At 40.8% G+C, this 573,424-nt stretch overlaps 2 protein-coding genes, 1 long non-coding RNA gene and 5 pseudogenes across 14 annotated transcripts; 3 read left to right on the top strand and 5 right to left on the bottom strand.

Annotated features, from left to right (window-relative positions):
* The first annotated feature begins 7,909 nt into the window (after positions 1–7,909).
* Positions 7,910–316,738, top strand: SRPK2 (SRSF protein kinase 2). Of its 8 annotated transcripts, none has more exons than XM_066240510.1 (18): positions 7,910–8,037; positions 8,581–8,635; positions 205,726–205,877; positions 251,628–251,736; positions 252,416–252,503; positions 253,692–253,779; positions 273,884–273,990; positions 286,447–286,612; positions 288,133–288,158; positions 289,571–289,817; positions 290,372–290,650; positions 290,732–290,854; positions 296,701–296,801; positions 296,904–297,011; positions 303,671–303,740; positions 304,327–304,419; positions 304,788–304,880; positions 316,024–316,738. In XM_066240510.1, the coding sequence occupies exons 1-18, from the start codon at positions 7,917–7,919 to the stop codon at positions 316,206–316,208; spliced, it is 2,211 nt and encodes a 736-aa protein (XP_066096607.1). In that variant the 5' UTR covers positions 7,910–7,916; the 3' UTR covers positions 316,209–316,738. The 8 variants fall into 8 exon arrangements, with proteins under 8 accessions (XP_066096607.1, XP_066096606.1, XP_066096608.1 ...); XM_066240514.1 differs by lacking the exon at positions 7,910–8,037 and adding exons at positions 8,469–8,499; positions 123,064–123,127 and having other exon boundaries at positions 290,372–290,854; XM_066240509.1 differs by having other exon boundaries at positions 290,372–290,854.
* Positions 16,044–52,298, bottom strand: LOC136310637 (caspase-13 pseudogene; annotated as a pseudogene).
* Positions 316,739–319,913: 3,175 nt separating the features above from the next.
* Positions 319,914–426,520, bottom strand: KMT2E (lysine methyltransferase 2E (inactive)). Of its 5 annotated transcripts, XM_066240504.1 has the most exons (28): positions 426,165–426,519; positions 402,524–402,690; positions 401,448–401,520; positions 398,133–398,317; positions 368,074–368,188; positions 366,791–367,020; positions 362,859–362,939; positions 356,625–356,683; positions 355,115–355,287; positions 354,727–354,765; positions 350,832–351,062; positions 350,612–350,742; positions 349,204–349,321; positions 347,295–347,404; positions 341,947–342,211; positions 339,739–339,837; positions 331,860–332,024; positions 331,222–331,530; positions 328,501–328,755; positions 328,206–328,350; positions 327,102–327,352; positions 326,602–326,658; positions 325,904–326,467; positions 324,307–324,593; positions 323,424–323,512; positions 323,191–323,316; positions 322,921–323,018; positions 319,914–322,177 (listed from the first exon to the last, which is right to left on the bottom strand). In XM_066240504.1, the coding sequence occupies exons 4-28, from the start codon at positions 398,201–398,203 to the stop codon at positions 320,678–320,680; spliced, it is 5,568 nt and encodes a 1,855-aa protein (XP_066096601.1). In that variant the 5' UTR covers positions 398,204–398,317; positions 401,448–401,520; positions 402,524–402,690; positions 426,165–426,519; the 3' UTR covers positions 319,914–320,677. The 5 variants fall into 5 exon arrangements, with proteins under 5 accessions (XP_066096601.1, XP_066096600.1, XP_066096603.1 ...); XM_066240503.1 differs by lacking the exon at positions 402,524–402,690; XM_066240506.1 differs by lacking the exons at positions 323,191–323,316; positions 402,524–402,690 and having other exon boundaries at positions 426,165–426,520.
* LOC136311300 (U4 spliceosomal RNA) lies at positions 407,195–407,375 on the bottom strand (annotated as a pseudogene).
* A 257-nt stretch (positions 426,521–426,777) lies between the features above and the next one.
* On the top strand, positions 426,778–434,279 carry LOC136311231 (uncharacterized). The gene is made up of 3 exons (XR_010726691.1): positions 426,778–427,213; positions 427,616–427,772; positions 434,096–434,279. It is a non-coding gene; the product is annotated as an uncharacterized lncRNA (long non-coding RNA).
* A 19,348-nt stretch (positions 434,280–453,627) lies between these two features.
* On the bottom strand, positions 453,628–453,707 carry LOC136311292 (U2 spliceosomal RNA; annotated as a pseudogene).
* Positions 453,708–458,333: 4,626 nt separating this feature from the next.
* LOC136310767 (large ribosomal subunit protein eL24-like) lies at positions 458,334–458,801 on the bottom strand (annotated as a pseudogene).
* A 33,923-nt stretch (positions 458,802–492,724) lies between these two features.
* Positions 492,725–507,655, top strand: LOC136310768 (ubiquitin-ribosomal protein eS31 fusion protein-like; annotated as a pseudogene).
* Positions 507,656–573,424: the final 65,769 nt, after the last annotated feature.

Here is a 573,424-nt window from a genome sequence, read left to right on the forward strand (position 1 = left end):
CATGAAATAGCCAGAGACAGGCTTGAGCTTCAAAATACAAAATGCATATGAATATATACATAACACAGAGATACAGATAACAGGACAGCAAATCCCAGAGGGGAAGGGGAAGGAAATCAATGGCGGGGGGGCAAAAGGGGTGTAAATAGGGACATGGGGGTGGGGGTGAGGGTTTTATATTCAGTGGGACACTTGAATCCATGTTAATCAATTAAAATTAATAAAAAAATTTTAAGAAGAAAAAAATGCATATGAAATATAAAGAAACTTTCCAAAAGATTAAAAAACATTGGAGAGCCGGCCCTGGCCGGTTGGCTCAGCAGTACAGCGTCGGCCCAGCGTGTGGAAGTACCAGGTTCAATTGCCTGTCAGGACACACAGGAGAAATGCCCATCTGCTTCTCCACCTTTCTCCCTCTCCTTTCTTTTTTTTTTTTTTTTTCATTTTTCTGAAACTGGAAACAGGGAGAGACAGTCAGACTCCCGCATGCGCCCGACCGGGATCCACCCGGCCCGCCCACCAGGGGCAACGCTCTGCCCACCAGGGGGCGATGCTCTGCCCATCCTGGGCGTCGCCATATTGCGACCAGAGCCACTCCAGCGCCTGAGGCAGAGGCCACAGAGCCATGCCCAGCGCCCGGGCCATCTCTGCTCCAATGGAGCCCTGGCTGCGGGAGGGGGAGAGAGAGACAGAGAGGAAGGAGAGGGGGAGGGGTGGAGAAGCAAATGGGCGCTTCTCCTGTGTGCCCTGGCCGGGAATCGAACCCGGGTCCTCCGCACGCTAGGCCGACGCTCTACCGCTGAGCCAACTGGCCAGGGCCCTCCCTCTCCTTTCTCTCTATCTTTCTCTTCCCCTCCTGTAGCCAAGGCTCCAAGAGAACAAAGTTGGCCTGGGTGCTGAGGATGGCTCCATGGCCTCTGCCTCAGGGCTGGAATGGCTCCCACCACAACGGAGCAATGCCCCAGATGGGCATAGCATCGCCCCCTGGTGGGCATGTCGGGTAGATCCTAGTCGTGTGCATGTGGTAGTTTGTCTCTCTGCCTCCTTGCTTCTCACTTCAGAAAAATATATTTTAAAAAAGCATTGGAGAGCCTTTAAAGAAGGGGCTATGGCCCTGACTGGGTAGCTTAGTGGGTTAGAGCATTTTTTTTTCATTTTTCTGAAGCTGGAAACAGGGAGAGACAGTCAGACAGACTCCCGCATGTGCCCGACCGGGATCCACCCAGCATGCCCACCATGGGGCGACGCTCTGCCCACCAGGAGGTGATGCTCTGCCCATCCTGGCGTCGCCATGTTGCGATCAGAGCCACTCTAGCGCCTGAGGCAGAGGCCACAGAGCCATCCCCAGCGCCCGGGCCATCTTTGCTCCAATGGAGCCTTGGCTGCGGGAGGGGAAGAGAGAGACAGAGAGGAAAGCGCGGCGGAGGGGTGGAGAAGCAAATGGGCGCTTCTCCTGTGTGCCCTGGCCGGGAATCGAACCCGGGTCCTCCGCATGCTAGGCCGACGCTCTACCGCTGAGCCAACCGACCAGGGCGGTTAGAGCATATTTTAATACACCAGCCTTGAGAGTTCTTTCTCCCTGTCAGAGCACATACTAGAATCAACCAACTAATGTATAAATAAGTGAACAGCAAAGTAATGTTTCTCTCTGTCTAGGTTCTCATCCACTAAAGGCTCCCAGATGGAACTCCTAAGTCTGTTTCCAATTCCATGACAGTTCTTTCTAAGATACAACCTGATTTAGTAGCTCCACTTGGAAATATTGGAGTGCAATTGGATTTAGAATGTTCTTTACTTTTCTTTATATTTGGTTAAAATTAATGACACATTTGTTTTGAATTTTGTTGTGCTAAGTTGGAGAAAATGCATACATACCACCCTTTTTACTTCTTTTGGACTGTGACAGTGACCAAAATATACTCAGTTCTAATACTTCCCATTCTTAATTTGTAGTATTCACATTAATTGATGTGTGTAGAAATAAAATATGGTAAAATTTTTAAAAATCATCATTTACTTTTTCCTCTCTTTTTTTGTATTTCTTCAAAATGTCATTCTAAATTATGAGGCATCTTAAAGAAAATTTTAATTTTCACATTGGCAGAGGTTAGCTCTATAACTTATTATTCTTTCTTTAAGCAACTAATATAATATACATAAAAGTGTTTATTAATAATTAGGTTAGTGTATTTTCTGGACAGTTTGCTTTTTTTTTTTTAATTTATTCATTTTAGAGAGGAGAGGGAGAGAGAGAGAGGAGAGACAGAGAGAGAGAAGGGGGGAGGAGCTGGAAGCATCAACTCCCATATGTGCCTTGACCAGGCAAGCCCAGGGTTTCGAACTGTCGACCTCAGCATTTCCAGGTTCGACGCTTTATCCACTGCGCCACCACAGGTCAGACCTAGGTTAGTGTATTTTAATTCAATAAATTTAAAGCAATTCATAAATATTTTAGGTGGCAAATATAATTCTTTCCTAGTTCATAGAAGCAAAAAGACTGTCAAAATCATTTTAAGGCCTTTAATTGTTTTCTTTCAGAGAGGCCTTTCCTAACCACTTTCCCAACAGGTTGCTGTTCTGTGGGGTTTTGTGTGTGTGTTCTTTTAACTTTTCATAGAGGTTATTGCCATCTAGTGAGCATAGTATATATTTCACGTATTTATTTTATTTTCTGTCTCTGGCAGTAGAATGCAAGCTCCATGAGGGCAGGGAGATTGTGCTGTGCTTTGTGCACTGCTGTAAACTCAAGACCTGGGGTAATGCCTGCTACATAACAGGTGTCTAATAAGTATTTGTGAAACAAATGAATGCAAAAGATCTGCAAACAGATAGGGTAGTGTTTCCCAAACAATACTAATGATAATTCTTATTTATTGAATGTTTTCTTTTTTTTGAAAGATTTTTATTTATTATCTGACCAGGTGGTGGCACAGTAGATACAGTATCAGACTGGGATGCAGAAGACCCAGGTTTGAAACCTGAGGTCGCAGGCTTATCCAGCTTGTGTGCGGGCTCACCAGTTTGACTGTGGGATCATAGACGTGACCCCATGGTCACTGGTTTGAGCCCAAAGGTCGCTGGCTTGAAGCCCAAGGCCACTGGCTTGAGCCCAAACATCACTGGCTTGAGCAAGGGGTCACTCGCTCTGCTGTAGCGCCCCCCCCCATCAAGGCACATATGAGAAAGCAATCAATCAACAACTAAGTTGCAGGTGCCACAATGAAGAATTGATGCTTCTTATCTCTCGCCCTTCCTATCTGTCCCTCTCTCTGTCTCTGTCACACAAAAAATAGACATATTGATTATAGCAAGAGAGGAAGGGGGAGAAAGACAGAGAAACATCAATCTGTTTCTGTATGTACCCTGATTGAAGATCAAACCCACAACTTTTGTGTATAGGGATGACACTCTCTAACCAACTGAGCTATCTAGCCAGGACTGTTGAATATTTTATTTCATTACCATATTGATGATCTAGGAGGGTTGGTATTAATATTATTACCAGTTTACTGAAGTTGTAATTATCCAGAAATTAACCTGCCCAACGTTATATAGAAATTAAGTAGCAGAAATTGGTTTCAACATTATGTTAACTAAAAGAAGGCAGTCACAAAAAGACACAATATTGTATAATTGTGTTTATATGATCTGTAAAGAATAGATAAGTCTATAGAGACAGAGGATCCTAGTGGTTGCCTAGCTCTTGGGCAAAGGGAGTTTGGGGAAAATAAGAGGGAGGTGGCTGCTAGTGGGTATGGGATTTCTTTTAGGGGTGACAAAAGTGTTTTAAAATTAGAATGTTGTAGTGGTTGTACAACCATTTGAATATATGAAAAACCATTGAATTTTGTATTTTAAATGGGTGAATTCTATGGTATGTGAATTATATCTCAATGAAGCTATTAAAAATACATAATAAAAAACTGTTTCAAACTCAGATTATTTTTGGCTTCAACCTTTAATCACCTTTCAGAAGGAGCCAAGACTGGAGAAGGAGCTGGTTCTGAGACCTGCTTAAGGAAAGCACAAAGTTTCTTGGGTGATCATGTGCCCGAAGGTAAAGAGGTGCCTCAAACAGATTGGGAGGCGTCCAAAGTACATTGTAAGATGAGAGCGCCTTCCTTGGTCAAATAGGAGATAATTCAAGAATCAAAAATCAAAGCGATAGTAATTACTGTCAATATTCATACCAAAAACAAAAAACAAGCTCCAAACAAACAAAAACAAAAGTATTGCAGAAGAAATGAAAGCTCTTCCTTATGTAAAAGTGTCAACTAACATAGATGGAATAAATGAAATTATAGGATTATAATCTATTCTAAAACCACTATAATAATACTTGATTCAGTGGAGGCCAACACACAGAGTTAAAGATTCTTGGGGAAGATACTCACACAGTTTCAAAGAATTACTCTACAGATTACTTTAAAAAAAATAAAAAAATAAAAATAAATTGAGAGGCCCTGGCCGGTTGGCTCAGCGGTAGAGCGTCGGCCTAGCGTGCGGAGGACCCGGGTTCGATTCCCGGCCAGGGCACATAGGAGAAGCGCCCATTTGCTTCTCCACCCCTCCGCCGCGCTTTCCTCTCTGTCTCTCTCTTCCCCTCCAGCAGCCAAGGCTCCATTGGAGCAAAGATGGCCCGGGCGCTGGGGATGGCTCTGTGGCCTCTGCCCCAGGCGCTAGAGTGGCTCTGGTCGCAACATGGCGACGCCCAGGAGGGTCGCAACATGGCGACGCCCAGGATGGGCAGAGCATCGCCCCCTGGTGGGCAGAGCGTCGCCCCCTGGTGGGCGTGCCGGGTGGATCCCGGTCGGGCGCATGCGGGAGTCTGTCTGACTGTCTCTCCCTGTTTCCAGCTTCAGAAAAATGCAAAAAAAAAAAAAAAAAAAAAAATTGAGGCAAAATTTATATAATGTAAAGTTAATCATTTTAGAGTGAATAATTCAGTGGCATTTCCTACATTTACAGTGTCACCAGGTCTTCCTTCTCTATCTAGCTCCAAAACATTTTTCTTGCTACAAGATAAAACTCTGGCCCATTAGGCAGTTGCTCCTCTTTCCCTCTTTCCCCGGACATTGGCCACCACCAGTCTGCTTTCTGTGGGTTTGTTTATTCTGGGTGTTTCATATAAATAGATTCTTACAATATGTGACCTTCAGTGCCTAGCTTCTTTTACCTGGCATAACGTTTCTGAGGTTCATCCACACTGAAGTGTGTATCAGCACTTCATTCCTTTTTATGGCTGACAAATATTTCATTGTATGTCTCTATCACAGTTTGTTTATCCATTCATGCACTCATAGATATTTGGGCTGTATCTAACCTTTTGGCTATTGTGATTCATGCTGCTCTGAACATTTGTATAAAAGGATTTGTCCAAATACCTACTTGTTTTTTCTCTCTCTTTTTAAAAGATTTTACTTATTGATTTTAGAAAGAGGAGGGCAGGGGAGGATCACAAAGCATCAACTAGTAGCTGCTTCTCATATGTGCCTTGACTAGGCAAGCGCAGGGTTTCAAACCAGCAACCTCAGCATTCCAGGTCCACGTTTTATCCACGGCACCACCACAAGTCAGATGTTTTCAATTCTTTTAGATATATACCTAGGAATGGAATTGCTGACAATTCTATGGTTAGCTTCTTGAGGAACTGTAAAACTATTTTCCAAGTGACTTTTCCAAAGTGGCTGTACCATTTTACATCCCCGTCAGCAATGTGTGAGGATTCCAATGTCTATACATCCTTGCCAATGCTTATTTTCATTTAAAAAAATCACAATAGCCCTGGCTGGTTGGCTCAGTAGTAGAGCGTCGGCCTGGCGTGCAGGGGTCCCAGGTTCGATTCTTCGATTCCTGGCCAGGGCACACAGGAGAAGTGCCCATCTGCTTCTTCACCCCTCCCCCTCTCCTTCCTCTCTGTCTCTCTCTTCCCCTCCCGCAGCGAGGCTCCATTGGAGCAAGGATGGCCCCGGCGCTGGGGATGGCTCCTTGGCCTCTGCCCCAAGTGCTAGAGTGGCTCTGGTCGCAACAGAGCGATGCCCGGGAGGGGCAGAGCATCGCCCCCTGGTGGGCAGAGCATCGCCCCCTGGTGGGTGTGCCGGGTGGATCCTGGTCGGGCGCATGCGGGAGTCTGTCTGACTGTCTCTCCCCGTTTCCAGCTTCAGAAAAATACAAAATAATAATAATAATAATAATAATAATAATAAAATAAAAAATTACAATAATTCTATTGTTGTAGGACTTGACATGGTATTCCATGTGGTTTTAATTTGCATTTCTCTAATGATGTTGAGCATGTTGTCACACACTTGTTGGCCATTTGTATATCTTCTTTGGAAGAATGGTTATTTCTTGAGTTTTTTGTCCACTTTTCACAGACTACTTTTTAAATACCAAGGAAAAATTTCACCTTCAGCATGAAACGATTAAATGTAACATCACTAATGATGAACGAACCGACATGATATCCGTCTTGACATTCTGATGTACTAAGAAGGACACAGTATTATCTACATATGTAGTGTACCTGATATAATTATTTTTTTAAAAAACGTTTTTTTTAAAAACTTATTGATTTTAGAGGAGGGGGGAGGGCAAGAGAGAGAGAAAGATCAACCCATTTTTCACTTATCCATGTATCATTGGTTGATTCTTCTATGTGCCCTAACCAGGGATTGAACCTGCAACCTTGGTGTATCCATCCTATACTCCAACCAACTGAGCTACGCCACCAGGGCCTGATACTGTTATTTAATATGAACCTAACAGGGAACAAACTGAGGAATATTCTGCAAAACAGTAGAATTGGATTCTTCAAAAACAGTCAATGTGTAATAGAGAAATACAAAACCAGGAATTATCCTAGATTAAAGAAGTTTTAAAATACATGACAACTAAAGGCAATGCATAATCTTTTATTGTATCCTGGATTGAAAAAAAAAGGTCAGCTAAAAGGCACATTTTGAAAATTTAATTATGGCTTTGCTGTATTATAGATAATAGTATATTAAAATCTCTTGGAGTGATAATGGAATCCTGATTATGTAGGAGAATCTTTGTTCTTAGTAGGTATTTATTGAAATATTCAGGGGTAAAGGGTAACAATGTCAGCAAAAAATTGGAATGATCCAGAAGAAACAACCCTCACCCCCACATTCACACAGGGAAAGCAAATGCAGTGAAATGCTGAAAGTTGGTAATAGGGGGTTGTTATATTCATTGTTTTTCTCGTAATTTTCCTATAAGTTTGATGTTGTTGAAAATAGAAAGTTGAGAAAATAAAAAGCTCTTCAAGTCTGAGTAGTGCTCTCTGATATGTTGGGTTTAGCGTCTTTAGAATAAGGAAAGACTAGCTACTTTATTCTAGCTACTCGATCAATTAAGAATACAGTTGTTACCGAAGTGAGAGTATATGATCAGGATGGCTATCTTTCAAAAATACAATTATTGAAAGAAACAAGGGAATATTGAAGTGATCACATTTTTATTAGGAAGCATGATATTGAAGTGATCATTTTGTGCCATTATCAGCTTGATTCACATTTTTATTAGGAAGCATGATATGTGATATGTTTGGAATCGGCTACGTCTAAATGTGAATCATAACTAGGTAAACTGTTTAACCTCTTTAGGACTCAGTTTCTTCATTGTAAGATGGAGAAAATAACTACTTGTTGGTATTGTGTTAAATAGTTGTACACGTTATTTATTGAATTCATTTAACTCAGTTGCAAAAGCTTCATTCTACTTTCCATGCTCTGCAACTTTTGCCTTATTAAACTTAAGCAATCTTGTGCGATAGGTAACGCCCAGATGACTTCTCCAAGGTCACACACACAGCTAGTGAAGGACCCAGGCCTCTCAGTTCTTGATCGGGTGACCTTTCCACACCCGCCAGAGAGGAGGAAGCGGCGCTCATGGGGATGCAAGGATGTACAGGAGTCAAGGGGGGGAAGAGGCCGCGCCAAGAACAGTGGTGTGACACTCGTGGAGGCCAAGAAAAGGCGCACGGAGAGGCGGGAGGCACCACCGGCCAGAGTGCGTAGGGGTGAGGCTGGCTGGAGAGGGAGGTCGCGGGCCGGGTTGCCCGGGAAAGGCTGGAGGGAGGCTGGGCCGGCCGCTGGGGCGCAGGAGGCGAGGACCGGGCCGCGGGCTGGGGCGAAGAGGCCTAGGGCCCGAGCGGCGGTGGTCGTGTGTGAGGGGTCGGGGTGGGCTTTCGCACAGGTAGGGCGGGCGGGCGACCGTGGGGAGCAGAGGAGCCGCTGAGTCCCGGGACGCAGACCTCGCCGGGCGTGGGGGGCGGGGCTGGCGGGGCGGGTCTTGCCGGGTCCCCCGCGGGAGCGGCGGCCGGGGCGGCGCAGGCGCGGTGCCCGCCTCCTCCCCGCTGGCGGAGCGAGCGGACGCTGCAGCCGGCTGGGCTCCCAGGTCGCCGCCGCCGCCGCCGGAGTCGCTAAGACCCCGCACCCCGGTTCCGCTGCGTCGGGATGAGCTCCCGGAAAGGTGAGTGGCCGCGGGGACACCTCTTCCGGGCCCCGCGGGCCGGCCCGCCCGACCGTTAATGTGTGTCTCCTCTCTCTCCAGTGCTGGCCATTCAGGCCCGAAAGCGGAGGCCGAAAAGAGAGAAACACCCGAAAAAGTGAGTCCACGCCACGCTCGACCCTGGTTCCCCACCCTTGCCCGGTCGGGGGCAGCCCGCAACCACGTCGGGGAAGTTGCCTGAATCCCAAGGGCCGGAGGGCGGGCTGATCCCCAGGGAAGCGGCGCTCGCCGTCTGCGCCCCGGCGGGCGGCCCGGGGGGAGGGGCGCGCGAGGCCACGACCGGCCAGGGGAGCATCCCCGGCCCCCGCAGCCCTGGGCCCAGTGTCGGTGGCCGGCGGGGCGGGAGTGCGGGTGGCGCGGGGTGTGCGCACGGCCCCCTGCACGCAGAGCTGCCCTGGGGGCGCGGACCCACCCGGGAGGGACGGTGGCGCCGGGCCGGCAAGCCTTGCGCAGCGTGAGGCTGCCTCGCCGCTCCCACCTGGGCACGGGGGCCGAGAGTGTCTGCGCGTGTCCGTGTCGCCCCGCCGTCCTCCCTGGCTCCTGCCTCTCGGCCTTTCTGCTGAAGACAGAGCCCGTGTCTAGAGGGTCGCCTGGGGCGTGTGCCTGGCGCGAGTTCGGTGCCGAGACCCTGCGTTAGGCGCCCGGGTTTGTATTCGAAACTTTCTGCTCCGGCCGCGCGTGGCTGCTGCGCGGAGCGGGTGGGCGTGTGCACTGACGGTCCCGTCGCGGCTTCCAGGCCCCTCATTGTGCCCAGAGTTGGTGAATACGGGGTGATACTTAAAACGTGCCATCTGCCGGCCACCTCCAGGCTGGTCACGGACCGGAGTGGGAGTGGCGGGCGCCCACGGAGCCTTGCCTGGAGAGCTGCTCGGAGACCGCTGAGCTCCGCCACCTCTCGCTTTTCCCTTTTTTTCTTAATTTAAAAAATCTGCCAGCGTTCATCACCTTTACTCCTCCTCAAAGATAAGCGGCTCTGCTCTTCTTTTTGAGTAAGAAATACTATGTGTTATTTTTGGTGCTATGAGGAATGGCAGTCCATGATCATCTTTAAATAAAACCACGAAGCATTTCTGGGTTGTTTCCTTTGGGGGCTACCCGGCAGCGTTTCCAGGCTGTCTTCCCTCTCTTCACCGTGGTCTCTGTTTAGGGAACTTCGTACCCACTGGTGGCATCTATGAAAACTGCCGAAGTTATTACTAATGTGGTGTAGCATGACAGCATTTTGTTCATTCAGAATGGAGTATAATTTGTAAGTACGTCCAGGATATCACAGAATGTAGATATTGACATAATGCCTTCCTTAAAAAAAACAATATGGGAAAAGAACTGAATGGAATATTTGGTAGTTTTAGATGCTTTAAAATAATTGATGGTATCTTTCAAGTCAATCAGAACTTCAAATTTGGTATTTTCTTTGATGAATGATGAAAGTTTAGCCAATAAATGAGAACTGTAATGTTTAGGAACCTCATTGTTGGCTTTTAATCTCACCTTTTATTTCTCCATACTCATTAAGTTCAGAAACGTGAAAAAGTTGAAAAAAGCATACCCTGGGTTTGGGGGAATGGGGTGTGTGTGTGTATGTACTGATATATATTTATATGTGTACATATTAGTAAATGTATGTGTGTTTTATATATATGTATACATGTAAATAGAACTGTTAAGAAGTCATTGTGTTTTCTGTTTTCATACTTAAGGATATAACTCAGGGGTCCCCAAACTTTTTACACAGGGGGCCAGTTCACTATCTCTCAGACTGTTGGAGGGCCAGACTATAAAAAAAACTATGAACAAATCCCTATGCACACTGCACATATCTTATTTTAAAGTAAAAAAACAAAACAGGAACAAATACAATATTTAAAATAAAGAACAAGTAAATTTAAATCAACAAACTGACCAGTATTTCAATGGGACCTATGCTCCTCTCACTGACCACCAATGAAAGAAGTGCTCCTTCTGGAAGTGCGGAGGGGGCCGGATAAATGGCCTCAGGGGGCCGCAGTTTGGGGACCCCGATATAACTTTTCTAATGTCCAGTGCTGCAGTTGGGATTTATGTGATATGATGATAAGAAATTAGCATATATTTATACTATTCCACTACACACACACACACACACACACACACACTACTCCCATAGATTAGTTTCTTCCATTGTCTTGTATTTATGTGATAAGATTTGAGAGGCGGAAAATCCAGCCAGCACCTAAGTACATAACTGATTAAAGTGATGTCATTTTTTTTTTACAGAGAATCAGAGAGAGGGGGATAGAGACAGGCAGACAGGAAGAGAAAGAGATGGGAAGCATCAGTTCTTCAATGTGGCATTTTAGTTGTTCATTGATTGCTTTCTTATGTGGCTGGATGGGTGGGGGAGAGGTTGCAACGGAGCTTGTGACCCCTTGCTCAAGCCAGCAACCTGAGTGGTTTCGAACCTGGGTTCCCCCGGGTCCCAGTCTGTCCCTCTATCTACTGCGCCACCACCTGGTCAGGCAAAGCAATGTCATTTTTAACTTAATTCTTTGAATCAAGACGTTATTTTAAGGGAATGCTTGATATGATTTATTTCTGCATGTATTCAGCAGTAGTTGCATGCCTTTCATAGGAGGTGGTGATAGAAGTGAACTTTGAATAAGACCAACAAACCTCCTCATGAAACGTATATTCTGTGGGGGTTTGAGGAGAACCCCAAAGATGACAAATTAAGATGCTGATTGGAGATAGTGCTAAATAAAGCATATGGAGAAAATTAAGATGGGGCACCTTAAGTAATAGTGGTGACATTTGACCACTGCCAGTCACTGTGCTGATGACTTTACATGTGTTTATCCCTTGTGATAACCCAATGGGGTACACGTTGTTGTTACCACCCTTTCACAGACCAGGAAATGGGACACAGTGCTGGTACATAACTATTGAATCAAGGCAGCCTGGGACAGAGTCCACACACAGCTGTCTGACGAGGTGACATTTGAGCTGCAGCTGGAATGAGGAGTAGGTGGTGGGAATGTGGCAAAGTTCCTAGGGAGGACTGGGTAGGAATGTTAGAGGAACCCAAGGGCCAGGTGGCTGGGGTGCTACAGAAGAGGATGGTGGGGGAGGAGTCAGTGGGGAGGCCTGGCCTTGTAGTCCTTGGGGAGAAGGGATTGGGGCTGGCAGGGAAGGAGTTGAAAATGGGAACTGGCCAGTTAGTACGAGGGAAACCATGGTGACTTGGTTCAGGGCACTGGAGAGAAGTGGTGATGGAAGGGACTTCAGGAGACCTGGAGTCTCAGTATACTTATTTTAGAAGCAGCTCTGACAAAGGTTAAGGCAGGGGTCTCAAACTCAGCTCAGCATGTGGGCCGCAGAGCAAGATCACAGCCGTTTGGCGGGCCGCACTAGGTCTACAAAAGGCAACTGTTACGCAACACTTTTCTCACTGCAGTTGAAAACAACAAAAAAAATCAGTACAACAAGCACAATCGTACATGCAGTTTACTCAGTGTCACAAAACGACCAGAAACTGTAGTTTGCATCACAACTGCTGTTAACTAAGCTAATATCTAGCTAGGATGCTAGAGAAATGAAAAATACAAGTAGGCCCCCTAGGCTTACTTAATTTTATCCAAAATATTTTGAACTTCGTGGATTAGTATGCGGGCCGCACAAAATTGTTCGGCGGGCCTCATGCGGCCCGTTTGAGACCCCTGGGTTAAGGTCACACAATTAGTTTAGTTTGGACCAGAATTCAGGTTTCTGATGCCATGTTTTTGCTTTTGATTAATTCTGTAGAGGAGGAAAGGTGTATTAGGGGGTCATTTTAAACTGTATTAATATAATAACTGACAAATTTGAATTTTTCTGTATGACTGCATGGGCTTGGTTTGATGTAATGCTTTTGTCATTATCTGCTTGTATGTGCAAGCCAGTTCTTCATTCATTTTAGTTTATTTTACTTCTGGGGAGTTTAATGAATTAAGTCAGTTCCGTTTTTTAGTATTCTGGAATTTGTAGTCGTCAGAATAAGATTGAGATATCTCTGCTTAGCCACCTCAAAATTTTAATCTGAACAGATTGTTCTGGTGATTTTGCTTTGCCAATTATTAGTTGTGCTAATTGTAACCAGCAGCAAGAAGGACTGCAGTGTCATTCAGTCCTGAATTTTAACAATTAGCTAAATCACATGGCTTGGGGCAGATTTTTGCCTTGGGGCATGTGTATGTGTGTTTATGTGTGTGTGTGTGTGTGTGTGTGTATATATATATATATAGTATATATATGAAAGTTTTTAAAAGATATTTTTTATTTGTTGATTTTTCCCCCTACATGTAACTTCTTTATTGAGACATAATGCATGTACCATAAAGTTTGTTTTTTGAAGTTTATAATCCACTGGTTTTTGGTATAGTCACCAAGTTTTGCAACTATCACCATTATTTAATTCCAGAACATTTTCATCATCCCCCCCTTATTTAGCAGTCACTTCCCCTTCTCCCCTGCCCCCAGCGACGACTAATTTATTTTCTGCCTCTGTGAACTTACCTATTTTGGATACTTTATATGAATGGAATCATACAGTCCATGGTCTTGTGTCTGATTTTTTTCACTTAGCATAATGTTTTCAAGGTTCATCCATGTTGTGACATGTGTTGGTGCATCATTCCTTTATATTACCAAATAATGTTTCATTGTCTTGCTACAGCACATTTTATCCATTCATCCTTTGATGGACATTTGGGTTCTTTCAACCTTTTGGCTATAAATTATTTTTTAATAAAATTTTTAAATTTTGTCGCGAAGTTGCAAAAACAATAGGTTCCCTGTGCACCCTTCATCCATTTCCCCTAGTGGTGGTATCTTGCATAACCACAGAACATTGTCACAACTAGGAAATTGACATTGGCACAATAATGTGAACTCACGTAAAATTTCACCAGGTTTTACATGCACTGTGTGTGTGTGTGTGTGTGTGTGTGTGGTTCTGTCAAATGTTACCATTTGTATATTCATGTATATTTGTGTAATCATTACCATGATTAGGGTGCAGAACTGTTTCATCACCACAAAGAAACTCCATCTTGTTACCCTTTAATAGTCATTCCCTCCCCTCTCCCTAACCCCTGGCAGGCACTGAGCAGGCACTACTAACTTTTTACCACGTTGAGAGTGAGATAAATAGAATTATATAGCATGTAACCTTTTCAGATTCACTTTTTTCACTCAGCGTAGTGTCTTTGAGACCCATTCCTGTTGTTGGATGTATCAGTAGCTCATTCCTTATTGCCGAGTAGAATGTCATAGTGTGAATGTACCTTAGTTTATCCATTCACTAGTTTCTTGTATTTTTTTTTTTTTTGTATTTTTCTGAAGCTGGAAACGGGGAGGCAGTCAGACAGACTCCCGCATGCGCCGGACTGGGATCCACCCAGCACGCCCACCAGGGGGGCGATGCTCTGCCCACCAGGGGGCGATGCTCTGCCCAACCGGGGCGTCGCTTCTGTTGCGACCAGAGCCACTCTAGCACCTGAGGCAGAGGCCATGGAGCCATCCCCAGCACCTGGGCCATCCTTGCTCCAATGGAGCCTTGGCTGCAGGAGGGGAAGAGAGAGACAGAGAGGAAGGAGAGGGGGAGGGATGGAGAAGCAGATGGGCGCTTCTCCTGTGTGCCCTGGCCGGGAATCGAACCCGGGACTTCTGCACGCCAGGCCGACACTGTACCACTGAGCCAACCGGCCAGGGAGTTTCTTGTTTTTGATTCTTACAAATAAGCTGCTGGATGTTCGTGTACAGGTTTTTATGTGAACTTATTTCTATTTCTGTAGGACAGATAGCCAAGAGTATGATTGCTGGAGGACTTATATTTGTATTTTAACTTAGTAGCAAGCTAGCAGCTTTGTATCTTGGTGTCTGTTTCTGTCTGTTTTTTCTCTGCATGATATCTGTGATTTGTGTGTGTCCTGTTGGTGATGGCGTTCTGCACTGTATCCTTATGTTGGTAGGTGGGACCTGTAGGTCATTGCTTACCTGTTTTCTGCAGTATGGGTTCTGACTGCTGCAGAAAATCATAGGCATGCAGTTGGTGGTACTGTGTCAGTGAATCACAGGTGCAGCAATTTAGGAATGCTGTGGTACAAGTCTTTATCTTTATTAAGTAATCCTCAACTCTTCCCTATACTATAAACTCATGCTCACAAGGCAATGACTTTGGAGTACCTCTCTTGGAAGGTAATCACTTACTTTTGACTTCTTGTTTTGTTACTCACTTGTTTATTCAACAAACGTTTGTACTTATCAGCAGTGAAATTTAGCACAACACAAATGAAGCAGATACCTAATATTGCAGATATTTAGTGCTAGGCAGTGTGTTGGATGCTGGGAAGATTAAGATAAGTAATACTCTGCCTGGTCTACAGACCATTGAAGGAGAGTGTGATGAGTACTGTAAGGTTTAGATCAGTGGTAGTCAACCTGGTCCCTACCGCCCACTAGTGGGTGTTCCAGCTTTCATGGTGGGCCTTAGCGGAGCAACCAAAGTATAAATAAAAAGATAGATTTAACTATAGTAAGTTGTTTTATAAAGATTTATTCTGCCAAACAGCAAAAATCCAACATAAAGTACTTGCTAGGTAATTATTATTATATGCTTTAACTTGCTATAACTCTGCTTTATAAATTTTATAAAGTAAAGTTACTTCCCTACTTTATAAATCACCATTACTGTGGAACCGGTGGGCGGTTAGAAAATTTTACTACTAACAGAGATACAGAAGTGGGCGGTAGGTATAAAAAGGTTGACTACCCCTGGTTTAGATACAGTGATACATTGATTGGTAAGGGAAGGCTTCTACCCTTTGAGTAGTATGAACGTTAATGTATGTCCTCACTCAAAGAGTTAACAAAAAACTCACTACTCAAAGGGTTAAGAAGATACCTTGTTTGAGTTTAGTATTATTGTTATTTTAATGAAATAGTTTTATTATTTTATTTTTTTCTCTCTTTTTTTTTCTTAAGTGAAAAGCAGGGAGGCAGAGAGACAGACTTCTGCATGCACCCTAACTGGAATTCACCTGGCCAGCCCCCTGTGAGGTGATGCTCTGCCCATGTGGGGCTGTTGCTTCATTGCTCAGCAGCTGAGCAATTTTAGCACCTGAGGCGAGGCCATGGAGCCATCCTCAGCGCCCTGGGCCAACTTGCTCCAAATGAGCCATGGCTGTGGGAGGAGAAGAGAGAGAGAGAGAGAGAGAGAGAGAGAGAGAGAGAGAGAAGGAAGGAGGAGGGGGAGGGGGAGGGAAAGGGGGAAGGGTAGAGAAGCAGGTGGTTGCTTCTCCTGTGTGCTCTGACTGGGAGTCAAACCCAGGACACCCACACGCTGGGCTGACGCTCTACTGCTAAGCCAACTGACCAGGGCCTTACTATATTGTTTTACTGAAATAGAAAGTCATATAAAAATCATGTTGGACTGGCACATTTTTTCAGGAAGTATATATATAAGGACTGGACTCCTTAGACTTCTCATTTTAATTGCCTGGAAAGAGGCAAAAACATCTGTACATAGTTTATCTTTGAATTGTTTGGTCTTTACTACCTCATTCTTCAAATGATCTTTGAACCATCATGAATGTGTCTGTCAGTTGACAACTCCAAGAATCTATCTAAAAATCCCCCCGTTTTTTTTTTAATCCTTTTTTTAACTATACGGTCTACCGGAAAGTTCTGTCCATTTTTGAAATAAAACAAAATATAAATTTTTCTTACCATCAATAAACTTTATTAAATAATATAATTGCCATTATTATTAATGATTTCTTGCCAGCATGAGGGCAATTTGTATATCCCATTTTTGAAAAATGTTTTATCTTTTGATGCGAAAAATTGAACCAGTGCTTGTTTGATATCTTCTTTATTTTTGAATTTTTTGCCCTTCAAAAAATTTTGTAAGGACAAAAACAAGTGATAGAGAGTGCTAAGTCTGGGGAATATGGTGGATGCCACAGAATTTCCCAGCCTAGTTCTGCAATTTTTTGATGAGTCCCCAAAGCAGCATATGGCCTGGCATTATCATGATGCAGTATGATGTTCTTCTTATTGAATATCGCCGGCCTCTTTTCTTGGACTGCTGTCTTTAAATTATCCAGTTACTGACAATACTCCGAATTGAGCTTTTTGTTCAGTTTTAAAAGCTCATAATATATTGGTCCTCGAATGTCCCACCATATACACAACATTCTCTTATTCAGAGTCTAATTTGGTTTAGAGGTGGAAGGGCTAGGTTTTCCGGGTTCACAATATGCCCTTTTCCTTACGATGTTTTCGTAGGTAATCCACTTTTCATCCCCAGTTCTCATCCGGTTCAAGAAGGGCTCGATTTTGTTCCGAGGAAGCAGAGATGTGCATATGATGACTTGATCATCCAAATTCTTCTGACTTAATTCATGTGGCACCCATCTTGAATATTTCCACACCAATCCTATCTTCTGAATATGGTCCGAAATGGTTTGCTGAGCTGAATTAAGCCTTTCTGCAATCTCCGATGTTGTCAGAAAAGGATCTTGCTCCAACATGGTCTTAACAACATCGTCATCGATCAAAGATGGTCGCCCAGAATGTGGCTTATCAGAAAGGTCAAAATCACCTGTTTTGAATTTTTCGAACCATCTTCTGCATGTGCTATCAGAAACTGTACCTTCACCAAACACTTTCAATAAATTTCTACATGCTTCTGTAGCATTTCTTCCTTGTTGAAATTCGTAAAAATACAGTGGTGTAAATCTTTATCAGTAGCCATGGGTACACTATCACTTCACACATAAGACTAACGTGAATCAACTTTGTTTTAGTTAATTTGCTATGTCAGTTTGTAAACATTAAGTGATAAAAAAGAGAGGCACACATGCGCCAAATAAACATGTGCTTACGTGTTGAAACTTGTTGTGATAGAAACGGACAGAACTTTCCAGTAGACCTGATATTTGTTTTAGAGAGGAAGAGAGAGAGAGAGAGAGAGAGAGAGAGAAACATTGATTTATTGTTCCTCTTATTTATGCGTTCATTGGTTGATTCTTGTATGTGCCCTGACCAGGGATCAAACCTGTAAGAATATGTTTGAACATAATTTATAAATTGTGTGATGAAGAGAGAACCACTGGCACTTCTCCAGGGAACATTATGTGGAGTTGAGAAGTGAGCAGTAAGCAACTAAATCCTTCTCTGTGTGAGTCTTGTGTATACCACTCCTCATTCAGGTGCCTGAGACTGTGCAGAGCTATCTTCTGAGGCCATTGAGAGTCACTGGCCTGTAACTCTCCACCGTTTGCACCTCTGTGGGCCTGGATGATGACCTTGGGTTTGTCCTTAAGGTACAGCAGTTTCAACTGTTGAAAGTCTGGAGTATGGTTTCATAAGATTACACATCTGATTTTTTTCATCGTTCTGCAGAGTCCCACAGATTTTATCCAGGATGCCATGAGACATGAACACCAAGCATGTGCTATATGAGCACCTGTGCTCTGAGTAGGCAGCAAATGTCTTTAGCACTCACTCCATGGCCAGTCTTGATGTGGCTTCTTTTGTATATCCTTGGTTGTAAGACTTTTGTTCAGCTAGTCTTCAGTTGGTTATTCAGATTGATTGACCTGTAATTTAGTTGTCATTCCAGTTTGGTTTTGGGAGGAAGTGAGTGGAGCCTATATTTACTCTGCCACCATTGTGGGACTCTCTTTCTTTTTTGTAAATGATAAGATATTGTAATATGGTCATGGTAAAAAACTCAGGCAGCACAAAACAATTTAAAGAAATAAATGTCAGTGATAGCTCCACCAATCTTTCTGGTGTATTATGTGCTTTTTTTGTGACAGAGACAGAAAGAAAGAGTTAGGGACAGATAGAGACAGACAGACAGACAGGAAGGGAGAGAGATAAGAACCATCAAGTCCTCCTTGCGGCACCATCATAGTTGTTCATTGATTACTTTCTCATATGTGCCTTGACTGGGGGGCTATAGCAGTGCAAATGACCCCTTGCTCAAGCCAGCAACCTTGGACTCAAGCCACTGACCTTGGGCTTCAGGCCAGCGACCTTTGGGTTCAAGTGAGTGACCATGGTATCATGTCTGTGGTCCCATGCTCAAGCCAGCGACCCTGCACTTAAGCTGATGAGCTTGTGCTCAAGCCAGATGAGCCCATGCTCAAGCCAGTGACCTTGGGGTTTTGAAACTGGGTCTTCTGTATCCCAGTCTGATGTTCTATCCACTGCCACTGCCTGGTCAGGTATATTTTTGTTTTTAAAATTTTTTTAACAGTAATGTTATTTGGTATATTATTCTTTTTTAATTATGTGAGAGGAGGGGAGGCAGAGAGACAGACTCCCATATGTGCCCCGACTAGGATCCACCTGGCAAGCCTTCTACTGGGCCATGCTGCCCATCTGGGTATTACTCTGTTGCTCAGCAACTGAGCCAATTTTAACTCCTGAGGCGCCCGGGACCAATTTTTCAAACCAGTTGAGCCATAGCTCCGGGCAGGTATGGGGGAAAGTGAGAGAGAGAGAAGGGGGAGTGGTGGAGAAGCCGATGGTCGCGTCTTCTATGTGCCCTGACCTGGGGAGTCAAACTGGGACATCCACATGCTGGGCTGATGCTCTACTGCTGAGCCAAACAGCCAGGGCCTAGTATATTATCCTTTGTGCCTATTTTTTTCCAGTTTTATTGAGAGATTATTGCCATATAACATGTAAGTATAAGATGTACAGGTTAATGATTTGGTACACATATATATTGTGAAATGATTACCACAATAAGGTTAGTTACCACCTCCATCCTCTCACATAATTACCTTTTTTTGTGTGTGCGCTGATAGCATTTAAATTCTACTCTCAACAACTTCCAAGTATATTGCTCACAAAAATTAGGCTATTTCAAAATGAATATGAAGTGGTAAAATATCCCCTAATTTTGGTGAGCAGCGTTGTATCTGTGAGATGTGTTCATGTTGTTGTACGTTCCTTTATTGTTGTTGCTCTCTAGTATTTCGTTGACTGACTGTACCACAATTTACTTATTTGTTCTTCTGTTGAGTTTTTTTTCTTTAGTTTTTCGTCATTATGATAAAGCCACTATAAACATTCTTGTACATACCCTTTTGTGGACATTTTCACTCACTTCTCTTGGGGCATGTGCCCTAGTTAAATTGTTAGGTTACAGAATACAGGATGTTTAGTGTTAGTACTAATTGCAAAGGTAATTTTTTCCCTAGCTTTATTGTAAGATAGTTTTGATTGAATTTTTTTATACTCCCACCAGCAATGTATGACAGTTTCAGTGGATCCATATCTTTGCCACACTTGATAGTGTCATTCTTTTTAATTTTTGCTATTCTGGGTATGTAAGGCTATCTCATTGTGGATTTAATTTGCATTTTTCTGAGTGGTGTTGTCTGTTTTCATATGTTTAGTGGTCATTTGAATTTCTATTTTGTGAAGTGCCTGCTTTGTCTTTTGTACATTTAAAAAAAATGGGTTGTCTTTTTTTAAATATTTTTTATTCTTAATTATTTTTTTTATTGATTTGAGAGAGAGAAACATCAATTTGTTGTTCCACTTATTCATGCATTCATTGGTTGACTCCTGTATATTCCCTGACCAGGGATCAGACTGGCAGTCTAGGTATATTGGGTCCATGCTCTAACCAACTGAGCTACCAGCTAGGACCTGCAAGTCTTTTCTTATAGCTGTGATAGTTTTATTGATACATAATTTACACAACATATACAATTCATTACTTAAAGTGCACAGTTCAATAGTGTATGGCCAGGGGCCACCACCACCATCGTGGCCATTCACATGCAGGTTCCCATTAGATTCGGGGAGACTGTAGAGAAACAGTGTAGCCAAAAACTGGTGGGCTATACCTTTTATTCTAGCCTCCCACCCGACCAGTGAGTAAATACAAACACACAGAGGGCTCCAGAACCCACTCTTTCAGCGCTCACAAAGCTACTGACACATCTGGGTTTTCCTAGAATCAAAGGCCTCCACTAACTCAGTCCCTCCCCTCTGTTCCCCATCTCCTCTCTCTGCGCAAACTGGCTTCTCCTTCAGTACCCCGCCATCTTGGCTGCTTCTCTGCAAAAACATGGCCTCCTTCCTCCTCCTCCTCCTTAAAACTTTTTGGCATGAAAACCCCTCCTCCAGCACACAGCATAACAAAGCCCCTTCCCAAGCAGCAAGGTAAATTAGCAGTTTCACCTGGAAGCATCGTCCACGTGGGCAGTGCCATTTTTAACGAATTGAGCATAAAAATCACATTTTACAAACTTATTTGCCCGACAAATAGCTTTTAGTAGATTCAGATTTTTGTTAAACTTCTTAGAGCCAATAATAGTTTGGCAAGTAAATAAGAGGGGGCAGGGGGAGGTCCTCTGGGCAGAAGTGGCCACATATGGAGGGTTGGTGTAAACATATGGAGGGTAAAAGGGCATGCTTGTATTCCTGGAATGTCAAGTAGGTAAGTAAGGCTAGGGTGGGTGATGGGTGTGGTCACTGAGGAAGGTTACAGGGCCTGGGGAGCTGTTAAGAGGCAGATCAAGAAAAAGCTCAAATAAATAACTTGACCCTGCATCTAAAAGAACTAGAAAAAGAACAGCAAGTAAAGCCCAGAGGTAGTAGAAGGAAGGAAATAATAAAGATCAGAGCAGAAGTAAATGACAGAGGCTAAAGAAACAATACAGAGGATCAATGAAACCAGGAGCTGGTTCTTTGAAAAGGTAAACAAAATTGATGAACCTTTAACCTGACTCACCAAGAAAAAAAGAGAGAGGACCCAAATAAATAAAATTAGAAATGTGAGTGGAGAAATAACAACTGACATAACAGAAATACAAAATATTGTAAGAAAATACTATGAAGAACTATATGCCAAAAAAGTAGACAACCTAGGTGAAAAGGACAAATTTCTTGAAACATCTAATCTTCCAAAAATTAATCTGGAAGAATCAGAAAACCTAAACAGACTGATTACAACAAATGAGATTGAAACAGTTATCAAAAAACTCCCAAAAAAGAAAATTCCTAGGCCTGATGGCTTCACAAGTGAATTCTACCAAATATTCAAAGAAGAACTAACTCCTATCCTTCTCAAGCTATTTCAAAAAATTCAAGAGGAAGGAAGACTTCCAAGCTCCTTTTATGAGGCGAGCATAATTCTGATTCCAAACCAGGCAAAGACAACACAAAGAAAAAATTATAGGCCAATATCCCTGATGAATTTAGATGTTAAAATGCTCAACAAAAAATTAGCAAACCGGATCCAGCAATATATGAAAAAAATCATACACCATGATCAAGTGGGATTTATTCTTGGGAGGCAAGGATGGTACAATATTCGCAAATCAATCAATGTGATTCATCACATAAACAAAAGGAAGGAGAAAAACCACATGATAATTTCAATAGATGCAGAAAAAGCATTTGATAAAATCCAGCATTCATTCATGATCAAAACTCAGCAAAGTGGGAATACAGGGAACATACTTCAACATGATAAAGGCCATCTATGAGAAACCCTCAGCCAACATCATACTCAATGAGCAAAAATTAAAAGCAATCCTCTTAAGATCAGGAACAAGGCAGGGGTGCCCCTTTCACCACTTTTATTCAACATTGTTCTGGAAGTCCTAGCCACAGTAATCAGACAAGAAAAAGAAATAAAAGGCATCCAAATTGAAAAAGAAGAAGTAAAACTATCATTATTTGCAGATGACATGATATTGTATATGGAAAACCCTAAAGTCTCAGTCAGAAAACTACTGGACCTGATAAATGAATTCAGCAAGGTGGCAGAATATAAAATCAATACTGAGAAATCAGAGGCATTTTTATACAATAACAATGAACTGTCAGAAAGAGAAATTAAGGAAGCAATCCCCTTCACCATTGCAACCAAAAAAATAAACTACCTAGGAATAAATTTAACCAGGAAGATTAAAGACTTGTACTCAGAAAATTATAAAACATTGATAAAAAGAAATTAGGGAAGATACAAACAAGTGGGAGCATATACCGTGCTCATGGTTAGGAAGAATAAATATCATTAAAATGTCTATATTAGGCCCTGGCCGGTTGGCTCAGCGGTAGAGCGTCGGCCTAGCGTGCGGAGGACCCGGGTTCGATTCCCGGCCAGGGCACACAGGAGAAGCGCCCATTTGCTTCTCCACCCCTCCGCCGCGCTTTCCTCTCTCTCTCTTCCCCTCCCGCAGCCAAGGCTCCATTGGAGCAAAGATGGCCCGGGCGCTGGGGATGGCTCTGTGGCCTCTGCCTCAGGCGCTAGAGTGGCTCTGGTCGCAACATGGCGACGCCCAGGATGGGCAGAGCATCGCCCCCTGGTGGGCAGAGCGTCGCCCCTGGTGGGCGTGCCGGGTGGATCCCGGTCGGGCGCATGCGGGAGTCTGTCTGACTGTCTCTCCCTGTTTCCAGCTTCAGAAAAATGAAAAAAAAAAAAAAATGTCTATATTACCCAAAGCAACTTATAAATTCAATGCAATATCAATTAAAATACCAATGACATACTTCAAAGATATAGATCACATATTCCAAAAATTTATATGGAACCAAAAGAGAACATGAATAGCCTCAGGAATCTTTAAAGGAAGAATAAAGTGGGAGATATCACACTTCCGGATATCAAGTTATACTACGAGGCAATTATACTCAAAACAGCCTGGTACTGGCATAAAAACAGGCATATAGATCAATGGAACAGAACAGAGAACCTAGAAATAAACCCACACCTTTATGGACAACTGATATTTGACAAAGGAGGTAAGAGTATACAATGGAGTAAAAGCCTCTTCAACAAATGGTGTTGGGAAAACTGGACAGCTGCCTGCACAAAAATGAAACTAGACCACCAACTTACACCATTCACAAAAATAAACTCAAAATGGATAAAAGACTTAAATGTAAGCCGTGAAACCATAAGCCTCTTAGAAGAAAACATAGGCAGTAAGCTGACATCTCTCGCAGCAATATATTTGCTGATTTATCTCCACGGGCAAGTGAAATAAAAGATAGGATAAACAAATGGGACTCTATCAAACTAAAAAGATTTTGCGCAGCTAAAGACAATAAGAACAGAATAAAAAGACAAACTACCCGATGGGAGAATATATTCGACAATACGTCTGATAAAGGGGTTAATAACCAAAATTTATAAAGAACTTGTAAAACTCAACACCAGGAAGACAAACAATCCAGTCAAAAATGAGTGAAAGAAATGAATAGACACTTCTCCAAAGAGGACATACAGATGGCCAATAGCCATATGAAAAAATGCTTAACATCACTCATCATTAGAGAAATGCAAATTAAAACCACAATGAGATATCATCTCACACCAGTCAGAATGGCACTCATCAACAAAACAACACAGAATAAGTGCTGGCGAGGATGTGGAGAAAAGGGAACCCTCCTGCACTGCTGGTGGGAATGCAGACTGGTGCAGCCACTGTGGAAAACAGTATGGAGATTCCTCAAAAAATTAAAAATCGAGTTGCCTTTTGACCCAGCTATCCCACTTTTAGTAATATACCCCAAGAACACCATAGCACTGTTTCAAAAGGAGAAATGCACCCCCATGTTTATGGCAGCATTGTTCACAATAGCGAAGATCTGGAAACAGCCCAGGTGTCCGTCAGTGGACGAGTGGATTAAAAAGCTTTGGTACATATATACTATGGAATACTACTCAGCCATAAGAAATGATGACATCAGATCATTTACAACAATATGGATGGAGCTTGATAACATACTGGGCGAAATAAGTAAATCAGAAAAAACTAAGAACTATATGATTCCATACATAGATGGGACATAAAAATGAGACTCAGAGACATGGACAAGAACGTGGTGGTTATGGGGGGGAGGGGGGAGGAAGGGATGGGGCCCAAAGAATATCAGTTAGAAGATGATGGAAGATAATTGGACTTTGGGTGATGGGTATGCAACATAATCAAATGTCAAAATAACCTAGAGATGTTTTCTTTGAACATATGTACCCTGATTTATCAATGTCACCCCATTAAAATTAATTAAAAAAAAAAGCAGATCAAGATTTTTGAAAAGATTACTCTAGCAGCTTGCTGTGTGGAGAGCTTAGAAGCCAGATTATAGGAACTATTGCAGGAGATTTCACGATACTGATGGGTATTAAGGGAGTAGAGATCACAGGATTATGGGTGGTGGGAGGGGAATAAAGAGGGATGGATGTATGGTGTGGACAATGATTTGACTTTGGGTGATAGACACGCAACACAATCAACAGTTCAAATGTTATAGAGATGTTCACGTGAAACCTGTGTACTCTTATTGATCAATGTCAGCCCATTAAAATTTAATTTGTAAATAATAAGAAATCACAGGATGTAGTTTCCAATTCAGTGTTGGTGGAGAGTAGGATGGATGTAGGATGGATCCCAGGTTTCTGAATTAGCTAAATTTGTGGAGTGTGTTGCCTGCCATTCCTCAAGACAGGGAATGGAGAGCAAGTTTGGGAAAAGCTAATGATCTTTTAGTCAGGCTGTCGGATGTGTTCAGTGACGTCTAGTGGGTCAGTGCTTGCAGCTGGAGCACCTAGATGAGTCCTGGTGAGCAGATGTAGAGTGGGAGTTGTTTTATAGCTACTGGCCTCTCAGGGTGTGAAAGGTGAAGAGAAGAAAGCCATGGGTAGAGTTGGCCAGGAAGGGGATAGGATAACCAGGAGTGAGCTGATTCACAGAAACCAAGGGAAGAAAGTCTTTATTTTAAGAAGAGAATAGACAGCAGAGTCACAACCTGCAAAAAAATTCAAGTGAGGTGATCCCTGATCTTGGGCATTGATTCTTTTATTTTTTTTTTCCAGTGCGACAGAGACAGAGACAACAGGAAGGGAGAGAGATGAGAAGCATCAACTCGTACTTGTAGCACCTTAGTTGTTCATTGATTGCTTTCTTATATGTGCCTTGACGAGGGAGGGGGGCTGCAGCAGAGCAAGTGACCCCTTGCTCAAGCCAGAGACCTTGGGCTCAAGCCAGAGACCATGGGGTCATATCTGTGATCCCATGCTCAAGGCACTGACCCTGCGCTCAAACTGGTGATCTTGTGCTCAGGCCGGATGAGCCCACGCTCAAGCCGGTTACCTCAGGGTTTTGAACCTGAGTCTTCAGCATTCCAGACTGACCCTCTGTCCACTGCACCACCACCTGGTCAGGCATGAAAAGATTTCTTAATAGATTGAGTTGAGGCCCTGGCCAGTTGGCTCAGTGATAGCGTGTCGGCCCAGTGCGGATGTCCCAGGTTTGATTTCTGGTCAGTGCACACAGGAGATGCAACCATCTGCGTCTCTCTCTCTCCCTCCCTTCTTTTTCTCTCCCTCTCCCTTTCTTGCAGCCACTGCTTGATTGATTAGTTCGAGAGCATCAGCCTCAGGCACTGAGGGTGGCTTTGTGGAGCCTTACATTAGATGCTAAAAATAGCTTGGTTGTGAGCATGGCCACAGATGGGCAGAGCATCAGCCCAAGATGGGGGTTGCCTGGTAGATCCTGGTTGAGGCGCATGTGGGAATATGTCTTTCTATCTCCCCTCTTTTCACTTGGAAAAGAAGAAGAAAAAAAGATTGAGTTGAGAACTTGACTAATAAAAGACTAGTGTGGCTGTGAGGCCTGCACCAGAGTGTTGTTAGGGTAGGAAATGACTGATTTCAGAGGCCTCTGTTTCCCATACTTTTTCTCTCTTGTTTTCTACAAGACCAGAGAAATTCCTCTTAAGGTTGAGAATCTTGATTCTTTTGAAAATGTCCCATTTATTTTTTTATACAGATGCAGTTTTTTATTTTACTACGAAAAAAGCAAGTATGGGGTTGAACATGCCTTAATTTTAAACTGAGTATATAGTATGACATTGAGCTATATAAAATTGGTTTTTTTCCCCCTTTAAAGTTAAATTTTATCAAATTTCATGTGTTTCATCTAGTATAGATAATAGCTAACATAGCAGCTAACATTTATTAAGCATTTACTGTTTGTTGGTCATTCTGCTAAATGCTTAATATGCATTTATCACCTTTAATTCTCACAACTCTTGAAGTGGGCTTTTTATATACTGATATTTTCAGCTGTCTGAAATCTATCCTACTGGAAAGAAGCCTCAACTTTTATGTGAGGATGATCTCTTACCCTGTTTTGATTCACATCATTTGGGATCCTTCCCTGTTTCCCTCACCCTCCAGGAATAGAGCCTGGCCTATTTCAGATAGTGGTTTTACTTGTGGGCCAGTTAAGAGACCCCACCCACCCTAGCTAATTGCAGGACTTTTGTTTGAGGATCTGGAAGAGGTTTTTGCTTTTCCTGTTGGCTTGATTGTGAGGATGTGAAATGGAGTTACCAAAGCCATTTTGTCACTGGGTTGGTCCTGAAAATGAACAGAGACTAGCCAAGAGGTGGAAAAAACCAGTCCTGATGATATGATCTTCCAACCCTGACTGTGTCTAAAGTAAGGGCTACATGCTGGACTTTCGGTCATTTGTGTAAGCCAATCTGAGTTGGATTTTTCTATTACTTAAAACTGAAAGAACAGGCCCTGGCAGTTTGCTCAGTGGTAGAGCATTGTCAGCCTGGTGTGTGGATGTCCTGGGTTCGACTCCTGATCAGGGAACCCAGGAGAAGCAGCCATCTGCTTCTTTACCCCCCATCTCTCTCTCTCTCTCTCTTCCCCTCCTGCAGCCATAGTTCAAATGATTTGAGCAAAGTTAGCCCTGAGCTCTGAGGATGGCTCCGTGGCCTCACCTTAGGCACTGAAAAGTAGCTCAGTTTCTGAGCCACAGAGCAGTTGCCCAGCCAGGCAGAGTTATGCCTGGGTTTGGGCTGGCTAGGTGGATCCTGGCTGGGGCACATGCAGGAGTCTGTCTCTGCCTCGCCATCTCTCACTTAAAAAAAAAAATACTGAAAGAGCAGCATTAATTATCATGGCCACATGGAAACACTCAAGTGTCCATCAACTGATGACTGGATAAACTGAATGTAGTGTGTCTACAAAATTGAATATTATTCAATGACAGAAAGAAGGAAGTCTGGTTATATACTGCAACATAGAAGTACCTTGAGAACATTAATGCCAAGTGAAAGAAGCCAGTCATAAACAACCACCTGTTATATTACTCCACTGATATGAAATGTCTAGACTAGGCGAATCCATGGGGGTGGGAAGTAGAGTAGTGGTTGCTTAGTGCTGGAGGGAGGGGGAAATGAGGGGTTCATCGCTTACTGACTTTTTGGGGGTGATGCAAATATTCTAAAATTGTTTGGTGATGATTGTACAACTCTGTGAATATACTAAAAGTCAATGAGTTGTATACTTTAAATGAGTGAATTGTATCTAACACATTAAAAAATAAAAAAACTGACAATTCTAACAGATAACACTATTATTCTCATTTAACAGATGAGAAACCGAGGCACAGAAATTTTAAACAGTCGCCCATTATGGAGAGCTGGGCAGAACCAGTGGTCTGACTACCAAGTCCAAGCTTACAACTGTGCTTACTGCCTTTTCAAAGATAAATAAGACTCATCAGTACGAACTCTGGAGTTGGGAGTTCCTTAGCAATTGCTTAATCTAACCCCTTCATTTTAGTGATGTGAATATTGAGCTACAGATAATGCAATGACTTACTCAAGATTGTGAAGTTAATTAGTGGCAACCAGGGATTTATGACTTACTCAAAGAGACAGACAAGTAAACAACTAACAGTGATAGAGTTCGGAAGGGATCAAAAGCAGTAGAACCACAGGCATTGTGCTGTGTAAAATACGGGAAGGATCATTATTCTGAGGACTAACCAGAGGAATTTTTGTCGACTGACATTCTGAGGGAATAACTGGTGAACAGGTGGGAGTGTTGGGGGCAGAGTGAGATGTCCTGAATGTCTCAGTATACACGTGGAGAGTACAGCAGGACACAGAAGGTGACGCAAGTGGGAAAATCATGGCACACCATCACAGTAATGTCAGGTAATTCTGACTTTGTGAGCATTTGGGGACCATTGAAGACTTTTGAGGAGCTGAGTAGCATGATCACCTTCTTGAGAAAGTGCACAGCTGTGTGAGAGAAGGATAGTGTGCAGCTGTGTGAGAGAAAGATAGTGTGCAGCTGTGTAAAGGGTAGATTGAGTTGGGTGCAGAGACTGAAGATTTGGAGGTAAACTTTAATATGTTATCTCAGTGATCCAGGATTGAGAGGATGGGTGCTTGTGTTAAGAATGGAAAGGAGGGGCCCTGGCCAGTGGTGTCATCCCTGGATTGCCAAGGTTGCGAGTTCGAGCCCCAGTCAGGGCACATATGAGAAGCAATCAAAGGGTGTACAACTAAGTGGAACAGCAAGTTGATGCTTCTCTCTCTCTCTCTCTCTCTCTCTCTCTCTCTCTCTCTTTCTCTGCCCCTTCACCCCCCTTCACCCCCTTTCCTCTCCCTCAAAAATAAAAAGGTGGATATGGGAGTCTGCACAGGTGTAATCATTAGGACTTGGCAGGTGATTAGATGCATGCTAGACTGTGAGGTCCTGGGTCTTTGGACATCTTATTCTCTGACTTTGAAGATTTTGGTCTATTATTGACCACAGGAGAAGCAGGGTTGTGTGTGGAAAGAAAGGGGAAAAATGAGTAAAGGGGAGAGGCAAAACATTCAGATTTTGTTGAGCTTAGAAAGAGTCTGTGATACATTTAGGAGTCAGTTATCTGCAAAAGGTCACCATTGAAGCTGTGAGAATTGAGAGAAAACTGCAAGGATAACTGACATCTTAAAGGGGCAGGAGGAGGAATAGCAGCAGTAGTAGAGATCAGAAGAGAGCCCGGTTACTCATCCATTCTCTGGAAGCACGGAAGGGGGCTGGTTTTAGATGAGTGCTGTATGCAGCAGGGGAGTAAATGAAGTAAGTAAAGACCAGTTAAAAAGGCTGTTGGACAACTTAGGTAATTCCATATTGAGAATTGGCGATTTTTAAAGCATGCTTGTAAGTCTGGAGTAGGCCGCTAGCAAAGGGCAGATTAAAGATGCAAGATAAGTAAGTGAACATTTATTGATCCTGCATGGCACCATGCCAAGTTCTGGACATGTTCTTCCATTTAATGCTGATAGTGACTATAAGAGGCAAAGTAAATAGAGTATTGTAAAATGGGGAGGGGATTTAAAATGAAGTTATTATCTGTTGTATTACAGATGACAAAACTGGAGTGCAGAAATCTTTCCTTAGCCTAGGTCACACAGTTTATTTTAAGAGGTGACCTGCAGACCATATACTCTTTATTGTTATCTGTGATGGCACAGTGGCTTAATCACTAGGATGTACACTTTAAATATTTTTCAGTTTTATTTGTTGATTATATATACATCATAAAGCTGAAAAAACTCCATAATGGTAAGACTGAACATTTACGTTGCATAGTTTCTGAGGGTTAGGAATTGGGAAGCAGCGTAGCTGGGTGGTTCTGGCTCAGGGCTCAGTCATTTGAGGCTGAACTTACATGGCTGTTGGCAGGAGGCCCTGCTTCCTCGTCATGTGGACCACTCTTGAGTGTTCTCACAGCATGCAGCTGGCTTCATCCAGAGGGAGCCAGAGGGAGCCCTGGACTTCCACATGGATGTTTATGAAGGATTCCTGATTATATAGGGCATTACGGTGTGGTTATATTTTCATGCTACTATTACCTTATGCTTCCTCCCTTCCCCCCTCCAATACTTCATATGTTATTGGAAAGCTTAAATATGTTTCTTTAAACAGAGAGCTGGGAGGAAGCTGCAGTACTTTTTAGAACCTCTTCTGGGAAGTCTCACACCTGCCCTTGAAAGTCTCACCTGGTCACTTCTGTTGTGCTTTGTTAGAATTGAGTTTACTGAGGAGAGAGTTTAGGTTCTACAGTCAGGAGGAAAGGCATTGGGTGAGGAGATGGGTTCCAGACCCAGCTCTGTCACTTGCTCCCTAAGAGACTCTGAGGGTGAAGTTTATTCTCCCAAACTTCTGTTTTCTCTAGGAACACGGGGGTCATAAAACTTCAGCTTACTTTATAGGGAGTTACCAAGGTGACAGCAAATGATAATACCATTGGTGGGTTCTGTAAACGTAAAAATGTCATGAGCTTTGGTGACAGCTATGGCCTCTTATCCCAGTCTTGCTGCTTATTTAGCTGTGTAATCTTGAGCATGTTTTATACCTCATCTGTGCCTCAGTTTCCTTATTTTTAATACAGAATTAATTAAAAAATCTATCTCATGAGGTTACTGTGAGGATTAAATAAGAACTCATACGATATATTTAGGATAACACCTGCACGTATTAGGCCAGGCATTACTCAATAAATAGTAACTTTAATACTCTTTTCTTTCTGGTTGTGTTCATTCTGCTGTTTCTTTCTTGGGCTTTAGCCAGTACTTAGCCCTAGACTTCCACATGGATATTTATGAAGGATTCTGATTATAAGGCATTAAGGTGTGGTTATATTTTCATGCTACTATTATCTTCATGCTCCCCCCCATTACTTTATATGTTATTGGCAAGCTCAAATATGTTTCGTTAAACAAAACCTTTTGGTTTTAAAAATATATCACCTGATTGTACAGAACTAGTTTGTTTAGAAAATATTTCAAACTGTTCTGTGCCAAATAGTGACTTATTAAGTTTGTCAAGCAGTTATAGTCTCATTAATATATGTCATTTGAATGGAACAATTTGAAAATGTTTTGATTTTTCTAAATTTATGTTTTTGCTCTGGCTGGGTTGCTCAGTAAATAGAGCGTCATCCTGGTGCCCCGAGGTTGTGGGTCCGTCCCTGTTCAGAAAACATACAGAAGCAGCCAGTGAGTGCACAACCAAATGGAACAACTAAATGGAACAACTCTCTCTCTCTTCCCACCTCCCATGTTCACTCCCTACTCCTCCCCTCTTTCCTTTCTCTCTCTCTTAAATCAGTGAAATTATTTGAAAAATTTTATATTTTCAAGGAAGTTTACAATTGTGATATAATTGTATCTTTTATGAATAATTGAGACCTTTGAAATGTCCTTGTTAGACATTTATTTGGCACAGAATAGTTTGAAATTCTGTATAATCAGGTGATATATTTTTAAAACAGAAGGTTTTGTATAAAGAAACATACTTAAGCTTGCCAATAACATGAAGTAATGGGGGGAGCATGAGGGTAATAGTAGCATGAAAATATAATGTAGAGTTAATTGCAAGTTGCTGCACATGATTTTTCTTAATAGTGCAAATGACATACGTAAAACCTCTTAATTCTTACTAAAACCAGAGTTTGTTTTGACTATAGTGAAGTATACATAAATAAGATTTATTATTTTAACCATTTTTTTCTTTTTTCTTTTAACCATTTTTAATGTACATACTGTTCAGTGGCGTTAAGTACATTCACACTCTTGTGCAGTCACTACCACCATCCATCTCTGGAATTTATCAATCCCAGATTGAAACTTTGTACTCTCAGACACAGAAAGGTTTTACCAAACATTTTTTACGAGGCATTATTCTGAAAACTATTTGAGTTTTAGTTTTTAAGTTGACTGAGATAAGATTGATTGCACCACTATGTTATAGTAGAAAAGTACAAATTGGCTCTACCTACATATTGTTAAAATATATTTGTAGTAATGTACAGACAGATCTTTGTGAACGTTCCCATGTATCTTATTTCATATATTATTTAAAAGGAAGTTTTAATAGCCTGATTAGGCAGTGGTTCAGTGGATAGAGCATCAACCTGGAACACTGAGAACCCAGGTTCAAAACCCTGATGTCCCCAGTTTGAGCATGGGCTCACCAGCTTGAGTGCGGGCTCACCAGCTTGAGCGTTGGATCTTAGACATGACCCCATGGTCGCTGGCTTGAGCCCAAAGTTTGCTGGCTTGAGCAAGTGGTCACTGGCTCAGCTGGAGCTCCCCAGTCAAGGCACATATGAGAAAGCAATCACTGAGCAACTAAAGTGCTGCAATGATGAGCTGATGCTTCTAATCTCTCTCCCTTCCTGTTTGTCTAGCCCTGTCTGTCCTCTCTCTTTCAACAGCAGCAAAATATTATGGATATACCTATTTGGAGATCATTGTAAATAATTTTTGCATAAGAATTTTGAGTTCTTGCCTGACCAGGCAGTGGCATAGTGGATAGAGCGTCGGACTGGGATGCTGAGGACCCAGGTTCAAAACCCTGAGGTCTCTGGCTTGAGCACAGGCTCATCCGGCTTGAGCGCAGGGTCACTGGCTTGAGCGCGGGGTCACTGGCTTGAGCATAGGGTCATAGACACGACCCCATGGTTGCTGCCTTGAGCCCAGAGGTCACTGGTTTGAAGCCCAAGATCGCTGGCTTGAGCAGCGGGTCAGTCGCTCTGCTGTAGCCCCTGGTTATGGTACATATGAGAAAGTAATCAATGAACAACTAACATGCCGCAGCGAAGAATTGATGCTTCTCATCTCTCTCCCTTCCTGTCTGTCCCTGTCTGTCCTTTCTCTGTCTCTGTCTCTGTCTCTGTCTCTCTCTCTCTCTCTCTCACACACACACACACAAAGGAATTTTAAGTTCTCTTTAAAAAAACATATCAGGTTTGCTTTTAGAGCCAGTTTTCTGTCACCTATGAGAAGTAACATACATACTTTTTTTTTTTAGTATGGAAAATAACCTAAAATTTACCATCTTAACCATTTTAATTTTATAGTACAGTAGTGTTAACTATATTAACATTTAAAAAAATATTTTATTTATTGGTTTTGCAGAGCGAGGAGAAAGAGGAGTGGGGAAGCAAGAAATAACTTATAGCTGCTTCACTTTAGTTGTTCATTGATTGTCATATGTACCTTGACTGGGCAAGCCCAGGGCTTCAAACCGGTGACCTCAGTGTTCCAGATCAATGCTTTAACCACTGCGGCACCATGGGCCAGACTGTATGCACATTTTTGTGTAACGTAGAGCTTTTTCTTCTTACAAAACCCAAACTCTATACCTCTTTATCCACAGCTTCCCCGCCCCCTCATGCTACCCCTGGCAGTCACCTTTCCTTTCTAAGAGTTTGACAGCTTTAGATACCTTGCGTAAATGGAATCATGCAGCATTTGTTTTTGTTTGTGACTGACTTATTTCACTTAGTATAATGTCCTCAAGGTTAATCCATTTTGTAGCATGTGACAGGATTTTTTAAATTTAAAGTCTGAATAATATTTCACTGTATTTATACATATAAAAGCCAGTAGATTTCATAGATAAATAATGAAAAATTTACATTAATTTTATAGTTTAGGGCAGCGTACAATACTTTTCTTTTCCTTGTAGACTTTTTACTGTTTAGTAAGTCTTTGATTTGTAGAGAACCAGAAAGCTGTACCCACCATCATGTGGAGCCATGTAAATCCTGAGTTAACCAGTGCCATAAAAAGGAGCGGCGGAGACTTGCAGCTCCAGTAACACCTGCAGTTGTGAGCTGGAACCTGCATTTGTGTTGTTTTGGGCAGTACTGGAAAGACTCAGAGTGCCCTGGCTTTCAGGCAATAATTGTGTGAGTGCTTTCTATATGCCAGGCTCTGGGCAGGGGTGACTCTTTGTCAGACAAAGAGGAGCTGTTTCTATTTGAAGAAGAGTTGTGTGATAATCAGAGTAAAGTTCAGAATTCTTTACTTTTAGGACAATGAAATATTGCAGTTGGGATTATTAAAGTTAAGAGTGGTTTAAAGCTAATAAGGAGGTTGAAAATTAAAAAGCTAATAAGTAAGTGATGAAATGTACTCCTTTTTTGAATATTGTAAAGATTTTTAATCCATGTGTAAATCAGTGCAGGAGGAAGGTTTTTCTCAGCTTTTTATAGAAAGTCTGTTACATGTTATTTCCCAGGAGGCAGGTGATGAACATACTACATTCTTTTGAAGAAGGGGAGATGTTAAATTTCATTTTTGTGTTTAGTAGCAGAGACAGGAAAATATATAACATTTTAAACCAGCGCTGTCCAACAGAACACTGTGTGTTGATGGGGTGGTCTGTGTCTTTGCTCTCCCATGTAACCCTGATCTGGCTCTGAGCTAGAGTGACTGTAGAATTGAAGTTTTAATTATATTAGTTAATTTAAATTTAAATAATCACCTATGGCTAGTGGCTATGATACCGGGCAGAGCAGGTATAGAATGTAGGTCATGTGGTCACCAACCGTGTCTGTTTCAGGCACTTATTTCTCCCCCAACTGTGTATTCCAGACACAGTGGTTTCTTTATGCATAAAATGTTTATTAATGAGTAAATCGAGAAAAGTTTTCATCCTTCAAAAGCAATGGTGTTTCAACTGTCTTTTACCTTAATCTCTGCTATAACTTCTAATTGTTACATAATATAACATGTTTTCCTTATAATACAGTTTCTCTTTCTTGCAATATACTTGGTCAGGTCTTCAGTCTGGTTTTGTCTGGTCTTGTGCATTTCTTTAAAATCCGAGAAGGAATTTAGAATATTTCATTATCAAACTCTGTGGTTTAAATTATTGTTTTTGAACCTGGAAGAGAAATTAGGACTGAGAATTGATGTTTATAATGAACTTTTTTTTTAAACATTTTTTTAAAAGATTTTATTTATTTATTTAGAGACAGAGAGAGGGATAGATAGGGACAAACAGACAGGAACGCAGAGAGATGAGAAGCATCAGTCATCAGTTTTTCATTGTGGCACCTTAGTAGTTCATTGATTACTTTCTCATATGTGCCTTGACCGCGGGCCTTAAGCAGACCAAGTAACCCGTTGCTCGAGCCAGCGACCTTGGGCTCAAGCTGGTGAGCTTTTGCTCAAACCAGATGAGCTGGACTCAAGCTGGCGACTTCGGGGTCTCGAACCTGGGTCTTCCGCATCCCAGTTTGACACTCTATCCACTGCACCATTGCCTGGTCAGGCCATAATGAACTCTTAATGCTAGACATCAGTGTAAGAGTTATCATTGTTTCTGTTTTATTTACACAAAATTCTCAAAATGCCTCTTTTAAAAAATTTTTTTATTTTATTTTTGGGACAGAGACAGAGAGAGGAACTGATAGGGACAGACAGGAAGAGAGATGAGAAGCATCAATTCTTCGTTGCAGCCCCTTAGTTGTTCATTGTTTGCTTTCGTCATGTGCCTTGACAGGGGTGGGGGCTACAGCAGACAGCATGACCCCTTGTTCAAACCATTGACCTTGGGCTCACGCTGGCGAGCCTTGCTCAAACCAGATGAGCCTGTGCTCAAGCTGGCGACCTCAGGGTTTCAAACCTGGGTCCTCTGCGTCCCAGTCTGACACTCTCTCCATTGTGCCACTGCCTGATCAGGCTTAAAATTCCCCTTTCCTTTAGCAGTTTAAATCAGGATCTTGATAAGAAAATTTTTACTTTAAGTGTGAATGTGTGTAACAGTGAATAGGTTTAAACCAAAAGAATGTTAATTGTTCATTATCCCCAGGCCATTACACAATGGGAATTAGCAGAAAGGCTTTAAAATTAAGTTAATTGTGTGCTGTGGTAATATGGAATAATGGAAAGGTTGTACAGTTTACTTTTAAGTTAGGGCATAGAGCAGGGCTCCACAGACTATGGCTGGTTAGCCAAATACAGCAAACTGACACCTGTGCTTGTCCAGTATAAGAGGTAAGATGACTTATATTTTAAATAAATGAGAAAATTCAAAAGAAGAATATTTTGTGACATCTGAAAATTATATGAAATTTAAATTTTAATGTCCATAAATAAAGTTTTATTGAAACACAGTCACACCCATTTGTTCAAATATTGTTTAGAGGCATTTGTGCTATAACAGAGACCATATTGCTTAAGCCAATTTGCTATCTGGCTTTTGTGGAGAAAGTTTGCAAACCTCTGGTGGGAGAGTTGATGAAAATAGGACATAACATTGTAAACTAAGAAGTACCATATAGGCCCTTGGCTCAGTGGTAGAGTGTTGGCTCAGCGTGTGGATGTCCCGGGTTTGATTCCCTGCCAGGGCACACAGGAGAAGCACTCATCTGTTTCTCCATCCCTCCCCCTCTCCTTTCTCTTTCTCTCTCTCTCTCTCTCTCTCTCTCTCTCTCTCTCTCTCTCTCTCTTCCCCTCCTGCTGCCAAGGCTCCATTGGAGCAAAGTTGGCCCGGGCACTGAGGATGGCTCCATGGCCTACATCTCAGGTGCTAGAATGGCTCCGGTTGCAATGGAGCAACGCCCCAGATGGGCAGAGCATCACCCCCTGGTGGGCATGCCGGGTGGATCCCGGTCGGGTGCATGCCAGAGTCTGTCTCTCTGCCTCCCCACTTCTCACTTCAGAAAAATACAAAAAAAAACCCCAAAACAAACAAACAAAAAAACCTACCGTATAGTGTTTGAAAAAATGGGAGACTCAACCAACACTTGGTAGTCTAATTAAATAGTATTGAAACCCAAAGCACTAAAATGGAAATGCTCTTCTTATAGTGAGTCAACAAATATGTATATGAAATGAAAGGTGATTAAGAGTTCTTTTCTTAAATAAGGAGCCTAAGTTTTGGCAGAGAACTTAACTCAGTGGTTCTCAATGTGTGTGCCAGGGCACACCTGGTGCACCCTAGAAGATTTCCAGGTGCGCCCTATGGTATTCCAGAAAAATATGTGCCTATTGGGGACCATAAAAACAACAGGGTTTTTGGAGGTTAGATTTTTGGGGGACAGAGGTGTGGGGAATTGGCTGTAAGCTGACAGTCTGCCCAAACCCCCCCCCCCCACCTCACTTGCCTGATTAGGTTGCAAAAGGCTGTTAAGCTGTGGTGCTGGATTGTTTAGACTACCCCCCATGTTCCCCGGAAAGACTGGAGGCAAGTTTCTTCTATCCTTTGTTTGGTGTAAAGTTAAGATGATATGTATGTTGGGGGTTTTCTGCACTCAATACAATTAAGAATAAAAAGAGAGGAATTCTTCAATGTATTGACAAGGAAATGAGAGTTTGCCTTTCAAATACATGTCCAAACATTGAAGAAATTGCTAGGACACATCAGGCTCATGTTTCTCATAAACACAAGAATGAAAAAACTTAACACATTCACGCTGGGACCTGTGAATTTACTAAGTCTTACTAAGAATGTATCTATATATATGTAAAAAGATTAAATTTTTGTTGTTTTTTTATTTTTTAACCTCTCTTTTTTACGAATTCTAAAAAGCATAACTCAAAAACGTAACAAAAATTTTTTTAATGTCAGAATGAATTTAATTTGGTATTTATTTCGTTTAATTACCATAAAAGCACCCTTGGACTTTATATTTTTTCTTTAATATTTGACTTAATTATTATAACATATTTCTCAGAAATTTGTATGTAGTGCGCCTACAGTTATTTGTAGGATTTTAAATGCGCCCTGACTTCAAAAAGTTTGAGAACCACTGACTTAGCTAAACACACCGATTTCTCCAGGATTTGTGGCCTTTACTTTCTTCCATTCTTAAGACTTAGGTATTGCTAAAATATTGTTTTCATCCCTATTATCATGAATTGTACACACATTTACCATTTTGCAGTAGCTTTGAGACATGTGTCTTTGAAGGCCTTGTCATGGGCCTTAACTGTCTGTCTCCGTGTTGCCTCCCCACAGTCTTTAGTCTGTTCACTGTGAAACATCCTGCCCTCACGGCCTCCTGAGAGCACGTCTGAACTTGCAGAATGGGGTTTCCAGGGCCCTTAGCATAGGCTGACTGGTACGTGTTCGTTTGTTTTTAAATGTCATTTGTATTTGAGTTTCAGCCCAAGAGTTTATTCCCTAGCTTTTTCTTGGTTCTACTTTTTTTCTGTTCTATGTTTTATACCTTTTCATTATCCCTCTTCCTCCCTTCCTCGTTGACTGGATCTTACCTGGTTTTCCACATCTAGGTCCTATCTATAGTGGTGGGGGGGGGGGCTGTGGGAGGATTGGGGAGAGTGAAGGTCTGGTGAGAAGGGTGGCATGTGCAAGAGAAAAAGATTAATTCTGCCAATAATTTGGTATGTCTAGAATTTAATGTCTTTGTGGGCAAGTGTTGGGAGGTGAGAGTGGGGAGCTAGGCAAAGTTTATATTATGAAAAACCCTTTTTCATATCAATAGATTTTCAAATTTTATTGTTCGTAAGATTGATGCGGCTAAAACTCCCCCTCCTTCCCAGAGATTCTGAGTCTAAATTGCACTGAATCTGGGGTAGGTGGTGATAGGTGGGTTTACAGGTGTGGCTGAGGTGGATGCAGGTTTTGAAGATACTGATATGGGGCTTGAGCATCAATAAGGTAGCTATTTTAAAATTCTTCATCAGGAGGCCCTGGCCAGTTGGCTCAGTGGTAGAGCGTCGGCCTGGCGTGCAGAAGTCCTGGGTTCAATTCCTGGCCAGGGCACACAGGAGAAGCGCTCATCTGCTTCTCCACCCCTCCCCCTCTCCTTCCTCTCTGTCTCTCTCTTCCCCTCCCGCAGCTGAGGCTCCATTGGAGCAAAGATGGCCTGGGTGCTGGGGATGGCTCCTTGGCCTCTGCCCCAGGCGCTAGAGTGGCTCTCGTAGCAACAGAGCGACGCCCCGGAGGGGCAGAGCATCGCCCCCTGGTGGGCGTGCCGGGTGGATCCCGGTCGGGTGCATGCGGGAGTCTGTCTGACTGTCTCTCTCCGTTTCCAGCTTCAGAAAAAGGGGAAAAAAAAAAGATTCTTCATCAGGAAAGTAACCCTGGGAAAGCCAGTTCCAAGTGAATTTTTCAGAATGCATTGAAATGAAGAGAAATTTGAGGTAGTGAGGTAAGCTAAGAGGCTATTGTAGTGATTAATATGATTCAGCCTTATTCCAGAAATTATCTGAATTGGTGAGACTTCAGACTTAGATTAGCAGTAAGAAAATAAAGAATTTGGAAGAGAACTTGAAAATGGAAACAAAACTCCTGACAGATGGCGTAAAGAGGATGAAAAATGAGAGACATTATATAGAATATGCAAAGTAATAGTTGCTATTTTGATGAACAAAATGAAAAGTTAACTTTAAGAAAGAAGTAAATTTAACACATGATTTTCTTTTTTGCAGTTACCTCTTGAATTTTGTATTCGAATTCTGATTGGTTATAGTTTTACTGTCTTGTTGAATGGTTTTATTATCCTACTTTTATTTTATACTATTAAACTATCAAACCCTTTTGGGATTACATGAGATATGAAGTAAGTGACACGTTTCCTTTTTCTTTTTTGTATTTTTCCGAAATGAGAAGTGTGTGGGGGGGTGCAGAGAGGCAAGCAGACAGACTCTCTCATGCGCCTGACCGGGATCCACCCAGCATGCCCACTGGCAGGTGATGCTCTGCCCATCTGGGCTGTTGCTCTGTTGCAATCAGAGCCTTTCTAGTGCCTGAGGCAGAAGCCATGGAGCCATCCCCAGCGCCCGGGCCAGCTTTGCTCCCATGGAGCCTTGGCTGCGGGAGGGGAAGAGAGAGAGAGGGAAAGGAGAGGGGGAAGGATGGAGAAGCAGATGGGTGCTTCTCCTGTGTGCCCTGGCTAGGAATAGAGCCTGGGACTTCCACACGCTGGGCCAACACGCTCTACTGCTGAGCCAACCGGCCAGGGCTAATGAGACATTTTCTTTATTTGGAATATTTCAATAATGAAAATGTTGTAAATGAACCCAAATTCCTAGTACTGTTTTCATTTGTATGTTTTCTTCATACTTTCTGTTTTGAATTTTTACCATTTATTGAGGTATAATGGGCATACAATAAACTGCACACATTTTTAAGTTTTCTTAATATATGAATACACCTGTGAAACCATTACTGAAATCTTGATTATAAACATTCCCATTACCCCCAAAAGTTTTCTCCTGCCACTTCGTAATCCTTTCCTCCTGTCCCTTTGGTTCCCCACCCCAGGTTATTATTACACAGCCACCAACTGATGATCCGTCATGTAGTTTAGCTTGTAGTTCCTAAATTGATATGGTGGAGCCATACAGCATGTGTCCTATTGAGTCTTGCTTTCCCGCAGCCTATCAATTTTGAGATTTATTCATTGTGTCAGTATTTTAATCCTTTTTATTGCTGAGTAGGATCACATTCTGTGGATATACCACAATTTGTTTATATTTGTTGGTGGACCTTTATTTCCAGTGTTTGCCTTTTATAAAGAAGCTGTGGTGAACATTTTTGTATATGGGTCTTTAAGATTATTTTTTATTGATTTTACAGAGGGAAGGAGTGGGAGCAAAAAGTATCAACTCATAGTTGCCTCACTTTAGTTTTTCATTGCTTGTTGTATGTGTCTTAACTGAGCAAGCGCAGGGTTTTGAACCGGTGACCTCAATATTCCAGGACAGTGCTCTAGCCACTGTGCAACCACAGGCTAGGCACATTTGTATATAGGTCTTTATATGGACATATTGCTTTTATTGCTCTTGGGTAATTAGATGTGACATGACTGAATCATATAATAGGTGTATCTTGAACTCTTTCCGAAAGTGCCAAATGTTTCCCAGAGTACCATATTTTCTTCTTATAAGATATACTTAAGGAGGTTAGTTCCTTCCTATCCCTGCCAACACTTGGCATGGATAGTATTAAAAAATATATATTTTGGTGTTTTAATTGGTGTATGGTCATATCTCCTGACTTTAATTTGCATTTTCTAATAACTAATGCTGCTGTGCTTCTTTTAGTGTGCTTATTTGCTATTCATAGATTGTTTTTGGTGATGAATTCTGTTTAAATTTTTTAACAATTAAAAAAATACTAGTTTGCTTATTATTGAGCTATGAAGGTTCTTTTACATATTCCGCATACAAGTCCTTTATCAGTTACGTGATTTTTACAAGCTGTTTTATGGCTTGTCTTTTCATTTTCTTGACATTCTTTTGAAAAACAAGTTCTTATTTTAGTGAAATCCAGTTTATCAAAACTTTTATGTATATACTTTTGTTACTGATTCTAAGTTATCTTTGATCAATCCAATCTCACAAAGATAGTCTTGTTTTCTTTTGGATGTTTTATAGTTTTAGCTTTTTACTTTTTCCATTTTGAGCTCAGTTTTGTGCATGAAACACATAATTAAATTTGTGGACCAAAGTTTTTTTTAAATGGGTATTCAATTTTTTAGAACTTTTTATATAGAGTATTTTTTTTGCTGAGTTGGTTTTGCGCCTTGGTTGAAAATTGTGTTTTGTTTATAGATTTGACTCTCTTCTATTGATCTCTTTGTCTATATTGATGCCACACTGTCTTGATTATTGTAGCTTTAATAATTACTCTTGAATTTGGGTAGTATAAGTCCTCCAAATTTGTCCTTTTTCAAAGTTTTTTTGTTGTTATTCTAGGTCCTTTGTATTTCTCAATGAATTTTAGGATGAACTTGTCAGTGCTTATTTTGATGGGATTGCATTGAATCTTAGATAACTTTGGAGAGAATAATCATCTTAACAATATTGAGTCTTTGGTTCATACACACAGTATATCCCTACATTTATTTAGGTCATCTTTAATTTCTCTCAGCAACATTTTATAATTTTCAGTGTATTGGTTTGCACATAATTTTGTTAGGTTTAATATCTTTGATGCTATTTTTACTGGTGTTTTTTAATTTCAGTTTTATACTTTATTATAATTACAGCTTAAATAAATCATGGTTATAATTGTGGATTCTGAAATTAGACTTGAGTTTAAATTACATGTTATGTCATTTCTTGTGTGATATAGATTAAGTAAAAATCACTAATCTCTGCATTCGTTTTCATCAGTAAAACAAAGAATGATTATAGGCAGTATTCTTGACCTTGGCACTATTGGTGCCAGTCTTAGCTGCTCAGCCTGACAATGAAAATGTCTCTAAACTCCATGGGCATTGGGTGTGGGGGGGATATAAAAATCACCTGTAATTGAGTACTGTTGTTGTTTGTTATGCATGAGATTGCTGTGAGGGTTGATTTAATACATATGGAAAAGTTTAGAGTAGTTGTCCATGGCAGGCAGTAGTTGAATGATACTGCATCGTATGTTCTTCAAGTTGTTTAAGCATAAGCTCTGCAAGGGTGGCCTTTGGAAAGAGACCATTTAATTATGTCTTAGTGTCCAGGGAAAGTTGGATTAAAAATAATTCAGTGTGGGTGCTTTATACGGTTTGGCAAGGTAGATCTAATTATATCTCCGCTTGGCAGTCAGAAAAAAAATGAGGAAATGGATGATTATTAAGAAATCAAACTGGACTTCCAGTTGGGATGGTGTTGTAGGTGAACACGGTACTCAGATTTTCCCACAACAACATCAGAATTATAACTGACCTACAAAACAACCATCATTCAGAACCAACTTGAAATCTGGTGGGATGGAAGTCCTATAACTGGGGATTTAAAGAACTCACACTGAGACTGGTAGGAGGGGCGGAGATACAAAACAATCTGGTCCCGCGCCCACGTGTAGCAGTTTAAAATCTGAAGGGTTAGGTCAGCTGCAGACATTTGCCCTGAGGAACCAGCAGTCCCAGCCCCACGCCAGGCCCCCTAACCCAGGGTTCCAGTGCGTGAAAGAAGTCTCTGTAACTTCTGGCTGTAAAAGTCAGTGGAGATTGTGACTGACTGAGATGGAGAGCTGCTGGAGTCCCAGGCAATTCCTCTTAAAGACCCATGCATGGACTTAGTCAGACTCACACCCTCTGAGTTCCAGGGCTGGGGCAGCGCCTTGCAAGGAACCTGGGACATATAGGAAAGAAACGGGCTGTCTGGCATTATGGCAAGAGCTTGGAGGGGTTGCAACATTCTGCCAGATAAAATTGCTGGCAGATTCCATTGTTCCTTTTCTGAACCCTCCCCCACTGAGCAGGCAGGTGGGAGGCCATATCTGATCTCATCAACCTGGCTTACACTGTTTGCTCTGCCCAGATGATTCCATGAGACCCTGCCATACCCGACTTCCTGGCCCACACAAGCTTGTTTACAGTGGCTTTTCCATACAAATAGCCTCTTGCCTCATCTTGCGGATTTTCCTAAAATCTCTCAAATCAGCAGCATCTGGACTCTTCATATCCTGTCCCTCTTGCTCAGTGGCCTAGGCCTGGTACTAGTGACAGCCAGCCTTGTTTCCCAGTTTGGCCTCTCCTGGGCACCTTCAAGGCCAGCACAAATAGCAGCCTCTGCACATTGCTCTGTAGCTTATGCCAGGTGTCTCCAGGAAGAGCACGGGCAGTGGCTGACCTTGCACCTCCTAGGAGGCCCCAGAGCCAGTGCACCCAGTGGACAGCTTCAGACCACTATTTACAACCTTACCACCTTCACAAGTGATACACTTAAGGGGCAGACTCGGTGAGCACCAAAGCCCCACTGAAGCAAATCTTGCTCTATAGAGTTGACTCCTGCATAGCAGCTTCTCTGCTGTAGTTGCAGCCAGTTTTCACAGTCATTTGGCCTAGAAGTCCATGCCTCCCATTGATGCCAACAGCAATCAAGACTCATCTACAACAGGACAGTGCACACAGCCTACACAAGGAGGGGTGCACCTGGAGTGCCCAACTTAGGTGACTAGGAGGCTATGCCACTGGGCTACAAGGACACCTACTACACAAGGCCACGCTACCAAGTCTGGAAGATGTAGCATCTCTACCTAACACATAGAAACAAACATAGGGAAGCAGCCAGAATGCAGAGACAAAGAAAACAGGTCCCAAATGAAAGAATAGGAGAAGGCCCTGACCAGTAGAGTGTCGGCCTGGTATGTGGATATCCTGTGTCAAATTCTCGTTCAGGGCACACAGAAATGATCATCTGCTTCTTCAACCCTCCCCACCCCCCTTCTCTTTCTCTCTCTCTTCTCCTCCTGCAGCTATGGCTTGATTGATAAGAGCACATCAGCCCCGGGCGCTATGGATGGCTCCATGAAGCCTCTGTTTCAGGTGCTAAAAATAGCCCAGTTGCGAGCATGGCTCCATATGGACGGAGCATTGTCTCTATATGGCAGTTGCCAGGTGGATTCTAGTCGGAGCGCACGTGGGAGTCTAGTTGTCTCCCCTCCTCTTACTTGAAAAAAAGGCAGGGGGAAAAAAAGAAAGAACAGAAGAAATCTCCAGAAAAAGAACTAAATAAAATGGAGGGAAGCAAACTATCAGATACAGAGTTTAAGACAATGGTTATAAGGATGTTCAAGGAACTTAGTGAGGACATAGAGACCATAAAAAAAGAACCAGTCAGAAATGAAGGATATACCAATTGAAACGAAGGCTAATTTATAGGGAATCAGCAGTAGAGTAGATGAAACTGAGAGTTAAATCAGCAATTTGTAATATAAGGAAGCAAAAAACACCCAATCAGAATGGCCAAAAGAAAAAGGAATCCAAAGAAATGAGGATAGTGTAATGAACCTCTGGGACAACTTCCAGCACACCAACATTCACATCACGGGCTGCTGGAAGTAGAAGAGAGAGAGCAAGAAATTGAAAACCTATTTGAAAAAATAACAACAGGCCTGACCAGGCAGTGCCACAGTGGATAGAGCGTCAGACTGGGATGCAGAGGACCCAGGTTTGAAACCCCAAGGCTGCTGGCTCGAGCACGAGCTCATCCGTCTTGAGCATGGGCTCATCCGGCTTAAGCATGGGCTCACCAGCTTGAGCGCAGGGTCGTTAGTTGAGCGTGGGATCATAGACACGACCCCATGGTCACTGGCTTGAAGCCCAAGGTCGCTAGCCTGAGCCCAAGGTCCCTGGATTGAGCAAGGGTCACTCGCTCTGCTGTAAACTCCCCCTCCCCCCGTCAAGGCACATATGAAAAAGCAATCAGTGAACAACTAAGGAGCTGCAATGAAGAGTTGATGCTTCTCATCTCTCTCCCTTCCTGTCTGTCTGTCCCTCTCTCTGACACTCTCTCTGTCTCTGTAAAAAAACCCAACAATAATAATAACAGAAAACTTCCCTAACCTGGTGAAGGAAATAGACATACAAGTCTAAAAAGCACGGAGTCCTAAATAGGATGAATCCAAAGAGGCCCATGCCAAGACACATCATCATTAATCATCATTAATCATCAATGTCAGAGAGAATTCTTTAAAATTTTTATTTTATTTTTTAAGACTTTATTCATTTTAGTGAGGGAGAGAGGAAGAGAGAGAGGTAAGTGGTAAGGAGGAGGAGCAGGAAGCATCAACTCTCATATGTGCCTTGACCAGGCAAGCCCAGGATTTCGAACTGGCGACCTCCATGTCTCCAGGTTGATGCTTTATCCACTGCACCACCACAGGTCAGGCTGGAGAGAATTTTAAAAGCAGCAAGAGTAAAGCAGTTTCCTACAATGGAGCTCCCATAAGACTTTCCGCTGATTCTCTGAAGAAATGTTGCAGGCCTAAGGGAGTGGCAAGAAATACTCAAAGTAATAAAAAGCAAGGACCTACAACCAAGATTTCTCTATTCAGCAAAGCTTTTATTTAGAATCGAGGACATATAAAGAACTTCTCAGACAAAAAAAAGCCTAAGGAATTCATTACCACCAAATTAGTATTACATGAAATGTTAAAGGGTCTTCTTTAAGAAGAAGAAAAAAATTGAGATAAAAATATGAACAATAAAATGGCAACCAATATCTATCACCAGTTGAATCTAAAAAACAAGTGAATAGGCAGAACAGAAATAGACTCATAGGTATGGAGAATGTTTTGATGGTTTCCAGATGAGAAGGGGGTTGGAGGTTAGATGAAAAAGGTGATGGGATTAAGAACTATAAATTGATTGTTCCTGAATAGTCATAGGATGTAATGTATAGCATAGGGAATGTAGTCAATAATATTCTAACAACTATGTATTGTGTTAGATGGTTGCAGGACTTACTGGGAAGATCACTTAGTAAATTGTGTAATGTCTAATGACTGGTTGTACACCTGAAACTAGTATATTGTTTGTCAATTATATTAATAGTTGAAAAATAAATGATAAAATAAAAAGCAAGTATTTGGACTTCTGTCACATCTTCTTGCTGTCGATTTATTATCTTATGTCTATGGTTGTGGATTTTTAGAATACCAGTTACAAAAGCCATGTGTTTCAGAACACAATAACTTCATCTTATCTGGTGGACATGTAGTGTTTCTTTGCTGTTCACCATTCATTTTATTATCTTTTAAAAAGAGCCTTTCATAGGAAGTTACAGCAGAAGCCATTGTCAGGCACCATTTACTGCTTTATTTAAATTAGAAGTAAATTACTGTGCTAAAAGGGTCATGTTGACAAAGATAGACTCAGAGTTTCCTTTTCATAGGAAGATACTACATTGTTGTTAGGAAACTAGAACTTAAAGTGTTAGTATTTAGTCTGTTAAAATTATATAGTGCATTTTAACTGTTCTTTAGATATAGTTGTCTTTATACTTCTTTCTGTTCACAGTGTAAATGTTAATTAATATTTTATAACATCCCCAGAAAATTTTCACTACATCAAGGCTTAGTTTTTTTTTTTTGAATTTGCTTTGTTTCATTTGTTTTATGAGTGAGAAATTAGCATTGAGGGTGTGACATGCTTCCTGAAAATATCATCTGTTATAACAATCTTTTTATTTTTTTAATTTTTATATATTTATTTTAAGGATTTTATTTATTTTAGAGAGAGAGACAGAGAGAGAGGCAGGGCACATGGGGGAGGAACAGGAGGCATCAATTCCCATGTGTATGTTGACCAGGCAAAGCCCAGGGTTTCAAACTAGTGACCTCAGCATTCTAGGCCGATTCTTTATCTACTGCACCACCACAGGTAGGACAATTTTTATTTATTTTTTAAAAAATTTACTGATAGATTTTAGAGAGAGAAGAAGAGAGAGAGAGAGAGAACAAAATATTGATTTGTTGTTCCACTTACTTATGTATTCATTGGGTGCTTCTTTTATGTGCCCTGACCAGGGATCAAACCCAACAACTTTGGCCTGTGGAGTCCATGCTCTAACCCAATGGTCCTCAACCCCCGGGCTGTGGACCAGTACCAATCCGTGGGCCATTTGGTACCGGTCCGCAGAGAAAGAATAAATAACTTATATTATTTCCGTTTTACTTATATTTAAGTCTGAATGATGTTTTATTTTTTTAAAAATGACCAGATTCCCTCTGTTACATCCGTCTAAGACTCACTCTTGATGCTTGTCTCGGCCATGTGATACATTTATCTGTCCCACCCTAAAGGCCGGTCCGTGAAAATATTTTCTGACATTAAATCGGTCTGTGGCCCAAAAAAGATTGGGAACCACTGCTCTAACCAACTGAGCTATCCAGCCAGGGTGTTGTACCTTTTTAAATGAGGGTTGTTGTACTTTGTTGACTGGAACTATCTGGAAATCCAAAGATCATCAACAAGTGAAGACCATGAACTGTTAAAATTTATAATTAAAAAATGTATGTTCTTTAATCATAGGAAAGCCCCCAGGTTTTAAATCAGCATCTTCATGGTGGTTTCTTTTATACTTTATAGTAGATTAGTAGTCACGTATTAATTAGATTGTGTGGAATGTTGTAGAATAGGCTGGATGGCTGGGGGTGTATATACCAATTACAGTGAAAGATAATAAAAGTGATCTCTTTATGTTGTATTTGAAATGATTTTACTCCTTTTTCTTTAACTTGTATAACAACATTTACCAAACATTTTGGTCTCAGGACCCCATTATACATTTAAAATTTATGGAGGACTCTTGAAGAGCTTTGGTTTATGTAGCTTATATCTATTAATATTTACTGTATTAGAAAATTTAATTCGTTAAATATTTTTAAAGTTTATTGTTATTTAAATGTGATCTCATAAATAACTTTTTTTTGTGACAAAGAGAGTCAGAGAGAGGGACAGACAGGAAGGGAGAGAGATGAGAAGCACCAGTTCTTTGTTGCAGCATGTGAACCTTAGTTGTTCATTGATTGCTTTCTCATATGTGCCTTGACAAGGGGGTAGGGGACCTACAGCAGAGCGAGTGACCCCTTGCTCAAGCCAGCAACCTTGAGCTTCAAGCCAGCAACTTTTGGGCTCAAGTCATCCACCATGGGGTCATGTTGTGATCCCACACTCAAGCTGGTGACCTTGGGGTTTCTAACCTGTATCCTCCGTTTCCTAGTCTGACTCTATCCACTGTGCCACTGCCTGGTCAGGCCAGAAATAACATTTTTTTAAAATGACAAGTAGTCTTTTCAAAACATTTACTGAGAAAAGTGACATCATTTTACTCTTTTTTTTTAATTGACTTTATACTGACCATTGGTGGCACAGTGGATAAACATCGACCTGGGATGCTGAGGTTCCAGGTTCAAAACCTTGAGGTCATTGGCTTGAGTGCTGACTCCACCAGCTTGAGTGCAGCATCACTGGCTTGATCATTGACATGATCCTGTGGTCGCTAGCTTGAGCCCAAAGGTCGCTGGCTTGAGCAAGGGGTCACTGGCTCCGCTTGAGTCCCCCAGTCAAGGCACACATGAGAAGCAATCAGTGTACAGCTAAGTGATGCAACTACGAGTTGATGCTTCTCATTGTTGTCATTTAAAACCCGAGTTATATTCACATTTCCACAGTTACTTTTACTTCTGATTTGTTAGATTTGGGATCCCAAAATAAGTTCATTTATTTGTTATACTTTTTATTTTATTTTTGTTTGAAAAGGAGAAGCATCAACTCATTGCTCTACTTAGTTAAGCCATTGGTTGTTTCTCATATGTGCCCTGACTGGGGCTCAAACTGGTGACCTTGGGGGTCAAGCTGGTGCCCTTAGCATCATGCCAGTGGATCTGAGGATCAAACTGGTTACCTCGGTGCTCAGGGGCGAGGCTCTATCCATTGTGCCACTGACCAGGCCTTGTTATGCTTTTTAAATTTGGTAACTAATAGAGTGGTTTTAAAAATCAGTGCATTGGGACAACTAACTCTAATGAACTGTTGTGTTAATAAAAAAAATAAAGGAGGAAGGAGAAGGGGGGAACTGCTATAGAGTAAAATGTCTAAAATGCAGAAATAACTGTGATATATGGACTTTTTACAACTAAAATAATTACTGATTTTTAGAGTGAGGAAGAAAAAGAGACAGACAGACAGAAATATCCATCTGTTGTTCTAGTTATTTATGCATTCATTAGTTGATTCTTATAGTGTGCCCTGACCAGGGATCAAACCTGCGACTCTCCAAACCAACTGAGTTACCCAGCCAGGTGTTTTTGTTTATTTGTTTTATTCTGTAAAAAAAAAACCCAATATCATAAATTCTATAATCCTAATATTCTGGAAAATTGGCACTTACACATATTTGAATTGTAAAGAAAAACAGAATAACATCCTGAAATTATTTAATTAAAGATTTTATATTTTTCACAAATTATAATGGTATTTTAGTTTTGAAACATTCCCAATACCACTAATGAAAATTTTATGTGAGGATATTGTTAAAAGTCAAGATATCATTAACTCATGATGTTGCTTTAAAAGCTTCTCTAAAGCTGAATTTATTGAAGTAATTGAGTAAAAATTTTTTTAATTAAAAAACATTTTTTTCTATTGATTTGAGAGAGAGAGAGGGGAAGGGAAAGAGAGAAAGAACCATTAACTCATTGTTTCACTTAGTTCCATTTGTGTATGCACTGATTGCTTCTTACCGCTGTGCTTACCGGGGATTGAACCCATGATGTCTGGTGTTTGGGGTTGAAGCTTTATCCACTGAACCACTCAGCCAGGAGAGTAAAAATTTTTATGAAGAGCATTATTAAGATATTTTTTACTCTGTTTTATGTTAACTCTAGTAAATAATAGATATGAAATGATAAAATTCAAATATGAATTTAACCAGTAGGTGGCAACAAATCAATATCTGAATTATTTTTAAGACTATTTCAAGAAAAATGATGTCATAAACAAGGTACATTTGATTTCTTCCAAAAATAAACATTTTGTTTGTCTTTTATATATGCTTTTTAACCTGAAAAGTTAATACAAATTTTATTTTTATGTGATGATCATGGTCAAGTTACAATTAAGCAAGAATTGTGGACACAAAATACCTCAGCAAGGCAACTTTAATAACTTTTGCAGAAGGGTGTGCTGCTACTAGTGAAAGCTGGCCAGCAAGTGGGTGGCCAGGGGTTTGGGTTCTATTTTACATCCTAACGGGGGGGGGGGGGGGGGGGGGGGGGGGAGGCTAAGCTGGGTCTTGCCCCATTGGCTGGGGTGGTGACCGAATAATCTTACTCTTTCCCAATTGGCTGGTTTAAATGGCCGCACAAAGGGGGAAGGTATAGCACTAACTTTGGGGAATTGTTGCCTGAAACCAGATGAGGGGGGTTGAAGAATTCACTGTTGAAGGAAAGAACTGAGGTAAATAAGTTGTTTTCCTTCAATCATAGTTTTTTGTTTTTGTTTTTTAAAAGAAAGACCGACAAGAAGGGAGAAGGATGAGAAGCATCAGCTCATAGTTGTGGCACTTTAGTTGGTCATTGATTGCTTCTCATACATGCCTTGACCCAGGGACTCCAGCTGACCCAGTGACACCTTGCTCAAGCCAGTGACCTTAGTATCATGTTGTTGATGCGGTGTTCAAGCTGGTTGACCCAGTGCTCAAGCCGTTGTCCTCAGGGTTTTTAATGTGGGACCTCAGGGTTCCAGGTTGACACTCTTATCTACTGTGCTGCCACCAGTCAGTCTGGCTGTTCATGGTTCTTTTTAAAGCTGTGATTGAGTTTTGATAGTTGTATGATTAATTTGTAGTTGTAGTTAAAAACCTAGTGACTTGGTTTATTACCTGGTAGATACAAATAATCATTATTTGGGGAATTATTTTTTGCTGCACTTTTTATTATAAGTTTAATAATCATCTGGTTAATAAGTATTGTTTAACTTAATAAATTTATACTTAAAAATACAGAAACTCTGTAGCACTGTGTGATAGAAAAAATTGGGAGAAGTCACTGTTTATCGATGGGTGTTGTAGTCATATGTTGTAATGTTATAAATGCAGTAGAGCCATTGGTATTTATATCAGCTAGACAGCACTGCACCGTAAAGTTTGATAAATGAAAAAGTATCATACTGTTTGTAAAAGTTTTCCTGTACCATATCTTGCTGATGGACATGTAAACCTTCTTTTCCCTGGTTCTTTCCCTCCCTCCCTCTCCTCTCCCAGTGGTTAGTTGTCCCTGAGCTCTTGGCCTTAGAATCTTGTTGAAGTCTGCTTCAGTCATCTTAAAATGCCCACTCTTATTTTCCCTCTCTGTCTCACTATTAGAACTCCTTTATCTAGTTTACATTAATGCATGAGATTTTATTTTCTTTAGCTTTTTAGATCTATTTATATTTTTAAAGAGATTTCTTATAAAGTGAGGGAATAAATTAGGTGACTAAGAGGCAGTGTGACATGGTGAAATATGCAAAGATTCAGCCCATCCTGTAAACTTAGTTTATGTGTATCTGAGCCTTAAGTTCCTGCTTTTGTTGTTAATACCTTTTACTCCTGGGTTGCAGATTAATTTAAAGCTCCCTCTCCCCCAGTTCTCCTTTTCTGTCCTTATCCATTTTGTGTTCTCTTGGGATTTATGACTGGAATGAGCCAAGAGAGTCATTTGTATGACTCCTTTGGAAGTCTGATAATCTGTATTTCTGATGTTTTCTGGAAGAAACTCTTGTAAGTTTGAGATTTGTTAGATCAGCTCATCCATATTTTGTACCTCCGTCCTTGCATTCATTCAGTATCGGGCACCCAGTGTAAGTGTGCATTGATAGGCACTGGGGATATGATGATGAACGAGTCAGTGTGGGCCTCGCCTCCATCATCGCGTAATCTGGTTGAGGAGTCAGATGTGTAACAGACAGTTGTGCATCTCAATGGGTGCACAGTGTTGGGAGAGGACTCAAGTGCTACAGGAAAACCTAACCCAGACTTGGCAGGGGGACGGTCAGGGAACGATTCTTGAAGGTCAGGATATTGTGAAGAGGTGCAAAATCAGGAAACTATGTCAATGATTGACAAACTATTTGTATAAAGGACCAGATAGTAAATAGTTTTGGCTTTTCAGGCCACGTGATCTCTTTCACAGCTACTTATAACCCTGACACTGGTACGAGAGCAGCCATGGACAGTAAGTAAATGAATGAGTGTGATGGTGTTTCAATTAGACTTTATTTATGGACACTGAACTTTGAATTATAATTTTCAGGTGTCATGAAATATTCTTATGATTTTTTTCTCCCAACTATTTTAAAAAGTAAACATTTTTAGTCCACATGTTAGAACAGAAACAGATGGTTGTAGTTTGCTGAATCCTGGAATATGGTGTTAAAATGCCCATTATTGAGGGTCTTTTGCTTGAGCTCTTTATGTAAACAGAGCTGTCATGTAGCAGACCTGTGATAGGGGCCTTCATTATGCTTCCAGTAAGCCACATTTGTAGGTAGGGTTGAAAATAATAGTATTTTTGTACCTCTAGTTGTTCTTTTGAAACATTCCAGTAATTCTGGAAATTGAAAGGAAAGGTTGTTGGGGATCATTAGGAGGTTGACTTGGGGTGCACATGCAAGAGGGCCATGAGTGGTGTGATTAATAGTACTTACAAGGCCCGAGTTCCAGTCATAAGCTTTGTCAATTACTGGCTGTGTGTGAAAAAGAGAAGATAACCCTAACATAGATACTGCTCAGAATTACTGCATGTACTAATATACTTTAAAGCACCATGTGTAGTGTCAACATTAATATCTTAAAACCACACAGCCATTTGTTTCATCTCTACATGTATCATGTTGATGTCAGATGTCATTATGATTAATTGGTTTTGTGTTACCAAGATGAGTTTTTAAAGAATTCAGCCGTCATGGAAACATTCAGTAGCTACTCTGTGCTATGTACTGTTCTTCCCCAAATCCGCAAGGTCTCTCTCTGTTCAAACATGATTTCCTTAGATGCTTCCCTCCAGTCCCTTCTCCCCTCACCATCCCCTCGCCCTGATCTTCTTTATAGGACTCTCCGACATTTAATATGTACTATTTATAACCTACAAGGACAGAACAACCTGGGTTTTATTCTGAGAAAGGTTAAAAAGCTTTTGGAGGATTTTGAGCGAATTAGTGAAATAATATATGCTCATTTTAAAATGACCAGTCTCCCTTTCCCCTTCTTCCTGAAAATTATGTCCTAAAGCTATTAGGTAGGACAGAGCAGGGTAGCCATTCACACTGTGGGGAGCGGGCGGGGGGAGCTATTATGTCCCCGAGTAGAATGTGTGAGCTGGATTAGGATGAGGAGGGTGGCCTGGGATTGATTATCTGTGTTGGGAACGCACGACAGGTTTCATAGGAATAGAGCACAAGAAAGGTGAAGACAGGATCTTTCTGATCAGGTGACCTGGTGTGGGATGCTAAGAGTTTGCTCGGGGTGAAGAGAGAGTGTCTAGGGGGGAGAGCAGATGCATGGGGAGTCAGAGCCCAGGCTGTCCCCACCATATATAAGAGGTGTCCTGGGGTTGGGTGTGGGGATTCAATCACAGTAGTAATCTATTGATCTTAATTTTCTTGTCTTGATTTTATTGTAGTTATGTAGATCATCCTTGTTTTTAGCATTTGAGGATGATGATGCAACATATTAGCAACTAACAGGTGGGTTTGGGAAAAAGTTCTTTGTATTATATTTTTCTGCAATTTTGTTGTTTCAAAACTGAAAAAACAAAAATGAAAACACAATGTCACTCTGGCTACAGTATGGGGAATGGATTGTAGAGTGGCGAGAGTAGAAGGGTGGAGACCAAAGTTGTTGCTGCAGTCTAGTCTCCGTTGATTATGACAGTGGTTTGAGTAGGGGGTCATAGTGGAAGAGGTGAGGATGGTCAGACCTGGGCCTTATTTTTAAGGTAGCTGACTGAATTTACTGATGGCATGAGAAGAGTCATGGATAGCTTCTTAATTTTTAAGGTTTGAGGAACTAGGAAAAGGTGGTGTCATTAGTCATGAATGCAATTAAAAAAATAGGGTTGGTTCATAAACCTGGTTTCTAGTCTTAGCTCACTCCTTGTAAACTTAACTTCTGTCTTGACATTTCTGGCTCTTGGTGGCTTCATGTGGACCACATGGTATTTATAGACTTTACAGTGGACCAGTATGCCACTTTACACATACCAGGACTGCTTTCAGCAAGGCATGTGATAAACTCTGGTGACACTGTTGAAGAGCTGGAGAAATGTTCATGTAATTACATACCTATGTACTTTAAACACCTGTTCTCCAAAACTATTGATGAACTAACCACTAACTTCCAAAGAGCTCATTAGTGGTGAGGTGAGATGAAATACTTTGTCTTGTTACTAGTTTATTAAATGCTTTTGTCACTGACTTGGATGAAAACATAGAACACTTGATTATAATATTAGTATAGCTGTTGACAGCTGCCCTTTTAGGAATGATACAGTTGGGATTTGTAAGTCTTGCTTGAATGGAACCACCTCTAAGTGATTGTTACTGATGAATATCTTCAGTTAGCTTCTTAATATACCTACTTCAGTGTTCATGGCGGACTTTACAATAGTAGTAATGGGATTATTGGGTATTAATTGGTAATAGATGTGAAAACTACAGGCATGTTGTCTCATAGATGTACCCTATAAACATCAATAGCATTCCTCCCCAGTCAAAGGGTGTGTACCAGCCTTGCTTATTCATGCTACACAGTGATTAGTTATTCAGTAGGAATCATTTGGTCAAAGTACTTTTAAGGAAAAGACAGTTTAAATTCTTCCAAAAATTTGTATCTATCGTGTATACTTGAGTTGGTATTTATTTTTTCTTCTTTTCCAAATGAGAGGAGGGGAGATAGCCTCCTGCATGCTCCTGGACCAGGACCCACTTGGCAATCCCTGTCTGGGGCTGATGCTCTGCCCATCTGGTGCCATGCTCACAACTGAGCTATTTTTAGTGCCTGAGGTGGAGGCTTCATAGAGCCATCCTCAGTGCCTGGGACCAATGTACTCGAACCAATTAAGCCATGGCTGCTTGGGGGGAACAGAAAGAGAGGAGAGAAGGGGTGGAGAAGCAGATGATCGCTTCTCCTGTGTACCCGGACCAGGAATCGAACTGGGATATCCACATGCGGTCCTGCCCTATCACTGAGCTAACCGACCAGGGCTGAGTTGGTATTTCTTATCTTGATTCTTTAGGTGAAGTTTTAAGCTGGTTAGCTTGGCACCACCAAGGGAAGGATGTGAGTGATATGTCCTCAGATTATTACTGTAGTGTTTAAAGATATAGTAGTTTGATATACTATATAGATATATTTCTACCGTTTGGAAATTAATGTACAGTTTTCTGCTTTGATCTTTTTTTTTTAGAGGCAGAGATAGACAGGGACAGACAGACAGGAACAGAGAGAGATGAGAAGCATCAATCATCAGTTTCTCGTTGCGCCTTGCGACTTCTTAGTTGTTCATTGATTGCTTTCCCACACGTTCCCTGACCACGGGCCTTCAGCAGACCGAGTAACCCCCTGCTGGAGCCAGCGACCTTGGGTCCAAGCCGGCGAGCTCTTTGCTCAAGCCAGATGAGCCCGCACACGACCTCTGGGGTCTCGAACCTGGGTACTTCCGCATCCCAGTCCGACGCTCTATCCACTGCGCCACCGCCTGGTCAGGCTGCTTTGATCTTAAAGTATTCTCTCTAAAGTCAAGAAACACTGTTCCGCTGTGTTCTGTGTTACTATGTAGCATCTTGTACACTTTGTTTCTGAGTAAGTTACATTGTAACTAAGAAAGACTTCATTGTTCTTAACATTCTGCACAGTGCCATTATTATAATTTTATTTGCATTAAGACTCAATCCTTCAGAAGTCATAGACTGTCTGCATTGTTTCAAATATGAAATATGGGTAGGTATTTCAGAGAAATTTCTGTATAGTTGTGCCTTGTGGTTTGAAATTTGAAACTTTCAGGAGGAAGTTGTTTCTGCCTGACATTTTCTAACATTGTTGGTGGTAATGCAGACTTCAATATTTGTCATTGCCTGCATTGACGGAAGGCTTCGCCTTCATTTGTTTTTTAATTGTGCTAAGGGGATTTAGTGTATACTTTAGTGGGTTTTTGCCCCCTCATAACCTCATAAAATTTCAGTCTTTATGTAAATGTACAGTCTTACTGTTTCTTTTTGTCAGTCATTTTGACCCAGTGTTTTATCTCTGGCTATATCCAGGCTGTGAGCCAAAGAGAACTAAGTTGTTGATAGGGAACCACTGAGCTGGGGAAAGCATTCCTGGCTGAATTAAAGACATAGAGCCTAGCAAACGAGACCTTTGTGCAAAATTTTTTTAAAGATAAAACTCATACAACAAAGTTGATCACTTTAGTACATTCACAGTGTTGTGCAACCATCAGTTATATTTCCAAAATGTTTCATCACCCCTGAAAGAAACCCTTTATCAATTAAGCAGTGACATCCAGCACCCCTCTAAGCCCTGATGGTATACCACCAATATGCATTTTGTCTCTGGATTTACCTATTCTGAAATTTTTATCTAGTGGAATTGCACAATATGTAAACTTTTCTGTCTGGCTGCTTTTCACTTTGCATGTTTCTGAGGATTATCCAGTTGTAGCATGAATCACTACTTCATTCCTTTTTATGGCTGAATAATAAGCACTTTTTATGTGTATGCCACCATTTGTTTATTCATCCATTGATGGATATTTGGGTTGATTCTACCTTTCAGCTACTGTAACTAGTACTTCTAACATGTGTATATGTATTTGTTCCACTTCTTTTAGTAATATACCTAAGAGTTCAAGGCCTGAGTCATATTATAACGCTACGTTTAACTTTTTGAGGAACCACCAAACTTGTTTTCTCCCAGGCAAAACCATTTCATATTCCCTCCAGCAATGCATGAGGGTTTCTCCATAGTTTTGCAAATACTTGCTGGTTTCATTTTCTTTTCTTTTTTTTTTTCTGTTTTAAATTATAGCTATCCTTGTGGATGTAAAGCGATACTGTTGCAGGTGGAAATGGGGTCCTTTCAGGGAGTTGCAAGGAACACATTTTGGGGACCCATGTATGGGAAGATAAGATGTAGTGGTAAGATATTTTGTAGAAGCAAAATCAGAGGAATGCCCTGGGTTCTCAGTGTCGCATCAAATCCGCCCTGCTGTGGAGAAAATCTAGCCTTGTCTTTATCAGGCTCAGAATAAAGGCCAGGGTCAAGAGCTTGCCGCCATGCCAGGGCTTAGTCCAGTTTAGTTTCTGTCCCCATCCAGCTAGCTTAGTCTCTCCGGGCTGCGCTTCTGCTGGCACTGGGCCCAGGCCATGCTTGCAGCCCACTCTGCTCAGCCGCTGTGGAGAAAGAACCGTCAAAGGAACGGGCAAGTGACAGAGCGAACTTGTGAAGCTCGGGTTATATTATTTTGGGTTTATAATTCAGTATAATTCAGTAGCTGAAAGGTAGAATCAACCCAAATATCCATCAATGGATGAATAAACAAATGGTGGCATACACATAAAAAGTGCTTATTATTCAGCCATAAAAAGGAATGAAGTAGTGATTCATGCTACAACTGGATAATCCTCAGAAACATGCAAAGTGAAAAGCAGCCAGACAGAAAAGTTTACATATTGTGCAATTCCACTAGAATTTGGGTTTGGGAAGGACTAGGCAATTTTTCAAAATAACCGATTTCCCAATTTTTCATGGTCTTCTAATAGGTCCTTTCCCTAACCAGTCTATTTCCCAGATCTTCTGGGGTTCTATGTCCCTGATCCAGTCTGATTCCTTTCCCAGGCTAGACTCGATCCCTGATCGTTGCCATGGGAATTTCTGCTGTGCATGTGTTTAACTCCCCTTGTGCTATATTACCTTCTACTGGACATGTACAGGTAGAGGAATTTCTCCTGCTGTGGATTTTATTTTTTTATTATAATGAGAGAAAGACAGGAAGAGAGAGATATGAGAAATATCTACTCGTAGTTGTGTCACTTGAATTGTTCATTGATTGCTTCTTATATGTGCCTTCACCAGGCAGCTCCAGCCATTGACCTTACGCTTCAAGCCAGCGACTGTGGGGTCACCCACGCTCAACTTAGTGACCCCGCACTCAAGCTGACAAGCCTGTTCTCAAGCTGGTGACCGTGGGGATGCAGCGACCTTAGCGTCCCGGGTTGATGCTCTATCCATTGCACCACCAACTGGGTTAGGCCATTGGTTGATTCGTGTATATGCCCTGACTGGATCAAACTGGCAACCTTGGCCTGTGGGGATCACACTCTGAACAAATGAGGTACCTGGCCAGGGGTTCTGCTGGGTTTGTTTTTTTTTTGTTGTTGTTGTTTGCATTTTTCTGAAGCTGGAAACGGGGAGAGACAGTCAGACAGACTCCCGCATGCGCCCGACCGGGATCCACCCGGCACGCCCACCAGGGGCAATGCTCTTCCCACCAGGGGGTGATGCTCTGCCTCTCCGGGGCGTCGCTCTGCCGTGACCAGAGCCACTCTAGCGCCTGGGGCAGAGGCCAAGGAGCCATCCCCAGTGCCCGGGCCATCTTTGCTCCAATGGAGCCTTGGCTGCGGGAGGGGAAGAGAGAGACAGAGAGGAAGGGGGGGGTGGAGAAGCAAATGGGCGCTTCTCCTATGTGCCCTGGCCTGGAATCGAACCCGGATCCCCTGCACGCCAGGCCGATGCTCTACTGCTGAGCCAACCGGCCAGGGCCTCTGCTGTTTTTATTTCTCCCTTGGTAATGACTGACTGGCAGCATCCTTCCTGCCTGCTTCAGGGGTTAGGTCCTGAGAGCAGAGGATACAGAGGTCCCTAGGGAGGCTGTGAATGCTGCAGCGTCCTAGTGAAGCTAACACTACCTCATTGTGGCTTTATTTTTATTCTTTTAATGATTAATGATGCACATCTTTTTGTGTGCTTATTGATTATTTGCATACCTTTGGTGAAATGTCTATTTAAATCCATTGCCCAGTTTTTAATTGGATTGTTTTTTTGTTGTTGAGTTGGTTATATAACACTAGGGAACAAATTTTTTTCATTTTCTGTTGCATGAGGTTTTAGAACTGTTTCTGTATACTTCTACATCGCTGATTTCAAATCTGAAGTACGTTTTTTGGTGTATGCTCTAGTTTTTATGCAATTTTAATTTCTTTTTGTTACAGTTAATGGCATGTATTGGTTTTTAAATTGGAGTTAAAGGGCAGCGACTCTTGGATTGAACATAACCACAAGGCAATTAATGTTTTATAAACATCACTTTTACATAATTATAGTTTTTAAATGTAAAAAATTATTATCTGATAAAAACACCCTCTTATTTTAAGATTGAATCATGGCTTCTTCAAGTAGGTGTTAATGTAAGAATAGTCCTGACACCTTCTGTTATATATGTGGCTGTTATACACTTTAACATCAAAGGCACAATATTTCATCATTTGTGACACATGCATATATTGCCTATTTTCAAGTTCCCCTTGGCAATCAAGACAAGAATTGGGCTCCTCATATTGTGTGTCATGATTGTGAGGAAACGCTTCGTGACTGGACAAAAGGAAAACGCAAAGGAATGCCTTTTGGTATTCCCATGGTTTGGCGTGAACCTAAGGACCACAGCAGTGACTGTTATTTCTGTCTGATCCATACAAAGGGCATCGGCTAGAAAAAACAGCATATGATCACATATCCTAATATTCCTTCAGCAATACGACCTATCCCGCACTCTGAGACACTCCCAGTTCCAGTTTTCAAAGGTTTTATTTCTTCTAAGGATGAAGAAAGTGAACATGGTGATCAAGTGTATTTTGATAAGATGCATGAGGAAATGGTTGTAGAATCTGAAGGGTCTTCTTCTGATGCCAAGCAGTCATTAACCCCTCAGCAATTTAGCCAAACCAAATTGAATGACTTAGTAAAAGATTTGGGCCTATCAAAGAAAGCAGCTGAGTTATTAGCCTCCAGGCTTCAAGAAAAGAATGTACTTCACCGGTTAGCTACAGTATCCCATTTCAGGAAGCATGAACAAATTATTGTGGACTTTTTTCCCCCAAAGACAAACACTTTTTTTTCTTTTTGGTATTTTTCTGAAGTTGGAAATGGGGAGGCAGTCAGACAGACTCCCGCATGCGCCTGACCAGGATCCACCCAGCACGCCCACCAGGGGGTGATGCTCTGTTGCAACCAGAGCCATTCTAGCGTCTGAGACAGAGGTCACAGAGCCATCCTCAGCACCCGGGCCAACTTTGCTCCAATGGAGCCTTGGCTGCAGAAGGGGAAGAGAGAGACAGAGAGGAAGGAGAGGGGGAGGGGTGGAGAAGCAGATGGGCGCTTCGCCTGTGTGCCCTGGCTGGGAATCGAACCTGGGACTCCTGCACGCGCCAGGCTGACACTCTACCACTGAGCCAACCGGCCAGTGCCAACAAACACTTTGTTTACTGTCATGGTATCAGTAGTCTCAGCCAGCTAGGTGTTACCACTTACAGTCCAACAGAATGGCGGCTATTTCTTGAGAGCTCTAAACGGAGTCTGAAATGTGTTCTCCTACACAACGGTAATGTTTATGCAGCGATTCCAATTGGTTATTCAACTCATCTGCGAAAAGATTATAATGACATAAAAATTGTCCTCGACTTTCTGAAGTATTAGGAGCATAACTGGATCATTTGTGTGGATCTTAAAATGGTAAATTTCCTGCTAGGACAACAGAGAGGTTTCACAGAGTATCCTTGCTTTCTGTGTTTGTGGGACAGCCGAGCTCGGGAGAAACACTGGACACAGAAGGAGTGGCCGAAACGTGAAGCTCTGGAAGTAGGGATGCAAAATATTGTGAATGAACCTGTAGTTAATCAAATCAGGATCATTTCCCCCCCACTTCACATCAAACTTGGCTTAATGAAGCAGTTTGTTCAGGCTTTGAATAGAGAAAGTGAATGCTATTATTTCTGCTTTTTCTGCCTTGTCTTTCGAGAAGATAAAAGCAGGTGTATTTGATGGACCTCAAATTCGAACCCTCATATGTGAAAAAGATTTTGCCAGGAAGATGAATAAGGAGAAGAAAGCAGCATGGCAGTCTTTTGTGGCAGTTACAAAGAACTTCCTTGGAAACAAAAAAGCAGAAAACTATGAACTTCTGGTTCAAAGGATGCTGTTGGCTTTCCGCAACATTGGATGTAACATGAGCATTAAGATTCACTTCCTGAATAGTCACCTTGATAAGTTTCCCGAAAATTTTGGAGCTGTTAGTGATGAGCAGACTACTGCTGGAGCATCAAATGAGATTGTCCTCAATAAGTACCCAATCGCAAGAGCTACAAATGCAAATTTTTGCCTGAATAGAATTTAAATAAGTTTTGCATAAATTTTAGGATTAAAATAAGTGTTTTAATATGTTCTATTTCAAAATTGTAGACAAATTCTGATATAGTCATATCTTTTAGTGTATTAGTGTATTTACTGCATTATATAAATTATTATATTTTCACAAAGATGATTCCCAAGAAGACATTCTACTTCATATGTTAAACTAAATGTTGAAAATTTTACAATAAGATGAATACCTAAAATCTTGAATTGCAAAGAAACTAGCTTACAGAGAAAAACTAATGTCAGATTTGAGATCAGCACACTCGAATTAGGTAAGGACGTGTTTTTGTGGATGCAACAAAAATTTTTTTCCCCAGTGAAATCTAAGTACTAGACATATATACACACACACACACACACACACACACACACACATATATATATATACACATACACATACACATACACATACACATATACATATACATATACATATACATATACATATATATATGCTTTATTAACATCTTCTCCTGTGAAGGTCGTTTTTCACTTTCTTAATAATGCCCTTTGGTGCCGTAAAGTTTTTAATTTTGATGAAGTTCAACTGCGGTGCTTGCCTCAGGGTGGCAGATTGTAGATTGCAGCTTGCCTGCCCCCGTTGGGAGGGGCCACTGTTTGCTGGAGGAGGATTTTTACCCCCAGCATGTTTGCTTCTCAGCGCAGAGAGAGAAGGAAGCGGTTTTTGCTGCCTGCTTGCTCATCTGTTGTTGCAAGACTCCAATAAACGGCACGGCCCAACATCCTCTGGTGGCTCCACAGTTTCTTTACAGACTGCCCAAATCCAGTGTGAACCTGCATTACAGTCCTTTTATAAAGATGTATTTTGTTTGCCTGTTGTTATTTTGTATTTTGTTTGCCTGTTCAGTACTGTGGAAGTGGGCTTATGCGGATCTTTTCTGAAAACTCAGCCTTTATTTTGAAATTTATTCACAAGATAATTTTTAAGTATTTTCAAAACTGAGAAATAGTAAAGAAATTATATTGATAAGTTTGATTTGTATTGTTTAACATTTTGCATGTATAACTCTTTTTTTCTTTTACAAATGATTAAATTAGGGGCCTGGCTCTTCTTTTTGAAATACCAGAATCAACAGTTTGCAGTTTCTTGACAAAAACAGGCTGGGGATGGGAGGCCTTCCTCCACAAACAATAGCTCCTCCCAGTGGTGGCAGGCAATCCGCAGTGTACAATCTGCCACCCTCAGAGGCAAGCACCTAGAGCCTTGCATAGACTATACACACGGAGCTGCCCGTGCTCATGCACCAGTCAGGCAAAGTGTAAGTGAGCAAGCCTAACACACTTGTTTGCCCAACACTGTACTTACAGATGTGAGGTGGTATCTTGTTGCATATTTGATTTGCATTTCCCTCATAGTGAACTTGAACATTTTTTCATGTATCTGTTGGCCATTTTTATGTCTTCTTGGGAGAGGTGTGTCTGTTCAGGTCCTCTCTCCATTTTGTAATTGGATTGTTTTATTTTGTTTGTTTGGCTGTTTGTTGTTCTCAGGACTCTTTAGATTCTTTAAAGTTATTGAGAAAACTAAAGAGCCTTTTTTTATTATTTTTTTTATTTTTATTATTTTTTTACAGGGACAGAGAGAGAGTCAGAGAGAGGGATAGATAAGGACAGACAGACAGGAACGGAGAGAGATGAGGAGCATCAATTATCAGTTTCTCCTTGCGACACCTTAGTTGTTCATTGATTGCTTTCTCATATGTGCCTTGACCGTGGGCCTTCAGCAGACCGAGTGACCCCTTGCTCAGGGACCTTAGGTCTGAGCTGGTGAGCTTTTTTTTTTGCTCAACCCAGATGAGCTCGTGCTCAAGCTGGTGACCTCAGGGTCTCGAACCTGGGTCTTCCGCATCCCAGTCCGACGCTCTATCCACTGCGCCACCACATGCTCAGGCCCAAAGAGCCTTTTTTATGTAGCTTATATCTATTTATACTTATTGTATAAGAAATTAAAATACAGTAACTTAAAAAATGTTAATTAATTTAAGATACCAATGGTAAATTCATTACATGTTAACAATTAGCACTTTTTAAATGAAAAAAATAGGTATATTTTTCCAAACAAAAAATTAGAAGAATGACATTTAGTGTATATATTTTTAAATCTCATTAAAGTCTGGCTTAAGAGAAGCTAAATTCTTAACATCTACTTCTACTTTCAGTCAGTTACAATATGGTATTTTGGCTGAAATATGTAAAAAAACAATCCCTAAACTCATCCTGTGTTCTTGAAAGCAACAGCTTCCTCTCATTCATGTTGAGAATATGTCTGCCATATACCAACTTGGAATAACCATGGCTTGTCAGTCAGGAGAGAAAGCTGTTCCTCTGGGAAACCTAGTTCTGCTCACAGCTATGACAGCTGCTCAAGGGTTTTTCCTCGAGACATGTATACATTGTATGATGCAGAAATGCTTCTTTTATCAGACAGAATGTTTACTCAGGGCTGATATAATATTTAATAAATATATGTTACTGCTTTGTCAAGGACATTGAAGTGAAACTGGCATTATCTGAATTGTAAGTCCTTTGTCAATATTGCTAGTTCAGTTTGGGGACAAAGAAAGAGAACTGGCAAATAGTGGCTCTTGGGCTGGAACTAAACTTTGGGTGAAATCCAGGTCCGTATGTTTTTCCTTTAGTCACAGTTGCTTCCAGGTGGATGTTACATCCTGGAATGCGAAGAGTCTAATTCAAAGGTCAAGTTAACTCTTGCCCTGTCCCTGTATGGCCTTTATTCTTACAGCAGTTTCTTTCTTATCTTATTATTAACTTTTTGATATTAAGAATAATAGGATCTTGATGAGAAAGATGGTCATGGAAACAACTGATATTTTCTTTTTTCCAACTGATATACCTATTTTTCACTCCATAAGATGCACCTTTCCTCCCCAAAAGTGGAGGGGAAAATGCCCGTGTGTCTTATGGAGCGCATGTTCATTTTTGTAGCTGCTGCAGGTTCCCGGACAACTAGAAGAGCATTTGAACATTAAAGTGTCTTCTCATTGTTAATAGTGCTAATGGTTGTTAATACTGCTGTTGAATTTACATTGTTGAAATATTGTGGTGTATTTTATTAAATATTTTAACACACCATTTGGTTCAGAATATTTTTTTTCTTTTTTTCCTCCTTAAAACCCCAAGTGCGTCTTATGGTCAGGTGTGTCTTATGGTGCGAAAAATACCATATATTTTTTTTACTTTTCTTTTTTTACACCTTGTACTTTCTTGATCTTGGATCTCATTTGTAAAATTGGAATAAAGTCCAGGAGTGAAATATTGCCAAAGCTAGACGTCAGGAAACAGGTTTATTTGGTGGGCTCTCTGGTTTTTAGAATTACTTGTAATAGTTTGTTGTTGAAGTGCTTAGCTAATTTAGCATAGAGGACAAGTAGTACAAGCGCATAAATAAGTGCTTCACCAGAGATGAGAGTGTCTTGATTAGTAGTAGACTAGAGAAGTTCATACTAACTCTCAGACTTTTTATTTTTTGAGAGAGAGAGAGAGAGATCAATCTGTTCCTTATGTGCTCTGACTGGGGATCAAACCGGCAACCTCTGAGCTTCAGGAGGATGCTCCAACCAACTGAGCTATCTGGCCAGGGCGTCCAGGCTTTTTTGAATACAATTTGAGAGGCAGTTTCCAATGTTTAAAGAACTCTTTTTTTCCCCCAAGTTAAAAGGCACATTTTTAAGATTACCTAAAAGATGTCTTTTCATTTAGTACATTGTTTTGCTTTGTGTACAGAGACTCAGAGTTTCAGAATACCAGCTAAGAGGTAATTTTGGAAAATTTTTAGTGACTCGTATTTATACTTTGAACATGGATTAGGAGGAAAGCAATCTATTATGCAGTATATTAGAATCATGCTGAATACAGTTTACCTGGATTTTGTTGTTACTATTTCTGTGTTCACAGAGAATACTTCTGAACTTGCCAAAGTTTATTAATATTTAGAATGACAGGTATATTATCTAGAATGACATATAAGGGACTTTTGGGACCATCAGATCAAGTGGTTTTAGAACTTGAAAAAACAGAACCTTTTCTTTCATTGAAACTGTATCCAGGAGTCCAGTATTTAAAACATAATAGGCAAATGGTTGAAATAAGAGTGTGGATTTGGAATTCCCTGCTTCCTGGGTAGGTTCTCTTTGCCATTGCTATAAGCCCTGGGTTAATAGTAATAAATGGCATTAACATGTACCAAGTGTTCATTTGGGGCCAGGGCCTAAAGCACTTTATGTACATGTAAAGCCAGTAGCTGCGGCCACCATCATAGCTGCCTGGCCTATGCAGGTTTGCATTTGATTCGGAACAGATGGTAATGAAACAACAGAGCCAAGAACTGGTGGGCCATTAGCTTTAATCCTAGCTTGCACCTGGCGGGCAAGAAATACACACAGTGGGAAAACATTTCCCTTTCCATTCAGGGCTCCCAAAGCCACTGACTTATCTGAGTTTCCTAGAATCAAAGGTTTCTACCTCACCAGCCTTATTCACCTCTGTTTTCCATCTCCTTCTCTCTGCACAAACTGGCTTCTCCTTCAGCACTCCGCCATCTTGGCTGCTTCTTCTCTCCTCCACGTGGTCTTTCTCTGCTCTCTTCTAGCATGGGCTCCTCTGCCCCATTTATAGTGTAGAAATCAAAACCTTTCATCCAGTATACAAATAAGGAAGTCTCTGATACAAAGTCACTTATCTGAGGCATAAATAGGATTCCTCATAAAAGTGCACCCCCTCCCCCACCATGCAACAGTCAAGGGGTGTGGGAAAAAGCTTAGAGCTTTGCCAGCTTACAGCCTGTCTCCCACACCCAAAGTGAGCAAACATATATATCATATTTACAAACTTATTTGACCAACAGTAGATAATTTCACAATTTTAAAACCACTCAACTAGTTCAGCTTCTCAGTTTTATCTCTGAAGAAACAGGCCCAAAGAGCTTAAATGAGTTGCCCAGGGTTTTGGTAGAGTTAGTATTATTAAAATCCTTTTAGTGAGTCTAGCTAATGGCATGTGTGGTATGTTATTTTTTGCAGGTGCAAAAGTAAAATGTGTTCATTCCAAGAAAACTTTAATTTACAAAGGATTATAAAGGGGAAAAATACTTCACTAATTAGGGATTGATATTTTGGTGTTGATCTTTCTAGTTTCCTTTATACATGTTTCTTTATTAGAAAGTTGATATACCCCATTTTGTTAGGAGTTTTTTTTAAGGTTAACAATATATTCCAAAGTGTATTCCCTTTTTCCTAAATATTCTTTATGAGTGTTTGGAAAACAGCTGTGTTAGGCTTGCTTGCTTGTACTTTGCCTCATTAGTGTGTGAGCACATGGCAGTGCCACGTGTGCATAGTCTATGTAAGGCTAAGGGTGCTTGTCCTCAGGGCAGATGGCAGATGGCAGATTACCTGCCCGCCACTGCGAGGGGCCATTTTTGCTGTTCATTTGCCTGCTGCTGTGAGAAGTAGTTTTCCCTGCCTGTTTGCTCGTCCGCCATTGCGAGACTTTATTAAATGGGAATGGCTCAACACTTTCTGGCTCCACAATTTCTCTGCTGTCTGTCTGAATCCAGTGTGAACCTGCCTGGCCTCAGCCACCAGTGTTACAATGACAATGATTATTTAATTACATTTTACTAAATTTGAATAGTTTAATGTTTCACATAATTTGACATTTATGGTTGCAGGTTTTTTTTCCTGGTATACTTGATGCTGTTATGAACACTTAATAAGCATAGAATTTTGGAACATGAACTTCTAGATTTCAGATTACTGGATCAGCAGGTATTTTTAAGGTGTATTTTGCAACTTATTTCAAATTGATCTCTGGAAAGTTTTGCCTGTTTATACTTTTTCAAGTCATGTTTAAACTCCTGTGAGTTCTGAATAATGCAGTTATGTAAGTCATTATTTTAATTTACACTTGTTTGATTATAAGTGAGGTCAAAATTTCCCCCTTTATATTTATTAGCTGTTTTTTTCATTCATAAATTTCAAGTTTCTTTGCTTTGCCTGTTTTGCTACTTGGGTTTTTTTTGCCAGTCGGTGGCAGGAGAAGGGACAAAATGAAAATAAGCCTCTGTGTGGTCAGTGCACTTCCAGGAAGTGCCAGGCGCACACGCTGCAGAATGGCTCATATGCCATCTGCCTCGTGTGCCCGCCTGCCTCGTGCTGCTTCCTCCAATAAAGGCAGAGAGAGGTAAAGGAAACTGTTAATTCACAAAGAAGACTGGTGTCTGCATTTAACTTCTGAAGGTGGAAATGTGGAAGAATATCATTTGACCAGCAGTGTTGGTTTTGTTATTTTATATGGCACTGTAGCTCCAAAAGAGCAGCTTCTTTAACATTTTAAAAAATTAAGGAATAGTTTGCATATCATGAAATGCACCCATTAAAAGTATATAATTTAGTTGGTTTTAGTATAACACATAGTTGTGCCACCATCACCATTCCCTAATTCAAGAATATTTCATCACTCCGTTGTGCTTGCTCCCCATTACTCCCCCTCCCCCCAGCTCTGGCCACCAGCAGTTTGCCTACTCTGTCTGTAGATGGACTTAACTTTGGAAATTTCATACAACATGTGACCTTTTGTGCCTGGCTTCTTTCACTTAGGATAATGTTTTTAAGGTTCATCCACTTTGTAGCGTGTATCAGCACTTTTTTTTTCTTGGAGAGAGAGAAGGAGAGAGAGAGAGAAGCAGAGAGAGAGAGAAGCAGAGAGAGAGAGAGAGAGAAGCAGGGAGAGAGAGAGAGAAGCAAGGAGAGAGGAGGGGGGGAGGAACATGGAATTGCTCCTGTACGAGCCCTGACCAGGGAATCCAGCCAGCAGCCTCCAGCTCTTGGACGGTGCTCCAACCAACCAAGCTATCCATCCAGGGTTTAATTTATTTTTTATTTTCAGACAGACAGAGGAAGAGAGAGAGACGGGGGGGGGGGGGGGGGGGGAGGAAGAGGAACATTCATTTGTTGTCCCACTCAGTCGTGCATCCTAGCTTTCTTCCCTTGTGTGCCCTGACTGGGGGTCAAACCCGCAACCTTGTTGGTTCAGGATGACACTCTTAACTGACTGAGCTATCTGGCCAGGGCCAGCACTTCATTCTTTAAAATTTTTTTTTAAAATTGGCAAAATACACATAAAATGTATCATCTTAATCATTTTTAAGAATACAATGAGTACATTCACATTGTTGAGCAGCTGATCTTCAGAACTCCTTTTATTTTGCAAGTCTGAAACTCTGTATATTAAACATAACTCCCCATTTCCCTCTCTCCCCAGCCCCCGGCAACCACCGCTCTCCTTTCTGTCTCCATGAGTCTGACCCAGGTACCTGATGTAGGTGGAATCATACTCTAGTTGTCTTCTTTGTGACTGGCTTAAGTTACTTAAACCATGTCCTCCAGGTTCCATGTTGCAGCATGTATCAGACTTCATTCCTTTTTATGGCCGAGTAATATTTCACTGCACATATAAATACATATATCACACTTTGTTTATCCATCCATTGATACACATTAGGGTTGTTTCCACTTTTTGGCTATTGAGAATAGTGCTGATAGGAATAATTGTGTACAAGAATTTGGGTATGTATTTTTATGTATTTTAGTTCTTTTGGGTATATACCTATGAGTGAAATTTCTGAGTCATTGGGCAAGTCTATGCTTAAGATTTTGAGGAACTGCCAAACCATTTATCACAGTTACTAAACTGTTTTACATTTCTACCAGCTATATGCAAGGGTTCCAGTTTCTCCACTTCTTTTACAACACTTGTTTTTTTTATATTTTTGATGATAGTTAGCCTAATGAAAGGACTATCTTGTTTTTATTTGCATTCCTCTAATTACTAATGATGTTAAACATCTTTTTATGTGCTTAATGACTATTTTTATATCTCTGGAGGATTGTCTTTTCATAAGTACCTTGTCTTTTATTTGGGTTACTTCTGTTTTTGTTCAGTTTTAAGAGTTATTTCCATATTCTGGAGAGTACACCCCTATCAGATACGATTTACAAATACATACTTTTCCCCATTCTGCAGGTGTATTTTCACTTTCTTGATGTCTTTTGATGCACAAAATAGCCATTTTATTGAAGCTTTTAGTCAGCTATAGCAGTGAAGCAGGGTCATAGCTTGCAGAGCCAAGCTCCTCCTCCAGTGTGGATTCTCTAGTGAGAATAGAGGGGTCTGTCTTTCTGTTATGTGCCACGTGAAAAGGATGAAGCAGTTGACATAAATATGTGTATTTGTTGAAAGGTATGTTTGGCTCTTTAAATTGAGACAAAACGTAGTTTTTTATGCTCTATTTCATTTCACAGAAGGTTTGCAGGGGCTTATGATCGATATGCCAAAATGGAGAAGTCTAAGCAGATAAAAATTATGATCAAGGGAAAATAAGGAGAATGAAAACTGAAGAAGAGTATCATTGTGTATTTTTAGATGGAAAGGAAGTACACAGCAGTTAGTGCAGGATTGTGGGTGATAGAAAAATCTCTTTTTGAAAAAATATTAAAAGATTTTATTTGTTGTTACAGAGAGAGGAGGAGGGGGGAGCAAGAGGTATCAACTCATAGTTGCTTCACTTTAGTTGTTTGTTGTATGTGCCTTGACCGGGCAAGCTCAGGTTGAACCAGCGACCCCAGCATTCCAGGTCGATGCTTTATCCACTGTGCCACCACAGGTCAAGCAAATTTTCTTTTTTGTTTATAACTATTTTCAGGTTTTACATTAAACAGATTACTTTGGTAAAGAAGATATTTTACTACAATATTATTAAAATTTTGAATGCATTGGTTAGACTTGATACTTTCTTCACACTGATGTAAATCCATTCTCTTGGTTTTAATTGCTGCCTGTATTTATGTTCAATTTATTTCTCTTTGCTGAGTTTCAGTTGGCTCAGCCGCTCAGCCCCACCCCCCCCATCTAGACTGTCCAGGTCTTGTGCTCACCAGGGTACTTTCCAGCCTCCTCCTTAGCCTTACACTTTGCATTACTGTTCTCTCAGCTGCAGCCCGGCCTCCTTGAAGTTTCCTTTCTGTTTGGCTCAGTCCTACTGGGACTTAACCCAGATGTTCACTTCTGCACTCTTTCTGTGCTGACTCAGCATCCTTTGTGGCCTCTCCCTGGCTCTGTCATTGCATTGGCCACAGTGTTTATAGTATTATGTTTGTGTGCTTTTTTTCTTCGCTGGATGACGCCACAGACTGGAACTTGTTCATTATTTGTCCCCATGCCTAGCAGAGTGTTTGCCCAGGGATGGCACCAGTACCTATCTGTTAAATGAATAATTTAGATCTGTATTGTTATGAGGTGCAGACTGGTGGATATGGGCAGAGTCCCACCTGTGGATGTGTTCATGCGCCTCACGGTTGCTGGGCAGCTAGGACATTTCTTGTAATAATCTCTGTCTGGCTACCCTGCCTCCACATTCTTTCACTGCGGCTGCTCCCTGGCCCTGGGCTATGGTTGTTGCCCCTTTTAGATGCTTAGCCATAGTTCTGCCCTTCTCTTCTTACAGGAAACCTGTTTTACTTATGTTACCTCCTGACTCCTTGAGACATGTGGGATAAGACCCCCATTTAGAGGAAGGTGGATTGGCTGCCCACCCCCCCATCTGTCTGTCTCGGGTTGGTCTTTTGCTGGAACTGGTAGAAGGCAGGCAGCAGCCAGTTTGTGTTTTGGTTGCTGTGTGTTTCTCCAGTTCTGTCTTTCTGTGAGGCTGACTGAGGCTAGAGCCTTATTCATAATATACGTACACAGAGTGCTAATGAGTTGAATTTCTAAGGACGTTTGAAGAATGACTTGACGGTCCTAATGACACAGGCTCAAATAATAAAATGTTTAGTTATGGGAAAGTTTATTGTTCTGAAGTTCCTGAATTCCTCTTTAAAATTTTTGATATTTAGTCTGAATGTTGATGTATTTTTTTCTTTTTGGTGAAAATAAACGTTTTTGTACATCTAGCAAATATTTATTGCCTATAGAAATTTTTAATTCCTTTATGAAATTAAGATGGAATTTTGTTACATATGTTTGGAATTTTAAGCATTGAATAAATTGTGTTCTTGGTGTGACTGTATGCAAAATATGTGGTTATATTTTTTGGGCCATAGTCTGTAATTCCTATTATATTTTCATAGGGACTGATCACAAGACACAAGCAAAGTACTGAGGCCACAGGAAAGGAAGGGTTTCAGCAGGGCAATAATGGGGTCAGTTTTTTGTTTTCAAAACGACTTTCCAGCAGTGTGTGGAGGGTTAGGGAGTGCACACAATAGGGACCGAGCGGTGAGGGCTTCCATCAGAATGATGGGGAAGGGAGACTTTTTACGGGTTTGTTTTGATGATGTTATATGTCATCTAAGTACTTGGGTTAATTACAAAATTACTTTTCAGATAAAAAATGATGAGTGACTACTACCTGACTGATGGTGGTGCAGTAGAGCGACAACCTGGGATGCTGAGGTCCCAGGTTTGAAACCTCGATGTTGCCAATTTGAGCATGGTATAATTGACATGACCCATGGTTGCTGGCTTGAGCCCAAGGTCAGTGACTTGAGCAAGGAGTCACTGGCTCAGCTGGAGCCCTGCTCCCCCCGCCGACCCTTGGCTAGGTACATATGGGAAGCAATCAGTGAACAACTGAAGTGCCACAACTATGAGTTGATGCTTCTCATCTCTCTTTTTTCCTCTTGCTCTCTGTAAAAAATAAACAAAGAAATAAAATGAGTGACTCCTGGGAATACTATGGCTGACAGTATCTTTCTAATAAGCTACTTTGCAGATTGATTTAAGAAAATGGTAAGATACTCTCCTGTTTCACTGTAGAAAAAGCATCTTGATTGAAAAGCAGAAACTCATGATTACCCTTTTCTGCCCTCTGATACATTCAAGATACAGGTGTAGGTGCTTTAGGCACCACAGAGTGGTACTGGCAACAGGAAGTAGTTATACAAGCCAGCAAACTGAGACCAGCCTAGTGCTTTAAAGCAGGAGATATCGTCAGTTTCAGTCATGAGATTCATCACTGCCCCTTTCTGTGCTTCAGTTTTGTCACTTGTACCTGAGAATCCTGAAAGTATTTACCTCAAAGGGTTGCATAAATAAATTATTATATGTAATGTTTATTTTTTTGTTTATTTATTTATTTATTTTTTCATTTTTTTTTTTTTTCTGAAGCTGGAAACAGGGAGAGACAGTCAGACAGACTCCCGCATGCGCCCGACCGGGATCCACCCGGCACGCCCACCAGGGGCGACGCTCTGCCCACCAGGGGGCAATGCTCTGCCCCTCCGGGGCGTCGCCATGTTGCGACCAGAGCCACTCTAGCGCCTGGGGCAGAGGCCACAGAGCCATCCCCAGCGCCCGGGCCATCTTTGCTCCAATGGAGCCTTGGCTGCGGGAGGGGAAGAGAGAGACAGAGAGGAAGGCGCGGCGGAGGGGTGGAGAAACAAATGTGCGCTTCTCCTGTGTGCCCTGGCCGGGAATCGAACCCGGGTCCTCCGCATGCTAGGCCGACGCTCAACCGCTGAGCCAACCGGCCAGGGCCTTTTGTTTGTTTTTTGACAGAGACAGAGAGAGAGTCAGAGAGAGTGGGACAGATAGGGACAGACAGGAACGGAGAGAGATGAGAAGCATCAAGTCTTCATTGTGGCTCCTTAGTTCTTCATTGTTTGCTTTCTCATGTGTGCCTTGACGAGGGCTACAGCAGAGCGAGTGACCCCTTGCTTAAGCCAGCAACCTTTTGGCTCAAGCCAGCGACCCCATGCTTAAGCTGGTGAGCCAGTGACCTTGGGGTTTTGAACCTGGGTCCTCCTTATCCCAGTCCGATGCTCTATCTACTGTGCCACTGCCTGGTCAGGCTGTAATGTTTACAGTATTGTCTGGTTTTTAATAAGTGCTTAGTTCACATTGCTTCTGATATTACTATTTTAATTAATGAAGAGATTCACAAATAAGAATTCTTGGTAAATATGTTTACCTTATGTGTGATTATTATAAGTAGGAAGCTTCAAAAACAAAAATACATTTAGCTACAAATCACAGTAAGTATTTTACTTTATAGCTTTTTTGGTGGCCATCAGAATGAAAATTAAAGTCTGTACAATTAAATAAAAGTCAGTACCTATCTATCATTCCTTAAGCTAACCCCCTACCCCTGTTAGTTGCTCTAAATAGAAGTTCTGGTATACTTACTATATAAGCTGTATGAACATGTTAACACATAAAAACAGTCAGCATGGGCTTTCTAGAGCTCTCCGAGAACATGAATGCTTGAGCAGTGAACTAGGTGAAGGTAGAGAAAAAGAAATGTTCAGGGGTCACCTTAGTCTGTTTCACGTTTGGCTGTCGGTGGAAGGAGGGCAGGGTTTGCTTCTAGTGTTTTATTAATTCCCCTTGGTGCAGAATTTTCCATGAAAACAGTATCATAAACTGTTATGATCCCCAGGTAGAGCAGTAAAAGCCCTAACCCCAGACTTATAATTTTGGGACGTATTTGGACATTCGGATGATAAGGCTTCAACGATAGCAGTATAGCTATTAGCTAATATTTATTAGGTCTTCCATTTTGCAAAGCACTTTTGCTCTGTTATCAAGTATCATTCTCACTACAGTTTTACCAGGTAGGAATTCTTATTATCTTCTGTTTTTGTAGATCATGGTTAAGTATCCTTGTCTACGGCCATACCATCGTGAACGCGCCCGATCTCGTCTGATCTCGGAAGTGTCCTTGGTAGTAATTTTAATTTCGGGGCTGTCATTCAAGCCTAGGCAGTTAGCCAGCACCCATTCTTTAATTACCATGGCGTGTCCCACTTCACTGCTGGATTATCATTTTGATTATAAATAATGGAGTATATATTCTGATTATAAAATGTATATTTATAGTCAAATGTAGGGAAATTCAGAAATGTAAAAAGAAGAAAAAATCTACCCATAATCTTATGATTATACCACCGGTTTGAATATAAATTCATCTGGATTCTGCCTTACATCATATTTATATTTATAATTATATTTATATTTACATTTATATTTATTAAAGACTCTGGAAGGCACTGTGTGGGGCATTCATAGAAATATACCTTTGTTACTTTTCTCAAGAGTTCTTTCTTCCTATGTAAATGTAAAATATAAAGGTCAGCTGTAAATAATACTTGTAAACAACAGAAAAGAGTAAAACACATCCATGGCCAGGACAGTTCTGTGGCAAGTGCTGGGCAGGGTGGCCCTGGCTTTCCCGCCTGCTTGCTCAAGGTGTGCTTTGAAGTGTTAGGGCACTGACTTCACAGATTAAATAAGTTCTGGAGTAAACCACTTACTTATTACACATTGGAAGTTGTTTCACTCTATAGTATATGCCCTTTTTTGGTTTATTATTTATTTGTCCTTTTTGAAAAAATAATCACAGAATTCTTTTTTAACAATAAGCCTTTATTATTACATGAAGAAAAGCCTCTTTGTATCCAACATGGCTGATGGAATGGCATTTGCACTTCTAAATTATTCAGTAGTAAAAATAGCTCTACTACAATAGCACTAAAATTAATGATTTTCATCGATTACGCATGCCACATGCACACACGCCCACCCTTACTGGGGAGTCACGGTTAAGTCTCCCTCCGAGGTAGTTATTGTCTGTTTTCCTTTATAAAATCTGACCCTTCAACTACAACCTCCTTCTGAGCTGAGGCCTTTGTGTTCCCAGGCTATGTTCAGTTGTACCTGTCTGACACCAGCCTCTTTCTCCACTAAGCGAAGTTGTGAAATAAGAGGGGCAGGATTATATTTCCTTTTCAGAACTAGGGTGGCATGATGATTTGAGACCTGACTATAAATGTGAGCCTGCACTTTCATAATCAAGTTGTGAGTTTGTGTTCAAACATTTCTTTTTTCAGTGTTGTTGTCATATCTCCCCTCTTGGCATTACTTACTTTTATATAAATACTCCTGTGATAGTGTTTTAGTTCTGAAATATTTATGATATTTGTTCCTTGTTTTCTTCCTAAAAGTTACTCTTTAGTTAAGTTGGAGATGTATACAACATTAAAGTGGATTGCAGATTAAGGCATTTGTAAATGAGTGTCATGGTTAAATGTTTTTCCAGCTGAAGTTGGCAGCCTGCCAATGAGAGAGCTACAGTTAGCCAACTTGTATTTCTACGAGACCAGTTTTTTCTTTGATCAGGCAGAGTAATACCCTGCTACTTTTAAAGTAGAGAAGGCTTCTCTACTTTCCTTCATGAAATTTTAAACGAATGTTTGCTTGGTTTTAAAAGAATTGACCAGAAGATGTGATGTGGTCTCTTAAGTTTAAAATTTTTTGCTTAAACAGTTTGGTTCTAGCGATATGTCCTTTGCAATAATAATTTCAAAGTTACAATGACTTTCATTAATGTTTTGAAACTAGTATTTTGTGGTGAATTTATTTAAAGGCAGAAAGTGAGTAGAGCTAGATGACCCTTCAGGGCCTGGTGAAGTTCTTGGTAAGCCCGAAACCCTGTACCTCATTCTGCAGACTGACAAGTGACAGTACTGACATGGGGACTGGCGACAAGTCCAGCAGAACTACCCTTGTTACCCGGGACTTAAAGAGTGCATAAAACTTCAGTGTTCAAGAAAAAAAGCATTCTTCTTATTTTTGGTACCCCTCTTTTGTTGGCTCCTTAAACATGTTGGAGGGGAACAGGAGTATGTCACCCCAAAATATGCTACTTTGGCAAAAAGAATTGTTTTGAGATGAAGGTAATTAGCTCTCTGCTTTCTTACTTTCTGTCTAAAAGCAGGGCATAGGTTTTTCCTTTTCCCGTACTAGGAAGAAGAAAACGACTTTTTAAAGAAGAGTTTATTTATTGATTTTACAGGGGGAAGAGAGAGTGGGTGGAGCAGATGTGTCAACTCATAGTTGCTTTACTTCAGTTGTTCATTGGTTTCTTGTCATATGTGCCTTGACTGGGCAAGCTCAGGGTTTCAAACCAGCAACCTCAGCATTCCAGGTCGATGCTCTATCCACAGGGCCACCACAGGCCAGGCAGTAGAATGACTTTTTTTTTTAAAGGTGAGTGGAGGGGAGATTGAGGCAGACTTCTGCATGCACCCCAACTGGTATCCACCCAGCAATCCCATTTTGGGCCATGCTCAAGTACTGAGTTATTTTTAGCACCTAAGGCTGCTGTACTCCAACGGAGCCATCCTCAGCGCCTGGGGCCATGCTTGAACCAATTGAGCCACTTGCTGTATGTGGGAGGGGAAAAGGGCAAGAAGGGGGAGAGAGAGGGGAGGAGAAGCAGATGATTGTTTCTCTTGTTTATATGTCCTGAACAGGGATCAAACCTGGGACGTCCACATGCCAGACTGATACTCTAGCCATTGAGCTACCAGCCAGGGCTGAGAATGACTCTTAACTATATAAAAAACCTACTAAGCAGTAGCTTCACTATACATATCCTAGTCACCTTCTCACAAATCCTCCCAGCTGCCCACCCACAGAATCCCCAAACTCCTTTTTCTTTGTTTAGCCTTCTCTCCAAACTTTATCATCTTTTGTTAAGATGACATAGAAACCCCTCTTAACTGAGTTTTCCTGTGTGTTGTATGTGTAAATGAACTTTAATTTCCTTTGGTTAATCTGTCCTTTATTAGTTTGATTTGCAGGTCTAAGAGAGTCACTGAACCTAAGAGAGTGAGTGAGTTTTTTCTCTAGAGTGTATATTATCTTCTTTTGGTAATCAGCAATGTGTTTTCCCCAAATTATACAAAAAAGACAGTTAAGATAACACAAGAATAAGGAAGAAAGCGTGGTTTATCTAGAAGAAACGTTTTGTTAAAGTTCTCCAAATAAACTAAGTATTAATTTTCATGGTCTTTTGTGTATACTGTTACACTGTGATAAAGTAACAAGCAGCAGGATTTTTTGTAATTATTTTATATTCTTTCCATCTACAACTTTAGAATCCTATAGAATATAGAAATCCATTAAAACTGGTGTTTGACCTAAAGCATTCTGAGCAGTAGTTTTGATTACCACAGTCGAGACACTGGTCAAGTCTAGACTGCAGTGATACTGTGTTTTTTTCAATTGGGTGAGGGGTTTTCTTCAATTGTATAGTGGTAGTTTGGTTTTAAAAATCATATACTTTCTGATTTGGCTTTAGGAAGACGTTTCGTTTTCCTTTTGGCAAAGAGGTATCCCTAGTCTTTAGGGATCTGTGGGCAGCATGTAGCAATTGCTAGTAGTAAACTGGGGCCGGAGAGCCCTGAGGTACCCAGAGTGAATCGCTCTACGTTTTTCATTAGTCTCTGGATTCCTGTAGTCACAATACTAAAATGCAAAGATAAACCAAATATTTCGGTTTTAATTTTGTCAGTTTTTCTTAATATTAGTCATCTAAGGATTAGGATATTACTTAATGAGAAATGAAGGGTTATGATTAAACTCAGTCTCAAGTTTTCGGGCAAGACATTTATGTTTACTTTAGTATGTATGTGCATATCCTGCCTTGCTCCAGAAAGAACTCAAGGCGGCACTTCTTTGCAGTTTTTATGGTCTGAGTAAGACTTCTTTGTAAACACAGTTGCCAGTCTCTAGTTGAAATGAATCTGGCTTTTAAATGGTGTGCATTTACCCCAACAATGCTGCCATTGTACCTCAAGGTCTTTACACCTTTAGAGTTTGAATATGTTCACTGGCCATAAATTTTTATCCTTTGATGTTAGAATTAATTTTTGGCATTGGCTAATAGTCGCTGAGTGCCAAGCCTGGTGAATAACCTGGATGGGCAGTCTGGGTCTTAGAGCTTTTGGTTTATTGTTTTGACTCATGGACTATGAGCCAGAACGTTGTCAGGATGATGAAACCAGTTTCTGGGCCACAGTTAACTCCTTGTTACATCTAGCTGACTTGAACAATGGGTCCAATTGACTCCTGGTCATTGTGGGATGCTCCTACGTTAGCAGTGCCATCGAGATCAAATAAACAAGTTAACATTGTCCCTACTTGTGATTTTGATGTGGCTGTTGTCTTGGGTTTATACTGCAGCAAAGTTTTCTGTCGCAAATTTCATGTTTTCAGGTCATAATGAAAACTTCTATCATTAGCTCTAGTGATTTTCTTGAAATGTTTCTTTTTTAGCTATTCATGAAACACCCCAAACAGAAAGCAGGTTCTAACTGCTCTTTATCAGTTAAGTGAAAATGTTTTTAACAATTTTCACCAACTTTCCAACCTCTTTGCCAGCTTTTCTTGTGGTCTGATTTTCCTCATAATCATTAAGTTGTGGATGAATCAAATATTACTTTGATAGCACCTGATAGATGAGGAGAAAGACAAGTTAGGGAGTCAAAGTATAACTTTCAATTTTCTGACTTGATAAGTTTGAGGGTTTTTTTCAGTACATACATGATGCTGCCATGAAGGAATCAGTCATACTTTAATTTTCTTATAGTAATGTGCAAAATAAGACCTGCCCTCTATTTCACTTGTGGATTTAATGTCATAAAATTAAATGTTAAATTTTTCTCTATCAGGTCATTTAAAATTTTATATTGACATGGAGCTTATACGTGCATTCTCAACAGATTGTTTATTGGCCTTGAAAAGGGTTGTTGCACATGAAGAAGTTACAACATTCCTCCTTTGCTTGTTCCTCTCTTTTCATAAATAATGCCTGAAAATTAGTTATATTTTAGTCACATTTGTGTTTGTGTTGAAACATTAATATATCCTAGTCATGATGGAAGATACGTAGCTATAAAAATCACACTTAAAAGTTTACTATTAAGGCCCTGGCTGGTGGGTTCAGCGGTAGAGCGTCGGCCCTTCTTGTGGATATTCAGGTTTGATGCCTGGTTAGAAGCGACCATCTGTTTCTCCACCCCTCACCCTTTCTCTTCTCTTCTGCAGCCATGGCTCGATTGGAGCAAGTTGGCCCCAGGTGCTGAGGATGGCTCCCAGGCTTCCTCCTCAGATGCTAAGAAGAGCTCAGTTATGGAGCAATGGAGCAGTGCCCCAGATGGGCATAGCATCGTTCCCTAGTGGGCTTGCCCGGTGGGTCCTGGTTAGGGCTCTAGCGAGAGTCTGTCTTTGCCTCCCTTCCTCTCACTTAATAAACAAATAAAAAAAAAGTTAACTATTAGTGCCCTGGCCAGATGGCTCAATCGGTAGAGCATCGTCTTGAAGTGTAGCGGTTGTTGGTTCGATCTCTGATCAGGGCACATACAGGAACAGCTTGATGTTATTTCTTTCTCTCCCTCTCTCTCTCTCTCTCTCTCTCTCTCTCTCTCTCTCTCTCTCTCTCTCTCCCCCCCCCACCTCTTCTCTTGCTGAAACCAATCAAAAAAAATTTTTTTAAGTTTACTATTAGTTTGTATTTCAATATTTTGTCTTTTACATTAATTTGTACATATAAGTTAGGTTGAAACACAGAGTTTATTTCTTAATTATCACATTTCCTTTATGATGGCATCCTCATGTGCCTGTGGCTTGAAGAAGTGATCATTTTTACTTCAGGAATAGTTTAGACCTGTGTAAGTGTTTGCGCTGTATTCTAAGATTTTTTCAGATGGGATTAGCTTAGGTTATTTGCTACTGAATTCATTCCCTGCAGAATGTGATATGGGCACTCACTGAGATACCTGTGTTGGTAGCAGCTTCATTTGGAAGTGTAAGTGTTGGAGAGGAGTGGGTCCCTAGTAAGAATCAGAATACTGTAACTGCACGTGAGAAGTTTGGATGAGACTGTGTGCCCGAACTAGCACATGTTCATTGCAAGTCTAGTAGCTGACCATCTTGGCTTAGGATATAGTGTAGTTTGGCTCCTTATTCTTCCTGTACTGACCATACTGGCCACGTAGATACTCAGCTCAAATCTCATCACCGTTTTTCACCCATAGAGAGGATTGTCTCAGCACACTATTATTCTTCACTGGTGGATATTTTTAAAATGTCCCCTTTTTGTGGGTTAGGTATTCCATTTACAGCTCTACAGCAAACAAATTGTATTCTAGGATAGTTACAGTAATTGTTAGGTCTTGTGGGAAAAGAGGATGGCCTGAACCAAGCGTTTTCTTGTAGCCTATCACTGCCTGCTGATAGGCAAGTGTTTAATAACTGCTCCGAGTTCTTATCAGCAAGTCTCACAATGAACTCTGTGCCCCCCACACACTCCTGAAAGCTCAGTGGAAATAAATATTTATAAGAAGGATTGCATGATGGACATGCAGTCCATCCTGTCACATTCTAAAATTTATGAATATATTAAGCTAAGCCATTTTGGTGAATCACATTCCTGAAAAGCATTCTATCAAAGTGGGTTATACTTCTTGTGAATGAAGGGTCCGTTGTACCTCTCCCGTGCCTATGGCATAGTATAACAAAAGGTTATTAGTATTTCTAATTTCTTAAAGTTCTTCTTTAAACGTTTGAAAAGCCCCTTTTTAAGGGAGTCAAAATGTACTAGCTGTTCTTACCTAGAAATAGGTGTGTTAGCTGTAGTGTTCTTTTAGGTTTTGATTCTTTGGGTAGGCCTAAAAATGAGAAAGTGTAATATAAGAAAGAAACATTAAGATTTAAATAGAAAAATTATAGAACATAATGGTACCAAACATCAAATTTTAAAGATCAAAAAACAAGTTTAGCAAGTGTCAACATCTTTCCCAAAGTTTGCAGAGTTAACGGGGTTGGGATTGAACCCAGGCCTTATGACTCTCAGTCCAGAGGTGGGATTCAGCCGGTTCTCACCGGTTTGGCAGAACCGACACCTCCTTTTTTGTTGAGTCCAGTGAACCGGTTGTTAAAATGGCACTTGTGATCAGGGTTCTCTCTAAGGTGGGCGTCTGGGTAGCCGCCTAATGTGGAAATCACAAATTTACATTCCTTACTCTTTTTTAATGTTCATTTGCACAACAGCGTTTTCTAAGTGCACACAGTAATGTTTATTTGGTCCATAAGTAAAAAAAATGGCAAGTGACACTAATCAAGAATCAAAATGGAAATACCTTAAATAACAGTTTTATTGTTTATTGTCAGGTATTAATATTTTTTATTAATATTTTAAAACTTTCTCATAACAATCTAGTTTTGTGTACCTCTTTTATTGTTCATATTTAAGCATGAAATGCATGAAATAATAAACTATCCTTTGGTTTATATCTTATTTTATACTTAAAACAGTCATTAGGGCAGAGAATTGGTTGTTATATTATTTGAATCCCACCACTGTCTCAGTCCATTGCTGGATGCAGTATTTTGCACTCCCTTTAAAGACTTTAGGATTTTGGAGATTATCGAATGAAGATGTGGAAGGAGGGACAAGAGCCAGAGTAGAGGGGTGTGTGTCTTGTGCTACAGAATTTGGGAAGAATGGTGAGAATTACCCATATATTTGGTAATCTCCATAGCAAATTATTATTGAGTGCCTACTGTGTCAAGGGCATTATGTTTAAGTTTTTAGGAGTATAGAGAGGAGGACCTTGCCATCAAGAGCTGTGACCAAGGCAGAAAATAAGGCAAGATGAATCTTTGCAAACATAGATGTGATGGACAGGATCAAATGACCTCAGAGGTCTCCTCAACTCTAAAACTCTGTGAATCTTTAGCAAGCTGCCCGTCTCTGAACTACTCCCCTCGGGTAGAAACTGTGGGAGTGTGTTTCCGGGCGTGAGGCAGGAGGGACAGGTGAGGTTTTGTTTAAAGTTAGGGATGTGAAAGAAGAACCTGGTAGTGTTTGAGCTAAAGAAAGTGTTATTCTACAAATAACAAATGTAAAGCTTCGTTGATATAAATATAGACAGTTTTATCCAGACAATAATGAACTTAACAAGGTTCATTATTCTTCATTTCTGAAAAGTTAGCTCACCAATACTTTTTTTCAAAAAGGTTAATAAAATGTGAAATTCTTAAAACCTAAGTTTTGTCCTGCGTCCTCTCTATGGACTATACTGGAAATACTCAATTTAAAAATTATGTTGCCCTAGGCAGATAGCTCGGTTGGTTAGAGTGTCTTCCAGAAGTGTGGAGGTTGCTGGTTTGATCCCTGGTTGGAGCAAATATGGGAACAGATCAATGTTCCTGTCTCTCTGTCTTTCTTCCTCTCTTGCTGAAATCAATGAATTAAAATAAATAAATAAATAAATAAATATGACATCCTCAGAGAGGCCTTGTCTTTATCACAGACACAATCAGCAGTCTATTTATTTATTTATTTATTTATTTATTTATTTATTGTGACAGAGACAGAGAGAGGAACAAATAAGGACACACAGGAAGGGAGAAAGATGAGAAGCATCAGTTCTTTGCGGCACCTTAGTTGTTCATTGATTGCTTTCTCATATGTGCCTTGACAGGGGGCTACAGCAGTCAAGTGACCCCTTGTTCAGGCCAGCGACCTTGAGCTTAAGCCAGCAAGCCTTGCTCAAACCAGATGAGCATGCACTCAAGCCGGTGACTTCGGGGTTTTGAACTTGGGTCCTCCGTGTCCTACTCTGATGCTCTATCCATTGCACCACCCCCTGGTCAGGCTCAGTCAGTTACCTTTAAAAAAATTATTACACAGATGGTCTTTTTGCCTCATTGCATCAGAGAGAGTAAGATGGACCACCAGCATCTCTGTCGGAGCCATCTGAGAATTCGGCAGGGCTCTCCTCCCTGGTCTGCTCACACTGCCAGTCCGGTCGGGAAGACAGCCTCTGTGTGTGCTGCTGAGTTCCCACCAGGATGCAGAGGATTATAGGTGTCCTTAAGTCGGACTAAGTGAACTTCTGTAAATGAGTCATTTAAGACAGCTACCTTACTGCAGAATGCTAGCTCTCTGTACATAAAATAATTTTTAACAACCTTCAACTATGTGTTTTAATGTGAATGGAATAGTCTCATGATTATAGAAATCTCCTTCTTAAAAATTACTATTATTTTTTCAGTGGATTCATCTTTAAAATTTGTGACCTATTTCCCCCCAGTTATATAGAAGTATTCATGCTGCAAGTTCATTAATAAATACATAAACTGCTCTTTAAAACGTTGAGATGGGATGAAGTCTTGAGTGGAAAGAGTTGTAGGGAACTTGACCCCACCTTTTCCCAGGCCCTACGAGATGAGGGACATTAGAGGAACAAGGGCTTCTGTTCCCATCCTGTGGGAGACGTTGTGTCCCCAGGGGCAGCCAGCCCAGTTGGGGCAAGGAGCAGCTCTTTAGAGATTGACACAGGATGTGAGGACTTGCTGGTGATTCTTAAGTTTCAGTGGGCACTGTGGCAGGGTCTCTGAGAGTCCTGGGAGGGACTGGGAAATGTGGGCAGTTTAGTGCTGGTGACGGGTAACCCTGGCTAACCAAGCTGAGCCAGTTCTGGAAGGCGGTTAAGCTAGCTGTTCAGCTAAGCAGCGCTGTGGCTGGTTCTCTTGGCGAGAGAGCTCTGTGATGGAGGCCAAAGAAAGGCCTTCTGGAGGCAGCAGGCTATGTTGGGGGTGGGCCCCATGCCTCTTCTGCTGCTCAGCTGACATGGAGTCAGTTGAGGGGAGAGTAAGGGGCCATCTCTTCTAGGCTGGGAGTTGGCAGCTTATCCTGAGCACAGTATTCTTGGGGCCCACTATATTGTAGTAGTGACTCAATTGAATTCTGCTCTTACTTGTTTAGTGGGCTTTTTAGATCCCTGAAACATTCTGCCAAAAATGCTAGCATGCACAAGTGTCTGCTATGAATATAAAGTGGTCAAGAAGAGTTTCCCCTGCCCCTACCACCTCTCTTTGCCTGAACAAACCTTATTTTTTCACATTTGTATATTGCTGTGGTATTTTCTCTTTTAGAATTTTATTCTCCAACTGCTTACCTGTTGCTCAGAGTGAATGCCACCCCTCCTAGCTGTTAGTTGCTGAGTCCCTTCTCCTCCTATTATACTAGACTTACTCTGTTTTTACACTGCTCATCTTGTATTAGTGAGTTGAGTATTTGGCTGTTTCCTGTATTAGTCTATGTCCTCTTATTTACTCTTGCATACCTAGGCCAAATATAGGTGTTTAACAAACATTTATCAAATGAATATTATGATAAAGGCCAGAATTTTGAATCAAGCAATAAAAATTAAAAAAATAATTGATACCTTGTACAATATACAAAAATTAACTCAAAATGGATTCTAGATATAAATGTAAAACTAAAAATTACTAGAAGAAAACATTAGGAGTAAATTCTTGTGATTTGAGTTAGGCAGAGATTCCTTAGCTATGATACCAAAGGCATGATCTACATATTTTTTAAAAAAAGATTGAAAGTTAACTCCTTTTTTTTTTAAATTTATTTTACAGAGAGAGGATAGAAAGGGGATGGGGAGTTAGAAGTATCAACTCTTAGTTGCCTCACTTTTAGTTGTTCATTGATTGCTTGTTGTTTGTGCCATGACTGAGCAAGCCCGACTGGAAGGGATTGATCCTCAGGCCAATCAACTACAAGTGCAGAAGAGGAGGCTGTGCAGGAGTCAACCCTGTGGATCTGGACTTGCTTCACTGGGGCTTTGGTGCTCTCCGAGTCCGTCACTCAGTGGAGGTGTATGGCTTGTAATCCAGTGTGGTCTGAAGCTGTCCGTTGGGTGGGCTGGCTCTGGGGCCTCCTGGGAGTTGCAAGGTTAGCTGTGGCCTGTTCCCTGCTTGGGACCACCTTGCACAAGCTACAGAGCAATGTGCAGATGGCTGATAACTTACACTGGGCTTGGAGGTGCCCGGGAGAGGCCAAACTGTGAACTAAGGTTGGCTCCTGCTAGGGATAGACCTGGAGACCACTTAACAAGAAGTACAGGGTATGCAGAGGCTAGATGCTGCTTGAGAGATTTTCAGAAAGTGAAGCATGAGGCAAGAGAGGCCAATTGTATGGAAACAGCTTGGGTGAGCCAGCAAGTTGGATGAGGCAGGGTCTCAAGGAGTCACCAGGGATGGGTAAACAGTGTGAGCCAGGCTAATGGATACTCAGCTATGTCACTTGTCTACCTGCTCTGAGGGGGTCAGGGTCTCAGAAAAGGAACAATGTTCTCTATCAGCACTTCTGTACGGGAGAAAGTGCCCCCCACCTTTGCCTTGATGCTTGACAATTAAGTTCCTCCCGATATGTCCCTGGTTCATTTTGAGCTGCTGCCCCAGTGTTGGATATCAGAGGGAGTGAATCTGACTAAGTCCTTGCACAGTCCCTTTGAGAGGAACTGCCTGGGACTCTAGCAGTCTCCTTCAGCCTCAATTCCTGCTGGTTTTTACTGCCAGAAGTTATGGGGACTTCTCTTTCTGGCACTGGAACCCTGGACTGGGGAGCCTGGTGTGGGGCTGGGACCACTTGTTTCTCAGTGAGGACCTCCACAGCTGACGTAACCCTTACGATTTTTTTTTTATAAATTTTTATTAATGTTAATGGGGTGACATCAATAAATCAGGATACATATATTCAAAGAAAACATGTCCAGGTTATCTTGTCATTCAATTATGTTGCATACCCATCACCCAAAGTCAGATTGTCCTCCATCACCTTCTATCTAGTTTTCTTTGTGCCCCTCCCCCTCCCCCTCTCCTCCTTCCCTCCCGCACCCCTCCTCCCCCCACCCCCTGGTAACCACCACACTCTTGTCCATGTCTCTTAGTCTCATTTTTATGTCCCACCAATGTATGGAATCATGTAGTTCTTGTTTTTTTCAGATTTACTAATTTCACTCCGTATAATGTTATCAAGATCCCACCATTTTGTTGTAAATGATCCAATGTCATCATTTCTTATGGCTGAGTAGTATTCCATAGTGTATATGTGCCACATCTTCTTTGTCCAGTCTTCTATTGAAGGGCTTTTTGGTTGTTTCCATGTCTTGGCCACTGTGAACAATGCTGCAATGAACATGGGGCTGCATGTGTCTTTCGTATCAATGTTTCTGAGTTTTGGGGGTATATACCCAGTAGAGGGATTGCTGGGTCATAAGGTAGTTCTATTTTCAATTTTTTGAGGAACCACCATACTTTCTTCCGTAATGTAACCCTTATGATTTTAAACTGCCACACACGGGTGTGGGGCCAGTTTGTTGTGTCTCTGCCCCCTGCCCACCAGTCTCAATGTGAGTTCTTTAAATCTATAGGACTTCCATTCCACTAGATTTCAGATGCTTTTAAATGATGGTTGTAGTTTAGTCGTGATTTGGATGTGGCTGTGGGAGAATTTAAGTATCATGTTTACCTGTGCTGCCATCTTGACCAGAAGGCCCAAAACCTTTATTATTATTTTTGATTTTTACTCTTTATTTTATTGATTTAGAGTGAGAGGAAAGGGAAGAGAGAGAGAGAGATAAAAGAGGAACATCAATCTGTTCCTGTATGTGCATGTGTGCTGACCAGTATTGAACCAGCAACCTCTGTGCTTCGGGTCGATGCTCTAGTCAACAGAGCTATCTTATTTTTATAGCAGCTTTTAAAAAACAATTGCCAAAATTGGGAACCATTTAAATTTCTCTGGTGAATGGATACGCTGTCATATATATTTATACAGTGAAAGCTGCTCATCAATAAAAAGAAATGAACTACTAATACCATTATATCAGATGGTTGAATTTAAAATGTATTATGTTAAGTCAAAGAAGTTAGACTCGAAAGCATACAGACTGATTGCTTCTGTAAAGGAAAAGGCAAGATTGTTACAGGGACAAAAATATAGACTAGAGGTTGCTAATTACTGGAGTGGAGAGGAGTCTGCTGTCGAATGGCTTGGGGGAATTGTTTTGGGCAGTGAAACTCTTTTTCTTATTTGTGGGGGGATGGTTACATAGTGGTCCATGTTTATTTCCCACAGAACTGAACACTAAAGGGTGAGTTTTACAGCTTGTAAATTATACCCTAAATAAAAATGAAAATGAAAGTAATTGATATATATGAGTTAGCAAATGTTTTGTTAACTTTGTTAAAACTTGATAAAACTGCAGGTTTGCAGAAACTGTTTTCTAGAAGTAGTAATCTCTCAAGACCCTTCTGGAACTTGTAGTGTGGCTCTCTGAGTACCAAGTCTTTTCTGGAAGTGCACAGCCAAGGACTATGAGATCTCAGGCAAAATTACATATCTAATTTCTCTATGCCTCTTTGTCCTTATCAAAGAACAAGGGGTGATAATTACAATACTAACTTAATGGATGGTTTTGAATTAAATGAGCTAATAAATGGAAAGCTTCCACAACAGGTAGCATACAGTGAGCGCAATATCAGTGTTAGCTGATATTATTATTCTGTGTCAGTGAATAGCTTAGTAAGCCTTCCTTAAATATTAAGTATGAGAATGACTACAGTGTATTTCTCTTTTGGTTTCTTGAGTCTGGATTTTTTTAGTTTTTGTAAAACCATTGTCATTAATACATGTTTTTTTTACCCTCTCTTGTTTCCCTGTAATTTTTCTATGTTTATTGCATATTTGATTTTTAGTAAATATGCTTGATACATCTGAAATCAGCCTTCTAAACACTCACAAGCTACTTGTAAATAATTTATTAGAACATACCCTCTTTTATGTTCAGAGGTGCAAAACTGTTTCATTGCCTTTAGAAATAGGAGACAAAGCTAAATGTATCTATCTCTTAAATTAGAAGGCAGGGAATGTGATTATAAATTGAGATTTGGGAACCTTGGTAAATTTAGAGGACTGAATACTATAAATTAAAAGGACATCAACTTGTTTCTTGTGTACTTTGTTTCTTTTATATAGGAAAGTGCTCTCAGCACAAAGCTCATTGTACTTGTCAGAGTATTTTGAAGATGCTTGTTAAACACTTGTGGAATGGTTTGCAGAAACGACTGTGGGGTTTGTCAGAGTCTTCTTGTCATCCTCAGATCCATTCTTTAGTAAGAAAAAAATGACTTGTTTAGCTTGATGGTAGTAAACCAATGAATGTACTTGACTTTTCTCCTTGTGGAGTTAAATTGGTAGTGTTCATTAGAGGTACATACTGAAACCATGAGCTGGTTTTCTAGCAGTGTTCATTTTTCTATTCTGAGAGGTTGAGGTAATTTTTGCAGTCTCTCGCTACCTGAGGGGGTCTGCTTCACTGTAGAACCTGAACCATAATTCCCCATTTCCCCTCTCACAACCCTGGGAACTTCTGTTTTCTATTTTTATTAACTTGCTTGTTCTAGGTACTTTATATAAGTGGAATTATATAATATGTATACTTTTGTGTCTGGCTTATTTCACTTAGTATGTTTCCAAGGTTCATCCATATTGTTTGTAACATGTATCAGAATTTCATTCTTTTTTACAACTGAATAATATCCCATAAAAGTTGGTAATATCATTTAGTAATATATTTAACCCATTATATAAAAATAACATCCTATAAAGGTATAATCTGTATAAAAATATTAATGAAATATTTTCTATTCTATTATTGTACTAACCAAGTCTCTGGAGTGCCGCATTTCTAGTGCTCAGTTACTGAATATGCCTAGTGTCTAGAATTAGGGAAGGATTATTTAAGATTCAGAGTTTATTTAAAAAGTGTTATTTGCTGAAAGACTAAACTGTAGGCATCAGCCCTAGAAAAAGGGGATTTAAAAATGGACAAAGATCCAGGCATAGCTTTTCTCTTATTTCAAACATCACAAGGGATCGGACTCTTTAGGGGAAGAAATACTTCACTGTGAATTTCTTTTTACCACAATCTCTGATGAGAAGACCACAGGAACTTTGTGACAGGATTTTTTATTTGGTTCATACTGCTCCAAATACAGTGCTGCCAAACAGTAGATCTGCTAAAAAAAATTTGGGGATCAGGGAATGTGCAGATATTCTAGTACTTTCAGCCTTTTGTATAGTGCATTTTCTCCAATGAAATAAAACTTAGTTTTGCATCTCAGTTGCATAATCAAACAACTTTTCATTGACTTGTTGTTTGCTTTTCTGATGTTCTTGTTTAATAAAAAAAAATCAAATGCTTTTTTAAAATTGCTTCATACTAATTTTGAAATACCCCTTAATATTTGTGAGCAGTATAAATAACACTTTGAGTAAAAAAATTCAAATAATGAGTAGAACCAAAGAGAAATTTGCAGTGGATGTTGTAGGGTTTGATGAGAAACTCTTGCCCGAATTGTAATTTTTCCTTTTCATGCCCATTCCCTGAATTTTGGGGATTGTGCCTGATTTATGTTGAGCACTCTTCTAGTGTGAGCAGCTAAGAGCACAGACGGAGTGTAGTCTGCAGGTGCCCATGGTCAGCCCTTTCAGATGTGACTCTCTTGTGGGGTCTGTCGCTTGAAGGGGCTGATTTTGTTGTGCAGTGTGGCCCCAGTACAGGCAGGCACAGGGTCTTGCATCTTGTGAATGTGGTAGCCTGGCTAGAGAAGATGAATTGGGATAATGCAGCCCCCTCCTTAGAAATTTGAATTTCTGAAACTGAGAAAGGATGTCAGTTTTATAGGGTCAGTGTATCAGTATAGATAATAATAGCATTGCCTTTAGAGTTTAGACCTAGGGCCAAGTTCTGTGTCTGCCACTAGTAGCTGGATGACTTTGGACATGTTGTCTTTTATTTTAGGTTTTCTCCCTCCTTTACTCACCTATGAAATAGGGCTGATATGTGTATCTACTTCAGAGTATTTTTATGAAGATAAAGATATGTATTCCGAGAGTGACATCAGAGAAATGGTGCTGTAAGGGTGCTCCCAATATCTCTCTTTGAAATTTCAACAAATTCAACAACTAGAGACAGAGAAAAAATCTCAGGAGCACCCAAAATATACACACACCAGACAAAGGTATGATTGGGTGAAAAGGTGGCTGAATATATAACCTACTCTGAAGGAAGTAAGACGGAGAACAGGGTATTTCACTTTCCTCACTGATCTGAGGAAGGGGAGCTTTCGTCTGAAGCCGAGTGAAGTAGAAGGTCTGAGGCAGAGGGAAGAAGCTGGGCTAGGGTGGATATCAAACCGCAGACAGAACAGGCCAGCTCTGCCTGAGATCGCGGACGAGGAAGCGCTCTGGCAGCAGGCACTGACAGAGGTTACCAGTGCGGGGTGCCCACGGGAGCCAGTGCCGATGCCAGCAGCTTTGTGTGCTCCCGGCTCAATGATCACAGGCAGTATGAAAGTGGCTCTACCTGGCACCACTGGTGTGGGCGTGTGTGCGTGCACGTGGACTGGAGAGCTTAGTCCGAGATTATCAGCGATAGACATCTGTGTGGGCTGTTGCCAGCATCTTTGTGAATTCCCACGTCCACGAGCACCAGCACACCAGCACGGGACGTGCACAAGGGCTGGAATCCCTGGGTCTGGGACTGCCCGGGCGGGGTGCCTCTGTGGGGCGATACAAGCTGCTGAACACATACCTGCATTCCCAGCTCTAAGATCACAGGCGCTGTGTGCCTAAGTGGGTGGGTGCAGGCCTCTGTGTGCACTACTGAAGTCATGGGGGCTGGGCATGCCCGTGGCTTACTGCAGGCTACCAAACAGTGCACAAGAGAGAAACCTGTGGAGATTAGACCTGCGGAGAGCTGAGGCATACTAGACATGCCGGGGGAGAGGCCCTGAGAAAGGCACTTGATCTGCAATCAGCTCCCAGCCTGTGGCACGCTAAAACATGCTAGACCTGTCCACCAGTCCTTTGAAAGGTGCTAAGTCTGCAATCAGCTCCCAGCCCTGGTTGCTCTCACTGGCAGTTCTGGTTGGTACAGCCTTACCCAGAACTGTGCTTTGAGTGGTATTGGAAGAAGGACCTGGCTGCTCTTAGAGCCTCTTGCTCTGCAAGCAGTGGCTGGGGCAAACCTCATAGCTTAGTCCCCAGGCTGCTAGCTCAGGTGGGAGAGATGTGGGGAGAGGCACCTGAAAAACTGAGACTCCCATTGTCAGAGCCTCCAAGCCCTAATAAGCCCCACCTACCAACCAGACTGAGGCCGAGTCTACGCTGTGCCATTGCCACAGCGACGCAGCACCAAACCTCTGCCCAAGAGCCCCTCAGGGGCAAAACATGTCATACAACACCACCAGCCATAAAAAGGGAAGAAGCTACCTCTCAAAACCAGGAAAAAATTAGTTTTGATAATTTTCTTCTTTTTTACCATTTTGATCATTTTATCTTCATTCCTTTTAATTTTTTCCTTTTCCTTTTGAACTTCATTATCTATAGTTACATTTTTCATTCTTGTGTTTTATGAGAGTTTCATTTCAAAAACCTTAACTATTTTTTTTCTGTTTTCTTTCTCATTTTTCTCATTCGATTGTCATTTATCAACAAATTATTATATTTTGGATTTATATTTTTCTTTGTGGTATTTTATGTGTTTTTGACTTTATTTTTTTATCTCTTTTATCATTTTTCCTCAGTTCCTACTCCCTGTTGTCTGTAGTTTTTGTTACACTTATCGTAGAATTTTCATTTTTTCACTGTATCTTTTCAATTTTTATCTTATTTTTTTATCTTGTTAGTGTTATTAACAATATCACTCTCGAATGCCATTAAGGAAAAAAATAAAATATCATGGATACATAAGAAGGAGATGTAGCTCAGATAGATGATAAAAAAATCTCTTGAAAAAATTTCAATTCCTTGGAAACTTTGGAGTTAAATGATAGAGAATTAAAAATTGAAGTCCTAAAAATACTCAGGGAAATACAAGAAAGCAAGGAAAGGCTATTTAGTGAGCTCAAAACACAATTCATTGAACAAAAAGAATACTTTACCAAGGAAATTAAAACAATAAAAAGGAACCAAACAGAGATGAAAAACTCAATACATGACCTGAAAAACGAGATAGCAAGCTTAGCTAATAGAACAGGCCAGATAGAGGAGAGAATTAGTGACATAGAAGACAGGCAACTAGAAATGCTACTGACAGCAGAGGAAAGAGACTAACAAATTTTAAAAAATGAGAAAGCTCTATAGGAATTGTCTGACTACATCAGAAAGAGCAACATAAGAATAATGGATATATCAGAAGGAGAAGAGAGAGAAAATGGAATGGAGAACATATTCAAACAAATAATTGATGAGAAACTCCCAAGCCTATGGAAAGAATTAGAGCCTTGAATCCAAGAAGCAGACAGAACATCGAGTTACCTTAACCCAAACAGACCTACTCCAAGGCACATTGTAATGAAAGTATCACAAACTTATGACAAAGAAAAAATCCTCAAGGCAGCCAGGGAAAATAAGAATACAACATATAAAGGAAGGCCCATTAGGTTATCATCAGATTTCTCAGCAGAAACTCTACAAGCCAGAAGAGAGTGGACCCCAATATTTAAAATACTGAAAGAGAAGAACTTCCAGCCAAAAATACTATATCCATCAAAATTATCCTTCAAATATGAAGGGGAAATAAAAACATTCACAGATACAGAAAAGATGAGGGAATTTATCACCAGAAAACCTCCACTTCAGGAAATACTAAAAGGGGTTATCCAACCAGATACAAAGAACAAAACAAAACAAAATCACAAGAAAAAGCTCCAAGATCACAATAAAAACAAGGTTAATCTGTGACAACAAAAACATCAAAGGTGAGAGGACAAAGATTAACAGTAGCAAAGGAGGATGGAGTGCAGAAGCACTCATGAGGTAAGGTACTACAATGAATATGATATATATACTTTTTATTATCTAATGGTAACCACCCCTGAAAAAACCACTACAGAAACACATGACTTAAAAAAAGAAGAAACAGAGGAAAGAAGTATGGAATACAACAAAACAAAAACAAAGGTCAGAAAAATAAAAGAGAAGAACCAAACAAGATACAGAGCTATCCGAAAGCAATATACAAAATGGCAATAGGAAACCCTCAAGTGTCAATAATTACACTAAATGTAAATGGATTGAACTCACTAATAAAAAAACACAGAGTAGTAGAATGGATTAAAAAAGAAAATCCAAATGTATGCTGCCTTCAAGAAACACATCTAAGGTACAAAGATAAAAACAAATTCAAAGTGAGAAGTTGGAAAACAATTCTCCACGCAAATAATATCCAAAGAAAAGCAGGTGTAGCCATACTCATATCTAACAATGCTGACTACAAGATAGCAAAGGTAATCAGAGAAAAAAATGGTCATTTCATAATGATATAGGGGACATTGAATCAAGAAGACATAACACTTCTTAATATATAGACACCAAATCAAGGAGCACCAAAATATATAAGACATCTACTAATTGATCTAAAAAGAAAAACCAACAAAAATACAACCATACTTGGAGACCTCAGTACAACGCTGACGGCTCTAGATTGTTCATTCAAACAGAAAATCATTAAATATTGGCCTTAAACAAAACACTAGAACAATTGGATGATAGACATCTGCAGGGTATTTCACCCAAAAATGCCAGAATATACATTTTTCTCCAGTGTACACGGAACATTTTCAAGAATTGACCATATGTTGGGCCATAAAACTAACATCAACAAATTCAGAAATATTGAAATTATACCAAGTATATTCTCTGACCATAAAGCTTTGAAACTAGAATTCAACTGCAAAAAAGAAGTAAACAAACCCACAAAAATGTGGAAATTAAACAAAATACTTTTAAAAAAATGAATGGTTCAAAGAAGAAATAAAAGCAGAGATCAAAAGATACATACAGACAAAGGAAAATGACAATACGACATATCAGAATCTCTGAGATGCAGCAAAAGCAGTATAAGAGGGATGTTCATATCACTACAGGCTTATATGAACAAACAAGAGAGGACTCAAGTAAACAACTTACTTCACATCTTAAGGAACTAGAAAAAGAACAAAGGCAACCCAAAACCAGCAGAAGAAAGGAAATAATAAAAATCAGAACAGAAATAAATGAAATAGAGAACAGAAAAACTATAGAAAGAATCAATAAAACAAGGAGTTGGTTTTTTGAAAAGATCAACAAAATTGACAAACCCTTGGCAAAACTCACTAAGGACAAAAGAGAAAGGAATCATATAAACAAAATGCAAAATGAAAAAGGAGAAATCATAGAATACTATGAAAAATTATATGCCACCAAATTTAACAATCTAGAAGAAATGGATAAATTCCTAGAACAATACTATTTTCTTAGACTGAGTCATGAGAAGTAGATAGCCTAAATAGACCCATAAGCAGGAAGGAAATAGAAACAACTATCAAAAACCTCCCAGAAAACAAAAGTCCAGGGCCAAACGGCAATACTAGTGAGTTCTATCAAACATTCAAAGAAGACTTGGTTTCTATTCTACTCAAAGTCTTCCATAAAATTGAAGAAGAAGCAATACTTCCAAACACATTTTATGGGGCCAACATAACCCTCATACCAAAACCTGGCAAAGACAAAACAAAAAAAGAAAACTACAGACCAATATCTCTAATGAATACAGATGTAAAAATCCTAAACAAAATACTAGCAAATCGAATACAACACCACATTAAAAAAATTATTCATCATGATCAAGTGGGATTCATCCCGGAATCACAAGGATGATTCAACATATGTAAAGCAGTTAACGTAATACGCTATATCAACAAAACAAAGAACAAAAACCATATGGTCCTATCAATAGATGCAGAAAAGGCATTTGATAAAATACAACATCATTTTGGCCCTGGCCGGTTGGCTCAGCGGTAGAGCATCGGCCTGGCGTGCGGGGGACCCGGGTTCGATTCCCGGCCGGGGCACACAGGAGAAGCGCCCATTTGCTTCTCCACACCACCCCCCTTCCTCTCTGTCTCTTTCCCTCCCGCAGCCAAGGCTCCATTGGAGCAAGGATGGCCCGGGCGCTGGGGATGGCTCCTTGGCCTCTGCCCCAGGCGCTAGAGTGGCTCTGGTCGCGGCAGAGCGACGCCCCAGAGGGGCAGAGCATCGCTCCCTGGTGGGCAGAGCGTCGCCCCTGGTGGGCATGCTGGGTGGATCCCGGTCGGGCGCATGCGGGAGTCTGTCTGACTGTCTCTCCCCGTTTCCAGCTTCGGAAAAATACAAAAAAACAACAACAAAAAACCCCATCATTTTATGTTTAAAACACTCAACAAAATGGGTATAGAAGGAAAATATCTCAACATAATAAAGGTCATTGATGACAAACCATCAGCTAACATCATATTAAATGGCCAAAAACTGAAAACTTTTCCTCTAAAATCAGGAACAAGACAAGGCTGCTCACTCTCTTCACTCCTATTCAATGTAGTGCTGGAAGTTCTAGCCAGAGCTAGACAAGAGAAAGAAATAAAAGGCATTCATATTAGGAAAGAAGTAAAGGTTTCAATTTTTTGCAGATTATATGATCCTGTACATCAAAAGCCCCAAAGACTCCACAAAAAAAGTATTAGAAACAATAAACCAATTTAGTAAGGTCGCAGGATACAAAATTAATTTTCAGAAGTCTATAGCCTTCTTATCTGCCAACAATGAAACAAGAAAATGAACTCAAAGAAATAATCTCTTTTATGGTTGCAACAACAACAACAATAAATATAACAGGAATAAATATAACAAAGAATGTAATGAAACTTACAATACATTGTTAAGGGAAATCGAAAAAGATACAATGAAATGGAAAAATAAATATTTCTTGTTCTTGGATAGGAAGAATAAATATAGTTAAAATGACCATATTACCCAAAGCAATATACAAATTTAATGCAATTCCCATCTAAATTCCAATGTCATTTTTTAAAGAAATGGAACAAAAAACCATCAGGTTTATATGGAACTATAAAAAACTCTGAATAGCCAAAGCAATCCTAGGGAAAAAGAATGAAGCTGGGGGCATTACAATACCTGACTTCAAATTATATTATAGAGCCATGATAATCAAAATAGCATAGTATTGGCAGAGAAATAGACACTCAGACCAATGGAACAGAATAGAGAGCTCAGAAATAAAACCACATATATTTGGTCAAATCATCTTTGACAAAGGAGCCAAAAACACACAATAGTGAAAAGAAAGCCTTTTCAATAAATGGTGCTGGGAAAACTGGAGAGCCACATGCAAAAGAATGAAACTCGACTCCTGTTTGTCTCCTTGTACCAAAATTAATTCAAAATGGATCGAAGACCTAAATATAAGATTTGAAACAATAAATGACATCGACGAAAACATAGGTACTAAACTCATGGACCTTGTCCATAAAGAGCATTTTATGAATTTAACTCCAAAGGCAAAGGAAGTGAAGGCAAAGTAAATGAATGGGACTACATCAGACTAAAAAGCTTTTGCATAGCAAAAGAAACTGAGAACAAAACAAACAGTCAACTAAATAGGAGATGATATTTTCAAAGAACAGCTCATATAAGGGCCTGATACCCAAGATATACATAGAATCACAAAACTCAACAACAAAGAAGCAAGCAACCCAATTTAAAAATGGGAAGAGGATATGAACAGACACTTCCTCCAGGAAGAAATACAAATGGCCAACAGATAAATGGAAAGATGATCATCTTTTTTTTATTTTATTTATTCATTTTTAGAGAGGAGAGAGAGAGAGAGAGAGGGAGAGAGAGAGAGAAGGGAGGAGGAGCTGGAAGCATCAACTTCCATATGTGCCTTGACCAGGCAAGCCCAGGGTTTCAAACCGGCAACCTCAGCATTTCCAGTTCGACGCTTTATCCACTGCGCCACCACAGGTCAGGCGAAGGATGATCATCTTTACTAGCTATTAGAGAAATGCAAATCAAAACTACAATGAGATAACACCTCACACCTGTTAGATTAGCTATTATCAACAAGACAGGTAATAACAAGTGTTGGAGAGGCTGTGGAGATAAAGGAACCCTCATTCACTGTTGGTGGGAATGTAGAGTAGTACCACTATGGAAGAAATATGGTGGTTCCTCAAAAAATTAAAAATAGAACTACCGTATGACCCAGCAATCCCTCTACTGGGTATATACCCCCAAAACTCAAAAACATTGGTACATAAAGACATATGCAGCCCCATGTTCATTGCAGCATTGTTCACAGTGGTCAAGACATGGAAATAACCAAAATGCCCTTCAATAGATGATTAAATAAAGAAGAAATGGTCCATATATACTATGGAATACTACTCAGCCATAAGAAATGATGACATAGGATCATTTAGGATGACATGGATGGACCTTGATAACATTATACTGAGTGAAATAAGTAAATCAGAAAAAACTAAGAACTATATGAATTCACACATAGGTGGGACTCAAAATTGAGACTCATGGACATTGATAAGAGTGCAGTGGTTACCAGGGGGAGGGGAAGGGAGAAGAGGGAGGTGGTGTAGGGACATAAAGAAAACCAAATAAAAGGTGACGGAGTACAATTTGACTTTGAGTGATGGGTATACAACATAATAAAATTTCAAAGTGATCTGGAGATGTTTTCTCTGAATCCGTGTACTCGAATTGATCAATGTCACCCTGTTAAAATTAATTGTCTAAATAAAAGTTAAAAAATATATAATATCCAGAATTAAATTAGCTATTTTTATAAAAGAAGAAAAATATAATTTTTGCTAAATTCAAGAGTTATCATTGTGATAATACATAGCAAGGGTTATTGTTGCCACTGTAATATAGAGAAGCCTGGCATGCATTTGTATTCGGATGCAAGCTGCAGTTGTAGAACTGATCACTTGGGAAAGAATAAAACAGATGATGGAGAGGCAGATGTACTGTGGTAATCGGATCCTCAGAAGAGTGGGACAAGAATTCTATAAATGAGCCGTAATGGAAGACTCATGAGCATTCAAGTATAGTTTTTAAAGAAAGGTATTTAATTTTTAATAGAGAGAGAGGAAGGGGGAGAGAGAGAGACATAACTTTGTTTTTCCACTTATTTGTGCATTCATTGGTTGAATGTGCTCTGACTGGGGTCGAACCTGCAACCTTGGCATATCAGGATGCTGTTCCAACAAACTGAACTACCTGGCCAGGCCTCAAATGTTGTAGTTTTAGGGAAACCATTATGTGCAATGTAGGAAACTACCTATTTATAGTTTCCTCAGCAGGTTAAAATGAGCCAATTAGATGTGCACACATATAGAGACATATGGCTGACTGAAGGACAAAACAGAAAAGCAATACCAAACTAAAAGCCCGGTCTTAATCTGGAGTCCTTGGTGCACAAGCAGACTTTCAGCTACCAGTCAGAGGCCTTGAGAAAACTGAAGTAGTGCCTATAACGAAAGGCTTTGAGGTAGCCAAGAAGTATTATATTATGCTTCTGTTATTTTCTAATAAAATATGAATATTTCAATCCAGAATGGCTTTCGATTCAGCAAATCACTCGTTCCTTGAAGCCCCTGGTAGCTGATTTTGTTGTTGTTGCTGTTTAAACCATTTTCTATTGTGAATTATGACACATGTAAATAATTGGACAACACATAAACTTATGGACTAACAGATAATTATTAAAAATCCACCTGTGTAACCATCATCCAGATTAAGAAAGAGATCATAGTAAGGACCCCGGAAGTCCTTTCCCTACCCCTCCTAATCCCTGTATTCTCCCTGTTCACAGGAGCCATATCCTATCTTATTTGAAGATCAGATCCTTGCTTTTATATAAATGGAGTCATGTAGCATGTGCTCTTGTGTGTTAGATTTCTTTCACTGAACTTTATCAGATTCATTTTTTTATAAATAAATTTTTATTAATTTTAATGGGGTGACATCAATAAATCGGGGTACATATATTCAAATAAAACATGTCCAGGTTATCTTGTCATTCAATTATGTTGCATACCCAGCACCCAAAGTCAGATTGTCCTCCATCACCTTCTATCTAGTTTTCTTTGTGCCCTTCCCCCCCCCCCCCCCCCCCCCCCCCGTAACCACCACACTCTTATCCATGTCTCTTGGTCTTGTTTTTATGTCCCACCAATGTATGGAATCATGCAGTTCTTGTTTTTTTTTCTGATTTACTTATTTCACTCCATATAATGTTATCAAGATCCCACCATTTTGTTGTAAATGATCCGGTGTCATCATTTCTTATGGCTGAGTAGTATACCATAGTGTATATGTGCCACATCTTCTTTCTCCAGTTTTCTGTTTTCTTTTTTACAGTGATTAAGGCCTTTAAGCAAACTCTTGGCCAATACAGCAAGAATCCATAAAAGATTAGTGTCCTAAACATGTTCCCCAAGTCCAAGTTGGCACCCACACCATTCCAAATCCCTGCAAATGCAACCCAACCCCAGTTCAGTCTGTTAGGAGCTGTCACAAGGAGCAGGAGTCCAGGAAAAGTCCACATCCAGGAAAAGTCCGCATGGCACTGGAATTGTTGTCACAATTCTATACTTTGCAGCTCACATCCAAGTCCCAATGACCGCTGCTTCTAGCTGGTAATGATTCAGGTAGACTGGAAAAGCCATCTGCAGCATGTGTGGATATGGAGCTTCTCTTCTCTCTGCCTGGAGAGATGAGACCAGGTTGCTTTTCCCTGGAGCTCTGCGACTGTGGTGTGGTAAAGAGAACCTTGGGATACAGTAAGCTGAGTGGCAAAGGTAAATTCATAATAGAAGTTGGCAAAGGGGGGAAAAGAGAGCTCTAAATTAGGAGTAGGTCCCAGCCTGAAATATGAGTGGGGCATTGAGGTAGGAGGAATAAAGGAAATGAAACACTATAAATTAAACAAAGCAGAAAATAGGACTATCAACACCCACAACAGGGATCTTTGAGAGAAGAATAAAAAACCTGACTATTCAGGCAAGACATAGTTAAGTGGCCCTTGTGCAAGTGAGATCAGTTTACCTGCTTCTTGGAAGAAATACCCTAGGCTCGTCCACAGTGTCGTAGATGGGGCCGACGGCCCTGGGCACCTTCAGCCTTCAGTGGCAAACCCCAGCATTCTGGGCAAGGTTAGGTCATACGTGGCTGGAGCAGGGCTGGAAGAGACTGAACCTTCCCTTAGAGGAGCAAGGGGGAAGCCTATCTTCCCGTGTCCCTGTTTCCTCACAGCAGAGGCATGTAAGACTGGCAGGCTTTAGCTCAATGACCTTTCTTTCCACTATTGAAGCAGGACCCAGATGGCATCCTATGAGACCCCTTTGGGGCATTGGAGCCTTTAAGGGCGTGTCCTCAAAGCGCGTAGTTCACCTGATCTCTATTGGGCTTTTTCTGCCTCTTGGTATCTTAAAAGCCATGCTCAGAAGATCTTGCTGAGGGGTTTGAGGATCCCTATCTGCCTATTTAAACCTTTTCCTTATATCTGGAGCTATTTGGAAAAAACCAAAGCAGTGTTATTAGCTGGATCAAATGAAAGAAGGTAGAAGTTTGTTGGAGAAAAAGATTTGGCGTCTCCTGTTCATCAGCATTCAAAAGAAATTTAAAAAATTTTAAATAAAAAGCATGATATGGTAGACCCTTAGGAGATCCAGGATATGACTCCCCCTTTAAATTTTTTTTAATTGACCTTAAAATATTTGCTGGGTATACTTTAATAATACCTTGACTTTAAAGATTGTAGGGAATACCCATAATTCGAAAGGTTTGACAGAATACAGTAAATGCTTTTGCTACATATGCAGGAGCATTGTCAGTTTAACCAGTTTAGGAAATCCAATAATAGAAAAATGTATAAAGACAATGAGCTATGACATGCTTAGCAGCCTCTCCTGTTCTGACAGAGGTTACTATAAATCCAGAATAGGTATCCACTGTAACGTGGACATAGGACTGTTTGCCAAATGAAGGTGTATGAGTAACATCCATTTGCCAAAGTTGTCCTGGTAGGAGTCCTTGAGGGTTAATTCCAAATGAAGGGGCAGATTGTAGTATAGGACCCCTTGGACAGGATTTATCAATCTGCCGTGCTACTTCCCAAGAAAGTTGAAGCTGTTTACACAGGGCTGCAGTGTTCTGGTGACGAATAGTATGAGACTGAATTGCTCGATCTGTCATGGTTGCTCCAAATAATTTTCTTTTGGGTATCTTGATCAACAAGGGCATTCCCTTGTGCTAAAGCTCCAGGGAGCATGGAGTGAGCTTGAGTATGTCCTATAAAACATGGAGCTCTATGGTGACATACAAGTCTTTGAAGAAGGAGGAAGTACTGAAATAGTTCATCAGCAGTTGTCCCTAAGACAGTAGTCTTTATAGTGGAAACAACCATAAGTAAATATTTGCTGTCTGTATATAGATTAAAGGAGGAATATGGCAACTGCTGAAAAGCCATGATAATGGCATATAATTCTAGTCTTTGAGCTGATTTGAAGTTGACTGTTTCAGAATAAAGTTATCCATTGATTTGTGAAAGCGATTTGCCATTTAGTGGAAGTTTTTCAGAGCCATTGTTGTCGATCCTTTGAAAAAAGTAACAACAATAATTTTGAGGCTCAAAACCTCTAAGCTGTAAGGGTTGCCTATGCCCCTTGGTAATCCAGGAGGCGACAAGATCAAAATATGGAAGTGTATTCCATGGGCTATTAGATGGTTCAGTGTGCCCAAGCTGTAGCTGCTCTTGTACCAATTGAGCAGCTGCCCTAAGTTTCACCTGAGAAAGGGGCCATTGGTCTACCCATACAGGATTATCTGATTTCCAAGTAATTGGGTCTGCACAATGCATTATTGGGGTAGCAGGAGCTACCAAGGCCCCTATGCTAAATTTTGATATCCTAATCCACACCTTCTGGTATTGGGTGCCACTTCTATGGGGGTGAGAATTCCTCGCTGTTCTTGCCCTAGTCCTTTAGTGGGCAAAAATCCCCGATCAAGCATCTGAGTACTGACTGACCATTAGAACTGACAAGCAACGCTCCTGTATTTTTCTTTTTCTTTTTCTTTTTTTTTCTTTTTTTTTTTTTTTGTATTTTTCTGAAGTTGGAAACGGGGAGGCAGTCAGACAGACTCCCGCATGCACCCTACCGGGATCCACCCGGCACGTCCACCAAGGGGCGATGCTCTGCCCATCTGGGGCGTCGCTCTGCCGCAATCAGAGCCATTCTAGCACCTGAGGCAGAGGCCACAGAGCCATCCTCAGCACCCGGGCAAACTTTGCTCCAATGGAGCCTTGGCTGAGGGAGGGGAAGAGAGAGACAGAGAGGAAGGAGAGGGGGAGGGGTGGAAAAGCAGATGGGCGCTTCTCCTGTGTGCCCTGGCCGGGAATCGAACCTGGGACTCCCGCACGCCAGGCCGACGCTCTACCACTGAGCTAACTGGCCAGGGCGCTCCTGTATTTTTCAAAACATCTCTACCCTACAAATTAACTGGCCATCCAGGGAGCACATAAGGCTTAAAAAATCCAGAATGACCTCTTAATCTTCCCCATGTAAAAAATTAGAACTTTGTTGAGGGGATTTACTCTGCCCTATACCTTGTAATTCTGTGGCTGCTGCATGAGTGGGCCAGGAAGGAAGCCAATGTAGTTTAGCAAAAACAGGTACATCAGCTCCAGTATCTAAAAGTCCTTTAAATTTATGCCCATGTATTGTTAGTTCCATTTCAGGGCGTTCCTGACCTATTTTTTTAAATCCAATTGGCAAAATCAGAGGAGCCAAATCACCAATTTTCTTGGGGCCCCTTTTGCAGGATGTGGCTTGAGAAGCAGAATTAGCATCCTTATACTATTCTAACAGCCTGAATTAGCCGTGAGACAAATTCTTTTTTTTTTTTTTTTCTTTTTGATTAATTTTAATGGGGTGACATTGGTAAATCAGGGTACATATGTTCAGAGAAAACATCTCTAGGTTATTTTGACATTTGATTATTTTGCATTTTTATTGCCCATAGTCCAATTGTCTTTCTTCACCTTCTAACTGATTTTCTTTGTGCCCCTCCCACTCCTCCCCCTCCCCCTGTAACCCCCACACCCTTGTCCATGTCTCTGAGGATTCATTTTTTATTTGTTTTTTGGTTTTTTTGTATCTTTCTGAAGTTGGAAACAGGGAGGCAGTCAGACAGACTCCCGCATGCGCCCGACTGGGATCCACCTGGCATGCCCACCAGGGGCGATGCTCTGCCCATCTGGGGCTTTGCTCTGTTGCATCCAGAGCCATTCTAGCACCTGAGGCAGAGGCCATAGAGCCATCCTCAGCGCCTGGGCCAACTTTGCTGCAATAGAGCCTTGACTGTGGGAGGGGAAGAGAGAGGCAGAGAGGAAGGAGATGGGGAGGGGTGGAGAAGCAGATGGGCGCTTCTCCTGTGTGCCCTGGCCGGGAATCGAACCTGGGACTCCTGCACGGCAGGCCGACGCTTTACCACTGAGCCAACCAGCCAGGGCCGGATTCATTTTTTAAATGTTTATTTTATTGATTTTAGAGAGAGGAAAACAGAGAGGAGACAGGAACATTAATCCGTCCCTTTATGTGCCCTGACCAGGGACTGAACCCACAACCTCTGTACTTCAGGATGATGCTCCAACCTATCTGGCCAGGGCAGATTCATCCTTTTTGTTGCATGTAGCAGTTCATTCTTTCTCATTGGTCAATATTATTCCATTGTATAAATATATCACCATATATCTATTCTGCTGTTGATGGACATTAGTGTGGCTTCTTAGTTTAGACTATTACCCCTTCTGCTGACGTAAACTTTCTTGTAGAAGCTGTTTGATATACTTGTGCATGCATTTCTCTTGGACAGAGACTAAGGAAGGAGTGGAATTGTTATATGTAGATTCAATCCATAGTCTCCATAGTTATTGATATAGCCACTAATTTGATTAGCATTTGTAACTCATAGATATTTTGGTTAGAATTAACATCTTTACAATGTCAATCTTTTAATCCAGAAATAAGATATATTCTTACATTTATTTAAGTCTTTTTAAATTTTTCTTAATATAGTTTTGGCAGGCAGCATATTTAATTGAGTAACTGAGCAGAGTGCCAAGAGAAGTCAATGGGGGAAAGGCAGACTTTTCAACAACTTGTTGACATTGACATAAAAAGCATAGGAAGCAAAAGAAAAAACAGACAAATTGACTACATCAAATTACAAACTCTGTGCATTAAAGAATACAATCAATGGAGTGAACAAACTACTGAATAAATGAAAACATTTATAAATCACATTGTCAGTAATTGGTTAGTATCTAAATTATAAAAAGACTGCTTCAATTCAACAGTAAGAAAATAATGTGATTTTAAAATGGGGAAATTTGTTTTCACAAAAGATACGTGTGTTGGCGAAGGAGTACATGAGTGTATTTCAGAGGAGGAAACAGAAGAGAGCATTATTGTGAGATCACTGGAAAAACTAGGTGACTCGGCAGTCACCTAGTAGCATCAGTAGTGTGCTCCATTTTGCTTTTGAATTATATGCATGAAATATGAATAAGTTTGAAGAATAATAAAATGGGCACCTAAATACCCACTCTTTAACTCGAGAAACAGAGTATCAGTCCAGGTAACACTCCTCTTCCCTACTCCACCACGTTCTTATAGTCTCAGTCCAGACTTTAGACAGTTAGGCTTTAAAAAAATAAAAAAGCTGGTACTTCAGGTGAGTTAAAGACTAGTGTATTTCAGTATAAATTGAGGGACCATGTTGTTATTAAAATAGATAATGATACCACTGATTTTTTTTTATTTTTTATTTTTTTGAGAGAGAGAGAGGGAGGCAGGGAGAGAGCAAGACAGGAACATTGAGTTGCTCCTGGATGTGCTCTGACCCAGGAATTGAACCAGCAACCTCTGTGATCTGGGAGGAGGCTCCAACCTTTCTGGTTAGGGCTATTGATTTTTTAGAGACAGAAAGAAGGAAGATGGAGGGGAGGGGGAAGGGAAGCATTCATTTGTTGGTTCACTCAGTCGTCCATTCCTGGTTGCTCTCACGTGTGCCCTAATGGGGTCAAACCCACAACCTTGTGGTTTCTGGATGACGTTCTTAACCAACTGAGCTAACCAGTTAGGACTTGTTTTTTGTTTTTAAAAGCAGGACTAGAATTTCTGAATGTTCTGATTTCTTGAGACATTTTTTACTTACCTTTTTCTTGCTGTGTTTCTTTTGTAGGAAGTGTTTCTTTTCTTTCTGTTTTTTTGTTTGTTTTTTTGGTAGAGAGACAAAGGAAGAGAGATGAGAAACATCAATTCATCATTGTAACACTTTAGTTGTTCATTGATTACTTCTCATACCTGCCTTGTCTTGGGGACTTCAATTCAGTGACCATGAGATCATTTTGATGATCCTGTGCTCAAGCTGGCATCCTCCAGAGTTCAAAGCTGGGACCTCACTATCCCAGATCGATGTTCTTTCCATTGTGCCACCACCACCAGTCAGTCTGTGGCAAGTATTTCTTGCTCTATGTAGTTGCTCTGGCATTTGACACTAGCTTCCTGAGCATGTCTTTTTCCTCTGCCTGGTCTAACAAAAGAAACCTAATGTTCCATTTCTGCTTACAAGATGTAGTTTTTTTATTTTATCTTAAACCCCCGACAGGAGTCTTCAAACTTTTTATAAAAACCGCCCACTTTGGCAGTGCTGGTCAACCTGGTCCCTACCGCCCACTAGTGGGCTTTCAGCTTTCATGGTAGGCGGGTAGCAGAGCAACCAAACGGTGCCGCGATTGGCCCAAAGTGAAAGCTGGAAGGCCCACTAGTGGGCGGTAGGGACCAGGTTGACCAGCACTGCCAAAGTGGGCGGTTTTTATAAAAAGTTTGACCTCTGGCTCTGTTTCTATAGCATTCATATATCTTTTTTAAAGCACATTCTTTCCATTAATTGAGACTTGATCATTTTTGGGCCACTAAATTAATACCTTTACAGTTTGCATTTTAAGTTTACCAGTTTATTTCACCTATTTTATTTTAATTTAAGAGCTTGCTCTGATGCTTTTAGAAGGGACAGACTGAGTTTAGTGTTAAAGCTCGTTTTAAAAGCCGGCTGCACAACCTCCATAAAACTTTCTTATGCTAGACAGTCAGCCATTCTTCCCTTCCTTCTCCTCTCCTTCCTCCTCTTTCCCCTCCTTCCTCCCGCATCCTCCTCCTTCCCCTCCTCCTCCCCTCCCTTCTTCTTCCTCCTTCCTCTTCCTTCTTTCTTCAGTATAACACTGTCAGAAAGTCCAACAGAACATTGTTTTGACCTTGACTGAACTGTGAATTTTATTTGAAAGTGAAAATTGGCATTTTGGAGACTATTTATAATGATAGCATTTGATGTGAGGACAGTCTGTTTTCAGTGTTCGTTTAAAAGTCACATAACCACAAAACAGATTTGTTTTAAATGCAGTATCCTTCAGTAACAATTTAAGAAAATTATTTTTAATTACTCAAATAATACCTATAAAAATATTTAAGTGCAAATAAGTCCCATGACTACCATTTTTCATCTCATGTCCTATCTCCAGAAGAAACGAGGACCTCTTTCCAGTCATTTTGGAATATATTCTTTTCCCAACTTTTTCACTAATATGTGTATGTAATATATGTAAATGTGCCTATAGAAATCTGTATAATAAAAGTACTGTAGTATATTGTATGGATTTATGCAAAGTGCAGTTTTTTGTTTTGTTTTTGTTTTGGAGCTCATTTCAAACATGTAGATAGATCTACCTCATTCTTTTCAAATGCTGTGCATTATATATTACCATAGTCATAGTTGATTTAACCATTGGGTTGTTATCTATTATTTGCTGTTGCATACAGCATTATGATGAACATCTTCATGTGATTCTGCTAGGACACATGTGAATGTGTTTTAGCTGAGATTTGGAAGAAGTAGACTCATTGGATTGTAACTACTTAGCATTCCCTGTATTGAATTCAATAAATAGAATATTGTCTGGCATGATTGGCTAATTAATTGTGCTTGTGAAATGAATTTTGTATTTGTAACATCGTCATTTTAGTTATATAGGGAGGACAGGGGCCAAGTATAAACCCAGTGATTCCCCACACTGGCTTGTACATCAGACTTTTCAAGCATTATAACCTCAAGAGTTATTTTAGTATATTTGCGAATCGGTATAAATGGCTCTTTATAGGAGGAGGTAAAAAACTAAATGCAAGAGTTATATTCTGAAACTTTGTTAGATTTACCTAGTACCGGTCAAATACCTCACTTACCTAATTATAAAACGTAGATAATACAGTGGGATAATTTTATCTTCTCTAGACACTTAATCTAAGTTAGTGATTTTGATCTCCCCAAGCACTTAGCATGGTGTATAGACGTACTAAATTGCTTGAGATTGACAGAGAGGAAGAAAAACATTATTTTTAGGGGGCGGTACCCCAAGATTATAGGACTGAATAGGACTGAATTTGTAGGATTGTGTTATAATTTTCATAAATATTAATATACATGAGTGTTTAAGTTTTTCTATTATGGAAAAATTTGAGTACATTCTAAATCAGACACATATATAGAACATTAGAAGTTGAGGGCTCAAACCCTATAGGCCATCTGGGTTCAGATTCCCCTTTACCATACTAGTTCTATGAACCATGGCAAATGGTTTAGCCTTTCTGTACCTCAGTTTTCCTATCTGTAAAATGGGGATAATGATATTATTTATCTTAAAAGGACAAGGGAGTATTAAAAGAGTTATATATAAAGCAAATAGAAGAAGGCCTGACACATGAAATGTTGGATGTTATTTTTGTTGCTATTTATTTATTCTGTTATGCAATCAATACCATAAACTTCACATATCTTTTTGTGAGCCTCAGCAGCTTTCTTTCTTTTACGGAAATAAAAAAGTAAAATATGCCAAAAATGTTTGTTTCTGCACTCCATGTTAAAATTGACCCTAAACTAATAGCTACAAACAAAATGCACACAACTTGCTTCTAAAGTAACCTAAATGTGACTGATATCAAATTCAAAAGGAAAAAACCTTAACACTGACAGAAGTCCTTCAAAACAATTAGAACGCTCTCTATGTGTGACAACCGAAAATACTATCTTGCCAATCCAATAGAATTATTATTATCTCTAATGTCTTAATCTTTAGGCATTATTTTCGTGCTTAAAATACTTTTTAAGTGACCAGAAACAAGTAACTCAGTATATGACTAAAGATGATATGGATAAAGAACTTTACTCTGGAATATTGATTCAAGGTCACAGGTATAACAAAGAAAGCTAAGATTTTTTTGTGTCCTTGATATGTTTAAGGCCCTGTATATTGACTTTGCATATTATTATTATTTTTATTGTTGCATATTAAAATGGAGAACTAGTTCAGATTTTATGTTCATGTATTTGGTGGGAAATCTCACAGACAGCAAGACAAAAATAAAGTAGCCTTGGTCTGTTTTGCTAAAGTGTTTGATGACCTTCATAACATTTTGCAAAGCAACAAAGCCATGGACATAGACTTTATTTACTATTGGTTGCTGCTGTTAGGAACTTTTATAGAAATAAGGATGGCTGATGCTTGAGGTAAGAATTTTAGGATTTGAGCCCTGGCCAGTTGGCTCAGTGGTAGAGCGTCGGCCTGGCGTGCAGGAGCCCTGGGTTCGATTCCTGGCCAGGGCACACAGGAGAAGCGCCCATCTGCTTCTCCACCCCTCCCCTTCTCCTTCCTCTCTGTCTCTCTCTTCCCCTCCTGCAGCCAGGGCTCTATTGGAGCAGGGTTGGCTCGGGCGCTGAGGATGGTTCTATGGCCTCTGCCTCAGGTGCTAGAATGGCTCTGGTCACAACAGAGCGACGCCCCAGATGGGCAGAGCATCACCCCTTGGTGGGCGTGCCGGGTGGATCCTGGTCGGGCGCATGCGGGAGTCTGTCTGACTGCCTCCCCGTTTCCAGCTTCAGAAAAATACAAAAAAAAAAAAAAAAAAAAATTAAAAAAAAAAGAATTTTAGGATTTGTAAATGAGTGAAGTGATAATTGGCACAGTTCCTGAGGGGTATAGTGTGAGTATACAGATGCAAAATGAATTGTGGAGAACTGATGAGCCTTTTAAGTAGCTTTATGAAGTTTAATATTTTAGGCTTAGCATGACATAACATTTACAAAGTTTGCTTTTAAATTGCATTCACCTGCTTAATCTCTTATTTTAGTTTTGGCTGTATAGTTGGTTATATCGATATTTCTACCTTGTGTGAATCCAAGAGTTCTTTTTAAGACATGTAACATGCTCTAAGAACAAACTCCTGCTAGGATTGCTGACTTCATTTCCTAGCGATACCTGCCTCACTCCCGCTGGTCACCAGAATAACTTGGACAGCCCATATTACCGTTTAGAGTGGGAGTTTCTTCACTTGGCCAAGTCCTCCTAACCCTTGTAACCAAGTCCTTATGCTTTCTCTGACCATTCCTTTTCCTCAGGTGGACTGATCACTTCTTCCTTGCAGGCTCTGCCGCACAGCTGTGGAGCTAGGCTTTGGAAGCTATACCGCTTGGGTTCGTATCCTGGCTCAGCCATTTACTAGCTCTAGAATCCTTTTTTAAAAAATTGAAATAAAGTTCATGTAAGTTACCTTTTAAAGAAAACCATTTTAAAGTATACAACTCAGTGGCTTTTAGCATTATATATAATGTTGTAAAAACATTACCATTGTCTAATGCCTGAACTTTTTCATTACCGTAACAGGAAACCAATGTTAGCAGACACTCCCCATTTTCCCTCCTTTTAGCCCCGAGATTTAATTTCTGTCTCTTTAAGTTTTCCTGTTCTGACATTTCATCTATCAGGCGTCCCCAAACTACGGCCCGCCCGCGGGCTGCATGCAGCCCCCTAAGGCCATTTATCTGGGCCCCCGCTGCACTTCCAGAAGGGGCACCTCTTTCATTAGTGGTCAGTGAGAGGAGCACTGTATGTGGTGGCCCTCCAGCGGTCTGAGGGACAGTGAACTGGCCCCCTGTGTAAAAAGTTTGGGGACCTCTGAATAGATCATACAATGTGTGTTTTGTGTCTGGCTTGTTTCACTCTCTAGTGTTTTCAAGATTCATTCGTGTAGTAGCATATGTCAGTACTCCATTCTTTTTATGTGTGGATATACCACATTTTGTTTTTCTATTCATCAATTGATGAACTTATTGGTTATTTCCACTTTTTTGTTATGAATAACACTATTATGAACATTTGTGTACAAGTTTTTGTGTGAACAGTATGAACATATGTTTTCACTTGTTTTGGGGAATTGCTGGGTTATATGGTACTTTTTAAAGAACTGCCAGATTGTCTTCCAAAGCAGGTACCATTTGACATTCTCACCAGCAGTGCATGAACTTTCAAAATCCTCCATATCCTCGCCAAAACTTGTGAATATCTTTTTGATTGTAGCCATCCTGGTGTAGGTATAAAGTGGAATATCATTGTTGTTTTGATTTGCATTTCTCTTATGACAATGTTGAGTATTATTTCATGTACATAAGTTTCTTTTCATGGCCATTGATATTTATTTGGGGAAATCTGTATTTAAATCCTTTGCCTATTTTTTAATTGGGTTGTTAGGTTTTTCCATTGTTGAGTTGCAAGAGTTCTTTATATACTCTAATCTTCTATCGATGTAAAATATGATTTGCATATATTTGCTCCCATTCTGCAAATTAACCTTGTTTCTTGATAGTATCCTTTGATACACAAAAGTTTTACATTTTTATGATTTTCCATTTATCTATTTGTATGTTCCTTGTTCTTTTGGTGTTATATTTAAGAAATTCAAGCCTAATCAAAACTCATGAAGATTTGCAACAATATACCTTTCAAGAGTTTTATGGTTTTAACCTTTATATGTATTTAGGTCTTTGATCCATTTTGAGTTAATTTTTATATATTGTGTTGGGTAGGAGTTCAGCTTTATTCATTTACATACGAATATCCAGTTATTTAGCATCATGTTTTGAAGAGATTGTTCTTTTTCCATTTAATGACTTTGGCACTCCTGTTGAAAATCAGTAGATCACAATGTGAGGGTTTATTCATGGACTCTAATTCTATTCCGTTGTATATACAGTATGCCTGTCTATCCTTATGCTGGTTCCACATTGTTTTGATTACTATAGCTTTATAGAAGTTTTGAAAATGAGATGTGTGAGTCCCCCGATTTTGTTCTTTATTTTATGTTGGGTTTTTTTTCTTTTTTTTGGATATCCATGTGAATTTTAGGCTCACCTGGCCTATTTCTGTAAATAAGGCACTTGGAGGTGTTTGTTTGTTCTTGTTTTGTTTTTGAGAGAGAGGTAGACAGGAAAGGAGACAGAGTGACTGAGAAGCATCAATTTGTAGTTTCTTTCACTTTAGTTGTACATTGATTGCTTTTTGTATGTGCCTTAACTAGGGCCAAGCCAGTGTCCCCTTGCTGAAGAGCTAGTGCTCAGAGCCAGCGACCTTGGACCTTTTCCAGGGGCTTTGAACTGGTGACCTTAGCATTCTCGGTTGACACTTTATCCACTGTGCCACCACTGGACAGGTGACATTTGGAATTTTGATAGGGATTGTAGGAATCTGTAGATAAGTTTGGGGAGTACTGCCGTCATGATTTTAGTAAGTCTTTGAATCCAAAAACACAGATGTTTTCCATTTATTTAGTTCTTTAATTTCTTTCAGTAGTGTTTTATAGTTTTCTGTATACAAGTCTCATCTCCTTGGTTAAATTTCTTCCTAAGTATTTTGTTAATTTATTTATTTTTGATGCAGTTATAAATGGAATTGTTTAGCTCTGGAATCTTGAACAAATTTTTTTCAAAGCTTCACTTTCTGCACATGTAAAATGGAAATTAAGTACCTATTTTCCCCAATTGTTGTGTGGATTAAATGAATTCATTAAAGGGGTTAAAGAAGCCTGATAATTCAAGCTAAATGTTAAATATATATCGTGAATTCTCCAAGGGAAGGAGATTTTATATTTAAGACATACTCTTCCCCTGCTAAAGTATCACCTACGTTAGTCCTTGCTGGTACTGAGGGATTGTAGAAGGGTAGAAAAATTGGACTATATCACAGCAATTTCAGTTTTTAAATTTGAAAGTTAATGTGAATTAGGGGTTAGGGACATTATTTTCTCCTTACAGCACATAATTTTTTTTTTATAAATTTTATTTTAATGGGGTGACATCAATAAATCAGGGTACATACATTCAAAGAAAACATTTCCAGGTTATCTTGTCATTTAGTTCTGTTGCATACTCATCACCCGAAGAGAGATCGTCCTCCGCCACCCTCCATCCAGTTCTCTCTGTACCCCTCCCCCTCCCCTCTCCCTCCTTCCCTCCCCCCACCCCCCATAACCACCACACTCCTGTCCATGCCTCTTAGTCTTGCTTTTATGTCCCACCAATGTATGGAATCCTGCAGTTCCTGTTTTTTTCTGATTCGCTTATTTCATCCCGCACAATGCTTACCAAGACTCCACCATTCCGCTGTAAGTGATCCGATGTCATCATTTCTCCTAGCTGAATAGTATACCATGGTGTATATGTGCCCCATCTTCTTCATCCAGTCCTCTATTTTTTTTTACAGTGATTAAAAGCCTTTAAGCAAACTCTTGGCCAATACAGCAAGAATCCCTAAAAGAGTAGTGTCCTTAACATGTTCACCAAGTCCAAGTTGGCCCCATCACCATGCCCAATCCCTGAAAAGTGCAACCCAACCACAGTTCAGTCTGTTAGGAGCTGTCACAGGGAGCAGGAGTCCAGGAAAGTTCCCCACAGGAAAAGTCTGCATGGCACTGGATTTGTTGTCACCATTCTGTACTTTGCAGCTCATGTCCAAGTCCCAATGACCGCTGCTTCTAGCTGGCAATGATTCAGGTAGACTGGAAAAAGCCATCTGCAGCGTGCGTGGATATGGAGCTTCTGTTCTCCTCTGCCTGGAGAGTTGAGACCAGGTTGCTTTTCCCTGGAGCTCTGTGACTGTGGCATGGTAAAGAGAACCTTGGGCTACACTAAGCTGGGTGGCAAAGGTAAATTCATAATACAAGTTGATAAAAGGAGGAAAGAGAGCTCTAAATTAGGAGTAGGTCCCAGCCTGAAATATGAGTGGGGCATTGAGGTAGGAGGGATAAAGGAAACACTATATATTAAGCAAAGCAGCAGAAAATAGGACTATGAACACCCACAACAGAGATCTTTGAGGGAAGAATAAAAAACCTGACTATTCAGGCAAAACATAGTTAAGTGGCCCTTGTGCAAATGAGATCAGTTTACCTGCTTCTCGGAAGAAACACCCCAGGCTCGTCCACAGTGTCATAGATGGGGCCGACGGCCCTGGGCACCTTCAGCCCCCAGTGGCAAAACCCAGCTTTCTGGGCAAGGTTAGGTCATAGGTGGCTGGAGCAGGGCTGGAAGAGACTGAACCCTCCCTTAGAGGAGCGAGGGGGAAGCCCACCTTCCAGTGTCCCTGTTTCCTCACAGCAGAGGCGTGTAAGCCTGGCAGGCCTTAGCTCAATGACCTTTCTTTCCACTATTGAAGCAGGACCCAGATGGCATCCTATGAGGCCCTTTGGGGCATTGGAGCCTTTAAGGGTGTATCCTAAAAGCTGGTAGTTCACCTGATCTCTATTGGGCTTTTTCTGCCTCTAGGTATCTTAAAAGCCATTCTCAGAAGATCTCATACAGCACATATTTTGATATGGATTGCTTTCTGTCTTTTTTATTATTGTTTTCTTATACATGTAAATAAGCCTTGCACAATAACTTTGCCACCTCTTACCATACTGAAATTTTTTTAAAGATGATTGAATGGTGGACTGTGGCTTACTAAAGAAAGGAGTTGTAAAGCAGGCATTTGTTGCCTTGGTGAGCTCACAGTCTTTTATATGCCACAATTATAAATGAAATTAAAGTGCCTTAGTTTATGAAATCATAATTCACAATGTTAGAGAACCAGGTATTTCAGTTGTATATTAATGTCTAGTATGAGAAATTATCTTTGCCTGATCTATGGTGGTACAGTGGATAAAGCGTCGATTTGGAATGCTTTATCCAAATCCAAGGTCTCTAGTTCAAAACCCTAAGCTTGCCCTGTCAAGGCACGTACAAGAAGCAACTACTACGAGTTGATGCTTCCCATTCCTCACCCCCCATCTCTCTCTTTCTCTCTCTCTCTAATATCGATAAATATCCTGACCAGGCGGTACTGCAGTGGATAGAGTGTTGTCTCGGGAAGCTGAGGACCCAGGTTCAAAACCCTGAGGGTGCCAACTTGAGCCACGGGCTCATTGGGCTTGAGCACAGGGTTGTCAGCTTGAGTGTGGGGTCGCTGGCTTGATCAAGGGATCACTGGCTCTGCTGGAGCCCCTGGCTAGGGCACATATGAGAAAACAGTCAATAAACAACCATGTGACACAATTATGAGTTGATACTTCTTATCTTTCTTCCTGTCTGTCTGTGTGTGTCTCTCTCTGCCTGTCTCTTATGGTTTAAATAAACACAAACAAATAAATAAATATAACCAGTAAATAAAATCTTTAAAAATATTTTTAAAATTATCTTTAAGTTAGAATTGTAAAAATACTTCCCTTTTCTGACTATTCTGTGATGTAATTTCTAAAATTTATATATTGTTTCAGAAAAATAGACAAGTGAAATGAATTTTTTAAGTGTAAAACAGAGATAGCTTTAACGCTTGGCCTCATGATGAACAGAGCATTGGCTCTCACCCTGAGTGTAACAACAGCTCAGTTATCTAAGAACTTGTGTTGCTTCTTCTGTTTCCCCAACAGAGTCGGGGTAAGAGCGCCTTTGTCTGTTTAGTGGCTGGATTAACTATTAATGATCCTCTGCTGTGGTGAGAAGCCTGTAGGCAGTTTTCAGGGATTAGTTTCGTTACATTTCATTGCTAATAGAGGGTAGTGATGTGAGGTTAATAAAATTAGGAACATATTTAAGCATTCATATATTATTCTGCTTTAATGCATTTTTGTATTTAGTTCTTGAAAATTTTCAACTCGAAATAACCAAAAGAAAAACAAAACAGTTACCAATACTATATGATGAACTGTAAAGTTTTAAACGTGCTCCAAATGGTGTTATGATGGGTGATCTGGGGTCTTGGGCTTGAGCTACTGCCTCTTCTTTTCTCTGCCTTCTCGTTGCTGGCTTCCAGGGGGTGGTTGAGGGTGGGAACCCCAGTTTGAGGAGACTGATCAACTTTTTTTGCTAGAATATGGGAATCGATAACAAACCTTGTTAAAAAAATAAACTAGTGCCTGGCCGCTGGTAGCTCAGTGGATAGAGCGCTGACCTGGAACGCTGAGGTCACCTGTTCAAAACCCTGGGTTTACCTGGTCAAGGCTCATATGACAAGCAAGCAATGAACAGCTAGAGTGAAACAACTATGAGTTGATACTTCTTGCCCCCCTCCCCCCGTAAAATCAATAAAATCAAATTTTAGGAAAAAATAGTATTTCTTTTGGGTTATAAATTGTACTCAGAATAGTAATTTATAAAGAAGGAAAAACATTTCCTAGAGTAAATGAAGTTTCTGATAAGTGGGGCAGCTGCCCCACTTGAGAACTGAGAGCCCCCCTCCTCTTCCAGTCTCCAGCCCCTCCCCCCACTGCAGAGTTTGGGGTGAACACATTCTTGTCACCTGGCACTGCACTGTATTCAGGGGTATAAGTATTATAATTTTGTTTTGGAATTTAGGCAGGAGGAAATTTGATACTGGGAAAACAGTACTTTTAAGGAATGGGGGTGAAATTGAGATTTTTTTTGTCTTGAAATATAAAATTAGATTCTGAAAGTAAGCTTAAGTTGTAATTGAAAAATATGTACTGAGTTTTAGAATGAACAAAGAATCTACCGTGTTGACTGTTTTTGACATATATTTTTCATACTAAGTGTTTTTGTTTTTGTTTTCAATCTCAGGAATGCTCCGAAGTGAGGATGTCTGAACATGCATACTAAATTTTATATATTATGATTGGGTAGCTTTTAGTAATGCAGCTGTAATGAAGGCCATTTTGCAGACTATTTAATAGGTGGGTTTTTTTTTAACCCTTGTTAGTCTTTGATAAAATCTCTCATCAACTTTGTCAAATGTTGCATCTTTTTGTTGCAGAGTTTCATTTTTCACTTTTGTCTGGATTTGAATTGTTGGGATTTATGACTATCAGTGAGAGACTGACAGGAAAGGCATTTGATAGGTGGGGATACAGCCTGGTGATAATCATTAATTTTTTTTTGTATCCCCACTCCCCCCCCCCCAGGAAATTAGAAGCAGGGAGGCAGTCAAATAGACTCCTACATGTGCCTGACCAGGATCCACCCGGCATGCCCACCAGGGGGCGATGCTCTGCCCATCTGGGCCCTTGCTCCACTGCAACTGGAGCCATTCTAGCGCCTGAGGTGGAGGCCATGGAGCCATCCTCAGTGCCCAGGCCAACTTTGCTCCATTGGAGCCATGGCTGCGGGAGGGGAAGAGAGAGACAGAGAGGAAGGAAAAGGGGAGGGGTGGAGAAGCAGATGGGCACCACTTCTGTGTGCCCTAATGGGAATCGAACCCGAGACTTCTACACACCGGGCCAACGCTCTACCACTGAGCTGGCCGGCCAGGGCCTAGGCTGGACTGATCTTTATGGTGTTGATCTTCCTAGGTGTCTCAGAGAACTTGCTTTTACTCCTACCCCTTCATGGAGGCTCTCTTATGTGTCAGTTTTTTGAATCTCCTTCCTATGATATTTTCCTATGATATTTGGACCTGGATGATAATATTAGGAATTGACATCTGAGTCAGAGAACTGCCTGCAGGCCCCTTTTTCAGTTATATAGGAATCCCTGAAAAATACTTGGAAACTTAATTGGAGACCTCGGGGGAGAAGGCTCTAAGCCTGCACCTTGTGGCAGCAGGACATACGTATGGGGATACAGAGGAGAAGCTGTTAGTTGGTGGTGATGGGAGAAAAGGAATTCGGAGCAAGAGGTGTTGATCTGCCAGTATAAGTGAAGCGTCCAGGTGGAGAGCCGTCGCGTTGGACACTCAGTGACATTAACTGATTCAAGAGCTGCCCTTCCTTCTGAACAAGGTTCTGGTGCTGAGGCATTTTCTAGTTTTGCAGTATTGTCATATGAGGTAACCCGAGCACATACCTGATTCTTGTTGCCTGAAATAGTTCCAAATATATATATAGGTAGCAATTTTTAAAAAATCTTCCTTATATATACCCCAAATAAAAATCAGATTTGTAAAATAATCATGTAATGAAGATGGAAAATGAAAGGAAGTTTAGTAAATCTGTTGTAATAACATCTGTAGAAAAAGGATATAAGTCTAAGAATTTAGATACAACTATTTGCCCAATTATTATCTAAATTCCCATAATATAAAAATAAAGGAACACTCCTGCCTGGTGTTCAGTGATCTCAGGACCCGGAAGCCTAACATTTCTGTGGCATCTCTGTGTAGCCTGAGGCTGCTATTGCTCTTAGGATTCCAGGTGTATTAAGGGCTGTCCAGTTTCTCTTCTAGGTTATCTGAATCTTGGAAGCACCTTCTTTATTGGACTTAGTTTTAAAAGTAGTTATTGGTAACTGCTGTTGCTGGTCAGAGTTCATACAGATTGACTTAGTTCTGGACTCATAGCCCTAAGTGTGCCAGGAGTCTTCAAACTCCTGTGACTAAGTGGAAAGTGCAATGTTAGAGATAGTAAGCTGTTACTGAACAGTAAACTACTTATCTTTACAAGTAATTTGAGTATCTTTTAAAGTGAGTATAGTGAGAATAAAGGGATATCATGAAAGTTTGTAGATTGAAGAAAATTACTGGAAAATCCCACTGGATTGCTTTATCTTTCTTGGTATATAAGGTGATGACTAAGAAAAGTATGATGTTACATACTAACCAGTTATTTTATTCAAGAAAGCCAACTAATAGCAATGATTTTGCCTGATTAGAGATGTGAGAAAATAGCATTTAAGAAACTGATACAAAGAAGGCTGAAATGTGTTAGCTGGGTTGCTAGTTCCTTAGAAATTTAGTTATAGGTCTCAGAGAAAGTAATCTTTTGGAGAAGGTAATGTTATTTCCACCATTTTATATTTTTTCCCTTCAAATTTCTTCTTTATAATAAATTCATGTGTTTCATTTAGATGATGTGAGCGTATCCTAGTTCTGCTGTTGTTTGACTCTCTGATTAACTATATCTAGAAATGTATATTTAAGGAAATTAACTTAGCTAGGCTGTAATTTTAACACTATGTAGACTAGAACAGGCTAAGATGACCATGAAAGTATCAACAAATAAGTGTGGATTGAAGTGAAAATTTAGTTCCCTGCCTTTAGGGAAGCTGTGGTTTCAATGGGGAGTTAAACAAGTAATGTATATATTTTAGTAATTCTGTAATGCAAGTATGTGTGGTTCATAGAGGGGCAGAGGAGGAGAACTGTATTCTGTCTGGGAAGATATCAGGGAGGAGGTGATGGCTGGGCTGAAATTAGAAAATTGAGTTGGGTGTGCAAGGCAAACAAACTGGACAGTGGCATCCCAGGGAGAGGAAGCCGTGTCAGAAAAGACTTGGCGGTGTGAGAAAACGTGGTATGTGTGGGGAGTCGCAGAGGAGAGCTCAGCGTTTCCAGAACATAAATACAATAAAAAGAAGAATAGTGGTAATGATATCCCAAATGAAGCAGGGTTTTATATAGTCTAGGGTCCTTCAAAAATGTCTGGTTTGTGAGGGAAATGACGTTGCTGTTCACTGAGGTAAAGACTAGAAAAGGAGACACTGTTGATACATAGATTGAGCAGTTGATGAGGTTCGTTTTAGACAGTGAGTTTGAGGCATGTAAGGATCATCGTCCAGGTGAAAATATCTAGTGGGGTCGAAGGATCCAGGGTCTGGGATGCAGAGGAGACTCTTGGGCTAGAAGTTCAGACTTGGTCATCATCAGTGCCTTTATGGTGTGAAGGTCAAGGGTGTAGATAGATGAGTCAGTTAGTCAGAAGAGGGTCATGCAAGCATCACCAACATTTTAAGGTCTGAGTGAAAAGAGATGACCCAGCAAAAGACCCAGAGTTAGAAGGAGAATCATAACAAAACCATTAAAATACAAAGCAAACTCTTGTGTTGTTTTATAATGTTAAGACAAAATTATGACAAAAAATCAAGTTAACCATAATTTGAAATATGCTCAAATTACAACTTGCTTATTTTCTTTGTGAAATAAGGAAGTGTGGCTTTTTTTGTACTCATTGGCTTGAATGTATAAGTGGAGAGAGTGGATGTTTGAATTAATAATGTATTTACAAAGTTGTAAATACTGCTGCTTTGGAAGAACTGAGGAGTGGAGAAGGGTAATTAATTAAGAATTGTGGGAGTGAGGTGAGGTATAAAGTATTAAAATATGACCTTTAAAAGTATACTGGAAATTTTCATCAATTCATAGACCAAAATAAATTCTAGAAGTGTCTAAGATTTACTTGCAAAATAAAATTATAAAGCATATTAGAATAGGATGACAATTTAAAATTTTTTGGTGTGGGGAAAGTCTAAGTTTAACATAAAGGAAAAGATCAGTGGATTTAATTGCAGAAAAATAAAGTACAGAATGCTGGATACTGTGACTAAAACAGAAAACAATCCCTGGCCAGAGATGGCTTAGGCGCATTGTCTCCATGTGCAGAGGTTGTGGTTTGATCCTCAGTCAGGGCACATACGTGAACAGACAGATGTTTCTCTCTCCCCGTCTCCCTTCCTTTCTCACCCTCCCATCCTCTCCCACCCTCTTCTACCCTCTTATTCTCTTTCCCCTCTCTCCCTCTCCCATTTCCCTCTTACCCCCTCCTCTCTCTCTAAAACCAATGAAAAAAACCTGCCCATCTACTTCTAGGGAAATATTTGCAGTGTGTATAAGAGAGTGTGCTAAGTGTGGTCATGGGAGTAGATGACTCAGGTGACCAGAGGTTCAAGAGACTATGAGGAGACTGTTGAGGAGGCCGCAGCCTTAGCAAGGGCTTTCGGAAGTCATATCCACACGAACATCAAAGCCCCTGAGGATTACGACAGGGGTTGTGATGCAATGAAACAGTGAGTGACACGGTGTTTGCAGTTCTTAAAATCAGACCCGGGGGTGGTATTGATAAGGTATTGAATAGATAGTAGCATGGGGGGGGGGTATATGTGGGCCTGAGAGGATATGATGTTAGCTTAGTATTTGTGAACATTCTGGAGTCTTTTACTCCTTCTGGAGCTATAAACAAATCTGAAGGTTTGAAGAAAATGTGAAAATGATGTTGGAAACTTTTTCATGTATTATTTGAAACCATTTGGTCTGGAGATCCCAAAGTCACCAGCCCGAAAATGGTTTAGCGCTTTAACTGAAATTTGTTGTGTTGTAGGATGGGTCCAGCCTTCAGCAGGGCTGTGTCGTTTAGTGCTGGCATCTCTCAGGCTCAGTGCACAGCTTTTATATAGAGACACCAAAGTGGGGACTTCGTCTTTTTGTAATAAAAAATTGCCACGACAAAGACAGATTCAAATGTAACTTCGTTTCTGAAGTGACTAGTTGATTACCTGGGAATAATTTCTAGATGGGGAGGTTGGGGTAGTGGTTAAAGTTTAATTTTCACATACCATAACACTCAAGTGATAAAAGGTGGGTGTTGTAGCAAGTGTTGATAGTAAGAGGGAGAGGGTGGATTAAAATTATGGAAAAGCTATTTAAAATGGGACAGACCTCATTAACTAATTCAACAAATATTTATTTAGGATTACTGTCTTTTGCTATGAACTACCTACCTAGTCTAGTGGTAGGCAGGAAGGGCTTACAAGACACTACATGACTTTCATGGATTATTTCATTAAATCCTTAGAACAGCCCCCTCACATGGGAATTATCCCCATTTTATGGGAGAAGATATAGAGGCTTAGAGAGTTTATTTCCTCAAGGTCATATGGCAATTAAAAATGAGGAAGGTGCCTCCTTGGCAGCAGGCCTGAGTGAGTTCTTGTACACGGGGCTCTTTTTAAACTGGCAGAAGGGATGTTACTGAGCATTCAGTCTGGTTCCAGGTGCCAGGATTTGTAAATACAGGGAAGAGTCCAAGGTGAGTTTCATTAGCATCTCAATTTATCACAGTGCTCTCTCCCAGTTGTGAGGTTTGGCTACTGCCTGTGGTAGATTCAGTTTTCTCATTAGCTATTTGTACCAGTTTTATAATGCTCATTGGGTGAAGTTGTAAGCTTAAGCAAGCTGGAAAAATTCTTATTGTAACAACATGAAGAGGATATTCCGGTCTGTGTCCATTGTGTTTTTTGCAACTAATTTTTATTCCCTTTTTCATCACATTTTTCATATTCCTCTGGTTTCTATAGTCAGGATTCATAAGAACTAAAATTTATTTTACCCTCAAAAAAAAAAGGACTATTGGAAGTATACTTTAAAATCCTGAAACTGCCTACCCTAGAGCATTTCAGTGGCACTGTTTTATTTTTGGTATGTGAATTTTTAGTTATGAATAGGAAAACGCATTTACAGAAAGGAAGACAGATTTACATGTGAAATAGTAAGACCCTGTCAGATTTATTAGTGTAAAATTATGTACTTTAAGTTAATCATTAGTATTTTAAAGGAAATGTGTTCGTTGTTTTCCTTCTTTTTTCCCCCTCCCTCATATTTTTAACTCTTCTTCCCTTTTACTGTTATCTTTTTTTCTAAATCAGTATCGGGCAATTACAATATTTCTTAATTAAGCTGAGTTGGCACGTGCATTTTTGTTTGAGATGGCATTGTCAGCCCTTTCCTAAAAGGAGAAGTAGATTTTGTGCTAGGTAACTGACTGGGTGTTGCTGTTCACTTGTGCTTTCCTGTGAAGGAGGAGGGGAAGATTAAGGTGTAAAATACAAGTCTTTTTCTAAAGGAGTTAGGGAATAGACACTAACTATATCTTTAATTAAAGACAACCAGGAAATTATAAGAAAGGATAAAATATTTTAATCTATAAATTGGGATTCTGGTTTACTATTTCATTCTTAAGTGACAAAAATGATTCACTGAGCCATATTTTTCAGGGCTGGTGAAATAGAAGTAGCCAAGGGTTGCATATCTGTTCATTACAGCCTGTAACTTTATTACCCAGGCGTCTCAAATTACCTAGTGTTGAATCTAGTTGTTAGCATTTCTTGTTTGTATTTTAATTTGCTGCATTTAAAATCTTGTTGTAGAGCCTGGCTAGTTCTACCTTAAAAAAAAAAAGCAAAACACCCCTCTGCTAAAAGAAATGGTACTTCCTGCTTTCATAAACAGTCATGTGCATAGTTTAGCGAGGCCTGATGCCTCTGGAGCTTTTTCCCTTTATAGCACCATTGAATCCCAGTCCTAACAGAAGTACTGCGAATCTTGTGGCCTCGTTTCGAACAAAAGGGATTAGAGAAGAAAAATCTCATGATATAAGGCTTGGAAGCAAGAGCAGGCAATCTTGGTTGTGAATATTTTCTGATTTTTCCAGAAATCAAGCAGAAGATTGAGCTGCTGATGTCAGTTAACTCTGAGAAGTCGTCCTCTTCAGAAAGGTACAGCTACATCTCTTGCATGAACAATTAATGGTGTAGCATTGCTAAGAAACAAACCAGGACAGATTTTCTTTTCTTGTCAAGTTTGCTACATAGTGTGTTGTACTGCATGCGGGTCATTGTGCTGAATTGAAGATGTGTATTTGGACAAGCTGTTGTGCTTTTACAAAGGATAACTGATTTTTTTTAGAAAATAGTGAAGCTTAATCAGCTGCAGCATGCACACCATAACATAGCAGAGCACTGGTTCATATGTGACAGCTGTTGAAGGCTTTCAAAAATAATTTACTTATCAAAAAAATTTTTTTGCTTTCTTTAAGGAAATGTTAGTAGTAGATTTTCTTCCTATATTTTGATTGTTGCTACACAAAATTACCAACACTGTTTGTAAGATCTTGGTTAAAAATACTTGACTTTTGGTTTTAATAAATATTTTCTTATGTGGAAGGGGAGTGCCATTTGTAAATAGCTTAGGAATTGCAAGCCCACAGATTAGTCACATTCTGAAAGAGAGAGATGATGCTTCTTCAAGTCTGTGCTAGGAAATGGAACAGTCACTGCATGCAGTAATGGTTCATGCCTGCAGGTAAGGACAAAATGACTCAAGTATTTTTAAAGCAATTATTTTATCTGTCAATCAAGTAATTATACCTGAAAGGAGATATTTCCTTAAAATGACTATTTACTTATTAAGTAGAATTAAAGTATTTTTTATCTCACATCAGAAATGAGACTGTAGTCGTCTGTTTTGCTATGTAAATGTTATGTACACTTCTGTTTATCAAAATTTTGCATCCTACATAATGTTTTAAATTGGGGTTCTTGGACATATAGTTGATGCTTACCTTCTCTTGGTAACTAATAGTTTATACTTAGTGTTGATATTTTGTATTTTAGTTATGTTGATTTATTTTTTCTGTGGTTAATTTTCAGGGTTATCTTTTTTTTGTTCATAGATTTAATATTTAGAAAAGCACGATAGAGGTAATTTGGTAGTAAGGAATGATACAGGAAAAACACTGGAAAAAATAATGTGAAGAACGTAACATGGTAAAAGGGATTTAATTAAAGTACACTAGTGTATGGAGGACATGATCTGATGACAAAATGATGACATTAAATCGATTTATTAGTATAATTAGGTGAAAGACTCCTGGCTATAATTCAGGGCATTACAAATATGGAAAATGTTACTGCTTCCTTTAGAGATTGAAAATAGAAAAATTTATATACTTGTGTTTATTTTTATATAGCTTCTAACTTCTGTTTGTGGCTAGCCATTGTTTTTAAGCATTTTGTTTGCTGAGATGAAAAAAATCTTCAGCCTTGTGAATGTTTTGCCAGTAAAATGGTGGTGCTGGAAGGAGAGAGGGTGGTGGTGTCAACAGTGAATGGTCCGGGTGCCAACTGTAATGTTAAGAGTTTTGTTACTAGGAAGAGCCTTCTTGATGGGATGACAGCAATAATTATCTTGGCTTTTTTGAGTAGCATGAATTCTCTATTGATAAATTGAGAGTCGAACAAAATGGACACATATTATTGAGAAATGGTTGAGGTATTTAATGGTTAAAATACATTCTTATAAGGAAAGATTCTAAAATATTTTGTTGATTACATTTATTTACTTTATTATTATTGTTATTAATTTTTTACCTAAGCTCCTGTGGTTAAGTTTGATGGAAAGGAAGGATGCATGTGGCCCTGTATAAAGTTTAGAAATTAGTTGCTTTGCTTATAACAACTTTATATAGTTTTATCAGAGCTCGCTTGTTGTTTGTTACTCTTGCTTTGTTTGATATTCTAAATATCTTAAACATGTATTTGGAAGTTAAGGTGTGCTGATGAATGGGTAACAAATAGGGCTTGCGGGTCAACCAACACTTTGTAAGCACAGAAATTGTTTTGCTAATGTAAATATATTAAAAACAGCAGTCTTTCCCCCTCCTTTTTAAAAGTCATGGAGTGATGAATAATCACATTATTTGTTTTTTAATTGGTTTTCAAGAACTTGAAAAACAAGAATCCCAAGTTAAAAAGAAAACTGGCCTAGTAACAGGTACCCTGTTCAGGAGTTAGTAGCTTATAGTATCAAGTGGCATTACAACCACATTACCTAACCCTTTGAGTAGTGAGATTTTTCATGCTCGCTGACCCCCAGGAGTGAGGTGTTTTTTTTTTTCAAAAAAATGAAATTAGTTCCAGTTATAGTTTTATTCACTTAAAATCATGTTTGTTTGATAACCAATTTATGGAAACAAGAAGAACAGCCTTTTTTAAATGTCGCCTTACACATTTTTTAAATAAAAATTTTTGTTATCTGGATCATCAGGAGACACGAGGTTGTACATGAATGTTCGTACTACTCAAAGGATTGATTCCTTGTTCACTAGTTACCTAAATTTTAAGTCTTTGACTAGTTTTATTTTTTAAGTTAGTTGCTAGAGGCATGACCTGAGTCTTAAAGATATTTGGAATTTACAGATGGCCCGTATTCCCATGTATTTATATATTTATAGGAACGATGAAGAAACTCAGATTCTGTCCTTAAAGAGGGAAAGCCACTTGTTTGTAAGAAACCAGGTTATCATTTGCCGTAATTGATTTTGCTACTGTCTGCATTGTAGGTGTTTCAGGGAACCAAGTGGAGAAACAACACTTCTTATGACAGTGATGTGATAGATGTTCCTGATAATATTTCTATTTTTTTATATAATTCACTTAATGGAAATTTCTAGTCTTGTGAGATAGCTAGTGTTAATTTTTTTTCAGACAATTTTGTAAAACAGGAAAAGTAAGACAAAAGTTATTTTTGTAGACTCTTAAGTAAGGTCTTTCATTGAAAAATACAAATGTTATTGAAGTAATGTGATAATGGAATATTGAATATTTGGGCAGGGGGCTAGATTTGAAAATGTTATCATATCTAATATCAAAACCATTGTGAAATTTAAAATTATATGTTTAACTTTAACAGAATGGTGGCAGTTCAACAAATGGCATTTTGTAGGGGAGGCATAGAGTACTGCTGTTTTGTTCAGAATGGCTGATTCATAGGACAAAATCCAGTGAAGTGACAAAATGTTACTTCTTTTTGTTTGTTTTATATTTTGGAGAGATAAAAATGTCAACTTATGCATTTAAAAATTTAAGGACAATATATTATTGAATGAAGTAAAAAATAATATTTATATAATGCCTGATTTGTATGTTTTTGCCAGGTAAGAGGAAGACATACCTGTTTCCAAAGAGTATTCTTCTTACAGATTTTATGAGTATATCTTACTATTAGTATTTTCTTTTTCCTTTTTATTTTTCAGAGACAGAGAGGGAGTCAGAGAGAGGGATAGACAGGGACAGACAGACAGGAACGGAGAGATGAGAAGCATCAATCATTAGTTTTTTCATTGCGTGTTGCGACACCTTGATTGTTCATTGATTGCTTTCTCATATGTGCCTTGACTGTGGGGCTACAGCAGACCGAGTAACCCCTTGCTCGAGTCAGAGACCTTGGGTCCAAGCTGGTGAGCTTTTGCTCAAACCAGATGAGCCTGTGCTCAAGCTGGCGACCTTGGGGTCTCGAACCTGGGTCCTCCACATCCCAGTCCGACGCTCCCTCCACTGTGCCACCGCCTGGTCAGGCTTAGTATTTTCTTTTTAATTGAGTACCTATTAAATGAAAAGAATATATTCATCTTAAATATGGTAGGGACAGAGCCACGCACAGTTTTTCTTCTTCATCTACCTCATTTAATGAAAAAAAAAAAGTATATGTTTACTTGATGTCAAAACTAGGTTTTCAATTTTTTGTTTCTTGCCTTTTCCAGTCTAAGAACACTCCTGAGATTTGGAAATTTATGGAATAGAGTATGTGGGGAAGAGGAGTAAGTGTTGTAATAACAGTCTGACCAGATGTTTGCCCAGTGGATAGAGTGTCACCTTGGGATGTGCAGGACACAGGTTTGAAACCCTGAGGTTTGAGAGTGGGCTCATCTGGCTTGAGCACGGTGTCACTGGCTTGAGCAAGGGGTCACTGGCTCTGCTTTAACACCACCCCCATCAACCCACAGAGGAGAAAGCAATCAATGAACAACTAAAGTGCTGCAACAAAGAATTGAAGCTTCTTATCTTTCTCCGTTCCTGTCTGTCCCTATCTGTCCCTCTCTCTGACTCTCTCTCTGTCACCAAAAAAAAAAAAAAAAAAGTAGTAAGAACATATAATAGCTAGAAAAAAGATGATCACTTATTAAACATTTTTAAATACCAGTTTGAAGCAGGGTTGTGGGAACACACGGAAGGTTTGGCTGTTGGGAGGACTCGGACAAATCATCTGGAAAGATCCTGAGTGAACAGAGAGCAGTTTGCTGGACTAAAATTATTGTCAAATTTTATTGCTGCTTCTTCAGTTAACTTCATGAGCAAAATTGGACAACTCTTAATATAGAAGTGGTGAGCCCAGAGTGCTCAGAGCCACATTTCCCTACCGATTTAGACTGATTCCAGGGAGGACTGCGCAATGAATGTGAGGGAGGGCCTGAGACTCCACATTCACACTAAGCTTTGCCCCAACCTGTTATTTGTTAATTGTAAACATAAATGGATGTTTTTGTAATTAGTAGACTTGACAATCAAAAGTTAACTAAATATCAGTGCCTACAAGATTTGCATTTTTCTCAGGGAACAGATAATAAAAGGATCACTTCTTACTGTATGTGTTTGTTTTTTACATTTTGGGGGTTTTAAAAGGGATCCTTATACTGGAATAAATAAGATAAGTAGCCTAGATAATTGGCACCCCACATAGTTAGCACATACTAGAATTGACAAATTGCTACTACCTCTTTCAGAAGAAGGGAGAAAATATGATACAAAAATATTCTGTGGCCAATATAAGGGCATTTGAAACATGGAGAGAATCTGTGCTATTTTTGTATATGTATTTTAATTCCATTTCTTACTTTGGAGCCTCTTAAGTGCAGAGAAAAAGGGCATATGATAATGATGCGTGGTTGCAGAAAGCAAGAGAAGCCTGGGAGAATAAGAAGAAAAGGAGGAAATTAAAAAAAAAGAATGGGAGCTGAAGAGAGAAAGAAAGTAAAAGACATTCAGTGGAAAAGGACTTAGGACCAAGCTGTCTTTCAGTTGCTCTTATTTGACTATACTTTCCTCCATGCCTCTGGTGAACTAAGTAGTTGTGGGAGGTGAGCCTGATTTTATAGAAGATTCTCCATTGCCATTCCCCTCCCCATTGCAGCTCGAACAGTAGGACAGCTTCTGATAACTGTTTCTTTCCTAAACCCCACTCTGCCACTGCTGGCTTCATTGTTCTGTTTGAAGGATAGAGTTACACGGATTTTTTTTCCTGAGTGCAGAGATGAGATGACAGTGACTGATTGTGTTGTCTTCCCTCCACTCAGTTCTTACACTTTCTTTTGATTTTACTTAATTTTTAGTAATATTTTTATTGAAGATATATGTGGAAAAGTGCATGGATCATATAGATCATTATGAAATCCAGATTTTTTATTTCTTTTCTTTAGCAGTTTATATTTATTTCAGAGAAATCTTTGCCAGGCCCCAAAGTACTAAGGTTTTCTGCTAGGTTTACTTATAGAAATTTTTGGCTCTTTATATTAAAGTCTGTAATTTATTTTGGGTTTAAAAAATATTTATTGATTGATTTTATTTTATTATATATATATTTTTTTACAGAGACAGAGAGAGTCAGAGAGAGGGATAAATAGGGACAGACAGACAGGAACGGAGAGAGAGATGAGAAGCATCAATCATCAGTTTCTTGTTGTGGCACTTAGTTGTTCATTGATTACTTTCTCATATGTGCCTTGACCGTGGGACTACAGCAGACCAAGTAACCTCTTGCTCAAACCAGCGACCTTGGGTCCAAGCTGGTGAGCTTTGCTCAAACCAGATGACCCCGTGCTCAAGCTGGCGACCTCAGGGTCTCGAACCTGGGTTCTCCGCATCCCAGTTCGACGCTCTATACACTGCGCCACCACCTGGTCAGCCTTTATTGATTGGTTTTAGAGAGAGAGAAAGGGAGAAAAAGAGAGAGAGAAGCATCGATTTGTTGTTCCATTTATCTATGCATTGACTGGTTGTTTCTTGTGTGTGCTCTGATCCAGGATCAAACCCACAACCTCGGACTGTGGAAACAATGCTCTCTAACCAACTGTGCTACCCAGCCAGTGCCATTTTGGATTTTAGTATTAAGATAAAGATTAAGATTATTTTCACATATGACTTTTGAGTTGTATTTGTTTTTTAATATTATATATAAATTTAAAAAATGCTCTGTTACTTACTCTCTTGGTCTGTCTCCTCCCTCTGTTACTTGTGTGACATTCATCCATGTGTTTGTGTGTAGTTGTTGATTCAGTCTCATTGCTGTATTCAACATATGAATTTATCTCACTTTATTTAACCATTCTAATTTTGATAAGCATGTGGAATGTTTGCAGTTTCTGGTTATTACAAATAGTGCTGCTGTGAGCATTTGTACACGTCTTTTGATGAATGGATTTATGCTTGCATATCTGTTGTGTGTATTCTAGGAGTGCAATTGCTGAGCTTTAGTGGACGTGACCAGTTTTCCAAAGTGTGTGTGTGAATTTGACACCAAGTGTGGTGTCTCCAGGTCCTAGCCAACTTGCTACTGTAAACTCTTTCTCTTTTCCCTCTCCTGTCTCCCCCACCTGTTCCCTCCTTTTATCCTTTCTTTGCACATTCTGGTGGGTGTTCCAATGTGACCCTGAGGTGGAACCTTTCTGAGGAGAATTAGAAGCAGATAGGGAACATTTCTGACTACTGACTTTCATGAAGGAGATCATCAGAATTAGAAGTGTAGCCCAAATAGGAACCATAGAACACTGAGGCATTCTAATCTTTTTAACTGGATCCTAGAGGCCACAGGTGTCAACACTGGTTTTCTGATTTGGTTTCAGTAGCAAAACTATTACTTAAACCTAATTAGAAAGCTATCATGTAAAGCAGTGGTCCCCAACCCCTGGGCCGCAGACCGGTACCGGTCCGTGGGCCATTTGGTACCCGTCCGCAGAGAAAGAATAAATAACTTACATGATTTCCGTTTTATTTATATTTAAGTCTGAACGATGTTTTATTTTTAAAAAATGACCAGATTCCCTGTTACATCCGTCTAAGACTCACTCTTGACGCTTGTCTCGGTCACGTGATACATTTATCCGCCCCACCCTAAAGGCCGGTCCGTGAAAATATTTTCTGACATTTAACCGGTCTGTGGCCCAAAAAAGGTTGGGGACCACTGCTGTAAAGCATTTTCAAAGCTCGGGTTGGGAAGGGGAGAGCACGCAGTGCCTCAGGTTCCGGTGCCCAGCCCCCCCCCCCCCCCTTTGAGGTTCCTTCCAGAGCCCAGGCCTCTTTACTTGAAAAGCCTTAAGGCAGGGAGGCCACCTTAGGTCTAACCAAGAAATTCTGACTTTTTTGACATGACAGGTGTTAAATTTTATATTGTTTATAGTCTCTAAAGTTTTTATATCATATGTCTAAATAAAAGGGTTGTATTGTCTTTTTATTTCTGTTTACAAAAATGGATATTTGAGTTTCCTTCCTGTTGGTCATTATTTATTTGGTCTAGATGCAGAAGTTTCTCAATTATTTTGTTTGCTGTTAGTTTAAATTTTGGCTTTGTTTTCTGATCCCCCTTTGGTAGGTTGCCACATGGCAGCTAGAGCAAACCTCTGAGACACATATCTGATCAGGAAGGTCACTCTTCTTTAAAAGCCCTTCAGCTCTCTTCCCATTGTTCTTGGCATAAAGATAAACTCCATATCTGTGCCAGTGAGCATGCAAATTCTCCATTCCAGTCCCAGAGTCCTTTGCCTGTGGTCATGTCCCTCCTGCCTTGTTTTGCTGCTTACATACCTCTCCTCACAAGGAAGCCTGCCTAGGTCAAATTTCACCTATTATAAGCCCTTATAGAACCATGTCCCTCTTCTTGGTAGCATTTGTCATAGCTGCTGTTTGACAGTGAGGAGTATCAATGACATGATTTGGTCCACTTACTGGTTTACTTACTATTAGCCCTAACTTTCAATCTTAAATATATAAGTGTTTCATCACAAAATTATTTTATATTATTATTTGCAGCTTACAAATGATGAACTTTGTGGTAAGACATTTTTGGTATAAGGAGTCATCTATTTTTGTGGTATTGTCATACATTAATAAACTATAGTCATATATAGACATAATTAGTCTGTTTATATAAAATCATATATAGTCCATTATAGTCATAAACTGTGATCAAGTGTTAAGATCACAAATTGTAGATTTTCCTGTCACCATAAAAATGAACAGTTCATTATTACATGTTCTTTTACATTTGTTTTAATGTAAGATGGAAATTAAAGTAAATTTGAACACTTTTCATCTCTGTGCCAAACTAGGAATATACCACAACCATTTATTTCTCAAATGTCAGCATTTCATCTATCACCTTGGTGCTTTCTGTCATGGTTGCACTCCACCCTCTACTGTTGTTTACTTAGTATCATGCTTTTTTGTTAATTTTAATTGTGGCAAAATAGACACACACAAACTTTATAATGTCTAATTATTTTTCAGTTACAGTTGACATGTATGTTAGTTTCAGGTGTGTGCATAATGGTTAGACATTTATATAACTTATGAAGTGATTTTATACCTCCTCCCAGTAAGTCCAGTAGCCCTCTAATAATGCCTTTTAAAAGTTAGTTTTCTTTCTTTGTGTGTGTGTGTGTGTGTGTGTGTGTGTGTGTGTGTGTTTTTCCGAAGCTGGAAACCGGGACAGACAGTCAGACAGACTCCCACATGCGCCCGACCAGGATCCACCCGGCACGCCCAACCAGGGGGCGATGCTCTGCCCTTCCAGGGCGTCGCTCTGTCGCAACCAGAGTCACTCTAGTGCCTGGGGCAGAGGCCAAGGAGCCATCCCCAGCGCCCGGGCCATCTTTGCTCCAATGGAGCCTGAGCTGCGGGAGGGGAAGAGAGACAGAGAGGAAGGAGAGGGGGAGGGGTGGAGAAGCAGATGGGCGCTTCTCCTGTGTGCCCTGGCCGGGAATCGAACCCGGGACCCCTTGCACGCCAGGCTGACGCTCTACCACTGAGCCAACCGGCCAGGGCTAGTTTTCTTTAAAATGAATATTTGTATCCCTACCAGAACTGAAGAACCAGTATCATTTGCCTTTAAAAACAATTACTGTTAAATCCTGTCTAGATTCTGTTGTTTGATAGAAGCTTCAGACTTGAACCATATGCTCTTTTGTTTATAAGGGGACTTAAGTTGGCGAAATTCAGAAAGGAGCTTAAAAATGTATTAGTACCAAAGTGAGACTTGTGCTTTGATATACTCAGATAGTAAGAACCTTGGGAAAGGAGTAACTTTCTCTGTATGTGATTCATTGTAATTCAATACCAAGCCCTAAGTATCCCCCAAGATAATTTTGTATACCAGCAGTGACACTTTCTTTTCACTTCTAGGAATCTTTTCCCAAATTGTAGATCAGAGAAGTTTTGAACAAATGTAAACAGGTATTATAAGAATAATAATGGCTACAATTAAAAGAAAAATTCTACTTTTAACAATCATGTAGATTTCCTTTGTAGCAGAAGTCTTTGTGTGCCAGTCCTTGGAAGGAATTACTTTAGTGTAGATTATATTTGTCCTCCCATCTATCACCTTTTTTTTTTTTTTTTTGTATTTTTCTGAACCTGGACACGGGGAGAGACAGTCAGACAGACTCCTGCATGCGCCCGACTGGGATCCACCTGGCACGCCCACCAGGGGGCGATGCTCTGCCCCTCCGGGGCGTCGCTTTGCAGCGACCAGAGCCACTCTAGCACCTGGGACAGAGGCCAAGGAGCCATCCCCAGCGCCCGGGCCATCTTTGCTCCAATGGAGCCTTGGCTGCGGGAGGGGAAGAGAGAGACAGAGAGGAAGGAGGGGGTATGGAGAAGCAAATGGACGCTTCTCCTATGTGCCCTGGCTGGGAATCAAACCCGGGTCCCCCACACGCCAGGCCGATGCTCTACCGCTGAGCCAACCGGCCAGGGCCCATCTATCACCTTTTCATCCATCCAGTATTTTTTAGCAGTTGCTGTATGTAGCCACGCAGTGATTTGTAAATCAGGGAACAGCAAAGGCAGCGCAAAAGTGTAGGATCTTTGAAGAAGAAGCTTTCATGGGTGGCTTACACCTGATAGGACTTAGTCATTTTCTTGGGCATGCTGAGGGCACTGTGTCATGAACATTCTGTTGTGGGAGGCCCTTTTTACTTTAGGGGGGCTTTTATTTTTTTATTTTTAATTTATTTTTAATTTTTATTTTATTTATTCATTTTTAGAGAGGAGAGAGAGAGAGAGAGAGAGAGGGAGGGAGGGAGAGAGAGGAGAGAGAGACAGAGAGAGAGAAGGGGGGAGGAGCTGGAAGCATCAACTCCCATATGTGCCTTGACCAGGCAAGCCCAGGGTTTTGAACCGGAGACCTCAGCATTCCAGGTCGACGCTTTATCCACTGCACCACCACAGGTCAGCCCCCCTTTAGGGGGGCTTTTATAAAGACTAGAGCTGTGGTGAAGGGGTTACAAACACAGTTGCCTAATAAAGACCAACTTAAAATTTTTTTTTTTCCAAGTGAGAAGAAGGGAGATGGAGAGACAGACTCCCGCATGTGCACCAACCGACATCCACCCAGCAACCTCCTTCTGGGTCAGATATTCTGACCATCTGCGGCCATGCTTAAAGCTGAGCTATTTTTAGCGCCTGAGGTGGGGACGCCACCGAACTATCCTTAGTGCCCTTGCTGATGTGATGCGTTTGAACCAGTTGAGCCACTGACTGAAGGAGGGGAAGAGGGAGATAGAGAGAAGGGAGAGGGAGGATAGGTGGAGAGGCAAATGGTTGCTTCCCCTGTGTGCCCTGACTGGGAATCGAACCCGGGACTTCCACACGCTGGGCAGACACTCTACCACTGAGCCAACCGCCCAGGGCCCAAAGGCCACTTTAGATGAGTGAGGGCCAGGTGAGGTCTTCAGAAAACTGGAGACCGCAGCACCTTCTAATGTGGTGGCTGCTGACCAGCTCTTGCTGATTACTGCCGTGTTGAACATGGGCCAAGCTTTGCCAGCTCTTGTTATTTTTAGAAGTTGAAAAGTGGTTTTTTTTAATGTCAGACCTCTTATTTTAAACAATAGTGCAAATTAAACCAAAACAAAAAGTCATAACCAGCCTTAAAAAAAGTATTTGCTATCTAAATCCAGCTCATATTTTCTGCTATGCTGTAGCACATTTATTCACGATTTGTAAACCATAGTCCTATGCAGACTTAATGTAAAGTAATTTCAAATCCTAAGAGTACTGGCCCGGCTCCACTGGAGCAATGTTGGCCCGGGCACTGAGGATGGCTCCATGGCCTCTGCCTCAGGCGCTAGAATGACCCTGATTGCCCTGGAGCAACGCCCCAGAGAAGCTGAGTATCGCCCCCTAGTGGGCATGTCGGGTGGATACCAGTCGGGTGCATGCGAGAGTCTGTCTCTCTGCCTCCCTGCTTCTCACTTTGGAAAAATACACACACACACACACACACACACACACACACACAATCCTAAGAGTACTAAGTATTATCTGTAGATTGAAGGCATACAGGTCCAGTTTTGTCATGCTAAGGAGTATGTCTCTAAGTTTTTCTGACATTTTAAATATGCAAAAACACTAGTAGTGACTGCTCTAATAACCACATACTAAGATAACAAAATTAATAAAATACCAACTGTGTGGAGCAGGAAGGGCCTCCAAAAGATACTCATTTCTCAAACTGGGAAGTTGTTATTTTTATTTTTTTTATTTCTTTAAGATTTTATTTATTCATTATAGAGAGGGGGGAGAGAGAGAGAGAGAGAGAGAGAGAGAGAGAAGGAGGGGAGGAGCAGAAAGCATCAACTCCCATATGTGCCTTGACCAGGCAAGCTCAGGGTTTTGAACCGGTGACCTCAGCGTTTCCAGGTTGACACTTTATCCACTGCGCCACCACAGGTCAGGCATTATTTTTATTTATTAAATTCCCACTGTGGTGAAACTTAAACTTGAATTAGCTAATCTGTAAATTACAGGGTGGGACAGTTCTGTTTGCACAATTGGCACATTAGCCTTTGTCCTCTTGTCTCTTCTTTTTCTTTCAGCCGCCCCCACACTCCTCTCCACCGAAATTTTGAGTCTAGGTAGAAGATTATCTACAGTGCAGCAGGAAGAGGGTCAGAGAAAATGGAGGTCAGGGTAGAAGCTTGTGACGGAGGCACACAGATGCAGCATTTGCCATGCAGCCACTAAAGGTGACGGACAAATCTGGCTTTAAGTTTCCTGACAGCCAAACTAAAGAAAAAGAGTAACATTGCCTTACTATCTATAAGGAAAAAATATACTATAGCTTCTGTAAGGAGAACTAAATCTTTTTCTCTAACTTAATTTTAATTATTTAGCGTAACCTTTTTATGTATCTCAGAAGATATGTTAATTTAGTTTAGAAAATTCAGGTCAAAGCCTGACCAGAAAATGGCACAATGGATAGAGCATTGGTCTGGGATGCTGAGGACCCAGGTTCAAAACCCCAAGGTCACCCACCTGCTTGAGTGCAGGCTCATTTGGCTTGAGCACGGGTTCACTGACTTTAGCGCAATCGTTGCTGGTCTGAAGCCCAAGGTCACTGGCTCTAGCCCAAAGTTGGTAGCTTGAGCAAGGGGTCATTGGCTAGGCTGGAACCCTGGTCAAGACACACATGAGAGCCCTGGCCGGTTGGCTCAGCGGTAGAGCGTCGGCCTAGCGTGCGGAGGACCCGGGTTCGATTCCCGGCCAGGGCACACAGGAGAAGCGCACATTTGCTTCTCCACCCCTCCGCCGCGCTTTCCTCTCTGTCTCTCTCTTCCCCTCCCGCAGCCAAGGCTCCATTGGAGCAAAGATGGCCCGGGCGCTGGGCATGGCTCTGTGGCCTCTGCCTCAGGCGCTAGAGTGGCTCTGGTCACAATATGGCGACGCCCAGGATGGGCAGAGCATCGCCCCCTGGGGGGCAGAGCACCGCCCCTGGTGGGCGTGCCGGGTGGATCCCGGTCGGGCGCATGCGGGAGTCTGTCTGACTGTCTCTCCCTGTTTCCAGCTTCAGAAAAATGAAAAAAAAAAAAAAAAAAAAAAAAAAGACTCACATGAGAAAGCAATCAATAAACAACTACAGTGCTGCAACTATAAATTGGTGCTTCTCATGTCTCTTCCTTTCTGTGTCTGTCTGTCTCTCTCACTAAAATAATTAAAAGTAAAGAAAAAAATTCAGATAAGAACACAAAAAGCAACATGCTTTTATCATTAAAATTAGTCATCATTATTAATTTTTATCTTTTTTGTTTTTGTGTAAGTGGATATATAAAAATGGAGTAGAACTACTTTAACATCATAACCAACAGGAAAACAATATCTTTGTTAAAAATTATTTTGGAATTGGTGTTTTACACTTAACACATGGAACATTTCTTATTAAGTAATCTATAGTATCATCTAAAAAATAGTATCATTTCTAAAGACTACACAGGAGTGAGTCCAGGCTATGGATAGATAATTTTATTTAGTGAGTCTTAGTCTTAGAATTGGAACCACTTATGAAGCCAACCTGTAATGCTTTGATGAGGAGTGTTAAATCGCCTCTGGGAGGGTCCCTGACAGCATATAAAGGACCTTTCTGCTTACACCCTCAATTGGAATTCTCAAAATAGACTTTTTTGAGTGTTGTAAAGATGACATCAAACAATATGCTAGACAGTGTTGGTTTGGTAGTCCCTCCCTGCTTAGCTCTTCCTCTAGTAAAGCCAGGTGGTATTGTGGTACCTTCACTGTCGCATGTGCTGGGCGTAAACGAGGTAAGGTCAGTCCAGTCAACCTCAGCGAAGTACAAGACACGGATTCTTGTTTTCAGTCAAGCATTTATGAACCACCTAAGGTGTACTTAGTGTTTATGCTAATGAATCTTTTTTATAAGGGATTTCAAGAAATCGTGTGGTTCAAATTCTCCAGAGAGATGACAAAACATTCCACATAGATAGTTGATTGAGTTAATATTCTCCAACCTTCCTTATTAAACCAGGGCCTTGTGGATGTTTAGTAAGTCTTCACTGACTTTATTGCAAAATTTAATCACCTTTCTTGACTAGATCTTCTCTTTGGAGAAAGAAATAAAATTTTCTTGTTGGATTTTGAATCTTGAGGGGGACAGATGGGGTGGTGGAATGTGCTTTGTACAGCAGTGGAGGACCGAAATCCAAAGTCTAAATCCTCAGGTTAGCATTGCAAGCTGAGGGAACAGCATCGAGAGTGGGATTCCATAGGACTGGGAAAGGTGGAGGAAAGGCTGGAAAAATGGGTGAGAGAGAGGTGTTGTGCTCCCCTGGCAGGAATTAGTGGTAAGACTGAATTTTATGCTGAAATTTACCAAGAGCCATTGAAAGGTTGTAGCAAGGGAGCTATTATGCCCATGTTTAGAAAATGCACATGCTCCTGTGGGCATAAAGCAAGGTCTTAAAAGAAAGTCTACAGAAATGCCTTTTCCCCTCTAGAATGGATAGGTTGCAAGATATGCTGCAGAGCTGGTGGCAGAATGGTACTCATTTACTCTGGAAATGGGTGGAAAGGTCATGGTAGTAATTACCATTTGAATGACAGAGGGCAGGTGAATTTCTTGATCTGTATTAAACATTGAAGTGGATTGCTGAGAGAGGCCATGAAATATATCCAAGGCTTTAAGAATGGGTCCCTTATTTGTTCACTTGGGTAGAGATGCTGCGTTCTAAAGACAGGTGGTTGGCTGTTGAGCCTTAAGTTTTGTTTTTGTTTTGTTTTTAAGTGAGAGGAGGGGACATAGACTGACCCCCACTTGCGCCCCGTCTGGGATGCACCCGGCAACCCTGTCTGTGGCCAATGCTCGAATCAAGCGAGCTATCCTCAGTGCCTGAGGCCCACACTCACACCAGCCGGGAAGGGATGAGAGGGAAGGGAGAAAGAGAGGGGAAGAGAAACAGATGATTGCTTCTCCTATGTGCCCTGACCTGGAATTGAACCTGGGACGTCTGTATGCTAGGCTGATGCTCTATCCACCTAAGCCAACTGGCGAGGGCCCTTAAGTATTTTTTAAATGTTATATATGCATAATCATGACAGGATTCCTGGGTTATAGTTACTAATTTAAAATGTTTCTCTCAAATTTTTCCATCAAGAATTTATGACAGAAGTCTTTGCTCAGATATACTTCTAAAGTTGTTTACAATGTTCTAGACCAGTGCTGTACAGACTTTCTGCAGTGATCTAGAAGAGTCTGTAGTCTAAACATGGCTTGCTGAGCATTGAAATGTGGCTCAGACTGAAGAACTAAATTTAAATTTAAATTTAAAATTTAAAAATCAGTGAACTTTATTTTCAGACAAGAATGCCAATGAATTGTCATTTTAACCCTTTGTCATTGAGAAAAGAGTATTGTTTTCTTTATTGCTCTTTCACTTTCCTAACCTTGCCCATTCAATTTTTTTTTAATTTCTCTCTTCCTTTGCTGACAATATTATACTATATGAGTAAAATAGTTTATTTCTTTTATTTTAACTCAAATTGGTAATTTGAAGGAAATTGTATTCTCTAGGTATTTGTCCTTTCATAAAGTTGTTTCCCCCCTTTAAGGGAAAGAATGCCAGTTAATTATCTGCCATCATACCACTAACTGAATTTTTTTGTATTTTTCTGAAGTGAGAAGCAGGAAGGCAGAGAGATACTCTTGCATGTGACCTACCGGGATCCACCCGGCAGGTCCACTAGGGGACGATGCTCTGCCCATCTGGAGCATGGCTCCGTTAGCAATTGGAGCCATTCTAGCGCCTGAGGTGGAGGCCATGGAGCCATCCTCAGTGCCCGGGCTAACTTTGCTCCGGTGGAGCCTTGGCTGTGGGAGGGGAAGAGAGAGACAGAGAAGCAGATGGGCGCTTCTCCTGTGTGCCCTGGCCGAGAATTGAACCTGGGACTTCCACATGCCGAGCTGACGCTCTGCCACTGAGCCAACTGTCCAGGGCCCACTTAACTGAATTTTAAGTCTCTTTAATGTCCTAACTTAATAGTGTCTATTAACTATAAAATAAATTTTGTTTTCTAACGCTTTGGTTTTAAAGGAAAAGATAAAATGGTGTAGACAAATTCCTAGGTGTATTATATCTGATAAAAGAAAGATAAGTAAATGAATTATAGTTTATGGCATTCCGCATACAGCATGCACGCGCACACAGACTGTCCTCACTGTGCCCTCTCGGCGTCTCACTCTAGCCAGGGCGTGGGCCCCGCGCAGTCCAAAGTGCTGACTTAAAAATCAGTTCTTGTCCCCTTCACCAGCTTGTTTTTTTCTGACAGAGTTTACTAATAATTATTATTTTACTTTTTGGACCCAGAATCAAAAAGGACATCTTGTTTTTAGGACTAAGATAATCTCTAGCCTGTAGGAGGAACCTCTTCAGTGTGTGGCTGAAGAAGGTGTGCAGTTATGTTCAATGTTATTATAGTTATTGATTGAAAAGGAAGTCTGGTAGGATTAAACATAAAATTGTGAAAAAAAATTTGTTTAGTTCAATCTTTTTCATTTTTCTTAAGAGATTTAAAAAATGTTTTCATTCTTACTGGATATTCAGTTATAATTTGACAGTTTGTGTTTGAATAACAAGACTTGTTTGGAGGAATTCTTGGCTGCCTGTGATATAAAACACCTTGGCCTGTTAACGTGATTTTCTCCTCAGTTTAGGACTGTCTCTTTTTTTCTGGGCTTTTGTAGTTGGAGCAAGAGAGTGTGTTGATTTACTGTTGTGGCGATATCTTGGTACACATCTATTTTAGTGTAGATGCAAGTATTTATTTCAAAGTCAACAGGGCGAGAATCTGAGCTTGGGTGTGATGAGCTGTGCAGTGCCCGGCAGTTCCTCTTCCTTGCAGCCCCTCACTGCACGGTCCTGGAGCTACTGCTGCTGCGTCTGCCCTGATGTCAGGCATGTCCCAGGGGCAGCCTAGGCTCTGCTTAGCGTCCACCTGGCTCCTGGAGAAAAATACAGTTACTGTCCCCTGCTTCTCTCAGAGTTGCTATGAAATATTTAATGGCTAGTGATGAAAATTGAACTGATAGTAGTTAAAACTTAGCTGCTGTTCATCCACCCAATTGTTTAGTGAAATCACAGATTTTTTAAAGAACATTTAAAAAGACTTCTGATTCTTAGGATAAGATTATTGTGATGGATCTCTTTGTAGAAATACTTTTAGATAAATGTAAATCCAGCACTTTCTAAGAAATTTCTTTACAATTTAATGTTTTAAAAGTGAATCAAGTGACTGTAGAGCGTCAGCCCAGCGTGTGGAATTCCTGGTTCAATTCCTGATCAGGGCACATGTGAGAAGTGACCATCTGCTTCTCCATCCCTCCCCTTTCTCTCCCTCTCTTCCTCTCTCTCTTCCTCTTCCGTGGCCAGGGCTCAAATGGTTTGAACAAGGTGGCCACGATTACTGAGTATAGCTACATGGCCTTGCCTCAGACACTAAAATAGCTTGGTTGCTGAGCAAGGGAGCAGCGGCCGCAGACGGGCAGAGCATCCCCCCTGGTAGGGGGCTTGCCGGGTAGATTCCAGTCAGGGCACATGAAGAAGTCTGTCTCTCTGCCTCTCAATTAAAAAAAGAAATGTGAATCAACTGAAGTTAACTTTTTGTAAAGATGAGGTTCTTTCTGGTTACCTGATTTGATTGGGTACTTTTTTTTTGTAGTTTTGACCTTTAAAATTTCCACTAAGGTTCAGTGACATCACACCTTGCATGTGTGTAAAGTAAAACTGGTCTATTTCCAAATGTGAAACTAGCATATATTGACTGACATTGTATTCCCCAGTAAACCCAGCACAGCCAGCCTTTTCACCAGTCAGGCAACACATGAGTGTTTCTTTTCTTGTAGTGTTTGCACCTAAGGGCATGTGATAACAAAATAATGAACTTTTAAACATTAGAAAAACATTTAGCTCAATGACATGGCTATGGTTTGAGAAGCACATGGTTAACAAAAGCTATATAAGGAAATTAAACATACACGTCATGTCTTACATCATTATTCCAAGTCATATACTGTTGACAGTAGTGTTGGAGGAATCACCATATTATCAAAATTCTTATTTTTCCTCTAACTTTAAGATAGTTGAGATAATGGAAGGTTAAAGTGCATTTATGAATGATGCAATTTAATTATAATGATTCATTTTTATTAACTAATCAAAAGCATTTAACTAGTTCTTTTGACCAGGATTATATAGATGACTAGAATGATAAAAAACATCATAGCAAGACTAGAACTTGGAGGTCCAATTTGTTCCCTGTGCTTTTTTTTATATATGATAAAACTGATACCACAAGTGGTGAAGGGATTCATCTAAGGTTCCAGGTAGGATTGAGATTTAGAGTATGAAGCATTACTCAAAGGAATTGGTTTGACCAGTTTTCTTTCTCTTCTTAAAGAAAACCAAGAGTAGTTATTTTAAATTATACTAGTACTGTTCTTTCAAAACTGCTCTAGCCAGATCATGGAAGAAATAACTTAAAAGCCTTTTGTTTTACAGCATATCTCCTGTTTACTGCCATTTTAGTTTTTTTTGTTTGTTTGTTTTTTAAATCCTTGTAGCCTGACCAGTGGTGGCACAGTGGATAGAACGTTGACCTGGGATGCTGAGGTCCCAGGTTAGAGACCTCAAGGTTGATAGCTTGAGTGTGGGATCATAGACATGAGCCCAAGGTCACTGGCCTGAGCAAGGGGTGACTGACTGAGCTGGACACCCCCCCCCCCCCCCCCCCGTCAAGGCATATATGAGAAGCAATCAATGAACAACTTAAGTGCTGCCAACTATTGAGTTGATGCTTCTCATCCCCCCCAATAGATAGATAAATAAATAAATAAACCCTTGTAGATGTATAGGGTGGGTGGTTCTTTTCCCCCTTTATAGGTAAGAAAACCAGTATGTATATGATTCAGCAGTGTCACGTACCAGTTAGTGGTCAAGTTACTTTGAAAGCCATGTTTTGCAGCTCCAACCCCTGTGCCTCAGGTTCTGGATACCAAAGATGTTGAGTGTTTTCATGTACGAGGTGTCCTGCGTGAGGTTTGAATGTGTGCTCTTCAGATCTTCCTGCACTAACTCTAGTGTGTTAGCATTGAGGAGGCAAAGAGATTAGGACTGCCAACCTTGGCCTTGAAACAGTCAATAGAACTAGCACACATGGACAGAATTCACAGTTTTGCTCTCTTCTATTTTTCTCTTGGCCACCCTAGTTTGATATCAAGATTTTTTATACCAAATTTCTGTTTGAATAGAATTATGCAGTTTCTTTGGCAAGGTACTGTGTTTAAGTATAAATGTGACTGACCCACTGGGATCATAGAATCTGAGCATCTGTTTCCTTGAAGGAGCAACCACCATTTCAGGAGATGGTAAAAAAAGTTGTAATTAAACTTCTTCATTTTAGTTATTGTTAGTACATTTTGTTAGGCACCATTAAATTATCATGTTATATTTTATTTAGTTAATAGTTAAAATCTTTGAAAAATGAAATGAGAAACCAAAAGATTTAACTCTTTTTTGGTATATGTGGCACTTAGATGATTCTTATAGCTGTGTAGACATTAATGGCACTTTGATATCAGTGATGTACCTATGAAAGGCTATTATCATTTACTCGATATCATTCTCCTCCTCTCCTTCCTCATGTTTCAGTGATGCCTAACATTCGCTGAGTCCGGAACCTTTTTTCAAGCACTCTTTCAGTTAGTCCTCATGGTAATATTTCTGTTTTACAGATGAATTAGAGATAACCTACCCAAAGTCATAGAGCTGATTGGTTTAAAAAGTCCCTCCTTTTATAACAGCATGTATTCGTGCTTTATTTATAGAGAAAAATGGTTAATGGCAGGAAGAGTTTGGTGATACAAAATAAAAGGAAAATTTGTTAGCATGCAGCCTTGTGCTATAGTAATGAGCCCATGGAGACATGGTTTGATTCCCATTTCACAGTACTAACTGGGCCCTCTGTTTTCTCTACAAAACACTAAATTTGAATCCCCATGAGGGAGGCTCGAGCCCACTCCAGTAGAACCAGGACCCAATACTACTGCTGTGTATCTTCCTGCTGTGCACTCACCTAGCTGATGCATGAAGGCTGCGACCCCCTCACATTGAGGGAGAGCTTCCTTGTCTGGAAGTGCCCCCGGCAGCAGATGGCACTTCTGTGCGGTGCAGGCGGTCCCTTTTTCCTGACAGCTTTAGACACGTGAATGTTTGTCTTCATTTACCACCTGTCAAAATGGGTCAAATTCATAGTTGATTGTCTTCAATATTAAAAATATCTGGCACTTAATACCAAAGGTTTCTATTTTTTGTTTGGGGAGGAAGTGAGGTTGGGGATAGAAGATGAAGAGTGGGGTGGAGCAACGAGTTGGTGTTTCTCTTTCTCTTTTTCTGTCTCTCTGTCTCTTAAATCAATACAGAAAATTATTTTAAATTATTATATTTATATAAATAAAAATAATACACATTTATTATAAATATTTGAATTGAAAAGTGGTCCTTCCCAGGTTTTTTGTTGGTCTTTACCCAGGGCTAGCCCCTTCTCAGGGCCTGCTGTCCGCTCACGTGCACTTCCTGTTGCCATGGCGCTGTGTGCTTGTGCGTGTGCGCGCGTGCGCTGATGGCTCCCAGGTTTCTATCTCCAACTCCACCTTGAGTTATGGGCTGTCCAGCTGCCCACTTTCCATCACTGCCTAATGTCTTCAAGACCTCAAATTTAACCTGCCCTAAACCAAACTCATCCTCTTCTTCAGTCTTTCCTGACTGTGCTGATAGCTGTGTAGGGGGCAGTTGTAGTTGGGGGTGAGAGAGAGAATAAATAATTCCGATGGTTTATGGCTACCCTTAGGACTCGGGGCCAAGGACAGCAACTACTCTTGTATAACCTGCCTCTGTGGGTTTAAATGGATATCTTAAATACTTTGAAAGAAAGTAGAAGGTAACAGGAAACTTTGTGAGGTCTATGTAAGGATAGAAGGAAGTCCTCTAATCTTAGCCTAGCAAATACAGAGGATTTTTGCTGATGTGTGTTTGCAACCTTCACACTTCACTTTGCAACAGCTGTTGGAGCCGTTGTCACCCCTCTGCCAGACTTGCTCGTGTTACTTCTTACCTGGGAGGCTCTGTAGTGGTGGGGCCTGCCATGACTGGCAGCGGCCCTTCTCTTCCTGAAATTTTGTCTGTCTGCTGATTTAAAATTTCAAAAGTGAATGTTTATAACTATATAGACTCAGAGAGACTCAGCATTACTGTATCGCCCCGTTTTCCTCATGTTTCCTCTCAGTTCTCATCCATTTGATTACTAGGTGCTGGCGAGTCCCCTGCAGAAGGCCTTCCCGAGCCTGTCTGCTCTCACCTGACCTCGCAGTACTGCTTCTGTTCAGCTGTCCCTCGCTCTGTCCTCCGGGGCTACTCAGTCTCTTTCCTGACTGCACCGGCCTCTCCCCTTCGCCCTCTGCACCGCCTCCAGGAACACTTGCATAAAAGAAATTCATTAATGTAGTTTAAGAAGGCACTACTCATTCTGATGCTCTTAATCTGGGCCCCTTACTCGTCCACCATCCTTGGTCCTATCAACCTTTTTTATATTGATGACAGGCTTTTATCCTCTGTCTAGACCTCAGCATCTTGGCTTTGAGCTGCTCCTCGCACCCCCATGCAGAGGCCTTTCTCCTGTTTGTGCCCCCAGGATGCTGTTTATACATCTGTACTGAGAAGTTGCCTGTCACCCCACTAGATCATGAGAGACAGTGTTTTATCTGTCTTCATGGTCCTGGTGCCTCGCACATTTTCTAGCGCATATAGTAGTTACAAGTGTTTATTTGAATAAAGCCTTTTTATTTCTTTAACAATCAGTGTGGAAATTTTCTGTAAGTAAAAATTGTCTTTTTTATTAGAAAATACTGGGCAGTACCTTCTTGTATCACTCTCTTCTGAAAAGCTTTTCTAAATAATTCTTTTTTCTAACTATTTTACCCAGGGATTCTTAAGGGACTCCCTCTGCTTTCAGTGGGGTCTCCAGCAGCTTTTTTTTCGGTAGTACTGTGTCCTTCTAGAAATAACCTGTCTGACATTTGAACTGCTCGTGAGCCGTGAGCCCGGGAACACTGGAGCCTGGGAGGTGCACACTGCTGACTGCTGGTGGAGTTGGGACTTCAGTCAGGGCTGCACCTCTGTCTAGTGCTCTTTCCCTTTGCTTGAGCAGTGCGGCAGCTGGGGTGGTAGCCAGAACTTCCTGGTTGGATTGAGGAAATTTTGTTTATACCAGTTCTCACATTTAAATTTAGGTAATCTGCTGAACACAGGTATTCAATAATATGCTGTAGTCTGAAGTTAATCCATTCGTTGTAACTAAAATTTAAAATTTTGTACTTTTCTTCAAAATCAGAGTATATTTAAAATTCTCAACTTTGTTCACAGCCCTAAATTCACCACTTATTATTTAAGGTTGTTTCACAAGTGACTTTAGGGTTTTAATTTTAATCTTGCCAACTTTGCTCCTGTGTCAGGTTCCTAAACAGTAAAATGACTCATCTAGACATAGAGAATTAAGATTAGAATGTAAAGATGTCCAGGCTTTTTTGAACCTTGGCCATACTTTCTAGCAGAATAAATAAAATACTGAAGTGGAATTATATATTTGAAATACTTCTTCCTTGGCAAGCTTTACACCTTCATAGGTTTCTATTCTTATATTCAATTTATAGCTGTAGTCAAGCCAAAGGTTACTTTTTAAGGATAGGAGATCCAGCTTGCTGTAAGACTCATTAGTGAGCCCAGGTGGTTGGTTAGCTGTTCTGTTGACTGCTGCAGACCAGTCCTGGTGTTCTCTTGAGTAGAATTGAGCTAAAAATAGATAGTTCTTTTTGGGTTTGGCAAAGCAGGAGCTCCGAATTGTTTATTTTTGTTGCTTGTTTCAATTTGACCTTTGTGTACCTGTGAGTAGCTCTTTATATGTAGACTGTAGAACCTAATAATGGTTACTTTGCTTTAGAAACTGTGGGGTTTTATCTATCGCACCCCACCCCTTGCCCAGGAAATTTCCAGCCTCTCCTCACAAGCAGGCAAAGGATGGGGTGTATGTACATCAGATAACTTAGAGCTCTAAAATTGAAGTCTCATTCGAAATCATGTTGTTCATTTTATAGATGAAATACCAGATCCAGAAATGTTGCCTGTCATCAACCAGGAGATAATGGCACAAGATGGAAATAACTGGGAACTATTTAATTTTTTATTTCAAAAATATACTAAACTTAATTTGGTCTTTGGGTTTAAAGTAAGGTTATGCAGAGTATGGCAGACTGTTGACAGTGATCCTGCTGGTCATTTCATGGGAGAAGAGTTCCTTCTAATATTTTTCAGCTTTTGCAATGATCTGTTTGAAAGGGGTTGTGGAGGGAGTGACTGATAACAGTGTATGTCCTTGAGAGGTTGTCTGGTCATATTCCTGGAGAGATGTTGGGGGCGTGTGAACGGAGGAAGGAGGATCCTTGCAATGGAAAAGATTGTATCTATCTGCATGCTGCACAGAATCAGTGCCTTGTAAAGTAAGGGAACATCTTGTGTTGATAGATTATAGAGTTATGGAACTGAAAGCAACATATGATATATTGGAAAGAATATATGGATTTTGGAACCGTGGACCAGAAGCTAAATCCTAGTAGGCCATCTAACTTTAAGTCTTAGTTTTCCTAATTTTTATTTATTTATTTATCCATTATAGAGAAGAGAGACAGAGAGAGAGAGAGAGAGAGAGAGAGAGAGAGAGAGAGAAGGAGGGGGAGGAGCAGGAAGCATCAACTCCCATATGTGCCTTGACTGGGCAAGCTCATGGTTTTGAACTGGCGACCTCAGTATTCCAGGTCGACGCTTGATCCACTGCGTCACCACAGGTTAGGCCTTTCCTAATTTTTAAAATAGTGATAATGCTGACCTCACAAGGAGTTGTGAGGATTTAAGGAGATAATATATGTAAAGTGTGTGCTCAAGAGGTGATGGGTGGTACTTTTTATGAAAGGGAATTTGGCATAGAAAAATGATCATGTGCTTTGGAATCAACCAGATTTTTGAATGAGCTGTGTCATTGAATTGCTTTGTTTTCCTTGGGCAAGTAGGTAACCTTGACCGAGCCTCAGTTTCTGTTTCTGTGTGGAGTGAATATAATAATGCATACAGGTTGGGTAATCATGAGATTTAACTGCGATCATGTACACAGAGTATTTAGGACAAGGTAACCATTCAATAAATGATAAAAGTAGATGCTACAGAGAGGGAATGTCTAAATTTACCCCAACAGTCCAGTTATGTACTTCAATTTGTCATTATCTAATTTAGGTATCAAAGTTAGAGTTCTATAGAGGCAAAATTGCAAAAAAGTTTATATCTCTTCCTGCCATACAATCTTTCTGTAAACAGTTAATTTCTTTTGTATTCTGACACTTTTTATACTTTCACTTAAAGTTTGTACATCTTTTTGCCCTTGAACTCTTCCTTTGATATGGTAAAATGGTTCTCGGACATTCTTTAAAAGGCAAACAAACAAAATGATAAAAGCATTATAGGCTGTGAACTGGAACACTTAGGTAAATATATATGGCAAAAAATACTTGATAAATAAACATTTTGGTAAATATCAGGTAAATGCTTTCATTTGTGGTCATTAAAGGTCTACAATAAAACAAGAGCATATTTAAAAAGCATGGGAAAAATGCATTTTCAAAATTGCCATTTCATAGTATTCTTTCTCATTGCCCAGAAATCTTTCCAATTTTAGAGATAAGTGGGGTTCAGAGGTCAGCTGTTAGTTCACCCTGTACTTTCTGAAACTACATCTATGTTTAGGCTTTAAAAATTTTTTTCAACTAAATTTTATTGGCATGTTTAGGCTTTTAAAGTTAAAAATATTTCCCCTTCTTCCCTCCCTGCCTGTTTGTAATTTCTGTCCAGGATTTATGTAGAGAACTTTATAAACAAGGAATAATATACCGCTCACAAAAATGAGGGGATATTTGAAAGTGAATATGAAGCAATAAAATATCCCCTAATTTTTATGAGCAGTACCTGGCACCTCAAAGGATTTATTTATACCTTTTCTACATTCTTGGGACTTAGTTTAAAGAAATGTTTTAAAATATGATCATTCCATACTGTTTCCAGATAAAATTATTTCATATCACTCCATAAAAGATAAAAATAAGTTTATAGGATATTTATTTTTGACCAGTTTAGTCTATGTGCTCAATGTTTTTGTTTTTTTTTTTAGCTATTATTATTATTTTTTAAATTTTTTCTTTTTTAAGATACATTTATTTATTTATTCATTTTTAGAGAGGAGAGAGAGAGAGAGAGAGAGAGAGGAGAGAGAGACAGAGAGAGAGAGAAAGGGGAGGAGCTGGAAGCATCAACTCCCATATGTGCCTTGACCAGGCAAGCCCAGGGTTTCGAACCAGCGACCTCAGCATGGTCGACGCTTTTATCCACTGCGCCACCACAGGTCAGGCTCAATGTTTTTGATCTAGAGGTTGAATTTATTCCACAATAGGCAAAACATGGTCAGTGGAGACGGGGAATGCAGGCAGGGTTCATCTTCAAAAAAGAGTACTTTGAGAAAGAGGCAAGGAAATAAAGAGCAGTTGCTAAGGCAAAAAAAAGATCCTAGGCCAGGCGAGACCAACAGTTTTTGCCCCCGGGCCAGATTAGAAAGAAAACATTTTTCACAGACCTGACGAAATATTAAAATTAAAAAATGTTAAATACAAAAACAATTCGTTTAGGCCTGACCTGTGGTGGCGCAGTGGATAAAGCGTTGACCTGGAAATGCTGAGGTTGCCAGTTCGAAACCCTGGGCTTGCCTGGTCAAGGCACATATGAGAGTTGATGCTTCCTGCTCCTCCCCCTTCTCTCTCTCACTTTCTCTCTCTCTCTCATCTCTCTCATCTCTCTCCCTCTCTCTCTCCTTTCTAAAGTGAATAAATTAAAAAAAAATTAGACTTAAAAAATTTGTTTAAGTAAACACAATTTTATTATGTAATTTTTATGAATAAATGTGAGTGAAAAGAATTTTGATACGCAATATTTTAATAAAAACGTAATTACATATCGTATAAATATCCAAATTGTATCGCAATCAATTGAAACAATATGTAATTAATAGAATGAGCTTGAGGGGGTTATATCGCAAATAAAGCAATTATTTCATTTTACAAACAGCCTGGACACGTTTTCAGTTATCAACTGTAGCTATTGTCTATGCTACAATGCCACTTGATTCAGCACACTTGACCACAAAAATAACGAATTGTTTGACCTTGGGTGCGCACTGGCAAACTCGCCTAAAAGAATGTGGGTTTCACATCGCCGCTAAATGTGAAACAGTTCATATTGAGTACAGACGAGTACAAAAGTTATAAATCTTTATAATGGAATTTTTTTAAAAATAAAGAAGTATCACGAATCCATTCGACCAATTATTGGAAGTTAACCCTAGATTAGTCACACGTGGAATTCTTTTCTGCGTTATCACTTATTTTCTTAAATATCTTGATTTCCAGTAATCAAAGACTCTTCTGCTTCTGAGTAGCTGAGATTTTAAACTAGTGGAGAACATTAAAAATTTAATCGCGGGCTGCATAAACTCATTATGTCGGCCGGACGCGGGCCATATGTTGGCCATGCCTAGCCTAGTTTAGAAGGGAGAGAAAATATTAATCTCTGGCTTTCTTATTCTGACCACCATGTATCATTGCATTTAAACCTGTAATGTGACTTTTCATACTTGAAAGGTTTTTCTGTTGTTGCTCTACATTATAGAGTACTAATCCTGTATCTGCTTCTAACTAGAGGTTTTAAATTGTTTTCATTTTGTGCTCTCTTCCCATCACATGTTGTCAGATCCTAAGAGTATATTTAAAATAATGTATTTTGTTTCAAGCTCTTTTCCTCCTCCAACCTTCTTAAGGGCTCTGACTCATTTCTAGGAGGCAAAAACCCAAGAAGATGTATTATTTTGGGGGTGAAGAACTGACATACTGCTTCAGTAATGCCTTCGTAATTTAGGGAAAAAGTAATTTGTTCTATGTATGTTTATTTCCTGTGCAAAGACAAATTGTATCAACAGTTTTTTCTAACTTGGAAGGAAGGAGTGCTATCTATATTTTGTACTTGCTGATGCTAATTAAAGTGTAAATTTATTTTTGAAAATTTTTAATTAAAAATTTGGATTGGTTAGGACTTAGGTTTATCTTCTTGTTCCCTTTCGGGCAACTGAGAAAAGTAAATCATGCTAGGTATGAGTAATGATTCATAGCCTCTTTTGATGACCAGACTGTTTCTAAACTGTTCAGGAATGTCAGGCCACTGTACATTTGCATTTGCTAATGTAATTGAGTGATAGCCTCAATTTAAGTTTTCTTGGCTTTGTTATTAATAGAGGAAAGGAGGGGAAAAAAACTTATTTTTAAGATTTTATTTATTGATTTTTAAAGAGGAGAGAGAGAGAAAAGAAAGGAAGAGGGAGAGGAGGAGCAGGAAACATCAACTCATAGTAGTTGCTTCTCATAGGTGACTTGACCAGGCAAGCCCGGGGTTTCTAACTAGTGACTCTAGCATTCTAGGTCAACGCTCTATCCATTGTGCCACCACAGGTCAGGCAGAAGGAAACCTTTTCACACTCAGAAATGTTTGATGAGTTAGGTGGTCACTCACTCTGGCTTAATGACTTCAGATCTCCAGTGTGTTACTGCATCCATGCTCTTTTCTGTGGGGTCACAATGTGTATTTTGGCAGAAAGCTTGGGCTTTTGTTGCACTGTCTAGGTCAGAGGCAGTCAACCTTTTTGTACCTACCGCCCACTCTTATATCTCTGTCAGTAGTAAAATTTTCTAACTGCCCACTGGTTCCACAGTAATGGTGATTTATAAAGTAGGGAAGTAACTTTATAAAATTTATAAAGCAGAGTTACAGCAAGTTAAAGCATATAATAATAATTACTTACCAAGTACTTTATGTCAGATTTTTGCTAAGTTTGATAGAATAAATCTTTATAAAACAACTTACTATAGTTAAATCTATCTTTTTATTTATACTTTGGTTGCTCCGCTACCACCCACCATGAAAGCTGGAACGCCCACTAGTGGGTGGTATAACCAGATTGACTACCACTGGTCTAGGTGATGGGATTATAAATGAGGGCACTTTCTTCATTGTACTTACCTTTGTTTTCCTACCCCCCCCCCTTTTTTTTTTGACAGAGAGAGAGACTGAGAGAGGGACAGATAGACCAGAAGGGAGAGAGATGAGAAGCATCAACTCGTAGTTATAGCACCTTATTGTTCATTGATTGCTTTCTCATATGTGCCTTGACCAGGGGACTACAACAGACCGAGTGACCCCTTGCTCAAGCCGGAGACGTTGGGCTCAAGCCAGCGACCATGGGGTCATGTTTATGATCCCGCATTCAAGCTGGATGAGCCTGTGCTCAAGCCGGTGACCTTGGGGTTTCAAACCTGTGTCCTCTACATTCCAGTCTGACGCTCTATCGACTGTGCCACTGCCTGGTCAGGCCTTACCTCTGTTTTCTAACTTTCCACTAAATGAAATGACTTTATTATTAAAAACAAAACAACTAAACAAGTTTTCAAAAATTGTTTAATTTTAAGAAAAATACAGTAATGCCTCGTTTTCATTGACTTCGGTTATTGTCGATTTTTTCCGTGAAAAATTTGTCCCAGGGTTTTTGTTGGTTGTCTCGGATTTTGTCTGTGTGCCCACATGACCTCGCTGTTAATTCTGCTAAACAAGGGGCAACCTATGCTTTCTCCTGCTCAGTGTGGTGTTGTTTCTCATTGTGTGAGCATCACCCTGTGTGTCTAGCCAAATAATTCCACTGCTTTCCACTGTTTTTGTGCTTTTTTTTATTGATTACGAGTGCTAATACTATAATTATATGTAAGTGATTACTGCGTATACAGTATCTGCACCTCTCTCTCCCCTCCTCACCGTCTTTCATATGCCAAGAAGGGTCTTCAGAAAGGTAAATGCCATGTTAGATGTTCATTTATTCCTTACATTAGTCTTTTATATTCATTTTATATTAATTTCTTATTGTTTTTAGTATTACTACATTTGTTCTCTGTAAAATGTGTTTTTGGTATGTATTTTGGAGTGTCTGGAACAAATAAATTGGATTTACATAGATTCATATGGAAATAATTGCCTTAGTTTTCATTGGTTTCGGGTTTTGCCAGTTGTTTTCTGATGGATTATCGGTGAAAACCGAGGCATCACTGTATACTGTGTAATGATGAAGCCTGTCAATCAGGCTTCTGCTTTCCAAGTAATACCAGCTGTGGTTCTTTTAACCAGAACTAAACTTTATTGGAGTAACTGGAGTAGGTGATTGAATAACAGAAAAGCTGGGGGACTTGGAGAGGCAGTGGTTTTCATCGTGCATGCTGGAACAGTCTTGGGACATCATGGCTACTGGACCTGCCCTGCTACTGTAGCTGGGACCCCTCCCACAATGATTTTGCTGCTTGGTACTTTAAGTGACTCCTTTTGAGTGGAGTTATCCAAGCTGAGCCTGGGCCAAGGGCCTGTGCCTTTGTCTCCTGGGAGCAGGAACAGACCTCATTGCTCACTCCAGGATGCTTTATACTTTATTATTTATGATGACTCCTTTTCTTAACCATCTGCTCACAACTAAGGGATGAAAAAAATATGAGCTATAATCAGACTTAATAATACTGTAGTTTTGTTAGTGCTTTAATTGTCAGAATGTTCTGTTGCTGTTATTGTCTGTCAACATTTAAAGCCTTCCTCTAACTCAGTCTAAGATTTAAATGTTTATAGTGACCCTACTACCAAGCAGACTGGATAGAGATATCCTGATCAGTTGCTTTGGATGTGCTTTCTTAGGTTCTTAATGTTTGGCGTGCAGCTTTAATAGAGCACCTGTGCATCTCATGTCTGGTGGTGGCTATCATCTGTGACAGCTCTTATCAGTCAAGGTATTCAAGTTTTTAAACATACATGATGGTTACAGCAAAAGCTTTGCGGCCATTTTTAATCTGTTTTGCATTTTTCTAGTAAGCAGTTAAGTGCAAGATTTAAGTAGTATATTTAGAATTCCTTTCAGAGATGAAAACTATCTGGGCCCCAGAATAATTATTCTCAGATTATTTGCTCCTCTGAACTTATAGTTGTTTTAGTAAGCGAGATTTGTTTAATAAAGAAGAATATCTGTACTTGAATTTTCTAGGAATGAGAACATTTAAGTGAGCCAAGTAAAGGTGTAAGTGTGCTTTCCAGAATGTGCAGAATAGATTGCATAATTTACTTGGTCTTCCGTTAGTAGACTGGGAATATGTAGGATGTTATGACAAATAGTATTTGTTAGATTTTCTATTCTAATTGTTTTCTCTGTAACTTTTAGAATTAAAAATCACTTTGGCAACCTACAAAATGGTATTTCAGAAAGTCACATCTCTTCAAACAAATGTAATCAAAAGCATAACATTAATTTTTTAAGGAGTTCTTGCGGCTTGCTGCTGAAACGTTTGGGTTTCTGATACTCTCTTAGAAAGCTGATGTTGTGTGGTACTCTGGTGGTTCTCCATGTCCAGAGCCTGTGTTGGCACAAACCTGACTTCATGGTATCACCTGCTATATTTAAAGTGAATCTTTAAACCAGTTTCTGTCTCTTTAGAGACATTATATCATCCTTTGTATCTTGCGGTACTATGTGAAACAGTGTTACAACTGCTGTTTGATTCTATCTCTACATGTGTGGAGGTGCTACATTGGTGGTTTTCATTTATAGTTTCTTAACAAAAATCTTGAAGTGATTCATCTCCATTGCTCACCTTTGGAATTTTACACCTGGTACGATGAAGTCTCTCCTCGCTCTTGTTGATGTGCCTGTGCTCTGCTTTGCCCTCATCTCCTCTTTGTAAGCAGTATCAAGTTAGTAGAAAGGTGTTTGGATTATGTGTCAAAAATGTTGGATTTATGCCCTGGTCAGATAGCTTGGTTGGTTGGAGCATTGTCCCGAAGCACAGAGGTTGCTGATTTTGATCCCCAGTCAGGGCACATACAGGAACAAATCAATGTTCTTATCTCTTTCTTGCCCTGTCCCTTCTTTTCTTTCTAAAATCAATAAATAATTTTTAATTAAGATAATTATTGGATTTATCATTTCAGATCTGTTGTTTACTAGCTGTGTATTCTGGAATGGGGGTGGGTCTCTTGTTTTAAAATCCTCATCTATAAAATGGAAATAAAACCTCCTTTTCCTCTAATAGCACCACTGTATGAGAAGGAATAATACTGTTTTTCAGTGAATTAGCCACCTGTAACTTATAATACACAACATAATTTTATTTACCCGTAAGAAAAAAAATTCACTATTTAAAGTATGATACACCATTGATTGCAAAACACATCACTATTAGAAATACATGTGAAGTCTGACCAGTGGTGATGCAGTGGATAGAGCGTCAGCCTGGGGTGCTCAGGACCTGACAACCTGAGGTCCTCAGCTCTAGCATGGGCATGGTGGGAGTCAGCCGGCTTGCACTAGTTTGGCAGGACTGGAACCTAGTTTTCTGTTGAGTTCGGAGAACTGGTTGTTAAAGTGGCACTTACAATCAGGGTTCTCTCTAAAGTGGGCACCTGGGCAGCCATCCAATGTGGAAATCACAAATTTACATTCCTAATTCTTTTTTAACGTTCATCTGTGCAACAGCATATTCTAAGCACTCGTAGTAATGTTCATTCCGTCCACAGGTGAAAAAAATTGCAGGTGAGAACGCCAGTCAAGAAGCAATATGGAAATATCTTAACAATTAGATTTTTTTTGGTCAGGTATTATTTAATATTTTTTCATTAATATTTTAAAACTCAATCTGGTTTTGTGTACCTCTTTTATTGTTCTTATTTAAGTATTGAATGCATGAAATAATAAACTACCTTTCAGTAGGTATATCTTTTTTTTTATACTTAAAATGGTCATTAGAGCAGAGAAGCAGTTGCTAAATAATTTGGATTTGACCAGTGAGCATGGCTTTATTGAAATGATCCCAAGGTTGCTGGCTTGAGCAAGGGGCCACTGGCTTGGCTTGAGCCCCCCCACCATCAGGACACATATAAGAAGCAATCAATGAACAACTAAAGGCAAGCAAATATGAGTTGATACTTCTTATCTCTCTCCCTTCTTGTATATCTTTCTCCCTCCGTCTCTCACTTAAAAAAAGTTACACATGTGAAAAATATACATATTAGAATACATAAAATAGGTTATATGTGAAAACTCCATTCTCCGTATTGTTATCAGAGTGATATTTTATTTTTAATTTATTGATTTTAGAGGGAAGGAAATAGAGAAACATTGATTTGTTTTTCCACTTATTCATGCATTCATTGGTTGATTCTTATTTGTGTCCTGACTGGGAGTCAAACCCACAACCTTGGTGTGTTGGGATGACACTCTGACCAACTGAGGTCTCCATCCAGGGCCCAGAGTGATATTTCAGAAAACACAAGTCTTATCATTTCCCTGCTTGAAACTTTCAATGACTTCCCATAGCCTGAGAGTAAAATCCAAACCTTTAACATGATGAACAAGGTCTAGCATATTCGGGATCAAAGTGAGAAGTTTGGACCAGTAGCATCCGTACCACCTGGGAACTTGTTAAAAATGCAACGTCTCATACTCTGCCTCATTCCATGGGATCAGAAACTTGGGGATGCATTATGATATATGCCAAATTTGAGAACCACCATCTAAGTCAAAAGTATTTTAAACTTACCCCTCTACCCCCCCCCCCCCCCCCCGTGCATATAAAAGTTAATACAGAAGTACTGTGATTGCTGGAATACCAGGTGGTTTACTCTCCTCCCCCAACTGATCTTCCCCCCTGGAGAAGAGCACTGTAAACATCTTATTAGAAGCAGCTATCTCAGTGGCTTTATTTTGAATAGCCAGGAACTCTTTGTAATGACAGATTACACTGGGGAACAAAATTTTTGTTGCATCCACAAAAACACTTGTTCTTACCTAATTCGAGTGTGCTGATCTCAAATCTGACATTAGTTTTTCTCTGTAAGCTACAGGGTTTTTTTTGGCAATTCAAGATTTTAAGTTTTCATCTTACTGTAAAATTTTCAACATTTAGTTTAACATAATGAAGTAGAATGTCTTCTTGAGCATCATCTTTGTGAAAATATAATAATTTATATAATGTAGTAAATATATTAATACACGAAAAGATATGATTGCATCAGATTTGTCTACAGTTTTGAAACAGAACATATTAAAACGCTTATTTTAATCATAAAATATGCACAAAACTTATTTAAATTCTATTCAGGCAAAAATTTGTGTTTGTAGCTCTTGCGTTTGGGTAATTGTTGAGGACAATCTCGTTTGATGGTTCAGCAGTAATCTGCTAATCACTAATAGCTCCATGATTTTCGGGAAACTTATCAAGGTGACTGTTCAGGAAGTGAATCTTAACGCTCATGTTACATCCAATGTTGCAGAAAGCCAACAGCATCCTTTGAACCAGAAGTTCATAGTTTTCTGCTTTTTTGTTACCAAGGAAGTTCTTTGTAACTGCCACAAAAGACTGCCATGCTGCTTTCTCCTCCTTTATTCATCTTCCTGGTAAAATCTTTTTCACGTATGAGGGTTCGAATTTGAGGTCCATCAAATACACCTGCTTTTATCTTCTCAAAAGACAAGGCAGGAAAAGCAGAAATAATATCTTGAAAGCATTCACTTTCTCTATTCAAAACCTGAACAAACTGCTTCATTAAGCAAAGTTTGATGTGAAGTGGAGGAAAAATGATCCTGTTTCGATTAACTACAGGTTCATTCACAATATTTTGCACCCCTACTTCCAGAGCTTCATGTTTCAGCCACTCCTTCTGTGTCCAGTGTTTCTCCCAAGCTCGGCTGTCCCACAAACACAGAAAGCAAGGATACTTCGTGAAACCTCTCTGTTGTCCTAGCAGGAAATTTACCATTTTAAGATCCACACAAACGATCCAGTTATGCTCCCTCATACTTCAGAAAGTTGAGGACAATTTTTATGTCATTCTTACTAAGTCATTCAATTGAGTTGGCTAAACTGCTGAGGGGTTAATGACTACTTGGCATCAGAAGAAGACCCTTCAGATTCTACAACGATTTCCTCATGCATCTTATCAAAATACACTTGATCACCACGTTCACTTTCTTCATCCTTAGAAGAAAGAAAACCATTGAAAACTGGAACCGGAAGTGTCTCAGAGTGTGGGATAGGTCGTATTGCTGAAAGAATATTAGGATATGCGATCATATGCTGTTTTTTCTTGCCAATGCCCTTTGTATGGGTCAGACAGAAATAACAGTCACTGCTGTGGTCCTTAGGTTTATGCCAAACCATGAGAATATCAAAAGGCATTCCTTTGTGTTTTCCTTTTGTCCCATCACGAAGCATTTCCTCACAATTATGACACACAATATGAGAAGCCCAATTCTTGTCTTGATCGCCAGGGAACTTGAAAATAGGTATGTCACAAATGGTGAAATATTGTGCCTTTGACATTGAAGTGTGTAACAGCCACATATATAACAGAAGGTGTCAGGACTATTACATTTATGCCTACTTAAAGAAGCCATGATTCAATTTTAAAACAAAATAAGAGGGTATTTTTATTAGATAATAATTTTTTACATTTAAAAACAACTATAATTATGTAAAAGTGATGTTTGTAAAACATTAATTGCCTTGTGGTTATATTCAATCCAAGAGTCATTGCCCTTTAACTCCAATTTAAACACCAATCTATGCCATTAACTCTAACAAAAAGAAATTAAAATTGCATGAAAACTGGAGCATGCACCAAAAAACGGATTTCAGATTTGGAATCAGCGATGCAGAAATATATAGAAATAGTTCTAAAACCTCATGCAACAGACAATGAAAAAAAAATTGTTCCCCAGTGTTATAAATCAGTATGATTTTCAATCAGTGTTTAGTTTCAGATATTTGTATAATTCACTAGTTGAAGTAGTAAGAAAGGCAAAAGCATTTTGACACCAATTTTGTAATTATGTTTTCCAAATCATGGGGGCATGTAAAATCAAATGGAAACACTAACGTAAATAAAGTTATTTTGCACTTGGATTAGATAATACTTCCAGTGGTGATATGTGTAAGGTATTTTTCCCTGCCGAGAAGGAATGAAGGGGTCAGAGCCACCAAGTGTGGAATAACAAAAGGCTTTATTGAGTACAGAGCGCGCATCCTGCCCCGCGAGGTTCCCTGGCCCCGAGGATAGATGGAGGCCAGGGAAGTCGCAAGGATTAAACCGTGTGGGAGATATTTAAAGGGGTCCCTCTAGGGAAGTCGAGCTAATATGACGTGGTGAAATCTCACTGGCTGGTAGACGGTCACTTTTTTCCAAATGGTTCCTGTGAAGCCTCCTTTGGCGCGCTTGGTTGTGGGTGGTCCTAGCCAAAGTTCGCGGGTCTGAGTTCCCCACGTGACCATCCCCCATTATCCACCAACCTTACAATATGTCAACAATTTATTTCAAATAATCTAGAAATGAAGATACTGTACTCTGGAAAGCTGACTTTAGACTAAAGAAGTGACTTTACTGATGAATAGAGTGTAACAAAGATGGGAGTGAATCATTTGAATAAACTCACTTCATGAGTGATAAAAAGTCTTTCTAAATAATATTCTGTAACATGGATTTTAAATATATGCTTACATTAAAAATTAAATATTATAAGTACACATTTGTCTTATCTCTACAACTAGAAATTCAAAAAATTGGGGGAAGCAATTGCCAGATAATATCGTAGTTTCCAAAACCTGCATTGTCCTGCCTCTTTTTCTCCTTGTGGGGTTCTTGTGCTCTGTGAAATTGTGTTACTGTTTTCTTCCTATGTCTACTGGGTCTGTTTTCTTTCCCAAGTGGAGGTTAAGAGAACTTTCTTCTGTGTCCTAAAGAAGCCAGTGCATACTCCATCAGACCACCTCTTTTCATTACTTTGGTACTCTCTTTTGGCTTCTTTATTTCTTCTAACATGTAAGTTACTTTAAGTCTCTGTTTAGGGTAATGGGTGACTAAATGTAATGAGAATGGGCTTTGTAGACAGTCTTGGTTTGAAGGATAGCTTATCTGTTACTTAGTTTTCTAACCTGGGGAAAGTTACTTAATCGTAGTCTCCAGAAATTGAGATAGTTTGTTAGATTATATTAGGCATTGAATGAAGTGGCCTGTAGTAGGCATCAATAAATACTTATTATTTAGTTTTGTCTTAGCACATCATAGGGACCCAGGGTATATTTCTTATATGAGATAGAGGGATTTTCCCCTGATTTAGATAGATCAAAAAGCAGCAATAATCTGTAGGTGAAATATTAATATATGTTTCAAAATCTTATTTACTGTTTACATTGTTTCATACAGTATTTGTTTAATTCTACTCCTATAAAAAATTACCCACAATCTCACATTTCATTGGCAATACTGGTATATTTTGTAGTCTTCTTTTGTCTATTTTTTTATTTTTATATAATTGTTTATTTTATTACAAAAATAGGAAAAGTGTTAATGTGAATTTGTTTTAAATAGGAACCTAAATTTCACATCAATAGTGAAAAAAATTTAACTGGGCCTTATCTTGATATAAAAAATAATTACAGATTATTAAAATTAAATTAATTTTATCTTATACTGAACAAAATTTATTATTGCTGCATCTATAAGTCAGTTCATAGAATGGATGAGAAATGATTCATGTTGTTTCTGGTGTAATATTCCCCCCAATACATTTTTCACTTCATATATGAATTTTACAAAAATTATTAAGAGCCATATTTTATGAAAGTAGTTGAGATCTTTATCTCTTTTTCCAGTGATGTCTTTAAATCTTTAAAATACAAGATGTGTTCTTTTGAAGACCTGTTAGTGCATTGTTTGTCAAGCATGTCTTCTGTAGTTTTTAGTTGGTCATCTAGGTTCTTCATCAGTAGCTTTGACTGTTTTTAAAGCTAACATTTATTTTATAGTCACCATAAAATATTACATATTTTAAAGATTTTTAGTTTTATTGAATTGTATCATCATTCTGTTGTCAAATGTTTAGTTTCCATGAAAGAATAATTGATTGATCTGTGCCTCTATTAAACAAATATATGTTATTTTTTTTCCAAGTAAGGAAAGGTATTTGAATAGGATTTAAGTTTTATGATTGATCAGTTCATTCATGAATATTGTGTTATTTACTTCCTTTTTGCAATCTCATTACTCTAGAAACTTTAGATTTCAAGTGTTTGAATAATAGCAATCAGTCTTTTATGTTGCATTTGCTTTAATGTTGTACTTCAAACTCTTTTTAAAGTTCATTTAAAAAAATAAATCTTACGCCCACCCTGTGGTGGTGCAGTGGATAAAGGATTGACCTAGAGTGCCAAGATTGTTCAGTCAGGGCACATGTGACAAGCAAGTAATGAACAACTAAAGTGAAGCAACTGTGAGCTGATACTTGTCACTATCCACCCTCTCTCTCTATATAAAATCAATGAATAAAATCTTTAAAAAAATAGTAAGTTTTTTATTTTTTTATCAAGTGAGAGGTAGGGAGGCAGACAGACAGACTCCTGTATGCACCCTGACCGAGATCCACCCAGCAGTCCCCTACCGGACTATGCTCTGCCCATTTAGGGCCACTGCTTGTTGCTTGGCGACTGAGCTATTTTACCGCCTGAGGTGAGGCCATGGAGCCATCCTCAGTGCCCAGGGCCAAGTAGTTCAAACCATTTGAGCCATGGCTGTGAAACGGGATGGGGGGGCGGGTGGAGAAGCAGATGGTCACTTCTCCTGTATGCCCTGATCTGGAATCAAACCCAAGACTTCCACATGCTGGGCCGAGGCTCTACTGCTAAGTCAACCGACCAGGGCCAAAAAATAATAATTAAATCTTACGTCTTTCTTCTCCCCCTTCTCTCTGCACCCATCCTCAGTTGTGTTACCTTTTCTCTCTCCTAAGCTCCAAGGGCCCCTTTTTTTGCCTTTAACTTGTCTTCTGAGCCCGTTTCTTCTACCTCCGTGACTTTCTAAATAAGTTTCTCTTACCAAATAAAATTTATTTTAATGTTTATTTTTTTATTGATTTTATCAAGAGAGGAAGAGAGAGAGAGAGAGAGAGAGAGAGAGGAACATCAATCTGTTTCTGTATGTGCCCTGACCGGGGATCAAAACAGCAACTTCTGTACTTCAGGACAATGCTTTAACCAACTGAGCTATCTGGCCAGGGCAAGAAAACTTATTTTTTAAATCTTTTTTCTTTTTCTTTTTACAGAGACAGAGAGAGAGAGAGAGACAGAGAGAGGGATAGACAGGGACAGGCAGACAGGAACGGAAAGATGAGAAGCATCAATCGTTAGTTTTTCATTGCGCATTGTGACACCTTAGTTGTTTATTGATTGCTTTCTCATATGTGCCTTGACCGTGGGCCTTCAGCAGACCGAGTAACCCCTTGCTCTAGCCAGAGACCTTGGGTCCAAGCTGGTGAGCTTTTGCTCAAACCAGATGAACCCTTGCTCAAGCTGGCGACCTCAGGGTCTCGAACCCGGGTCCTCCACATCCCAGTCCGATGCTCTATCCACTGCACCACCACCTGGTCAGGCAAGAAAACTTATTTTTAAATGAATTCAAGAATGTTGGATTCATAGGGTCTTGTAATATGTTTGCTACTGTAAACAATGATTCTTGATAATTGTTATATATTGATACTTTTGTGTGTATGTGTGTGTGTGTGTGTGTGTGAGAGAGAGAGAGAGAGAGAGAGAGAGAGAGAAAGAGAGAGAGAGAGAGAGAGGTGAAGGGAGAGGGATGGGGAGGAGAGATGAGAAGCATCAACTTGTAGTTGTGTCACTTCAGTTGTTCATTGATTGCTTCTCATACATGCCTTGATCTGGGGCGGGGAGAATGGGATATTAAGCTGAACCTGTGACCCCTTGCTCAATCCAGCAACCTTGGTATCATGTTGATGATCCAGCGCTCAGACCGGATGTGCACATGCTCAAGCCGGCAACCTCGAGGTTTCAAACTGGCGACCTCAATGTCCTAGGTTGACGCTCTATCCACTGAACCACCACCAGTCAAACTATATACTTTTTTTAAAAACTGAAAAATATTCAAATTGTTTTCCATGTAATAATTCCAGAGGATCGCAAGGTAGGGCCATTTTTTAAGTTTTTGGTACATATTTCCCAGTTACTCTATCAGTTTACATTCATAAGCAGGAATGTGCCCATTTCAGTATACCTTTATGTGTATGTTTGTTTTAAAAACTGCAACAACTGTGAAAGGGAAGTTAAGGGCAGCTCATTGGTGTATGTACCTTTTACAGGGGAAAGTTCACTGTGGGTAAATCTGTGTCCTCCATTCATCGTATTTGTTGCCAGATTAATTAATCCCTCTAAAACACACATAGTTTTATCCTTTCCCTATTTCTCATTTACTGCTTACTTTCTTTCTATGGGTTTCAGGGAGTAATACAGTGTGTCTATAAAGTCATGGTGCACTTTTGACTGGTCACAGGAAAGCAACAAAAGACGATAGAAATGTGAAATCTGCACCAAATAAAAGGAAAACCCTCCCAGTTTCTGTAGGATGATGTGGCAGCATGTGCGCATGTGCAGATGATGACGTAACACCGTGTATACAGCGGAGCAGCCCACGGCCATGCCGGTCAAGATGTGGACGGTACAGAGGAAAGTTCAGTGTGTTCTGTGGCTCACTAAATTCAAATCCGTGACCAAAGTGCAACGTGAATATTGGCGCATTTATAATGAAGCGCCACCACATAGGAATAACATTACTCAGTAGGATAAGCAGTTGAAGGAAACCGGCAGTTTGGTGGAGAAACCCCGTTCTGGTAGGCCATCAGTCAGTGATGAGTCTGTAGAGGCTATACGGGATAGCTACCTAAGGAGCCCTAAAAAATCTGTGTGTGAGCCCACATCGAACTGCACTGAATAGGTATGAAACTGGGAGAGTTTTCCTTTATTTGGTGCAGATTTCACATTTTTATCGTCTTTTGTTGCTTTCCTGTGACTGGTCAAAAGTGCACCATGACTTTAGGGACACACTGTATTTTTTAAAATAAAATAAAAGATACTTCTTTGGTCTCTCAGAACTGCTGTGAATTAGTACAGGGCACTGCATTTTCTGTATAATTGTGTACAATAAAATATACTGTAATTCCTTAAGTTTTACCGTGTTTACCCCACCAAATGCGCAACATGGACAAGAGAATTGAATTACTATATTTTTAGTGCCTTTAGTAATTTTATCTTGTTGATAGAGAACTGCAACAATAAATATATTGGAATCTTAATGTTTTTCCTTAACAATATATTCTGTACTTTAAAAGTATTCTTTAGAGTTACTGGTTCAATTAATGGCAATAAAGTTTCTAAATAAAAGTTTTATTTTAACTAGTAAGGGATTTCTGTGCTCTTTGAATTCAAAGGAAAGGTGAGTAAGAAAGAAGGGTGGGTTGGGGGAATTCATTGTAACTTAAGGCTTGTTAAACACTTTTGCTGAACATTTCTTTTATTCATTTCCTTGAATGACTCTGACTCCCCCAGTTGCCAGACTTAGACCAAATAGGCTTCAATTTCTATAGCAAGAAATGGAGGATAATAATAATATCCATCATAGAGCTCTATGGAGGATCAAATGAGTGAACACTTAGCAAAAAAGAGACTGCCCTCACCCCCACCCCCACCCCACCCCTGTGCCGAAGCTTTTTGGTTTAATGCAACCCCACATCTGTTTTTTTCTGTGTTTGTTTGTTTGTTGTATTTTTCTGAAGTTAAAAGTGGGGAGGTAGTCAGACAAACTCATTTGTGCACCCGACCAGGATCCACTGGCACGCCCACCAGGGAGTGGTGGTCTGCCCATCTGGGGTGTTGCTTCGTTGCAACCTGAGGCATTGTGCCTGAGGCAGAGGCCATGGAGCCATCCTCAGCACCCAGGCCAACTTTGCTCCAATGGAACCTTGGCTGTGGGAGAGGAAGAGAGAGATGGAAAGAAAAGAGAGGGGGAAGGGTGGAGAAGCAGATGAGTGCTTCTCCTGTGTGCTGTGGCTGGGAATTGAACCCAGGACTTCCACACCCTGGGCCGACACTCTACCACTGAGCCAACCAGCCAGGGCCTGTTTTTTCTTTCATTGCCTAAGCTTTGGGTATGGGTGTTAGATTCAATGAAATCACAAAATTGCCACAACCTGTATTATGAAGTTTTTTTCCATATCTTTTCTACTATGTTTTATAGTTTTACATCTTACATTTAAATGTTTACTTTTGAGTTAATTTTTGTGTAAGATACCTCTTACATGGGTTCGATTTCATTCCTTTGCAAGTAGATAGCCAGTTTTCCCAAGACCATTTGTTTGAGAGACTGTTCTTTATCTTATAACAATTAAATTTTATTATTTCTTTATACTGGTGGTTTGGCCACAGGAGTTTAAGTTTTTTCATTTTTAGATTTTATTTATTGATTTTAGAGAGAGAGAGAGAAGGGAGGAGCGGAAAGCATTACCTCATAGTAGTTGCTTCTCATATGTGCCTTGACTGAGTGAGCCTGGGCTTCAAACTGGCGACCTCTGCTTTCCAGGTCAATGCTTTACCCACTGTGTCACTACGATACGGCTTATGTTTTTCTACTGCCTGCCTGGAATAGATAGCGGAGAAACAGGCGAACAGGGTTTTTCTTTCTTGCAGATGTGTGTGCATTTAGTAAAAAGTAAATAGGTCTATTTTTGAGGACCCCTTAGGGCACAGTAAAGTTAATCTGTGTGGAAGATGAAGAACATCTGTAATGTGTAGTGGATGCTGAGTAGTGAGAAAAATTCTGGATTTTAAGGCACAGTTAATTTAGTTTTGAAGTTGCCGGAATAGAAATAGTTGCATTGTTGAAAAAAAAATTAACATTGGGAAGAGATCATAAGATCTTTGGGTGTGTTGAGGAATCTGAGGATAAGTCTTAATTGTTTCAAATTCTTAAACAAATATGTCGGGAAACTCATATTTGAAGTCAAGGTATAAACTTGGAGCCCAAGATTCGGAGGCACAGGCAAGAAAAGAGGACTGTACGTCTCTAGTGACCATTCAACCAGTAAGACTCATCAGACTCATTGAGATTGTTAATTGTGTATCAGTGCTATAATCTGTAAACTTGGTTTCTTTACCTTGAAATTTCCATGGATGAAGTTAAAAATAATGGATGCTTTTCTTTGGGGGCTCTGAGGGGATAACCAATGGGGACTTGTCTTCTAGCTTAGAGACATGGATTTTTGGGAGATGTAAGCCTCTATCCCCTGATAAAGCCTTGGGACAGAGCCCTGTCAAACCTGGGCTCTGATCCTTCTTGATATTTGTCATGGCTCTCTGGCTCATTATGTGACTCATTCGATTTGGCTGATATCCCTGTCTTTTCCTTTCTTAAGCCTAAAGAGAACAATGCAAGCTTGATAGGAAATTGATAAGCTATGCATTTAAATTTTATACACACACACACACACACACTTTTTATTGAGCTCTAATTCACATAGTACATAGTTTACCCATTTAAAGAGTATAAGCCAGTGGTTTTTGGTGTGTTCACATAGTTGTGTAACCATCACTACAATCAATTTTAGAATATTTTCATTGCCTCAATAGGAAATCTTGTGTACTTTAGCAGTCATTTCCCATTTCCCATTAGCCACCCAGCCATAGGCAACCACTTACCTGCTTTTTTCTCTATGAATTTGCCTATTTTGGATACTTTGTGGAAATGGAAACATACCATAAATTCTTTGGTCACTGGCTTCTTTGACTTACTGTAGTATTTTCAAGGTGGTATCCATATTGTGGCATATCTCAGTATTACTAAGTTGTAAGAGTTATGTATTTGCTTTTTTTTTTTTTTAAGATTTCCTTTTATTGATTTTATTTAGTTTTGAATTAAGTGAGAGGTGGGGAGGCAGAGAGAGAGAGAGACTCCTGCATGCACCCCAACCAGGATTCACCCAGCAAGCTCCCTACTAGGGTGATGCCGTGCCAGTCTGGATCGTTGTTGCATTGCTCGGCAAATGAGCTATTTTAGTACCTGAGGTGAGGCCATGGAGCCACCCTCAGTGCCCGGGTGGCTCCAGTTTTGCTGGAATCATTTGAGCCATGGCTGCAGGAGGGGAAGAGGGAGAGAGGGGTGGGGGGATGGAGAAGCAGATGGTCACTTCTCCTGTATGCTCTGACCAGGAATCGAATCCAGGACTTCCACACATAAGGCTGATGCTCTGATCACTGAGCCAACTGGCGAGAGCTATTTATTTATTTTAGAGAAAAGAGAGAGAGAGAAAGGCAGGTGGTGAGAGGAGTGGAAAGCATCAACTCATAGTTGTTCCTTGTATGTGCCTTGACCAGGCAAGACTGGGGTTTCAAACTGGGAGTTATGTGCTTTTGATTCTAGGGGGAAAACGACCAGACAGCTACTAATATTCCCAGTTCTCACTGCCAAGGTATCTTCTGTCATCTAACACAGAAGGACAGTGGAAGCCAGAGATGAGAAATGACTTGCTCCCAAGTATAGTGAGAATAGACCACTACTCTCTCTTTTTCATATACCAATCACTATATATTTTTTTATTTAACCCTAAGTTTGAAAAAGGGAGAGCTTTCTTTTTGAGGGTGAGGTCTTTGCTGCTGGTGACATTGGTAGCGATTTTTGTGTGTATGTGTAACTGAGAGAGGGAAACAGAGAGGGACAGAAAGGGACAGACAGGAAGGGAGATGAGAAGCATCAATTCTTCATTGCAGCACCTTAGTTGTTCATTGATTGCTTTCTCATATGTGCCTTGACTGGGGGGAGAGGCTACAGCAGACTGAGTGAGTGACCCCTTGCTCAAGCCAGCAACCTTGGGCTCAAGCTGGTGAGCCTTCTTTAAACCAGATGAGGACACGTTCAAGCCGCAACCTTGGGGTTTCAAACCTGTTTCCTTCGTGTTCCAGTACGATGCTCTATCCACTGCACCACCGCCTAGTCAGGCATGGGTAGCTTTTTAAAGCATGATTTTTATTTATTCTTTGAATACATGTGCAGTGTTTTTTTGTTTTTCACTGAACAGGCATAAACAATTCTTCTATTTTGTATACTGGGAAATATGTACATACGATAGTTTCCTAAATCCTTCACAGTCAAGTATAACTTTATTTTATTGAAAGAAGATTTAATCTTTTGACATAGTTATTAACATATTTCAGAGGGCTTTAGTTTCTCAGACTCAACTAAAGTTTGTACTTGGTGGTAAAAAGCTTTATTTTAAAGATTTTATTTACACAATTTATAAATATTCAGCAATATTGTTCAACAGAGCTTTCTGTGAGGATGTAAATGTCTGCTCAGTACAGTAAACCTCTGCCCCGCCCCTTCCCCCAGTGTGGCTGTTGAGCACATGAAATGTGGTTGATAAGACTGCTGAGTTTTTAGTTTCACTAATTTTTTATTAATTAAAACTTACATTTAAATAACAATGTGTGGCTGGTGCCTTACCTTATACAGGTTCTTGACAGCACAGGTGTGGAACCTCACTAATCCATTACTTATTTTTTTAAGTATGAGTTCAGTTGTAAGAGATTTTGTAAATAATAAGTGCAACAATATAATTTTGGCAAATATATATATATATATATATATATATATTGTATTTTTCTGAAGCTGGAAACGGGGAGAGACAGTCAGACAGACTCCCGCATGCGCCCGACCTGCGCCCGACCGGGATCCACCCGGCACGCCCACCAGGGGCGATGCTCTGCCCACCAGGGGGCGATGCTCTGCCCCTCCGGGGCGTCGCTCTGCGGGGACCAGAGCCACTCTAGCGCCTGGGGCAGAGGCCAAGGAGCCATCCCCAGCGCCCGGGCCATCTTTGCTCCAATGGAGCCTTGGCTGCGGGAGGGGAAGAGAGAGACAGAGAGGAAGGAGGGGGGGCGGTGGAGAAGCAAATGGGCGCTTCTCCTGTGTGCCCTGGCTGGGAATCGAACCTGGTTCCACCGCACGCCAGGCCGACGCTCTACCACTGAGCCGACCGGCCAGGGCCTTGGCAAATATTTTTAATAAATTTATTTTCTGTTTTCATTATAGTCTCAACAGTGCTTATTTTCTAGACACAGGCCTATTAACCTTTATAAATAAAATTTAATTTCTTTATCTGTAATTACAATATAAAAAGTGGACGGGCATCCTGACCTGTGGTGGCGCAGTGGATGAAGCCTCGACCTGGAAGGCTGAGGTCGCCGGTTCAGACCCTGGGCTTGTCTGGTCAAGGCACATGCAAGAAGCAACTACTACGAGTTAATCCTTCTTGCTCCTCACCCGGTCCCCCTTTCTCTTTCTTTTTCTCTCTCTTCTCTGTAAAATCAAGACTAGCAACTAGTCTCTGTTCATTTTCACTGGAGAATCACTGGGGCTACTAACCCTGGAGCAGGCTACAGAAAGGTGCCAACCAGCATTCAGGATCATCTGCCACAGTAACTTTCTATTTAAGACTCATGTTTGAAATCACGAGTTGTCCCTATCTGTGTCCTATCCTGGATGAAGTGTGGCAGGGCTTCCCAGTCACCTGCCAGCCTCCCCAACAGATGACGGCCACCACACTCCTCCCTCAAAGACACTCCTAAGTTTGATACACACCTTACATTTTCAGTGTGGGACATATATTGGGTGATTGGAGGCTGAGGGGAACCTAATAATTCAGTTGTGAGGGTGTTTGTGGCCTGTACACAGCAGGGCAGTGAGAGTGGAAATGGGAGGATCTGGACATACCAAAGAGGCAGGTCAGTTCATTGGAGCCTGATCAGGTTTAGGGCACAGGCTGAAGCTGAGGATGACACCGAGACTTCCCTGGTCACCATGGAGCTGTATCAAAGGTATTTTCTTCCCTAGAAGGGGAAACAGAAGAGCTCTCTATTAGGTGATAGGTGGTAAATGCAGAGGACTCAATGAGAAGTCAGAATTTTCTATAGGAAGAGGACTATTCTTGTCATTTTAACTTGTTTTTTGAAAACACTAAAACAAAAATTTCATAATTTTATTTACAGAGAAATACTTCTTTTAAGTTGGCTTTAATCAAAAAGATAATTTTTCTCTTTAGAGATGGAACAAAGAAAGTTGCTAAGATTGTCTAACAAAGTACAGTTGGCCCTCTGTATCCATGGGTTCCCCACCCACAGATTCAGCCAACTGCCCATAGAAAATATTTGTTGCTCATGTGACCTATGTAGTTAGGTCTACAATAGTTGTCTCTGCACTGAACATGTACATACATTATTTTCTTCTCATTCTCGAAACAATATAGTGTAGCAACTCTTTACATAACATTTATATCGTATTAGGTATTAGAAATAACCTAGAACCAATTTAAAGTATATGAGAGGATGTGCATAAGTTATATGCAAAGAGCATGCCTACTGTGCCATTTTACATAATGGACTTGGTACCTGCAGGGGTCCTGGAAGCCAACCTCTGCAGGTATTAGATACCTAAGAAGGAGACCCCTCCCCCATCTAATTGAATAGTAATGGAAGTACTTGAAATTATGATGATAATGAATTGGTTTTGCCTCATAATACAGTTTATAAATGCTTACAGAATCTTTCGATGTACCATTAAATATTGGCTTTTTTTTTCCTTCATGAGTTAGGTTTCTCAAACATTTCAATAATTTTAAAAGTAATACCACCATTTTCTAAGCCTGTAACTTTAACTTCTGTTTCAGTTGCTTCTGGTTTCAGGAAGCCAGCTTTACGTTTATTCTTTTATTACTTTATTGTCATCCTTTCAACATGAAAAAAATTTGATAAAACTCACAGTTGACAATTCCAACTGACACCATAAGTATAAACCGTTTTCTGTAAGAGCCTGCTGGAGGTGCGCCTGCCAGTGGAATGAAACTCGTGCTTCTCTATGTCCGTCTTTATATGTTGGAGCTGTTGCTTAAAAATGTTTAAAGAGGTAACATGTTAGTGGTCATTAATGCAAACAAGTATGACTTGTATGTTTCATCATTGAAGATTCTGCCCCCTTATCTGTAAATCAGTATAATGCCCAGAACAATGCATGGCACATAGTTGGTCCTTAATAAATATTTGTTGAATGAAGGTACTTGACCAACATATTGAATATTTGAATCTATAGTTTTTAGTGTCTTTTAAAGATCACTTTCTATTTTGTAAAAATAAAACATGATTCTTAGAAGTATATTTTTACATAGAATAAGAAAACAGACAGTGGTTCTCAGTGTGCAGAATTAAATTAAATGGTTTGTGACGCTGAGCTTGTTGTGTTGAACCCTTCACTGGTCAGGTAAAGTACTGATAGGATTTCCAGGGAAGTCTTTTTGTGCTAAAAAATTCACATGTATATGTCTGACCAGGTAGTGGTGCAGTGGATAAAGTGTCCACATGGGATGCTGAGGCCTCAGGTTCAAAACCCCGAGGTCACTGGCTTGAGCGTGGGATCATAGACATGACCCCATGGTCGCTGGCTTGAGCAAGAGGTCACTCGGTCTGCTATAGCCCCCCAGTCAAGGCACATATGAGAAAGCAATCAATGAACAACTAAGGTGCCGCAATGAAGAATTGATGCTTCTCATCTTTCTCCTTTCCTATCTGTCTGTCTGTCTATCTCTCTCTCTCTCATTTAAAAAATAAGTCATTGGCCGGTTGGCTCAGCGGTAGAGCATCGGCCTGGCGTGCGGGGGACCCGGGTTCGATTCCTGGCCAGGGCACATAGGAGAAGCGCCCATTTGCTTCTCCACCCCCACCCCCTCCTTCCTCTCTGTCTCTCTCTTCCCCTCCCGCAGCCAAGGCTCCATTGGAGCAAAGATGGCCCGGGCGCTGGGGATGAGTCCTTGGCCTCTGCCCCAGGCGCTAGAGGGGCTCCCTGGTGGGCAGAGCATTGCCCCTGGTGGGCGTGCTGGGTGGATCCCGGTTGGGCGCATGCGGGAGTCTGTCTGACTGTTTCTCCCCGTTTCCAGCTTCAGAAAAATACAAAAAAATAAAAATAAAAAAAATAAAAAATAAATAAAAAATAAGTCACATATATTATTCGGAATTGTAAGGTAAATAATTTTATTGTTTGACATTTAATTTACTTTTAAAAATTAAGTCTAGTAAAGGATTTAGTAGCTCCTCTTTTATTTTTTATTTTTTTTAAGTGAGAGGAGGGGAGATAACAGACTCCTGCATGTGCCCTGACCGGGATCTACCCAGCAACCGCCTTCTGGGGCTGATGCTTTAATCAACCAAGCTATACTCAGCGCCCAGTGCCAATGCTCAAACCAATCAGGCCACTGGCTGTGAGAGGGGAAGAGGGAGAGAAGGGGAAAAGGAAGGGGAAGAGAAGCAGACGGTCACCTCTCGCGAGCCCTGACCAGGAATTGAACCGGGACATCGTATACACTGGGCCAACACTATCTATCCACTGAGCCAACCACCCGAGGCCATATTTTTCTAAAATAAGGAAGTTATTTCATATACAGGGGTGAACAAAAGCAGGTTTACAGTTGTAATACAATAATTAATAAGTAATACTACAGAATAAACTGTTTCATATACTGTACTCACATCTGTGAACTTACTTTTGCTTACTATTGTATATATTTAAATTAAAATAACTATATGTTTGAACATTTGCAGTTTTCTTTACCTTAGAGATTAAATACCTGTTTTGCAAGAACTCAATTTTCCAGAGTTCTTTTGTTCTTTATCTCCACTATCTAAAACATGGGCAAGAGTTAAGAATATAGAATTTTTACCTTACTAGTGGCACAGGGCATAAAGCGTTGACTTGCAATGCTGAGGTCACTGGTTCAAGACCCTCAGGCTGCTGGCTCTGGGTGCTTGCTCATCAGCACAGGGTTACTGGCTTGAGTGGGGAGTCTTCCACATTATCGCAAAGCTCACCAGCTTGAGCCTGAAAAGGATGCTTGCATGAAAAGCCCAAAGTCGGCCTGACCTGTGGTGGCGCAGTGGATAAAACGTCGACCTGGAAATGCTGAAGTTGCCAGTTCGAAACCCTGGGCCTGCCTGGTCAAGGCACATATGGGAGTTGATGCTTCCAGCTCCTCCCCCCTTCTCTCTCTCTGTCTCTCTCTCCTCTGTCTCTCTCCTCTCTAAAAATGAATAAATAAAATTAAAAAAAAAAAAGGCCCAAAGTCTCTGGCTTGAGCAAGGGGACACTGGCATAGCCTTGGTCAAGGCACATATGCGACGCTTTCAATGCACCATTAAAGCGCAAGCAAACTTAGTGTTGATGCTTTCACCCTCTCCCTCTCTTCCTGTCTCTCGCTCTCTCTCTTTCAGAAACAAACAATAAAAAGAATAGAGTTTTGAAATTTTGTAGTGTGTAAGGCACCAGACCAGGAATTGAGTGGTGTGGAGGAGGTGGTAAAACCTGTAGGTGGGAGAGGAAAATGTGTATGCAGTGAGTTAAAATGCAAAAGGGACTGCAGGAAGTGTTGTCACCTCCTGTGTAAATCATCCCCAGTCCTCCCCTCACAACTGGGGCCACTCTTCTTTAGCTGATTTAGGGGAACCAGGACCTCTAGCAGGCCTTTGTATGACCCTGTTTACTTTTTGAGCTTCTCAAAAAAAAAAAAGAAAGAAAGAAAAAGAAAAAGATTTGTGGAGGACACAGACACTTCACAGGGAGTCGATCAAACTTGATTTGATTGTTGAAGGAAGAGTAAGAGACAGGAAGGAGGAGAGGCAAAGTTGAGCCGAGATGGGAGATAAATTCGGGTCTGGAGGTGTGGCAGGGAAGCATTGTGAAGGAACAGGCTTCAATTCTGAGCTCTTCCTGGATTATTAAAATGTGGAGAGAGCCTGTGCCCAGTCAGCCTGTTAGGAGCTTCTTAAGAAGAGACTTTTTCATTTTTGTTGATGTTACTGAAAGGTGATGGCAAAGGTTAGTTGTAATTTATTAATTTATTTATTTTAAACTGAAGAGATTCTCATACCTTTCTTGAAATTTGCCTTTGAGCCTTCTTAGGTGGAGTTAAGGTTGTGAAATCACGTGTTCTCAACGTGCCTTTTCTGGGCTGAGTCAGATGCCCTGGGGAGGCTCTGTGTAGTCAGCATGGACCCACCCACTTTATCCTACACCTTGGTTATTTTCCACAAAGGGTAATTGCATCAACAGTGAAAATTTCTTATGTGCCTTTTTAAAAATAATTATTTTTAAAGTTTTATTTGAGGCCCTGGCTGGATGGCTCTGTGGATGAAGTGTTGTCCCAACCTTGAGGTCACAGGTTCGATCCCCCGTCATTGCACTTAGGAGAACAAACTGTTAAAACTGTATGTGGATCCAAGAAATCTTGAGAAACAAAATCATGTAAATCAGTGGTCCCCAACCTTTTTTGGGCCAGGGACTGGTTTAATGTCAGAAAATATTTTCACGGACTGGTGTTGGGCAGATAAAATGTATTATGCTCACTTTGTAAAAGATAACGCTGCCCACATGGAGGCCATTGCCCAGGTGATATTAATGTGTGTTGGGAGCAGGCAGGATCGTTGTAGCCTGGGGCTTGGTTTTGGGATTAAGCCTTTCCCACCCTTTTTGATGTGGGGCAGTACAATCCAATCATGCCTCAGAGAAGTGACTTTGTATTAGAGACTTCCCTATTTTGTATATTGGATTAAAGGTTTTGAATCTACACTATAAAATGGGGGCAGAACGGGAGCTTGCGCTCTTGGTTCCTGGGATGATTAGCATGAGAGAGCAGAGGGAGCAGAGCAGAGAGTAGGGGAAAGAGGCCATGTGGCCAGGAGAAGCAGCCAAGATGGCGGAGTGCTGAGTGAGATGCCAGTTTGTGTAGTTTGTGTAGAGAGAAGGAAGGAGATGGGGAACTGAGGAGAATAAGGCTGGTGAGCTAGAAACCTTTGATTCTAGGAAACTCGGATAAGTCAGTGGCTTTGTGAGCACTGAATGTGAGTGGGTTTTGGAGCCCAGTGTGTATTTTTACTTGCCCGCCAGGTGCAAGCTAGAATTAAAGAAAATGGCCTATCAGTTTTTGGCTCCATTGTTTCTTTACCGACTGTCCGAATCCAATGCGAACCTGCATGTGAATGGCCATGATGGTGGCTCCTGGCTTTACAACTGGCCTTTAGGGTGGGACGGATAAATGTATCACGTGACCAAGACAAGCGTCAAGAGTGAGTCTTAAATGGATGTAACAAAGGGAATCTGGTCATTTTTTAAAAATAAAACATCGTTCAGACTTAAATACAAATAAAATGGAAATAATGTAAGTTATTTATTCTTTCTCTGTGGACCGGTACCAAATGGCCCATGGACCACGGACCGGTTACTTCCTCAGTTCACTGTTGCCTACACAGTGTTGAATTTCTTGTTCCTTGATTTTAACTTTTCTATTTTCTTTGAAATAGGTGATTAAAACTGTCTGTGGTTAGTGTAATAAATTTTTAGTTTAGTTTTTTTTTTTTGTATTTTTCTGAAGCTGGAAACGGGGAGAGACAGTCAGACAGACTCCCGCATGCACCCAACCGGGATCCACCCGGCATGCCCACCAGGGGGCAATGCTCTGCTCACCAGGGGGCGATGCTCTGTTGCAACCAGAGCCACTCTAGCGCCTGGGGCAGAGGCTAAGGAGCCATCCCCAGCGCCCAGGCCATCTTTGCTCCAATGGAGCCTCGCTGCGGGAGGGGAAGAGAGAGACAGAGAGGAAGGAGAGGGGAAGGGGTGGAGAAGCAGATGGGCGCCTCTCTTGTGTGCCCTGGCTGGGAATCAAACCCGAGACTTCTGCACGCTAGGCCAACGCTCGACCACTGAGCCAACCGGCCAGGGCAGTGTAATAAATTTTTAAGAAACACATAGTTATTAAAGTGGAGACCCGAATCCTCAAGTTTTTTGGAGCATTAGGAATTCTTATTTGTCTCTGCCTTTCTTTGCCTGTGTCTATCTTGCTTGTATTTGAATCATTAGAGATGGTAATGACTCTATACAGCCTTGGTTCTTTTTTAAAATTTATTTAATTTTCTTCTGAGAGGGGGGAAGATGAGAAGCATCAACTTATAGTTGTGTCACTTAGTTGTCATTGACTGTTTATCACACGTGCCTTGATGGAGGTGGAGGAGGGGCTCAAGCCGGTGGCCCTGAATTCAAGCAGGCAACCCTGTGCTCAGGCCCGCAATCTCGGGGTTTCAAACTGGGACCTCAGTGTCATCCTCTGTGCCACCACCAGTCAGGCACAGCCTTGGTTCTTAATTATGGTGTGTATCAGTCTCCCAGTGACATGTGCCCAGGCCACATTCCAGACCGACTGAGTCAAAAGCTCATGGTTCTAAGCTATTTTTCTTTTTCTTTTTTTTAAACTTCCACATGATTGTGCTATTCAGTTCTTTTTAAGAACTATTGTGTTATGGCTTCTAAAATAAATTAAATTTTGCATGGCATTTTGTATCTTACTAGGAATAAACTCCAAATTTTTCACCCAATGGTGTAAAAATTTAGCCCCAACCTTTTTTTCTGGAATTTGTGCCATGTCCTCTTGTGGGTACCTATGTACCAGCAAAGCTGGCCAAGCCCTTTCCTGCTGCCTGACCTGTTCTCATTCATGCATTTCCTCTTGCTTCAAAAGCTGTTTCCCTAGCTAGATCATTCTCTTACTCATAGATCAACCTCATTTGTCCCTCTCTTTAAGCAAGCATTTCTTTTTTTTTTTTTCCAATTTTTTTTTTTATTCATTTTAGAAAGGAGAGAGAAGGGGGGAGAGAGAGAAGAGGGGGAGGAGCAGGAAGCATCAGCTCCCATATGTGCCTTGACCAGGCAAGCCCAGGGTTTCGAACCGGCGACCTCAGCATTTCCAGGTCAACGCTTTATCCACTGCGCCACCACAGGTCAGGCCAAAGCAAGCATTTCTTAAGACTCAAATAGCCAGAGAGAACATGTCTGCATTTCTGTGTGTTTTGTTTTTGTCATTGTATCCCTTGGACCTATAATAGTACCAGAAACCTTGAATATGTGTTGAGTTAATTAAGGAAATAATGTTTTCAAACCTGTCTGCCGTGTTGTATATTGTTATTTGTAAACTTTTCTGCTCTAACCTGTTAGACTCCTGGTTCCATGAACGAAGACCCATATTCTACTCATTTTATCAATAAAATAGTGTTCGGTAAATATTTCTTGAACATATAAGTGAGATATCTTCACTGTAATCAAGCAGAAATTGGAACTGTGGGATAGAATCATAAACTTGATGACACAAAGGAAGAAGAGACTGTCACAGTTTCTGAGTTCTCTTTGTCATAAATTAGTGGGATACTCAGGCCGGTGGAGCACTTTAGTCTGTGGCCCTGTCGGAAGGATGGATTTGGTGTTTCAGGACAGCCTGCATTGGGCAGATAAACTTGCATAGAGACAGCATTGTGTGATCTGTAGATGAAAGAGCCATGTGCAGTGTTTGGTGTCATGGGTGTTCTTCTAAGCATCATTTTACATTTTGAATTTCTCTCCCACCTTAGGCAAGGCTCTTCTTATGTTTAGCTCTAAATTTGTTTTTTCACCAGTTCAGTACTTCCCTTGCAAGGCAGTGTGCGGTTTAAAACTAGGCCACGAAGATCAGGACTGAGTTTTCCACATGTTATTATCAATGACTTGAGGGAGGGGTTTGCAGGATTTTATATTCGATAGTAAAAGTATTGGACCTTAACCAGTTAGAGTATGATGAGAGGGGAGAGAGCTCACTGGTGGGTATGATGGCCCTTTTGATGTCAGCTTTATTGTTATAATTTAAATAAAGTAAAAATTCGCCAATTTTAAATATACAGTTCAGTGAGTTGTGACTACGTATAGACGGTATAACCGTAGTTACAATCATGAGGGAACATTTTATCAGCTCCCAAAGTGCCTGTGTAGTCAGTACCCCCCACACACACTGCTTAGCACCTGGCAGCCATTGATCTTTCCAGCCTGTAGCTTTGCCTTTTAAAAATGGGCTCGTGTGCTGTGTAGTCATTTGTGTCTGACTTCTTTCACTTAGAACAGTGCTTTTGTGCTCATTCATGTTGTATTTGTTGTTTGTTGTCTTATTATCGTGGGATAGTTATTCCCTTGTTTAACCACAATTTACCCTTTTTACTATCTTTTTGGAGAGCTTAAAACTGGTACATTTTTCTAAAGATCTTCTTGACACCTGCTATCCAAACTCTTCATGAATATGATTTTTCTTGTTTAAAAACTCATTATAGTCAAACAGAAAATTACACTAAGTACTTGTATATGGTGGTTGTAGTGGCTACATGTGCATGTACATTCATTCCTTGGTAGTGGGGGTTTGGTTCCAGGACCCCACAGATATCAGATATCAGAATCTGAGGTTGCTCAAGTCCCTTGCACGTAAAATGGTGTAGAACAGTGCATACAGTAGTAATGTTTCTTAGAGCATGGCCCTGAACCACCTGCATCAGAGTCTCCTGGGGTGCTTATCAAACATGCAGATTCCTGGCCTTCTGCGGCTTACTGAATCACACTCTGACTGGAGAAGTCCAGATGCTGTGGGTGGTTATAAGTACCACAGGGGACTCATCTCATAGCAATGGTGGTCTTCCTAAATACTTCCTTTTCAAACTCAGCTCCATTGTCTGCCATCTGCCACCTGCCCTTCTCTCTCCACTGAATATTGGGGTAGCAGGAGGTTTAATCCCATGAGAAAATTGGGTCTCAAAGTATTCCACTGCTTCCCTCTTGGCTCTCTACTCTCTGGTTCTGTGACTTTGAACTTATTATTTACCCCTGTTCCTCATTATCCTCATCTGTGAAAACTGGTTGAGTAATAGTACTTATCTCAGAGTTTGAGGAATAAGTGAGTTAATTATGAGTAGAGTGCTCAGAGTAATACTTATATTGAAGAGTTTGCTTTTTAAAATATTGTTATTTTATGTATTTATTGACAGCTGAAGATGCACAATGTTTATTTTGATTTTCTTCTATTTACCAGTTTATGAGTCACCGTTTCTTTCTTATAATTTAGATCTTTCTTCCAGTCATTTTGTCTTTCCAAAATATAGAAGTTTGTTTTTATAAAGAAATTTGTGTGTGTGTATATGTGTGTGTGTGTGTGTGTGTATAAAGAAGTTTATAAGAAAGATATTTCCTTAGAAGTCTGTATATGGTAAACTTAAATTATTGTTGGTTTTAAAGTATTTTTATTTGCTTTATGTATATGTATTTTATTTAGTCAGAGCTATACAACTGAGAGTGTCAGTTACTGGCTCTTAGTACTTTGATGATTTAAAACCACTGTTGTTTGAATTTTACTCTTTTGGGAGATCTAGTGACAGTGTAATTGTCATTTTTGTATAGCAAAATCTTATTCTATTCTATATTTATCAAGGGAGGGAGAAAGAGGGACAGATAGGGATGGACATAGAAAGGGAGAGAGATGAGAAGTATCAACTCATAGTTGTGGCATCTTAGTTGTTCATTGATTGCTTCTCATATGTGCCTTGACTGTGGGGCTGCAGCCTAGCCAGTGACCCCTGGCTCAAATCAGCAACCTTGGACTCGAGCTGGTGACCTTTGAGCTCAAGCCAGTGACCATGGGATCTTGTCAATGAACCCATGCTCAAGCTGGCAACCCCACACTCAAGCTGGTGACCTTGGGGTTTTGAACCTGGTCCCAGGCTGACGCTCTATCTATTGCGCCACTGCCTGGTCAGGATCCTCCCATTTTTTTCTCTTTACTTAGAGGCTCTTCAGTTGTACTGTATTGTGTATTTCTCTTCATCTGGCACCCTTTGTGCTCTCAGAACATGAGATATTCTTTCTCAGTTCTGGGTAGTTCTGGGCTATTATTTCTTCTAATGGTGCCTCACCTTTCCTCCCTTCTCCAGGAATCCTAAATAGTGGATAGGTTGTTAGACCTCATTCTCTGCTTCAGTTCTCAGCCTTTCTTTCTTATTTTCAGTCTCTTTATCCTTCTGCCCTACATCCTAGAGGATTTCTTCAGATTTATCTTACAGTTTCTTAGTTATTGTCCAATCAACAAATTTCAGGTCTTTTTTTCCTGGTCATGCTTTAATTTTCTTAATTTCTATTAATGTTATGAACATACTTATTTATAGTCTGTATTTCGTAATACTAATTTCTTTTTGTGTGTGTGTGATAGAGACAAGAGAGAGACAGAGAGAGGAACAGATAGGGACAGACATAAAGGAAAGGAGAAAGAATTGATGAGAAGCATCAATTCTTCGTTGCAGCACCTTAGTTGTTCATTAATTGCTTTCTCATATGTGCCTTGACCATCGGGCTACAGCAGACCGAGTGACCCCTTGCTCAAGCCAGTGGCCGTGGGTCCAAGCTGGTGAGCTTTGCTCAAACCAGATGAGCCTGCGCTCAAGCTGGCGACCTTGAGAGTTTTCGAACCTGGGTCCTTCCACATTCCAGTCCAATGCTCTATCCACTGCGCCACCGTCTGGTCAGGCCTTAATACTAATTTCTGAAGTCTGTTTTTGCTGTTAATTTATTTGGGCTTGCTCATAGGGTTTTGTTTCTTTGTTTACTTAGGAATATGAGAAAAATTGTTAAATCATATTTTCCCAGTCTTAATTGCTTAGATTCCTAAGGAGCCCTGATGGAGAGTTCATTTCTTCTAAGAGGACTTGTTTTCACTTCTTCCAGGATCCATGGGATGACAGTGACCCAGAAACACTTAAATTAATTTTTTAAATTATTTTATTTTATTTTATTTTTTATTCAGTGAGAGAAGAGAAGGCAGAGACAGACTCCTGCATGTGCCCCGAATCCACCCAGCAAGCCCACTGGGAGCAATGCTTTGCCCATCTGGGGTGTTGCTTTGTTGTTCAGCAACTGAGCTCTTCTTAGCACATGAGGCGGAGGCCATGGAGCCATCCTCAGAGCCCAGGGCCAACTTGCTCCAACTGAGCCATGGCTGCAGGAGGGGAGAGAGAGAGAGAGAGAGAGAGAGAGAGAGAGGCAAGAGGGGGAGGGGCAGAGAAGCAGACGGGCCCTTCTCCTGTGTGCCCTGACCGAGAATCAAACCTAGGACTTCCACACGTAGGGCCGACGCTCTACCACTGAGCCAACTGGTCAGGACAAATTAATTCCTTGGCTTGGGGGTTTCCATTATTATTTATAGTAACAGATTCAACTTCTAACTCTGCTTAAGGGGAAGCCTGAGTTTGAAAATCCATAGGGCAGCTTTCCTCTTCCTCTCTAGTCTGAAGAAGTATGCATATGGTATCCCAGGTCTGATTCCATGGCTGACCCTAGCTGTCTGGTCCCCTAGCTGAGCCTGTCTTTGGATACCAAGTCACTTAGCTAGAATCTAACCTACTCTCACCTTTTTTGAGCCCTCTCTCATTGGATTTGGATTTGGTGCTTCCAGAATCTCTCATTTCCTTAGAAAATGTTTTCCTGGTGGCTTCTTCAGGTAGCCACCAATCTCTGAAAATGGTCATTCTTTTTTTTTTTTTTTTTTATAATTTTATTTTTTTAATGGGGTGACATCAATAAATCAGGATACATATATTCAAAGATAACAAGTCCAGGTTATCTTGTCGTTCAATTATGTTGCATACCCACCACCCAAAGTCAGATTGTCCTCCGTCACCCTCTATCTTGTTCTCTCTGTGCCCCTCCCCCTCCCCCTTTCCCTCCCCCATTCCCCCCTCCCCCCCGTAACCACCACACTCTTATCAATGTCTCTTAGTTTCACTATTATGTCCCACCTACGTATGGAATAATACAGTTCCTGTTTTTTTCTGATTTACTTATTTCGCTTCGTATCATGTTATCAAGATCCCACCATTTTGCTGTAAATGTTCCGATGTCATCATTTCTTATGGCTGAGTAGTATTCCATAGTGTATATGTGCCACATCTTCTTTATCCAGTCATCTATTGATGGGCTTTTTGGTTGTTTCCATGTCCTGGCCACTGTGAACAATGCTGCAATAAACATGGGGCTGCATGTGTCTTTACGTATCAATGTGAAAATGGTCATTCTTAAAAGAATATTGTGTGTCCTGGTTGGGTAGCTCAGTTGGAGAACCCTTCTGACAGGCCACGGTTGTGGGTTTGATCCCTGGTCAGGGTACATACAGGTATCAAGCAATGAATGCAGAAATGAGTAGAACAATAAAATCTCTCTCTCTCTAAAAAAATAAAAATAATGTGTTTCAACATCTTTGAAGAAATAAATACACAATTCCTATAATAAGATTGGCATTAGTGCTAATTGAAGCAATAATCTTCACAAATGAGCTATTAAAAATTTTAAGACTATGGATGAATGAAATTAGAAAGTTTCAGAGAGGCACACACTGTGTTGCAGAGGAGGACTAATGAGTCTTCAGGTGACCAAAACTGTGCGCCAGCAATTATAAATTTTGTTAAGATGGCATAATGCCAGTGGTCGAGACCAGGCAGGCTCACATTGAATTCAGGCAGATGGTAGAGGAACTGCAGAGTTGGAAGCAGCGGGCCATCACCCATTTATTTGAGGCTCGCAGAGACAAGCAAAGGAAAACCGCTTTTCACAATGGAGGGCAGGGATCAGGAACACCACCCCTCACGGTGGCAGCTGAGGGAATCAGGGAACCACACCTCCTGGTGGTGGCGGGAGACTCATCGGGGAGAATCGCACCTGAGGGAAAGCACCCATAGCTTTTCATAGAGACACACATGTGGCTTCCAGCACATGCTCATGCTCCAGTTGTGCAAAGTGCTTGCAACCAGGAAAACCAGCGATCAAACAACACAGCTGTTTCCCACAGATGGGATTGGTTTTGTTGTGTAAAATCCATTGTGTGGAACATTCTTTGAGGACTTGGGCTCAACTTTGTACTTTTCAAAAAAACCCAAGTCAAAACAAGTCATGTGTTATTAGAGAATTTTTATTAAGTAGTAGGCTTGCTTGTTAAATTTTTTAAAATCCATGTTAGTTACACTTCTTCTTCAAAGATGATTATAACAGCAATTCAACCCATTTTGTCATGTTGCCTTGGGAGAAATATGTGATACAGAGGGTCCTTGGGTTATGACACAGTTTCATTCCTATGAGAGTGACATAACCTGAAGTTTGCTTAAGTCACCCATCCTGTGGTGGCGCAGTGGATAAAGTGTCGACCTGGAAATGCTGAGGTCGCCGGTTCGAAACCCTGGGCTTGCCTGGTTAAGGCACATATGGGAGTTGATGCTTCCAGCTCCTCCCCGCTTCTCTCTCTCTCTCTCTCTCTCTGTCTCTCTCTCTCTCCCTCTCTCTCTCCTCTCTAAAAATGAATAAAAAATAAAAATAAAAAAAAAGTCACCCATCCTAACACAGTTGTAAAATCATAATCTAGAACCTAAAAACACAACTGAGCCACAGAAAAAGGAAAAGAACATAAAATATACTGTATTGTACACTGTACTGTAGTAACAGAAAAAAATGACCAAAAATAAGTGTAAAAAAAAAGTACAACACTTAATGGTGTAAGCCGAAACACTCACATCTCAATTTTTTTAGGTTTTTATGGGAGTGAGCATCGTAAACTTGAAATGTCATGTTGAGACAGTTGTAACCTGAGGACCCCCTGTAATTAACAGTGGAGATCCTTGTGTAACTTAAATTTCATAACTAAATCATTATTGTAAAATACATAGGTTTAAAAGCAGAGGGTTAGGATGTGGGACTGATGTTGACCTTTGCATTAGGACATTCACAAATGAACAGAGGCCAGGGGTCTGGTAGTCAGCTATGAGTGAGGGATCTATATCAGGGTGTGCTTATTAGTCATAACCGGAGCCCTGAGGAAACAGATTCATTGTAACCACACACTGGAAGGATGGAAAGGTGAGGATTAACCTTTACTGGCTGCCTACCACGTGCACATCCTTTTTAATTATCATAACCCTCTTGAGTTTTGCAGAGGCCTGGAGAAGTTGTCACTGGCTTTTGTTTTTATGGATTTTTAAGCAATGAAACTAGTGTTCAACCTAACCCATAGCAAGAAAATTTTACCAGAAAGTTGCATGTTGTTTGAACTTTGACATATTCTAACTCTCCAGCCTTCAAGTAGAGTTCGGTAAGTGATTTTCAACAGGTATGCTATAGCATGCTGGGGTGCTGCAAGAATTTTTAAAACATGCAGTACCAGTCAGGGGCACTGATGCCTTTTCCCTTAAATTGTGAAATCCAAGAATAACAACAGGCCCCGGCCATTTGGGCCAGTGGATAGAACCTCGGCCTGGGGTGTGGCTGTCCCAGGTTTAATTCCCAGTCAAGGCACACATGAGAAGCAACCATCTGCTTCTTCCCCTCTTCTCTCCCCCTTCTCTCCCTCTTCTCGTATCACAGCCAATGGCTTAGTTGGTTGGAGTGTTAGCCCCGGGCACTGAGGATGGCTCGGTTGATTCGAGCATTAGCCCCAGACAGGGGTTGCTGGGTGGATCCTGGTCCGGGTACATGCCAGAGTCTGTCTCTCTATCTCCCCACCTCTCGCTTAAAACAACAACAACGGCCAGTACAACAGTAACTGCATGGTCTGAATGAAGCAAAACTATACCTTTTTATTTTTTTGTCAGATCAGCAAAAAATATATTTTTTGGTGTGCTGCAGAATTTTAGTGATTAATTTATGTGTACCATGAGATGGAAAGGGCATATAATTGCTGCCTTATACAATTTCCTTTGTTTTTTTTAGTAAATTGTCCCTGTGTGCTGTGGGAGGTGGGAGCAGGTAGTCATGGTCATAGATACGAACCACTTTCCCAAGCAGCTACTTTCGCTTTCCTTATTTGCCTTCCCTTTCTTTCTGAATTAACTTATTTCAGTAGTCAAACACATGGTGCTAAATTAAGAAAGTATGATCACCAGTCATTGAGTTCCTTTTCCTGGAGAACGCTATTATTGTCAGTTTCTTGTTACTCCATCCAGAGACTTTCTGTGAACACGAGGCATATACTTTGTGTGTCTATAAAACATGATACGTGCCATACACAAATGCTCTGCACCTTTGTATTCATCAGTGATATATCCTCCAAATTAGTATTTTTGTGTAACAACTTTGAGAAATAATCCACATTTCATATAATTTACCCATTTAAAATGTATAATGCACAGGTTTTTGGTGTACTTAGAGTTGTGCAACCATCACCAACCACCCCCAAAATAAATTCTGTACACTTGGAAGAGTCACCTCCTTTTCCTCCCACCCCTCAGCCATAGGCAGCTACTAATCTGCTTTCTGTCTCTTCTGGGAATTCCATATAAATGGAATTATACAGGATGATCTTTAGTGGCTGGCTTCTTTGATTTGCCACAATGTTTTCAAGGATCGTCCATGTTATAGCATCTGTCAGTACTTCATTCCTTTTTATTGTCATTTCTTTTTATTGTTGAGAAATATTCCATAACGTGGATATGCCACCTTTTTATTTATCTGTTTATTCGTTAATGGACATTTGGATTGTATCTGCACTTAGCTTTTATGAATAATGATGCATGAACATTTGTGGATACGTTTTTGTTTTGGTGAATGTTTTCATTTCTCTTGGTTACAGACTTAATGGTGGAATTGCTGTGTCATAATGGTAACTGTGTATTAACCCTTTGAGAAACTGTCAAGTTTTTTTAAATTATTGCCCCACTTCCTTTCTCATAAGCAGTATATAAAGGTTCTAATTTTTGCACATTCTTGTCATCACTTGTTATTATTTGTCTTTTTGATTATTGTCATGCTAATGGGCATAAAGTGGTATCTCATTGTGGTTTTGATCTTTTATTTTTCTGATGGCTAATGATGTATATATTTTTTTCTAGTTTTATAGTTTTTTTTTAGGTCTGTGAATTAATTTATGTGTATAGTGTGAGTAAGGAGTCCAGTTTTTTGTGTGTGGTTTTTTTTTGTATTTTTCTGAAGTTGGAAACGGGGAGGCAGAAAGACTCCCACATGCGCCCAACTGGGATCCACCCGGCACGCCCACCAGGGGGCGATGTTCTGCCCATCTGGGGCGTTGCTCTGCTGCAACCAGAGCCATTCCAGTGCCTGAGGCAGAGGCCACAGAGCCATCCTCAGCGCCCGGGCCAACTTTGCTCCAATGGAACCTTGGCTGCAGGAGGGGAAGAGAGAGACAGAGAGGAAGGAGAGGGGGAGGGGTGGAGAAGCAGATGGGCGCTTCTCCTATGTGCCCTGGCTGGGAATCGAACCTGGGACTCCCACACGCCAGGCCGACGCTCCACCACTGAGCCAACCGGCCAGGGCCAGGAGTCCAGTTTTATTCTCTTGAATGTGGATATACCGTTACTATTTGTTGAAGAGACTTTTTTTTCCCCCTTTGAATGGTCTTGGCACTGTTGTCAAAAAAATCGGTTGACTGTAGTATGAACACTTATTTCTGGGCTCTTAATTCTCACAGCTCTGTATGTTCATCCCTGTGGGAGCACTACATTGTTTTGATTACTGTAACCTTGTAATAACTTTTGAAGTCAGAAAATGTGAGTTTTCCAATTTTGTTCTTTTTTCAAGATTGTTTTGGCTATTCTGGGCCTTTACATTTCCATATGAATTTTAGGAATGGCTTGTAATTTTCTGTAAACAAGCCAAGGGGTATTTTGATAGAGATTGAATTGAATCTGTAGGTCACTGCAGGGCATATTGTCGTTTTGACAGTATTAAATCTCTAGTCATTGAATATGGAATGTCTCTCTAATTATTTAGGTCTTCTCTAACTTTTTTTTTTTTTTGTATTTTTCTGAAGCTGGAAACGGGGAGAGACAGTCAGACAGACTCCCGCATGCGCCCGACCGGGATCCACCTGGCACACCCACCAGGGGCTACGCTCTGCCCACCAGGGGGCGATGCTCTGCCCCTCCGGGGCGTCACTCTGCCACGACCAGAGCCACTCTAGTGCCTGGGGCAGAGGCCAAGGAGCCATCCCCAGTGCCCGGGCCATCTTTGCTCCAGTGGAGCCTTGGCTGCGGGAGGGTAAGAGAGAGACAGAGAGGAAGGGGGGGGTGGAGAAGCAAATGGGCGCTTCTCCTGTGTGCCCTGGCCGGAAATTGAACCCGGGTCCCCCGCACGCCAGGCCAATGCTCTACCGCTGAGCCAACCGTCCAGGGCCTAGGTCTTCTCTAACATTTTAAAGCTCATTGTAAAATACTCTAAGAGTGGAATGTATAGAAAAATGTTCCAAACTCTTTTCAGTTAATCTTACTTATTAAAAATAATGATATACATGATATACTGGAATAGGTTCGTGCCACTGAAACATAGCCCTGAGCAGCGATGTCCACTAGAACATTCTGTGATGATAGAGATGTTTTGTATCTGCACTGTTCATACCATTAGTCACCAGCGTCTGCAGCTATAGAGCACCTGAAATGAGGCTAGAATGACCAAAGGACTGAATTTTAAGTTTTATTTAGTTTTAATTAATTTGACTAGTGGCTAGTGTATAATTATGGTTGCCTTTAGATTTAAAACTTGTTGAGGTTTGCAGAAGCCTTGTCCTGAGTGGGACATTTTGCATAATTTCCTGAGGAGCATGAGGCAATCATTAGTGGTTATAGTAAGTTTCATCAACATCAGGTTCTCGGTAAACAGTTTTTTTTTGTTTGTTTGTTTTTGTTTTTAAAGCAGTGTAACCTGCACCCAGCTGTCTTCTTTGGCCTACAAACAGAGCTTTTAGACAGAAACACATGTGGGTCCTTAGTTTGCTAGTTCTTCCTGTATGTATATTCCATCCTAATGTAAAAGATTGGCTTTATGAGATTTTTATACATGTATTTCTGTTAAACCTGTAGTTGAAACTTATGAATTGATATTGGTGTTTATAACATAGGCCATTGCCAGGAAGTCTAGATTTTGTTGAGTGGCTTGAGTCGCCTTACTTGGCTCTGAACAGGGCTCTGCCCGTGGCCCTTCCACTCCTCATTTCCCCTGGCACTCAAACATGCCTTGAAGGTGCTGGCTAACAGCTGTTTGCATACGACTTCTGCTTGTATTTGCAACTTAAACCTTTACTTTTTAGCTCTAAATTTCACATATCAAGCAACCCACGGTATTTCTACACTGCTGGGTATCCCACATGCTTCTTAAACTCAAACGAAATTAAAACAGAAAACTCCGTGGCACTGTGGATCATTCCTTTGTGAACTGGATGTCTTACCTATCTCCAGCCACACCAAGCGATTTGAGGCCTCTGTACTCTGGTCCCCTGATTCCTGGGCCTGTGTTTACGTGCATTTCTCTCCTCCTGCCTAGACTGTACTCTCAGTGCTGTGTTCCTTTGTGACCTGGTCTCCTTCCTGGTCTGTTGTAGACACTCTTCTGAGTTTGTGGAATCGGTGGCTGTCGTTTTACATGCCTTTGAGCTCTTTGGTTTAAACATTTTTGTCAGTTTTAGTTTCTCCACTTGAGTAGTCATAACATTTTTCTACCAGGTTCCACAAATATTTTATAAAATATTAACAATACCAGTGACATAAGATATAGCCATGTCACACATGTGTTGTTGGGAGATTAAGCGGCCAGCTCCTTTGTTGTCTAAAATGTATTGATAGATTAGTTGGGAAGTTGGTCTGGTTTACTTACATATTCACTAACTTAGTTGGCTATGTTCCATATTCTAAAAAACAATGCAGTTTCAGAAACTAAGAAAGTCTGAAATGTTACTCTGTTGGAGTTTGGAGAATAAGTGTTTTTTTCTTTCTTGTTTCTTTTTTCTTTTTTTAGTTTTTGCCTGCTTATGCCCAAAGAATATTGGCTCTTATTCCTGATTACCCAGCTTCTTAATTCCTCTGGCCAATTTAATTATTAAAAAAACAAACGAACCTGACCATACGGTGGCGCAGTGGATAGAGCATCGGACTGGGATGCCGAGGACCCAGGTTTGAGACCCCAAGGTCGCCAGCTTGAGCGCGGGCTTATCTGGTTTGAGCACAGGCTCACCAGCTTGCACCCAAGGTTGCTGGCTCGAGCAAGGGGTCACTCTGTCTGCTGAAGGCCCATGGTCAAGGCACGTGTGAGAAAGCAATCAATGAACAACTAAGGTGTCACAACGAAAAACTGATGATTGATGCTTCTCATCTCCATTCCTGTCTGTCTGTCCCTATCTATCCCTCTCTCTGACTCTCTCTCTCTGACTCTCTCTCTGTCTCTGTAGAAAAACAAAAACAAAAATAAACCAAGATCTCACTATAGAGGTCAAAATCAGATCATTTAACATGAACCTCTCTATTACTTATTGAGAACTTAATATCTGTATTTTCTTTTCATTGCTGCATAACAAGTTACAACACCCTTAACAGCTGAAAACAGTACCTGTTTATTAACTCATCGTTGTGTAGGTCAGAAGTTAGGGCTGCACAGCGTGGCTGGATAGTCACTGGTTGAAATCAATCTGATGGCAGTTTTCAGTTAGGGCTCAGAGCCCTCTTCCAGGATCACCTGTCATTGGCAGAAAAAAATTCATTGCATTAAACTCCTTGCTATCCTTAGCTGTTGTATGGAGACCTTTCTCATTCCTAGAGGAAAGTTGCTATGTGGCCATAATGACCGGACAGTTCACACATGGATATTTGCTTTCATGAAGGCTAGCTGGAGCACATCTCTGACTTCTGTGACCAGCTGGAGAAAACCCTCGACTTTGAAAAGGCTCATGCGGGAGCAAAATTCCCTCCACTCGAAATTCTCAGTGCGGGCGGGGCGCCTCACCTGGAGTGAGAGGCAGCTGGCCTGATACCCTGGTCGGCGAGTGCGGATAGTGGGCGAGAGATTCCCCCGGGAGTGGGCGCCCGTTTTACCAGACAGAGGGCAGAGTCAGAGGCCTTTGTGTGGACCGAAACCGGAGTCTCGGGGTCACCCCTGCACCCTGAAGAGCGGTGTGAGAAAGCAAGATTCCCTATACTTGAACTTCTCCAGGCGGGTGGGGTACCTCACCCAGCCATACAAGCTAACAGACCCGTGAAGGGTTCCACAGTCTGCTCGCCTCCCAACTGACCTATGCGATCCTAACTGACAAGATGTCTCTCAGGTCAGCGATCTAAGACAAGAGGGGAGATATTTTTTGGTACCTCTTGTTATGCTGTGCACATAGGGGTGGGGGCAACCTCTGATTGGCAGAGCTTGCATACTCAGGGCTATATGTTAAAAAGAGGGATTTGGCAGCTTGTAAGTCTTCCTGCTTTGCAAACAGTGACTAGGGCATCTTCTACCCAGCCAAAACAGGTTACAAAGTGCCAAAAGCCTGGGGAAAGTGGTCCCACAGAGTGCTGGGGCATTCGGGACACACTTAGAGGTGCATAAAAAGGCACCTTGAAAACAATTGGCTTCCAGCCCCGCTGATTATGCTAGTGGCCCTGACTGATTGAGCCTTACCCAGAGCCCTGCACTGAGTGGGAATACAGTGGGGATTTGCCAGCTCTTTGAGCCTCTTACTCTCCAGGCAGAGGCAGCAGCAACCCCATAGCTGGATCATCAGATTGAAAATTCAGGAAGGAAAGACTAGGAGAGAGGCTCCAGGAAAACGGACTCTCTCATTGTCGGAGCCTGCAAATGCTAATGAGCCTCGACTGCCAACGAGACTGAAGCCCAATATATGACATCGCCATAGAGACTTATCAACTGCAAACCTCTACCTAAGCATGCCACAGGGGCAGAACCTGGGGTACAGACTCACCGACCAGGAGAGGGAGAGAAAAAAAAAAAAGAAGATAACCTCTCAAAATCAAGAATAATCCACAGACTTTATAACCTATCCCATTTTATTATATTTGTTCATTTGTTTCTCTTATCTTCTTTTTCTTGATTATTTTCTTCCTCTTCCAATTTGGTTGTTTAATTCTCTGCCAGTCTTACTCTCTCCTCTCCTTGAACTACACTACCCATAAGTGTTACATCTCCCATTATCTTTCCTTTCTTCTTCCTTTCTCTCTATGAGGGTTGTACTCCAAAACCCTTAACTCTCTCTCTCTCTCCTTTTGTTCTTTTTTCTTTTTTTCTTCTTTCTGTGTTTTCCTCTTTCTTTTTCCCCCCCTCTATATTAGTTTCTTCTTTTCTCCTTTACTTTTCCTCTCATTCAATCCTCAATCATGAACAAATTATTTTATTTGGGAATCAAATTTTTCTTTGTGGTGCTTTGGGTTTTTTTACTTTGCTTTTTTTAACTCACTAACAGTGCTCCCAACCCTGGCTCTCCATTTTATCTAGTTTTTGCTCCACTAAATACAATAGTAATTTTTAATTTTTTCCCCTTTTTCCTGTTTCCCTCTTATTCCTCTCATTATATCTCTTAGTCAACCATCACCTAAAAGAAAATCATTTTATTCTTGACCCAAATTTTTTCCTTTTTTTGCATTTTGTGGGTCCATACCCCCTTTTTTTGCCCCTTTATCACTTCTCCCCAACTCAGGCCCTTCATTATAGGTAGTTTTTGTTCTGTTTAGCAGAATATAATTCACAGTTCACCACAAGATTTTCTTAAGAAGGAGTGGAGAGGAGAGGAAAAAAGGGGGGGTAATTTTTTTTACATTTTTTATTTTTTAAACTTTTTATTCTTTATTAATTCTCATTAATACTATCAACAGAACCACCCTCAAATGCCATTAAGGAAAGGAAACTGAATATCATGGATACAAAAGACAGAGAGGTAGCACAGATAGATGAGGAAAAATCTATGGAGAAAAAGTCTAATATATTAGAAACCTTGGAGCTAAATGACAGAGAATTTAAAATAGAAATCCTAAAAAATACTCAGAGATATACAAGAAAACACAGAAAGGCAATTTAGGGAGTTCAGAAAACAACTCAGTGAACACAAAGAATATATTACCAAAGAAATTGAAACTATAAAAACAAATCAAACAGAGATGAAAAACTCAATTCACGAGCTGAAAAACAAGGTAACAACCTTAGCTAATAGAACGGGCCAGATAGAAGGTAGGATTAGTGAAATAGAAGACAAGCAATTTGAGGCACAACAGAGAGAAGGAGAAAGAGACTCAAAAATTTTAAAAAATGGGAAAGCACTACAGGGATTGTCTGACTCCATCAAAAAGAATAACATAAGAATAATAGGTATATAAAAAAAAAAGAATAATAGGTATATCAGAGGGAGAAGAGAGAAAAAATGTAATGGAGAACATATTCAAACAAATAATAGATGAGAACTTCCCAAGTCTGTGGAAAGAACTAAAGCCTCAAATTCAAGAAGCAAACAAAACTCCAAGTTTTCTTAACCCCAACAAACCTACTCAAAGGCATATCATGAAATTAGCACAAACCAACGACAAAGAAAAAATTCTCAAGGCAGGTAGGGAAAAGAAGAATACAATATATAATGGAAGACCCATTAGATTATCATAGGATTTCTGAAGAGAAACTCTACAAGCTAGAAGAGAGTGGACCCCAATATTTAAAGTCCTGAAAGAGAGGAACTTTCAGCCAAGAATACTATACCCATCAAAGCTATCCTTCAAATACAAAGGAGAAATAAAAACATTCACAGATACAGAAAAGATGAGGGAATTTATCATCAGAAAACCCCCACTCCAGGAATTACTAAAGGGAGTTTTCCAACCAGATACAAAGAACAAAACAAAACTAAAGCACAAGTAAAAGCTTCACCAAGAACACAATAAAACCAAATTTAAACTGTGACAACAAAAACAAAAAAAAGTGGGGGGAGGACGGAGATTAACAGTAGCAAAGGACGATGGAGTGCAAAAGTACTCACAAGAGAGTGCACTACAATGAACAGGGTAGGAACCCTTTTCATTACTTAATGGTAACCACCCTTGAAAAGACCACCACAGAAGCACATGATTTAAAAAAGATAGCAACAGAGGAAAGATGTATGGAATACAACCAAACAAAAACAAAGGATAGAAAAACAAAAGAGAAGAATCAAACAAGACACAAAACTAACAGAAAGCAATGTATAAAATGGCAATAGGCCACGTGGAAGCCCGTCGCCCAGGTGATAATATCAGTTGCCCTTCTTGCTTGGGATGGGCGTGGTTATATTAATGTGTGTTGGGGGAGGGCTTTCGCGCCAAAAGGTTTTAAAAGGAAGGAAGATCACGTTGTTCTGGGGAAGAGTGATTACGTTCTAGGAGAGCAGGGAGAGGAGGGCAGAGAAAGGCCACGTGGAGGAGAGGAGAAGCAGCCAAGATGGCGGAGTGCTGAAAGAGAAGCCAGTTTGTGCAGAGTTTGTGCAGAGAGAAGGAGATGGGACACAGAGGTGAATAAGGCTGGTGAGCTAGAAACCTTTGATTCTAGGAAACTCGGATGAGTCAGTGGCTTTGGGAGCCCTGAATGGAAAGGGAAGTGTTTTCCCACTGTGTGTATTTCTTGCCTGCTGGGTGCAAGCTAGGAATAAAGCTAATGGCCCACCAAAAAAAAAAAAAAAAAAAAATGGCAATAGGAAACCCACAAGTGTCAATAATTACACTAAATGTAAATGGATTAAACTCACCAATAAAAAGGCACAGAGTAGCAGAATGGATTAAAAAAGAAAATCCAACTGTATTCTGCCTACAAGAAACTCATCTAAGCAACAAGAATAAAAACAAATTCAAAGTGAAAGGCTGGAAAACAATACTCCCAAGCAAATAACATCCAAAAAAAACCAAGCAGAGCAATATTCATATATGATAATGCTGAGTACAGGACAGCAAAAGTACTCAGAGACAAAAATGTTCATTTCATAATGGTTAAGGGGACACTGAATCAAGAACACATAACAATCCTTAATATATATGCACCAAACCAGGGAGCACCAAAATATATAAGAGAGCTACTTATTGACCTTGAAACAAAAACTGACAAAAATACAATCATACTTGGAGACCTCAATACACCACTGATGACTCTAGATCAGTCATCCAAACAGAGAATCAATAAAGATATATTGGCCTTAAACAAAACACTAGAGCACCTAGATATGGTAGACATCTACAGGACATTTCATCCCAAAGTGAGAGAGTATACAATTTTCTCCAGTGTACATGGATCATTCTCAAAAATTGACCATATGTTGGGCCACAAAAATAACATCAGCAAATTCAGAAAAATCGAAGTTGTACCAAGCATATTTTCTGATCATAAAGCCTTGAAACTAGAATTCAACTGCAAAAAAGAGGAAAAAAATCCCACAAAAATGTGGAAATTAACAACATACTTTTAAAAAATGAATGGGTCAAAGAAGAAATAAGCGCAGAGATCAAAAGATATATACAGACAAATGAAAATGACAGTACGACATAGCAGAATCTAGGGGATGCAGCAAAAGCAGTGATAAGAGGAAAGTTCATATCACTTCAGGCCTAAATGAACAAACAAGAGAGAGCCCAAGTGAACCACTTAACTTCACACCTTAAGGAACTGGAAAAATAAGGACAGAGACAACCCAAAATCAACCGAAGAAAGGAAATAATAAAAACCAGAGCAGAAATAAATGAAATAAAGAACAGAAACACTATAGAAAAAATTAATAGAACAAGGAGCTGGTTCTTTGAAAAGATCAACAAAATTGACAAACTCTTGGCAAGACTTACCAAGGAAAAAAGAGAGAGAACTCATATAAACAAAATCCAAAATGAAGGAGGAGAAATCACCACGGACACCGTAGATATACAAAGAATTATTGTAGGATACTATGAAAAACTTTATGCCACTAAATTCAACAATTTAGAAGAAATGGATAAATTCCTAGACAATACAACCTTCCTAGACTGAGTCAAGAAGCTGCAGAAAGTCTAAATAGACCAATTAGTAGGGAAGAAATAGAAAAAAACTATTAAAAACCTCCCCAAAAATAAAAGTCCAGGCCCAGACGGTTATACTAGTGAACTCTATCAAACATTCAAAGAAGACTTGGTTTCCATTTTACTCAAAGTCTTCAAAAAAATTGAAGAAGAAGCAATACTTCCAAACACATTTTATGAGGCAAACATAACCCTCATACCGAAATCGGGCAAGGACAGCACAAGAAAAGAAAACTACAGATCAATATCTCTAATGAATACAGATGCTAAAATACTAGCAAATCAAATACAACATATTAAAAAAATAATAGGCCCTGGCCGGTTGGCTCAGCAGTAGAGCGTCGGCCTAGCGTGTGGAGGACCCGGGTTTGATTCCCGGCCAGGGCACATAGGAGAAGCGCCCATTTGCTTCTCCACCCCTCCGCCGCGCCTTCCTCTCTGTCTCTCTCTTCCCCTCCTGCAGCCAAGGCTCCATTGGAGCAAGGATGGCCTGGACGCTGGGGATGGCTCTGTGGCCTCTGCCCCAGGCGCTAGAGTGGCTCTGGTCGCAACATGGCGATGCCCAGGATGGGCAGAGCATTGCCCCCTGGTGGGCAGAGCGTCGCCCCATGGTGGGCGTGCCGGGTGGATCCCGGTTGGGCGCATGCGGGAGTCTGTCTGACTGTCTCTCCCTGTTTCCAGCTTCAGAAAAATGAAAAAAAAAATAAAATAAAAAATAAAAATAAAAAAATAAAAAAATAATACATCATGATCAAGTGGGATTCATCCCAGAATCTCAAGGATGGTTCAACATATGCAAAACGGTTAACGTAATACACCACATCAACAAAACAAAGAACAAAAACCACATGATCTTATCAATAGATGCAGAAAAGGCATTCGATAAAATACAACACAATTTTATGTTTAAGAGTCTCAACAGCCTGACCAGGCGGTGGCGCAGTGGATAGAGCGTCGGACTGGGATGCGGAAGTACCCAGGTTCGAGACTCCGAGGTCCCGTGCGGGCTCATCTGGCTTGAGCAAAGAGCTCGCCAGCTTGGACCCAAGGTCGCTGGCTCCAGCAAGGGGTTACTCGGTCTGCTGAAGGCCCATGGTCAAGGCACATGTGAGAAAGCAATCAATGAACAACTAAGAAGTCGCAACGCACAACGAGAAACTGATGATTGATGCTTCTCATCTCTCTTTGTTCCTGTCTGTCCCTATCTCTGCCTCTGTAAAAAAAAAAAAAAAAAAAAAAAAAAAAAAAGAGTCTCAACAAAATGGGTATAGAAGGAAAATATCTCAACATGATAAAGGCCATATATGATAAACCATCAGCTAACATCGTATTAAATGGCACAGAACTGAAGGCTTTACCCCTTAAATCAGGAACAAGACAGGGTTGTCCACTCTCTCCACTCTTATTTAATGTGGTGCTAGAGGTTCTAGCCATACCAATCAGACAAGACAAAGAAATAAAAGGCATCCATATCAGAAAAGAAGAAGTAAAGGTATCACTTTTGCAGATAATATGATCCTATACATCAAAAACCCCAAAGAATCTACAAAAAAACTACTAGAAACAATAAGCCAATACAGTAAGGTCACAGGATACAAAATTAACATACAAAATCCATAGCCTTTCTATATGCCAACAATGAAACACTTGAGAATGAACTCAAAAAAATAATTCCCTTCACGATTGCAACAACAAAAATAAAATACCTAAGAATAAACATAACAAATAATGTAAAGGACCTATATAATGAAAACTACAAAGCATTGTTAACAGAAATCGAAAAAGATACAATGAGATGGAAGAATATTCTTTGTTCTTCGATAGGAAGAATAAATATAATCAAGATGGCCATGTTACCCAAAGCAATATACAAATTTAATGCAATTCCCATCAAAATTCCAATGACATTTTTTAAAGAAATGGAACAAAAAGTCATCAGATTTATATGGAACTATAAGAAACCTCAAATAGCCAAAGCAATCCTAAAGGAAAAGAATGGAGCTGGGGGCATTACAATACCTGACTTCAAACTATATTATAGGGCCACAACAATCAAAATTGCATGGTTTTGGCAGAAAAATAGACACTCAGACCAATGGAACAGAATAGAAAGTCCAGAAATAAAACCACATATATATAGTCAAATAATTTTTTGATAAAGGGGCCAACAACACACAATGGAGAAAAGAAAGCCTCTTCAACAAATGGTGCTGGGAAAACTGGAAAGCCACATGCAAAAGAATGAAACTCGACTACAGTTTGTCCCCTTGTACTAAAATTAATTCAAAATGGATCAAAGACCTAAATATAAGACCTGAAACAATAAAGTACATAGAGGAAGACATAGGTTCTAACCTCATGGACCTTGGTTTTAAAGAGCATTTTATGAATTTGAATCCAAAGGCAAGGGAAGTGAAGGCAAAAGTAAATGAATGGGACCACATCAGACTAAGAAGTTTTTGCTCAGCGAGAGAAACTGACAACAAAATAAACAGACAGCCAACTAAATGGGAAATGATATTTTCAAACAACAGCAATAGCCAAAATATACAAAGAACTCATAAAACTCAATAACAAACAAGCAATCCAATATAAAAATGGGAAGAGGACATGAACAGACACTTCTCCCAGGAAGAAATACCAATGGCCAACAGATAAATGGAAAGATGCTCATCTTCATTAGTTATTAGAGAAATGCAAATCAAATCTGCAATGAGATACCACCTCACACCTGTTAGATTAGCTATTATCAACAGGACAGGTAATAGCAATGTTGGGGAGGCTGTGGAGAAAAAGGAACCCTCATACACTGTTGGTGGGAATGTAAAGTAGTACAACCATTATGGAGGAAAGTATGGTGGTTCCTCAAAAAACTGAAAATAGAACTACCTTATGACTCAGCAATCCCTCTACTGTGTATATACCCCCAAAACTCAGAAACATTGATACCTAAAGACACATGCAGCCCCATGTTCATTGCAGCATTGTTCACAGTGGTCAAGACATGGAAACAACCAAAAAGCCCTTCAATAGAAGACTGGATAAAGAAGATTAGTGTATATAGTGGCACATATACACTATGGAATACTACTCAGCCATAAGAAATGATGACATCGGATCATTTACAACAAAATGGTGGGATCTTGGTAACATTATACGGAGTGAAATAAGTAAATCAGAAAAAACCAAGAACTGCATTATTCCATACGTAGGTGGGACATAAAAACGAGACTAAGAGACATTGACAAGAGTGTGGTGGTTATGGGGGGGGGGAGAGGGGGAGGGGGAGGGGAAGGGGCACAAAGAAAACTCGATAGGTGATGGAGGTCAATCTGACTTTGGGTGATGGGTATGCAATATAATTGATTGACAAGATAACCTGGCCATTTTTTCTTTGAACATATGTATACCCTGATTTATTGATGTCACCCTACCTAGTAAAATTAAAAAAAAAAAAAGGCTCATGTAGTTTGGTCAGGCCCACCCAATATAGCTTCCCTTTTGCCATATAACATAATTATGAAAGTGTTGCAACATTCCCAGGGTTTGCCCACCCTCAGAAGAACAGGTAATTAATTATACATGGGTGAGTATCATTGAGAATTATTTTAGAATTCTTCCTACCACGCAGACACTTCACATTTAGGTCTGATTTACACAAAGTTTATATATTCTCTTTTTATTAGAGGGGAATGCATAAAATTATTATGACTTCTTCCTTCCTTGCTGTGTGGCTGTACCGAAGCCTTTCTAGATAAGCTATTGATATTTTGAGAGAATGTATAAATTGATTGATCCTATTCTTAAGTAGAAATGCAGATTGTATTTTTCTCAAGCTAACAGTTACCATGAAGAGAAAGAAAATAAGGAGGGAGGAAGAGAGTGAATTTTAGATTAGGAGGTGGACATAGGAAAGAAAAAAGAAATCTTAAATTTATGCAAAATCCCTAGATTACTACCTGAAACAATTAATTTGGAACTCCTTTTTGTTTTGGTTAAACATTAATTGCTTGAATGATTTTCTTAAATTGTGTCAATTGCCATTTAGGCTGATAACAAACGAAAGGACTTTTTCCCCTGCCAATGTGAAGTTTACTTGTCCTTATCCCTGCTTGGAAGAATTAGCAGCTGGAAGGAAATCTGGTTGCCTTGGCAATTTAGAGCAGATAATGGATGCATGTTGTTAGGGTTTTAGTCTTTTCTTCCTTTTCCAATAGAGCAAATTGTACATTAAAAAAATATGAAGTAGATAATCATGATAAGGTCATCTTAGTAATATATTTAAAGAAAAATATTTTGTGGCTTTTTTAAAACTACATTTTTATGATAGCCTTATTTGGGGTAATGATTTGGTTGTGTTTTATGTAGGGTAAAACAAATACAGGTGTGAAAAATACAACTAATTGTAATTTTGCTTTCTAAATTTTTTATTCCAGTCTCTGAGGCGATGTATTTCTTGTTACATAAAACCATGTTCTCAGTTAGTGCCTTATGTAAACTTTGGCCAATTAGATAGCCTCTCCATCAGCTTTTTAGAGAACTAAATGTTATAAAACATAACTTTTCATTGTGAATGTGGTTGGGGCTGTTTAAAAGAGACCATGCATATAGATTGTTTAAATCTAAATGTAGATATTTCTATTTTTTTTCTTCGAAGCATATACTTTATAAAGGTATAAAGTGGACACTAAAATACATTGTGTAGTTTTATTGGCTTTTGTTTTTTTTAAACAGCTTTTTGAGGTATAATCTACATACCATACAACTTAAATGTTTAAACAGTACAATTATTTTAGTATGTTCACAGTGTTGTGTAACCATCACCATATTAGAACATTTTTATCTCTTATATTAACAGCAAATCCCCATTTATCTCTTTTACCCTATCCAGTTAGCCCTAAGCAAGCACTAATTTAATGTTTCTATAAATTTGCCTATTCTGAACATTTTGATATAAGTGGAATCATATGACATATGCTCTTTTGTGACTGGCATTTTTTTGCTTAGCATAATGTTTTCAAGGTTCATCCATGTCATGGCATGGATCAGTGCTTCATTTCTTTTTATTGCTGAATAATATTACACTGTAAGGATATACCACATTTTATTTATGAGTTGATGCACATTTGGGTTCTTTCTGCCTTATGTCTATTATGAATAATGCTGCCATGAATTTTTTTGAGAGAAAGAGAGATGAAGGAAGAGAAGGGGAGAAGCATCAACTCATTGCCTCACTTAAGCTGTGCATTGATTGTTTCTCATGTGTGCCTTGACTGGGGTTCGGACCAGCAACGTTGGGCTGAAGCTGAGTCAGTAACCCCTTACTCAGGCTGGTGACCTTTGGGCTCAAGCCTGCAACTTTGGGATCATGTTGACAATCCAACGTTCAAGCTGGTGATCTCGGTTTTTGAACAGAAAATCTCAGTGTTTCATGTTGTCACTCTATCCACTGCTCCACATCGGTGAGGCATGAATTATACACTGCTCACAAAAATTAGGGGATATTTTATCACTTCATATTTATTTTGAAATATCCCCCTAATTTTTGTGAGCAATATATTTGCACAAGTGGATTTTTGGTCAGGCAAAAGTGGGCTTACAGTTGTTTGTATGGTGAAAAGATATTACTTAAAAGATAAATCATAAGTAAGGATATGAAATAATAATAAAGCCAATAATAGAAATAAATAATGCAATAATTAAAAGATAATACAAGAATAAATTGTACTTGCACACTCCCAACTGTAAATCTACTTTTGTTCACCCTGTATGTTTTCACTTTTGCGTATATACCTAGAAGTGGAACTGGGTTATATGGTAACTTTAAATTCAAACTTTTTAGAAACTAGCAGATTTGGCCCTGGCCGGTTGGCTTAGCAGTAGAGCGTTGGCCTGGCGTGCAGGAGTCCCGGGTTCGATTCCTGGCCAGGGCACACAGGAGAGGTGCCCATCTGTTTCTCCACCCCTCCCCCTCTCCTTCCTCTCTGTCTCTCTCTTCCCCTCCCACAGCTGAGGCTCCATTGGAGCAAAAGATGGCCCGGGTGCTGAGGATGGCTCTGTGGCCTCTGCCTCAGGCGCTAGAATGGCTCTGGATGCAACAGAGCGACGCCCCACAGGGGCAGAACATCGCCCCCTGGTGGGCATGCCAGGTGGATCCTGGTCGGGCGCATGCGGGAGTCTGTCTGACTGCCTCCCTGTTTCCAGCTTCGGAAAAATGAAAATAGAGAAAGAAAGAAAGAAAGAGAGAGAGAGAGAGAGAGAGAGAGAAAGAAAGAAAGAAAGGGAAGAAAGAAAAGAAAGAAAAGGAAGGAAGGGAGGAGGAAGGAAAGTAGGAAGGAGGGAAGGAAGGAAGGAGGGAGGGAGGGGAGGGGAGGGGAGGGGAGGGGAGGGGAGGGGAGGGGAGGGGAGGGGAGGGGAGGGGAGGGGAGGGGAGGGGAAGAAACTAGCAGATTTTCCAAAAGATCTGTGCCATATTGCAGTTTTGCTGTAGCGTGTGAGGTTCCAATCTCTCATCCTTGGTAGTAATGTCTCATGGTTTTGATTTACACTTCCCAGATGACTAATCATGTTGAACATCTTTTCATGCACTTACTGATCATTTGTATATCTTCTTTGGGGAAATGTCTGCTTTAGTCTTTTCCTATTTTTAAAAATGATTTGTATTTTTATTGTTTAATTGTAAGAGCTCTTTTTATATTCTAGATATAATCCCTTATCAGTTGTATGATTTGCAGGTATTTTCTTCCATTCTGTGGATTGTCTTTACTTTCTTGATGATGTTTTTTGAAGCACAAAAGTTCTTAATTTTGATCAAAGCTAGTTTATCTTTTTTTTATTGCTTGTGGTTTTAGTATATCTAGCAAACATTTTTTAACCTAAAATAATGAAGATTTACTTGCATTTTTTTCCTGCAGGTTTTATAATTTTTGTTTCCTCATTTAGGTCTTTAATTAACTTTAAATTAATATTTATTTATGTGTGAGGTAGGGTTACAACTTTTTTTTTTTTTTTGCATATTGATACCATTTGTCCCCGTACCATTTGTTGAAAAGACCAGTCTTTCATAATTTCATTGTATTAGTACCCTTATCAAAAAAATATGTATGGGTCCTCCTCCATGGCTTTTAAAAAATGCTTCTAGTAATTCTTACATGAGCTAACTTCTTGATGTTTTTCATGAAGATTGATTAATATAAATATATTTCATGTGTATGTACTTGGTAAGGTAACCTGTTACCTTCATTTTTAAAAACAAGTAAGATTTAATCAGGCTTTGAAGTACTGTAGGAGCTACCAGAACCACTTTGAGGAAGCCATCCTTAAAGGTGGTGTGGCATTGTTCTCTTTTGGCTCCATCTCCCCTAAAACAGATTTACCTGTGTTGCTCCTCTATGGTGGGCAGTACCAAGGATGGATGAGATGAAAAAGAGTCAATGATTGGGATTATAACATTTGACCAGTTATATTGTACTTTACTATGATGAATTCAGTGATTTGAGAGTTGGTGATAACTAAAGTGCAGCAGGTTACTAGGAGAAGCCTTGGAAGAAATAATAATCATTAGTGTGGCCAAGAATCTGATATTTGAGGCCAGGCTTCTTGTTTGGTATTGGTGAATCTGAAGGATCTAGACCAGTGGTGGGATTCAGCCAGTTTGCACCAGTTCAGCAGAACTGATACCTGATTTTTTATTGAGTTTGAGGAACCGGCTGTTAAAATGGCACTTGTAATCAGGGTTCTCTCTAATGTGGGTGCCTGGGCAGCCGCCCAATGTAGAAATCACAAATTTACATTTCTTACTCTTTTTTAATGTTCATCTGCGCAACAGCGTATTCTAAGCGCCCATAGTAATGTTCATTCCGTTCTTAGATGAAAAAAATTGCGAGGACACCAATCAAGAATCAATATGGAAATACCTTAAATAACAGTTTTATTGTTTTTTGTCAGGTATTAATATTTTTTCATTAATATTTTAAAACTCTTATAATCTTATTTTGTGTATTTCTTTTATTTTTATTTAAGTATTAAATCTGTAAAATAATAAACTACCTTTCAGATTGGTTTTTTATGCTTAACATGGTCATTAGGGCAAAGAACTGGTTGTTAAAATAATTGATTCCCACCACTGGTCTAGAGTAGTGCTATCCGGTAGAAATATAGTGTGAGCCTCCAAAGTGTTCTGGTAGCTACATTAACAAAAGTAAAAAGAATCCTGTGAATCACAATTTAATAATATATTTCATTATATCAGAAACATTATTTTAACATGTAATAAATATAAAATTATTAAATATTTTACATTTTTGTACTTAATCTTGGATATTAGTACATACTTGACACTTAAAGCATATATGAGTTATGTTTTGATATGATAACCAGTTGAAATACTGCATCAACATTACTCAACTTCTTTTTTTTTTTTTTTTTTTTTTTTACAGAGGCAGAGATAGACAGGGACAGACAGACAGGAACAGAGAGAGATGAGAAGCATCAATCATCAGTTTCTCGTTGTGCGTTGCGACTTCTTAGTTGTTCATTGATTGCTTTCTCACATGTGCCTTGACCGTGGGCCTTCAGCAGACCGAGTAACCCCTTGCTGGAGCCAGCGACCTTGGGTCCAAGCTGGCGAGCTCTTTGCTCAAGCCAGATGAGCCCGCGCGCGACCTCGGAGTCTCGAACCTGGGTACTTCCGCATCCCAGTCCGAGGCTCTATCCACTGCGCCACCGCCTGGTCAGGCTACTCAACTTCTTTATACTTCAAAATAGCTCGACTCATCCCTTTAACTCAGTGGTCCCCAACCTTTTTTGGGCCACGGACCAGTTTAATGTCAGAAAATATTTTCACGGATCGGCCTTTAGGGTGGGACAGATAAATGTATCATGTGACTGAGACAAGCGTCAAGAGTGAGTCTTAGATGGATGTAACAGGGAATCTGGTCATTTTTAAAAAATAAAATATTGTTCAGACTTAAATAGAAATAAAACAGAAATAATGGTAAGTTATTTATTCTTTCTCTGCGGACCGGTATCAAATGGCCCACTGACCAGTACTGGTCCGCGGCCTGGGGGTTGGGGACCACTGCTTTAACTTATACATATGGCTTTGGGAGAGGGGCCTTTTTCCTGCCTGTTAAATGAGGCTTTCAACTGATAGGATGAAAAGTGCGTTCACTGAGACCAGAGGGTCTGAGAATTTTATAAAGTGACATGGGCAACTCACTAAATGAATAAAGAATAATTTTAGAGAGACACATTATGATGAAGATATCTGAGCCTTTTAAAAGAGAAAAATGAGCTGTGAAAATTATACTCTCAGTCTCTTCTCCCTTTTCAAGGGTAAAATCTACTCCTTTGAGGTAAAGCTATAGTATATAGAAGATACTAGTAGTTCAGTGCTTCTCAAATGGGCATGATTTTGCCCCAGGGAATTGGTCAGTGTTGGGGCACATTTTTGATGGTTGCAACTGGGGGATTGGGGTGTGTATGTTACTGACTATAGTAGCTAGAGGTCAGGGTGCTGATAGCATCTGACAGTAAACAAAATAGTTCTGCAGCAATGAATTATCTGACCCAAATGTTGGATGTTACTGAGACAATGTGCCCCACACAGGTAGAACAAGATTCTCCAGTTCCCCTTTCATTGATAGTTACATTGGTACATGGTTTCTACTGGGAGAAGAACGGTTTTCTTTTAAATTTAGTCTCATCTTTCCATATAAAATTTATAAGGAGAAATAGCCAACTTTTAAAGTATTTCTGATGGAGCTGATTTGTCAGGTGGATTCTTCCCACATTCCTGAAGAGTGTGTGTCTCCGTGGTCTTCCCTCTGGGGCAGTGGGGCAGCTGCTGCCTGTCCGCCTGCCTTCCCGGGTCCAGGCCTCTGTTTTGCCGGGACCATTCTACTTTCTGTTAAGGGTGTCTTGAAACAAAACAGCATCTGTGAGGCTGCTAGAAAGATGATTGCACTTGCACAAGGTCTGCTGCAATTTCTTGATGAGTGCTGGCAGTGATGGGAGTGTTGGTTTTGATTTTTTCCTTTTATTTCTCCGTCAGAAAGAATGGTTATCACCACCATGTTCCTAATGTCTGCTACTCAGGGAGCTATAACTTTGAGGCTTCCTAAATTCTAGCAAGTAGAAATCAATACAAGTCATTTTGGGCTTATAAACATTCTTTTGTAAGTATTTAGTCATGGTTGCCAGTGTTTGTAAGGTTACTAGTGGGGTGTGATCCCCACCCCTTCTTCATGGCTGCTAGTGTTGCTTGTGGCACTTTTAGTTTTTGGTGGTAAACCACTTAAGTGAGCTGTACCTAACTAGGCTAAAGACAATGTAATAAGGGCTGTTTGGGGACTCTTAGATTGGTAAGAATTTAGAGGTAAACCTTACAAAGGGGCAGTTGTCAAGGCAGCTCCTCTGTTCTTGCTTCTTACTACCAGCTAGGTATATACTTGCACCTATGACAGCTGACCTTCTCAAGGTCCCAGGACTTGTGAGTGAGCTTCTGCTCTGGGCCCTCAGCTGTGGACCACAGTGAGGAGAGAAGGCATTTGGAACCAGTCTTCCATTGTGCAGGGGGATAGCATGTCTCAAAAGATGAAAGGGACCATGAATACTGGATGGTTGTCCACCACATCGGTGCCCAGGGACTCCCTCTATTCCCTAGACTAGAGACCCCTGCTCTCCCTGCAGAGACCACCTCTGTGTGCACATCAGCCTACTCCCATCCCCCCACACAGCTGTGCCAGTTCAAGGAGAGCAGTAGTGGTCTGATTGTTAGGGAAGCTTGCAGCTTAAAGGAAGGATATGATTCTGGCATCCAAATTGAGACTTTAGGTTCATGTTTTCCCATTGCGATATGGTTAAAAATAGCAGTTAAATTTTATAGTAAGTAAAAGCTTGATTTTATAGAATTGCATTATGAATGCCTTACTTAAAAACAAATGTATTTAATATGTCCTTGAGCTATTCTAGATAGCTAAAAAGGTTTACAGCTATAACCTCTTTTTTGTATTATAGCTTTCCCCCCTTTTTTTGTATTATAGCTTTTCCAATTCTTTGTAAAAGAGTATAATAAATGTCATTTGGTTTTTTTGCAACAAGTAGAAATGACCATTGTGAACCATGCTTTAATATATGGACTGTATTTGTGTTTTCCTGATAAATGGATGTTTTCTTTAATTTCCAGTTTTGGACAGTGTTTTTGGTAAACAAGATTGATTGATAACTGAATTTCTTGGTGAAAATAACCATATATTAGCAGCTCTAATCTCTATGAGGTGTGTTTGTATATCATGGAGTGGGATACTCTTTTATTTTACTTACATTTTATAATATTGTCAGGCCTTAAACAGTATTGAACCTCTGATGAAAATGTGCCTGCAAAAATAATCCTTGGCTAATATTTGACTCCTGGCCTGCATGTTGAACATTGAATTCAGTTAAAATGGATGAAGTGACAGTAATCAACATTTCTTCTTAGCATATGACAAGTTCTACTCTGATTCTATATCAAGAAACTCTCAACTGTGTTCATAATGCAAGATTTACTTCTAAGCAATTAAGAATTTTCCTTCTGCTGTTTCAGGCCGGAGCCTCAGCAGAAACCTCCCTTAGTTCCTCCGCCACCACCTCCACCACCGCCTCCACCTCTGCCAGACCCCACCCCCCCAGAACCAGAGGAGGAGATCCTGGGTTCAGATGATGAGGAGCAAGAGGACCCCGCAGACTACTGCAAAGGTCTGTGCTCGTCTTCCCCACTGAGCTGCACCGTAATTTGTTTGGGGAACGAACAGGGGGAGCTAATGATGCAGATTGCTGGTTCTTTATTAACTTACTGGTAGCCTCTTGGTTTCATTATCATTTTAAATTCTTATCTGTTTAAATATAGAATGATACCAGAAAATGTAGGTGATATCAGAAGGAAAATTATAAGACAAAATATGCATAATATGTACATAGGTACTCTGGTACTTTCAAGAGGATTTATGGTGTATCTTTTTTATCCCCATTGATTTGAGAGGGAGAAAGGCATCAACTCATTGTTCTACTTAGTTCCATTTGGTTGTGCACTCACTGATTTCTCTGTGCCCTGGCCAGGGATGGAACCAGTGACCTCGGCACATTGGACAATGCTCTATCCCCCGAACCAGAGCTTTCAAGAGGATTTAAATGTGCTGATAGAATTAAAGATAGTATAGGCCCTGGCCAGTTGGCTCCGTGGATAGAGAGTCAGCCCAGCATATGGTGGGCCCAGGTTTGATCCCCATTCAGGGTACACAGGAGAAGCAACCATCTGCTTCTCTTCCTCTCCCACTTCTCTCTCTCTTCCCCTCCCACAGCCAGTGGCTCAGTTGGTCCAAGCATCAGCCTCAGGCACTGAGGATAGCTTGGTTGATTTTTTTTTTAATAAATTTTTTTTTTTTTATTTATTTTTTACAGAGACAGAGAATGAGTCAGAGAGAGGGATAGACAGGGACAGACAGACAGGAACAGAGAGAGATGAGAAGCATCAATCATTAGTTTTTCATGCGCATTGCAACACCTTAGTTGTTCATTGATTGCTTTCTCATATGTGCCTTGACCACGGGCCTTCAGCAGACCGAGTAACCCCTTGCTGGAGCCAGCGACCTTGGGTTCAAGCTGGTGAGTTTTTCCTCAAACCAGATGAGCCCACACTCAAGCTGGTGACCTCGGGGTCTTGAACCCGGGTCTTCTGCATCCCAGTCCGACGCTCTATCCACTGCGCCACCGCCTGATCAGGCAGCTTGGTTGATTTTAGCATGAGCCCCTAACAGGGGTTGCTGGATGGATCCCAGTCACGATGCATGTGGGAATCTGTCTCTCTGTCTCCCCTCCTCTTACTTAAAAAGAAAAAAGAAGAATTAAAGATAGTATAAAACAGGATAGTTAAAGATAAAAGCAAATATTCATCCAAGAAGAACCTAGAGAGTGGAAGGTGCTCTGCTCCTGAAGGGAGCCAGTGTAATTGTTCATTGCATCTGACCAAGTTTTCTGACTGCTAAGACTAACAAGGAACTGCTCCTTTGAATTACATGGTATTCATTGTCTGTGCAAAGAAAGCCTGCCTGTTTGTTTATAGATACAGATTTTTTTCCTGGCATTGCAGTCAATGAAAAAGACATTTTGTGGGTTCTGTCATTGTGTGACATAATGGATTATGTTTTCAGCTATGATTTCACAGAGGCATAGAAATTACTCTATTGGGGTGCTCTTGTGTTGAGGCTTTATAAATACCAAGAGCACATAGTTGAATTCCTAAAAGGCAAGCATGTTGTGTGGTGAAAACTGAGAACAGTCTGACCCAGACTCCATGCCTTGTATCGTCTAGACTCTGAGAATGTAGGAGGAAGGGAAGTTGCTGTGTCTGTTGGACTGCTTCTTTGTTACTTAACTACTCATTTGGTGGTTAATTTCCTCTAATAGCAAATTATCACTACCTGGAAGTCTGAGCTCCTGACAGTTGATGAGACATTTATTTACTACAGATTAAGGAAAATATAAGTGAAATTCTCTACAGCCAGAAGAATAAATGACAGAAGATGCACACATTCAGGCACAAAGAGTCTTTGGCTCTGTAATATCTTAATATGAATTTATTTTGTGATTACAGGCCATTGTGTGTTTGTTAAGAAACAATGTACTTTTTAGTTACCAATTAAGAGGGAAAGAAAGTTACTCTTCTGCTTTGCAAGTTTAGGATCTAATCTTCCACTGGAACCTCATGATTTCATAGATGTGGTCTCTCTACATAGAATCAGTGCTTTCCTTAGAAAAGGGATTGTGGATCTTTAGCATTTGCATGTGTAGTGATGATGACCCTAAAGGTCTAGTCCATCTAATTAATACAGAAAGGAAGGTACAGACAGAATTTGGGAGGGTAAAAAGATGTTTTTCATCCTCCCTCTTAGTCTGCATTTCTTGGTTCAGAAGTTAAGTTGTTTGAAGAGATATAATTATCTTTTTATTTTGCTGCTTATGCAAAGTTGGCCTGTAGAAACTGTTTTCTTCAGCACACAGTCTTTACCATGTTGGAATGAGAACTTTTTTGCTTCATACCTGGCAGGAGATGGCTCTCATTCCTTTATCACATCTGTGAATCAGCCCTGTGGATATTCCAGACCGAAATGTAGGGCTGTGAATGAGGATTCCATAGTCAGAGCTGATTCTAGGTAACATTCACTAAACTTGAAACATCTTAAGAGTTAATAAAGTCAGTCTCAGTATGGCATGTTAGAGATACCTTCTTACACTCTCACTCTTGTCCCTAACTTTGTATCTTGTGTCTGTAACCAACATTACATGCAACGGATGCCATTCTCTGAGTTTTGTGCTCTAGACCAGTGTTTTTCAACCAGTGTGCCGCGGCACACTACCGCGAGACATGGTCAGGTGTGCCATGGGGAAATTAAACATGGGTCCCCAAACTACGGCCCGCGTGCCAGATACGGCCAGCAGAGGTTATTTATCCGGCCCGCCGCCAGCCGCCTCCATCCGAACATAAACATTCCCCTCACAATCCCTCCAGCTATCAGTGACAGGAAGAGTGGAGGCACAGGGAACGCTCACTGACCAATAACCTTCTAGGATTCATCCCGACCACTAGCGATGAACCAGTAGAAGGCTGCCTCTCATCCACACCCAGGAAGGTCCCCACTCAGGCTGCCGCGCACTTGTCATTGTGTGGCCGCGGCAAGTAGTTAAAGCTGCTACTCCTCCCCATGGTCCCGATTTCTAATCCTGGTCAGGATTGGAGGTAAATGTTGCCACCACTAGGTGAAGCCTCAGCCTCAGCTGGTTATGTCTATCCTGATGGTGTATATAGATATTTGACCTTTTTCTTTTTAAAAGAGGCCCTCCGCAGAGGGTGATATACAATGCACCACAATGCATCACAATGTTATCTAACTTTAAAGCTAAAGTTTGCTGATCTTCCTTTGGACAGTTTTTGGTTATCTGTTGCCAAGGAGTTCCCCATTCTGGCCAACAAAGCTATTTTGACATTGCTCCCATTTTTAACCACATATCTATGTGAGCTGAGCTTCTCAAGCTTGACTGCGATAAAAACTAAAAACAGAGAGAGACTGAGAACTGTTGAGGAAGAGCTTCGTGTGTGTCTTTACCATTCCTGCCAGGATATCCCTTTTGTGTTCATCTAAACAGGCCCAGGTTTCACACTAAGTGAGTATAAATACATTTAGAAACTATATTATTAACTATACGTATAATCTGTACTGTGTTAGAGTATCATTTTGGTAGGTGGTGTGCCCCAGGATTTTGTAAATGTAAAAAATGTGCCACGGCTCAAAAAAGGTTGAAAATCACTGCTCTAGACCACAATAATTTGTCTAAGATAACTGACATAAATGCATTAAAGGAGTCCATGGAATTGAGACTATCTGGTGGGAAAATTGTGGCTGTCTCCCCTTGCCCCGCACTGTGCCCCATCTCCCTAAATAGAATAGGTACCACCCCAAAACCAGTAGAATTGAAGTTACCAACATGATACTTTATCACTTCTGAGTACTTTAGCACAGTGGTTCCCAACCCCCGGGCCGCAGACCAGTAGCAGTCCGTGGGCTTTTTGGTACCAGTCCGCAGAGAAAGAATAAATAACTTACATTATTTCCGTTTTATTTATATTTAAGTCTGAACGATGTTTTATTTTTTAAAAATGACCAGATTCCCTCTGTTACATCTGTCTAAGACTCACTCCTGATGCTTGTCTTGGTCACATGATACATTTATCCGTCCCACCCTAAAGGCCGGTCCGTGAAAATATTTTCTGAGATTAAACCGGTCCGTGGCCCAAAAAAGATTGGGGACCATTGCTTTAGCATATATTTTGTCTGCAATAAGGTACATTCTCCTAGGTAACCACAATACAATCATCACGATCAGGAAGTTGGCGTTGATATATTTCTACCCTTTAATCCTCAGACTCTATTCAGGTTTCGCCAGTTGCCCAGTATTGTCCTTTATATGAAACGATACTTTTGTACTTTTGGAGAATCACATTACTTTTTTTTTTATTTTTTTATTTTTTTTATTTTTTATAATTTTATTTTTTTAATGGGGTGACATCCATAAATCAGGATACATATATTCAAAGATAACAAGTCCAGGTTATCTTGTCGTTCAATTATGTTGCATACCCACCACCCAAAGTCAGATTGTCCTCCGTCACCCTCTATCTTGTTCTCTCTGTGCCCCTCCCCCTCCCCCTTTCCCTCCCCCATTCCCCCCTCCCCCCCGTAACCACCACACTCTTATCAATGTCTCTTAGTTTCACTATTATGTCCCACCTACGTATGGAATAATACAGTTCCTGTTTTTTTCTGATTTACTTATTTCGCTTCGTATCATGTTATCAAGATCCCACCATTTTGCTGTAAATGTTCCGATGTCATCATTTCTTATGGCTGAGTAGTATTCCATAGTGTATATGTGCCACATCTTCTTTATCCAGTCATCTATTGATGGGCTTTTTGGTTGTTTCCATGTCCTGGCCACTGTGAACAATGCTGCAATAAACATGGGGCTGCATGTGTCTTTACGTATCAATGTTTCTGAGTTTTGGGGATATATACCCAGTAGAGGAATTGCTGGGTCATAAGGTAGTTCTATTTTCAGTTTTTTGAGGAACCACCATACTTTCTTCCATAATGGTTGTACTAATTTACATTCCCACCAACAGTGGATGAGGGTTCCTTTTTCTCCACAGCCTCTCCAACATTTGCTATTACCTGACTTGCTAATAACAGCTAATCGAACAGGTGTGAGGTATCTCATTGCCGTTTTGATTTGCATTTCTCTAATAGCTAAAGAAGATGAGCATCTTTTCATATATCTGTTGGCCATTTGTATTTCTTCCTGGGAGAAGTGTCTATTCAAATCCTCTTCCCATTTTTTTATTGGATTGTTTGTTTGTTTGTTGTTGAGTTTTATGAGTTCTTTGTATATTTTGGATATTAAGCCCTTATCTGAGCTGTTGTTTGAAAATATCATTTCCCATTTAGTTGGCTTTCTGTTTATTTTGTTATCAGTTTCTCTTGCTGAGCAAAAACTTCTTAGTCTGATGTAGTCCCATTCATTAATTTTTGCCTTCACTTCTCTTGCCATTGGAGTCAAATTCATAAAATGCTCTTTAAAACCCAGGTCCATGAGTTGAGTACCTATGTCTTCTTCTATGTACTTAATTGTTTCAGGTCTTATGTTTAGATCTTTGATCCATTTTGAGTTAATTTTTGTACAGGGGGAGAGACTGTAGTCCAGTTTCATTCTTTTGCATGTGGCTTTCCAGTTTTCCCAGCACCATTTATTGAAGAGGCTTTCTTTTCTCCATTGTGTGTTGTTGGCCCCTTTATCAAAAATTATTTGACTATATATATGTGGTTTTATTTCTGGACTTTCTATTCTGTTCCATTGGTCTGAGTGTCTATTTTTCTGCCAATACCATGCTGTTTTGATTGTCGTGGCCCTATAATATAGTTTGAAGTCAGGTATTGTTATGCCCCCAGCTTCATTCTTTTTCTTTAGGATTGCTTTGGCTATTCGGGGTTTTTTATAGTTCCATATAGATCTGATGATTTTTTGCTCTATTTCTTTAAAAAATGTCATTGGAAGTTTGATGGGAATTGCATTAAATTTGTATATTGCTTTGGGTAATATAGCCATCTTGATTATATTTATTCTTTCTAGCCAAGAACAAGGTATATTCTTCCATCTCATTATATCTTTTTCAATTTCCCTTAACAATGGTTTATAGTTTTCATTATATAAGTCCTTTACATTCTTTGTTATGTTTATTCCTAAGTATTTTATTTTTTTTGTTGCAATCGTGAAGGGGATTATTCTTTTGAGTTCCTTCTCAGTTGTTTCATTGTTGGCATATAGAAAGGCTATTGACTTCTGTATGTTAATTTTGTATCCTGCGACCTTACTGTATTGGCTTATTGTTTCTAGTAGTCTTTTTGTGGATTCTTTGGGGTTTTCGATGTATAGGATCATATCATCTACAAAAAGTGATACCTTTACTTCTTCTTTTCCGATATGGATGCCTTTTATTTCTTTGTCTTGTCTGATTGCTCTGGCTAGAACCTCTAGTACCACATTAAATAAGAGTGGAGAGAGTGGACAACCCTGTCTTGTTCCTGATTTAAGGGGGAAAGCCTTCAGTTTAGTGCCATTTAATATGATGTTAGCTGATGGTTTATCATATATGGCCTTTATCATGTTGAGATATTTTCCTTCTATACCCATTTTGTTGAGAGTCTTAAACATAAAATTGTGTTGTATTTTATCAAAAGCCTTTTCTGCATCTATTGATAAGATCATGTGGTTTTTGTTCTTTGTTTTGTTGATATGGTGTATTACATTAACCGTTTTACGTATGTTGAACCATCCTTGAGATGGAGAATCACATTACATTTTGTTTTCTTGTTTCTTTAATCAGTTCCTTAGTGTTTTCTTGACTTTCATGACTGACATTTTTGAACATTGTAGGCCAATTATTTTGTATAATGTTTCTCAATTTAGAATATATTAAAAAAAAACTTTTCAGCTAGTGCATAGTTTTGATTTATACCATTACAGTTGATGTCAGTCGATTGTCTAAGATGCTGTCTGCTGGATACCTGCATCCTATAGTTATTCTTTTTCCCTGGTAGTTAATAAATATTTCATTGAGAGTCACTTTGAGACTATGTAAATATCCTTTCATTAACAAATTTATTTCCTTTCTCTTTCTCTGTCCCATCTATTCCTCTGGTCCATATCTCTGTCTTCCTATCTGTCAAATGGATTCATTCATGGATTTTCCTTTTATTTAGTGAATTATAATCAAGTATTCTCCTTATATGTTTGATATTTGGAATACCCCAGATTTGTCTATTAACAGCCCCTTCAGGTTGGTTCTATGTCCGTTTGAAATGTCCCTGTCATCTTTGAACACTTTCTTACTTCCAAGTACAAGGGGGCCTTGGGTTACTATAATCTCGACATACAACATTTGGAGTTTTACGACATTCACTTCCATAAAAACTTTAAAAAATTGCGCGGCAAGATGACGATGGAGTAGGTGGACATATCAACTTCCACCTCCCAGAACGAAAGTAGATTACAACTTAATTTTAAGACCTATCATCTGGAAAAACCAACTTGACTAAACTAAGAGGACTCTTTAACCAAGAAACACTGAAGAAGCCACACTGGACTTTAAAACAAAGGCTATAGTAAGAGATAAAGAAGGTCACTACATAATGATAAAGGGAGCAATCCAACAGGAAGATATAACCATTATAAACATCTACACACCTAATATAGAAGCACCTAAATATATAAAGCAGACTTTGATGGATGTAAAGGGCAAGATAGAAAGCAACACTATAATAGTAGGGGATTTCAATACCCCACTAAATCGCTAGATAGATCCTCAAGAAAGAAAATTAACAGAGAAACAGCAGACTTAAAGGACATACTAGTTCAACTAGATTGAATAGATATCTTCAGAACCTTTCACCCTAAAGCAGCAGAATATACATTCTTTTCAAGTGCTCATGGTATATTCTCTATAATAAACCATATGTTAGGGCACAAAAACAGTCTCAACAAATTTAAGAAGTTTGAAATCATATCAAGCACTTTCTCTGATCACAATGGCATGAAACTAGAAATCAACAACAACAGAGAAACTGAAAAATACTCAAACACTTGGAAACTAAATAGCATGTTATTAAATAACAAATGGGTTAACAATGAGATCAAAGAAGAAATAAAAAAATTCCTAGAAACGAATGATAATCAGCATACAACAACTCAAAATTTATGGGACACAGCCAAAACAGTCCTGAGAGGGAAGTTCATAGCATTATAGGCATACCTTAAGAAGCTAGAAAAAGCTCAAATGAACAACTTAACCCTGCATCTAAAAGAACTAGAAAAAGAACAGTAAGTGAAGCCCAGAAGTAGTAGAAGGAAGGAAATAATAAAGATCATAGCGGAAATAAATGACATAGAGGCTAAAGGAACAATACAGAGGATCAATAAAACTAGGAGCTGGTTCTTTGAAAAGGTAAACAAAATCGATGAACCTTTAGCCAGACTCAGAAAAAAAGAGAGAGGATTCAAATAAATAAAATTAGAAAGAGTGGAGAAATAACAACTGACACAACAGAAATACAAAAGATTGTAAGAAAATACTATGAAGAACTATATGCCAAAAAATTAGACAACCTAGATGAAATGGACAAATTTCTTGAAACATATAATCTTTCAAAAATCAATCAAGAAGAATCAGAAATCTAAACAGACCGATTATAACAAATGAGATTGAAACAGTTATCACAAAACTCCCAAGAAACAAAAGCCTGGGACCAGATGGCTTCACAAGTGAATTCTACCAAATATTCAAAGAAAAACTAACTCCTATCCTTCTCAAGCTATTTCAAAAAATACATGAGGAAGGAAGACTTCCAAGCTCCTTTTATGAGGCAAGCATTATTCTGATTCCAAAACCAGGAAAAGAGAACACAAAGAAAGAAAATTATAGGCCAATATCCCTGATGAATTTAGATGCTAAAATCCTCAACAAAATATTAGCAAACCGGATTTAGCATTATCATACACCATGATCAAGTGGGATTTATTCTGGCGAGGCAAGGCTGGTACAATATTCACTAATCAATCAATGTGATTCATCACATAAACAAAAGGAAGGAGAAAAACCACATGATAATTTCAATAGATGCAGAAATGCATTTGATAAAATCCAGCACCCAGTCTTGATCAAAACTCTCAACAAAGTGGGAGTACAGGGAACATACCTAACATGATAAAGGCCATCTATGACAAACCCACAGCCTACATCATACTCAATGGGCAAAAATTAGAAGCAATTCCCATAAGATCAGGAACAAGGCAGGGGTGCCCCCTTTTACCACTCTTATTCAACATAGTCCTGGAAGTCCTAGCCACAGCAGTCAGACAAGAAAAAGAAATAAAAGGCATCCAAATTGGAAAAGAAGAAGTAAAACTATCATTATTTGCAGATGAGACGATATTATATATAGAAAACCCTAAAGTCTCCATCAAATAACTACTGGACCTGATAAATGAATTCAGCACGGTGGCAGGATATAAAATTAATACCCAGAAGTTAGAGGCATTTTTATATACCAACAATGAACTGTGAGAAAGAGAAATTAAGGAAACAATCCCCTTCACTGTTGCAACCAAAAAAATAAAGTACCTAGGAGTAAATTTAACCAAGAAGATTAAAGACTTTTACTCTTAAAATTATAAAACATTGATAAAAGAAATGAAGGAAGACACAAACATGTAGAAGCATATACCATGTTCATGGTTAGGAAGAATAAACATCATTAAAATGTCTATATTACCCCAAACAATTTATAAATTCAATGCAATATCAATTAAAATACCAATGGCATACTCCAAAGATATAGAACACATATTCCAAAAATTTATATGGAACCAAAAAAGAACACGAATAGCCTCAGCAATCTTGAAAAGGAAGAATAAAGTGGGAGGTATCACACTTCCTGATATCAAGTTATACTACAAGGCCATTGTACTCAAAACAGCTTGGTACTGACATAAGAACAGGCATATAGGTCAATGCAATAGAACAGAGAATCCAGAAATAAACCCACATTTTTGTGGACAGCTGATATTTGACAAAAGAGGTAAGAGCATACAATGGAGTAAAGACAGTCTCTTCAACAAATGGTGCTGGGAAAAGTGGACAGCTACCTGCAAAAAAATGAAACTAGACCACAAACTTACACCATTCACAAAAATAAACTCAAAATGGATAAAAGACCTAAAAGTAAGTCAAGAAACCGTAAACATCTTAGAAGTAAACATAGGCAGTAAGCTCTCCGACATCTCTCGCAGCAATATATTTGCTGATTTATCTCCATGGGCAAAGGAAATAAAAGACAGTATAAACAAATGGGACTATATCAAACTAAAAAGCTTTTGCACAGCTAAAGACAATAAGAACAGAATAAAAAGACAAACTAGCCTGACCAGGCAGTGGCACAGTGGATAGAGGATCGGACTGGGATGCAGAGGACCCAGGTTCGAGACCCCGAGGTCACCAGCTTGAGCGCGGGCTCATCTGGTTTGATGGAAAAGCTCACTGGCTGGGACCCAAGGTCGCTGGCTTGAAGGGGTTACTCGGTCTGCTGAAGGCCTGCAGTCAAGGCACATATGAGAAAGCAATCAGTGAACAACTAAGGTGTCACAACAAAGTACTGATGATTGATGCTTCTCATCTCTCTCCGTTCCTGTCTGTCTGTCCGTCCCTATCTATCCCTCTTTCTGACTCTCTCTCTGTCTCTGTAAATAAATAAAGATGTATATATTTAAAAAAAAAACAATAAAAAGACAAACTACACAATAGGAGAACATATTCAACAATACGTCTGATAAGGGGTTAATAACCAGAATTTATAAAGAACTTGTAAAACTCAACACCAGGAAGATAAACAATCCAATCAAAAAGTGTGCAAAAGAAATGAATAGATACTTCTCCAAAGAGGACATAGAGATGGCCAATAGGCATAAATGCTATTGAAAAAATGCTCAACATCACTAATCATTAGAGAAATGCAATTTAAAACCACAATGAGATATCACCTCACGCCAGTCAGAATGGCACTCATCAACAAAACAACAGAATAAGTGCTGGCGAGGATGTAGAGAAAAGGGAACCCTCCTGCATAGACTGGTGCAGCCACTGTGGAAAACAGTATAGAGATTTCTCAAAAATTAAAAGTGGAACTGCCTTTTGACCCAGCTATCCCACTTTTAGAAATATACCCCAAGAACACCATAGCACTGTTTCAAAAGGAGAACTTCACCCCCATGTTTATAGCAGCATTGTTCACAATAGCAAAGATCTGGAAACAGCCCAAGTGTCCGTCAGTGGATGAGTGGATTAAAAAGCAGTGGTACATATATACAATGGAATACTATGTGGCCATGAAAAAGAAAGAAACCTTACCTTTTGAGATAACGTGGGTGGACCTGGATTAAGTGAAATAAGCCAAGCAGAAAAAGAAATATATCATATGACCTTACTCATTTGAGGAATCCAATGAACAATGTGAACTGAGGAACGGAATAGAGACAAAGGAGGGATCAAAGGGACCAGAGGAAAAGAGGACAGAGGGGAAGGGGATGATAAGATGGGATAAACCTGAAGGGAATGGGGAGGGCGCTATGGGGAAGGGGACAAAGGAGATGTTGAGGGGAATATAGGGGAGGGAGGATGCATTCGGGGCAACACTAGATTCAATGTAAACATAATAAAATCAATAAAAAAAAACTTAAAAAAATTATGAGGTGAGTGTTTTGGCTTATACCATTAGCTTTGTACTTGCGGACTACGTGGATGAACTAATTCCAGACTAGCTTGTAACTATTTTTTAAGAAGGTAGAGAGACCTGCGACAAATCCTATACCCTCTACTTTAGCTGTTTCGCAAGGTGAAACACCTGTAGTACAGGTAGAATCATCTCCAGCGTCTCCTGCATGTTCCTTAGGCAATCCTGATTCACCTGACCCAGTATCTCCAGCACCTTCTGCAGGTTCTCCTGCCTCTCCAGCTTCCTTCTCCCAATAGGTGACTCTCCCACCTTGCAATGCCCCTTCTAGTATGCAAGCCAACCACAGGAATAAAGGTAAGGAATTATTTTTTACACTCATATTCTGTCATTTTTTTCTGTTACTACTGTACAGTGTACAGTACAATATATTTATGTCCCTTTCCTTTTTCTGTGGCTTAGTTGTGTCTTTATTTTCTAGATTTTAATTTTACAACTGTGTTAGGATAGGTAAGTGACTTAAGCAAGGGTGTGCTTTGACTTACACCAAAATTTGCGTTATCATAGGAACAGAACAGTGTCGTAACCCAAGGACTCACTGATCAATCTTGAATTTTCTCAACTCCAGCCTTGGAATCATCTCTTTCTGCATAGAGCACCTTTTAGCAGAGAATGTATTTAGAAGGCTAGATCTGGGCATTATTATATAGATGTGATTATTACTTTTGGGGTATCACACACACATACTTATCCTTCCTTTATGTATTTCTCTATGTTTCTATTTTGATTTAAATATATATAAATTATATATAAATGCACATATATAATATATAAATTTATATATCATATATTTATATTATATAATATATAAAATTATATATGTAAATTTACATATATATTGATGAACTTAATCTAGTATCTCTAATTTCAGTCTAATTCAGGCCAGTTTTCTTTCTCTCTTTATTTGTAGTTTCTCTCTTTGACAGTAAGAGACTAGGTTCTCATTATCCTCATTATATTTACTGATTTGATTAATTTCATTGTATGTAATGAGTCACAATATAATGGCTGTAGCTGTCACTGCCATTTTGGGCATCTCTCTCTTTTCCTCCTCACCACGCTTGTGCTCAGACATGCTTTGTTGCTTAGCCCTATTTAATGGCTGTGGACTGACTCTGTTCAAGGAGGGGTGAGGGGCAGATGGCTGTCACAGGTTAGGTATGTGTTTTTTATTCAGTCTGTTGAGGTGTCTTGTCTGCCGGTCCCCTTGTTTTCTTTGACTTCATTTCTAGAGAATGTTTGCCACACCAGCACGTCTCAATACTCCCCAAAGTGTGCAGCAGCAGCAGTGACACACCACATATTTTATCTCTTTATATTTTTTTTAATAAATAAATTTTTATTAAATTTAATGGGGTGACATCAATAAATCAGGGTACATATATTCAAAGAAAACATGTCCAGGTTATCTTGTCATTCAATTCTGTTGCATACCCATCACCCAAAGTCAGATTGTCCTCCGTCACCTATCTAGTTTTCTTTATGCCCCTCCCCTTCCCCCTCTCCCTTCTTCCCTCCCCCTGCCCCCCGTAACCACCACACTCTTGTCCATGTCTCTTAGTCTCGTTTTTATGTCCCACCAATATATGGAATCCTGCAGTTCTTGTTTTTTTATGATTTACTTATTTCACTCTGTATAATGTTATCAAGATCCCACCATTTTGTTGTAAGTGATCCGATGTCATCATTTCTTATGGCTGAATAGTATACCATGATGTATATGTGCCACATCTTCTTTATGCAGTCTTCTATTTTTTTTTACAGGGATTAAAACCTTTAAGCAGACTCTTGGCCAATACAGCAAGAATCCATAAAAGAGTAGTGTCCTTAACATGTTCACCAAGTCCAAGTTGGCCCCAACACCATGCCAAATCCCTGAAAAATGCAACCCAACCCCAGTTCAGTCTGTTAGGAGCTGTCACAAGGAGCAGGAGTCCAGGAAAAGTCCACATCCAGGAAAAGTCCACATGGCACTGGAATCGTTGTCACAATTCTATACTTTGCAGCTCATGTCCAAGTCCCAATGACCGCTGCTTCTAGCTGGTAATGATTCAGGTAGACTGGAGAAGCCATTTGCAGCATGTGTGGAGATGTAGCCTCTGTTCTCCTCTGCCTGGAGAGATGAGACCAGGTTGCCTTTCCCTGGAGCTCTGCGACTGTGCTGTGGTAAAGAGAACCTTGGGATACACTAAGCTGGGTAACAAAGGTAGATTCCTAATAGAAATTGGCAAAAGAGGGAAAGAGAGCTCTAAATTAGGAGTAGGTCCCAGCCTGAAATATGAATGGGGCATTGAGGTAGGAGGAATAAAGGAAACACTATATATTAAACAAAGCAGCAGAAAATAGGACTATCAACACCCACAACAGAGATCTTCGAGGGAAGAATAAAAAACCTGATTATTCAGGCAAGACATAGTTAAGTGGTCCTTGTGCAAATGAGATCAGTTTACCTGCTTCTTGGAAGAAATACCTTAGGCTCGTCCACAGTGTCGTAGATGGGGCCGACGGCCCTGGGCACCTTCAGCCTTCAGTGGCAAACCCCAGCATTCTGGGCAAGGTTAGGTCATAGGTGGCTGGAGCAGGGCTGGAAGAGACTGAACCCTCCCTTAGTGGAGCGAGGGGGAAGCCTACTATTTTATCTCTTGACAAGAGGAACGTTTGTGTATCATAGAAAATGCAGGTACGTTGGGGGGTGAGGTTTGGAATCCCAGCCCATCAACAGCTGCAGAAAGCATTTAGGGCATAGCCATTCTGAATCATTTATCACCAGCCAACTTGCATCTTAACTTTTTACCTGTACAAGTCTATTTTACATTCAAGACTTACAAACTTCAGACATTTTCACACAAAAAACACAACTACTATATTTAAAGATGTAATATAGTTAAAAATTGTTTGCCGCTCCTTTCTACAATGCCTGCTTTGGCTTTCTCTTTGGAGAGGAACTCTCCCCCTCTTCGTAGCCCGCGTGTTCCTGCCCATCTTCCCTTTAGCCCTCCCGCCCAATCCGGTGGGACTGTGGGCTCTGGTCTGAGAGGCCTGCCGCTCACAACCTGCCTCCCCCACTCCATATCCTTGGACCAGCTCCTTCCCCTCCAGGCTTTAGTTTCTTCATCTATGACATATTGTCTCTTTAATTTAATATATAATAACATTTTTACCACCTAAGGTTTTATGAAGAGTAAAATAAAACAAATATGTAAAGAAATATGAATTTTACTCTCTTCTGTTCTGTTTCATCCTTCTCTCAACTATGTTCCCATCTGTACTTCACGCTGCCTGCATGCGCTGGTTCCCTTTGTGGTCCGACTGCCTCCTGGGGCGGGTTCGTCTCCCTCACCTCTGCAGAGGGCTGGCAGCATGGCTCTTCTCTCTTCCTGTCTTACTTCCATGTCTCCTCTGGTCAGTTGTCTGAGGCAGGAACTGTAGCAGCAGGCAGGCAGTTTATTCAGACTTCTACTTGAAAGCCCAGAGGATAACAAGGGTCAGGTACTGGGTCAGCCTGTGAACAAACACTTCCAGGAGTAATTAAACTCTTGTGTAATGTGTGCTCACTCATGAGTTTGAGTATAAAGACTTCATCAGAGCAAACCTCCTCCTGTGGGGAGGTTGTAATGGAGTGTGCGTTTTGAGTGTGACCTTGAATGCCTGCATCAGAAATGATAGGGTGCTTGGGAAACCGTCCTTGGCAGCACTGTCAATCCTAGCTTGGAATCCCTGAGGGTAGGACCCAGACTTCAGGTATGTAACAAGTTCATTAGGAGGCATTTCTGCAAATTGAAGCTAAGGCTGGCTCATCTAAGGCGTGCAGTTTCCTCTGAAACTCCGCAGCAGTGATCCTTCCCTTTTACTCCGTACTGCGACTGATTCACTGTGTAAGGGAAGTTACTGCTTTGAACTACCTAATGTTCCAGAAGCTTTCCAGAACCCTCGGCACATACTTGCGACAAGGACCCTTTCATGCTGATAGTAGGAATACTGCTTTGTTATAGCATGCTATCTGCACTAACTCCTCATAGATCCTGCTTTTTGACACTCCTAGATCCTTCTTAGATAATTTGCACCTTGTACAATTTCATCATTTATTTTATTTCTGGAGACATCAATTTCAACGCAGTTGTGGTCTGACTTGGTACTAAAGGATGTGTCATTTCCTTAGAAAGCCTTTTTTAAAATCCCTAATTGCATCTTAATTAGGCTTTTTCTTTTATCACTCACAACACCCCGTCCCCAGCAGTCATCATGGTGTGGAATTAATATTTATTTTTGTGTTCATTTGTGATCTCCTCTCAAGTCTGAAAGATTTCCCATGGCCAGGGGTGTGTGTGTGTATGTGTATTTTTTAGCAGCAGAGGCAGAGACAGGGGAAGAGAGAGAGAAGGACAGACAGGCACAGGCAGGCAGGAAGGGAGAGAGATGAGAAACATCAACTCGTAGTTGCGGCTCCTTAGTTGTTCATTCATTGCTTTCTCATATGTGCCTTGACGGGGGTAGGGGGCTATAGCAGAGTGAGTGACCCCTTGCTCAAGCCAGCGACCTTGTGCTCAAGCCAGCGACCTTTGGGATCAAGCCAGCAACTTTAGGTTTCAAACCTGGATCCTCTGTACCCCAGGCCAGTGCTCCATCCACTGCACCACTGCCTGGCCAGGCAGGTTGTGTATTTTGTTAACCCCACTGCATCAGAACGGTCCACAACGCAATCAGTATTTTTCACTGCTGAAAGACTTGTCCCTAGTGGTAAGCTACAACTTAGGGACAGACAGCACTGATGTCACCTGTGTGTCTGAGAAGGTATTATGTCAGATGAGGAGGTTGCTATGCTATGAGGGACACACAAATCAAAATAAAGATCCTTTGTTTCTGCCTTAAAGTCATCCGTAATGCTCCAAATTTCTTAGATAGTATACTTGTTTAAGTGGAGCTTAGTTTATTTCTTTCAGAATTTAGGAATATCTTCTTCAAAACCTAAGAAAAGCAGTATAAATGTTTACACACTGGCTGAATTTTTTTTATGATTTTAATTTGTGTTTACCTAGATTCAAGTGTCCCACCGAATATATATCCCACACCCCCTTATTCTGGCTGAATTTTATTTTATTTTATTTATTTATTTTTTAATTTGTTGTAAATTTAATTTTTTTTAATAAATTTTTATTAATGTTAATGGGATGACATTAATAAATCAGGGTACATATATTCAAAGAAAACATGTCTAGGTTATCTTGTCATTAAATTATGTTGCATACCCCTCGCCCAGAGTCAGATTGTCCTCCGTCACCCTCTATCTAGTTTTCTCTGTGCCCCTCCCCCTCCCCCTAACTCTCTCCCTCCCTCCCTCCTGCGTCCTCCCTCCCCCCACCCCTGGTAACCACCACACTCTTGTCCATGTCTCTTAGTCTCGTTTTTATGTTCCACCAATGTATGGAATCATGTAGTTCTTGTTTTTTTCTGATTTACTTATTTCACTCCGTATAATGTTATCAAGGTCCCACCATTTTGCTGTAAATGATCTGATGTCATCATTTCTTATGGCTGAGTAGTATTCCATAGTGTATATGTGCCACATCTTCTTTATCCAGTCTTCTGTTGAAGGGCTTTTTGGTTGTTTCCATGTCTTGGCCACTGTGAACAGTGCTGCAATGAACATGGGGCTACATGTGTCTTTATGTATCAGTGTTTCTGAGGTTTTGGGGTATATACCCAGTAGAGGGATTGCTGGGTCATAAGGTAGTTCTATTTTCAGTTTTTTGAGGAACCACCATACTTTCCTCCATAATGGTTGTACTACTTTACAGTCCCACCAACAGTGGATGAGAGTTCCCTTTTCTCTGCAGTCTGGCTGAATTTTAATAACTCAAAATATGATGCTGGTTGATTGTAAGTCCACATTGGCCTTGTTTCCAGAACCTATGACTTATTACTATTTTATAGCGTCTGTTTATTTTTATTCATTTATTTATTTTTGTTTATTTTTTAAGTGAGAGGAGGGAAAATAGAGAGACAGACTCTCACATGCACCCTGACTGGGATCTACCCAGTAACCCCTATTTAGGGCTGACACTTGGACCAACCAAGCTGTCCTCAGTGCCCAGGGCTAACACTCAGACCAACTGAGTCCTCAGTGCCTGCGGCCGACACTCGAACCAATTGAGCCACGGGATGTGGGAGGCAAAGGGGGAAAGGGAGAGAAGCAGATGGTTGTTTCTTGTTTGTCCCCTGACTAGGGATTGAACCCAGGACATTCTCATGCCAGACCGATGCTCTATCCACTGAGCCAGCTGGCCAGGGCCCATCTTTGTATTTTTTAGAAAGAAAATAATATCAAAGGTTGCCTTGGAAACATATTATGCTGCTCAAGTGTTTTACATATTCTTTAGTGCCTGTTCTTCCGATGTGAAACTGCCTCTCTTCATTCACAGTTCTTTTCCTTCCTTCCTTCCTTCCTTCCTTCCTTCCTTCCTTCCTTCCTTCCTTCCTTCCTTCCTTCCTTCCTTCCTTCCTTCCTTCCTCTCTTCCTCCCTTCCTCCCTTCCTCCCTTCCTCCCTTCCTCCCTTCCTTTCCTTCCTTTCCTTCCTTTCCTTCCTTTCCTTCCTTTCCTTCCTTTCCTTCCTTTCCTTCCTTTCCTTCCTTTCCTCCCTTCCTTCCCTTCCTTCCTTCCTTTCCTTTCCTTCCTTTCCTTTCCTTCCTTTCCTTCTTTCTTTTTGTATTTTTCTGAAGCTGGAAATGGGGAGAGACAGTCAGACAGACTCCCGCATGCGCCTGACCGGGATCCACCCGGCACGCCCACCAGGGGCGACGCTCTGCCCACCAGGGGGCGATGCTCTGCCCCTCCGGGGCGTCGCTCTGCCTAGACCAGAGCCACTCTAGCGCCTGGGGCAGAGGCCATGGAGCCATCCCCAGCGCCCGGGCCATCTTTGCTCCAATGGAGCCTTGGCAGTGGGAGGGGAAGAGAGAGACAGAGAGGAAGGGGGGGGGGATGGAGAAGCAAATGGGCGCTTCTCCTATGTGCCCTGGCCGGGAATCAAACCCAGGTCCCCCGCACGCCAGGCCAACGCTCTACCGCTGAGCCAACCGGCCAGGGCCAGTTCTTTTCTTTAAAACCACTAACACTATATTCATATTTAACTCACCATGTTGCATGTGTTTTTATAATTAATTAGCTTAATTTGGCTTCCTTGAAGCCTTAAAAAGAAACTTTGCCTATTCATGTGAACAACATAATGGATGCTCTTTCTTGAATTAATAAGTGATATATTTTTCCTGGAGACCAAGGAGATTCTGACACCTGTTGCTGCTGTGAGTTGCTACTGAATAGGGTATTGATCAGTTAGCTTTAGTTAGCTTGACAGTTCAGCTCTTTGAGGCTCTCCTATGTGTACAATCTTAGAATTTACCAAAGGACTCTAAAGGTAAGTGAGAAACAGCTGCTACTTCGGGGAGTTGGTGACCTCATGACTTTGCCACTCGGACATAAACTACTTACTGGCAGAGCCTTCCCCACTGTCACGGCACCTGAAGGGAACAGTGTGTGGCCTCAAATGTTGACTGAATGAATAGATGAGATTAAGAAATTACTAAAATACTTCTTTTTAGCTCTATTATTGTGTGATTAACTGTAAGAGTTAAAAAAGGGGAAATTTGTGAGGGCTTAAAAGGAATGAGGTTGTATTTGTTCAGAGATAAAAGAAGAGACTTTGCCAGTTAGGAATGGTTGACATCTGGCTAAGTCGGAGGCTGGGAAGGGGGTGGTCTCTGAGATGCTCTAAGTGCTTTTGTTTTCCTAATGAATGGGTTAGCTAAAAGCTGGTGGTCGATCAGGTCAAAGAGTAATTTGGGAGCATCAATCATATAGAAGATAAATATGAAGATAAGAAATTTATGAAGTATTAAAACATCACATAGTAATAACACATTTAAAAACATATTTGAGCCCTGGCTAGTTGCCTTAGTGGTAGAGTGTTGCCCTGGCGTGCAGGAGTCCCGGGTTTGATTCCCGGCCAGGGCACACAGGAGAGGCGCCCATCTTCTTTCCACCCCTCCCCCTCTCCTTCCTCTCTGCCTCTCTCTTCCCCTCCCGCAGCCGAGGCTCCATTGGAGCAAAGTTGGCCTGGGAGCTGAGGATGGCTCCATGGCCTCTGCCTCAGGCGCTAGAATGGCTCTGGTTGCAACAATGGCTCTGGAGCAAGGCCCCAGATGGGCAGAGCATCGCCCCCTGGTGGGCATGCCAGGTGGATCCTGGTCAGGCGCATGCGGGAGTCTGACTGCCTCCCCGTTTCCAACTTCAGAAAAATACCGAAAAACAAAACAAAAAAAACATATTTGAAGGAAAACAATAGTTTGAGTGTGTTTAGATTACTTTGGATTTTCTGCACACACAATCATTTATCATTTCAATGCAAATAGTTTTCCTTTTACATTCTTTATGCATTTTAGTTTTCTTGATTTGTTTCTCTATGCACAAGGTTGAAAAACGATGAATATCTTGTTTCTGATCTTACAATAAATATGTAGATTTTAAAAGATGTTTTTATCGGGTTGTAAGGGATCATAGATTTAAATGTAAAGCTAACAGTATAAAGCTTATAAAATGAAAATAGTAGCAGTGAAGAATGACTGTGGATTTTCAACCTGGAAGTGGTGTATTTAAGAAAGATTAATTTTGGCTCTTTCTATAGGGAGCACATCCATGCCTTTCCTGTCCCTCACTTCCCCTCAGGCGCATTAACTTTGCCTTCTCTCCTCCTCAGTTCCAAGGGCTCTTCCTTCTTCTGCCTCTGTAACTGGTTCCCTGGTCCCACGCCCAGCTGGCTCACTTTTCCTACATCTGTAACTTTATTTTTATTTAATTCTTTTTGAGAAAGAGAGAGAGAGAGAAGGGAGGGAGAGAGAGAGACAGGAAGGGAGAGAGATGAGAAGTATCAACTCATAGCTGCGTCACTTTCATTGATTGCTACGTACCTTGGCGGGGGGTGGGGGGAGTTCAAGCCAGCCACCTTGGGATCATGTTGATGATCCCATGCTCAAGCCAGTGACCTCGGGATTTTGAACCCAGGTCCTCAGTGTCCCAGGTAGACACTCTATTCACTGTGCCACCACCAGTCCAACCCTACCTACCCTTGTAACTTTCTAAATAAACTTTCTCTTATAGCTTCAGTCTTGGCTCTAAATTCTTTCTTAGCGGGAACTCAAGTACGTACTGAGGTTGCTGAGCTGATGTCTGGTGTGACTGTACCAGTCTGACATTGGGTGCAGTTTCACCCCGGCACAGCCAGTAAGCTCCCAACACGACCTGTGGTGTCTGTGAGTTTTGTCCTATAATGTGTAACCCACAGCTATGAGGGAGTTGTCTTTCGTAGTACTAGCTTCCTGTCTCTGTATTGGCCAGTTAAATATTAAACTTTTTCCTTTCTATACTGCAAAAGGAAGAGAAGGAGGGAGGGAGGGAGGGAGAAAAGATTAATTTGTGAATCTTGAAAGTTTGGGTTGGAGAGAAATATATATATATATAGCAAACAGCATCACAGAAGTAGCATCTTTATCATTTGACATTGAGGGCGACAATGAAAACCTTAAGTCTTGAACCCTGGGGTGACTAGAAAAGAGTGTGGTGTCTTCTGTGCATTTTTTTAATAGACTGAATTTTGAAACTGCTTGTCATTTCTTCTTTGTTGTGGATATTGTTTGGCTGTTTCTTCTTTGTTGTGGATATTGAGGAGCTCAGAGCTGCCCTGGCTGGATATCTCAGTTGGTTAGAACATCGTTTTGAAGCACAGAGGTTGCTGGTTCCATCCTTGGTCAGAGCACACACAGGAACAGATTGATGTTCCTGTTTCTCTCTCACTCCCTCTCTCTCTCTCTCCAAAATCAATAAAATAAACATTAAAAAAAGAAGAAGAAGAAAGAAATCTTACCTTCAAAAAAAAGGCTCGGCTACCACCTCTACCGAGTGAACCATACCTTCAGCACTGCGTTCTGGGTCCTAGCTCCACCACACTGTTGTTCTATTTTATTTTTTCTGACTGCTTTCTCTTTGCCTCAGTCTCCTTCTAACTTTTCATCTTGTACTGTGGTTGTATAAATTGCCCAACTCCTTATTGGAAAGAAATATATAGACTTGACGCTATTAACAGGAACAGTGAAGTCATAGTTGATCTGGGGAAATTTTGTTGAGTTTGACTTTGAGTCTAAAGAAGATGGTAAAGATATGAAAAGGGCAGCTAGAAATACGAATTTGGGGCTTAGAAGAGAAGGCAAGCAAATGGTATAGTAAAGAGTTTAACATGGCTAAAATGAGGTCTAGCCTTTCAGTAACCAGCTGGGTAGTAATCTCGGAGCCTTTTTAATGTACTGCATTTTAGGTGTCTTTTTTTACCCAAGGGGGCCATGCCACACAGTCTAATAAAGTGATTTGTGGTGGGGGCTTCTGGAGGACTTGGAGACTGAGGTCAGCCACATTGCTAGTCAACCATATTTACATAACAGAGCCATAATAAGAACTCTAGACTCCAAAGCTGGGGTGAGCTTCTCTGGTTGGCAATATTCTGTGTGCACTGTCACCTCTCATTATCTAGGGCAGGGGTCCCCAAACTATGGCCCGCGGGCCACATGCGGTCCCCTGAGGCCATTTATCCGGCCCCTGCAGCACTTCCGGAAGGGGCACCTCTTTCATTGGTGGTCAGTGAGAGGAGCATAGTTCTCATTGAAATACTGGTCAGTTTGTTGATTTAAATTTACTTGTTCTTTATTTTAAATATTGTATTTGTTCCTGTTTTGTTTTTTTACTTTAAAATAAGATATGTGCAGTGTGCATAGGAATTTGTTCATAGTATTTTTATGGTCCGGCTCTCCAATGGTCTGAGGGACAGTGAACTGGCCCCCTGTGTAAAAAGTTTGAGGACCCCTGATCTAGGGGAATGGATGTTGTCCTTAACTCCACCGAGAGAGGACAGTGGGAGGCTCCACATTTGGGACCCTCCTGTAGAGTCTGCCCCATGCATCCCTTCCCTGGACTCATTTTAATCTGTAGTCCTATGGTATAATAAACTACAACCACAAGTATAACAGCCTTTAGTGGGTTCTCACAAATTATTAATTATTGAAACTGAGCATGGTGTTCAGAACCCCTGAACTTGCAGTTGGTGTCAGCAGAGAGGGTGGTCATTGGGACTCCTCAACTTTTAAGTTCTGTCAAGTGGGGTCTTGTGGACTACTCCTAAACGTTACACAAGTATTATAGATTTGATAGGAAACATCATTTAAGAGTTAAGTGAATAAAAGAGATACAGAGAGGCTGTTCATTGACCAGCCTTTGAGAAGTGTCATGGAGTGCAGGAAGAGGAAGCACACTGAACGAAACAGATGTAACAGTAAGCAGATGAGAGGGTGGCCAGAGACGCGTTAGCTTGACCCGGAACAGACTGAGGAGCTGAGAAGGTGGCAGCTCTGCTATTCTGAGTGAAAAATTCCTGAACAGACTTAGCTGTAGAACCTGAATTTTTCATTTTTTAGGTGTTGATGGGTCTTATTTGCAGTCATTCTAGATGTCCATGGCTTTTGTCCCCACCTGACAGCCCCCTGAATTGTCTGCCCTTTCCAAGCTGGAAACTCCCAGAGCAGGGTGCTCCAGGATCTGGGCCAGGTCACCATGTGAGGTCCGTCCTGTGTTCCTTCCTGCTCCTTCCTTCTGAGGGTGCTGCCAGTGCCCACTACAGGAGTGCTCTTGTCTGTGCCGCCAGGGTTGTCCGGCTGCACTCGGTGCCAGAGCAGGACCACGTGGGACGAGGAGGGGCAGAGACAGCCCAGTGCCGCCCTCCTCACTGTAGCACTGCTTGTGTGTGCCACTGCACCTCAGCGTGTCCCCAGCGTCCTGCAGCCTTCTCCACTGGTTGGCACCGCGGGTCCCCACAGTCTGGTTTTCGAAGGAGTCCACGCTCCCCGTGATAATGGCTCACTTGTATTCATTCTCTGTGTCGTTCCCCCCTCCCCGCCCCCGCCTGTCCCCTTGTAGGCTACTGGAGCTTCAAATTCCTTTTCTCCCCTTCCTTCTTCCTTCCTTTTGGCCCAAAACTGAAACACAATTGCAAATCAGTTTTTGCACTCTGGCTTCTAGGGGCTACCCACCAAGTCCCTTGGCAGGCTCATATGTGTTTGATTCTTATTTGGGATCTCAGGGTAATTCTGAAAACATTTATCAATAGAACTTAGTAATGGGACATTATTTTCTCTCTCTTTTAAAATTTATTTTTACTGAGATATTGGTAAACCATTGTGTAAGTTTAAGGTATACATTGCTTAAGGTAAGGTGTTAATTTGATACATTTTTATATTTCAATATGACTATAACCTTAGAGTTAACACTTCTAGTACATCATATAATTATTTCTTTTTTGTGTGTTAGAAACAATTAAGAGTTGGTCTCATAAGCAACTTTGAAGTTTATAATATAGTGTTGTTTATATTCTCTCTTTTACTTGTCATTTGAGGCTAGTATAAAAAAGGACCATATTCTCACTAGCTTGGACCCAAGGTCGCTGGCTTGAGCAAGGTGTCACTGGCTCAGCAGGAGCCCCCTGGTCAAGGCACGTATGAGAAGCAATCAGTGAACAAACAACTAAGGTGCCAGAACCACGAGTTAATGCTTCTTATCTCTTTCCTTTAACTGTCTCTCTGTCCCTGTCTGTCCCTGTCTCTGTCTCTCTCTTGCTTATAAAAAAAAGGACTATATTCTTAGAGTTGCTTATCCAGATTTCTCTCTTAGCATTAATATTCTGGAGTGGGTACAATCAGGATGATTTTCCTACCTCTCAGTATTGGATTCTGTTTTAACCTGGAATTGAAAAGATTGAAATATAATAAAAAAGTTTCAGATTTTATTCAAGTTTTTTTTTAATTGGGGCATTGTTTATATTGTAGGAGACAGTAATTGAAATCTTCCAATTTTCCCCCCATACAATTTTTAATTGATCGCATGAATTTTACCCCTTTAAAATGTACAGTTCTTTGGTTTTTAGTATATTCATAGAACTGTGCAACTATTACCACTAATTCTGGAACATTTGTATCACCTCCAAAAAGAAACATGTTAATTAGTGATCAGTCCCCATTTCCCCTTCTCCCAGTCCCTAGCAACCACTAACGTAATTTCTGTTTCTCAGAATTTGCTTATTCTGGACAGTTCCTGTAGTTAGAATCGTACACCATGTGGCCTGTTGTGGGTGACTTCTTACCGTGTCTTCATATTTCCCCATCCAGCAGCATGTCTTAATGTTTGAAATCTTTTTATACTGAATAAATGTCTACAGTTGGATATATCACATTTTATTTATCTACCCATCAATTGACGTACATTTAGGTTGTGCCCACGTTTTGGCTCTTATGAATATGCTGCTGTGAAGATTTGTATATGAGTGTTTGAGTGGGCATGTTTTCATTTCTCTGGGGTGTTATACCTACCTAGGAGTGGAGTTGTTAGGTTCTGGAGGGGCTGTTCTTCAAACCAGCTATATTACTGTAGATTGCAACAAGTGTACAGGAGGGTTATAATTTTCCACACCCTTGCCGGCACTTACTCTGTTTTAGCCATCCTAGTGTATCTGAAGCAGTACCTCAGTGTGGTCATGATTTTCATTTCCAAATGACTGTTGATGTTGAGTATCTTTTCATATGCTTATTAGCCAATTACATATCTTTTTTGAAATTGCTGTTTGTAGTACGTGTGTATGTACAGGCACACACATGCACATACACACAAATATATGTGCTCTTATTGCTGAGGTTGTGGGTCATGATAATAACTGTAGTTTTAGTAATGAGGGTCCCTGAGAGGGAGTTTTCCTCCACTCTCTGTTTCTGGGAAAACTGTCCTGTTTGCCTCTCCTAATTTGTTATGAATCTCTTTAACACTGACTGCTGTGTACTCCCATTTCCTTGTTGGCTTTTGACATTTAAACTTGTATTACAAAATATGTATGTATAGACACACACTTCTTATTTGTTCAAAAAGTTATAATAAAAGTGATATATGGTAATGCTAAAAATTTAAGACAAAACAGAGAGAGTAAGCAAAAAATTTAAATTCTCTTTTTATTTCTGATACTCTGTTGCATAGCTCACTTCCTCAACGTAAAGGGGTTTAAAAGGTTTATAGCTCTCTTCCCAGAAATCTGTATGTATAAACACATCCATGTGTGTATAACTTCCATTCATTAGATTGACCTGTGCATGCTCTTGTATATTATACTGTTTTCTTTCAGTAATATTTATGAATATATACCATGAACCTAAATAGATTTTGCATCATTGTTTTCTGTGTAATATTCTAGTCTAAGTATTTACTTTAACTAGCTTTGTAGTAATTAGACACTTTGTGTGTTCAGTTTTCACTATGTGAATGGTGCTACTTGGAATTGCTTATGTGTTCATCTTATGGATTTTCCCTGAATGTAGATGCGTAGATGTGATTAGTTTAAAACGTAGTATATTTTTATCTTAAAACATGTCACTGATTGCTCTCCAGAGAGATTATCCTCATTTGTACACTTAAGAACACGAGTGTGATTCCATGTAGCACTGCCTAGCCATGTCTCCACATGGTATTATCAATAATCTCTTTGTTTTTACTTATTTGATTACTAATTAGTAAGACTGGCCATTTGAAGTTAACATTAAAAAATTGGGTTTTGCCTGACCAGGCGGTGGCGCAGTGGATGGAGCGTCGGACTGGGATGCGGAAGTACCCAGGTTCGAGACTCCAAGGTCCCGCGCGGGCTCATCTGGCTTGAGCAAAGAGCTCGCCAGCTTGGACCCAAGGTCGCTGGCTCCAGCAGGGGGTTACTTGGTCTGCTGAAGGCCCGCGGTCAAGGCACATGTGAGAGAGCAATCAATGAACAACTAAGAAGTCGCAACGCACAACGAGAAACTGATGATTGATGCTTCTCATCTCTCTCTGTTCCTGTCTGTCTGTCCCTGTCTATCTCTGCCTCTGTAAAAAAAAAAAAAAAAAAAAAAAAAAAAAAAAAAATTGGGTTTTTTGACCACTGGGTTTTTAAAACTTGCTTTTATTTTGTCATGTGATCTTGTAATTTTTTAATTATACTTCATTTTTTTTTTTTTTTTGTATTTTTCTGAAGCCGGAAATGGGAAGAGACAGTCAGACAGACTCCCGCATGCGCCCGACCGGGATCCACCCGGCACGCCCACCAGGGGGTGATGGTCCGCCCACCAGGGGGCGATGCTCCACCCCTCCGGGGCGTCGCTCTGCCTCGACCAGAGCCACTCTAGCGCCTGGGGCAGAGGCCAAGGAGCCATCCCCAGCGCCCGGGCCATCTTTGCTCCAATGGAGCCTTGGCTGTGGGAGGGGAAGAGAGAGACAGAGAGGAAGGAGGGGGGGGGGGTGGAGAAGCAAATGGGCGCTTCTCCTGTGTGCCCTGGCCGGGAATCGAACCCGGGTCCCCCGCACGCCAGACCGACGCTCTACCGCTGAGCCAACCGGCCAGGGCCACTTCATATTTTTTTAAATTTATTTATTGATTTTAGATAGCAAGGAAGGGAAAGAGAGACATTTTGTTGTTTCACTCATTTATGCATTCATTGGTTGGTTGGTTTGTGTCCTGACTAGGCATCAAACCTGCAATATTGGCATATTGAATGATGCTCTGACCAACTGAGCTACCTGTCCAGGGCTCTTTACCATATCTTGATTATATGGAGGGGAGGGGAGAAGTAGGGGAGGGGGGAGCAGGAATACCAACTCGTAGTTGTTCCTTCTTACATGTCCCTTTAACCGGGCAAGCCTGGGGTTTCAAACAAGTGACCTCAGCATTCCAGGTCAATGCCCCATCCACTGCTTCACCACAGGTCAAACACCTGTTTTCACCTTTTATTGATCATGTCAGTAGCCTACAGAGCTCTGTTGACTACACCACCTATATTCACTTTGAACCTTTAAATCTGAGTATCTCAACACACTTCCAGACCAAAAGTCTTCCCTAGGAAAATTGTGAATGTTTTCTATAGTATATTAGTAACAAACTGAGATGGTGGTATTCTCTCCAGTACTGTTAGGTCTGAAGCATAAAAGGAGAGTTTTTCAAGAAGGATGGAATTAATAATAGTATTTAGTTAGCTACAGTTTGAGGAGGTAAAGGCTGAGAAAGAGTCAGTGAAACTACCTGTGAGAAGTGTTCCTAGTGACCATCAATTGGGGCTGTTAATGTAAAAAGATAACTTCCAAACCTGTAAGAATTTTTAAGGAGTTTATTTGTGCCAAACTATTGATGGTTGCTGAGAAGCAAAGTCTCAACGGATTGAGAAAGTGCTCCAGAAAATGGTAGTTTCACCACTGATTTTATATATCAGAATTAAAGGGGAAAGATGTAAGGAGGTTACATGAAATCAGTTACATGAACTTCATTGGTGATGGATTAGGGAGGCGGGAGAAGCAAAGTGGGGAGATCTCTGGGACTGGATAAAAATTAAAAATGAAACTTTTTTACAGAGGCAGGTATAAGATAGTTAATTAACATGATAATAACAACAGTGAGATTTGTTGGTTCCTGTTCTGGTGGGATGCTTGCTCTGAGGGGGTTAGGAAAAGACCTGCGTGTTATTAGGTATGTTTTTGTAGATGCAAAAGACAATAGACAGGTTCAATTAAAGTAAGCATAGACCTTTGTTAGAGAAAAATAACTCCCTAAAACATGACTACCCATCATGAACTGCTTTTAGTTAGAAAGTTTTAATTTCAGACCATCCTGTGTGGTTACTTTAGATCTCTGAGTCTGCAAGGCCACCATGCAGGCTTTCCCTGAGCTTGTCAGGTTCAGCATGTGGCTCCTTTTTTGTCCGCAGGGCCAGTGATGGGTCCTGTGAATATCAAGGTATACTTGAGAGAGCATAACAGATTCTTTGGTGAAATTTGGCAATGAAATGAAGATGATAGCTTGAGGAGCATGGGGTCAGAGATGGACAAGGGAGTGTTGATTTTAGCTCAGGCTACCTGAGCACATTTCTAGGCAGAACAGAAGCAATCTGATGAGAGTTTGAAGGAATAGCAAGGAAGGAATTAGTGAGTGTGTTTTGGAGTGAGTGGAAGATGGAGGTCACATCTCTGATAGCACAGTGGAGGAGGTTTTGTATAGATCGGGGGTTCTCAACCTGTGGGTCGCAACCCCGGTGGCCTAAAAGGCGCCTAAAAGGCAGCCCCTGTGTTTTGGTGGTTCGACCCCCGCCGGGGTCGCGACCCACAGGTTGAGAACCGCTGGTATAGATGGTGTGGCGAGTGGAATAAGGATTGTTCTGGTTATGATTGTTGCATAATGAATTATCCAAAATCTTAACAACCTTAAGCCAACTTTTTATTTTGCTTATGATTTTGTGGATCAGGAATTTAGAAAGGGCAAAATTTGGATGTTTGCGTATGCTTTATGATAACTAGGACCGGCATTGAGACATCTCAGAGGCTTGAGGTGACTCAGTGGCTGGGGACTCGCATCATCTGAAAGCTCACGTACATGCCTGGGTTAGGAGAATAGGAAGAGTAGGACCCCCAGCTGAAGCCCTCCTGCCTCCCTGCTTCCTCCCAGCAGGGCGTCCTCAGAGTCTGAGCTCCAGAAGTGAACCCTCTGCCTTACACAGTGGAAGGAAGCTTTGTTGCCTCTTACAACCTAGCCTGAGAAACCACAGTCTCTTCCACTACATCCTCTTGGTTAGAAGCCTTGTCAAAGCCCACCAAATCTACAAAGAGTACAGTTCTTTTTTTTGGTAGTAGAACTTCAGGGTTCTAGAAAAGCAACTAATTTGGAATATATTGTTGCAGCCTTCTTTGGTGAATGCAGTCTATCAGAAGAATGTCACAAAAAATTAATAAAAAGATGTTTCAGACTCCAAGTATGTTTACCTGTAATTATTTCTTGGTGTAATCACATAGCCATTTTTCCTAGAACATAACTTCATTTAATACTCCTTTTGTCTGCCTTGGATTATGTGAACCCTAAGTCCAAAGACCACTAACCCTTTGAGTAGTAGGAACATTCATGTACATCCTTGTGCCTCCTGATCATCCAGAGTACAATTTATTTTAAAATGTGTAAGCCAACATTAAAAAAGGCAAATGTATTTTCTTCTTGTTTCCATAAATTGGTTATCAAACATGGTTTTAAGTTAATAAAACTATAACTGGAATTAATTTCATTTTTTGAAAAAAAAAACCTCACTCCCGGGTGTCAGTAAGCATAGAAAACAGTCACTACTCCAAGCGCTGACTATATCCAGATTGCTGCTGGGTGCCAAGCATAGGAGTGTGCACAAGTTGGGGTATGAGTTACTACTTTCTGAAGATGATGAAACTGGAAAGCTTAATTACTCTTGGATTGTAAAACTAGGTGGGGCTTTAGAATGAGGCTCAAAAATCAGTTTTATTTTTCATATATATGTTAGAGACCTTTTACTTATGCATTTATAGTCATTTATTTCTAAGACCTGTGTTCTTTTACTATTTTTTTACTTGTTTAGAATAATTAAGAATTTGAATTATTTACAATGAATTACTCATGTTTACAGGGGATATAACATACACTTAGGAGCTTGTCTGTAGTTGTGTGGTTCAGTAAGACATTGCTATGTGCTGTCATATACCCTTGCACCCTCATGATCCGGTAGAAGCCTAAAATAGTCTTGACATTTTTTTTTGTGACAGAGTCAGAGAGAGGGACAGATAGGGACAGACAGACAGGAAGGGAAAGAGATGAGAAACATCAATTCTTCATTGCAGCACCTTAGTTGTTCATTGATTGCTTTCTCAGTGCCTTGACTGGGGGGCTATAGCAGAGCAAGTGACCCCTTGCTCAAGCCAGAGACCTTGGGTTCAAACCAGCGACCTTGGGCTTTAAGCGTGACCTCAGGGTTTCAAACCTGGATCCTTCAAGTCCCAGTTTAGCACTCTATCCACTGCACCACCACCTGGTCAGGCTTGACTTCTTGAAATAAGTTAATCTTTCAGTTATATTTTTATCTCTGAGTGTATAAAAATGGCTTTTGGTTTTAAGTAGCCTGGAGCTTCTTTCAGAGTCCCCCCCCCCCCCATTGATTTGCTGAGAGAGAAAGAGAGAAACAGCAAAATGTTGTTTCACTTAGTTGTGTACTCATTGATTGTTTCTTGTATGTCCCCTGACCGGGGTCAAACCCGCAACCTCTGGTGCGCCAGGTTGATGCTTTATTCACTGAGCCAACTGGCCCGGGCCCAGGGTTTTTTACTTTACAAGTTTTTATTTACTAAGAAAATTTTTTAGTTGTAAAAGAGATCTTGATATATATCAAATGTCTCCTGATTTCTTAATCCTACATTTATCTAACTAAAACTTTTTCATTCCAAGATAAATTGTTTCCCAAGTTCATAATTTAATATATCAAACTTCTACTTATTTAGAACATATAAGAATGAAGAGATGAGCCCATAATCTTTGAGTACAAAGGAACATTGTTCAAGTTTATGTACTGAACTGTATTCACTATGGAGCGAGCCCCCATTTAGGATCTCTCATAATGTCTATTTACTCTTCCCTTGCCCCAAAGCAAGGAGAAGGCTTAAAGCAAGAAGACATAAAAACTATAAAAAATTACTATAAATTCCCAATAAATGGTGTAGGCTTGGCCACCTTCATGCAGTAATAACATTTGTAAGGAAAAAGGCCACATTTCTCATCTAAGAGAAAAATTAGATTATCAGGCATTATCAAGATACTTCAACACTTGAGACCAAAGGCAGGCAATACATTCAACTAATTCAAAGAAAGAAAGTCTAAGCTAAATATTTTGTATTTGTTCAAACAACCTTCAGTTATACAAGTCCTATATTAACTGTTATATATATGAAGCCCTGAGAGGATATTTTTTTATCATGAGCCTGCTGAGAAATCTGTAAAAACAAAAAAGAACTTTAAACAACCAAAATTAATGCAGAGGTATAGATATAGAGACTGATTTCATGAACAGACAAAATTAAACTTCTGGAATACTTATCTTACAGCATACTATTATGTAGATATATTAATTAGAAAAATGGACTTTAAACAATTTGTATTTAGTTTCCATAGACTGTATATTTTCAATTTAAAGATAAAATGTTATAACAATATATTTAATGGAGCAGTGGTCTCAATTCTTCTGTCAGTGATATGCTGAAGGAGTGAAATGCTGTGTCCGGCGCCGTGCACTTAAGAAACAGTAGAAGCCTGACCAGGTGGTGGTACAGTGGATAGAGCATCGCACTGGGACATGGAGAGCCCAGGTTTGAAACCCCAAGGTCGCTGGCTTGAGTGTGGGCTCACCAGCTTGAGCCATTGGATCGCTGGCTTGAGTGTGGGATCATAGACATGACTCCATGGTCTCTGCCTTGAGCCCAGGGTCATTGGCTTGAGCAAGGGGTCACTCACTCTGCTGTAGCCACCCAGTCAAAGCACATATGATAAAGCAATCAATGAACAACTAAGGAGATGCAATGAAGAATTGATGCTTCTCATCTCTCTCCCTTTCTGCCTGTCTGTCTCTATCTTCCCCCCTCTTTGTCTCTGTCACAAAAACAAACAAACAAAACATGAAAGGTGTTGATAATGGATAAGAAATGGGTCCATTAACTCACGTTAGTTGTAAGTTCTGGTATTTGTATGCTCAGAGTAATTTCAGTGAAATTGAACATTTAGTTAGAAAACTTGTGACCCAAATTACAGAGTCAAGAACATATATATATATATATATATATATATATGTATGTATATATACTTCTCACAAAAATTAGGGGATATTTCAAAATGAATACGAAGTGATAAAATATCTTCTAATTTTTGTGAGCGGTATACTTGATCTCATAAAAACAGCCTTTAGCCACTTTTTTTTTTTTTTTTTTTTTGGTGACAGAGAAAGAGACAGAGGGACAGATAGGACAGACAGGAAGGGAGAGATGAGAAGCATCAATTCTTCATGTGGCTCTTTGTTGCAGCTCCTTAGTTGTTCATTGATTGCTTTCTCATATATGCCTTGACTGGGGGGCTACAGCAGAGCAAATGACCCCGTGCTCAAGCCAGCAACCTTGGGCTCAAATCAGCAACCCCACACTCAAGCCTGAGACCTCAAGATTTCAAACCTGGGTCCTCTGTGTCCCAGTTAGACACACTATCCACTGTGCCACCGCCTGGTTAAATAGCTATTAGCTACTTCTGATCTGATGTTAACTCCTGTGCATTTTAAGGACTCCTGTTGACACCCCCCCTCCCCATGAGTGCATTTAAAATGCTGTATTTTACAGCCTTCTCACTAAATAGAGAAATGATTCAGGGTTGTTCTAGAAAGCAGAGATTAGGTTTTAGGTTCTGGCTTGCCCAGAGTATGATTTGCATTTCCACCATGAGCTCTGTCATTCCTTTTTTTTTTTTTTTAATAAATAAAATTTTATTTTAATGGGGTGACATCAATAAATCAGGGTACATATATTCAAAGAAAACATTTCCAGGTTATCTTGTCATTTAGTTCTGTTGCATACCCATCACCCAAAGAGAGATCGTCCTCCGTCACCCTCTTATCCAGTTTTCTTTGTACTCCTCCCCCTCCCCCTCTCCCTCCTTCCCACCCCCCACCCCCCGTAACCACCCCACACCTGTCCATGTCTCTTAGTCTTGTTTTTATGTCCCACCAACGTATGGAATCCTGCAGTTCTTGTTTTTTTCTGATTCACTTATTTCACTCCACATAATGTTATCAAGATTCCACCATTCTGCTGTAAGTGATCCGATGTCATCATTTCTTCTAGCTGAATAGTATACCATGGTGTATATGTGCTCTATCTTCTTTATCCAGTCTTCTATTTTTTTTTACAGTGATTAAAAGCCTTTAAGCAAACTCTTGGCCAATACAGCAAGAATCCGTAAAAGAGTAGTGTCTTTAGCATGTTCACCAAGTCCAAGTTGGCCCCATCACCATGCCAAATTCCTGAAAAATGCAACCCAACCACAGTTCAGTCTGTTAGGAGCTGTCACAGGGAGCAGGAGAGCTCTGTCATTCTTGAGAGAATGTTCTAGAAAATAGGAATGTTAACATCGGTATATTTTAGAAAAATTTTGCTGTAGCTACAAAATTATAGCACTAAATGACAGGAAACCTAGGTTCTTGATTATAAAGACAGAAGAAATTCTTTTTTATTTATCACTCATATTAGCTTGCCTTATATACTACCCATTTTAATTTTGCAGTGTTTTTTATTTATTTGTTTGTTTGAGAGAGAAGCAGGGAGAGAGAGACAGGAACATCGAGCTGCTCCTGTATGTGTCCTGACTGGGGAACCGAACCAGCAACCTCTGTGCTCCGAGACAATACTCCAACCAACCAAGCTATCCAGCCAGGGCTTTCTTAGCAGTGTTTTTATATAACAGTACTTGGGATGCTTTAGATTATTAGTTCACTTTTTTTCCCACCTGGTTATGAGCAATTAAGGAAAATTGGCTAAGGATATACTATATTATTAATTTTTCTCTGACAGTTAACAGTGAAAGTGTAAACGTGCACATCTCTCTGGCTCTTCACAGTCTGAGCCCCGTGTGCTACTCCTGGTTTCTTAGTAAAACAGAACTATTCATTTCACCATGAACATGCTGTCTAGTTTTTGTACCTTTCCTCATGCTCTCTTCTTCCTTCTGGGCCTTCCTGTCTTTCTGTTAGAGTAGAATATTAACCCAAGTTCATTTTAGCTCTCATTTTTACTGGCAAAGCCTTTTCCATTTTTCCTTCACATCACACCATGGCACAGAGAGCAGCCTGCCTCATGTTCATTTCTGACTCTTGTGTCGTGTTCTTGTGCGGCCTCGGGTATTTTTCTGTGTGCTTCAGGCACTATGTGCAGGAATACTGTCCCTGTCCTCAGTGTGTTTATAATCTCTTGACAAAGACAAAGAGAATATGAATAATTAAAATACATTGTATTGGCCCTGGCTGGTTGGCTCAGTGGTAGAGTGTCGGCCTGGCGTGCAGAAGTCCTGGGTTCGATTTCCGGCCAGGGCACACAGGAGAAGCGCCCATCTGCTTCTCCACCCCTCCCCCTTTCCTTCCTCTCTGTCTCTCTCTTCCCGTCCCGCAGTGAGTCTCCATTGGAGCAAAGATGGCCCGGCCGCTGGGGATGGCTCCTTGGCCTCTGCCCCAGGCGCTGGAGTGGCTCTGGTCGCAACAGAGTGACGCCCAGAGGGGCAGAGCATCGCCCCCTGGTGGGCAGAGCTTCGCCCCTGGTGGGCGTGCCGGGTGGATCCCGGTCGGGTGGTCGGGTGCATGCGGGAGTCTGTCTGACTGTCTCTCCCCGTTTCCAGCTTCAGAAAAATACAAAAAAAAAAAAATACATTGTATTGTGTTTGTAACAGAAGGGTAACAGAACATAGTGAGGCATTATGGAAGGGCTTTGGAGAAGCCCAGGATGGGGGCTCTTCCTCTGCCAGGGAAGGCAGGAGGTGCCTCCCCAGAGGGAGCCTGTTTAAGCCAGTTTATCTTGAGGGAGAAGTAGTTGGTATTTGTATCCTAACACTTTACACACTTGAGACAGTTTACAAATTACAAATAGATATGTAGAATAAAGCAGAGAAATAAGGAACATATATAATGGAAATGATTAAAGTCAGATTAAGGTTAATGCATAAAGATTTATTAAGAGACATATGTACACATCGAGAGTGTTGCAAATTGCCTCTGGGTTTTTAGTCATCAAAGCAAGAAAGGAAGTGCAGTGATTCTAAGACTGACAATTTTCTTAAGATGAAAACAAACCAGCCACTCTAAACAAGAGTGTATTTTCCTGGTCCCAAAGACAAATTTATCACGAACCAAGACTTTTCTGAGATGTTAACCTTCTTGCAAGCCAACCAATTAGTTGGCTACACTTTTGTGGATGCCTGCAGAAGACACGAGACTCCTGGGTCAAAGACAAAGGACTGTACTCTCACACCACAAAGCTGCATGGGCTTTATGTTCATGCTGTTTCTCTTCCCTCCAAATCCAACAAGAGCCATGTGGAGGCAGGCCCAGGTGGATGCTTTGCACACATGGATTTATATCGGAGCTGAGGAACTCCAAACATAGGAAATCCCTACCTTTTATCCCAAAGTACCAGCCTTTGTTCCTGGGGGAGATGTTTATTATACTGGACAGCAAACCAACCTGTCCTCTTCTCCAGAGGGAGATAGTATGTCTCTTTTCCAAGCTTATTTACTTTAGAAACCTTTGAAAGATCATCTGTAACAAAGGCTGTCCACCTCTCTGTTGAAAAGGTTTGCAAAATATGGCTGCTTCTGGGTCAGGTTCTCTCCTGCAGCTTGGGCTGTGGTCATCTGAAGGCTTGATTGGACCTGAAGAATCTACTTTCCTGCCTGTATGGGTGGTGGTTGGTTCAGTTCCTACTGCTGTTCACTGGAAGCTGCAGCTCCATGCCGCCTGGGCTTCTCCACAGGACTGCCTGCTCAGGACAGAAGCCACAGTCCTATAATCATAGTGTTGTTAATAGCTTTGGGAAGTGGCATTGAATGTGAAGGTTGAAAGTCTCTCTTAAGAGAATATTTTAATTTTTGGCTAAATCATTAATAAAGGCAAGTTAATTTCTCTTCTTTGATATTTGACAACTATAAATCATCATCATACCTGGAATATTAGAAACCTTTTGTTAATCAGGCTGTCCTAATGCATTTGATTACACTTTGGGCCAGTCATTTTTACCTTCCTAAGTAGTAACAGATAGTACCCTTAACTCTGGCCTGCTGACTCATTGACCTGTGCCATTAGCCAGAGTGGGCAGGATAGTGGCAGGATAACGGCCAGTACTTATGTGGGCACTAAATATGTGCCCAGGTATGGTTCTGAGGGAGGGAGGGAGTGAGGGAGGGAGGAGAATCACATAGTAATTTCTCAGTGTCACATAGCTATAAATGCCAGTGCTACTATTCAGATCGCATTCCTGAATTTAAGTACAAATCTGGATAAGTAATTGGCAGTTGGCATAGGCTTAAAATTATTTGTTGACCTTTATTAACATTTCAGATATATAAGGTTTCTCAGTCTATGAGCTCTATTTAAACTCTGCAGCCCTCCTGCAGAAGTTGTTCTCTACATCATATTTTTCTTATGCTCAAGTAATTTTTGTAGTTACCTCCTTGAGTAAATAGGAACCCTATTTTTTGGAGCATTTCCTTTGCTCTGGTTTCCCCCCAGAGCTCTTGCCCGCTCGTTAGTGTTACAGGAAATATCTGAGGTAGTGATAGGGATTAATTTATATGCAGAAATTTTTAGTTATTTTTTGTTTGTTTATTTTTGTATTTTTCTGAAGTTGGAAACTGGGAGGCAGTCTGACAGACTCCTGCATGCGCCCGACCAGGATCCACCCGGCACGCCCACCAGGGGGCGATGCTCTGCCCATCTGGGGTGTTGCTCTGTTGCAACCAGAGCCATTCTAGCGCCTGAGGCAGAGGCCATGGAGCCATCCTCAGCGCCCAGGCCAACTTTGCTCCAATGGAGGCTTGGCTGCGGGAGGGGAAGAGAGAGAGAAGAAGGAGAGCGGGAGGAGTGGAGAAGCAGATGGGTGCTTCTCCTGTGTGCCCTGGCTGGGAATCGAACCTGGGACTCCTACATACCAGGCCGACGCTCTACCACTGAGCCAACCGGCCAGGGCCCATATGCAGAAATTTTTAAATGACAATTTTTCTGGTTGACTGCTTTTGACACCCTCTTCCCGCCCCTCAGAGTTTAATAGTTGTGTCTGAGGCTTCATTATTGTGATTTTTCTTTTCTTTCTTTCTTTCTTTCTTTCTTTCTTTCTTTCTTTCTTTCTTTCTTTCTTTCTTTCTTTCTTTCTTTTGGTGGATTCTAGGGCTTTTATTCTCTGTTTTTTTTTGTTTTGTTTTCAAGAGAGCAATAGGAAGCATCAACTCATAGTTGTGGCACTTCAGTTGTTCATTGATTGCTTCTCATATGTGCCTTGAATGGGGGGCTCCGGCCAAGCCAGTGACCTTGGGCTCAAGGTGGCAACTCCGGGCTCAAGCTGGATGAGTTCGCAGTCAAGCCGACGACCTTGAGGTTTAGACCCTTCAGGTTGATTGATGCTCTATCCACTGTGCCACCGCTGAACAGGCTCCCTGCTTCCTTTTTATATTTAGTATTATTAATGTTTCTACCAGAGTGTATATGTGATTTAAATTGTCCTTTAAATTACTAAAGAGAAGAATAGTGTAATATTAGATTTCAGCATTTTTATTTTTCTACAAATAACTCGAGATGTATCTGTCAGATTTTATGAAATATATGTGATAAAATTTTAAATGAATAACTTATCCTCATATTTGTTTTTGTAACACAAAGTATGGTTATTTAAGACCAGTTGTAAAGTCTTGCTCATGAAGGCCAGTTACAGTAGGTTCCTATGAATCATTGACAGACAAACCATTTCCAACTCTGATGACATTTTTCCTGTCTTATATTGAGAAAATAGACATTTAAAATGAATTTTTTATTTATTTCAGAGTTTTTCTCAGTTCATACACAGTACCATACATTTAATTCATGTTAGAATTCTAGTCATGAAGAAAAAGGGGACCTATTTTAGCTGACGTATTACTATTAAACATGGCGTAGTAGGAATAGCACAGTGTTTAGAATCTGGCCAATCTGTATTCTGATCCTGACTCCAGTGCTTCCTCTCTGGGAGACACTGGATTAGTGCATAACCTCACCAGGCTTGCATTTGTTCACTTGTTTAGTAAGAATGACAATAAAGCACCCTAGTATTGTGTACTTTAAATCAGTGTTTTTTGATCATAGGCCGGTCTGCCAGAAATTTCATGCTGGTCTGAGAAAGAGTTAACCACCCTGATGTTACTTGGAGTTATAGACCCAATGATCTTAGTCAAATTCACTTATGCTCAGGGTGATTTCTGCCTTAGCAGTCTCTGAAATAATTCTATTTTCACCATTCCCCAAATGTAAAAAAGATGAAAAACCACTGCTTTAAATGACATCATACATGCCAAGAATGTAGAGTGGGCTTTTAGCAGGTTCATTTTCTTTTTCTTCTTAATCTATTTTTTAGAGTTTATTTTAGAAAAAGTGAGGCCCCACCCACATGCATGATCCAGTCATGTTGCACAGCCTCTCTCTTTACCATCCAGTGCTTGGAATTAGTATCTAATTACCCTGTCCCTAATTTCTAGAGAGTGTCTCTTACCATCATACTTTTGAAATGAGACTAGTTAAAAATGGCATTCTCGCCTGACCAGGCGGAGGTGCAATGGATAGAGCGTCAGACTGGAATACAAGGACCCAGGTTTGCAACCCTGAGGTCGCTGGCTTGAGCCCAAAGTAGCTGTCTTGAGCAAGCGGTCACTTGCTGTACTGTAGCCCCCTGGTCAAGGCATATATGAGAAAGCAATCATTGAACAACTAAGGTGCTGCAACAAAGAATTGATTCTTATCTCTCTCCCTTCCTGTCTGTCTGACCCTATCTGGCCCTTTCTCTGACTCTGTCTCAGTCCAGGCATTCTTTTATTATGGAACCCCCGAACACACAAGAATGTTGAACAAATAGTGAATTCCTGTATTTCCTCCATTGATTAGAATGCTAACTAACATTGAACTCTAATCTCCCTTTTAGAGAGAGAGAGAGAGAGAGTGTGTGTGTGTGTGTGTGTGTGTGTGTGTGTGTGTGTGTGAAAGAGAGAGAGAGAGAGATTTCAATTTTATAAAATGTTTTGGTCATCATTCAGATGACTAAAATATATTTCCCATCTACAGTGTGTCTGTAAAGTCATTGTGCACTTTTGACCGGTCACAGGAAAGCAACAAAAGAAGATAGAAATGTGAAATCTGCACCAAATAAAAGGAAAAGTCTCCCAGTTTCATACCTATTCAGTGTAGTTCGATGTGGGCTCACACACAGATTTTTTAGGGCTCCTTAGGTAGCTATCCCGTATAGCCTCTATAGACTCGTCACTGACTGATGGCCTACCAGAACGGGGTTTCTCCACCAAACTGCTGGTTTCCTTCAACTGCTTATCCCACTGAGTAATGTTATTCCTATGTGGTGGCGCTTCGTTATAAACGCGCCGATATTCACGTTGCACTTTGGTCACGGATTCGAATTTAGCGAGCCACAGAACACACTGAACTTTCCTCTGTACCGTCCACATCTCAACTGGCATGGCCGTGGGCTGCTCCGCTGTATACACGGTGTTATGTCATCACCTGCGCATGCGCACATGCTGCCACATCATCCTACAGAAACTGGGAGGGTTTTCCTTTTATTTGGTGCGGATTCCACATTTTGTCATCTTTTGTTGCTTTCCTGTGACCAGTCAAAAGTGCGCCATGACTTTACGGACACACTGTATTACTTCTTTTTTTCCAGTCTGGATAGCTTTGTATTTATTTATTTATTTGCCTGATTGTGCTGACTAGAACTTGAAGTCCAATATTAGATAGAAGTGGTGACAGCAAACATCCTTTTCTTGCTCCTGATCTTGTATGGGTGGTAGGAAGATATTCAGTCTTTCACCTGGATGTCTGATGTTATCTGTAGGTTTTTCATAAGTCTTTTTCCATTTCTGCTTTGTTGACAGTTTTGAACAAGAATGTATGTTGGCTATGGTGAAATGCTTTATCTGTTTATTGAGCTGATCATGTGGTTTTAAAAATTCTTGTTTTCAATTATAGTTGACATTTAATATTACACCAGTTTCAGGGTGCAGCATGGTGGTTAGACATTTCATATGGTTTTCCTATTTTAGTGTGTTAATTATGATGAATTACAACCATTGAATTTTGTATGTTAAAGTTTTCATTCCTAGAATAGACTTGATCATGTAGTATTTAATATGCTGTTTAATTAGAATTGATGAAATTTTGTCTAGAATTTTAGTATCTATATAATGTGGAAAATTGATCTATAGCTTTCTTAAAATGTCTACCAGGCTTCAGAATCAAAGTAATGCTGGGTTCATATCATGAAATTGGGAGTACTTCCTCCATTTTAGTTTTCAGGAAGTGTATAGAATGTTTCTGATTTTGTTTTGTTTTTGAACCATAAATGTTGGAGAGAATTCACCAATGTCATTTTTTATGGGAAGGTTTTTAACTGCATTCATTTATTAAAATAGAGTTATTTAGGTATGATCCTTGGGTGTTTTGTGTTTTTCACAGTATTTTTTCATTTCTTTTAAGTTTTCATATTTATAGGCATAAAATTGTGATATTCTTTTATTATCTCAGTATCTAAAATCTGTAGTGATATTATCTCTTTTATTTGTGACAGAGACAGAGAAAGAGGGATAGATAGACAAGAAGGGAGAGAGATAAGAAGCATTAGTTCTTCGAAGTGGCTCCTTAGTTGTTCATTGATTGCTTTCTCATATGTGCCTTGATCAGGTGGCTCCAGCCGAGCCAGTCACCCCTTGCTCAAGCCAGTGACCTTGTGCTCAAGCCAGCGAGACCTTGGGCTTCAAGCCAGCGATCATGAGGTCATGTCCATGATCCCATGCTCAAGCTGGTGAGCCTGCACTCAAGCCGGTGAGTCCGTGCTCAAGACAGTGACCTCGGCGTTTTGAACCTGGTTCCTCTACATCCCAGTCTGATGTTCTATCCACTGCACCACTGCCTGGTCAGGCTCACCTCACCTATTCTTTATGTTAGTAATTCATGTTTTCTTTCTTCGCTGGTCAGTTTGGCCAGAAATTTATTATTTTAATTCTCTCAGAGAACTAGCTTCTGGTTTTACTGATTTTTCTCTCTTGTTTTATGCTTTTTGTTTTTACTGATTACAGTTCATATCTTGATTATTTCCTTCTGCTAACTTTGGGATACATTTGCTTTTCTAGTTTTTTAACATGGAAACTGAGGTCACTGATTCAAGCTCTTCTCTTCTAATACAAGATGTTTAGTGCTCTGAAATTTTCCTCCAAGGCCTGCTTTCGCAGCATTTCACAGATTCTGCTGTGTTATGTTTTCATTTTCATGTAGTGTAAATTCATTATTATTTTCTTTTGATTTTTTTTTTATCCATAGGTTATTTTGAAGTGTATTAATTTTCTAGTTTGGGAGCATGTTCTCTCATTGGTTTCTGATTTAATTTCCTTGTGGTCTAAAAATATGCTTTGTGTGACTTGAATCTGAATCTCCAAGTATATAGACTGTGATGGTAAATTTTTCATGTATTTGGAAAGAATGTTTGCTGTAGAATATACAGTAGTGTCATAGTCAAGTGCTTGACCCTCTCTGGTACCCTGCCTGATGCCTGAGCAGCGTCCAGGCCAGCACTCTTGTTCCCCTACATCCTGGACTGCCTGCTGGTAAGGAGCAAGAGTCCTCGAGGAGGGGCTGTGGCTGGTCTGTAACTCTTCTCAAGGTTCCTTGTGTGCTAGACATCACTATGGGCCATGGTGTGTCCACTGCTAATAGCCATTCTGACACACACTGTTTGCAAATCTCAGGAAACTGAGAGATTTTTTTCTGACAGTTACTGAAGGGTCCCTTTTCTCTAAGTCTCTGGATGCTGGGTGGACTGGTGTGGTCTGCTCTGGGAGACCCTTTGGCAGCCTAAGTGGAAGTTACCATATTGTGAGAAGAGACTGAAAAATGGTCAGAGGGGACTTGTTTTCTATAGCAATCTTTTGAATTTAAATATGAAAATTATAGAATAGAAATCTGAAAAATATATTCAAATTTTAAAAAAGAGTAAGTGCTTAGAAATTTGAATTGTTTTTATATTTGTATTTAAAAATTATTTTTATGCCCCTCTTGTTTAATTGTCCTATTTTTACGTACAATATTCTGGACTAAACTAGTAGTAATTTCTTTTGTTCAGCGTTGGAATTCTCCCTGAGAAGAGGAACAGCTGTGCTTTTGCTGTGATTACACTGAGGAGTGCTCTTCTATTTTTGTTCATATGTGCACACTCTGGCTGTTTGCGAATTCAGATCTCAAACATACTACAATAGTGAGAGAAGTTTCTTTTCTTTATGCATAATTAAATTGTTTTAAAATTTAGAGACCTTAATGTTAGCAATAATGTTCAGTTAAGTAGTAAGTGCCTTTTAATTAAGCTATCAAGTGTTCCCGGTGTACTAAGACTGGTCAACAGTCCTCCAGGTGTTAAACATGGAGTATATTTCTTTCTGGTGAGCAGAGCATGGACTTTGGAGTCATAGTGAGTTTCCAGACTTGAACATACTACTTACTGTCTCTGAGACTGTCCACTTCATCAGTGTAGAAACAACACCATCTCCTCTATGGAGTGGTTGTAAGAAATGGTATATGGACATTGGATTTCCTAAACACTTGTGCTGTGAAATGACTAGTTCTTGGAAGAAATGGTTGCATTGGCAAATATGTCTGGAATTTGCAGCAGGCTCGCCTCTTGGGTTTCCATTCTGTTAACCCATTGGACTCTGAGAACCACTTGGGTCAAGAATTCTGCTTTGTGCCTGACCAGGCAGTGGTGCAGTGGATAGAGCATAGGACTGGGATGCGGAGGAACCGAGTTCAAGACCCCAAGGTTGCCAGCTTGAGCACGGGCTCATCTGGTTTGAGCAAAGCTCAACAGCTTGGACCCAAGGCCGCTGGCTTGAGCAAGGGGTTATTCAGTCTGCTGTAGCCCCCAGGTCAAGGCACATATGAGAAAGCAATCAATGAACAACTAAGGTGTCGCAACAAAAAACTAATGATTGATGCTTCTCATCTCTCTTTGTTCCTATCTGTCCCTATCTATCCCTCTCTCTGACTCTCTCTCTGTCTCTGTAAAAAAAAAGAAAAAGTAATTTGCTTGCTTTGTTTAACTTCGCATTTCCTAAACAGAACTTCTCCTTTCTTCTTTTCCCCTCCCTGCTTCCCCTGTGGAACACCTGCAGCATATTTTGATTTAGTTTCATGGAACATGGTTTTTAGAGTAAAGGGACTAGCAGAGTGCCCCTAATTCATGCTTGAAAATGATAATTTTTTCCCTTATAGTGTTAATTTTCATGGTTTCAAAACTGTATTATAAACTCAGGACTTATTTCAATTTTAGTTTAACTTTCTAAATAAGTAAGAAACCACTTTTTTCTTCCAGTTTTATTGAGATATAATTGACATACAACACTGTATGAATTTAGGTTTGTAGCTCAGTGACTTGACCTGTGTGTACTGCAAAATGATTACCAGAATGAGTTTTGTTAACATCCATACAGTCATTAAATAATTTACTACATTTTATACATAATTTACTATCTTTTAGTTCATTTTTTTGTCCCTCTGCATTTCTCCGAAGTTGGAAACAGGGAGGCAGCCAGACAGACTCCTGCATGCGCCCGACTGGGATCCACCCAGCATGCCCACCAGGGGGCGATGCTCTGCCCATCCGGGGCGTCACTCTGTTGCAACCAGAGCCACTCCAGCGCCTGAGGCAGAGGCTACAGAGCCATCCTCAGCGCCCGGGTCAACTTTGCTCCAATGGAGCCCTGGCTGCAGGAGGGGAAGAGAGAGACAGAGAGGAAGGAGAGGGGGAGGGGTGGAGAAGCAGATGGGCGCTTCTCCTGTGTGCCCTGGCCGGGAATCGAACCCGGGACTCCTGCACACCAGGCCAACGCTCTACCACTGAGCCAACCGGCCAGGGCCGTTCATATATTTTAACCCAAAATATTGTTATATACTTTGATATTAAAATCCAGGGGAAGCAAGCACAGTGATGAGAGTAGGAATCTTAGAAACCACGTCTGCTCAAATGTTGCTTCACTACTTCAACACAATTAAAGTGTTTATATTCATGGTATTTCTCCTAGCCCTATGAAAGTTACCAGTGTATTGAAGGATGTCGTTTAGATACCGTACTTCCTGCACCTGCTTTGAGCTGCTCAAAAGTAGGCACAGACCATCTGTGTCTTTTTTTTAAATTTTTACTGAATTTTGTGGGGTGACATTGGTTAATGAAATTATATAGATTTCAGGTGTACGGTTCTAGAATACATCATTTGTGCTGTGTGTTCACTACCCAAAGTCAAGTCTCCTTCCATCACCATTTATCCCCCCTGCCCTCCTCCACCTCCCCCAGCCCCCTTTCCCTCTGGTGATCACCATACTGTGGTTTATGTCTATGAGTTATTTTATTTGCTTGATCTCTTCAACATTTTTATTTAGCCCCCAACCCTGCTCCCCTCTGACAGCTCTGTTTGTTCTCTGTACATTGATATCTTGAGTGATTTGTAAGAATTTTGCAGATTTAAAAAATGAAAAATAATATTTTTGCAATTAAAAGTATTGTTTTAGAAAATATTGAAAAAATTAAAAATAAAAATAATAAAATGTAGATTAAAAGAATAAAAGTGATTTTATATCCAGAGATATTTGTTGCTAACATCTATCCTCCTAGACTTTTTCTTATGTTTCAAAAAAAATGTTATATTATTATACATGCTGCTTTGTATCCTGTTTATTTTACTTACAAATGCAAGTGAAATACTTTTATGCCAGATGTCTGTGAAGCACTCTTCATTCCCCCACATGTCTGCCTGAACATGTATCCTCTCTTCTCCATCCTGTCCCAAGGTTGGAGGAAGAGCGGTGAGAGAAGCAAGCTCTGTTGGAGGGTACATTGTTATATGTTATATAATTCCTTAATGGTGTATACAGAATGATGCATAGTACACGCCCTTTATTTTGATGAGTTATATTTCATTGATACAGCATGATTTGTGTTTTAACTTAACAACTTAGGAGGGAAAAAAGGTTGTTTGAAAACGTCAAGAGCTAGTGTGCTGTCTACACCTAAACATACATATAACCTAAAGTCAGTGTGATGGCGCGCTGGGTGGTTTGCTGCCTTTCTAATTCAGTTACTAGGAAGGCAGATGACACTTCTCTTTTGATGCAGCACATTCTTGAAAAACGGTATATTATTAAACATATTTTAATCTGATTTTACTATTTACAGCTTTCTTTAATGGTATCAAGAACTTACAAAGGAAGAATGAAATTCTGTTACTATTTTTCTGAAATTAAACTTTTTTTTCCCCTTTTAAAATAAAAGGTGGCTATCATCCAGTGAAAATTGGAGACCTCTTCAATGGCCGGTACCATGTTATTAGGAAGCTAGGATGGGGACACTTCTCTACTGTCTGGCTGTGCTGGGATATGCAGTAAGTTGTGGGGTTTTTTTTTTTGTAATTTGTGCACTTGATTCCTGGTCTAGTTCAACATCTTTGCTTTATACTAAGTTGTAGCTGAGGGCACACTTGCTTCTGTTGTGCAGTGTGAAGTTCTTAGCACAGACTTGCCTGCCCTAGCTAGACATTTTCCCCCTCAGTTTGAAGTTTATTTGCCTGATAAATAATAGCTTTCTTCTGTCTTTATATCTGAGGCTTATTTATTGAAATTACATCAGGATCATATTTTTTCCCAATAATTCATCCCTACCAGAAAAATATTTAAATAAAAAAAATAACACATAGGCCTTTCAAATCAGTAGTTTCTGGCTATTTATTAAAGCTGTGACCTATAGCATAAAATGTCATTGCTACTCAGTACAGATGTACATGTGGGCTGTGTGTGTGGGACTGAGACAAAGTGTTATAAGATAATGCCCTCACTCTATGTGATGAACAAAATTTTCTAGTTTACCTTATTTTATGAGGGAAAAGCCGAAGCACAAGGAAAAAGATTGTTTTCACGCATGACCCTGCTTCTGAATTACTGCCTCACGATTTGGAAAGCACTATTTTAAAGAAAGCTTATTAAAACTTTCCATTTATTGGATAGATTTCATTTTAATGATCGCCTCTGCTCATAGTATTTTTTTTAACTTGCATTTTTTTAAAGGGGCAAAAGATTTGTTGCAATGAAAGTCGTGAAAAGTGCCCAGCATTACACGGAGACAGCCTTGGATGAAATAAAATTGCTCAAATGTGTAAGTACTACAAAAATGTGAATGATAGGAGAAAAATTAATGACTTACAATTTTAGAGAGGGATTTTTCTGGGTTTTACTAAATTAAAAATGATTTTATGTTTTATAAATTCAAATACTTCATCTTTTATTTGAGAAAACATATTATATTGAAACCATTTTGGTTGGTATCATGGAAATGACTTTCAGTCTTATACACTTCTTTTTTTTTTTAAGTTCTCAGGGTTTTTTTTGTTTTGTTTTGTTTTGTTTTGTTTGTGTGTTATTTTTTTGGTGACAGAGACAGAGAGGGACAGACAGGCAGGAAGGGAGATGAGAAGCATCAATTCTTCATTGTGGCTCCTCAGTTGTTCATTGATTGCTTTCTCATATGTGTCTTGACCCAGGGCGGCTATAGCAGAGTGAGTGACCCCTTGCTCAAGCCAGCGACCTTGGGCTTTAAGCCAGCAATCCTGCATTCAAGCTGGTGAACCTGTGCTCAAGCCACATGAGCCTACACTCAAGCCACGTGAGCCCGCACTCAATCCAGTGACCTCAGGGTCTCGAACCTGGGTCCTCTGTGTCCCAGTTTGATGCTGTATCCACTGCGCCACTGTCTGGTCAGGCTGTTCTTGTTTTGTTTTTTTAATATTTATTTATTGATTGATTTTTTTTTTTAGAGAGAGAAGGACATCAACATGTTGTTTCACTTATTTATGCATTCACTAGTTAATTTTTTTTTTTACAGGAACAGAGAGACAGTCAGAGAGAGGGATAGATAGGGACAGACAGACAGACAGACAGGAATGAAGAGAGATGAGAAGCATCAATCATCAGTTTTTCGTTGCAACACCTTAGTTGTTCGTTGATTGCTTTCTCATATGTGCCTTGACTGCGGGCCTTCAGCAGACCGAGTAACCCCTTGCTCGAGCCAGCGGCCTTGCGTCTAAGCTGGTGAGCTTTTTGCTCAAACCAGATGAACCCGTGCTCAAGCTGGTAACCTCGGGGTCTCGAACATGGGTCCTCCGCATCTAAGCCAGACGCTCTATCCACTGTGCCACCGCCTGGTAAGGCACTAGTTAATTCTTATATGTGCTCTGACCAAGGTTTGAATCCTCAACCTTGGCATATCAGGGTCGACACTCTAACCAAGTGGGTTACCTGGCCAGGACTAAGGACTTCTGTTCTTGACTCATTTTTCTTTCCATAGGTTCGAGAAAGTGATCCCAGTGACCCAAACAAAGACATGGTAGTACAGCTAATTGATGACTTCAAGATTTCAGGCATGAACGGAATACGTATCCTTTCTTACACATCTGTTACTTTTTAATGGCTGGAATATACTGTAATTTTCCTTTTAACTTTTGAAAAATGGAAAGGTTTCAAGCGCATATAAACTTCTATTTGCTCTGCTGTCATTCTCTATATAAAACCTATAGTGTCATCATGGAGTATTATAAAATGATATGCCTGGCGTGCTCTTCAAGGGCCTTTTGGGGTTTTTAATGTAGAAACAAGCTTATAAAATTGTTTTTATAGCCCTTGACTTTTTTCACATTACATTAATTATTAATCTTTTTCATTAATTCTAGTGAAGTTAATTTTTGCAGTGGTAGATAGAAGCAGACACCAGCACTTTTTTTAAATTTAAACTTCTGAAAACCTGTACACAGGGCTAGGTATCCTTCACTAGCTGCAAAGAATTTATTGAGGTGATAAAAGGAAAAATGCTCTGCTAATGACAGCAAAGTCACACCTGATCCTGCACAGTGTCATCTTTCTGACAGGTGAATATAGAAGTGTGTTGGTTGTGTTATGTTTAGTTTGTCTACTTTAGAAAAAGTCTGGTGAAAGTAAAGTTGTTACCAGAAAGGGGACCGGGCCTGGAGTGGGTGTGCCTCCAGCCAGCTGGTTGAGTGTGGGTTCTTGACTTCGTGTGGGGAAGATTTCACAACACAAGTCCAGGTGATTTTGAGAGTATATTTATTAAAGGTAGGGACAGTGAAAGAAGGAAGGGTTTAGGCTAGAAGAAGCAACAAGAGATAGCCGAGGCCCAGCTGCACTGGCTCTCTGGAAGTGTTCTAGGAAAGAAATGAGCCTAGATGGGGATACTGTCAGCTCAGTGGAAAGTCAGAGAAAGGAGGGGCCTTGGAGACAGGTTTAGGGGCTTATCCTAGGACAGTGTTTGGCAAACCGCAGCTCGCGAGCCACATGCGGCTCTTTGGCCCCTTGAGTGTGGCTCTTCCACAAAATAACACATGCGGGGACACTACCTCAATAAGGAATGTACCTACCTATATAGTTTAAGTTTAAGAAATTTGGCTCTCGCCCTGGCCAGTTGGCTCAGTGGTAGAGCATCGGCCTGGCGTGCAGGAGTCCCGGGTTCGGTTCCCGGCCAGGGCACATAGGAGAAGCGCCCATCTGATTCTCCACCCCTTCCCCTCTCCTTCCTCTCTGTCTCTCTCTTCCCCTCCTGCAGCCAAAGCTCCATTGGAGCAAAGTTGGCCCGGGTGCTGAGGATGGCTCTATGGCCTCTGCCTCAGGCGCTAGACTGGCTCTGGTTGCAACAGAGCGACACCCCAGATGGGTAGAGCATTGTCCCCTGGTGGGCGTGCCGGGTGGATCCCGGTCGGGTGCATGCAGGAGTCTGTCTGGCTGCCTCCCCGTTTCCAACTTCATAAAAATATATTTAAAAAAAAAAAAAAAGAAATTTGGCTCTCAAAAGACATTTCAATCATTGCCAACCACTGTCCTAGGAGGAGCTGCTATTGCCCATTGCTCCCTGGTTACAAGTATTGTGGGTCCCTTGGAGTTTAGGGACTCTGTGAGAGAAGGAAGGCTGGGCGTGCTCCCGGGAGGGAGAGTGGGCCCTGGGTCCTTTTGAGGGTTTTTTTTGTTTTTTTTGTTTGTTTATTTTTGTATTTTAGTGAGAGGAGGGGAGGCAGAGACAGACTCCTGCATGCACCCTGACTGGGATCTACCCAGCAAGCCCATTAGGGGGTGATGCTTTGCCCGTCTGAGGCCCTTGCTCCATTGCCTTTTGGTGCCTGAGGTGGAAGCCATGGAGCCATCCTCAGTGCCCGGGACCAACTTGCTCTAATTGAGCCATAGCTGCAGAAGGGAAGGAAAAAAGAGAAGGCAGACAGAGAGAGAGAAAGAAGCAAGAAGGATAGGGGTGGAGAAGCATATGGGTGCTTCTCCTGTATGCCCTGACTGGGAATCAAACCCTGGACATCCACACACCAGGCCAATGCTCTACCACTGAGCCAACCAACCAGGGCTTGAGGGTTTTAAAGACTGAGTGTTTAGGGGCAGTCTTACGGAAGGATCTCAATAGAAATCAGCTTTATGCTGATGTGCCAAAATGAGATTTATTCTCTTAATTCCATCTGCCCTTGGGTATGGTTGGCACAAATGGCACTAATTGGATTTCTGCTGTCTATCTCCCTGAGCAGGGTGACTTAAACTATTTACCCTCTGGTTGGCGTGGAGAAATGTAAATCATTTACTCTTACAGGTCCTTGGTTATGGAAAATAGGATTTTGTGGTTTACTAGATAGCTATAAACTGCATGGCCCTTTATCTATCTCAGTTTCCCTATTCCACTTGTCCTGGCTAAGTAGCCTGTCTCAGAGTGATAGATTTTCTGTACTTGTTGGTAAATCTGACATAGGCATAATGGAAAGAAACTTCCATTGTTTTTCTTCAAAAATGTTTATATTGTCAAGTTTTCGATATGTATAAAAATAGAGTGCACTACAGTGAATTTCTATGTCTGTCACCCAAATCCAATAACTACCAGCATCTGGCCACATTTGCTTTATTTACCCTTTATCTCCTGCTGAATTATTTCAAAACAAATCCTAGAAGTCAAGTCATGTTCTTTTACTTCTACAGGATGTCAGTTTGCATCTTTTTTTTTTTTTTTTAAGTGAGAGGAGAGGAGATAGTGAGACAGATTCTGTATGTGCCTCATCCAGATTCTACCTGGCATCCCCCATCTGGGGCTGATACTCAAACCAACCGAACTATTTTTAGTGCCTGAGGCTTTCACGCTTGGACCAGCTGAGCTATCCTCAGTACCCAGGGCTGGTGCTCAAACCATTCGAGCCACTGGCTGTGGGAGGGGAAGAGGAAGAGACCAGGAGAGAAGCAGATGAGCTTCTGCTGTGTTCCCTAACTGGGAATCAAACCCAAGATGTTCATATACTGGGCCAACACTCTATCCACTGAGCCACTGGCCAGTGCTAGTTTACATCTTTGAAAAACAACAGCCTGCCTGCACCTGGGTGTTTTAAAATAAACTTTTCTTTTAGCACACATTAGTCTCGTGATTTCGGTTCAGCTTCAGTTGTTGCCTTTCAGTATGGACTTTAGAAAGATCATAAAACTCGTCAAATAAAATAAAAACAATTTCTTGGTGTTAGTCATACTTAATAAAAATTTCCTTTATAATGGAAAAGGACTTTTCTAGACTTTTTTGAATTACATTTCAAGAAATGTTATTTTCTTCTGCATATCTTCTCTTTCTCTTAAATGTGTATCAACTTGCTTTAATTGTTTAAAGATTCAGTTAATTCACTTTCTTAACTTTTTCATTAGACTAGTGTTGGTCAAATAAGTTTGTAAATATGATATATGCTTGCTCACTTATAGTTTGTATTGGGTGTGGGGGACAGGCTGTAAGCAGGCCGGGTCATTATAAACTAAGGCTTAGTTTTAACACTAAGCTTTTCCCCACACTCTTCACTGATTGCATGACGTGGGGTGGTGCACTCTCATGAGGAATCCCATTATGCCTCAGATAAGTGACTTTGTATCAGAGACTTCCTTGTTTGTATATTGGATTAAAGGTTTTGATTTCTACACTATAAAGTGGGGCAGACTGGGAGCTTGCTCTCTCAGTTCCTGAGATTAGCATTAGAGGAGAGAGCAGAGAAAGGCCACGTGGAGGAGGCCAGGAGAGGCAGCCAAGATGGTGGAGTGCTGAGGGAAAAGCCAGTTAGTGCAGAGTTTGTGCAGAGAGAAGGAGATGAGGAACAGAGATGAATAAGACTGGTGAGGGTATAAACCTTTGATCCTAGGAAAACTTGGATAAGTTGGTGGCTTTGGGAGCCCTGGAAAGGGAAGTGTTTTCCCACTGTGTGTATTTCTTGCCTGCTGGGTGCAAGCTAGGATTAAAGCTAATGGCCCACCAGTTCTTGGCTCCATTGTTTCATTACCATCTGTCCGAATCAAATGTGAACCTGCACAGGCCAGGCGGCTGTGATAGTGGCCATGACTACTGGCCTTACAACTAGCATACGGAGTATGTGGTTTCTCAGAAAAACTATCTTGCTGGAAATTAATGATTTTTAAAAAATGATTCTTGAGCCCTGGCTGGTTGGCTCCGTGGTAGAGCATCGGCCTTGCATGCAGAAGTCCCGGGTTCGATGCCCGGCCAGGGCACATAGGAGAAGCGCCCATCTGCTTCTCCACCCCTCCCCCTCTCCTTCCTCTCTGTCTCTCTCTTCCCCTCCCTCAGCCGAGGCTCCATTGGAGCAAAAGATGGCCCGGGTGCTGGGGATGGCTCCTTGGCCTCTGCCCCAGGTGCTAGAGTGGCTCTGGTCGCGACAGAGCGACGCCCAAGATGGGCAGAGCATCGCCCTGTTGGGCGTGCCGGGTGGATCTCGGTCGGGCGCATGCGGGAGTCTGTGTGACTGCCTCCCCGTTTCCAGCTTCAGAAAAATACAAAAAAAGAAAGAAAAAAAAAATGATTCTTGAAGGTGAAAGTTTCTTAGCTATATAATTAGTTGTTTCTTTTGCTTTTAGTAGGGAAGCTTTCTTCTAATTCTAGGTCCTATTGGAAGAGAAATGCACCTAGAAGAAGATAGAGCAAAGGCATTTAATGATTTCCCTTTCTCTTGAGAATGTCAGTTTTTATTGGGCTACTGGTAAGTTTGCATTCTGGTTAGTCTTGGTGGGGGCGCTTGGGAGGAGGTGATGGGGTTGTGGGAAGGTGTTTTATCTTTCCCCTCCCTGTGCCTGGTGCATTGGGAAGGGCAGCCTTAAGGGATCAGTGACTGAGAATAGTTCAAGACCTATGGATCAGAGCTGAGAGCAGAGAAGAGATAATATATTTAATACCCAGATAACACCTTTAGAATCCAGAATGCTCTTTCCATATTTTCATATTGGGTCTTCTAAAGAGAGCCCTTTGTTTGCTCGTGGTGTTGTAAAGTACCGTACCTCACTTCCATGGGTTTACGTAGAGACACCAAGTCCAGATGAATTTTGAAGGGTTTTATTTAAAAGGAGATTTATTAATATGCCAGCCACATATGACTAACACGAGGCATATCTGACCCAAATGGTGCAGCCCCAAATATATCTCAGAGGCTGGTTATATACCCTTTGACCACATACAGGTTGGAGGGAGCATAACAGCATGATACAATAATTAACAAGCTTATAACATTTGTCTAGGGCAGGGGTCCCCAAACTTTTTACACAGGGGGCCAGTTCACTGTCCCTCAGACCATTGGAGGGCCAGACTATAAAAAAAACTATGAACAAATCCCTATGCACACTGCACATATCTTATTTTAAAGTAAAAAACAAAACGGGAACAAATACAATATTTAAAATAAAGAACAAGTAAATTTAAATCAACAAACTGACCAGTATTTTAATGGAAACTATGGGCCTGCTTTTGGCTAATGAGATGGTCAATGTGCTCCTCTCACTGACCACCAATGAAAGAGGTGCCCCTTCCGGAAGTGTGGCGGGGGCCGGATAAATGGCCTCAAGGGGCCGCATGTGGCCCGCAGGCCGTAGTTTGGGGACCCCTGGTCTAGGAGATTTAAAAAACCTTAAAAGTTTCAAGGTAACACAATGGTGATGTCATTTTACATATCCAAATACATCCATAAACCTGTTAGTGTCTATCTCTCCTCCTTTGCCTAGAGATCCAAGTTAATCTCAGGATTCCAGGAAGAGAGGGAGAGCTAAAATCAGTGTAGGGTGGTATGTAAATTTTGTCTCTTATTGAAAGTGAAATGAAGTTCTTTAGATAACCTTAATCCTTTCAGAGAACTAAAACTGAATGACCCAGCTGTCCTTGTGAGTCAGAAGACTTTCATATCCTTCTCCCTTCATTTTCCAAAGAAAGGATGAGAGGAAAATCCTGACTTTTCCTCTTTAAAATGGTATTGCCATTTTGAAGAACTAAAGAACTAAGTTTTACAGTTCTTTGGCACTTTACCACAGTGGCGGGAAACATAGCAGTCCCCCCACATGTGATGTTTTCTTTCTGTAATTATAGTTACTTGCAATCTGAAAATGTTAAATGAAAAATTCTTGAAGTAATTCATAGTTATAAATTGTGCACCATTCTGAGTAGCATGTTGAAATCTTAAACCTTCCTGTTCTGTCTGGCCTGAGATGTGAATCGTCTCTGTCTAGCATATCTGTGCTGTATACACTTCCTACCCCTTAGTCACTTAGAGTAGCCTAGCACTGTGCCATTCACCTTAGCTCATTTCATCATGTAGGCCTTGTAAGGTATTTTTTCCCTGCCGAGAAGGAAGGAAGAGGCCAGAGCCACAAAGTGTGGAATAGCAAACGGCTTTATTGAGTACAGAGCACGCATCCCGCCCGGCAAGGTTCCCTGGCCCCGAAGAAAGTTGGAGACCAGAGAAGTTGCACGGATTAAACCGCGTGGGAGATATTTAAAAGGTCCCTCTAGGGAAGTGGAGCTAACATGACGTGGTGAAATCCCACTGGCTGGCAGACGATCGCTTTTTTCCAAACGGTTCCTGTGAAGCCTCCTTTTGGCGCACTTGGTTGTGGGTGGTCCTAGCCAAAGTTCGCAGGTCTGGGTTCCCCACGTGACCATCCCCCATTATCCACTGACCTTACATTCTGACCTTTTGTGTTAAATAGAAAAGGGGCGCCGTTTATTCGTCTGGCTACTTCCTGCTGAATAGGGGTGTCGTGGGGAGGGGGAGATCAGAAGGTGGTGGCTTTGAGGGGTGTCAGGAGGAACATCTGTTTGGCCGTGAGTTGAGAAACTTTGCGGATGCAGTCCTGTAAGGATTAAAAAAAAAGAGGAGTAATAAGGGGATTTGTAGGGTCCAGTCTTTTGGTGAGCTGAAGATGGATGGAGTCCAGTGGTTCCGACTGCCAGTGGTCCTGTATGGAGGCAAGCTTGAGGCAGAACTGCACGTCAGGAGTGGCATAAAAAGGGGAAAGGAAGGGGTCCCATCCATTCCCATAACCGAGACCTGTGAAGGAACTAGAGGTCCAGAATGTGATGGCAAAACAGAGAAGGCAGCCCCCATGTCCACAAGAAATGAGATGAACTTACCCACTTGTTGCAGAACCCTGGGTTCTCCGAGTCCAGGCCGTGTCCTAGGAGTTTGATCGATGCACCCACCTGGCTGGATTGGCCTTCCCATTCGGGCAGCTTGTCCTCCACGTAGAGGCGCTGAGGAAAAACCTGTTGCCCAAAGGGGCAATCACTCTGCCAGTGACTGGGCTGCTTGCAGTCAGGGCAGGGTTCAGTGGGCAGCCGCCAGCAGGGGCCCTGCCGGGACTGCTTGCCACACTTAAAGCAAGCTGCTGGTGGCTCTGCTGGTCTCAGGGTTGCCACAAGACCTGGGGGTTTGGAGCATTACCTTCTGCTGCATGCAGGGCCTGGCGGAACAGCCTTGGCCTGTTTTTACTAGTTGGGAACATTAAAAACTTTAAATTTTCACAGGTTCCGTGTTCACAGGTTCCGGATAGGGGTTTGGGGGTTTGGGAATAAGAGGAGGGGGGCTTGTGCGGAGTTCGGCACCCAGATCCTGCAGGAAACGTTGGACAGGGCAGAAACTTCCTGCAAGAAAATTGTGGTTGGATGTCCTGAAAACTGGTGTAAAAGCCAATGCCAGGCTGAGAATGGCCTGACGGAGCAGGGACTAGAGAACACAGTGAAGGGAGGGGGACCTGGCCAGCAGGGGAGGAGAAAGAGATGGTAGTGGTGAATAAGAAACAGGTTTTTGAGAAGGGAGGGGAGAGGGCTTTCAGAGGGAAGAGACCCGAGCACAAAAGAGGTCCGCAGAGGGACCAGAGAAAAGTCCTGAGAGAGGGGCGCCCACGAGGGTCAGACAGGAAGGAGAGAGAGTTGAGAGTCCATGGAGAAGAAAAGATTAGGAGTGGAGGTTTTAGGTGAGGTTTCTCTGGCCAGAAAAAGGCCTGTGTGGTGGAACAGTCAGCACAGAGATTAAGGACGGGTGTGCAAATAATTAGAAGCCGTGTATGTAAGAGATCTCCAATCAGTTCCCAGCTTTTTTGGCAATAGTTAAATTGGTGAGGGTGTTAACACCAAAAGTCCCTTCAGGAGGCTAATTCAGTAGGTTCTGTGGCCTGGCCACAGCGGAGAAGAACAGTTTCTTCTTCTTTAGGGAGGGAGATTCCTGTGCCCCAACAGCCGCCCTCAGTCCTCGGAGTCGTCAGTATTGAGTATTAGCATCCTAAAATCTCAAGGTCTGGCCACGACGGAAAAGGTAAAGTGGAAGTGCTTGGGGACAAGCACACGCACTCGGATGGATGGAAAAGACTTCCCTGATGTAGCTACGGTTTCGGACAGGGAGTCTCGGAAGAAAGAACTGAGAGGAAGGCTGGAGGCAGGGTACTTACCGCACTGTGCGAAGAAGTGGGTGGAAGGTCGGAGATCCTAGTTCTTTCTCCTGGTTCTTTCTCGGAGGGGATAAGGAAGAGGAGCGGTCCTTGCAGACTTCTAACTCCTTCCGGGTTTTCGGCACCAAAATGTAAGGTATTTTTCCCCGCCGAGAAGGAAGGAAGAGGGCTCGGAGCCACCAAATGTGTTATAACAAAAGGTTTTTTGGTTTTTTTTTTATAAATAAATTTTTATTTAAATGGGGTGACATCAATAAATCAGGGTACATATATTCAAAGAAAACATTTACAGGTTATTTTGTCATTTAGTTCTGTTGCATACCCATCACCCAAAGAGAGATCATCCTCCGTCACCTTCTATCCAGTTTTCTTTGTACCCCTCCCCCTCCCCCCTCCACACTCCTGTCCATGTCTCTTAGTCTCACTTTTCCGTCCCACCAATGTATGGGATCCTGCAGTTCCTGTTTTTTTCTGATTCGCTTATTTCACTCTGCACAATGTCATCAAGATTCCACCAATCTGCTGTAAGTGATCCGATGTCATCATTTCTTCTAGCTGACCAGTACACCATGGTGTATATGTGCCCCATCCTCTTTATCCAGCCCTCTATTTTTTTTTAACAGTGATTAAAAGCCTTTAAGCAAACTCTTGACCCTTACAGCAAGAATCCATAAAAGAGTAGTGTCCTTAACATGTTCACCAAGTCCAAGTTGGCCCCATCACCATGTCAAATCCCTGAAAAATGCAACCCAACCACAGTTCAGTCTGTTAGGATCTGTCACAGGGAGCAGGAGACCAGGAAAAGTCCACATCCAGGAAAAGTCTGCATGGCACTGGAATTGTTGTCACCATTCTATACTTTGCAGCTCATGTCCAAGTCCCAGTGACCGCTGCTTCTAGCTGGTAATGATTCAGGTAGACTGGAGAAGCCATTTGCAGCATGCGTGGATATGGAGCTTCTGTTCTCCTCTGCCTGGAGAGATGAGACCAGGTAGCTTTTCCCTGGAGCTCTGCGACTGTGGCATGGTAAAGAGAACCTTGGGATACACTAAGCTGGGTGGCAAAGGTAGATTCATAATAGAAGTTGGCAAAAAGAGGGAAAGAGAGCTCTAAATTCGGAGTAGGTCCCAGCCTGAAATATGAGTTGGGCATTGAGATAGGAGGGATAAAGGAAACACTATATATTAAGCAAAGCAGCAGAACATAGGAGTATCAACACCCACAACAGAGATCTTTGAGGGAAGAATAAAAAACCTGACTATTCAGGCAAAACATAGTTAAGTGGCCCTTGTGCAAATGAGATCAGTTTACCTGCTTCTTCAAAGAAATACCCTGGGCTCGTCCACAGTGTCGTAGATGGGGCCGATGGCCCTGGGCACCTTCAGCCTTCAGTGGCAAACCCCAGCTTTCTGGGCAAGGTTAGGTCATAGGTGGCTGGAGCAGGGCTGGAAGAGACTGAACCCTCCCTTAGAGGAGTGGGGGGGGGAGCCTCCCTTCCAGTGTCCCTGTTTCTTCACAGTAGAAGCATGTAAGCCTGGCAGGCTTTAGCTCAATGACCTTCCTTTCCACTATTGAAGCAGGACCCAGATAGCATCCTAGGAGATCCCTTTGGGGCGTTGGAGCCTTTAAGGGCGTATCCTAAAAGCTGGTAGTTCCCCTGATCTCTATTGGGCTTTTTCTGCCTCTAGGTATCCTAAAAGCCATGCTCAGAAGATCTCGCTGAGGGGTTTGAGGATTCCCATCCACCTATATATCAATAAATCTTTTCCATATGTCTGGAGCTATTTGGAAAAAGACAAAACAGTGTATTAGCTGGATCTAATAAAGAAGGTAGTAGTTTGCAGGCGAAAAAGATTTGGTGTCTCCTGTTCATCAGCATTCAAAAGAAATGAGACTTTAGGGTTTTCTATGTACAATATCATATCATCTGCAAATAATGATAGTTTTACTTCTTCTTTTCCATTTTGGATGCCTTTTATTTCTTTTTCTTGTCTGATTGCTGTGGCTAGGACTTCCAGAACTGTGTTGAATAAGAGTGGTGAAAGGGGGCACCCCTGCCTTGTTCCTGATCTTAAGGGGATTGCTTTTAATTTTTGCCCATTGAGTATGATGTTGGCTGTGGGTTTCTCATAGATGGCCTTTATCATGTTGAGGTATGTTCCCTGTATTCCCAATGCTGAGAGTTTTGATCATGAATGGGGGCTGGATTTTATCAAATGCTTTTTCTGCATCTATTGAAATTATCATGTGGTTTTTCTCCTTTGTTTTGTTTATGTGATGAATCACATTGATTGATTTGCGAATATTATACCATCCTTGCCTCCCAAGAATAAATCCCACTTGATCATGGTGTATGATTTTTTTTCATATATTGCTGGATCCGGTTTGCTAATATTTTGTTGAGGATTTTTGCATCTAAGTTCATTAGGGATACTGGCCTATAATTTTCTTTTTTTGTGTTGTCTTTGCCTGGTTTTGGAATCAGAATTATGCTCGCCTCATAAAAGGAGTTTGGAAGTCTTCCTTCCTCTTGAATTTTTTGAAATAGCTTGAGAAGGATAGGAGTTAGTTCTTCTTTGAATATTTGGTAGAATTCTGTTGTGAAGCCATCAGGCCCAGGACTTTTCTTTTTTGGGAGTTTTTTGATAACTGCTTCAATCTCATTTGTTGTAATCGGTCTGTTTAGGTTTTCTGATTCTTCCAGATTGATTTTTGAAAGATTATATGATTCAAGGAATTTGTCCATTTCATCTAGGTTGTCTAGTTTTTTGGCATACAGTTCTTCATAGTATTTTCTTACAATATTTTGTATTTCTGTTGTATCAGTTATTTCTCCACTCTCGTTTCTAATTTTATTTATTTGAGTCCTCTCTCTTTCTTTCTTGATGAGTCTCGTTAAAGGTTCATTGATCTTGTTTACCTTTTCAAAGAACCAGCTCCTGGTTTCCTTGATCCTCTATTGTTTCTTTAGCCTCTATGTCATTTATTTCTGCTCTGATCTTTATTATTTCCTTCCTTCTACTAGCTCTGGGCTTTACTTGCTGTTCTTTTTCTAGTTCTTTCAGATGCAGGGTTAAGTTGTTTATTTGAGCTTTTTCTAGCTTCTTGAGGTATGCCTGTAATGCTATAAACTTCCCTCTCAGGACTGCTTTAGCTGTGTCCCATAAATTTTGAGTTGATGTATGCTCATTATCATTTGTTTCTAGGAATTTTTTAATTTCTTCTTTGATCTCAATGTTAACCCATTTGTTATTTAATAACATGCTATTTAGTTTCCAAGTGTTTAAATGTTTTCCAATTTTTCTATTGTGGTTGATTTCTAGTTTAATGCCATTGTGATCAGAGAAAGTGCTCAATATGATTTCAATCTTCTTAAATTTGTTGAGACCACTTTTGTGCCCTAACATGTGGTCTATTCTAAAGAATGTACCATGAGCGCTTGTAAAGAATGTATATGCTGCTGTTTTAGGGTGAAAGGTTCTGAAGATATCTATTAAATCGAGTTGATCTAATATGTCCTTTAAGTCTGCTGTTTCTTTGTTAATTTTCTTTCTTGAGGATCTATCTAATGATGTTAATGGGGTATTGAAATCCCCTACTATTATAGTATTGCTGTTGATCTCGCCCTTTAAGTCCATCAAAGTCTGCTTTATATATTTAGGTGCTCCTATATTAGGTGCGTAGATATTTATAATGGTTATATCTTCCTTTTGGATTGCTTCATCATTATGTAGTGACCTTCTTTATCTCTAACTATGGTCTTTGTTTTAAAGTCCATATTGCTACCCCCGCTTTTTTTTCATTTCCATTTGCATGAAATATTTTTTTCCATCCTTTTATCTTCAGTCTGTGTGCATCTTTTGATTTAAGGTGTGTCTCTTGTAGACAGCATATGTATGGGTCCTGTTTTCTTATCCACGCAGCTACCCTATGTCTCTTGATCAGATCATTTAATCCATTAACATTTAAGGTTATTACTGATATGTAATTGTTTATTGCCATTTTTTTTCTTTAAAACTGTATTCCTCTTTTGGTGTATTCTTTTTTTCCTTTGATCTGTTTACAACGAGTCCCTTAGCATTTCTTGCAGCCTTGGTTTGGTTGCAGTGAATTCCTTGAGTTTTTTTTGTCTGTAAAGCTTTTTATTTCTCCTTCAGTTTTAAATGATAGCCTTGCTGGATAAAGTAGTCTTGGTTGTAGGTTCTTGTTCTGCATTACTTTGAATATTTCTTGCCATTCCCTTCTGGCCTCAAATGTTTCTGTTGAGAAGTCAGAAGTCATCCTTATGGGGGTTCCTTTGTAGGTTATAGTCTTTTTTTTCTCTAGCAGCTTTTAATATTTTCTCTTTATCACTTAGCTTTGGTATTTTAATTATGATATGTCTTGGTGTTGGTTTCTTTGGGTTTCTCCTTAATGGAGTTCTCTGTGCTTCCTGAACATGTGAAATGTTTTCCTGCCTTAATTGGGGGAAGTTTTCTGCTATGATTTGTTTGAACAAAGTCTCTATCCCTTGTTCTTTCTCTTCTTCTTCAGGAACCCCTATGATGCGGATGTTGTTTCTCTTCATGTTGTCACAGAGCTCTCTTAGAGTTTCCTCAGACTTTTTGAGTCTCTTTTCTTTTTTCTGCTCTGCTTCCATGCCTTTATTTATCGTGTCCTCTAACTCGCTGATTCGATTCTCTGCTTCATCCATCCTGCTTTTAATTCCTTCCATTGTATTCTTTATTTCAGATATTGTATTTGTCATTTCTGACTGATTCTTTTTTATTATTTCAATGTCCTTTTTTATATTTGTTATCTCTTTATTTAGGTTTTCATAATGGCCATCTATGGTTGTTCTAATATCTTTGAGCATCCTAACAATCGTTATTTTAAACTCTGCATCTGGTAATTTGGTTATATCTGATTCACTTAGGTCCTTTTCTGGGGATTTCTCTTGGTTTATTTGTGTTGTATTTCTCTGCCTCCACATTTTCTCTTCACGGGAGTGGCTGTGATCACGCGCTCGGGTGTACAAGCGTTGGTGGCCTTGGCCTTTGCCCCGCCCCCGTGTGTGACGTTATGCTCGGTCCTGAGGGCACTGGCGAGCACCTTTGCTCAGCTGCAGGTCTCCGCCTGTTTCCGGGCTTTCGCCCTGCCCTTGCAGGAGGAGCCCGCTCGAGGAACAGCTGCTAGCCTTGGCTCTACCGCCGGGCAGGACTGTGTGCCCAAGCTCAGCTCAGTAGCGGAACTCCGCCTCTTCTGTGCTTTTGGCTCCACCCCCAAGGGAGGAGCCGGCTACCAAGTCAGACCGCAAGCCTGGGTTGCACGGGCAGGGCAAGGCTGTGCTCCTCTGCCCTTGCCCCGGGGCTTGTCTCCCCCCTTTCCAGGGTTCCGCCCTTCTCCTGCAGGCTGGATTACAGGCTGCCGGCAGCTGAGTTTGACCGCTTTTGCACACCCCCTTCCCCCAGCCAGGCAAGATTGAGCTCACACCTGAGCCCAGTGGTGGCCAGCTGGCTTTCACCCCTGCCAGCAGAACCGTGCTTTTGTCTCCCGCTGCCACCGGCCCTCCTGCGAGCCCTCAGCTGCGTGGGTGGGGGCGTTGCAGCTCGGACCCTAAGACTCACTGCTGTAGACCCAAAAGCTCCCTCCTTCTATGCAACTCTGCTCTGAGTGCTGTGGGGGAGCTTGTTTGGCTGCTCTCCTGCTTCCCTTTGCTGGTATTGCTGTTTCCGGGGGAAATATTCGCTTCAGCTTTGGGGAGTGACTCGTCCCAGGGGTTAGGGTGGCTATCTCCCACAATGTTTCTCCCTGTGCCTCCTAGATTACACTTTTTTCCTGTTACTCGGGTCCTCTCCTCTCTCCCTCCATCCCCAGGAGCCCCGGGTGAGTGTTTGTGAGAGAGATGTTCTGTGTGGTTCCTTTAAGAAGGATCCTGGGTCTGAGAAATCAGACTCTTTCTCACAAACAGTATTCCAGCTAAATACTGTCCTTACGCCTCTTCTGGGCTCTGGGGCTGCAGGCTGGGGCTTTGTTCCTGGGGCTCAGGACCCTTCCCCCTCTGCTAAACTCACTTCCCGCCACGTGAGTCTCTCCCTGCTGCCGTTCGCTCCAGGGAGCTGGGCAGCCCTCTCCGCGTTTCCGCTTTTCCTACCAGTCTCGGTGTGGCTTATTCAGTGTTCCTTGCTTGAAGAGTCCTCTTAGTTTAGTCCAAAGGTGATTTTTCCAGATGATAGTTCTAAAAATTAGTTTGTATTTCACTTTGGTTCTGGGAGGTAGATGTTGGTACGTCTGCCTACTCCAGCGCCATCTTGTCTTCCGGTATTTTTATTTTTAACCAACAAAAGGTTTTATTGAGTACAGAGCACGCATCCTGCCAGGCAAGGTTCCCTGGCCCCAAAGAAAGATGGAGGCCAGAGAAGTTGCAAAGATTAAACCACATGGGAGATATTTAAAGGGTCCCTCTAGGGAAGTGGAGCTAACATGACGTGGTGAAATCCCACTGGCTGGCAGACAATCGCTTTTTTTCCAAACGGTTCTTGTGAAGCCTCCTTTTGACGCACTTGGTTGTGGGCGGTCTTAGCCAAAGTTCACGGGTCTGGGTTCCCCACGTGACCATCCCCCATTATCCACCAACCTTATAGGCATTGCCTTAGCTCATATCATCACAAGAAGGTTGAGTACAGCACATTAAGATATTTAAGACTAGATTCATATAACATTTATTACAATATAATAGTTTTGCTTTGTCATTACTTATTATTAATCTGTTACTGTGCCTAATTTGTAAATTAAACATCATATGTGTGTGTGTATGTATAATAAAAGTGAATGTATGTGGTACGTATAGGGTTCCATGCTACATGTGGTTTCAGGCATCCTCTGTGTGTCTTGGAACATATCTCCCTCAGACAAGGGAGACTACTGCACCTTCATTTCTCAAGGTCAGGAACATTGAGCCACTTGTTCAGAACCCTGTGAATTCTGTGTGTCAATGATGTATCAAGAGACAGGGCCTTCTCCTTACTGATTTGTAGCTGTTTTTATATCATGCTTGGAACAGATGCAATGTTTTGAAATTTGTCCTACTCCAGCTCCTGAAGCCTTAGGACAAAGCTGAATCTCAGTTTAAACCCAAGTATGACATACTGTTTCTTCATCTGCTAAGTCTTTGTTTCTTGGGGAAGCACTCTGTAAAGTCAGTAGCCTCGGCCACCATCACAGCTGCCTGGCCCATGCAGGTTCACATTTGATTCAGATAGACAGTAATGAAACAATGGAGCCAAGAACTGGTGGGCCATCATCTTTATCCTAGCTTGCACACCCGGCAGGCAAGAAATACACACAGTGGGAAAACACTTCCCTTTCCATTCAAGGCTCCCAAAGCCACTGACTTATCCGAGTTTCCTAGGATCAAAGGTTTGTACCTCACCAGCCTTATTCACCTCTGTTCCCCATCTCCTTCTCTCTGCACAAACTGGCTTCTCCTTCAGAACTCTGCCATCTTGGCTGCTTCTCCTCTCCTCCACCTGGCCTTTTTCTGCTCTCCTTTATAGTGTAGAAATCAAAACCTGTAATCCAATATACAAACAAGGAAGTCTCTGATACAAAGCCACTTATCTGTGGCATAATAGGATTCCTCATGAGAGTGTACTACCACCACCATTGAACAGTCAAGGGTATAGGGCAGGGGTCCCCAAACTACGGCCCGCGGGCCACATGCGGCCCCCTGAGGCCATTTATCCAGCCCCCGCCGCACTTCCAGAAGGGGCACCTCTTTCATTGGTGGTCAGTGAGAGGAGCACATTGACCATCTCATTAGCCAAAAGCAGGCCCATAGTTCCCATTGAAATACTGGTCAGTTTGTTGATTTAAATTTACTTGTTCTTCATTTTAAATATTGTATTTGTTCCCGTTTTGTTTTTTTACTTTAAAGTAAGATATGTGCAGTGTGCAAAGGGATTTGTTCATAGTTTTTTTTATAGTCCGGCCCTCCAACGGTCTGAGGGACAGTGAACTGGCCCCTTTGTAAAATGTTTGGAGACCCTTGGTGTAGGGAAAAGCTTAGTTTGAAAATTAAGCCTTAGGCTATAACAGGGGTCGGGAACCTATGGCTCGCGAGATAGATGTGGCTATTTTGATGGATGCATCTGGCTCACAGACAAATCTTTAATTAAAAAAATAATGTTAAAAATATAAAACATTCTCATTTATTACAATCCATTCATTTCCTACCGCTCATATTCATGGTTGCAGGTGGCTGGAGTCAATCACAGCTGTCCTCCGGGACAACACCAAATATTTATTGGATAATGCATAACGTACACGGGTCGTTATATGGCTCTAACGGAATTACATTTTAAAATATGTGACATTTATGGCTCTCTCAGCCAAAAATGTTCCCGAACCCTGGGCTGTAAGGACCCTGCCTGCTTACAACCTGTCCACCACACCCAATGCAAACTATGCATGCAAACATATGTATCATATTTACAAACTTACTTGACCAACACACTCCCTTCATACTCCTATATATTTGAAGGTTTTTTTTTTTAATTGATTTGAGAGAGAGAGAGGAACAAATGATCTGCCACTCCCCCCGTTCGTGCACCCACTGGTTGACTCCGGCACGCGCCCCAGCTGAGGATCAAACCCACAACCCCAGTGCACTGGGGTGATGCTCCAACCAACTAAGCTACCTAGCCAAGGCTGTTTGAGGTTTTTGTACAGGCATACGTTGGAGATATTGCTGATTCAGTTCCAGGCCACTGCAATAAAGTGAGTCATGTTTTTTTTTGTTTTTGTTTTGTTTTTTTGAGAGAGAGACAGGAAGGGAGAGAGATGAGAAGCATCAATTCTTTATAGCGGCACCTTAGTTGTTTATTGATTGCTTTCTCTTATGTGCCATGACCTGGGGGTTGGGGGGCACTACAGCAGACCAAGTGACCCCTTGCTCGAGCCAGCGACCATGGGCTCAAGCTGGTGAGCCTTGCTCAAATCAGATGAGCTCACACTCAAGCTGGCAACCTCGGGGTCTCGAACCTGGGTCCTCCACATCCCAGTCCAACACTCTGTCCACTGCACCACTGCCTGGTCAGGCCAGTCGCTCATTGATTGCTTCTCAGAGATTTGCGGGATGAGGGGCTTCAGCCAAGCCAGTGACCTTGGAATCATGTCAGTGATCCCTCACTCTAACCAGATGAGCCTGTGCTAAAACCAGCGACCTCGAGGTTTCAAACCTGGGACCTCAGCATCCCAATTCAGTGCTCTATCCATTGCACCACCACCAGTCAGGCAAGTGAGTCAATCTTTTTGTTGGTGTAGGAAGAGTCTTGCCTTCAATTTGTCTAAAGAAAAGCGTCTATGGAACATGATAATACAAGGTGCGCCTATCTTTCTTCTAGAGATTGAATTCGAGGTCAGTAGTAAGTACCGTGACTGCTAGTGCCACCTCGCTGTTTGCCTCAGCATTATTTCTGAAGACTGCTGAGTGCAGTTAGTTTCCCCTCCTGACAGAGGACAGAGCTGGTCCTTCTCCCTCTGCTCTCTACAGGAGCCTGTTTGTTTATGGCAGGGCTGGGTAGCCCCTCCTCCTGCATCAAATCTGCAAGGAAGTTTCTAGGAGAGCTGACAGGGAGATGGTTTCTTAGGAGAAACCACTAATTTGTAGGTAAATGAGTTTTTAAATTTTTTTAAAATTTTTTAATTATTTTTTATAGAGACAGTCAGAGAGAGGGATAGACAGGGACAGACAGACAGGAATGTAGAGATGAGAAGCATCAATCATTAGTTTTTCATTGCGCATTACAACACCTTAATTGTTCATTGATTGCTTTCTCATATGTGCCTTGACCGCGGATCTTCAGCAGACCGAGTAACCCCTTACTCGAGCCAGCGACCTTGGGTCTCAAACCTGGGTCTTCAGCATCCCAGTCCGACGCTCTATCTACTGCGCCACCACCTGGTCAGGCTGGAGTTTTCTTAAATGTATGCATTCTAGTGACTATTTTTACTATTAAATAAAATGGTAAGAAACCATGATAGTTAGATTTGTCAGTGATTTCAGATGATGTAGGTCGGTCATAATGTAGGAATCCTGGGCTTTGTTCTGTGTCTGTTACTAAGTTTAGTTCTTAGTTTGACCTTTTTTGTAATATGTGTGGGAGATAATAATAATCTTCTGATTTTACATTATCTCTATATAAATCTGTAGTTCACATGTTTTCCAACCCTGTAGACATATTTTTCTTAAAAACATTTAAAGCAGCCTAACAGGTGGTGGTGCAGGGGATAGAACATTGACCTGGGACACTGAGGACCCAGGTTCAAAACCCCGAGGTCTCTGTCTTGAAGCCCAAGGTCACTGGCTTGAGCCCGAGGTCCCTGGCTTGAGCAAGGGGTTACTGGTTTGGCTGGAGCCCCCCCTGTCAGGCACAAATGAGGAAGCAAATTAATGAACAACCATGAGTTGATGCTTCTCATCTCTCTCTTCCTGTCTGTTTGTGTGTATGTCTCTCTCTTTTTCTTTCACTAAAAAAAATTAAAACTTAAAGCAGTAGTTATTGTGAAGATGTGGTAGATGCAGATATTATAAAGCATATTAATCAACTAACCTTCTTTAGTAACCTATCTGTAGGCCTCCAAGGATAAAATATCCTCAGATGGTTTCAGACCCATTTTAAATCTTTCTGTATGAATGACAGAAATATATTTGTGTGATGGTTATGGAGTGTTGGTGGTTGACTAGAATTTCTATTTAAAAAATATATATTCCTTAAATTTTATTATTATAGGTTGGTCCTAATGTAATGTCTTATATTGTAGTCATACATTCTTTAAAACTGTCTACAGTATTAAAATTGATCTAGTTACACAGTGAAAGTTATTATTGAAGGAAAAGATCAAATGTCTTCACTGTGTTTGATAAGTTTCTGTTTTATAAAGTGTTTACGTGACCTATGGAACACAAATTTAGGCAGGCCACTTAAGATTTCTCTTATTTTATTCCCATTAATTTCTGTGAGGAGCCCTGTCTCGTTTGTTCAGTGGTAGAGCATCAGCCCAACATGTGGAAGCCCAGGTTCGATTCTCAGTCAGGATACTCAGGAGAAGTGACCATCTGCTTCTCCACACCCCCCCCCCCTCCCACAGCCATGGTTCCAACGGTTCAAGCAAGTTGGCCCCAGGTACTGAGGATGGCTCCTGTGGCCTCGCCTCAGGCACTAAAATAGCTTGGTTGCCGAGCAACAGAGCAGCATGTCAGATGGGCAGAGCATCACCAGATAGGGGGCTTGTCGGGTGCATCCCAGTCGGCACTTGTGGGGGAGTCTGTCTCTGCCTCCCTGCCTTTCACTTAAAAATTTTTTTTCTTTTTTTTTTGGTGAGGTTCTAATTCGCTCATTTTCATTAAAGCTAATTATCAATGAGGAGTGTATTGAAATGAGAAAGAGTAGTGTGGGATTGAGTTGTGACACTGTCACCTTTGGACTATAATACAGGATACTTTTTTAAACCCAGCTTTGCTCACCTTGTTTCTATATGGGAAGAGTATTATTTACAAAGGTTCTTACAAGAACTCAGTAGCTAATACATGGCATAAAATAAGTACTTAGTGTTAGACCATTTTATTTAGGTTGTAAATAACAAATGACCACTTTTGATATTATTGATACTATAGATGTTGCATTTTATGAAGAAATAAATGCTTTTAGTAATTGCATCACTAGGAAATGTATCCACAAATGATCCTTAACCATGTCCCAGATGTCTGCATGGTCTTTGAAGTGCTTGGCCACCATCTCCTCAAGTGGATCATCAAGTCCAACTATCAAGGTCTTCCAGTACGTTGTGTGAAAAGTATCATTCGACAGGTGAGGCTTATGAGGGCAGCCTCCACCCTAATACTTAACTGGCTAGACTTTGAACACAAATTCCCACTTTGGTTTGCTTTTTTAAAAACATACAAACATACACATAGATATTGCAGTATATGTCATTTTGAACTTATTAAATCAGTTTTATTTTTAATGATATGACATTCTCATCAGGCATACATTTCTTTAGGCATATTGATCTTTTTAAGGTAGTGATATGCTATAGTGAAAAGTTTTTTTATTTAATATCATTATTATAAAATGTCCCACTTCATTTCTTAGAAAATAATTCAAAATAAATAAATAATTTGTGTTTATTTGCTGTTTCTAGGTATTGTATGAAGGGTAATGAAAGATAATAAGGCTTGTTACGTAGGGCATATTGCATTAGATTTGCTCTTTATTTAATTGCCATGGCAAAAGAAAATGTTCAGCTGGGGTCTGGGTCATTGACAATGATCTAGCAAATATTTATAAAATGAAAGTATTTATATATGGATGCTCTCCTTCAAATTAGAATTGTTTACCAGATTTAGTTTTTTGCCTAGAATATTTCACTCTGTGTTCCCTAATTGCCCTTACAGCCTAAATTAAGAATATTGCAGGTACAACTTATTCTGGGTTACCTATTCATAAAATAATTGCTGTGGATACTTCTTCAGCGTAATTTATCGACCACAGAGGCCCTTAGGTTTGCTTGAGAAGAAGGCTAAGTGGTTTGGAGCCTGTGTCTTTCTCCCAGGTCCAGATCTTGAACTACATAGATTTGCCTGAGGGTTCCAGGCCTGAAATACAGGCTTTGGTCCAGAATTCTCAAATAGGAAAAGAATCTGGGAGCGGTTCACAATTGAAGAATTGTAAATCCAAGTGATAGGGGCCTAAAAGAGAACCTTCCTAACCATTGTACGTAGCACACTGCTCACAAAAATGAGATCAGAGGATGTGCAGATGCTCCAGTACTTTCGCCTTTTGTATGGTGCATTTTCACCGGAGAAATAAAAGTTGGTTTTGCATCTCATTTGCATAATTGAACAACTTTCTTTGACTTATCATTTGCTTCTCTGATGTTCTTGTTTAAAAAAAAATCAAATGCTTTTTTATCATTTCATACTCATTTTTAAATATCCCCTAATTTTTGTGAGCTGTATATTTGCATACATGCATATGAGTAAGTTTTTAACCCGTTTTATAAAAAAATCGATGCTTAAATTTGTGTAATAAAAGAATCTTAGATTTTGCTTTTGAAATTTTGTATAGGTATCTTCGTTTATTCAGCCTGTGTATCATCTCTTCATTTATTTTTGTCCTTTTATATTGCAAATTGGCCACTTGTCTTCTGTTATTAAAGATGTTACTTGAGAAGATGGTTAGAGAGAAGGGCTTTCTGCATTGGCTTACACAGTGAGACACTGTACTTCTACAGTGTTACGTTAGGTATGCACACATGCCTAGTAGAGAGTTTTAGCTAGCTTTTGTATACAATAGTATATCTGTTCCCTTTTAGGTTTTAGATAGTAGCACTTAAATTTATTATTTTACTATGGCTAATGTCTTGTGAAAAAACAGTACTTTTCCTTTAAAGATATGTGCTGAGGAGGAGTATTAATGTTAATTGGAATTATTTGATCCCCAAAAGTCACTTCAGTATTTATATTAGTGGTAACTCTAAAAATATCACCTTGTCAAAACTGATAAATCCTGAAAATATAAAAATATTTTTGTATTCTAACAAAAAGTAAATCATTTCAGAAATACCACCTTCATGTATTTCATTACAGGTTCTGTCATTCAAAGTTATTTGCTATTGCCATAGTTAACTGACCTTGTCACCGCATCTTGCGTTTGGCCATATAAGAAAGTGAACTAGCAAATGAATCATGGATATTTATTTTGTGTTCCAGAATGGGAAAACAAAATCTACCTTTTCTTTCTTTTATTTGTTTTTTTTTTTAAGCGCAAGAAAGGGAGAGGGACAGACAGACAGGAAAGGAGAGAGATGAGAAGCATCAACTTGTAATTGCAGCACCTTAGTAGTTCACTGATTCTCCTCATATGTGCCTGGACTTTGAGTGGGAGTGTTGGGCTCAAGCCAGCAACCACAGGTCATGATCCTGTGCCCAAGCTGGTGACCCCGCACTCAAGCTGGTGAACCCGTGCTCAAGCTGGAAACCTCAGGGTTTCCAACCAGGGTATTCAGTGTCCCAGGCTGACGCTCTATCCATTGCACTACTGCCTGGTCAGATGAAATCTAGCTTTTCTTAGCAAATAAAAGAGTCTGTAGATCTAAAGATAAAACCTTGGGATTTAGTGGCACTTCAGTACACACGTACTGATTGGAGAAAGGATTTAGTGAGTGTATTATCCTCCTGTGATTCATGTACGCTGTGCTGTAGAAACTTCCTGTATTTTGATATTATATGGTCTGCACTTAGTTCTTTTAAGCTTTGTGAGTAGAAGTTTTATTTTAGTGTGAAATCCATTTTTAATTTTATTTAAGAAAAATATTATCATGGAATTTAGATTTTTTCCCCTTTTAACTTTCAAAGTAGTGAATTATTATATATCCCAGTTAATAATCTATGTACTTGAGTTTCCCTTCATTCTCTCTGGTACAGCCTATGGGTTTAAAATTTTTTTAATGTATTTATTGATTTGAGAGAGAGAGACAAAAAGCCATTAATTTGTTGCTCCACTTATTTATGCACTTATTGCTTGATTCCTGTATGAGCCCCGACCAAGGATCAAACCCTCATCCTTGGTGTATCAGACCATGCTCTAACCAACCGAGCTACTGGCCAGGCCTGGGTTTAGTATTTTTGACTCCTAGGTAGTGCTGAGAAGATCCTTGATCGATAGACCTTCGTGTTTACGTTCCTTCCCAGAACCAGACGAGGTGGGCCAGCTTTCTGATGTTATCTCCAGGCCTCGTTCGCCTCCACGGTCAGATATAGCTGGTCTCCTGCAGTCATCCTCGTGGCTCTGTCAGATGCCATGCTTCATCAGTCACCTGGCCTTTGATCCTTTGCCTTGTTTTTTACTCTTGATATTCCTTCCATTTCCATCGCTACTGCCCTTGATTCATAGGCTCCTCTGCTCTCCAGGGTCCAGCCCGTCTTCTACTTCCTATTCCAGTTTATTCTCCTTTCTGTTGGCAGCTACCATTTCTGAGTAACACTTGGCTTTCATAATTCATATTCCCCAATAGAAACCTCTGTTGGTTTTCCATTGCCTGTTGTCTAAAGCTTAATATTTTTAGCGTTCATGAAGCAATATATGTATGGAGTGATAAAGAGCTTGGATTTTGGTGACAGATACACCCTGCTTTAGATAAAGGGCTTTGGCCAACTTAACCTCCTTAGGCCACAATTTTATTATAAATAAATGAGAATAATAAAGGTACCTTCCTTATTAGATTATTAAGATATAAAGGAATACTGCTGTTAATAATCATAGATATTTGTTCAGTGCTTACTGTTTGCCAGGAATAGTTCTAAGTACTTTGGTAATTTTAATTCATTGAATCCTCATAGTATCTCTATAAAATAGGTCTTTTTACTGTCCTGATTTTATGTTAAGTGGTAGAAAGAAGTAACTTAAAAAGTATGAAGTGGTCTAGTGCCTGACCTGTGGTGGCGCAGTGGATAAAGTGTCGACCTGGAAACACTGAGGTTGCCAGTTCGAAACCCTGGGCTTGCCTGGTCAAGACACATATGGGAGTTGATGCTTCCTGCTCCTCCTTTCTGTCTGTCTGTCTGTCTCTCTCTAAAATGAATAAATAAATAAAAATTAAAAAAAAAAAGTATGAAGTGGTCTAGCAGAAATTCAGGCCCACATAACACTGGGGAACAATTTTTTTTCATTTTCTGTTGCATGAGGTTTTAGAACTGTTTCTATATATTTCTGCATTGCTGATTCCAAATCTGAAATACGTTTTTTGGTGCATGCTCTAGTTTTTATGCAATTTTAATTTCTTTTTGTTATAGTTAATGGCATGCATTGGTTTTTAATTTAGAGTTAAAGGGCAACGACTCTTGGATTGAACATAACCACAAGGCAATTAGTGTTTTACAAACATCACTTTTACATAATTGTAGTTGTTTTTAAATGTAAAAAATGATTATCTGATGAAAACACCCTCTTATTTTGTTTTAAGTTTGAATCATGGCTTCTTCGAGTAGGCGTAAATGTAAGAATAGCCCTGACACCTTCTGTTATATATGTGGCTGTTACACACTTCCAACTTCAACAGCGCCATATTTTATCATTTGTGACACGTGCATATATTGCCTATTTTCAAGTTCCCCTTGGAGATCAAGACAAGAATTGGGCTCCTCATATTGTATGTCATTATTGTGAGGAAATGCTTCGTGACTGGACAAAAGGAAAATGCAAAGGAATGCCTTTTGGTATTCCCATGGTTTGGCGTGAACCTAAGGACCACAGCAGTGACTGTTATTTCTGTCTGATCCATACAAAGGGAATCGGCTAGAAAAAAAGACATATGATCGCATATCCTAATATTCCTTCTGCAATACGACCTATCCCACACTCTGAGACACTCCCAGTTCCAGTTTTCAATGGTTTTCTTTCTTCTAAGGATGAAGAAAGTGAACATGGTGATCAAGTGTATTTTGATAAGATGCATGAGGAAATCGTTGTAGAATCTGAAGGGACTTCTTCTGATGCCAAGCAGTCATTAACCCCTCAGCAGTTTAGCCAACCCGAATTGAATGACTTAGTAAGAAGACATGAAAATTGTCCTCGACTTTCTGAAGTATGAGGAGCATAACTGGATCATTTGTGTGGATCTTAAAATGGTAAATTTCCTGCTAGAACAACAGAGAGGTTTCACAAAGTATCCTTGCTTTCTGTGTTTGTGGGACAGCCGAACTCAAGAGAAACACTGGACACAGAAGGAGTGACCGAAACGTGAAGCTCTGGAAGTAGGGATGCAAAATATTGTGAATGAACCTGTAGTTAATCAAGACAGGATCATTTTTACCCACTTCACATCGAACTTGGCTTAATGAAGCAGTATGGTCAGGCTTTGAATAGAGAAAGTGAATGCTTTCAACATATTATTTCTGCTTTTCCTGCCTTGTCTTTCGAGAAGATAAAAGCAGGTGTATTCGATGGACCTCAAATTTGAACCCTCATACATGATGAAGAATTTGCCAGGAAGATGAATAAGGAGAAGAAAGCAGCATGACAGTCTTTTGTGGCAGTTACAAAGAACTTCCTTGGCAACAAAAAAGCAGAAAACTATGAACTTCTGGTTCAAAGGATGCTGTTGGCTTTCCACAACATTGGATGTAACATAAGCGTTAAGATTCACTTCCTGAACAGTCACCTTGATAAGTTTCCCGAAAATCTTGGAGCTGTTAGTGATGAGCAGACTACTGCTGGAGCATCAGACGAGATTGTACTCAACAAGTACACAAACACAAGAGCTACAAACGCAAATTTTTGCCTGAATAGAATTTAAATAAGTTTTGCGCAAATTTTGTGATTAAAATAAGTGTTTTAATATGTTCTGTTTCAAAATTGTAGACAAATTCTGATGCAGTCATATCTTTTAGTGTATTAGTGTATTTACTGCATTATATAAATGATTATATTTTCACAAAGGCAATGCCCAAGAAGACATTCTACTTCATTGTGTTAAACTAAATGTTGAGAATTTTACAATAAGATAAAAATCTAAAATTTTGAATTGCAAAAAAACAGTAGCTTACAGAGAAAAATTAATGTCAGATCTGAGATCAGCACACTCGAATTAGATAAGAACAAGTGTTTTTGGGGATGCAACAAAAATTTTATTCCCCAGTGTAATCTGTGTAGAGCTCATGCTTTTACCATTTTACCATTTGGAGTTGTGCTCAGCCTGTGTCCAATAAGAGTTAAATTACTGTTCTTTCTTCTGTGGGCTGGTGTCAGCCTATATTTTCCCTTACAAACCTCGATTTAGTTTTTACCTCCTGGCAAGTAAATTTTTGTCCAGTAATTAATTAATTAATTACTTTTAAATTTATTTATTTATTTATTTATTGAGGGGGGGCAGGAAGGGAGAGAAATGAGAAACATCAAGTCATAGTTGTATCACTTCAGTTGTTGATTGCTTTTTATATGTGCCTTGATCAGTGGGCTCCAGTTGAGCCATTGACCCCTTGCTCAAGCCATTGACCATGGGATCATGTCGATAATTCCATGCTCAAGCTGGTGAGCCTGCAGTCAATCCAGATGAGTCCACGCTCAAGCCAGCAACCTTGGCATTTCGAACCTGGGATCTCAGTGTCCCTGGTCGATGATGTTCTATCCACTGTGCCACCACCTGGTCAGGCACCTCTTGGTTATTTTCTAAAAGTAATGACAATTAAATCAGTTACATTTCCAGGGTTTCCTATACACTATTCTCAATCCTTTGATCAGTACTTATTTGTGCTCACTTGGCCCTGGTGACCCTGTCCCTGTCCAAGAGGACCGTGCTGGTTGCTGAGGTGGGCTGCTGGACCCCGCTGCAGCAGAGTGGGCGCCCTGCCACACGCCAGGCTGCCTCTCTGGCCTTAACAATGGGGTCTTGTTTTCTCTTTGCCCCACAGCTTTCATTCCCTTTTAAAATCAGCATTACTGAGATCTATTTTATGTCTAGCTTTTATTTCTAAGCCAAAAGAAGAAAACCAGTGCTTGTGTTGGCAATATTTGTTATTTGTGGTGCAGGTGTTTTAAAATAAAATACGTATTTTCCGATGGCTTTAGGCGACCCCTGTGTTTTGGTCGTTCAACCCCTGCCAGGGTCGCGACCCACAGGTTGAGAACTGCTCCACTAAATGCAGGTTACAGGTTAGTAAGAGCAAGGCCCTGATTTCAGTAACTTCTAACTGCTAGTTTTTTCAGTATTATAGCAAAGTCACCTGGATTTTAAAATTATTATTTTCTGTTAGATTGTCACTAACGTTTATTATGCTTTTTTAGGCACTCGGTCTTGTAAGTGCTTTTTATTTGTATTGAACCCTGTAGCCCTCATCACAAACTTATGCAGCCATACAGGAGGCCTTGCACAGACAGGGTAAAAACTTCCCCAGGCCCCAGTGCCTGTGCAGGAACCAGGACTTGAATCCAGGTGGTGTGATTTACTCTTTCATGCTCTCAACTGCAAGGAGTGTGAAATGTCTACATAGAAAGAGTTGAGAGCATTTTAAATGATAACATGTCTCTGTTTGTGGTAAGTGGGTTTTGTATTTTTCTTTTGGGTTGTTTTTTTTTTCCTTTGACCTTAATAGTAGAGTTGGCAATTAGATTGTTTAAAGCTACAGTCGTTAGGTTTTATTTAACAGGTCATTTATAATTTGTAATGTGTGCTGCAGTATGTAAGCTAAGAGAACTTCTAAAATGCAGTGGGTATTCAAACCTCCCTGCTGTTGTGTTGCGGCCCCTGTGGGGATACAGGGAACTGCACCCTGCCCGGCAGGCTGAGTGATTTTATGTACATTTAGTACTTGTTTACCATTTTAATTATTTCCTGGTCCTAGTTATCAGTGAATCAAACGAGAGTTGCTGAATTTTAGCTCAGAAGATTAATTTTAAATTGGTAAACGTTTTTATTCTTGGAATTGTTTGGTATGGTGGTGCATATGATCTGCACTAACTCTGAATTCTCCTCAAAATGCTGGATCCTCAATCCAGAAATACAGTGAAGTCACTCCTTCTCGAGGGAGGTGAGCCTCTTTCTCAGCTCATCTCTGCAGTCTAAATGCGGGGCGCCGTGGCCACTGGGCTGGCTCACTGCTGCTCACTAGGCGGTCGTAGAGCAGGGAGCAGAGGGCTGTTTCAGGAAAAGGCGGGAGAAGACCATGTCCCCTGGCACTGTGTTCTGAGGCTCCAGTTCGTGTCTTCTCTTATTGTAGGCCGGTGTTTCCCAGACTTCTCCATTCCATGTAATGGCCTGCCTGTCAGGAGGAATTTGTAGGCTTTACCTCCTATCTCTCTTAGCGAGGAAGAGAAACCCAGTGTGAGCTCTAGCTTTCCTAGTAAGAAAGTTTCTGGGCTCAAGAGAAGCCCCTTTGGTGTCGCCCCCACATCCCAGTGCAGCGCTCCTGCTCAGGGCCACCGACCCATTCTGCCCGGCTCTCCGGCTGCTGGGGGCTCCCTGGAGCTGCCTGAGCAAGGCCTTACCTCCGAGTAAGAGGCAGGTCAGGGCTCCACACCCTGTGTATTTTGTTCAGATTGGGGAAGAAAGTCCCACCTTGTGACTGGAGTCATAAAATAATTTGGAAAATTTTTCTCATTTTGTTTCTCTTTGCAGTGTAGAATTTGGAGGTAAGCATCACTCTGGGTGATGCATGCATAGGACCAAGGAGACACCTTCAGGAGAAGTCTCCACATTACTCTCCACTTACTCCTCCTGTTATATCTGCAAGATTGCGGGACCTGTTTCCACAGGCTGTGGTAGGAAGGAGCAGGTTGCTAACACCAGTCATCAGAATTTTTCTGATTATTATTGATATTGAACTCCTTTTCATATGCTTTTTGGTCATTTGTATATCTTCTTTGAGAAAAAGGTTTACTCAAATCCTTTGCCCAGTTTATAATTATTTTACTTTTTTTATTTTGCTAATGAGTTGTATGAGTTGCTTGGATATTTTGAATATTATCAGATACTTGTTTTGCAATATCTTTTCCCATTCTGTGCCAAGCATAGTTGCTCTGGCACAGTTCATAGGTGTATGGAAAAAAGTTTTAGAGGCTATCTTGACTAAACTCCTTATTTTAGGTTAGTTTTGTTCTTTTTGTGTGTTTACTGCTTTTAGAAAGACAGAGAGGGAAGGTGGGGGAGAGAGAGAGAAGCATTCATTTGTTCTACTGAGTTGTTTATTGATTGGTTGCTTCCCATATGTGCCCCTGAGTGGGGGTCAAACTCAAAACCCCTCATTCTATGGTTGAACTTGGGAGAAAGGACTTGGTCTCAACCACAGCTGGTTAGTTCCTGATGAAGAATGGAGTTGTCTTTGGCTCCCAGCCCTGGGTTCTGCCTTCACTTCTGCACTGCTGCCAACCTGCATGTCTGACTCCTGTGGAGAAAGCTGGCCCTGCTCCTGGAGGGCCTGCTGGCTCCCTGAGCAGATGCAGCCCTGTCCCTGCCCTCCTGTGGTTACTGGTCTCAGCTCTCTTAGCAGCCCAAGGGTCTGCGCAGCCTCTGCTGCCCCCTGCTGCTGAGGCCAGGTATGTATGTTTTGTAGGCCAGAGAGAGAAAAACACTGTGATTTGACAAATGAAGGCACCAGGGGAAATTACAAAAGGCTTTTTAAACTTTTTCATAATTTGCAAGGGGAGAGCTATCCTTGAACACGAAGCTTGATTCATTGATTTTTACTTTTTTGCATCAATAATTCTGTATAAATTTTTGTAAGATTGCCCATGATTGTTGGATACTGGATCCTAGGGTGCTTTATTGCTTTAAACTTCACTGGCTGAGACAGAAATGACATTTTTGAAAATGAAACTATTCTTGGCTTACAGCTAAAGATTTTTTAAATTGTAGTCTAGAATTAAAAGAAATGATGGAATCAGATTATGGAATTTTATTGCCACAGAAGTTACCAAGAAGAGCCCATTCATATTAGAAATGGAAGAGATGAGAAGTTTAATGAGTGACTTAGTAGTTTTAATTTTTTTTATAAATATTTATTAATTTTAATAGGTGACATCAATAAATCAGGGTACATATGTTCAAAGAAAACATGTCCAGGTTATCTTGTCATTCAATTATGTTGCATACCCATCACCCAAAGTCAGATTGTCCTCCATCACCTTCTATCTAGTTTTCTTTGTGTCCCTCCCCCTCTCCCCCCCCAACCACCACACTCTTGTCCATGTCTCTTAGTCTCGTTTTTATATCCCACCTACGTATGGAATAATGCAGTTCTTGGTTTTTTTCTGATTTACTTATTTCACTTCGTATAATGTTATCAAGATCCCACCATTTTGTTGTAAATGATCCAATGTCATCATTTCTTATGGCTGAGTAGTATTCCATAGTGTATATGTATCACATCTTCTTTATCCAGTCTTCTATTGAAGGGCTTTTTGGTTGTTTCCATGTCTTGGCCACTGTGAACAATGCTGCAGTGAACATGGGGCTGCATGTGTCTTTACGTATCAATGTTTCTGAGTTTTGGGGTATATACCCAGTAGAGGGATTTCTGGGTCATAAGGTAGTTCTATTTTCAGTTTTTGAGGAACCACCATACTTTCTCTTCTGGCTTCGGTCAGTTGTACCAGTTATTTTGAACTTCCTGTAAGCTAGACCTTGTCTTTTGTGTTTTTCACAGATTATCTCTGATTCTTACCTTATATCTAATATATATACCCCCCCTTTGATAGACATGAAAATGGAGGCTTAGGTAGCTTAGACACCTGGCCCGGTGAATGAGTGATTAGCAATAGTTTAGGAACAGTGTACTCCCTAGGTTGTGTTTTAATGCTACATCTCTTAACGGTTTTTTTCCTTTAATCATTTGCATTACCTTAATTAACTTACTTAATTTGTTCCAGTGGTGAAGTCTTTTGCCTGTTTTCATAGTCAGATGTAATAAACTATGCTTCTTAAGGAAAATTAACCCAGTTGAGTACAATAGCATTATTTAAAAAATATGGAATCTTAAATTCTTGCTGGGAACACTTACTCATCTGGAGTGCATCCTTCTTATTGGGAACTAACTCCTCCTATGAGCACATTTGGAGAGTGAGTCCCATGAACTCTTACCTGTGCAGCCTCCCACAGGGTAAAAGAGCCTACGAGCTCTGAAAGGCCTAATGTGGAAAGAGAAAGGCTCCTGAAGGATGGGATGGTAGTTCAAAGATATTTTAGGGAGAGTGTTGACATTTCCTGGTACTACTTACCAGGAACCCAGCCACATGTTAAATTGTGTTTGCTGTGCCTGTGCTTCAGCTTGGGTTCTTTTTGGCCAATCCTTTATCTCCCCCAGCATGAAGCAGTGAGCTCTGTGGTAAACAAGAACTGTACATGTTCATTGCTTTGTATCAGACACATGGTGTAGTGTGTGGCCAGACAAGGGGGTAGAAAGATTAGGTGAGGGATTTTCATTCTGTTTGAAAGACAGGTCTTTTTTTTTTCATTTTCCTTTTGAAGCATCTGTACCTTCACTGCTTAATGCTGTGTGTGTTGTCTGCTCAGGTTGTTTAGCCAAATACTCAAGGTGGACAGAAGCATTGGTTTCTGCTGTGAACTTTCCAGAGTTGGATGATCATATATATCATCTGTTTGTCTTTCTACCACTTTCTTGTCTATTGTGGACAAGACCTATAAATAACTTAAAATGCATGAATAATATTTATTAAATATTAATATTTATTGAGCATGTAGAAGTCCTAATATATAGGAACATGATCTGTATTTTAAAAATAATTGTTTATGGAAAGAATCAAAAATTTTTCTCTCGAATGGAAGTAAGCCCAGAAAGACTTTGACCTCCTTTCCTACAGTATTAAAAATGTGTGCACATCGTTAGCCATCATGTAAATACAGATCAGTGGTGAGATGCACCCTTTATGCCTACTCTAGTCGCTGAAATGAAAAAGAGGGAACAAGTGTTGATCATGATGAAGAAATCAAAACCCTCACCTGTGGTTGCTAGGAATGTAGCCACTGTATCAGACAGTCTGGTCATTCATCCAAGGGCTAAGCATGGAGTTATCCTATGACCCAACATTGCACACCTAGGAGTATACCCAAGAAAAATAAAAGCTTGTATCCACAGAAACTTGTATATGAACTTCATGGCAATATTATTTATAACAGTCCAAAAGTGGGAAAACTTCAAATGTCCGTCAAGTGAATAAATAGCTAGACAAAAATTTATATATCCAATGGAACATTCTTTGGCGATCAGAAGAAAGGATGAGGTATTAACACATGCAACACATGAAGAACCTTGTAAATGTTTATGCCAGTTACTAAAGACCTTTTTGTGTGATTTTATTTATATAAAATGTGCAGAATGAGATAGAAAATAGAATGGTGGTTGCTTAGAGTGGGAAGAGTTTGGAGGGGCTGGAGAGTGATGGCCAGTGAATACAGTGTTTCTTTCTTGGGTGATGAAAGTGTTAGTGTGATGGCTGCACATCTAAGCACCATCGAGTTCTACACTTAAAAGGTAGATGTATGGCATGTGATTCACATCTCAGTAAAGTTTTTTACAAGTACATGTATAGATGTCTGTGTAGATGCACTTGCTTCCACAAGCATAAGTTATCTCCAGAATGATGCACGTTGGTTCCATGTAGGGAAGAGCTGGGTCGGAGTGAGATTTATTAAATATCCTTTTCTGTCTGTTGAATTTTGTGCGTTGTGACAATATTAACTACTTTACAAATAAATGTTGAACACTGAAGGTGTAAATAATTCATCTTCTCTCTTGATTTTACTGTGACCAGGTTCTTCAGGGGTTGGATTATCTACACAGTAAGTGCAAGATCATTCATACCGACATAAAGCCGGAAAACATCCTGATGTGTGTGGATGACGCCTACGTGAGAAGAATGGCCGCCGAGGCCACCGAATGGCAGAAAGCCGGGGCTCCCCCTCCCTCGGGGTCTGCAGGTGGGGAGCCAGCTTTGTTTCAGTCATTGAGAGCCTGCAAAGTTGCACATTAAAGGCAACTGAGACAAATATGTACATATACTGCTCACAAAAATTAGGGGATATTTTCGCCTGACCAGGCAATGGCTCAGTGGATAGAGCGTCGGACTGGGATGCAGAGGACCCAGGTTCAAGACCCTGAGGTCACCAGCTTGAGCGCGGGCTCATCTGGTTTGAGCATAGCTCACCAGCTTGGACCCAAGGTTTGCTGGCTCGAGCAAGGGTCTGCTGTAGCCCCACTGTCAAGGCACATATGAGAAAGCAATCAATGAACAACTAAGGTGTCGCAACAAAAAACTAACGATTAATGCTTCTCATCTCTCTTCGTTCCTGTCTATCTGTCCCTATCTATCCTCTCTGACTCTCTGTCTCTGAAAAAAAAGAATTAGGGGATATTTTTTAAATGAATAGGAAGCTATAAAATATCCCCTAATTTTTGTGAGCGGTATATTAGGAACTTTTGTAAGAAACTGATTAATAGAAATAGCTAGACCTTTTTCTTGAGAAGGAAGATGTCTCAAATTATACTTTAATATTTTAATTACTTAACTTTGTTCTACCTTAAAAATCATTTAAATTCTTATTTGATCTTTGTCTGCATTTGGACATGTTCTTCTGCTGCTCGCTTCTCTGCAGAGGAGTGTAAGGTAGCAGGTCCCATGTCACCTGCTGTGGCAGTTCTCCCGGTGTCAGGCTCGGAGTGCATCCTGGCCTCCAGTCAGCGCAGCACGGCAGTCAGGCTTGCTGCTGGTGCGGAGTCTGTTCCGGAAGGCCCGGTGGGAAAGACCCAGTGACTTGAGTATTGGCATATACAACTTTACTGCTGGTGGCAGGGCAGTGTTAGCCGTGCTGTCACCCTTCTTCGTGCCGTCTCTGCCCCGTAGTCAGGCAGGAGCGCAGTCTGCAGTCCACAGCCCTGTGACAGACTGGGCTCTGGGCAGGGGCCACTCCTCTGAGGCTTATTGTCTACATCAGGTTGTTTTTGTAGAGCAGGGAACTGTATAGTCTGTCAAGCTTTTGAAGCTGGCGAGGTCTAGTCTTGATTTCTAGAATATTTGCTCAGTATCTGATTCATTTCAGTTGTCCAGGCTTGGTAAATAGTTTTCGAACATAGATGTACAAATCATCTAAATTGTTCATTTTATTGTTTATAAAACAAATTTGGTTCAGTGACTTCATTTGTGAACTCTTTATTTTCTGAAGTTATCCATCAATGCTTTGGGGGTAACTGTTCTTGAAATAAATGATTAATTTTAGGTAAATAAGAGAAGTGGCTCTATATTGAACAACTACTGCTGTGGGTTTTGAAACCAATGTATTTGAGTTGGATAAACATTCTTTAGATCTCTGATTCAGAAGCTCTAGTATTTAACAGTTGATGAAGTTGGATAGTGCTTATTTCATTTTACAGTTCAAATTACCTACATAAAGGTATGTATTAATTTCACTCTAAACAGTCATTTTGTTTTATTTTGTTTTAGTGAGTACGGCTCCACAGCAAAAACCTGTAAGTACTTACACTTAAAAACAACTGCTCGTTATTGAACTTTTGAAATTGTAACATTACTTTTTTTCTGCCACAATTTTTTATTTAAGGGTGGTTTGGGGGAATTGGCTGTACATTTTTTTGGTTTGTTTCTCAATCACAGATGTCCTAATATATAGTAATGTAAAAGACAGGTATGTTTATAAATGCTGTGTATTCTTGAATATGTAAGACTTACACTGTTTTGACAAGTTGAACTGATTTTGAGTTAGAAATAGAGCTGCTCCTAGTTTGGTCTTTATTCTCCTCATGTTCTTTCTGGAGTGCTGTCAGCCGAGCTTGGGAAACGTGAGGTATTCGAGAGAGAGTTTGAACTGTGATTATTCTGAAAATACTTAGCCATATTTTTCATTGGCCTTCCAAGTTACCTGTTTTTCTGAAGGTGTTTTAATTTTATTCCAGCCAGTAGTTAAACATAGATGAGTGTTATCTATTTTGTGGTCCTGTCAAAATACTAAGTCCAGTCAAATAAGGCAGCTGCCTAGAATTGAATCCTAATCCCACAGAGGAAGCTCCAGAGGACAGAATGTATGCATTTTGAGTTGATGGGTCACCTACAAATTTTAAAAGAGCTTTATGAACCAAAAGCATTTGAGAGACAGTGCCCAGAAATCCAGAGTGCTTCCCGCAGCCCTGGGCTGGGAATGGAAGTCCCGGGCCAGGAGGGAACTGTGCTAGTTGTGCCACCTGGCTCACCTGAGGAGGTGCGTGCAGCCTGGTCACTTCCCACTGCTCACCCTGGCTGGAGCAGCTCATTTCAATTGTTGATTCTGTGAAAACTGGTGGCTCTCACTGCTAGGACTTCCCATTCAGGTGGCCGCGCTTGGAGGCAGGCTGCAACTGGGGCTTTTTATTTTCTTTTAGTTCATATGCTCATTCCTTCTACTCATGCAGTCTTGGCTGGTGATAACAGCTCAGTGAGAGACTAAGCATAACAGTGCTTTTCACCAACACTGAATGAAATATACCTGTTTGGGCAGACAGTTAAGTAAGATAGTAAGGAGAGGGGACAGTGTTACTTTGTGTAAAGGTAACAGCATATAAACCTGAGGAGGTGCTTCTTGTTTAAAGGGAATTCTCCTTATTCAGTTCTTAGAGTTTAAATGAAAAAGACTGAATTGCATTTAAGCTGTATCCCTCTGAGGGTGGGACCTAGTAGCAGTGCATTGTTTGGTATTACTCTGGTTTCTTTTTTCTGGTTTGACCGTAGCCCCAGCCACCAGGTGGGTCTCGTGTCTGGGCATGTGATTTCAACTCAGTATGACCTGAAAAAACAGGCTGTTGGTATTGGCCATGCTGCCAGCATTTGTTCTATCGCGTAGTGCTTTAAAAAGAAGCACACTGACCTGTGGTATTTTCTTAACATGTTGTAGATAGGAAAAATTTCTAAAAACAAAAAGAAAAAACTGAAAAAGAAGCAGAAAAGGCAGGCTGAGTTACTGGAAAAGCGCCTGCAGGAAATAGAAGAATTGGAGCGCGAGGCCGAAAGGAAAATAATAGAAGAAAATGTAACACCAGCTGTACCTTCCAACGAGCACAACGATGGGTGCTGCCCAGAGCGGAGACCAGAAGCAGCGGCACTGGAGGAGGCTGCCCCGGGGGAGGCTGCGCAGGACCACGGTCAGTGAGGGCAGGCGAGGGGCTGCGGAGAGGGCCCCGCCTCACCTAGGACTGTGCTGCTGCTCAGATAGAAGGAGGATTCTCTTTCACTCCTAATTTGGGAATGTGGGCAACAGCCTGGTAGTTATTTGTAAAATGTATTCCAGAAATAAGTTAGTAGTTCAAAAGCTTTTTAAGACATGGAAAATGTCTGAGAAACTTTGTTGTCTCTCTCATGATAATTGTCTTTTATTTTGTAATTAACGTTTTACCTAATAGTAATGTACCCACAAAATCTTTTTCCAAAGATAGTAGAGGAGATGATAGAAATGGAAATTTACTATCATAGTCATTCTCCCCAAAAAGCATTTTCTAATAAGAGCAGCCAGTTACTTAATAAATGAAAAATAAGATTTCCAAAACCCGAGGATATATCCTGAGAGCCGAGCGGTGTCTGCCGCGTAGAACAGACGTTAAGCTCACACAGAAATACCTGTTGTTGGAGGAGATAAGTCCCTAGTGCCAGTGTGTTAAAGAGTGACAAGTTCTAATTCTTAACTCATCAACCTTTTAAGGGGAAGCTGAGGACCAGGAAGAGAAAGAAGACGCCGAGAAAGAGAACATTGAGAAAGATGAAGACGATGTTGAACAGGAACTTGAAAACATAGACCCTACGTGGATAGAGTCACCCAAAACCAATGGCCATATTGAGAACGGCCCATTCCTACTGGAACAGCAGCTGGATGACGAAGATGACGATGAAGAAGATTGCCCAAACCCTGAGGAGTATAACCTAGATGAGCCAAATGCAGAGAGTGATTACACATATAGCAGCTCCTACGAACAATTCAATGGTGAATTGCCAAATGGACAACATAAAATTTCTGAGTCACAGTTTCCAGAGTTTTCCTCATCATTGTTCTCTGGGCCCTTAGAACCTGTGGCTTGTGGCTCTGCACTTTCCGAGGGGTCCCCACTTACTGAGCACGAGGACAGCAGTCCGTCCCATGACAGAAGCAGGACGGTTTCAGCCTCCAGCACGGGGGATTTGCCAAAAAGTAAGTGTCCCTCCCCATCAGGTACCCGCTTTCAGTGGCCTGAGTGTCCCACACTTGACAAACGCTGTGGAGGGAATCTGGTGCAAGTGGTAAAGTCATGTGTGTATGCGTTATCTGTGTTCATGTCCCTGCCCTTGTGCTCGTGAATAAAGGATGGAAAAGACGTCTGCGCCACTTGCTCTTGCTCTCTGCACCTCAGATCACATCTCTGAGCTTTTCTCTTTCTTTCTGTAGTGACATTGTACATTTGCAAAACCTTCCAAGTCTAAGAACTTATACCTGTAGCTTTCCAGAATGTGTAGTTTAATTTATAACCTGTACTTCCATCTCGTAGTGTATTATTTAGTTTTTGGTTTGTTTCATTTCTATTCAAGGAAGTATGTACCAGTTCTTTGTCTATATTAAGGAAGTGTTCCTTATTATAGGACTCAGCTATTGAAATTTTAAAGGAAGTGGCATATATTTAAATGTGATGTTGACTTACATCAAATGTTTAGTTGAGAGTGCATGCCAAATGGCACACCCCTGCTGGTGAGGCCAAGGGCCTTCAGTAAGCGGTTGGTTTCCATTCTGGCCCACAGTGGGAAGCTCAGAAACCTCTTCTGCTTGCTCTGCTGACAAGAGGGTTTAGCGTGTGGAGAGTCCACTGATGAGCCAGCCCTGCAGGTAGCCCCACCAGTTCTGCAGCCCCTTTATTTCAGCAGGTGCGAGGCCCCAGAGCTGCTTTTGCTGCTCACTGGCTCTAGCTAATCATCCTGAAGATATATTTCTTTTTTTACTTGGGCAAACAATCTGATCCTGTTTAAACTTTACTCTGAACAGAACTCTGAAGGTTCTTATAAGATGCTCTCACCTGGGATGTAGGTTCATCTGAGGAAGAACTCACTTCCATGTGTCTTCTTCACTTACACTACTATCACACTGCTTCTGACTCTGGTGGTACCAAGTGTGGCAAAGCCTCTTCCCAGTTTATTTCCAAGACAATGAAGAGCATCTGTGCATAGGGCGTGCTCATGCTTCTCTGTACCTTTGCCTGTGCTTCTCCTCTGCCTGGAATGTTTCTTCCTGCTTATCCATTCTCCATCCTTTTGACAAACTTGTCTTTTCTTGTCAGGCGGCAGCTCAAACACAAGTCCTCCCATGTTCCCCAGCGGACCTGTTGCCTTTCTTCTTCCCACTTTCTCTTTTCCTGCTGGTCATACTTGTCTTTTTTTCTCCTTTTATTTTTATTATTAAGTGAGCAGCAGGGAGGCAGAGAGACAGACTCTTGCATGTGCTCCAACTGGGATCCACCTGGCAAACCCTGTCTGGGGCTGATGCTTTGCCCATCTGGGGCTGCTGTTCCATTGCTTGGCAGCTGAGCTATTTCAGCACCTGGGGGAGGCCATGGAACCATCCTCAGCGCCTGGGGCCAGCCTAGTTAAACCACCTGAGCCAGTGGCTACAGGAGGGGAATAGAGAGAGGGAGAGAGAGGGGAGGGGGAGAGAAGCAGATGGTCACTTCTCCAGTGTGCCCTGACCAGGAATCGGACGTGGGACATCTACATGCCGAGCTGACACTCTACTGCTGAGCCAACTGGCCAGGGCCCATACTTTTCTTAATTATGTTCATTGTTCATTTCTAGTGTCTTTCTCTTCACTAGGTTGTAAACTCTTTGAAAGTGCTATGTATTTTTCTCTTGATATCCTCAGCATCTAACTTGGTGCTAAGTTAAACATTTGTTGAGTAATGAACAAACAAATCAGTGATACCTGGTTATATCCTTCTGCTCTTTCCTTTCTCTCACCATTTTCTATTCACAAAGTTTCACTCTGTCCAACGCACATTCCATCCCTTGTACCATCTGTTGCATGAATTAGGGAGAAATAGGAGATCTGTTTTTTCATTGATCCAGTCTCTTACCAAGTAGACCTTTTCTGTATTGTTAAATTCTAGGGACATGGAAGGGTTAGGATCTCCTTACCCAGTCCTTTACTTGGAGACACTCAGGTTTAGTTTTCTGCTTGGTTGTTTCAAAGCCATGGGCAGCCTTCTGCATGGGGCCTGTTTCCTCCATGGAGGCAGTGTGGCCTAGGCCAGTGGTTCTCAACCTGTGGGTTGTATAATAAATATGTATTTTCCGATGGCTTTAGGCGACCCCTGTGTTTTGGTCATTCGACCCCGCCGGGGTCGCGACCCACAGGTTGAGAACCACTGCCCTAGAGGCTGGTAGGTAGCCACTTGGCACCACGGGAACATGAGGGAAGAGAAACAAGCTTTATTTAGAATTTGTGTAGATCAGGGGTCTCAAACTCAACTCAGCATGTGGGCCGCAGAGCAAGATCACAGCCGTTCGGCGGGCCGCACTAGGTCTACAAAAGGCAACTGTTACGCAACACTTTTCTCACTGCAGTTGAAAACAAAAAAAAAAATCAGTACAAAATTGTTCGGCGGGCCGCAAGTTTGAGACCCCTGGTGTAGATCCTTGTCATTACAGCAGAGCATATACGTTAGGGTATAGTTGAGAAAAGGCCAGGCCTTACATACCAGGCTAACGAATGTGAACTTGTCCCAAGAGGAATTTGGGAACCATTGAAGGCTGAGAAGAGGAGGCAGAATTCTTCTTGGATTATTAGCTGCTGGAGCCATGGACTAGATTCTGGCTCATCCCATCTGAAGGACAGGACCCTGGAGGAGAAGGTCTTGTTGGCATTAACTGGAAGTATGTTGGTATGGTTTGAATTCTTTCACTGTCACCTAAGTGATCATGTCCCTGTCAGTCCTTGCCTTGGCTGTGGTAACACGGGCTCCCTGCTCTTCTCACGTTGACTCTCGCCCTCTGGGCTGTTTCTGCACAGCAGTCTAGAGCGAGAGCTTTCTAAAAGCATATCCATCACCGCCCCATTTCCAGGGTGTTTGCACTTAGCACCCAGAGGCAGCCCTCAGGAGCTCAGGGCTCTGTGCAGGCTGCTTCCCAGCAGCCCCCGGGTCCCCCGCCCACGTCTCCTCTGCTTCCCAGCAGCCCCCGGACCCCCGCCCACGTCCCCTCTGCTTCCTGCGCTCCTGGCCAGAGGGCTGTCTGTGCCTCTACACTCTGCTTGCTGTCTCCTCTGCCTGGGGCTTCTTCCTCTGGGTCTCCCTTTATTCAGGCCTCTCCTCTCTCCTGGCCAGAGGGCTGTCTGTGCCTCTGCACTGTGCTGGCTGTCTCCTCTGCCTGGGGCTTCTTCCTCTGGGTCTCCCTTTATTCAGGCCTCTCCTCGGACAGCATCTTCTCAGTAAAACCTTCTGAACACCATCCTCATTATCCATCTTCTTTCCTTGCTTTGTTTTTCTTCAGAGCATGTAGAGCCGCCTGACCTGGTGTGTGAATCATCTTACTGACTGTAGGGCTCGTGTTCCCAGCCGGTACAGGAGTTACCTAATTTGGGGTGTGGTGGGTGAACCTCATATGTCTTGTTTATGCTGTTCCTGGTGCCAAGTCAACTCCTGGAACATAGAAGGGACTCAGTAAATATTTGGCAAGTGAATGGGTCAGATTTGGGCATTAAATCTCCGAGTTTTGCTACGTGGGCCTGGTACTGAACCTGCGTATCCAGATGGCATTCATGCCTCTCGTGTAAGGGTGTTTTAAACTATGAAGTATCAGTGAGGACCTAGGATAGTAGCTTGCAGATAAGAGGTGACTGCTGACTTACCACTCTGAGGCCCCCTGGCTGTCATTTTAGTAATTTCTAGGGTAACTTCACAGGCAGTGACTGCCGTGTCCCCCAGAGACTGGTTTATCAGAAATACCTTAAGGGCTTCAGCCCTTCTGAAGTGAAACCGTCCCACCTCTCTCTTCCCACTGCCCACTCCCTCCTCGGGAGAAGTGTGAAGTTGGCGTGATTGGGTAGTGAGCATGGAGTCCCTGGGTGGAATTGGGCTTTGCTGACTGCTGCAGTCAGGTAGACACTCGGAGAGGTCATGATCACACTGAGAATAGAAGGTCAGAAACATAAGCAAATTCCCTTTAGTTTGTCTGTGTTCTTATACAATTATATTTTTAATTTAAAATCAGTATCACGTGTGAGATGGGTCACTATTTACAAATCTGAACCAGGAGGATAACAGCATGTCCCCGAAGGAGGGCTGGCCCTTCACTGGCCAGGTGGCAGCCTCAGCCTCGGAGTGTGGGTGGTCTCGCCAGTCCCAGACGCAGGCAGAGAGGAGCCCTGGGTCGGGCCCCCAGGCGCTGCTGTAGCTCTCCTGTGTCTGTCTGTGTGTGGTGGTGGTGGTGGTGGTGGGGGGGGGGGAGTGCTTCGTTCCTCTTCTTCCTTTTGGCTGAGTCTCAAACAGCTTAAGTCATTTGCCAGAGTCTTAAAACTTGTAGGTGTTGAAACTTAGATTTGAATCCAGTTCTGCAAACCTCAGATTTCATTTTCCTGCCTACTGACTCCTTGATTGAATGACACGAGGTTTTATGTATCCGTTTCTCACACTGCCACCTGTCCATTGCGTCAGCATTTTTATGTTTCTCCTGGCCCTCTCGTCTCACTGACCCTCGGTTAGTGTGGACCTCGGCTCCTCATGCAGGTCTCAGCTGCTTTCCTTCTCATTTCTGAGCTCCCTCTGTTTCTTCTCAGCCATGTCTGACCTTTGGTGAGACTCCATGGGTCAGTCTTTTCACAGAGAGGGCAGTGGGCAAGGGCAGGCAACTAGCAAGAAGGGAACATGTGAGCCGTCCAGCCCAGCTTGATCCACAGCCCAGGGAATGGGTCTTGAGCGTTAGATGTCAACCAGGGTTCTCTCTGCATCCTCTGTCCCCTCCTGGGGAGCTGTGTCAGCACTTGGGGTCCTTGTGCCTGGCCTCCCCACCACCCGGCTCGCGGGAGCATGGCCTGGCCCTGCTGCCTCTGAGGACTCAGCCCCCTTCCGCACTGGGGCTGCCCAGCACAGACGCACCCAAGAGGAGGTTTGGTTCATTTTAGTTAGCTATGCCCAGCTTTGAGTGGACAAAAGGGTGTCTGATGTTCTGCATTGAGCAGACTTTTCTGTTTAGTCTGTAAATACCACTTCAGGGTTCTGAAATAAAAGCCACGGTTCTCTCTCATCCTTCCCAGAAACCCAAACTTGTAAGTCAGTTTTGAGGTTTGATGAAGATGCTGACTGAACTTTAGGACTTTTCTGTCTGGGCCTCACCCAGTTATTTCTTCCCGTCACTTGGCACCGGTGACTGGTGCTTCCTGAGGCAGGTCTGGGCCTGGTCTTCTCCCGCAGCCCTCAGGAGCTTGGCCCTGTGCCACAACGGAGCGTCTCTCGGGGCCACACTGGGTGACAGTGGCTTGATATATTTGACAAGACCATTGTGAAGGACCTTAGAGGTTTGCCCTTGTGGACCAAGTCTTCTCAGGAAACGTCTCTTCTGGAATATTCCTTGTTCAAAGCTAAACCAGGATTGATTAGTCCTGGCCTTTAATCTGTATTTGTTAGTGGTTCAGACACACTTGATGGGGCACAGCACTCACTAGATTGGGCAAGCCAGATGCTGCCATAGCTCTGCTGTGTTTGGTCTGATGTCACGAGCAGCTAGAAACATCCAGAAGGAAGCAGGCAGGGCCGCCCCAAGGAACAAGGACTCGGGGATAAAGGAGAAAGGCCAAGCAGGGTCCGGGGGTCTCTGGGCAGCCTAGTTTGCCCCTTTTGTGAAATATTTTCCAAAGATGAAGACCACAACCTTTAAACTCTGTTGAGTTCAATTTATAGGATTCCAGGCCTAAATGATTAGCCCACAACTTCTAGACAAAGAGGCCGTGTGTGCGGCAGAGTGTCCGCACGTGCAGACCCTTTCATTGCATGCTCTAACCATCCTGCCGTTTGCTCACACCAGCAAAGACCCGGGCCGCGGACCTGCTGGTGAATCCCCTGGACCCACACAATGCCGATAAAATTAGAGTTAAAATTGCTGACCTGGGAAACGCTTGTTGGGTGGTAAGTAGAAGTTTCTTCCAGAAGCATTTTGGTGATGTGTTAGAAGACATGTTTTCTTCTTCAGTGTGTTCCTCACTGGTGACGCAGTCTGTTCCCTTTCAGCACAAACACTTCACAGAAGATATCCAGACGCGTCAGTACAGATCCATAGAGGTTTTGATAGGAGCAGGATACAGTACGCCTGCTGACATTTGGAGCACGGCGTGTATGGTAAGGACTCCTGGCCACTGTCTTCGTGTGAGAGATCATCACCTGAATGCTCATGTGGGGCAGAGGCTATCATGGGGTGGGTGAGACAGGAAGGTTGCTGCCTTGATTGTCTTAAGAATTGGAAGATTGGAAGAATTTTCTTCAGGCATGTCTAGGGGTGAGGCTTGGGCTGGGCTGGGCTGGTCTGTTCTGGTGTGGTCTTTGGAGACAACCTCTTCCCCCGGCCCTGGGCAGCCTACATCCTTGAGAGTCAGAGCCCTCTGCTGTGGTGGTCCAAGGCCGTAGTTCCTCTGTGGTTTCTGAAGGCTCGCAGCCTGCACACGGCTTCAGCCTTCACGGGTGCTGAGCAGGAAGGTGAGACAGCTGTGTCTTAGGGACGGCCATCGGACGCTGAAAGGCTGTACGCTGAAAGGCTATAGTCCTTTGTGGCGGCCTCTGACAGACCTTACCTTCTCACTGGAGGGGAGAGGACACCCATCTACCAGCGTTCTGCCTCTCTCCTTTTATGAAGTACAGTCCAGAGAGTATTCTGGCTTGTTGCTCAGGGCTGTCCAGCCCCTGGGAGACGGCAGGCTCTGCATCTGCCCCTCTGACTGAGTGCTCCTGGGGCGTCCACAGCAGTGCTGCCCTCGGGGCCTCTGGATGCCGCCTCTTCCACCACATGTCATCCGCTTTCACTGCTGGATTTGTGCGTCCTGAGTTTGGTTGTGTCTGATCTCCCCAGGCCCAGCACTGCGTCTGCCTCCTGACTCCTTACATGTGATTGAGGAACAAGAACAGCCCCTTACCTGTCAGCCGGTGTCGGCTCTCTTTCCGCTCCGTGGGCTGTACTTTGTGTTGGCAAGGATGTGTGTGTGTGTTGATTATGGTGGTGATTCATGTTTTTCTTCATTTTTTCCCCATATTCTCCTTTGATATTTCAATGCAAGAGAATGTATGTAAAGCTTAGCACTTGCCTCATTAAAAAAAGTGCTGAATAGCCTGACCAGGCAGTGGCGCAGTGGACAGAATGTCAGACTGGGACCCAGAGGACCCAGGTTTGAATCCCCGAGGTCACTGGCTTGAGTGTGGGCTCACCAGCTTGAGCACAGGGTTGCTGGTTTGAGCATGGGATCATAGACATGACCCCATGGCTGCTGGCTTGAAGCCCAAGGTCACTGGCTTGAGCAAGGGGTCACTGGCTTGGCTGGAGCCCCCAGTCAAGGCACATATGAGAAAGCAATCAATGAACAACTAAGATGCCACAATGAAGACCTGATGCATCTCATCTCTCTCAGCCTTCCTGTCTGTCTGTCCCTCTCTCTGTCACAAAAAAAGTGCTAAATAATTAAATTTATTGTTATTCAAAGATTAATGTAACAATTGAGTGTGTTAGATTGTTTGTCTTCTGATGCTAAAGTAAAAGCTTTTTTTTTTTTTTTTTTTTTTTGGATAGACCAGAAGGGAAGAGAGAGAGATGAGAAGCATCAACTCATAGTTGCTCCACTTTAATTGTTCATTGTTCGCATAAGTGCCTTAACCTTGAACCCTCAAGTCAGGCCTTGGGATCAGGTCGATGATCCTGCGCTCAAACCGGCAACCTTGGGGTTTTGATCCTGGGTTCTCAGCTTCCCAGGTTGATGCTTTTTTCACTGCACCACCCCCATTCAGGCTAAAAGCCTTAGTGCTAAAATGATATTTTAAAATAATTAGATATTTTGTGTTTTTCAAGTTAGCATAATCTGAGACAATAGATACACGGCCAAATAAAACTGAGGCACTGGTGCCTGCCTTTCTGGTCACATGTTGCTCTGACAGATAATGCCAGATCATTTTTAAAATTAAGTTTTTCAGGAGGTATCAAAAGCTAAGTGCTTGCTGTGACGAGGTATGGGAAAAGACTAGTTGAAAGGATTGGTGGGAATGAGTTTCCTTTGACTTTGGAGACTGTGTGGACTCAGCCTGTGTGACTCTGGGGCAGATGCGGGAGGCTGGGGCTGTGGGAAGCTGTGGGTCAGTGGAAAGGGAGCCCTCTGCACAGCTGGAGCTGCGGGGAGAAACGTTCCACCGCAGGATGTGGCGAGGTTGAGCCTCACCGTCCCAGCAGCATGGGAGGGGCTGAACCAGGGCTGCCCTGAATTAGACTGGGAGAACTTTTTCAACTTTGATATTCTGTGCTTCTAATTTTGGGTGTTAAATTTTGGTGATATAACCAGAAAAATAGGACAAGAACACTGATGTAATAGAATAATGATGGAGCTGTCAGTACAGTTTTATACCAGGTGATCTGTTTCACTTTCCACGAGATGAGGATTTGTCCCTCAGCACAGCCCTCTGTCCTGCCGGCTCTGCTCCGGCCGAGCAGAGTGCAGACGCAGTAACCCTACAGGGAGGCATTGGCTTTGTCTCCTTTTGAGTTTCCCCCCAACCCCACCCTCCCAAGAAATTATACACAGCTCCCTCAGTGCTTCTAGGGCTCCTCCTGAGGTTTGTAAAAAAACTTGTCAAAAGAGTGATTTTACTGGAAGGGGCAAGCCTTCATTCCCCACCTCCACCCCTTACCCCTGGGTCATGGTGGAGAGGCCCTTTTGTCCTAAGTGGAGAACCTGGAAGAGATGAGGCAGTGTTTCCCCACTCCTCCCCTTTTATGGAAGTTTAAAAATGTAAAATGCATAATTGCAAGCTGCTCTGGGTTGTACTTGGGGGTGAAGCCCAGAGCTGTTTGAGTCTCTGAGCCCCGAGCGTTACAGGGACCCCAGTGCCGACGTTGTCAGAGCAGAGCTTTCACCCCAAGAGGCACCGACAGGGAGGCAGAGTAGTGCTGTGTGCCAGTTGCTGAATCTTTTTTCTTTTCTTGATTCTCGGGGCCCCTCCAGATAAAGTAAATGGTCTAACAGTTCTGTGTGGATCGAGTTATAGCTGCTCTACATTTGTGTGTCTGTCCCTTGCTGGCTGACTTTTCATGGGCTCTGTGGTGAGCCTGAGTCTGCTGAGAAACAGGAAAAGCCGCCTAACAAGTTCCACCAGACTTCTTTAGCACTGGTCGCGTTACAGAACTTACAGCAACTTACTGGTTCAGAATGGGGCACTTTGGCAAGAGAGGGTATTTTAGGAACAAGTCTCCACAGAATCTAAGAACAGAGGTTGGTCCAAGGGAAAGCCCTCTGAGAGCATCAGGCCAAGGACAGAGGGAAGAATCCACAGTTCCCAGTTACTAAAAATAAATCATTATCAAGGTTATAGAGGGAGCAGCTTACTGAGGCGAAGGCAGTCATCTGCGATGGCTTCTCAGCTGCCAGCATAGGAGAAAATCTCAGTGTGCTGAGGCTAGTGTTGTCATGGCCATGTGTGTACCCTGTTGTGCCTGTCCTGTTTGTGAGAAAATCTTGTCCCTCTCCAGAGAGCCATGACCAGGTAGTGCGATGGGAGCCTCCCACCAGCCTCTCTCACTTTTCTCTTTTAAACCATTTCATTGATAGATTTGTTTGTTTGTTTTATGTGTGTGTATTTTTCCAAAGTGAGAAGTGGGGGGTGGCAGAAAGAGACTCTCGCATGCACCCAACCAGGATCCACCAGGCATGCCCACTAGGGGGCGATGCTCTGCCCCTCTGGAGTGTTGCTCCATTGCAACTGGAGCCATTCTAGCGCCTGAGGCGGAGGCCATGGAGCCATCCCCAGTGCCCGGGCAAACTTTGCTTCAATGGAGCCTTGGCTTCAGGAGGGAAAGAGAGAGATAGAGAGAGAAAGGAGAGGGGGAAGGGTGGAGAACCAGATGGGTGCTTCTCCTGTGTGCCCAGACCAGGAATCGAACCTGGGACTTACACATGCCAGGCCGACACTCTACAACTGAGCCAACCAGCTAGGGTCTCATCAATAGATTTGACTGAAGGATTTCCTTGGAAATATGTGGGTGCAAATCAAAAGTCATCTTTCAAAAAAAGACTCAGCTGACATATCTGAGCATTCGGCTATATGAGTCTATACAGTGAGATTGAAATAGTTTTGACAGTTAATTGGCAGAGTGAGCGAGGACCCCCAGAAGGTCCTCAGAGTATCCGTCATGCAGCCTCGTAGTCTTTCCCCACTCGGGTTACCCCTTTTCCTCCTGGCTTGTAACGCACTGAGTTGATTGTGTCCTAGGCAAGGAAGGCCCTTCTGGCCACCTAGCATGCAATCCAGATATCCCCTTTGGACTTGTATCCAAATGTGAGATTTTTTCACCCTGGGATTGGCCTTCTGTCTTTATTGCTTCTTGGGTGGCGAGGAAAGGCCCCAAGTGAGGACCTTCTCAGAGACTACAGTGCTGGGGCAGCACCTTCTTCAGTGTAGGCACTTGACATGTCCTGGTCCTGCTCAGAGCCAGGTAGGGTTTGGGCAGGGATCCTGCATTCATGAACTATTGGTTCCAGGGTGAGTGCGCCAGCCTGTGGTTTGACTCGAGTGCTGGGGGAGATGCCCCAACTGCAGGCAGACACTGTTTTCAGAGGGCATCATCCCGCAGCCTGCTCATGGACAGAGGGGAGGGGAGGGCAGCGCAGTGATGCTCAGCAAGGCAGGAGTGGGGGTTGGGGGGCAGTGCCTCGAGAGGGTGAGCGCTGTGCCTTGTCATAGGTCCACAGGCATCAGTAGAGAGAACGGGCCCTTGAGCGCCTTGCAGAACAGCAAGATCTAATACAGAACAGAAATTAGCATGATAAAAACCAAAAAATGGAATTTAGCTTATTGTGGGTTTTTTTGTTTTTTTTTCTGAAGCTGGAAACAGGGAAGCAGTCAGACAGACTCCCACATGCACCCGACCGGGATCCACCCGGCACGCCCACCAGGGGGCGATGCTCTGCCCATCTGGGGTGTCGCTCTGTTGCGACCAGAGCCACTCTAGTGCCTGAGGCAGAGGCCATGGAGCCATCCCCAGCGCCCGGGCCATCTTTTGCTCCAATGGAGCCTCGGCTGAAGGAGGGGAAGAGAGAGACAGAGAGGAAGGAGAGGGGGGAGGGGTGGAGAAGCAGATGGGCGCTTCTTCTGTGTGCCCTGGCCAGGAATTGAACCCGGGTCCCCCGCACACCAGGCCGACGCTCTACCACTGAGCCAACCGGCCAGGGCCTTAGCTTATTATGTTTTGTTTTGTTTTTGAAACATGGTATTTGATTAGCAGAGCAGCAGCAGTTTTCGTTTCTAAATTAAACTCCTAGGACAGATTTGTGTGTGTGTGTGAACGAGGGAAGCAGACTACCCGGTGGAAATGGGGGAACTGACTTTCCCTCACGCTGGTATGCTGGGGGCAGACGGTGGTCACCCCAGCGGCCAGCTGTCCTTACCCTTTTTGAGAGGGGCTGTCAAGCGATCTGGTTCCTCCTGGCGCCGGGGGACAGAGCAAGAGGGGCTTCTTAGGCTCTAGGCCAGGCATGGCCAACAGTTTTTGCCCCCAGGCCAGATTAGAAAGAAAACTTTTTTCATGGGCTGGATGAAGTATTAAAATTAAAAAATGTTAACTACAAAAACGATTAATTTAAACAAAATTTTATTATGTAATTTGTTTATGAATAAATGTGAGTAAAAATAATTTTAATATACAATATTATTTTTACAAAAATATAGTTACATACCGAATAAATATCCAAACTATATCACAGTCAATTGAAACTATTTAATTAATAGAATGAGCTTGAGGGGTTATATCACAAATAAAACAATTATTTCATTTTACAAACAGCCTGGACACGTTTTCAGTTATCAACTGCAGCTTTTGTCTATGCTACAATGCCACTTGATTCAGCACACTTGACCACACGAATTGTTTGACCTTGGGTGTGCACTGGCAAATTCCGCCTAAAAGAATGTGGGTTTCACATCGCCGCTAAACATCAAACAGTTCCTATCGAGTACAAACGAGTACAAAAGTTGTAAATCTTTATAATAGAATTTTTTTAAAAAATAAAGAAGCATCGCAAATTCATTCAACCAATTATTGGAAGTTAACCCTAGATTAGTTACACGCGGAATTCTTTTTCGCCTATCACTGTCTTCTTAAATATTTCAATTTCCAATAATCAAAGACGCTTCCACTTCTGAGTAGCTGAGATTTTTAAAGTAGCGGAGAATATTAAAAATTTAATCATGGGCCGCATAAACTCATTTATGCTGGCCGGATTCAGCCCGTGGGCCGTATGTTGGCCATGCCTGCTCTAGGTATCCCTTAGTTGAGTCAGAAATGAACGAAATAATGAGGAGATGCTGAAAATAGCACCCTTCCTTCCTAAGACATGAAAGTCTGCTTCAGTGGAGCACAGAACCCACAGCCCAGGGCCAGCTGGGCCTGCTGGACAAGGGCAGGCTCTGGATCAGGCAGACCAGGGATCTGGGCTGAGCCCTTGTTCTACCAGGAGAGGCTGAGCAAGACGTGGCTTCCGACAGGTCTCTACACGGCTGGTTGCGCATATGTGAACGTGTTCGTTTTGCTTTTTGCAGAACGAAAAGAGAGCATAGCCCTCCTGTCTTCCAGTAGATATGTAAGACTATTTCTGAAGTGTCTTTGAACTTTTTGGAAGAAAGAAAAAAAATTTGTATTGAGTACTTTAGGAGGCTCTTTGGTTTGATTCAGATCTTGTACAAGGGCCAAAGCTTAGTGACTCAGGGTTCGGTCTCTGTGAGTGCTTATTAGCATGTCATCTGTTGTGTCCTAGGCATTTGAGCTGGCAACGGGAGATTATTTGTTTGAACCGCATTCTGGAGAGGACTATTCCAGGGATGAAGGTGAGTAGTGCTGTTGCTGAACACTAGTCTGGGTTTCCCAAGGGTCCTGAAATTCTGGAGAGGATTGTATATTGTACAGAAATAGAGCTGTGCACTGGTTTTCAAACACCAAATGCAGATGCTTGTCTTTGAGCTTGAACCCTCGCATCGGTGGCAATGAATGGGCAGAGCCTCCCGGTTGGGGCGACATTCCAGACACCCTCAAGCCGCCCAGGCCGCGCCTAGAGGCAGGAGATGGCAGGCTGCACGAGCCGAGCCTCTCTGTGGGCCAGCTGCCCCCTGACCAGCTCATTTTTCCCTCCTTTGGGAGCTGAGTTGAAAAGCAGGGAATTCAACTGAATTCCATTTGTAAACCTGGCCGACTTCATGCCTGCTTGGGACGCTGAGGTGAGCTGGCAGTAACTCCTGTCACTGCTCCACGTGTGCTGAGGTCTGCCTGTCTCCCAGCCATTGCCGGGATGTGCTGCAGACATTGTTGATTTGAATCAGTTTCTGAGTTTTTACTAATTTAAATTTTTTCCTCTTCTTTTATCTCTCCCTCCCTCTGCCCCTCCCATTCCCATATCCTTTTTTCTCTCTTCCGTAGACCACATAGCCCACATCATAGAGCTGCTAGGCAGTATCCCAAGGCACTTTGCTCTGTCTGGAAAGTACTCTCGGGAATTCTTCAACCGCAGAGGTAGTACCTCTTCTCTTTGGAAAGCGCCACGATGCAGACAGAAACGGAATAGCAGCTGCTGATTGCAGCGTTCATGATGACAAAGGCATTTCTCCTAAATTTTTTAAAAGCAACCCAGCGGAATTCCTATGCTGTTTAAAAGCCGAGAGGGAAGACTGCATTTGGCCCAGTGCTGCAGTCACCCTGTGTCTCAGCGCTGCCACAGGGCCCGTGGCGCTGGTGCCGGTGCCGGGCCCCTTGGGCCAGGCCAGGGCTTTGACCAGGTCGCGCTCTGTTTCTGTCTGCGCGGGCGGCGGCTGTGTCTGCATGCAGTGTACTGATTAAACTGTCGTGTGTTTCTGTTTTGCTGGCAATGTTTCCCAATGCAGATCACATAGCATTGATCATTGAACTGCTGGGGAAAGTCCCTCGAAAATACACTATGTTGGGGAAATATTCCAAGGAGTTTTTCACCAGAAAAGGTAACGGTATTTATGCAACACTAATTTCAGCATAATCCTCTCCCAAAAGGAGAAATTATGCTTTTGCATTTGGGCAGTAAAGTCTGGACTTTTACAACTGGGGAATTCTGCTAAAGAGAGCACCCAAGAAATAAACAGGAGTAAACAGTCTGATACCTGTGGAATAGGAATTTTTGTAAGAGAACCTTCCTAAACCCTTTGTCTCCTCCACTCGTCTTCTCTCCTGCTTTTGAATACCAGTCTGTGTGTTGAAGTCTTGGTAAAGGGAATTGAGTGATTTTTAGAAACCAGCTAAACTTACCTTTACATTTTCCTTGTTGTTCACGGAGCCAGGCTGTTCCTGCGTTGGAGCAGAGCGGCCTGGGCCTGCACTTGATGAACAGCTGTTTTGTGTCCCGAGTGTGGCCTGGGAGCCTCATAGGCTCCAGACCAGAGCCTGCGCTCCACGGCAGCTCCTCACACTGTGTTATAAGTGGTTTTATTTTAATATTGTGGTTCTTGTTTGTCTTCCCTCAGCATGACCCAGAATAACTCTTTCTGTTTCTATGTTCTGTGTAGAGTCCCTTGTTCATGAATTTTGTTTTATTTTTTTTATTATTGGGGGCAAGGGGTGGGTAAAAAGCATCAACTCTTAGTTTCATTACTTTATTTGTTCATTGATTGCTTCTCATACATGCGTTGACAGGGGTCTTGAGCCCAGCCAGTGACCCCTTGCTCAAGCCAGCGACCTTGAGGTCATTTCAGTGATCCCTCGCTCAAGCTGCTGACCTTGGGGCCTCAGAGTCCCAGGTTGTTGCTCTATCCACTGTGCCACCACCAGTCAAGCCATAGTCAGTTTTTAAAAGCACCCCCAAACCCCAGAGGATTTATATTTAAAGAACTCTTCCCCGGTGCCTTTTTTTTTTTTTTTTTTGCATGATCATTGCTGTTCCTCTTGATTCATGTTTTTTTAGCTGAAGATATTTTCTGGTTGAAACACCTTCAAAAAACTTCTAAAGTTGGTGTGAGCAAAACATGGAGTTTGTAGAAATTCCTAAAAGTCCCAGATACCCCTTCTTCCTTGATCAGCCTGATTTGGGGCACCAATTTGGCTTATTTTCCTGTGAAATCAGGAACTCTTGTAGTCGTCTTTGATTGTACACTCTGGGGATGCTCAGCTCCCCAGTCCTTGGTTTTTCTGTAGGTTAATTTCCCTGTTCATACAGGAGGCCTGGGAGCCAGCCACGCGGAGCCTGGTTCCTGCTCTGCTTGTGTTGGACCACAGCTCTCAGCTTTTCTGGGGCCACCCGGGGGTCCCCTGGGACACATGGAACTGGGTGCGGTTATTTACTTACTACCACCCGGGGGTCCCCTGGGACACATGGAACCGGGTGCGGTTATTTACTTACTACCACCCGGGGGTCCCCTGGGACACATGGAACCGGGTGCGGTTATTTACTTACTACCACCCAGGGGTCCCCTGGGACACATGGAACCGGATGCGGTTATTTACTTACTACCACCCGGGGGTACCCTGGGACACATGGAACCGGATGCGGTTATTTACTTACTACCACCCGGGGGTCCCCTGGGACACATGGAACCGGGTGCGGTTATTTACTTACTACCACCCGGGGGTCCCCTGGGACACATGGAACCGGATGCGGTTATTTACTTACTACCACCCGGGGGTCCCCTGGGACACATGGAACCGGGTGCGGTTATTTACTTACTACCACCCGGGGGTCCCCTGGGACACATGGAACCGGGTGCGGTTATTTACTTACTACCACCCGGGGGTCCCCTGGGACACATGGAACCGGGTGCGGTTATTTACTTACTACCACCCGGGGGTCCCCTGGGACACATGAAACCGGGTGCGGTTATTTACTTACTACCACCCGGGGGTCCCCTGGGACACATGGAACTGGGTGCGGTTATTTACTTACTACCTTTTTAAGGGTTATCACAGGAAAAGAAATTGTCAGAGAAAACTGTTCTTCAGAGAACCTTTCTTATATCAGTTCTAAAAATCTGGTCTTCTAGTCTAGGTCACAGGAGCAAGATAGAAAGTTGCCTGACCTGTGGTGGCGCAGTGGATAAAGCCTCTACCTGGGACACTGAGGTTGCCGGTTCAAAACCCTGGGCTTGCCTGGTCAAGGCACATATGACAAGCAATGAACGACTGAAGTGAAACAACTATGACTTACTTCTTGCTACACACCCCACTCTGTAAAATCAGTAAATAAAATCTTTAAAAAAAGAAAAAGTTCCCTTCCCCCCAAAAAAGTTTCCCTCCCACACGCAGGCTCACACACAGGCCCAAGTAGCGGTAAGGGTGGCGAAACAGCTTGGCCATGAACTGTGTTTAGGACAGCTGGGGTCCTGAGCTGTAAGACAGGTCCATGTCATCACCTCATCGTGGAGCCAGTTTCCTCATGGCGATGGGAGTAATTTCAGGGTGCGTTATTGTAAGAAAATATAAGAGGATGCATGTCGCACACGGTCCAGTTGTAGCTAATGTCATTATTGCCAAAGCAAAGTGATATGCAGGAAAACACTGTAAACATTATGAACTACTAGACAGCAATATTACTGAGAAAACAGACTAAGTTTTCCTATGTTCCAGAAAATGGTTGAAGCAAGGGAAAGCTCTGGATTTTTATGACCTTGGATTCAGTGTGGCTTGGAGAATTGTGTTTATTTTAACCAAGGCAGACCCCTTCTTCCACATTTCAGTGTTTTCCGAGCCTGCGAGGATGGCCTGGCCCCAGGAGGACTTGGCTGGTAGATGACTTGCAGCGAAGCCTCACCATATCCTTCCCCCTGCCAGGTGGGGGGCGGCCGGGGGGGGGGGGCGCCGAGAGCCATGGCTGCTCTGTCGTGGAAACGGAGAGCAGTGTGACCTGCTGGTGCTCCAGGGGTGGGGAAGAGCCGAGAGGCGCTGGACCTGGCAGGTGGGCAGGTCTGGCAGCAGGCTGCCGTGGGCAGAAGGCATGGTGAGGACCAGCTGCCAGCAAGGGACTCACGGAGTTTGCTTCACTCGTGCTGCTGCTCAGAGGCCCAGGCTCTTCATTTCTCCTTGTCCATGGTCTGAGGTTGGGAACCCCGGGCTGTGCTCTGTGGGGAAGAAGGGGAGGAGGACCCAAAGGAGAGCCTTGAATGGTGAGAAATAAAGTTATGGACCTACCTGTTAGGGCCTCTCTGAGCAGCCCGAGGGCCCCTGTGCTCTGGCCGCTGCGCAGAGGCAGCTGTGCCCGCAGCCTCCTCACCCTTCCAGGGCTACCTGCAGAGGGGAGCTTAGTGAACAGGTGTCAGATGGGGTTGGTGTCGGCTCAGGGCTCCTTGTCCTGTGGCCCTTTGTGCTGCTAGCTGACTTTCAGGTTGGCCTTTCCATCAGCACCCGTGCACCTGGGACAGCTCGTGGGTGTGCCATGGCTGCGGGCACACAGCCTCTGTCCAGCCCCATCCCGTCATCGCATCTGCACTGCAGGGCTTCATGCACTGTGCTTTCTGAGGCGCTTGTTTGAAGGTGGCCTGTGGAGGTGAAATGCGCTTAGCATTCTTGGTATAGGACAGTGATCGGCAAACTCATTAGTCAGCAGAGCCAGATATCAACAGTACAGCAATTGAAATTTCTTTTGAGAGCCAAATTTTTTAAATTTAAACTATATAGGTAGGTACATTCCTTATTGAGGTAGCGTCCGCACATGGTATTTTGTGGAAGAGCCGCGTGTGGCTCGCAAGCCATGGTTTGCTGACCCAGGGTATAGATAGAAACATTTTGATTCAGTGGGGTTTTTTGTTTGTTTTTTTACAGAGACAGAGAGGGATAGATAGGGACAGACAGACAGGAACGGAGAGAGATGAGAAGCATCAATCATCAGTTTTTCGTTGCGACACCTTAGTTCATTGATTGCTTTCTCGTATGTGCCTTGACCATGGGGCTACAGTAGACCGAGTAATCCCTTGCTCGAGTCAGCAACCTTGGGTCCAAGCTGGTGAGCTTTTGCTCAAACCAGATGAGCCCACACTCAATCTGGCGACCTCAGGGTCTCGAACCTGGGTCCTCCGCATCCCAGTCCAATGCTCTATCCACTGTGCCACTGCCTGGTCAGGCTGATTCAGTGTTAATGTGGTACTTGTCTTTTATGTCCCCTGTCTTTAGGTGGAAGGGAGAATTTATGACTAAGCAAGAAATCCCCTGAAATGACTGAGAATTGAGACTTAAGTTCTTTCTGATTATTATTTCTTTATAATAACTGTAAAGATCAGAGGGATTTAGGAATTTTACAGAAGTTACAGGAACATTATGGTAAATAAGGGCCTGTCATGGAAATAGATTTCAGGATGAGGGGCATGATATATTTCATAAGAAATGTGTTTGGGCATGCCTTCCTGAGTAATATATGTGAAATACGCATTTTAAGCTGAGGACCCAGGTTCAAAACTCCAAGGTTGCCGGCTTGAGCGTGGGCTCAGCCGGCTGGAGTGTAGCATCCTTAGACATGACCTCATGGTCACTGGCTTGAGCAACGGGTCACTAGCTCGGCTGGAGCCCCTCCCCCCATCAAGACATGTTTGAGAAATAAATCAATGAACAGCTGAAGTGCCGCAACAAAGAATTGATGCTTCTCATCTCTCTCCCTTCCTGTCTGCCTGTACTTGTCTGTATCTTTCTCTCTCTCTAAAAAAAAAGTATATATTTTGGAAGGAAAGTGTCTCTTTTTAAATTTTTATTTATTAACTTAAGAGAGAAGCATCGATTTGTTTTTCCACTTACACATTCCTTGGTTGATCTTGTATGTGCGAGTGAGGATTGAACCCGCAACCTTAGTGTATGGGGATGACGCTCTAACCAACGGAGCTACCCAGCCAGGGCTGAAGAAGGTGTGTATTCTTAAATGTATTCATTAAAGAATTTTTTTCTAAAATACCTATATGCCAGAGCTGATAACAAGAAAAGTAAAACTGAAAACCACTGGTTTGTGTCACGTTGGGTGTCTGTCCGGCCAGCGTTCTAGAAGGAGTGGGAGCGGCTCTGCTGCTCACTGTCCTCCTGGCTGGGAAGTAGTGTTCACCCACCCTGAGGCCCGGGAGCAAGAACAGGGTCTGTGTGTCAAAGCTAAAAGTGAAATGCAGCTGAACGGCAGCTGCTTCTAACTCAGGCTCTGGCCTCTTAGGTCCCTGCGCCCAGGTGGGCCCCAGGGACCAGTCAGCTCGGCTGATCTTAGCCTGAACTTGGTTCTGTTCCGGGGAAATCATTAGACCAGTTTCCTCATACTAGTGAGTCTTGAAAGTTTAAACTACCTTAACTACAATTTCTTCTTAAACATTAGTTAGTTCTGAGTTGTAGAAAGTCTTATAATCCTTCCCAGTGGTAACTCTTCTCTGAGAGCAGAGCTCTTTGAAAGCAGGCTCATCTATCTGGTTTACTGCAGGTTCCCAAAGCCAATATTTACTTTCCCAAGTTAAAAACAGTGACCTGGGTCCAATCAGTGTTTGGGTGCAAGCCTTTGTGAGCCAGAAGCAGGGTGGCGGTGTCCGCTTCGCCTGGGACGGGCTGGGAGGCCCTGCCCTGACTGCCAGCAGACCCCTTTCACATGTACTTCGGTCCCCGTTTGGAAGATGCATGCTAAGGCCCCCACCCCCGGCAGAGTTGTGTTGGGGGACAGAGGATGTGACAGTGATGGTTATGTCGTGGAGGCAGACTAGTGACGTACAACTCACGGTGAAGGCATTTTGGGAAATAACAAACCACAAGCCACAGCCAATCATAGGTTTGAGTTACTATTTTAATCATTTAACTTTGAATTTAAATATATGATGTGAAAAAAGAAATTATTGCTATAATAGGTTCAAGTAAACTCTATTATACTTCTTCTATTTATTCCTGTTATTTATTATGATCTACTAATTAGTGAAATACTTATTCTTACTGTATGCATTAAACAGCATTGGGGTTGTTTTTTGTTTTTTAAGTATTTATTGATTTTATAGAGAGAGGAAGAGGGGGGAACGAGAAGTAGTTGCTTCACTCTGCCTGTTTGTTGGTTGCTTGTCCTATGTGCCTTGACCTGGGAAGCCCAGGGTGTTGAACCAGTGACCTCAGTGTTCCAGGTCAGCACTCTGTCCATTGCACCGCTACAGGCTGGGCAATGCTGGACTTTTTTTTTTTTTTTTGTATTTTTCTGAAGCTGGGAACAGGGAGGCAGTCAGACAGATTCCCGCATGCGCCCGACCGGGATCCGCCTGGCACGCCCACCAGGGGCCACGCTCTGCCCATCCCGGGTGTTGCTCTGTTGCGACCAGAGCCACTCTAGCGTCTGGGGCATAGGCCAAGGGGCCATCCCCAGCACCCGGGCCATCTTTTGCTCCAATGGAGCCTCGGCTGCAGGAGGGGAAGAGAGAGACAGAGAGGAAGGAGGGGGGAGGGGGTGGAGAAGCAGACGAGCGCTTCTCCTGTGTGCCCTGGCCGATAATTGAATCCGGGACTTCTGCACGCCAGGCCGACGCTCTACCACTGAGCCAACCGGCCAGGGCCTACACTGGAATTCTTTTAAACTTATTTTGCTGTATGCGTTGAACCTGCTTTTTATAACAACTTTATTGAGATTTAATCTACATCGCATACAATTCACCTTTTTAAAGCATACAATTAGTGGTTTTTAGTATATTCACAAAATTGTGCAGTCATCACCACTATCTAATTTTAGAACATTTTCATTATCTCAGAAGGAAACCCATTGGCACACACTCGATTTCTTTCCCACCCCGAGCCCAGCTGCAACTCAGCCACGTGTCATGGATCTGCCCGCGCGGATGGTTCGGTAGATGGACCCCGCGGTGGGAGGGCTTCCGGGTTGGCTTCTTTGTTTGCTGTGTTTCTGAGGTTCATTCATGTGACGGCAGGAGCCAGCAGTCCCCCCTTTTATGTGTGGGCACACCACATCTAGTTTCTCTGCCAGCTGATGGGTATCTGGGTGGTTTTCACTTTGGTTATTATGAATAATGTTTCCATAAACATTAATGTACAAGGTTTGTGTGGATGTATGAACGCACATATATGATAGTTGAAATACAATATGTACAAAACTTTTCATTTTGATGAAATCCAATTTCTACTTTTTCTTTTGTTACTGGTGCTTTTGATGTTACATCTAAGAACCATTGCCTACTTCAACATCACTGAGATTCATTCTGTTTTCTTCTAAGAATTTTGTTTGGTTTTTAAAAATATTTTGTTGATTGATTTTGCAGAGAGGTTAGTGGGGAGAGGGGTAAGTATCACCTCACAGCTGCTTCACTGCAGCCGTTCTGTGGGTGGCCGTGAGGCGTGCCTGCTTGTCCAGGCAGCCCCGTGTTTCACCCCTGCGCCATCACCGGGCAAGCAGGAGTTGGTTTCAGATCTTACATTTAGATCTGTGATCCATTTTGAATTAATTTTTGTATGTAGAGGAGATAGGGTTTAAACAGATTTTTGAACTCAAATATTTGCCTACATGTACTTTGTAGGAATATGCTCAAATTTCTGAGTTTTGTGACTTGCTTTACCCTAGTAAATTATTTGATAGGTTTCCTTTCTATGTGTGTGCTGTTAAAATTTAATATATTTTGTTGTTTTTTTATTACCAGCATTCACTGAAATATATAGTACCATATATGAAATAAAAACCTGTTTGCTGGAATATTATAATTTCACACACAAAAGCATATATTTCCCTTCACAAATCACTGAAAATAATATTTAAGAGACATGTAATGGAAGTGCTGAACTTACTTACTTGAAAAATAGTCTAGGCATCTGGGACTGGCAGAGTCACCGCCCAAAGCTTCTGCTCTGGAGAGAAGCCTCCCCAAGGCCTGTCTCCTGTGGGTTCTGTGGCCCAGAGCACCTAGCCAGGCCCCAGGGCTGTTCTTTGGGAATATTTTTATCAGTTTACAATGATGCTAGTTAGATCTGAATAAATAATTTTTCATAGCCTCTCATCATTGAATTATTTTCATCACTATTATGCAGATTTTTTTATTTTTTGAGAGAAAGAAAAGACAGGAAGGGAAGAGAGAGGAAGAAGAGAGATGAGAAGCATCAACTTAAGTTGCAGCACTTTAGTTGTTCATTGACTGCTTCTCATACGTGCCTTGACCAGGGCAGGGTGTGGGGAGGGGTCTCCAGCTGAGCCAGGGACCTCAAGGTTTCGAATCTGGGACCTCAGTGTTCCAGGTTGATGCTCTACCCACTGTCAGGCTATTATGCAGATTTTCAGTCAACTTTGGGGTAAACCATACCTCTTCACTAAAGATTGTACATACTTTTAACCTCTTGATAGGTATTAATCAGTATAAAAACTGGTACCCTCAGGACTACCCATCTTTGTGGCTCTGAGCACACAACACACTGCTTCTCTGTAGTTGCATTCATTCCCAAACCTGGACAGTATTTATTCCAAGTCAGAAGAGGTGAGTGTGTGAAAAGTACTTTCTTCCCTTCCAGAGAGCTTGTTTAGCATGTTAACATATGAGCTTTCTCAAAATCAATAGAGCTGCCTTACAGAAAATGCAGAGGGAGAAACAGCCTTACACCAAAGCTGGTGTTTGGGGACCTACTTGATATCTTCATGGGCACTTTGAAGATCACTCTTGTGATCGTGTGTATATTTGATTTCCATTCTTTTTTGAGGGGGAAGGAATTTTTTTCTCTAGTGAGAAGTGGGGAGGCAGAAAGACTCCCGCATGTACCCAACTGGGATCCACCTGGCATGCCCACCAGGGGGCGATGCTCCATTGCAACCAGAGCCATTCTAGCGCCTGAGGTAGAGGCCATGGAGCCATCCTCAGCTCCCAGGCCAACTTAACTCCAGTGGAGCCTTGGCTGTGGGAGGGGAAGAGAGAGACAGAAAGGAAGGAGAGAGGGAAGGGTGGAAAAATAGATGGGCGCCTCCCCTGTGTGCCCTGGCCAAGAATCAAACTCAGGACTTCCACACACCAGGCCAATGCTCTACCACTGAGCCAACCGGCCAGGGCTGACTTCTGTTCTTTTACTACCAAATATTTTACCATATAATTTCCCCCATATTAATTAATTAATATTAAATAATATTTATCAAGTGAATGTACCATGGCTGTCTTTGTTTTGTTTTGAACCACCATTCTCCTGTTACTGAGTATTTGAAAATTTGCAAGTATATATAATTTTGCAGTGAACATATTTGGGGGCGGGGGGTGCCACGGTTTATTTCCTTGGCTGAGTCCCCAGAACTGGAATTTCTGGGTTAAAGTGAATGAACGTGCTGTGACTGCGCAGGGCCTGTTCTCCCAGAGACTGTTCCTTCTCAGGAGCCAGGTCCACGTCCCTGTACAGACCCACCCCACCTGCAGTCTAGAAGCCGTGCTTATCTCCAGCCCCATGCTCACACTGGAGCCAGAGCTCATTTTATACACCAACCTCTTTAACAAGAAACATTCTATAAAGATCTTTTTATTCAGAACTCTGCACATCATGATTACAACTCTAGACAGCAATTCATAAGAATGTACATTTAGTCCTGGCCGCTGGCTCAGTGGAGAGCGTGTCAGTCCAGCGCCCAGGCAGGGCACACATAAGAAGCGACCATCTGCTTCTCTTCCCTGCCCCCTTCTCTCCCTCTTCCTCTCCCACAGCCAATAGTAGCTCAATTGGTTCGAGCACTGGCCCCAGACGGGTTGGAGGTAGACCCCAGTTGGGGCACATGGGCAGAGTCTGTCTCCCCTCCTCTCACTTAAAAAAGGAATTGAACAAGCATAGGCCAAAAGGAAGACTCCCTGTGGTTGGGATTACAGGTCATTTCTTTTGTGTTTATAATTTTCTGTGTTAGTTTATTATCCTTATGATTAAAGAAAGAGGAAGAATGTGTTTCTAAATTGAGTTGAGTAAGTGGGTGAAACAGACCAAGCCTTATGAGAATTCCCTTGTAAGCACAGAACTGAATCTCTGCTAATGCTGTCATGAGAAAATTCACCGGGCTGGTTCGATTATGATAGGTGAGGGAGAAAAGTGGCCCCACACGAGGCGTGCCCAGAGGGTGCTTGCACGCCGCAGCCCTGGGGCTGGAGGGGTGGGAACGGGGTGCAGCGTTCTGTGGAAGGTGCTCTGGCAGTTGCTGAGGGCACCCAGGGAGGCCCATCTTTGGTCAGGGGCTCGTGTCCTGTGAACATTTCTAACAGGCAGAGAAAACAAGTTATTCATAATGAAAGTTATCCTATGGCAGTTTGGCTTAAAAATAACTTTTTCTTCTGAAATGGTTACAGACCATTTACTAGCTTGTTACTCATTCTGTTATGTCAGTTGTGGCTGCTTGTATGTATACATTTTTTGAAAAGAATAACCTCAAGGTTTACAAAATGATTCCCTGATACCTTAGATTTAACACCAAATATGTAAAAATGACTGGTATTTGATTCGGGCCGGCATCTAGAGGTGTGCTAACAGATACAGTAGCCACTAGCTACTGGTGGCGTTTACATAAACAAATTAGAACCTCCGTTTCTCAGTCACACCAACCACGTCTCCAGGGCGTGGAGCTAGCAGCTCCCCTCCTACACAGTGCAGATGGAGCACCTGGACCAACCGGCACAGGACGTTCTCCCAGACAGCACTGTCCCAGAGGAAGAGACTCCTTTTTCTTTGCATGGTAACATGTGTATAGTGGTCCAAGGAGTTTAAATAGTGAGTATCTTGAAGACTTTTCTAAGCAAATTTGCAAGTTGCAAAAGATACCAAGTTGGGGTGGGAGTGCCCCCATTAGTGTCTACAGATGCAGACATCCTGGGTGCGCTCAGCAGGCCCCACTTACTTAGTCTACGGCCAGACCACTCTGAACGCGCCCGAGCTCGTCTGATCTCGGAAGCTAAGCGGGGTCAGGCCTGGTTAGTACTTGGAAGGGAGGCTCCACTTATTTAAAGAAACCTAGACCTGATGTGAATGAACTAATCTTGTTTACATTTGCCAAGCTTACTTGAAATATAACATGCTCACATATATGTTTAATGATTATTCTTGAGAAAAGCTGGCCTTTGTTGTTGCATAGTAGGTAGGTATCTGCTTCATTGAAAAGGACCCACCTGAACTAACAGTGGGAAATGCAAATTTGGAGCTTTCTTGACAGCACCTGTGTTTTCCCTGCAGGAGAACTGCGGCATATCACCAAGCTGAAGCCCTGGAGCCTGTTTGATGTACTCATGGAAAAGTATGGGTGGCCCCATGAAGATGCTGCACAGTTTACAGATTTCCTTATTCCGATGTTAGAAATGGTTCCAGAAAAGCGAGCCTCGGCTGGCGAATGCCTTCGGCATCCTTGGTTGAATTCTTAGCAGATTCTACAAATACAGCATTCTGAGCTAGCAAATGTTTCTCAGTACATTGGACCTAAACGGTGACTCTCATTCTTTTAACAGGATTACAAGTGAGCCGGCTTCATCCTCAGACCTTTATTTTGCTTTGAGGTACTGTTGTTTGACATTTTGCTTTTGTGCACTGTGATCCTGGGAAAGGGTAGTTTTCAGCTTGGTAGTTTACTGACCCACTTTCTTCTGGAAACAATAACACGTCTCTAAGCTTTGTGTTGTGTGGCATACAAATGTCAGTTTTTTTGAACAAAAAATACTTTCCCCTTGTGTTTTGGCAGGTTTTGTAACTATTTATGAAGAAATATTTTAGCTGAGTACTATATAATTTACAATCTTAAGAAATTATCAAGTTGGAACCAAGAAATAGCAAGGAAATGTACAATTTCATCTCTTGCAAAGGGACATCATTCCTGTATTATAGTATATGTAAATGCACCCTGTAAATGTTGATTTTCATTAAATATAGGATGGGAACTCCAATTTCAGAAAAGCTACCAAGTCTTGAGTGCTTTGTAGCCTAAGTTGCATGTAGTGGGCTCAGCTCCAGGGAGCTGTTTACACTTTTCATTCCAGAACAGTTCTTCTCACTGGATTTTAGACAAAGTGGTCTGGGTTGTCATTCCCTGTATGGCACTTTAAAGAAAGAAAAGGCATACTTCTCATTCTAAAGTACGTATTATAGTTTAGCATCCCCCTTCCTATTTTTGCATTTAATACTTTCAAGGAAAAACAACAATTTCCCTTTAAATTGAAATGGCCCAGTACCATGTGGCGTTGCCTTCTCTAAACAGTCTGAGTCTGCGTAGATTAAACTGGACAAGAGCAATGTGTTCAGTGTGTGGAGTGAAAATATATACATCTTTGGAAAATCTTGCTCGTGTTTATCTAGAACCAAGGTATGGCATATATAATTTGCAGTGCAGCAGGCAGAATGCTGACATCTCAGAGGTAACTGATCACGTTCATTCCGGAGGCATTTTTACCTGTGAATACAGCAAATCTTACTAGCTCTTTGTCTTTCCACACATTGAAGTTGAGAAAATGATTTCTTCTTTACAGGTTGCACACAATTTTGTTTATGCATTGCCTTAAAATTATAGAATCCAGGACACAAACCCTAATAGGCAATACAATTTTAGAATGTAATACAGAGGTATATTTAGCCTCTTTTAGAAGTCAGTGGATTGAATGCCAGTTGTTTTTTTTTTACATTTATTAAGGTGCCTCCTTTTTCTTAACTTTGTCCATTAACATTTATCCATATGCCTTTGCAATAACTAGATTGTGAAAAGATAACAAGTGTTGTAATAATAACCCATTGTTTGAGGTGCTTGCAGTTGTTTTGAAAATTAAAGTGTTTTCGGGATTATTTTCCAGACATTGCCTTGATCATTGGCCTATTTGAATCAATAGAATCAACATTTGCTATCCTTTTGTGTAGTGTAGCCAAAACTACAGGAAATAACATTCCTGTAACATGAATTAAGGCTTTATACATACAAGGAAATCATTGTTTTGTAAGGGCATAGAATGTGAATTTACAAAAGATGCTGTAGTATAGATTTAATACTTAGAATTTCAGTGATCCTTTTTCATTTGTTTTATGAAAAACATATTATACTTTATTTTGAGCATTATAGATTTTCTTTTTTGACAGTGTTCCCTGTGAGGGAACAAGATACATAATCTTCTTTGGAGTTAGCATTGTATCACATATCACTGTGTGGTGGAATATACGTTCATTTATGAAATGTGCTTGTAAGTTTTTCTAATGAGGCTACAAGTTCCCATGTAGGTTCTATACCAGATGGTGGCTGTAGAGCAGAGACGCTACCCACCATTTCCATAGGAACCAATCTTATAAGAACCATAGACATTTGTCTTCTCTAAGTCTAGACAAATTTTTATCAGGGATATCACCCACTTGAATGAAATTTATCTAATTCAGTTTTGAATGTTAGAAAATAAACTAGATTATGAATTTTGTAAGGATTTGTTCTTAATGATAAAATAGCCTAACTAGTTTACAATGTACAAAACAATTGTTCTAGAAGGAATATACATATTTGTATTAGGTATAGTGTGGTATTTAGCAGATTCTTGTAGTTTAATAATGCATTCTAAGCTAAGTGAAAACTGTTGGTTATGCAGAATACTATAACTAGTTCACTGGTTTTAGTTGAATGGTCACTGTCTAAAGTCTTCATGGAAAATGACAAGCAGGGGATCACATGTGACTATAGCAGGCTTAGCAGCTGGCAGTCTGGAAATTAGAGCTGCCCAAAGACAGAAGAAAGGTCACTATAAGAGCTTGAAATATGTGAGAACTGTTTTTCTGCTTCTTCCTGAACCTGGATCATATATAACTAGGTAACCCCTGTTCCTACTGGGGTAGAAAGCACTTCAGTTTGTATCCAGTTGAATTTAATTCTTAAATTCCATTTTTTCTTCCATTAATTTTTTTAACTTTAATGAAACTTTGGTAAAGAACAGTATTCGTGTGTCTGTATCCTTCATTATAGAGTCAAAGAATTATATAAGTCCGCAGTTAACAGAAAAGATTCTGCAGTTAACAAAAAGGATTCTGAATACATTATTTATGTAGTAGGCAAATCTATTAGAAATTTAAAATTCTTTAAAGAAATGAATATTGATATTGCACTGTGCTTAGTTCTACAGTGTTTGAAACTATCAGGATGGGTGATATAAAGCCATTTCTTCTTGGACAAGCATTTCTTTTGGTAAAGTAGGATTTTGTTTGATAAAGCAAGCATGGTAAAGTTGACCTAAGTTCTTTTAAAATTTGAAGCTGATTAGGATTGATCCCCAAACCCAGCTATGTCAATGTACTATCGTTAGCTAATTTTCAAAATGAAATGAAAAAAGTGTAAAATATGGCTTACATTACTGCCAAATCTTAGTAATTTCAGTCTGTTTACATTTTTCTCCAATGCACAGAATTTGTATACTGTGCCAAATTATGTCAAGTAATTGGACGATGAAAAAGTATTGACAAATAGTATCTCATTACTATTGGTTACACTTAAACTTCCTCCTGAGAGGTAGAGGACAAAAGAATAAGAATTTTTTATTTTTCCAGAATAGCATTTTATAGTTTAGCGTTAAAATGTTCATTTGAGAGGCCATTTTCATTTTACTTGCGAGATTTAAGAATTATCCCTTTCCTTTAGTTCTGTACAACAAATTTTTAAAAATTCCTTAGCAAAACAGTAAATGTTCACTTAAGGCTTTCAAACAATTTTGATTAACATTTCAATCTTGTTTTGAAAAGTACAAATTGGAAGTTCCTGTGTGTTTAGGCTAATACGCCATGTTGTCAAACAGTTGTTCTAAATTCTAATCTATAACTATGTCCTGTGCAATGCTTCAGTGGACAGGTCAGTCTGTGTGAGCAACAGAACACGTAAATGTACTGGGCATCTATGTCACAGTGTCCAGTCGCTCTTGCTTCTGAAAAAAAAAAAATGACAAGTAGGAACATGACAGGAACAACCCTTACTGCCTCTGATGCTTTCTGCAGTCCAGCTGAGGTAGTAGTTGCTAAAGAAAATGGAAGGATACTTTATAATTATACCACTTCCCCAAAATAAAATTTTTGTAAAAGCATTTACTTAAATGGATCCCAATCTTAGAAGCTGTAAAGGACAATTTGGTAAAACTGACATAATTGTGATTTATTAACATGAATTAAAATGCCCAACCAGTGCTTCAATGTGACAGTATATTTAAAATAAAAAAGAAATGAAAGGTCATGTACTGTACTACTTTCACAAAGATCACACAGTTTTGCAAAGACTTGTCATATGTACAATGCTATATATCAAATGAGAAAAGCTGTAAGCAATTATATACGCAAAAGAAATGCAGTATTTACAGTTTGTCAGGAGACATTAAAAATTATCTATACATTAAATTACATTTTGCTTGCAAATAACCGATAAAACAAAATGAGCCATGTCCACACCAAACTATAAAAATCTGTATTGCATTTTTTTATATCTAAGATGCACTCACAGAACTGACAGGAAAAAAATCCTCATAGTGCCATTGCTAAGCTCTGTACTTAATGCATATGTAAAAATAATATAGAAAACATTCACTAAATGAATTTGATTGCAACAATAAAAATTTTAAGTTCATGTAGCATCAATTCTACTGCCAGAAAAACAGCTGGAATGTTCACTTACAAAATAAAGATACCTAATTAATGGCTTAACAGCACATTTTTAAAGGAATTTTAAAAAGCAAAAATACAATGAAAAAGCACTGGTATGTTTTTTTGTTGTTTTTTTTTTGTTTTTGTTTTTTTAATACAAAGTTTCATGTACAAGCTTTAAAAAGTACCTTAACAGGTACATATGAAATACAGTTTATCTTACAGAACATTTTAAAAAATGTTTTGGGAGTCCCTTTTAATGCCACCCTGAACCATGGTAATTGTTCTGAAATGTTGGTGGCACCTGTGCTCTGTGAATTGGAATCTGCCCAGGCACTGGGGATGCCTGCTGAGGTCCCTGAACCCCATGTGGCAGAGCCACAGAACCAGGATGAGGACAGAACCCTGAAGCAGTAGGTGTTGGAATACTGTTTGGTCCTTGGGGCTGGAGATGAGGACCTGCGACGGGTAATGGACAATGTGGCCCTGTTCCAGAAGGCTGGTGCTGGGCCCCCGGTCCCAGAGTGGCATGATGTGTAGCTTGTGAGGGGTAAGGGGGTACAGCGGGGTGAGTACTTGAAGGAAAAAGTGGAGGTCCTTGATGAGGTGGATGGTGTAAGGCTTGAGCAGATGTGGGGTGCCCAGAAGCCAAAACACTGGAAGGGGGAGGGGGCGGTGGGGGTGGAGGTGCTGCACTGACATGCTGGTGTTGTGCTTGTAGACCTTGGAGTCCTGTGGTAGGATGGGGCGGTGGGTGGTGGTGAGGGGCAGGACCAGGAGGTGGAGGGGGTGGGGGCAGATGGTGTCCAGCAGTTTGAGCATGAATATGTGACCCAGGGGTGACAGCGTGAACAGGCCCTACTACGTGTGCTACAGAGTGTTGCTGATGGGAAGCTGGCTGTTGCACGAGGTGTGGTCCTGGCGCAGGTGGTGGAGGAGGAGGGGGTGGGACGACGGAAGAAGTCGGATGGTGAACAGTAGTAGGGTTCTGAGAAGGCAAAAAGTGCCCTGGAGTAACATGGTGTCCTGGAACTGTTTGCTGGCTTGTGGTGCCAGGAAGTGCTTGATTTGGTCCTGATGTAAACACAGTTTGTTGGGGAAGACTAGCTTTAAGCTGATTATAATTCTGAAAGTTTGCAGAGGGCTGCTGGTTTTGATAGTAAGACGGAGGGGGCGGAGGGGGTGGAGGGGGCGGAGCCGTGCTGTTCAGACTTGGTTGGTTAAACTGACTGTATGTCGCTGAAGATTGTCCTGAGGGTGTCTGTGTAAATAGCGCTCCAGAAGGGGCCTGCTGAGCACTGGCTTGAAGGCCCTGTGCCGCTGGATAGAAGTTTCTCTGAGGCTCTCGCTGAGGTGTTCCAACTTGAGGGGGCTGTGAGTGATGAGGCCTGTAGGGAGAGCCAAGCTGCTGTGCCGGAGGCTTTGGTGAAAGGTAACCGTGCTGGGCGGGAGCATGGGGCGTGGATGGCTTCGGGGGATTCTCAACGTGAGGGGACGGAGGACAGTGCAGTTTCACTGATGCAGAAGGCGGCTTCTGGGAAAGGTGCTCAGACGAGTTACGAATGAGTGGCTGAGGAGGGTGGTTCTTTGAAAGTGCTTGGGCGTTATTTAATAGCTGTTTTTGTTGGAGTTCTGTTTTCAGGTGAACAGCATTCTCAGCTTCTGACACAGTGGCTGTCGCCTCCCACTGGGAATCTGGTTTTGTGAGTATTTTCCCATGTGGTTGAACAGGAATTACAGGCCCCGGTGAACCAGGCTACGAAAAGAAAAACATAAGTTTAAGAAACATTTTTTATATATTTTATATATTGAGGCTTGTTATATTGGTATTTAATGTCATTTCAATATCAATTTTAAAAAGGGACAGGGAATAAGATCGGGTTGAGAGGTCAATTACAGAGGCATGGGATGTCTAGGTCAATTAAGAGGTTGTGGTAATAGCTTAAACTTTAGTCCCTGAAATTTTACCGAAGACACGTTAAGGAAATAGTGATCTTTAAATTTAATCTTTTTTTCCCCTTAAGCAATGAAATCTGTTCTGACTGAAATTTCTACACCCAACGTAATGATAAATTGGTTTGGGTAAAAAAGTTACTCCCCAAACTGTTCTGGTTATAACTCCTTTTACATTGCTCAAATATAAATAATCCAGTACAAGACTACTGGATAAAGATTCCCCACCTTAGTTACCAACGTTATTGATGCATTCTATTCACATATTCATGATCCAGGATTGACACAGCAGTTCTTTTAAATGACTGTCACCTAACCTTTTGTTTTCAGAGAATTTTACGAAAAGACAATGAATAATTTCCTAGACACCAACAGAATAGGGGTGAAACTCTTGGAGAAAATGTAAGCTGCTAAGTGCATTGAGAAAGTTTAGTCACATTTTGACAGGAGAAGTGTCTGGAAAGTACAAACTGATAACCTGATACAGAGAAAGACCTGTGTGCATATCCACTTTTCTGAATGACCAGTCACAGGTGGCATAATTACCTTGCTTATTTTGGAAGGGCTTTTACAAGTATTTTGAGAAGTATTTGGAGATAGACATTCATTTGTAGTCATGGGTTCTAGACTTTCTGGATCAGGATCTGTAAAGCAGAAGAAATGTATATATTAAGTGCAAATTCCATGGTGAATGCCACCTCCTACTAGCACTACAAAGAATGTGTATTCTGCTACCCACACCAACTTTTATACTCTCCTTTCTGGTTTAAAAAGGTACTCAAAACCACAACCATGATAGGTCACCTGCTTACTGACCTTCCATAACTTCTCTGAAAGAAGGGACTGTGCCCTTGGGTTGCAACTGGGGAATGTGGTTTGAATGAGATGAAGGTGAAGACGGAACATGACTCGGTGAACATGGGGCACATGGTGACTCTCCCCCTAGAGACGAAGCAGAACCAGACCCAGAGAGAACATTAGAGCTGCAGAGGGCGGGTGCAGGGTGAGTAGCTGACTCCACGTTTTGGCAAAGGAACAAGTTCACTTACCACTATCTTTATCCTTTCGGTGATCACTGAGAAGTAACGCTCTCTGGTAACTCCTTTCTCTCACCTGCTCCACTGAAGTTGAGGCAGTCCTTTCAAATAAAATCATACCAATTAATCATCAATTCAGAGAAGCTGCTGCTAGCTATTCTGTCCCTTTATTGTCAAAACATCCTCTCAGAGCAAGAAAACGCTTTTGTGTTAAGCTTTGAAAATAATGGGATTTTTTTAACAGCTTTCAAAACTGATATTTTTATTTCAAAAAGGGATTTTTATTTTTATCCCCTTTTATCTGAAGTACTCAAGCAGATTCCATTTTCCTTTGTCTTAAGCAATTTCTTGGTGAAAGGATGAGGGCGGGGTGGTTTAGAAGGTAGTGCATTAACATTCAGAATGTTACTTCAGGTTACCAAAGGTACAAAATATACCCTTTACAAATGACCTTGTATCTGGATTGTAAAGCTCTCAAGGGCAAGGGGACCAAGGAGCAAAGGGAAGTGGCCTCCCTCTGCCAAGATGCATCCTATATGCTGCTTCTCCTACTGAAGAAACACTATACTTCCTGGTTCTTTCAAGGTAACTGATAAAGGAATTGCAGGATTGTTGACTATGATAAAGCTGCTTTGGAGAGGAATACTTATGTGAAAACTATCAAGGAGTAAACACAATGGACCTTTAACAACACATCAGCAAAGAGAATCTTTCAAAATTATGTCCACAAATCTCTATCTGCTTAGCTTTGGGAGAACAACAACAAACAGGAAGAGCATTAACAAACCCTTGTTGTGTTCAGAATAGCGTGCTTCAGATGTTTACAAGTAACGAAGACTGTTAAGTGTAAGGTATACTACTTGTAGTTACCAATGAGGTGTTCAAACAGGCTTACCACTGAACTTCTGGCTCATTCTTCTCAGTGGCAGAGACTTCCTTAACAGGACAGTTATTGCTGGTTTCTTCTGAAGAAGCATTATAAACTGTAGCTGGTGTTGGTAAAGGTAGACTAGCAGTGCTTTCTACCTGCTCCTCATTTTCACTCCTGTTGGCACACCCATCACCATTGTTGCTGAAGTTCCCACTTGTATTTGGTGATACACTAACCAGTGGAAAGTGTTCTGTCTTAGAACCACTTTTCCTTGCTTCACGTTGTCTTTTACGGTATTCTAATAGAGAAACCTTAAGAAAGATAAGGAAAAAGATATATTTTATTCTTGTTTTATATGTCAGAGTCTATTTTCTAAACAATTACTATATTTATATTAGGAAAATTATATAAAATAATTTGATTTTGAACAAATAATAATAATTATCAAATGCCTACTATAGACCAGGCATCGTATTTAATGATTTACATACATTATTATCTCATTTAAGCCTCAGAACAACCCTATGAAATAGGTATATTATCATCCCCATTTTACAGATGAGGAAATTGAGTAACTCACTCACTCAAGGTCACACAGCTGGTGAGTGTTGGAGCCGGGATTCGAACCTAGGTCTTACTTGAAAGCCCGTGCTCTTTCCACTATACTACATTGCTTCCCACAAAGTTGCCAACTGGACTCTGTTACAAAAATTAAAAGCACACATCACTAAAATTCTTTGACTTATCAAGCAATAACCCTATTAACAAAATAAGTGTTGTAGTTTCTCCCATTTCTCTGAAGTACAGCATTCTAATTGTCTTATTATGTATGGCCGAACAAATAATAGTGTTAAATCAGGGAATTTATTATTTATATCAGGGGTCCCCAAACTGCGGCCATTTATCCGGCCCCGCCACACTTCCGGAAGGGGCACCTCTTTCATTGGTGGTCAGTGAGAGGAGCATAGTTCCCGTTGAAATACTGGTCAGTTTGTTGATTTAAATTTACTTGTTCTTTATTTTAAATATTGGATTTGTTCCTGTTTTGTTTTTTTACTTTAAAATAAGATATGTGCAGTGTGCATAGGGATTTGTTCATAGTTTTTTTTATAGTCCGGCCCTCCAACAGTCTGAGGGACAGTGAACTGGCCCCCTGTGTAAAAAGTTTGGGGACCCCTGATTTATATAGTACTTAGACTTTTCAAAATACAAAAACTGAGGAAAGAGGCATTTCTTCTATGCAAGGCTACCTGATGTATATAAAATAAGGGTGATAACAAATATACAACTTTGTTTATTTGATTGGGAAGTGGTTATCATATTTTTAAAAGTTATTCTTTTGGTTAAAATATTCATCTCAAGGTTTCGATCTCTGAAACCATGCTCCTCATGGTTTAATAGGTTTAATAATTTTCCATAGGACAAGGTGTTTTACTTCTCTGTAGATATTTTCTAATTAATTGGGCATTTATAAAAGGTATAAAAATGTACACATCAAAAATTAAACTTGAATAACTAACTATATGAATGCCTTACATAATACCTTATAACTAGTAATTACCCTTATGAAGACTATGAAAACAACACTATTAAAAGGACTATAAATCTTTAAATTTGTAACCTTTTTCTTTTGTGGTGGATTCTGGGGTGTGCAACTTCCGTCGATCAAATTGTCATTAACAGTCCGTCCGAAACCAGATACAAGCCCATCTTCTGAAGTACAGAACACAGGTGTTTCCATGAACAAGCCTCTAGTATCATCCTGCATCAGGCACTTTGACTCACTTATTCGGAAGCCTCCTCCAACCTCCAACTGATGTGAGGGTGTCAGGTCCCTCAAGTTAGAGTTTACTGAGAAGCTGACGCCTGCTCGGTCAGGACTCTTTCCCCAGGAAGAATACATCGTGCCCCGCCCGGAGTGCGTAGGCTCCAGCTGGCTGCTAGTGTCAGCCCTGTCATGTGCAGGTGTTTCCATGCTCTTATGTAAGGCAGTCTGTTCGACTGCATCGAGTCCCAGTTGAAGGTCTGAGACAGATTCCTTTTCTCCGGGGCACTGCCTGTTAACTTCAGTCCTACTCCTAGGGCTGGTATAACCAATAGTCTTTATTTCTTGAAGACCAAGTTCAGTTAAATTAAAATTTCTAAAAGGCCCCAAGGTTAACATGGTTGAAGGTCTGTCATATCCCTGTTTATAGAAAAAAAGAAAAATTATACAACCACATCTTGAGACTTTTAAATCTAATAATTATTAAAGGAAAATAACAATGCTAAGAAAAAGTCACCAATTTAAATAACCTTTTATTTGAATAAACCCCTTACCTCTTGACTGTAAGTGCGTCTCTTAATTTCTGGAGAACTTTCTGGGGAAGAAATATTCTATATAAAGGGAAATAATTAGAATTGAAAATTAAAATATATAACTAAATCCATAATAGCTATATAAATGAAAACTTAAAATGAGAAACTACTACACAGACTTTGGTTTTAAACTTTTTACTTCCCTTTCCCATATAAGATCATCTCCTTGCTTTATGGTCAGTTTGATACAGTCTTTGGTCTGACTCTCTATATCAATAAGATGAAAGGTATAAGTATTTTAATAAAAATTTAGAAGTTCAAATTTACAAAATGCGTGTTCTAAATTTTCTTTCAGTTTCTTAAAAACTTATAATCTGAGTAAACTAGTTGTTAAAGGGGAAAATTAAAAACGATTAAAGTAACCCCATCAACACAATAAATTAAAATAAATAAAAAATTTAAAAATAAAAAAAATAAAGTAACCCCATCCCCATGAGTTAACTTTCATTTAAATTTCTCACCTCAAAGTGCACGCTATTTCCTGGTGTGCCAGGAGTTACTGGGGTAACTGGTGAATAAATGGGTTTATAACCATTTTTACAAGATTCATCATCTGATTTTACTCGTGGAGGAGTGGCGAATGATGGGTCCATAGGAGTAATATCTATGTGGGTTGGTGTAGCATATGGTGAAGGATTAGGGGTGGAGGTTTCTGAGTAAGCTGAATCTAGCAACTGATAGAGTCTTCGTTTTTTTAGTGGTGTAGTTAAATCTGTTGGGTAAAATAATTTGTAAGAAATTATACTGCTGGTATTTGCTACAAAAATCAAAACGTCAATAGTAGTAATAATAAAGATGTTCACTCTCCCCCAAATAATTTAGGGTTTTTAAAAATACTAATATGAAACACTCTCCACACTCCCTCCCAACTTTGTTAATTTCCTTGTTGGCATGTATTATCTTGCCAGAACACTCACAGGCCTAGGAGGTCTCTAAGAAACCTCAGAAGTAGAGATGTTAATTTAACTGATTTCTAAGAGGTTTTTTTTTTAACCTGTTTGAAAAGCAGCCAACCCAAAAGCCAAAACTAGTCCAAAAATTCAACCAGAAGCCCCAACAGATAGAACATGATACTGCAAATTAAGATTTTCATGTCAATCTTCATCAAAAAGTTGGAAAACAGCCTGACCAGTTGGTGGCGCAGTGGATATAGAGCATCGGAAACCTGAGGTCACCAGCTTGAGCATGGGCTCATCCAGCTTGAGCACAGCATAGATGTGACCCCATGCTTGAGCTCAAGGTCACTGGCTTGAACAAGGGGTCACTTGCTCTGCTGTAGCACCCCACCCCCACCCCATCAAGGCACATATGAGAATGCAATCAATGAACAACTAAGGAGCTGCAATGAGGAACTGATGCTTCTCATCTCTCTCCCTTCCTGTCTATCCCTTCCCTATCTGTCCCCCTCTCTCTGTCAAAAAAAGTTTTTAAAAAATGGAGACCAGAAATGAGAAAATACATATGACAAAGTGCTTCTGTAAAAGATAATAACCAAAATATGCCTGTCATACACTTATATAACTGGCCATTTTTTTCACATTAAAACAATACTGAAAAAATGATACCTGGAAGGGAACAGCTTTCATTTAATAGTAGTGGACTTTTATTTTCACCATTAACTATAGGACTTCTGGATCTTTCTTGACAGGGTAAATTAAATCTATGTAAAATTGTTGAGTTTTCTTCTTCTAAAGCTTGTTTCAACCATCGCTGAAATACATGAAACAATAAATGAATAGCAATCAGTTTGTTGCTGTTTATAGCCTAAAAACATAGAGTCGATTCCAAAAGCATTTCACTACCAAGAATGAGATTGACATTCGGCTCATCCTAGAGATTTATACCCAAAGACAAATTTACCTTCTTGCATGAGCCAGAAATGTTTTCAGTAGGTTCTTTTCTTCTCCTTTTCTCTGAAAGGAATGGTGAAGTAAATCTAATATAGTGCTTAGGAGTGGAGTACACATGGGGGCTGTACGTGAGACCTGGTAAAGAATTGAGCTGTGTAGCTAGCACTTCAGGGTCTGTGGTTATGCGCAAAGGCCTTTCTGAAAGGCTGTCTGAAGGTTTTCCTGTCTTCTCATTCTTCTCACTTAACCATTCACTGACCAAGTGCTAGAGAAAAGAAAAATTTGAATCACTATATATGTAATTACACAGATTTTCTAATACCCAGTTTGAAATGATTACTTAAAAATGATATATTAATTTAATCATTCGTGTATGATGTCCCCTGCCAAAAAATCAATGTCTTTCTATATTTCCTTGTCTATCACTACTCTTTCCTAATTTTCTGTACACAATAATACTTGGTAGAAACAAAACAAATGGTAACTTGTAAAACAGTAAAATCTAGGCAACTTCACCATCTTATAAACACAAACACTAAATTTAAGTTTGTTACAGTTTCTGTTACAGGTAAGTCCGATTAGGGACAGTGGTTTTCTACCCTGGCTGCCCATCAAACTGTCCAGGTGAAACCAGTGCACATACAATCGGGCAGAGGGGACTATCAGCATTGATAATCACTACTGACTGAAGACGTTTGACCAGGAATTTAAATTATGGCATCACAAGCATTTAATCAAGTAATAATAAGCAGGGATGATGTCATATATATAATCAAGAAAGAGCTGCTTTTTAAAACCTTTTTCCTTTCACTAACCAAAATTACAAAGAAAAGTTGCAATTGTTTTTCTTTTCCTTCCAAAGAGGGCAAAAAATAATTGCTCACTGATAAGGCAAGGAATAGCTTGTTTGCTCAAGATCTATAGTGCCGCCCTGGCCGGTTGGCTCAGCGGTAGAGCGTCGGCCTAGCGTGCGGAGGACCTGGGTTCGATTCCCGGCCAGGGCACATAGGAGAAGCGCCCATTTGCTTCTCCACCCCTCCGCCGCGCTTTCCTCTCTGTCTCTCTCTTCCCCTCCCGCAGCCAAGGCTCCATTGGAGCAAAGATGGCCCGGGCGCTGGGGATGGCTCTGTGGCCTCTGCCTCAGGCGCTAGAGTGGCTCTGGTCGCAACATGGCGACGCCCAGGATGGGCAGAGCATCGCCCCTGGTGGGCGTGCCGGGTGGATCCCGGTCGGGCGCATGCGGGAGTCTGTCTGACTGTCTCTCCCTGTTTCCAGCTTCAGAAAAATGAGAAAAAAAAAAAAAAGATCTGTAGTGCCAGTTGTGTTTAGATCTTATCTCTAACCAACTCTATGGCTCCTTAAGTATACTCCAGGGTTCATATTAGATGTTTACTAAATATACTTCTCATGATTTCACAGTATCTACAAACTACTGAATTTGTTAAGAACAAAGACAAGATAAATTAAGTTTCAAAGTATTTTTATATAGAAGTGTGTGAGAATACATTTATGATCTATTCTCCTCCCCAAAGAGCCCAAGGATTACTACATTGGATGTCTGCTATACTCTTCAAAAGTGGGAGGAAAGCAGAAGCTTCATAAGGATGTTCTGGACCCTGGCTAGTTGGCTCAGTGGCAGAGCATTGACCCAGCATGTGGAAGCCCTGGGTTGGATTCCTGGTCAGGGCACACAGGAGAAGTGACCATCTACTTCTCCCCTTCTCCGTCCCCTTTCTCTTTCTCTCTTCTCCAACAGCCATGGCTCAACTGATTCGAGCACATAGGCTCTGGGCGCTGAGGATGGCTCTATGGAGCTTCTATGTCAGGCACTGGAAATAGCTTAGTTGCAAGCATGGCCCCAGATGGGCAGAGCATCGGCCCCAGACAGGGGTCACCGGCCGGATCCCAGTCAGGGCACGTGTGGGAGTCTATTTCTATCTCCCTTCCTCTCGCTTACATAATTTTTTTAAAATGATATTCTGTAGTTTCTGAACTCAGGTTGGTTTATTTCAGTTAATAGTTTCCCATAACTGCTTCATTAAATTTAATGGTAGGTTTTCAAAGATTTTTACTAATTGATGTAAAACTATATCCTTCCTTATAAATTTTCATTCTCAGTACATTCTATGGAAATCCACAATTTCTTCACATGTAATTCTTACAATCTGTCTATAATATGAATTTGTAAAAACTACAAATACCAAGGAAAGAATAACATCTAAAACCAGTTATTTGTGATAAGTGCAAATTTATTTCATAGGGTAGGCAAAATTATTTAAAGCAATCCTGAATTGGAATACTAAAAGCAAATCTTGGTGTACTCAATATTGTCTTCATAACAATAATGCAAACATCATATTAACTGATTTTATAGGTTTTGCAATTCTCATTAGCTCTTTATGCATTTCAGTACATACTATATTGACATAATTAAAATATAGCTAGCAAGTATAAAAACTATTCTGTTTCTTGTGAGATGTTATAGACTGATTTCTTTTAATTGATTTGATTTTAGAGAGGAAAGGAGGAGGAGGAGAGAGAGAGAAGCATTCATTTGTTGCTCCACTTAATTATACACTACTAGCCGCTTCCTCTATGTGCCCTGACCAGGGATTGAACCTACAACCTTGGTGTTTCAGAACAACACTAATCCAACAGAGCTAACCAGCCAGGGCCTCAGACTGAATTTTAAAAACAAGTATATTTAACAAAACAGTTGCTAGAGTCATACCTTCTTTGTTTTGGGGTACTTCATAGGACATTTATTAAGTGCTGGAACCTCTGATTCAGTAATTATTTCTGTTAGTGCACTTTCAGTTTCTGGCTCTATTGCAAGTACAGTATTTTCAATATCATTTTGTTGTGAAGTAACTTCTATATCAGGAGAAGATGGCTGGATATCCGAACACATGCTGACAGTTCTGTGTCTACGGCGTTGCTGTCCAATATGAGTCCTACTGCGAGAAAAACTTTTTCTCTGTTTAGTTCTATTCACTTTGGCAGGAGTTGGCTTATTAGCAGTTTCTTCTTTTGCTTGTTCCTAAGTCAAAATACAACAGAACAAAACTTGTGAATGAAACTTTAAATGTTAGTTTACATAAGTGAGAAACTAAGATCTAACAGCATTAATCTACCTCAGAGCTAACCTCCCCAACTTTCTTTATGAATTCCAATACATACTAAATTGACATAATTAAATTTTTTCTTACTCTCAATAATAAAACAATTAGATTCTTGTATCACAAGTCTAAATTATCATGAGATTTGAAAAATGCTATTGAAAGGCTAATAGACATTAAATCAGGTATGGATATTTTACTGGAAAGTGTTTAAGGGTGAAAAAATAACGACCTGAACGATACCAGGTACCTGAATAACTTCAGCATCGCTGACAACCTGTGCGTCTTTACATTCTGCTTTGACCTCTGTTTTGGCCGTGCTGATCCTTTCCAGAGCTTGTTCTCTTCTTTTCTCTCTTTTTTCCAGTCTAGCAAAAGCTTGCAGAATTGCTTCCATTTTCCTTTCTTCTCTTGTCTATAAAATTTAAATTTTAAGTGACATAAATTATTTGCTCTGAAGTAAAATTCTAAAGTCAAAATGTTAACAGAAAATTTACAAAATAATTTTTATGATATATGTTAGCAATATACTTCTGATGGTAGATATGGGGAACACATTTATTCAAGATCTTTTGGAATGCCAAACATTGTGGTAAGCTCTGACATTACAAATATATTTCATGAAAGGAACACTTAAAGATTATGGGTAAAGCAAAACAAAATTTTATCTCAAATACTGTATCAAACTGAAAATATTTCCTCTATAACAAAACTCAGCCTTTTAAAATAAGATCCAAAGTTCTAATGTTGAAAGGTTAAATTTTTATAAACCTAAGGAGTGAATATATTACTGATATATTGTAGCAGGGTATTGGGGGTGAAGTCCTGGGTTCAGATTGTGACTTGTGGTCATTTACTGTCTCCATGAACAGAGGCAACTTTACAACCCTAATTAACTTTTCAGCTTCTTAGAAAATGTAATAATACTTACACTTCACTGAATTATTAGATTTCAAATAGAAAATAGCCGTTAAGTTTTCAACAGTACTTGGATAATGGCAGGCATTCCAGAAGTGTTAATTATTACTTCTACATGGGTTCTGTTGCTTATAAGGCATTCCACTTCCTTCTGCTCTTGTCTTACACTGACAGTTCAAGGCAGGCACTGAGGAACAGCAAGAGTTCCTTTGAGCATCAGTTCTCTCCAAAGAGAATGTTAAAACCAAGACCCAGAGCCTTGGCCTGTGGGCCTGGCATATAGATGCTTCAGCTTTCAGGGAGAAACAAAAAGCACAACCCTGGCCCTGGCCGGTTGGCTCGGCGGTGGAGCGTCGGCCTGGCGTGTGGGGGACCCGGGCTCGATTCCCGGCCAGGGCACATAGAAGAAGCGCCCATTTGCTTCTCCACCCCCCCCTCCTTCCTCTCTGTCTCTCTCTTCCCCTCCCGCAGCCGGGGCTCCATTGGAGCAAAGATGGCCCGGGCGCTGGGGATGGCTCCTTGGCCTCTGCCCCAGGCGCTAGAGTGGCTCTGGTAGCGGCAGAGCATCGCCCCCTGGTGGGCAGAGCGTCGCCCCTGGTGGGCGTGCCGGGTGGATCCCGGTCAGGCGCATGCGGGAGTCTGACTGTCTCTCCCCGTTTCCAGCTTCAGAAAAAATTTAATAAATAAATAAATAAATAGCACACTCCTGTCTAGTTCTCCAAATCAAAATACCCGGTTGTGATGCTCATATCCATTTGTGTTTCCTCTATTGTTGAGAAGATCAGAAACTCAGGGTGGGTGGGGCTGCATGGTCTTCTCAACATTGGGGCTTTAGTTCCAGAAATCGTAAGCAGAGATTCAAGCATCAGGACACCTACAACTCTGGAACCTACTGCTTACTCTTCCTGTATTTTTCCTTTCTTTGATATATTCAGGAAGGAAACAAAGTAGTATATGTCAGCAAAATTGCTCTAAGAATAGAATATTTTAAGTTTCTAAGTACAGTGGTCCCCTTGTCTAACCCCCCCCATAAGCAAAAATTCGTGAAGTAGCGACCTTTATTTTATTATTTACATATCTTTTAAGGCTTTATAAACCCTCCTCACACTCTTATAAACCTTTCCCACGCTTACTATGCTTATTTTACCACAGAAATAATTTAAAAATATAAAAATACCTATATACCGCAAAATCCCTCTATATAGTGAAATATCCACAATACAAAATTATATATATACAGTTTAAAAGTCTGCGATACAGTGAGACCACGAAAAGTGAACTGCAATATGACAAGGGGCGACTGTAGTTCAACTGCCATACTGCAAACTTGTCACTCTCACAAAATATGTTATCCTCACCCTCTTTATTTTACAGGTAAGGAAACAGGTCCAAAGAGGTAAAATTACTTGTTCATAGATGCCTATCTGCATCTTAAATAAAAAGCACAGGTACAAAAATGGTCATTTTATTAGAGGTGGGAGTTTTAAAGCTGAATTATCAGATAATTCATCCCTGGTCTTTTAAAATCACCTTACCCAATCCCCTTTCATTTTATGACTCTATAAAATCCCTGTCTCCATACCTCTGGGGTTTTCTAAAACCCTACATTCAAAAATCTGCAGTAGCTGTGAAAGATAATTGTCATAATTGCTTCATTTGTTCAGTGGGGTCGGGTGGGGAGAGGAAAAAGTAATCATTAATTATTGTGTCTAACTCTTGGGGAAAGTACATTCTTCAAGGAAGAAACTTAAACTTACTTTTGCAAAATTCATTTTATGGGTTAAAAAAAAATTCCCACAAGCCTTTTCTATATCATGATTATCCAGGATTTTCTAAATGAATATGAATTTATGCCAAAAGAAATTTCTTTGACATAGTCCAGTATTCACTTATTTTGGATGGTGAGTGTGAGGATCAGATGTAAAATTATTTGATACAAAGACTAAACTCATTTGGCCCTGGCTGGTTGGTTCAGCAGTAGAGCGTTGGCCCAGCGTGTGGAAGTCCCAGGTTTGATTCCTGGTCAGGGCACACAGGAGAAGCACCCATCTGCTTCTCCATCCTTTCCCCTCTCCTTCCTCTCTGTCTCTCTCTTCCCCTCCCGCAGCCAAGGCTCCACTGGAGCAAAGTTGGCCTGGGTGCTGAGGACGGCTCCATGGCCTCCGCCTCAGGCGCTAGAATGACTCCTGCCACAAAAGAGCAACATCCCCAGGTGGGCATGCCAGGTGTATCCTGGTCGGGCGCATGCGGGAGTCTGTCTGACGCTTCTAACTTCGGAAAAATACAAAAAAAAAAAAAAAAAGACTAAAGTCAAAATTAGTAATTGAACTCCCTTATAAATAATATGACTACTTGAGAGTCAAAGCAAAATATTTAGAGATAACTCAATCTTTTTGAGCTGGTCAGGATCTTAAAAAATAATCTAGTCCTATGCTGCTTAAGAAATCTAAGCCCGTGTATATTAAGTGACTCACTCAAAGGCACTGCTGTAATTATCCAGATTTCTTGGCTTCTGATTTACTCTTTCCAGTTAACAACCACTGACTCTCTGTATTAAGTGAAATAAAACATAACTGTTCTACATTTACTATAACTGTTAACTGAAAGCACTGAACAGATATCCTTATAGCTTTAACCCACCTTCATCTTAAAACATAAATGTTGGAAATGTATGATATCTGATTTTTTACATGAGAAAAATTAGCGTACTGATCAACTTTTAAATTCCTTAAGGTTCATGTCATCAGGCTTTTTATATTTACCACTGCATCTAATGTGTTCTTTGATACATAACCTGACGTAGTGTCTCTATTTAATTAATGCAAATTTACCACCCATAGATAGAGCTAACTGTAAAATAACAATTTTGTGTATAGCTTGACGTAATTACAGCTCACTCTTCAGGGGATTCGAGAAATTAGGAGTCCTAATCGAACCCAGCAGTAGACTGTCCTAACATCTGTGCTTTATGTGTAGTTTAAATTATACTTGTAACATAAGGCTACTACTAAGACCTATATATTCTTTAACCATTACTCATTCTAAGCCTATACCTGTCCAAATCTCAAAGTCATTTTATTATCTGTATACTGGGAATCTCAAAGTTGGGGATGTGGTGTGCCATTTACTAAACTCAACTGGTCACAGAGCTCTTTTTCACAAAACATTCTAAATTTGAATTGTGGGATACTTTTTAATTTGAAGGATGAGGGCTGATAAAATAATGAGGAATCCTGCATTCTGGAAAGCCTATAGGGAAGTTTCATTTAGTTCACACTCCCAAGACATCTTTCCTCACATGGCTGCCATAAAACATTAGTAGGTTCATTTATTGATCACCTACTTTTATAAAAGCCAACCACCCCCACCCCACCCCCCCATCAGGAGGTAGGTCTACGAAAATGAAAAAACTACAAAGTCTTGCCCTTATGTAGTTTATATCCTAGTGCTAGACAATTAATTCTAGATTATCCTAGCTGCTTGACAAGTTCAAGAATCTTATACCTGGCTGACTATTCTTTCATATTCCTTTTATTGTTTCTGCAATTTCTATCATTCTGAACCACCTTCCATGGACCCCAGTTTAGGAAATCTGACTATAACAGGCCATCAAATATTAACCAAAACTATTCCCAAAATAGTCTTTCCATAAGGTTATGGAAAATTATTTTTTTAATTTTATATATATTTAATTGAATATATTAAAGATATTTAATATATTAAAGAAGGTTCTTTTCATGAATTTCAAATGGGAAGGGGAAACAAGCCTCCCTTTTAATTTAAATCTTTCCAAGATTTTGTTTTTTAATTAGTCACTTGTTAATTCAACAAAATAAGGTGAATTCCCAATATCTAACCCCCTTGTGCACACACTCTTTACTTCTGACAAGGTTATGGTCACCAAACCCCACCCCACTCCACCCCATCTCACCTATGTTATCTAGGGGTGTCTACTCAATAGTGCCCTCATTTTGGACTCCTATAAGTATAAAAAGCCTACTATATTTCAACTGCCATAACTTAACTAGACTGACTGTCAGAATCTCCCAAGTTAATTTCAACCTACTACCTAAGAAATATTTCTTATTAGCTAAAAAGGAAATGTCCAAAAACCATCTATCTATTCAGTTCCATACCATTTGGCCACAAGTTTGCTTTCATAAACAGGTAACTTTTTAAGAGGAAAAAGAAAAAGATAAAATTATAATGGAGGAAAGGGGACAATGTTAATAAAAAAAAAATAGCTTTCTACCCTGCCCACATAGTGAGATTTGAATAGTTTTCATGAAATCATCAACCAATCAACCTTAGCTCCCTGTACAATATTTTCCCTTCCCTCCAAAATACCAGACTATAATCTCAGCCAAATATGATTTCTCACATTTATAAATACCTCCAGGCTATGTCCCCTAGAGAAATAACCATCCATTCAATGTCATAAACTTCAGCTGTAAACTAATCTGCACTTTAAACCCTACTCGGGAGGTTCGTCATCAATACTACCTAGTTCATGATCCCCCCAAACCCCAGCTATAAGCTATCATTTCTTCTATCTCCTTTACCACACTTCTTGCTGCAGAATATTGTTTTTGAAAGTAACCCTAAAGGCACAGACATTACCTTCCATTATCACCAAGAAGATCAAGCCAATAATGAAAATACTGAGCAAAATGTTAAATATCAGGCTGTATATGAAATCGCCATTTGTGTAGGTAAAAATGGTCAATTCAATTAATATAGTCCAAGCTACACTACAAGGATGGGCTTTATTATATTTGAATTTGAACACCAAGTGGTATTTATCTGGGAGAGTATGACTGACTCCTCTGCTATCCCAATTTAGTGAACACACATGAGAACTAGTATTTCCTATTATACCCATTAGGATAAAGTCTTTATTGTCACAAGAGAAAATTTAAATCAGTTTGACATACACATATTTCTCAGGTGTTGAGCTTCTCTTCCCAACTACTGATGTTAACCTAACCAATATAAAAGTCTAAAAAATAAATGCTGATTAGTATTTAAACTTCACAACTATCTTGGTCTTCACAAATACTAATATTTTGGCAGGGAAACAACCATACCAATTGCTTAAGAATCACAGGATGCATACTTTTGCATTCTTATTTGAGTGTATCTAAAAATTCTATAATTAAAATATCAAAGCAAATGTACAAATTAGAAATAATACTGCAATTGACTCTGAAGGCTTACAAGTCATTAAGCCAAAGATTTAAAAATATTTCTTATCCCCTTAAAATTCCAAATTCTAAACACGCTTTTTCAAGTTTTTCACATTTCATTCCTATGAAAAACATTCAGCAGCACACAGCCACTTCATTGACATAATAAAATGAATATGCTAAGATGGGTATAAAAATGAAGTATTCTATATTAATATAGCATGCTAACAGGCAAAATCAGGACCAAAAAAAAATGGACTCCCAAGAAAGCCTTTTTGTTGTCTATCCAAAGTTTTGCCATGTTCAACATCAGCAAAAAGGTATCTCTATTTTCTTCTGGGATCTGAAAATGGATGGTCTAAGTGCCACTGCCTTTCTTAGCACTGATGAAAGGATATATTTTTAAAGTAGTGCCACAGTCACATAAACTTTCAAACACAGTTTGCAGTCTGAATAAAATTACTGTATGAGCAAGAACAAACTTCCAGGGTTCTTTTCTTTTTAAATTTCATATATATATATTTTTAATTTTTTTTTTAAGCAGTTGTTATAAACAACTGAGAAAAAAAAGTTCCTCCTACCAGACACATGCCTCATACAGAAACCAGTAATAACCTAAATTGGTACGTTAGAAGTTCCTGCAGAATTAGTACAAAGGCTGTGACAATTTTGGAATGAACAGTCCAATAAAAAAATCTAGTCGAGAAAGGATAATTTGGACAGCTACAGGTAATTTAGATGTAACTGAATCTAGCAAAAGGTTCTATATAGTTCCTTTAGATCAGGGGTCAGAAACCTATGGCTTGCGAGCCAGATGTGGCTCTTTTGATGGCTGCACCTGGCTCATAGACAGATCTTTAATAAAAAAAATAATAACGTTAAAAATATAAAACATTCTCATGTATTACAATCCATTCATTTCTTACTGCTCATGTTCATGATTGCGGGTGGCTGGAGCCAATCACAGCTGTCCTCCAGGACAACACCAAATTTTTATTGGATAATGCGTAAGGTACACAGGTCGTTGTATGGCTCTCACGGAATTACATTTTAAAATATGTGGCGTTCATGGCTCTCTTAGCCAAAAAGGTTCCCGACCCCTGCTTTAGATAGAGGAAGAACTTTTTTTAATAACCTCCAATATTTTCTCCTATATTTTTCTTTTCTCCTACCTCTACATGAATTACTGAGACTATGAAACAGTTCTGCATTGCTTTCACAATTTTGAATATCAACAATGACTCATTACTAGAGAAAAGATCATCAAGACAATAAAACAGATTTACATTAAGTAGGCCTACAATAACCCAATTCTAGAGATCCTACCCCTAACTACCCCTAATCTGACCCGAGTTTCCATGGAAATCACTAAAACGGGCAGTAGGGAGCATGTAAAATAGAAGGGACTGCAGAAAATCCATACTAAGATTATTGTGTAAAGTCATTTTCAAATCTCAGGGCAAACTACATAACATTTAACTAGCCTAAACACTGTATCGGTGGCTAATTAACATGGATAGTAAGAAAATATCTTGTCCTAGTTTTTATACAAATATTTGCAAATATAGTATAAGGAATATAAATATTAAACTTATTTTAATTAAAACCTGATTTTATGATAGTATGAGATAAATAGCTACCAAACAGTGGAATTTTTTTATGTCATTTATTTGGTGCTATAAACTTTATGATTCCATTTTTATTTTACATTAAATTATGAAGAGAAAGGATACATTTAGCTAATGAAAGATATTTTGCAACAATTATTCTGGCATTACAATTTATTAATAGTTCTCAACTTCATAAATGTTTAAAAAGTTTCTTAAATGTCGTGCAGTCTAAAATGTCTATTGAACATACAGTAAAAATAAAAAATTAGTCAAAGTAACTTGAATGGTAATGACAAAGCCAAACAAATGCTCAGTGGCACATGACTGTTTGCCAACTTCGAACAAAGAAGAGTATGAAAGGAAATGTCACTAAGCCAAGTGACAGCATGAAGTGGCTACTAGCTTCCCAACTTACCATCTTCCTTTTCCTTTCTGCAATCTGCTCCTCTGATTCCATTTCTACTTCATTGCTAATGGGAGTTTTTTCTTCTATATCATCAATAAAATCTGGTTCCTGAAAGATAGAAATGACTGCTTTATGGAAACTACCAACTCCACATACAATTAGAGGTACTGAACTATTTTAAATGTTCAACCACAACTAATTCTATATAAAAATTACAAGCCTACTCAAATCCATTTTAAAAATTTAAAACTGGTTTCCTAATTCAAGAAACTTTTCAAAATCAATTTTTACTTTTTAAAGTTCTAGTTGCCCTGGCTGGTGGCTCAGTGGATAGAGCGTCGGCCTGGTGTATGGACGTCCTGGGTTCAATTCTTGGTCAGGGCACACAGGAGAAGTAACCATCTACTTCTCTCCTCCTCCTCCTCTCCCTTTTCCCCTCCAACAGCCAGTGGTTTAATTAGTTCGAGTATGGGCGCCCCAGACGCTGAGAATGGCTCGGTTGGTCTGAGTGTATCAGCCTCAGGTGCTAAAAATAGCTTGTGACTTGATCATTGTCCTTAGATGGGGCTGCCAGTTGGATCCCACTCGGAGTGCATGTGGGAATCTCACTATCTCTCCTCCTCTCACCTAAAGTTCTAGTTAATAATGTTCTTATCAATAGAGCCCACAAGGTCAAATATGATAGGATAGCCTTCTGTTTTTCTTCTTCCCCCAAAGCAAATTATTTCACAAAACCCAGTGCCTACAAATACCAAGTGCTCAATAAATTTTCAATTTAAAACTTAAGAAAAATTATTCCTAGAAGATAGGGTACTGAGATGACTAAACCATTAATTTTTACATTTAAATGATCCCTCCTAACTTTCATTTGTTTAGGGGACATACAACAAAGTATTTCCTTGAAGGGCAGAAGTATAGGCCAAATCCTTTCCCCAAAACAATCTTGTGTTTTTAAGAAAATTTTCTCTTAAAAATCTTTTTTTCTTTTAATTTTTTTCTATTGGTGGAGGGAGGAAGGGAGGGAGGGAGAGAAAGAGGGAAGGAGGAAGAGAGAGGAAGGGGGGAGAAAGAGAGAAGAATCAACTTGTTCCACTTAGTTGTGCACTCATTGATTGCTTCTCAAATGTATCCTGACCAGGAACTTGTCCAGGGGCCAAACCAGTGACCTCAGTGTGCTGGGACGATGCTTTATCCACTAAGCCACTAAGCCACCCAGCCAGGGCCTCTCAAAAACCTTATCTGGCCTGACCAGGCGGTGGTGTAGTGGATAGAGCGTTGGACTGGGATGCGGAGGACCCAGGTTAGAGACCCCAAGGTCACCAGCTTGAGCACAGGCTCATCTGGTTTGAGCAAAGCTCACCAGCTTGAACCCAAGGTCGCTAGCTTGAGCAAGGGGTTACTCGGTCTGCTGAAGGCCCACAATCAAGGCACATATGAGGAAGCAATCAATGAACAACTAAGGTGTCGCAATGAAAAACTGATGATTGGTGCTTCTCATCTCTCTCCGTTCCTGTCTATCCCTCTCTCTGTAAAAAAAAAAAAAAAAAAAAAAAGACACTTTATCTGCCACCGTATATAACTGATTTAAGAATGTCCTAAATATTAAAGGAAAGGAAGTTTTATGGTTTAAGACTAAATAAGAACAATTACAATGAATATAAGAACAATGCAACCTGAAGAATTTTTTTTTAATTACTCAGCCCCCAAAAATCTTATATTCCATTCTGCAAAGATTTTTCTTAAGCGAGAGGAGGGGTGATAGAAAGACCCCTGCACGCACCCTGACTGGGATCCACTTGGAACCCCCATCAGGGGCTGATACTCGAATCAACCAAGCTATCCTCAGTGCCTGAGGCCAACACTCAAACCACCATCAAGCCACTGGCTGCGAGAGAGGAAGAGAGAGAGAAGCAGAAGGAGGGGAGAGAAGCAGATGGTCACTTCTCCTGTGTGCCCTGACTGGGGAACAAACCCAGGACTTCCACACACCAGGGCAATGCTCTATTGACTGAAACAACTAGCCAGGTCCACAAGGAGTTTCTTAGTAGTATAACAAATGCTGTACAAATTCTAGCAGAAACTATATAAGTAGTTCATTAACAGAACGGACTTTAAAAATTTAAACCATTTTACATAAAACAAAAAAAGGTTAAAATCTGACAAATTATTTTTCTTTGTTAAACTGCTTTCATTAAGAATCAGTGAGTAATTCAGTACCTGATTATTTGATACTGATAGTCTCAGTGGAGAAAGCTTTCTCTGTTTAGTTTCTGGGCTCTTCATTTTATTGGTTGTTCCTTCACAATCCAAAGTAATATTCTGATTTTGTGTATCTTTTTCTTTTGAAACATCCTTTTCTTTTTTTCCTTTTTTCCTCCTGGTCTCATAACCACTGTTGATGTTTTCCATGGATTCAGAACTACGTTTTAGAACAGGGCACTCTGGATTTTCTCTGAGGCATGCGCAGTCCACCTTGTACTTACTGGAAAGATAACCAGTTAAAAATTTATTCAAAACCAAAAACATGTAAAATTTTCTAGTTCATCTTAAGCTGCAGCTCCAAAAAATTGTACAGTATTACTAATTATAAGCAATCCTTACTTTTAACTAATTTGCATTACTGGTAACTATGACAAAAAAATTTTATTTTCTTGTTTATTTTCAAAAACAATTTAATAAAAGTTTATTTCTGGGCCTTCAATCATAAGGATAACTAATAATGGTTTACAGAAAAGAAAAAAAATCCAGTAAGTTAAAACCGAAGCTTTTTAGGTAAAATGATACTTTGGCTCACATTAGGGCAAAAATCACATTTACTTAAAAGGTCCCAGAACGTTATAAAGTATATATACAAATGACAAAATACTGACCAGAAATTTCACCTAACTTGAAAAAAAATGCTAGCTATGATATATGCCAAATCTTAACTAGTTTCTCTTATACTTTAAAATTTTTCAATAACCAGGTTTCTTTAAAAAGCTTCCTTGGAAAAATTTCAGGTAATGCTTCCTTTGCCCTGCTTAAAAGTATTCCCTCTATCAAATAAGGAAGGGAGAGAGATGAAAAGCATCAATTCATAGTTGTGGCACCTTAGTTGTTCATTGATTGCTTTCTCATATATGCCCTGATGACATATATGAGAGAATCGGACTCCAGCTGAGCCAGTGACCCCTTGCTCAAGCCAGCGATCTTGGGCTTCAAGCCAGTGACTTTTGGGCTCAAGGCAGCAACCATGGAGTCATGCCTATGACCCCACGCTCAAGCTGGTGAGCCCATGCTCAAGCCAGCAACCTCAGGGTTCTGAACCTGCATCCTCAGTGTCCCAGGCCAATGCTCTATCCACTGCGCCACTGCCTGGTCAGGTTATTTTTTTAATTTTTATTTATTGACTTGAGAGAGAGAGAAAGAGAAACATCAATGTTTTGTTCCACCCACTCATGAATTCATTGGTTGATTCTTATATGCGCCCTGACTGGTAATTGAATCTGCAACCTTGGTCTATTGGGATGACGCTGTAACCAACTGAGCCACACAGGGCTAAAGGCCACACTTTTTATCTTTTAATATTTCTTAATTCTATGATCTTTTCTTTCTCTACCACCAAGATTTAGTTCATCTCTAGGATACAGGCTAAATTCCCAAACCTGCATTAAATAAAGCCTTCTACTTTGCATGTTTTAAGTATATAATTTAATGTTTATTCACAATAAAAATAATTTACTTTTTCAGGTTTCTAATACTACTACTCATCCACTTATAACACTGGTAGAAAGGTACAGTTCAAACTGTCAAATTACCTATTTCTTTGAATCAGAAAGAATTCAAACATTAATGTTCTACTTCTCACCTCCTTAAATCAGATATTGATAGAAACTAGCTTGAAACTCTTTCTAGGTGTCTTCTTAGATTTCAGGCTGACAGAACTGAAAATAATGATGGCAACAGCTAATGTGTATTAAGCACTCATACTGTACACAGAACTGTTTTAAACACATTAACTCATTGAATCTTCAAAAAAAATCCCTGACAGGTGAGCATTATTATTCTCATAGTATATAAGAGGTACTAAGGCACACAGATGAAGAAACTGGTCCAAGGTTACATAGCAAGTTACCAAGCTAAAATTGGAAACCAGACATAAAAAGCTTGTATTCTTGCCTGACCAGGCAGTGGCACAGTGGAAAGAGCATCAGACTGGGATGCAGAGGACCCAGGTGCGAAACCCCAAGGTCGCTGGCTTGAGTGTGGGGTCGCTGGCTTGAGCATGGGATCATAAACATGACCCCATGGTCGCTGGCTTGAGCCCAAGGCCACTGGCTTGAGCAAGGGGTCACTTGCTCTGCTGTAGGCCCCCAGTGAAGTCACATATGAAAAAGCAATCAATGAACAACTAAGGTGCCACAACAGAGAACTGAGGCTTCCCTATCTGTTCCTCACTCTGACTGTCAAAAGAAAAAAAAAAAGCCTGACTTGTGGTGGTGCAGTGGATAAAGCGTCGACCTGGAAATGCTGAGGTCGCCGGTTTGAAACCCTGGGCTTGCCTGGTTAAGGCACATATGGGAGTTGATGCTTCCAGCTCCTCCCTCCTTCTCTCTCTCTCTCTCTCTCCCTCTGTCCCTCCCTCTCCTCTCTAAAAAATGAATAAATAAAAATTAAAAAAAAAAAAGCTTGTACTCTTTTTTTTTTTTTTTAAGAGGATGGGAGATAGACTCCCACATGTGCCCCAACTGGAATCCACCTAGCAACCCCAACCTGGGGTCAATGCTAGAATCAACCTGAGGCTGAAGCTCTGATGAGTTATCCTCAGCGCCCAGAGCTGGTGCTTAAAGCAATTGAGCCACTGGCTGCGGAAGGGAAAAGAGGGAGAACAGAGGGAACAGGAGGACGAGAGAAGCAGATGGTTGATTCTTCTGTGTGCCCTGACCAGGAATCAAACCCGGAATGTCCATACGCCACGCTGTTGCTTTATCTACTGCGCCAGCCGGCCAGGGCTAAAAAGCATGTGTTCTTAACCACTATGGGATACAGTCTCTTAAGTCAATGAGCAAAGAACCATTTTGCTAAAATTTTAATCATGAAGGAGAGAAAGGGCCTAAAAGGAAACACTTAAAGTATCATGATAAATCTAACTCCAACAATCAAATAGAGATGCATACTGAAAGAAGATAGTTTTCAATGATAGAAATAAAAGTGAACATTTAAACCTCTGCAATTAAATAGGCTACCACACAAAATTTTAAAAACAAAATATAGAATTGGAAGAAATAAAACGAAATGTTTATAATGCCCCCCAAAAAACTTAAAAGACTACCTAACAGAAAAAAATAAACAGATGATTATACAATTCATAAGACAGGAAAGCCAAAATCACAAATATATTAAAAGATCCTTGGGTCCATAAAATAATTAAGAATAATGTAATTAAAAATATAAAAGCATGTTATTTCATAGAGATTAACATCAATTTTTAAAGTACAGTAAAGTGGAGCAAGGAAGTAAAACTGGGAATAGCATAAACTTATCAATCGCCTATGTTTAATATAAACTGAAGCAGTACAAAGTCTACAACCCCTATTCTGGAGAGAACATGTATACATTCAGACAGGTTCATAAAGCCATAGGACGCATTTTTGTAAATCTAAAGGTCCACCGATAGTGGAATGGATAAATAACATCAACAGTGAAAAGAAATGAACTAGAGCTGCACATTACAACAGAACTGAATATCACAGAAGTAATGAATGAGAAAACATGAATGAAAAATCATAAAGATTATAATTTACATATAATTTTAACATATACAAAATTCTAGATACTATTTAGGGACAAAGGAAGCAAGAATATAAAATAGAGAAATGACAATCTCTTCAACAAGCAGTGTTGGAAAAACTGAACAGATAGATACATGTGAAAAAAAAATTGGTCCACTCTTTTCTTTTTTAAGATTTAGAGAGAAGAGAGAGGGAGAGGGAGAGAAAATGGGGGATGGGAAGGGGCAGGAAGCTTCAACTCCCATAAGTGCCTTGACCAGGCAAGCCCAGGGTTTCGAACTGGCGACCTCAGCAGTCCAGGTTGATGCTTCATCCACTGTGCCACCACAGATCAGGCAGGGTACACTCTCTTACACCATATACAAAAATAAACTCAAAATGGATTAAAGACTTAAATGTAAGGACTAAATGCCTGACCAGTGGTGATGCAGTACATAGGGCACTGACCTGGGACACTGAGGTCCCAGGTTTGAAACCCTGAGATTGCTGGCTTGAGCATGGGATCATTGACCTAATCCCATGGTCGCTGGCTTGAGCAAGGAGTCATTGGCCCAGCTTGAGGCACACCCCCAAACACACATCAAGGCACGTATGAGAAGCAATCAATGAACAACTAAGAGTGCCACACTATGAATTGATGCTTCACATCTCTCCCTTCCTGTCTGTTTCCCACTCCCCTACACACACACACTAAAAATAATAAAAATAAACACACAATAAGATACCACCTCACACCAGTCAGAATAGCTACTACCAAAGAGTCAACAAGTAATATGTTGGTAAGCACCTGTTGGTGGGGCTGCAGATTGGTGCAACTATGTAAACCAGTATGGAAATCCCTCAAAAAACTGAAAATAGATCTAACATACAACCATAAATAAACAGATTCTGAGTATTTATCAAAGGAAAATAAAAACCATTAATTTGAAAAGATATATGCATCCCAAAGTTCACTGCAGCATTAGTGACAATAGCCAAGATATGGAAACAACCTAGTTGCCCATCAGTAGATGAACACACATAAACACATACAACAAATTATCCCCACTAATAAAAAAGAATGAAATTTTGTCCTTTGCAACAACATAGATGGATCCAGATAATATTACACTAAGTGAAATGTCAGACAGACTGTGGTTTCACTTATATGTGGAATCTCAAAAACAAAACAAATGAACAAACAAAGCAAAAACAGAATCAGAAACAGAGACCAAAGGGATGGTTCTCAGATGGAAAGAGGGTAAAGGTACGGGTGAAAAAAGCATGGAATATTGCCAATAATACTCTGATGTTTGCATGATAACAGATATTAGGATTAGTAGGATTGCCATGCTATAAGGCATAAAAATGCTGAATCACTATATCAAACACCTGAACCTAATATAACTAATATAATACTGTATACCAATTATACTTAAATAAAAAATAAAAGGGAAAAATTCTCACATAAACAAGTTTTAAAAAGGGGAAAGTTCTGTTATTTTGTTACCTTTTACAGAATTATAAAAGAATTATACATAAAAAAAACAAGGTCAGGGTTGTATGGTTGAATCAGGATTACTAAATCATAATTACTATTAGCATTTGCATTACAATAGTAATTAAGGAAAGTTTGGAAAAGAACTAAGCATTGCTGTAATGAAAGCTGATACTAAAATGCTTGTTTTCAAGTACTTTTATTTGCCTCGTGATAAATAAAAATAAAAAGTTATAAAAAGGACAATACTTAAATTTTTTTGAGGACATTAAGGAACTATTTTGAAACAACAGATATATTTACAGATTTGAACTTACCAATTCCCATAGTCAAAATCAAAAGCAATAGTAATTTCAGTTCCCTTTGGAATACTTTGTATAGAATAAATGTAAAGATGTATGGTTCCATCTTCAATTTCATGCCTCACCTGTTAAAAGAATAATTTTTATTTCTATAGATTGCTTTCTATCTTTAGAAGCATCTCATCTTGCAATTGCAAATTGTTCTTTTCAAAGTAATTCACAAATACAACTTGGAAAATATGGCATTAATTACAAGACTTGTAACTATATATCAGTGGTTACCAACTGGGAAAGAAGGTACATTAATGCAAGCTTGATGCAAGCTACAGTCCATCATGTGGTATTTAAAAAGAAAATGTTGAGCCTTGGCTGGTGGCTCAGTGGATAGAGCATTGGCCCCACGTATGGACATCCTAGGTTCAATTCCCGGTCAGGGTACACAGAAGTGATCCTCTGCTTCTCCCCCTGCTTTACCTCCCCCTTCTCTCCCTCTTTTCCTCCCATAGCCAGTGGCTCGATTGATTTGCATGTGGTCCTGGGCTCTGAGGATAGCTCAACTGGAGCACATCAGCCTCAGGTGCTAACAATAGTTTGGAACTCAAACATCAGCCCCAGATAGGGTTACTGTGTGGATCCCAGTCACGGCGCATGCAGAATTCTGCCTCACTATCTCCCCTCTTCTCACCCAGAAAAAAGAAAATACTGGTCTGACTGGTGCTGGCACAGTCAATAGAGCCACTGACCTGGGACACTGAGGTCCCAGGTTTGAAACCCCGAGGTCGCCAGCTTGAGCATGGGATCATCGACATTATCCCAAGGTTGCTGGCTTGAGGAAGAGGTCACTGGCTCAGCTTGAGTCCCCCAGTCAAGGCACATATGAGAAGCAATCAATGAAAAACTAAAGTAACACAACTATAAGTTGCTGCTTCTCTTTCTCCTCTCTCCCCCTCTCTCTCAAAAAAAAAAAAAAAAAAGGAAAGGAAAGGAAATACTGTATTTCATCAATTCTTCAATGCACATTTTTTCATCTTTTATCATCTCTGAATTTGGGAGTCTTGAAAGTGATGGAATCTTTAATTTGATGAAATGCAGTATTGGTACAGTTAACACTATGCTTTTCTATGACAGATACTGTTGTAGGTAGTTTACATGATAATTTCTTTAGATTCCAGTACATCTTTTTTACAGATAAAACTGAAGCACAAACAAGGTTATTAATCTAGTTAGTCAAGAGAAGAGGCATGAATCGAGTAAGCCTGGCTTCAAAACCAACAGTTTTGTAAAAGAATTTATTTATTAAATTTTTTTAGAGAGAGGGCTGAGAGAGAAATAGACGAGACAGAGAGACAGAAGGCAGGAGGGCGGGAGGGGCGGGAAGCATCAACTTGCAGTTGATTCTCGTATGTGCCTTGACTACGCAAGCCCGGGGTCTTGAACCAGCAACCACAACGTTCCAGGTCAATGCCCTATCCAGTGCACCACCACAGGTCAGGCAAAACCAACATTCTTAACTATAAAATCAAAATGTTTACTTTTTCCATGTAAAAAAACAAAACAAAACCAGAAATATTATATTCCACATTAAAACACAATTTTACTGAAGCACATTTAAAATCTATTTTAGCTTTCAGATTTGTCATCTACCTTAAAATCAAATCAAAACATATATTGAGCCATACATATAGAGCTTCCAGAACAAACATAAGTCTATATCCTCTTATAAGGAAAATAACAATTTCTTCAATGTGAAAAGTAATCTTTAAGACCAACACCAACATCAACTAAATTTTCACAATGGAAAGATGCTGGAGTATAAAATGTATCAACAGTTAAAAAGTTTTTTAGGCTACTAGACTTAAGTAGTTAATACTCAGATTCTACAAACCTCCAACCCCTGCCTCCCAAAATATTTCTATAAGCTTACCTCTGCATTGGGTGTACAGGAACGCCTGATGAACCGAGCTTCATTCCCAAAAGTCCTTGCATCAACACACATTTCTAGCCCATGAAATTTAGAATAAAATAAAACAAAAGGGTATGGTCTACAGAAAAAGAAATGCATTATAAACTATTAACCTTTTGAGTTTAAATAACTTCTAAAAGACTTACAGCATTAATTATAAAAGACTTAACAGCATTCAGTAGTGAAGCCAAGAATTGAATATAAAGCAGTCTGATACCAGAACCTATTCTTAACCGCTAGGCTGATTCATGCTAATAAGATTTTTACCTGTTCCTATAACCTTACATAAATAAAAGATAATTAATTGGAGGTAGAGATTTAAATTTACAAAAAAATATAAAAAGGAAGCAACTATTGCCTTTATAAAAGGACTCATAATAGTATGCCTTTAAAGTTCCTACATAATAGTGCATTTAAGTGTTTGATGTATAGCATTGTTTCAACCAAATCTGCTATATAAAAGAGAAGGATTCTCATGTATCTTTTGTATCTTAAGTAAAAACTCAACTTAAAAACAACAGGAAATATTTTTTTTTTTTAATTTTTTTATTTATTTATTCATTTTAGAGAGGAGAGGGAGAGACAGAGAGAGAGAGAGAGGAGAGACAGAGAGAGAGAAGGGGGGAGGAGCTGGAAGCATCAACTCCCATATGTGCCTTGACCGGGCAAGCCCAGGGTTTTGAACTGGCAACCTCAGCATTTCCAGGTCGACGCTTTATCCACTGCGCCACCACAGGTCAGGCCCAGGAAATATTTTTAATAATTATAGTAGATAGACTGGAAATGTTATCTCCCTAGAGATGCAAACATACTTCTAGACGTCAGGAAAGCAATGGCTCTGAAAGGATCACATCAATTTCCCCCCAAAATCACAAACCACAGCAGAGCTCTCCAAAGCCATTACAACCCAGAGAATGGGAGTTGAAAATGGTGACAATAATCTAAGACCAATTAATATCATTTAGTAGAGAGAAAGTAGTTTTGCCTTTAACAGTCATCAATGGTCTTTTCAGGTTCTCACAAGGAATTAGGAAAGGTCCTGCCTGGATGGAAAGGATTCCTTCTAATCTCAGGAAATTGAGCTTTTAATTAACACCTACCTATATTGCTGCAGTTTATCTTTAAGGTAGATTGTTTTAGTGTCAGCAAGATAAAAACAGGTAAGAGAGTGAGAAATAAATCTGCATTTTTTTGTTATGTTTTAGTTCAAAAGTTATGATTAGTCACTGTTCAAACTACACTACAATTTAAAATGCTATAATGACCACTCAGGAAAACAAGATACATATAAACACAGCAGTTTGACAAAACAGCCAAAAATTCAATACATAACAATAAGAAACTAATATGGAACAATAAATGAATATACCTCTTAAAGAAATATCCATTTGCTTCAAATTGTTCTCTTAGCATAAATTTCCCTCTATATTCAATGATAAGTGCATCAGGAGGCAAATCTTTCACAGATTTCAGAATTTTCTTATTTTTTTGTAAATGGCTCTAAAATCAGAGAAATGTTAGATTGATTAAACCTGAATGCTTTTAGTCTAACTAGTTAAGATTGACAGTTTGGCAAATGATAAATTTACCTCTACAGGAGGTTTGAAGAGCAAATTGTTGGTATTCAAATTTGATTTATTTATCTCTTTTTTGTCATTTCCGCTGCCTAATCTCAGAGCTATTCTCTGAGCCTCCCTCTGAACACCTTCGCTATACTGGTTATTATTTGCCTCTTCATATCGATCCATCCATGCTTTGATTTTTGTTTCCCATCCAAAATTTGAACCATCAAATGAAGGATCAATCTCTGGAGCTGAACCCTAAAACCACAGCAAAGTAAGCATTAAAATCTGGACTTAAAATATTTATACACACACAAAATCAACAATGATCTATATAAAATATTAATATAAACTAGAAATAAGTTAGGCTTTCTAAGTTGGCCCTAGTGAAAAGAAGACCACAAACGAGCAGTTTACTACATGTTTATACTGTATGCCACACAAATGTGATCTAGAAAACTGAAGAAAGCTAAGTCAAGTCAAAAGAGCAAAAATTCAAGTTTCACCATCACTACTATAACCAAATGGAAACTACTAGTAAAATTGCAATTACCCAAAGGTTTGGAGTCATTGTCAACTACTGGTTAAAAAAAAGATAATATATGAAATTTTTTATTTTAGAGACTGCCAATTTCTACTCTGTACTCACAGTTCCATTTAAACAGACTATAGGTGCAATTATTATGTAAACTACACACACTGCATATTAAGTATAAACTTATTTTTAATATAATACTAAAATTTTAACATTAACATGTTTTATACAAAAATATACTTTGATCTTTAATTTAGTGTAATTCCAATTTTCTGTATGTTAAATTTAACATGAGAATAAAATGTTTTTATAGAATGTAAAATGACCCAAATGGTCCACAGCCTAAATTAAGGAGTCATAATGAGGGCAAGGACCTTTAAGTTTCAGTGCTTGTTCCTCCTCTACTTCCCCTATTAAAACCTGTAAGATAGAATTCTAAATGCCAAGCAATAAAAAGTTACTACCTCTCTTCTTAATGTTACAAAACATATAAAGGGAGACCTTTTTCACTGGACTGTCCTTTACAAGAAAGGCACAATTACCACACATTTAAAAAATTTATTAAAAACTGAACTCCCACAACTAATTTTTATTTGCAATCTTAGAGTGAAAATCAATTAATACAGATAACAAGAACATATATTTTACTTTATCATTAGCATAATTCAAATTTAACAAATTTAACATGAAATTTCAATTTTGTTTTAAATGTTGTTCACTGTTTTCTTCCTACAATATTAAACTTTGAGAAAAGATTTTTTTCTATATATACAACCTAACATAACTGAAATTTTAACATCATATATAGATTTCATAAAAATCCTTATATCCTGTTAGACATGTACATGTATACAGAAACACTTGCTAAAATTTACCATCAGTCAACCTTATATATTCTTTTCTACAATAAAACAAACTGCAATTGAACCATGAACAATATGGGTTTAAACTGCATGGGCCCACTTATATAAGAATATTTTTCAAAAAATACCTGTATTGTTTTCGATCCATGGTTGGGAGTTAACAGATGCAGAGGGCCAACAGTACTCATTGATCTACACCATTTTATATAGGGACTTGACAACCGTGAGGGGTCCTGCAACCAACCCTCCTCAGATATCAAGTGACAACTTAAGTTTTTGGGAGTCAAAGTTATCCTTGAATGTTTACCAGTGAAGGGGGTGGGGCTGATATCCCTAACCCTGGCATTGTTCCAGGATCAACTGTATAGCAACTTGCTCAACTATTTGACTGAGATAGGTTTAGTTCACTAATTGATATTTTATGTACTTCCATATTCTATAATGATCACTTGATACAGAACAGACCTATTTTTAAGAACAGATTATTATACAAATGAGACACTACATATTAAGGCTTTCCTCAGCTTTTTAAAATAAATATAATGAGTTTTCAAATTTTTCTTTCTTTTGTGTCCCCCCCCCAAAAAAAAACCCCTCTATACTGACCTTGTAAATCTTTAATACAGCTCTTCTAGCTCTCTTAAATCTTATAATTACTACAGAATTACTTATTGGAATTATTATGATGTTAAAGAGATATCTTCAAGAAAAAGATATCTATGTTTTAAAACATTTTTTAAAGATTTTATTTATTAATTTTAAAGAAGTGGGGGGGGGGCAGGAAACATCAAGTCCCATATGTGCCTTGACCAGGGAAGCCAGGGTTTTGAACTGGCGACCTCAGTGTTCCAGGTCTACACTTTATCCACTGTACCACAAGTCAGACAGGAAAAGATACTTTTAAAAGATGCACAAAAACTCACTATGTAATAAATAAAAATATTTCAGTTAAGTAAAACATGCTCCTTTCTCATTAGGTTTGCTATTAAACTGGTTAGATAAGTTGGGAAGAAAGGAAAATTGCTGGAGTATTAATTCTTCCAACAGTTTAATCCAAAAACTTTTTCAGACCTCTTTATTTTGTGTCAGAGAAAATACCATAAATCCAAGTTTAACATAGTAAGTATAAAATCCCAACTTTAACAAAGAATATTTTATGAATCTTTCGACTTGATGTATGCTGACTGACACCATGCATTAACATCCTTGAGAAAGAATTAGAAAAATATTCAAGAATAATCATCATTGGGCAACTGTTTAATGATTTGTTTTCCAGGAATGTTAAATAATGAATGGTTATTATGAATAGCTACTATACCACGTAGACAACAGATACTACAACATGCTCCTGATGTCCTATTTTAACATCTGACAACTTGAAAAACCCGTCGTCCTTTACTACCTAATTTTTAAAAGCTATAGTAACTATATAGCTGACCTCTGTAATCCAACACAAACCTATCTCTTAGGGGGAGACAGAACTAGGGAGCCTTGCTTCTCTCAGCAATGTTGGCATTTACAAAATTTAGGATTTATTCTAATTAATTCAAGGTACAAGTTTGTACTTATATGGTGGATCTATAGTGATTTTATAGTATTTCATAACAACAGACAACTAAATCATTAGAATCCCAACTACACAAAAGAGCAAATTTTCAAATTCCAAATGTGATTTTGCATTCACATGTCTAGTGTATTAACACCACGTGTACTGGAGACATGGAATGCAATAACTGAAATTCAGATTACCCAAAATTTTAGTATTAGAAGTTACTTACATACCTGCTCATTTTGGCTATTTTAAATATTGAGAACTCTAAGTAGAATTCTCTATGGTCCTATTTCTGATAAAGAATATAAGCAATGAGCCTGACCTGTGGTGGCACAGTGGATAAAGCATCGACCTGGAAATGCTGAGGTCGCTGGTTCGAAACCCTGGGCTTGCCTGGTCAAGGCACATATGGGAGTTGATGCTTCCTGCTCCTCCCCCCCTTCTCTCTCTATCTCTCTCTCCTTTCTAAAATGAATAAATAAAATAAAAATAAAATTAAAACAAAAAAAAAAGAATATAAGCAATGCGCCTGACCAGGTGGTGGTGCAGTGGATAGAGCATCGGACTGGGATGAGGAGGACCCGGGTTCAAAATTCTGAGGCTGCCAGCTTCAGCGCAGGCTCATCTGGTTTGAGCAAGGTTCATCAGCTTAAATCCAAGGTCACTGGCTTGAGCAAGGGGTCACTAGGTCTGCTGTTGCCCCCCCCCCGCCCCCGTCAAGGCGCATATGAGAAAGCAATCAGTGAACAACTAAGGGGCTGCAATAAAGAACTGATGCTTCTCATCTCTCTCCCTTCCTGTCTGTCTGTCCCTATCTGTCCCTCTCTGTCTCTGTCACCAAAAAATAAAAAGAATATAAGCAATGAAATGATGCAAAATGAAGAAAGCATAAAGATTGTGAACAAACAACAACTTAGTAAACTCCTGAATAATTGACAGCTGCTATTAAGGGCTTAAATTTAATATATTTACCTTAACTCTTGATGACTTCCTAGATCCTTCACGAAAGGCCTGAAATAAAATGGAATTCTGAGTTTGGGACATAATTAATACTTAAGAATCAACTGGTTCACTGATGATTTTTACTCAGATCTCATTATAACAAGAAGTTTGGTATAACCAATACCACCAGAACTAGGAGAATGTTTAAGTAAATAAATACAGACTATGCAAAACATGAAAACATATATATACGATACAATGCTAAGAACAAGTCTAAATTTTCTGTGTGATCAACATTACAACCATGGAAAAATATTTGATAAAAAATTGGAAGGATATAAAAAATAATATAGTAATTCCTATACAATTCAGCTCCCACACTACTTACTTTATTTATCCAAAAAAATTTAAAACTTACTTTTTTACATTTTGAAATGTTTTGTTCTTTCTCCCCACTTTTTTTCCTTCTTTTATCATTAACCTTAGAAACTCTTGAAGCAGTTAAAGTAATCGATGTTGGGGTGTGCTGAAATGCCGTGTATAATTCCACAGGAACCTCATCACCACTCTCAGTTGCACTTGTATCACCATCTTTAAAAGCAAAAAAGATTACTGTATGTATAATACTTCTATTTCAACAAATAAAACAGCATTTCACATGAGAAAATATTATATATCCATCTTTCTGAAGAATAAAGTTTTTTTCACTTTATTGACCTCGCTCATATTAAGATACATTTAAATGCAAACTATAAGTATCAATTCTCATACATTAAACTAGAAAGGACACAAAAGTATGACACACTGAGATGGTGTGCCTGTGTGGAACACATAGTTGCATACATTGCCAGTAGAATTTCAAAATAACCTCCACATGATAGCCAAATCTGGCAAAATTCTATATGCACTTACCCTCTACCCAATGACCCATTTCAATGGATCTATCTAAAGATAAAATGGAAGAAGCACACACACTCAAAGAACTTACCCAGGAGGGTTTTGTTGAGGGTACTATTTATAATAAAAACAAAATAAAAAATACTGGAAACAACCCAAATGTCCATCAAATAGGATTAGTTCAATAAACTACCATTATTAAAATTTAACTGTATTGGTATCAACATGTTTTAAACCAAAATGAAACTTGTAGCTCATGTTATACTTCTATATTCTGTTCCTAAAAATGAAAGAAACACTATTCCAAATGAAAACTAATGGATCCCCATCTTTCTGAAAAGCAAACATATTTAATTTCTTTAAACAAATAGGTTACCTATATATAGGAAAATATGGATGATTTAAAATTTTTTATTTTATTTTCCTCTAGTTTCTCTATTTCCTACATTCTTATTCTGTAATCTGTAAAAAAGAATACTTAATCGGCCCTGGCCGGTTGGCTCAGTGGTAGAGCGTCGGCCTGGCGTGCGGGGGACCCAGGTTCGATTCCCGGCCAGGGCACATAGGAGAGGCGCCCATTTGCTTCTCCACCCCCCCTCCCCTCCTTCCTCTCTCTCTCTCTCTTCCCCTCCCGCAGCCAAGGCTCCATTGGAGCAGAGATGGCCCGGGCGCTGGGGATGGCTCCTTGGCCTCTGCCCCAGGCGCTAGAGTGGCTCTGGTCGCGGCAGAGCGACGCCCCTGAGGGGCAGAGCATCGCCCCCTGGTGGGCAAAGCGTCGCCCCTGGTGGGCATGCCGGGTGGATCCCGGTCGGGCGCATGCGGGAGTCTGTCTGACTGTCTCTCCCCGTTTCCAGCTTCGGAAAAATACACACACACAAAAAAGAATACTTAATCTTAATCTATACCTGAGATTGTAAATTATATACAATCCACATTCATCAGTAAGGTGTATACATGGACTAAAAAACACGCAGGCCACTCAGTCTCTATCACACTAACCCTAAGTTAGTTATAGATCCTTTTTCACCCACCTGACAAATTTTCCCTTTTCCGGCGTTGTAGTAGCACTGCCCTCTCTTTATCCAAACTCCTAGATTAAAATATTAACGTGATTATTATTTATCAAACATTCATAAATTTATATATAAAGCAAGTTTTAAATGTGATAAACTTACAATTTCTTTAATGTTCTCACTGAAATATCAACAGTATAAAATATATGTACTATCTCCCTTGCCTTACATTAGATTTGATCTAGAATCATTAGCATTAGATGACAGTTTAGTGACTATAATTGCACTCTCTTAATAATTTTTTACATGGGAAACTAGTACATCTTTTCTTTTAATTGAATACTTAAAGCAAAAACTCTAGAAAAAAATGTTAACATAATGTATGTAACAAAAATCACAAATTAAATTTCTTAAAAGAAATGTATGATACTAAATTACAATCTATTTGCATTATACCATTTGCCTAAAATTATTTCCACTTTTGAAATAAACACTAAATATTTAATAATTATTTCATTAACCTCCTTCAGCCTCCACTCAGGAAGTACATTATATCATCAATAGTAATTGTTTTACTCCCCCCCTCCTATTTTACTATCTAAAATTAGTCTAGAGGACAAACAACACTAGATAGTATTTTTAGATGGGAGAGTGAGGGCTCTAGACTGAAATGCCTACAACTCAGTAACAGACTTGCCTTAATTTCTACTAAAATAGGTAACTATCCTATAGCATCACTGATAACTATCCTCGTCATCACAAAATAATAAGCAGATATTGCTGAATTGACTACCCTCTCTAAAGATTAGTTTTTAATGAACTCTTATTGACCAGATATTTACCCCATCAAAAAAATATATGGTGTTATAAAAGGAGAAAGATTTATACGACCTGAAGAGAAACCAGAGCATATATCTGGTGTTATAAAGCAGTAGTTTTCAACCTTTTTACACTTGGGGACCAGTGAAAATAGGAGAATTATTTCAGGGACTGCTAAGGCAGAAATTACCCTGAGTATAAGTGAATTTGACTAAGATCATTCAGTCACTAATCTTCATTTCACATCAGGGTAATTAACTCTTTCATGGACCAACACAATATTTCCCATGGACAGGTTAATAGGCAATTGGAAAATACTTATAAAGTGAAACAAAATCACATAGAAAAGCCTCACTCATAGTAAAGAAATATAAAAGTGTAACACTAAGATTACCATTTCTAACCTAGTTAAACTAGCAAAAATCCAAGTCTGTCAAATGTCAAATACTCTACTGTGAGGCCTGGGAAAATAGACATGCTTATCCAATTACTGGTGGGAATTCAAAATTGTACAGCTCCTATTGGAGGGGAATTTGATAATAGCTGACAAAATGATACATTTACATTTATCCTTTAATGGAACAATCCTATCTCTATTTGCAGTGACAAAAGACTGAAAACAACGCAAAAGTCCACTCCCAGGGGACTGGGTGAACAAAGTATAGTACATGAGAAAGATGGAGCACTTTGAAGCAATAAAGAGAAATGAGTCAAGATCTACATGTAGTGATCTTTAGCATATGTTTTTAGGAGAAAATAAGAAATGTGGCAAAAACTCCATGTACTACTGCTTACCTAAGTAAGGGCGGGGATACAAACAAATATATACCTATTTCTAGTAAAAAAAAATGGGAAAAAAATTTTAATTGTTATTTCTGGGGTAGAAAGATCAGGGATAGAAGTTAGACTTACTTGAACATACCTTGTTTTAAATATTTGACTTTAAAATGCTGGGGCTACTTATTACATAATTATATAAATGTATACATAGACAAAATCAAGTATAAAAAGCAATCTTTAAAAATAAAAAATTAACAGATTACTCATCATCTGGCAGGAATGTAAAATGGTATAACTACTCTGCAAAATAGTTTGACAATATGTTCTAAAACTAACACATGACTGTGCCATTTTAATCTTGGGCATTTATCCCAAAGAAAACAAAACTTAGGTTCAAAAGCTGTACACAAATATTCATTTGCAATACCCAAAAAGTAGAAATAACTCAAATGCCCTTCAATGGGTAAATGGTTAAACAAATTGCAGTACATATATATATATACCACAGAGCACTATTCATCAATAAAAAAAGAATTAAATACTGATTTATGCAGCAAATTGGCTCTCCAGAGAATTACACTGAGTAAAAAAACTAATCCCAAAAGGTCACATACTGTATGATTCCATTTATTTAACATTCATAAAATGACAAATTATAAAAATAGAGTATAGATTAATGGTTGCCAAAGGTCAGGGATAGAAGGGAAGGGGTCCAAGGTCGGAGGTGGGTGTCATTATAAAAGGTAACATGAGAGATTTCTTTAGATGTAAATGTTTTGTCAGTATCCTGTGGTTGTGATACTGTATTAGTAATTTTGCAAGACATTATCACTGAGAGAAACTGGGTAAAGGATACACAGGATCTCTGTATTATTTCACAACTGCGTGTGAATCTACAAATAACTTAAAACAAAAGGTTTAATTTTTAAAAATCAAAAATAAACTAATAGGCCCTGGCCGGCTGGCTCAGTGGTAGAGCATCGGCCTGGCGTGCAGAAGTCCTGGGTTCGATTCCCGGCCAGGGCACACAGGAGAAGTGCCCATCTGCTTCTCTACCCCTCCGCCTCTCCTTCCTCTCTGTCTCTCTCTTCCCCTCCCGCAGCTGAGGCTTCATTGGAGCAAAGATGGCCCGGGCGCTGGGGATGGCTCCTTGGCCTCTGCCCCAGGCGCTAGAGTGGCTCTGGTCCCAACGAGCGATGCCCCGGAGAGGCAGAGCATCGCCCCCTGGTGGGCAGAGCGTCGCCCCCTGGTGGGCGTGCCGGGTGAATCCTGGTCGGGCGCATGCAGGAGTCTGTCTGCCTGTCTCTCCCCGTTTCCAGCTTCAGAAAAATACAAAAAATAAATAAAATAAAATAAACTAGTATAATCAGCATACATGTGTATCTAGTTGATGTTACAATCACACAGTGCAGTTCTTTCAAGAAACTTTTAAAAAATTAACTATGCATCCCTTGTGGAAACTAAGAAAAGAAAAAATTCTAAACTGTTTTACATAATCATATTGTTGGTGCTACTGTTGGTATTATTACTATTGAGACTAGGGTTCTTCTATGGGATTAAGCAAGTGAAAAACTGTGATACTCTAATTCCATTACATCTGTGTTGTTGAGAACTAGGATAAAAGGGAATATAGATGAAACAGAAATGGTTTAATGGCATACAGATTTCAAGTTACAATGTTGTACACCCAAGACTTATATAATGTTATATACCAATTTTGCCTCAATAAAAAAGTTAGAATTTATTTCTATTCCTTGTATTCCTAAATATATTTGCAATTATTCAGTATAAATTCATGTACTGTATCTTAAAAATAAACAAACAGACTAAACACATTTCCTAACTTTGTCTACTAAAAATAAATGTAGTAACATTGATCAATCCAACAGGAAGGAGCATGACTAGCTCTTTGAGATTCTGGTCATGAAAACCAATTCTGAGTTTGAGGCACAGAACAAAAACAATCAAGTAATACTAGGGTACTGTCAAAAGGACCCAAGAGCCAACTTGAAAAAGTTCCCATCTACCAAAAACAGGGCAAAATTTGAACATCAATAAAGATAATAACTTTAATAGACTGACATGCAATGTTAAAATCCCTGAGTCTATAATGCTACTTACAATTTTTTTTCATTTTTCTGAAAACTGGATAAAGAGGCTAAGAATCTGAAAGCATTTATCTTGCCTTTCCTCACTGAAATATACCTTAATAGAACTGATCAGTTAGTACAGGGACAAGTTTTTCTCTAGAAATAGTCCAGCTAATAAGTGATAAGCAATAGAATTAAGTCACTATTGTGCAACTCCTAATAAATGAATACATTTAAAGAATGACTATAAATGGGCTCCATGATAGAGATAACTAGATAGTACATGTCACCTGATAGAACAGTCTATGAAAACAGTCTTACAAAAAATAAATAAATAAAGCCTGTGGTGGTGCAATGGATAAAGTGTTGATCTGGATTGTTGAGGTTGCCAGTCTGAAACACTGGGCTTGCCCAGTCAAGGCACATACCATAAGCAATCAATGAACAATTAAAGTGAAGCAACTATGAGTTGATACTTCTCACTCCACCCCTTTGCTCTCTCCTCTCTCTGCAAAATTAATAAATAAAATACTTTTAAAAAATTAAATAAAACCTGACCAGGCAGAGGCACAGTGGATAGAGCATCGGACTGGGACGCAGAGGACCCAAGTTCGAAACCCCGAGGTTGCCAGCTTGACCGCGGGCTTATCTGGTTTGAGCAAAGCTCACCAGCTTGGACCCAAGGTCACTGGCTTGAGCAAGGGGTCACTCAGTCTGCCCCCCACCCCCATCAAGGCACACATGAGAAATCAATCAATGAACAACTAAGGGGCTGCAATAAAGAATTGATGCTTCCAATCTCTCTCCCTTCCTGTCTGTCCCTATCTGTCCCTCTCTCTGTCACAAAAAAAAAAAAAATTAAATTAAAATTTAGAAAAAATGAAAAAGAGAACCAAAATCTGATCACACTCCTATTTACATAAATAGAGAGGACAGAGAAACCTGTTAAACCATGAAAGTAAAACTAGCAAACTAAACATGATAAACAATTCAGTTCCTTTAAAACATACATTGCAAAGGAGACTGGGGCTGGTGACAGTAAGGGGAGTAGGTTTAGATTACTAGAGACCTAAGCGATGTATATTAATCAATATTTTAGCAGTAGCTACAAGATAATAGATTTTGTTATGTGTACAATAATAGTTTTGTCGTTATGGTGGTTTTTTAAAAATTATTTTATATACACACACATAACAATGTATATTAAAATACATAAGGATAGCCCTGGCCAGTTGGCTCAGCGGTAGAGTGTCGGCCTAGCGTGCGGAGGACCCAGGTTCGATTCCCGGCCAGGGCACACAGGAGAAGCGCCCATTTGCTTCTCCACCCCTCCGCCGTGCTTTCCTCTCTCTCTCTTCCCCTCCCGCAGCCAAGGCTCCATTGGAGCAAAGATGGCCCGGGCCCTGGGGATGGCTCTGTGGCCTCTGCCTCAGGTGCTAAAGTGGCTCTGGTTGCAACATGGCGACGCCCAGGATGGGCAGAGCATCGCCCCCTGGTGGGCAGAGCGTCGCCCCATGGTGGGCGTGCCGGGTGGATCCCGGTCGGGCGCATGCGGGAGTCTGTCTGACTGTCTCTCCCTGTTTCCAGCTTCAGAAAAATAAAAAAAAAATACATAAGGATACATTTAAGTGAAATAATGTATCCAGAATTTACATTAAAATAGTATGTGAAGGGAAGAAGAAATGAAAAAGGATTATTGGCAATTGTTGAAGTAGGGCAGTATAAATATGTGGGTCTATTATACTATTTTGTTTTTATATAGGTTTGAAATGTCCATAATAACCCTGGCTAGTTGGCTCAGCGGTAGAGCGTCAGCCTGGCAAGAGGAAGTCCTGGGTTCGATTCCAAGTCAGGGCACACAAGAGAAGCAACCATCTGCTTCTCCACCCTCCCCCTCTCCTTCCTCTCTGTCTCTCTTCCCCTCCCACAGCCAAGGCTCCACTGGAGCAAAGTTGGCCCGGCACTGAGGATGGCTCCATGGCCTCTGCCTCAGGCACAAGAACGGCTCCAGTTGCAACACTCCAGTTGGGCAGAGCATCATCTACTGGTGGGCATGCCGGGTGGATCCCAGCCAGGCGCATGCGGGGAGTCTGTCTGACTGCCTCCCCGCTTCTAACTTCGGAAAAATACAAAACAAACAAAAGACATGTCCATAATAAAAAGATTTTTAAAAAACACAAAAGAGAAATGAGGAAAAAGACACACTGTTACAAATAGGTGGTAAGATAGTATATATACCTACAAAATTCTATGACTAAGGCAATGTCCTTCTAGTAACTCTTGAACAGTGCATTCTAGAGAAATAAAGGTCATCACTTAGAAGAAGCACTATTATTTTATGCATCATTAATAAAGTGAAAGCCCAACAAAGTAAACCATAACACATCAATGGAAAGATTCTTCTTGATTTTAGAAATGTCAGAATGCAAAAAAAAAGTGTATCTTAGAATTGATGAAATACAGTAATCCATGAATTATTTTATCTAGAATTCATACATAAACTCCTTAACTAAAAATTATCTCAGTTAAATTAATGGCAATCTTACTGGTGTGCACAACTTACCGAGGCTGACATCGTTCACATAGGTACGTATCAGGAATATGCTGCCTATCAATCCCCATGCAGTCAATATGTTGCCAAACACTTAAAAAAGAAAAAAAAAAAAACAAAAACAGAACATATAAAGTCTTTTAATAACCATTCTTAAATTAAGATTTGATATTCCATTTAACTATCACTTAAGTGCCTACTTTGAGTTTAGTCCTGTAAAAGTACTAAAAAGTGCTGCAAGGAATTCACAGAAATATGTCCTCAGGGAAATAAAACATTGAGATGTAAAAACAAGAGGACAAATATAGGATGATATATATATAATATAAACTTATAAAGCAAATATAATGTTAAATTATAAACAATATTCATTATAAATATTATCAGCATTCACAAAGTAGAATAGAGAGGTTCAAATTACTTGGAGTTAATGGGAAAAGCACCCTGGAGAATAATGAACTTGAACAGAACCTTGTTTGGGAAATTAGGAAATAAAAATGTTATTGTAGCAATGTTTCTTAAAGTAGGCAGATATGAGGAGCAACAGCCAAATAGTGGTTAATATCTATAAAGAAGAATGTTCATTTTGAAAAACAGAGAAAGGTAAACATGGATTAGTAACGTGTGGTCAGATTACACAGGATTTGGGATGTCAGGGTGTGTACAGATTGCCTCTAATTGGTAACAGATAACAACTAGAGGTGCTTTGATGACACACAGTTAATTCAAAGAAGTAAAGAAATTGAAAGCAGAAAAACCAAATAACAGGCGTTTCCAAAATTGCAGACCTGAGTTAAAAGAAGGACAGAACTAAAATGATGGCAGAAAAGAAGTTAAAGAATCCAAAAAACAGTCCATAAGGGCACAGATTAAACCTATTCTTTTCTTTAAAATTTTTAATGGACCAGCTTGAGGCAAACTTCTCAGTTGCTTATTATTATTTTATTGCCAAGACTTTAATTAGTCTGAGGTTGATATATATAAAAGCCTGTGTCTAAAAACAGTCTAATTCTTTATATAAAAATCAGCCACTTCTAATAATATAAAACTATTTAACTGATATCATACTGTTCTTCTTATACTGCAAATCTTGGGACAACACTGGTAGAATGTGGGAGGCAATGAAATACATGTATCAATGTGTGAGGAATGCCTGACCAGGCAGTGATGCAGTAGATAGAGCATCGGCCTGGGATGCTGAGGACCTAGGTTCGAAACCCCAAGGTCTCCAGCTTGAGCACGGGGTTGCTGGCTTGAGCATGGGACCATAAACATGACCCCATGGTCACTGGCTTGAGCCTAAAGGTCGCTGCCTTCAGCCCAAAGTCACTGGCTTGAGCAAGGGATCATTCAATCAACTGGAGCCCTCTCAACATATGAGAAAGAAATCAGTGAACAACCAAGATGTCGCAATGAAGAATTGATGCTTCTCATCTCTCTCCCTTCCTGTGGGTCATGGTCTCTTCCTCTTGCTCTCTCTTTTTCTCTCTCTCCCTGAATGAATGAATGAATGAATGAAAGGGGGTGTGGGGGAAAAAAGAAAAAAGGCAGAACAACCAAGATGTCCCAACGAAGAATTGATGCTTCTCATCTCTCTCCCTTCCTGTCTGTCATGGTCTCTTCTTGCTCTCTCTTTTTCTCTCTCTCCCTGAATCCTGAAGGAAGGAAGGAAGGAAGGAAGGAAGGAAGGAAGGAAGGAAGGAAGGAAGGAAGGAAGGAAGGAAGGAAGGGGGGTGTGGGGAAAAAAAGAAAAAAGGCAGAGCACCTGACAACAAGGGATAGAATGACAAATTAAGTTAAAATTGGAGAGTAAAATTGGAAGATAAAAATGTCATGCAGACAACAGAAAAAACATTACTAGAGAATGAATAAATAATCACAGTCATAGATGTCAAACTTGAAAGAAATTAATATGGGCAGTAGGTACAATCCCTGGGTTACAAATGAGGTATGTTCTGTAGGTTTGTTCTTAAGTTGAATTTGTATGCAAATTGGAACAGGTACATTTACCTATTAAATGCAATTTAGATGTTTTCTTAACATAGTATTTATTTTTACCTTTCTGTGCACATAAATAGTTAAGCATTTTCAAACCTTTAGAACCTATCTCATTCATAAACCAGGAACTCCCTGCACATGAAAATAAACAGAGGGAATATAAAACAAGAACAAAGGAGAAAATATTAAGTCCTAGAGTATGCTGCAGGTTAAGCAGTAAAATAAAACAGAATGATAAAAAATAGATTAATAAAAAAGAGAGCAGTCGCTGAGAAGCAAATACCTTGAGAAATCCAAAAACTGAGAACTGGTCCTTCAAGAATTTGTAGATAGGTATAAATCCTAAGGACTATTTCACTATTTTCTAATAGGGATAATTCTATATTATGTATAGATCATTGTAATTAAATCAAAAGAAAATGTTTAGATTATGCATTAAAATAAAAACATTGCAAATGGTATGTAATTTATCACATTAGATAAAATCAGCTAAAAGAAAGCTATTTTATATTATTGGTTAAAATATGAATTGAGATTTTTCTAATAAGAATCTAATTAAAAATAAGGAAAATAAGTTTTTACTGGTTATATTTTTAATTTTTAAATTTACCTCATGAATAAATTTACTGAAGTGACTGTTCATGCTACTGATATGTATCACAATGAGAATTTCTTTTTAAATTTGAAAAGGTACCACAATATGTTTTTACAATATTAACTCAAGGATTAAAATTACAACTTTCCATAAAAATAATATCAAATTTCACATTCCACTTAAAACTACTTTCCACTCTTTTGGTAAAGGCAAATCAACTTTTTGAAATATAAAACCCTAACTGCATGTTTATATCAATAACATCCAAACCCTAATCACTTAATCTAATAAATGGGAACGATATTGCAAAATAATGCAAAATAATTTATAGTTGGCTCTAGAATGCATAGTCATACTCAAATACTGTTATATGCTGGGGTATTTCAAATCAAATAATGAAGCTATGCCATAAAGACCAGATCCAGGGAATTCTGTAAAGCTACTGAACTTCTTACCCTGTACAGCGCACTGCTTAAACATTTTCTGATTCCTACTCTATGTAGGGGATGGACTCAGTAACTTTCAGGCTAAAATCCTACAGTTCCCTCTCCATCCTCCCAAAATCCCTCCCACAAAAAAAAAAAAAAAAAAAAGAGAGAGAAGATGAAAGATAGATGAAAGAAAGAAAGAAAGAAAGAAAGAAAGAAAGAAAGAAAGAAAGAAAGAGAAAGAAAGAAGAAAAGAGAAAAGAAAAGAAAGGTAAAGAAAAGAAAAGAAAAGAAAAGAAAAGAAAAGAAAAGAAAAGAAAAGAAAAGAAAAGAAAAGAAAAGAAAGCCCCACTTTCTGTCCCAATCACACCTTCTCTAGGGGAAGAGGCCTTTCTTGGTGGTTGAACCAGGGTTGGGGGAGGGGAGACTGTGGTTCTGGTTCAAGGAGACTCCAGAGTGCTGCAAGGTTCAAGTCAAAAGGAGGTAAGAGAGTCAGGTCAAACAAACATCAATCAAAATGTATAATTTCCCCCAAACTGGAAAATCACATTTGACTATACAGCACAAATAATTCCAAAGGAAATACAGAGGACTAAATTCTCCTCTCATTTCTATCTTGTCTACTACCATAGGTAGTTTTATATTACTATAAATGAATAAGAATAGAGATGTGATTCTGTATGAATAGTGATCAAAACTGATTGCCTAATAATTAATAGTGAAGTGTTCTAATTAACTTTAAGATAGCATTTTCCCATAGAGGCTTCTTCTGGAGCAAAACAGACTGCACTAATATTAGCAGAAGTCTCACTTTAAAATATATTCATTAATTCCTTTGAAAGTGCTTTACTTCTTTTGCAACATTAACAATCAAAGGTTAGCAGCATTCAACAAAAATAAACTAATGGAGTGAAATATTTTACCTGCATTTGTCACAACAGATCATGTATCCATCATCATGTGTAAAACCGCATATGCACCTGGTTACATCAGTACCGTAACTTCCATCCTCAGATGTGCTGATTGTAGTAGCACTGGAAGTTTCATCAAAATTAGGAGTGGTAAATATGCCTACTTCATTTTTGCTAATAAGAACTGATGGAGGAGGGGAGGCCGGAGGTGTTGGTGGAGGCCGAGCACCATAATTATGGTCCTGGATTATCGAACACAAACACAGCACAATATATTTTCAACAATGACATGAACTAATAACAAATTAAAATTCAACTCTTAATTTGAATACTCAATATATATTAAATTGACCCATTTCTTCCTTAATAATTCTAAAATAATGACTCAATGAAGCTAAACTTTAAACCACAGTGGTAAGTGAAAATGTCGATCTACAACATTGGTCACCTTCACAATTATTTCCTCAAACTCCACCCCCTCAACCCCCCAAATCAGAAGGCATCTTCCCAGTCCTATGGTCACATAGCTCTGCCTTCAAGATAGAAGTAGGTGCAACATGTGAAAATAGAAGTAAAAAAAACCTCAGGAAAGTGGAAGCTAAAGCATAACAAAACAACTACGAAAGACATATTATCATTATAAAGGGAAAATAGGAGATTTTAAAAATTTTGGTATTTTTTTATTCTGGTACAAGTAATAAAAATCTTTTATAACTGTATCTCAACAATATTACAAACGTGTCTAGTTCTGCAACTGTTCCAATCTAAGCTCTGCCTCTTACTAGCTATGCAACATTGAATAAGATAACTCAGAGAAGCTTTCATTTTCTGAGCTATGAAGTGGAGATGAAAATTATACCTATTTCATTAGGTTGTTTTAGAAGATTAAATGAGATAATACATGCAAAAATGCTTACCAAAGAGTCTGGCATATAAGTGCTCAATAAATGGTAACTATATAAATTACTATATAAATTCCTATATAATTTAGAATTAACAGTAGATAGTACAATTCCACCTTTTTATAAATAAATAGATTTTAATACCAAGCTATTAATAGCATAAAATGCAAAATAATAACACTTCTAAAGAATTCCTTATAGAATTTTAATCCCTTGAATATAGTTATATCAATGAAACATTAAACCACAAATTATATACCTAATTGGTTAGGTAGTATAAAACAAATATGTATACTTTTTAAGTATTCAGTTTTAAACACAATACCACACACACACCTACTTTTAACTTCCAGATATAAAAAATACCCTTCTAGAGAAATGCTTGGCACTTACCGCATAGGGCAAACCAATGTAACTGTGTGAATGATGCGAGCTGCTGGTATATAACTGGTGGGGATAACTGTTGGATTTCTCAACTACCACAGGGCTAGCTTCTACGGATTCTGGTCTAGAGGGAAAAATGTTGCATCAAAGAGAATTCCATTTATTTTTTTCCTTTTAATCAATTTAAAATTGTAAACACTTACTTTATTGACTATACAAATAAAATGTCTTTTTTTAACCAGGAGTCATTTATATCTTTTATCATTACCAATAAAATATCTTTTTATAGTAGATAGATACCCTGTGGATAAAATATATATACTATCTAAACTAACAAACAAAATAGAAACAGACTCATAGATACAAAAAAGACTGACAGGTGTCAGAGGGGAGGGGGAAGAGGGCTGGGTGAAAAAGGTGAGGAGAATAAGCAAAGAAAAACACCGCACATGTAACAGTATGGTGATTACCAGGGCAAAAGGAGAGTAGGGGACACACAGGAGAAGATAAAGGGGGAATAATGGTGTTGAAAGGAAACTTGACATGGGGTGGCGAACACACAACACAATATACAGATAATGCATTATATAGAATTGTACACCTGAAACCTATATAATTTTATTAACCAGTATCACCCCAATAAATATACTATCTCGGTTCCATGTCATAGTAAAACTTTGGTTTAATTGAGTAAAATAAATATCACTCCTGCAAGTTTAAATATAGTTTCCTTCTCTACAACTAAAAATCTCTATTACTAGAGATTAAACATTATTTAATATACTCAGTGGCACTGGGGCTACTAAGCACAGGGTAGATAAAAGAAGAAATCATTTAAAAAAATGTTTTCAAATTAAAAAAATTTTCTTTCCAAGTGAAAGGAGGGGAGATAGAGAGACCAACTTCCACATGCTCCCAGATGCACCCAGCAATCCCCGTCTGGATCCAATGCTCAGCCTATCTGGGGCTGCTCTTAACCAAGTATTTTTAGCGCCTGAGGCTGAGGCTCCACGGAGCCATCCTCAGTGCCCAGGGCCAATGTGCTCGATCAAATCAAGCCATGGCTGCAGGAGAAGAAAAAGAGAGAGAGGAAGAAAGGGAGAGAGAAGGGGGAGAGGAAGGCGTGGAAAAGCAGATGGTCACTTCTCCTGTGTACTCTGACCAGGAATCAAACCCAGGCCTTCCACACACTGGGCTGATGCTCTACCACTGAGCTAATTGGACAGGCCAGAAGAAATCATGCAAACAGGACTATGGACACACTGAACATACAGACCACAATTTGAATGTGAAGTATACATTTCAATGTTCAAAACTACAAATGGTCCCAACTTACAATGATTTAACTTAGGATTTTTTTTTACTTTATGATGGTGTGAAAGCATTATGCATTCAGTAGAAACCGGCAAGGCTAAGCTATGATATTTGGTAAATTAGGTGTATTAAATGCATTTTTGAATAACAATATTTTTCACTTATTAAGGGTTTATGGGGACATAAGCCCATTGTAAGTCAAGAAGCCATCTGTATGTGTTAGTGTGCCAAGATACAATGAATTTTGGAAATATCAGTAAAGCTAAGAAATAGGAACTTCACAATGAAACAAGATGCTTATAAAAAAAACATAAGTGGCCCTGGCCGGTTGGCTCAGCGGTAGAGCGTCAGCCTGGCGTGCGGGGGACCCGGGTTCGATTGCCGGCCAGGGCATACAGGAGAAGCGCCCATTTGCTTCTCTACCTGCCCCCTCCTTCCTCTCTGTCCCTCTCTTCCCCTCCCGCAGCCAAGGCTCCATTGGAGCAAAGATGGCCCCGGCGCTGGGGATGGCTCCTTGGCCTTTGCCCCAGGCGCTAGAGCGGCTCTGGTCACGGCAGAGCGACGCCCCAGAGGGGCAGAGCATCGCCCCCTGGTGGGCAGAGCATCGCCCCTGGTGGGCGTGCCGGGTGGATCCCGGGAGGGCGCATGCGGGAGTCTGTCTGACTGTCTCTCCCTATTTCCAGCTTCAGGGGAAAAAAAACAAAAACAAAAACAAAACAAAACAAAACATAAGCATGCCTGATCTGTGGTGGCACAACGGATTAAGCATCAACCTGGAACACTGAGTCAACAGTTTGAAGCCCCAAGATCTCTGGCTCTGAGCATGGGCTCATCAGCACGGGGTCACGGGACTGAGCGTGGGAAATCAATACAACTAAAGTGAAAGCAACTATGAGTTAAGTGCTTCTAGCACTCTCTCCTGCCTCAGAATCCATCAATGCACAAATAAAGTGAAAGCAACTATGAGTTGATGTTTCTCACCCTCTCTCTTTCAGCCTGTCTCTCTCTCTCTTTCTCTCTCCAAAATAAAAACCTAGGTAGCAGCCTATGGTAGAGTAGTATTAGTATGTCTGACCTGGTAATGGTTAAGTGATGATGACTTGGCCAACTACTGATACAACTAAGAGTAACAATTCATGATGGTTGACTTGTAAGCTCCGTGGACTCACATTTTATATACATCACTTTCTCAACCTCTTTACTCATATCAATCCTCCTGAGCCCTACTCTGATAATCCCTATTGATCAGTGTGGGTAGTGAACCTCTTTCTGAGGCTAATTCACACTGAAATTAACTTCTCCTTTACATACACACAACATGACTTGTTTCTTTGCCTTTATTCTTACTATAGCCACATAGCCACCATTTGAGATTTTTTTCATAACCCTTATCCTACCACTTCCCTTAGAATTTAGTAGTACAACTTGCACTCTTCATGGTCTAAAACAGCGGTTCTCAACCTGTAGGTCGCAACCCCGGCGGGGGTCGAACGACCAAAACACAGGGATCGCCTAAAGCCATCGGAAAATACATATTTATTATAAAATATGTATTTTTATATATATATTTATTATAAAATATGTATATATATTTATTATAAAATATGTATTTTATATATTATAAAATATATTTTTATATATTTATTATAAAATATATATTTATTATAAAAATATATTTTATATATTTATTATAAAATATATTATATATATTTATTATAAAAATATATTTTATATATATTTATTATAAAATATAGTATATATATTTATTATAAAAATATATTTTTATATATTTATTATAAAATATGTATTTTCTGATGGCTTTAGGCGACCCCTGTGTTTTGGTCATTCGACCCCCCGCCAGGGTCGCGACCCACAGGTTGAGAACCGCTGGTCTAAGACTTCTTAATGCAGTTATACTCTAATCGATCACATTTCTATAGTCAACTGCTTCTTGACATACTGCTCCCCCCAACCTACCACACAGTTTCATTTAGCTCTAAGTTGCCGCTGCTGTGGGACCTAGTGTGCTACAATCAGTAGACAGAGGAGGCATAAACAGGTTGTTCAACAAGCTGCAGGAGATTACGAAAGAAGGGTTTCCAAAATGTGCTAAATACTTTGAAACAAATACTAACCCAATAGCTATGTTGTTGTGTTAAAAATTCACTTACTCATTTTTTTTTTTTTCATTTTTCTGAAGCTGGAAACAGGGAGAGACAGTCAGACAGACTCCCGCATGCGCCCGACCGGGATCCACCCGGCACGCCCACCAGGGGCGATGCTCTGCCCACCAGGGGGCGATGCTCTGCCCATCCTGGGCGTCGCCATATTGCGACCAGAGCCACTCTAGTGCCTGAGGCAGAGGCCACAGAGCCATGCCCAGCGCCCGGGCCATCTTTGCTCCAATGGAGCCTTGGCTGCGGGAGGGGAAGAGAGAGACAGAGAGGAAAGCGCGGCGGAGGGGTGGAGAAGCAAATGGGCGCTTCTCCTATGTGCCCTGGCCGAGAATCGAACCCGGGTCCTCCGCACGCTAGGCCGACGCTCTACCGCTGAGCCAACCGGCCAGGGCCTCACTTACTCATTTTTTAAAGTAGAAATGCTTTTAATTTCAAAATAATATGTTTACTGTATAAAATTTAAATACATAAGAAAGTAAAGGACTATGCCTTCATCCAAACCCCAGACACACCCATATTAAGATGCTGTGTATCTCCCTCCTTTCTATCAATAAATAGTATATCTAATAGTTGTTTTTTTAAGAATGACAACATACTATATGATTCACAGTTTGCTTCATCCAGTTTTCAATGCCAACACATCTGGTAATAATTACTTATTTCATTATATAAATGTACATGTTATTTAACACTCTCCCTATTGTTGGATATTTCAATTGTTTCTACTCTCCACTGTTAAAGACATCACTGCAAATGTACACCCTTCCATATATCTTTTCTGCATTCATGGTGGTATTTCTACAACCTGAATTCCTGGAGGTAGAAATACTGAAACAAAGGGGAAAATGCAAATATAATGATAGATACTACCAAACTACATTTGATTACAATATTGATTCCTTTCAAATTCTTTAAAAATTACATAGAAGGGCCTGACCAGGCAGTGGCACAGTGAATAGAGCATCAGACTGGGATGCGGAGGACCCAGGTTCAAGACCCCAAGGTCTCCAGTTTGAGCGCAGGCTCATCTGGTTTGAGCAAAGCTCACCAGCTTGGACCCAAGGTTGCTGGCTCAAGCAAGGAGTTACTCAGTCTGCTGAAGGCACATAAGAGAAAGCAATCAATGAACAACTAAGGTGTCGCAACGAAAAACTGATGATTGATGCTTCTCATCTCTCTTTGTTCCTGTCTTTCTGTCCCTATCTATCCCTCTCTCTGACTCTCTCTCTGTCCTGTAAAAAAAATTACATAAAAGGAAGAAGTGGAACTTTAGCAATTTCTGATGTACATTACTATTATTAAAACAGCATGCAGGAATTGTGGACAGAATAGAAAAATTTACTCTTAATATTTAGATTTAGATCAAACTCTGAATATATTACTAACAAATATGGCACACTTTGATATTTTGGAATAGCTTACAGTTAGAAATAAAAAATAAAACTTTCAGTCAAGAATGTAAACAAGTTACAAATGCTTTGCATAGCCTCATGATTCAAATTAAAGCTGCAGCACTGATAAGCTGGCGATGCAAGGAGGCAGAAATACTTTATCAAGATCCCGATTTGCAATGACACCTCTTACTAAAAGTTATTTTAATAAGTTACAATTAAATTTTTGGTTGACATATTTTACAGATTTCCCCCAAAATATAAGATAACACATCCATAGAGAAGTATTCTTAAAAAGTCCTATGCTGCTAAATACCCTCAAAGCTCTGCATTGCCAGAACACAATAAATCTGAACACAATGTTGTGACAAACATCAAAAGTCAAACATTCCTTGAATCCAATAACCTCATCCTTGGAAATTTATCCTAAGAAAGTAATTCCCACTAATTAAAGACCCACAGAATTGAGATGTTCATTGAAATACTATTCATAAAACTAGATATAAGAGCAGAACTCACTCAAATGTCCAATCAATAGAAAACAATTAAATCCAAGCAAACCTATCATATAACATATGCATAAGAGCTCAACAGAAACTCATACTAATAAAAATCACTATATTAAGGTCATAGTAGTTTTCCTCAAAATCTGAAATATTATCATAAACCTTTAATAAGTTTTTAATGACAGGACTAGAGATAATTTGCAATAATAAATTTTTTGTAAGTAGTTTAGCAAAATTATATATATTCACATAAATATTGAGTTAATAAGTAAACATCATCACGTAAGAAGCTTCACTAGCATAGTATTTCTATTTCTATAAATAGTTTTGTATCAAAACATAAAACGTGCTGTGTTCATTCTATAAACAAATGAAATTTCACTTACAGAATTTTTATGTCACTTTTCAAAGAGAGTTGATACTTATTTGTACTCATACTGGTTTGTGTTTTTTTTTTAAAGGTTAAAATGGTCGAGTTTATTTATTTATTTTTACAGAGACAGAGAGTGAGTCAGAGAGAGAGAGACAGAGAGGGACAGACAGACAGGAACAGAGAGAGATGAGAAGCATCAATCATTAGTTTTTCATTGCGTGTTGCAACACCTTAGTTGTTCCTTGATTGCTTTCTCATATGTGCCTTGACCACGGGCCTTCAGCAGACCGAGTAACCCCTTGCTCGAGCCAGCAACCTTGGGTCCAAACTGGTGAGCTTTTGCTCAAACCAGATGAGCCCACGCTCAAGCTGGCAACCTTGGGGTCTCAAACCTGGGTCCTCTGCATCCCAGTCTGACGCTCTATCCACTGTGCCACCACCTGGTCAGGCTGTTTTGTGTTCTTAAATAACTGAGACAGCAATCATTGTCAGAAAGATAATCTCTTTACCTATGGGAAACTGCCAAAAGATATTTTCTAGTTTGGGAATTCAAAATGTTCAAAAATGACACATAAAGTATTCCCAATATATAAGCAATAAGGTATGGTCAACTGGTCAAAACCATCAGAATCTGAAGATAAACTCAAAACTTTGAATTGTTTCCCATAAGTAGAGGAACTGAAATGTATAAGAAGACATTCTAATATGCAACTTGGCTCTAAAATTGAAATAAGAAGTATGCTCTCTTATTAACTAAGCCAATACCTGGGTACTGACTAATTCTTTTGGAAGTATCCTACCAGGTAATAAATGCAGAAGAAATGATTAAACTAGAAAAATCACCAATATGCAACCCTCAAGAGATAATGGATTTATGCAAGAGATAACAATGGAAGCTAAAACCTTTAAAGGTTGAAAGCTGATGAACAGACAAGGTTGACATAGCCTGTTGATTATAGTTAGACAACCAAGTTTTATGTGCCTTTCTTGATGTTATGCAATAAAAAGTACAAAGTCCCACATAGAAAATACCACGCTAAACAGAAAAATGAGAGAAAAGGTGGGGTAGGGGAATTTGAAGCTAATCAAATATCTAGATCTAAATGCCAGGTAGAATATTACATGACGCCAAATTCAGAATGTTGAAACTTCTGTAAGCCAAAAACCCAGTTTCTTCAATTGATATATGGTATAAGGGAAAACAAATTTAAAAGGTTGTTACAGATGAAGTGATTCAAGAGCCTGATCAGGCAGTGGCGCAGTGGATAAAGCATCGGCTTGGGATAGAGAGGACTCAGGTTCAAAACCCTGAGGTCACCAGCTTGAGTGCGGGCTCATCCGGCTTGAGCATGAGCTCACCAGCTTGATCACAGGGTCACTGGCTTGAGCACAGGATCATAAACATGACCCCAAGGTCACTGGCTTGAGCCCAAGGTCACTGGCCTGAGCAAGGGGTCACTGGCTTGGCTGGAGCCCCCAGTCAAGGGATATATGAGAAAGCAATCAATAAACAACTAATGTGCAGCAACAAAGAATTGATGCTTCTCATTTCTCTCCCTTCCTGTCTGTCTATCCCTGTCTGTCCCTCCCTCACTCTCTTGCAAAACAAACAAACAAAAAAACATACTCATATTCCTCAAAGAATTTCTGATCTTGGAAGGAGCAGTAGGGTAGGCAAAAAGAGACAATACATAAAAACCACCATACAAGGCAAAAATAGTGTAATGCCATGAAAAAGGTATGCATAAATGCTTAATAAAACCCCTTCCTCTTCTGCATGAGACTATGATCTTTAGTTACCTTTCTACCTCTGTTCCCTCCAAAACCTGATAAGGTAATTTGCTGTATTGCTAGGCACATTAATAAAAAAAATGGCCCTTGATTGGTAAATTAACTGTATAGTATCTTGTCAGGGAAACTATAAATACATGATGTGGATGCCACTGATTTGAACTTCCCCAATATGCAATGACTCCTACAACTGGCATGTGCCTTGCAGGAAACCTAGAAGCTCTCTTATGCTTGTGGCAAGAAGTTTTGGCTTCTGAGGGGTATGAGGCTTCTAAATAAGGGAGACTCGCACACTAGTCCAATGTGGATCTTGTCCCCTTGTACCTGACCAGTCACCTGAGAAGACAAAGGAAATAGCTCCTAGATGGTTGACTATAATCCTATGTGGTCTCACATAGAGAGGAAATCTCATGCTAACTTCTGACAAGTTGTGGCTCCTGTCCTATATACCATATGGACTAGTGTCAAGCATGGTTTATGATAGTTCTGTAAATCTGAAATGTTTAATCAAACCTAAAATGACCTCCTTGAAGGAGTTGAAAAAGGTCAAAGTCCTAGACCCTAGGAGTTCAAGAACAGGACATATCTATTAGAGTAATAGGAGGGATAAGAACATTATGAGGTTTCATTAAGGTAAAAATGTTTCTGAAAAATATGCAATACTTTGAACATTTGAATTTTATAGCAGGAGTATCTTATATTGAAAAAAAAAAAAAAGAAACCAGCCCTGGCCAATTGGCTCAATGGTAGAGCATTGGCCTGGTGTGTGGAAGGTCCTGGGTTCGATTCCCGGCCAGGGCACACAGGAGAAGTGCCCATCTGCTTCTCCATCCTTCCCCCCCTCTCCTTCCTCTCTATCTCTCACTTCTCCTCCCACAGCCAAGGCTCCATTGGAGCAAAGTTGGGCTGGGGGCAGAGGATGGCTCCATGGCCTCCACCTCAGGCACTAGAATGGCTCCAGTTGCAACGAAGCAATGCCCCAGATGGACAGAGCATCGCCCCCTAGTGGGCATGCCAGGTGGATCCCGGTCAGGCACATGTGAAAGTCTGTCTCTCTGCCTCCCTGCTTCTCACTTTAGAAAAATACAAAAACAAAACAAAACAAAAAACTAGTAATAATGGAGAAAAACAATATCCATGAATATGCAAAAAAGATAGGGAAAAATGGCATGGGGAGTCTTGAAGGACTATGGAGAGGATAGTTAGACTTTAGGATAATGTTTAGCCACTTCTCAAAATTAAGTAATATACACACCCATCAAATGGGATTTTCCTTTGTAGATTTGGATTTAGAGAAACATTATGTTAAACTGGGACATAAGGTGATCTGTATACCAACACCATCAAACACAAATTCAACAACTTGTACAAATTCCATGGCAGTATTCAGTATAAAGTGGTAGTTATCCAGGATCATTCTAAACATACTTGAATTTTTTCCTATTCAAAATTAAAGCTCAAAATTCCTTTAAGCTCAAAATTAAAATATCAAAATTTTAAAACTTCCTATTAGTCACAGAGCCCCTGGTTACCCATCTTACATAGACCTCAGTTTGACTAGCACTGAGTAAATAAATATAAAAGCCTAATGTTTTCCAGGGACTATGAGAGAGCTAAAGATAAGACATTGTCCCTGCCTTCAAGAAACTTACAATTATACAGTTTTTATTTATTCCATAAACATCTGAGTACATATTAAGTAGAAGACACTGAGATACTGGGAATTAAAAAATAAAGAAGTGAGTCTGACCAGGCGGTAGCGCAGTGGATAGAGCATCAGACTGGGATGCAGAGACCCTGGTTTGAAACCCTGAGATCACCAGCTTGAGCACAGACTCATCTGGCTTGAGCGCCGGCTCACCAGCTTGAGTGTGGGGTTGCTGGCTTAAGCATGAGATCATAGACATGACCCCATGGTCACTGGCTTGAGCCCAAGGTTGTGGGCTTGAGCAAGGGGTCACTTGCTCTGCTGTAGATATCCGGTCAAGGCACAAAAGGAAAGCAATCAAAGAACAACTAAGTTGCTGCATCATCTCTCTCCCTTCCTGTCTGTCTATCCCCATCTGTCCCTCTCTCTGACTCTCTCTGTTACTATCACAAAAAAATAAATGAAATAAAATAAAAAAGAAGTGAAAGAAGTGATTCTTGTCAAGAAAATGCTATATGGAGAAAATAAGTACATCAATGAGTATAGTGCCATTGGAGGTAGGCACAAGGGCCCTTCATAACAGCAGTCACATTTAGGCAAGTTTTAAAGAATGACAAGTTAACCAGCCCAAGAAAGAGATGGAAAAGATGGAGAAATTATTCCAGACACAAGACACACACATGCACAGATATCAATAGCAAGACACATTTAAGCATGTTTCTCTAAGCGTAATTAACAGACCATCAGCATTACCATCACTTGTAAAAGAATGTGATATAATTTTTTATAGCTGTACTTCATCAAATTAATCAAAAATTTTAAAGATCGGGTTCAGGAATCTACATTTTGATAAGCACTTTCAATCTTATGTTCACTGACATAAATAAGATTTAGAAACCAAAGAATAAAAAGAATTGCTAAAATTTGGAGCAATAAGAGTTAAAGGTATGGAGAAGGGGCCAGAAATGAGGGCAAATAAGTCAAGCAAGGACTAGCTCAAGAAGTGGCTTGGTATCTAGCTAAAGAATAATGTTCTTTATCCTTAAAAACTATATAGAGCACCTAATGGTTTATTGCTCCCCCAAGCAAGGTATTATCAGAGTAGGAACATGGCAAGGTAAAGCTGAAGGCTTCAAATGTGAAGTAATCTTTAAATGATTCTCCCAGATTCAGCAGATTGAGAAGCCTTGAACCCGATCAGAACATGTAAAAAAGTACTACCTCTCCAAGACTTCTTCCCCTTGCCCCACTTACAAACAAGTTACCTTTGCTCAGTTCTTTGCTTTACTGAAAAACTTAGTACTCTGTCTAGTTTCAAGGTGATTTTCATGAGTGTATGATGGCCAGAGTCCAAACCAGTAACCTTTTTGTATAAAAAAATGAATATAAAAATGTGCAACTCGCTATTACAACTAATAATTTTGTCATTTTATCCTTAAGTTCTTTTGATTATCAAGTATGGGACCAACTCACTTTGGTGATTAACCATTAACCATTCTTGGATGCATCCCATATTGAGATGTTTTCAATGACAATGTTGAAACAAAAGACTCAAATATTTTATTACTATGAGATGTAACTCTTGGTAATCCCTGAATCTATAAATTACACTAACAAGAAGAAGTTCCCAATAATTCTGACAGCCTTCCTCCTTATAATGTGTCTTTTAAACCTTACCAAACTTGGTGTCATTTGCCATTTATGCTTAAATTACTTTTCATCCACTTAATTTCTAGTTATTATACAACGTGACAAACTTCTTTGAATCTACTTTTTCTCTTAATGGACTATGCTGAATTGTGAAATAAACCTTTAATTTGGTTCTCTTTATAACAGAATATTAATTTTAGCCACAAAAAGCCTGAATCAGTTTCAAGTGCCTATTTTTAATCTATAGCACATTACCACAGAGCTTCCAAAGAGAGCTTTATATAGACTCTAGAATTGAGAAAACAAAATATTTTAAATGCCTACTTCTAACTGTATGATCTGGGAAGTATCATTATTTAATCCCTCATTAATTAAAGAGAGTGAGATTTATTGTAAAATATCTTAGTCAAAATACACTTAAAAAATATCACCACTACACAGTCACTCAGATAATATATGTAATAAGTTTCAATTTCTTGCTAGTTGCTCTTTTAATTCTGCTAGTTTCCTACTGCCTCATAGTATTTCCCAGCTTCCTGAAATAGGTACTAATTAGAACTGCTACAGCATTCGACTCAATGAAATCATACCATTTGTGTGAGATTTTTTTACATACAAGGGACATTTTGTTCAACAGCCCTTTACAATTTTCTGCAATGGAGAAACTGTGAAATATTCTATCTAGCTTTAGTTTTGTCTCTCCTAAACAAATAAAATTAGCTAAGATATAAGCATTCAACAATCATTCCTGCAGAATAAACCAAGACACATTCAAGCAATAAATTCATGACTCAACAGTTATTATGCCAGGCCATATGGTAGGTTCTGCAGATATAGTGATATATAGTAAAACAGATAAGGTGTTTATATGAAAAAATAATTCAAAACACAAGATGACTGCAGAGAAGTTATTCAGATACTGACATTGTGAAGAGGAAAGGCCTCACTAGAAAGTTATATTTGAGCTCAGCTAAGTCTATGCTAAGAAGAAAAGAAGAATGTTCCAGGCAGCGGGAACTGCAAATACAAGGGCATCGAGGCATGGACAAATTTCAAATGTTCAAAAGAACAAGAAAAATAATATCAATGTGAGAGTAACAGTGGGTTAAGTGGAGAATATCAAGGAGAAATTAGAGAAGTGAGACCTTTGGGGCCAAAAGAAGTTCGAATTTTATTTTAAGTATAATTTTATGTAAAACAAAATAATCCCTGGAAGGTTTCAAGTGGGAGAACTATATAATTTGGTTTATGCTTCAGAAGAATCACATTAACTTCTACATAGAGAATGAACTGTAGAAGGCAAAAATAATAATAATATAAAAACAAACAAAAAAACACAAAGACTACTTTATTGCAGTGTTCCAGGCAAGAGATGGCAAAGACTTGGACTAGAAATGGAGAGAACTGTACTGACTCTAAGTGTATTTTAGAGGCCAACACAAGCCTGACCAGTGAACTAGATATGGAGGATGGGTTAAAAGGAGCAATCAAGAATTACTCCTGTAAGCCCCCTATACTCAGGGTTTTAGCTTATGCAACTGGATAGAGATGGAGTTACTTAAAAAGATGGGCCTGGGGGAAAACAACAAAACAAAGCCAGATTCTGGGGTAGAGGATCAGAGAAAACATGAGAAAGAGTAGCCAGTTAGGTATGGCAAGCCAGAAAGACAAACAAGTTAAATCTTTATATTAACAAGGAATGGCTATTTACATCAAATTCTGAGAAATCTGTATAATTTAAAATTAAGACTACCAACTACTTTGACAACATGGCTAGTTAGTGGAGTTGAGTGTAAAAAACTCTTTCAGGGAGTTTGCTAATAATAAGAAGAGAGAAATGGAATAAGTAAAAGGGGAAGAAGTTTTATGAGATGGAAATGATCTAATATAGAGAAAAACTAAACTTACAGGAGATATGGAATAACCAGGCAAGCATGATGTATCAAGATCTTGAAAAGGTTAAACTGTCATCCAAATACAAACTACTGTTATTATTCAAACTGTATCATATCCCACTCCCCTAGTGCTTACTTTATAACAATATCCTATTTGTTCTGTTCATCAATATCCAGAGCTAACATCTAAATTAGATGCCCATCAATAAAAACTGAGAACACAATACAATAGTTTTATGGCTCATCTCCTTTTAACAATTATCATTTATTGAGCACGGACCACATACCAAATATTGAGTTAAATGCTTTTAAATCTACTTATTTAATTCTTGGAACCTATGAAAAAAAATTTTTTACTGTACAAATGAGAGAAGTTATCTTATCAGAGAAGTTCATTACCCAAGTTGCAGAGGTAGTTAAGAGGTAAAGCCAGATACAACTCAGGCCTCTTGATTCCAAGGCCTTCCTTGTTCTAAACTGCTATATATGCTGCCTCTGATAGAATGTGTATTCTATTATATAGAACCTAAATAGCTTGACATCATGATTTTATATGTTTATTCTCTCCTAAAGTCACCAATTCTCATCAGAGCTACTCTATCTCACAGTCAATGGTGCCATTTTCCTTGCTAGGATATGCCAAATCATGACTTCTGTCTAAATATTCTATCAGCAGACCCTAATGGAAGACTACGGCTCACTTTCTTCTGGGAATTCTTTCATTATTTGGCTTCTATGGAATGAAACCATAGTACAATAAAGGGGAAAGAACCTGAGCCAGGAGCCTGGACAAATGGTTCCAACCCTAAGTTCTATCAATTAGTACCTGTGTGAACATGTACAATGTATTTACCTTCTCTAAGACATAGCTACTTTCATATATAAAATGAAAATAATAATTTTACTTGCTATATATAGAGCTCCTGGTTAGGATTAAATAAAAAATATATATACACCTTAATCTTAAATGAAAAACTATAAAGCACAACACCTATTTAGCAACTCTTAGTTTAATGCTAATTTCTCTATCAGTATCATTATAGTTATCTTCCTCTTTTTCTCTAGTGGTTTCCTTTACTAGTTTCTCCTCTTCTTTCTTTTTTATTTTATTTTATTTTTTTGAGTGAGTGAGAGAGAGAGAGAGACAACACAGGAGGGAAGTCATGGCACTTTTAGTTGTTCATTGATTGTTTCTCACACGTGCCTTGACAGGGGAGCTCCAGCCGAGCCAGTGACTTTTGAGCTCAAGCCAGTGACTATGGGATCATGTCGATTCCATGCTCAAGCCAGCAACCTCAGGGTTTCGAACCTAGAACCTTAGCACCCCAGGTCAATACTCCATCCACTGTGCCACCACTGGTCAGGCCCCTCTCCTTCTTAAACATAAGAATTCTGTCAAGGGTCAATGATCACCTCAGCAATGGATTCTTTCATCTGTTTTTAAGCCCAATCATCCTTTTAATATCCGGGGGAAAAATAACAGATCTTGAGAAGGTGAAAGGGATGAGATCCAGAGGGCAAGTTTAAGAACAGGACTCTAATAAGAAAAGCATTGTTTCAATTTGAATATAAAAGTGAGGTTTTAAGGCCCTGGCCAGGTAGCTCAGTTGGTTAGAGCAGTGGTCCCCAACCCCCAGGCCGCAGACCGGTACCAGTCTGTGGGTCATTTGGTACCGGTCCGCAGAGAAAGAATAAATAAATAACTTACATTATTTCCGTTTTATTTATATTTAAGTCTGAACGATGTTTTATTTTTAAAAAATGACCAGATTTCCTCTGTTATGTTACATCTGTCTAAGACTCACTCTTGACGCTTGTCTCGGTCATGTGATACATTTATCCATCCCACCCTAAAGGCCGGTCCGTGAAAATATTTTCTGACATTAAACCAGTCCATGGCCCAAAAAAAGTTTGGGGACCACTGGGTTAGAGCATTGATTGTCCCTACATGCCGAGGTTATGGGACATGTAAGGGTCAAGCAATAACATGAATAAGTGGAGCAGCAGGTCGATGTTTCTCCCTCTCTCTCCTTGTCTCTAAAAAAAATTAATAAATAAAAACTTTTTAAAAAATGAGGTTTTTAGATAAAGAGTTGTATTCCCCAGCACCTAAAACAGTAGCTGATTTATAATATGCCCTCAAATAAACAAATGAGAAATTCTTATCAAGTTGTTACAATTTGAAAAATTCTTATCAAGTTGTTACAATTTTAGAGAAAGTCATACCACTGAACTAGTAGTACTTGCTTAACCCAGTGGAATCAGAGGAAACCAATACTCTTTATTAGAAACTGTATCTTTTAAAGATTTACTTTCTCTCTAGAAGTGGCCAGTCAAGGCATACCTGAGCCAAACAGCCCACTACCTTAACTTTGTAAATAAAGTTTTAATGGAACACAATCATGACCATTCATTTACATATACTGTCTGGCTTTCCACTAAAACAGAGCTGAGTAGTTGCAGCATAAACCATATTTTTCGAACTCTTACATATTTACTCTTTGGCCCTTTACAGAAAAAGTTTGCTGAACCTAGCTCTAAATTTTATTTTAAATTCATAAATAATTTAGAAAGTAAAAAAGGATTTTCTGTAACAAACATGTACTTTTTAGTCATAAGATAACTAAATTAAGAGTCTATTAATGCAGAGGGCTATGTGGGTGGAGATTATGAGACAGAATTAGGTCAAGGATAATTTGGAAGTCACAAACACATAGAAAATGGTGAAAGCTTTAGATGTGGATAAAATCAGTCCTGGCCGGTTGGCTCAGTGGTAGAGCTTTGGCCCGGCATGTAGGCATCACAGGTTCAATTCCCTGTCAGGGCACACAGGAGAAGCGACCATATGTTTCTCTATCCCTCCCTCTCCCCCTTCTCTCTCTCTCTCTCTGTCTCCCCCCGACCCCCACCCCACCCCCGCAGCCGTGGCTCAACTGATTGAAGTGAGCTGGCCCAGGGTACTGAGAATGGCCCCATGGCCTCATCTCAGGAGCTAAAAATAGTCCCAGATAGGCAGAGCATTGCCGCATAGGGGGTTCTGCCCGGTGGGTCCTAGTCCAGGCACCTGCAGGAGTCTGTCTCTCTGCCCCCTCTCCTCTTACTTAATAATAAATAAAAAAGTGGATAAAATCAGTTTACAACAGTAAGTTAAGTACAGACTCCTAGAAAACATAAATATTTAAGAAACAAGAGAAAAAACATTTTAAAATAAGATTAAGTCATAAAACAAAAACCAAATGGAAGTTGGTGACTTCTCAAAATGTTAAACAGAATTAGATTCTGACCCTGCAATTCCACTCCTATATTATATACCCCAAAAAACTGAAATCAAAGACTCAAAGAGATACTTGTAAACCAGTATCTACAGTAGCATTATTTACAATAGAAAACAGGTAAAAACATCTCAAGTGTCCCTCAGCAGATAAACAGATAAAATGTGGTGCATCGCATTAACTTCTATATAAAGAATGAATTGTAGAAGGAATATAAAATATTATTCACCCACAAAAAGGGATGAAATTCTAATACACACTAGAATATGGGATGCATCTTGAAAACATTATGCTGAGTGAAATAAGTCAGACACAAAAGACTAAATATTTTATGATTCCTTTTATATAAGGTATCTAGAATAGGCAAATACAGACAGACAATAAAAATAGAGGTTACCAGACACTGGTGCCTGAAGGAAATAAGAGGTTATTTAATAAGTGCAAAGTTTCTGTTTAAGATGATAAAAAAATTTAGAAACAGTAGTGATGGTTATACAACACTGGTAGTACCTGTTGGACAGATGAAATATATTATGCTCACTTTGTTAAAGATGGTGCTGTCCACGTGGAAACCCGTTGCCCAGGTCAGTGGTCCCCAATCCCCGGGCCTCGGACCGGTACCGGTCCGTGGGCCATTTGGTACTGGTCCGCAGAGAAAGAATAAATAACTTACATTATTTCTGTTTTATTTATATTTAAGTCTGAACGATGTTTTATTTTTAAAAAATGACCAGATTCCCTGTTACATCCGTCTAAGTCTCACTCTTGACGCTTGTCTCGGTCATGTGATACATTTATCCATCCCACCCTAAAGGCCGGTCCGTGAAAATATTTTCTGACATTAAACCGGTCCGTGGCCCAAAAAAGGCTGGGGACCACTGGCCCAGGTGATTGCTTTGGATAGGTGTGATTGTATTAATGTGTGTTGGGGGCGGGCTGTGGACAGGCAGGATCCCTGTAGCCTGGGGCTTGGTTTTAGGACTAAGCCTTTGTCACCCTTTTTTTTTTTTGCTTTGTTTTTTGTTAGTTTGTTTTTTGTTGTTGTTTTTTTACAGAGAGAGAGAGACAGACAGACACAGACAGGAATGGAGAGAGATGAGAAGCATCACTCATCAATTTTTCGTTGTGGCGCTTTAGTTGTTCATTGATTGCTTTCTCATATGTGCCTTGACCGTGGGGCTACAGCAGACTGAGTAACGCCTTGCTCAAGCCAGTGACCTTGGGTCCAAGCTGGTGAGCTTCGCTCAAACCAGATGAACCCAGACTCAAGCTGGCAAACTCCGGGTCTTCAACCTGGGTCCTCTGCATCCCAGTCCGACGCTCTATCCACTGCGCCACCGCCTGGTCAGGCTTTCCCACCCTTTTTGATGTGGGGTGGTGCACTCTCATGAGGAGTCCCATTATGCCTCAGATGGGTGACTTTGTATCAGAGACTTCCTTGTTTGTATATTGGATTATAGGTTTTGGTTTCCACACTATAAAGTGGGGCAGACTGAGAGCTTTCTCTCTCTCGGTTCCTGAGATTAGCATTAGAGAGGAGAGCAGAGAAAGGCCACGTGGAGGAGGCCAGAAGCAGCCAAGATGGCAGAGTGCTGGAGAAGCCAGTTTGTGTGGAGTTTGTGCAGAGAGAAGGAGATGGGGAACAGAGGTGAATAAGGCTAGTGAGCTAGAAACCTTTGATTCTAGGAAACTCAGATAAGTCAGTAGCTTTGTGAGCACTGAATGAGTGGGTTTTGGGGCCCAGTGTGTGTTTTTACTTGCCCAATGGGTGCAAGCTAGGATTAAAGCTAATGGCCCACCAGTTCTTGGCTCCATTGTTTCATTACCATCTGTCCAAATAAAATGTGAACCTGCATGGGCCAGGCTGCTGTGATGGTGGCCGTGGCTACTGGCTTTACAGTACCACTATCAGTATGGTTTAGTATGCCACTGAACTGTATTCTTAAAAATAGTTAAATAGCCTGACCAGGTGGTGGCGCAGTGGATAGAGTATTGACCTGGGATGCTGACGTCCCAGGTTCGAAATCCCAAGGTTGCTGGCTTGAGCACAGACTCATACGCTTGAGTGAGGGTTGCTGGCTTGAACACAGGATCATTGACATGATCTCATGGTCGCTGACTTGAGCCAATGGTCACTGGCTTGAGCAAGGGGTCATTGGCTCAGCCTGGAACCCCCCTACCCCCCCCAACCCACGTCAAGGCACGTATGAGAAGCAATCACACCAACTACGAGTTGATGCTTTTCACCTCTCCCTTCCTGTCTCAATCTCTTGCGCATGTGCACACAAAAAAGTTAAAATAGTAAATTTTGTTATGTATATGTTACTATAATTAAAAGAAAAAGAAAATCACCAAAGCAAAAGGTATGAAGAGTCAATAGTATCAAATCCTGGTAAAAGAACAAGCAACATAAGGCCTGAAACCTATGCATTTGCTTCAATATGATAGTAGTGTGGTTAAAATAAATGCCAAACTACATGCAACAGGTGGAAGAACTAATAAAAGGGAGAACAATGAAAGATTCAAACATCTGAAAGGGCCAACAATTCAGACAGTGCCCAAGGAATCATAAAAATGACAGTCACATATAATTCTGACAGAAAGTCAGGATTTAATCTAAATTACTCACTCCTAGGGCCTACCTCTGACCCCTTGAGGTGATATTGGGGGACTAAAGAAGGTGAAATGCTATTGCTAAGATCTGGTAAGTAGAGCAGGCAAAACAATGATGTGGTAGGGCTGGTCTGCATCTGGCCCCAGGGGAGTGTCAGGGTGTGGTTTCCTTTCCTCATAATGGAAGTAGATTTGTCTGGCCTAGAACTGGTGGTAGAAAATCTGCTCCGTGAAGTCTAGACAGGTATAGCCTGTCCCCCTTCCCCCAGACAATGATATCACGGAGCTAGGGGTGGAAGGTCAGTTGCTAAGTCCTGGATGGTGTGAGACAGAATGCAGTAGGACAGAAACTGTTCAAGAAAATAGAATCTGTGATGCTCCAAAGTGATGTTCAGGCACTGTCCTTGAAGGTATTTTAAAGATCATATTGTCCAACCTGACCAGGCAGTGGCGCAGTGGATAGAGCATCAGACTGGGATGCGGAGGACCCAGGTTCAAGACCCCGAAGTCGCCAGCTTTAGCGCGGGCTCATCTGACTTGAGCCAAAAAAAAAAAAAAGAAACAAAGAAAAGAAGCTCACCAGCTTGGACCCAAGGTTGCTGGCTCCAGCAAGGGGTTACTCCGTCTGCTGAAGGCCTGCGGTCAAGGCACATATGACAAAGCAATCAATGAACTAAGGTGTCGCAACGAAAAACTAATAATTGATGCTTCTTATCTCTCTCCGTTCCTATCTGTCTGTCCCTATCTATCCCTCTCTCTGGCTCTCTCTGTCCTTGTGTAAAAAAAAAAAAAGATCATATTGTCCAACCTCCAGTTTAACAGACAAAGAGATGACTAATCTAAACGTCACAAATTCTAGATTCAAGCCCCAACTCTCTACCACTAAACTCAGTGATATACAAAATATAAACCCACTGGGTGTCAGTTTCCGTGTCTGTTAAATGGACTCTTAATTCCAAGTCACATGTTACAATAGCAAAGAAAATACTAAAGCCCAGATCTCTTAAGTTGTTCTAGCACTTTTCCCACCAAACTACAATTGCCTCCACTATTCCTGTGAAATTTACTAGAGTACTATTTATTATTTATGCCTATGGATTAGTGACTTAGCTTTACTTCATTTTTGTATTACAAAATTGCAGTATGTGTCGCTTTATTAGAAAGTTACACAAAGCCTTTAAATTCTGGTAATACTGAACTTATGCCACTTTAATTTTCATTACTTCACAAACTTAGGTATGGAGAATAATTTTGGTCATTAAAATAATTTTTATATAGTATTTCCATTCTTAAAAATGAAAATAGACTATTTTCAAATATGTCTTAGTTCTAAATTATTGTAAGAAACTCAGAAGACAGAACAACTACCATTCTGTTCATAGTAATTTCCTCAATGTTACCACATTTTTCTGGAACCACTCTACAAATATTAAATCTTACTTGTTTATACCAAAGTGTCCTTATTCTTTAAAAAGCCATCAGAAGTTATTATTCCAAGCCACATTAGACATTCTTAGTGTGGGCATTTAAGTTGGGTGAACTGAACTTAAGATCTAAAAAAAGCAAAGTGCTAATCATTAAGAGAGGTGCTAATCATTAAGAGAAAAAAAGAACAGTTTAGAGAATACTTGAATAAGCTCTGATGCCTCAGAAATTGGACTTCTATGATTTCCTTCCTCCCCATCAAAAACTTAATTTCTTCCCTGTATAAACCTTCAAAATAGAGTTGGAGCCCTGGGCAGTTGGCTCAGTGGTAGAGCGTCAGCCTGGCGTGCAGGAGTCCCGGGTTCGATTCCCGCCCAGGGCACACAGAAGAAGCGCCCATCTGCTTCTCCACCCCTCCCCCTCTCCTTCCTCTCTGTCTCTCTCTTCCCCTCCCACAGCCAAGGCTCCATTGGAGCGGAGATGGCCCGGGCGCTGAGGATGGCTCCATGGCCTCTGCCTCAGGCGCAAGAATGGCTCTGGTTGCAACAGAGGAACGCGCCAGATGGGCAGAGTATTGCCCCCTGGTGGGCGTGCCGGGTGGATCCCGGTCGGGCGCATGCGGGAATCTGTCTGACTGCCTCCCGTTTCCAACTTCAGAAAAATACAAAAAAAAAAAAGAGTTGGAGTTTAATGAGAAATTTATACTAGTGTTTTAAGTGAAATCTCTGATTTTATGTTTTTAAATTTTTTCCATTGATTAGGAGAAGAGAGAGAGAGGGTAGGGGAAAGAGGGAGGGGGTAGAGGGAAGCATCAACTTGTTCCACTCAATTGTTCCATTTAGTTGTGCATTCATTGGTGGCTTCCCATAGGTGCCCTGACTGGGGATGGAACCCATGACTCCAGTGCACTGGGATAACGTTCTATCCCAGGGGTCCCCAAACTTTTTACACAGGGGGCCAGTTCACTGTCCCTCAGACTGTTGGAGGGCCAGACTATAAAAAAAACTATGAACAAATCCCTATGCACACTGCACATATCTTATTCTAAAGTAAAAAAACAAAACAGGAACAAATACAATATTTAAAATAAAGAACAAGTAAATTTAAATCAACAAACTGACCAGTATTTCAATGGGAACTATGCTCCTCTCACTGACCACCAATGAAAGAGGTGCCCCTTCCAGAAGTGCGGTGGGAGCCAGATAAATGGCCTCAGGGGGCCACATGCGGCCTGCAGGCCGTAGTTTGGGGACCTCTGCTCTATCCCCTGACCCACCAGGCCAGGGCCTCTAATTTTATTTTTAATGTAAAAACATTCAGTAAGACACACTTGGGTATCAGAAATGGCACACAGATAAACTGGCTCCCCACTGTTGTAGTAATTGGTGTAAAAGATCTCCATGAGCTCTCCACGTGCTCCTTCAGATTTACGATCAAAACTGTCCATTTCTTTCATCCTTGCTGTAACCTATCATTTTTCAAAGGTATCATATTAAAATTACACATATTACAACAGCATACAAAAAATTATTTTTCCCTGGCTAGGTGGCTCAGTTGTTTGGAGAAGTGATCCTGATATGTCAAGGTTGGGGGTTTGATTCCACTCAAGACACATACAGGAACTAATCAATGAATGCATAAACAGGTAGAACAACAAATCGGTCCCAATCTCTCTGTTACTCAAAAACATCTGTAAATTTTTTTAAATGGAGAATAGGTTTTGTGTTAACAAGTGTCCTCAATCACATGTGGCACTTTACCTCATTTAATTCATCAAAACCTGGCTCTTCTGACCTATGTGGTAGCATGGATCTAGAGCTAAGCAACTTTGGGTTCAAACCTAACTCTATTTTTTATTACTAACTCTATATGCTTACGTAAATCTGATAATTTCCTTGAGCTGCATTTGTTTTGTAAAGTGGGAATAGTATCTGCCTGATTTTCTTCTGGGATGAGTAAGAGATATCATACATTATGACTATATTATAGACAGTTGTATGGGTACAGTGAGTTAGCTCTGCATTGCAGTATCAAAAATGAAAGAAAATGAGAAGAAAAAAATTGTATATAATTAAGTATGAATCAAATGAGAAATTCAGCATCATTCAAAGCATAGTTTTAAACAATGCTAGGACAGTACTTTAAAATAGGCTTTTGAATGTTAAAACAAAACCCCATTTAAATGAAAGTACTTCCAAATTAGGATGAGCGAATCAACACTTTAAGAGCAGCAGAAAGTATTAGTTTCTTGATTGGGGATTAAGTGTAAAGAAATCATAAGCAAAAATGTTTACTACTAAAAAATGAACGAATAAAAAGTTACTGAAAACATTTCATTATATGCAAAGCATTTTTGTATCTTCAATTATACAAATTCAGGCTAAAAGCACCCAACCACTTCAACAAATTAATAAATTCTGTCAGCAGGTGGCTCTAGTGACACTGAAAACAGTACCAAATATTATAGCAATATACAGGTGGTAAAAATGTACTGACTGAATCTCAGACTTGACTCTCCTTAAGTCAAAAAGAATCACATTAATACTTCAATCTAAGCCCTCTTTTTTAAATGAAGGTACCAAAGTCCACAATAATTAAGTGGCTTGTTTAAGGGCCCACTAGTATGCCAGTGGCAGAATACAACTGAAAACTCAATTTCCCTCTTTAGTCCTCTCAGTCAACAGATAAGTATTTACTACAATACTTATATAATAGTACTAGAAGCCCTCCTCCAAAATAATTTGCCTCTAACTTACATGTCATATTTACTAATTTGTCCACCTTATCCTAAAATACACTTACTAATATAAAAGCTCATTTTAATGATTTCTAATGATGCCAAGAATATTTGGTAGTAACAATATTAAAAGAAACATTATATTAAAAATCATGCTCCCAATTTCTGAGAGGAAAAATTTGGCTTTTCTCTTTTTTAAAAAGGCTACAAAAGAAGAAATTTAACATTCCTTATTTATACCTCTTCCCACTTTTCAGCTAAAGAAAGGTTTCCCATCCTTTTTTTATTTGATCAATTTAGAAATTCAGATGTGGTGGCGCAGTGGATCAAGCGTCGACCTGGAACACTGAAGTCGCCGGTTCAAAACCCTGGCCTTGCCTACCCAAGGCACATATGGGAGTTGATGCTTCCTGCTCCTCACTCCTTCTCTCTCTCTTTCTGTCTCTCTTCTCTAAAATGAATAAATAAATTTTTAAAAAAGAAAAAGAAAATAAAATCAATAAGCAAAAAGAAATTCAGATGGTTGGAATGCCAGAGGTCGAAGAAGTAGAAAGGAATAGAAGAGAATAAAAAACATACAATTCTAATAAAGAGCTGAACCCTGGCTCAACTTCCTTATCTATCTAGTGATAACAGAGTCTAGGTTTTCTTTTACGTATCTGAAAATACCATTGTTATATACAGTCATTTATTATACTGAATTAAGTACTTCTAAAACTGAAACTACTACTTACATAAGGCATTTATCAAAACAGAGTAGTTATGTTATATAAATTATTCTTTGTAACCTTAGTAAAGAAGCTGTGATAGAAAAGGCCTAACATCAACAAATCATTAAATTTTGCCTCTGCTATTTACCTGCTCTGTGACTTTAGCTTCCTCACTTGTAAACTGAGAATAACAACATCTACCTCATAAGAAAGCTTTATCTTTACCTTTCTTATTCAAAAAGAGGTAGATTTTTATGATCTCACTTTTACAACTTTCATAATTAGCCTAGGTTTCACTGCTCTCTTCTTCTCTTTGTTATCCAGCCTATAGCTTCTCTATCAAATACAGTAGCCACTAGACATGTGCTACTGAGCACTTGAAATGTGGCTAGGTCAGGCCTGACCAGGCGGTAGTGCAGTGGATAGAGCATCGGACCGGGATGCAGAAGAACCCAGGTTTGAGACCCCAAGATTGCCAGCTTGAGTGCGGGCTTATCTGGCTTGAGCAAAAAGCTCACCAGCTTGGACCCAAGGTCGCTGGCTCGAGCAAGGGGTTACTCGGTCTGCTGAAGGCCCGCGTGGTCAAGGCACATATGAGAAAGCAATCAATGAACAATTAAGGTGTTGCAACGAAAAACTGATGATTGATGCTTCTCATCTCTCTCCGTTCCTGTCTGTCTGTCCCTATCTGTCCCTCTCTCTGACTCTCTCTGTCTCAGAAAAAAAAAAAAGAAATGTGGCTAGTTCAAATTGAAAGGTGCTGAAGTATAAAATACATACCTGATTTTAAAGACTTAGTGTGAAAAATAAAACACAAAATATCTCATTAATACTTTTGTACTGATTATATGTTATAATAATAATACTATGGATATATTCCAGTTAAATAAAATATTTAACAAAATTTCAGTTTTAAAAACTTTATAATATGGCTACTAAAAAATTTTAAAGTACACATATTACTCATATATTTCTACTGGATAGTTCTGACCTAGAGTTCTGACTTCCCATCTGATTAAAATTTCCTTAAGAGTAGAGATAAAAGTTTATACTTTACCTTTGAATCTGAACTGAACTTCTAGCATAACACTCTCCACACAGTTAATGCTTATAAATGATGATCCAAAATGTGCTTTTTCTTAGATTGCTGGCATTATCCTATCAAATTATGCTAAGAAGTCTACTTCTAGTATTAGCCTATGTTTATGGACAGGCAGTTAATTTAAAATTTTTACAGATATAGCTCCCTGGTAAGAAAGGTATTCCAACAGTTATGGTCATTTTGCTATTCAAGTTTAAAAAAATATTTACAACTTAGTTGACTTTCCCTTAAAATGTACCCTTACCTCTCCATATTTTCAACTGTACCAAGGATTATACCACACACTAGAGAAAACCAGTCAGTCATTATGTTAACCTGTATGTTGTGATTAGTATTTTCAATTCTCAGAACAAAATGCAGATAAAAGCTTCCTTCTAATATCTATGAGTGGCTTATATGCAGTTTTTTTAATGGTATCGAATCGTCTCCACTATAGCCACTGGCTTCAACTCCATTTCTTTTCACCAAGGTCAAGGTTTTAGTTTTGGTAATGCTATGTATAGTAAAAAGTTATTTTTAAATAAAACATCTGTTAAATCTGACAAAAGAAATGTTTATAATTGCTTAAGAAAAAACATAGTGAAACAAAATTTTAATCTTTTTATTAAAGCAGCTATCCCTAAATCATAGTCTATCAATATTCACTAATCAGTTATTCCCAAAGTATTTTGAAGCCTTTCTATTTCAAATATTCACAAAGATCCAACTCTCGGCAAGGTAATAAGAGAACAAAAAGGAGTAAAATACAAGATCCCTAACTCTTAAGGAAAAGCAAAACAAACCCAATATTTTCAAAACTTAGTGATGAGAGAAAAATATATAACACAGAATTGAACTTGCTGCAAATAATGACTTTTATTATCTAAGAACAAATATTACCGAGTATGGAAATACTGAACCAGAATTTAACGAACCCATTCTTCATAAATCCTGAACCAGACCTTCAATTTCCTATCTCTAAGATGCTACAGATAGACTAGATGAACTCTAAGTGAGCCAATAAATTCTTTTTTATAACCTCAGAAGTGAGTATAAATTTGGCCCAGTGTATTAATTCATTTACTAAATAATCACTGTGTATCCCCTAAATCTTAGTTTATTTGTGACACACTATATTTTAGCAGTACAATCTTTAAAAAAAGAAAACATACAATTTATAGCACTGGTCCCCAACCTCTTTTGGGCCATATGGACCTGTTTAATGTCAGAAAATATTTTCATGGACCAGCCTTTAGGGTGGGACGGATAAATGTATCACATGACCGAGACAAGTGTCAAGAGTGAGTCTTAGACGATGTAACATAGGGAATCTGGTCATTTTTTTAAAATAAAACATCTTTCAGACTTAAATGTAAATAAAACGGAAATAATGTAAGTTATTTATTCTTTCTCTGCGGTCCGGTACCAAATGGCCCACGGACTGGTACTGGTCCGTGGCCCGGGGGTTGGGGACCACTGATTTATAGTATACAGCCACATGAGCACAAAAAAGGTAACTCTCTCTTTTTAAAAACATTTTATTTTGAAATAATTATGTAGGTTCACAGGAGGTTAACAAAGAAATATACAGGAAAGTCCATTGCACCCTTCCTCCAGCAGCCTGCATCTTACACAACTATAGTATCTTTTGAATAGAATTCGAAAATCAAAAGGAAGCAACATGTTAATTACATCAAAAGTTCTTATGAAAACAACTCCAAAAGCTTTATGTTTCTGGGGGAAGGGAGAGGGAATGCGTTTTAATGGTCTTTTTAAGCTTTCAGGTTTTATATAAAAAAGAATTTAAAATTTGAAAATTAAACCAAAAGAAACCTGATGGTTGCCCGAGAATAAAAACTGGCAGCAGCTATACTTTCTGTGTCTACAGAGTGGGGGAAACTATGCCCAAGTGACATAATATGGAATAGAAAAAATAAAAATTTCCTAAAACAGAGTATTTCCTCAAAGACAGTTGCTCTGTAATTATCTAAAAATTGATAATTTTTCCATAATAAAAATGGCATATTGGCCCTGGCCACTTGGCTTAATGGATAGAACACTGGCTGATGTATGAATCTCCCGGGTTTGATTCCCAGTCAAGGCACACAAGAGAAGGAACCATCTGCTTGTCTCCCCATCCCTTAGCCAGTGGCTCAATTGGTTGAAGCATGGTCCTGGACGCTAAGGATAGCTCAGGTTGACCTGAGCGCATCAGCCTCAAGCACTAAAAAGAGCTTAGGTGATTTCAGCATCAGCCCCAGACAAGAGTTGCTGGGTGGATCTCACTCGCTTATTTATACCAGAAAAGATTTGGCTCCATAATATAAATCATACTTAAATTCTATAAATACTTTTAAAATGTATTTAATAAAGAATATAGGCAGGCCCTGCCTGGAACGCTCAGTTGGTTAGAGCATTGTCCAGGAGTGCAGAGAATGTCAGTTCAATATCTGGCCAGGGCACATACAGAAACAGATGGATGTTCCTGTTGTGTGCTCTTTCTTTCCCTCTCTCTATCTCTAAAATAAATAGAATAGAATAGAGTAGAATAGAATAGAATAGAATAGAATAGAATAGAATGAAGCTATCCCCTACACTGCTCTCTTTCAATGTATTATTCATTCTCTTCTAACTGTATAATTATGTGGTTTTTGTAATTTCATTATGAATTGCCTTATAGCACCCAAATTAGACATTCAAACAAGGCACAGGTAGGTGTATCTTGCATTGTATACTAGACAAATTCCTATCTAGAATATGAGTAATATTTCATAAATTATCTTGTATAAATTGCTTAAAAGGCTTTTTTTTAAAAAAGAATGTCAAACAGTATTTTTTAAAAACTAAGAATGTTTGATTATTACCAATAACTATGATCACATATGGATTTGCATCTATAAGATGCTTGCCATCATGCAGAAGCAGGATAAGCTAATAAAGGAGGGGAAGTACACACCTCCAACCCACCACTTGGGCAAGGAGGAGCAGAGACCCAGAGCAGAGCAGCTGACGTTGGCTAGAGGCTGGTTTTCATGTTCTTCTCCACTGAAAAGCTTATGTACTGACAACCTCTTTGTGAAAGTGTCTAACAATAAAGGATTGGTCCATTCCAAAAAAAAAAAAAAAAAAGGCCTAGTACTTTAGACTTGGAACCCTTTGCCTCTCAAGCCCTGCTTCCAAGTTCTTTCCTTTCTTAGTAGTGTCCCTATTTGCAAAGCAATCAATTGTCACAAGAGTGCCCTGTTTGGGAATCTATTATTTTACAACAAGAATAATTCATACAATAACTCATACATGGTCTGACCTGTGGTGGTGCTGTAGATAAGAGCATCGATCTGAAACGCTGAGGTCATGAGTTCTAAACCCTGGGCTTATCCAGTCAAGGAACATAGGACAAGCAACCTATGAACAGCTAGAGTAAAGCAACTGCTTCTCATCCCATCTTCCTCTCTTTGTAAAAACAATAAATAAAATCTTTTAAAAAATAAATAACTCATACATAGTACAAAAAACACACAATAGCTCTTAAAAATTATATTAGAATAATTATATAGCTAAATGAACTGTATAGTACATTATAAGAATATTAGAGAGCATCTCTGTCTTCCCCAATGGTAGAAGGAGGAATGGTAAAAATACTTCTAGGTCACGTGAAATGCCAGCAAAAGAACAATAATTATTTTCATTCTTTCCACACATCAGTTCTAGCAGCCCTAAAGTAAAATTTCCTTTTTTAAAAACTTAAATTACATTGAAGTTCAACTTTCTCGTCAGTAAGAGTCTCGCTAAGGAACTATATACAGAATCAGAGAACAAACATACACATATTACCATATTTCAGCTTCCAACACTGTCACTTGAAATCCTTGCAATTCCACAAAACAAAAAAACAATCTTCACAGCAAAACTTTAGAGTTAAGTGGCTGATCATTCAAAAATAAAACAAAATCTATTCACACAACCTCCTACACTAACTAGTCTACAGGCAAAGTAAGCCTTTCACTGAAACTATCAGAAATATATAACTACCATAAAGGTAAAAAATGTTAAAATAATCATACAGCAGAAAACACTCCCTTTTTCTTATTTAAAACTGGCTTGAATTTTATTGTTCAACTCAACTTTAAAAAAGGCAAAAAACAGGCCCTGGCCGGTTGGCTCAGTGGTAGAGCGTCAGCCTGGCGTGCAGGAGGCCCGGGTTCGATTCCGGCCAGGGCACACAGGAGAAGCGCCCATCTGCTTCTCCACCCCTCCCCCTCTCCTTCCTCTCTGTCTCTCTCTTCCCCTCCCGCAGCCAAGGCTCCATTGGAGCAAGGATGGCCTGGGCGCTGGGGTGGCTCCTTGGCCTCTGCCCCAGGCGCTAGAGTGGCTCTGGTTGCGACAGAGCGACGCCCTGGAGGGGCAGAGCATCGCCCCCTGGTGGGCACAGCTTCGCCCCTGGTGGGCGTGCCGGGTGGATCCCGGTCGGGCGCATGTGGGAGTCTGTCTGACTGTCTCTCCCCGTTTCCAGCTTCAGAAAAATAAAAAAATAAAAAAAAGCAAAAAACAAAGCAAACTCTGTGTTCAATGGATATTACAACTTTTTAAAGATTCAAACTTAAAACCAAATTATTTTGGCCCTGGCTAGGTGGGTCAGTGAGTGAAGTGTCATCCCAGTGCACCAAGGTCATGAGTTCAATCCCCAGTCAAGGCACATACGAGAAGCAATCAATGAGTATACAACTGAATAGAACAAGTTAACACTGTTCTCTATCAATTAAAAAAATTAATTAAATAAATAAAACAAAATTCTTTTCCATTATAAACATGACATTTTACAATCAAAAAAATAATTATTTATTGATTTTTGATGTCAACAATTAGCAAATAAAAAAGACAAAAAGAACTAGAAAAAGATATCTCATTTTGACTCAAAGTTTATTTATAGGCCCTGGCAGGTTGGCTCAGTGGTACAGCGTCAGCCTGGTGTGCAGGAATCCTGGGTTCGATTCCCGGCCAGGGCATACAGGAGAAGTGCCCATCTGCTTCTCTACCCCTCTCCCTCTCCCTCCTCTCTGTCTCTCTCTTCCCCTCCCACAGCCAAGGCTCCACTGGAGCAAAGTTGGCCCGGGCACTGAGGATGGCTCTATGGCCTCTGCCTCAGGCACTGGAACAGCTCTGGTTGCAACAGAGCTACGCCCCAGATGGGCAGAGCATCGCCCCCTGGTAGGCATGCCGGGTGGATCCCGGTCGGGTGCATGCGGGAGGGAGTCTGACTGCCTCCCCATTTCCAACTTCAGAAAAATACAAAAAGAAAAAAAAAGTTTATTTATAAAAGTAATTTTAGTTAAAAGGATTTTTTGCTTTTAAACTTCCTTATTTTATTTTAACCAAAAGTCTAAAATGAGAAAAATATAAATGCAAATCAAGCACTGCTTGGTTTTGTTAAAATAATTGCATGAAATATTTTGCCTTTCTCTATCCAAAAATCCCTTAAAATACTTACTCAGAGCCTGCAGCCATTTCCAAGTATGACGTTTCTGCTGTGTCAACCCCCAATGGGATCACTATGCTCATGACGTTCGCCTCTGATAAATTCGATTACTATGGAGTCCTACACATTGGTATCCAAAACACTGGGGCATGCCAGCCACAGTGCTCATTGCAAACATCTAAGTGCATCCACAAACCCTGTTTAAAAGAAAAGGGAACAAAAAGTTAAGAATCATCCTATTCCTAGGAATAGCCACACTATAACAACTAATAGTAAGTAAAACACATGAAAGAAAGCAAGCACTCTTTATTATAATACTGATATAAATTTGAATGACTCAGGGAGTCTCTATTTCATATATTTTTCTGGAATTAAGATTGTGATCAAAAGAAAAAAGTTTCTTATTCATAATCTTCCTTAGGATGCCAAAAGAAGGATTACTATTTATATTGCTCAGTAAAGAAACAACAAATATTATTCATTTTTAAAGAAAAAATGGAACTTTTTATAGTATAATATTCAAAAACAAGTCTTCTTGGTTCAGTGTGATCTAACAATAAACAAAGATTGGGTACTTGCTATGGACTAAGCACCATACTCAGTTTTTACATAGATGATATATTTAATCCCCACAACTCTGAGATAGGGATCGCCACTTTACCACTAAGGAATCTACAACAGCAAGAGATTAAATAACTGAACCAAAGTTGCTCAGTTTAAAGTTTTATCCAGGATTTGAACCAATACCACTCTATTGCTTACATATGTATAAAAGGAGACTTATTTTATCTGTAATAAAATAAACTGTTTTACAGTGGTTGATAATTTCCATACTACAGAAATGCATGTACATTTATAGGGTCCCTTATATCTTTATTACAGACCATTAGTAGAGAAAACTAATACACCTGATGTGTTTTTTAAAACAAATTTACCACAGTAACAAAAACATAGCTTCAACATCGATTTTTAAAACTTAAATTCACTGTATAACACTTGCTATAAACACATGCTATAGGTACTGTTTGTGAAATATCTACTCTAAATCTTTTCAGTAATGATATAGTATAACTAGGGAACAAAACAGATATCCTATAAACAGGAAAAGAGCAAGTCAAAACTGTCCCTGACATGTTATACCTGAAATAATGAGCAGTTTCCTCAAAGAAGCAATTCTTATATTTATCTTTAATTTTTTACAAATAAGCTTAAAAATATCTAATCAGGTCAACACCTATTTCAAAAATGCCACAGGCTATAAGCTCATACCTTATGGGGAAAATAAGAAAATAAGATGGAAATGGTGGTTTGGATAGGCAATTGCACCTAAAAGTAAAAATGTAAGCACTAAACCTCTCTAAGTATCAAGTTCCTTGTTTGTAAAATGGGGATTTAGCCTCTTAGTGTTTCTGTGAAGAAAATAATGAATGCAAAGCACTGCATTACACACATTTAGCAGTCAATAAGTAGAAGACACATAAGCAGAGTTGCTCTTATAGCATCACAAGAAAAATGTGTGGATAGAAAAACTCTAGTTCTCATTTAGAGACTCTTCTAATAGTTTTTGAAAATAAAGTAATTATGGTTCTCTACATGCCATGTTTTCATGGTTGCGCCATCAAATTTAAATTGTCCTCTAAAAACAAAGAAGAAAGAAAAAAACCGAAAAGTTGTCCTATCTTCTCTTCTGCACCTGTTACCATATTAGAGTTATTTCATAAAAGCCATATTAACTTGCACAAAGCTATACAACTATACAATTTCTAAATAATAAAATGTAAGAGTTACACAAAACTTAAGTTTGGTCTATTCAATTATTAAATTATTCTGTATTTCTTTAAAATACTGAAGACTTGGACCTAACAACAGATAATAACTACAATTAAAAATTTTTTTTTCTTCCTTTTAGTAGCATCTACTGGTAGACATTTTCTTTAGCTCAGCTTATCTTTATGTTAAATTCACAGGAAATCTTATATTTTAGGTATATGTTTTTAAGTATTTAGTTGTGCTATTTTTTTAACCAGAGGCAGAAACTGGAAAGCAGAAATCAAAGTCATCATGTATCTTCTTAAGATAACTGAGTAATATTTCCAACCTAAAGGAATCTTAATACATACTTGGTTGCACACCCCATTTTTATACAAATATACAATCCTCAATAAACATTACATTTGAGCTATTTTTAAAAAGCAGTGAAGAGTTTGTCATTAAGCTTATTTCAGACAATGGCTTATGTTTGTGAATGAGGTCTGTTACTCAAATCCTGCACAGTGCCTAGAACATAATAGGCACTCTACAAAGGATTAGTAAATGAATTAGAGCACCTAGGATAAAACTGCAGCTCTGGGCCTCATTAATCAAATAAATTACCAACCTATACAATTAAGTGCTATAAAAACAACTACATGACACCTTCTCCAGAAAATCATCTCGCTAAAAACACAGAAGCTCATCCCCAGGATAAAGACACATCACATCTAAAACAAAATCCCAGACTTTGAGTTTATTCAATAGAGAAGAAATCAGTAATTTGTTCACAAGAGGTCAGAAGACAAGAGGTCATATCTATTGAGAAAAATGGGCATATAACTTCACTGTATTCATTAATATAAAAATTCTATAGCCAGAAAACTCACTGTTTAAAAATGCAGTTGATAATTACAAAATCATAAATTCATTCAAGTCAAATCATTGTGCCTTAAAAAATAAGAAGAAAAGTCTGACCAGGTGGTGGCACAATGTCAGACTGGAATGCAGAGGACCCAGGTTCGAAACTACGAGGTCGCTGGCTTGAGCGGGGGCTCACCCACTTGAGCGCAGGGTCACTGGCTTGAGTGCGGGATCATAAACATGACCCCATGGTCATTGGCTTAAGCCCAAGGTCGCTGGCTTGATCCCGGGGTCACTAGGTCTACTGTAGCCCTCCCCACCCCACCCCCCCGCCAAGGCACATATGAGACAGCAATCAGTGAACAACTAAGGAACCGCAATGAAGAACTGATGCTTCTCATCTCTCTCCCTTCCTGTCTGTCTGTCCCTATCTGTCCCTCTCTCTGTCTGTCTCTGCCACACACACACACAAAAAAAAAAAAAAAGAAAAGAAAGAGAAAACCAATGTAGCAAGATAAAAAGATGTGTTTATAATTATAATGCAGGTATAACGAGAGGGAAAACAATACAATCCAATCAAAATAATTAGCACAAACCTTTCACATCTTATATGTGAATGAAAAAAAACTGGTTATCCAACTGGCAAGTAAAATATACACAAAATACATTCAGAATAAACGGCAGCCACTTAAAAAATAATATAAAAGGAAATACCATGAGATGTCTGGTAAATCTGAGGTCCAAGAAAGAATAAATGTCTTCACAAAACCTGTTATCCAGAATAGACCTAGAAACCAAGTGAACATAGGAGTATTGAGCTGTTTTTAAATGGCATTAAATTATAGGTATTTTCATCTAACATGTCACCTAAAACCAAAATAACTCACACAACGACAGTAGCTAATTCTCAAAAAGATATATTTATTCTTACATAAAAACATAAACACAAGTAAAGGCAACAATTAAAGCTAGAAACCAAATAAAACTAAAAACAAACTGAGAAAATACAATATCAAAAACAGATTTAACCTGACCTGTGGTGGCACAATGGATAAAGTATTGATGTGGAATGCTGAGGTCGCCAGTTCAAAATCCCGGGCTTGCCCAGTCAGACACATACAAGAAGCAACTACTAACAGTTGATGCTTCCTGCTACCCCCCCCCCCATTTCTCTCTCTCTCTAAAATCAATCAATAAATAAAAATCTTTAAAATACAGATTTAGCAAAGCAATAGCAATGATACCAAAACAAAACAAAACAAAAACCCCTCTATAGTAAGAAAAACAAGATAAAAGGCAAGGAAAAGCCACTAACTTAGAAAACACCCTATCAGAAAAACTGGAAAACTAAAACTGCTTTTAAGACCATATTAAAAAGTTCAGAAAACAAAACACACCACTGAAAAGATGAATATGATACTCAAAGGCAGACAGGATAAAAATATGAAGACATTTCCCCCCTAAAATTATAAATAAAAGTGCCCAAACTAAAAAAATCTCTTTGAGAAAAGAGTCATTTATTATTATTTTTCTGTCCTTTACAAGCAACTTATACAGAGCTCAATAAGCAAAATTAATCAGTTTATATTTTGGACATGTATCACTAAAAGAATAAACGAGTGAATTTTTGGCTGAATTAATAAATAGAAATGAAATAAACTTGAAAGAATTTGTGAGGGACCATGAATAAGAGATTTCACTAGAAATTAGACTGCCCTCATTATTCATTTAAGATTTTTTATTTATAGTATAATTAACAAAGGTATAATAAAAATAATACTAAGCCTGACCAGGTGGTGGCGCAGTGGATAGAGCATTGGACTGGAATGCGGAGGACCCAGGTTTGAGACCCCGAGGTCGCCAGCTTGAGCATGGGCTCATCTGGTTTGAGCAAAGCTCGCCAGCTTGGACCCAAGGTCGCTGGCTCGAGCAAGGATTTACTCCGTCTGCTGAAGGCCTGCAGTCAAGGCACATATGAGAAAGCAAACAATGAACAACTAAGGTGTAGCAATGAAAAACTGATGATTGATGCTTCTCATCTCTCTTTGTTCCTGTCTGTCTGTCCCTCTCTCTGACTCTCTCTCTGTCTCTGTAAAAAAAAAAAAAAATAATAATAATAATAATACTAGATGAATAGATCTATTACCAAGTTACTAGTTATGAAACTTTGGGAAGTCATTTCACTAATTCTGGGCTTTAACTTAAATGGAAGTAGGTTAACTTGACAATTATACAGTTTAAATCTTAGCCCAAGTACATTAATAGATTATTCCTGATAATCAAAACAACAGAATAATCAGATTCCAAAAAGCTAAAAAAAATAAATAGAATAAATTATGTATTTCTCCAAACAGGATTAGTAGTAGTATCAGACAGTGCTCCATGAGCACTTACCTGATTGATATTCAAACCTCACCAATCAAGGTTTTAACAAAAACTGAGTGTTTACAATGGTTAATGCTTACGAAGAACCTATGTTGTACATATGTTTATTATCCCCATTCCACAGATAAGGCAGAGAAGTTAAACTTGTCCAAAGTTCCACAGCTAATAAACAGTGGAATCAGGATTTGATCCCTAGCTGTCTAATAGTTTGCCTGAAATTAAAATTTGCCATGATTGGTAAAATAAATAATCTAGAATTTACAGTTAAGGGGGGAAAAGTAACATCTGTCTCTCTCAAAAAGAGGAGAAATTAGCCTCACCAGGCAGTGGCACAGTGAATAGAGCATGGGCCTGGGATGCAGCAGACCCACATTCAAAGCCCTGAGGTCACCAGCTTGAAAGTGGGTTCATTCTGTTTGAGTGTGGGCTCACCAGCTTGAGCACAGAGTCGCTGGCTTGAGCATGGGATCCTAGACATGACTCCATGGTCGCTGGCTTGAGCCCAAGGTTGCTGGCTTGAGCAAGGGGTCACAGGTTCAGCTGGAGTTCCCGCCCCCAAGCAAGACACATGAGAAAACAATCAATGAACAACTAAGGTGCCGCAACAAAGAATTGATGCTTCTCATCTCTCTCTCTTTTTGTCAGTCTGTCCCTCTCTCTGACTCTCTCTCTCTTACAAAAAATAAAAATAAAAAATAAATAAAAAAAGAAAAAGAAAAGGAAAAGAAAAAGAAAAAGGAAAAGGAAAGGAAGAAGAAATTAAATATAGATATCTCACTCCAGAACACCTGGCACACTAAATGAAAGAACATTATCAAAACATATCTTGTTCATCCATCAAACCTGTTCTACTTAATTTAAATCCATCCCACAACAATGCATTAAAAACACTACAGAAGTAGAGATGTATGGGTTAAAAGTCTAAAATTTGTGCTTAAAATATTTCGGAGATGGTGCAAAGCACATAAAAAAAATAAAGATATTCAAATTCCCTATTTTTTCAGGAACAAACACATACTTCACTAGTGAACTGAAAGCAACCCATGAAATAAGGGAACCATGTCTCCAAATTTGAGATTACTAGTGTATGTGTAAGTATACTCAATTGCTTATAAACAAAACTATTTGTTAAGCAAAGACCACCTATATAACCAGTTAAATTTTAACTTGAAAAAAAAATTGAGTCTCTCTTAAATAGTTGGTTCCTGAGAAAAAGAATTTCACCAATTCAACTTATATTAGTATTTTCACAGCAAATAAAATCTCTAGAAAAATATCTTCTTGTAGAGTCAGGGTTAATATTGGTGGACCTACTTGAAAAACAGAAATCTATAGAATATAAAGTTAATGTTCAAAAAAGCACATTTTCTTGTATTAGAGGGTTTCAGTTTCACTATCATGTTTAGTACAATTCCACCCAACTGTTACTACTTAAATTCAGTATCAAAGTAGCAATGCTTCAGCTTTCAAATTCTGCTATTTATTACTAATGGTTACTTACTCTCTTGAAGCTTTAGTTCCTCATTTGTAAATAGAAAGAGTCATAGAATACAGTATATCTGAATTGTTTTAAGGACTGTGTACTGCACACAGTTTAGTAATAACTGTGATAACCAGGTAAAATTTCTGAGATTTAAATATTTAGAAAAAGTCATTAAAAATGAGTATTAGAGAACAATTCTCATGTTATAATTGTAAAATTCAAATAAACTATAAGAAGTTCTGATCTATTCCAGAGTCCATTATTTTCTATTATTATTGATTTAAGACCAAGGAGAAAGGTAGGTGGAGGGGGAGGGAGAAACGGGAAAATCATTCTGTTGCTATACATGCCCTGACCAGAGATCAAACCAGCAACCTCTGCATTTTGGGACGCTTTCTAACCAACCAAGCTATTCAGCCAGGGCCAGAGTTCATTCTTGTCAGTAAAAAAGAATGCTTCTGTATTGTACTGCCTAATCAAAAATCATGACAGAAGTAGTTTCACTTAGGCCCTGGCCGGTTGGCTCAGTGGTAGAGCGTCGGCCTAGCGTGTGGAGGACCCGGGTTCGATTCCCGGCCAGGGCACACAGGAGAGGCGCCCATTTGCTTCTCCACCCCTCCGCCGCGCTTTCCTCTCTGTCTCTCTCTTCCCCTCCCGCAGCCAAGGCTCCATTGGAGCAGAGATGGCCCGGGCGCTGGGGATGGCTCTGTGGCCTCTGCCCCAGGCGCTAGAGTGGCTCTGGTCGCAATATGGCGACGCCCAGGATGGGCAGAGCATCGCCCCCTGGTGGGCAGAGCATCGCCCCTGGTGGGCGTGCCGGGTGGATCCCGGTCGGGCGCATGCGGGAGTCTGTCTGACTGTCTCTCCCCGTTTCCAGCTTCAGAAAAATGAAAAAATGAAAATAAAATAAAATAAAATAAAATAAAATAAAAAAATAAAAAAAAAAAGAAGTAGTTTCACTTAAAAAGTCGACAGACAAGCCTGACCAGTGATGGTACTGTGAACAGAACACTGAACTAGGATGCTGAGGTCCCAGGTGTGAAACCCTGAGATCGCCAGTTTGAGCGTGTCATCACTAACATGATCATACGGTTGCTGCCTTGAGCAAGGGGTCACTGGCTCAGCTGGAACCCCTACCCTCATCAAGGCACATATGAGAAACAATCGATGAACTAAGGCACTGCAACTACAAGCTGATACTTCTCATCTCTTTCCCTTCCTGTCTTTTTCTTGCACACTTAAAAAAAAAAACCACACAACAAACAAACCTCTTTATTACAAACCCCAAACACAGTAACCACTATGCTGTATGTACATTTAAAACCAATACAAAATATTGAGGGGAAAAAAAGTCTACAGTAAAACCTCCTTACTACAAACTCCAAACACATTATTTCAATTATTATACTAAACATCTGCATACAGGGTAATGGTTAAATACATAGGTCATCTGGGAATTTTTGTCAAAACAGACTGACTCTGATAAGATTAAACTCTCTAAAGACTAAACAACCAGCCCTGGATAGTTAACTCAGTGAATCAAGTGTCGGCCAGGCATATGGACATCCTGAATTCAATTCCCAGTTAGGGCACACAGAAGAACCAACCATCTCATCTGCTTTTCTTCCCCTCTTGTAGCCAGTGGCCTTGACTGGTTCAGGCATTGGGCCCTGGCACTGAAGATAGCTCAGTTGATTCAAGCATCGGCCCCTGGCACTGAGGATAGCTTGGTTGATTCAAGCATCAGCCCCAGACAGGGGTTGCTGGATGGATTCCAGTCAGGGTACATGTGGGAGTCTCTTTCCCCTCCTCTAATACTAAAAAAATTATAAAATAAACTATTAATAAATTTTAATTTTTTTGTGGCAGAGACAGAGTCAGAGAGAGGGACAGATAAGGACAAACAGGAAGGGAGATGAGAAACATCAATTCTTCACTGCGGCTCCTTTGTTGTTCATTGATTGATTTCTCATATGTGCCTTGACCAGGGGGCTACAGCAGACCGAGTGACCCCTTGCTCGAGCCAGCGACCTTGGGCTCAAGCTGGTGAGCCTTGTTCAAACCAGATGAGCCCGCGCTCAAGCTAGCGACCTCGGGGTCTCTAACCTGGGTCCTTCACATCCCAGTCCTATGCTCCATTCACTGGGTCACCGCCTAGTCAGGCAAATTTTAATTTTTTTTAAAAAAAGAATAAACCAATGACAATCCTTATGATAATACCCAATAAGCACCAAACCATCCCTATATAGCCAAAAATGAAGAAAGCACTTCCCCAAATAGCCAGTAGTTTTTGGAATTCCATACTGGTTTACCTTATCTTTAGCTCATTAGAGATTTGATATTGGGATCAAAGTAAATTAAAGTATCAGGAAGAAAGACCTTAAAAAAATACATGAAAACAAGGAGTGAACCATAATGTAAACCACACACTTTGGTTGATAAGGATGTGTTAATGTTGGTACACTGAATGGAACAAATGTACCATAATGATGAAGAATGCTGATGGTGAGCAAGGCTGTACCTGTGTGTGGGGAGGAAGTATGTGGTAACTCTGTACTTTCCACTCAATTCTGAAGTGAACCTAAAATTGCTCTAAAAAATTAAGTCCATTAATTCAAAAAAATACATGTATAAATATGATATAGTGAACTATTTGTTTGGCTTATTTAAGGGGGTACCATTTTTCTACCAGAGTTTTTGGAAAGCTATTCTATTAGCAATAATCACGCCTCGGATAAACCTCATTGGCTACGATACTGCCACTGCGCAAAGCTGGAAAGCTATTCTAAATACCAATTCTGCAACTAGCTAAAGTACTAGTACATGCTCCACCACCATCCCAAAACTTCTTCAAATTAAAATAATTTGATACCATTGAAATTAATATTAATAACATTAATGCATTAATAGTATTAATATATCATTGATATTATTTTTGATTAGTATGTGTCATGCCTGAAACATGTTGTAAGATCACTAAACTATGGTGTAAAATGTGGCCTTTTATGCAAGTGGTAAATCGGTAGTTGAAATCTGATTAAATCAGCATCTACGGGTAAAAATATACAATTTTTTTTTCCTACACACACAAAACTGGTCTTAGAATAAATTTAGTTTTTGTTCGAACCAGAGAATAAAACCAGGCCCTGGCCAGTTGGTACAGTGGTAGAGCATCAGCCCAGCATGTGGATGTCCTGGGTTTGATTCCTGGTCAGGGCATACAAGAGAAGCAACCATTTGCTTCTCCACCCCTCCTCTTTCTTTCTTTTTTCTTTTCTTTTCTTTTCTTTTCTTTTCTTTCTTTCTTTCTTTCTTTCTTTCTTTCTTTCTCTTTCTCTCTTTCTCTCTCTCTCTCTCTCTCTCTCTCTTTCTTTCTTTCTTTCTTTCTCTCTCTCTCTCTCCCCCACTTCCCTCCTGCAGCCCATGGCTCAATTGGTTCGAGTGAGTTGGCCTTGAGTGCTGAGGATGACTCTGTGGTCTCTACCTCAGCGCTAAAAAAATGGTTTAGTTACTGAGCAACAGAGAAACAGACCCAGATGAGCAGAACATCACCCCCTAGTGGGCTTGCCAGGTGGATCCCAGTCCCGGCGCATGCAGGAGGAGTCTGTCTCTCTTCCTCCCCTCCTCTCACTAAAATTAAAAAAAATTTTTTTGAGAAAAAAAGTGAATAAAACTAACCAAAGTGAATTCATTACAAAACAGTTAACCTAATCCCATTTTTTACTTGCCATATGGCCCACACATATGTATCTTAGAATGTATTGCTCAATATACAACTGCAGAAGAAAAAGAATTTTCAAACTTATAATAGTTGCATAAAATTTACTTCCATGTAAAAAAAAAGTGAGCACTGTAAAGCATAACACCACATACTTCATTCAATGCATTCTAAAACTTCAGTTTAAAGGTGTTATATACATGAGTAATTTTTTTTATTTTAGCAAGAGAGACAGAGACAGGAAGGAAAAGAGATGAGAAGCATCAATTCATAGCTGCTGCACTTTAGTTGTTCACTGACTGCTTCTCATATATGCCTCAATGCGGGGGGGGGGGGGGGGGGTCTCCAGCCAAACCAGTGATCCCTTGCTCAAGCCAGCAACCTTGGGCTCAAGCCAGCGACCATGGGATCATATCAATGCTCCCACGCTCAATCCAGCAACCCTGCGTTCAAGCTGCATGAGCCTGTGCTCAAGCTGGCAACCTTGGGAGTTTCAAACCTGGAACTTCAGCATCCCTGGACAACTTCTATCCACTGCACCACCAGAGGTCAGGCCACATGAGTAATTTTTTTCAAATATTTTTATTTATTGATTTTTTTAGAGCAAGAAGAAAATGGAGGAGACAGAGAAAGACAGAAAAACTGATCTTCTCATGTGTGTGCCCTGACCAGAGATCGAACTGGCAGCCTCTGCACCTTAGGATGATGTTCCAACCAGCTGAGCTATTCAGCCAGGACGGTCTGAGTCATTTTTAAATGTTCTCAGCAGTCCTGGGAGAGTTGGGCATTGAGATAATAATAATAAAATAAAATAAAAAACAGAGTCAGAAGTTAAAAGAAAAAATAAAACATGTTCTATGGATTTAAAATAAAAATTCTGCCTGATCAGTGGTGGCATAGCAGACAGGACATTGACCTGGGACACTGAGGTCCCAAATTTGAAACCCCTAGGTCACCAGCTTGAGCGTGGGCTCATCCAGCTGGAGCGCAGGCTCAACAGCTTGAGCGTGGAATCACAGACATAAAGCCTATGGTTGCTGGCTTGAAGCCCAAGGTTGCTGGCTTGAGCTCAAGGTCACTGGCTTGAGCAAGGGATCACTGGCTCGGCTGGAGCCCCCCCCCCTTCAAGGTGCATATGAGAAAGCAATGAACAACTAAAGTGCTAAAACTACGAGTTGATGCTCCTCATCTCTCTCCCTTCCTCTCTCCCTCTCAAAAAAAAAAAAAAAAAGAAAGAAAAAAAAATTCTGAAGCCACATATTCTATATGGTAACTACCAAATGGGAAAATAACATTAAATGGAATACAACTTAGTAACATAAAAAAAAAACTACTGGCCCTGGCTAGTTGGTTCAGCGGTAGAACGTCAGGCAGGTGTATGGAAGTCCTGGGTTCAATTACTGGTCAGGGCACACAAGAGAAGTGACCATCTGCTTCTCCACCCCTTCCCCATTTCTCTCTCTCTTTCTCTCCTGTATCCATGGCTTGAATAGCACGAGCAAAGTTGGCTCTGGGTGTTGAGGATGGCTCCATGGCCTCACCTCAGGGTGCTAAACTATATCATAAAATAGCTCATTTGCCCAGCAACAAAGCTGCAACCCAGACAGGCAGAGTCACCTGGTAGGGAGCTTGCCAGGTGAATCCCTGGTAGGGGGCATGAGGAAGTCTGTCTCTTCCTCCCCACCTCTCATTTAATAAAAAGGGAAAAGGGGAGGGAGGGGAGAGGAAAGGAGGGAAGGGGGAGGGGAGAAAGAGTGAAAGAAAAAAAGAGACACAAATTACTGTTACATGCAACAGCTTGGATAAATCTCAAAGGAATTATGCTGAGGGGGCAGGTAGACAATCCCAAAGGGTCATACACTGTATAATTCCATTTATAAAACATTCTTGAATGACAAATGGATACATGAAACACAATGACAACTGTCAGGGGGAGGGAGGTTGGGGGGCTGGATGGGGGTGAAAGGATTAAGCAAAAAACATACATATATGACATGTAGACACAGACAAGTGTGGTGATATAGCCAGAGAGAAAAGGAGGTGGGGGTAGGTGGAGGTGGGCAAATGGGGGATAAAGAGGGACAGAAAGAAACTATGCTTTGTGTGACAATGCACAGTGCAGTGTGCAGATGATGATTTGTTGAGTTGTACATTTAAAACCTGTATGGTTTACTGAACTAATGTGATCCCAATAAATTAAGTAAAAAATAAAATGGGCAAAGAAAATAATATTCTGCTCATGATACTGTATAATGGTTTTACAAGATGTTACCATTGAGGGAAACTGGGTACAGGATACACAGAATTTCTCTATATTATTTTTTACAACTGCATGTGAATCTACAATTACCTCAAAATTAAAATTTTAATTTTATAAATTACATTAAAATGGTGACCTTCAAACTTCAAGTATTGATAGAAAATTTCCTACAAATACAACTGTATGAAGAATTCTAAGCATCTATTTTGATTCTAAAATTTAAAAAAGTTTTAATCGCCTCTGTTTTTATCAATGATCGCTAGTGTCAACTTAATGTTTTGTGTTAAGGAGGCCACAGCCAGGCATAATGGGAGAAGGCCACAAGTGATTAGGTACAGTAGACATTTGTACCTCATATTTGCTGTGTCTGTGATTAAAGACAGTGGCAAAGATATGTTCCTTTATTTATTTATTTATTGTATTTTTTCTGAAGTTGGAAACAGGGAGGCAGTCAGACTCCCGCATGCACCCGACCGGGATCCACCCGGCATGCCCACCAGGGGGAGATGCTCTGTCCATCTGGGGCATTGCTCCGCTGCAACCAGAGCCATTCTAGTGCCTGAGGCAAAGGCCCTAGAGCCATCCCCAGCACCCGGGCAAACTTTGCTCCAATGGAGCCTTGGCTGCAGGAGGGGAAGAGAGAGACAGAGAGGAAGGAGAGGGGGAGGGGTGGAGAAGCAGATGGGCGCTTCTCCTGTGTGCCCTGGCCAGGAATCGAACCCGGGACTCCTGCACGCCAGGCCAACGCTCTACCACTGAGCCAACCGACCAGGGCGCAAAGGTATGTTCCTATTTGCACATCCTCCACATACCAGTTAAGTTCCATGAAAGGCTAAGGCTTTCTGGAGAATAGTTTAAAAATCGTTGACTAAAAGAAAATACTTAATGACTCAACACATGACATGAGAAATTATTTCACTGGGAAATTCCATTTGTCAAAAGGTAGAAAAGAAAACAACACTTACCCCAAAATTAGTGTTAAAGTTTATTGCAATTAAAAATCAAACAAAACAACAACAAAAAACTGCATTTAGCCTGACCTGTGGTGGCGCAGTAGATAAAGCGTCGACCTGGAAATGCTGAGGTCACCGGTTCGAAACCCTGGGCTTGCCTGGTCAAGGCACATATGGGAGTTGATGCTTCCAGCTCCTACCCCCTTCTCTTTCTCTGTTTCTTTCTCCTCTCTCTCCCTCTCTGTCTCTCCCTCTCTGTCTCTCCCTCTCTGTGTCCTCTAAAATGAATAAATAAAATTAAAAAAAAATTTTTTTAAACTGCATTTATCTTTTACTTATAGATTATTAAGTTGGTACATTCCTGCCGGGGGTTTTCCTTCACATTCAAATAGGTATGACATCAGGAAAGGCATCCTTTTTAACTAATTCACAGTTGGCAATAACTTTGTTCTCTCATTCATTACTCTAATCTCAAGTAAAATAATGTTCTCACTCTCCAAAATTAACTATTTCTCCTATCACTATTTTGAATCATTTCTCTTAGTCTAGAGAACTTGAGGCTTCTCTTCTTTCCCTATCTAAAAGCAATGTGCATCAAATCTAATTAATAGGATTTAAACAAATCTTTCTGAACCATCTACATTTTATCTGAGACCTAGATCTAGGCTACAGAATAATTTTCTAAGTGGTCTCTCTCCCTATAGAACTTGACTTGTAAACCAGTGGTTCTCAAATATAGATCCACAAACTGCTACTTTTTTTTTTTTTAAAGAGGAGAGAGAGAGAGAAAGGCGGGGGTGAGGATCAGAAAGCATCAACTCATAGTTGCTTTTCCTCTAGGCCACGATGGGGCAAGCCCAGGGCTTCAAACTGATGACATCAGCGTTCCAGATCAATGCCTTATCCACTGTACAACACAAGTCAGGCAACTGCTACTTTTCAAATACCTGGGGTTGGCAGTTGAAAATGACATATTCCTGGCCCTGGATGGTTAGCTCAGTTGGTTAAGAGCATGGTCCCGAAACAACAAACTTACTGGTTTGATCCCCAATCAGGGCACACATGGGAAGCAACCAATGAATGCACAACTAAGTGCAACAACAGATGAATGTTTCCTTTCCCCCACCCATCTTTCCCTTTATCTCTCTGTCTCTCTAAAAATCAATCAACAAACAAAACCCTGACAGGATAGTTCAGTTGGCCAGAGCACCATTCTGGCCTAGAGGTTGCCAGTTCGATTCCCTGGTCATAGAGAAGCAGCTTGAAGTCCCTGTCTCTTTCTCCCTGCCTCTCTCAAAAGGATGGATGGATGGATGGATGGATGGATGGATGGAAGGAAGGAAGGAAGGAAGGAAGGAAGGAAGGAAGGAAGGAAGGAAGGAGGGAGGGAGGAAGGAAGGAAAGAAAACAAAAGGAAGGAAAGAAAAGAAAGAAAGGGAAAAAGAAAATTATATACTCCCTAAGGCTCAGCCCACAGATCCTGATTTAGTAGGTCTGAGCTGTGGCCCAGATGTCTTATCTCAAAAATTAAAGAGAGGGCAATTAAAATTAATAAAAATAAGATTTAAAAATACTACAAAAAAAATTAAAGAGAGGGGACATTCACTCCAGTGTTCTATTTTATAATTGCTTACACATTAAATAGCATATACTTTAAAACCTACTAGTTTCCTAATTGCCCTCTTCAAAACCATAGTAGCTCACAGCATTTACAGTCAAGTTCATAATCTTAGAACTTATCAGGTTACCTTATTCCATACCAATATTCCAATATATAAACCCTTTTATTGTGCCAGTCTCTTTTCTATTGTTGGCATATCCTTGCCCTCCAAATTTTCTGAAGTTATTTTTCTTTGCTTATATCCATCTCACCCAATACATACCTTATGTAAATCTTCAAGGATCACTTAAGTACCAATGCTTCCTTGAAGTCTTCTCAACTTTCCAACTTAAAACATCTCTGTCACAGAAATAGCTTTTGAGTCTCTATAGATCAGTGGTTCTCAACCTGTGGGTCGCGACCCTGGCGGGGGTTGAACGACCAAAACACAGGGGTCGCCTAAAGCCATCGGAAAATACATATTTTTGGTCGCGACCCACAGGTTGAGAACCGCTGCTCTAGGGTCATGTTGATAATCCTGCGCTCAAGTTGGATGAGCCTGTGCTCAAGCCAGTGACCTCAGGTTTCAAACCTGGGACCTCCAAGTCCCAGGTGGATGTTCTATCCACTGAGCCACCACCAGTCAGGCTCAAGCCTACTTTTTATCTAGTCCATTATATTTGGACACCCAGTCTTCTGTGCCTCCCTAGTGTTTCAGATTCATTCTTTCTCAGTTTCCATGTCCCCCACTATGGTCTTCATCATCTGAATAATTTCTATCAACAATCCTTCCAGCTGATCACCATTAAGTTCTGATTACCTTGTCTCCAGACAATAAAAAAAAAGAAATCGGGTGTTATTTAAGCACCCCCCACCAGATAATGACAACTATTCTATTATTTCATATTTATTGAGAATATACTATATTCTGGATGCTGCTGTAGGTGCCGAGGAATAAGCAGTGAATGTAATTAAGTTGCTCTTAAGCATTTAAATGCTACAGTAATCTAATATAATCAAGGGCAGAGAAGTCATAAGTAACTGCCTTTGATTTAATGATTTCTTTATTGCTATTATCTTGCCAAGAATTAGTCCTTCATAAGACTCAAGAGAAAGCTATGATGATTTTCAAATGGTTTAAATTTGAATTCTTGATCAGTCACTCTTTAACTATGTGATCCTCAGTCTAAGCCTCTCATGAAAAATGGGGTAAAATATCTACCTCCCAGAGTTTCTGTGTATGGTAAATAAGATATGTAAATACAATAGATACTTATTTATTAATAATAATTGTTTTGTCAGACCAGGTGGTGGTGCAGCAGATAAAGTATCAAACTGGGATGCAGAAGACCCAGGTTCAAAACCCCAGGGTTGCCAGCTTGAGCACGGGTTCATCCTGCTTGAGCATGGGCTCACCTGGCTTAAGTGCAGGCTCACCAGCTTGAGCACAGGATTATCAACATGACCCTGGTGTTGCTGGTTTGAGCCCAACGGTCGCTGGCTTGAGCAAGGGGTTACTCGGTCTGCTGTAGCTCCCTGGTCAAGGCACATATGAGAAAGCAATCAATGAACAACTAAGGTGCCGCAATGAAAAATTGATGCTTCTCATCTCTCTCCCTTCCTGTCTGTCTGTCCCTATCTGTCCCTCTCTCTGACTCTCTCTCTCCTCTCTCTCTCTCTCTCTCTCTGTCAAAAATAAATAATAATAATAATAATAATTGTCTTGTCCCCTAGAATTAAAGGCATGAAGTTATGTTATTCAACCCAATCATAATTTAGTCAATTCCAGTCACAATGCTGTTGATCACACTAAGATTACTCAAATGGTGAAAAAAACAGCAGCTCTATTACTGTATCTGAAAAGTTATCTTAATATTCCACATACGCTTAAAACATTTACTATAAATATTTAAGCACTCCCCCCATTATGCCATTATGGCAACTATTCTATTATTTCATATTTATTGAGCAAGTCTAAAATAAGTGCTTTAATTTCTAAGTATTTAACAACCTACAAAATCAAAACCACAGTGAATTTAAAAAGAAAAAAACTTTTTATGTTTAAACCATTTACTTCTACAGCAATTTTCCCAGTCCCTTAATTCCAAGACTTACAGTGTTCAAAGATCAACTTCTTCCTGTTCAAACATTAATATAAATAAAAAAACAAAAACTGGGGAAATGGAAAAACTAGTGTTTTGCAACTGGAGTTGAAGCTTAGGAAAAAAATGTCTATGCTTTTTATCCTCAAATATAAATTATGAAAGTAATAGCTCTACATCTGCATTACAAAAAATACCCAGATATGCAAGTTTAATAACTCATTTTGTGTCTTGTTCAAAACAGGCTTTTAAAGTAGTATCTCTTGCACAAGAAATATAATCACTGAGAAAGTTTACAATAAAGGGAAAAATAAATGTCAAAAATGAAGTTGGTAGATACAATGAATACTACAAGTGATCAGTATATCTGCTATGAAACAGGCTTCCCTCGCTTTTACTTTCAAACTTCATTTAAAGACCTTTCTGTCAAAAGGTTATATATTAATGAAAAAAAATCACATGTACTGAGCTGATTGGCCACTCATAAAAGTCATTTGAACATGGAGAAAGAAATCATCATGTGAAGTTGGGGACTAAATTATTAACACTTTTCTCCAAATTCTTAATCAACCATTTACTTTAGTAGGTAAGAGGAATAAACTTTCAATTGCCTGTAAGTGATAATTTAGGCCAGGGGTCAGGAACCTATGGCTCGTGAGCCAGATGTGGCTCTTTTGATGGCTGCATCTGGCTTGCAGACAAATCTTTAATAAAAAAATAATAACGCTAAAAATATAAAACATCCTCATGTATTACAATCCACTCATTTCCTACCACTCATGTTCATGGTTGCGGGTGGCTGGAGCCAATCACAGCTGCTCTCTGGAACAACACCAAAATTTTATTAGATAATGCGTAAGGTACACGGGTCATTGTATGGCTCTCATGGAATTACATTTTAAAATATGAGGCGTTCATGGCTCTCTCAGCCAAAAAGGTTCCCGACCCCTGTTTTAGGCTGTACCAGAAATCTCTTTTTAAATCTCAACCATCACTCTAGATTAAGTGATAATATCAAAGTATCTCAGCCTTGCATACTCAAAGTAATTAAAAAGAACTTTTATCTTTTGGCACAACCATACCATTTCCATAATTTTCTGCCAGTTTTAACTTGAAATTAAAATATCAATCAGTTATTAATGTATAACTAATAAGTTACTACTAACATACAGCAACAAGGTTACAATACACCAAACAATTAAAGGCTAAAATTTTAAAACCCCACAAACTGATCCAGGGACATCAGCCAACACAATCATCAGTTACTTCCCTTAAAAAATATGTGCAAGATCAGTAAACCAAAATTATCATAATACTTTCACATAGAGTGCATATGGAACTATTAACTATTTGCCGCTAAATTAATCTAGTTTATATTATCAGAGTTAGAACAACCTAAAAGAAGTGGACAAATTAAAACTCACAAGAAAACAAAGGTTATTGGATCTTGGCACTTCAATGTATCTGTTAAATTCCAGAGACATATGAAATCTGTTATTTCATCTAGGTAGGGTCCTATAATCCCCAGTGGACAAAACACATTAAAAAAGAGTTTTAAATTTCCAAAATACTAAATGAAAAAAGTTACATAATATCATAGGATCTATCCCATTTTAGATTAAAAGAAATACAAATTTATATATTAAAAAACGAAATAGAATCTTTGAATTCATCAAAATCAGTTAACAAAGAATCAAAAAGTTATATACATATTTTTAAACACTATATTTCTCATTTAAAATATCATTCATCAAGGCCCTGGCCGGTTGGCTCAATGGTAGAGCGTCGGCCTGGCGTGCTCCATCCACTGGTCAGGCAGCAATAATTCTAAAAACTAAATGAGGAATTGGAACTAGATCATTAAAAAATTTAATTTAGCCTGACCAGGCAGTGGCGCAGTGGATGGAGCATCAAACTGGGATGCGGAGGACCCAAGTTCGAGATCCCGAGGTCACCAGCTTGAGTGCTGGCTCATCTGGTTTGAGAAGGCTCACCAGCTTGAGCCCAAGGTCACTGGCTCGAGCAAGGGGTCACTGGGTCCTCTGTTGTACCCCGGTCAAGGCACATGTGAGAGATCAATGAACTAAGGAGCCACAACAAAGAATTGATGCTTCTCATCTCTCTCCCTTCCTGTCTGTCCCTATCTGTCTCTCTCCCTGACTCTCTCTCTTTGTCCAAAAAATAATAATTTAATTTAACAATTAAGTTTAATTTCTGTGTTCTGGATTTCGATGTAGACCAGCATTCAAAAAACTATTTTAAATCCTATTTGTGTGGAAAATTGTGCAGAAATACTATCTGATACTATGTAAGTTATCTATATTTTTCCTCCTCTAAAATTTATTTGCTGTAATTCCTTAAGTGACCCACATGCATTACAGAAAGAAACAGGAGAAAAGAATATTAAACTCCCAAAATCCCAATTACCCCAAAACAACCTACTGCTAAAAACCCTGGTGTATTTGCAACCACCATAGCAAAACCTACTGAGGAAAGAATCATCACCATAAATCTCGCCTGGCCTGTAGAGAGAACACAGACCCTGAATGCTGAGGTCACCAGACCAAAACCCTGCGCTTGCTCAGTCAAGGCACATATGACAGACAGACAATTAAGCAATGAACAGGCAACCTTGAGTTGATACTTCTTGTTCCCATCCCTCTCTCTCCTCTCTCTGTAAAATCAATAAATAAAATCTTTTAAAAAAAACAAACACTGTCTCCAAGAGGAAGATCTGATGAGGAACACAATATTTACACAATCTCAAAATATCTCCCCACAAATTACTTAATAATGGCAAAAGGAGAAACACTAACTATACAATGGAGAAACCATTTAACACTTTTAACTAAGCAATCAAAATTGGTAAGTGGTAAAAAAAAAACAAGTTCCTCCAAATGACAGAAAAACACTTTAGTATTATCTAGTATTCCAGCCAAAAACACAAAATCTTAACCTAATCATGAAGAGTTTCTTAGACAAACCCAAAATGAGGAGCATTTTAAAATAACCAGACTGCCAATGTCACAAAAGATAAAGAAAGACTGAAGAACTCTTTCAAATTAAAGGAGACTATGGAGATATGAGAACTAAATGCAAACTGTGATCCTGGGGTGGCTAGTGTACTAGGGAAAAACTGGTGAAAAAGGGCATAACTGGGACAATTGATGAAAATGGACTGACAATAGTTAAAAGTATTACACCAATGATAAATTTCCTGAATTTAGCCTGACCTGTGGTGGGCCAGTGGATAAGCATCGACCTGGAATGCTGAAGTTGCTGGTTCAAATCCCTGGACTTGCCTGGTGCTTGCCTGGTCAAGGCACATACAAGAAGCAACTACTACAAGCTGATGTTTCCTGCTCCCCCTCCTTATCTCTCTCTCTCTTCTCCTTCCCTCTCAAAATCAATAAATTTTAAAAATTTTAAAAATTTCCTGAATTCAACCACTTGGATAACTCAAGAAAAGATGTTTTTTCTTAAGAAATACATATGTAAGCCCTGGCCATTTGGCTCAGTGATAGAGCATCAGCCCAGTTTGCGAAAGTCTGGGGTTCGATTCCTAGTTGAAGGCATACAGGAGAAACGCCCATCTGCTTCTCCACATTTCCCCCTCTCCTTCCTCTCTATCTCTCTCTTCCCCTCCAGCAGCCAAGGCTCCATTGGAGCAAAGTTGGTCCAAGCACTAAGGACAGCTGCACAGCCTCAGGCTCAGGCGCTAGAATGGCTCTGTCTGCAATGGATCAATGCCCCAGATGAGCAAAGCATCACACGTTGGTGGGCATGTCGGGTGGATCCCAGTCCAACATATGCAGGAGTCTGTCTGACTGCCTCCCCGCTTCTAACCTTACAAAAAGAATAAACAAATAAAAGCAAAATAATAACTTTAAAAAGAGAAATACATACTTAAATTTTAAGGAGTGTAAGAGGGCATGATATATGCAATCTACTTTTAAATGGCTCAGAAAAAAATTAATAAAAAATTAATAAAGCAAATGTCACAAAATGTTAAAAATTAGAGGATCTGGATTAAGGGTATAAGGAATGTTTTGTACTACTCATGTACCTGTTCTTTTTGAAATTATTTTAAAATAAAAAGTTAAAAATAAAAACAGGTTGTTTTAAAAGCATATATATATATATATATATACACACACACATATATATAAAACCATCAGTTTAATTCTAATTAGTTTCTGCAACCCTCCCAAGTACATCTATAAAAAAAGGCAATTGTTTTCAGATGAATTAGAAGTGTCCTTCTCTTGCCCTTCATCCACAGAAACTCCCCACTCTCCACACACACAAAACATAAACACCCACCCTTCCCCATCCAGTAACAGATAATTGGAAGGACCAAGATGGAGAAGAGTGATTCTTTGACACCTTGCCAATTCCTGTGAGACACAACTGTACTTTCTTCAAATATATTCTGTGAGATTTCCCTATAGCCTCATAACAAATCTTTTACTTAAGCTAGTTGAAGCTGATTTCTGTTCCTTGTAGCCAAACAAACCCTAAAACAGGCTTTTAAGTAGAAATAAATGGTGCAAGACAAATAATAGTTAAATTAATCTTTTATCTGTACTTCAAAATTAGTTTTGTATAGGGAGGATAAATGGTGATGGAAGGAGACTTGACTTGGGGTGGTGAACACATAATACAATATGCAGATAATGTATTATAAAATTGTACACCTGAAACCTATATTTTATTAACCACTGTCATCCCAATAAATTCAATAAAAAAAGAAAAAATATTGTTTTGGTAATATTTGGTAACAATGTTATGGTAAGATATAACAAGACTGTGTCAATTCAACCAATTATACACCTTCCTTTAAAGAGAAACAGAAAAGCAAATAATTTCAAAAGGAACAATCTTACTTTCTGGAGAAGAGTTACTGTGTATGGACTAACCTCAGAACACCCTCTACCACATCAATTAATGGCTCCTGACGCACACAATTCTACTTATTAACATCAGTCACATCAAGAATCTTCCCATCTGTTACCATATCATTAAAGAGGAAAAAGGTTTTCAAATTCCTGAATCCTGTCTTTCTTTAAACAACATATAAATCAGGATAAGAGAAATTCAAGAGCTCTCCTTAAACTCAAAAATAGAAACTATTCAATTCCATTAGTAGTCTGTGAAATAAAAAAATTAGATTGTAACTTTCTGATAGTCTCCTGATGTGTAACCTTCTAAAAAAACAAAACTGTGTTTTCCTGACAATATTTTAGTGATAATGGTTAATTCTTTTAACCACCTTCCTCACCTTTTGCTAAAAACCACTGACACTAGAATAAGGTTTTACCTTATTCTTACAATCGTGAAAAAAATATAAATCAGGGTAAATTCTGTTTAGGTCTTTAAACAAAAATTGTATTTTAAATATCCTTTGAAAACAAAAGTCAACAGCCCTGGCTGGATAGCTCGGTTGGTTGGAGCATCATACTTATACACAGAGGCTGCTGGTTCAATCCCCAGTCAGGGCACATACAGAAACAAATCGATGTTTCTGTCTCTTTCTTCCCCCCTTCTTCTCTCTAAAATCAATAATAAAATTTTTAAAAAGAAAAGAATACACATTTAAAAAAAAAGTCAACATAGATTTGAATTTTTTTTAAATTTCTGGTCTGAGATAAAATCTTAGCTAACATAATTATATGAACTTAAACTTTAATATTACCTTCTAGATACTACAAATCAAAAACTACCTCAATCCCATGTTTATAGTACTTTGCTTTCTGCCACAGGCTCAGTCCTTATATGCTGCAACCATACTGGCTATAACACAGGTGTGATTACTCAATATTAGCTTTCTCAGTAACAAACTTCAGGAACAAGAATGTTTATTACTTTAGATTAACTCTAAACTGAGCAATCACCTAAGAATTACTAGAAAATTATCTCTCTTCTTCAGTTGTATAACTAAAATTAAGAAAGCTACACAATCATTTGTTTCTCATGTTGATCTGTAGATAGGCCCTATCTTAAAACCACGTTTTACATTTGACACAGTTTTAAAATGCAAAAATATTTTAATTAAAAATAATCTGTGATTAACTTGTTGCACTGAAAATGATCAACATCGGCCTGGCTCCATATAACTCAGTTGGTTAGAGCACTGTCCTGAAGCGCAGAGATTGCCGGTTCGATCCCTGGTCAGAGCACATACAGGAACAGATCGAGGTTCCTGTCTCTCACTATCTCCCTTCCTCTATGTAAAATCACTAAAATAAACACTTAAAAAAACAAAGGAAAGAAATCACCAATTCCACAAATGGTTTCAGTAAAATAGCCAAAACAAATTTCTGATGAAGCTGTAATATTCACTTAATATACAAACATGGCTTTCTTAAACTAAGAATAAAATTTGATTTATGAGCTATCCCTGAAGAAAATACTGATCTGAGTAAAAAGCACACTAGTTACCAATGATTAATAAAAACTTTTCATATTCTTAAAGATACAAATAAATCTAATTAACTTAGCCTGAGTCACCAGCATTTCACTTTTAATGTAGCACTCAGCATAAGTGTTCACAATAAAAAAAAAAATTATTTTGGTTAATTTCTACCTCTTTAAAAAGTACTGTTTAATTGTAACAGCAAAAAGAATTTACACTTAAATACTGTCTACTTCAAATTTAGCGTAAAGACAATTTTCAACCACAAACATTATTTTCAATATTAAATAAATTTCTAGGTAATATAAAAATATTATCCTTTCAATATTAAAAAGAGACTCCTCCCAACATGTGTACATTAGAGATGAGACAGTAAAAAAGAGACAGTGAGCCACTCTAATTTTAAACCCACCTAAAAGCTGGCTAACATTTATACAGCAACATCTCAAATAGTATCCTTTTAATTTTGCCAGTCCACAGTAAAAAATTTACCATTAATTAAAAAATAATTCCATATTCAACATTAAAAAGTAAGTCTCACTGGATACAAGTATTTAACACTTATTTCTACCATACAACAGGAAACAGTCCCCTGATCACTATGAATATTTGAGATGTAAATGTGTTCACTAAAACAAAAGCTTTAAAGTAAAAAAATAATTGGGTGCCCAGCATCTGCTAAGAATAAGTTCTTTGAAGATAAAAGTTATGATATGTTATTAAAATATTTTTAAATAAATGTAGTGTCTTTTAAGAAAATTCAATCCTAATATTTCTTAAGCAATTTTTTATAGCTCTTCAAACTCCAATTGGTTTTTATACAACATTTTAAACACTCAGTGGTAGTCACATTTAAGTGTCAGTATAACTTCCAGAAAAGCAGAGCTATTAGGATTTACATAATATACTTTTTTAAAGAAAACCATAGGTTTATGAGTTTGATGCATGAATTAGGTACATTATTCTTAGAAATAGAACAATTTAGAAGTCATAATTTTGTTAAGACCACTAAGGTATGTACTGAGAGGAAGAACTTCTTTTAACTTATTAATTGGCTTTTTTCCTCACTTCCTCATTTTTAGATCCAAGAGTCTTGGAACTTACTGGTATATATGGTAAAAATTCTCTGGCGAGAAGCTGTGAGGAAGACAGACACACCAAAATTGTAGAAGAGTTATCAGAGACCTAAAGAGTTAAAAGGAAATGAAGAAGGTTTTAAACCTATATTGAGATCAAAGGGATTCTGTAACTCATACTGACAACAAAAGGGAAGTATGATCAAATGTAGTCTCTAAAAATAAAATCTGCTCTCCAATTACATTATGATATTCTATAAATCCACTTAAACAGAAAATAACTAATCCCTCAACTCAGCTATCCTAAGAACAAAGACCACATGACTAGTTTTATCCCAAGGGACCCAACATTTCAAAACTCTGGAAACAAAAATTATGCCTAACCTTTTAAAAACTTTACCTTGACAATCCTACCTTAAAACATAGTCCACTGGAGTGTATATTAATAAAAATCAAGCATTTAGAGCCATGTTATTTATAAAATGACCATTTAAAATAAAATACAATATGCTAGAAATAAAAATCCAGTCTCAATTTACAGGAACCATAACAAAACAAAAAGAAACAAACAAAACCCCAAGCAATGAAGCTGGCCAATATGAAGAAAGCTGGTAGACGAAGAAAACTTTTCTCATAATTCCTAACTTGGTATTGTTTGTTTGAAGCCAAATAAGTTCAAATGCTTTGTGTGTCTAGACCTGACTAAGGTCACTATCAAGAAAAACTTGAGCAAAGACAGAATTTCCTCCCATGGCTACATAAACCAAATTTCCCTAAGAGTTTACTGACTTCCTACATTAGATATTAAGTCTAAAGTACCAATCTATTGAACCACAGTTCTTAACCACTTAGTCTTTAAAATAAATGCACAATCTTTACACAGCAGTAAGGATCTGAACTTATATGATCACTCAGCATATTACAAATCCCTACACAAACTCTTACTACCCATGAACATTTCATCTTATACAGTAATAAACTATTGTATTTCAGAGACTCTTAGTAAGGCTGTGTGCTCAAGTCTTCCATGATGAAACTCCCTGTGCTAGTTACTTCTACAATTATTTTGTAGAATGGAAACTTATCAATCTAGTTCATACATGAACTTCATAATTCTCTTATTCCACTGTAAATATTTTAGAGCAGAATTTACAATGGAGTAAGAGAAATCATGAAAGGAACTATACTCACTAACCTTTTTAGGTACTGCTGGTTTGAAAGGCACTCATCTTTCAGTTGCTTTACAATCAGAATGGTCATTAAATGCTATTAATTGCCCACTTATAGCCCATGCTTAGTTGAGGCCAAAAAAATCAACCTCCCACTACAGAAATAAAATCATCATTCACACTTTAAAAAACAGTTAAATGACACCATTTAATTTTCTGCCTCATCTACAAAAGTGAATTCAAGGCCTATTTACTGTGTGGATATTATTTGAAGTCTATTAAAACTAAGTTCCACATCCCATAATAGACAAGTGGGCATGGGGGGGGGTTAAGAACTAAAACCTTTTTATCTATATAATTATGATATACCATAAGGCAATTTTAAAAGGCAGCAAAGCCTGGAGCTTCACTTTATAAATACACAATTAACTTAGAAAATTCTTAAGGAGTGCTTAAATATTCTGCTCACAAAATTTAGGGGATATTTCAAAATGAATATGAAGTGATAAAATATACCCTAATTTTTGTGAGAATATTTGGAGGAAATGTATGCAAAATTTAATAGTGAGACAGACAAGCATCTCCACACCCTGTGAAGTAACTGGTTTAGGCTTTTTTGTACAGCTCCTGAAAATTAATCTTAAAATACAAAAACCAAAATCAGAAAATTTGTTGAGAGTTGGATGGGAAACATTTCACTCTGGATTAAAATGTCTAATCATTCAAAACAGTTTGTAACTTACAGTTACTAAACATTTAAATTTACTTTGGCATATTGACTAAAAGATGCTTGCATTCAAACGAACAAAAACTATTATTTAACACCAAATAATTCTTTTTAATGTTTTAGAGTACCTACCCTCTCACGAGTACTAATATTTCTAAGGCTACCTAAGTGTTTTAATTTTTTTCCAAAGTGGTGTCATTTCATTTGCCTCTCAGGAAAAACCAGTAAAATCTATCAACTAAAACACAGCACTGTAATTTGCAGTAAAATCAATACGTTTTTGTAAACGGTTTGGGGAAGAAAAAAGCCCAGTCTTCCCATGTAAACATAGTAAGACTGTAATATGCTGCAGACAAACGCACTGCATGGGGTGTGGAGGACCCGAGCTGATTAGATTACCACAACATCAGCCTGGGGCCGCCATTTTTAGAATCTGTAAAGGACAAAAGAGGGAAATTTCACTTTTTACTCCCCATCTCAGAAATTAAAGGAAAAGACGGACTATTTTCCTATTAGGTGCTGAAGTCTGCAGCTCAGAGCTGAAAGCACCTCACTTAATTCTCTCCAAGGTCTCCAGAACTCTAGACACCTTACATTATTTACACTCCTAAAAAGGAGGCAAACCGAAAAAAACGGGGTTTACTCTAAGGCTAATTCTAGCTATCTCTCTGTGACTTTAAATTGTGTCATATTTTTAGATCGAGTGGAGCAAGAACGGGTCTCTACGGAACTAAGGCCAGTGGAAGAGAGCACTCCGGATTGTTTTTTCTCTCCCTCCTCCTCCATTTAGCACAGTGAACCGTTTGTTTCTGTTCTGTGTCTGCTGCCACAGTGTGCCAATCCCTTGGTAAAAATAAGCTCTTCCGAAATGTGCCATATTGTGGATTGGGAGCCTCTGGTACGGTAAAGGACGCGGTAATGCCAGAGGAGTGGGGGAGGAGACTGGGCAGGCTGGGTACAGGGGTGACCACCTCAGGGGCGGGTTTACCTTCTCCCGGGGAGGATGAGGAGCTGTCTCGTTCTCCCACAAAGGGAGATAGAGACCCAGGGCGTTCTCCTAACCCGCCTCGTACTGACCACAGAACTATACCGGAGGCTGCCAGTGAAGAAATGCAAGAAAAAAATGAGGCCTAAACGGCTTTTCAGCACCTGAACAAGATGCGGTGGAGGGAAGAGGACTGGCAGCTCTTGGGACCACTTCGACACAAACCCTTCTAATAGTCACAAGCCTCTCCGCTCACCAAGCAGCCTTAACCTGCTGCCAAGGAGGAGTGCACCCCTCCCTAACTCCCACTCTCAAGGGGGTTTAACTGCCAGTTTCGCCTTCCCCAACCCTAAAACCCGCCATAATGCTCTCTTTCTAGGGACAGGAAAGAGGAAGAATAAATTCGATTCAAACGAGCAAAGTCTTGCCCCAACCAAGAAAGCGGAGAGTCAGCGTTGACTCCCCTCGCCAAAGGATAAAGGAGGCCCCCTCCCCCTTTAAACACACGTCCCTCCACCCCGCAAGCCCAATGAACTCCCGGAGGCGACAGGCACTGACCTGTGATGGGCACACACCAGACGCCTGAACCCCGTTATTTGTTGGACCCCACAGGAGTCTCTGCACACCTCCACGATCAGACGCCCCCCGACAGCAGCCACTGCCGACACAGCACCGGGCTCCACACACCCCTTCCCCAAACAGCAGCGCGCAGCCTCTTCAGCAGCCGAGGAGTAGGGAGGGGGCGCTCAGACAGTCAGCAGGAACGCAGAGGCGACGACGAGGCTGCTCCGAGTGTCTGTGCCCCCTCTGCTGCCGCTCCCGAAGTCAGGCAAGGTTTCCGACTGGGCCCCCTGCGCCCGCTCAGTGTCACTGCCTCTTGCTCTGGGAAAATGGCGGCGGCGGCAGCGGCGGCGGCGGCGGCCCCGCGGCGGCTGCGGCGGCGGCGGCGGCGGCGCCGGCGGCCTCGGCGGCCAGTGCACGGGGCCCGCCCGCCCCGCTCCGCAGGGGCAAGGGGGAGGGGACGAAGCTGCCCGCCGCCATTTTGCTTGTGGGCTGCCGCCTGCCTCCGTTACCTCTCCAGAGGCTGAGAAGCGACTGGAAAACGAGAAGTGGACAGAATCTCCGTCTTTTTCATAAAAGATGCTGTCAACACTTCGCGGAAGGTTTGGGGAGGTGTCGGTATTTGGTGGGCTTGGTTCTTTACCCTTTTTCCCTTGAGTGGCCCTCAAGTCTGGATGTCGGCGATCTTGGGCACGCTACTACCGAGTGGAAGGATGATTGTAGGCCCCGGGAACGACATCCCCCTCCTGTCCCCCTCCTAAACCAATGCACTTTCTCCCACTCCTCAGACCACCTCGGTCCTAAGCTTCCCCTCCCGCCCCCCAGTCCGGCCTTCGGGGCTGGGTGAACTCGGTTAGGGTGTAAGTCGACACCCACTAGCGGCCGAGGCGGCTCCAGTGCGCAGGCGCGAGGCACTGGATAAAAGCGGAGCTGGCCGATTCATCGCCGTCCTGATGGAATAGCGAGAAACGGAAGAGGTCGGGGGGAGAAGTAGCAAGAAAAATACAGCCACCGTCAGCGCTGCCTCCCTGCCACCGTGTATCGGGGTAAAAAGCTGCCGTCGCTGTCGGCGCGGTTGCCGTCGCTGCCTCCTGCTTCTCCTGGCCCCTGGGAAAGGATTTCCCCACGGGCCGGACAATGCGGGGAAGGGAGCAGGAATTCCTTTATGTGGTGCTGATTTCAGTGGGAGAGGGGTAGACGGTTATCTCGAAGAAAAAAGGGCGAGGCCAAAGCATAAAACATGGGTTTCCCCACTCAAATGGCATGGTGACCCCCATCATGTTTTCGGGTCTTTCCCCCGAAATGGTGGTTACTGTCTCGTCCCTGCCTCGCAGCGACCCGGGGCGTCGGGTAAGCGGAATGGGGAGAGACTGGTCCGCGGAGCCAATCAGTGCTTGATGTGTTCTATCGGGCGCTTGTGATTGGCTGCCGATGACCTCATGTTGCAGCAGCGGGCGGGGTCTGAGCCGTCGGGGGAGGCTGTTGCAAAGGCAGAGGGAAAGAGGACGGTGGTGTTCTTTGCTGCCGCGGCCGATGTGGAACCCAAGCAGTGGCGAAGGGAATCGCAAGGCTCTTCCCTGACATTTCTTCCTTCCCCTGCGTTAGGTGAGGGCCCCGTCTTGGCCGCTGCGGAACTTTGGGGCGCTGGCGCGGACGAGGAGACACAATTTCTCCCGTGTCTTTTATAACTGCGTCAGGGCAAGATGGCGCCGGGTCTCCTTGGGGCGCGGGGGGAGAAGCACGTCCATCGCCGCCGCAGCGCATGTGACTGGGCTGCATTCCTGTGGGGTTTGGCTCCGACCCAGGCTGGGGCGGGGGAGGAGAAAGGGCTGGGGCGGAGGAGACTGGTGCGGTCAGCTCCGGCGTCCTGAAAAGGAAGAGATGACTGGGGATGACTGTTCCCTCCCCCATGCTGCTCAGCGGCCGCGGCTGTAGGGGGACAGCCCCCGGAGGGACACTCCCTGCTGGCTGTGACGGCTGTTGGTGGAGTCGAAGGTTTGGCGCCCTGTTTTGTTATCTGCCTGTCTCCCTACAAAGTACACTTATGTAATGTGGCAGGACCCTAATGTGGAGATCTGAATCAACTGAGTCCTTGAGGGCCGCTAGACTAAGAGTGAAGGTGTTCCTGGGCCGCGACGCAAGGAGTATCAATTATTTTCTGAAAACGTAAAGTTTTTCAGATCCGAATAAAAAATAGTCCCTAAATTTGAAAGCTGGTGTAAGTAACACCCTGGAACACTTGAATTTCTTGAAAGTTACAAGAAAGGCATATTCCGTCTGTTTTGGAGGGCCTTTCAAACTTTCTGTACCTTTTATCTGTACTTTCTTCCTGTGTCCACTTTATCTGTATATCCTACAAGAATGTGCAATGGATTTGCTTTTCTATTTAAATTTGGGCATGATTAGTAATACAGAATAAAAACTGCTAGTGTAATCTGATGTTTGAAGGCTGTTCTCAATACTTTTGTGTTGTCTTTCTGTCGGGCTCTTACTGTTTTTTTAAAAGATGAAATTATAATCACTTGGCAAAATTAAGATTGTACCATTATGAAGCATTAAAGCCTACTTCAACCACTTATGTAGAAATACGAGTTTTAGTTCCAGTTTTTGAAATTTTGGCTAGGTGAAGATCTCCAGCAATTAAAAAGTTATGGTCTAAACTGGCATATTTAGTAAGAAAGACCCATTTTGGTTTTGATTATTTCTACTTGGCCAAACTAGTATAGTAGCCACCAACTAAACTAGTGAAGATTTCTCTTTGTGGTGTGGAATGAGAATCGCGAATTCTCAACAAGAATTTTGCATCTGAAACCTGGCTTACTTTTTGACAGAACCATCTGTTTGGTGCCAGGAGGAAATGTTTGCTGTACTTGCAGAGATAAGTATAGTTGGGAGTCAAGATTGCTATTTCCTTTAGCCTTAGTTGTAGACTTGATAGTTTGAAAACAGCATTGATGTTTTCACTTAACTTGTGTATACTAAAACCCTCACTAGTTTTTTTGTTTATTTGTTTGTTCTTGTATTTTTCTGAAGCTGTAAACGGGGAGAGACAGACTCCCCGCATGCGCCCGACCGGGATCCACCCGGCACGCCCACCAGGGGCTACGTTCTGCCCACCAGGGCGGCAATGCTCTGCCCCTCCGGGGCGTCGCTCTGCCGCAACCAGAGCCACTCTAGTGCCTGGGGCAGAGGCCAAGGAGCCATCCCCAGCGCCCGGGCCATCTTTGCTCCAATGGAGCCTCGGCTGCGGGAGGGGAAGAGAGAGACAGAGAGGAAGGAGGGGGTGGGGGGTGGAGAAGCAAATGGGCGCTTCTCCTATGTGCCCTGGCCGGGAATCGAACCTGGGTCCCCCGCACGCCAGGCCGACGCTCTACCGCTGAGCCAATCGGCCAGGGCCCCTCACTAGTTTTTTAGTAGTAATTGAATGCGAGTGAACTGAAAAGCCAGTGATTAATTGTAAATATTAAGTACTACAAAGATTTTAAAGTTCAGAGCTTTTGTTTTTGTTCACTCTGAATATAAAATGGGCATTTTGCCTATAAGGACTCAATAGCTTTGATGGTCTCTATTTGTCTCCCTTACCATCACAGCAACCTTTATTCGGGCTTTGAAAAGAAAATAGATGAGGTGAGATTTTAAGGTAATTTTTAGAATGTTCCTAATTTTTCTGTGCCCTTTTTTTTCCTTGTGGGAGAGACAGTCAGAGAGAGGGACAGACAGGAAGGGAAAGAGACAAGAAACATAAGTTCTTTTGTTGTGGTTCCTTAGTTCATTGATTGATTTTTCATATGTGCCTGGGGGGGGGGGGCTACAACAGACCAAGTGACCCCTTGCTCTAGCCAGCGACCTTGGGCTCAAGCTGGTGAGCCATGCTCAAGATGAGTTCGCACTCAAGCTGGCAACCTCAGGGTCTCGAACCTGGGCCCTCCACATCCCAGTCCCACGCTCCATTCCCTGCGCCACTGCCTGGTCAGGATTTCTGTATCTTAATAAGGAAAAGAGACAGTTATTACGCTAATGGGACACATCCTTTATTTGTACTTTTAATAAGCACATATCCTTATTTTTTCTACTCACCAAATCCATGAGCCTCTTGAGCTCTAATTCGTTACATTCCTGGAATTTAAAATACTACTTGCAATTATCTTCTTTTGCTACCTACTTGCATTTTATGTTCTTAAGGCAGTTTTGTTTGTGCCTATTCCCTAATCCCACATTTTCATCTCAAAGCTACAGCTGGAATATTAAGGTTTATAGGGGGCCACATGTTTCCCAAAGGCATATAAAAATACTAAGATTAATACTTGATTCCTAGAACTTTCTTCACCTATTCACTCAAAATACTTAGTTCACTTCTCACCCAACATTTCATTATCTGAGTTAATCATGCTCCAACCTTCTTATCCCTATTTCTGTTCAAATCTAATTGGGTTCACAGAGCAGACATCCCCTGATGGGCTAAAAAGGATACTGTCAGGAAATAGCTGTGCTGTATTTGCCTTCCTGCCTTCGTTCACATTACCTGAAGTGCCTCTTCCCACTCCTGGTTAATACAACTTGAACCTTTACCTCTGAAACTCTTCTAAATCCCTACCCCCAAGTAAAATGAGCCGTTCTTTCATTGGTGATCCAGCTCAATGCTTGATAGTTAATATTCAGGTGTACATGTACTAGAGAGTTAACACTTTGCTTGTAGACCATACAGTCCAAACTGTAAAGTACTTTCACTTTTTTCTTTTAATATATATACAGTGGTACCTTGAGATATGAGCAGACTATTGTGTGCTATCATGGGGCCAAAGAAAGTGAGTGCAAAGGACAGCAGTGAGAAGAAGAGAATGATATCAATAGAAGTAAATCAAGAAATAATAGAAAAACATGCGCGTAGTGTACAAGTGATTGAACTGGCAAAGCTATACGACCGCAATACACCTACAATTTGTACCATCCTTAAACAAAAGGATGCCATCAAAAGTGCAAATCCAGCGAAAGGAACTTCAATTCTGTCCCAATTAAGGACAATATCCATGAAGAAATGGAGAAGCTTCTGCTGGTGTGGCTGAAAGAGAAAGAGCTGGCAAGAGGTACGATGACAGAGACTGTACTATGCGAAAAGGCACATATTATTTACAGCGACTTGAAGAAGAAAGAACCATCAACCTCAAAAGAAGCAGCAGAAGATACGTTTAAGGCAAGTCACGGCTGGTTTGAAAAATTCAAGAAGAGATCTGGCATCCACTTGGTGAGGCATGGTGAAGCTGCGGGTGCTGACATTAAGGCAGCTGAGGAGTACATCGCACGTTTTGCTGCGCTTATCCGCAAAGGAAGGCTATATCCCCCAACAAGTGTTCAACTGTGACGAAACAGGATTGTTTTGGAAAAAAATGCCCCAGTGGACTTTTATCACCGCAGAGGAGAAGCAGCTGCCAGGCCATAAAGCCATGAAGGACCGACTGACCCTTGCATTATGTGCAAATGCTAGTGGTGACTGTAAAGTAAAGCCACTGCTAGTGTATCATTCTGAAAATCCTTGAGCCTTTAAGACTCACAAGATTCTTAAAAACTGCAGGTTATGTGGCAATTTTTTATTGAATGGGTAAATCTTGTCTTTGGTCCTGCAGTGAAGAAATATCTTCAAGAAAGTAAACTCCCGATGAAAACATTACTAGTCCTTGAAAATGCTGCAGCCCACCCACCTGGTCTTGAAGATGACATTCTCGATGAGTTCAAATTCGTGCAAGTCCTCTACCTCCCACCCAACACAATTTCAATCTTGCAACCTATGGGTGGATCATCAGGTTATTTACAATTTTAAAAAACTTTACATAAAGCACTTGTCCCACCGCTACTTTGAGGTGATTGAAAATACTAATCTAAGCCTTTGAGAGTTTTGGAAAGATTACTACAACATTGTTATATGTTTACGCATTATTGACTTGGCATGGCAAGAGGTTACAAGAAGAACCTTGAACTCTGCATGGAAAAAGTTATGGCCTGATGTTGCAGACAGGGACTTCGAAGGATTCAAACCAGAGACTGAGACTGAGGGAGAAGCATTGGAGGAGATTGTGTCCTTTGGAAAGTCAGGAAGTAGATGGGTCTGGAGGTCGATGAAAATGACATAAACGAGCTCCTCGAGGAACATGAAGAAGGAACTCTCAACTGAGGAGTTGAAGGAGCTACAGATGACGCAACATAGGAAGCTGCTGCATGAGATTAGTAGTGAGGAGGTAGAGTCAGAGAAAGTGATTTCTGCAAGTGAAATTAAAAACATGCTGGCAATGTGAGAGAAGCTTTCAAGTTTCATTGAAAAGAAACACCTAGCCCTGGCCGGTTGGCTCAGCGGTAGAGCGTCGGCCTAGCGTGCGGAGGACCCGGGTTCGATTCCCGGCCAGGGCACACAGGAGAAGCGCCCATTTGCTTCTCCACCCCTCCGCCGCGCTTTCCCTCTCTGTCTCTCTCTTCCCCTCCCGCAGCCGGGGCTCCATTGGAGCAAAGATGGCCCGGGCGCTGGGGATGGCTCCTTGGCCTCTGCCCCAGGCGCTGGAGTGGCTCTGGTCGCAACATGGCGACGCCCAGGATGGGCAGAGCATCGCCCCCTGGTGGGCAGAGCGTCGCCCCTGGTGGGCGTGCCGGGTGGATCCCGGTCGGGCACATGCGGGAGTCTGACTGTCTCTCCCTGTTTCCAGCTTCAGAAAAATGAAAAAAAAAAAAAAGAAAGAAAAAGAAAAGAAACACCCAGTGTTGTTGTGAGTCAGGGGCGCAGAGAGATCAGCAGACGAAATCATCAAGGACTAGCAAAGGACCACCGCTCGCTCAGGCAAATGGCCCTGAGTTCACGCTGTGTCCTAATTTTATTCGCAAGACTTCAAAAAGCTTGTTTACTGAGAAATTGGTATAACATGAAGTGTAACTTTTACTTAAAGATATATGGAGTGCACCTGCAAGATAGCTTAGTAACAATATTAAAAGGCATTAATTGCTATTGCTTCTATGGTTCCCATAACATTCCTCCCCTTATCTCAAGGGATAACCTTGGAAAGTACAGAAATTTTATGAAAATGTTTTACTGAGAAAAGCCCAGCAACTGCCTTCAGTCACATAAACCTGTTTCAGTGACCCGCCTTCAAGTCACAAAACAATTTTCTTAGCAAAACATTCTTTTCTTGTTGGCTGTGTTCCCATCCAAGGCCATGCAATGGGTTATTCCACTACAACCCAGAAAAAGTTTCAACTGGTCATGCTTCAGTACTTTTTAATGACACTTGTTTGTCACATTTCCGTAACATTTTAAAAGGCAGGCAAAAGCAGACCTCTTTGGATAGATTTTTATTCAAAAGTCCTGCAAGTGAGAGTGTTGAAAGTGTAGCCAAAAATGCAAAAACAGATGGTGATTAAAATGAAAAATACATGTTAAGCTTAGGTTAAGTTTAAAGTTAATAAAGTATATATTTTTTTACAATTAAGTTCTTGTGGTTTCATTTTAAGTAAAGAAGGTGCAGTTTTATTTTTCTTCAAAGAAAATGCAGTTTTAGTTTACATTTAGTGTTAAGAAAGTGCAGTTTTAGGTTACATGTCTAGAGTGCCTGCATCCCTTCCTCCCTCCTCCTCCGCCATTCACTTCCATTAGCCACACTCGTCTGTCTCCAAGGTAAGAATACAGTACTAAATAACATTTTTTTCTTTTATTTCATATATTTTGTTATGCATTGGTGAAGTATACATGTATTTCTTAATTAAAAACATGTCTCTTTTCATAATTTAGGATGGTTTGGGGATGTTTCACAGGACTGGAATGGATTAAATCTATTTCAGTTATTTTAAATGGGAGAAATTTGTTTGAAATACTAGTTGACTGACTTACGAGCTCGGTTACAGAACGAATTAAACTCGTATCTCAAGGTACCACTGTACATTGTCCATAACAGATAAAAGCCTTCTTTCAGCCTGACCTGTGGTGGCGCAGTGGATAAAGCGTGGACCTGGAAATGCTGAGGTCGCCGGTTCGAAACCCTGGGCTTGCCTGGTCAAGACACATATGGGAGTTGATGCTTCCAGCTCCTCCCCCCTTCTCTCTCTCTGTCTCTCCTCTCTCTCTGTCTCTCTCTCTCTCTCTCTCTCTCTCTCGCCCTCTCTAAAAATGAATAAAAAAAAATAAAAGCCTCCTTTCAAAAAGTGTTAAATTGTTTTGGGGCAAATTGAAAATTACTATTCATCTTCTGATGTTTGGTTATAAATTTTTTTTTTTTTTTTTTTTACAGAGACAGAGAGTGAGTCAGAGAGAGGGATAGACAAGGACAGACAGACAGGAACGGAGAGAGATGAGAAGCATTACTCATTAGTTTTTCATTGCAACACCTTAGTTGTTCATTGATTGCTTTCTCACATGTGCCTTGGCCGCGGGCCTTCAGCAGACCGATCAACCCCTTGCTGGGGCCAGCGACCTTGGGTCCAAGCTGGTGAGCCTTGCTCAAACCAGATGAGCCCACACTCAAGCTGGCAACCTCGGGGTCTCGAACCTGGGTCCTTCTGCATCCCAGTCTGATGCTCTGTCCACTGCGCCACCGCCTGGTCAGGCTGGTTATAAATTCTTATTTTTCAGGTTTAACCTGCCTTTCCAGTGTATAATAATAATAATAATAAACATAATTGTAAAGGTACTTTAACATAATTACATTAGAGAAGAGACCTTTCCTATAACTTTTCTAAACAGTAAAACAACCTGTATTAGTAGGATGGGAGTTCAGGCCTCTGATCTCAGAGAATTAGATGCTTACGTCTGCACAGAAAGTAACTTTGAATGGTTTATAATTAATCGTAGATTATTTTGAGAATACTGTTTTTTTGAGTTGAATTCACTAATGTAACCAGTTTCCCTCAACACAAGCGATTTTTAATTTAATTTTTAGAGAGAGGGAAAGAAAAACGTGGGTTTGTTGTTCCACTTATTTATGCATCTATTGGTTGATTATTGTAATGTGCCCTAACCAGGAATCAAACCTACAATCTTGGCATGTCAAGAAGACGGTCTAAACAACTAAGCTACCCAGCCAGAGTGGGAATTTTATATTCTTTGCAAAGGTTTGGCACTTCTAAGATTTGTAACATTAAATTAATTGCTATGTTTTGTTGCACAGATACCAACAAATTTTTTTCTAAGTTGTTTAAGATACATAAATAAATGGTAGAAATATGATGTATTTGCTTCTCAAGGCAGGATTTGGTTATCCGTTTCTAACAAATTAACCCTTTGAGCAGTGAGTTTTTTGTTAACCCTTTTAAGTGAGGGCGTACATGAATGTTCATACTACTAAAAGAGTTAATCAAATTTATATTGAAGGCAAATTCTTATGCCTGGGGTCATATAAGTCATGACTACCAAGGCTTTTTATTCATTTCTTTTAATCCAGTTTTTGAAATTAATTTCCCTGTTATAGGTATGTTAAAATGCTTCTAGTCAGTTCTTCCCAACCCAATTTGATCACTATAATTATCTGGAAGCTTATTAAACTATACATTCCTGGGCTCCACACCCAAAATTCTCCAAAACAAAAACAGTAGGTATCATCATCCATAATTTTCTCAGACTGTAACGATTCCTAAAAAATCATATGTTAAACTATTTAGTGTGACCCAGAAATTTGCATTTTGACAAGCCTCTTATCCTCAGGTACTTTTCATGAAAATGCTACTTTGAAAAACATGGAATGAGGCAATTCACTAAAATATCCATATAGAGCTACAATGTAAAGATGGTATTTTTTTTCCTCACGTGAGAAGTGGGGAGGCTGACAGACTTCATGCACCCCAACCGGGATCCCCCCAGCAAGCCTCTACCGAGGGATGCTGGGGCCATTGCTCCGCAACCAAGTGCCTGAGGTGAGGCCATGGAGCCATCCTCAGCACCCAGAGCCAACTTGCTCTAACCAAACCATGGCTGTAGGAGTGGGGAGAGAGAGGAGGGGAGGGGGAGGGGTGGTCACTTCTGTGTGCCCTGACCAGGAATTGAACCTAGGACATCCACATGCTAGACCGATGCTCTACCATTGAGCCAAGCGGGCGGGGAGAGGGGAGGAGTGTTATTGGAACATTTACCTCCAACCTGAGAGGTTTGGAAGTACTATTGCCATATCATCAGAACAGCAAAATAAATTGTTCCCTATGAAAAATTTTAAAAGGTTTTATTATTGATTTTAGAGACAGGGAAGAGAGAGAGCCTTGATGGAGAGGAGTGGGAAGTATCAAACTCTTAATTGCTTCTCATATGTGCCATGACCGATCAAGCCCGGGGTTTTGAACCAGTGGCCTCTGCATTCCAGGTCAATGCTTATCAACTGTGCTGCCACAGGTTAGGTATATTCTCTAAGAAATTTAGAATATTCTGATGGACTGAACTCTCTGGTACACATGGGTCAAGTTTTGTTAGCCTGGGAACCTGTCTTTTTGAGAGAGAGAGAGAGAGGAGTGAGAGAAATGAGAAACATCAACTCGTAGTTGCTTCACTTTAATTGTTCATGGACTGCTTCTCATATATACCTTGACTGGGGCTCAAGCTAGCAACCTTGGGGTTATGTCAGTGATCTGACACTCGAGCTGGCAAGCCCACACTCACTATCATTGGGATTTCAAACCAGAGACCAGCATCCTGGGTCAAGGCTCTACCCACGGTACCACCACCTGTCAGGTGGGAAGCAGTCTTTTTTATAAGTGTCTTAAGTTTGTTGTAAAAAAGAAACCTTATTTCTAAACTCCTTCCCACTTTTAATATTTATGAACAGCTTAAAAGGGGAGAAGCTATCAACTGTACATAGTGACATTTGAGCCTACTACTTTTAGCAAGACAAGACAGGAAGGGATAAAGATGAGAAAGCATCAACTCCCAAGTTGTGTCACTAGTTCGTTAACTGCTTCTCATACGTACCTACACTGGTGGGCTCAAGCCAAGCCAGTGACCTGACCCTTACTCAAGCCAGCTACATGGGATCCTGTGAATGATCCTATGCTCAAGCCAGTGACCCCAGGCTTATCCGGTCAAGGCCCATATGAATAGTAACTACTACAAATTGATGCTTCCCACTCCTCCTCACCCCCTTTTCTTTCTCTCTCTCTTAGAAAATAAAATAAAATGGAAAAGAAGTTTAGATGTCATAATGGACTTCAAAGATCCACTTCAATGTACAGTAAATATTCTAGTAATATCACCAGTAAATAAAGTATTCTCATAATTTCACATGTATATTTTAGTATGTTCACCAGGCAATTTTATGAATGTAATTTCCTAGATTGTTAGCCTTGGAGGTATTATATTGGCCAAGGAAATATGTGTCTTAATAATTGAATGGCTTTTTTTTTTTTTTTTCAATAAATAAACCTAACACCTATGTCTCAACTTGTTTACTGTGCTTTCAGCCTGACACAAATCTGCTTTCTTGGCCCTGGCTGGTTGACTCAGCAGTAGAGCATGGGCCCAGCATGTGGAAGTCCCGGGTTCGATTACCAGTCAGGCATACAGGGGAAGCAACCCTCTGCTTCTTCACCCCTCCTCTTTGTCTCCCCCTCCCCCGTCTCTTTTCTCCTGCAGCAGGGCTTGATTGGTTCCAGCACATTAGCCCCAGGCACTGAGGATGACTCCATGGCCTTGTTTCAGGTGCTAAATAGCTAGGTTGCCAAACAACAGGGTAGCAGTCCCAGATGGGCAGAGCATACCCTGGTTAGAGGGCTTGCCAGGTGGATCCCCATCAAGGCACATGAAGGAGTCTATCTCTGCCTCCCTGCCTCTCACTTAATAAAATAAAAATAAAAAAAAGAGGCCCTGGCCGGTTGGCTCAGTGGTAGAGCGTCGGCCTGGCGTGCAGGAGTCCCGGGTTCGATTCCTGGCCAGGGCACACAGGAGAAGCGCCCATCTGCTTCTCCACCTCTCCCCCTCTCCTACCTCTGTCTTTCTCTTCCCCTCCTGCAGCCAAGGCTCCACTGGAGCAAAGTTTGCCCAGGTGCTGGGGATGGCTCTGTGGCCTCTGCCTCAGGCACTAGAATGGCTCTGATTGCGGCAGAGTGATGCCCCAAGATGGGCAGAGCATCGCCCCCTGGTGGGCATGCCAGGTGGATCCCAGTCGGGCGCCTGCGGGAGTCTGTCTGACTGCCTCCCCGTTTCCAGCTTCAGAAAAATACAAAAAAAAAGAAATCTTTCTTATTAACAAGGTTGGGTGTCTTCTAATTGGGGGATCACCTCATGAGTTATATAAATGTCTATAACTGGTGTAAACCTGAAACTAATATAATAATGTCAACTATAATGGAATTTTTTAAAAATACATAATTCAGCAAAAAATTTTAAAAATCAGGTGTCTTGATCTCTGAAGTCCTAACCTTTGATTGGTAAATAGCATTTTTATTTATATTTTTAAATTACTATTTTGTAATAAATTATAATCAAATAATTACTTGATTTATATTTGTAAACTTATTTATAAAAGCTAAACATAAAGAACTAAAATCAGTTCAGTCAGTAATATATAGCCTGACCCAGTGGTGGTGCAATGGATAGAGCTTTGACCTAGGATGCTGAGGACCTAGGTTCGAAACCCCAAGATCACCAGCTTGAGCATGGGATCATAGACATGACTCCATGGTTGCTGGCTTGAAGTTCAAGGTCACTGGCTCAGCTGAAGCCCCACAGTCAAGGTACATCTGAGAAGCAAAGAACAACTAACGTGACTGAACTACAGGTTGATGCCCATCTCCCTTTCTGTCTCTTCTCCCTCTCTCTCTAAATAAGTATGTATGTGTGTGTAATAAACTAAGTACTAAAACTCATTCTTTCATCAAGCAATAAACTTAGTGGGTATGTGTGATTGTTTCTGAGAATAACATCTTTTAGTATTGAACACCTCCTGTCACGGTCACTATATTATCCAGAAGGTATTAACCAGGACACTTTATTCTCCACTAGCAAAGTTTTAGTCAACCAGGTCTTCCCTGTTGATACTGCCATGCTAGTTGCCTTGGCAGTGTTTCACTGGATACTAGGTAGGGAGAGTGGGAATCTTTTCTTCATCCATTCACAGGAAACCAAAGTAGTGCTCTAGCTTAGTCATTAGCTACAGGATTTTATAATCTGAAAGGCACAAAGACAACACAATTGCATTTAAGATTATGCAAGGGTTGGGAAAAGTAGGTTTATAATTGTGAGTACATGAAACAGCTTATCCTTGTATTAATTTTTGTATTAGTTTTATTTGTCTTATTATTTCATATCATTATGGTGTATTTTTTAGGTAATGATGGCTGGTAATTTAACCAATGACCAACGAAAGTGGATACTTAAACAATACTGGAAGACAGAGAATGCCGAAAAGGTTCGACAGAAATGGGCTGAAGAATTTGGTACACCTTCACCAAGTAGACAGACAATTTACAGAATACGTGATAAATTTGATGAAACTGGTTCCATTTGTAATGCTCCAAAAAGCGGTCGACCGGTCAGTATTACCACCCAGGAAAATGAAATGTTAGTGAGTCAGGCATTTATGGAGACACCCAAAAAATCAAAACAAAGAGCTTCTGTTGAGTTAGGCATTTCCTGTAGATCTTTGAGTCGTATTATGCAACGTTTAGGTTTGAAAATGTATCGACCTAGATTGCTTCATGGGTTATTAGAGGATGACCCAGATCGCCGTTTACAATTCTGCGAAGTGGTTCTGAATGAAGAAAGACAAGGTAATGGCATCATTGACAAAATTACATGGTCAGACGAAGCTCATTTTAAACTTTCAGGTGCTGTAAATCGGCACAACTGTGTCTACTATTCAAGAGAGAATCCTCATGTAATGATAGAAGGACAGTTGAATCAGCCAGGGATTACAGTTTGGGCAGGTCTTTCATGTAAAGGGGTACTTGGGCCTATTTTTTTCCACACAACTGTTACACCTGACCTTTATCTTAACATGCTAAGGGACACTGTTTTACCACAATTACAGAGACAGCATGATAATGGTGAGTTCTTCTTTCAACAAGACGAAGCTCATCCACACTATGCTGTAACAGTACGTGAGTTTCTTGATGAACAGTTACCCAACAGGTGGATAGGTCGACGAGGGCCAGTGGAATGGCCACCACGATCACCAGACCTCTCCCCAATGGACTTCTTCTTTTGGGGTGTTGTCAAAGAGAAAGTCTTTTCACGAAAACCACGTACTGTGGATGATATGATTTGCTGCATAAGAGAAGCATGTCAAGAAATTGATGATAATAAAGACCTCTGTGCCAAAGTGTGCTTAAGTTTAGCAGGTAGGCTACAAGAATGTGTAAATAATGAAGGCCGGCAATTTGAGCCTTTACGAGATTGTACCTAAGTGCACTGTGCCATTGTGGCATTCTTTTGAGTTAATAAAGCTATTGTAGTAATCATAAACCTACATGGTTTTTTTGTTTTTTCTGGGTCAACTCTTCCCCTACCCCATTCTACCACTTCTGTACCTTGACCATGTTTTATTTTTTATTTACATTTTAAAAAAGATTTTATTGGTTTTAAAAGAGAAGAAAGAGGGAGAAAGGATGGGGAGTAGGGGAAGGAACAGGAAGCATCAATTTGCATCTTGTATGTGCCTTAACAGCAAGCCCAGGGATTTGAACTAGTTCAGGTTGACATTTTATCCACTGTACCACCACAGGTCAGGCATAATTTATTTTATTGATTTTAGAGAGAAAGGGAGAGACAGGAACATCAATCTCTTCTGTATATTCCCTGACCAGGGATTAAACTGGCAACCTCTGCCCCAGGATGGTGCTCTAACCAACCGAGTTACTTGGCCAGGATTTGTGTTGTGTTTTTTGTTTGTTTGTTTTTTGAGAGAAAGAAAACAGAGATGAGAAGTGTCCAACTCAATTACTTTAGTTGTTTGCTTCTCTGATGTGCCTTGACCAGGGGCTCCTATGGAGCCAGTGACCTTGGGCTCAAGCCTTGGGATTGTGTCAATTCTGCGTTTCACTCAGCAAGCTCGGGGTTTCAAACCAGGGCCCTTAGTGTCCTGGTTTGATGCTCAATCCACTGTACTACCACAGGTTAGGCTAACCTGCATGTTTTGTAGATGCTACACTGCATCTACTTTTGCCCACCCTTGTATGGATAAGTCTGTAGTGGGAAGAAATTTTATTCATGGCTGTAGGGACAAGATGTGGCAATTAGTACAACATTCCATTGTGTTAATCATTCTTGCTATTCAGAAAGGCAGTAATAACTTATAAGTGACAGCAGTTACAAATAAGGTGGTACATAAACACCCAAGGACAAAGATAGGGATGGAATTACAATCTTCATTGTTATCATTTGATTATTTTGATTGTCCCAAGAGATTCAATTTAAGTATCGTTATCCATTGTCCCAAGAGATTCAATTTAAGTATCGTTATCCCTAGAACCAGAGTTTACATAAGTGCCAAATACATGAACAAGAAGAGCCCATAAAAATTCCAAACACTGGCCTGACCAGGCAGTGGTGCAGTGGATAGAGCGTCGGACTGGGATGCAGAGGACCCAGGTTCAAGACCCTGAGGTTGCCAGCTTGAGTGCAAGCTCATCTGGTTTGAGCAAAGCTCACCAGCTTGGACCCAAGGTCGCTGTCTTGAGCCAAGGGGATACTCGGTCTGCTGAAGGCCCGCGGTCAAGGCACATATGAGAAAGCAATCAATGAAAAACTAAGGTGGCTCTACGAAAAACTGATAATTGATGCTTCTCATTTCTCTCCGTTCCTGTCTGCCCCTGTCTATCCTCCTCTCTGACACTGTCTCTGTAAAAAAAAAAAAAATTCCAAACACTAGGTGTACTTTAGACTATCACAATGGTCAGTCTTGCTCCAGTTAGCATAAACAACATTAGTAGAGACTGACAGAATATAGGATTAGCCTAAAACCCAAGGTATCCCTCTATATACATGCATTAGCTCTCTGAGTAGTACGAACATTCATGCACGTCCTCATGCCTCCTGACCATCCAGAGTACGATCGATTTATTTTAAAAATGTGTAAGGCAATATTTTAAAAAGGCAAGTGTACTTGTTTCCATAAATTGTTTATCAAACAAATACAATTTTAAGTTAATTAATTGGAACTAATTTCATTTTTTGAAAAAAACTCCCAGGGGTCAGTGAGCATGAAAAAAACTACACAAGAGTTAGATTGCCCAACAAGTGATTGACCTTTGACCTTTATTTAATAGCTAAAGTAATGATGGGGCAGTTTATTTCTATCTTTGGACAGCATATTTATTTTTCTTCTGGGCCCTTAGAAATGAATAAAATATCCTGTCAGAATTGATTCTGTCCCACAAAACATGAGTAGTAAGGAATTGGGTAAATAATGGACAAACAGCATGTTATTTGGAATTGCAGCTCATTACATAAGCAGATGAACCAAGTAAACAAAAGCAGTTTTTTTTTTAATTTTTATTCATTTTAGAGAGGAGAGAGAGAGACAGAGAGGAGAGAAAGACAGGGGGAGGAGCTGGAAGCACCAACTCCCATATGTGCCTTGACCAGGCAAGCCCAGGGTTTCGAACCGGCGACCTCGGCATTTCCAGGTCGACGGTTTATCCACTGCACCACCACAGGTCAGGCCAACAAAAGCAGTTTTAAGAAACATGGCAGCCCTGGTGGAGCCAAGGTTGCGAGTGATCCCCAGTCAGAACATAAAGGAATCAACTAATGAATGCATAAATGGAAAAACAAATCAATGATTTTTCTCCCCCCCCCCATTCCTTTCTAAAGTCAATATGTTTTAATTTTTAAAAATAGCAGCTAGCACCTGACCTGTGGTGGCACAGTGGACAGAGCGTCAACCTGGAATGCTGAGGTTGCTGGTTCATGGCCCATGGCTTGCCCCATCAGCACAGGAAGCAACCATGAGTTGATGCTCCCCACACTTCCCTGACCCCCTTCTCTCTCCTGTCTCTGAAATCAATAAATAAATCTTGATTTCAAAAAATAAATAGACTCTGTCTGGTTTGCTCAATGGCAGAGCATCAGCTTAGCATGTGGATGTCCTGGGTTTGATTCCTGGTCAGAGCACACAGAAGCACCTATCTGCTCCTCCACTCCACTCCCCTCTCCTGATTCCTCCCCTCCCCCACAGCCATGGCTCAACTGGTTTGAGCCAGTTGGCCTCCACCTCAGGCTGTAAAAAACAAAAATGGCTCCAGGGCCCCAGAGGAGCAGAGCATCACCCCCTAATGGGCTTGCTGGGTATATCCTGGTTGGGGCACATGTGGGAATCTCTCTACCTCCCTACCTCTCACTTAAACAACTATCAAATGAGTGAGCCTGCTGGTCATCAATGGATCAGTCAATACATAGAAAAGAAGCCATCTTAGCCAGGTCAGAATACAAGTATTAAGAAATGGCTTATGACTAGCATATGCAGTTAATTAGTCAAACATTAATATTCCAAAAATTATGCTAAATTCTTGGCATATACTGATGAGAAACTTGGAACTTGAGAAATACAAGAAAGCAGGCAATTAAAGTATATTATAATGTTATTAAAGTCCTTTAAAAAGTTTAAAAAAAATGGCTAATGGGCAGGCACCTAATTAAGTACACCAGGTCACAGCCAGTAGATGGAGTAATATGCCATCATTAAAAGGAACTAATACCATGTAAAAAAAAAAAAAAAAAAAAAAACCTTTTTATTTTATTCATTTTAGAGAGGAGAGAGAGAGAAGGGAGGGAGGAGCAGGAAGCACAAACTCCCATAAGTGCCTTGACCAGGCAAACCCAGGGTTTTGAACAGGTGACCTCAGGGTTCCAGGTTGATGCTTTGTCCACTGCACCACCACAGGTCAGGCCAAAAAAATTTTTTATGTATTTAAATTATTAGTATAGGTCTTTATACCTCATATCTTAGTGATATACATATAGGAGTAAAATGTAATTGAAGATAAACCACTCCAACTAGCAAATACATGTTAAGTTTGATTTAGTACATCTGTAGTAGGAGTTTTGCTTAATCTCATTTTTATCTACTAAGTAGTTGTACAACATTCTCTGATGTATGTTGGCAATACTCTAAAGAGAAACAAACTAGTAGATTAATTTGTGAGCGAAAGCCTGTACTGTGCTCAGTAGCCAAAAAACAAACTAATGGGATAAATGACATTAATAATGAAAAGACTGACCTGTGGTGGCACAGTGGATAAAGCGTCGACCTGGAAATGCTGAGGTCGCCGGTTCAAAACCCTGGGCTTGCCTGGTCAAGGCACATATGGGAGTTGATGCTTCCAGCTCCTCCCCACCTTCTCTCTCTCTCTCTCTCTCTCTCTCCCTCTCTTTCTCTCTCCCTTTCTCTCTCCTCTCTAAAATGAATAAATAAAATTAAAAAAATAATAATAATGAAAAGAGAGTATTTGCCTCCTCACAGGAAAACTTAACTTTTTCTTAAGATTTTATTGATTTTAGAAAGAGGAAGGGGGAAGGAGCAGGAAGCATCAACTTATACTAGCTGCTTCTGGTATGTGCCTTGACAGGGCAAGCCCAGGGCTTTGAACTGGCAACCTCAGTATTCCAGATTGCCACATTATACACTGTGCCACCATAAGTCTTGGCCTTAACTTTCTTTTTTTTTTTTTTTTTTTTGAATTTTAAAGGGTTTTATTAAAAGGAGATTTATTAATATGCCAGCCATATATGACTAACAGGGGGCATATCTGACCCAAATCATGCAGCGGCCTTCACTTTCAAAGACGGCAATAAGTTAAAATTTTTACTGCAATGGAATCACAAATTATGAATATTTTTTATTACTGGACAGACAATAACGATGAGACATAATAAACAAGATTTATTTTCTTTAAGATGATAGGCTCTTGGCCCTCGCTGGGTAGCTCAGAGCATTACCCCAATATGCCAAGATGGCAGGTCCAATCCCTAGTCAGGGCACATACAAGAAGCAACCAATGAATGCATAAGCAAGTGAAACAACAAACATTTTTCCCTTACCGTCTCTAAAATCCACAAATAAAATTTTAAAACTTATCCTGGCCTGACCAGCTGGTGGCGCAGTGTATAGAACGTTGGCCTAGGATGCCAAAGACCCAGATTTGAAACCCTGGGGTCACCAGCTTGAGCACAGGCTCATCTGGCTTGCACGCAGGTTCACCAGCAAGTGCAGGGTCACAGGCTTGAGGATGAGATCACCGACATGACCCCATTGTCGCTGGCTTGAGTAAGTGGTCATTGGCTTGGCTGGAGCCCCCCAGGCAAGGCACATATGAGAAAGCAATCAATGAACAACTAAGGTGCAACTACGAGTTGATGCTTCTCATCTCCCTCCCTCCCTGTATGTCTCTGTCTCTCTCGTCTCATTAAAAATATAAAAATTTTTTTAAAGATTTTAACAAAAAGAATTAGCCTGACACCTATTTACTCTTATTGATCAATGTCACCCCATCAAATTTAATTTCTAAAAAAAAAAAAATCCTGACCACTAGTGGAATAGTGAATAGAGCGTCAACCTGGGATACTGAGGTTCCTAGTTTGAAACTCCAAGGTTGCCAGCTTGAGCACAGAGTCATTGGCCTGAATGCAAGATAATCAACATGATCCCAAGGTTGCTGGCTTGAGCAAGGGGTTGCTGGCTCAGTCTGAGCACACTGGTTAAGGCATGTGCGAGAAGCAATCAATGCACAACTAAAGTGAAGCAACTACAAAGTGGATGCTTCTCTCCCTTCCTCGCTTAAAAAAAATTTTTTTAAGATGGAATCTTCAGTAGAGCGTCGGCCTAGCGTGCGGAGGACCCGGGTTCTATTCCCGGCCAGGGCACACAGGAGAAGCGCCCATTTGCTTCTCCACCCCTCCGCCGCACTTTCCTCTCTGTCTCTCTCTTCCCCTCCCGCAGCCAAGGCTCCATTGGAGCAAAGATGGCCCGGGCGCTGGGCATGGCTCTGTGGCCTCTGCCTCAGGCGCTAGAGTGGCTCTGGTCGCGACATGGCGACGCCCAGGATGGGCAGAGCATCGCCCCCTGGTGGGCAGAGCATCACCCCTGGTGGGTGTGCCGGGTGGATCCCGGTCGGGCGCATGCGGGAGTCTGTCTGACTGTCTCTCCCTGTTTCCAGCTTCAGAAAAATGAAAAAAAAAAAAAAAAAAAAAAAAGATGGAATCTTCAGTGAGATATTAGCAGTTTATAAAGTGATTATCAAAGCTATTTTAGACCTTAAAAATTGCTCATTGGTGCATGTACATCCCATGGGCAAAACTCATGCCAAAATTTAAAACAAGGATCTCACTCCCCAAAAGGAGAATTACTTTGTGGAGCATTAGTAAGTTAAATATAAATCTTACTGACAATTACAAGGAGAGACTGAATAGGAAGTTAACACCACAAAAATACCCTGCTTTGTTCACAAATCCATGCAGTTTTAAAAATTGAATTTATTAGGATGATATTGGTTAAAAAAAGTTATACAGGTTTTCAGGTGTACAGTTCTACAAAGTATCATCTGTATATTGCATTATGTGTTCACCCCAAGTCGTCTCCCTCCATCACCATCTATCCCCCCATCCTCTATCTCACCACACCCCCACGCAGGTTTTTTTTAATTATAAAAAACCACGAGATCAACTGTCTTAAATTTTAAAGTGTACAGAACATATTGTTCCTCCTAAGCTTTTCTCAGGTTCAGCTGACCAGTCTTTCTGAAAATTTCCTCCAAGTCTTATGCAGAACAATTTAGTAGTTGTGGGCAATATACAAATTTACCGTGTGTGTGTGTGTGTGTGTGTGTGTGTGTGTGTGTGTGTTTTACAGAAACAGAGAGAGGGATAGATAGGGACAGACAGTCAGGAACTGAGAGAGATGAGAAGCATCAATTATTAGTTTTTCGTTGCGACACCTTAGTTGTTCATTGCTTTCTCATATGGGCCTTGACTGTGGGGCTACAGCAGACTGAGTAACCCCTTGCTCGAGACAGCAACCTTGGGTCCAAGCTGGTGAGCTTTGCTCAAACCAGATGAGCTCGCGCTCAAGCTGGCGACCTCAGGGTCTCGAACCTGGCTCCTCCGCATCCCAGGCCAATGCTCTATCCACTGCACCACTGCCTGGTCAGGCAACAAGTACAGTGTGTCTGTAAAGTCATGGTGCACTTTTGACCGGTCACAGGAAAGCAACAAAAGACGATAGAAATGTGAAATCTGCACCAAATAAAAGGAAAACCTTCCCAGTTTCTGTAGGATGATGTGGCAGCGTGTGCGCATGTGCAGGTGATGACGTAACACCGTGTATACAGTGGAGCAGCCCACGGCCATGCCAGTTGAGATGTGGACAGTACAGAGGAAAGTTCAGTGTGTTCTGTGGCTCTCTAAATTTGAATCCATGACCAAAGTGCAACTTGAATATTGGCGCGTTTATAACAAAGCACCACCACATAGGAATAACATTACTCATGGGATAAGCAGTTGAAGGAAACCGGCAGTTTGGTGGAGAAACCCCGTTCTGGTAGGCCATCAGTCAGTGACGAGTCTGTAGAGGCCATACGGGATAGCTACCTAAGGAGCCCTAAAAAATCTGTGCATGAGCCCACATTGAACTACACTGAATAGGTATGAAACTGGGAGAGTTTTCCTTTTATTTGGTGCAGATTTCACATTTCTGTCGTCTTTTGTTGCTTTCCTGTGACCGGTCAAAAGTGAACCATGACTTTATGGACACACTGTATATTTTTAACTTTTATTTTTTTAATTAATTTTTAGAGAGATTGAAATATCAGTTTGTTGTTCCACTTATTTATGCACTCATTCGTTGCTGCCCTTTTTTTTTTTTTCTTTTTTCTTTCCAGAAACAGAGAGAGGGATAGACAGGCAAACAGGAACGGAGAGATGAGAAACATCAATCATTAGTTTTTCATTGCGCATTGCAACAACTTAGTTGTTCATTGATTGCTTTCTCATATTTGCCTTGACCACGGGCCTTCAGCAGACCAAGTAACCCCTTGCTCAAGCCAGCGACCTTGGGTCCAAGCTGGTGAGCTTTTGCTCAAACCAGATGAGCCTGCACTCAAAGCTGGCGACCTCGGGGTCTCGAACCTGGGTCCTCCGCATCCCAGTCTGACGCTCTATCCACTGCGCCACCGCCTGGTCAGGCCATTCGTTGCTTCTTGCATGTGCCCTGACCAGAGATCAGACCTGCAACCTTGCCACATTGGGATCACGCTCTAACCAAATGTGCTACTCAGCCAGGGCCAACAAGTATATTTTTATACTTGTTAGGAAGTGGCAAATATGATATTCAATATTCTACCAAGTGGCACTGATCCTTGGTACTGAGTCCCAAAAGGTATAGGACTGATTGTAACAATAACTCTATAGCTGCCTGTCACAGAGGTACATAGCTATAGATCACCTTTGTCTAACATCTTTGAGGAGCATCTCACTGGATTTAGAAAAAAAATTTGACCAGGTGTTTGGCAAGGTGTGACTGCAGTACAGGTTCTTTTGTTTTACAAGTTGATTCAGGTCCTGAGCCTGCAAAGGCTCTATTTGCCAACTCCAGCTTTTACCTCAGCCTAGACCCTTAGTCAACATTAACCAAGGTAACTGAGAATTTTAAGTTCTAATCATAAAATGTGGGGGAAACTTTAAACTGGTTTAATAAACTTGGAATACTTTAAACAAACATAAATGCATTTGTGAAACAGGTTTTCCTACATCTTGCACATTTCATTTGGCTGTGTTGCTTCTTTATAATACAATAGAACTTCAAGAATTCCAAAGCAGATTTGTGCTTTTGCCAAATTATTCAGTTTGGTAGCTGTCATGCTTCCATAGATATTTTCCATCTGATTCTACAAAATCTACAAGCTGCCAGAATAACCTGGGGCCAACCAAAGAACACTTAATATTTGTTTCTAAGCCCAGTGGTTCTTAAAACATGGCTCAAGTCAAACTGCATCAGAATTACTTATGGCCTGACACGGTGGCGCAGTGGATAGAGCGTCAGACTGGGATGCAGAGGACCCACATTTGAAACCCTGAGGTCACTTGCTTGAGCATGGGGTCGCTGGCTTGAGCCCAAAGGTTGCTGGTTTAAAGCCCAAGGTCGCTGGCTTGAGCAAGGGATCACTCGCTCTAATGTAGCTCCCAGTCAAGGCACATATGAGAAAGCAGTCAATGAACAACTAAGGTGCCCCAACAAAGTCTTGATGCTTCCCCGTTCCTGTTTGTCCCTCTGTATCACAAAAAAATAAAAATTAAAAAAAAAATTGTTATGGTGCCTGTTTAGAGTGTAGATTTTTGACAAATCTACCAAGTCAAAATCAAACCAGTCCTATGTTGTTTAAAAGGTAACTACAACCAAATTAATGTTCTTTTTTTGAGATATTGAAATTGCAGTGAAGAAACTGTCTCTGCTTTTTAAAATACGATTATGAGGTATAATACCATAATATAAGACTTCTCATTTATGGGATAATTTATGAATCCCTGCTCAATATTTTAATAAGCCTTTAGGAATGCAGATATACAGCATATCCTGAACAATTCTAAGGCAGAGAGTACTTGAACAATAATGGATTTTTTTAGGAAGCTATGAATTTATAAGGTGATTCCTACAAAGGAAGGGGAGAAAACTATGTTGAGCTGCACATATAATTGCATCACCTCTGAGATCTGATAGTCCCTCTGTTCCTGCAGAACAGGAAAACTACATGATTAAAGGCAACCATATAAGAAAGACATTTAATTGTAGAGGGGTCAGAAAACAGTACTAACTTCAAAGATTAGTTTTGGGAAGAGGGGACTCACCTGGTCAAATGAGTTAAAGATATTAATAAATTGTCTTTAAGTTTTTATTTTATTGATTTTAGAGAGAAGAAGGGAGAAAGAGGGAGAGAGAGAGAGACAGGAACAACAAGCTGTTCCTGTATATGCTCTGACCAGGAATTAAACCAGCAATCTCTGTACTTTGGGATGATGGGTTATACCGGCCATACCTAGGGATTAATGAAATTTTTATCCAAAAGGAAGTTACCTATGTGCATAACCTGTTTAACAAAAACTAATAGTGCTACCCAAATGACAATTTGTTGATAGGCTTTCTAAAAATTTGTTTTTAAATGAGTTACATTAACATCCTGTGAACCCAGCCACAACTGGGAACTAGTCAAAGGGGTTATTTGTACATAAGGAACACAGCTTTAAAACACCCTCAACGTGGAGATTAAGATAATGATTGATCAGAATTCTACCTTTGGCCCTGGGCTGTTGGCCTAGCATGTGGAAGTCCCAGTTCAATTCCCTGTCAGGATACATAGAAGCAACCATCTGCTTCTCCACCCCCCCTTCTCCCTCCCCTCCTTAGACACGGCTGGAATGGTTCATTACAGCATCTCTGGTAGGGGGTTGCTGGGTGGATCCCAGTTGGGGGCACATGCAGGAGTCTGTCTGCCTCCTCACCTCCCACTTAATAATAATAGAACCCTACCTTTTCTGGTGGTTGATGGAACCAAATTATTTGCAACAAAGAACCAATCTGATTCCAAAATAAAAGATAGAAAATATGGACAGGCAACATGACACCCTAATTTCTGGAGTAGACTTTTGAAGTAAGACTGCTTCTGATCATGACAGTATCTTTTCCCAGGACACTTGCTGGCCAAGACAATTAAACTTTGGTTGTTTCAAGCTCCCAGAAAATAAGCTTAAATGATGGTAATATTACTTCCAGAGATGCTGCCCTCATCCCTAAATAGAGAGATAATTTTTTTTAATTTTATTCAGTTTTTTGAGAGAGAGAGAAAAGGGAGAGGGGCAGAAAGCATCAACTCCCATATGTGCCTTGACCAGGCAAGCCCAGGGTTTTGAACCAGCGACCTCAGCATTTCTAGGTCAACACTTTATCCACTGCACCACCACAGGTCAGGCCAGAGATAATCTTAACTACTTTTGTGTCATAGACCTTTTGACAGCCCAGCCCCCTAAAGCCTACAAATTCCTTGTCAGAATGTTTTTGTCCTGGCCGGATAGCTCGGTTGGTTAGAGCAGTGGTCCCCAACCCCTGGGCCGCGGACCGGTACCGGTTGCAGAGAAAGAATAAGTAACTTACATTATTTCCGTTTTATTTATATTTAAGTTTGAACGATGTTTTATTTTTTTTAAATGACCAGATTCCCTGTTACATCTAAGACTCGCTCTTGACGCCTGTCTCGGTCACGTGATACATTTATCCGTCCCACCCTAAAGGCCGGTCCGTGAAAATATTTTCTGACATTAAACCGGTCTGTGGCCCAAAAAAGGGCCCCACTGGGTTAGAGCATCCTCTGGAAGCACAGAGGTTGCAAGTTCAATCTGTCAGAGCACATACTGGAGCAGATCCACGTTCCTGTCTCTCTCTCCTCTCTCTCTAAAATCAATAAAACAAACATTTAAAAGGATGTTTAAAAATGGGTACTGGGAAAAGCCACACTGAGGAATCTCACTCTAGTAAGAAACACGGAGAGACTTCGGCCCTCTTAAAACAGTCTGATTAAGAGGAGAGTTTAAACGTTTTGTGGAAATAGGCCCTTTTATTATCTATGGTATGTCAAAACTATGTACGTAGCCAAGATCCCATGAAGAGCCCGCCAGCCCCTCTACACTAAAGTGAAACCTGGTCGCGGTGTCCTCGCACTCCCACGGCGCAGTCGTGCTTTACCCTCCGAGCTCCGCTGAGCCGGCCGGACCTCGGCTCCCAGCCCGGGAGCGAGCTGCGGAGGCGGCGCGGAGGATGCCAGCTCAAGGCTGGGCGAGTGCGGGGTGAGTGGGGGCCTCGCGTCCCCGCGTCCGGCAGCCGGCGGGCCAGCGCCGAGCAGCGCGGAGCCGCCCGCGCTCCGGGGTGGGGCTGGGGTCGGGAAACCGCTCGCCTCTGCAGAGGCCGGAAGACCCTAAGGCCGGGGGACGCCAAGGTCAGAGGAGCGCAAAGACCCGCTTGGAGAGACGCGCCGCAGGACCCGCAGCGGCCCCGCGCACGAGGGCCTCTGCGCCCCCGTCCCGCCCAGCACTCTCCCGGGCCCCGCGCTTTGGCTTTTTGGTCTTTAGGGCTTCATTTCATTCCACCCGCTCTTCATTTTCTCTCAAAACAGTACACTGCCACTTCAGACCTCCCTGACTGAGACACTCCGCTAGACCACAGAGCCCGGCGCGGCCGCCATCTTCCGGAAGTGCTGGCAGCAGCCGGTGCTCCCTGCCCTGCGCGCCAGCGGAAGTGACTGCTGAGCATGCGTCATGCTCTGCCAGGGGAGGCAGAGCCTTGCTGGCCTGCCTGAGACTGACCAGTGTGCTCACTGCCCTGCGCGCCGGCGGGAAGGTCCGCTGAGGGTGCGTGGTCCTCTTTTGGGGAAGGCAGCAGTACTTGCCCGCCTGAGACTGACCAGTATTTGTATTCTGACTCCCCCACCACTTAACAGCTGTGTTCATAACTGAAAAAGTTAACTGTCTTGAACCTCTTTGTTAATGGATCAACTGAGGTAATGCACGTGAACACCTTAGGAAAATACCTGGCATAGAGCAGTACCTGGCCTCAAAATGAAGGAAAAGCTGTGAGGGTTATTGAGCATCTGTTTGCTCAGTGTCATTCTGGGTTGGGTATGGAAGGTGTTTCTGATTCTCCATCTCCATAGGAATGGTTGTCTCCCCCTTAAATGAGCTGCTGTTTGATGTGTCTTGAGCATGTTTGCTATCTCCGAGGCTCCTAATTTCTAAGGAATTTTATGCTTTTATTGAACTTGTCTCGCCCCTTTTTTGCAGATCTCTGTACTGGATGAGTTTCCTGTTGAGACAGTAGATACACCTAAGTTTTGTGCTATTTTATTTCAAAGGCATTAAAGAGGTAGATTAGCCTCTTCCCGGATTTATTTTATTTTATTTATTTTAGAGAGGCAGGAAGGGAGAGAGGGAAACATCAATTTGTTCTTCCATTTATTCATCATTCATTGGTAATTCTTGTATGTACCCTGACCAGGGTTTAGGTTCAAATCCACAAGCTTGGCATATCAGGTCGATCTTTCTAACCAACTGAGGTACTAGGCCAGGGCCCAAGTTCCTTTTAGGTTGCTGCCTCACAGAAGACCATAAAGTTTTCCAAAAGCTTGTTCTTCACAGTTTGGAACCAGTTAAAGGGGGCAGAGAGGGCTTATGGGAGAAGTGTTTTGTTTTTGTTTTTAGCTGCACTGATGACTGTAGTAGTACTTGTCTTTGCTTCTTGTGGTAATTTATAAGGGAATAATAAAGAAACAAGAGCCTGGCCAGTGGTAGCACAGTGAATAGAGCTTCAACCCAGAATGCTGAGGTCTCTGGTTGGAAACCCGAGGACCCTGCTTGAGTGTGGGTCACTGGTATGAGCACAAAGGTCACCACTTGAGCCCAAGGTCACTGGCTTGAGCAGGGGGTCACTCGCTCAACTTGAGCCAGAGGTCACCAGTCCGATCTCAGGTCTAGGAGAAGCAATCAGGGTATAATTGTAATTGTTATAAAGTACTGCACCCCAGATTCTGCACTTGATCTTAGCCAAAAGGCCGAGAAGCGATGCACCCCAGATTCTGAAAGGCACTGTACCTCATTTCATCGAGTTCACATAGAGACACCCAGTCCAGATGAATATCGAAAAGTTTTATTAAAGGAGGAAATTTATTAAATATGCCAAATGCATATATCTTAGACAGGGCAGCAGTCCCAAATCATGTGTCTCTTTAATATTCTTGGGGCTGGTTATATACCCTTACTTATACATGGGCAGGGGGAAAGCTTGACATCATGGCATACGCTTATAACCTTTGTTTTCACCTATACAGGTTTGGGAAAAGGATGAGGTGAGGGATGGGACACAATTCATTAGAAAGTTTATAACACTTGTCTATAGGATTCATAAGAAACGTTTCCACACATTAAAACTTACAAGGTAACATAATAGTAAAAGTGTCACTCTACATATTAAAAGATATTCCTATATTTTCTGGTGTTCAGCTGCCATTCTTTTGTTCAGAAATATATATATATATATATACACACACACACACACACACACATACACACATTAACTACATGGTTTCAGGAAGGGGGGTAGTTTCCATGGGGACAAATGCCTGTAAATGGCCCATCAATATAAGAAAAGATTTAATTTAATTTTTTCTCTTCTTGCATCTGGCTAGCTATTCACTCGCTTCCTCAAAGGTGTGGGGGAGGTCAGAGAATCCAACTCTCCTTCCCCTCTGCATTTACAATACAATGTCATCGGCCATCCTGATTTTATGCTAATCACACAAGCATAGAAATCACAATTACAAAATCTCTCTGCACCTAGCCCAAATTAATAAAATGTTCTTTAAGCTTCCTAAAATATTAATATTAATTCTGCAATTTTGATACCTTACAACATAATGAAGCAACAAGTTGATGTCTCTCTCTCTCTCTCCCTCTCTCTGTCTCTCTCAAATATGAAAGAGTATCTTCCAACAAAAAATAAACAAACTCCAAAATCATGACTGACTCATTCATGTTCCACTGAGTCTTGAAATGCTGAGGAACAATTGAAACTTTTTCTTTCCAGACTATTCACCTAAGTTTCTGTTGACTTGTGCAATCCCTGCAGGTTCTAAATTCTTGTGCCTTCACACACTGAGACTGAATGATACCATCAAACACAATTCTCACTGTACAGTGAAACTCTCTGATCCCAACACCGATTGAAGATCTGGAAGTTCCTTATACCTAACAACAGTTAACTTTTATGTAAGTTATACTACAATAAATAATAAACCGGCCCTGGCCGGTTGGTTAGCTTAGTCAGTTAAGTGCATTGTCCCAAAACAGAAGGGTTACAGATTCAATCCCCCATCAAGGCACACATGGGAAGCAACCAATGAATGCACGACTGACTGAGTGGAACAACAAATGAATTCTTCCCTTCCCCCTCCCCTCTTTCCTTTTCTCTCTCTGTCTCTCTCCATGTCAATCAATAAATAAAAAAATAAAAAAATTGAGCCCTGGCCAGATAGCTCAGTTGATTGGAGTGTCGTCCCAGAGTGTGGAGGTTGCTGGTTCAGTTGCCCAGTTTAGGCACATACAGGAGAAGCTTTGTGCTCCTGTCTCTCTCTACCTGCCTCTCTCAAAAATAAATAAATAAAAACCAAACCAAAAAGGAAATGGGAGAATATTTAATGACATGAAAAGATGAGCATCACATATGTTAATAAAATACATATAGTGTAAAAAAATTCATGTGTAAGGATATGCATCAAATTGTTAATTTCGCCTGACCAGGCGGTGGTGCAGTGGATAGAGCGTCGGACTGGGATGAGGAAGGACCCAAGTTCGAGACCCCGAGGTCACCAGCTTGAGCGCGGGCTCATCTGGTTTGAGCAAAGCTCACCAGCTTGAGCCCAAGGTCGCTGGCTCCAGCAAGGGGTTACTTGGTCTGCTGAAGGCCAACGGTCAAGGCCCATATGAGAAAGCAATAAATGAACAACTAAGGTGTCGCAACGCACAACGAAAAACTGATGATTGATGCTTCTCATCTCTCATCGTTCCTGTCTGTCTGTCCCTGTCTATCCCTCTCTCTGACTCTGTCTCTGTAAAAAAAAAAAATTTTTAATTTCTTCTCTATTTTTTAAATGTTCTAAAATGATGATATATTGCTCTTGTAATAGTAGAAAAAATAAAAATAAAAATTATTTTATAAACTGTCCTTGTGACTTCTTTTTACAATGTCACAAAGAGATGGGTATTCTGTTAGCTAATTCCACAGTTTTCATAGAGAAAACAGAGTCAGTTTGATAAATCAATAGAAACAAATATACCTGTAAAAGTTGTTGCCTCTTAAATTTAAGATTGAGGATGAGGTCATGTTCCTTTTAATTTTAAACTCTTGGATGTAAGGTTTTTTTCTTTTAAAAACGCATTCATGGCCTGACCTGTGGTGGTGCAGTGGATAAAGCGTCGACTTGGAACGCTGAGGTTGCCAGTTCAAAACCCTGGGCTTGCCTGGTCAAGGCACATATGGGAGTTGAAGCTTCCTGCTCCTCCCCCCTTCTCTTTCTCTCTCTCTCTCTCTCTCTCTCTCTCTCTCTCTCTCCTCTAAAATGAATAAATAAATAAAAATAATTTAAAAACACATTCATGTTTTATTTTGTTAAATAAATTTTAAAAAGGCCCTGGCCGGTTGGCTCAGTGGTAGAGCATCGGTCTGGCGTGCAGAAGTCCTGGGTTCGATTCCCGGCCAGGGCACACAGGAGAAGCACCCATCTGCTTCTCCACCCCTCCCCCTTTCCTTCCTCTCTGTCTCTCTCTTCCCCTCCCGCAGCCAAGGCTCCATTGGAGCAAAGATGGCCTGGGCGCTGGGGATGGCTCCTTGGCCTCTGCCCCAGGCGCTAGAGTGGCTCTGGTCGCGACAGAGCGAAGCCCCGGAGGGGCAGAGCGTCGCCCCCTGGTGGGCGTGCCGGGTGGATCCTGGTCTGGTGGGAGTCTGTCTGACTGTCTCTCCCCGTTTCCAGCTTCAGAAAGATACAAAAAAAAAAAAAAAATAGAGATAAAATATATCTCAGTGCAATTTTTAAAAATGTATTTTCATCCAGGTTACTTTACCCTCTCCCTTTGCCACTCTGCAGGCAGTGCAAAGGGAAATTAAATACCTACCTGAAAGGCTCTTTTAATAACAGTCAGTATCGAGTAGAGACTAATTATGAGTTGCTCAATATAAAGCATGAGGTTTTTTTTTTAATTGAAGAGATAGAAATATAGCCTCTTAATTATAAACTACATCATACTCTTTTTGGGAGGGCCCTTTGGCTTGAATCCATTACTGATTATATGTCTCATATCACTGTGGGAACCACATTATCAAAACAGTTTTGGCCCTGGCAGGGTGGCTCAATGGATAGAGCATCTTCCCCAGCGTGGGGAAGTTGCGTGTTTGATCCCTGGTCAGGGTACATAGGAGAAGCAACGAATGCATGTACAACTAAATGAAACAAGTTGATGCTTCTCTCTCTCTCAAATCAATGGAAAAAAAAAAAATTTTTTTTTTTTAAGTTTTAAAGTCACAGGTTGTGTATTTGGCGCCCTCTGGTGTATTACTTTTTGAATGACAAAATCACAGTTTACCTTGCAAAGCTGTTAACTACAAGATAAAATGTAAATTTCAGTCCACCTTCCCAGTGTGATTGATCTTTCTTCTTTTCTAGACATCCAAAGAGACTCTTCTCTGCACTTGCCCATGACACTAGGCTGTGACCTTGAACTGGCTCCTTAATCTCTAAATTTCCGTTTCTTCATCTGTAAAATGAGGATGATGAGTATGTGAACAGTATAGAGTTTCTCTTAGGACTAAACGAGCTAATTAGTATACATACTGTGGAAGCCCTGCACATAGTAGGAGCTCAATAACTGCTAGCTATTTTCTGAATGTATATAAACCCAGTCAATACTAAACATGGTTCAAGACAGTAATCAATCTGGTTGGCCAGTTAGCTGAGTTGGTTAGAGTGTCATCCTGAAACATCAAGGTTGCAGGTTAAATCCTGGGTCAGAACATCTACAGGAAGTGACCAGTGAATGCACAATTAAGTGGAACAGCAAGTCAATGCTTCTCTCTCCCTCTCTCTCTCTAAAATTAATCAATTAAAAAAAAAGTGCCTGACCTGCCTGACCTGTGGTGGTGCAGTTGATGAAGTATTGACCTGAATGCTGAGGTCACCAGTTCAAAACCCCCATCAAGGCACATACAAGAAGCAACTACCAGGAGTTGATGCTTCCTGCTACTCCTGCACCCCCTTTCTCATCCTCTCTCTAATAAATCAGTAAATAAAATCTTAAAAAAAAAAAAGCAACAACAACACAGTAATCAATCTTAACTCAGGTGTCACACTCTGCTATTTGAGTAATGTGAAGAATGTTAAAGAGTAGCTGGGGGGAAAAAAGCCTAGGTATGATTCTCGTCTTTGGCCCCATTTTACTGAGCCCATTCATGCCAATTCTGAAGTCTGGAAGCATGTTAAATTTTTTTGTATTCTGCTAGTGCCTATAATTGCAAACCCTTAGAACTACTTGTCTTTTTTTTTTTTCATAGATAAGGTTTTTTATTATATTGTCAGCTGGTTTTTCACTTGAAATCAGCTAAAATCAAATCATGTCTTTATTTTAAAATCTGATCTGCTAACTTAGCATTTTCCACCAACATGGGAAGCAGAAACCTTCACAAGCTTCACCATCTTTTGCTTGGATGCTGCCTTTGTGGGAGCCTTAGCAGCAGCCACTGCTGTCTTTTAAGATGCTTGCTTAGCTTTTCTGCTTCTTTGATAGCCTGATGGCTTATTCTTATTGAGCTTTCCAAACTTAGGTTTCTGATTCCTCTTAGCCATTATATCAGCAAGAGATGCACCAGTGATGGCCCTCTGGAATTTGACTGCGTGGCAGGTTTTTTTCTTTTGAATTTCTTCTGAGTGTCCCTTTGTGCTTTCTTCTGTAAAGAACAGTCCAATTTATTTGTCAAGGATTCCTCTTGGAAAGAAATGCCAACTTGCATTTTGCATTAAGAAATTGGAAAACCTTCCCATTGGTCCTGGAAGAGCACTTGCATGTTCAGGATAGATCTTGTACCCACTGAAACTGCATAGCTTGACCTTCATGGCTGCAGCTGCCAGAAAGAAGGAAAGATAACAAAGAGCTCCCCAAACTGCTTTAACCAACTCTTGGTGTAAGTCCACCACAGGTGCTCATTGCTGCTGGGATTTCCTTGGGTACACCTGACGCTCTTGGTTGCTCTGGGATCCTGTCCTACATTTGACCCAGACTTTCACCTCTGGTACATGCTGTTCCATTGTCTGTCTCAAATGTAAGTGGTCCCTGGCCCACTCTGTCATGCTGCTGGCTGCTCTCAGAGCACACCAATCATCACTGGCAGCCACTCCACTCCACCCTACTTGTCTTATTTTAATGTTTAAGGTAAATGGCTATTTAATAGATCTTAGAAAATACAGAAGATGCAAAATGCTAGGAAGGAAAAATAATTAGTCTAAAAATTTAAAGATTTGGATTCAAACTTCTGTTCTTTAATCCCAAGGCTCCAAATGCCTCTTTCTGGTTTAGTGTAGTTTCTCAACAGGCTGTGGACCATATTTGTTTCATCAGTGTACAGTGTGTAAGCAGCATAACAGGCTCTATGGAACCCAGGTATGAGTCAGGATTTCCAGATCAATGAGATTAGTAAATTCCAGTTTTCTTATGCATTTCCACCTAATTCCAGCACTGCTTAGCAATCACGGGTAAAATTTATTTCTTCTGATATATCTAAGAGATATCGGAGGATATCTTGCATTGATAGACATGGACTTTGATGCCTAACATCACTAGCTCCTGAGCTCCCCAAGAACCCAGTTACCTGAAGAAAGTACTTGGGTGCTTCTGACCCCTGAATCCCTCTGGAGTCTTTGTTTGGTCCTGTATATAAAAATGTCCCCATGTTTATTTTTCCTATGTGTTATATATTGCACTTGATCTTAGCCAAAAGGCCGAGAAGCGTATGTGTTATATATTGGATATTTTAGTGTTGTTTCTCTTTCTCCTCCACTGCCTCTGTTTTAAAACAGATTAATATTCTCATCAACAGCTAACTCCTAACCATTTATTGAGCTTCTATTACATGCTTGGACACTGTTGGCCAAATAAGTTTTTAAATATGATATATGTTTGCTTGCTTATAGTTTGCATTAGGCTGAAGAGACAGGCTGTAAGCAGGCAGGGTGGTTATAACCAAGGCTTAGTTTTAAGACTAAGCTTTTCCCCGCACCCTTGACTGATTGCATGATGTGGGGTGATGCACTCTCATGAGGAATCCCATTATGCCTCAGATAAGTGACTTTGTATCAGAGACTTCCTTGTTTGTGATAGATACATGAATTTACCAGGAATTCCAACTGCCCTTTTGATGTTCCACTTATCTGTCAGACCTCACCCTTACTCACTGGACTATCGCCCCTGAGACAGAGAAATTCCAAGAAGCTGGCAAGCTGCCCCAAGGAGGAGCATTCCAGACATACCAGGACTTTTGATTCAACACCCACTTAGCTCAAGATTCTACTTTACCCTATAAAATTTGTCCCCTAGCTTGTACTGGTGATCTTCTCCCCTGGAGAAGTGCCCGGCAGGGTTCCTTTCTTCCTTTCAATAAAGCCTGTAACTCTGGTCTTTTCGAACTCCCATGGATTCCAACATTTGGTACCAAAACCCGGGTCAGGGTACTAACTGCCTGGACAATCCCTCTTTGCCGTCCAAACTTACAACCAGGGTAGCAATGGGCAGTGGCAGCTCGTCCCGGGCTTACTCCCTGATTCTGTTTGGACATGTAATTGTAGGATGATTGGCCAGCAGTCTAACCCTGTCCTGAACCCCTGCTGGACCAGAAAGGTAAGGAATTTCTCCCTTCCCTCTCCCGGTTGGCTTTAATTCGACCCATAAGTCCCTAATCCATCGTCGGATGGCTTTCTCCAGTCAGCCTCACATTTTGAGGGGTTTGCCATTTTTCTGTCCCAGGGACAGCACATTCCAAAAGTCTAAGTGCTTAGCCAAATCCCTTCACATTCTCTTTGAGCTCCTTCTTAAGTGCTGACAACCCCTAAGTAGGATGACTCCACATTCCCAGGAGAGCTTTCTCCTTTGAGATTGTAATTGGAGGTGAGGACGCCCTCTCTAGATCACTAATCTCCACATTGGGCTCTTTGGAGTCAAAGCTGTCTGACCAAACCCCGTTGGGCTGTCTTCTCTCTCTCTCTCTCTTTTTTTTTTTTTTTTTTTTGCCATACTGCCTGGCCACATATAAACTAGACAATGACTCCGTTGGCCTGAAAACGGGACATTCAATTATAATATTCTGAGAGACCTTGACAACTTTTGCCACCAGACTAGAAGGTCTTAGAAATTCCTTACGTGCAGGCTTCCTTCTACCTTCATCCCTGTCCTTAATTTCTGTGCCGCTTGTTCTACACGCAGGCCATTCTTGGCCAAAGAAACCTCACCTAAAACCTCTGCTCTAATCTTTCCTTCTCCATGACTCCCAACTCTCTTCCCCTCCTGCCTGACCCCCAGGGCACTCCTCTCTCGGGACCCCTCTCTGGTCCCTCTGCAAATCTCTTTCACTTGAGCTTCTTCCCTGCTGAAAGCCCCCTCCCTTTGCAAAATCCTGTTTCTCATCCACTTGCAAATACCAGTCTCTTTCTTTCTCCTTCCCTGCTGGCCAGGGGCCCCTCCCTTCTCCACTATGTTCTTAAACCCCTTCTCCCTCCTTACAAACAGCAGACTCTGCCTTTCTTCTCCTCACCTCAAACCCCTTCCTCAGAGGTTACAGCAATGCCCTTCTCCCTCTCATTCTCTCCCCTCTCTTCAGAGCTCTAAATCTTTTTGACTTCTTTAACCACGTGGAACCACAACTAGCACCTCAACCTCCTCCTCCTCCTGCAGATTCTGACCCTCCTTCTTTCCATCCAGCTGTTCACATTGTCCATCCATCTGCTTTCTCTCTTCCTCCCCTCTATGCTGACAACTCCCTGCCATCTCAAAAAGCTTAAAAAAGCAGAATTGTCTATTGAGCTGTGTCAGTGAGTAATCTGTTTTGTCTCTTTGTCAGAAAATATCTCTAATATAATTTTAATTGAAACAAGTAAAGCACGCTCATTTAAATTCCTTAATTCATAATATGTATGTGAAGACTTATTTCTAAGGCCTTAAACCAATAATTACCTCATCTCTTAAATCAAGGCTTACTCATCCCCACGGACTCTCCCTACAATACCCTCATCTTTCCTGTTCAAAAACTTTCAGGGGCTTATCAACTCATACAAGACTTGTGCCTAATCAATGAGGCAGTAATTTCCCTCCATCTAGTAGTCCCTAATCTCTATCAGTTACTGTCACACATTCCCTCAAACACCACTCACTTCACAGTCCTAGACCTCAAGGATGCCTTCTTTACTATTCTCTACACCCTGACTCTTACTTTCTGTTTACCTTTATTTAAACTGACCCAGAAACTAATGCAGCCCAGCAACTTACATGGACTGTCTAACCCCAGGGGATCAAAAAGAGCCCACACCTGTTTGGGAAGGCACTAGCTCAGAATTTAACAGCATGCAATCTCAAAACTAGTACTCTCTTAAAATATATAGATCACCTACTCTTCTGAAGCCCCTCCCTGCCTGCTGCAAGAAGACACACCATCATCCTTCTTAATTTCCTTGCTATGAAGGGATATCATGTCTTCTCTGCTAAGGCTCAACTTCACTCTCAGTCCATAGTCTTTCTAGGCATTGCCTTAACCCCCACCACCTGAGGTCTTACCCTATATCAAACTCAGACCCTCCAACCACCTACCACCACAAATCAAATCCTTTCTTTCCTTAGTCTAATAGGCTTCTTTAGACACTGGATTCCCAATTTTCCTCTCTTAGTCAAGTCACTCAGTGAGATCTTCTGAGCATGACTTTTAAGATCTATAATGGCCAAGGAAGTAACAGAAAAGGCAAATAAGGCCCAAAAGAGGTCAGGAGATACCAGCTTTTGGCATATGCTCTTAAAGGTTCCAGCACCCTAAAGGGCTTCATAAGATTCCATCAGACCCTGCTCCAGAGTGGAAAAAAAGGTCATTGAACTGAAGCCTGCCAGGCTTCCCGGCCCCATCAAGGGACACATCATTGCTGTGGAAAGAGGGACACGAGAAGGTAAGCTGCCTCCTTGCTCCATGGAGGGAGGGTTTAGTCTCTTCTAGCCTTGCTCCAGCTACCTTTGACCTGACCTTGCCCAGCATGCTGGGAATTGCCACTGAAGGCCCAAGAACATTGTTCACAAGCCTAAGGTATATCTTCCAAGTAGCAGATAAGCTGATCTCATTTCTTGTAAACACAAGGGTCATCTACTATGCCTTGCCTGAATATTTGAATTATATTTATCCCTCAAAGATCTCTACTGTGGGTATTGACAAGTCTGATTTTGTTCCTTTATTTAATGTATAGCATCTCCTTTATTCCTCTTGTCTCAATGCCCCATGCCTATTGTAGGTTGGGACCTGCTGCTAATTCCAGCTAGAAGCAGTGGTCACTAGGACTTAAACTCTAGCTGCAAAGTGTAGAAATGTAACCACCCTTTCCTTAAGTACTTGCAGGATTTACTCAGCAAACTGTTCAAAGACCGTCCAAAAGGCGCTTCCAGCAGTACATCACCCAAGGGCTGACTTTCATGTGGACAGGTCCACACACTGTGATCCTGACAACTCCCACTGCTGCTAACGTAGAAAAATGGCATGCCTTACTCCAACCACAAACTGGAAGCTGGTTGGTCTATGTATGGCAAATATATGAAAAACTAAGGACTCTTTTAATCAGACCTGGGGAAAAGGGAAACTAGGGTAAAAAGAAAGTCAACTTGTCACTAAAGGTTAAAGATTTTTAAATCAAGAGTTCTGACTAGAAAGGAATTGTATGGTTTTGATAATAGAAGGTATAAGGTATGGAAATACTTTTGAAAGAAAAAGAAAAAGCAAGTTGTTATGAAGGCCAGTTATTTCTGGATAAGAAAGTGCATGAAAGCTGAGGGTTTATGTAAATTGTAGAAGGTTTGTGCAGGTTGTCGGAGGTTTGTACCAAGAAAAAAGAATTTGAACAGTTAGAAAACTGGTTTTCAAAGAATGTCTAATTAGTCACCCTAACTATCAATCCTTTACTCTCCTCACTTATTGGGATGACTCTTTCCTCTACCCTGACCATCTGGAGCTGCTCAGAGACAGAGAAACAAAACCAACCCTTTGTCCATCTATTCTCTATTTACCTCTCTGCCTGCCTCACCCAGTTAGGGGCCTTCTACTCGTGTGGGACCAACACCTATATGTGTCTCCCAACTAATTGAGCAAAAACCTGTACCTTAGTCTATCTCACCCTGAATATCAACCTAATCCAACCCCATGAGCCTCTTTCAATTCCTAGTACACTACCCGTCAATCTAAGGACCAAATGAACTGTACAGGTAATCCCTCTTCTTGTTGCTTTAGGAATCTCTACAGAAGTAGGTCTAGGGGCAGGGGGACAGGCCACTTCCCTGTCTTATTCCTACTCTCTCTTTCTCTCTCTCTCTCTCTCTCTCTCTCTCTTTCTCTGAAGCCCAGTGAATTTGTAAACATGGAATCAGTGGTTTCACACAAACTGGGTGTCTTGACTATTGCCTTTCATTGGTCCACTCACTCTCCTATTTATTTTTCTAACTTTTGGACCCTGCTTCTTACATTTGTTCACTAGTTTCTTACAGAACCACATGCAGACCTTCGCCAATCAGAAAATTGGAAATATGTACCTAACCCTACACACCAACCCTGAAACCTGCCCTCATGAAACAGAAAAATCTGGAACCCTATAAATACACCCCTACTCCAAACAATGGTGAAAAAAAACCCTTGTTCTCAATATTAGCCTAATTTTGTACCTAACTTTAATGCTTGCCTCTTTCTTTGTCAAGTTCCTGCAGGCTCGAATAGAGAAATCTCCAGGATTTACCTACAATCAAATGCTTTTACAACCAGTACTCCAACTACCCTGGGGGCGGGGGGGGGGGGCTAGGATTCACAAAGGAGGCCCCCAATGGGGATAACAGCAGGAAGTAGCTCCAGAAGATGGCCGGTCCTAGACAAACCTCCTTCCTGAACCCCATACCCTTCCCTTCCCCCCACCTCTTTTCCTTTTTATCATACCAGAGTTGAGAAATGATGGATACATGAATTTATCAGGAATTCCAACTGCCCTTTTGATGTTCCGCTTATCTGTCAGACCTCACCCTTACTCACTGGACTATCGCCCCTGAGACAGAGGAATTCTAAGAAGCTGGCAAGCCGCCCTAAGGAGAAGCATTTCGGATATACCAGGACTTTTGATTCAATACCCACTTAGCTCAAGATTCTACTTTACCCTATAAAATTCATCCCCTAGCTTGTACTGGTGCTCTTCTCCCCCATGAAGTGCCCAGCAGGGTTCCTTTCTTCCTTTCAATAAAGCCTGTTACTCTGTTTTTTTCAGACTCCTATGGATTCCAACAGTTTGTATATTGGATTAAAGGTTTTTATTTCTATACTATAAAGTGGGGCAGACCAGGAGCTTGCTCTCTTAGTTTCTGAGATTAGCATTAGAGGAGAAAGCAGAGAGAGGAGAGCAGATAAAGGTCATGTGGAGAAGAGGACAAGCAGCCAAGATGGCAGAATGCTAAAGGAGAAGCCAGTTTGTGCAGAATTTGTGCAGAAAGAAGGAGATGGGGAACAGAGGTGAATAAGGCTAGTGAGCTAGGAACCTTTGATTCTAGGAAACTCAGATAAATCAGTGGCTTTGTGAGCACTGAATGAGTGGGTTTTGGAGCCCAGTGTGTGTTTTTACTTGCCCGTTGGGTGCAAGCTATGATTAAAGGTAATGGCCCACCAGTTCTTGACTCCATTGTTTCATTATCATCTGTCCAAATCTAATGCAAACCTGTATGGGCCAGGCGGCTGTGATGGTGGCGATGGCTACTGGCTTTACAGACACTATGCAAGGTATTTTACAAACATCATTTCTAACTCACAGTCACAATCCAATAAAATAGAAGAGGGTATTATCCCCATTTTCCAGAGGAGAAAATTGCACTACATAACCCAGATATGTCAGAGCTAGATTTCCAACCTGAGTCAACCTCTAGAGCCCATGCCCTCAACACTGCATCAGAAACACTTGTCAAAGAGAATTTTGTGTTATGCAGTCTTTAGAAGTGCAAGCAGAATCTTGCAATTCCCTTCCAGAACTAAGCCAGCAGTTCTGAGGTTTCCTCCTCTGCAAGAATGCCCACCTATCTAGCCTTCTCACATTAGCTTGGCACCTTGTAGTTTTCAGAGATTGGCCTACCGGACATCTTACTGTCTCTTCCGGAAAAATTTTTGTGCTCATCATCCACTGAACCTCTAAGCTGAGGCAGCAAATTCTTTCCCAGCAGAAGTTCGCAGCTGATATTTACCCCTTAGGGCAGTGGTCCTCAGCCCCCAGGCCGCAGACCAGTACCAGTCCGTGGGCCATTTGGTACTGGTCCGCAGAGAAAGAATAAATAATTTACATTATTTCTGTTTTATTTATATTTAAGTCTGAATAATGTTTTATTTCTAAAAAATAACCGGATTCCCTCTGTTACATCTGTCTAAGACTCACTCTTGACGCTTGTCCCGGTCACGTGATACATTTATCTGTCCCACCCTAAAGGCCGGTCCATGAAAATATTTTCTGACATTAAACCGGTCCATGGCCCAAAAAAGGTTGGGGACCACTGCCTTAGGGGACACACAAAAAGCCCAAGCCTCATAGTTGTGAACACTGAGATCTGGCTTTGCAAGTATGAAAAAGAAATCTTGATGGGGGAGGGTGTTCACTGCTGGCCATCCTGGTCACAGTGCACTGGGCACTGAGCTCTCCCACTAGAAGCTGTGCCACAGGACCAAGGGTGTTGTTGTCCTCCTGCCAAAACCACACTCAGCAGCTCTTCCATCCCCTGGGCCTTCCCAGCCAGTGCTCATTCACTATGCCAACCATGAGGGTCACCTAACTGCTTTTCCTCTCTTTAAATCTCTCCCTCTCCCATCCTCACCATGATTTTGTCCTTAAAATCTTCCTTCAGAGTTCTTTTTGTTTTATTGATTGATTTTAGAGAGAGAGAGAGAAACATTGGCCTGCTGTTCCACCTATCTATGCATCCACTAGTTGACTCCTGTATGCGCCCCAACCAGCGGCGAAGGAACCCACAACCTTGACCCATGAGGATGACACTCCCACCAATTGAGCCACCTGGCTAGGGCTTCCTTCAGGTTTACACCTTAACCTCATTGTCAGATCCCAGTGAATGCCAAGGCTGTGTGGGTGGAAGATTATAAACCAAAGCTGAAGACACAGGCAATAGGGGAGGGGCCACCCAGAGGAGGAAAGGGCCACAACCTGAAAACAAATGAACCTCTTTCATCCCAGTGGGATGTTTCTTGTTTTTCTAAAGCCTGCTGTTCCAGCAGAGCACTTGACCAGAAGCTGTGGTTTCTGGAACTTTTAGAAAGAATAAGCACTAACAACAGAGTTGCCCATATGTGTGTACTCTGCAAAAGATTCAGCAAAATTTGGGGCCTGGAAAAGTTCTGTTATTTTAAGGAGCCTCAGTTTTTTCCCTTACAAAATAAATTTTACATTTGAAAAGCAGTTTAATGTATGGAATCAACCATCATTTTCTTCATAATTGATAAGTTTCACAAAATGACAAAAGGGTTCAGATTTGAAAGATCTGACTTTAACTTAACAGAAATTAAATCTTATCAATTCGCAACTATCTGTGTTAGTTCAGATCATCAAGAGATAGTTCCAGTGGGTTGTCAATTTACTGTTCATTTACATTTGGTTTTATGAGGAATTTTTAGTCATTAACATTTGTATGTGGGTGTGTCTTGGGTTCTGGGAATTTACAACTGCCTACAGAAAATGACAAAGCTACTCAGTGAATATGCTGACTGGGCTGGAATGCTGTCAAATGACTCCCAACCTCTGGACCAACTCTGCTCGTTGAGGGCTGGAAATGAAAAGGGTTTTGGCCTCACGCAGAATGAAGTTTAAATCCTGATGCTGCTGTGTGACTTCAGATTGCTCATTTGAAAAATGGGAGAAATAAAATACTATAAAGTATCTTGACAATGGTATCAGAGAATGTTGTGACGGAATTCTGAGACACAGCCACGAAATATATCCAGCATTCAGTCATGATTTAAATTTGGAAATAGCATGAATGGGTTACAAATTTCCATAAGTAGATCAAAGATGCTACTTAATTTGGGTTAGGGGGGCTTCATCAGCCTTTTTCTAAATTATGATATTCGGGTGATAGATTATAAAGGGTCTTAGCATGAACCAAGAAGGTCTCACACTAGAGACTCTAGCAGGAATCTAGCCAATGAAGAATTGAACTCAGAAGGTGAACATATTTTTGTGTTCCTAAGAGTCATCCAAAAACTCCAGATTTTTATTAATAAATTGCTGTTACTTGATTTATTCTTAGTCATCTGAACTTATCCTGTGTGTGATACATGAAAAACTATAATTTTCAATAATTTGTTTGAATTCATACTAAGTGCCTTGGCCTGCAATTAACTACATTGCCTTAGACTCACAGGTAGCAAGAAGCCTCATTTGGGCAGCCCTCCTACACAAAATCTTTGACACCATATATGTAAATTCTAAACTGTGTCTTGTGTGTGTGTGTGTGTGTGTGTGTGAGAGAGAGAGAGAGAGACAGAGAGACAGAGAGAGACAGAGAGAGACAGAGACAGAGGGAGGGACAGACAAGGACACACAGGAAGAGAGAGATGACAAGCATCAGTTCTTCTTTGCAGCACCTTAGTTGTTCATTGATTGCTTTTTCATATGTGCCTTGACTGGGGGGGCAGGGCTTCAGCAGACTGAGTGACCTCTTGCTCAAGCCAGCGACCTTGGGCTAAAGCTGGTGAACCTTGCTCAAACCAGATGAGCCCACACTCAAGCTGGTGACCTCAGGGTTTCGAACCTGCATCCCAGTCCAATGCTCTATCCACTGCGCCACCACCTGGTCAGGCATGAACTGTGTCTTAGACAAGGTCAGGTACAGAGGAATTTAGTGTGAGACAGAAAGAGCTGGTAACTAGGAGCTTAACTATATCTGATCTGCTAAAAATACCAGATTAATTTCTGCAGTTTCTTCCCCATCCCTATTATATCATATAATATAATTAAGGACTCACTCTTGATCATTGAAATGGAATTGAGTCATTGTACACATTAAGGAAAAAAAGCTTGCCTGACCAGGCGGTGGCACAGTGGATAGAGCGTTGGACTGGGATGCAGAAGACCTAGGTTTGAGACCCCGAGGTTGCCAGCTTGAGTGCAGGCTCATCTGGTTTGAACAAAAGCTCACCAGCTTGGACCCAAGGTCGCTGGCTCGAGCAAGGAGTGACTCTGTCTGCTGAAGGCCCGTGGTCAAGGCACATATGAGAAAGCAATCAATGAACAACTAAGGTGTCGCAATGCGCAGTGAAAAACTAATGATTGATGCTTCTCATCTCTCTGTTCCTGTCTGTCTGTCCCTGTCTATCCCTCTCTCTGTCTCTGTAAAAGAAAAAAAAAAAAAGAATAAGAAGCTTGCCGGGTAGAGCCTGGTTGGGGCACATGCAGGAGTCTGTCTTATTATCTCCCTTCCTCTCACTTAAAGAAAAAAAGAAAGAAAGAAAAGAAAGCTTGATATGACTCAATTGTATGCTTTTTTCCAAAGAGCACATTCATTTTCAGTCAGGAAGTTAGAGCATTGCTCTACTAAAAGTTTAGATTTGGTATTAAGATATTTAAGATGCCAAAAATACAGTGGCAGTTTAGCAGTGTCAGGGCCCCAATTTCTTTCTCTTGTGATGTAACAACCTTCCATACACGACTCCATTTTACAGTCCAAGATAGCTGTTCTACTCCAACCCTCAGAGCTGCATTTGAGCAGAAAGGAAAAGTGAACACAATTCTCCTTTTGGGCAACAATTCAGATGTTGCATACGTCAATGGTATTCCCAAATGAGCTATATGTAACTGCAAGGGAAGCTGGAACCCTGGGTGAAGGTATATCCATCTAGAAATTCTATTACATAAGAAAATAACAGCCTGACTGGTGGTGGCACAATGGATAGAGCATTGACTCAGAATTCTGAGGTCCCTGGTTCAAAGCCACAAGGTTGCTGGCTTGACTGTAGGATCATTGTATAGCCGGTAATTGCAGCTGCCATCAAAGCCATCTGGCCAATGCAGGTTTAGGTTTGATTCGGACCAAAGGTAATGAGGCAACAGAGTAAAAAAACTGATGTTCCATTTGTCCTTTATTCTAGACTCGCACCCAGCAGGCGAAAAATACACACAATGGGAAATACAGTGTGTCCGTAAAGTCATGGTGCACTTTTGACTGGTCACAGGAAAGCAACAAAAGACGATAGAAATGTGAAATCTGCACCAAATAAAAGGAAAACCCTCCCAGTTTCTGTAGGATGCTATAGCAGCATGTGTGCATGTGCAGATGATGACGTAACACTGTGTATACAGTGGAGCAGCCCACGGCCAAGCCAGTCGAGATGTGGACGGTACAGAGGAAAGTTCAGTGTGTTCTATGGCTCGTTAAATTCAAATCAGTGACCAAAGTGCAACGTGAATATCAGCGTGTTTATAACGAAGCGCCACCACATAGGAATAACATTACTCAGTGGGATAAGCAGTTGAAGGAAACCGGCAGTTTGGTGGAGAAACCTCGTTCTGGTAGGCCATCAGTCAGTGATAAGTCTGTAGAGGCTATACGGGATAGCTACATAAAGAGCCCTAAAAAATCTGTGCATGGGCCCACATCAAACTGCACTGAATAGGTATGAAACTGGTAGAGTTTTCCTTTTATTTGGTGCAGATTTCACATTTCTATCGTCTTTTGTTGCTTTCCTGTGACCAGTCAAAAGTGCACCATGACTTTATGGACACACTGTACTTCCCTTCCCATTCAGGGCTCCCAAAGCCACTCACTCTTCCAAGTTTCCTAGAATCAAAGGTTTCTACCTCACCATTCACCTCTATTACCCATTCCTTCTCCTAATCAAGTTGGCTTCTTCCCCTAATCCACCATCTGGCTGCCTCCTCCACGTGGCTTCCCTGCCCTGCCTCCATGGGCTCTCCTTTTCTACAAGCACATAATCATTCTCCCTAACTGGCCTCCCTAACGTGGTCTCTCTCTAACTGGCCTCCTAGCTCCACTATTTAAAACTTTTTGGCGCAAAAACCCTCCTCCAACACACATTAGTATAATCATGCTCCTTCCAAGCAAGAAGGGCAATTAATGTTATTACCCAGGCAACGGGCACCCACGTGGGCAGCGCCATCTTTACAAAGCGAGCATAATATATTTTATCTGCCCAACAATCATCAACATGATCCCACGGTCACTGGCTTGAGCCCAAAGGTTGCTGGCTTATAGCCCAAGGTTGCTGGCTTCAGCACAAAGTCACTGGCTCGAGCAAGTAGTCACTGACTTGGCTTGAACCCTCCAGGTCAAAGCACATGTAAGAAACAATCAATGAACAACACAAGCAAAGCAAGTACACGTTGATGCTTCTCTCTCTTCTCTCTCTCTTTCTAAGCCTTTCTATATCTCTTTCTCTCAAATCAATACATAAAAATTAAAAAAGAAAACAACAGACTGGAGGACAGCTAGAAGTTCCTGCCATGATTCCCTTCCTGTGGTTTTCTGCTCTAAATCTATTTAATAATTCAAAGTGCCGAGCTAGAAGACCGCTGAATTCCTTATGTATAGAAAACATCGAAAACTAGAAGCAGTTTTACCCTCTACCATTTTTGGTTAGCATAAATAACACATACTATTCTTGGGGGATGAAATAGAAAATACAAATCAGTAGTAACTTAAGAACTTGCATCCTAAAAACAAAAAAAGAAATAAGCCTGACCTGTGGTGGTGCAGTGGATAAAGCATTGACCTGGGGCCCTGGCCGGTTGGCTCAGCGGTAGAGCGTCGGCCTAGCGTGCGGAGGACCCGGGTTCGATTCCCGGCCAGGGCACACAGGAGAAGCGCCCATTTGCTTCTCCACCCCTCCGCCGCGCCTTTCTCTCTGTCTCTCTCTCCCCCTCCCGCAGCCAAGGCTCCATTGGAGCAAAGATGGCCCGGGCGCTGGGGATGGCTCTGTGGCCTCTGCCTCAGGCGCTAGAGTGGCTCTGGTCGTAACATGGCGACTCCCAGGATGGGCGAGCATCGCCCCCTGGTGGGCAGAGCATTGCCCCATGGTGGGCGTGCCGGGTGGATCCCGGTCGGGCGCATGCGGGAGTCTGTCTGACTGTTTCTCCTTGTTTCCAGCTTCAGAAAAATGCAAAAAAAAAAAAAAAAAGCATTGACCTGGAACGCTGAGGTCACCAGTTCAAAACCCTGGGCTTTCCTGGTCAAAGTACATATTGGAGTTGATGCTTCCTGCTCTTTACCCTGTTCTCTCTCTCTCCCCTAAAATAAAATTTTAAAAATCATTTAAAAAAAGATTTAGAAAACAAATAAACAAACAAAAAATCCCAAGCTTGCCCTGTCAAGGCACATACAAGAACCAACTACTATGAGTTGATGCTTCTCTCTCCTACCCCCCCCCCATTTCTTTGTCCTCTCTATCTAAAATTAATAGATAAAATGTTAAGAATTAGCATCTTGAGACTCCATCTCTCAGTGATAAAGTCAGGATTTTGCTATCTTTCCTGATAGACTCGCCTAACACAAATGTAGACGTAAAGAACACAGACTTTCAGGTGGAGACTTACATTCCATGCCGGTGGTGAAAATAAAGGGTCTATACTACTGTGTGAGGTGAGGTGGAAAGGGGCTTTACATCTAACCTGTCATAGAGAGAAAACAGATATTGGAAGATTTGGATTTTAGTTCCACTTCTTAATTGACCCTTGTGAGACCCCAGCAAGTGACAAATTCTTAGTGTTTGTTTCCATTTGCCCACTATAAAATTGAAATTAATTACATTTTATTTTCTCAATCTTCATAATATGTAAGGTGACCAATCGTCCTCCTTTAAGTAGGACAGTTCTTCTTTTTTGTAAGTTCTGTCCTCCCTCTAAAAGTGTCCTCCTATATGTCCTCCTCCTTAATATTGGAAGACGGTAAGGCCAGGAGTCGCCATTGTGGCCACTCACATGCAGGTTCCCATTGGATTTGGGCAGACAGTAATGAAACAATGGAGCCAAGAACTGGTGGGCCATTACCTTTTTTTTTTTTTTTTTTTTTAATAATACATTTCATTATCATCATCATCATCCTCTTTTTACCAATAAGGAAACAGGGGCCCAGAGAGGGGATGTGACTAGCCCACAGCCAGCAAGTGGTATCACTGGAATTAGAACCCGTATCGCTAAGTACCTATCTTAATGCTGCTGCTTCTTCCCACCTGCTTCCTGGGCACCCAATGAATATTCATTATTTCTCACCAATAAATGATGACTCAGGACTTGGGAGTCTTGGTGGTGTTGGCTTTGACCCTGAATCCAGTGGTCTTAGCCAGACCACGAAGGGTTTCCTGGTGGTACTACTGAACAAGGTAGACAGGCCACTTCTCAAGAGAGCCAGGACTCTACCTGCCCCTGGGACATGGAGGGACACGCTCAATGCTTTCAAATGGGGGATCGAGTTCTGGCCCTGTGACTTTGGGCGAGTCATTTTCCTTCTCTGAGCCTCAGTTAACCTGCAAAATGGGGAGGGAATCCCCCCTTTATGGGCTTGTTGGGAGGACTAAGTGAAATTAAGGTGTGACAGTGTTGAGAACAGTGTCAGGCTCAGGAGGTGCTCGGTAAAGGTGGGGGAGCTCCCAGCACAGTAAGGTCTGTGTTAGACAATGGGAAATGGGACCAAATCTAAGACAGCATCCATCATAAAGCACGCCATAAATCTATGTACCACTGAGAAAGAAAAACGCTACTAAAGAAATGACCCCCTGCTCTTTTCTCTTAAGACTTAATTTCATGCTTGGAGAAGGCTTTTTCACCTTAGACATAGATTTTAATCCCATGTCACTTGTACATACTTAAAATAAAAACATAAAGAACAAAAATGGTGACAACATCCTTAAAACTTCTTCCTGCTCAGAGACCACCTCTTCTGCAGCCCTTCCGGCTGGGAGTCTTGGAGTTAACACCTCTCACATTACATGGTGCTCCGGCCTTTAGAAGCCCTGGGGCGGTGGCATTTTCTAAAAGAATCTGAGAAACAGATAGAAGTCCTGGGTGCGGGGCACCTAGGCTGGCTTCGCAGCAATGCAGCACCAGCTCACTTTTGACCCCTTGTGGGCAATGTTGCCAAACACGTAGGACTTACCATCCCCACCCCCCTCCCACAGCCAGGTTCCTAATTTCCCCTTGGATTTTCTTTCTTTCTTTCTTTCTTTCTTTCTTTCTTTCTTTCTTTCTTTCTTTCTTTCTTTCTTTCTTTCTTTCTTTCTTTCCTTTCTTTCTTTCTTTCTTTTCTTTCTTTACTTTCTTTCTTTTCTTTCTTCTTCCTTCCTTCCTTCCTTCCTTCCTTCCTTCCTTCCTTCCTTCCTTCCTTCCTTTCTTCCTTCCTTCCTTCCTCCGGGCCTGACCGCAGCTCCCTTCCGTTTCCCCACCTCTTTCCTGTCACAGAGGGTGCTTGTTCTCCTGAGACCCGGTTCCAATCGTCAGAACACAAAAGCGTCCTAGCTTCCAGGCCACAGCACTCCACGAGGGGTCCCTGTGTGGGCAGAGCTCCCCCGCCTGCGGCCCTGCGGCCCAGCCTCCTGCTCAGTGCCAGCCTGGTTCTGTATCTCTGCCCCGGGCCATTACCTTTAATCCTAGCTTGCACCCAGCGGGCAAGAAATACACAGAGTGGGAAAACACTTCCCTTTCCATTCAGGGCTCCCAAAGCCACTGACTTATCTGAGTTTCCTAGAATCAAAGGTTTCTAGCTCACCAGCCTTATTCATCTCTGTTCCCCATGTCCTTCTCTCTGCACAAACTCTGCACAAACTGGCTTCTCCTTTAGCACTCCGCCATCTTGGCTGCTTCTTCTCTCCTCCACGTGGTCTTTCTCTGCTCTCCTTTATAGTGTAGAAATCAAAACCTTTAATTCAATATACAAACAAGGAAGTCTCTAATACAAAGTCACTTATCTGAGGCATAATGGGATTCCTCATGAGAGTGCACCATCCACATCATGCAATAGTCAAGGGTGTGGGGAAAAGCTTAGTCTTAAAACTAAGCCTTAGGTTCTAATGATCCTGCCTGCTTACAGCCTGTCTCCCATACCCAATGCAAACTATAAGCAAGCAAACATATACATCATATTTGCAAACTTATTTGACCCACAAAAACTAATCTGTAAATGTCTATATTCAATCGATGCAGTCAATTCATTGAAGGTGATGTGACGTACTTGTATCTAAATGAATACTTTTTTCTTATAATTATTATTAAAAATTAATAGGCATATAAGCATAATTACAATATAAAATATTATAAATGTTTTATTATGCATTTATCATATAGTGTATTATTGTGGCAATGAATAAAATGTTTCTTTTATTTACAATGTTGTTTTCTTCAATTTATTTTTGTCCTCCTTTTCACTGTAAAATGTTGGTCACCTTACAATATGATACTTGTGAAAATCAAGTATTGATAGTTTTAAAAATCAAGTAATTCTTCCTGTATCCCTTCATGTATTCTTGGGTGCCCTCTACGTGGCATGCATTAAGAACACCACAGATATGATCCCTGCTTCCATGGAGTGAAATCTAATCAGTCATGCACGTCAAATGTTTTGACAACTGTCAGCTGGGATACAGATGTCAAGGGTTACCATTATTGTAGGAATCAAAGAAGGACAAAAACGCCCAGACAATTTGATGAAGGAAATAGGATTTATTCAGCTGGCAGAGCAGTGTGATCCTGTTGGTCAATAAGTTTGTAAATATGATATATATGTTTGCTCGCTTATAGTTTGCATTGGGTGTGGGAGACAGGCTGTAAGCAGGCAGGGTGGTTATAGCCTAAGGCTTAGTTTTAAGACTAAGCTTTTCCCCACACCCTTGACTGATTACATGATGTGGGATGGTGCACTCTCATGAGGAATCCCATTATGCCTCAAATAAGTGACTTTGTATCAGAGACTTCCTTATTGTATATTGGATTAAAGGTTTTGATTTCTACACTATTAAATGGGGGCAGACTGGTAGCTTGCTCGCTCTCAGTTCCTGAGATTAGCATTAGAGAGGAGAGCAGAGGAAGGCCACGTGGAGGAGAGGAGAAGCAGCCAAGATGGCAGAGTGCTAAAGGAGATGCCAGTTTATGCAGAGTTTGTGCAGAGAGAAGGAGATGGGGAATAGAGGTGAATAAGGCTAGTGAGCTAGAAACCTTTGATTCTAGGAAACTTGGATAAGTCAGTAGCTTTGTGAGCACTAAGTGGGTTTTGGAACGCAGTGTGTGTTTTTACTTGCCCAATGGGTGCAAGCTAGGATTAAAGCTAATGGCCCACCAGTTCTTGACTCTGTTGTTTCATTACCATCTGTCTGAATCCAATATGAACCTGCATGGGCCTCGTAGCTGTGATGGTGGCTGTGGCTACTGGCCATATAGACCCCAACAGAGGCAACCAAAACACGTGCTCCCTGAAGTTAGATTTCTTACATATTATATACCTTTGCAGCTTTAGCTTTCAAGTGACAAATGCCTCATTTCTATGACTTCTGTTTGCAGGCCTACGTGACTTTTCTTTTTTTTTTGAAGGTTTTATTGATTGATTTTATGGCGAAGGGGAATGAGAAGTATAAACTCATAGTTGCTGTACTTTAGTTGTTCATTACTTGCTTGTTGTATTTGCCTTGACAGGGCAAGCTCAGGGTTTCAAACCACTGACTTCAGGTTCCAGGTCGACATTCTATCTACTGCACCACCACAGGCCAGGCCTATGTGTCTTTGATGTGTTAGGGAGAGACAGCTGTAGGGTCTGTCTCTGATAATCCTATCATTCATAATCCTATCACTCATTCTTCTTACTGGAGCTGTAGTTCATTTCAAGGAACTGATAAACACCAATGTCCACACCTGTGGTTTATTTTCAAACATTTATATCTGGCCTTGTTCCTTCAGTCAAGAACACTGAGGTAACAGGCTGGAGTGTAAAACCCCAGACATTGCAGGACTTTCTCTCCTCTGCATTCTTCTGGGTTTCTCCTCCTTTACTATCATGATGTTGCTTGGCCCTTTGCCGAGGCCAGAGCGGGATAGGAGGTAGGAGATAAAGAGGTCGAGTGGGAGGGTGTGGCCTGGTCTGGTCAGGCTACCATTTTACTCTCTCCCTCTCCTCTGCAAATCAAATCAGCCCTAACTCGATTATTATACTAATCAGCATTTTTCGGTTTTATCTAGTCTCTTCTACTTGCCCCACCTGGTGGCGGGGAAGTAGGAAAACAGAGATTTGCATAAGTTGGTAAAAACTAATGTCAGAAGGCAGAGTTCCATTTCTAGATCCAAGAAAAACTTCCAGTTTTGTTAAGACCCTTCTTAGGAGCAGAAACTAGCTTACTCAAATGAAAACCACAGTGAATAATTTCACTAATTTGTACCATGTTTAGCAAGCCTAACATCCGAAGAGAAGGTTGATGAATAAGAAAATAAACCATCAGAATAGAACTGGCACATATCAACCCAAAACTGTCCAGGGCTCTTTGGCACTTTCTCAATTACACACCCTTGAAGGCACAGTGACAACTGATGGAATGAATGATATAACTTGGGGGCACATAACACAAAGGCAACCTGGCAAAGTCTCGGTGCCTCATGCAAGGACTGTGTAACTCAGGTTGCTCATACTTTTTCCAGATGGAGTTTCCTTTTTTATAAAAACATCAAAAGTCACCTGTATTAGCTTAGACTATTGTAAAGTCGGTAGCCACCATCATGGCCATTCACATGCCGGTTCACATTAGATGCAGACAGATGGTAATGAAACAATGGAGCCAAGAACTGGTGGGCCATCATCTTTAACCCTAGCTTGCACCCGGCAGGCAAGTAAAACACACACTGGGCTCCAAAACCCACTCACATTCAGTGCTCACAAAGCTACTGACTTATCTGAGTTTCCTAAAATCAAAGGATTCTAGCTCACCAGACTTATTCACCTCTGTCCCCCATCTCCTTCCTTCTCCTTGCACAAACTCTGCTCAAACTGGCTTCTCACTCAGTACGCCACCATCTTGGCTGCTTCTCCTGGCCTCTTCCACGTGGCCTTTCTCTGCTTTCCTCTCTAATGCTAATCTCAGGAACCAAGAGAGAGCAAGCTCCCACTCTGCCCCACTTTATAGTGTAGAAACCAAAACCTTTAATCCAGTGGTAGTCAACCTAGTCCCTACTGCCCACTAGTGGGCATTCCAGCTTTAAAGGTGGGCGGTAGCAGAGCAACCAAAGTATAAATAAAAAGATAGATTTAACTATAATAAGTTGTTTTATAAAGATTTATTCTGCCAAACAGCAAAAATCTGACACAAAGTACTTGATAAGTAATTATTATTATCTGCTTTAACTTGCTGTAACTCTGCTTTATAAATTTTATAAAGTAAAGTTACTTACCTACTTTATAAATCACTGTTATTGTGGAACTGGTGGGCGGTTAGAAAATTTTACTACTAACAGAGATACAAAAGTGAGCAGTAGGTATAAAAAGGTTGACTACCACTGCTTTAATCCAATATACAAACAAGGAAGTCTCTAATACAAAGTCACTTATCTGAGGCATAATGGGATTCCTCAAGAGAGTGCACCACTACACATCAAAAAGGGTGGGAAAGGCCTAGTCCCAAAACCAAGCCCTAGGCTACAAGGATCCTGCCTGCCCACAGCCCACACCCAACACACATTAATATAATCACACCATTCCAAGCAAGAAGAGCAACCAACCATCACCTGGGCGATGGGCTTCCACGTGGGCAGAGCCATCTTTAACAGAGTGAGCATAATATATTTTATCTGCCCAACAATCCACCCCTATGCTCACTTTACTACCCACAATCTACACCACCGGCATCTCTATGCAAGGAAATTAGGCACATTACACAAATTACAACAACATGACAAATTATACAGTTTTAACAATTACAAAGGTACATTTCACCAGTCTCTGAGCACTTTGCCAAAGGCACAAAATGTTCTTGGACTTCTTTCTAGCCATGGGAAAAGCTTCCTGGGGCAGGTGAGTGCTTCCAGCAAAGCTGCCCTCCACCTCCATCAGGGTATTTCACATTGTCCAAAATCCGTAAGTTCATCCAACAAAGTAGCCAGTGCCCACTCAGGTCATAGTCCAGGAATAAGTCCACACACATGGGGCTTTAGCCACCCCCCTTATCCCTGCCATCCTGGCAGGTCTTACACTGTCCCAAAAAGGAGCACGTGGCAACGGCAGTCAGCATTTCCATCTCTGTGTCAGAGAGCATGATGGTATTCACCCCTATGTCCCAAATTCGCAGACCTACCAGGGGCATAGTAGGTACTCCTTGGTGCTGGGCTTTCATCTTCTGGAGACTGCGGATCACAACTCCAGCCCAATTCTTTTCATCCTCTGAAGAGGAAATGAAAACACCAGCTCTTGCTGTTGGGCTTGAGCCCCAGGCCACCGCCTTCTGCTCTGTAGGCCTTGCAACCCGGGCCCCAGCCCTGGCCTCCTGCACCACTGGCTCTCCACAACATCCAGGATAATCTGCAACTCATGATCCTGTGTTTCCTTCTCCAGCGGCTGCTCCATTTCCAGGTGAATCTTGCAAACCTGGTCGGCCTCCTCTGGTGCTTGCTCCAGCTCCAGGGTCAGCATCTCTTTCTCCCATGTTTGCTCCAGCTCCTTCCACTGCTCAGTTTGCAGGTCCTAGGCAGCCTCTTCCACAGAGCTCTTGGTTTCCTCACACATGTCTGTAAAAATCAGCCAGCCTACGGCCCCCAAAAGGACAGCTATGAGGAACCATAACAGCAACCAGTCCTCTACTCCACCACTCAAACTGGTGGTGGTGGCTTCATACCGATCTGTATCAAATCCTGCCACAGACTATGGTAAATGTAAAACCAGAAGCCATGGCCACCATCACAGCTGCTTGGCCCATGCATGTTTGCATTTGATTCAGACAGACGGTAATGAAACAATGGAGCCAAGAACTGGTGGGCCATTACCTTTAATCCTAGCTTGCACCCGGCAGGTGAGAAATACACAGAGTGGGAAAACACTTCCCTTTCCATTCAGGGCTCCCAAAGCCACTGACTTATCCAAGTTTTTTAGAATCAAAGTTTTCTACCTCACCAGCCTTATTCACCTCTGTTCCCCATCTCCTTCTCTCTGCACAAACTGGCTTCTCCTTCAGCACTCCATCATCTTGGCTGCTTCTCCTCTCCTCCACGTGGCCTTTCTCTGCTCTCCTCCAGCATGGGCTCCTCTGCCCCATTTTATAATGTAGAAATCAAAACCTTTAATTCAATATACAAACAAGGAAGTCTCTGATACAAAGTCACTTAGGGTGGGAAAGGCTTAGTCCTAAAACTAAACCTTAAGCTATAACAACCCTTCCTGCTTACAGCCTGTCCCCCACACCCAATGCAAACTATAAGCAAGCAAACATATATATCATATTTACAAACTTATTTGACAAACACTGAGACTCCGGTGGAGGGAGAGCTGAGAGGACTAGAGATACGTGAGGAGAGTGTGAAGTTGGAGGCCCAGGGAGAGACACTGTAGGGGACGGCCACCAGAACTTTTGTGCTGAGTCATTCTCCAATACTGCAGTTGCCATTTTTTTGGGGTGGAACACTTTCCTATGAGCAGCATCAGCCTGGAGAAAAGCTACTGCTCCACCCTCAGGAGTCTCTCCTGCCCAGCCATGGAGACTGGGTCATTCTCAGAGGCCAGGAAGCAGGGGGCACATCAGTGATTCAGTTTTCTGATGTCGAGGCCATAGCTTTCCCTGACTCACTCCTGAGTCTAAGACTGGTAATTCCACTTCATGGGAGACTCAGTAGAAACTGTCCAGAGGGCAGGCAGACCACACACCTCTGGGTCTCAAAGGCCATAACCAGACTCCTGGGGCCACACCCTACTGATATCTGAGAAAAAAGTCTAGACAAACTGACACCAAGGGGTGGAGCCACAACCATCACCCTTCCTAATCCCTGAATTGCTGCAGGCTCTAGACTCTACCAAAAGATTTTTCAGTGGCTGAGAACAACAAGCAGCCAGCAGACAAAGGCTGCAGGAGGTACGACTCAGGGAACCTTGGCCTTTCAAGCAAACCTTTCCCCAAGCCCAGTGTGAGTAAAAGCAGCCTAGGTGTGCAGCTTGGTATTTCCATGAACACCTAAGCCCAGCAGAGGTAGCCACAAACTCTGGATTGCTTGTAGCTCCAAGAAGGATAATAAGGGCCAGTCACAGACAGTGTCTCCCACTGGTCTGCACCAGGTTTCTGCCAGGGAGGGTGTTGGTCAAATAAGTTTGTAAATATAATGTATATATTTGCTCGCTTTCAGTGTGGGAGACAGGCTGTAAGCTGGCAAAGTCATTATAGCCTAAGGCTTACTTTTAAGACTAAGCCTTTCCCTCCCTTCTAATACTAAGGTCTTCTCAAAACTAAGCTTTTCCCCCCACCCTTGACTGTTGCATGAGAGGGGGTGGTGCATTCTTATGAGGAATCCCATTTATGCCTCAGATAAGTAGCTTTGTATCAGAGACTTTCTTATTTGTATTTGGCTTAAAGACTTTAATTTTCTACAATATAGAATGAAGCAGACCAGGGGCTCTCACTCTCTCTCAGATCCTGCTATCAGCACTGCAGAGGCCTCCCTAATCCCTTGCCCTCTATGGGAAAAGCAGGTTTTCTGCTTTTCCCTTGGATTTTCTTGTGGCTTGCCTGTCTTGGTGAGACACCAATAAACAGAATGGCCCACCATTCTCCGACTCTGCCATTTCTTTACCATCTGCCTGACTTCAATGAGAACCTGCATGTGAATGGCCACAATGGCGGCCCTTGGCCATACAACGGCCCAGGACTGGCACATTCAGTGGCCAGCTGTGGAGAGCATAGGTTCAGGACCTAACAATTCTTGCTAAAGTGGTATCCTAAGGAAGGGCTCCTCACACCTGACCAAGTAGAGGCGAGTTCCACTCACTGTGATCAGCACCAGCACAGTGGTTCATGTGCATTGGATAGAGTGGAGCTTCACAGTCAGCTGGCCTGGGTGCTGGATATCCTGCCCTGCTGGGTTAGATTCCACAGTGGGAAAGGAGTGAGGCTTGGAGCATGGACATTTAAATGTGGGTCCCTGTGAGTCTATTGTTGGATCTGGTGAAGGGACTTAGCCAATTTGGGGGGGGGGCACAGTCAGCCCCAGGAGAGGACTCTTTCAGTCTTCCTCCCTGAGACCAGGGTCTCACCAGCTATAAGAACTGCAAAGAGGACTGTCAGCCACACTCAATCTGAACCTGCTGCTCACCTTGTTGGGGAGAAATTTGAGTATCCAGCGGTGCTGAGGGATTAGGCTCTGGAGTAGGGGCCACATTCCCATACTGAGCTCCTGACCAAGAAACCTCTGAAGTAGGGGTCACACTAACATTGTATTCCGAATTCTAGCTGCCCTAACCTACCAAGCTTGCAACCTGTAGAGGGTTTTTTTTGGGGGGTGAGGCCAGTCTGATCCCACACTACAGTACTAGAGCTTTCTACAGAAGACTGTGGGAAGACCAGACAGCTGAAAGAGGAGGTGGAGAAATTGAAAAGTAGAACCAAATTTTATAAAGATTGGGGTTTATATGGAGCTGCTGTCATCTCCAAGCAGGAGAAAATCTGATCCTTATATGTAGGTTGGCCCCTCCCACACTACCCAGGCACAGAAAACAGACACAAATAGCAAAAAGAGCAGTAGCAGCAGACAGGTAGCCCACAGCGGGTTACAAACAATGGCTGATGCCAACCCAAGAATATCTAGAACCAACACAATTGGTAGTGGGTGGTAGACAGCACCAACCCTAGACTCAGCTAGCTACAAACAGCACACCAAAAGGAGGAGTCTAGCAGGCACTAGACACTCTGGAGAGTAAATATGCCCAAGAGGACAGACATTGCACAGTGGGTAATACACATGATCAATGTTGACACTTAGAGCCAGCCAGCCTAAAGGAATAACCATACCCATGAAAGGACCAAATGCATTCAACACTCATATATAACAGGAGAAAAAATAGTACCCTCAAGAAGCATTCTTTTTTTTTTTTTTTCATTTTTCTGAAGCTGGAAACGGGGAGGCAGTCAGACAGACTGGGATCCACTCGGCATGCCCACCAGGGGGCGATGTTTTGTCCCTCTGGGGCGTCGCTCTGTTGCATCCAGAGCCATTCTAGTGCCTGAGGCAGAGGCCACAGAGCCATTCCCAGTGCCCGGGCCATCTTTGCTCCAATGGAGCCTTGGCTGTGGGAGGGGAAGAGAGAGACAGAGAGGAAGGAGAGGGGGAGGGGTGGAGAAGCAGATGGGTGCTTCTTCTGTGTGGCTTGGCCAGGAATTGAACCCGGGACTCCTGCACGCCAGACCGACGCTCTACCGCTGAGTCAACTGGCCAGGGCCAAGAAGCATTCTTAAAACAATGAAAACAGGTGGCCTGGAAGTCAGTACCACTGAGCCCATCTTTCTCAAAAAAAAAAACTCACAAAAATTCCAAAGTCAGCCTGACCTGTGGTGGCGCAGTGGATAAAGCATCGACCTGGAAATGCTGAGGTCGCTGGTTCAAAACCCTGGGCTTGCCTGTTCAAGGCACATATGGGAGTTGATGCTTCCAGCTCCTCCCCCCCTTCTCTCTCTCTGTCTCTCTCTCTGTCTCTCTCTCTTTCTCTGTCTGTCTCTCCCTCTCCTCTCTAAAATGAATAAATAAAAAAAAATTAAAAAAAAATGAGAAACTTCTTAAAAAAAAAAAATTCCAAAGTCAGACAGTGCTACCTAATATATAGACAAAATGGAGAGACAAAGAAAGGTGACCCAAATAAATAAACAAGAGAAATTACAAGAAAAAGAACTAAATGAAATGGAAGCAACAAAACTATGAGATGCAGTTTAAAATAATGATATTTAGGATTCTCAAGGATCTTAGAGCAACAATGGATGTACATAATGAACACCTAAATAGATAGCATCAAAAAAAACATTGAAATCATAAAAAAGAACCAGTCAGAAATTACAAATACAACATCAGAAATGAAGACTGCACTAGAAGGAATCAACAGCAGGCTGGATGAAGCAAAGGATCAAATCAGTGATTTAGAAGACAAGATAGATAAATATAAGCACAGAAGTAGAACAGCAAAATGAAAAGAAACACAGAAAGACCAAGGAAGCTCTAAGAGACCTCTGAAGAGAAACAATATCTGCATCATAGGGGTTCATGGGGGAGAAGAGAACAAACAAAGGATAGAAAACCTGTTTGAAAAAATCATAGATGAAAATTTCCCTTGATTGATGAAGGAGAAAGTCACTCAAGTTCAAGAAGCACAGAGAGTTCCATTGAAGAGGAACCCAAGGAGGCCTACACCAAGGCACATCATAATTAAAATGCCAAAGTTAAGAGACAAAGAAAGAATACTAAAAGCTGCAAGAGAAAAGCAGTTAATTACCTACAGAGGAGCCCCATAAGGATGATATTCAACTTTTCAACAGAAACACTTGAAGGCAGAAAGGATTGGCAAGAAATATTCAAAGTGATGCAAAACAAGAACCTACAACCAAGACTACTTTATCCAGCAAGACTATCATTTACAATTGAAGGAGAAATAAAAAGCTCCCCAGAGGGAAAAAAAAAAAGAACTCAAGGAATTTATTACAACCAAACCAATACTGCAAGAAATGTTAAGGGGCCTGCTGTAAAAAGAGAAAAGGGGGGAAAAAAGAAATAGAGAAAAAGAGGATTGTAGATTTAAAGAATAAAATGGCAATAAATAAGTACATATCAATTAACAACTTTAAATGTAAATGAATTAAATGCTCCAATCAAAGACATAGGGTAGCTGTGTGGATAAGAAAACAGGACCCATACATATGCTGTCTACAAGAGACCCACCTCAGAACAAAAGATATACATAGACTGAAAGTGAAGGGATGAGAAAAATTATTTCATGCAAATAAAAATGAAAAAAAAAAAAAAGCTGGGATAGCAATATTTATATCTGACAAAATAGCCTTTAAAACAAAGGCTATGGTAAGGGATAAAGAAGGTCATTACATAATGATAAAGGGAGAAATACAACAGAAGAATATAACCATTGTAAATATTTATGTGCCTAATATAGGAGCACCTAAATATATAAAACAGATTTTGATGAACATAAAGGGTGAGATCAACAGCAATACTATAATAGTAGGGGATTTTAATACTTTACTAACATCAATGGATAGATCCTCCAAACAGAAAATGAACAAAGAAACAGTGGCCTTAAATGACACACTAAATCAACTGGATTTAATTGATATCTTCAGAATTTTCACCTCAAATCAGCAGAATATACATTTTTTTAAGTGATCATGGTACATTTTCTAGGATAGACCCTGTTAGGACTGAAAACAAGTCTGAATAAATTTAAGAAGATTGAAATTATATCAAGCATCTTTTCCAATCACATGGCATGAAGTTAGAAATCAACTACAATAGAAAAACTAAAAACACTCAAACATTTGGAGACTAAAGAGCATGCTATTAAATAACAAATGGGAGCCTGACCAGGCGGTGGCACAGTGGATAGAGCGTCGGACTGGGATGCTGAAGACCCAGGTTCAAGACCCCAAGGTCGTCAGCTTGAGCGTGGGCTATTCTGGTTTGAGCAAAAAGCTCACCAGCTTGGACCCAAGGTCGCTGGCTCCAGCAAGGGGTTATTCGGTCTGCTGAAGGCCTACAGTCAAGGCACATATGAGAAAGCAATCAATGAACAACTAAGGTGTCGCAATGCACAATGAGAAACTGATGATTGACTGCTTCTCATCTCTCTGTTTCTGTCTGTCTGTCCCTGTCTATCCTTCTCTCTGACTCTCTCTCTGTCTCTGTAAAAAAAAATAAATAAATGAAATAAATAACAAATGGGATAACAATGAGATCAAGGAAGAAATAAAAAATTTCATTGAAACAAATGAAAATAAACATAAAACAACTCAAAATTTATGGAACACAGCAAAAGCAGTCCTGAGAGGGAAGTTCATAGCATTACAGGTATACCTTAAGAAGCTAGAAAAAACTCAGATAAACAACTTAACCCTGCATCTAAAAGAACTAGAAAAAGAACAGCAAATAAAGCTTAGAGGAAGTAGAGAAAGAAAATAATAAAGATCAGAGCAGAAATAAATGACATAGAGGTTAAAAAAATACAAAAGATCAATGAAACCAGGTGTTGGTTCTTTAAAAAGGTAAACAAGATTGATGAGCTTTTAACCAGACTCATCAAGAAAAAAAGAGAGAAGATTCAAATAAATAAAATTAGAAATGAAAGTAGAGAAGTAACAACTGACACCACAGAAATACAAAGGAATGTAAGAAAATACTATGAAGATCTCTATGCCGAAAAATTGGACAACCTAGGTGAAACGGATAAATTCCTAGAAACATACAATCCTCCAAAACTCAATCTGGAAGACTCAGAAAACCTAAACAGACTGATTGCAATAAATGAAATGGAAACAGTTATCAAAAAACTCTCAGCAATGAAAGTCCTAGACTGAATGGCTTCACGGGCGAATTCTACCAAACATTTAAAGAAGAACTGACACCTATCCTTCTCAAGCTATTTCAAAAAATTCAAGATAAAAGAACACTTCCAAGCTCCTTTTATGAGGCAAGCATTATCCTCATTCCAAAACCAGGTAAAGATGCTACAAAAAAATAAAACTGTAGGCCAATATCCCTGCTAAACACAGATGCTAAAGTTCTCAACAAAATATTACCAAACTGAATTCAGCAACACATTAAAAAAATGTACATCATTATCAAGTGGGATTCATTTCCAGTGAGGCAAGGCTGGTACAACATTCACAAATCAATAAATATGATTCATCACAAACAAAAGAAAGAATAAAAACCACATGATTATATTAATAGATGCAGAAAAAGCATTTGACAAAATCCAGCACCCAGTTATGATCAAAACTCTTAGCAAAGTGAGGATACAGGGAACATACCTCAACATAATAAAGGCCATCTATGACAAACCCATAGCCAACATCATACTCAATGTACAAAAATTAAGAGCTATTCCCTTAAAATCAGGAACAAGGCAGGTGTGCCCTCTTTCACCGCTCTTATTCAACATAGTTCTGGAAATCTTAGCCACAGAAATCAAACAACAAGAAGAAATAAAAGGCATCCAAATTGGAAAAGAAGAAGTAAAACTATCATTATTTGCTGATGACATGATACTATACATAGAAAACCCTAAAGTCTCAGTCAAAGTACTACTAGACCTGAAAAAGGAATTCAGCAAAGTGGCAGGGTATAAAATTAATACACAGAAATCATTGGAATTTTTATACAGCAACAAGAAACTGTCAGAAAAAGAAATTAAGGAAACAATCCCCTTTACTATTGCAACAACAACAAAAAAATAAAGTACCTAGGAGTAGATTTAACCAAGGAGGTACTCAGAAAATTATAAGACATTGAAAAAAGAAATCAAGATGATACAAACAAGTGAAAGCATATACCATGTTCATGGATAGGAAGAATAAACATCATTAAAATGTCTATATTACCCAAAGCAATCTATAAATTCAATGCAGTTCCTATAAAAATACCAATGGCATACTTCAAAGATATAGAACAAATATTTCAAAAATTTATATGGAACCAAAAAAGAACACAAATAACCTCAGTAATCTTGAAAATGAAGAATAAAGTGGGAGGTATCACACTTCCTGATTTCAAGTTATACTACAAGGCCATTGTAATTGAAACAGCATGGTACCAGCATAAGATCAGGCATACAGATCAATGGAACAGACAAAAACCGAGAAATAAACCCATGCCTTTATGGTTAATTGATATTTGACAAAGATGGTAAGAGCATACAATGAAGTAAAGACAGTCTCTTTAATAAATGGTGTTGGGCCTGACCAGGCAGTGGTGCAGTGGATAGACTGTGGAACTGGGACACAGAGAACCCAGGTTTGAAATCCCAAGGTTGTCAACTTTAATGCCAGCTCATCAGGTTTGAGCAAGGCTCACCAGCTTGCGTCCAAAATCGCTGGCTTGAGCAAGGGGTCACTCAGTCTGTTGTAGCCCTCAGGTCAAGGCACATATGAGAAAGCAATCAATGAACAACAAAGGTGCCGCAATGAAAAATTGATGCTTCTCATCTCTCTCCTTTCCTGTCTGTCCCTACCTGTCTCCTCTGTGTGTCTCTCTGTCTATCTCACACACAAAAATAAATAAATAAATAAATAAATAAATAAATAAATAAATAAATAAATGGTGTTGGAAAAATTGGACAGGTACATGCAAAAAATGAAACTAGACCAGCAACTTACACCATTCACAAAAATAAACCCAAAATAGATAAAAGATTTAAATGTAAGTTGTGAAACCATAAATAAATTGGAAGAAAACATACGCAGTAAACTCTCCAATATCTCGATATCTCTTGTAGCAATATTTTTGCCGATTTATCTCCATGGGCAAGTGAAATAAAGGACAAGATATCAAAAAAAATTGAGAGTATATCAAACTATAAAGCTTTTGCACAGCAAAAGACAATATGAACAAAATAAAAAGACAACCCACACAATGGGAGAACATATTCACCAATATGTCTGATAAGGGATTAATAACCAAAATTTCGGAGTGAAATAAGTAAATCAGAAAAAACCAAGAACTACATGATTCCATACATTGGTGGGACATAAAAACGAGACTAAGAGACATGGACAAGAGTGTGGTGGTTACTGGGGATGGGGGGGAGGGGGCACAAAGAAAACTAGATAGAGGGTGACGGAGGACAATCTGACTTTGGGTGATGGGTATGCAACATAATTGAATGACAAGATAACCTGGACATGTTTTCTTTGAATATATGTACCCTGATTTATTGATGTCACCCCATTAACATTAATAAAAATTTATTTATAAAAAAAAAACTTCTAAAACTCAACACCAGGAAGGTAAACAATCCAATTAAAAAATGAGAAAAAGAACTGAATACACTTCTCCAAAGAGGACATACAGATGACCAATAGGCATATGAAAAAATGTTCAATGTCACTAGTCATCAGAGAAATGCAAATTAAAACCACAATGAGATACCACCTCACACCAGTCAGAATGGTGCTCCTTAACAAAACAACACACAATAAGTGCTGTCAATGGTGTGGAGAAAAGGGAACCCTTCTGCACTGCTGGTGGAAATGCAGACTGGTACAGCCACTGTGGAGAATAGTATGGTGTTTTCTCAAAAATCAAAAATGGAACTGCCTTTTGACCCAGCTATCCCACCTTTAGGAATATATCCTAAGAATAACAAATTACTGATTCAAAAGAAGATATGTACTTCCATGTTTATTGCAGCATTGTTTACAATAGCCAAGATCTGGAAACAGCCCAAGTGTCTGTCAGTGGACGAGTGGATTAAAAAGCTGTGGTATATACACAATGGAATACTACAAAGCCATGAAAAAGAAGGAAATCTTACCTTTTGCAATGGTGTGGATGGACCTGGAGATTATTATGCTAAGTGAAATAAGCCAGGCAGAGAAAAAGAAATATCTTATGATCTCACTTATATGTGGAATCTAATGAACAAAATGAACTGAGGAATGGAATAGAGGCAGAAGCAGGGTCACAGGGAGCAGAGGGACAGCTGTCAGACAGAAGGGGGAGGAGGGGATAGAATCAGAGAAGGTGAAGAAATTAGTGAAATTATAAATACATAATACATAGATACAGATAACAGGACAGCAAATCCAAGAGGGAAGGAGAGAGGGAGTTAGAGGGAGGGGGGCAAAGGGGATATAATAAGGGACATGGGGGAGGGTGTTATATTGAGTGGGATACTTGAATCCATGTTAACATAATAAATTAAAATTAATAAAAATTAAAGAAAAAGGAAGAAAGGAAATCTGGTGTGGACCTGGCTGGTTGGCTCAGCAGTAAAGTGTCTACCCAGCATGTGGAAGTCCTGGTTCGATTCCCAGTCAGGACACACAGGAGAGGTGACCATCTGCTACTCCACCCCTGCCCCTCCTCCTTCTCACTCTCTTCCCTTCCTGCAGCTATGGCTCAATTGATTTAAGCACATGGACCTTGGGTGCTGAGGATGGCTCTGTGGAGCCTTTGCCTCAGGTGCTGAAAATAGTTCAATTGTGAGTGGGCAGAGCACCAGCCCCAGATGGAGTTGCCAGGTGGACCTGGGAGTCTATTTATCTCTCCTCCTCTCACTTAAAAAAAAAAAAAAAAAAAAGAACCCTGGTTATTAGAGGCTCTGACATCCAGACATTTTAGGCCTCCATTATCCTGGCAGCAAAGGAAGAGAATGCATGGAGAATTCACATCTGCTCATCTGTGATTCAGCTTGGAGGTAACACATGTGATTCTGTTGAGCGGTAGGACAGAACAAACTACAGGGGTTGGGATCAATGGGGAAGTATATAGATATTTGGTGAGCAATAAATGTTTCCGCCATAGCAGCACTTTAATGCTAAGTGCATGCTACAACATGTAACAGCAGCTCCAAATCCCAGACCATGGAAAGATCATTTGAATTTAGATCTGCTGGGATGTCTCATCTAAGTGTCTACTAAGGTCTTCCTTATTGATTTCCTGAGTGTCTAACAGGCAGCTTCAGGTCAAAATTGCTCCCCCCCTTTTAAAAGATTTTATTTATTGATTTTAAAGAGAGAGAAGAGGGAGGGTGTGGGGAGCAAGAAGTATCAACTCATAGTTGCTTGACTTTAGTTGTTTTGTTGATTACTTGTCACATGTGCCTTGACCAGGCTAGCCCAGGGTTTCAATTCGGTGACCTCAGCATTCCAGGTCAACACTTTAAAACTGTGCCACAACAGGCCAGGCCAAAATTGGCCTGTTTAGTATGGATTCCACATAAGGGTTTTTACAACCCTTTTATTTACCTAAATTAGCCAGTTTAGAGAAATGAGCCTCTTCACATGGCCTCATATCTTGACATATCTTGGTGTTCCTGAAAGCATGGATCAACCAATTGTTGAAATCAAAGCTCAGTTTTTAAAAATCATGGAATTTTATGCTATTCATGTTTAATTTCACATCAATGACAACATAAAACTGGGGGATTGTTCTCTGGAGGATTGTTGACCAAAAGTGTTCAAAATACAATTCACACCTCCTCTTACAGATGACTCATGTCTGACTCTCATCCATTGTTTTTATATCAAGGGAGAATGCGGTATATTCCCATCATTGCAAAATATACTGCTCACAAAAATTAGAGGATATTTCAAAAATGAATATGAAGCTATAAAATATCCCCTAATTTTTGTGAGTTATGGATATATATATATATATATATATATCCCATAAATATACAGAATGAACTTGTAAACCCTTGCCAGGAGGTGAGAATGGGTCACTTCCAAAGTGATAGTTTATTCAGGACTTGAGTTTCTCTGCCTTCCCGCTTGCTCCTGGCTCAAACATTACTCCACACAAAGGCAGGAGAAAAGCAAGGGAAACACAGCTCAGTGAAGGCAGACAGACTTCTTAGGGCGGTTCTCAGTCATTTTGTTTTACTTGGCCTGCTTTGGAGCTGTCTGGGGACGTGTAAGTTTCTCCAACCATGTACCCCTTTCCAGACCTGATTTCCCCTTGGAATGACACATTATCCTCCCCTCAAATGTAGCAGTTGTGAATTCCTGCCTTGCTTCACAACTGCTACATTTGTGCAGTAGCAATTGCTTTGAGTTTACAGGCCACTTGAATAAACCAGTATAAGATTAACAAGGCCTTATTGTTCTGCAATCCATTTCTAAAACTTGCAATTATAATTTCTGGTGACACATTTTCTTGCCTAGCAAAGGAACAATTTTTCCACACCTTAGTTATATATAATATAAACCTCTTTTTAGCATTTTACTAAACAGGAGGAAATACTATCAGGTTTTTTCAGGGTTTTTTTTCTCTCACTTTCGCTCTTTTTGAAATCTCTACAATAATTCCACATCTTAAAAATGTCTTTGATTTGTGGTGTCCAAATTATTACTTTATGACTGCTGGATACACATACAAGTACACACACTTTAGAATTTTCTCCTTTATAATATTTATATATTTTATTTTAAAAATAAACTTCAGGAGCACAGAATAAAATCAGTTATTATTTCTGGGTTGTGCCACAACTCTCATTGGTCTGGAAATGCTATTTAAAGTTTTTGGGTTATTTTTAGATTTTATTTATTTATTTTTAGAGAGAGATAGAGAGAGAACAGGGGTAGGGGTGGGGAGGAGCAGGAAGCATCAATTCCCATATGTGCCTTGACCAGGCAAGCCCAGGGTTTTGAACCCATGATCTCAGTGTTCCAGGTCAACGTTTTATCCACTGTGCCACCACAGGCCAGGCCTGGAAATGCTATTTTAAACACGTTTTTATAACAGTGTAAGAAAAAATGTAAAGATACATTTATTCAATTTTTAAAAACATTTCTTTCTCATTTACTCCTTAATCATCTGCAAGTAAAATTCAATAACCAAGAAAAAAATCTACCAATACTTACCTCCTGGCCAAAATCATTTTTAATTGAATCAAGAAGGGACCTCTTTATAATGACAAAGTCTAAAGATAGAACTAATAAAAACCATGAGACCAAGACATTGTTTACCAGTTGAATAGGCCATTATGAAAGCTCTGACTCAGTGGACCTGCATGGTGCTCCTTCTTTTCAACCCACCATCTGTGTGAAACTGCCACCAAGATGCAGATTTTTGTGAAAACCCTTACAGAAGACCACCATTCTCATGTTGGACCATAGTATACAATAGAAAATGTAAAAGCCAAGATCCAGGATAAGGAAGGAATTTCTTCTGATCATCAAAGACTGATCTTTAAAAAAAAAAAAAAAGACTGATCTTTTCTGGCAAGAACTGAAAAATGGATGTACTTGACTATTCAAAAAGGGCCCACTCATCACCTTGTGTTGAGCCTTCATTGTGGTGTTAACAAAAGGAAGGAGTCTTATACCATTCCCAAGAAGAATAAGCGTAAGGGAAAAAAGGTTGAGCTGGCTCTCCTGAAATCCACAAAGTGGATGAGAATGGCAAAATTGGTCACCTTCATTGGGAGTCCCTGTCAGATGAATAGGTACTGGAGTTTTTATGACCAGCCACTTTGACAGACATTATTGTGGCAAATGGTGTCTGAGCTATTGCTTCAACAAACTGGAAGACAAGTACTGTAATTGTATGTATGTGTGTAAATAAAAGGACATGAACAAAAAAAAAAGCTTCTGATTCAGCAAATGTGAAGCCAATAAATTAGAGCTATAATGGAGTCTTTTCTTTTTTTCTTACTTTTTGTATTCAGTGAGAGGACGGGAAGCGGAGACAGATTCCTGCATGCACTCCAAAGAAGACTCAACCAGCAAAGCCCACTAGTGGTGATGCTCTGCCCATCTGGGGCATTGCTCTGTTGCTTAGCAACTGAACTCTTCTTAGAGCCTGAAGCAGAGCCTATGAAGCCATACTCAGTGCCTGGGGCCAATTCACTCCAATCCAGCCATGCTTGCAGGAGTGAGGGGAGTGGGAAAGAGAAGCAAAAGGGGTAGGGTGGAGAAGCAGATGGTTGTTTCTCCTGTGTGCCCTGATTGGGAATTGAACCCAGGGTATCCACACGATGGGCTGACACTCTACTGCTGAGCCAACCAGAAGACAGAAAGCTAAATTTAAGCCAAAATAACTAATGAGAACATTTTATATTCTAACAGGTAATAAAATTAATTCTATACACTACTGAATGAAAATGTAAGTTCTAATTATTTATGTAAAAGTTTAGGCCCACATAACTATCATTTCAAAAGCAAAAGCATAATAACACTATATATATAATATATTTCCTTTTCTTTCTTTCTTTCTTTTCTTTTTTTTTTTTTTTTGAGACAGGAGAGAAAGAGAAAGAGAGAAAGAGGGGGAGGAGGGAAGCATAACTCATAGTAGTTGCTTCCCATATTCTCATATGTGCCTTGACCAGGCAAGCTGAAGGTCTCAAACCAGTGACCTCAGCATTCCAGGTCAATGTTTTACTCACTGAGCCACCACAGGTCAAGCTATATTTTTAAAACAGGCTTTGATGGAATCCACAAAGGTATCATCTTTATTCATTTGTCCCCAAAACATCTTCTCAACATATCTTGTACCTAAGTTGAAGTTTTTGTGGTAGAGGGAGTTGGAAGACATTTTAGATATAGTTATGCTGTAATACTATAAGAAGTATGATAAATTATTTTTAGGAATTATTAGATGATGACCACGAATTCAGCTTAAAAACAAACAAACAAACAAAAAACAAATCTATGAGGATTTTTTTAGAGAGACACACACACAAGAAGGGAGGTGGAGGAGGAGAGAAAGCAGGAAGCACCAGCTCTTAGTTGTTTCACTTTAGTTGTTCATTGATTGCTTCTCATATGTGCCTTGACAGGGTTGTGGGGAGAGCTCAAGTGGAGCTAGTGAACCCTTACTCAAAGCAGCATCCTTTGGGCTCAAGACAATGACCTTGGCATCATGTCAATGATTCTATGCTCAAGCCTGAGGTCCCATGCTCAAGTCAGCAACCTCAAGGTTTTGAACCAGGAACCTCGGCATTTCAAATTGACACTGTATCCACTGTGCTACCACCAGTCAGGTGACACTAAAAGGATTTTAATCTATAAAGACATGAGCCATCTTCTCCCATTTTTCAAACTAGAGACTTTAAATTATTTCCTCTTATAAAAATATTTTTAAAACGGTTGTTGTTACTGTTAATAACTTTATTAGCAAGGAGATGAAATAGAGCTAATTCCTTTAGAGGACTAGTTTCAAATTTAGTCGTAGATAAAACCCTGTGGCATTCAACTGCAATGGACTTTATATAGAGATACTTGGCTCACAGCATGAACAAGAAAGCTCAAAAAACTCATCAAAGCGAGGGGCAGTCACGTGACTTGTAGACAGTGGTGGAATTCAGCCGGTTTGCACCAGTTTGACAGGACCAATACCTAATTTTTTGTTGAGTTTGGCACACTGGTTGTTAAAATGGCACTTGTAATTAAGGTTCTCTCTAAGGTGGGCATCTGGGAAGCCGCCCAATGTGGAAATCACAAATTTACATTCCTTACTCTTTTTTAATGTTCATCTGCTCAATAGCATATTCTAAGCACATATAGTCATGCTCAATCCATCCATAGGTGAAAAAAATTTGACAGAACTATGCTTGTAATATTTATTCATTTCATAAAATTCACTATACCTTTGATGACATACTACATTTTAATTCCCTCATGTTTGTTAGTTCAGTAAACAAACTTAGCATAAAGAGAAAAAGTGCCAAACAACCAGGGGGTGACAAGTTGTCATTGGAAATATCTTAACACTTGTTTTTTGTCAGATTTAGTTAATATTTTTTATTAATATTTTAACCCTTTGAGTAGTGAGTTTTTTGTTAACCCTTTGAGTGAGGACATACATGAATGTTTGCACTACTCAAAGGGCTAAAACTCTTATAATCTAGTTTCATGTACCTCTTTTATTGTTCTTATTTAAGTATTAAATGCATGAAATAATAGACTACCTTTCAGTATATTGTTCTTTTATACTTAAAATGGTCATTAGGGCAGAGAACCAATTGTTAAATTATTTGAATCCCACCAGTGCTTGTAGAGGAGCCATAGCTATTTTGAATTGTACTATAAAGAGATGTTAAAGTAAATTAAGGCCCTGGCTGATTAGCTCAGTCACTTAGAGCATTGTTGCATTGTCCCAAAATGACAAGGTTGGGGGTTCAATCCCGAGTCAGGGCACACACAGAAAGCAACCAATAAATGCATAACTAAGTGGAACAACAAATGAATGCTTCCCTTCCCCCTCCCCTCTTTTTCCCTTTCTCTCTCTGTATCTCTAAATTAAGCCCTGGCCAGATAGCTCAGTGGGCTGAAGCATCATCCCGAAGCATAGAGGTTACTGGTTTGATCCCTGGTCAGGGCACATATAGAAAAAGCTCAATTTTCCTTTCTCTGTTTCTCTCTCCCTGCTTCTATTTCTCAAATAAATAAGTAAGTAAATAAATAAAGTAAGACCAAAATTACAACAAAGCTATGGAACAACCATCATTCAGAACTGCCTGAAATTTGGCTGAATAGAAGTCCTACAGCTAGAGAATTGAAGAAGAAACCACATTGAGACAGGTAGGAGGGGTGGAGATACTGAATGGGCTGGTCCCACACGCGCATGTGGCAGATAAAAATTGGGAGGGACATCTCAGTTGCAGAGATTCCCTCCCTGAGGAGCAAGGAGTCCTGGTCCTATACCAAATCCCCACCCCATCCTAGGGTTCCAGTGCCAGGAAGAGAAGTCCCTGTAACTTGTGACTATAAAAACCAGCAGGGATTAAGGCTGAAGAAGTTGGAAGCTGCTGAAGTCCCAGGCAGATCCTCTTGAAAAGCTTACATGTGGACTATTCACTTCCTCTAAGCCAGGGGTTGGAACCCCATGGCTCGCGAGCCAGATGTGACTCTTTTGATAGCTGCATCTGGCTCGCAGACAAATCTTTAATTAAAAAAATAATAATGTTAAAAATATAAAACATTCTCATGTGCTACAATCCATTCATTTCCTACCACTCGTATTCATGGTTGCAGGTGGTTGGAGCCAATCACAGCTGTCCTCTGGAACAACACCCAATTTTTATTGGATAATGCTTAATGTACACGAGACGTTGTGAGGTCAGAAAGTAAACTTCCCTCCTTTTAATCAAGTAGTCAGCTAGCTAATTGCAGAAACCCTTTTCACGAAGAAGATGGCTAAAAGAAAAAAAAGATGAAGAGTATTGTACTTTTCAGCAGGAATGGACAGAGGAATTTGCCTTTGTGGAGAGAGCAGGTTCTGCAGTGTGTCTAATATGCAATGATAAAGTTGCATCAATAAAACGGTCAAATATAAAGCAGCACTTTGACACATGCCATACTACATTTGCATCGAAATATCCAGCGGGGGACAGCAGGAAGAAAGCATGTCAAGAGCTACTGTGCAGAGTGCAAGCTAGTCAGCAGGAACTCCGTGTTTGGACCCAACAAGGTGACTGGAATTCGGCTAGCTTTGCTGGTGCTTTAGCAATTGTGAAAAACGGAAAACCATTCACAGATGGGGAGTATGCCAAAACATTTATGCTTGATGTTGCCAATGAACTTTTTGACGACTTTTTGGATAAAGACAAGATAATCAAACGAATGAAAGACATGCCTCTGTCAGCAAGAACTGTTTATGATTGTACCATCGTGATAGCAAATGAAATTGAGGCAACACAAGTGAAGGACATAAATGCAGCACCATTCTTTTCTCTCGCTTTGGATGAGTCAACAGACATAAGCCATTTATCCCAGTTCAGCGTGATTGCAAGGTATGCTGTCGGTGATACACTACATGAGGAAAGTCTTGCTGTTTTGCCTATGAAAGAGACAACAAGAGGGGAGGATTTATTCAAGTCTTTCACTGAGTTCGCTAAAGAAAATAATCTACCAATGTATAAACTTATTTCGGTGTGTACTGATGGTGCTCCGTGCATGGTGGGGAAAAACAGAGGATTCATAGCACTTCTTCGTGAACATGAAAAGAGACCCATTTTATAAGTTTTCACTGCATCCTACATCAGGAGGCAATTTGTGCTCAGATGTGTGGTGAGCAGCTTGGTGAGGTGATGGTGCTGGTCATTTGGGTGGTCAACTTTATTATTGTCCGAGCTTTAAATGATCGCCAGTTTAAAACACTGCTGGGCCTGACCTGTGGTGGCGCAGTGGATCAAGTGTAGACCTGGAACGCTGAGGTCGCCGGTTCAAAATCCCGGGCTTGCCTGGTCAAGGCACATATGGGAGTTGATGCTTCCTGCTCCTTCCCCCTTCTCTCTCTCCTCTCTCTCTCTAAAAATGAATAAATTAAAAAAAAGATATGTAAGAAATGTATCCTAAAAAACAAAACAAAACAAAACAAAAAACACTGCTGGATGAAGTTGGGAATAATTATCCTGGTCTGCTTCTGCACAGCAATGTGAGTTGGTTGTCAAGATGGAAGGTGCTCAGCCATTTCGTGGCTTGACTGAACAAAATCTGGACTTTTCTTTTCTTTTCTTTTTTTTACAGAGACAGAAAGAGAGTCAGAGAGAGGGATAGATAGATAGGGACAGACAGGAATGGAGAGAGATGAGAAACATCAATCATCAGTTTTTTGTTGTGACACCTTAGTTGTTCATTGATTGCTTTCTCATATGTGCCTTGACCGTGGGCCTTCAGCAGACTGAGTAACCCCTTGCTCAAACCAGAGACCTTGGGTCCAAACTGGTGAGCTTTTGCTCAAACCAGATGAGCCCACGTTCAAGCTGGTGACCTCGGGGTCTCAAATCTGGGTCCTCTACATCCCAGTCTGATGCTCTATCCCCTGCGCCATCGCCTGGTCAGGCTGGACTTTTCTTGAAATGAAAAACGTCGGGCATCCTGAGTTAGCTAACACTGAGTGGCTCCTGAAGTTCTACTATCTCGTGGACATGACTAAACATCTGAACCAGCTCAATGTAAAAATGCAAGGCATTGGAAATACAGTTGTATCCCTTAAACAAGCAGTGTTTGCATTTGAAAACAAGCTGGAACTCTTCATTGCTGACTTTGAAACAGGTCATTTACTACACTTTGAAAAACTGGGAGAGTTTAAAGATGCATGCACAGCAAGTGACCCTGCTCAACAACTTGATCTCCAGCAGCTAGCGGGCTTCACACCTAATCTCCTGCAGTCATTCAAAGCGCGCTTTGGAGAATTTCATGAGAACACTTGTCTTTTTAAGTACATCACCCATCCACACGAGTGTGCAGTGGACAGTGCCAACCTGAGTTATATCCCTGGTGTCTCCATCAGAGATTTTGAGCTATAAGCTGCTGATCTGAAGGCCTCAGACATGTGGGTAAATAAGCTCAACTCACTGAATGAAGATTTGGAAATACTTGCACGACAGCAAGCAGAGTTGGCGAGCAAACACAAGTAGGGAGAAATGAAAAAACTTCAACCTGCGGACCAGCTGATTGTCAAAACTTGGAATGCCCTTCCTGTCACATACCACACACTGCAGCATGTGAGTATTGCTGTATTGACAATGTTTGGCTCTAAGTATACATATGAGCAGTCTTTCTCACATCTAAAGAACGTTAAGACCAACTTATGATCATGTCTAATGGATGAAAGTCTCAACGCCTGCATGAAGCTTAACCTCACCACGTATCAACCAGACTACAAAGCCATGAGCAAAACCATGCAGCACTAGAAGTCGCATTAATGGTAAGAAGTACTTTATTCATCATTGGTTAGCCACAGCATAACAACGTTATTAAAAATAATTCAGAGGGGCCCTGGCTGGTTGGCTCAGTGGTAGAGCATCAGCCTGGCATGCAGAAGTCCCGGGTTCGATTCCCAGCCAGGGCACACAGGAGAAGCACCCATCTGCTTCTCCACCCCTCCCCCTCTCCTTCCTCTCTGTCTCTCTCTTCCCCTCCCGCAGCCAAGGCTCCATTGGAGCAAAGATGGCCCAGGCGCTGGGGATGGCTCCTTGGCCTCTGCCCCAGGCGCTAGAGTGGCTCTAGTCGCAACAAAGCGAGGTCCCAGAAGGGCAGAGCATCGCCCCCTGGTGGGCAGAGTGTCGCCCCCTGGTGGGTGTGCCGGGTGGATCCCGGTCGGGCGCATGCGGGAGTCTGTCTGACTGTCTCTCCCCATTTCCAGCTTCAGAAAAATACAAAAAAAAAGAAAAAAAAGAAAACTAAAAATATGGAAGAAGCTATTTTATCTTGTTTTAAATTTGTTACCCCATTTTCTATTAGAAAAGGATGCAAAATAAGTAGATGGGTTGATACGACTTTTCTGAGAGGAAAATGATTGGACAATTTGTTCTACCTCTGAAAGATTTCCCTGGAATGCTATGGTCGCCAGTTTGAAACCCTGGGCTAGTCCGGTCAAGGCACATATGGGAGTTGATACTTTCTGCTCCTGCCCCCTTCTCTTTCTCTCTCTTGCTTCTCTAAAATGAATAAAGTCTTTTAAAAAAATAATAATAATTCAGAGGCCCTGGCCGGTTGGCTCAGTGGTAAAGCGTCGGCCTGGCATGCGGGAGTCCCGGGTTCGATTCCTGGCTGGGGCACACAGGAGAGGCGCCCTTCTGCTTCTCCACCCCTCCCCCTCTCCTTTCTCTCTGTCTCTCTCTTCCCCTCCCGCAGCCAAGGCTCCATTGGAGCAAAGTTGGCCCGGGCACTGAGGATGGCTCCATGTCCTCTGCCTCAGGCGCTAGAGTGGCTCTGGTTGCAGCAGAGCGACGCCCCAGATGGGCAGAGCATCGCCCCCTGGTGGGCATGCTGGGTGTATCCCAGTCAGGTGCATGCGGGAGTCCGTCTGACTGCCTCCCCGTTTCCAGCTTCAGAAAAATACAAAAAATAATAATAATAATTCAGAGACTTATTTTACTTTAAAAGTGTTGGTCTTACATAAAATGCACACATTTACTTGTATTTAGTGTTAAACATATTGTATGGCTCTCACAGAATTACATTTTAAAATATGTGGCGTTTATGGCTCTCTCAGCCAAAAAGGTTCCCAACCCTTACTCTAAGCTACAGTGCTTGGGCAGCAGCTTGAAAGCACAAATGGGAAGGAACTGAGTTGTCTAGCATCAAGACAAGAGCTGGAGGGGCAGCTTTTTTCCAGACAGAAGTGCTCTATAGAGGCCAGTGTTCCTTTGATAAGCTTTCCCCCCAGAGAGCTGGCAGGCAAGCACCATATCTGAGACTCCCTCAACCTGACTCACACTGTTTTCCCTGTCCTGGAGATTTCCTGAGGCCCTGTTGCACCAACTTTTGGACCCACCTAAGCTGTTTCCAGTGCCTTTTCCATATGACTGTCCTGTCTTGGCTCATGCTTAAGATTTTCCTTAAAATCTCCTGGTGTGGACCGTAAATGGCAAAAAACCATTGTTAGATTCGAGGCTTAGCAAAAGGCTAAGTTCTCCACCCTTCACCTCCATATTGGCTATGATGCTGAGTATTTGCACCCACTCTACTTGCTTCCCTGGGTTGCTGGAAGCAATATACATGCCCTTCCTCTGACTCTTTGTTTATTTTTGGATGTTGGTAGATTTCACTAATGCATTCTGTTTTATGCCTTGGGAGAGTTCCTGTCTTAGCCTTGGATGTGCAACTTTGTATCAGGGTCCTTGATTTGCATATGGCTATATAATAAAGCAAACTGGGGCTATGGGGCACTCAGATACTGCCAGGCATTTTGGAGAGTCCTCCCGGTTCCATCATTTTTGTTTTGATAGGTGTATTTTCTTAATTCTGCACTGTTATTTGGAGCCGCGCTGGTCCGTGGCAATCTCCCAAACAAGCAACATCTGATCTCAGCATGTCCTGTACCTTTCATTAAATGGCCCAGGCCTGGCACTAGCATCAACTGACCTTAATTCACAGTTTGGCCTCACCTGTGAACCTCCAAGATAAGCACAAGTAGCAGCCATCTGCAGAGCATTTTGTCGATCATGCTGGGTGGCTCTAGGAAGAACCCTGGCAGCAGCTGACCTTGGCCTGTATCTCTTGAATGGTTCCAGAGCCAGCACACCAAGTGGGAAACTTCAGACTACATCAAAGCATCACCACCCTAACACCTCCACAAGTCACTCAAGGGGCAGACTCACTGGGCACCAAAGCCCTACTAAAGTAAATTCTACCCTGTGGGTTGATACTATGCACAGCTGATCCTCCAAGGTGAACATAAGTTAGTGGTCATTGGTCACAGCCAGTCCTTGTAGCTAATCACCCTGGGGGGTAAATCCATCCCATGGACATTCCAACAGCAATCAAGGCTGAACTACAAGAGGAGGGTGTACACAGTTCACATGGTGGAGTGAAGGGACATGCCTCAAGTGCCCAGCTTGGGTGATCAGGGAGGCTGTGCCACTGGACTCTAAAGAACACTTATGACATTATACCATTTGACCAAGCCAGGGAGATTTAGCAGCTCTACCTAATACATAGAAACAAACACAAGGAGGCTGACAAAATAAGTAAACAAAGGAAAAAACAACAAAACTCGAAAAAGAGCTAAACAAAATGGAGACAAGGAATCTTGTCTAGATGCATAGTTCAAAATACTGGTTATAAGGATGCTCAATGAACTTAGTGAGAACTCAACAGCATTAATAAAGAACCAGTCAGAAATTAAGGATACACAACTGATATGAAGAATAATTTACAGGGAATCAATAGTAGAGTAGATAAAGCTGAGAATCAAACCAGTGATTTGGAAATAAGGAAGCAAAAAACACCTAATCAGAACAGCAAAAAGAAAAAGGAATTTTAAAAAATGAGGATAGCCTGACCAGGAGGTGGCGCAGTGGATAGAGCATCGGACTGGGATGCGGAAGGACCCAGGTTCGAGACCCAGAGGTCGCCAGCTTGAGTGCAGACTCATCCGGTTTGAGCAAAGCTCACCAGCTTGGACCCAAGGTCACTGGCTCAAGCAAGGGGTTACTCAGTCTGCTGAAGGCCCGCGGTCAAGGCACATATGAGAAAGCAATCAATGAACATCTAAGGTGTTGCAACGCGCAATGAAAAACTAATGATTGATGCTTCTCATCTCTCTCTGTTCCTGTCTGTCTGTCCCTGTCTATCCCTCAATCTGACTCACTCACTGTCTCTGTAAAAATAAATAAAAAAATGAGGATAATGAGCTTGACCTGTGGCACAGTGGATAAAGCAGTGACCTGGAATGGTGAGGTCACCAGTTCAAAACCCTGGGCTTGCCTTGTCAAGGCACATACAGGAGTTGATGCTTCCTGCTCCTCCCCCCTTCTATTTCTCTCTTCTCTTTCTAAAAATCAATAAATAAAATTAAAAAAAATTAAAAGTGAGGATAATGTAAGGATCTTTGTGCTGGGATAACTTCAAGCATACCAACATTTGCATCATGGGGGTGCCAGAAGGAGAAGAGAGAGAGCAAAAATTGAAAACCTATTCAAAAAAATGACAGAAAACACCCCTCACTTTGTGAAGGAAATAGACATACAAGTCCGGGAAGCACAAAGAGTTCCAAATAAGATGAAAATGCAGCTCTGGACAGTTGGCTTAGTGGTAGAGCATTAGCCCAGTGTGTGGATGCCTCAGGTTCAATTCCCAGCCAGGGCACACAGGAGAAGCAATCATCTGCTTCTCCAACCCTCTCTCTCCCCCTTTTTCTCTCTCTTCCTCTCCCACAGCCATGGATTAATCAGTTTGAGCTCATTGGCCACAGGCACTGAGGCTGGTTTCTTGGAGCCTACACCTCAGGTGCTAAAAATAGCTCAGTTGCGAGCATGGCCCCAGATGGGCAGGACATCCCAGCCAGAGGTTGCTGGGTGGATCCCAGTTGGGGCACATGTGGGAATCTGTCTCTCTATCTACCCTCCTCTCACTTGGAAAAGAAGAAAGAAAAAAAAGATGAACTCAAAGAGGCTCACGCCAAGACACATCACAATTAAAATGCAAAAGTTTAAAGTTGGAGAATCTTAAGAGCAGTAAGAGAGAAGCAGTTAACTAAAAGGGAACTCCTAGTAACATCAGACAAATGGTGGTGTGAGGGACACTCCGAATCTCACCCCTTGAAATTTCAACAAATTCAACAACACAGAGAAAGAAAACCTTAGAAGCACCCAAAATTTACACACACCAGATAAAGGTATGATTGGGTGAAAAAATGGCTGAATATATAAGACGGAGGTCAGGGCATTTTGCTTTCCTCACTGATCTGAGGTAGGGGCACTTTTGTTTGGACCTGGGTGAAGAGGAGAGACTGTGATAGTGGGGGGGTGCTGTGTTAGCGTGGGCGCCCAAACAAAAGAAAACACACTGGCTCTGCCTGAGATTGCGAATGTTGGGCGCACACATGGGTGGTGGGATCCACCTAAATTTACCAGCACAGGGTGCCCACATGGGTGGCACCAGCATTTTTATGTATTTCCAGCTCCACAATCACTGGTGCTGTGCTAGCATCTCCACCTAGCATCACCAGCACCAAGAGCAAGCAGGTATGCACACAGATTAAGTGCTTAGCCCAAGATTATCAATGCTAGGCACCTGCAGAAGCAGTGGCTTTGGGCATTCCCAGCTCCACAATCCCCAGCGCTGGGTGCGTGCAGGAACCAGAGTGCTTAGCACAAGATTATCAATGCTAGGCACCTGTGTGGTCACCAGCATCTTTGGGCATTCACAGCTCCACAATTTCCAGCGCTGGGCACGCACATGGGCCATACCCTTGGACTAAGACTGCCCGTGCTGTGTGCCTGAACAGCGGCTACACTGTGTGCATTGCTAGAGTCGTGGGAGCTAGACATACATGTGGCCTGTCACAGGCTACCAAGCAACACAAGCGGTAAAAGCCCATGGATATTAAAACCACGGTGCGCTGAGGCATGCTAAGATATGTCTGCTGGCCCATAGAATTTTGCCTGTGTATAACAAAAAGGCACTTGGTCCTTGGTCTGTGCCTTGCCCTGCCTGTTCTTGCTGGCAGCTCTGGTTTCCACTGCCTTGCCCAGAACTGTGCTTTGAGCAGCACTGGATGGGGGGACTAAGGGAATCTATGGCTGTGCATGGATTCCCTTGCTGCGAGGACAGTAGCTGAGGAAGACCCCACAGCTAAGTCTTGAAGCTGTTAGCTCCAGTGGGAGGAACGTGCGGAGAAGTGCCTAGAAAACTGAGACTGCCATTGCCAGAGCCATATAATTGCAAAGCCCTAACAAGCCCCACCTGCCAACAGGACTGAGACCCAGGCTATGTGATTGCCACAGAAACACATCAGCAGACCTCTGCCCAAGAGCCCCACAGAGGCAAAACTTGTAGTACAGTGCCACCTGCCAAGAAAAGGAAGAAGCTACCTCTCAAAACCAGAAAAAAATTACATTTTTTTAACGCTTTTTGTCATTTTTATTTCTTTTCCTTTTTTTCTTTTCTTTTCTTTTTTTTTTTTTTACTATTTTCCATTTGAACTACATTATCCATAGTTGTTAAATTTTTCATTCCTCTTTTTTGTGAGGGTTTCATTTCAGAAACCATTACTTCTACTTTTTTCTTTTTCTTTCTTTTTTTTCTATTTTGATTTTTGTCCTTTCTCTCTCTTTATTCTCCCTTCTCATTTCTTCTCCTTTATTTTTTTCTATTTTTTTCTCTCATCCAATTGCTGTTTATCATCAAATTATATTTTAGACTCATATTTTTCTTTGTGGCATTTTGCATGCTTCTGAATTCATTTTCTTCTCTCTTTTGTCATATTTCCTCAGTTCCTGCTCCTTGTTCTCTGTAGTTTTTGTTCCACTTATCATTATAGAATTGTCATTTTTTCACTGTATTTTTTCAAATTTTATTTTATTTTCTTAATTATCTCTTATTAGTGTTAGTAACAATACCACTCTCAAATGCCATTAAGGAAAAAGAAATTAAATATGGATACATAAGACAGAGATGTAGCTCACACAAATGATGAAAAGTCTCTAGAAAAAAATTTTAATTACTTGGAAACCTTGGAGTGAAATGACAGGGAATTTAAAATTGAAGTTCTAAAAATACTCAGTGACATACAAGAAAGCTCTAAAAGGCAATTTAGTGAGCTCAAAAACCAATTTAGGCCCTGGCTGGTTGGCTCAGTGGTAGAGCATCGGCCTGGCGTGCAGAAGTCCCGGGTTCAATTCCCAGCCAGGGCACACAGAAGAGGCACCCATCTGCTTCTCCACCCCTTCCCCTCTCCTTCCTCTCTGTCTCTCTCTTCCCCTCCCGCAGCCAAGGCTCCATTGGAGCAAAGATGGCCCGGGCGCTGGGGATGGCTCCTTGGCCTCTGCCCCAGGCACTAGAGTGGCTCTGATTGCAACAGAGCGATGCCCCGGAGGGGCAGAGCATCGCCCCCTGGTGGGCAGAGCATCGCCCCTGGTGGGCGTGCCAGGTGGATCCAGGTCGGGCGCATGCGGGAGTCTCTCTGACTGTCTCTCCCTGTGTCCAGCTTCAGAAAAATACAAAAAAGAAAAAAGAAAAAACAATTTAATGAATAAAAAGAATACTTCATCGAGGAAATTGAAACTATAAAAAGGAACCAAACAGAAATAAAAAACTCGATACATGAACTGAAAAATGAGGTGCCAAGCTTAGCTAATAGAACAGGCCAGATAGAAGAGAGAATTAGTTACATAAAGGACAGGCAACTAGAATTAGTACAGAGAGAAGAGGAGAGACAGCCACAAATTTAAAAAAATGAGAAAGCCCTACAGAAATTGTCTGACTCCATCAGAAAGAGCAATATAAGAGTAATGGGTATATGAGAAGGAGAAGAGAGATAAAATGGAACAGAGCACATATTCAAACAAATAATCGAGAATTTTTTAAGCCTTGTGGAAAGACTCAGAGCCTTAAATCCAAGAAGCAAACAGAACACCAAGTTACCCTAACCCAAACAGACCTACTCCAAGGCACATCATAATGAAATTATCACAAATCAATGACAAATTAAAAATTCTCAAGGCAGCCAGGGAAAGGAAGACTACAACATATAAAGGAAGGACCATTAGGTTATCATCAGATTTCTCAGCAGAAACTCTGCAAGCCAGAAGAGAGTAGACCCCAATATTTAAAGTACTGAAAGAGAGGAACTTCCAGCCAAGAATACTATATCCATCAAAGCTTTTCCTTCAAATATGAAGGGGAAATAAAAACATTCACAGATATAGAGAAGATGAGAGAATTTATCACCAGAAAACCTCCACTTCAGGAAATACCAAAGGGGGTTATCTGACCAGCTACAAAGAACAAAACAAAACAAAATCACAAGTAAAAGCTCCAACAAGATCACAATAAAAACAAGAACAATCTGTGACAACAAAAACAAAACAGGGAGAAGAAAAAAATTAGCAGTAACAAAAGAGGATGGAGTGCAGAAGCACTCATGAGATAATGGACTATAATAAATATATATATTCTTTTAATTACCTAATGGTAACCACCTCTGAAAATACCACTACTGAAACACATGGCTTAATAAGAAACAGAGGAAAGAAGTATAAAATACAACCAAACAAAAACAAATGACAGAAAAACAAAAGAGAAGAACCAAACAAGAAACACAGCTATCAGAAAACATTATAGGGGGAGACAGGAAAATGGCAATGGAGTAGGTGGACATTACAACTCCCACCTCCCAGAACCAAAGTGGATTACAACTTAACTTAGGAACAATCATTTAAAAAACCAACTTTGAACTAAACTAAGAGGAATCTATAACCAAGCAACACTGAAAGAACCACACTGAGCAGGTAGGAAAGGTGGGGATGCGGAAAGGGCTGCCCCATTCCCAGGAGCAAGAGGAAGCCCGGAGGGTCTCTCATGGTGGGGTGTGTTTCCCAGATTGTTGTGGACCCTAAGCCACAGGACCAGAACCCCAGCCTGGAGTACCAGAAACTAGAAGAGACCTACGAACAGTATTTAGCTAAAAGAAGAGCCACGATACTGTTTGCGGGGGAGACAGAACTCTCAGATCCAGGCTCTGTCTTAAAGGGACTGTGCAGAAAACCTCATTCACAGCCACTTACTCAGGGCTCCGGGAATGAGGAGTGCTGAGTGGAGTTGTGAGACAAGATTGTAATTTCAGAGGCACAGGAGGAGACTGTGGAAGACAGCCACTCTAACCCCTGTGCTGACTCACTCAAATCTAAAGTGGCCATTTTTTCTGGAAGAAGCAGCACCAGCAAAGGGAAGCAATTACCCCACCCACCAGAGGCTCTCCTACTCTAGTCAGTACAGAGTCGCTTAGAAGCAGGGGGCACCTCAGGGACATAGGTTTTGAGTGCTGAGGTCTGAGCCACACAGCCCTCCCAACCTGCTGAGTACTCTCCGAAGGGTGAGAGGGCCCAGCTGTGGCAGCATCTGTGGCACTTGGCCTGCACAGTGGATGGGGGCAGAGCCCAGTGAGGAAGCCCACATGGCAGCAGTGGGGAGGGGAGCATGGAGAGGACTCCCATGTGCCTGCAGTGGTGGAACCTTGCGGGGTGAGGTGTCCTTTGTGCTGGTGCAGGGTGGACCCTAACAGGGTGGGGCATCCCGTGCACCTGGGGGGACAGATCCAAGTGGCCCATGCAAAAACGGCAAGGGGCAGAGCCCAGAGAGGTTTCCCATGTGCCCACAAGAAGTGGAACATGGAGAGGCAGTCCCCACACCCACGAAGGGTGGAGCCCAGCAGCCTGTGCTGCAAAGGAGTGGAGTAGAGCCCTACAAGGCATCCCTCATGCCCATGAAGATGGAGCCCAGAGAGGGAGCTTGTGCACCCACAGGGGGTGGAGCCCAGGAGATGAGGAGTCTCCCAAATCTGCTTAACAGCCAGAAATGCGGCCCACAAGCTTGCGTTAGTGCCCAAGTGCCTGAGGAGGTGGAGGTAGAAGGGAGACAGTGGAAAGACCTCACTTCAGGAATAGAGAGGCCACACACACTGGCCAAGAGTGGATAAAAGCCAGCCTAGGAGTGCAGCTGATAGTTACAATGACATCAGGGCCCAGCAGAGGCAGACACAAATTCTGGATCACCTGTAGCTCCAAGAAGGTTCCTGATGGCCAGTCAAAAGTAGTGACCCTCACTGATTTGTGTCAGATTCTGGCCAGGGAGGTACACCCAGCAGCCAGATACAAAGAGCATCAGCTCAGGACCAAACAACCATAGTTAGAGTATATCTTAAGGAAAGGCTCCTCACACCCGATCCAATTAAGGCATTGAAAATGTCACAAACAGCAAAAAGAGTAGTAGCAGCAGACAAGTAGCCCACAGTGGATTACAAATAGCTGAAGCCATCCCAAGAAGATTTAGAAATAACACAACTGGAAGCTGGAGGCAGACAACATGAACCCTATACTCAGCTAGCTACACAAATAGAACACCCAAAGGAGCAGTCTATACAGAGACAAAATGGGAAGACAGAGAAATGCAACACAAATAAATCAACAAGATAAATCCCAAGAAAAAGAACTGAGTGAAATGGAAATAACTAAGATACTGGATGCAGAGTTTAGAATAATGATTGTTAAGATGCTCAAGGATCATAGTTGGACAAAATGAACACCTAAAGAAAGAGATAGCTGGCACCAAAAAGGACATTGAAATCATAAAAAAGAATCAGACAGAAATGACAAACACAATATCAGAAATGAAGACTACACTAGAAAAAATTAAGAGCAGGCTGGATGAAGCAGAAGACTGAATCAGCGATTAAGAGGACAAAATAAGTGAAAGCACAAAAGCAGAACAAAAAGAAAAGAAGATCAAAAAGTCTGAGGAAACTCTAAGAGATCTGTGACAACATAAAGAGAAACTACATCCACATAATAAGGGTTCCTGAAGGAGAAGAGAAAGAATGATAGAGAACCTGATTGAAAAAAATCATAGCTGAAAACTTCCCTAAATTGATGCAGGAAAAAGTCAGACAAGTTCAAGAAGCACAGAGAATGCTATTAAAAAGGAACCCCAAAACACCTACACCAAGACACATTATAATTGAAAGACCAAAGCTGAGAGGTAAAGAAAGAATACTAAAAGCTGCAAGAGAAAAGCAGTCAATCATCTACAAAGGAGCCCCCATGAGGATGTTCGACTTCTCAACAGAAACACTTGCGGCCAGAAAAGAATGGCAAAAAAATGTTCAAACTAATGCAGAACAAGAGCCTACAACCAAAACTTCTTTATCCAGTAAGGCTATAGTTTAAAATAGAAGGAGAAATAAAAAGCTTCCCAAACAACAACAAAAAATACCTCAAGGAATTTATTACAACCAAACCAATGCTGCAAGAAATGTTAAGGGATCTGTTGTAAACAGAACAAAGGGGAAACAAATCTAGTAAAAAAAGAATGTAGATTTAAAGAATAAAATGGCAATAAGTAATTACATATCAATAATAATCTTAAATGTAAGTGAATTAAATGCTCCAATCAAAAGACATAGAATAGCTGAATGGATAAGAAAACAGGACCCATACATATGCTGTCTTCAAGAGACCCACCTCAAAACAAAAAATACACATAGACTGAAAATAAAGGGATGGAAAAAAATATTATATGCAATTGGAAACAAAAAAGAAGCTGGGGTAGCAATACTTATATATGACAAAAATAAACTTTAAAACAAAAGCTATAGTAAGGGATAAAGAAGATCACTACATAATGATAAAAGGAGCAATCCAATAGAAAGAGATAACCATTATAAATATCTATGCATCTAATATAGGAGCACCTAAATATATAAAGCAGCCTGACCAGGCTGTGGCACAGTGGATGGAGCATTGGACTGGGATGCTGAGGACCCAGGTTAGAGACCCCGAGGTTGCCAGCTTGAGCGTGGGCTCATCTGGCTTGAGCAAAATAAAAAATGCTCACCAGCTTAGACCCAAGGTCGCTGGCTCAAGCAAGGGGTTATTCAGTCTGCTGAAGGCCCGTGGTCAAGGCACATATGAGAAAGCAATCAATGAACAACTAGTGTCGCAGCAAAAAACTGATAACTGATGCTTCTCATCTCTCTCCGTTCCTGTCTGTCTGTCCCTATCTATCCCTCTTGCTCTCTCTCTCTCTGTCCCTGTAAAAATAAATAAATAAATAAATATATAAAGTAGACTTTGATGGACATAAAGGGCAAGATCAACAGCAATACTATAATAATAGGAGATTTTAACACCCAATAACCTCACTGGATAGATCCTCAAAAAAGAAAATTAACAAAGAAACAGCAGACTTAAAGAACACACAAGATCAATTGGATTTAATAGATATCTTCAGAACATTTCACCCTAAGGCAGCAGAATATACATTCTTTTCAAGTGCTCATGGTACATTCTCTAGGATAAACCACATGTTAGGACAAAAATTGAGTCTCAATAAATTTAAGAAGATTGAAATCATATCAAGCATCTTCTCAGATGAAATGGTAAGAAACTAGAAAGCGGCCCTGGCCGGTTGGCTCAGCGGTAGAGCGTCGGCCTAGCGTGCGGAGGACCCGGGTTCGATTCCCGGCCAGGGCACATAGGAGAAGCGCCCATTTGCTTCTCCACCCCTCCGCCGCGCTTTCCTCTCTGTCTCTCTCTTCCCCTCCCGCAGCCAAGGCTCCATTGGAGCAAAGATGGCCCGGGCGCTGGGGATGGCTCTGTGGCCTCTGCCTCAGGTGCTAGAGTGGCTCTGGTCACAACATGGCGATGCCCAGGATGGGCAGAGCATAGCCCCCTGGTGGGCAGAGCCTCGCCCCTGGTGGGCGTGCCGGGTGGATCCCAGTCGGGCGCATGCGGGAGTCTGTCTGACTGTCTCTCCCTGTTTCCAGCTTCAGAAAAATGAAAATAAATAAATAAATAAATAAAAAAGAAACTAGAAATCAACTACAATAGAAAAATTGAAACACACTAAAACACTTGGAAACTAAATAGCATGTTATTAAATAACAAATGGGTTAACAATGAGATCAAGGAAGAAATAAAAAATTTCATTGAAACAAATGAAAATGAACATACAACAACTCAAAATCTATAAGACACAGGAAAAACAGTCCTGAGAGGGAAGTTCATAGCATTACAGGCATACCTTAAGAAGCTAGAAAAAGCTCAAATAAACAATTTAACCCTACATCTAAAAGAACTAGAAAAAGAACAGCAAGTAAAGCCCAGAGGAAGTAGAAGAATAAAACTATTAAAGATCAGAGGGGAAATAAATGACAGAGAAGCTAAAAAAACAATACAGAGGATCAATAAAACCAAGAACTGGTTGTTTGAAAAGGTAAACAAGATAGATGAACCTTTAAACAGAGTCACCAAGAAAAAACAAGAGAGAACTCAAATAAATTAAATTAAAAATGAGAGTGGAGAAACAACTGACACAGCAGAAATACAAAGGATTGTAAGAAAATACTATGAAGAACTTTATGTGAAAAAATTAAACAACCTAGGTGAAATGGACAAATTTCTTAAAACATATAATCTTTCAAAAATCAATCTGGTAACCTGATTGATTAATGTCACCCCATTAAAATTAATTTAAAAAAATCAATCTGGAAGAATCAGAAAACCTAAACTGATTACAACAAATGAGATCAAATAGTTATCAAAAAACTCCCAACAAACAAAAGCCCTGGGCCAGATGGCTTCACAGGCAAATTCTACCAAATATTCAAAGAAAAATTAACACTTATCCTTCTCAAGCTATTTCAAAAAATTCAAGAGGAGGGAAGACTTCCAAACTTCTTTTATGAGGTGAGCATAATTCTGATTCCAAAACTAGGTAAAGAAAATACAAAGAAAGAAAACTATAGGCCAATATTCCTGATAAATTTAGACGCTAAAATTCTCAACAAAATATTAACAAACCAGATCCAGCAATACATGAAAAAAATCATACATCATGATCAAGTGGAATTTACTCTAGGGAGGCAAGGCTGGTACAATATTTTCAAATCAATCAATATGATTCATCATATAAACAAAAGGAAGGGAAAAATCACATGATTATATCAATAGATGCAGATAAAGCACTTAATAAAATTCAGCACCCATTTATAATCAAAACTCTCAGCAAAGTGGGAATACAGGGAACATACCTCAACATGATAAAGGCCATCTATGACAAACCCACAGTCAACATCATACTAAATGGGCAAAAATGAAAAGCAATCCACTTAAGATCAAGAACAAGTCAGGGGTGAACCCTTTCACCACTCTTATTCAACATAGTTCTGGGAGTCTTAGCCACAGCAATCAGACAAGAAGAAAAAAGAAAAGCCTTTCAAATTGGAAAAGAAGAAGTAAAACTATCATTATTTGCTGATGATATGATACTATACATAGAAAACCCTAAAGTCTCAGTCAGAAAACTACTGGACCTGATAAATAAATTCAGCAAGGTGGCGGGATATAAAATGAATATTCAGAATTCAGAGACATTTTTATACACCAACAATAAAGTGTCTGAAAGAGAAATTAAGAAAACAATCCCCTTCACTATTGAAACAACAAAAAAATAAAGTACCTAGGAGTAAATTTAACCAAGCAGGTAAAAGCCTTGCACTCGGAAAATTATAAAACATTCATAAAAGAAATCAAGGAAGATACAAACAAGTGGAAGCATATACTATGTTCACAGATAAGAAAAATAAACACCATTAAAATGTCTATATTATCCAAAGGAATTTATAAATTTAATGCAATTCCCATTAAAATACCAATGACATACTTCAAAGATATAGAAAAATATTCCAGAAATTTATATGAAATAAAAAAAGAACACGAATAGCCACAGCAATCTGGAAAAAGAAGAATAAAGTGGGTGGTATCACACTTCCTGATATCAAGTTATACTACAAGGCCATTGTACTCAAAACTGCTTCGTATTGGCATAAGAACAGAAATACAGATCAATGGAACAGAACAGAGAACCCAGAAATAATCCCATACCTTTCTGGCCAATTGATATTTGACAAAGGAGGTAAGAGCATACAATGGAGTGAAGACAGCCTCTTTAACAAATGGTGTTTGGAAAATTGGACGGCTACCTATAAAAAAATAAAACTAGACCACCAGTTTACATCCTTCACAAAAATAAACTTAAAATGGATAAAAGACTTAAATATAAGTAGTGAAATCATAAATATATTGAAAGAAAACATAGGCAGTAAACTCTCCGACATCTCTCGCAGCAATATATTTGCTGATTTATCTCCATGGGCAAGTGAAATAAAGAACAGGATGAACAAATGGGACTATATCAAACTAAAAAGCTTTTACACAGCTAAAGACAGTATGAACAAAATAAAAAGACAAACCACACAATGGGAGAACATATTTGACAATACATCTGATAAGGGATTAATAACCAAAATTTATAAAGAACTTGTAAAACTCAACACCAGGAAGATAAAAAATCTAATCAAAAAATGGGCAAAAGGAATGAATAGACACTTCCCCAAAAAGAACATACAGATGTCCAATAGGCAGATAAAAAAAATGCTCAACATCATTAATCATTAGAGAAATACAAATTAAAACCACAATGAGATGTCACCTCACACCAGTCAGAATGGCACTCATTAACAAAACAACACAGAATAAGTGCTGGCGAGGATATGGAGGAAAGGGATCCCTCCTGCACTGCTGGTGGGAATGCTGACTGGTGCAGCCACTGTGAAAAACAGTATGGAGATTCGTCAAAAAATTAAAAATGGAACTGCCATTTGACCCAGCCATACCACTTTAAGGACTATATCTTAAAAACACCAAATCACTGATTAAAAAGAAGAAATAAAAATAAATAAATAAATAAAATAAAAAGAAGAAATGTACCCCCATGTTTATGGAAGCATTGTTTACAATAGCTAAGATCTGGAAACAGCCTGTGTCAATCAATGGACAAGTGGATTAAAAAAAGCAGTGGTACATATACAAAATGCAATACTATGGGGCCATGAAAAAGAAGGAAATCTTACCTTTTGTGACAACATGGATGAACCTGGAAATTATTATGTTATGTGAAATAAACCAGGCAGAGAAAAAAAATAAATGACCTCATTTATTTGAGAAATCCAATGAACAATGTGAACTGAGGAACAAAATAGAAGCAGAGGCAAAATCAAAGGGACCAGAGGGAAAGTGGACAGAGAGAAAGAGGATGAGAGGATGGGATCAGAGAAGGGAAAGAGATTGGTGACATTATGTATACATAGTACAATATTATAAAGAGCAGAAGAGCAAATCCTGGAGGCAATGGGGAAGGGCATTGGGAGGAGTGGGACAAGGGGGATGTTGAGGGGAACACAGGGGTTGGAGGGATGTATTTAGTGGGACAATTGAATCTATGTAAACAAAATAAATTTAAATCAATCAGAAAAAAAGAAAGCATTATTTAAAATGGCAATAGGAAATCCTCAAGTGTGAATAATTACATTAAATGTAAATGGATTGAACTCAATAAAAAGACACAGAGTAGCAGAGTAGATTAAAAAAGAAATCTAACATATAACTGTATGCTGCCTTCAAGAAACACATCTAAGCTACAGGGATAAAAACAGAATCAAAGTGAAAGGCTGGAAAATGATTCTCCAAGCAAATATTATCCAAAGAAATGCAGGTGTAGCCATACTCATATCTAACAATGCTGACTACAAGACAACAAAGGTAATCAGAGACAAAGATGGTCATTTCATAATGATAAAGGGGACATTGAATCAAGAAGACATAACACTTCTTAATATATATGCACCAAACCAAGGAGCACCAAAGTATATAAGACATCTACTAACTAATCTGAAAATAAAAACCAACAAAAATACAATCATACTTGGAGGCCTCAATACCCTGGTGATGGCTCTAGATAATTCATCCAAACAGAAAATTAATAAAGAAATATGGGCCTTAAACGAAACACTAGAACAATTGCATATGATAGACATCTACAGGACATTTCATCCCAAAACATCAGAGTATATATTTTTCTCCAGTGTACATGGTACATTCTCAAGAATTGACCAGGCCCTGGCCGGTTGGCTCAGCAGTAGAGCGTCGGCCTAGCATGCGGAGGACCCGGGTTCGATTCCCGGCCAGGGCACATAGGAGAAGCGCCCATTTGCTTCTCCACCCCTCCGCTGCGCTTTCCTCTCTGTCTCTCCCTTCCCCTCCCGCAGCCAAGGCTCCATTGGAGCAAAGATGGCCCGGGCGCTGGGCATGGCTCTGTGGCCTCTGCCTCAGGCGCTAGAGTGGCTCTGGTTGCAATATGGTGATGCCCAGGATGGGCAGAGCATCGCCCCCTGGGGGGCAGAGCACCGCCCCTGGTGGGCGTGCCGGTGGATCCCGGTCGGGCGCATGCGGGAGTCTGTCTGACTGTCTCTCCCTGTTTCCAGCTTCAGAAAAATGAAAAAAAAAAAAAGAATTGACCATATGTTGGGACACAAAACTAACATCAACAAATGCAGAATGATTGAAATTATACCAAGCATATTCTCTGACCATAAAGCCTTGAAACTAGAACTCAACTTCAAAAAAGAAGTAAACAAATTCACAGAAATGTGGACATTAAACAACATACTTCTAAAAAAAGACTTGGTCAAAGAAGAAATAAAAGCAGAGATCAAAAGATATATACAAACAAACGAAAATGACAACATGACATATCAAAATCTCTGGGATGCAACAAAAGCAATAATAAGCAGGAAGTTCATATCATTACAGGCTTATATGAACAAACAAGAGAAAGCCCAAGTAAACAACACCACATCTTAAGGAACTAGAAAAAGAAAAACAAAGGCAACCCAAAACCAGCAGAAGAAAGGAAATAATAAAAATTTAAGCAGAAATAAATGAAATAGAGAACAGAAAATCTATAGAAAGAATCAATAAAACAAGGAACTGGTTCTTTGAAAAGATCAGCAAAATTGACATCTCTTGGCAAGACTCACTAAGGAAAAAAGAGAAAGGAATCATATAAACAAAAGCCAAAATGAAAGAGGAGAAATTACCACAGATATCATAGATATACAAAAGATTATTGTAGAATACTATGAAAAACTATTGCCACCAAATTTAATAATCTAGAAGAAATGGATAAATTCCTAGAACAATATAATCTTCCTAGACTGAATCATGAAGAAGTAGAAAGCCTAAATAGACCCATAAACAGAAAGGAAATAGAAACAACTATCAAAAACCTCCCCAAAAATGAAAGTCCAGGGCCAGATGGCTATACTAGTGAATTTTATCAAACATTCAAAGAAGATTTGGTTCCTATTCTACTCAAAGTCTTCCAAAAAATTGAAGAAGAAGCAATACTTCCAAACACATTTTATGAGGCCAACGTAACTCTCATACCAAAACCTGGCAAGTACAACACAAAAAAAGAAAACTACAGACCAATATCCCTAATGAATACAGATGCTAAAATTCTAAACAAAATACTAGCAAATCGAATACAACAACACATTAAAAAAATAATTCACCATGATCAAGTGGGATTCATCCAGAATCACAAGGATGGTTCAACATACGTAAAAAAAAAAACTCGTAATACACCATATCAACAAAACAAAGAACAAAAATCATATGATCCTATCAATAGATGCAGAAAAGTCACTTGATAAAATACAACATCATTTTATGTTTAAAACATTGAATAAATGGGTATAGAAGGAAGATATCCCAACACAATAAAGGCCATTTTTTAATCTTATTTTTATTAATTTTAATGCAGTGACATTGATAAATCAGGGTACATATGTTCCGAGAAAACATCTCCAGATTATTTTGACCTTTGATTATGCTGCATACCCCTCACTCAAAGTCAAATTGTCCTCCATCACCTTCTATCTGGTTTTCTTTTTGCCCCTACCCTCCCCCACTCCCTCCCTCTCCTTCCTCGTCCCTTCCCCACCCCTCCACCCCACTCCCTGTTACCATCACATTCTTTTCCATGTCTCTGAGTCTCATTTTTATGTCCCATCTATGCATTGGTTCATATAGTTCTTAGTTTTTTTCTGATTTACTTATTTCACTCCGTATAATCAAGGTCCATCCATGTTATTGTAAATGATCCGGTCATCATTTCTTATGGCTGAGTAGTATTCCATAGTACAGGGGTCCCCAAACTTTTTACACAAGGGGCCAGTTCACTGTCCCTCAGACCGTTGGAGGGCCAGACTATAAAAAAAACTATGAACAAATCCCTATGCACACTGCACATATCTTATTTTAAAGTTAAAAAAACAAACAAACAGGAACAAATACAATATTTAAAATAAAGAACAAGTAAATTTAAATCAACAAACTGACCAGTATTTCAATGGGAATAATGGGCCTGCTTTTGGCTAATGAGATGGTCAATATTCGGTTCCATATTTGTCACTGCTAGCCGTAACAAGTGATATGTGCTCCTCTCACTGACCACCAATGAAAGAGGTGCCCCTTCCGGAAGTGCAGCGGGGGCCAAATAAATGGCCTCAGGGAGCCACATGTGGCCTGCGGGCCATAGTTTGGGGACACCTGCCATAGTATATATGTACCAAAGCTTTTTAATCCACTTGTCCTCTGATGGACACTTGGGCTGTTTCCAGATCTTCGCTATTGTGAACAATGCTGCTATAAACATGGGGGTGCATTTCTCCTTCTGGAACCGTTCTATGGTGTCCTTGGGGTATATTCCTAAAAGTGGGATGGCTGGGTCAAAAGGCAGTTCGATTTTCAATTTTTTGAGGAATCTCCATACTGTTGTCCACAGAGGCTGCACCAGTCTGCATTCCCACCAGCAATGCAGGAGGGTTCCCTTTTCTCCACATCCTCACCAGCACTTATTCTGTGTTGTTTTGTTGATAAGCGCCATTCTAACCGGTGTGAGATGATATCTCATTGTGGTTTTAATTTGCATTTCTCTAATAATTAATGATGTTGAGCATTTTTTCATATGCCTATTGGCCATCTGTATATCCTCTTTGGAGAAGTGTCTATTCATATCTTTTTCCCATTTTTGATTGGATTGTTTGTCTTTCTGGTGTTGAGATTTACAAGTTCTTTATAAATTTTGGTTATTAACCCCTTATCAGACATACTGTCAAATATGTTCTCCCATTGTGTAGTTTGTCTTTACTCTGTTCTTATTGTCTTTGGCCATGCAAAAGCTTTTTAGTTTGATATAGTCCCATTTGTTTATCCTATCTTTTATTTCCCTTGCCCGTGGAGATAAATCAGCAAATATATCGCTGCGAGAGATGTCGGAGAGCTTACTCCCTATGTTTTCTTCTAAGATGCTTATGGTTTCACACCTTACATTTAAGTCTTTTATCCATTTTGAGTTTATTTTTGTGAATGGTGTAAATTGGTGGTCTAGTTTCATTTTTTTGCAGGTTGCTGTCCAATGTTCCCAACACCATTTGTTGAAGAGGCTGTCTGTACTCCATTGTACTTCCTTACCTCCTTTGTCAAATATCAGTTGTCTATAGAGCTGTGGGTTTATTTCTGGGTTCTCTGTTCTGTTCCATTGATCTATGTGCCTGTTCTTATGCCAGTACCAGGCTGTTTTGAGTACAATGGCCTTGTAGTATAGCTTGATATCAGGAAGTGTGATACCTCCCCCTTTATTCTTCGTTTTTAAGATTGCTGAGGCTATTCGTGTTCTCTTTTGGTTCCATATAAATTTTTGGAATATGTGATCTATATCTTTAAAGTATGTCTCTGGTATTTTAATTGGTATTGCATTGAATTTATAAATTACTTTGGGTAATATAGACATTTTAATGATGTTTATTCTTCCTAACCATGAGCATGGTATATGCTTCCACATGTTTGTATCTTCCTTGATTTCTTTCATCAATGTTTTATAATTTTCTGAGTACAAGTCTTTAGTCTCCTTGGTTAAATGTACTCTGAGGTACTTTACTTTTTGGTTGTAATAGTGAAGGGGATTGTTTCCTTGATTTCTCTTTCTGATTGTTCATTGTTGGTGTATAAAAATGCCTCTGATTTCTGAGTATCTTTATTTTATGCGGCTTAAGTGTCTGTTTGTCACCAATAGCTTATTGGTTGCTTGCATAACTGTACTAGCCAATGGGGTGAAGTTGCCATGGCAATCAAATAGTCCCGCCTTCTGGCATGCCACCTCACAAATTGAGGTTAAAGATTGGAGCAATTATTATGCTGTTAAGAAATCTTAACACCAGAAGGGGTCTTTGCAATGGTACAAGACTAGAGGTTCTCCAATTGAAAAATAATGTCATAATAGTCTTTGACTGGCTCCTCTCAAGGTGAAATACATGTCATTCCAAGAATTGATTTGGCTCCATCTCAAACAGGGTTGCCGTTTCAATTGAGATGTAGACAATTTCCTGTAAAACTTGCCTTTGCTATGACCATCAATAAGTCTCAGGGCCAAACGCTTAAGTGTGTTGGCATTTTTTTACCTGAACCTGCATTTGGACACGGTCAACTTTATGTTGCCTGTTCAAGAGTTCGTGAAAGAACGGACGTAAAATTAAAAAAAATTGATGGTCCTCTGCAAGGCAAGCTTAAAAATGATGGAAAGATCTACACAAGAAATGTTGTGTACAAAGAGATCTTTTACATGTGGATTAACATTTTATTATTTAAATCACCTTTATTTATTGAGCTAGCGGTGGCTCTTAAGAAATGTACCATCAGTGGTTTCCTTCATTGCACTCTAGTTTAAGCAATTAAGCAAATAGAAGGGGGAAACCCTGTGGGGCAGTAAGCAAAGGGGCATCCTTGCTGCCTGCCCTGGGTAATTCAGTTTGAATTAGCAGACACCTTTGCACAAATCACTTTAATTATAATTTATAATATCTAGAACAGCGGTCATTTCGTATGACTGCCGGGCTTTCTAGTTAATTTTATATCCTGCCACCTTGCTGAATTCATTTATCAGGTCCAGTAGTTTTTTGACTGAGACTTTAGGATTTTCTATATACAATATCATATCATCTGCAAATAATGATAGTTTTACTTCTTCTTTTCCAACTTGAATGCCTTTTATTTCTTCTTCTTGTCTGATTGCTGTGGCTAGGACTTCCAGGACTATGTTGAATAAGAGTGATGAAAGGGGGCACCCCTGCCTTGTTCCTGATCTTAAGGGTATTGCTTTTAATTTTTGCCCATTGAGTATGATGTTGGCTGTGGGTTTGTCATAGATGGCTTTTATCATGTTGAGGTATGTTCCCTGTATTCCCACTTTGCTAAGAGTTTTCATCATAAATGGGTGCTGGATTTTATCAAATGCGTTTTCTGCATCTATTGAAATTATCATGTGGTTTTTATCCTTCCTTTCATTTATGTGATGAATCACATTGATTGATTTGTGAATATTGTACCAGCCTTGCCTCCCTAGAGTAAATCCCACTTGATCATGGTGTATGATTTTTTCCATGTATTGTTGGATCCGGTTTGCTAATATTTTGTAGAGAATTTTAGCAGCTATTCAATATATTCATTAGAAATATTGGCCTATAATTTTCTTTCTTTGTGTTGTCTTTGCCTGGTTTTGGAATCAAAATTGTGCTTGCCTTATAAAAGGAGTTTGGAAGTCTTCCTTCCTCTTGAATTTTTTGAAATAGCTTGAGAAGGATAGGAGTTAGTTCTTCTTTGAATAGTTGGTAGAATTCACTTGTGAAGCCATCTGGCCCAGGACTTTTCTTTGTTGGGAGTTTTTTGATAACTGTTTTGATCTCATTAGGTATAATCGGTCTGTTTAGGTTTTCTGATTCTTCCAGACTGATTTTTGCAAGATTGTATGTTTCAAGGAATATGTCCATTTCATCTAGGTTGTCTAGTTTTTTGGCATACAGTTCTTCATAGTATTTTCTTACAATCCTTTGTATTTCTGTTGTGTCAGTTGTTATTTCTCCCCTCTCATTTCTAATTTTATTTATTTGAGTTCTCTCTCTCTTTTTCTTGGTGAGTCTAGTTAAAGGTTCATCAATCTTGTTTACCTTTTCAAAAAACCAACTCCTAGTTTCATTGATCCTCTGTATTGTTTCTTTAGTCTCTATGTCATTTATTTCTGCTCTGATCTTTATTTTATTTTATTTATTGATTTTTAGAGAGAGGGGAAAGAGAGAGAGAGAGAGAGAGAGAGAGAGAGAGAGAAAGGGGAGGAGCAGGAAGCACCAACTCCCATATGTGCCTTGACCAGGCAAGCCCAGGGTTTTGAACCGGCAACATCAGTGTTCCAGGTCGATGCTTTATCCCACTGCGCCACCACAGGTCAGGCCTGCTCTGATCTTTATTATTTCCTTCCTTCTACTACATTTAGGCTTTACTTGCTGTTCTTTTTCTAGTTCTTTTAGATGCAGGGTTAAGTTTTTTATTTGAGCTTTTTCTAGCTTCTTAAAGTGTGCCTGTAGAGCTATGAACTTCCTTCTCAGTACTGCTTTTGCTGTGTCCCATAAATTTTGAGTTGTTGTTGTCTCATTCTTAATCCATTTATTATTTAACAACCTGCTATTTAGTTTCCATGTGTGTGAGAATTTTTGAGCTTTTCTGTTTTGGTTGATTTCTAGTTTCATGCCATTGTGATCAGAGAAAGTGTTTGATATAATTTCAATCTTCTTAAATTTGTTGAGACCACTTTTGTGCCCTAACATATGGTGTATCCTAGAGAATGTACCATGAGCACTTGAAAAGAATGTATATTCTGCTGCTTTAGGGTGAAAGGTTCTGTTGATATCTATTAAATCGAGTTGATCTAGTGTGTCCTTTAAGTCTGCTGTTTCTTTGTTAATTTTCTTTCTTGAGGATCTATCTAGTGATGTTAGTGGGGTATTAAAATCCCCTACTATTATAGTGTTGCTGTTGATCTGACTCTTTATATCCATCAAAGTCTGCTTTATATACTTAGGTGCTCCGATATTAGGTGTATAGATATTTATAATAGTTTTATCTTCCTGTTGGATTGCTCCCTTTATCATTATGTAGTGGCCTTCTTTATCTCTTACTATATTCTTTGTTTTAAAGTCCATTTTGTCTAATATAAGTATTGCTACCCCAGCTTTTTCATTTCCATTTGCATGAAATGTTTTTTTCCATCCTTTTACCTTCAACCTATGTGCATCTTTTGTTTTAAGGTGTGTCTCTTGTAGACAGCATATGTATGGGTCCTGTTTTCTTATCCATGCAGCTACCCTATGTCTTTTGATTGGATCATTTAATCCATTTACATTTAGGGTTCTTATTGACATGTAGTTGTTTATTGCCGTTTTATTCTTTAAAGCTGTATTCCTCTTTTGCTATATTCTTTTCCCACTTTGATCTATTTACACCATGCCCCTTAACATTTCCTGCAGCATTGGTTTGGTTGTAATGAATTCTTTGAGTTTTTTTTTTTGTTTTTTTTTTTTGTCTGGGAAACCTTTTATTTCTTCTTCAATTTTAAATGATAGCCTTGCTGGATAAAGTAGTCTTGGTCGTAGGTTCTTGTTCTGCATTACTTTGAATATTTCTTGCCATTCCCTTCTGGCTTCAAGTGTTTCTGTTGAGAAGTCTGATGTCATCCTTATGAGGGCTCCTTTGTAGGTGATAGCCTTTTTTTCTCTCACAGCTTTTAATATTTTCTCTTTATCACTTAGCTTTGGTATTTTAATTATGATGTGTCTTGGTGTAGGTTTCTTTGGGTTTCTTTTTAGTGGAGTTCTCTGTGCTTCTTGAATTTGTGAGAGTTTCTCCTGCATTAATTTAGGGAAGTTTTCAGCTATGATATGATTGAACAAAGCCTGTATCCCTTGTTCTTTCTCTTCTTCTTCAGAGTTTCCTCTGACTTTTTGAGTCTCTTTTCTTTTTTCTTCTCTGCTTTCATGCCTTCATTCCAGTTGTCCTCCAACTCGCTGATTCAATCCTCAGCTGTATTTATCCTGTTTTTAATTCCTTCCATTGTGGTCTTCATTTCTGATATTGTACTTGTCATCTCCAACTGATTCTTTTTTACCTTTTTTTTTTTTTTTTTTACAGGGACAGAGAGAGAGTCAGAGAGAGGGATAGATAGGAACAGACAGATAGGAATGGAGAGAGATGAGAAGCATCAATTATCAGGTTTTTTTGCAACACCTTAGGTGTTCATTGATTGCTTTCTCATATGTGCCTTGACCGGGGGCCTCAGCAGCCCGAGTAACTCCTTGCTGGAGCCAGCGACCTTGGGTCCAAGCTAGTGAGCTTTTTGCTCAAGCCAGATGAGCCCGCACTCAAGCTGGTGAGCTCGGGGTCTTGAACCTGGGTCCTTCCGCATCCCAGTCCGACGCTGTATCCACTGCGCCACTGCCTGGTCAGGCCAACTGATTCTTTTTTAATATTTCAATATCCTTTTTTATAATTGCTATTTCTTTATTTAGGTGTTTGTGATGACCATCCATTGTTGTTCTAAGATCCCTAAGCATCCTTACAATCATTATTTTAAACTCCGCATCCAGAAGTTTGATTATTTCCATATCACTCAGTTCATCTCCTGAAGGTCTCTCTTGTGGTTTCATTTGGATTGCACTTCTTTGTCTTTTCATTGTGCCTACCTAGGGTGTTCTCTTTGTAGAGCTGGTTGAGTCTAGGCTTGGTGTTGTCTGCCTCTAGTTTTTTGTTTTTTTTTTTAATTTTATTAAATTTAATGCAGTGACATTGATAAATCAGGGTACATATGTTGAGAGAAAATATCTCTAGATTATTTTGACATTTGATTGTGCTATATACCCCTCCCGCAAAGTTAAATTGTCTTCTGTCATCTTCTATCTGGTTTTCTTTGTGCCCCTCCCCTCCCCTAACCCCTCTCTCCTTCTTCACCCCCTCCCCCCTCCCCCAACCCCCTGCCCCTGTTGCCATCACATTCTTGTTCATGTCTCTGAGTCTCATTTTTATGTCCCTTCTATGTATGGATTCATCTTAGTTTTTTTTCTGATTTACTTATTTCACTCCGTATAATGTTGTCAAGGTCCATCCATGTTATTGTAAATGATCCGATGTCATCATTTCTTATGGCTGAGTAGTATTCCATAGTATATATGTACCAAAGTTTTTTAATCCACTCGTCCTCTGATGGACACTTGGGTTGTTTCCAGATCTTCGCTATTGTGAACAATGCTGCCACAAACATGCGGGTGCATTTCTCCTTTTCGAGCCATTCTATGGTGTCCTTGGGGTATATTCCTAAAAGTGGTATAGCTGGGTCAAAAGGCAGTTCGATTTTCAGTTTTTTGAGGAATCTCCATACTGTTTTCCACAGTGGCTGCACCAGTCTGCATTCCCACCAGCAGTGCAGGAGGGTTCCCTTTTCTCCACATCCTCGCCAGCACTTATTCTGTGTTGTTTTGTTGATAAGCGCCATTCTGACTGGTGTAAGGTGATATCTCATTGTGGTTTTAATTTGCATTTCTCTAATGATTAGTAATGTTGAGCATTTTTTCATATGCCTATTGGCCATCTGTATGTCCTCTTTGGAGAAGTGTCTATTCATCTCTTTTGCCCATTTTTGGATTGGGTTGTTTGTCTTCCTGGTGTTGAGTTTTACAAGTTCTTTATAAATTTTGGTTATTAACCCCTTATCAGACGTATTGTCAAATATGTTCTCCCATTGTGTAGTTTGTCTTTTTATTCTGTTCTTGTTGTCTTTAGCTGTGCAAAAGCTTTTTAGTTTGATATAGTCCCATTTGTTTATCCTGTCTTTTATTTCACTTTCCCGTGGAGATAAATCAGCAAATATATTGCTCCGAGAGATGTCGGAGAGCTTACTGCCTATGTTTTCTTCTAAGATGCTTATGGTTTCACGGCCTACATTCAAGTCTTTTATCCATTTTGAGTTTATTTTTGTGAGTGGTGTAAGCTGGTGATCTAGTTTCATTTTTTTGCAGGTAGCTGTCCAATTTTCCCAACACCACTTGTTGAAGAGGCTGTCTTTACTCCATTGTATTTCCTTACCTCCTTTGTCAAATATCAGTTGTCCAAAGAACTGTGGGTTTATTTCTGGGTTCTCTGTTCTGTTCCATTGATCTATATGCCTGTTCTTATGCCAGTACCAGGCTGTTTTGAGTACAATGGCCTTGTAGTATAACTTGCTATCAGGAAGTGTGATACCTCCCACTTTATTCTTCTTTTTTAAGATTGCTGAGGCTATTCGTGTCCTTTTTTGGTTCCATATAAATTTTTGGAATATGTGTTCTATATCTTTGAAGTATGTCATTGGTATTGCATTGAATTTATAGATTGCTTTGGGTAATATAGACATTTTAATGATGTTTATTCTTCCTAACCATGAGCACGGTATATGCTTCCACTTGTTTGTATCTTCCTTGATTTCTTTTATCACTGTTTTGTAATTTTCCGAGTACAAGTCTTTAGTCTCCTTGGTTAAGTTTACTCCCAGGTACTTTATTTTTTTGGTTGTAATTGTGAAGGGGATTGTTTCCTTAATTTCTCTTTCTGACTGTTCATTGTTGGTGTATAAAAATGCTTCTGATTTCTGTGTATTGATTTTATATCCTGCCCCTTTGCTGAATTTATTTATCAGGTCCAGTAGTTTTTTGACTGAGACTTTAGGGTTTTCTATATACAATATCATATCATCTGCAAATAATGATAGTTTTACTTCTTCTTTTCCAACTTGAATGCCTTTTATTTCTTCTTCTTGTCTGATTGCTGTGGCTAGGACTTCCAGGACTATGTTAAATAAGAGTGGTGAAAGGGGGCACCCCTGCCTTGTTCCTGATCTTAAGGGGATTGCTTTTAATTTTTGCCCATTGAGTATGATGTTGGCTGTGGGTTTCTCATAGATGGCTTTTTATCATGTTGAGGTATGTTCCCTGTATTCCCACTTTGCTGAGAGTTTTGATCATAAATGGGTGCTGGATTTTATCAAATGCTTTTTCTGCATCTATTGAAATTATCATGTGGTTTTTCTCCTTCTTTTTGTTTATGTGATGAACCACATTGATTGATTTACAAATATTGTACCAGCCTTGCCTCCCCAGAATAAATCCCACTTGATCATGGTGTATGACTTTTTCCATATATTGTTGGATCCGGTTTGCTAATATTTTGTTGAGGATTTTAGCATCTATATTCATCAGAGATATTGGCCTATAATTTTCTTTCTTTGTATTGTCTTTGCCTGGTTTTGGAATCAAAATTATGTTCGCCTCATAAAAGGAGCTTGGAAGTCTTCCTTCCTCTTGAATTTTTTGAAATAGTTTGAGAAGGATAGGAGTTAGTTCTTCTTTGAATAGTTGGTAGAATTCCGTTGTGAAGCCATCGGGCCCCAAACTTTTCTTTGTTGGGAGTTTTTTGATAACTGTTTCGATCTCATTTGGTGTAATCAGTCTGTTTAGGTTTTCTGATTCTTCCAGATTGATTTTTGGAAGATTGTATGTTTCAAGGAATTTGTCCATTTCATCTAGGTTGTCTAGTTTTTTGGCATACAGTTCTTCATAGTATTTTCTTACAATATTTTGTATTTCTGTTGTGTCAGTTGTTATTTCTCCTCTCTCGTTTCTAATTTTATTTATTTGAGTTCTCTCTCTCTTTTTCTTGGTGAGTCTACTTAAAGGTTCATCAATCTTGTTTACCTTTTCAAAGAACCAGCTCCTAGTTTCATTGATCCTCTGTATTGTTTCTTTAGCCTCTATGTCATTTATTTCTGCTCTGATCTTTATTATTTCCTTCCTTCTACTACATTTGGGCTTTACTTGCTGTTCTTTTTCTAGTTCTTTTAGATGCAGGGTTAAGTTGTTTATTTGAGCTTTTTCTAGCTTCTGAAAGTGTGCCTGTAGTGCTATGAACTTCCCTCTCAGCACTACTTTCACTGTGTCCCATAAATTTTGAGTTGTATGCTCATTGTCATTTGTTTCTATGAATTTTTTTATTTCTTCTTTGATCTCATTCTTAATCCAGTCATTATTTAACACCCTGCTATTTAGTTTCCATGTGTTTGAGAATTTTTGAGCTTTTCTGCTGTGATTCATTTCTAGTTTCATGCCGTTGTGATCGGAGAAAGTGCTTGATATGATTTCAGTCTTCTTAAATTTGTTGAGAGCACTTTTGTGCCCTAACATGTGGTCTATCCTAGAGAATGTACCATGAGCACTTGAAAAGAATGTATATTCTGCTGCTTTAGGGTGAAAGGATCTGAAGATATCTATTAAATCGAGTTGATCTAGTGTTTCCAATAAGTCTGCTGTTTCTTTGTTAATTTTATTTCTTGAGGATCTATCTAATGATGTTAGTGGGGTATTGAAATCCCCTACTATTATAGTATTGCTGTTGATCTCGCCCTTTAAATCCATCAAAGTCTGTTTTATATATTTGGGTGCTCCTATATTAGGTGCATAGATATTTATAATAGTTATATCTTCCTGTTGGATTACTCCCTTTATCATTATGTAGTGGCCTTCTTTATCTCTTACTATATCCTTAGTTTTAAAGTCCAATTTGTCTGATATAAGTATTGCTACCCCAGCTTTTTTTTCATTTCCATTTGCATGAAACGTTTTTTTCCATCCTTTTACCTTCAATCTGTGTGTGTCTTTTGTTCTAAGGTGTGTCTCTTGTAGACAACATATGTATGGGTCCTGTTTTCTTATCCACGCAGCTACCCTATGTCTTTTGATTGGATCATTTAATCCATTTACATTTAAGGTTATTATTGATATGTAGTTGTTTATTGCCATTTTCTTCTTTAAAGGTGTATTCCTTTTTTTTTTTTTTTTTGTATTCTTTTCCCACTTTATCTGTTTACACCAGGCCCCTTAATATTTCCTGCAGCATTAGTTTGGTTGTAATGAATTCCTTGAGTTGTTTTTTGTTTGGGAAGCTTTTTATTTCTCCTTCAATTTTAAATGATAGCCTTGCTGGATAAAGTAGTCTTGGTTGTAGGTTCTTGTTCTGCATTACTTTGAATATTTCTTGCCATTCCCTTCTGGCCTCAAGTGTTTCTGTTGAGAAGTCAGATGTCATCCTTATGGGGGCTCCTTTGTAGGTGATAACTTTTTTTTCTCTTGCAGCTTTTAATATTTTCTCTTTATTGCTTAGCTTTGGTATTTTAATTATGATGTGTCTTGGTGTAGGTTTCTTTGGGTTTCTCTTTAATGGAGTCCTCTGTGCTTCTTGGATTTGTGAGAGTTTCTCTTGTATTAATTTAGGGAAGTTTTCAGCTATGATATTATTGAACAAAGTCTCTATCCCTTGTTCTTTTTCTTCTTCTTCAGGAACCCCTATGATGCGGATGTTATTTCTCTTCATGTTGTCACAGAGCTCTCTAAGAGTTTCCTCTGACTTTTTGAGTCTTTTTTCTCTTTTCTTCTCTGCTTTCATACCTTCATTCCAGTTGTCCTCTAACTCGCTGATTCGATCCTCTGCTCTATCTATCCTGTTTTTAATTCCTTCCATTGTGGTCTTTATTTCTGATATTGTATTTGTCGTCTCCAACTGATTCTTTTTTATACTTGCTATTTCTTTGTTTAGGTTTTCAAACTGTCCCTCCATTGTTGTTCTAAGATCCCTAAGTATCCTTACAATCATTATTTTGAACTCTGCATCTGGAAGTTTGATTATTTCCATATCACTCAGTTCATCTCTCGCAGGTGTCTCTTGTGGTTTCATTTGGATTGCACTCCTTTGTCTTCTCATTTTCTTTTTTTTTTTATTTGTAGAGTTGGTTGAGTCTAGGCTTGGTGTTGTCTGCCTCCAGTTTTCAGTTGTGTTATTTTTATTCTTCGTGGGTTGGTATCAGCTATTATTTGTAATACACTTTCGGATTTGGGCAGCTTTGAAGTCTTGATTTGTTTGTTTTCTTAACAGGTGATAGTCTTGTTAACTGATCTCAGCAGGGGGCTTCCTTGAAACTGTAACCAGGTATGCTGTGGGTGTAACCGGAGACGCTGAAGGTCTCTTCCACCAACTAATCTCACTGGGGGCAGGGTTTTTTCTCAGCTTCAGTAGGGGGAGGTGTATCTCAGATCTCCATGGAGACCTGAGTTACTGCCCCTCCTCCCCACTTCTTGTTTTCAGCTGTGTCTTGTTGCGCTGATTGGAGCTGGAGAGATGTCCGGAGATCTCTGATCCGGAAGCACTTCAGCTCTGTTTTGTGAAAGGTTCAGTCCCTCCCCCAGCTATGGCCACCTCCAGCACGAATGAGTCAGCTTTTTATTTCGTTTCTTGCATACCTTAGCCCCTCACAGTCTGTCCCTCTCCCTGTCCTTTCCACTTGGGAGATAAGCTGGTCTTTTCAACCCACCTTGCTCCCTGGTCACCAGGTAAGTGGCTGTAAGCAGTAGTTTCTGCTCTTTTTCCTCTGTGAAATCCTCTCTGGGCTCTCAGCCTAACCCCCCCCCCTTCCGTTCTTGTAAGCAGAGGAGATTCAGGCACTCCTTACCAGGATTATTGTGGCTTCCTCTTTGCTCCTTGGTTTTTGAGAGCTGTTCTTGCAGTTCAGTGTTGGTTTTTCATGCGGATTTTTTCTAAATTGATTTGTATTCCAGTTTGGTGTTGAGAGCTGGGCGTCTGTGCGTCCGCCTACTCCGCTGCCATCTTCTGACCTCTCTGCCTCTAGTTTTTACTTGTGTTGTGTCTAAGTCTTCTTGTGTAGGCATCAGCTATTATTTGTAATCCACTTTAGGATTCAAGCCGCTTTGAAGTCTTGATTTGTTTGTTTTCTTAATAGGTGATTGTCTTGTTTGCTGATCTCAGCAGGGGGCTTATTGAAACTGTATCCAGGAATGCGGTGGGTATGACCTGAGGCTCTGAAGTCCTCTCCTGCCAGTTAATATCTCTGGGGGCGGTTTGCTTTCTCAGCTTCAGTAGGGGGAGGTGTATCTCAGATCTCCAAGGAGATCTGAGTTACTGCCCCTCCTCCCCACTTCTTGTTTTCAGCTGTGTCTTGTTGCCCCGATTAGAGCTGGAGAGATGTCTGTATCTCTGTGACCTGGAAGTACTTTTGTATTTTTCTTTGTGGAAGGATCAGCCCCTCCCCCAGTTATGGCCGCCTCCAGCACTGAATGAGTCAGCTTTTTATGTCATCTTTATTATATGTGGCTTAAGTGTCTGTTTGTCACCAATAGCTTATTGGTTGCTTGCGTAACTGTACTAGCCAATGGGGTGAAGTTGCCATGGCTGAATGCAAATTGAGCAGGTCAGGCAGAAGATGAACATTTATTTGCATCGGCAATCATCTGCTTTTGAAACAATTTAAGGCTGAACGCAAATTGAGCATGTCAGGGGGAAGGTGAACATTTGTTTGCATTGGCAATCATCTGTTTTACATAAAAACTACGTCTTAACGTAATTTCTTTTAAGAATGCCTCCTAGAAAATACAGCACTGAAGAGGAGAGAAAAGGAGCTAAAGCTGCACAAAAATGGCTTTCTTGACAAAAAGAAACCACTGAGCAGAGAAAGACAAGGCTTGCTTCAGTTGCAGAGCAAATGCGTCTTTCTTGGCAAAATGAGACTGATGGGCATAGAGAAACAAGGCTTGCCTCAGATGCAAGACAAAAAAGCCTGTCTCGACAAAATGAGTCCCTTGAACAAAGGCAGGAGAGAAATGCCAAAAAAACGACAGAGTAATGCTGACCGAAATGCAAAAAGGATTAAAACAGTTTCGACGGAGTAATGCTGACCGAAACGCAAAAAGGATTAAAACAGTTTCAAACGGAGAAACTTTAATTTTGAGCATTCCTCTGGTGACATGAATATTAAATGTGAACACTGTCAGTCCTTAAACTTCAAGTTAGAAACTAATCGATTTGACCGTGGCAAGAAAGGATTTTCTCAATGTTGCAAGTATGGAAACATTGTAGTTCCACTAATTGAGAATTACCCACCACTCTTGAATAAATTATTGACTAATCAGCATCCAAATAGCAAACAAAGAACGGACGTAATATTAAAAATAATTGAGCCCTGGCCGGTTGGCTCAGCGGTAGAGCGTTGGCCTAGCGTGCGGAGGACCCGGGTTCGATTTCCGGCCAGGGCACACAGGAGAAGCGCCCATTTGCTTCTCCACCCCTCCGCCACACTTTCCTCTCTGTCTCTCTCTTACCCTCCCGCAGCCAAGGTTCCATTGGAGCAAAGATGGCCCGGGCGCTGGGGATGGCTCTGTGGCCTCTGCCTCAGGCGCTAGAGTGGCTCTGGTCGCAACATGGCGACGCCCAGGATGGGCAGAGCATCACCCCCGGTGGGCAGAGCGTCGCCCCTGGTGGGCGTGCCGGGTGGATCCCGGTCGGGCGCATGCGGGAGTCTGTATGACTGTCTCTCCCTGTTTCCAGCTTCAGAAAAATGAAAAAAAAAAAAATAATAATAATAATTGATGGTCCTCTGCAAGGCGAGCTTAAAAATGATGGAAAGAGGTCCTGGCCGGTTGGCTCAGCGGTAGAGCATCGGCCTAGCGTGCCGAGGACCCGGGTTCGATTCCCGGCCAGGGCACACAGGAGAAGCGCCCATTTGCTTCTCCACCCCTCCGCCACGCCTTCCTCTCTGTCTCTCTCTTCCCCTCCCGCAGCCAAAGCTCCATTGGAGCAAAGATGGCCCGGGCGCTGAGAATGGCTCTGTGGCCTCTGCCTCAGGTGCTAGAGTGGCTCTAGTCGCAACATGGCGACTCCCAGGATGGGCAGAGCATCGCCCCCTGGTGGGCAGAGCGTCGCCCCTGGTGGGCGTGCCGGGTGGATCCCGGTCGGGCACATACGGGAGTCTGTCTGACTGTCTCTCCCTGTTTCCAGCTTCATAAAAAATGCAAAAAAAAAAAATTAAAAATGATGGAAAGATCTACACAAGAAATGTTGTGTACAAAGAGATCTTTTACATGTGAATTAACATTTTATTATTTAAATCACCTTTATTTATTGAGCTAGCAGTGGCTCTTAAGAAATGTACCGCCAGTGGTTTTCTTCATTGCACTCTACTTTAAGCAATTAAGCAAGTAGAAGGGGGAAACCCCGTGGGGCAGTAAGCAGAGGGGCATCCTCGCCGCCTGCCCTGGGTAATTCAGTTTGAATTAGCAGACACCTTTGCACAAATCATTTTAATTACAATTTATAATATCTAGAACAGCAGTCATTTCGTATGACCATCGGGCTTTCTAGTCACCTATATTCCTCTCCCCCTCACCATTCGTCTCTCTCTTTCTCCGCTTTTTGGAAGACAAGCGGGCCCTTTCAACACACCTCGTTCCCTGGTCGCCAGGTAAGTGGCTGTGAACAGTATTTACTGCTCTTTTCTTTGGAATTGAGAGCCCAGCCTCACCCCCTCCGTTCCTGTAAGCAGGGGAGATTCAGGCGCTCCCTACCAGGTTTGTTGTGGCTTCTTCTTTGCTCCTTGATTTTTGAAAGCTGTTCTTGTAGTCCAGATTTGGTTTTTCATGCTGATCATTCATAAAATAGTTTATAATCCAGTTCGGTGGTGTGAGCTGGTAGTCTGTGTGTCTGCCTACTCCGCTGCCATCTTCAGGTCTCCCTAAAGGCCATATATGACAAACCATCAGCTAACATCTTAGTAAATGGCAAAAAACTGAAAACTTTTTCTCTAAAATCAGAAACAAGACAAGGCTGCCCACTCTCTCCACTGTTATTCAATGTAGTGCTGGAAGTTCTAGCCAGAGCAATCAGACAAAAGAAAAAAATAAAAGGCATTCATATTAGGAAAGAAGAAGTAAAGGTTTCACTTTTTGCAGGTGATATGATCCTGTATAAAGAAAACCCCAAAGACTCCACAGAAAAACTAGTAGTAACAATAAACCAATACAGTACTATCACAGGATAGATAATTAACATACAGAAATCTAATGCTTATATCCTAACAATAAAACTTCAGAAAATGAAAAGAAAAAATAATCCCTTTTATGGTTGCAACAAGAAAAATAAAATACCTAGAAATAAATATAACAAAGAATGTAAAGGACCTATATAATAAAAACTACAAAGCATGCTTAAAGGAAATTGAAAAAGATACAATGAAATGGAAAAATATTTTTTGTTCTTGGATAGGAAGAATACATATAGTTAAAATGACCATATTACCCAAAGCAATATACAAATTTAATGCAATTCTCATCAAAATTCCAATGTCATTTTTTAAAGAAATGGAACAAAAAAAATCATCAGTTTATATAGAACTATAAAAAACCCCAATTAGCCAAAGTTATCCTAATGAAGAAAAATGAAGCTGGGGGCATTACAATACCTGATTTCAAATTATACTACAGAGCCATGATAATCAAAACAGCATGGTACTGGCAGGAAAATAGAAACACAGACCAATGGAACAGAATAGAGAACCCAGAAATAAAACCACGTATATATGGTCAAATCATCTTTGATAAAGAAATTAAAAACACACAATTGAGAAAAGAAATCCTCTTCAATAAATGGTGCTGGGAAAACTGGAAAGCCATGTGCAAAAGAATGAAACTGGACTTTGGTTTGTCTCTTTGTACAAAAATTAATTCAAAATGGATCAAAGACCTAAGTATAAAATCTGAAACAATAAAGTACATAGAAGTAAACATAAGTACTAAACTCATGGACCTTGGCCTTAGAGAACATTTTATGAATTTGACTCCAAAGGCAAGGGAAGTAAAGGCAAAGATAAATGCAAAAGAAACTGACAACAAAACAAACAAATAGCCAACTAAATGGGAAATATTTTCAAACAACAACTCAGATAAGGGCCTAATATCCAAAATATACAAAGAACTCACAAAACTCAACAACAAACAAGTAAACAATCCAATAAAAAAAATGGGAAGAGAACATGAACAGACACTTCTCCCAAGAAGAAATGGCCAACAAATATGTAAAAAAAGATCATCTTTACTAGCTATTAGAGAAATGCAAATCAAAACTACAATGAGATACCACCTCACACCTGTAAGATTAGCTATTATCAATAAGACAGGTAATAAGAAGTGTTGAAGAGGCTGTGGAGATAAAGGAACCCTCATTCACTGTTGGTGGGAATGTAAAGTAGTACAACCATTATGGAAGAAAGTATGGTGGTTCCTCAAAAAATTAAGAATAGAACTACCATATGACCCAGCAATTTTTCTACTGAGTGTATACCCCCAAAACTCAAAATCATTGGTACATAAAGATACATGCAGCCCCATGTTCATTGCAGCATTGTTCAGTGGCCAAGACATGGAAACAACCAAAAAACCCTTCAATAGATGATTAAATAAAAAAGAAGTGGTACATACTATGGAATACCACTCAGCCATAAGAAATGATGACAGGATTGGTATACTATTCAGCTAGAAGAAATGATGACATCGGATCCCTTACAGCAGAATGGTGGAATCTTGATAACATTATGCGGAGTGAAATAAGTGAATCAGAAAAAAAACAAGAACTGCAGGATTCCATACATTGGTGGAACATAAAAGCGAGACTAGGCCCTGGCCGGTTGGCTCAGTGGTAGAGCGTCGGCCTGGCGTGCGGAGCTCCCGGGTTCGATTCCCGGCCAGGGCACACAGGAGAAGCGCCCATCTGCTTCTCCACCCCTCCCCCTCTCCTTCCTCTCTGTCTCTCTCTTCCCCTCCCGCAGCCAAGGCTCCATTGGAGCAAAGATGGCCCGGGCACTGGGGATGGCTCCTTGGCCTCTGCCCCAGGCGCTAGAGTGGCTCTAGTCACGACAGAGCGACGCCCCGGATGGGCAGAGCATCGCCCCCTGGTGGGCATGCCGGGTGGATCCCGGTCGGGTGCATGCGGGAGTCTGTCTGACTGCCTCCCCGTTTCCAGCTTCAGAAAAATACAAAAAAAAAAAAAAAAGAGAGAGACTAAGAAACATGGACAGGAGTGTGGTTGTTATGGGGGGTGGGGGGAGGGAAGGAGGGAGAGGGGGAGGGGAAGGGGGAGGGGTACAAAGAAAACTGGATAGAGGGTGACGGAGGATGATCTCTCTTTGGGTGATGGATATGCAACAGAACTAAATGACAAGATAACCTGGAAATGTTTTCTTTGAATATATGTACCCTGATTTATTGATGTCACCCCATTAAAATAAAAATTTATTTATAAAAAAAAAAAAAAGAAAAAGAAATGATGACAGGATCATTTACCACAATGTGGATGGACCTTGATAACATTATAATGAGTGAAATAAGTAAATCAGAAAAAAACTGAGAACTGCATGACTCCATACATAGGTGGGACACAAAATTGAGACACATGGACATAGATAAGAGTACAGTGGTTACCAGGGGGAGGGGGAGGGAGGAGAGGGAGAGTGTGCTGGGACGAGAAAGGCATAAAGAAAACCAAATGAAGGATGATGGAGGACAATATGATTTTGGGTGATGGGTATACAACATACTCAAATGTCAAAATGATCTGGAGATGTTTTCTCTAAATCTATGTGCTCTGGTTGGCCAATGTCACCCTGTTAAAACTAATTGTCTAAATAATAAAAAATAATAATAATAAATAAAAGGGAACCCTGTAAGACTGTCAGCTGACTTCTTCACAGAATCTTTGCAGGCCAGAAGGGATTGTCAATATGCAAAGTAATGAAAAGCAAAGACCTACAACCAAGATTACATTACCCAGTAAAACTATCATTTAGAATTGAAGGACAGATAAAGTGTTTCCCAGACCAAAAAAAAAAAAAAAAAATAGCTAGAGGAGTTTATCATTACCAAACTAGTATTACATGAAATGTTCAAGGGTCTTCTTTAAGAAGAAAAAAGATAAAATATATGAACCATAAGTCTGACTGGGTGGTGGCACAGTGGATGGATCGTCAGCCTGAGATGCTGAGGATCCAGGTCCAAAACTCCAAGGTCCCTGGCTTGAGTGTGGGCGCACCAGCTTGAGCACAGGGTCGCCAGCTTGAGCACGGGATCATAGACATGACCCCATTGTCACTGGCTTGAACCCAAAGGTCTCTGGCTTGAATCCCAAGGTCACTGGATTGAGTCCAAGGTCGCTGGCTTGAGCAAGGGGTCAGTTGCTCTGCTGGAGCCCCCACACACACATCAAAGCACATATGAGAAAGCAATCAATGAACAACTAAGATGCTGCAATAGAGAATTGATGCTTGCCCTGGCGGTTGGCTCAGTGGTAGAGCGTCGGCCTGGCGAGCAGAAGTCCCAGGTTCGATTCCCGGCCAGGGCACACAGGAGAAGCGCCCATCTGCTTCTCCCCCCCTCCCCCATTTCCTCTCTGTCTCTCTCTTCCTCTCCCGCAGCGAGGCTCCATTGGAGCAAAGATGGCCCCGGCGCTGGGGATGGCTCCTTGGCCTCTACCCCAGGCGCTAGAGTGGCTCTGGTAGCAATAGAGCAACGCCCCCTGGTGGGCAGAGCGTCGCCCCCTAGTGGGCATGCCGGGTGGATCCCGGTCGGGCGCATGGGGAGTCTGTCTGACTGTCTCTCCCCGTTTCCAGCTTCAGAAAAATACAAAAAAAAAAAAAAAGTATTGATGCTTATCATCTCTCTCCCTTCCAGCCTGTCTGTCCCTCTCTCTCTCTCTCTTTCTCTCTTACTAAATATATATATAAATAATAAAATAGCAATAAATACATATCTATCAACAACTAAATCTAAAATACAAAATAAACAAACAAGCAGAATAGGAACAGACTCATAGATACCAAGAATATTTTGACAGTTGCCTGATGGGAGGAGGATTGGGGGAATGGGTAAAAAGGGGTGAAAGAATTAAGAAATACAAATTGGTTGTTACAGAATAGTCTTGGGGATGTAAAATACAGCATAGAGAATATAGTCAATAATATTGTAATAGCTATATATGGTGTCAGAGAGGTGTAAGATTAATGAGATGATCACTTAATAAGTTATGTAATGTCTAAGCACTGGAGTATAGACTTGAAACTAATATAATAATATGTCAACTGTAATTAAAAAATAAAAATGATTTAAAAATGGAAAATGGTTTTTCAAAAAGTAAATTAAAATCTTATGAGCAGGTCAAAACACTAAGCAATTTAGAAAAACTACCACTTATCCCAGATTTTACCCCTCATATGAGTAGTGCATGACTACAAACAAATGAGTAGGAAAAAGAATTGAAGGGAAATTTGAAGTATAAACTTCCAGACTTCTGGTAACACAATTTATAACAGGGTTCAAGTGTATTCAGGGTTGCTTCTAAATTAATAGAAAAAATAATCCCAACTTGAATCCCAAAAATATTTCATATTTGGTAAACTATCTGGGGAAATTCCACTAAATCTGGCCAAGTAATTTTATTTATTTTTACACTCCAACTTTTCCGTTTCATTTTGCTTCAGCAGTTAAAAAAAAAAATGGGTAAAGAGCTGGGATAGACCCAGGAATTCTTTTTTTCAGGCACAAACTACAGGTACATCCTAGACCAGGGGTCCCCAAACTTTTTACACAGGGGGCCAGTTCACTGTCCCTCAGACTGTTGGAGGGCCGTACTATAAAAAAAACTATGAACAAATCCCTATGCACACTGCACATATCTTATTTTAAAGTAAAAAAACAAAACGGGAACAAATACAATATTTAAAATAAAGAACAAGTAAATTTAAATCAACAAACTGACTAGTATTTCAATGGGAACTATGCTCCTCTCACTGACCACCAATGAAAGAGGTGCCCCTTCCGCAAGTGCGGCGGGGGCTGGATAAATGACCTCAGGGGGCCACATGCAGCCCGCGGGCCGTAGTTTGGGGACCCCTGTCCTAGACAGATAAGCAAAGTCCTTTTTGGCCCTGGCCAGTTGGCTCAGTGGTAGAGTGTTGGCCTGTATGTCTTGACCCCAGATGGGCAGAACATCGGCCACAGATGGGGGTAGGTCAGGGCAATGAGGGAGTCTGTCTCTCTATCTCCCCTTCTCTCACTTAGAAAAGAAGAAAAAAAATTTTTTTTTCTTCCAAGTTGAGGCCTTTAGGCCATTTTCAACATTAAGGAATGTTCTCCTTACTCCTATCTTCCTCTAACTGCTGGGTAGTGACTACTCACCTTCCTGGACACCAGGTGATCACATCACTAGGATCTCTGCTCTGAGTTCTGGAGTCACTGGTGGCCATGAGTAGTTAGCCAGGCTAGTAATGATATTTTGGGTTACAGCAGAGCTCTGAGAGCCCACGAGGTCTCCCACATCATAGTCTTCCTCCCTTTCCTCTCTTCCTCCCCTGTCTCACTCTTTGCCAGCTTTATGCCTCCCAACCACCCTTCCATAGCCTAACTAGCTAGACTCTGCTGGGAATAAGTCAGTTGTTTGAATGACTCCTTCATGAATTTAGTCTATTGTTGAGACAACACAGTCATTACTTTGCTCCTTAAATACTGAAAATTGCCTGAACCAAATCCTACCTTGCCTTATCTACTGAGCCCGTCTGATTACCTTTTCCAGGACCAGCTCTGCTGGCCAAGCTAGTCCTCCTGTCCCCCTCTTTACACTAGCTGACACTGCTAAAATGTTAGTGATGGTAATTGTAAGTGAAGAGTTTAGTCTATTTCAGACTCCAACTAGGTGTCCTACAATTCAACTCAATTCTGACACTGCCTACCTGAAGATGGATTCAGATCCCAGGGGTTAAGGGTTCAGTCTTATAAGAATGCTTGCTTCCTAAAACCTGTTGTGGTGCAGTGGACAAGGCACCAACCTGGAATGCTGAGGGCACCTATTTGAGACCCTGGGCTTGCCCATTTGAAGGCACATAAGAGAAGCAACTGTAAATTAATGTATCCTACCTCTCCCTCCCTCCTGCCTTTTTCTTTCTCTCTCCTCTTTCTAAAATTAATAAGTAAAATCTTAAAAAAAAAAAAAGAATAAGAATAAGAATAAGAAGAAGAAGAAGAAGAAGAAGAAGAAGAAGAAGAATTTGCTCCTACACACACACAACTTCAGATGTTGTCTCAGGTAAAGGCTATAGGTTGCAGTGTTGTAAAGTAGCTAAATCCACAAATCCATGGGTGTTTGTAGAGGCATGTAGTCCAAATATGTTTTTGAAAAGTTTTATTAAAGGAGGAAATTTATTAAATATGCCAGCTGCATATGACTGACACAGGGCAACAGACCCAAATTGTGCAGACCCCAAAAACAGTTCAGGGGCTGTTTATATACTCCTAATTATACATGAGAGGAGAGAAAACCTGACCATCATGGCATAAGTTTATACCTTTGTTTAGAGATACATATATTAACCACATGCTTTCAGGAGGGGAGGGGTGGTTTTCATGGGAACAAATACTTGCAAATGGTCCATTAGCCCAAGAAAAGATTTAATTCTCTTCTCCCTACACCTGGCTAGCCATTGACCCTTCCCCCATAGGTATGGGGGAAGGTCAGGGAATCCAAGTCTCCTTCCTCTTGATGCATTTACAACACAATGCCATCTTGGTCTTATGCTAATCACACAAGCATAAAAATCAGGCTTACAAAATGTTGGAGAGGCTGTGGAGAAAAAGGAACCCTCATACACTGTTGGTAGGAATGTAAAGTAGTACAACCATTATGGAAGAAAGTATGGTGGTTCCTCAAAACACTGAAAATAGAACTACCTTATGACCCAGCAATCCCTCTACTGGGTATATACCCCCAAAACTCAGAAACATTGATACGTAAAGACACATGCAGGCCCATGTTCGTTAAAGCATTGTTCACAGTGGCCAGGACATGGAAACAACCAAAAAGCCTGTCAATAGATGACTGGATAAAGAAGATGTGGCACATATACACTATGGAATACTACTCAGCCATAAGAAATGATGACATCAGATCATTTACAGCAAAATGGTGGGATCTTGATAACATTATACGAAGTGAAATAAGTAAATCAGACAAAAACAGGAACTGCATTATTCCATACATAGGTGGGACATAAAAGTGAGACTAAGAGACATTGATAAGAGTGTGGTGGTTACGGGGGGAGGGAGGAGAGGGAGAGGGAAAGGGGGAGGGGGAGGGGCACAAAGAAAACTAGATAGAAGGTGACAGAGGACAATCTGACTTTGGGTGAGGGGTATGCAACTGTAAAGCCAGAAGCCAGGGCCAGGGCCACCATCACAACAGCCCAGCCCATGCAGGTTTGCATTGGATTCGGACAGTCGGTAAAGAAACAGCGGAGCCACAAACTGGTGGGCCATAGTCTTTAATTCTAGCTTGCACCCGGCGGGCAAGTAAAAATACACACTGGGCTCCAAAACCCACTCACATTCAGTGCTCACAAAGCTACTGACTTATCCGAGTTTCCTAGAAGCAAAGGTTTCTAGCTCACCAGCCTTATTCTCCTCAGTTCCCCATCTCCTTCCTTATCCCAGATACAAACTCTGCACAAACTGGCATCTCACTCAGCACTCTGCCATCTTGGCTGCTTCTCCTGGCCACATGGCCTCTTTCTGCTCTCTGCTCTGCTCCCTCTGCTCTCTCATGCTAATCATCCAGGAACCAAGAGGGCAAACTCTCGTTCTGCCCTCATTTTATAGTATAGAAATCCAAACCTTTAATCCAATATACAAAACAGGGAAGTTTCTAATACAAAGTCACTTCTCTGAGGCATGATTGGATTGTACCGCCCCGCATCAAAAAGGGTGGGAAAGGCCTGACCTGTGGTGGCGCAGTGGATAAAGCATCTACCTGGAAATGCTGAGATCGCCAGTTCAAAACCCTGGGCTTGCCTGGTCAAGGCACATATGGGAGTTGATGCTTCCAGCTCCTCCCCCCTTCTCTCTCTCTGTCTCTCTCTCCTCTCTCCCTCTCTGTTTCTCCTCTCTAATAATGAATAAATAAATTAATTAATTAAAAAAAAACCTTTAAAAAAAAAAAAAGGGTGGGAAAGGCTTAATCCCAAAACCAAGCCCCAGGCTACAAGGATTCTCAACACACATTAATATCACCTGGGCTACGGCCTCCTCGTGGGCAGCGCTGTCTTTAACAAAGTGAGCATAATATATTTTTTTTATCTGCCCAACAGCAACATAATTGAACGACAAGATAACCTGGACATGTTATCTTTGAATATATGTATCCTGATTTATTGATGTCACCCCATTAAAAAAAAATAAAATTATTAAAAAAAAAAGAAATTACACTTACAAAATCTTTCTGCACGCCTAGCCCAAATTAATAAAATGTTCTTTAAATTTCTGAAAATATTCTGGGCTTGCCTGGTCAAGGCACATATGGGAGTTGATGCTTCCAGCTCCTCCTCCCTTCTCTCTCTCTCTCTCCCTCTGTCTCTCCCTCTCCTCTCTAAAATGAATAAAACAACAACAACAACAACAAAATGACCCTAGTCATTTAAAAATAAATAAATAAATAAATAAATTTCTGAAAATATTAATATTAATTCTGTAGCTTTTGGCACTTTACAACAGCAGATTCTAACAACCATCCTCCTTGGGTTCCATTAATGTGCTAAAGTGGCTCACAGAATTCAGAGAAACATTTTACTTACCAAATTATGCAACTCAGGAGAGCCAGATGGAAGAGTTGCATAGGGCAAGGTACAGCGTATGAAGCTTCCATACCCTCTCTGAAGATGCCTCTCTCCTCCAGTCTCCACCTTCACCAACCTGGGAGCTCTCCAAACTCTGTCCTTTTGCTGGAAGCTTCAATATTTAAGCATGATGGGTTAAATCATTGGCCATTGGCAATTGAACTCAATCTCTAGTGGTTTTTCCCTCCCCTTAGGCCAGGGGGTTGGGACTGAAATTTCTACCCTCCAACCACTGGCAACCAGAGCACTCATACTTAAGTAGGGAACAAAAGTCACTTCATTAACATAACAAAAGACACCTTTATCAATCTCACCCCTTAGGAAATTTCAAGGGGTTTTGGGGCTCTGTGCCAGGACCAGGGACAAAAACCAAATATAAATTCCTATTTAAAAATCATAATATCACACCCCATAAATACAATGGTCCCTTGTCTATCACAGGGGCTAGGTTCCAGAACCCCCTGCAATGGCGAAAATCCTCAAAGTAGTGACATTATATTTATTTTATTATTTATATATATTTTAAGGCTTTATAAACCTTTCCCACACTGTTATTAACCTTTCCCACACTTATTTTGCTTATTTTACTGCAAAAATAATTAAAATGATAAATATATAAAAATATATTTATGCAAAATCTTGTGATAAAGCGAAAAATCCACAATACAAAATTAAATACATACAATTTAAAAATCCGCGATACTATTGGGGACCAAAAAGCCAACAAGGTCTTTGCAGTTTAGATTTTTGGGGGACAGAGGTGTGGGGAACTGGCAGTAAACTGACAGTCTGCCCAACCCCCACCTCACTTGTTCTGTGAAGTTGCTAAAGGCTGTTAAGCTGTGATGCTGAATTGTTTATACCCATCCTACCCCCTATGTCCCCCAGAAAGACTAGAGGCAAGTTTCTTTTATTCTTCATTTCGTGAAGTTAAGATGTTATGTATGGTGGGAGTTTTCTGCGTTTGGGAGAATTCTTGAGTTGCCTTGGAAAGGTGATCAGAGATCTCTGATTTGCTAATAGCCTCACTTTGCCCTATAAATAAAGCTAGAAGCGGGTGTGGGCGTGCTTTGTTCTTGCCATCAGCAATTGCAGAGCTTTCCCGACACCATCCTTTATTTCTTTAAGCCTATTTTCTTAATTCTGCGCTATTCCCACCCACTCAGGACCTGGAATTACTAGCCGCACTGGTTCGTGGCAGCAATATAGTGAGACCTCGAAAAGTGAACTGTGATAAGGCAAGGGACAACTCTACTCTTAAACACAGGCCTAGAGTTTTCAAAATGTACTTTGCCTCTATATCACTCCCATTCAGAGTGTTCATTGTGTGGAGCTGTGCAGAATCTCAGCTATGCTGCCTTCCAGGAGACCTTGGACACCATCCTTGAAAAGTACCTCTCCTATTTATGCTTCCACTAATCCAGCTGGCTCAGTGCCTATAGCAGCAGTTCTCAACCTGTGGGTCGCGACCCCGGCGGGGGTCGAACGACCAAAACACAGGGGTCACCTAAAGCCATCGTTCGACCCCCGCCGGGGTCGCGACCCACAGGTTGAGAAACCGCTGGCCTATAGACATGGTGTAATGGCAATGATCAATTTATCACCAGCGCAGCCTTCTATCGGCTGAGGCTTGTGCAGGTTTCCCTGGGACCTAGGAAACCCCATGTCTTAGTGTTCTAGCCCAAACCTTGACTATTTTTTATTTGAAAGCTCAAAGAATTGAAGTAATTTGTCCCATGTTACAAAGCTAGTTAATGGCAGGGGGAAGACTCAGCAGGATTTTTTTTTTAAGATTTTATATTAATTTTAGAAAGAGGAGAGAGAGAGAGAGAGAAGGGAGGGAGAAACAGGAAGCATCAATTTGTAGTAGCTGCTTCTTGTATGTGCCTTAACCAGGCAAACCCAGGGTTTTGAACCAGCAACCTCAGCATTCCAAGTCAAGGCTGCAGCAGGACTTTTGGTGCAAGTTAGATAGCTTGAACCCATGACTTTTGCTTCTGTGTTTTAATGTCTGACATGGAGCAGCAAAGAGGCCTAAGTAAATGGGTGACAAGTTCTGCTTTTAAGGAGCATGTTGTTCTAGAGGAGATTTGCTGCTATCACCCATCTTTTGCAAAGACCAGGACTTTGTGAGTCTGTTACTAGTCTGGAAGCCAGAAAGACATTCATAGAGGTAGTCTCATACCATAATCTACACCACAATGCAAGAACAAATTCATGAAAAGAATAGCAACTTTCTTTTTTTTAATTAATTTTTTTTTTAATTTATTGATTTTAGAGAGGAGAGAGAAAAAAGTGGGGGAGGGCAGGAAGCATCAACTCCCATATGTGCCTTGACCAGGCAAGCCCAGAGTTTCAAACAGGTGACTTCAGCATTCTAGGTCAATGCTTTATCCACTGTGCCACCACAGGTTAGGCAAAAATAGCAACTTTAATTGAGCATTTAGTACACACCAAAGCCTGCTCTAAGTAAAGATTTCATGTGCATTAACTGACTCAGTCCACATAACAACCCTGTGAAGTAGGTGCCTTATCATTCTCATTTTATAGATAAAGAAACTGAACCATAGAGAGGTCAAGTACTTTGCCCAAGATCTCATCACTAAGAAGAGGCAGAACCAGGGTCTGAATGAGGCTGTCTACTGCTCACATCCATACTCCTAACCCCTGCACCAGACTGGCTTTTATGGAAAATGGGGAATGGACAGTTTTGAGGACATCTAGAAAGGCACAAAAGCCTGAGATGTCTTGTTCAGTCAGAAGAGCAAGGATTGGTTATCATAGACAACCACATTCCTAGATTCAAGGCTTAACTACCCATGGACAGGAGACCATGTATGACTTTGTTCTAAGAGAGTGTTACTCAGCCCCACATGGTTCTTGGGCTACTCTCAGAGTGCTTTATGGTCACTGCAGTCCCTGAGTTAAAGTTCAAAGCAGATAAAGGTGCACAGAAACAGAAAAAGAACCAAATAAAACTAGCAGTAGAAGGAAAGTTGGGCAATTTCCAAATCTTGTTGTGTAACTCCTTGCTCGGGAAGAAATGCTCAAAAGTCAACAAGAGGAGGAAAAAACAGAATGTTTAAAAGCACTTTTATTATGATTTTAGACATTTACTGCCAGAATAAGACTTTCTGCCAAAAACAACATGCCTCATCCATATAACCAACCTGATTTTTGGTTTGCTAAGAATTTTGTGGGAATTTTTGGGGTGAAACTATAATTCCCACCGAGTTCATTTTCAAAAAGTACGTCCCAGAAGTAAACACACACACACCCACAGAGCACCCTGGCAGGAAACAATGACCCTGCAGGCCCTACAGGGGTAGCATACCCCACAAAGCCTTGGCTCAGATACTGGCATCTGCCCCGGGTCTCTTCAGTGTACTCAGTGTTGTGGGTCTCCTTCTGAAGCTGAGGGTGCAAAATGACACAAGATCAGGAAGATGTGGAAGAACTTGCTCCCTTCTGTACTTCGAGATGTATTTGGTAAGGCAGATGAGAGATTCAATTGGTAAAGGAAAAATTATTTTGCACCATTCGGTAGAAAGGATTTTCGAGTACTTAAGTGCCACTCTTCCAAACATTAAAAGCATTACAAATGGGTTACATCATTTTTACTGAGTGGTGGGTTTGTTTGTTTTTGAAACATTGATGTTTCTTTTTTGTCTCTCCAGATTTTTTTCCCTTTTGGCACTTCTCCTCATTTGAACAGATAAGCTATTCTTTGCTCATACCCAAGGGGTGGGACCTGAGAACAGAAAGCACAGAATTTTGAAGTGTCAAAAGCCCGAGCAGTGGCTCCCATAGTACAGCCCTAGATCAGCAGCATCAGTATCATCTGGCATCACACGGGTACTTGTTAGAAAGACATTCTGGGGTCCCACTCCAGACTGACTGCATCAGCAATTCTGAGAATGAGGCCCCATAGTCTGTGTCCTAATAAGCTCTGTAGGTGATTCAGATGCAGGCAACATTTGAAAACCATTGTTCCAGGCACTAATGAACTGGTGAAGACAGGCAACAGATTGCAGAGACAACGTCAGTGGTAAAAGTGAACCTTACTCAGATTTAGAAAGAATTTCCCAGGCTGGGGGATGAGGGAAATAGAAAGGAAGTAATGGGAGAGGTGGCGGGGCCAGGAGGAGAGACAGGCTTTGAGTGTCAGCCTGCATCTAAGCAAGAACCATGCTTGCCTACCCCAAAGGGCGATGCTAGTTGAGGACCACAGCCAGGCTCTCTCTGCGGCCTGACAGGCAGGAGAAACTGCTGCATCTCTGTCCTCTCTATTTCATTGACAACTCCTCCCTGAAACATCCTGAAATGCTCATCAGCCTTTAGGAAGGAAGGGTGACACCGTGGGGGGTGGCAGGGATGGTAGGGAAGGGAGACAAACCTTGTACTTGATCTTGAAGGGGCTGAACAGGCCCAGCACAAGATTTCCCTGAGACAGGGAAGGGTAGCTCCTTAGTTATAAACTCATGTTGGAAATTGAATGGCATTGAGTATCCATTCCTGGGTGCCTTTCTGTGTTTCAGAGGCTGGAAAGCTTCAAACTACATCTCCCAGTGTCCCTTGTAGTTGTAGGTGTGCAATTCACTGGTTGTGCAAGTTTCAGAAGGTGGAAGGACACAGAAGTCATCAGCCATCTTTTCTCGGTTGCTTGGTCAAACTTCATGTCGATGGAAGCAGTGGTTCCTTATTTCTCGAGTACAGCAACTATGGTGTGTTCATGAGCCCTGTGACCCCGTGACTCCTCCACCCTGCCCCCAGTTTGGGCAGAAGTTGTAACTTCTGTGGGGGGGAGGAGAGGCAGGGTTAGTTCTATGATTTTCAGGTACTTGTTCCAGAAGGCCACAGTCTAGATGCTTGTTCCAACTATTTCATAAGCACCAACTTTTATGTGTTAATATCTTTTGGGCTTAAAACCTAGTCTGGTTCATATTTCTTGCACTAAGGATATATTGTTAAGAAATAGTCTACCTTTAAAATTAACTAGAGCCCTAGCCGATGGTGTAGTGGAAGTAGCACCACCTGTGAGCCCGGAGGGTGCGGCTTGATCCCTGTAAGAGCACGTAAGAGAAGCAATCAATGGCACAACTCAGTGGAACAATAAGTTGATACTCCTCCCTTTCTCTTTTTCTCTAAAAAAATAAAATAAAATTAACTGGAGCATCAAGACATTTCTACAGAAATGCTTATGATTCCAGAAAACCATGTTACGTAGCAAAAAAGCAGTATGACCAGTGCACAGCGCAGCGGCTCAGAGTAGAGCGCTCACCAGCCTGCATGGCTTATTGGAACCCCTGGGCCAGACCTTCTCTAGAAGAAGCACTTTCTTTTCTTTTTTAAAACAACTTAAGTTGATTTGATTGATTGGTTGATTTTAAAGAAAGAGGAAGAGAAACAGAGAAAAACATTGACTTGTTTATGCATTCATAAATTCAGCCTGTACGAGCCCTGACGAGATCAAACCTGCGGCCTTGGTGTGTCGGGACAGCGCTCTAACCACTGAGCTACCAGCCAGTCTTCTAGATGAAGACTCCTCCTCGGGACTCGCAGGCACAACTTGCTTTAGTATTTTAGTGAACCCACGGTTCTCCAAGTTACACCAGCCCTGGGCACCTCCCAACCCTTTTTTTTTTATCTTTCCCAGTCCCTCCTTCTAAATTGAAGGCCTCCTGTTCTCACCTTGCTCTCCACCAGCTATTTTTACTAAGTCGCCAGATGAGGCCTCAGCTCCCGACCCTGGTTTGCTTGCTGACTTCTAGTCCCCTTTTGGTGAGACTAGAGCTGCGTTCTGTTCCGCTCCAAGTGTCACTATGAAGAGGAAGGAATATGGGCCTGTATTAGTCAGGGCACTCCAGGGAAACAGAACTAATAAAACACGTGTATGTGGTGACAGTCACTTCAGTACCGGTCTCCCCAACTCCCCTTTCACCTCACCTGGCCTGGTATGGTTTCCCTTGAAAGTCAGGCGGCAGGGGCGAGGCAGGAGAGGGATGCCGGGCTGGAAGTTCATTAGAGGAACGATGGGCTCTGCATCTGCTCTACTCACGAATTCCCAGACTGCGTGTCCAGGCCGAGCCAGAGAACTCTCCTTTCTCTCAGAGTGCCTTCCAGCCACAGATCGGGTGAAGGCATTTTCTCCGCTTTCACCAACATCTTGGCCCTGGATTCCAAGTTTAGCCAAACACTGTCTTTGCAAGGAGCCAAGTCTCTAGCTGGTCAGCCCCACTTGCCCCAAGCACATGTCCACACTCATGAGTCCATGTGTGTGGTTGAGCTGAGCCATAGTGACATTAGTCATGTTCATTGTTGATTGAAAACAAGGGGAAGCTGTAACCAAGGCCTGACTGCTGCTCACTAACTATAACAAGATTATGAAAAGACTCCAAATAGAAATTGTATATATAGCAAGGGGAGTTAGGATAAGGCACCAGGCTTTCTCACCTCAGGGACAGAGGTGATTTGATTCCTTCACTGGAACAAATTTATGTGCATACCCTCCTCAGTGTTGTCGGTGAACTCCTTGATTTATTATTTATTTATTTTTAGAGAGAGAGAGAGGAAGGGAGATAGGAACATCAATCTGTTCCTGTATGTGCCCTGATTGGGGATTGAACCGGTAACCTCTAACCAACTGAGATGATACTCTAACCAACTGAGCTATCTGGCCAGGAATTGGCTTTTTTTAAATTTTTTTTTAGCTTTATTGAAATGTAATTCTGGCCTTGGCTGGTTGGTTCAGTGATAGAGCACTGGCCCACCATGTGGAAGTCTTGGGTTCGATTCTGGGCCAGGACACACAAGAGAAGTGACCATCTGTTTCTCCACCCTTCTCCCTTTATCTCTCTCTCTCTCTCTCTCTCTTTTCCTCCCGCAGTCATGGCACAAACAGTTTGAGCAAGTTGGCCCCAGGCACTGAGGATAGCTCCATGACTTCTACTCAGGGGCTAAAATGGCTCAGTTGCCGAGCCAATGGAGCAGTGGCCTCAGATGGGCAGAGCATCGTTCCATAGGAGGCTTGCCGGGTGGATCCCAGTTGGGATGCATGTGGGATTCTGTCTCTGCCCATCACTTGCCTCTCACTTAATAATAAAAAAAGAAAAGAAAAAAATGTAATTCACATTCCATACAATTCACCCATTTAAAATGTGAAAGTCGCCTGGCCTATGGTGGCACAATGGATAAAGCTTTGACCTGGAATGCTGAGGTCATGGGTTTGAAACCCTGGGCTTGCCCAGTCAAGGCACATATGACAAGCAACCAATAACAACTAAAGTGAAAAAACTATGAGTTGATATTTCTTGCTCCCTCCTCCTCTCTCTGAAAAATCAATAAATGAAATCTTTAAAAAAATAATAAAATAAAATGTACAACTCAATGGTTTCTAGTGTATCCACAGAGTTGTGTAACCATCACCACAAAACAATTACAGAACATTTCATTACCCCTGGAAGAAGCCCCATACTCATAAATAGCCACTCCAATTTCCACCCCCAAACTCCACAGACCCCAGGCAACCACCAATATATTTTCTGTCTCTATAGATTCACCTAGTATGCATATTTCACATTCTATATAAATTAAAAATCAGATAATATATGATTTTGACTGATTTTTATCCAGATAAAATAAGTTTAGATCTCATCACGACAAGGAGATAACCAGACCAAGTATTCACTTCCCAAAGATACCAGTCACATTACTCCTCTCAGTGAAATAGGCGAAAAACATCTAAGCATTAAGAAGGTAAAAAATCTTGAATTTCTAGCAGCACTAAACAGATAGAACTCCTGGATTCCATGTAGATTTGACTTACAATCAAAAGAGGTACCGCCTGACCAGGCGGTGGCGCAGTGGATAGAGCATCAGACTGGGATGCAGAGGACCAGGTTCAAGACCCCGAGGTCGCCAGATTGAGCGCGGGCTCATCTGGTTTGAGCAAAAAGCCCACCAGCTTGAACCCAAGGTCGCTGGCTCCAGCAAGGGGTTACTCGATCTGCTGAAGGCCCGCAGTCAAGGCACATATGAGAAAGCAATCAATGAACAACTAAGGTGTTGCAACGCGCAATGAAAAAGTAATGATTGATGCTTCTCATCTCTCTCCGTTCCTGTCTGTCTGTCCCTGTCTATCCCTCTCTCTCTCTGAAAAAACAACAAAAACCTAGCTTACCTAACAAAAATAAAAAAATAAAAATGCAATATATTAAAGAAAAAAAAAGAGGTACCAAGAGGCATTTAGTGGACAAGGCACATACGATCACATGGAGAGCCCATTGAACAGTTCTGGCTGGCTGGCTAGGTGACAAATTTCCTGGAGTCCTGCCGTACCCTTTAAGATGGGTTTCTTGGGAAATTAACTTGCTTACCATTTGCAATTCTCTTCACAAGGGTAATTCAGTTAAGTATGGACCAGGTGTTTTATTTTATTTCTATGTCTTGAATGACTAAGAGAAGGGTGCAGAGGATGTAAAGTCAAATGTGCTCTTTGGGGAATTCACAGCCTCAGAGCTTGTCCCTAGAACCAAAGATACAGATCTCACTGTCTTACAAGGCTGTGCATTTGGCAGATTGTAAGAAAGAAAGTGCTGAGAATTAAAGTCAGTGCTTTGCAAAGAAAAACCTAATTAGCCAGCTCTCACATAGATTCTCTCTAGGCCCCGGGGGGTATGGTTTTGCTTTCTGTGTCTGAGAATAATAAAATATTGCTTAAAAAGGTGTAACAGCCCGACTCATGGTGGCGTAGTGAATAGAGCACCAACCTGGGACACTGAGGTCCCATGTTCAATCCCTGAGGTTGCAGGCTTGAGCATAGGCTTATCTGGCTTGAGCGCAGGCTCACCGGCTTGAGTGCAGGCTCACCAGCTTGAGCACAGGGTCACTGTCTTGAGTGTAGGATCATAGACATGACCCCATGGTCACTGGCTTGAGACCAAAGGTCAATGGCTTGGAGCCCAAGGTTGCCGGCTTGAGCAAAGGGTCACTGGTTGGACTTGAGGACCCAATCAATAAAAGAAGGGAACATACACAGACTGACCTATGGGGGTACAGGGGATAGAGCTTTAACTTGGGATGATGAGGTCCCAGGTTTGAAACCTCAAGGTCACCAGCTTGAGTGTGGGCTCATCCAGGTGAAGGTGGGCTCATCAACATGATTGATTCCACAGTTGCTGGCTTGAGCCCAAAGGTCACTGGCTTGAACAGAGGGTCATTGGCTCGCCTTGAGCCCTCTACCCCATCAAGGCACAAATGAGAAAGCAACTATGAATTGATGCATCTCATCTCTTTCCCTTCCTATTTGTCTCTCTCTCTTTCGCAAAAAAACAAAACAACAACCCCTCCCCCCCAAAAATGCTCCTGGCTGGTTGTCTCAGTGGATAGAACATAGGCTCAGTGTGCGAGTTGGATTTTTGATTCCTGGTTAGGGCACATGTGAGAAGCAACCATCTGCTTCTCTTTCCTTCCCTCTCTTCTTCTGTCCCTCTTCTCCTCCCACAATCAGTGGTTCAATTGATTTGAATCCTGGACGCTGAGGACAGCTCAGAATTCGAGCATGAGCCCCAGGTAGGATTGCCAGGTGGATCCCAGTCAGGGTGCATGTGGGAGTCTGTATCTCTAATTCCCCTCCTTTCACTTGAAAAAAAAAAAAAGGCATGTACATAAAAGTTGGAATCTTTGGCTAAAATGTGGGGTGAATCAAGGACCTGCCTTTGAGACAAAACTTGCTGTAGACCAGGGGTCCCCAAACTACGGCCCGCGGGCCACATGCGGTCCCCTGAGGCCATTTATCCGGCCCCTGCCGCACTTCTGAAAGGGGCACCTCCTTCATTGGTGGTCAGTGAGAGGAGCACATTGACCATCAGCCAAAAGCAGGCCCATAGTTCCCATTGAAATACTGGTCAGTTAGTTGATTTAAATTTACTTGTTCTTTATTTTAAATATTGTATTTGTTCCCGTTTTGTTTTTTTACTTTTTTTTTTTTTAAATAATTTTATTTTTTTAATGGGGTGACATCAATAAATCAGGATACATATATTCAAAGATAACAAGTCCAGGGTATCTTGTCGTTCAATCATGTTGCATACCCATCACCCAAAGTCAGATTGTCCTCCGTCACCCTCTATCTTGTTCTCTCTGTGCCCCTCCCCCTCCCCCTTTCCCTCTCCCATTCCCCCCTCCCCCCGTAACCACCACACCCTTATCAATGTCTCTCAGTTTCACTTTTATGTCCCACCTACGTACGGAATAATGCAGTTCCTGGTTTTTTCTGATTTACTTATTTCGCTTCGTATCATGTTATCAAGATCCCACCATTTTGCTGTAAATGTTCCGATGTCATCATTTCTTATGGCTGAGTAGTATTCCATAGTGTATATGTGCCACATCTTCTTTATCCAGTCATCTATTGACGGGCTTTTTGGTTGTTTCCATGTCCTGGCCACTGTGAACAATGCTTTAACGAACATGGGGCTGCATGTGTCTTTACGTATCAATGTTTCTGAATTTTGGGGGTATATACCCAGTAGAGGGATTGCTGGGTCATAAGGTAGTTCTATTTTCAGTGTTTTGAGGAACCACCATACTTTCTTCCATAATGGTTGTACTACTTTACATTCCCACCAACAGTGGATGAGGGTTCCTTTTTCTCCACAGCCTCTCCAACATTTGCTATTACCTGTCTTGCTAATAATAGCTAACCCAGGTCCATGAGTTGAGTACCTATGTCTTCTTCTATGTACTTAATTGTTTCAGGTCTTATGTTTAGATCTTTGATCCATTTTGAGTTAATTTTAGTACAGGGGGACAAACTGTAGTCCAGTTTCATTCTTTTGCATGTGGCTTTCCAGTTTTCCCAGCACCATTTATTGAAGAGGCTTTCTTTTCTCCATTGTGTGTTCTTGGCCCCTTTATCAAAAATTATTTGACTATATATATGTGGTTTTATTTCTGGACTTTCTATTCTGTTCCATTGGTCTGAGTGTCTATTTTTCTGCCAATACCATGCTGTTTTGATTGTCGTGGCCCTATAATATAGTTTGAAGTCAGGTATTGTAATGCCCCCAGCTTCATTCTTTTTCTTTAGGATTGCTTTGGCTATTCAGGGTTTTTTATAGTTCCATATAAATCTGATGATTTTTTGCTCTATTTCTTTAAAAAACGTCATTGGAAGTTTGATGGGAATTGCATTAAATTTGTATATTGCTTTGGGTAATATAGCCATCTTGATTATATTTATTCTTCCTAGCCAAGAACAAGGTATATTCTTCCATCTCATTATATCTTTTTCAATTTCCCTTAACAATGGTTTATAGTTTTCATTATATAAGTCCTTTACATTCTTTGTTATGTTTATTCCTAAGTATTTTATTTTTTTTGTTGCAATCGTGAAGGGGATTATTCTTTTGAGTTCGTTCTGAATTGTTTCATTGTTGGCATATAGAAAGGCTATTGATTTCTGTATGTTAATTTTGTATCCTGCGACCTTACTGTATTGGCTTATTGTTTCTAGTAGTCTTTTTGTGGATTCTTTGGGGTTTTCGATGTATAGGATCATATCATCTGCAAAAAGTGATACCTTTAATTCTTCTTTTCCGATATGGATGCCTTTTATTTCTTTGTCTTGTCTGATTGCTGTGGCGAGAACCTCTAGTACCACATTAAATAAGAGTGGAGAGAGTGGACAACCCTGTCTTGTTCCTGATTTAAGGGGGAAAGCCTTCAGTTTAGTGCCATTTAATATGATGTTAGCTGATGGTTTATCATATATGGCCTTTATCATGTTGAGATATTTTCCTTCTATACCCATTTTGTTGAGAGTCTTAAACATAAAATTGTGTTGTATTTTATCGAAAGCCTTTTCTGCGTCTATTGATAAGATCATGTGGTTTTTGTTCTTTGTTTTGTTGATATGGTGTATTACGTTAACCGTTTTACGTATGTTGAACCATCCTTGAGATTCTGGGATGAATCCCACTTGATCATGATGTATTATTTTTTTAATATGTTGTTGTATTCGATTTGCTAGTATTTTGTTTAGTATTTTAGCATCTGTATTCATTAGAGATATTGGTCTGTAGTTTTCTTTTTTTGTGCCATCCTTGCCTGGTTTTGGTATGAGGGTTATGTTGGCCTCATAAAATGTGTTTGGAAGTATTGCTTCTTCTTCAATTTTTTGGAAGACTTTCAGTAGAATAGGAACCAAGTCTTCTTGGAATGTTTGATAAAATTCGCTGGTATAGCCGTCAGGGCCTGGACTTTTATTTTGGGGGAGGTTTTTAATGGTTTTTTCTATTTCTTCTCTACTGATAGGTCTGTTTAGGCTTTCTGCTTCTTCTTGACTCAGTCTAGGAAGGTTGTATTGTTCTAGGAATTTATCCATTTCTTCTAGGTTGTTGAATTTAGTGGCATAAAGTTTTTCATAGTATTCTACAATAATTCTTTGTATATCTACGGTGTCCGTGGTGATTTCCCCTCTTTCATTTTGGATTTTGTTTATATGAGTTCTTTCTCTTTTATCCTTGGTAAGTCTTGCCAAGGGTTTGTCAATTTTGTTGATCTTTTCAAAGAACCAGCTCCTTGTTCTATTAATTTTTTCTATAGTTTTTCTGTTCTCTAATTCATTTATTTCTGCTCTGATTTTTATTATCTCCTTTCTTCGGCTAGTTTTGGGTTGTCTTTGTTCTTCTTTTTCTAGTTCCTTAAGGTGGGAAGTTAAGTGGTTCACTTGGGCTCTCTCTTGTTTGTTCATATATGCCTGAAGTGATATGAACTTCCCTCTTATCACTGCTTTTGCTGCATCCCATAGATTCTGATATGTCGTATTGTCATTTTCATTAGTCTGTATATATCTTTTGATCTCTGCACTTATTTCTTCTTTGACCCATTCATTTTTTAAAAGTATGTTGTTTAGTTTCCACATTTTTGTGGGATTTTTTTCCTCTTTTTTGCAGTTGAATTCTATTTTCAAGGCTTTATGATCAGAAAATATGCTTGGTACAACTTCAATTTTTCTGAATTTGCTGATGTTGTTTTTGTGGCCCAACATATGGTCAATTCTTGAGAATGATCCATGTACACTGGAGAAAAATGTATACTCAGTCACTTTGGGATGAAATGTCCTGTAGATGTCTATCATATCCAGGTGCTCTAGTGTTTTGTTTAAGGCCACTATGTCTTTGTTGATTCTCTGTTTGGATGACCGATCTAGAGCCGTCAGCGGTGTATTGAGGTCTCCAAGTATGATTGTATTTTTGTCAGTTTTTGTTTTAAGATCAATAAGTAGCTGTCTTATATATTTTGGTGCTCCTTGGTTTGGTGCATATATATTAAGAATTGTTATGTCTTCTTGATTCAGTGTCCCCTTAGCCATTATAAAATGGCCATTTTTATCTCAGAGTACTTTTCCTGTCTTGTAGTCAGCATTATCCGATATGAGTATTGCTACACCTGCTTTTTTTTGGATGTTATTTGCTTGGAGCATTGTTTTCCAGCCTTTCACTTTGAATTTGTTTTTATCCTTGTTACTTAGATGAGTTTCCTGTAGGCAGCATACAGTTGGATTTTCTTTTTTAATCCATTCTGCTACTCTGTGCCTTTTTATTGGTGAGTTTAATCCATTTACATTTAGTGTAATTATTGATACTTGTGAGTTCCTTATTGCCATTTTATAGATTGCTTTCTGTTAGTTTTGTGTCTTGTTTGATCCTTCTCTTTCATTTTTCTATCTTTTGTTTTATTTGGTTGTATTCCATACATCTTTCCTCTGTTGCTATCTTTTTTATCTCATGTGCTTCTGTGGTGGTTTTTTCAATGGTGGTTACCTTTGAGTAATGAAAAGGGTCCCTACCCTGTTCATTGTAGTGAACTATTTTGTGAGTACTTTTGCACTCCATCGTCCTTTGCTACTGTTAATCTCCATCTTCTCCCCCTCTTTCTTTTTGTTGTTGTCACAGTTTAAATTTGGTTTTATTGTGTTCTTCTTGGAGCTTTTACTTGTGGCTCTGTTTTTTTTTTGTTCTTTGTATCTGATTGGAGAACCCCCTTTAGTAATTCCTGGAGTGGGGGTTTTCTGATGATAAATTCCCTCATCTTTTCTGTATCTGTGAATGTTTTTATTTCTCCTTCATATTTGAAGGATAGCTTTGATGGGTATAGTATTCGTGGCTGAAAGTTCCTCTCTTTCAGGACTTTAAATATTGGGGTCCACTCTCTTCTAGCTTGTAGAGTTTCTGCTGAGAAATCTGATGATAATCTAATGGGCCTTCCTTTATATGTTGTATTCTTCTTTTCCCTGGCTGCCTTGAGAATTTTTTCTTTGCTGTTGGTTTGTGTCAATTTCATTATGATATGCCTTGGAGTAGGTTTGTTGGGGTTAAGAAAACTTGGAGTTCTGTTTACTTCTTGAATTTGGGGCTTTAGTTCTTTCCACAGGCTTGGGAAGTTCTCATCTATTATTTGTTTGAGTATGTTCTCCATTCCATTTTCTCTCTCTTCTCCCTCTGATATACCTATTATTCTTATGTTATTCTTTTTGATGGAGTCAGATAATTCTTGTAGGGCTATCTCATTTTTTTAAATTTTTGAGTCTCTTTCTTCTTCTCTCTGTTGTGCCTCAAGTTGCTTGTCTTCTATTTCACTAATCCTCTCTTCTAGCTGACCTGTTCTATTAGCTAAGCTTGTTACTTCGTTTTTCAGCTCGTGAATTGAGTTTTTCATCTCTGTTTGATTTGTTTTTATAGTTTCAATTTCTTTGGACATATATTCTTTGTGTTCTTTGAGTTGTTTTCTGAGCTCCCTAAATTGCCTTTCTGTGTTTTCTTGTATATCTCGGAGGATTTTTAGGATTTCTATCTTGAATTCTCTGTCATTTAGCTCCAAGGTTTCCAATATATTAAATTTTTTCTCCATAGATTTTTCCTCATCTAGCTGTGTTACCTCTCTTTCTTTTGTATCCATGATATTCGATTTTCTCTTCCTTAATGGCATCTGAGGGTGGTTTTGTTGATAGTATTGAGATTTAATAAAGAATAAAAAGTTAAAAAAAAATAAAAAATCAAAAAGAGTTGTTTTTTTAAAAAAAATTAATAATGAAATAAAAATAAAATAAAATAGCCCTGGCCGGTTGGCTCAGCGGTAGAGTGTCGGCCTAGCGTGCGGAGGACCCGGGTTCGATTCCCGGCCAGGGCACACAGGAGAAGCGCCCATTTGCTTCTCCACCCCTCCGCCGTGCTTTCCTCTCTGTCTCTCTCTTCCCCTCCCGCAGCCAACGCTCCATTGGAGCAAAGATGGCCCGGGCGCTGGGCATGGCTCTGTGGCCTCTGCCTCAGGTGCTAGAGTGGCTCTGGTCGCAACATGGCGACGCCCAGGATGGGCAGAGCATCGCCCCCTGGTGGGTAGAGCGTCGCCCCTGGTGGGCGTGCTGGGTGGATCCCGATCGGGCGCATGCGGGAGTCTGTCTGACTGTCTCTCCCTGTTTCCAGCTTCAGAAAAATGAAAAAAAAAATAATAAAATAAAATAATAATTTTTAAAAAAAGGAAATTATTACCCCCCTCCTTTTTTCCTCTCCTCTCCCCTTTTTCTTGAGAAAATCTTGTGGTGAACTGTGAATTATAACAAACAATGCCTGTGATGGAGGGCCTGAATTGGGGAAAAGTAATAAAGGGGCAAAAAAAAAAAGGGGGGGGGTATGGACCCACAAAAAGCAAATAAGGAAAAAATTGAGGTCAAGAATAAAATGATTTACTTTTAGGTGTTGGTTGTCTAAGAGTTATGATGAGAGGAATAAGAGGAAAACAGAAAAATGGGGGGACAAATTAAAAAAATACTATTGTATTTAGTGGAACAAGAACTAGATAAAATGGAGAGCCAGGGATGGGAGCACTGCTAGTGAGTTAAAAAGGTGAAGTAAAGACCCCCCAAAATGCCACAAACATAAGTTTGAGTCCCAGATAAGATAATTTGTTTGTTATTGAGGTTTGAATGAGAGGAGATGTAAAGGAGAAAGGAAGAAACTAATATAGAGGGAGAAAAGAAAGAGAGAGAAAAAAAGAAGGAACCACTAAAAGAAGAAAAAAGAAAGGAGAGAGAGAGAGTTAAGGGTTTTGGAGTGCAACCCTCATAGAGAGAAAGGAAGAGGAGAAAAAAGATAATGGGAGATGTAACACTTATGGGTAGTGTAGTTCAAGGAGAGGAGAGAGTAAGACCGGCAGAGAGTTAATCGGCCAAATTGGAGGAGGAAAAAAAGTATCAAGAATGAAGATAAGAGAAACAAACGAACAAATATAATAAAATGGGATAGGTTATAAAGTCAGCAGATTATTCTTGATTTTGAGAGGTTATCTTCTTGCTTTTTCTTTTCTCTCCCTCTTCCTGGTCGGTGACTCTCTACCCCGGGTTCTGCCCCTTTGGCACGCTCAGGTAGAGGTTTGCAGTTGATAAGTCTCTATGGCAATGTCATGTATTGTGCTTTCGTCTCGTTGGCAGTCAAGGCTCATTAGCATTTATAGGCTCCGACAGTGAGAGAGTCCATGTTCCTGGAGCTTTTCTCCTAGTCTTTCCTTCCTCAATTAGTAGCCTGATAATCCAGCTATGGGGTTGCTGCTGCCTCTGCCTAGATAGTAAGAGGTTCAAAGACCTGGCAACTCCCCACTCTATTCCCACTCAGCACAGGGCTCTGGGTAAGGCTCAGTCAGTCAGAGCTGCTAGCATAATCAGGCGGGCTTTCTGCCCACTCAAAGACCTCTGGCTCTGCCACTCTGTCCGATAACACAGGCGGGTGCCCACTTCCGGGGCGCTTGGAGGAAACTCTCATTCACTATCTGCGTGCTGCGTGCCCCAGCAGTCTCACGCTCTGAGTGAAACCCCCAACTGCATGGAAAAGTTGCAGCGTTGGAATTCGCTCTCGCTCCGTCCCCGTGCACGGCTTTTGCAAGGCGCTGGGGCGGCCCGAGATTCCGCTTTTGCCCACACAAAGGCCCCTGACTCTGCCCCTCTGTGCGATAACACGGGCGCATACTGCCGAGGCACTCAGAGGAATCGCTCACTTCCTATCTGCGCGCGCACACCAGGATATGAGGCCGGGCGCGTTTCCCTCTGAGTGAAACCCTCACCAGCACGGAAAATTTCCACCGTTGGAATTAGTTCTTGCTCCCTCCCGTGCGCGGCTTTCCCAGGGCGCTGGGGCTGCCCAGAGATTCTGCTTTCGGCCCACAGAAAGGCCTCTGACCCTGCCTCTCTGTGGGGTAACACGGACACCCACTTCCGGGGCTTAGGAAGAAATCTCTCGCCCACTAACTGCGCACCAACCAGGAGAACGGGTAAAATGGCTGCCCCGCTTGTCTTTCTTTGTTTGGGTTTGGCGTGAGTGTTAGCTTGTATTGCCCGGCTTGCCACAGGATCAGTTTTTCCTCGGCTAGGATCTCCATGCCACAGCCTGGTTCGGCCCTTTGTGCCGCAGCCTAGATGTATTCACCCCCTTTGCCCGCCTCAGTTTCTATATTCACAGTTACCAGAGAAAGCCGCCCTGTTTAGGTTAGTGAGGAAGGCGGAGCATTTCTTACTCCCTATTTCCTTCGGGGTTTGGTTATATATTTAGCCAATTTTTCACTCGACCATAACTTCGGGTGTATTGCGAAGCATCTGGAGGCTCCAAGTATAGGTTTTTCTGTTTCTGGTTGTAGATCTTGTTGAGTTTTGGGGGAGATTTATCGGTATCACTTCCTACTCCGCCATTACTCTGATGTCATCCTCATTGCCATTTTCTGTTTTTTTACTTTAAAATAAGATATGTGCAGTGTGCATATGGATTTGTTCATAGTTTTTGTTATAGTCTGGCCCTCCAATGGTCTGAGGGACAGTAAACTGGCCCCCTGTGTAAAAAGTTTGGGGACCCCTGCTGTAGACTTTACAGTGTAGAGGTTGTAGAAGGCTGGCCTGATGGAAAGAGGTACTGTTTAGATAAGCAAACTTGAGCTTGAAGGGGAAAAGTGACTGAGCTTACATAAGAACAATGACTGAGGCCCTGGCTGGTTGGCTCAGCGGTAGAGCGTCGGCCTGGCGTGCAGGGGACCCGGGTTCGATTCCCGGCCAGGGCACATAGGAGAAGTGCCCATTTGCTTCTCCACTTCCACCCCCTCCTTCCTCTCTGACTCTCTCTTTCCCTCCCGCAGCCAAGGCTCCATTGGAGCAAAGATGGCCAGGGCGCTGGGGATGGCTCCTTGGCCTCTGCCCCAGGCGCTAGAGTGGCTCTGGTCGCAGCAGAGCGACGCCCCGGAGGGGCAGTGCGTCGCCCCCTGGTGGGCAGAGCCTCGCCCCCTGGTGGGCAGAGCGTCGCCCCTGGTGGGCGTGCCGGGTGGATCCCGGTCGGGTGCATGCGGGAGTCTGTCTGACTGTCTCTCCCGGTTTCCAGCTTCAGAAAAATCCAAAAAAAAAAAAAAAAAAAAAAAAAGAACAATGACTGAAGTGAGAGAGAAAAGAGCAGGGTGGAAGATGTTTCCGACAGCAACTGTTTCAAGCACTGCTTGACAGCCAGATTCTCTCTCAGGAAGTTGCTCCAGTGATGCCTAAGCTTTGTGCAGAAGTTTCAGTGACAGAGACCAGGACCCTTCTCTGTCCTGCGGTTTATACTAGCTCAGGTTATTTCATAGGCTCCTGAGAAGATGCCTGTTCATCAAATAAGTTTGTAAACATGATATACATGTTTGCTCACTTATAGTTTGCATTGGGTGTGGGGGACAGGCTGTAAGCAGGCAGGATCATTATAACCTAAGGCTTAGTTTTAAGATTAAGCTTTTCCCCATACCCTTGACTATTGCATGATGTGGGTGGTACACTCTCATGAGGAATCCCATTATGCCTCAGATAAGTGACTTTGTATCAGAGACTTCCTTGTTTGTATATTGGATTAAAGGTTTTGATTTCTACACTATAAGGCAGTGGTCCCCAACCCCCGGGGCCACGGACCGGTACCGGTCTGTGGGCCATTTGGTACCGGTCAGCAGGCCATTTGGTACCAGTCTGCAGAGAAAGAATAAATAACTTACATTATTTCCGTTTTATTTATATTTAAGTCTGAACGATGTTTTATTTTTTTTAAAATGACCAGATTTCCTCTGTTACATTCATCTAAGACTCACTCTTGACGCTTGTCTCGGTCACATGATACATTTGTTCGTCCCACCCTAAAGGCCGGTCTGTGAAAATATTTTCTGACATTAAACCAGTCCATGGCCCAAAAAAGGTTGGGGACCACTGCTATAAGGGAGAGCAGAAAAAGGCCACATAGAGGAGAGGAGAGACAGCCAAGATGGCCAAGTGCTGAAGGAGAAGCCAGTTTGTGCAGAGTTTGTACAGAGAGAAGGAGATGGGGAACAGAGGTGAAAAAGGCTGGTGAGGCCTGACCTGTGGTGGCGCAGTGGATAAAGCATTGACCTGGAAATGCTAAGGTCGCCGGTTCGAAAACCTGGGCTTGCCTGGTCAAGGCACATATGGGAGTTGATGCTTCCTGCTCCTCCCCCCTTCTCTCTCTCTCTCTCTTCTTTCTAAAATGAATAAAAAATTAAAAAAAAAAAAAGGCTGGTGAGGTGCAAACCTTTGATTCTAGGAAACTCGGATAAGTCAGTAGCTTTGTGAGCACTGAATGAGTGGGTTTTGGAGCGCAGTGTGTTTTTTTACTTGCCTGCTGGGTACAAGCTAGGATTAAAGCTAATGGCCCACTAATTATTGGTTCTGTTGTTTTATTACTGTCTGTCCGAATCAAATGCGAACCTGCATGAACCAGGCAGCTGTGATGGTGGCCATGGCTACTGGCCATACATTTGGTGTAGTCGGCAGGGTTCAATACAGCTTCGTATGGAGCCACCACCACCTTTGAGCGGTGGAGTAGAGGACTGGCTGCTGTTATGGTTCCCCATGGCTGTCCTTTTGAGCACTGTAGACTGGCTGACTTTTACGGCCATGCATGAGGAAACCAAGAGCTCTGTCAAAGAGGCTGCCTGGGACCTGCAAACCAAGCAGTGGAAGGAGCTGGAGCAAACATGGGAGAAAGAAATGCTGACCCTGGAGCTGGAGCAAGCACCGAAGGAGGCCAATCAGGTTTCTGATATTCGCTTGAAAATGGAGCAGCCACTGGAGAAGGAATCACAGGTTTGTGAGTTGCAGATTGCCCTGGACATTGTGGAGAGCCAGCCACAGCAGGATGCCGGGGCCGAGGTCAGAGCTGGGGCTGCGAAGCCAGAGAGCAGAAGACAGCAGTGGCCTGGGACTCAAGCCTGGCAGCAGGAGGTGGTGTTTTTAGTTCCTCCTTGGAGGATGAGGAGAATCAGGCTGGAGTTGTGATTGGCAGCATCCAGAAGGTGAGAGCCTAGCAGCAAGGAGTTCTTACTACGCCCCTAGTAGGTCTGCGATTTTGGGACATAGGGGTGAATGCCATTATGCTCTCCGGAGCAGAGATGAAAATGCTGACTGCCATTGCCATGTGCTCCTCCTTGGGACAGTGTAAGACCTGCCAGGACAGCAGAGATGAGAGGGGTGGCTGAGGCCCCATGTGTGTGGACTGATTCCTGGACTATGACCAGAGTGGGCACTGGCTCCTTTGTTGGATGGACTTATGGATTTTGGACAATGTAATATACTCTGATGGGGGTGGGGAGCTGGCTTTGTGGGAGGCCCTCCTCCTGCCCCAGAAAGCTTTTCAAACAGCTAGAAAGAAGTCAGAGGACATTTTGTGCTTTTGGCAAAGTGCTCAGAGACTGGTGAAGTATATCTTTGTAATTGTTGAAATTGTATTATTTGTCATGTTGTAATTTGTGTAATGTGCCTAATTTTCTTGTGCAGGAATACCTGTGTTTTAGATTGTGAAGCAAGCAAAAGGGGTGGAACGTTGGTCAAATAAGTTTGTAAATATGATATATATGTTTGCTTGCTTATAGTTTGCATTGGGTGTGGGGGACAGGCTGTAAGCAGGCAGGGTTGTTATAGCCTAAGGCTTAGTTTTAAGACTAAGCCTTTCCCACCCTAAGTGACTTTGTATCAGACTTCCTTGTTTGTATATTGGATTAAAAGTTTTGATTTCTACACTATAAGGGAGAGCAGAGTAAGGCCATGTGGAGGAGAGGAGAGGCAGCCAAGATGGCCAAGTGCTGAAGGAGAAGCCAGTTTGTGCAGAGTTTGTGCAGAGAGAAGGAGATGGGGAACAGAGGTGAAAAAGGCTGGTGAGGTACAAACCTTTGATTCTAGGAAAACTCAGATAAGTCAGTGGCTTTGTGAGAGCTGAATAAGTGGGTTTTGGAGCTTGGTGTGTGTTTTTACTTGCCTGCTGGATGCAAGCTAGGACGAAGCTAACGGCCCACCAATTTTTGGCTTCGTTGTTTTATTACCATCTGTCCGAATCAAATGCGAACCTGCATGGGCCAGGCAGCTGTGATGCTGGCCGTGGCTACTGGCTTTACAATGCCAGATTGCCTTCTCTGACAGCCCACACTAGGCCAAAGAGGAATGAAGAAAACAAATCACTCAGTTTAGTCAGTTAAAGTGGAAGACTAACACAGGTTTGAATAAAGGAGAAACTGGAACATGCTCAAAACTTACAGTGCTTTATAATATTGTGATTTCTTATCTTCCCATCCTCATTTTAACCTTGAAGGTGGAGAATATGTATTTTCCTTTTATGCTGTCATTCACTGTGCCTGGCACACACTGTGCTGGTCATTTGAAGCAAAGAAGTCACACATACACAGGCAATTATGAGATAAGGGGTGTAAAGTTAGAAGCCAGGGCCAGGGCTGCCATCACAGCAGCCCAGCCCATGCAGGTTCGCATTGGATTCGGACAGTCGGTAAAGAAACAACGGAGCCACAAACTGGTGGGCCACCATCTTTAATCCTATCTTGCACCCGGCGGGCAAGTAAAAACACACACTGGGCTCCAAAACCCACTCACATTCAGTGCTCACAAAGCTACTGACTTATCCGAGTTTCCTAGAATCAAAGGTTTCTAGCTCACCAGACTTATTCACCTCTGTTCCCCATCTCCTTCCTTATCCCAGATACAAACACTACACAAACTGGCTTCTCACTCAACACTCCGCCATCTTGGCTGCTTCTTCTGGCCACATGGCCTCTTTCTGCTCTCTGCTCTGCTCCCTCTGCTCTCTCATGCTAATCATCCCAGGAACCAAGAGAGCAAACTCTCATTCTGCCCCCATTTTATAGTGTAGATTCCAAACCTTTAATCCAATATACAAAATAGGGAAGTCTCTAATACAAAGACACTTCTCTGAGGCATGATTGGATTGTACCACCTCACATCAAAACAGGTGGGAAAGGCTTAATCCCAAAACCAAGCACCAGGCTACAAGGATTCTACCTGCCCACAGAGACACACATTAATATCACCTGGGCGACGGCCTCCTCGTGGGCAGCGCCGTCTTTAACAAAGTGAGCATAATATATTTTATCTGCCCAACAAGGGGGAAGAGACAAATTTTCAACAGATTTAAAAATCAGCTTACAAGTAATCAGTAATTAACTATAGTACCTTGGAACTCACTCCAAGACCCAGAAGTATTGTTGGGCAGATAAAATGTGTTATGCTCACTTTGTTAAAGATGACGCTGCTCATGTGGAGGCCGTTGCCCAGGTGATATTAATGTGTGTCTCTGTGGGCTGTGGGCAGGCAGAATCCTTGTAGCCTGGGGCTTGGTTTTGGGATTAAGCCTTTCCCACCCTTTTTGATGTGGGGTGGTACAATCCCATCATGTCTCTGATAAGTGGCTTTATATTAGAGACTTCCCTATTTTGTATATTGGATTAAAGGTTTTGATTTCTACACTATAAAATGGGGGCAGAATGGAAGCTTACTCTCTTGGTTCCTGAGATTAGCATTAGAGAGCAGAGAGCGGAGAAAGGCCACGTGGAAGAGGCCAGGAGAAGCAGCCAAGATGGCGGAGTGTTGAGTGAGAAACCAGTTTGTGCAGAGTTTGTGCAGAGAGAAGGAAGGAGATGGGGAACAGAGGTGAATAAGTCTGGTGGCTAGAAACCTTTGATTCTAGGAAACTCGGATAAATCAGTAGCTTTGTGAGCACTGAATGAGAGTGGGTTTTGGAGCCCAGTGTGTGTTTTTACTTGCCCGCCGGGTGCAAGCTAGGATTAAAGATGATTGCCCATCAGTTTTTGGTTCCGTTGTTTCTTTACTGACTGTCCAAATCCAATGCGAACCTGCATGGGCCAGGCTGCTCTGATGGTGGCCCTGGCCCTGGCTGCTGGCTTTACAAGTATCTTAAAAATTAATCCCATGAAATGTATCACACATGTAAGTGAATTAAAGGAAAGCCACAATTTTATAAGGAATTTATATTTTAAAAAAACCCCATGTATGTAATTGCTTAAAACAGTCTAGAAATTTTTCTTTTTCTGGATGAGTTCTTCTGTTGCATGAAGTGAAAAGACCAGGGAGGAAAATATAAAACTCCTGGGTTGAAGAAGAGTGTCCTCATTCTGGGAAGAAAAAAAATGTATTAAAACACCAGAACTTCATGCTGCTTTCTAAACTGCCTCAGCCAAAGAAAATAATGCAGGTCTAAATTAGGTTAACTGAGATGACTAAAACAGTGAGAATGTTCAGATGTGGGAGATTATGATAAGTGGAAGATTTAGTATCTGCTCAAAGAGAGAAGGTTCAGTGCCATGACCCAGAGTGAAGAGGTTTGTTGGTAATCAGTCCTTGAACTACCAAAACCAAATAAATACAACATAAATCCAAAATCAGAAGTAGAAAGTAGAAAATGAGAGATGGAAATACTGACTGTTGGGTAAACAAATGTTTTTAGGTTTGCTAGCTTGTGTTGGGGCAGTGCCTTGTGTGTCTAGTCCATGGAGGGCTGCGGGTGCTTGCCCTCAGTGCAGCAGCTTGCAAATTGTGGATTGCCTGTGGCCATGGGGAGGGGTGATTGTTTGCTATCCTTTTGCAGGAGAGAGAGAGAGAGAGTGAGAGAGAGAGAGAGGAAGAGAGATTTCTGCCAGGCCTGTTTGGCTGAGCCCTACTGAGGCTGGTGGGGCCTGGAGTCCAGAGGTGAGTGTGGAGAATGAGTCTGGGTCGTGGAACCAGAGACCGAGTTGGGGCTTGGGAGCCTTGATTTGTTTGGCTGGGGAGTGCTGAGGCTGGTGGGGTCCTGAAATGGGAGAAAGGGAAGAGGCCTTCCCCACCTGTTTGCTCGTCTTCCATTATGAGACTGTAATAAATGAAATGGGCCACCATTTTCTGACTCCACAGTTTTTTTACTTCTGCCCAAATTCAATGAGACTCTGCATGGCCATGGCAGCAGCCACTGGCCTTATTTATTATTATTATTATTATTTATTTTTATACAGAGAGAGTCAGAGAGACGGATAGATAGGGACAGAGAGACAGGAATGGAAAGAGATGAGAAGCATCAATCATTAGTTTTTTGTTGGTGACACCTTAGTTGTTCATTGATTGCTTTCTCATATGTGCCTTGTCCGTGGGGCTGCAGCAGACTGAGTAACCCTATGCTTGAGCCAGCGAGCTTGGGTCCAAGCTGGTGAGCTTTGCTCAAACCAGATGAGCCCACGCTCAAACGGGTGACCTCAGGGTCTTGAACCTGGGTTCTCCGCATCCCAGTCCGATGCTCTATCCACTGTGCCACCGCCTGGTCAGGCTGGGCCACTGGCCTTAAATTGATCTTATGATATTAAGTGTTTAACTTGTCCCTCCCCACCAGGTGTAGCCAGACCTAATGGACTAGCCATTTCTCAGTCAGTGGTTCTCATCTGGAATGTTCAAGAGAAAGACCAGGAAGCTATTTAAAAAGTCAGAAGCTAGGGCCCAGCTTAAACCTACTGAATCTGGGGCAAGATTTCTGATGCTGAGTTATTTTTTTAATGTTTATTTTATTGATTTTAGAGAGAGGAAGTGAGAGAGTGAGAGACAGGAACATCAATCTGCTCCTGCATGTGCCCCAACTGGGGATCAAAACCAGCAACCTCTGTGCTTCAGTGTGATAAGGTGTCAAGGAACTGTAAAACTGTTGATACTGGTATTCCAAAAAGAAGAGCCAGGTCTCCCTTATCCCTTTTCTGAGGAGGAAAAATCCCCAAGAGAAAGAGATTAAAGGGGCAAAGTTAGTTAGTAGTTAATCATAGTTTAACTAGAGTTCTCTGGAAGGACTGACATGATGTGCTAGACAGAGCAAAGAAGACAGAGCCTATCTGAAAACCCCTTCCTCTTCTCCTATCTTAAAAGCCTTTAGGAGACAGTATTTATATATTTTAATTAAAAATTTCTATAACTCTTCCTGCCCTCCTGGAGTCATGAGGGTGACGTATACCTAGAACAAGGGATCAGGACCCCACTCCCTTTGCTTGAAAAACCTGTATTCTGCAACATTTTATATGCTTTCTAATAATCATCCCTCTTGAAATTCTTAATATGTATAAAACTTGTAAACTAAGCAAGTGGGGACTAGCTTATTAGGTTTCCTAATAAGCTAGCCCTAATGCATTTAGCAAAGGTAATTTCATTTAGCTTTGCTCCTTATCCTAAGCAAAACATTTCATTTCCCACTATTGTGGTGACAGGGATAGGTGGTAGACCCTAGATAATTTGGGAATGTCTTTGATATGTAAAACATTTACCACTACTATATTGATATGTAAAATATTTATTACTACTGTGTAATTACCTTGTGGTCTTGATATGTAGGAATATTTTTCCTTTTAATAGATCCTATAGATAAATGTTGTAAGCTTATCAGTAAATGACTTCAGTACCTTTGTTCCCCCTCCTTTCCCCCTCAACCAGTATGTGATCAACCGGCTACAATCTGGGCTGCATGACTTGGGTGAGCTAAACCCCGTGTAAGCCTTGTTGGTTTATTAATAAAGCTCCTTCTAAAATTTCTTCTGTATCCTGCCTTGGAGTCTCTATGTAATCCGTGGACTACACTACTTTATACATTTGTATAATGTATACACCTGGGGGCTCGTCCAGATTGCCGGTGTTCCGTGTTACTGGGTAGAGACACCTGGACAGGCTGGCCTCTCCGGAAGGTTGCCTGACCCCGCTGGACCTCTCAGAGGGACACCCCCTGAGACATTCCAGGGCTCCAGTTATCCTGTGGGTCTCGGAGAACTTTCTGGCAGACACCCCTGGTCCCCAGATTCAACCATAAAATTGAGGAGTCAACATTGACCTCCAGACGTAAGGAAAGGAAAGTAAATCTTTTGCTTTGCTGGATTTTGAATTGTATTGGCCTAGTCAATTTGAAACTATTGTGGGCAGAGGATGAGATGCGATCAAAACTCATGTAATGGGCTCTCCAGGGCCAAGATGTTGGCAGAGAGTTTTAATGCCGGGAGCTCTCTGGTAGAGCAGAGAGCCCCGGTTAGTGAAGGAGCAATCTGGTAGAGCAGAGAGCCCCGGTTAGTGAAGGAGCAATCTGGTAGAGCAGAGAGCCCCGGTTAGTGAAGGAGCAATCTGGTAGAGCAGAAAGCCTCGGTTAGTGGAGAAGCTCTCTGGTAGAGCAGAGAGCCTTGGTTTAATGCCAGACACTGGTGGGAGCAGAGAGTTCTGGTTAGGGGAAGAACTCTACATTTTCCTTGCAACTGTTCTGTCTAAAAAAAAACCCTGAGTGATTGGTGTGTGAATGGGGATCTCTGGTGCCTGCACCTGAGTTTCCAGTTTGTGGTTCCACGGTGAATAACTACAGAGTCTGATTGGGCTCCAACCTACGGTTCTGTGGCGATCCTAATACGGCTTAGGGTGATATCAGACACTCTCTGATCTAGTCGAGGCTTTATATCAACCCACCAATGCTAAGAGGCGCCTAAGCTCCTGCGAGAGACGTGGCCAGGAGGGCACTTGAGAGGCTTCTGACGGGCACCCCCTTTCCTTGTCTGTTGAACTGTGCCTAAAAGTCAAGTGTAAATGTAAATAGTGAATTGTCTGTTTTGTAGGTTCTCTTTGTTTGTCTGGAAAATATCTGGTGCAATTTCAATTGGAAATTTCTGGCTTAAAACCAGAGGGCAGAAGTAAAGGGAAATTCATAAACTCCATATGGTTTAGTGGTCGTCCACCGGAAGCTGAGGGAAACCTCTTCCATCTCCGGGTCTGACCTGGTCAGGGGTGTATACTGACTGGCCTATACTAAGGAGAGCGAATATCCCAAGGTGGACTCAGCAGATGGTTGTCACTTTTGAAAGGCAACTCTGAGAAAACCATTCTAAAGCCCACAAAATATAAAAAATGGCAAAATAGCAAAGCAAAATTCATAAAAATATTATATTGCTTAAAGCTAAAACTAACTAAAGACCTAAGAGAGTGCTAAAAGAAGTATTGTTAAGCCTAATGCGGAGGGACTCAAAACATTGAAGACACAAACAAAATCCGTCGATTACACACCACAGCTTTATTGTCTAGCTTGGCCAAGCGGCAGCAACTCCGACAGAAATCTGAGGGACAGCGCGCCGGCCCTTTGTTCTACCTAGTTTTTATAGTTTTGCAAGCGGGAAGTACAGAAGCAAAAATTGTAATTACGTGCCCTTTACCACTATTGGTTATAGTCATATGCCCTTTAACATGATAGGACTATGTTTAATTTGCAAGCCATACATCATTTTGGAGAAAACAAAATTTACAAGTCAACACAATGATAGAAAGATGTCTCTTTACATATTAAGAGACATTCCTATATTTTCTAATGTTTATCTGCCATCTCTTTGTCCAGAGTCACACACCTTAACTATATGCATTTATATGGGAGAGGTAGTTTCCATGGGGACAAATGTCCACAAATGGCTCATTACTATAAGAAAAGGTTTATTTTGGCTTTTCTCTCCCTGCACCTGGCTAGCCATTCACCCCTTTCCCCACAGGTGTGGTGGAATGTCTGGGAATCCATGTTTTCCTCCCCTTTGCATTTACAATACAATGCCAAGGGCCATCCTGGTTATGCCAATCACACAGTACAGAGATTATTCTCACAATTTCTCTGCACACCTTAACCCAAATTAATAAAATGTTCTTTAAGCCTCTTAAGATATTAATATTGATTCTGTAGCTTTTGGTACTTCATAACACCTGCGGGTGAGGTGGCACAGTGGCTCCTCAGGGCTCCTCAGGATCGAGTAGAAACTAGTTTCAGATATTTACATACTGACCCAAAGGAGTTTTACCCATTTGGAAAATATGGGGTAGGAATTAAATATTAAGAAGGAAAATAGAAAAATTAAAACTTTCTTTAGAAGAATATAAAAATAAGAACCAGACTTCACTAAAATGTATCCTTAAGAATTTTTAAATTAGATTTTCCAATAATTATAGTATAAAAATTGTCTAAAAATACATTGAAAACTCTGTGAATTAAAGTGACCAACTTTTAAAGCAGACTGGCCAAACCAAGAATTGCCAGACCCGGAGAAAGCACAGGCAGTCTAGCTAGAGACTGGGCACTATGGCCGATCCCCTGCCCACGAGCGGGTAGTATAGCCAGGTGGCAGCTGACTGCGGCAGCAGAGGCTGCGGCTGAGCACAGAAAGCGGTGGGCAAAAGAAAAAGAAGCGGCAGACAGGTGGTGCTGCCTCCAAGGTGTTTCGGGCCAGCCAAGCCTGGGTCGCGCTCACTTAGGCTCCATGGTGCGGCTGGGCGTGTTGTCTCCTCGCACAGCTCCAGGCACCTGCTCCTCTTCCTCCCCTCTGCACCGGGAATCCCAGGCACCCTAACTGATTCCCTTATATTTACTAACAAAGAAACCTCCTCTTGGCTTAAGGGTTGCGCCAAGTGATTAAGACAAAAGATTTTAACAGCGCAGTAAACTAGGGTTACCACCCTTTTGCTACAGCCCCCCTTCCTCTGCTTTGGCTCCAGGGAATCACTGCCTCATACCTAGAGCCAGACCTGAGGAGAAGATTTAGGGAATACTGCCCCTTCTAAATCCACTGCTTTAGTCATGATGGTCAAGAATTTTTTTTTTTTTTCTGAAGCTGGAAACAGGGAGAGACAGTCAGACAGACTCCCGCATGCGCCCGACCGGGATCCACCCGGCACGCCCACCAGGGGCGAGCTCTGCCCACCAGGGGGCGATGCTCTGCCCATCCTGGGCGTCGCCATGTTGCGACCAGAGCCACTCTAGCGCCTGGGGCAGAGGCCACAGAGCCATCCATCCCCAGCGCCCGGGCCATCTTTGCTCCAATGGAGCCTTGGCTGCGGGAAGGGAAGAGAGAGAGACAGAGAGGAAAGTGCGGCGGAGGGGTGGAGAAGCAAATGGGCGCTTCTCCTGTGTGCCCTGGCCGGGAATTGAACCCCGGTCCTCTGCACGCTAGGCCGACGCTCTACCACTGAGCCAACCGGCCAGGGCTTGGTCAAGAATTTTAAGAAAGGGTTTTCAGGGGATTACAAGGTTACTATGTCCCCGGGGAAATTGAGGACCTTGTGTGAACTACAATAGCCCACTGTTGGAAAAATTAGTTTGTAAAATTTGTGTATTTTGAGTTTGCTACTTTTATTGTTAAAAATAATACTGGGCAGCCATGTGTGTGCTTACCTCAGAGAAGGGCAATTGATTGCAATTTGCAGATTAATTTGCATTCCTGCTTGGGAGGGTCCATTGTTTTTGCTAAAGTTTGCTGGAGAAGAGGCAGAGAAAGAAACATGTTTGGGGGGAGAGAGGATGGGTTAGCATCTCTTTTGCCAGCTGAATAGCTACAAAATAGTGAGTGCATTTTGACCATTCCTTATTTTTCTCTGTAGTAATTTACAATCCTCTTATTGTAAATTGTACTAAATTTGTACTAATGGTGAGGTATATAAAATTGTATAGTCTGCCAAATATGAAGATTTCCTTTTGTACCAAAGATCCATTGTTGTAGAAAAACTATTTTCTATGTTAGAAATGTATGTGTTATTTCAAGAATCTTTTGTTATTTCTCCCTTTTATTTGCAATTTCATAGCCCTGTGATGTTGAAATCTAGGTTTAAATATTACAGGATATATAATGATTATTAATGATATCTTTTTATATGATGTATAAATGTTCAGTTATTATCATTTTTGAAGCAGTTTAAGTGGTAAAGTCCAGTCTGCTCATGAGCTGTGGACCGTAGAAGCAGTATTATTCAGTGTTAGGTCACCAAACCCAGAGTGACATATATTACTATTGATTGGCTTAACAGTAGAATTCTCAACAAAGTAGGTAGAAGGGAGAAAAAAATGACTAATTGTGGTAGTAGGAAACATTTAAGTTTTGTGCCCAGATTAAAAGGCTATAAAACATGTGAACAGAAATCTGTTTCTCTTGAGCTTTTTAGACATTATCTGTTAGGGTGCGTAAAGTTACAGCATAAATAAGGTATGTTTTCTTAGAATGTAAAAGGGATTCACAATTAAGTAGAGTATAAGATTTATTTTATGAAGTATTGGTTTTTGACTAGATCTTTACAATTTGAGGTATAGATGTAATAGGACATAATTTAAATCTCTTTTTCCCGAGTGATCTATAGAATTAAAAAGCTGAGAATCCCCTTTCTTGAGGAAGCCTGAAGCCCTAACAGAACTGTTAGAATCTGTACTGTACATACACTGCCCCAGTTAGGACTGATAGATACATGAATTTACCAGGAATTCCAACTGCCGTTTTGATGTTCCGCTTATCTGTCAGGCTTCACCCTTACTCACTGGATAATCACCCCTGAGTCAGAAGAGTTCCAGGAAGCTGGTAAACCTGCCCCAAGAAAGAGCGTTCCAGAAAGCTGAAATCCTAAAACCATAAAAGGGAACATACCAGAACTTTTGACTCAGTACCCTCTTAGGCTCTCCCAAATGCTATAAAATTCGCCCCCTAGTCTGTAACCGGTGCCCTTCTCCCCGGAGAAGTGCCCGGCAGGGTTCCTTTCTTTCTTTCAATAAAGCCTGTTACTCTGGTCTTTTTGGACTCCCATGGATTCCAACAAGGACAACAGAGACCACCTTGAGAAAATGTTTCTGGTTGCCTGGCCTAAGTGGGACCCTAACAGCCAAGCAGGAGAAGAAACTTTGAACACTCTTCACCAGTTTATGTTAGCTGGGATCAGGGGAGCTACTAAGAAACCTATATATTTATCTAAGGTATCAGAAGTTATTCAAGGTCCTTAAGAGTCTCCCACAGCTTTCTCAATGAGACTGCAGGAAGCTGATAGAGCCTACACACCCCTAGACCCTGAAGCGCCAGAAAAATGCTAGGGTAATTAACTTTGCTCTTTGTGTCCAGTCAGCTCCAGACATCAGAAAGAAACTCAAGAGGAAGGAGGACTAGGACTCAGCTAGGAAAAAATCAGTGTGCACATTGCAAGGAGGAAGGACATTAGAAAAATAAATATTCAAAATTACAAGCAGCCAAGGCAAGCTCTAAGGTCCTGAACTTTGAGGGTTGAGCCTCTGGGAGCCTGTGGTAACAGGG

Source organism: Saccopteryx bilineata, chromosome 7 (assembly GCF_036850765.1).
Source record: "Saccopteryx bilineata isolate mSacBil1 chromosome 7, mSacBil1_pri_phased_curated, whole genome shotgun sequence".
Taxonomy (NCBI): Eukaryota; Metazoa; Chordata; class Mammalia; order Chiroptera; family Emballonuridae; genus Saccopteryx; species Saccopteryx bilineata.

Coding starts and splice junctions, on each gene's coding strand:
- SRPK2 (XM_066240509.1), top strand. CDS start 7,917: ATGGGGATGCAAGGATGTACAGGAGTCAAGGGGGGGAAGAGGCCGCGC. Junction 273,991..286,446: donor TGAAAAGTATCATTCGACAG/GTGAGGCTTATG, acceptor TACTGTGACCAG/GTTCTTCAGGGGTTGGATTA. Junction 286,613..288,132: donor CCCTCCCTCGGGGTCTGCAG/GTGGGGAGCCAG, acceptor ATTTTGTTTTAG/TGAGTACGGCTCCACAGCAA.
- KMT2E (XM_066240505.1), bottom strand. CDS start 398,203: ATGAGCATAGTGATCCCATTGGGGGTTGACACAGCAGAAACGTCATAC. Junction 331,531..331,859: donor GCGATGCTGAAGTTATTCAG/GTACCTGGTATC, acceptor ATTTTGACTTAG/GAACAAGCAAAAGAAGAAAC. Junction 327,353..328,205: donor TGAAAGCTGTTCCCTTCCAG/GTATCATTTTTT, acceptor TTTACCCAACAG/ATTTAACTACACCACTAAAA.